General features: G+C 39.2%; 2 protein-coding genes, 1 non-coding gene and 4 pseudogenes across 5 annotated transcripts; 3 read left to right on the forward strand and 4 right to left on the reverse strand.

The window, feature by feature from the left end:
- Positions 1–38,610: 38,610 nt before the first annotated feature.
- LOC128593039 (small Cajal body-specific RNA 1) lies at positions 38,611–38,771 on the forward strand. Its single transcript, XR_008382222.1, has one exon. It is a non-coding gene; the product is annotated as a small Cajal body-specific RNA 1 (non-coding RNA).
- A 10,221-nt stretch (positions 38,772–48,992) lies between these two features.
- On the reverse strand, positions 48,993–75,765 carry SNTN (sentan, cilia apical structure protein). The gene is given in 4 exon segments (XM_053598814.1): positions 48,993–49,151; positions 53,284–53,423; positions 73,355–73,389; positions 75,656–75,765. Coding segments are annotated over 4 exon segments (444 nt in total).
- Positions 75,766–122,143: 46,378 nt separating this feature from the next.
- SYNPR (synaptoporin) lies at positions 122,144–474,209 on the reverse strand. Of its 2 annotated transcripts, XM_053599734.1 has the most exons (6): positions 473,977–474,209; positions 473,797–473,862; positions 283,476–283,600; positions 190,836–191,034; positions 130,044–130,235; positions 122,144–123,835 (listed from the first exon to the last, which is right to left on the reverse strand). In XM_053599734.1, exons 1-6 carry the CDS (start codon positions 473,992–473,994, stop codon positions 123,578–123,580), a joined length of 858 nt encoding a protein of 285 aa, XP_053455709.1. In that variant the 5' UTR covers positions 473,995–474,209; the 3' UTR covers positions 122,144–123,577. The 2 variants fall into 2 exon arrangements, with proteins under 2 accessions (XP_053455709.1, XP_053455710.1); XM_053599735.1 differs by lacking the exons at positions 473,797–473,862; positions 473,977–474,209 and adding an exon at positions 319,781–320,170.
- Positions 164,772–165,727, reverse strand: LOC128591938 (calcyclin-binding protein-like; annotated as a pseudogene). Its single transcript, XR_008381708.1, has one exon. The product of XR_008381708.1 is annotated as a calcyclin-binding protein-like (transcript).
- On the reverse strand, positions 323,876–324,893 carry LOC128591937 (nucleophosmin-like; annotated as a pseudogene).
- LOC128592328 (amine oxidase [flavin-containing] B-like) lies at positions 407,924–441,320 on the forward strand (annotated as a pseudogene).
- Positions 474,210–534,790: 60,581 nt separating the features above from the next.
- Positions 534,791–535,230, forward strand: LOC128591310 (40S ribosomal protein S17-like; annotated as a pseudogene).
- Positions 535,231–576,716: the final 41,486 nt, after the last annotated feature.

The raw sequence follows: 576,716 nt of genomic DNA on the forward strand, positions 1-576,716 counted from the left end.
TACAGCCTCAGGCAAACTCTTTACTCACAGGGCCTGTGTTTCAGTCCCAGATCTGTTCCGCCAGTGGCTGCCACCTGAGAAGATGCCTGGACTCCTCTGGTTGCCCAGAGAGAGGGGGAGTGTGACTCTGGAATATCCAGGGGTGAGCCCTATTGTTGCCAAAAACAGCTGCTGCTCTGTGCCTCGGGGCACCGCTGCTCCTATGTGGTTCCCTCTCTGCTGACCATCCTCTCCTCACTCCTGTGCCACAGAATCAGCAGTGACCAGCAACAATCCATGTCCTGTCCACACCTCTCGAGAAAATACCCAAGAACCTGGGGGACAGGATTCCAGACCTCAGAGTGAGAGTGGAGGGGAGTGCTGGGAGCTAAGAATTGCAGGTAGAGAATATGTACAGCTTTATACAGTTTTATGCCTGGCAGAAGAGTGCCATGGCACCCTAGTAGGGGAAGTAGGTCCAGTTTTTAGAGGGTCTCTCCTGTGGGATATAATGGGAGGACTTTTGAACTCTGCTCCTTTGTTTATGGGATATTCCGAGCTATTCTCATGGGGGAGGGAACTCCTGTCCAATTGGTGATGGATTTTGTACCTTTTGTTTGTATGCTTGGGGTTGCAGCTCACCTCAGCAGGGTTGATGTGCATTCTTCAACCTTATCTCTTAGCACAGCTCTAATCCACAAGGTTACTTGCTAAATTTCTGTCCTTTAACTCTCCTTCTGGATGAGAGCCTCTGTGGAAAGCTGGCTTCAGTCAGCTATCTTGCTTAATTACTTTACTTAACAAATATTTACTTACTGCCTCTTTTGTGCCCAGCTCTGCTCCATGCTCACTGCATACACATGGAGAGCTGGGTGTGGCTGGGAGAAGGCATCTTTGTGTGTTCCCTCTTAGCCATTGATGACGAATGGAGAATCCTGAAAGCCCAGCATGCTTGCTGTCTAGGACAAACTCTGAGTGTCCTGTAACCTCTAGAGCTCCCTTTGGGATCAGCCCAAGACCGTAGCCTTACTTCATATTGCACCTGTATAGTCTTTCCCTGCCCCTTTCTTGGTTTCCTTATTCCCTTAGCAGTTTCTCCTGAAAGCACTGCCTTAATAAACTACTTGCAAATGACTTCTTGTGTCAGGATTTGGTTCTATGGAATTTATTTATTTATTTATTTTGAGACAGAGTCTCATTCTGATGCCCTGAATAGCCCAGAGCAACCTTAAACTCCTAGGCTCAAGCAATCCTCTTGTCTCAGACTCCTGGGTAGCTGGGACTATAGATGCCCGCCATGATGCCGGGCTCATTTTTCTACTTTTACTAGAGTCCAAGGCTTGCTCTTGCTCAGGCTGGTCTCAAACTTGTGAACTCACAGAATCCTTCTGCCTCAGCCTCTCAGAGTGCTATGGTTATAGGTGTGAGGCACTACCCCTGGCCTGCCTCTGGGGAATTTGACTTAAGATATACTCTGTGACCTCTAGCCTCATCTTGTGTTGTTTATGCTGACACAAATGGCAGAAAATTCTCAGGGCAAGAAAATTCCCAGGGCCAGACTCTGCATGAAGCTATGGAGGAGAAAGTTCCACGTTATCCAGTGTATGGCAAACTTTTGACCCCAGCTGCTTTCCCAGCAAACTGTCAGGGAGAGGCTGCTAATTTTGACCATTAGTCAGGAGGAGAGTGTGACCTCTCAGCTTCTTGGGTTTGCCCTGGAGGTGTAAAACTATCAGTTAGAGAGGGAGAGGTGACCACTGTGTGGCAGGGAGAGACAGAGCTGGGGAGTTGCAAGGGCTCCAGGAGTCCACACAGGACCCAGTTTATACGAATACCAGGATTGAGAACAACCTCATGAGGCCAGAGCCCTTTCAGTGAGGGGAGACAGAGCTTAGAAGAGGCCGATTTTCCTCTGAGGAGGAGTAAATTCAGAATGATAATAAGGGTATCATTCTGGACCTTGTGATGCTTCTTCATGCATAGGCCTGTGCTTTTATTCCACTCAAAATAGCTTTGTACTCTTGTGTTGCTGAAGCAGATCACAGGCAGGAAAGCAGAAAAAACAGCCAAACCTCACTTCTCAATGCATAGACTTTAAATGGAGCTAAGATACCCTTGAAATCGAAAATGTCAGTGGGAACTGACTGTCTGGAACGTATCCCTGTCTTTAGTTCTTTATCTTGTCCAAGACTTGCCTGTTCCATAATTAGTCGTGTTATCTAGGGCTTAGTCCCTGGATGAGGGAGGCAGAATAGTTGTCACCTAAAGGTGTTCATGTCCTGATCTCCAGAACCCATGAATATGTTACCTTTTATGGCAGAAGGGTCTTTGTAGATATGATTAAGTTAAGGATCCTGAGATGGAGAAAGAGGCCTGGAATATCTGAATGGACCAAATGTAGTCACAGGAGCCCTTAAGCAGTGGAGGGAGGCCGGAGGATCAGAGTCAGAGAAGGGAATTTGATGAAAAAGGGGCTGGGGTAAGACCATTACTGGGAGGGGGCCTTGAGCTGAGGAGGGCTGACAGTCTCAGAGCTGGAAAAGGCAAAGGATGAATGTTCCCCTGGACCCTCCAGAAATAATGTGGCTCTGCTGACACCTTTCTAATAGCCCCCCAAAGCCCATTTCTGACTTATGGCTTCCAGGATTGTAAGTTATGACAATAGACTTGTATTGTTTTAAGCAAGCAGGAGTGTGGTGATTTGGTACAGCAGGACTAGGAAGCAAATAGATGCGGTGTTCAGTCTTCTTTTTCTGAGTGTGTATACCCTTTTAGAGCCTCATGGCTTCCATTTCTACCTGAAATGGAAGGGTAGGTGATTCCCTATCCTTCTTCTCCACTCAGACCTCTGTCTTGATTGAGGCATCGCTCTAACTGGGCTCTCCCCTCCATGGCTCCAGGCCCCGCAGAGACCACACACCCTCTTCATTGCATGATTGGTTGGCCAAATTGCTGGTTTGGCAAACCACATGTCTAGCAATGTGTGTGGCATGAGATGGTGTGAATAGCTTTTGGGAAATGATAATTTATTTGCGGTTTTAAAGTTCATGTGAATCACGAGTTGTGAATGTCAGTGGGCAGCAGTGTGGGCTCCTCTCTGCTGGTTCCTTCCCCACTTCCAGTGAAGTGATCTGTTTCCATGTGATAGAAGACTGGGTGTCTTCCTCAACTCCTCCTTTTCATCCATTCTCCATATTTGGCAGTGTCCAAGTTCTAACAACTTCACCCTATAAACATTACCTGGATCTTTTCTCTCTTCTCCTTCAGCCTTACCCTCCCGGGGCTAGGCTCTCCTGAGAGCTCACTGGAATTCCTGCAGTGCCTCTGTCCAGCCACCTAACCCCCTTTGCATGTCCACCATCCATCTTCCCATGCTGCCTGGACAATGCAGATCTGATTTTGTTAACACTTTTTCCTTAAACTCTTGCAGTATCCCCAGTGTCACCTTGATAAAGTACAATTCTTTAGCACTGTGGTCTCTAACCCCTGGAACTGTGGACTGGTACTGATCTGTGGTCTGTTAGGAAGTGGGCTGCAAAGCAGGAAATAGGCAAATGGAGCTTCATTTGTATTTACAGCTGCTCCCCATTGCTCACATCACCACCTGAGCTCTGCCTCCTGTCAGATCATCCAGGGCATCAGATTCTCATAGGAGTGCGAGCCCTACTATAAACTGTGCATGTGAGGGATCTAGGTTGCTGTTCTTTGTGAGAATCTAATCCATCTCAGCCCTGTCCTTCCATGAAACTGGTCCCTGGTGCCAAAAATGTTGGGGACCACCATCCTAGGAGATTCTTGAGGGTCGGACCCTGGTCCTTATTTATCCGTTCTACCGTACCACTAGGTCTGGGAGCTGACCTCTCTCTCACTCTCCACTCTGGCCCTGCTGGGCACTGTGCGCTCTGTCCTGTGTTGCCTTTATATCCTCTTCCTCCTTGCCTGTGTCCACGCCACTCCCCCTAGTATATGTTTTCTGGACATCTTTGCCCACTTCACTGTTTCTAGTCCTTCACCACATTTAGTCGACAAAGCAGATGCCAAGGCAAGGTTAAACATTCAAGGATTTTTTTTTTTCTTTAGTGCAAATTCCTATGTGAAAGAAAATTTGGAGAGAGTTGGAAAAGGCTGGAAGAAGCGTCAGACTGCAGTGTAAATCTGATACTGAGTGAGGAGATAGGAAGGAGGTGGAGTAAGTGGGAGCATCCTACCTCACCATGCCTCACAGTCTAAGAAAGGTTCAGCAAAGGTGGCAGGGCTGCTTCCAGGAATGAGCTGGCTTTCCTAGCTCTGCTGTGCTCAGGCACAGGAAGGGGCCAGCCTGTGGGGGCATAACTATGCTGTGAGTGCTGGGATGCAGCTGAGAGCCTCAGCAGCTGGGGTCACTGTCACAGGAAGTCTGTAAGGCAACCCCAAAGACTGAGCTGTGTCCCTCACTCAGGTGTGCTTGCTCCCTCCCCACTTCCTTTTTGTTGCTCTCTCACCTTACAAGTGATTGCCTTTGCTATCACACTGTTTTCATTGCATTGAGATTGTTGACTGACTTAAATGTCTTGTATCTCAGACTGAGATCTTTTAAAACAAGGACCTCATTTCATTTACCTTTCAGTTGAAAGCCCCTATCACAGGGTGTGCACACAGTGCGAGTTTAGGAAAAGCTTTATGCTTATAATCAGGATGATGGTGTGCAGACATCACCCCATTTCATAGGTAAGGAGACTGAGGCTTGGATGGGTATGTGACTGTGCCAGGATTAGTCTATGGTTCACTGGGGATTTGAGCACAGATTTCCTGACTCTATGTCAAGCAGAAAATCCTCAGGGTGACCTGGAAGTGGAGGCTTATGGACAATCTTTCTTTACCAGGACTTTCTACCACTCTGGAGTCCAGAAAAAGGAATCATGCTTGGAAATATCCAACAAGGAAACATTGGTTCAAAATAAAATAGACATGGGGTTGCCATGTTTCATAGATACTCTGGGCTCCTAATGAAGTTGAAAATGAAGCAAGTCTCTTTTTTGCTTCTTTCTATGTCTCGGAATCCTGTTCTTATCTCAAAGTTGTAGCAGATGCTGTTGGTATCCTGCCCATAACTTCTCAGCACTCACACAAAGAGCCTTGCTATGAACATCTACAAATCCCTGTGTGAGGATGTTTCTTTCTTTTTTTTTTTCTCCTGGTGTGGGAGCATGGTTGGCCCAGAGCAAGCCAAAGCACCACTGTGCTAATGCCATCAGAGGCTGTTCTCAGTCAGTGATGGACAAGGAGCTGCTGGCTGAATGCCCCAGCCTCCCCCACCTCACTTAGGATAGCTCTGCGGCCCATTTTATACCATCTCCTATGGCTCCCCTGCAGGAGTGAGCCTCAGTGGTCCATAGTGAGGACTTGCTTGGTTACACACCCTTTATCGGTCTTCTTCCATTCCCTATTTCACTTCTTCACCCTGCTACTCACATTTCTGGGACCACTTTTCAAATAAACTACTTGTGTTTGAAACTTTGTCTCAGGGTCTGTTTCTGGGGAACTCAAAAAGGATGAAGCTCTCTTGAGGCACGGTAACATGTCTCTTATCTAATTTCCCTTTTGAATCTGAAGGGTGGCCATTCTTATTTCCATTACAAGTGAAGAAAATGAGGCTCAGACAGGCTAAGTAACTTGCCCAAGGTCACTGGGCTACTAAGTGGGGGTCTGGAATTGGAGTGTTGGTTGCTTGGCTTCACGTTCCATGCTTGTGAACACTTGGCTATCACATGCCCTTTCACACCACGCAGACCCAGCGTGAATGTTGGCTGTGACTTTGCCCCAGGTTCCTGGACTTTAAAATGGAGCTAATATCAATTTCATAGGGCTTCGTTCAGACTGAGGAGGCAAATGTCTATAAAGTGTTGAGTATCATATATGTTCTGTTATGGGAAATAGGCTCCATTTTCATTGCTGCAAAATAAACGTCATAAATAAAACATCCCATGAGTATTCTAAGTTCCATGACATTTTTGTTCCAGACCTTTTGTTCAGTGATCCAGATGGGTTATCTAACTCTAGAGGCTGGTTGATCACACTTTGTGGCTGGATCACCACTGACCACCCCACTTACAGTCAAGGGACTCATGCAGTTTGATTCAATTCTCAGAAAGAAAAGAAGCACCTATATCATTTGGAACTTGTATACATCCTATTTTTTCTCAAGGAGCTAGAAGGCTGTAGCACAACGTGGTCAATTTAGAGGGTTTCCTTATGTGGGTTTGTGTGTAAACATGTTGTTCTGTGAAATCCTGATAATGTCTCCCAGAGTTCTCCGTAAAAATCCCTCTTTGTACTAGCTGTCACTGTCCTGGTTGATTAAGACTTTGCTGTCTTCTGGGGGAGGGGGTGGGGATGTCCTAAATCTAGTTGTTATATTTGTTAATAATATTCTCTAGTTATTCTTTTAATATCTCTAGAATCTAGAGTGATAACCCCTTATCGATTTTGATGTTTATATTTGTGATCAGATCCAATTCTGTTGGTGTTTTTGGAGAATCAGCTTTTGGCCTCGTTCATTTTCTCTGTTGTTTATTGATTTTCTTTTTCACAGATTACTGCTCTTATGTCTGTTTCTTTTCTACTTCTTCCTTTCACTTACTTTGCATTTCTCTTCTCTTTTTCTAGTTTCTCAAAATGGAAGCTTAGGTCATGGATTTCACAACATTTCTTCTTAGGATAGCTATAGATAAGCATTTATAAGCAATATGTTTCTTCATAACCACTGTCGTAATTGCATCTAACCAATTTTTTATATTGTATCTTCATTTCCATTCAGTTTAAAAATATTTTATAATATTTATAATATTTTTCAGTTAAAAATTTTTCTCATTTTTCTCGTGACTCCTTCTTTGAGCAATGGATTATTTAGAAGTTTGTTATCTAATTTCCAGATATTTCTATTGATTTCTAGTTTTTGTTGTAGTGAGAGAATGTGAATTCAGTCATTTTAAGTTTATTGAAGCATATTGGTACAGAATATATTCTATCTTGATATGTATGATGTGCTCTTAAAAAGAATGTGTATTGTGGGGCGGCACCTGTGGCTCAAGGAGTAGGGCGCCGGTCCCATATGCCGGAGGTGGCGGGTTCAAACCCAGCCCCGGCCAAAAAAAAAAAAAAAAAAAAGAATGTGTATTGTGGCTCGGCACCTGTAGCTCAGTGGCTAGGGCGCTGGCCACATACACTGGGGCTGGCAGGTTTGAACTCACCCGGAGCCTGCCAAACAAAAATGACAACTACAACAATAACAACAAATAGCCAGACGTTGTGGCAGGCGCCTGTAGTCCCAGCTACTTGGGAGGCTGAGGCAAGAGAATGGCTTAAGCCCAAGAGTTTGAGGTTGCTGTGAGCTGTGTCGCCACGGCACTCTACTGAGGGCGACATAGTGAAACTTTGCCTCAAAAAAAAAAAAAAAAGAAAGAAAGAAAGTGTAGTGTGTCATTTGGGGATATAATTAATGTCATTGTCTAATTCTGACATCTAAGCAATCTTCAGGGTTGACCTCTGTTGATTGTATTTTCCTTGAGAATAGGTTGTATTTCTGGTTCATCAGATGTGTAATTTTGTTTTTTAATGTTTTTTATGCTTTTTATTTTTTGCAGAGATGGTATCTTGCTGTGTTGCCCAGACTGGTTTCAAACTCCTGTCCTCAAGTGATTCTCTAGCCTCAGCCACCTGAGTAGCTGGGGCTATAGGTATGTCCCACCATACTCCAGTAATTTTTCTATTTTTTGTAGAGATGGGGACTTTTGCTCAAGCTGGTCTCAAACTCCTGAGCACAAGTGATCCTTCTGCCTAGGTCTCCGAGAGTGCTAGGATTATAGGCATGAGCCACCACACACGGCCCATACTAGCACTTTGAGAAGGTGAGGAGGCCAGGAGCTTGAGACCAGTCTGAGCAAAAGTGAGACCTTCTCTCTGCAGTAAATAGAAAAATTAGCCAGGCATGGTGGCATATACTTGTAGTCCTAACTACTTGGGAGGCTCAAGCAGGCAGGAGTATTGCTTGAGCCCAGGAGTTTAAGGTTGCAGTGAGCTGTGATGATGCCAGTGCATTCCAGCCCAGGTGACAGAGACCCTGTTTCCAAATTAAAAAAAAAAAAAAAAAAAAAAGAAAGAAAAAGAAAAAAAGAAAGGAAAAAAGAAAAGAAAGGAGAAAAAGAAAGAAAAAAAAGAAGAAAGGAAAAGAAAAGAAGTCGTAGTGGAAGAGTAGAGGAAGAGACAGCTGTTTGCCTAAGTAACATTTGTGTATTATATGTGGATTTCACCAGCTTTTACTTTCCCACATACTGGTTGGCCCCCCTGCACAATCCTAAGAGAGTTATACAGGGAGCAGTCCTGCCTGTCTTCTGTTAACCACAAATAAATCAGATATGAGATGCAGTGAACATAGACACACCCAATTATGAGCAGAACTATTTTTCTAAAGTACACAAAAGGTCTCTGTTGACCTCAAACATTTTCCTGCATCTAGGCTTATAAATGATGTTACCCATCTATTGTTAGAATAGAGGTTTTTGTCTTGTGGGCCTTTATAATTATAACAAGACTTTTTGTTTTTGTGCATTTTTTTCTGGGAAGGCAGTCCAAAGAGCTTGTCAATTCTTCAGAGGTATCGGGGAATGCTCTCTCAACAAAACTAATTTGTTGTTTATCATGACTTTTCATTTGAATTCAAATTTCCTGGAAGATATAAGTATACTTTAAAATCTCCTTACCTATTCAATAACAAAGTTTAGCCCAAGAGTTTGAAAGTGATGTCTGTGAAAAAGCTGTTTTGTACAAGTTCTTCAACACAAGCCTGCATTCTCATTTCTTCCCATAACTAAGCTCTGAAGATCCCTGGAAAACTAGGGCAGGAAAATACTCAGACATTAACATCTGAGAGCCCTGTGTTCAATTCCAGGCCAGTTACTTACTGGCTGTGTTACTTCAGGAAAATACTTAACATTTCTGAAATGCATTTTTTTCCTTATAAAAGCACTTATTTGTTTACTATTAGAAACGACCCTTGTTTATTGTAGAACATTTAGGAAAATGTCTGAAAAGAATTAGAAAGAAAATAAACAAAAAGCCCCCCAATTATAGTCCAAAACCCTAGTACTAATTACTGTTAGCATTTTTGTATATCAAAACACTGAACACACAAATGAATAACTGTCAGCCTCCCAATATTTGCCTCTGTTTCCAATTTAGGGTCAACCAGAGAAAACCAAACATGCTCTCCTAACCTATCACATAGGATACCCCACTTCTGGCCATCCCACTTCCAGCTTCCCCACGTCCCCCAATCAGGACATGCTTGAAACTTTTCCTTTTTACCTGCTTTAAAGCCTTTCAGTCGCCATCAAATGCAAATGATGGTGGCTGACTCCCTTGTATAGAAAGCCCTGAATAAATAGCCTTTGCTTGTTCTTATTTGGGTGTTTACCAGTTATTTCCGTAACATCACTCCTCACACTTTTGTTTGTATGGTTATTTATTTATCTTATATGTTTCTTTGATAAGCTGTTTTATGCAGTTCTGTCTTCTATCCCCTTTCTCTTAGTGATATAGGCAAATATGTCACGAAATATTTTTCAAAAATAATGATTTTAAATGGCTGCCTTATAATCTCACTTAGGCACGTATCCTCAGCTGGTGAATCTGGGTCTGCTATTTGGCCCTTTAGCCTCTCTTTGCTCATCCATGAAATGGACTTACTAATATGTTGCATCAATACTGTAGGATATTTGTGTGAATAAAATAAAATCATATTTCCGTATGTTCCAGCAGGATCCCAGACACGCTACGGACACTCCATCAATGTAAATTCTTCTGTCAATGGAATAGTCAGGATTCTTCATCAAAGGCTCCACCCTTCCTCACCCTCCCACCACGCCCTCAGACTCTTGGGGCCTTTGCAGACTCCTGGTCTTCCCCATTGAGGTCAAAATAATTCCAGTGCCCAGAGAAACAATCTTAGAGTCACAGGTCAAGTTTCTAGCTTCTCCTACAGCTAAGAGCTACCCAGACAGAGAACTGGGTGAGGAGTAAACAAAACCCCGATAGGGTCTCTTCCTGTTGACATGGCAACCTGACTGCCAGCTGTCAGGCAGTGTTGGCAGGATATGTATTTAGGGAACTTTACCTCTGGCGCCTGATTAGCAATTCTCAGCTGGGGGAGGGAGTGGCGGATGTATAAAAGCACTTGTTCTAGGGACTTCTTCAACCACCCCCTTCAGCCAAACCAAACAAGGCCCTCTTTGAAGCTGGGTTCAGGGCTCACTCTTTATTATCGCCCCCTGCCACAGCAGCTGCTTAACCAAAGGCCATAAACAATATCCGCTTTAAGACCTTTTGTCTTCAAGTTTCCACCTGGCTGACTTTCAAAAGATTTCTCAATGCACGCTCAGCCCATCCTTTGCAGGCACATTCTCCGAGTAAAACTATAGCAAGACACGATAGGCAGGAAACAGCCAGTTGTCAAAAACACAAACGATTGCTAGACAGAAATCACTTCTTAAGGAGCAACTTACTGCGCTGGGGTCAGAGATAAGTAGCTTGGATATGAATTACCCCGAACACATGGCATGATGGGGCCTAGCTTGTCTGAAGCAATTAGATTCACCCCATCCTTGTTCCCTCCAACTTCAGAGAAAGGATCTAATTTCTCTTCTGAAAGCCAGACAGCTGTCTCAGGGTAGCTCTGTGAGGTGGTGAGGGTTGTGCACTGTATAAAGCTGCATGGCAGAAGGGTCAAATAGTTGCTGAGGTCCTGTCTGGGCATCATTCACTACTCTAGCATGCCAGTTTCATCCTCTGAAGTGGGGGACTCTCTTAATTAAAGTCCCTGAATAGGCCCAGATGGGCTCTGGTAGGGCTGTCTTACTTTATCAAACTCTGTGTCTGTGTGCGTGTGTGGGTGGTGGGGTGGTGGTGAGGAGTGGGGGAAAAAGTGCCTGGGCCTTACATTTCTAGTGGGCCTCAAATTTAGATTTCTCAAGAAGTCCAACTGAATTTATAAATATGATCACAGAATTGAAACAAGAGAATTGAACTGACAGTATTGAACAAGTAAAACAGCTCACAAGTTTTACAACATGGGTTGGGGATGCTGGTGTTTTCTAAAACAGTGAAAGAGGCCTGGACCACTCTGGATGCCTTTGCTCTGTTCTCTAGGCCAAGATGTCTCAGCCCTGATTCCATCCTGGGAGATGAGTGTCCGTTGTCTCACACTGCGAGAATCTCTATGTGTTTACTGTGGCTGCTCTGCCTTTACCCTTAGAACCAATACTATATACAGTATTTCTTTGAGTGGTAGAACAGTCTGTTGAGATAATAATTTGGCTTTTTCTTGCAAGTATTGTCCCCTGATCTCTTGTGCTAGGTAGCATGAGTAAGGGGGAAGTGTGTATCCCACACCAAGAATAAGAGAACAGGAGCTATGGGCAAAGGCACCTGCCTTCCTGCATAGTACACCAGTTCCTAAAGACACAGACTTTGTGTCATTTACTTTTGAACCTTCATTGTCCGGCACCTACTAGGTTGGATGATCAACTGTCCTAGTTTTCCCAGGACTTTTCCAGTTTTAGTACTCAAAGTCCTACAACCTATGAAATTTCTTAGTCCTAGGCAACCTGGGATGTTGGATAGTCACCAGGCAAGGATTTGTTAAACAAATGAATGAATAAATAAATGGCTTTTCTTTTCCAAAAGTCAATATTCATTGAAGAAATTGTGTTAAGTTTTTATGAGGACAGTAAGATGATAGAGCAGAGGTCAGCCAACTCCTAGGCATTTGCCAAATGTGGCCTAAGGACTGCTTTATTATTATTATTACCTTTTATTGTTGGGGATTCATTGAGGGTACAAGAAACCAGGTTACACTGATTGCATTTGTTGGGTAAAGTCCCTCTTACACTCTTGTCTTGCCCCCAAAAGGTGTGGCACACACCAAGACCCCACCCCCTCCCTCCTTCCCTCTCTCTGGTCTTCCTTTTTCCCGCCCTCCCTCCTTCTTTCTCTCTCTGCTCTCCCCTCCCTCTGCTCCCACTGTGTCATTAATTGTCCTCATATCAAAATTGAGGACATAGGATTCATGCTTCTCCATTCTTGTGATGCTTTATGCTTTTTTTTGAAACATAGTCTTATTCTATTGCTCTGGGTAGAGTGCCATGGAGTCAAAGCTCACAGCAACTCAAACTCCTGGGTTCCAGCAATCCTCTTGCCTCAGCCTTCCAAGTAGCTGGGACTACAGGCACCTGCTACAACATCTGGCTAGTTTTTTTCTTGCTTTTTTAGTCTCTCTAGATGGAGTCTGTCTCTTGCTCAGGCTGGTCTCGAACTCCTGAGGTCAAGCAATCCACCTGCCTCAGCCTCCCAGGGTGCTAGAATTACAGGTGTGAGCCACTGCGCTCAGTATGGCCTGCTTTTTTAGTGGCCTCTATATGAGAATGGTTTTTAAAGAATCGAACAAATAGTATTTTGTAACATATGAAAATTTTATAGAAGTGTAATTTTACGGTCTCTGAATATAAAGTCATGAAATGCAGCCATGAGCTACATGTTGTCTATGGCTGCCTTACTGCCACAACAGCAGAGTTGAGTGACTGGGCAGCGGCAGCCTATGAAGCCCCATGTACTTGCAGTCTGGTCCTTTACAGGAAAAGTTTGCAGACCTCTCGGATAGAAGCAGCTGTCTGGACTCAAAGAGAGACCAGAGGTACAGCGTGACAGGTGGTAGGACCCTTATGTCGCATAGCAGCAGTACCTCCCATGGCAGCTGGCTGGACTCAAGACACAAGGCTCCTTCTCAACAAGGTTTCTCCACTCGCCAAAGCTGAGAGCTTCTGAGGGTGGGGTGGGGCCTCCTCCAAGGAGGAGGTTGGCCATGACAGGGATTGCGGAATGGGAATTCTGGGGCCCTTTATCTTCTGGGTGCTACCAAAATGTTCTGGATTCTGAAATAACTCAGAGAGGCAGGTGCTGGACAATGATTAAAATGGAATTTCTGCTTAGCCTGGTGGGGGATGAGACTTGGAAATGGACTTAAACCGAGTTTAGTGAAAACAAAAAAATTGCCATTTCTTACACACCTGAGCTTGGAGGCTAAGCCTGATCACTACAAACTCTATGGAGAATTCTGTTGTCCTAGTTCCAGTGTTATAGTAGTATAGCATCCAATTGTGAACATAACCCAAGAAGTTCATCTAAGTCAAGACCTGAAGGATGAGACCCATGAGCCAGGTGGTTTATTTTAGGCCAAGAAAGGTGCATTTTCAAAGTCCGTAGGCTTCTCTTTTCTCCATTTTCCCTGGAAGGAGTGCAATAAAATAAATGCTTAATAAGTAAGCATTCAAACGTTCTCTTTTTCCCCTTTTAGCTCTCAGAACCTGTTATAGTCTGACACAGATCATTTGCATCTTAGTGTGAATTTAAGTAAATTGCTATCACTCCCAGGTGTTTGCAGTTAAGCCTTATCTGTAATAGTAGCATGAAAGCATATTCTTCAATTAAAGAGATTCAAACAAACATTAGCCAATTAGTTGGGGGCAGCTGGTAACTCACACCTGTCCAAGGCTCTTGAAATTCGTGCTGGTAATAATGCTAGCAGCTACTGCCCGTTCATTTGTGTCAGGTTCTAGAGAAGCACACTGGGGATTAGCTGGGATCCTCGCAGAAATGCTGCAAGGTGAGTATTCTTACTGGACAGGAGGGGAAAATGATGTTCAGTGAGGTCAACAAACTGACTCAGCGTCACACAAATACTGGTTGTCTTTCTCAGCCTTTTAAAAACCCCAGTAGGAAGGATGGTGCCTGGAAAGAAATGCGATTTCCGAGAACTAGTCTCCATGCCTTTTCTTCCACATGTTGAATTTCTGAACAGTAGCAATTTCTGAACATGACCTTGACAGACTCTTGCTTGTAGGAGAGAAACATATTCAGCTTTTCTAATGATTGTTTTCTTACTTATTTGCAACTGTGTTTTTTCATCAATCATCTCAGAAGAAACACAGATAAATCTCTGCTTCATTAGCTTTATCTGAAGCCTGAGGAAGTTTAGCAAGAGAATTGCATTATTTTGAATAATCAGTTTTCTACCCCAACGTTTCCCCATATGTAAGGAAGTACCTGGATTAGAGTCCTCCAGTATTTATATATATGAATGTCTGTCCCAGGTGGACTCCAAAAAGGGATGTTCATAGCAAATGTAATGCGGTGTGAATCGAGGACTAATTACCAGCCCTGCTTCCAAACCTATCATTGAACAGGCTTCAAAATCCAATTATAAATTATAATGCAATATAACATATTCCCAATTCTCATAGCAGCCCAGGGGATTTGAAGAGATCATTTATCTGGAAGTTATTTACGTTTATTGGTTCTTGTTTTCATAATACCTGATACTTCCAGTTTGTTATTTAAAGATTATTTTTTTCTTACTGAATCTTGCTCTAATGCTTCCTGTTTATCAGCTTATGAAAATGAAGAGCTTGTTTTTGGTTTTTTGTTGTTTTTGTTTTTTATGAGGGACACAGAAGGATTCTTCCAGCAAAGACACATCTCACAAAAGTTTGTAAGGAGCTTCCTTTTTTGGTTTTAGAATACCTTCCCATTAGTGGGCCCTGACTTTTAAAGAATTAACCTTCCCCCTCCCCGTCCCAGACATGAAAACCAAACAAAACAAATAGTGGACGATTTGGAAATAAAAATAAAATACATATAATTACACCATTCATTGATTACTAGTGGTGAGTATCTTTGGCTTATCTACATGTCCAGTGTTTTTTAAGTGCTGAGCACCATGCTGGTTTGCATAGATTGACTCATTTAAGTCTTTCAGCCACCTTAATGGGTTCAGCAATATTATTATCCACATTTTACATAGGAGAAACTGTCACAGAGCGATTAAGCAATTTGAACAAGGCCACCTGGAAGAAGTAAGAGGTAGATAGGAGATTCAGAGCCATCACGTTCAAAAATAAATTATAGATGAATTAAAGATTTCAAAAGATTGCAAAGAAAGAAAAAAAAACAGGAAGTACAAGTGAACCAACCTACCTGACTTTGAATCGCAGTCCAGTTATTTACCAGCTTTGAGAGCTGACCGAGTAATTTAACCTCTCTGAGACTGCTTCTTAATCTGTAAAATGAAAATGGGATGGTTTCTAAGTCAGATGTCTGTTAAAGGATTAAATGAGAGGTTTAGCACTGTGCTGGGCATATAGTAAACTCTCAGTAAATGTTAGATACTATTAGTATATGTAGGGAGAGAAAAAACTTATCCAGAATTTCAGGGGATTTAGCCCAGTGTCTTCCACCAAAAAGACTGACTTTTAATAACTCATTCTGTTTAAATAACAGGATCCCTTCAACTTTCATCAAATCTTGATAAGAAAAGTTTGTTCTAATCGGTATCTAATGAGGAGTTGCTTTTATTCTTATATGTGGCTTGGGGTGAATCAAGCAAGATTCCAGTTAAGTTCAGAAATGAAAATGTCTTTTTTCCTCTCAGCTTACTTTTTTCTTTATTACAGAATCACAAATGAGAGGTTTAGAGTATGAGTCTGCATATTTAGAAGAGGCAGAAAGCTGATTTCCATAACCAGGCTCCATCTCCAAGGATAAAAGCTGGCATAATGGCTAGGCAGAAGCAGTGGGTGAATTTGATTCCACGGTCCAAGGTTACATTGATTCCATCCACCCACCCAAATGAATCCAGAGTTGTTTGAGATTTGATATGAGGCTGCTGACGCTTCAACATTTAAAATTTGCCAGGCATCCAGGATGGCAAATCTGTACGTAAACCCTGCTGCAGGCTCAGCTTGGTCAGGTCTGAATGGTAAGCGGACAGCAACTCACAAAGCATGGGACAGTGTGTGGGAAATTCATGGAAGCAGTGGGCACTTCCAACAAATTTGAGAGCAACTATTCCTGCAAGTGGGGAACACAGCATCCTAGGGTTCAAGAATACCTTTGAGGTGACTAATGATGCCAAGCGTCTCCTCACCTGCTCACTCTGTCTTCTCTTGTGAAATGACTGTTCAACTGTTTGTCCATATTTTTTCAGTTGGTTAGCTTGTTTTCTCATTATCCAGTTGTAAGAGTTTTTCATATATTCTGGTTACAATACCTGGACACAGGTATTGCCATTTTGCCTTCTTAATGGTGCTGTTTAAAAGAGCTAAATCCTAAACATTTGAGAAGATTCAATTTATCAATTTTGAAAAAACATACCCTTGAGAAATGTATAGTTTGAAGAACTGGCTCATCTCTGATCTGTTGATGGCCTAATAAAGTATTTGAGGAAGTAGGAAGCTATTGTTAACGATAGAATAGTGTGAGAACAACCAAAAATCTGCTGAATGTTAGTGTGACAAAATATTTTAAAAATCCTTAAACAAATTGGGATAGATTTTCTTCCAAGTGGCTGTCATTTCAAACATTTTTTTTCCCCTCTGAGAGTCTCAAGCTGTTGCCCTCGGTAGAGTGCTGTGTCATCATAGCTCACAGCAACTTCAAACTTAAGCAATTGGGCTTAAGCAATTCTCTTGCCTCAGCCTCCCAAGTAGCTGGGACTACAGGCGCCCACCACAACACCCGGTTAGTTTTTGGTTGTAGTTGTCATAGTTGTTTGCCAGGCCTGGGCTGGATTTGAACTCACCAGCTGTACGTATGTGGCTAGCGACCTACCCACTTGAGAAAAACCTACATATACACATACATATTATATATACTTATATGTATTATATATAATATACATGTGTATTATATAAATATTCCAGGTTTATATCTATATTTATTATAATATATAAACATATACAGATGTACAAACATATTTTTATCTGTTTATTTTTAGTATTGACTCATGCATTCCTATTTTTAATTGTTTATAATTCATTACCGTCCTTAATTATTTTTGATGCCTGCATTATCTCCATCAGGAGTCCCATCAGCTGGCTCTTTTAGCCTCATGAGATGCTCACACTATTATCATTATTTTAGCACTTCTTTTCTTTTAGCACAAGATGTTCTTGGCTCATCTTGTACTTCTCCCTCTCCCCAAATTGGCCATTTCCCCCTAGGAGCCTTGGTTCCTTTCAGTTTCCCCAGACTCTTAATCTGTAAATGCTAATAATGGTTGCTTCTGAATAGTGGACTTTGGAATGATAATGTACTTTTTGTGCTTTTCTGTTTTGCCTGATTTTTTTTTTTTTTTTTTAAATAATGAGCACATATCTTGTTCATTTTCTTTCCCCAAAGTCCCAAAGATATTAGGAAGAAACCAACTACTATCCACAGGATTGCTGCCCTGGTGAAGGTCTCACCTGGCACCCTTCTCTTTTTATTTGTCACTTCCTCTGTGGTCCTCCTTCTCTATTGACTGCATGTTTTAGGACAGGGAGAAACAGGCTTTGGGACTCACATTAGAACTTTAATCTTAGGAACCCCAGACGGGGTCTTTGAAAGGAAGTTGCGAGTTGCTACACTGCAGTCATGAAAACTGAGGTCTAAAAGTTACATGAAAAGGTTTTATTCCCCTCCTCCTCAGGGATGAAGTAGGACATGGAATGCCTTTTTGAGACAGCCTGTACCTACAGGTGACCTTTCAGCAGGCAGACGAGGGAAAGGGCAGCTTCTTGGTAACTGAAGGCTTTGGTTCATTCTCCCACCAAAGTTCATAAAAGCAGGGCACACCACTCGATTGTTTGGAGTGTGTGACAGATGCTGAGGTCAGTCTCTCTGATGGCCAGGGGAAAGCTGAGGAAATGCACAATGCACCTTTTACCTATAAAAGGTTAGAAGTGTCCCAATTAGTTATCTGAGGTTCAGAGACTTTTGTAGAAAGCATTTAACCCATTTTTTTCTGTTTTATACAGATAAGAGAAAAAGAGAGAAAGTGATTTGCTCAATGTCCCAGAGCTATTTAATGACCTAATTAGGTCCAAACGTGGGTTGCTTGACTCGCATGCAGTATCGGAGGATAACTGTCCTGAGAGGACAGTTCTCTCAGAAGTGCTGAGAGAACACACTTCTCTCAGCAGATGTTTAACAAAAAATCATAATGAAATATTTCAAGCATATAAAAATATCACAAGGCTATAGTGGACTTTCAGGTACTTAACATTCAGCTCCAGTAACTACCAACTCATGAAAATTTTGTTTCATCTATATTTCCATCTACTTCTCTGCCCTTTTAATATTTTGAAGTAAATCCAAGCCTTTATATCATCTCTTCCCTAAATATTTCAGTATGTACCCTAAAAATTAAAAGCTCTTAATAACTCATCACAATTACTCTTTAAAAAGTTGGCATGCATTCCTTGATATTAGAGGATCTTTAAAAAAAGAAAATTATGAGAAGAATTTTGTAAAGTAAACATGATTAGGAGAAGGGAATGATGAAGTTAAAATAAATGTTTTCTGTTGATGCCTACATGGTATGTCAAATCAGGTGTATTCAACTCAGATGTCAGCTCTGGACACAGGCAAATATAAATAGGAAGGGAAATACAGCGCAGAAGATTGCAACACATCGTAGAGGGGTGTGGGACTGGGATTGCAAGATAATAAGCCTGGTTAAATTTCAATTTCAGATAAGCAAAAGAATGCTTTTTTAAAGTATGAGTATGTTCAAAATATTGCCCGTGACCTATTTGTACTAAAGAGGTATTTGCTGTTTCTCTGAAATTTGAATGACTCTAGATGTCCCATATTTTTACTTGGCAAATCAGGCAACTCTTAACATCACTGAAGGAAAGATGGGTCAAAGGGTTCTTAGAGAAGGAGACACACCTGTAAAAAGTAAGAAGTAGATAGGAGATTCAGAGCCATCATGTTCCAAAATAAATTCCAGATGGATTAAAGATTTCAAAAAATTGCAAAGAAAGAAAAAAATTGACCTGTAAAAAGCTGTAGACATTTAAATGTGTGTATGGAGAATAACAGTATTGGTGTAAAGTTCCCCCGACTTCCCTGCAAGGCCTCTGGAAGTTTTTTTGTCACTTGGAAAAGGTGAGTTCAGATAATAAAAATTATAGCTGCTACTGCTGGAATAATTGCTATGTGAAAGATATCATTACTAAAATCAGTGCTATGATTTGTCCAAAGTCAGCCAGGTTGGGTAGGGTCAGAATTCAGACTTAGGTGGGTTTGGCTTCATAGTCTGTATGCTCCAGTGTAGGTTGCTCCTATGCTCTAAGGAAGAACTGGATATTTGGGGGAATTGACTTGGAAGATCCACAGTTGGAGTGAGTTTCTTATTTATTTTTTGCTTCTCTTAGCCTTTTGGGGCTAAACTTTGTGATGCAGCAGCCCCCATTTTCTCAGCCCCGAAAGTGATTCTGAACTGGAGATGTTTCTCTGCTTAACAGAGCATGAAGCCAAGGGTTCCACCAGGGGGCGAGCGTGGCATCAGAAGGCAAGACAGGGAAATAAGGTTAGTCCTATCTTCTTCTTACAGACCTCAATCAAGGCAGAGCTAAGTGTGGCAAATCAGGATCAGGAGTTTCATTTAGAAAAATAGGAAAGTAGAAAAGCTTGAGGGTTGTTTTACATGGTAGATAAAAGCAGAGACTTCAGGGCGGCGCCTGTGGCTCAGTGAGTTGGGCGCCGGTCCCATATGCCAAGGGTGGTGGGTTCAAACCCAGCCCCGGCCAAACTGCAACAAAAAAAATAGCCGGGCGTTGTGGTGGGCGCCTGTAGTCCCAGCTGCTCAGGAGACTGAGGCAAGAGAATCACATAAGCCCAAGAGCTGGAGGTTGCTGTGAGCTGTGTGACGCCATGGCACTCTACCGAGGGCAGTAAAGTGAGACTCTGTCTCTACAAAAAAAAAAAAAAAAAAAAAAAGCAGAGACTTCAGTATGGATATCTTGTGTCTTCCCCTTCCAACTGTATGACTTTGGGCAAGTTACTTAAAACCTTTAAGCTGGTGCTTGCTGATAGGAAACATGGTTTAACACTCCTGCTTAACATGGTGGTTCTGATGGTTGAACAAGAAAATGCTTGTGAATCTCTTACAGGTGCACTATTGAATAAATGGTAGTTTATCATCATCATCACTGTCATTTTTCTTATTACTTATTTGGAAACTGGGAACACCAAGCTACCTTATCTCGCAAGCCTGACTCTTTTTTTTAATATATATTGTTAAATCACAGCTGTGTACATTAGTGCAATCGCCTGTACCCATTCTAAGATGCACCATAGATGTGGCCCCACCCATTACCCTCCCTCCACCAAAACCTCCCCCCTCCCTTCCTCTTCCTTGGCCCTTTCCCCATAGTCTTGTGCTATAGTTGGGTTATAGTCTTCATGTGAAAGCTATAATTTAGCTTCATAGTAGGGCTGAGTACATTGGATACTTTTTCTTCCATTCCTGAGATACTTTGCTAAGAAGAATATGTTCCAGCTCCATCCACGTAAACATGAAAGAGGTAAAGTCTCCATCCTTCTTTAAGGCTGCATAGTATTCCATGGTATACATGTACCACAATTTGCTAGTCAATTCGTGGGTCGATGGGCACTTGGGCTTCTTCCATGACTTAGCAATTATGAATTGGGCCACAATAAACATTCTGGTACAGATGTCTTTGTTATATTGTGACTTTTGGTCTTCTGGGTATAAACCTAGTAAAGGAATTATAGGATCGAATGGCAGGTCTATTTTTAGGTCTCTAAGTATTCTCCAAACATCCTTCCAGAAGGAACGTATTAGTGTGCATTCCCACCAGCAGTGTAGAAGTGTGCCCTTTCCTCCACATCCACGCCAACATTTCTGGTTTTGGGATTTTGTTATGTGGGCTACTCTTACTGGGGTTAGGTGATATCTCAAAGTAGTTTTGAGTTGCATTTCTCTGATAATTAAGGATGATGAGTTTTTTTTCATGTGTTTGTAAATTTTGCGTCCGTCTTCTTTAGAGAAGTTTCTCTTTAAGTCCCTTGCCCACCCTGAAATGGGGTCACGTGTTCTTTTCTTGCTAATAAATTTGAGTTGCAAGCCTGACTCTTGTATTGTTTGCTTTCCATATTTATTAAGCATTTACTAATTTGTGCCAGGCCCTGTAAAAGAAGGAACTCAGATCTAGTGAGGAAAGAAAAGGAACTCAGATCTAGTGAGGAAACAAAGAAATCAGACCATACAATGGACTGATGGCACTGGGGGGACAGGCTCAGGGGCTGTGGGAACCTGGAAGAGCCCTATTGTGGTGAAAGCTAGCTTCAACAGGCTCAAGCCAAAAAAGTGACCAACTGCCTTACTTATTTGAGAGGTACAGAGGGAATTTGGCTTCACAAATTGCTGCCCTTCAACAAGACTAGATCCAGGCATTAAAAGGACATCATGATAAATCTATAAATCTAATCTTTCAACTCTGGTTTCTTTTGTGTTGCTTTTGCTTTTACCCTGCTGATCCTTCTCCTTCTCTGTAGGATACAGCATAGGTTTAAAAGTGCCAGGCACTAGGGACAGAGTAATCTGGACAAAAGCCAACAATCACTGCTGGCCATGAGTACTGAAAACAGTACATGCTGGACACAGCATACTGTCCCAACCCTAAGTCATATATTATCTTAAGTGATAAGATTAAGCCAAGACACCTGTATAGTAAACAGGATATGTTGGGAGTTCAATCATGCAGTTAAAGAAAAACTATTTGTTTTGTAACCTTTACTCTCTCTTTGAAGCTTTCTGCTTTGCTGTGTTTTCTCATGCCTGAGATTTCAATAAAAGCTGGTGAGGAATGTAGGAGGGAGCCACACCCTTGTTTCCCTATGTGGAGTGCTTGCTGGTGTTGAACTCCACAGGTCCCTCAGTTCAATGCAAATTGACTGAGTAGGTGTTATTCATTTGCATCCTTTTGTACCAACACTTCTCCTTCTTCTCCTCTTCTGTCTCCTTCTCTCTCCTTTTTTGAAGATGGCTTCATTTTGCTCTGGCACTCAGGCTGGAGTGCAGTGTCACAATCACAGGCCACTGCAGCCTAGAATTCTTGGCCTCAAGTGAACCCCCCTTCTCAGCCATCCAAGTGGCTGCTTTGTAAATGGTCTCTTTGTTCTGTCTCTTCAATGAGCATTGAAGAGTGTGTTAGCATTGTCATATGGGGGCTTTGAGTGGTATAATAGCAGTTATAGTGGGGATTATGTACAGTTGAATTGGTTCCCCTAAACCAGGTATTTCTTTCTCTTTTTTTTTCTTCCTTGTTTTTTTTTTTTTTTTTTTTTGGCCGGGGCTAGGTTTGAACCCACCACCTCCGGCATATGGGACTGGCGCCCTACTCCTTGAGCCACAGGCACCGCCCTAAACCAGGTATTTCTTTAGGTAGAGCCCTACCTCAGCATCCCTCAGTGCTGTCACATAACAGTTACATGAATCTTGCAGTATGTTGGCCAAAAGTCAGGAGAAGAAAAAAAAAAGAATTGTAGCTATTTGTCACCAACAGGCTATCTAATCAATCCCTTTCATGATTTGTAATACAAAGTAGGCATCAACAGGAAACATTTATTTTAGCTTCATCATTCCCTCCTCCAAATGATGTTTACTTTACAAAATGCTTCTCATAATTTTCTTTTTTTTTTTTTCAACTACATCCTCCTGTCAGCATCCTCTTTTTTGCCAAGAGGATAAGCAGCTCAGAGATTCCAACTTTATTGGAAGAAATACAACTCTATTAATTACCCTCTGAAATGAGACTTCTGAAACTCAGTGATAGAACAAAATAAGAACCTTAAAGGTATCACAGGAGGATGAACAAATGATTCTGCCCTAATATATACTAGAAAGTCAAGGTCAAGGCACCAAATAGCAAAATCCAGAGGTCACTGATTCCAGCCATCCATCCTTCTTTTTGTTAATCTATCTGTCACATATCCATGATGCTCTTCCACCTTCTTACCATCTGCAAAGTTGTTGGCCTAATCCAACCGAGAAGACAAAGTTTCCTGTTGATGCAGTCTATGAGGTCAGCCTTCCAGGACAAGAGCAGGGTAGAAAAAAACAAAGAGAGGATCTGGAAGGATAAAAAGAGAATAAGTACAATATTTCCTCCTGCTTCCACCATTCATTTTTCATAAAACAAATATATTCATAAGCATAAATACCAACTCACCAAGATTCTTCCCACCTGTGCAGCTCACTGCCTCCAGTTGAAATGGTTTTCTTGTGTCTGAGTGTGCTTCATCCTTTCTCAGGATCTCTGTCACTTCTCATTTTGTACCTTATTCTGCATCACGGTCAGTTTGGGCTGCTATAACAGAACGCCATAGTTGAATGGATTAACCATTTCTTTCTCACAGTTTTGGAGGCTGGAAAGTCCAAGATAAAGGTACCAGCAGCTCTGGCATTTGGTGAGGACAGATTGCTCCTGTTTTGCAGATGGCCTTTTTATCCTTGAATCTTCATAGGACTTAGAGAGAAATCCTCTCTCTCTCTTTTTTTTTAATATATCATGACAAGTACAGTTTATTCCAAGAATGCAAGGTTCATTTAACATTAAAAAACTCATCTATTCACTATATTGAGAGAACAAAGGAGAAAAGAATACACAATTTCAATGGAGGCCAAAAGACATTTGACCAAATTCAACACCAATGCATTACAAATAGAAACAGAAGGAAAATTCGTCAATTTAATACAAGCATATATAATGAACTTACATGTAACATCTTATTCATTGGCGAAGCATTGAATATTTTGCCATTGCTATTGGGGATAAAGCAAAGATGCTTGCTCTCACAACTATTCAACATTGTCTTGGAGGTCTGAGGCATTATAATAAAGCAAGATAAAATATATAAAGCTTAAAGATTGGAAAGGAAGATGTAAAAACGTGCTTGCAGATGATATTTTTTACATAGAAAATCACAAGGAACCTACAAAATATGTAATAACTAATAGGCAAATTTCACAATGGCACAGGGCATGAGGTTACTACATACAAAAACATTGTATTTTTATTTTATTTTATTTTTTTATTAAATCATAGCTGTGTACATTGATATAATCATGGGGCATCATTCACTAGCTTCACAGACCATTTACCAAGTTTCACATATACCCTTGTAAGATGCACCACTGGTGTAATCCCACCAATCCCCTTCAATCTTCCCACCTCCCCTCTCCCTCCCCTCCCTTTCCCCCTTCCCCCTATTCTTAGGTTGTAACTGGGTTATAGCTTTCATGTGAAAACCCTAAATTAGTTTCATAGTAGGGCTGAGTACATTGGGTACCTTTTCTTCCATTCTTGAGATATTTTACTAAGAAGAATATGTTCCAGCTCCATCCGTGTAAACATGAAAGAGGTAAAGTCTCCATCTTTCTTTAAGGCTGCATAACATTCCATGGTGTACATATGCCACAATTTATTAATCCATTCGTGGATCGATGGGCACTTGGGCTTCTTCCATGACTTAGCAATTATGAATTGGGCTGCAATAAACATTCTGGTACAAATATCTTTGTTATGATGTGATTTTTGGTTTTCTGGGTATATGCCCAGTAGAGGGATTACAGGATTGAATGGCAGATCTATTTTTAGATCTCTAAGTGTTCTCCATATCGCTTTCCAAAAGGAATGTATTAATTTGCATTCCCACCAGCAGTGCAAAAGTGTTCCCTTTTCTCCACATCCGTGCCAACATCTCTGGTCTGGGATTTTGTGATATAGGCTAGTCTCACTGGAGTTAGATGGTATCTCAAAGTAGTTTTGATTTGCATTTCTGATGAGCATTTTTTCATATGTCTGAAGGCCACGTGCCTGTCTTCTTCAGAGAAGTTTCTCTTCAAATACCTTGCCCAGCCTGCGATGGGATCCCTTGTTGTATTCATGCTAATGCATTTGAATTCTCTGTGGATTCTGGTTATTAAACCTTTGTCGGAGATATAACCTGCAAATAACTTCTCCCATTCTGATGGCTGTTTGCTTGCTTTACTTACTGTGTTCTTGACTGTGCAGAAGCTTTTAGTTTGATCAGGTCCCAGTAGTGTATTTTTGAAACTGCTTCAATTGCCCGGGGGGTCCTCCTCATAAAATACTTGCCCAGACTGATTTCTTCAAGGGGTTTCCCTGCATTCTCTTCTAGTATTTTTATAGTTTCATGTCTTAAGTTTAAATCTTTTTTTTTTTTTTTTAATTGTTGGGGATTCATTGAGGGTACAATAAGCCATGTTACACTGATTGCAATTGTTAGGTAAAGTCCCTCTTGCAATCATGTCTTGCCCCCATAAAGTGTGACACACACCAAGGCCCCACCCCCTTCTCTCCTTCCCTTTTTCTGTTCCCCCCCATAACCATAATTGTCATTAATTGTCCTCATATCAAAATTGAGTACATAGGATTCGTGCTTCTCCATTCTTGTGATGCTTTACTAAGAATAATGTCTTCCACGTCCATCCAGGTTAATACAAAGGATGCAAAGTCTCCATTTTTTTTAATGGCTGAATAGTATTCCATGGTATACATATACCACAGCTTGTTAATCCATTCCTGGGTTGGTGGGCATTTAGGCTGTTTCCACATTTTGGCGATTGTAAATTGAGCTGCAATAAACAGTCTAGTACAAGTGTCCTTATGATAAAAGGATTTCTTTCCTTCTGGGTAGATGCCCAGTAATGGGATTGCAGGATCAAATGGGAGGTCTAGCTTGAGTGCTTTGAGGTTTCTCCATACTTCCTTCCAGAAAGGTTGTACTAGTTTGCAGTCCCACCAGCAGTGTAAAAGTGTTCCCTTCTCTCCACATCCACGCCAGCATCTGCAGTTTTGAGATTTTGTGATGTGGGCCATTCTCACTGGGGTTAGATGATATCTCAGGGTGGTTTTGATTTGCATTTCTCTAATACATAGAGATGATGAACATTTTTTCATGTGTTTGTTAGCCATTCGTCTGTCGTCTTTAGAGAAAGTTCTATTCATGTCTCTTGCCCATTGATATAAGGGATTGTTGGCTTTTTCATGTGGATTAATTTGAGTTCTCTATAGATCCTAGTTATCAAGCTTTTGTCTGATTGAAAATATGCAAATATCCTTTCCCATTGTGTAGGTTGTCTCTTTGCTTTGGTTATTGTCTCCTTAGCTGTACAGAAGCTTTTCAGTTTAATGAAGTCCCATCTGTTTATTTTTGTTGTTGTTGCAATTGCCATGGCAGTCTTCTTCATGAAGTCTTTCCCCAGCCCAATAACTTCCAGTGTTTTTCCTATGCTTTCTTGGAGGATTTTTATTGTTTCATGCCTTAAGTTTAAGTCCTTTATCCATCTTGAATCAATTTTTGTGAGTGGGGAAAGGTGTGGGTCCAGTTTCAGTCTTTTACATGTAGACATCCAGTTCTCCCAACACCATTTATTGAATAGGGAGTCTTTCCCCCAAGGTATGTTCTTGTTTGGTTTATCAAAGATTAGGTGATTGTAAAATGTTAGTTTCATTTCTTGGTTTTCAATTCGATTCCAAATGTCTATGTCTCTGTTTTTGTGCCAGTACCATGCTGTCTTGAGCACTATGGCTTTGTAGTACAGACTAAAATCTGGTATGCTGATGCCCCCAGCTTTATTTTTGTTACAGAGAACTGCCTTAGCTATACGGGGTTTTTTCCGGTTCCATACAAAACGCAGAATCATTTTTTCCAAATCTTGAAAGTACGATGTTGGTATTTTGATAGGAATGGCATTGAATAGGTAGATTGCTTTGGGAAGTATAGACATTTTAACAATGTTGATTCTTCCCATCCATGAGCATGGTATGTTCTTCCATTTGTTAATATCCTCTGCTATTTCCTTTCTGAGGATTTCATAGTTTTCTTTATAGAGGTCCTTCACCTCCTTCGTTAGGTATATTCCTAGGTATTTCATTTTCTTTGAGACTATGGTGAAGGGAGTTGTGTCCTTAATTAGCTTCTCATCTTGACTGTTATTGGTGTACACAAAGGCTACTGACTTGTGGACATTGATTTTATATCCTGAAACATTACTGTATTTTTTGATGACTTCTAGGAGTCTTGTGGTTGAGTCTTTGGGGTTCTCTAAGTATAAGATCATGTCGTCAGCAAAGAGGGAGAGTTCGACCTCCTCTGCTCCCATTTGGATTCCCTTTATTTCCTTGTCTTGCCTAATTCTATTGGCTAGAACTTCCAGCACTATGTTGAATAGTAAAGGTGACAGAGGACAACCTTGTCTGGTTCCAGTTCTAAGAGGAAAAGCTTTCAGTTTTACTCCATTCAATAAAATATTGGCTGTGGGTTTGTCATAGATAGCTTCAATCAGTTTTAGAAATGTGCCACCTATGCCCATACTCTTCAGTGTTCTAATTAGATGCTGGATTTTATCAAATGCTTTTTCTGCATCTATTGAGAGGATCATGTGATCTTTATTTTTGCCTCTGTTAATATGGTAGATAACGGTTATAGACTTGCGTATGTTAAACCAGCCTTGCCTCCCTGGGATGAAGCCTACTTGATCATGATGAATGACTTTTTTGATGATAAGCTGTAATCTATTGGCTCGGATTTTGTTGAGAATTTTTGCGTCTATGTTCATGAGTGAGATTGGTCTGAAATTCTCCTTTTTGTTTGGGTCTTTTCCTGGTTTTGGTATCAGGGTGATGTTTGCTTCATAAAATGTGTTGGGGAAGATTCCTTCTTCCTCAATTTTTTGGAATAATTTCTGCAGTACAGGAATAAACTCTTCCTTGAAGGTTTGATAGAATTCTGGAGTAAAGCCATCTGGACCAGGGCATTTTTTGGTTGGAAGATTTTTTATTGTTTCTTTGATCTGGGTGCTTGAAATTGGTCTGTTCAGGAGCTCTATTTCTTCCTGGCTGAGTCTAGGGAGAGGGTGTGATTCCAAATATTGATCCATTTCTTTCACATTGTCAAATTTCTGGGCATAGAGTTTCTGGTAGTATTCAGAGATGATCTCTTGTATCTCTGTAGGATCAGTTGTTATGTCCCCTTTATCATTTCTGATTGAGGTTACTAGAGATTTTACTTTTGTATTCCTCGTTAGTCTGGCCAATGGTTTATCTATTTTATTTATTTTTTCAAAAAACCAACTCCTTGTTTCATTAATTTTCTGAATGATTCTTTTGTTTTCAATTTCATTGATCTTTGATTTGATTTTGGATATTTCTTTTCTTCTACTGAGTTTAGGCTTAGATTGTTCTTCTTTTTCCAATTCCATAAGATCTCTTGTGAGATTGTTGATGTGCTCTCTTTCTGTTTTTCGAATGTAGGCATCTAAAGCGATGAATTTTCCTCTCAAAACTGCTTTTGCAGTATCCCACAGGTTTTGGTAGCTTGTGTCTTCCTTGTTGTTATGCTCAAGGAAGTTAATGATTTCCTGTTTTATTTCTTCCTTCACCCATCTGTTATTCAACAGAAGATTGTTTAGTTTCCATGCCTTTGTGTGGGGTCGAGCATTTTTGTTAGAGTTGAGTTCCACCTTTAGTGCCTTATGGTCTGAGAAGATACAAGGTAAAATTTCAATTCTTTTGATTCTGTTGATATTTGTTTTGTGTCCCAGGATATGATCAATTTTGGAGAATGTTCCATGGGGTGATGAGAAGAATCCCTCTTTATCTTTGGGATGGAGTGGAACTCGACTCTAACAAAAACGCTCGACCCCACCCAAAGGCATGGAAACTAAACAATCTTCTGTTGAATAACAGATGGGTGAAGGAAGAAATAAAACAGGAAATCATTAACTTCCTTGAGCATAACAACAAGGAAGACACAAGCTACCAAAACCTGTGGGATACTGCAAAAGCAGTTTTGAGAGGAAAATTCATCGCTTTAGATGCCTACATTCGAAAAACAGAAAGAGAGCACATCAACAATCTCACAAGAGATCTTATGGAATTGGAAAAAGAAGAACAATCTAAGCCTAAACTCAGTAGAAGAAAAGAAATATCCAAAATCAAATCAGAGATCAATGAAATTGAAAACAAAAGAATCATTCAGAAAATTAATGAAACAAGCAGTTGGTTTTTTGAAAAAATAAATAAAATAGTTAGACCATTGGCCAGACTAATGGGGAATAGAAAAGTAAAATCTCTAGTAACCTCAATCAGAAATGATAAAGGGGAAATAACAACTGATCCCACAGAGATACAAGAGATCATCTCTGAATGCTACCAGAAACTCTATGCCCAGAAATTTGACAATGTGAAAGAAATGGATCAATATTTGGAATCACACCCTCTCCCTAGACTCAGCCAGGAAGAAATAGAGCTCCTGAACAGACCAATTTCAAGCACCCAGATCAAAGAAACAATAAAAAATCTTCCAACCAAAAAATGCCCTGGTCCAGATGGCTTCACTCCAGAATTCTATCAAACCTTCAAGGAAGAGTTTATTCCTGTACTGCAGAAATTATTCCAAAAAATTGAGGAAGAAGGAATCTTCCCCAACACATTCTATGAAGCAAACATCACCCTGATACCAAAACCAGGAAAAGACCCAAACAAAAAGGAGAATTTCAGACCAATCTCACTCATGAACATAGACGCAAAAATTCTCAACAAAATCCTAGCCAATAGATTACAGCTTATCATCAAAAAAGTCATTCATCATGATCAAGTAGGCTTCATCCCAGGGATGCAAGGCTGGTTTAACATACGCAAGTCTATAAACGTTATCCACCATATTAACAGAGGCAAAAATAAAGATCACATGATCCTCTCAATAGATGCAGAAAAAGCATTTGATAAAATCCAGCATCCTTTTCTAATTAGAACACTGAAGAGTATAGGCATAGGTGGCACATTTCTAAAACTGATTGAAGCTATCTATGACAAACCCACAGCCAATATTTTACTGAATGGAGTAAAACTGAAAGCTTTTCCTCTTAGAACTGGAACCAGACAAGGTTGTCCTCTGTCACCTTTACTATTCAACGTAGTGCTGGAAGTTCTAGCCAATACAATTAGGCAAGACAAGGAAATAAAGGGAATCCAAATGGGAGCAGAGGAGGTCAAACTCTCCCTCTTTGCTGACGACATGATCTTATACTAAGAGAACCCCAAAGACTCAACCACAAGACTCCTAGAAGTCATCAAAAAATACAGTAATGTTTCGGGATATAAAATCAATGTCCACAAGTCAGTAGCCTTTGTGTACACCAATAACAGTCAAGATGAGAAGCTAATTAAGGACACAACTCCCTTCACCATAGTCTCAAAGAAAATGAAATACCTAGGAATATACCTAACGAAGGAGGTGAAGGACCTCTATAAAGAAAACTATGAAATCCTCAGAAAGAAAATAGCAGAGGATATTAACAAATGGAAGAACATACCATGCTCATGGATGGGAAGAATCAACATTGTTAAAATGTCTATACTTCCCAAAGCAATCTACCTATTCAATGCCATTCCTATCAAAATACCAACATCGTACTTTCAAGATTTGGAAAAAATGATTCTGCGTTTTGTATGGAACCAGAAAAAACCCCGTATAGCTAAGGCAGTTCTCTGTAACAAAAATAAAGCTGCAGGCATCAGCATACGAGATTTTAGTCTGTACTACAAAGCCATAGTGCTCAAGACAGCATGGTACTGACACAAAAACAGAGACATAGACACTTGGAATCGAATTGAAAACCAAGAAATGAAACTAACATCTTACAACCACCTAATCTTTGATAAACCAAACGAGAACATACCTTGGGGGAAAGACTCCCTATTCAATAAATGGTGTTGGGAGAACTGGATGTCTACATGTAAAAGACTGAAACTGGACCCACACCTTTCCCCACTCACAAAAATTGATTCAAGATGGATAAAGGACTTAAACTTAAGGCATGAAACAATAAAAATCCTCCAAGATAGCATAGGAAAAACACTGGAAGATATTGGCCTGGGGAAAGACCTCATGAAGAAGTCTGCCATGGCAATTGCAACAACAACAAAAATAAACAAATGGGACTTCATTAAACTGAAAAGCTTCTGTACAGCTAAGGACACAATAACCAAAGCAAAGAGACAACCTACACAACGGGAAAGGATATTTGCATATTTTCAATCAGACAAAAGCTTGAAAACTAGGATCTATAGAGAACTCAAATTAATCCACATGAAAAAAGCCAACAATCCCTTATATCAATGGGCAAGAGACATGAATAGAACTTTCTTTAAAGACGACAGACGAATGGCTAACAAACACATGAAAAAATGTTCATCATCTCTATGTATTAGAGAAATGCAAATCAAAACCACCCTGAGATATCATCTAACCCCAGTGAGAATGGCCCACATCACAAAATCTCAAAACTGCAGATGCTGGCGTGGATGTGGAGAGAAGGGAACACTTTTACACTGCTGGTGGGACTGCAAACTAGTACAACCTTTCTGGAAGGAAGTATGGAGAAACCTCAAAGCACTCAAGCTAGACCTCCCATTTGATCCTGCAATCCCATTACTGGGCATCTACCCAGAAGGAAAGAAATCCTTTTATCATAAGGACACTTGTACTAGACTGTTTATTGCAGCTCAATTTACAATCGCCAAAATGTGGAAACAGCCTAAATGCCCACCAACCCAGGAATGGATTAACAAGCTGTGGTATATGTATACCATGGAATACTATTCAGCCATTAAAAAAAATGGAGACTTTGCATCCTTTGTATTAACCTGGATGGACGTGGAAGACATTATTCTTAGTAAAGCATCACAAGAATGGAGAAGCACGAATCCTATGTACTCAATTTTGATATGAGGACAATTAATGACAATTATGGTTATGGGGGGGGAACAGAAAAAGGGAAGGAGAGAAGGGGGTGGGGCCTTGGTGTGTGTCACACTTTATGGGGGCAAGACATGATTGCAAGAGGGACTTTACCTAACAATTGCAATCAGTGTAACCTGGCTTATTGTACCCTCAATGAATCCCCAACAATAAAAAAAAAAAAGAAAATTTTTTTAAAAAATTAAAAAATAAATAAAGAATGTAAATTAAGTCTCAAAAAAAATATGATATTGGCTGTGGGTTTGCTGTAGATGGTCGTTATCAGTTTAAGAAATTTCCCTTTTGTACCGATTTTCTCAAGTGTTCTGATCATGAAGGGATGCTGGATATTATCAAAAGCTTTTTCAGCATAGATTGAGAGAATCATATGGTCTTTGTTTTTTAATTCGTTTATGTGCTGGATTACATTTATAGATTTACGTATATTGAACCAGCCTTGAGACCCTGGGATAAAACCGACTTGGTCATGATGTATAATTTGTTTGATGTGTTGCTGGATTCTGTTTGTTAGGATCTTGTTGAATATTTTTGCATCTATATTCATTAGTGATATGGGTCTATAATTTTCTTTTCTTGTTGGGTCTTTTCCTGGTTTGGGGATCAGGGTGATATTTGCTTCATAGAACGTGTTTGGTAGTCTTCATTCTTTTTCTACCTTTTGGAACAGGTTGAGTAATATAGGTACTAATTCCTCTTTAAAAGTTTGGTAGAATTCTGATGTGAAACCATCTGGTCCCGGGCTTTTCTTTTTAGGGAGGTTTTGTATGGTTGATGCTATTTCCCAACTTGATATGGGCCTGTTCAACATTTCCACTTGATTCTGGCTAAGTCTTGGAAGGTGATGTGCTTCCAAGTATCTGTCAATTTCCTTCAGATTTTCATATTTCTGAGAAAAGTTTCTTGTAATATTCATTAAGGATTTTTTGATTTCTGAGGAGTCTGTTGTTATGTTGTCTTTATTGTTTCTGATTGATGAGATTAGAGATTTTACTCTTTTTTTCCTGGTTAGGTTGGCCAAAGGTTTATCTATTTTATTGACCTTTTCAAAAAACCAGCCTTTTGATTTATTGATCTGTTGTATTATTCTTTTGTTCTCAATTTCATTTAATTCTGCTCTAATTTTGGTTATTTCTTTTCTTCTTACTGGGTTTGGGGTTGGAATGTTCTTCCTTTTCCAGTTGCTTGAGATGTCCCATTAAGTTGTTAACTTCCTCTCTTGCCCGTTGTCTTGTGGAAGGCTTTCAGTGCTATAAATTTCCCTCTTAAAACTGCCTTTGTGGTGTCCCAGAGGTTCTGATAGTTCATGTCTTCATTGTTGTTTTGTTCCTAAAAATTGGCGATTTCTTTCTTAATCTCATCTCTGACCCAGCTATCATTCAGCATAAGGTTATTTAACTTCCATGTTTTTGTATGAGTATGCAGCTTCCTGTTGTTACTCAGCTCAAGTGTTATTCCATAGTGGTCCGAAAAGATGCATGGAATAATTTCTATTCCTTTAAATTTACTGAGGTTAGACTTGTGACCTAAGATGTGATCGATTTTGGAGTAAGTTCCATGGGCTGATGAGAAGTATGTGTATTCAGTTTTGTTGGGATGAAATGTTCTGTAAATGTCTGCTAAATCCAAATGTTGGATGGTTAGGTTCAAATCTAAGATTTCTTTGTTCAGCTTCTTGTTGGAGGATCGATCCAACACTGCCAAAGGAGTGTTGAAATCTCCGACTATTATGGAACTGGAGGAAATCAAGTTGATCATGTCTGTTAGAGTTTCTTTTATAAATTGAGGTGCATTCTGGTTGAGTGCATAGATATTAATAATTGAGATCTCATCATATTGAGAATTACCTTTAACAAATATGAAGTGACCATTCTTGTCCTTCCTTACTTTTGTTGGTTTAAAGCCTATTGTATCTGCAAATAAAATTTCAACACCTGCTTTTTTCTGATTACCATTTGCCTGAATTATGGAGGACCATCCTTTCACCCTGAGTCTGTATTTGTCTTTTAAGTTAAGATGTGACTCTTGTATGCAACAAATATCTGGCCTGAGTTTTTGTATCCAGTCAGCTAACCTATGACTCTTTAGAGGACAGTTTAAGCCATTCATATTAATGGAGACTATTGATAAGTCTAGTGAAGTTTTGGGTATCGAGTTTTTCAAAAGTCCAGTGGGCACCCTGAGGGCCAGGTGCATCTTAGGTTCAGTAAAGCGGACCTCTGGGTCAGCCCCGCCCTGGGAGTTTCCCCGGTTTGCAAGTTGGAGTTGCCTCAGGCAAATCCTATACTCAGAGTCTCTGGTTGCCCAGGGAGATAGGGGGTGTGGCTTCAGAATATTCGGTAGTGAGCCGCATTGCTAGCAAAAGAGGGCTGCTGTTCTATGGCTCAGGCAACCGTTGCTCTTGTGTAGCTCCCTTCGGGCCAAATGTTCTCTCTCCGCTCCCGTACCCGAGTCTGCACTGACTGGCTGCAGCCCAGCACTGTCTACACCCCTCAAGCAATCACCCAAGAGTCTGGACTTCTGGGGGACCAGCCTCCAGACCTTGGAGTGAGAGCAGAGGGGAGCGCAGGGAGCACTGGGAGCCTGGGGTTGTGGGCAGAGAACACACACAGCTTTACACAGTTTTATGCCTGGCCGTATCATCACCGAAAGACGGTTGTCACACTGTGCCTCAGGGAACTGCCACTCTGGTGCGGTCCTCTCTCCGCCGACCGGGACTGGCCTCCAGACCTCAGTGTGAGTGAAGGGGAGTGCTGGGAGCTCAGAATTTCATGTAGAGACTATATACAGTTTATACAGTTTTATGCCTGGCAGGAGGATGCTGTGGCACCCTAGTAGGGGAGGTAGGTCCAGTTTTTAGAGGGTCTCTCCCATGGAGTGTAGTGGGAGGACTTTTGAATTCTGCCCGATTGTTTGTGGGGCACTCTGAGCCATTCTCATGGGGGAGGGGACTCCCGTCCACTTGGTGATGGATTTTGTACCTTTTGTTTGTATCCTTGTGGTTGCAGCTCGCCTCAGCAGGGTTGACGTGAGTTCTTCAACCTTCTCTCTTAGTGCAGCTCAAATCCACCAGGTTACTTGCTGAATTTTTGTCCTTTAACTCTCCTACTGGATGGGAGCCTCTGTGGAAAGCTGGCTTCAATCAGCCATCTTGTCTCCTCTCTGAAATCCTCTCTTTTTATAAGGGCACTAGTTCCACTTATGAGGGCCCCACCCTCATGATGTAATCACCTAATATTATCACCTTTGGGGTTAGAATTTCAACATAAAAATTTGAGGTGACTGCTGCATAGTATTCCATGGTATACATGTACCACAATTTATTAATCCGTTTATGGGTTGATGGGACTTGGGCTTCTTCCATGACTTGGCAATTATGAATTGAGCTGCAATGAACTTCTGTGAAACCAATTTATAATCACTTACACTTGCATATGAAAAATGAAACATAACTTTAGCCTAGGATGGAGGGAGAGGGGAGGGGAGAGGGTGGGAGGGATCGTAGGGGATAGTAGGGGGACCACATCTATGGAGCACATTGCAAGTACAAGTTGGATCTATAATGTGTAGAACACAAATGTCCTAATGCTATAATTGGGTAAATGAGGTGAAAGCTATGTTGAGTAGTATGAAGTAAGCACTCCTATTTGTACAAATAATCAACACATTGAAAATGGCATAAATGTATTTATAATCTATGTACAAAAGACTTAATAAAAAAATTTGAGGTGATACAAACTTTCATTCAGTCTGTAATACTCCCTAATAATTTATATGTGTACATTTTAGGTTGGGTTATCACTGAAATGAAAATTTGTTTGTGTAAGTAACCCATGAGAAAGTGTTCCCAGAAGAACTGGTAGGGAAGAGGGACAGAAGAAATGAAGGGAGTCATGCTGGAGTATAACTCAATGCGTAGGGATATCTAGGGTCAGACACATATGGCCTTAGAGTTGACCCAATCAGGGGCAAGGAACGGACTAGCTGAATTCCCATCTAAGTCAGCAGTGAAAAACTTCTAGATTTTTAGGCAATGTAGCAGCCTGTGCCCAGATGCCAAAAGAGCAACACAAGTGTTGGCTGTTGAATGTAGGAGCTCACTGGGATCTCACATAAACTCAGGTGGTAAAGGGATTGAAAAGGATGACCTGAAGCCTTGATAGGTCTTCTATTACACATACTTTCTTTCCTTTCCTAGATAGTAGCTTCTCTAGGGTGAAGACTAGAATCCTCTTTTCAACCCTGTATGTATCTTTATAACACCAACACCTAGCACTGGGCCAGCCTTTTGCTGCATTGACTTGTGAAGTTGCACAACATTCAGAATGGCCCCATTCTTGGTTTAATACTCTGCCGTCATTATTTTGAAATTCTTAATATTATAATTATTGAGCAATTTTTGTTTTGCTCTGGGTCTGGCAAATTATGTGGCCAGTCCTGTCTAGCACAGTGTCTGGCACAAAAGAGGCAACCAATATGATTTTATTGAGTGAAGGAATAAATGCCCAGCATTCACTAGTCAGCTAATAAATGAAACTGAATGGTATATCAGAAAGCACTGCCACTTTTTATCCTGAAGCTTGAAAATAAAGATGCTGCAGCTGGTCTTGCCATCCAACTTCTCTCCTCCCCACAGTCTTTCTACCTCTCTAGAGTCCTTAAGAGGGGAGGGCTGTACTTGTTTATTTTGAGCTGCTATTTATTTTTCTCTTTCTGTGACACAGAAAATTCTTGGCAGCAAGCAGCCTCAGGGTAACACTATTTTTATTTCTCCAGCAGAATAATTAAATTTAGGATCAGTTGCTTTTCTTCAGCAGAGTGGCTGTGGGCAAAGTGGAATGAACAGGCTGCTACAGAGGGTTGGCTGGGATGGGGGTCCAGAGACATTAGAAACATCGGTCTGCAGCATATTTACTATGAGTCTGAATGGGGAGGAGAGAGTGAGGGCTTTGCTAAGATCAGTTCATCTGACCTCTCTGATGTGTAGGGAAAGCACGACCATTTCTTAGAAGTGGAGCTCTAGGAATGACTAGACCACAGACCACCAAACTATAAGCTCACCAGCCAAATATGACCCACTATTTATTTTGTAAGTAAAGTTTTGATGGAATACAGTCATGACCATCCATTTGCATATCATCTATAGCTTTTTTTTGGCGTATAACAACAAAGTTGAGCTATGTGACAGAGATTGTATCACCTGTAAAGCTGAAAGTATTCCATGTCTTTTATAGACAAAGGTTTGTTGACTACTGATCTAGAAGGAACCCTCGACATTTGTTCTGGGGAATGTTACCAATCTTTTAGGGTGCTCTACACAAAGAGGACTCTATGGTCAAATCTATTTCCTCTTGGCATTTCAAAACCATGCCACCCTATTATAGGAGATGCTGTTCATGCCCTCCTGTATCCTCTGCACACTCTACCCACTGTAAGCTCTTATGGTGCTTGCCCTAGGTTCTTGTTCTGTTTTTTTTTTTTTGTTTTTGTTTTTGTTTTTTTTGGTTTTTGGCCGGGGCTGGGTTTGAACCCGCCACCTCCGGCATATGGGACCGGCGCCCTACTCCTTGAGCCACAGGTGCCGCCCGGTTCTTGTTCTGTTATTTGTTTTCTTTCCTTTCTGGCCTGGACAGTATGTGTGGAGGCCTGCAGGGCATGCTGAAGTATCTGAGAGTCAATGGTTTTGAAAGCTGACGTCAAGCAATGACCAACAGCACCTCGGAGAAAATTCTGCAGCTTTCTCGCTTGTGGGTTGGGACAACTCTGAGGCACAGTCCACGCAGTCTCGCAGAGCTCATCAGTGGGACTGAACTCCAGATGCCCACAGTTGTAAACCTGCTCATTATTGTACCCTGTATTCCTTGGCTTTACTTCTACTGCAGTTACATTAGTATAAACTAATTCTATGCTAGTTCTTTTCTTAGAATATGTATTCGAGGGAATACAAATCAAGATACCTACCAATTAGAGCCTCTGAGAAGTTCTGAAATAAAAATATAGATGGTCTCAATTTACAATCATTTGACTTATGATTTTTCAACTTTATGATGGTGCAAAAGTAATATGCATTCATCTTGTTTTTCACTGTAAGCACAGTATTCAATAAATTCCATGAGATATTCAACACTTTATTATAGAATAGGTTTTGTGTCAAATGATTTTTGCCCAGCTGTAGTATAAGTGTTTTTGGCACATGTAGGGTACACTAGGCTAAGCTATGATGTTAAATGACATAGAGGTATTAAGTGAATTTTAACTTAATGATATTTTCAATTTATAATGGGTTCATCAGGATATAACCCCATCATAAGTTGAGGAGCATCTGTACAAACCTTTTAAACATGACCTTCAAGGCTTTTTCTGTCCTGGACTCTATCCAATTTCTCTGCCTAATTTCCCACATTTCTCTCACATGTTTGACTTATACTGCATTGGGGTAATAACAAACTTTTTAATTTTTTCAGTTTATTGAACTTGCCATGCTCTTGACAATGTTATTCTTTTTCCTCACTGCCTTGAAAACTCCTACTCATCTTCAGATAAGATATCATCTAGGAAGTCATCCCCAAATAATCCCCAAACCAGGGTAAAGAGTTCCTATTGAGCATTTCCTTGTTTTCCCTCTTATGTCATTTATTTATTATTTTTTATTAAGTCTTTTGTGCATAGATCATAAATACATTTATGCCATTTTCGATGTATTGACTATTTGTACAAATTGGAGTGCTTACATCATACTAATCAACATAGTTTCACCTCATTTACCCAATTATAGCATTAGGACATTTGTGTTCTACACATGACATTTATTGAAACTTGTAACTTCTCTTTTCTACAAACTGTGAATTATCTAGTTCAGTAAGTACCATGATACCTCCAGGTAGCTCCATAAAAACAAGGACCATATAGCATTTGAGACTAATTGAGCTATCTATATCTTATCCTTGTGCCAAAGGCTTGTGATGTGTTGTGATAGTTGGGTATAAGAAGTACAGTATTAAAAGCCATAAGTCTGTTAATCCTGGTGTGTAAAGATACACCCTGAGTTATAATTCAAAGTTACAACTGGAAAAGAGGCAAACAAACAAATAAAAAAACCCCCCAAAACCAAAACCTGTTTGACTAGAATGGGGCCTAGAGAAGAAAAGAGTTTTCAGAAAGACAATGGGGATGGGTGCTGAGTAGACTAAATAATAGGTGTCCACAGCAGTGACAGAGTAAGGTGGCAGATCAGGAGAAAAGCCCAGGGCTTCTGACTACAACCCTCACTGGCACAAGTTAATTACTGAGTACTCCCACATGAAAGGAAGGCCCTATCTTTGCAAAGACCAGGAGAGTGCGTTACCAGATGTGAGGCTAGGGTCAGAATTTGAGTCATCAGAAGTTGAGTAACAAGCCACCTGAAAGCAAGACCTAAAGGAAAACCAATTAGGCCTATGTCTTCTGCTTGTGCTTCCTAGTTAACATCAAGGGGATGGAGGGATGAAGACTTAAATAAACATTATTTATGGATTAACCAAAAAAAAAAATCAGGACCATGTCCCTCTCTCTCTTAATTCTCTGTATTCTAGAACCTCCTCACCCCCATCCACTCCACCCCCAGCTCCCAAGTGCTTCATACTGATTTATTGACCACGTAGATGGGGTTGAATGCTTGTGTAATCTTCGTATTGTAGTAGAGCTACCATGCAGCTTCTGGACCAGTTTTTTGGTCAATCTTTAGTCAGGTTCCTTTGAGCCCTCTTTTCTATTAGGCCTTGTCCTTGGACTGTACAGCCCAGTTTAGTGTGAATGCCCCACCCTTGATAGCCAATGAAGTTCCTCATCTCCTCACCCCTTGAAACCTAACCCAGTTCCTCTTAGTAATTTTCTATCCACTCCTTCACTCTGTCCATTGGCTATAATCCTCATTTGCCCCTTTCGTATTCAGAGTTGATTTCAATTTCTCTCCTGTGTTGCAATAGTCTCAAATAAAATCTTCCTTGTCTGTTTATCTTGGAGTTGAGGTCAGTCTTGTATTGAAATCTCTCTCTGCTACTGCAGTAACTCAAACAATGTCTGTCTTGCTATTTTTAGTAATAGTTGGGTACAATTTCTCTTTAACAGAGGGTCTGCTCCTTTGTGTTTGAAACTCAGTACAGGCCCATGAGAAATGGAGATTCCTGGACAGCCTGGAGCTTCGCCCCTAACCCTCTACCTTTTAAGCACTCTAATTGCAGTGATTCAGTGGGAAAGAGATTTGATACCTATTTCCAGCTTCATTTCTTACCATTCTTCTATGGTCCTGAGTCAAGATGAGCCCTCCTAAGGATACAGAAATGAGTAAGAATCTTCTGTTTTGAGGCAGCCAATACACAGATCGCTATGAAAGATTTCAGAGGTACTGTGTTATGGTCCATTATCTCACTTCTGAGAAACATAGTAGACAGCATTCTTTCTGATTTAATTGTACAAATTTCAACCTGCTTAGCTTATCAGTGTTGCTGGGCTTCATGATTTTCCTTTCATCTGGATTTTACATAGCTTGATTTTTGTGTATCTCAAAACTTTCATAATGACCTATAAAGATTTCTGTGATAAAGTGCTTTCCACAGCTTTTTTATCATCCCCTGATCAGCTCAGGACAGTTAAAATAAAGATCAGAGATAATATCATAAAAGTTTGTTTTGTGTGTGATCTCAGAGTATAAGCATAAGCCCCACCTGCTATGTCTAGTTTAATTTCAAAAGGATTCCAGCAGTCAAGAAACCCCAGTTACCTCTCAGATGATGACTTCAGAGATTAGAAGAGATTTCCATTCTTCACTTCTCCTCCCATCCTGATTTCAGAGAAGGAGCTGGGTGGAGGGAAATCTAGCAAGGACAGCTCCTGAGCAATGCTATACAATTTAAAGTCTTTGCTATTCCATGCATGCTTTTCAGGGAGAATAAAAACCTTTCCTTGTAGACCAAAGTGTCAGAGAAATCGAAGATCATTTAGAAACCTCCTTGTGGTTCTCCCTTTCCCACCTTTAATTTCATCATTGATTTTCATAAGCCCTTCAGAGGCACCCACAGTACCTAAAGCTTCATTCCTTCAAAAAGTGAGGCTGGGAGAAATCAGCTAGTTCCAAGTATTTACAGACCATTACGGTATAAGCAGCCTTATACCCAAGTAAACCCCATCTTTCTCCTGAGTCCTCCACCTCTTCAGGTGAGAGATCCAGAGATTCCCCAGGATTAACCTGTCCCCATTATGGGCTGTACATCTGTTGGAGGTCAAAGTACATTCCTAGGGTTAAAAGGCCAAGAAATTGGATTGAGAAGCAGATGTGGCTAGTAAAGTTACTTTTAATCTAGAGATAAATTGTTGAATTTTTAAATGGCTTTATCTTATAAATAAAAATGTGCTTTGACAAATTGACTGAGCTGGGTGAGTCCAAAAATAAGTAAGAAAGAGAGGGTTCTTGAATGCTCATGTAGTTCTTTCCTGAGATATTCATAACTGGCAGGTAGTTCTGGCTTCTTGGCTTCTCTGTCCTGGTGGATTTCCCACTCTGTGTGGACTTTATTTGCCATTAAACTATAGGGATACTTTATTCTCAGTGTCTTTGAGCTCGAGAATATTCTTGAGACTATTCTGTGTCTTTGAAAATGGCAGTATTCTAGATAATCAAACTGTTTGTTTGCTAGTCTTGAGCTAAACTGAATGCAATCTTAAATCAAGTCTACATCTTCCCTTCCATCAATTGTGAGAACTAGCATAGTCTTTGGGATTATACTTAGCTTACTCATCTACCACTAGAGAGCACCTGGGTTTTCTTTTTTCAGTAAGACATTGACCTGCATCTAAGCAAACATATTAATATTCCCCTTTCCACTCCTTTTATTTGAGAAAGATGCATTCATTGCTTCATTCATTCGTCTACTCAATATTCAAGCACCTATACTAGAGGCAGGCACTGTTCTAGGTGCTGAGGCTACTATATATAAGACAGGCAGGGCTCTTGTTTTTAAAAGATCTTACAGGGCAGTGAATGGCCATGGGAATTGTCCTGTGTGGCACTTTCAAAATATATATAAAGCATATCCTTCATGACTCTAATCAAAAAATGATTGAAAATTTCTCAACTTTTCTTGCCACCTTCCCATCCTGTTTTTTCCCTCAAGGACATTATCCTCTTGCTGACATCTAGCCCTCTGTGTACTAAGCTCATGCCACAGACTACCAAGGTCAAAAAGGTAGAAGAAACTGATGTTTAAGTGATTAGAAGTTGTCCATGGACACTTGGCACCTTGTTATAATTTTCTTTTTAAAAATCTTGGTGTGCCCTTTTGGGGGCAAGACAAGAGTGTAAGAGGGACTTTACCTAACAAATGCAATCACTGTAACCTGGTTTATTGTACCCTCAATGAATCCCCAACAATAAAAAAAAAAAATCTTGGTGTGCACTGAAGAATATCAGACTGGGGAGAAATTTTAGGAAAATCTGGTCATAGTGCCCCTTTTTACTAAGTAGGGAAGAATCTGAGAGCCAGAGAAGAGGAAGCAAGCACAGTGTAGAAATTTCTGACCTCTACATCAGTGTTTCCACTGTACCATGTGCTAAGGTCTGGAAGATGCTTTCTCCCTCTCAGGGGCTCTGCTGCGCTCCCTTTCTTTCTTCTATATTCTTCTTCCTACCATTTATACTTTCTTTAAGGAAAACCATTGGCTAGGGGCCACACAGATTTAGACAGTCCATTGCCTTCCCCCACAGGAATAATTTCCTGGAAAACTAAACTAAATAACACAGAGAGGGAAAGGAAAACATGCTACGTTGTTATTGCTATAGGCGAAAAGCCTATATGCCTCTGTGCCCACCATTCTGAGAGAGAGCAGAGACAAATTCTTACTTTGCACCGCAAGGAAGAAACTGGGGCAGCACCCCGACAAGGCTGTTAAGCCTGAGTGCTTAGGAGGTAAAAGTCCAGTGCTCAGAAGCTGGCCGAGGGGGCTGAGGCATGCAGGCATGTCATCAGTATGTCTTAGGAATCTCCGGGCTGTGGTTTTGTAAGATAAGTCTCTACCTCCGAGTGGTTTGGGCCTCCAGAGAGCAGGAGAATTATCAACCTTTTCCCTGCAGTGGTCTTGTGACTTAGCGGTTTACGGGAAAAATGGCTAACAGCATGTTTTTCCAGGACTACTATTTTTAAATATAATAGAAAGTTTAAAAGAATGAATATCAGTTGATCAGTAGATTAGCAGATTCCAGGAAAAGGTTAATTTGTTTTTACAATATACCTATAAAGTGATTGTGTGATTATTGATTAACAGTCTGTACATGCAGAACTGGCTATATAAGCCAGGTAGAAATAAAGAAGTTTGCTATTTGCCACCAAGAGCATCTAGCCCCTTTTATTACACACTATTTCAATAAGCAGGTCTATACTCTGCAGCATCGACCACCCAAGAGAAAATCACGCAACATTTCACATTAAAGAAAAAAATCCCTCTTGATTCCTTTGGGCTCTGGGCATGTGAAATGCTGCTGCTTCCTCTTCTTCCTCTTCATTTTAGAGAATAACCTATTATAATTAGGCATAAACTGTAGAAAGTGGAGAGACTCTCTTTTTGCAGTTTTACATCCACTCATTATATCACAGACAGAAGCCAAACTGTGTTGCAAAAAGCTGGGTTTGATCTGCCACTTATTGCTCTGAGACCCTGGGTAAGCCACTCAACCTTTCCTGAATTTCATTCTCCTTTCTAAAATAGAGAAATATCAATCTTCCAAAGCTGTTTAGGGAATTGAGTGAAAGACCATAAGGCAGTACTTGAGTGTAGTAGATGTTCTGTGAGGGGCAGCTATTAATAAAAATTTATAATAACAGTTTGTCTAGAATTAGACACATTAGAATAGACATCAGATGTGTGCAAAGCTCTACTTTGTATTCCTGAAATGCTTATATGCCTCTTGAAGTCTCAGCAACGTTTTTAAGAAAACAGGTCCTTTTCTGATCCCAAATTTATATTAAAAAACAAAACAAAACAAAAACCCATGAGCCTGACTCAGGAAAGATGCAGGACTTTCCCATAGTCTCACAGCTCATAGTGGCAGATTTGGGACCAGAGTCTAGGTCCTCTCTCTGTCTGGCCCACTTCTCTAGCTCAGCAATTTCTCTAGGAACAAAGATCTCCCAACCATATGATCTGAATACTCACATCAAGCGGAGGGAATAGAGCCCCTAGTTAGTAATAATTCATATTTTGTTTTTTTTTTATTAAATCATAGCTGTGTACATTGATATAATCATGGGGCATCATAATTCATATTTTGTTACCCAATAAATTAACAGGAATACATGATCTTCCTCAAGTTTGCATGAGTAGGAAACATGCCCCAAATTATATTTTATTAGGTCAGGCAATTAAGCTTGAGAACTCATCCTAGAAAGAGTGCTACATACCTCATGCCTAGTCCACCCTTCAAAGCACTTTTTCTAGGATGACTTTGCAATCTTAATTGCCAGACCTCATACAACAACAGTTCTGACAGCCATTCCAGAAAAAAGAGTTCAAAAATTGCTTTGAAGGGTGGACTAGTTTCTGGAGTCAGTGCATTGCTTTCCAAGGGGAATACTTTGAAGGTAACCATAATGATATTCAGCAATTAGGTATGTAGCAATTTTGCTAGGATGAGTTCATGAACTTAATTGTTCGACCCCATAAGTCATGGTACCTCCTGAATTGGATTATTTAAAAAATTGTACCCCCTAAAGTATCAAAGAGAAATCTGAATCTGTGTGTCTTGGATCAAAATAAGAGAAAAGAGATTTGCTATGCAAATCTCTTAGGCTTGAATTCCGTAGGTCACCCTCTCTGTTTATCAATGGGTTGGACTAACCTTTGTCTTATTCAGCAAACTCATGCCCTTGGTTCTACCAATGCAGAAGGTCAGCTGATAACAGAACTGCTGTTGGTTTTCTTCCAGCCCTCTCCCCTTTTCTTACAAAGGACTATTTAAAGCACAAATCTTGATCTCATAGTTGAACTCATTTTTAGATGCTAAAATAAAGAAAATTGGGGGTTCTGGGACTGCGTATGTTTTTGTCAGGCTCTCCAAATTGCAAGGGTGCCACAGCTCTTGTATAGGAACATCTTGGCTATATTTAATCATAGGCAAACTTCCCAGGGAGTCTCAGGTTAGGTTCTTTTACACAGTGATAATGCACAAAAGGTTTCTCTTGTGGTAACAAATGAAACTATTCCATCAAGATGCTTTTGCTGAGCCCACTTCTAACAAGCAAATAACATTGCCCTTCTAGTCCAAGTTATGGATTTTGTGATAGAGATTCTTATTATTTCCTCTATTAATCATTTCATCCCCAGTGCCTCCCTTCCTTCTTTAAGAACATGCCCAGAGTCAGTTTCCACAGTCCTGCTGCGTGGATGTGTGATTCGCCTTCCTGAGCACTGACAGGCATATTAGGAGTAGTCATTACTAAACTTAGCCAGTCAGCTTCTCTCTCCTGGGGACTGGAGTTGGGCTTCTGAGATGCTGTGGAGTGTCTGTTGAGAATTTAAGGAGAGAATATGGGGACACCATGTTTGGCTCTTGTGCCAAGAAGCGGAAAGAACTGGTCAGGAGATAGAAAGAGAGATATGAAGAGAAATAGAGAATGCAGATGATGATCACATGCAGAGAGAAGCAGAGATTAGAAACCAATGTACTGGAGAAAACTAAGAGATAAACTTAGCTTTGCTTTCCTATTGAAGTTTCCAGTATTTTGTGGTCATTCATTGCCTTCTCTGCCCCTTTACATCATTATGTGCTCCTGTATCCTATTGATAAATACAACCCTTCCCTTTTCTTTTGGTATATGTTTGCCTGTGTATATGTGTATAATTGGTATGAATTTTGTTCCTCACAACCAATGGCTTTCAAGACAGATTTGCATCACAATTGCACCTGTGATGATCAGTAACATTTTCAAGATGGTGCTTTTGGTGTTAGGGCACAGGGCCCTGGAACTGGAACCAAGAAGTGGAACTCCAGTGATCTGGTGTCTGAGCATCATGCTCATCAATTTATCTGTCACTGATGCTTCAACACGTACATGTGCTTTTTGTTCTGTTTGCCATCTTTGCATCAGGCTAAAATAGATTCTATAATTGATATCCCCCTCCAAGGAGCATGACTTTCCATCTGGGGTGGATTTTCAAAATATTCTTACTGGGAGTCCAGAGGGTTGGAAGGGCTCCAAGATTCTTCATCACACCATTGGCCAGGCTCTCTTGTTTCCTCCTCTGAAAGGCGTGAATTTGACCTTCTCATTGGCCACCAAGATTGCCATATTCAGCTTCTTGCAACTAAAACACAAAGGGCTTTGAGGGAGAACAGCCCACAGAATTCTATTTGAGGAATGCCAAATGGTTCTCCAGGGCCCAGCTGCTACTGCTCTCTCTCACACAGTGCCTGAAAAGTGCATAGCTATTTTTGAAGAGTTATAATATTATTGCTCACAACAAAATCTAATATTAAAATTAACAATGCTCTCAAAGAGGGCAGAAAACTCTCAAACTGGCTTGTTGTGTGACTTTGGGAAAATAAAAACCTCTGTATTTCCGTTTCCTCATCTGTCAGATAGTGATAATAATGACACCTCCTTTGAAGGCGTTGAGTGGGTTACTATGTGTAAGGTCCTTAGAACAGTGCCTGGATCATAGTAGGAGCCCTGTGTTTGCCCCCTGCCTCCTGCCAAGAGAGAGAGAGACAGAGAAAAGAAATATGGCTCTTCCCCCCACCATTCAATTCTGAACAAACAGCCCAATGCAGGAAGACTTTGAAAGCTGGACATAAAATACATTTTCTTTATTTTTTTCTCCTTTTGTTAGATGATGATAATTGAGTCTAAAGGCCTCTATTCAACACACTTGCCTCTTGTTAAATTATGAGAAAGTGTAAAGTCCAGAGCTTTCCCTTACATGGCCTGTAAACTCTTGGATTTAGAATGTCTCAAGTAAGGAAATGGGTTTGGGAAGGTTAGGAATGAGGTGATACTTCATTAGACCAAGAGTGAATGTCTCTCTCCTGAAAGCATTTTCTTAATATATGTATGTAAGGCTTACAGTGTTGGACTGGGAAGAAAATGGGAGATGAGAAAAAAACTTGAGAATTTATAACGCTTTTAATAATATTTTTACAATGAATAAAAGTATTTTTTTTATTGCTGAACTAACAAAATTTGTTTCTTCCTTAAGCAACATGTCCATATCAATATGTCAGGGCTTCTGCTCCAAATTGGCATCCCTTAGGATCTAAGCCAACTGAGCAGCCTCCATGGGCATGTTGCCAATTATCACGTCCTGGGGAAAGAGAGAAGTACTTTGATTCTAGGCTCTTAAAGTTTCCACCAAGAAATGACACGTATCACTTCAGCACAAGTGTCACCACCAAAGAATGTTCAACTGAAAAGAAGCAGAGAAGTATACCAGTAGTTTCACTATGTATTTGGCAGAAGAACAGCAATGTCTGGTGAATAGGACTAATACCTCCCACACTATGCACACATGCTTTGCCAGCCAGAAATCCCTGGAAGGGAAGAACTGTGACTCATTCTTTCTTGCTTTTCTCTTGGTACCAGCCTGTAGAAGAAATGCAATACATGTCAGGTGACTGCCTGCCTAACTGTAGAGCTTACGTGTAACTGAAACAAAATGGGGATGAGGGCTGGAAAACTTGGTCTTCTCTTCCCTTGGCTTTTTGGGCACCACTATCCTTCCATTTTACCAGAATTCTGGCTCTGGAATCGATTTCCGGATGCTCCTGAAACACTGGTTAGCCACTCTAAAACTCAGTTCCTGCAGCTTGGAAATGGGGGACATCATTTGTCCCTTACAAAGATTCAGTAAGATGACATCTAGACAGCTAGTGGTTAATAAAGGCTGCAGCTCTAGCTATTGCCCAGTCCTTTCTCTGGGGGTCCTTGGGTTCCATCTGCATGACTGCTGTCCTCAGGCAAGGTCCTACATGAATAAAAGTCTTTGTGAGAGTTTGTCTCAAAGTTCAGGCATTTTGGCTGGGTGTGATGTCTCACTCCCATAATCCTAGCACTCTCGAAGATGGAGATAGGAGGATCACCTGAGCCCAGGAATTTGAGGATGCTTTGAGCTAGACTGACACCAAGGCAGTCTAGCCTGGGCAGAAGAGTGAGACTGTGTCTCAAAAACAAATAAACAGACAAACAAGTTTAGGAATTTTGATAATGTGTGTGTGATTTAAACCAGGGATACAGGAGGTGGTCATGGGGTTATATGTGGTTCTTTGGATATGACGACTTTTAGGTCATTATCTCAAAGAGTTGTGGGTTAAGCCATGGTCACAGATTACAATGTTATTGGGTTTTACTTTTTGTTAAGTCAGATTTATTCAGGTATAATTTACAGATAGTAAAATTCATGTGGTTCTAAGAGTTTGACCAATTCATGTAGTCATGTAACCACCACCATGATTAAAATAGAGAACATTTACATCCCCCTCGAAAGTTCCCTTGTGTCCAGTTGTGGACAATCCCGCTTACCACCCATATTTCTGGCAGCCATGGATTTGGTTTTGAACCTTTCATGGAATGTCAATAAACATCTCTGACCTTTGAACCCACATCAGGTAATAATTTCTTAGCATCCTGTAGCCTTTGCATCGAGTATACTATACAGTATATGCAATCGATTAAATATTGTGCAACATTCTTCTTTTCTGCTAGATTTCTGCAAGGATGTCTGAGGGAAGGGATTGTCTGGTCTGTTCATTACTGTATCCCCAGTGGTACCTTCATGTAGATGCTTGACAAAAATCTAATGAATGAATGAATGAATAAGTGATTAGTATGTCAATGACTCTAGGTCTAGGTAGAGTGCTCTAGGTCACCACTGACTAAGCAAAAGAAATTTGATATTCAGTGGTATCAAATCTATCATATTATAAAGCACCCAGAGACCATAACATTCTAACATTCCTGGAGAGAATGTGGAAAGTTTTTAAGTTAAATTTGGTCTGAATATTAGTAATAAGAATCATGCTAGGCAATCCCAGATGCATGATTAGTATACTCAATTATTTAAAAAATAAGATAGATTGTTTCTATGAAATACATGTACCCCCTAATATTATCAATTTTTAAATCCATAAATACATACATACATAAATGTATAAATACATACATAAATAAATAAATAAAATCAAGCAAACAAAAAATAAGATGGAAAAAATTTAATCACTTAACACCATCTTTTGTTATTATTTCATCCAACTTCATATTCAAAACTGTTTATTTCATAATTTACACACTCCATATATTTTGTAGCAGGTCTGACATGACAGTGATGCTCAAGAGCAAGATCATAAAGTCCTCAAAATCCAGCTTATTTTCTATGTGCTCATCAAGTTCAGAAAGGATCTCTCTGTATTTTCGCTTCATTTCTTGTCCCTGTGAGAATAACGAAGAATAAGTGAACACCTAATTCATTGTATAGATCTTAGGTTTATAGATAATAAGCAATCATGTTTTAGTCTGTTTTGTTTTGCTATAGCAGAATACCTGAGAGTGGGTCATTTTTTTTTAAGAAAAAAAGGTATATTTGGCTGATAATTTGATGGCTACAAAGTTCAAGATTGAGTATTTGCATCTGTTAAAGGCCTCAGGCTGCTTCCACTCACAGAGAATGATGAAGGGGGGGGCCTGCATGTGTGGAGATCAGATTGCTAGAAAGGACTCAAGAGCGTAGGGGTGGTACTTGGTGCTTTTTAACAATCACTTCTCACAGGAACTCACAGAGCAAGAACTTACTGTCTTCCTAGGGCATCAATCTATTCATGAGGGATCAACCCCATGACAAGAAAACCTCTAATTTAGTCCCGTTTCCAACACTTGGAATAAAATTTTAATATCAGGTTTAGAGGGGATGAACATCTAAACTATAACAAATAATAAATGTATTATTAACAATAATAACACATCTGCTTCCCATCAATGCTGCCAGTTTAGCATTGTGTTAAATCTTTTCATTTAATATTCATAGTGCCCTTATTGAATATATTCTATTATTATCCTCATTCTATAGATGCAGTATCAATCAGAGACTAGTGAGAATTAAGTAACTTGTCACAGCCAAGTGCTTTTGGTGTGGAGCCCAGATTTGTCCTTGTCTACTGATTCTGTAGCCCATGCTCTGAACTGCTAAGTGATCCTGTCTTTCTTTCAATACAGATATTGTTATGTCTTCAAATTTCAAAATATAATCTTATGTTAGAGAAGGTATTCATTATATATCTATCACCTGAGTCTTAAGGTTATCCAGAAATATAGAAAAAATGTGCTCAAAGAATATTTGGAATTTGAAAGGTTGTTCAGCATTTACTTTGATCATAAATTAAATACAAGTTCATAGTCCTCATAAATAGTCAGTTTGAAGGAAAACATTTGAATAGTCTATAAATGGGGAGAGTTTTTAGTTTCAAACTATAGCTTGTGAAATATCTTCCCCAGTGACATTATAAATGCTAGTCATTTGATTCACTATTATACTGAACTACGTTTGCATTTAGCTCAGACCCAAAGGCTCACCCATATGCCAGATGTAAAAAAAAAAAAAAAAATCACAGCAATAACTAAGTCACTTTTGGAATGATGGTACATTCCTTCCACCTGCTTAGACACATTCTGGTTTCTCTAGGCTGGCTATTCTTGAGAGGTCTTCTCATCAGTGAGAAGGGTGTTCTCCATCTTCTACCCTCAAGGCAGCTGAATGATATTTGGAACGAGTCAGATTCCAAGACAGAAATAGGACCACTTTACTAGCAGAATGGCACAGTGTTTGCTCAAAGGTTTGAGTAGAGAGCAGGTCTTTTGTTCTTTCTTTTTTCCTGCAAATTATAAGAGCACAGAATTGACTGCAGTCCAGCTTTCCTAGGGTGTGCCCTACCATCTTGTTTTTGTATCTTCTTAGCAGTGCCTTTAGATGCTTGATTTTATTCTGTTTGACTTATACAGTGATAAGATCCCAAAAATTATGTTTAGGCTTATGAAAAAGGAGATGTTCCCCTTCGAACTCATGCCTTAACCAAAAGGACTAGCTCACTTTGCCAGGGGACACCACATGGGGATTTAGAAGAAAGCCCAATTAGGAATGAAGTGGGTCTCTGCTGCCTTTTGCCCTTGACTCTTGAACATGCACCTGCCTTAGGGAATCTCATGGAGTTGGGGTAGTTGGACGAAGCCAGCATTCTGACAGTCATTTAAACAGTCTGGACCTGTTTGCTGAGTGAAGCTAAACTATCACCATTGACACAGAGAATGAATGCTCCAGGACAGACCATCCCCACAAGTCCCTGAAATATGACTCTGCTTTCTGGTGCCTCTCATCTCAGGCAGAAGGCAGGATGACACTGAGGCTTGGGCGCGCCTGTTGCCAGAGAGGTCTAGTAACTGGATGCACTTTTTGAGCTTAACCTACACTGAGGGGTGTGAGGTTGAGGGTGTCTTTCCTTAATTCTTGTTCTCAGGTATCCTTGAATTACATCAAGATGATGTACCCACTAGGTCTTCATTTTCATATTTATTAAAAGCTGGCTGAGGATTTTCCAGGCTACCAGGTAAGAAGCCCCCTTTCTCTCTGGGATATGCCCTTTCCTTTAGCCTCCGATGCAGGCAAATGTTATAGGGTTTATTCACCCACCTGTTTTCTTTAAAAATACTCTGAAATTTTTAATCTCTTATTAATTTCTGCCTGATATTCCTGCCTGAAAAATAGCTTTTCTTAAAAAATATTTCAGGAATAATACATGTTTAATATGGAATATTAAAAAATAAATTTTAAAAAGGTGAATGTGAATATAACCCTTTACCTGTTACCCAAAGATACCTAATTAAATTAAGTATCTTTCCCATAATTTTTCTGATGGAAAAATCTCTCTCTCTTTCTCTCATTTTGGCAATAATCATTGACTCACAGGAAGTTGTACCCTGACCGAGCTCTCCTTAGTGAGTGACATCTCATTTAACTGTAGTACACTAAAACCATATACGTGTGTGCATGTATGTATATGTGTGCATGTAGAGAGAGAATAGCATCTTTTTAATATCCTAGAACACACATAAAAGCTTAGAGATTGCCTCTGTGTTTTTTCTTGCTCTACCTACCAATAAATATTTCTGGTTTAACATAGTACAAGGCTCTCTTTTCTACTTACATATTTTCCTTAGGTCAGTAATTCCTAAAGACTAAACACACACTGCTGATAGGATGGAAATGTAATTTTAGGTGATGCAAGAATAAATGTTAAATGAGAACTACCACTCATCTTTTTTTTTTAATTATCATCTTCCACTTTTACCCAGTGAATTTATACTTAGAATAGTGATAAAGTGTCCTTGTAAAAATTTACTTAGTATAGAAAAAACATTAAAAATTTTCAAGGTAGACAATAATACAGGTTGTAGGCAGATGTGGGGGAAAGATTGGGAATGGTATCCAAATGACTGAAGTTTGAGAAATATGTCCCTATGCTTTAAGTTACTCCCTTTCGGTCAGTAATGTTTATATATTGCCAACTTCCACTTCTGTAATTTGAACAGAGATCTCTGTTCTCACCACCCAACTTATGGATGCTGCGGCTGCCTGAGTTTCTTTACTTGAATATTTCTTGGACATCTTAAAATGAACATTCTAATGGAACTTCCCACCTCTACCCACCCTCATCCCACCTCACATCTGTTTCTTTTCCAGTATTTCCCTTTTCTGGGAATGGGGCCACCACCAGTTTCTTTTCTAAGTCAGAAACAGGGGTGCCAGCATTTGCCCTTCTGCCCATCACCTCTTAAAGCCAGTCCATTTTCAGATCCTGTTCCTGATGTCTCTCATCATTGTCTGTTTCCCTCCATCTTCACCACTCTAATCCCAGCCATCATCATCACATGCTTGGATGGTTTCCCCACAAGGACTCCGATCCTTCCTGCCCACCCCTGCCCCAGGCCTTTTTTTGGGCTGTAGCTGGTGTGATTTCCTAGTCCTGGGCTTAGAAGCCATTTGGGCTTCCTCCTGCCCGCCAGCTACGCCTCTGTAAGATTTGACTTCTAGTCACCTCCTAGGCCTGACCTTCCCTGCTTCTTACCCTCCCACTCCCCCAACCACTTATGTGCCTTCCCTCTGGTCTTTTGCCTGCCCCAGGGCCTTTGCATTCCTCTGGTTGGAACGCTGTCTTTTCTCACTCCCCCTTGCCTACCTGATCCTGCACACTCTTCAGATCGCAATGGTACTTTAATTTTTCAAGAGCCCTTCTTTGACTACCTGCCTCAATTTGGTTTCTGTGTTTTATTCCCCACGGCACGCTCTAGTCTTTCACATCCTTTGAGATTTTCTGATTACCTTTTCCAGCATATTCCTTTACTTTGCTGGATTGCTTGCTTATTCATTGCATTAACTCCAGTGCCTAGCATGAGGGAGGCTCTCAACAAATATGTGAAACATCACAATGGGGACGTTGAGCTGGACCTAGCTGTCTGTTTGGGTAAGTCTGTGATGGGGGAGCCCCTGTTTATTCATGCATCTTAGTTCTCTTACCTCTGTGAAATTCCTAAATTGAGTCTGCAGCAGAATTTTGACAGTAGCTTTTTCAAGTTTTCCATCAGAGTCAGAAGAGTTTCTAAAAATCAGAGCGGCAGTGGCCATGGCTTTTTCCAGATCTGAGCCCTTCTTCAGAGCTTTTAAAGGAGAAATATGCAGCAAAGTATCCTAGGTTAGAAATCACCCTTCCACAGACACAGGGATGTTCTTCCAAAGGAACTATGAGGAGCAGACCCCATCCTTGGGCCTGTTGCTCCCTAGCTGAGAATGTTAGAATTGGAAGGATTGGGATGAGATTTACCACCTGCTAGCCATGTGAACTTAGGAAAACACTCACCTTCCTAAGTTTTGGTTTTCTGGCCCTAAAATTTCTTTCAGTTATTCACCAACTATTTATGGAGCACCTACTATAAGCTAATCTCAGTCCTTGGCATTGAGAATCCCTCACTAAATAAAATAAAGTCCTGTTCTTGTGGAATTCATATTATAATTCAGACACAGGATCACTTCATGTCAGTATGCCAAAGGAGAATGGCATCTAGGACAAGCTCTTTGATCTGATGATAGATAAGGGCTGTCTTTGACTTGTGGCCTCAGAGTGATGCCTCTGCTGGTCTCTCAGGGTTAAGCTCCTTGAAAAGGCAGTGCTAATTCATTCCTTTCCAGTGTGTTCCAGTGAACACAGAGAAATGCCCAAAGTACCACCAAGAAAATTATTTTGCTCTATGTTTTCTTAGTTCCCAATACATTCTCTAGTAAAGAACTTATCACATCTAACAGTTATCACCTGCTTAACTGCTTTTCTCCCCAACTAAGAAAGCAATCTCCAGGAGGAAAATTGCCACTGTGTTTTCTCAGTGACCAGCACAAATGTCTGCTGCCTAGTAGGTGCTAATAAATGCTGTCACATGAATGAGTAAGAACAGAAAAACAAAATCTCACAGCTTTCAGCCCAGGTAATGTACAACACTTACAGGTTCAATTATAGTTTCAATTACAGGTTCAATTATAGGAATCATGTGATTTTTGGATTGAGCACTTACTCTGTGCCTGGTATTTGCTAAGGTACAGAGTGCACAGAGGGAACAAATCCATATGTGGTCTCTGTCCTTATATATATTACACTCTAGTGGAGAACTTAAATAATAGCCAAGAGTGTATGTGTGTGAATACATATATATTTGTTTGTATGTATTTGATGTTTATTTGTCTACATATGTACATAATATACATACAGTATTTGAAACTTGTAATGCAGCAAGCAAAGAGGTACAGAATTGTGGGGAAAAATTCCAGAGTCAGTCTGGGAGAAAAAGTACTTACATAGGCTGTCTGGGAGGCCTTGGTGAGTAGATTAATATTTCAGCCAAGACAAGGAGGATGAGAAGAAGCTGACCACGCAAAAGGATCAGGGTGAGGGTAGGATTTAGAGTTTTCAGGGGGTTCCAGGCTCAGGGAGCTGGCTGCAGCTGCAAAGGCTCGGGTCAGAAAGAGGCTGGAATATTGGAGGAATTGACAGGAGGCAGTTATGGCTGGAGACTGGGAGCTGCAAGGGTGTTTGGTCAGGAAAGTAGACAGGGGCTAGTTCATACAGGGCTTATCAGCCACACACAGGGATGAGGATTTTTCTTAAAATAGAAAGAGAAGGGATACATGGAAGGGTTTTAAGCAACTAGTTTTCAACTGAAGATGAAGGATAGGACGCAAGATGAATGAGAAAAGAGAGGGACTGTGGGTCTTTTCAGTTTTCACTATAGCAGAACCAGGCTATATATTGAGTGAAACAAAGGTTCTACTGCTAAGACCTGGGAAAGGTATGATTTTAAACTTCAAAACCTTGTAGAAGCTGGACATTTTCCAACTCTCTGCTGAAGTTTAGGTCGGATTACATTCTAAATTATAACTCCATCTGGACAAGCCAACGTCTCATTGTTCTCCTCTATTTCTTTTTAAAAGTAGCATGCATTTTCCCTGACTATAAAATAGCATTTGCTCATGACAAGAACAGTACTAAAAATATGAAAAATAAAAGAGAATGAGGACCTTTGATTAGCCTAACAACACTGATGATACTTGGTGAGACTCTGTAGCATCTCATTTTTATGGTTGGGTTCTTTCCTTAATAAACCCAACAGGCTGCCTCCTAATTCCTTCCTGTCTGCCTCGCAGGGTTGTGAACTAGTATGTGAAAGCATATTGTGAAGGGCTGAGTGCAGTTCAAAATGCAAGTGATTGCTGTTTCCCTTTTGGTGCTGCTCATTGTCTTTCTTGCCTCTGGAATGGGATGCAGAGGAGGGCGTTAATCCATGTTGCCCTCTTCTGCTATTTCCCAGCTCACTATTTACATTTTAATAATATCAAACTGTGTGTAGTTACACACACTATACATTCAACAAGGAGGAGATCTGACAATTAAGTTCATGAACTTGCCATCATGTGTTCACATTGGTAGCACTGTACAAACACCTCAGTAAGGATTCATAACCTTGGCATATCAGTGTCTCACATCTGTGTTTGTGTCAACACATGATGGTGTCTTGCTGAGTGGCATTCATTATTGTTTGTGCCTGTTTTTGTGTGCTGTCATGAGAATATCACAGTTTGAATTAGAACCATGAACCAACGTTCATAAATTTCTTGTTAAACTTGGCAGGAGTGGAAGAGAAATTGGAAAAATGTAGTCCAAGTTTATAGGGAAAATCCCATGAGGAAAACAGCAAAGTACAAATATATTAAATGTTTTTCTGAGGGGAATGAAAGTATCATTGATGAAGAGAGATCGGGCAGAGACTGACAAATGAGCAGAACTGATAAAAACATTGCAAAAATTCATTTGTGTGTCAAAATTGTTGACTGATGTGAGAAGCATAACAGACCAAGGAAACATCAATAGAGAAACAGTCAGGAAAATCTGAACTGAAAATCTTGGCCAAAAACTCATGGCTCTTTCATCACATCAATGCAGCAGCTCACACAGCATTGTCTGTGAGGGAGTTTTTAGCCAGTAAACAAATAACTGTATTGGCACACCCTCCCAAATCACCTGATCTGGCACCAGATGACTTTTTTCTTTACCCACAGATAAAAGAAACAATAAAAGGAAGACGTTTGGTGATACTCAGGACATCGAGGGTAATATGATAACAACTTTGATGGCCATTCCAGAAAAATAGTTCCAAAATTGCTTTGAAGGGTGGATTAGGCATTGGCATCAGTGCATAGCTTCTCACAGAACAGCAATGAGGGAGGTAGCACCTTTTCTAGTATGAGTTCTTAAACTTGATTGTCAGAATTCTCTCATATTTATTAGCAAGTATTTATTGCCAGGCCCTGTGCTAATTCTGGATGTAGAGCAGTAAGTGGTAATAGAAACAATCTCTGACTTCTTGGAACTTGCATTCTGGAGGACCATAATAAAGAACAATTATGCAGCTTGCACTCTGGATGCCAGCCACACCTCCATGGGATGTATGTATGTGATGCAACTCATTAATTGCTTACATCAGCCCTAGGAGGGAGGTCCTAATATTGTCCTCACTTTATAGTAAAGAAACTGAGGCATGTAGAGGTCAAGTAGCTTGCCCAAGGTCACACAACCATTCTGGCTTCACATGATAGTACCTTTAGGTGTTGTTTATCCAGGCAATGTATTCTGTAGGACTCTTCCCTAAACCTCCAGATGACGATATGTACCCCGCTTTTGAGCTTCTGCAGTTCCCTAATATACCCTTTCCATAATCCTCACACAAAAACATGTTTAACTAAATTGTCTTCTAGATCAGTGTTGCCCAAAAGAAATATAATGTGAGCTGTGATCATAATTTTGAATTTTCAGTTAGCCACATTAAAAAAGTAAAAAGAAACAGGTGAAGTTAATTTTATTATTATTTTTTTCATTTTATTTATTTATTTTTATTATTAAATCATAGCTGTGTACATTAGTGCAATCAAGGGGTACAATGTGCTAGTTTCATATACAAGCTGAAATAGTCTCATCAAACTGTTCAACGTAGCCTTCATGGCATTTTCTTAGTTATTGTATGTAGACATTTGTATTCTGCCTTTAGTAAGTTTCGCCTGTTCCCATTCTGAGATGCACCATAGGTGTGGCCCCACCCATTACCCTCCCTCCACCCTAACCTTCCCACTCCCTTCCCCTTCCTTGGCCTTTTCCTCATAGTCTTGTGCTATAGTTGGGTTATAGCCTTCATGTGAAAGCTATAATTTAGCTCCATAATAGGGCTGAGTACATTGGATACTTTTTCTTCCATTCCTGAGATACTTTGCTAAGAAGAATATGTTCTAGCTCCATCCATGTAAACATGAAAGAGGTAAAGTCTCCATCTTTCTTTAAGGCTGCATAATATTCCATGGTATATATGTACCACAATTTGCTAGTCCATTCATGGGTCGATGGGCACTTGGGCTTCTTCCATGACTTACCAATTATGAATTGGGCTGCAATAAACATTCTGGTACAGATGTCTTTGTTATATTGTGATTTTTGGTCTTCTGGGTATAAACCTAGTAAAGGAATTATAGGATCGAATGGCAGGTCTATTTTTAGGTCTCTAAGTATTCTCCAAACGTCCTTCCAGAAGGAACATATTAGTGTGCATTCCCACCAGCAGTGTAGAACTGTGCCCTTTTCTCCACAATCACACTAACATCTCTGTTTTTGGGATTTTGTTATGTGGGCTACTCTTAGTGGGGTTAGGTGATATCTCAAAGTAGTTTTGATTTGCATTTCTCTGATGATTAAGGATGATGAACTTTTTTTTCATGTGTTTGTAGATCGTGTGTCTGTTTTCTTTAGAGAAATTTCTCTTCAAGTCCCTTGCCCAACCTGAGATGGGATCATGTGTTCTTTTCTTAGTAATATGTTTGAGTACTCTGTGGATTCCGGTTATTAGACCTTTATTGGAGATATAACCTGCAAATATTTTCTCCTATTCCGAGGGGTGTCTGCTTGCTTTACTTACTATATTCCTGGCTGTGCAGAAGCTTTTTATTTTGATCAGGTCCCAGTAGTGTATTTTTGAAGCTGCTTCAATTGCCTGGGGGGGTCCTCCTCATAAAATATTCACCCAGGCCGATTCCTTCAAGAGTTTTCCCTGCACTTTCTTCAAGTATTTTTATAGTTTCATGTCTTAAGTTTAAATTTTTTATCCAGTGAGAGTCTATCTTAGTTAATAGTGAAAGGTGTGGGTCTAGTTTCAATCTTCTACAGGTTGCCAGCCAGTTCACCCAGCACCATTTGTTAAATAGGGATTCTTTTCCCCACTGGATGTTTTAATTGGCTTGTCAAAGATCAAATAATGGTAAGTAGCTGGATTCATCTCTTGGTTCTCTATTCTGTTCCAGACATCTACTTCTCTGTTTTTGTGCCAATACCATGCTGTTTTGATCACTATCGATTTATAGTACAGTCTCAGGTCTGGTAGCGTGATTCCTCCTGCTGTGTTTTTATTGCTGAGTAATGTTTTGGCTATTTGAGTTTTTTCTGATTCCATATAAAACTAAGTAGTATTTTTTCAAGATCTTTAAAATATGACAATGGAGGTTTAATAGGAATTGCATTAAAATTATATATTGCTTTGGGTAGTATAGACATTTTAACAATGTTGATTCTTCCCAGGCATGAGCATAGTATGTTTTTCCATTTGTTAACATCTTCAGCTATTTCTTTTCTTAAAGTTTCATAGTTCTCTTTGTAGAGATCTTTCACGTCCTTTGTTAGATAAATTCCCAAATATTTCATCTTCTTTGGCACTACTGTGAAAGGAATAGAGTCCATGACTGTTTTTCCGGCTTGGTTATTGTTGGTATATATAAAGGCTACAGATTTATGGGTGTTGATTTTGTAGCCTGAGACATTGTTATATTCCTTGATCACTTCTAAAAGTTTTGTTGTAGAATCCGTAGTGTTTTCCAGATATACGATCATATCATCTGTGAAGAGTGAAAGTTTGATCTCTCCTGACCCTATGTGAATACCCTTGATCGCCTTTTCTTCCCTAATTGCAATGGCTAAAACTTCCAATAGAATGTTAAAGAGCAATGGAGACAATGGGCAACCTTGCCTGGCTCCTGATCTAAGTGGAAATGATTTCTATTTATCTCCATTCAATACGATATTGGCTGTGGGTTTGCTGTAGATGGCCTCTATTAGTTTAAGAAATGTCCCTTCTATACCAATTTTCTTAAGTGTTCTGATCATGAAGGGATGCTGGATATTATCAAAAGCTTTTTCTGCATCAATTGAAAGAATCATATGGTCCTTATTTTTTAGTTTGTTTATGTGCTGAATTATATTTATAGATTTATGTATATTGAACCAGCCTTGACACCATGGGATAAATCCCACTTGGTCATGGTGTATACTTTTTTGGATGTGTTGTTGGATTCTGTTTGTTAGGATCTTATTGAGTATTTTAGCATCAATATTCATTAGTGATATTGGTCTATAATTTTCTTTTCTTGTTGGGTCTTTCCCTGGTTTGGGGATCAAGGTGATGTTTGCTTCGTAGAATGTGTTGGGTAATATTCCTTCTTTTTCTATATTTTGGAAGAGGTTTAGTAATATAGGTACTAGTTCTTTAAAGGTTTGGTAGAATTCTGACGTAAAGCCATCTGGTCCTGGGCTTTTCTTTTTAGGGAGATTTTGTATAGTTGATGCTATTTCAGAATGTGATATAGGCCTGTTCAACATTTCCACTTAATTCTGGCTAAGTCTTGGTAGGTGGCGTACTTCCATGTATTGGTCAATTTCTTTCAGATTTTCATATTTCTGAGAGTAGAGTTTCTTGTAGTTTTCATTAAGGATTTTTTTAATTTCTGAGGGGTCTGTCGTTATTTCATCATTACCATTTCTGATTGATGAAATTAGAGATTTTACTCTTTTTTTCCTGGTTAGGTTGGCTAAAGGTTCATCTATTTTATTGATCTTTTCAAAAAACCAACTTTTGGATTTATTGATCTGTTGTATAATTCTTTTGTTTTCAATTTTATTTAATTTTGCTCTGATTTTGGTTGTTTCTTTTCTTCTGCTGGGTTTGGGGTTGGAGTGTTCTTCCTTCTTCAGTTGCTTGAGATGTCCCATTAAGTTATTAACTTCCTCTCTTTCCGTTTTCTTGAGGAAGGCTTGCAGTGCAATAAATTTCCCTCTTAGGACTGCCTTTGCAGTATCCCAGAGGTTCTGGTAATTTGTGTCTTGATTGTTGTTTTGATCCAAAAATTTGGTGATTTACTTCTTAATCTTGTCTATAACCCATCTGTCCTTCAGCATAAGGTTGTTTAGCTTCCATGTTTTTGTATGGGTATGCAGGTTCCTGTTGTTATTGAGTTCAACTTTTATTCCATGATGGTCTGAGAAGATGCAAGGAATAATTTCTATTTTTTAAAATTTGCTAAGGTTATATTTGTGGCCTAGCTTGGGGTCGATTTTGGAGTATGTTCTGTGGGCTGATGAGAAGAATGTGTATTCAGTTTTGTTGGAATGAAATGTTCCGTAGATGTCTGTTAAGTCCAGATGTAGAATGGTTAAGATGAAATCTAAGATTTCTTTGCTTAGCTTCTTTTTGGAGGATCTATCCAGCACTGATAAAGGGGTATTAAAATCTCCAACTACTATGGAACTGGAGGAAATCAAGTTGCTCATGTCTGTTAGAGTTTCTCTTATAAATTGAGGTGCGTTTGGTTGGGTGCATAAATATTAATAATTGAAAGCTCATCATATTGAGTATTACCTTTAACAAATATGAAGTGTTCATCCTTATCCTTCCGTATTTCAGTTGGTTTAAAGCCTATTGCATCTGTGAATAGGGTTGCAATGCCTGTTTTTTTCTGCTTTCCATTTGCCTGGACTATAGATGACCATCCCTTCACCTTGATTCTATATTTTTCTTTTAATGTAAGATGCGATTCTTGTATGCAACAGATATCTGGCTTGAGTTTTTGTATCCAGTCCACCAACCTATACCTCTTTAGAGGATAATTTAAACCATTCACATTAATTGAGAATATTGATAAGCCTTTCGAGAGTCTGGTGGACATTTTTAATCCTTTTGCAACTGTGGAAGTTGGAATTTGATCAAAATTTTCTGGGTGGGTTTACTTTGTGGTGGAGGATTATGCTGGTCTTTATGGAGGATAGGTCTGAGAATATCCTGGACAGCTGGCTTAGTTATGGCAAATTTCTTCAACATGTGAATGTCATTGAAGTATTTAATTTCTCCATCATAAATGAAACTCAGTTTAGCTGGGTACAGGATCCTGGCTTGAAAGTTATTTTGTTTTAGGAGATTAAAATTTGATGACCATCCTCTTCTAGCTTGAAGGGTTTCAGCGGACAGATCTGCAGTTATTCTAATATTCTTGCCCTTGTAGGTGATGGTTTTCTTTTGTTTGGCTGCTTTCAGAATTTTCTCCTTCATATTAACTTTAGTGAAATTGATTATGATGTGTCTGGGGGATGTCTTATTTGGGTTGAGTCATGCTGGAGTTCTGTAACTGTCTGCTATCTGAATTTCAGAATCTCTTGGCATGTCTGGAAAGTTTTCCTTCATAATCTCATGGAGAAGAGACTCTTTGCCTTGTGAAGCCACTTCATCACTTTTGGGGATCCATGTAAGACGAATATTGATTTTCTTCGAATTATCCCAGAGCTCTCTGAGAGAGTGATCTGTTTTTGCCCTCCATTTCTCTTCCTGTTTGAGAGTTTGGGAGTGTTCAAAAGCTTTGCCTTCGGGGCGGCGCCTGTGGCTCAGTTGGTATGGCGCCGGCCCCATATACCGAGGGTGGCGGGTTCAAACCCGGCCCTGGCCAAATTGCAACCAAAAAATAGCCGGGCGTTGTGGCAGGCGCCTGTAGTCCCAGCTACTCGGAAGGCTGAGGCAAGAGAATCGCTTAAGCCCAGGAGTTGGAGGTTGCTGTGAGCTGTGTGAGGCCACGGCACTCTACCAAGGGCAATAAAGTGAAACTCTGTCTCTACAAAAAAAAAAAAGAAAAAAGCTTTGCCTTCAATGTCAGAAATCCTTTCTTCTGCTTTCTCCATTCTGTTACTGAGGGAACTGCTGTGTTTCTCAGATCTTTGAGGGCTGCAACTTCTTGTCTCAATGTGTCAAAATCTTTGGTCATTGTTCTTTGAATTTGTTGAATTCTTGAGACATCTTTTGGGTTACTGCTTGGAATTCTAATTTGATCTTATTTACTATCCAGATTCTGATTTAGATTTCTGACATCTTAGCTATTAGTTTGTGCATGGGATCTCATGCTGTTTCTGCCCCATTGATCCTTGAGGGAGTTGATCTACTCCGATTATTCATATTCCCAGAGTTTTTCTGTTGATTTCACCTCATGATTGTTTTTCACTGTTGCCTCTGGCTGTCCTCAGAGTTGGGGAGGTGTCTCTCCAAAGTTAGACCCAAGCGGGATCACTCTATTGTTGCTGGATCTTTGTAGGGAGTGACACTGTGTAGTTCCTCTGGTGCTGCCCCAACCAGGGAGTTCTGGTTGTGGAAGCAGCTCCAGAGGGTGAGCAACAGGGCGAGAGGTGGTGTGTATGGTTCTGGGAGTGCCTGGTGCCCAGTGACTTTGACACAGAGAGCCCAAGGCTCTAGCAGTCTCTGGCCAGGAGAAGGGCTCTGCACAGAGGCTGGGAGGGCTCCAGAGGGCATATGGCCACCAGAATCCCTGGCCAGATGAGCGGGCCCGAGTGGAGGCAGGGAGGGTACAGGAGGGATGATGCAGGGTTGTGCGGCTCCCACAGTTCCTGGTTAGGGCATGCAGAGGCCCTGCTGCTGTGTGTTGTAGGTCAGGGGTCACGACACAGCTCTTAAGGTGGTGCCAAGCCCAGGAGTTTGAGGTTGCTATGAGCTATGACGCCATGGCACTCTACCCAGGGCAACAGCCCAACGCCCCAGTGTGCCAAAACCGGTCTCACTATACCCCTGAGGGTTAAGTCTATAAGGCAGCTCAGTCCCCGCCTTTAGGCTGCTCAGTCACTAGGTTACTAGCTCCTGCCCAATCCTTGCTCTGCGACCCTGAGGGCGGAGCTTGCCGGGGCAGTTCTCTCATAATGGCTCCCTGCAGCCCACAGCCAAACACTATTAGCTCCGTCTGGCTCAGTGGCTCAGTCTGGGGCCCTACACAATGCCCCAAATTCTCCATACTCCTGTTCAAGCTCTCCCCAAGGCAGTTCAACTGAGTGCCAAGTCCAAAAGCACGGAAACATTTCACAGTAAGGCCTTTCCAGTTTGCAGTCTCACTGCTGCTTGTACTTACGGTGCCCATGGGATTAGGTTGATCGAACACACGCAAGCACTTGCCAGTTTTCCACTGTTTTTGCCCTCCTCTTGGCATCCAGAAATCCCTTGCTGACTCCCTGTATCCTCAAAGGGATGATTATAGGCAGATCCCACGAGCCAGAGATGCCTGGAGTCTTATCTCCCCGACTCAACGTGCCCAGTTGCAGGGAAGCTGTTACTCAGCCGCCATCTTTTTCCACCTCAAGTTAATTTTAATACTACTCTTTTGTATGTAAAAAAGTCATTTAAAAATGTAATCAAGGGGAGGGGAGACAAGATGGCGGACTGAAGCCAGCTTTCAACAAAGGCTCCCATCCAGAAGGAGAGTTAAGGGACAGGAATTTAGTAAGTATCCTGGTGGACTTGAGCCTCACCAAGAGAGAAGGCTGAAGAACGCACATCAACACCGCTGAGGCAAGTTGTGATCACAAGGACGCAAACAAAAGGTACAAAATCCACCACCAAGCGGACGGGAGTCCCCCTCCCCCATGAGACCAGCTCAAGAGCCCCACAATTGAACAAGCGGGCAGAAATTAAAGGCCCTCCCACTACACTCCACGGGAGAGACCTTCTAAAAACTGGACCTACCTCCCCTACTGGGGTGCCGTGGCGTTCTCCTGCCGGACATAGGGCTGAATAAAACTTTGGGAATCCTTTGCCGGCAACCCTGAATCCCCGGCGCTCCCCTCCCGCCCACTGAGGTCTGGAGGCCTGTCCCTCAGGACTTCGGATCCTTGGGTGATTTCTCAAGGGGAGTGGACAGTCCCCGAGTTGCGACTGGTCAGCATTGACTCTGAGGCGCGCAAGTGAGGAGAGGGCACCGGGCTGAGGGGGAGTCACACCTTGCGGTGCTTCCCTGCAGTGCAGTGCACCAACCCTCCCCGGGCATACGGGGCCCAAGACTGAATAAGACTCTGGCCTCCCCGCTGAGAGCTGAGAACCCCTACTCTCACTCGGGGTCTGAGGGCCTATCCCCCAGGAGTTCGGCTCCTTGGGTGATTTCTCGAGGGGAGTGCACAGTGCCTGAGCTGCGTCAGGTCAGCCCTGACTCTGGGATACGTGAGCGAGGAGAGGGCACTCTGCTGAGGGGAAATCAAGCCTTGGCGGCACTTCCCTGAGGTGCAGTGCAGGAGCCCTCCCCGGACCGTAGTATTGCGTAAAACTGAAAGAAACTCTAGCTTCCCCCACCCACTCCCAGTCGGGGTCTGGGGGCCCATCCCCCAAGAGTTCTGATTCTTGGGGGATCTCTTAAGGGGTGTGGACCCAGCACAAACTGCGGCCGCTCAGTGCTGACTCTGGGGCACGGGACAGAGGAGAAAAGGGTCGCCTGAGTGACCACACCAGAGCAGCAGTTCCCTGGAGGTAGATCAACAGCCATTTTTTCTTTAACGGCAGAACGCTCACTTCTGGATATTCTGAGGCCACACCCCCTGTCTCCCTGGGCAACCAGAGGAGGCCACCGGCGACACGGATCACAAACCCGGGAAGCTTCCAGGGCGGGGCCGACCCAGAGAGGTGTTCAGACGCAATTCTCCAACAGCAAAGATGTTTGAACTCAAAACAGCCCGTCTTCTGTAGGCGACGACAGGAACAGAGACAGAACCTCACAAAGTTGTCTGTTCTGTTCTGTTCTGTTAGCAGCATCCATCAGGGACGGGGCTAAGCCTGAGTGAACACCTCCTTCCCATCACCTGCATCAAACACTCAAAGATGTCAGGCCCCATCTCCTCCTGCTAGATAGCGGCAGTCTGCGGGGGCCTGGCAGACTTCCTTGCGATTCAGGCAGGTGCAAACCCCTGGAGTGTCTGTTCACTGCAGGCAACTGGGTTAGCCATCTGCAGAGGTACCAGTGACTGGGTCCGATGGAGGGGCAAAGTGGGGAAGGAGACGTCAACCTTCCCAGACTGCTCTGTTTGCTGGGTGGCTCCTCCTGACTCCACGCTGCACTGGGGTGAGCTGTGTCAGAGGAGTCACCAGGCCCCTGTGATCCAGTTCCCAGAGACATCTTGAACCCTTCCACCCGAGACAAGTGCCGATTGAGACAGTTGATTTGGACCTTTTGAACTGGGCTAATAGACTGAGGACTTTTCAGGCGGTGCCCTGGGTGTGCGATAGTAGGAAGGTTTGATTCTCCTTTTCCAACTGGGGCCAGAGGTGGGCAGGCGGGGTGACTTAATTGCTGATTTTTCCACACAGCTGAGACTTCAAGCCAGAGTAGAAGTTGCAATAGGATCGAACAGAAACCAGCTGAAAACAAGACAGAACCACTTTGCTCCACCACACCAGACAGGGCCCCAGTTTCTCAGGCCACAACACTGTACGGGCCCTCGATAAAACCCCAGGGGAAAAACCAAAGGGAGTAAACCATGGGGCGGAATCAGCGGAAAAACTCTGGTAACATGAATAACCAGAATAGATCAACCCCCCCAAGAAAAGATACGGCAGATGTGATTGAAGATCCCATTCATAAACAACTGGCTGAGATGTCAGAAGTCAAATTCAGAATTTGGTTTGCAGACAAGATTAATAAAATGGAATTAGGAATTCGAGGAGAAATTCAAAAATTGTCTCAAGAATTTAACGAATTTAAAGACAAAACCACCAAAGACTTAGACACACTGAAACAAGAACTTACAGCCCTCAAAGATATGAAAAATACAGTAGAATCCCTCAGTAACAGAATGGAGCAAGCAGAAGAAAGGATTTCTGACATTGAAGATAAAGTCTTCGAACGCTCCCAATCTCTCAAAGAGGAAGAGAAATGGAGAGCAAAAACGGATCACTCACTCAGAGAACTCTCAGATAATTTGAAAAAAAAACAACATAAGGGTTATAGGAATTTCGGAGAACGATGAAGTGGCTGCCAAGGGCACAGAGGCCCTTCTACATGAAATTATGAAAGAAAATTTTCCAGACATGCCTAGAGAATCTGAAATTCAGATAGCAGACAGCTTCAGAACCCCAGCACGATTCAACCCCAATAAGCCATCTCCCAGACATATCATAATTAGCTTCACTAAAGTTAACATGAAAGAGAAGATTCTCAAAGCAGCCCGGCGAAAGAAAACTATAACGTACAAAGGTAAGAATATTAGAATAACTGCAGATCTCTCTGCTGAAACTTTTCAAGCAAGAAGAGGCTGGTCATCAACTTTTAATCTCCTAAAGCAAAAAAACTTTCAACCCAGGATCTTGTATCCAGCTAAACTGAGTTTCATCTATGATGGAGAAATTAAATACTTCAATGACATTCATATGTTGAAAGAAATTGCCATAAGTAACATCTTCAGGATGTTCTCAGACCTATCCTCCACAGTGACCAACCCAATCCTGTACCACAAAAGTAAACTCACTCAGAAACTTCGGATCAAACTCCAACTTCCACACTGGCGAAAGGATTAAAAATGTCCACTGGACCTTTGAAAAACTCGATACCCAAAATTCCACCAGACTTATCAATACTCTCCATCAATGTGAATGGCTTAAACTGTCCTCTAAAGAGACATAGGTTAGCTGACTGGATACAAAAACTCAAGCCAGATATTTGTTGCATACAAGAGTCACATCTCAACTTAAAAGACAAATACAGACTCAGGGTGAAAGGATGGTCATCCATATTTCAGGCAAATGGTAATCAGAAAAAAGCAGGTGTTGCAATTTTATTTGCAGATACAGTAGGCTTTAAACCATCAAAAGTAAGGAAGGACAAGAATGGTCACTTCATATTTGTTAAGGGTAATACTCAATATGACGAGATCTCAATTATTAATATCTATGCACCCAACCAGAATGCACCTCAATTTATAAGAGAAACTCTAACAGACATGAGTAACTTGATTTCCTCCAGCTCCATAATCGTTGGAGATTTCAACACTCCCTTGGCAGTGTTGGATCGATCCTCCAGAAAGAAGCTGAGCAAAGAAATCTTAGATTTAAACCTAACCATCCAATATTTAGATTTAGCAGACATCTACAGAACATTTCATCCCAACAAAACTCAATACACATACTTCTCATCAGCCCACAGAACTTACTCCAAAATTGATCACATTTTAGGTCACAAGTCTAACCTCAGTAAATTTAAAGGAATAGAAATTATTCCATGCATCTTCTCGGACCATCATGGAATAAAACTTGAATTGAGTAACAACAGGAATCTGCATACCCATACAAAAACATGGAAGTTAAATAACCTTATGCTGAATGATAGCTGGGTCAGAGATGAGATTAAGAAAGAAATCACCAATTTTTTGGAACAAAATGACAATGAAGACACAAACTATCAGAACCTCTGGGACACTGCAAAGGCAGTTCTAAGAGGGAAATTTATAGCACTGCAAGCCTTCCTCAAGAGAACGGAAAGAGAGGAAGTTAACAACTTAATGGGACATCTCACGCAACATTCCAACCCCAAACCCAGTAGAAGAAAAGAAATAACCAAAATTAGAGCAGAATTAAATGAAATTGAAAACAAAAGAATAATACAACAGATCAATAAATCAAAAAGCTGGTTTTTTGAAAAGGTCAATAAAATAGATAAACCTCTGGCCATCCTAATCAGGAAAAAAAGAGTAAAATCTCTAATATCATCAATCAGAAACAACAAAGACGAAATAACCACAGACTCATCAGAAATCCAAAAAATCCTTAATGAATATTACAAGAAACTTTATTCTCAGAAATATGAAAATCTGAAGGAAATAGACCGATACTTGGAAGCACGCCACCTTCCAAGACTTAACCAGAATCAAGTGGAAATGTTGAACAGACCCATATCAAGTTCAGAAATAGCATCAACTATACAAAACCTCCCTAAAAAGAAAAGCCCGGGACCAGATGGTTTCACGTCAGAATTCTACCAAACCTTTAAAGAGGAATTAGTACCTATATTACTCAACCTGTTCCAAAATGTAGAAAAAGAAGGAAGACTACCCAACACGTTCTATGAAGCAAACATCACCCTGATCCCCAAACCAGGAAATGACCCAACAAGAAAAGAAAATTATAGACCAATATCACTAATGAATATAGATGCAAAAATATTCAACAAGATCCTAACAAACAGAATCCAGCAACACATCAAACAAATTATACATCATGACCAAGTTGGTTTTATCCCAGGGTCTCAAGGCTGGTTCAATATACGTAAATCTATAAATGTAATTCAGCACATAAACAAATTAAAAAACAAAGACCATATGTTTCTCTCAATTGATGCAGAAAAAGCTTTTGATAATATCCAGCATCCCTTCATGATCAGAACACTCAAGAAAATTGGTCTAGAAGGGACTTTTCTTAAACTGATAGAGGCTATCTACAGCGAACCCACAGCCAATTGGAATCATTTCCACTCAGATCAGGAACCAGACAAGGCTGCCCATTGTCTCCATTGCTTTTCAACATTGTAATGGAAGTTTTAGCCACCGCAATTAGGGAAGAAAAGGCGATCAAGGGTATCCATATAGGGTCAGAAGAGATCAAACTCTCGCTCTTCGCAGATGATATGATTGTGTATCTGGAAAACACTAGGGACTCTACTACAAAACTCCTAGAAGTGATCAAGGAATACAGCAGCGTCTCAGGTTACAAAATCAACATTCATAAATCGGTAGCCTTTATATACACCAACAACAGTCAAATTGAAAAAGCAGTTAAGGACTCTATCCCATTCACAGTAGTGCCAAAGAAGATGAAATATTTGGGAATTTACCTAACAAAAGACGTGAAAGATCTCTATAAAGAGAACTATGAAACTCTAAGAAAAGAAATAGCTGAAAATGTTAACAAATGGAAAAACATACCATGCTCATGGCTGGGAAGAATCAACATTATCAAAATGTCCATACTACCCAAAGCAATATATAATTTCAACGCACTCCCTATTAAAGCTCCACTGTCATATTTTAAAGATCTTGAAAAAACATTACTTCGTTTTATATGGAATCAGAAAAAACCTCGAATAGCCAAGACATTACTCAGAAATAAAAACAAAACAGGAGGAATCACACTACCAGACCTCAGACTTTACTACAAATCGATAGTGATCAAAACAGCATGGTATTGGCACAAAAACAGAGAAGTAGATATCTGGAACAGAATAGAGAACCAAGAGATGAATCCAGCTACTTACCGCTATTTGATTTTTGACAAGCCAATTAAAAACATTCAGTGGGGAAAAGACTCCCTATTTAACAAATGGTGCTGGGTGAACTGGCTGGCAACCTGCAGAAGACTGAAATTGGACCCACACCGTTCACCATTAACTAAGATAGACTCTCATTGGATTAAAGATTTAAACTTAAGACATGAAACTATAAAAATACTAGAGGAGAATGCAGGGAAAACCCTTGAAGAAATTGGTCTGGGTGAGTATTTCATGAGGAGAACCCCCCGGGCAATTGAAGCAGCTTCAAAAATACACTACTGGGACTTGATCAAACTAAAAAGCTTCTGCACAGCTAAGAACACAGTAAGCAGAGCAAGCAGACAGCCCTCAGAATGGGAGAAGATATTTGCAGGGTATATCTCTGACAAAGGTTTAATAACCAGAATCCACAGAGAACTCAAACGCATCAGCAAGAAAAAAACAAGGGATCCCATCACAGGCTGGGCAAGGGATTTGAAGAGAAACTTCTCTGAAGAAGACAGGCGCACGGCCTTCAGACATATGAAAAAATGCTCATCATCTTTAATCATCAGAGAAATGCAAATCAAAACTACTTTGAGATATCATCTAACTCCAATGAGACTAGCCTATATCACAAAATCTCAAGACCAGAGATGTTGGCGTGGATGCGGAGAAAAGGGAACACTTCTGCACTGCTGGTGGGAATGCAAATTAATACATTCCTTTTGGAAAGATATATGGAGAACACTCAGAGATCTAAAACTAGATCTGCCATTCAATCCTGTAATTCCTCTGCTGGGCATATACCCAGAAGACCAAAAATCACAACATAACAAAGATATTTGTACCAGAATGTTTATTGCAACCCAATTCATAATAGCTAAGTCATGGAAAAAGCCCAAGTACCCATCAATCCACGATTGGATTAATAAATTGTGGTATATGTATAGCATGGAATACTATGCAGCCTTAAAGAAAGATGGAGACTTTACCTCTTTCATGTTTACATGGATGAAGCTGGAACATATTCTTCTTAGTAAAGTATCCCAAGAATGGAAGAAAAAATACCCAATGTACACAGCCCTACTATGAAACTAATTTGGGACTCTCACATGAAAGCTATAACCCAGGTACAACTTAACAATAGGGGGAAGTGGGAAAGAGGGGAGTGGGTAGAGGGAGGGGAATTGGTGGGATCACACCTGTGGTGCATATTACAGGGGTATTTGCGAAACTTGGTAAATGTAGAATATAAATGTTTTGGCACAGTAACTGAGATAACGCCGGAAAGGCTATGTTAACCACTGTGATAAAAATGTGTCAAATGGTTTATGAAGTGAGTGTATGATGCCCCATAATCATATCATTGTATACAGTTATGATTTAATAAAAAATAAAAATAAAAATGTAATCAAAATAGTCAAATTATCGAGTTATTTTTACACTTTCTCCCCTCGTAAGTCTTTTAAATCTTACTAATTTCAAATCAAATTAACCAAATTTCAAGTGCTAAGTAGATACATGGCGTAGCTACCATCTTGGACAGCACAGTGGACTACATGTTCCCTAAGGACAGTTATTGCAACTTATTTATCTTTGCATTCATTTCTAGGCCCTGGAGTGTTATAGATCTCTGTATATACATTTTAAACTGAGCTAACATAAACTGAAGAACAATTCCCTACCTGTTCCTCCTCATCAGCCCTGGAACATGGAACTAGACCTTAAGCACTTGATTTGTGAATTCTAACACTTGTGTGCATAGAAACACAATTCTCAAAATAGCAAGATATTTCAATACATTTGTTTTAGAACTTTTCCTATTATCAGTTATTTTTGTGAATGAAGAATTAAAAACCTATTGGAGAGAAGTTGTTTGGTCAAACTCACATACGTAGTATATAGCTGAACTGAAAACAAGGTCCCCACTCTCTACTCTCAAGGCCAGTAATTTTCCCAATACTTCACTACTTCTTGAACTTTCCCACTGCAAAACTACCCTGGGTGTTAGAGGCAAAGATATACTCACACCATGTCCCTACTTCCCACAAGATAAAGGGCATAAGCCCAAGTAGCCAACAGAGAAAGGGTGCGGTCATACTGACTTTTAGTTTATGTTCTGTCCATGTCAGATTTCAATGAATAATCTTTAAAATTAATTCCCCATTAAATAAAATATTTTCTGGGAAGATGGCCCATGTTTATTCTTTGGTTTCTTCAGGCACGGAATACCTGTGGACTTTGGTGTGGTTTGCATGGGGGAGAGGGTGGGGCAGTGGGCAGTGGTGGTAATAGAGTCACAACCCCCTCTCAACCTCCCAGAGGGAGAAGTTATGTTACAAATGCAATGGAATAATTCTCAAAAGTACCTGAAATTGCATAAATTGTTGAAACAGAAATCATAGGTCTGTTGTGTTGTAATTGTGTAAAATCACTATGTCACCCTCACTATGTCACCCTCCGTAGAGTGCCATGGCACACAGCTCACAGCAACCTCAAACTCTTGGGCTTAAGCAATTGTCTTGCCTCAGCCTCCTGAGTAGCTGGGACTACAGGTGCCTGCCACAATGCCTGGCTATTTTTTTGTTGCAGTTGTCATTGTTGTTTTTTGTTTTTTTTTGTAGAGACAGAGTCTCACTTTATGGTCCTTGGTAGAGTGCCGTTGCCTCACCCAGCACACAGCAACCTCCAACTCCTGGGCTTAAGGGATTCTCTTGCCTCAGCCTCCCAAGTAGCTGGGACTACAGGCGCCCACCACAACGCCCGGCTATGTTTTGGTTTTGCAGTTTGGCCGGGGCCGGGTTGGATCCCGTCATCCTTGGTATATGGGGCCGGTGCCTTACCGACTGAGCCACAGGCGTCATTGTTGTTTATCTGGCCTGGGTTGGGTTTGAACCTTCCAGCCTCAGTGCATGTGGCCAGCACCATAACCACTGTGGTATAGGTGCTGAGCCAGTGTAAAAGCATTTTTATAAAGATGAAGATTTATTTAAATACCAACATAAAAAGTCTCTTCTGAAGAGATTGGCTAGCCATCTAGCAGAGACACAACTGTCAGGTGGTAACGTCCAGCTACTCTTGTTCCTCTGCAAACATGTGAAACTATACATTTTGGAAATGATGATAATCCAAGTGTATAAGTGTTTTTTTCTTATATTCATTATTTTCATGGCAACGTTATAAGTTCTAAAGATATTTAGCTTATACAACTGAATTCCAATGGCAAATATGTTGTTTTTAGCACTTGGCCATGCTATGGTTTCCACTCAGTCACCAAGGCAGTTGGGGGTTGATTGCATCCTGAGTTCTACTGAATACTTATGAGTCAGATGCTCATGGTCCTGCTCTAGTCATCCTGAAGATGCTGCCTATGGAGAAGAAACTGGATCCCAGTGAAAAGAACACTGAATTGGGAGTCAGGGGACCCAGGGTCTCATCTTATCTCTGCCTTTAATGGGCTAAGTTTATATAAGCCAATTCCTACCACTGGGCCTCAGTTCCCAAATCTTTAAAAAGAACATCAACAGTGTTTAGTGATTTATCCAAAAGTCCCTTACATCTTTTATGTCCTATCATTTTTAACTCTCAGTGTGTCACCAGGGTGGAGGAGAAACACATACACCTTTTGCCTTACCTTTTATTGAAGCTAGTTGTTTGGATACTGAAATACTGCCAAGAAAATGAAAGAAACATGATGATTTGGGGAGCTTAGGTTTTGATGTCACCATCTAAAGCAAAGCAATATGATAAGTTAAACATTATTTTTTTTCCAGTAAATTTTCATTGAACATTCTGGTGGAGCAGTCATCTGTCTACCCAACTCCTTTTTTTCCCTTGCTGAGTAGTAAAGAGTGCTGACCATGGTTGGCCAACTAGCCCATGAAGTGCAGTCAGCCTTGCAGTTATGTGGCCAAGTGACTCGGTTCCTTCAAATGGAAAAGGAGCAGAAGAGAAGTGAACACCTCCACGTAAGCTCCTCCATACTCTTTCCCTTTTCTAGCTGATGATGGAAATCACCAGGAAGCCATATGTTGAAGGTGGTAGGGCCTCCATCAGCCTGTGTCTCTACATGGCTGTGTGGAGTAAAACTGGCACAGACCTGGACCCCCCTGGACTGTCACATAAAAAAGAAAAAAGAACTTCAGTTAAATGCTTAGACTTTGAAGTTTATTTGTTCCAGCAGCTTAGCCTACCTCTCTAGGAATCCTGGCGCTCTGCTGAGGGCTAGGGATGCATGAAGGAAGGAATGATAGAGACATGTTCTTGCCTTCATGGAGTTTCAAGTGTGGTGCAGAATTCAGTTATTAAACAGGTAAGTCAATAAAACGTAATGTTAGAGCGTATGCAGTAGGAGGAGAACTAACCTAGTCTACAGTCATGGTAATGACGTTCTGCTTGAGCATAATGAATCAGAAGTGAAGAAGGAGGAAGTGTTTTGTAAGCAGAAGAGACATGTGTGCTGGGGGCCTGAAGTGGGTGAAATCATGGCATGATTGAAGAACCAGAGGCAACACAGTGTGGAGGGAGCCTAGGAAAAGAAGAAACAGTGGTGGAAGATGTGGCTGAAGTCAGGGGCCAGGGCCACAGCACACTGAGCCTTTGAGGATTTAGAAAGGACTCCAGTGTTATCCCAAAGGCAATGAGAATGATGAGATCAGATCTGCATTTTTTGAAATTATTTCACCTGATATTTCAGGAGTGGAAAAAGACCCTAGCAGAGGTAGCAAGATGAACATTGCTTTCTTAAAAACGTAAATCAAAATTTGCTTGATTTTTCAACCTCTAATGGCTAGACTCAGTTTTTAGAAAGCCAACAAGAATAGCAGGACTTGGGCGGCGCCTGTGGCTCAGTGAGTAGGGCGCCGGCCCCATATGCCGAGGGTGGCGGGTTCAAACCCAGCCCCGGCCAAACTGCAACAAAAAAATAGCCGGGCGTTGTGGCGGGTGCCTGTAGTCCCAGCTGCTCGGGAGGCTGAGGCAAGAGAATCGCGTAAGCCCAGGAGTTAGAGGTTGCTGTGAGCCATGTGACGCCATGGCACTCTACCCGAGGGTGGTACAGTGACACTCTGTCTCTACAAAAAAAAAAAAAAAAAAAAAAAAAAAAAAGAATAGCAGGACTTGGTCATACCTTTGACAACTTTTTAAATGAAAGTTTTGTGTTCAAGATCTGGTTTTGGCATTGATTAGACAAGGGATCATCATCTTTTGGGTTCTAATTTTTCTCACTTGTAACATTAGGAAGCTGGACTTTATGCTATCTTAGACTTTTCATGGCCTTCTTGGTGAGGTCTTGTTGATTTTCTGAAAACTCTGCACCATTATTATCCCCAATCACAGGATGAAGGATGTTTCACTTTGCACAATGTGCTCTTGCAACTGGCATATATTATCTTCCATTGCCATGATTGCTTCTCCTCTGTTAGTCTGAGGCCCCTGAGAAGCAAGAGCTATACAGTTTAACTTCCTCTTTCCTACCCCTGGCCTAGCAGAATATCTAGCACTTGTTAAGTGTCCAAAAAATGTTTTTGGAATTAAAGTCCATTTCTTAAATGAAATTACATGAGAATGAACATTTTTATCAGTTATTAATTCTAACTTTACACATTTGAATAATACAAAACAGTTCCTCTCTGTCATGAATGATTTCAAAGAATATGTTGTTCAGAGTTAAAATTATTACCAATTCTGATTTACAAATATTTCACAACAGGCAATCAAAGATATTGTATTAATTGCATCATCTTTTCAGTTTGTAGTCGAAGCTCCAAGTTTGTCCTCTTTTTTCCTCCCAATTCAATTGTTTAAGTTGGATTGGGGTGGGTAATTGGCACCAAACTGGCAATATCTTGAATTGCAAGCTATTGACAAGACCTCTTTGGAAATACACGTGCAAGCTGAAATGAAGCTCAATAAAGGAAAGCCAAGTGCCACTGACCTTTTGGGCATCTTCCTAGGTGCTAAGGTGGATGTTGGGGCTACAGAAGGATTGGGCTCCCCTTCTGAGTGGAGAGCTTGGTCCTGGGTGCTTTGTGTACAGCCACCCATATTCTGGTCTCCTGATGTGTGTTGTTCCTTCCTAAGCAACAGTCACTTATCCACAGTTACTATTGTCATTCACTCAATGACAACTACGCAATAGCACATTTAGAAAAACCTTTCCCCAGTGTCACTGTATGTTGACATTAAATCATTCATGCATTCAACAATGATTTGTATATCTACTGTGGGCCAGGCTCTGTATACAACAATGAGCAAAATCAGAGGCCCTGATTTTAGGGAGCTAAATCATTTTAGGGAATGACTGATAATAATGAAGTAATCACCCAAAAAGTGACACCTGAGAACAGTGCTAAAGCAAGGCAGGTGCCATGAAATTGGCCCCCGTCAGGAAGGTCAGCAAAGCATCCCCAAGGGAGTGACACTTGATGGTGAGTAGGAGGAAGGGGAAGGGATGAATGCTGTAGGTGGAGAGGACAGCCTGTGCTGAGCCCTGTGGCAGGAGGGAGTGAGGAGATCAGAAGGTATTGGAAGAAGGCCAGTGTTTGGACCAAAAAGACTGAGGGGGGAGTGTGTCTCAAGCTGAGAATGAAGAGCAGATACAGTGGCCAGGCCATGCAGGATCTTGTAGGTTACACTAGGGAACTAAAACTTTATGTCAAAAGAATGGGAAACCATTTGTGGATTTTCAGCAGGAGGTTAATGCACTTAGATTTACATTTTGGTAAGATGGCACAGCTTCCATGTGAGCAATGGTTCAGAGAGGTGGACAGGGGAAATGCAGACGACAAGCAAAGAGGCTATTTCACTCGTGGTAGCTTAGAGTCCTTGCTATAACGCCTGTGGCTCAGTGAGCGGGGCGCCGGCCCCATATACTGAGGGTGGCGGGTTCAAACCCAGCCCCAGCCAAACTGCAACGGAAAAATAGCCAGGCGTTGTGGCGGGCGCCTGTAGTTCCAGCTACTAGGGAGGCTGAGGCAGGAGAATCGCCTAAGCCCAGGAGTTGGAGGTTGCTGTGAGCTGTGTGACGCCACAGCACTCTACTGAGGGCAATAAAGTGAAACTCTGTCTCTACAAAAAAAAAAAAAAAAAAAAAAAAAAGAGTGAGACAACGTATCAACTCAGGGAAGGCAAGTAGAATGATTGCATAAGTTGCTGGTGAGTAGATAGGTGAGAGGAGACATGACTCTCAAAAGAAGCGAGGAATAGTCATTACTGCTCCAGGGATACTGCTATCTTATTGCTGCATCACTGGCCACTGTTCCACCATCAAATGACGATGTCACTTTCTCCTTACCTGCTTCTATTTATGAGTTTTCTTTATTCTCCACCCTCTTTCTCTTCCCTAATTAGCATTTTTCATTCAAATTTTGGATGAGGAGAGATGGTTTGACCTCACCAATCACCATTGCCCATACTGCTTGGGGTTTTTAATGCCATTGGTCATCAGTCACTCTCTGCAATTATCCCCTGTGGGTTGGGTGATGACCCTGAGCCAGTCTCCCTGCTCAACTTAAAACCTAGAGTTGGTTTCCTCAGAATGAGGCTCTGGATGAGTTTCCTAGAATCTGGATTTTTAACAAACACTCCAGATAATTCTGATGAGGAATGTACTTGGAAGTAGAAAGATCTGAGTTTGAATTCTGACTCTGACACTTCCTCATTTTGTTACCTGGGATAAGATCCTTAAAACTGCAAGCAGTCTGCTTGCTCATCGGTGTGTTAATGCTTTCCTCGTGGAGTAATTGTCAAGGCGGGATGAGTTCATGTTTTGGAGCACTCAGCCCCTCATGTGGTGCCTGGTGTGCAATCGGAAAATCACAGTCATAGACAAGATGCTTTTAGAGATGATTATCAGAGACATCTGTGAAAAAAACTAGGGTTATGAAATGAAACACAGATGTTAAGGCACCCAGAAATTAGCAGCAATGGGAAGCTGTTTGCACCCTTAGTCCAGAGAGGGCAATGAGAGGAAATGTTACAGAGTCCCATCAGAGCTAGATTCTTGAGGCGGCGACCCCTTGGCAGAAGCTGAGGTTGCTGGAAGGCAGCCACTCTTAGGAATGTGAGCAGGGCGGGGGGGGGGGGGGGGTTGTTGGGGAAGAAACACCTCAGCTCTGATCTCCAGCCTGGGCACCTCCTGTTGGCTAAACCAATCAGGAAACCAACAGTAGAGAGCCTAGGAGATGGTGTCCGTAGGAATCAGCCTCCTGGTGTCTACAGAAGGGCAGAGAACAGGGTGGGAGGGAGGAGTATACAAATGAGCAAGAAACAGCATGATGATCATAATGACGATGATGATAGAAGCAAAAATCCCAGGAATCGGAGATTTGTTGATTAGTTTCTTCTCATCAGGACTGAATTAAAGATGGCATTCTCAGAAAGATATAGCAGTTTTTATGGACAGTTCAGGTAATAATGCAGCGGCTTTTCCTACACCAGAATCTCACGCTGTCATGGAACATTTAGGCAGTTTATACACATTATCAAACTATCGAGGCAAGACATTGTAAGAAACATCCTCCAGTCACTTTGGCCCTTGGGCAAGAAGGTAAGGGCAGGCTTGAGTGTCCTAAGTAGGTATCCATTTGGGGAAGGACAGTGTGGCACCTGAGGTTTGACAAATGACTCCATGTGGGTTTACTGACAAGCACACAAGACCACCTACCTGAAGGTTGTAACAGTAGGACTCTTGTCTGCGGGCTTGGCCAGCTGCAGACAGTGCAAGATTAGCAGTGTTGATGGCGCTTGAGGTTTAGCAAACTATTGGAGTGAGACAAAAATGCTATCACAGAGAAAAGTGTTTTTACCAGGTTTGCTCTTATAGTTGGGTCCATGCCCTGCTTCCCAGTCAGCAAAAATTAAATAGTGAGAGGAGTAAGAGTCTAAGAGACTTGCCTTTCATGGTTTAGCTTATGGGTTTTTTTTCTTCTGGCACTAAGTTGTTTATTGAGGGTTCTGGAGGCTCAGCAACTTCATAAGTTCTGTTTTGGGAAGTCTTAAAACCACTGGAACTAAAATAAAAAACAATCATTGCTAGAGGCAAATGCCTACAGATTGGTTCTGCCGATGCTGTTTTGAAAAGAGCCCTTCCACCTCCTCAGCCTCCCAGCCTCACCTCAAGAGGGACAGAGCGTGGACCCCTAGTTTCTTGTTCAGTTAATAGGACTGTTAAAATTTATGCATTGAGTAACTGGTATTGTGCGAGGTGTTTGATAAATATTTATTTTTATTCTTGTTGACTATTAGAAATAAGAATTGTCATTGCTTAAAAATGATGAAATTGAAGTTTAGAGGAGTTAAATTTCTCGTCCCAAATCCTATGATTAATGAATGAATGAAGCTAGATTCAAACCTAAGGCTGTGGGATTTCAAATTTGATGTTTTTAAATATTATATCATTTTTACCTCTTATTACACCACTTGATCATTAAAATTAGAGCCGTGCGTGGTTCTTATTTCATAAGCTGACAAATCACAATTCTCTATAAATCCTGTGAGATATCTGACCAGATTTTTTCTAATCCAAATTAGTCTCTTCTCCCTCTCAATATCCCCAAAGCATACTTTACTTCTATTTAGCACCTCTGAACATCTACTTTATAATTAGATATGATTTGCCTTCTCACTAGATTGAAAGCATTGATAATAATGATAATATTGATGAATACTGTTGATTTAAAACATGCACATGCACCCTTTCATCCAGTTCTTAGAATACTCTTTTGGTGGCCACTGTTGTAACTATTAGGCAGATGACCTACAGTTTAAGAGACCTGGTTTACCCAAGAGCACACAGCTAATAAGACTTCGGATTTAGGCCTAGGCCTTTGTGATTCCAAGAATCAAGTTCTTAACCAGTATCTCCTCTCCAATGGTGATGTCTTAATCATCTTTAGATCATTGTGCTCAGGGAATGTTTATGAAATGGGACATTTGTTGAATACAGTGTGACTCAGAACATCCAGTGTGATAGCTGCTGGGGCAGTTGGACTAATGTCTTGTATTGGAGGATACATAGTGTTCAGTGCTCCCCCCCTTACTTTCAGAGGACCCTGCGGATGGAATAGCATTCCCAAGGAAGTGGTGCCAAGCCTACTAAAGGAAGAAATCACAAGGCAAGGGATGTGTTTTGCACATGATGGGTCTTCAAGAAATATTCCCTTGAATATACCACAATGTATGTATCCATTCTCTTGTCAATAGATATTTGGGTTGTTTCCAGTTTGGGATCATTATGAATAAAGCTGCTATGAACATTTTTCTACAAGTATTTTTGTGTGCACTCATTTCTCTTGTGTGTAAATCTATGAATGGAATTGCTAGATAATAGGGTAGATTGTGTTTAATTTTCTCAGAAACTGACAAATAGTTTTTCAAAGGGGTTGATCAATTTTACACTTCCACCAATAATGTATGAGAGTTCCAATAATTCCACATCTTGACCAACACTTGGCATGGCCAGTCTTTTTAAGCTTTATTCAGTCTGGCATCACAGTGTGTGTGACTTTAATTTGAATTTTTTGACAGTCAATGATACTGAGTACCTTTTCATGGGCTTACTGGCTGTTGGGCTATCTTTTTTTGGAAGATTGCTTAGCAGTGAGAAAGAACAAACTATCAATATATAACACAACATGAATATAGTGAAAAACCATTATGTTGAGTAAAGAAGCCAGACTCAAAATATTTATGCTGCTCAAGAACAAGCAAAACTAATCTATGATAACAAGTTAAAATGGCCATTACCTCTACAAGGGACGTGATTGTGGAATAGCTTAAGGGGAACTTTCTGGGATAATGAAAGTGTTTTGTGTCTTGATCTGGGAGGTAGTCATACATAAAGTTTATTAAAGTTTTTCCATGTGAATTCATTTGAAGAACAAAGTTAAGGAAGATTGAATCAATAAAGTGTGTTAAAATTTTCTTTTTTTGAGACAGAGTCTCATTATGTTGCCCTTTGTAGAGTGCTGTAGTGTCACAGCTCACAGCAACCTCCAACTCTTGGGCTTAAGTGAATGTAAAATGGCTCAGCCACTTTTTTTTTTTGAGACAGAGTCTCAAGCTGTCACCCTGGGTAGAGTGCCGTGGCATCACAGCTCACAACAACCCCAAAATCTTGGGCTCAAGCAATTCTCTTGCCTCAGCCTCCCAAGTAGCTGGAACTACAGGTGCATGTCACAACGCCTGGCTATTTTTTGTTGAGGTTGTCATCTTTGTTGTTTAGCTTGGCCTGGGCTGGGTTTGAACCCGCCAGCCTTGGTGTATGTTGCTGGTGCCATAACCACTGTGTTACGGGTACTGAGCCAAGTTTGTTAAAATTTTTTCATGTGAATTCATTTGAAGAACGAAGTTAAGGAAGATTGAATTAATCCAGTTTGAGGCCATTATCGAGGAAGGCATTGAGTGTACTCACCTACCAGAAGCCACTGTAGTTCCCTAGCTAAGGAAAGGATTCAGCTCCACTTACTGCCCATGAGTGCTCTGGTCTTGTCTTTGAGCCTGTGTTTTCTTCCACCCAGCAAGAGTACCCCTTAGTCTCAAGAACTTCCTTCTTTAACTAAATAGGCCCTCAATTCTACTAGTAAAGATGCTCCTTTTCTGTACTGGGGGAACATGGTGGGAATAATTTAGTTTGTTGAGTTTTTCCTTGATTGTGTTGGTACAAATTCTGTTAAGCTACAGAGTTGATCATGGGGTATTAGGATAATTTGTACTGTTTTTTTCAAGGTCTTATTCAATTCTTTTATTTATTTATTTATTTTTTATTGTTGGGGATTCATCGAGGGTACAATAAACAAGGTTACACTGATTACATTTGTTAGGTAAAGTGCCTGTTACAATCATGTCTTGCTCCCAGAAGGTGTGGCACACACCAAGGCCCCACCTCCCTCCCTCCTTCCATCTCTCTGCTCTTCTTTTCCTCACCACTCCCTACTTCTTTCTCTCTCTGCTCTCCCCTTCCCCCACCCCCACGATGACATTAATTGTTATTAATTGTCCTCATATCAAAATTGAGTACATAGGATTCATGCTTCTCCATTCTTGTGATGCTTTACTAAGAATAATGTCTTCCACTTCCATCCAGGTTAATACGACGAATATAAAGTCTCCATTTTTTTAAATAGCTATTCCATGGTATACATATACCACAGCTTGTTAATCCATTCCTGGGTTGGTGGGCATTTAGGCTGTTTCCACATTTTGGCGATTGTAAATTGAGCTGCAATAAACAGTCTAGTACAAGTGTCCTTATGATAAAAAGATTTCTCCCTTCTGGGTAGATGCCTAGTAATGGGATTGCAGGATCAAATGGGAGGTCTAGCTTGAGTGCTTTGAGGTTTCTCCATACTTCCTTCCAGAAAGGTTGTACTAGTTTGCAGTCCCACCAGCAGTATAAAGGTGTTCCCTTCTCTCCACATCCACGCCAGCATCTGCAGTTTTGAGATTTTGTGATGTGGGCCATTCTCGCTGGGGTTAGATGGTATCTCAGGGTGGTTTTGATTTGCATTTATCCTATATATAGGGATGATGAACATTTTTTCATATGTTTATTAGCCATTCATCTGTCTTCTTTGGAGAAGGTCCTATTCATGTCTCTTGACCATTGATATATGAGATTGTTGGCTTTTTTCATGTGTATTAATTTGAATTCTCTATAGATCCTAGTTATCAAGCTTTTGTCTGATTCAAAATATGCAAATATCCTTTCCCATTGTGTAGGTAGTCTATTTGCTTTGGTTGTTGTCTCCTTGGCTGTACAGAAGCTTTTCAGTTTAATGAAGTCCCATTTGTTTATTTTTCTTGTTGTTGCAATTGCCATGGCAGTCTTCTTCATGAAGTCTTTCCCTAGGCCAATATCTTCCTGTGTTTTTCCTATGCTTTCTTTGAGGATTTTTATTGTTTCATGCCTTAAATTTTAGTCCTTTATCCATCTTGAATCAATTTTTGTGAGTGGGGAAAGGTGTGGGTCCAGTTTCAGTCTTTTACATGTGGATATTCAGTTCTCCCAACACCGTTTATTGAGTAGAGAGTCTTTCACCCAAGGTATATTCTTGTTTGGTTTATCAAAGATTAGGTAGTTGTAAGATGTTAGTTTCATTTCTTGGTTTTCTATTCGATTCCAAGTGTCTATGTCAATATTTTTGCACCAGTACCATGCTGTCTTGACCACCATGGCTTTGTAGTACAGCTAAAATCTGGTATGGTGATGCCCCTGGCTTTATTTTTATTACTAAAAAGTGCCTTAGCTATACAGGCTTTTTTTCTGGTTCCATACAAAACGCAGAATCATTTTTTCCAACTCTTGAAAGTACAATGTTGGTATTTTGATAGGAATGGCATTGAATAGGTAGATTGCTTTGGGAAGTATAGACATTTTAACAATGTTGATTCTTCCAATCCATGAGCATAGTATGTTCTTCGATTTGTTAATATCCTCTGCTATTTCCTTTCTGAGGATTTCATAATTTTCTTTATGGAGAAATGTACCTACTTCGTTAGGTATATTCCTAGGTATTTCATTTTCTTTGAAACTATGGTGAAGGGAGTTGTGTCCTTAATTAGCTTCTCATCTTGACTGTTATTGGTGTATACAAAGGCTACTGACTTGTGGACATTGATTTTATATCCTGAAACATTACTGTATTTTTTGATGACTTCTAGGAGTCTTGTGGTTGAGTCTTTGGGGTTCTCTAAGTATAAGATCATGTCGTCAGCAAAGAGGGAGAGTTTGACCTCCTCTGCTCCCATCTGGATTCCCTTTCTTTCCTTGTCTTGCCTAATTGTATTGGCTAGAACTTCCAGCACTACGTTGAATAGCAAAGGTGACAGAGGACAACCTTGTCTGGTTCCAGTTCTAAGAGGAAAAGCTTTGAGTTTTACTCCATTCAGTAAAATATTAGCTGTGGATTTGTCATAGATACCTTCAATCAGTTTTAGAAATGTGCAACCTATGCCTATACTCTTCAGTGTTCTAATTAGAAAAGGATGCTGGATTTTATCAAATGCTTTTTTTTGCATCTATTGAGAGGATCACATGATCTTTATTTTTGCCTCTGTAATATGGTGGATAACATTTATGGACTTGCATATGTTAAACCAGCCTTGCATCCCTGGGATGAAACCTACTTGATCATGATGTATGACTTTTTTGATGATAAGCTGTAATCTATTGGCTAGGATTTTGTTGAGAATTTTTGCATCTATATTCATGAGTGAAATTGGTCTGAAATTCTCCTTTTTGGTTAGGTCTTTTCCTGGTTTTGGTATCAGGTTGATGTTTGCTTCATAGAACGTGTTGGGGAAGATTCCTTCTTCCTTGATTTTTGGGAATAATTTCTGCAGTACAGAAATAAGCTCTTGCTTGAAGGTTTGACAGAATTCTGGTGTGAAGCCATCTGGACCAGGGTATTTTTTGGTTGGAAGCTTTTTCATTGTTTTTTTAATCTCAGTGGTTGAAATTGGTCTGTTCAGGAGCTCTATTTCTTCCTGGCTGAGTCTAGGGAGAGGGTGTGATTCTAAATATTGATCCATTTCCTTCACATTGTCAAATTTCTGGGCATAGAGTTTCTGGTAGTATTCAGAGATGATCTCTTGTATCTCTGTGGCATCAGTTGTTATTTCCCCTTCATCATTTCTGATTGAGGTTACTATAGATTTTACTTTTCCATTTCTCGTTAGTCTGGCCAATGATTTATCTATTTAAATTTATTTTTTCAAAAAAACCAACTCCTTGTTTCATTAATTTTCTGAATGATTCTTTTTTTTTCAATTTCATTGATCTCTGATTTGATTTTTGATATTTCTTTTTTTCTACTGGGTTTAGGCTTAGATTGTTCTTCTTTTTCCAATTCCATAAGGTGGCTCATGAGTTTGTTGATGTGTTATCTTTCTGTTTTTCGAATGTAGGCATCTAAAGTGATAAATTTTCCTCTCAGAACTGCTTTTGCAGTATCTCACAGGTTTTGGTAGCTTGTGTCTTCATTGTTGTTATGCTCAAGGAAGTTAATGATTTCCTGTTTTATTTGTTCCTGCACCCATCTGTTATTCAACAGAAGGTAGTTTAATTTCCATGCCTTTGTGTGAGGTTAATGTTTTTGTTAGAGTTGAGTTCCACATTTAGTGCCTTATGGTTTAAGAAGATACAAGGTAAAATTTCAATTCTTTTTGTTCTGTTGGTATTTGTTCTGTGTCCCAGGATATGATCAATTTTGGAGACTGTTCCATGGGGTGATGAGAAGAATGTATATTCTTTATCTTTGGGATGGAGTGTTCTATATGCGTCTATCTGGCACAGTTGTTCTAGGGTCTCATTTAAATCTCTTATCTTTGTTTAATTTCTGTTTAGAGGATCTGTCCAGCTCTGTAAGAGGAGTGTTAAAGTCCCCTGTAATTATGGTATTATCAGATATCATATTGCTCAGACTGAGTAAGGTCTGTTTCAAGAATCTGGGAGCATTTAAATTGGGTGCATAGATATTTAGAATTGAAATGTCTTCTTGTTGTATTTTTCCCTTGACCAGTATAAAGTGACCATCTTTGTCTTTTTTTACTTTAGTTGCTTTAAATCCACATGTATCTGAAAATAAGATCGCAACTCCTCTTTTCTTCTGAATTCCATTTGCCTGAAAAATTGTCTTCCAACCCTTGACTCGGAGCTTTAATTTGTCTTTTGAAGCCAGGTGTGTTTCTTGCAGACAGCAAATGGATGGCTTGTGTTTTTTAATCCAGTCAACCAATCTATGTCTCTTCAGTGGGGAATTCAAGCCATTAACATTTATTAAGCTAATTGATAAGTGTGGTAGTATTCTATTCATCTTATTTTGTGAGAGTCCTTTGCTTAGTTTTATCTTTTGCATCAGTGTGGGGGTTAGGTTCTGTCCTTTAATTTCTGAGTTTTTACTTTGCTGCTGATCCATTGTGATGGCAGTTTGTAGAACAGGTTGAAGTATGTCCTGTAGAGCTGGTCTTGTTGTGGTGAATTTTCTCAATGTTTGTATATCCGTAAATGATTTGATTTCTCTGTCAATTTTAAAGCTTAGCTTAGCAGGGTACAGAATTCTGGGCTGGAAATTGTTCTGTTTAAGTAGATTAAAGGTAGATGACCATTGTCTTCTTGCTTGGAACGTTTCATTAGAGAAGTCTGCGGTCACTCTGATGGATTTGCACCTGTAGGTCAACTGCCCCTTACTCCTGGCAGTTTGCAGAATCTTTTCTTTGTCTTCACTTTGGACAGGTTCATCACAATGTGTCTTGGAGAAGCTCGGTTAGAGTTGAGGTGACTTGGGGTCCGATATCCCTCTGAAAGCAGTGTGTCAGAATCTTTCATTATATTTGGGATATTTTCCTTTATAATATTCTCTAGTATGGCTTCCATTCCTCTGGAGCATTCTTCTTCCCCTTCTGGGATTCCTATAACTCATATGTTGGAATGTTTCATAAAGTCCCATAATTCTGACAGTGAACGTTCTGCCTTCTCTCTCTTCTTTTCTGCCTCTGTAAGTATCTGAGTTATCTCAAGAACTTTGTCCTCTACCTCCAAAATTCTTTCTTCTGCATGGTCTAACCTGTTGCTGATACTTTCCATTGCATCTTTAAGTTCCCTAATTGACTGCTTCTTTTCCTTCAGCTCCGCTATATCCTTTCTATATTCTTCATATCATTCATCTCTTATTCGATTCTGTTTTTGGAATCATCTCTTATTTGGATTTTGTTTTGGATCCTTTTTGTTACTTTCCACTTTATTAGCAGTTTCCTTCATAATTTCCATCTTTTCCTTCACTGTTTTCATTATGGTTATTCTGAATTCCCTTTGTGTCATTCCTACCATTTCTTTATAGATAGGATCCTCTGCAGTAGCTACCTCATGGTCCCTTGGAGGGGTTGCTCTGGACTGGTTCTTCATATTGCCTGGAGTTTTCTGCTGATTCTTCCTCATGAGTGTTTTCTGTTATCTGTTTCCTTTCCCTAATCTTCCTTTCACTTCTTCTTGCTCTTTAAGTTCCAGTGCCTGTGGACTAAGGTTTCAATGAATCCTTTTGGTACAGGACCAGAAGGATGATAAGGTTGAAGAGCAAGAAGGGATATAAGAAAGAAAAAGAAAGAAGAAAGAACATAAAGAAAATTAAAAAAGGAGAGGGGTTGGGTAAAAAGGAATATTGACAAAAAGAAGAGAGGCACACAAAGAGGGAGACAGAGCAATATAGGTGTACAATAGGGTACTTTGACACAATCTTAAAAAAAACCCAACCTCTGGGGGTGCCTGGTTGGGTGGTTCCCTTGAGATCAGCAGCTGTTTTCTAACCTGATCGGATACTGTACCCCACTTCCCCCAAGTAGAGAGGAAAGACAAAAATGTTCTGAATTAAACCAAAACAAGCAAACAGAAAACTTACAGGATAAAATTGCGTGAAAAACCAAACAATAGGGGTAGAAACACTAGCAAAAATGAAGTTGTAATTATTGAAAAAGGCAGCAATTGGGAAATTTTATTTAAACTAGAAAAATGGAGAAAGAAAAAGAAATAAAAAGAAAAGAAAAAATCTGTACAGAAAAGGTTGAAATTAAAAAACAAAAGAAAACAACAAAATAAACAAAAAACAAACAACAACAACAACAACAAACAACCAAAAGCAAAGCAGTATATATATCTTGTTGAATATTGTCTGGGCAGCAGGTGGTCTTCTGGGGTATGAGATGTTAATCACGATGCTGATATGACTGGAGTTCTCCACTGATTTCTAAAACCCCACAGGGTGGACACCCTAAATGTCTCATCAGCCCTCTTAAAAGGCACTTTAAACTTCTAAACGTGGCTAAGCTGAAGCTTTCCCACAAAGTGCTTGTCACTGTGATCACTGCTGATGTGGCTATCCACTTACCCAGTGTGCCAAAACCAGTCTCACTCTGCTCCTGAGGGTTAAGGCTGTAAGGTGGCTCAGTCCCTGCCTTTAGGCTGCTTAGTCATTAGGTTACCAGCTCCTGCCCGATCCTTACTCTTCCATCCTGAGGGTGGAGCTTGCCAGGGCAGTTCTCTCACAATGGCTCCCTGCAGCCCACAGCCAAACACTATTAGCTCTGTCTGGCTCAGCAGCTCAGTCTAGGGCCTTAGACAATGCCCAAAGTTCTCTTCACTCATGCTCCAGCTCTCCCCAAGGCAGTTCAACCAAGTCCAAGATCAAAAACACCAAAACAGTTCACAGGTAAGGCCTTTCTGGTTTGCAGTCTCGCTGCTCCTCTACTTACAGCTGCCGGCGGGATTAGACCGATCGAACACACATGACCACTTGCCAGTTTTCCACTGTTTTTGTCCTCTTCTTAGGGTCCAGAAGTCTCTCGCTGACTTCTTGTATCAGCAAAGTGATGATTATAGGCAGATCCCACCAGCCAGAGATGCCTGGAGTCTTATCTCCCCAGACTCACGGTGCCCAGTTGCAGGGAAGCTGTTACTCGTCCACCATCTTGCTCTCACCCTTGTCTTATCTAATTCTGTCATCCTATAGCCAGTTACTTTATTTTTCTGCAGCACAAGGAGATCAGAAACTTCATTTCTTTCCTGCTGTCACGGTATCTTATGTAGCCAGGCGATGGCAGTCTAAATCATAGCTTTATTACAGTGACAGTTTCCTGCCACTCCCCTATCATTTAGTTGACCTTAGCAAGGTGAGAAGCTGGTACAAAAGAACAATGAGACCTAGTTATGTGAATAACTAGATATATGCTCTTCACTTAGTGATAACTACATGCAAGAGACACAAGATTATTCTGATATAAATTTTATATCTCCCTCCTGCCCATAGATAACCATTTTTAAGACCTCTACTATGTTGTTGATGAGGTGCAAGTTGTGCAGTTTTTCTAAACTAACAAAAATTGTGGTAAAATACAAATAGCATAAAAATTTTCCCACATTACTATTTTTAAATGTACAGCTAGGTGACAGCAAGTACATCCACATTGTTATGCAAACATTACCACCATCCATCTCCCCAACTCTGTTCATCTTGCAAACTAGAATTCTGTAAGCACTAAACAATAACTCACTATTCCCCCTTCCCCCTGGCAACCACCATTCTACTTTCTGTTTCTGTGAATTTGACTATTTTAGGTACCTCATAGAAGTGAAACCATACATTATAGTCTTTTTCTAACTGGCTTATTTTACTTAGCATAATGTCCTCAAAGTTCATTGATGTTGTGGTATGTGTCAGAATAATTTCTTTTCAAAGCTGAAAATAGTCCATTGTATGAATAAATGTATATATCACAGTTCGTTCATCTATTCATCCATCAATGGACACTTGGGTTGCTTCCTCCTTTTGCCTTTTATAAATAATACTTCTATGAACATAGGTTTACCAATATCTTTTTGAGTCCCTGCTTTCAATTCTCTTGGGTATATACCCAGAAGTGAAGTTACTTGATCATATGGTAATGCTTTTTTAAAAAAAAATTTTGAGGAACTACTGTTTCCATAGTGTTTCCACAGTTCACAGGGGTATTTGTCCACATCGTTGCCAACAGTCATTTTATATATATATATATACATTTTTGATTTTAGTCATCCTAATGAGATGATGCTTCATTGTGATTTTTGGTTTGTATTTCCCTAATGCTTAGTGATGTAAAGCATCTTTTCTTATGCCTATTGGCTATTTGTATATCTTCTTTGCAGAAAAGTCTATTCAAGTCCTTTGTTATTTTTTTAAAACCAGGTTGTTTTTATTGTTGTTGAGTTGTAGAAATTCTTTATATATTCTGAAAAAGTTGTGTTTTTGAACATCATTTTATTTAATCCTCATAATAAAATGTAAAAGAAGGATCATTAACTCAGCTTTATGCCTGTAACACACATAAAAAAATTAACTTGAGGGTGGTGCCTGTGGCTCAAGGAGTAGGGTGCCAGCCCCATATATCAGGGGTGGTGGGTTCAAGCCCAGCCCCAGACAAAACTGAAAAAAAAAAAAAATTAACTTGAATTTCATTCATTAAACAAATATTTACTGAGCACTTAGTATGAGCCAGACACTATTAAAAACAATAGGGAGATAACAGCAAAACAAGACTGATAAAGATTCCTGCTCTCCTATGGCATAAATTCTAGTAGGAAGACAAACAAGAAAGAGACTAATAAATAAAATATAGAACACATTAAAGGTTATGAGTGCTAAAGAGAAAGAATTAAATAGGAAAAAGGAATATGAAATATTGACTGGAAATGGGGAATTTTAAACAGGTGAAACAAAGGTGGTTTTACCAGATGATATTTAACTGAAGACCTGAAGAAAAGGAGGAATGAATGAGGGTATCTGGGGGAAGAATTTATCCCCCAGACAATAAAGAAGTAGAAAAAGACTAAAACGTATATCTGTCTGTTTCCAGATAATAATAACAATGGTAAAAATATAATGATTATTCTTGAAGATGGCAGCCGAGTAACAGCTTCCTTGCATCTGGGCACCGTGAGTCTGAGGAGATAGGACTCCAGGCATCTCTGGCTGGTGGGATCTGCCTATCATCACCCCTGAGAGGATACAGGGAGTCATCGAGAGATTTCTGGACCTCAAGAGGAGGACTAAAACAGTGGAAAACCGGCAAGTGGTCGCGTGTGTTCAATCCATCTAAACCCGCCCGCAACTGTAAGTTCAGTAGCAGCGAGACTGCAAACCGGAAAGGCCTTACCTGTGAACTGTTTTGGTGTCTTTGGACTTGGAACTCGGCTGAACTGCCTTGGGGAGAGCCTGAGCGGGAGTGAGGAGAAATTTGGCCGTTGTCTGGGGCCCCAGTCTGAGCCACTGAGCCAGACGGAGCTAATAGTGTTTGGCTCTGGGTCACAGGCAGCCATTGTGAGCGATCTGCCCCGGCAAGCTCCACCCTCAGAGTCACAGAGCTGGAATTGGGTGGGAGCTGCTAACCCAGCGACCAAGTAGCCTAAGGGTGGGGTCTGAGCTGCCTTGCATCCCCAACCCTCGGGGGCAGAGGGAGACCAGTTTTGGCACACAGGATAAGTGGATAGCCACTTCAGCAGTGATTCCAGCGACAAGCACTTCCCTGGGAAAGCTTCTGCTCAGCAAGTGAACAAGTTCAAAGTGCCTTTTAAGTGGGCTGAAGAGAGATTTAGGGTGTCTACCTGCTGGGGTTTGAGAAACTAGCAGCCTCCAGTTGCATCAGAACTGTAATTAACATCTCATACCCCAGAAGACCACGTGTTGCCCAGACAATATTCAATAACATATACATACTGCTTTGTTTTTGGTTGTGTTTTTGTTTTTTTTTTTTTGGTTTGGTTGTTCCTTTTTGTTTATTTTGATGTTGTTGATTGTTGTTTTGTTTTTTAAGTTCAACCTTTTCCATACAGATCCTTTTTCTTTCTCAATTTTTCTAGTTTAATTATAATTTCCCATTGCTTCCTATTTCAATAATTGAACTTCATTTCTGTTAGTGTTTCTACCGCTATTGTTTGGTTTTTCCAGCCAATTTTATCCCGTAAAGTTTTCTGTTTGCTTGTTTTGGTTTGATTTATAGCATTTTTGTCTTTCCTGTCTACTTGGTGGAGGTGGGGTACTGTGTCCGATCAGGTTAGCAAAGAGCTGATGACCTCAGGGGAACCACCGAACTGGGCACCCCCAGAAGGTGGTTTTTTTTTTAAGGTTGTATCAAAGACTCCTAGAAGTCATCAAAAAATACAGTAATGTTTCAGGATATAAAATCAATGTCCACAAGTCAGCAGCCTTTGTGTACACCAATAACAGTCAAGATGAGAAGCTAATTAAGGACACAACTCCCTTCACCATAGTTTCAAAGAAAATGAAATACCTAGGAATATACCTAACGAAGGAGGTGAAGGACCTCTATAAAGAAAACTATGAAATCCTCAGAAAGGAAATAGCAGAGAATATTAACAAATGGAAGAACATACCATGCTCATGGATTGGAAGAATCAACATTGTTAAAGTGTCTATACTTCCCAAAGCAATCTATCTATTTATGTCATTCCTATCAAAATACCAACATCGTAGTTTCAAGATTTGGAAGAAATGATTCTGCATTTTGTATGGAACCGGAGAAAACTCAGTATAGCTAAGGCAGTTCTCTGTAACAAATATAAAGCTGGGGGCATCAGCATGCCAGATTTTAGTCTGTACTACAAAGCCATAGTGCTCAAGACACCATGGTACTGGCACAAAAACAGAGACATAGACACTTGGAATCAAATTGAAACCAAGAAATGAAACTAACATTTTACAACCACCTAATCTTTGATAAACCAAAGAAAAACATACCTTGGGGGAAAGACTCCCTATTCAATAAATGGTGTTGGGAGAACTGGATGTCTACATGTAAAAGACTGAAACTGGACCCACACCTTTCCCCACTCGCAAAAATTGATTCAAGATGGATAAAGGACTTAAATTTAAGGCATGAAACAATAAAAATCCTCAAAGAAAGCATAGGAAAAACACTGGAAGATATTGGCCTGGGGAAAGACTTCATGAGGAAGACTGCCATGGCAACTGCAACAACAACAAAAATAAACAAATGGGACTTCATTAAACTGAAAAGCTTCTGTATAGCTAAGGAGACAATAACCAAAGCAAAGAGACAACCTACACAATGGGAAAGGATATTTGCATATTTTCAATCAGACAAAAGCTTGATAACTAGGATCTATAGAGAACTCAAATTAATCCACATGAAAAAAGCCAACAATCCCATATATCAATGGGCAAGAGACATGAATAGAACTTTCTCTTACAGACGACAGACGAATGGCTAACAAACACATGAAAAAATGTTCATCATCTCTATGTATTAGAGAAATGCAAATCAAAACAACCCTGAGATATCATCTAACCCCAGTGAGAATGGCCCACATCACAAAATCTCAAAACTGCAGATGCTGGCATGGACGTGGAGAGAAGGGAACACTTTTACACTGCTGGTGGGACTGCAAACTAGTACAACCTTTCTGGAAGGAAGTATGGAGAAACCTCAAAGCACTCAAGCTAGACCTCCCATTTGATCCTGCAATCCCATTACTGGGCATCTACCCAGAAGGAAAGAAATCCTTTTATCATAAGGACACTTGTACTAGACTGTTTATTGCAGCTCAATTTACAATCGTCAAAATGTGGAAACAGCCTAAATGCCCACCAACCCAGGAATGGATGAACAAGCTGTGGTATATGTATACCATGGAATACTATTCAGCCATTAAAAAAAATGGAGACTTTACATCCTTCGTATTAACCTGGATGGACGTGGAAGACATTATTCTTAGTAAAGCATCACAAGAATGGAGAAGCATGAATCCTATGTACTCAATTTTGATATGAGGACAATTAATGACAATTATTTTTATGGGGGGGGAAACAGAGGGATGGAGGGAGGTGGGTGGGGCCTTGGTGTGTGTCACACTTTATGGGGGCAAGACACGATTGCAAGAGGGACTTTACCTAACAAATGCAATCAGTGTAACCTGGCTTATTGTACCCTCAATGAATCCCCAACAATAAAAAAAAAATATATATATAAATATATGTATATATAATGATTATTCTTATAGTTGCCACCAATATTTGTTTTTCAGCAAATGTGCTGTGTAATTTAAAAAATGGAACTTTTTTTGAGATAATTGTAGATTTACAGGCTGTTGGAAGAAGTTATATAGAAAGATCCCAGGTATCCTTTACTCAGTTTCCCCAAAGGTAACATCCTATAAAATCATAGTAAACATCATGATCAAGATACTGCCTTCAAGTATGCTTCAGGCTGACCCTTCGTGGCCTTATCCCCTTCCCTCCCATTCCCACCCCTCCTTCGCTGCTGGCAACCACTAATCTCTTCTTCATTTCTGTAATTGTCAGGTGGAGACTGTTATTTAAATGGAATCATGCAGTCTGCAACTTTGAGGGGGCTGGATTTCTTTTGTTCACACAGTTCTCTGTAGATTCACCCAGGTTGCTGCATATTTGTTCTTTTTTATTGTTGAGTAGTATTCCATTGTATGTATGCACCACTATTTGGTTAACCCATTGAAAGACATCTAAGGTGTTACGAGTTTTAGGCTATGATAAATAAAGTTGCTACAAATAGTCATGTAAATGGTTTTGTGTGCACGTAAGTTTTCATTTCTCTGAGCCAAATGCCCAGAAGTATAACTTCTGGGTTATATGGTAGTTGTATGTTGAGTTTTCTAAAACACCGCTATTAACTTTTCCAGATCAGCTGTGACACTTTACATCATCACTAGTGATGCACAAGGGATTCAGTATTCCTGCATCCCTGTCTGCATTTGGTATTGTCATTATCTTTTATTTCAGCCATTCTGGTGGGTTTGTAGTCAAATTTCATTTTGGTTTTAACATGCATTTTCTTAATGAATAATGACATTGAACATGAACATCTTTTTCAGTTCTTATTTACTATTTGTCGATCCTTTCAGTGACATCATTTTTCGTGTCTTTTGCCCATTTTCTATTGAGATTTACTGTTGAGTTTTGAAAGTTCTTATACGTTCTAGTTACTTCTTTGACACATATGTAGTTTGTAAATATCTCTCCTACTCTATAGCTTGTCTTTCACAAGGAAAATCTTCAATGAAGCAAAAGTTTTTAATTTTGATGAGGTCCAATTTTTCAAGTTTTCCTTTTATGGATTATATTTTTGTGTAAAGTCTAAGAATTTGTTGTGTAGCCCTAGAACTTGAAGATTTTTCTAAAAGTTGTATAGTTTACATTTTACATTCAAATGATTCATTTTAATTTTTTTTTACAATGTTGAGACTTAGGCAGAAATTCTTTCTACTTCCATGCAATTGATTTGCATTTTTCAAAAAATGTTTGACCTTTTCAGTGTGGGTCTACTTTAAGTTTTTCTGTTCTGTTCAATTGATCTACTTGTTCCATTGTCTACCTTTCTGTCAATTCCACATAGTTTTTTTTTTCTGAGACAGAGTCTCACTTTATCACCCTTGGCAGAGAGCCATTGTGTCACAGCTCACAGCAACCTCCAACTCCTGGGCTTAGGTGAGTCTCTTGCCTCAGCCTCCTGAGTAGCTGGGACTATAGGTGCCCACCACTACGCCTGGCTGTTTGTTTTTGTTGCAGTTTGGCTGGGGTTGGGTTTGAACCCGCCACTCTCGGTATATGGGGCCAGCACCCTACCCACTGAACCACAGGCGCTGCCCAATTCCACAGAGTCTTGATAACTGTAGCTATATAATAAATTTTAAAATTGAATGGAATGATTCCTCTCACTTTCTTTTTTTCAAAGTTTTCCCTATTCTAGTTCCTGTGTCTTTCCATATGACCTTAGAATAATCTTACCTTATATATTTTTTAAAAAAACCTTGCTGAGATTTTAATAGAAATTAAGTCAAGGCAGGATACAGTGCCTCATTGTCTGTGATCCAAGTACTTTGGGAGGCTGAGTTAGGAGGATCACTTGAGGTCAGGAGTTTGGGACCAGCCTGGGCAATATAGTGAGACCACCTCTCTACCAAAAAACAAACAAAAAAAAATTAAAATTGTATAGGAAGAGAAAAAAGTCTAACATGCTTACCCATAGTTTTGCTTATTATGTTCCTCCATCTTGATGTTCAAAATTTCTTCTCTCATAACCATGTTTCCTTCATGCGTAGACATCCTTTCATCATTTTTCTAGGACAGGTCTACTGGCAGCAAATTCTTTTTTTTTTAATAATAGCTTATCTTTATTCTTTTTTTTTTTTTGTGGTTTTTGGCTGGGGCTGGGTTTGAACCTGCCACCTCTGGCATATGGGATCGGCGCCCTACTCCTTGAGCCACAGGTGCCGCCCTACTGGCAACAAATTCTTTTAATTTTCTTTATTTGAGAATGTCTTGATTTACTTTTCACTCTTGAAGGATATTTTCACAGAAAATAGGATTTTGGGTTGACAGTTCTTTTAGCACTTGAAAAATGTTCCATTTCCTTCTGGCCTCCATGGTTTCTGATGAGAAATCTACTGACATTCTAACTTTTTTTCCCCCTATGGGTAGTATGTTGTTTCTCTCTTGCTGCTTTCAAAACCTTTTTTATTGTCTTATTTTTCAACATTTTAGTATGATATATACTGGTGTGGATTTTTCCTCCCTATCTGGAGTTCACTTGGCTTCTTGAATCTATAGATTTATGTCTTTTGCCAAATTTGGGCAGGTTTTAGCCATTATTTCTTTTATTTTTCCAGTCTTCCCTCTTTTTTTTCTCCTCTTATTCCAGGAATTGATGACACGAATCTTAGATCTTTTGTTGTAGTCCCACAGGCTTTGTTGATTTTTTAAAGTCTATTTTCTGTCTATTACGTAGATTGCATAATTTATATTGTTTTATCTTAAAGATCACTAATTCTTTCCTCTGTCCCCTTCATTCAATTTACTACTGAGGAAAAATTTTAGTTTTTGTATTTTTTAGTCCTAAGATTTCCATTTGCTTCTTCTTTAGTATGACTCTATTTTTAAAACTTGTTTTAAGCATGTTAATAATTGATTGTAAAAACACTTTTATTATGGCATCTCTAAAATCTTTATTAGGTAAGTCTCACATCTTGGTCATCTTGGTACCTACTGCTGTCTTTTTCATTCAGTTTGAGAGCATTCTTATTGCTGGTAGGATGAGTGGTTTTTTACTGAGACCTGATTATTAGGTTTGAGACTCATTTATGTAAGCCTTCTGTTTTAATCAGCTTCCTCTTTACTTCCTCAGCAGGAAAAAGGGGAGGATGCTGTCAGGTCTGAGTAGAAGTTTAGTCCCCAGTTGAATTCCACTGATGTCTACGGGGCTGCTCCTTGTTACTTCTGGTTGAGAGTGAGAGTCCTGGTCTCCTGGTATGCCTCCATTGAGGTTTTCCTGTGTTGGAGACATAGGAATGCCTTGTTACTGTTCCCTAAGTGGCTCCCACTGGCATCATTGGTGGACTTGGCCTCATTACTGCTGGGTAGTGGTGAAAGTCCTGTCTATCCACTAGGCTTTCTCTCACATCACCCCACCAGGGATGAGGATGGGTTCTCTCTTAGTACCAGGCAGGGATAGATGTCCAGGGTCCCCAGACAGTATCATCTGATCCCCTGTCAGGAGGGAGGACTTGTCACTGCAGTTGGAGGAGGGAAGAAATCCCAGCCTCTTTCTTAGTCTTCTTTGACAGCACTCTGATGTGGTTACTGGGGGCTTTCCTTACAGCTCAGAGAGGGTAGAAGTCTAGGGTCATCATTGACCCATGCTGGTGTGGTGGGCTGGGGTATAATTATTTGCAATGGTATTTAGCTACAGGAGAATACTTATTTTCTTTCTTTTTTTTTTTATTAAATCATAACTGTATACATTGATATGATCATGGGGTATCATACACTCGCTTCATAAACCATTTGACACATTTTTATCACAGCGGTTAACATAGCCTTTCTGGCGTTATCTCAGTTATTGTGCCAAAACATTTACATTCTACCTTTACCAAGTTTCGCAAATACCTCTGTAATATGCACCACAGGTGTGATCCCACCGATCCCCCTCCCTCTACCCACCACTCTCCCTTTCCCACTTCCCCCTATTGTTAAGTTGTAGCTGGGTTATAGCTTTCATGTGAGAGTCCCAAATTAGTTTCATAGTAGGGCTGTGTACATTGGGTATTTTTTCTTCCATTCTTGGGATACTTTACTAAGAAGAATATGTTCCAGCTCCATCCATGTAAACATGAAAGAGGTAAAGTCTCCATCTTTCTTTAAGGCTGCATAGTATTCCATGGTATACATATACCACAATTTATTAATCCATTTGTGGATCGATGGGCACTTGGGCTTTTTCCATGACTTAGCTATTATAAATTGGGTTGCAATAAACATTCTGGTACAAATATCTTTGTTATGTTGTGATTTTTGGTCTTCTGGGTATATGCCCAGCAGAGGAATTACAGGATTGAATGGCAGATCTAGTTTTAGATCTCTGAGTGTTCTCCATATATCTTTCCAAAAGGAATGTATTAATTTGCATTCCCACCAGCAGTGCAGAAGTGTTCCCTTTTCTCCGCATCCACGCCAACATCTCTGGTCTTGAGATTTTGTGATATAGGCTAGTCTCATTGGAGTTAGATGATATCTCAAAGTAGTTTTGATTTGCATTTCTCTGATGATTAAAGATGATGAGCATTTTTTCATATATCTGAAGGCCGTGCGCCTGTCTTCTTCAGAGAAGTTTCTCTTCAAATCCCTTGCCCAGCCTGTGATGGGATCCCTTGTTTTTTTCTTGCTGATGCGTTTGAGTTCTCTGTGGATTCTGGTTATTAAACCTTTGTCAGAGATATACCCTGCAAATATCTTCTCCCATTCTGAGGGCTGTCTGCTTGCTCTGCTTACTGTGTTCTTAGCTGTGCAGAAGCTTTTTAGTTTGATCAAGTCCCAGTAGTGTATTTTTGAAACTGCTTCAATTGCCCGGGGGGTTCTCCTCATGAAATACTCACCCAGACCAATTTCTTCAAGGGTTTTCCCTGCATTCTCCTCTAGTATTTTTATAGTTTCATGTCTTAAGTTTAAATCTTTAATCCAATGAGAGTCTATCTTAGTTAATGGTGAAAGGTGTGGGTCCAATTTCAGTCTTCTGCAGGTTGCCAGCCAGTTCGCCCAGCACCATTTGTTAAATAGGGAATCTTTTCCCCACTGAATGTTTTTAATTGGCTTGTCAAAAATCAAATAGCGGTAAGTAGCTGGATTCATCTCTTGGTTCTCTATTCTGTTCCAGATATCTACTTCTCTGTTTTTGTGCCAATACCATGCTGTTTTGATCACTATCGATTTGTAGTAAAGTCTGAGGTCTGGTAGTGTGATTCCTCCTGTTTTGTTTTTATTTCTGAGTAATGTCTTGGCTATTCGAGGTTTTTTCTGATTCCATATAAAACGAAGTAATGTTTTTTCAAGATCTTTAAAATATGACAGTGGAGCTTTAATAGGGAGTGCGTTGAAATTATATATTGCTTTGGGTAGTATGGACATTTTGATAATGTTGATTCTTCCCAGCCATGAGCATGGTATGTTTTTCCATTTGTTAACATTTTCAGCTATTTCTTTTCTTAGAGTTTCATAGTTCTCTTTATAGAGATCTTTCACGTCTTTTGTTAGGTAAATTCCCAAATATTTCATCTTCTTTGGCACTACTGTGAATGGGATAGAGTCCTTAAGTGCTTTTTCAATTTGACTGTTGTTGGTGTATATAAAGGCTACCGATTTATGAATGTTGATTTTGTAACCTGAGACGCTGCTGTATTCCTTGATCACTTCTAGGAGTTTTGTAGTAGAGTCCCTAGTGTTTTCCAGATACACAATCATATCATCTGCGAAGAGCGAAAGTTTGATCTCTTCTGACCCTATATGGATACCCTTGATCGCCTTTTCTTCCCTAATTGCGGTGGCTAAAACTTCCATTACAATGTTGAAAAGCAATGGAGACAATGGGCAGCCTTGTCTGGTTCCTGATCTGAGTGGAAATGATTCCAATTTAACTCCATTCAATATGATATTGGCTGTGGGTGAATACTTATTTTCTAAAAGTTTTCTCTTTTTCTAGGCTGCCTCTTTCCTGCTCTTTTGGTTAGAGAGAGCCAACTTTTGTTAGGAGTCTTTGTGTCTGTGCCCACTAGTCTTTCTGTGACTGGCTTCCCCAGAAATTAGCCTGGGATATATGAGGCAAACAGAAACCTCAGAGAACTCACTGCCACATAGTACTTTGAGTCTCAAGGTCCCTAGCAGTTTTTCTTCTTTTCTTCAGCTTTTAGACTTATGTTTGCTTTATATATAATACCCATGGGTTTTGTTGTATTTAGTAGGAGGAAGAAACAAAATATGTTTACTCTATCTTCCTGGAAGAAGTCTCTCCATATTTTTAGAAACATTAGCTTGTTTAAATACTCACCCTATATTTATGAATAGGCCCAAAGAGGTTAGGTAATATGCTCAGAAGTATGTTTTTTGACCTGTCACCACACAGGGTAGACAAATCCCATCATGTTTCTTTGCTCATAGCAGTGCCCATATTTATGGCTCTCCACTGCATTTCCATCACTAGTGGTACCCATTGGTTTCATGTTAATTCCTTATCTCATCCATACGTCCTATTTATCTATCTCATCTCTCTCTAATAAGTTTTATATCCACATTCTGTGGACCCCTTTCTGTATGTCCATGCTGTTGCCATCTCATAATGATCAGCACTAGGGTGATCTTGTCTTTTTGATGGTGCTTTGCTATTAAAGTCCTAGGCCGATGGCCAGCACACCCCCACAGATGAATAGAGAGTCAGGCTTCATAAAAATAGTACATAGCAGAATCAAACCCTTCCATCTTACATATTCTATGTAAAATCTTTTTATAGTAGTTTGTCTATTTTTTAATGAAACGGCTCTTTTGGGTTTGTTACCCAGAGCCAGCAGTCACTGGGCCTGAGCCTGTCAACGCAATGTTAGAGGGTCCACTTGCCAGGCCCATTTCCTCTCTCTGGTCGGGCACTGGCAAAACCACTTGGTGAGATTATAGCTTTATCATTGGCCTACTCCACGAAGTTGCCAGTGGATGGCCTGAAGCTTTGAAATGCCTGTCTGATGGAGTAGAAATTAAGTTTCTGAATAAAGATGTTTAACATTTTATTGGTCTGGGCTTTAATTATCTCGCAATGTAATGGGAAAAAGTGAGAATCTTTAATTTTCCACTGGTGACTGTCATTATGCAGGCCTCTCTGATGCTTGTTGGATAGGGAGAGACTGGTTCCAGTGATCACTGAAGCAGTCTGGGGCCTCTCTCATGAATAAAACATGCCATGTAATTGCAGTGACACAATTAATACACTCATCATATGTAGAGTCAATGCTTATTATCCCATCAATTAAGACAGAAAATTAAATATGATTTTAGGATTTGTTCCTGTTAGTAATCCACCACTTGCTAAAAGGGTCTGGAATCTCTTAGTTAATCCATGTGCTCTTCATTTAGGATTTTAATGTCCACGAGTGAAGAATTCCGGCAAGAATGCTCAGCTCAGCTTAAATAGGTTTGACTATAAAACTGAAGGAATTGTTTACTCTGACAAGGAAATATTCACATTTTCTTAATTTTTTAGAGCTTTTGTTTAAGAAAAGCTTATGTGGAGAAAGTATTCTGAAAGGATTTAATATGTATACACTCAAAGTTTTAATGTTTTAAAAAATTAAATGATATTGACATGCTTTGAAAAACAAACACATAAAGAGGTAGATGGTGAAAAATCTCCTTCCTATGTCTGTGCCCCATCTGCTCAGCTCTGTTCGCCCCCCAGTTACAGTCACCTTAGTTTGAAGTAGTGATAAAGTCTGAATTTCTTTTCTCATAAGGAAATTTCATGCATGGTTTACATGCAGAATCAAGATAGTCTTAAGTGCTTTAGGGGATAAGGCACAGCTTGAATAGAGACATAAATTCATAACTATCAAGCCAGGCATCCAACGGAGACATGATGGAGCGATGGCTTCCCTCCCTCCTGTGTACCCAGTGCGTGATTTCTAATGAGCCCTTTTCTGAGAGTGGGAGAAGTAGCACTGCTTAGCTCTGTAATTGGAAGAGCTCTGAGCCCTCGCTACTGTCCTGGTGGGATGCTTGGCCGTCCCCTCTTCTGGCCCAGTGATTAGTCCTTTCCTGGCTGCTCTGTTACAAGTCTATTTGTATCTAGTCCTGCCTTCCCCCAGGGAACTGGAGTGCTCAGCCTTCACTCAGACCTTTATTTTTCTCAATTTATGTCTTCTGCACATGACTTTTAAAACCCAGTGGAAGCTTTTTCTATGCTGGTGTCAGTGTTTGAAACTAATCAGTACTGAAGAAGTAAAGTACAATATGCTATAAATTTCCATCTGTGCTCCTGTGTTGAAGAGAATGTGATTTAACCTGGAGAGGTTTGGATTCCCAGCATACCAGCAAGATTTATATATTTTTTAGAGCTTTTGTTTATGTGGACCATGCTTCCACCATCATGTGCATATGAAAAAACATTGTGATGATGAAATTGTCCTTTTACAACTCAAAACAGCTGGCAATATGTCTTCCTTGAAGCATGTTTGAAATTGGACAGATACAAATAAAGATAACCAAGTTGTAGACAGAAATATCCAATCTTGAGCCCAACAGAGATATTAACACACAGAAGAATCTATATGGGGGATTCAATTTCCCTAACAAAAAATATGTCCTTTTGAGAGCCGACTTAGGGAAGCAGGCATCAGCAAGTTTCCTTGAACTCTTCACACTTGTCATGATGATAAATTGTTATGTTGCACGTCTGCCTGAGCAAATCTCACTACCAGTTTTAAGTCACTAATCCCTTTGCTGGTTTTAGGAAACACAGCATACCTAAAAATAAGACCAAAATAAGGATTAACTGATCCCTCAGTTACCTCTACCTACTATTGAAACTATTCATCTGTAAGAATTCCCATCTCTTCATATCTTTGAGATTTCTTCTTTTCAAATACCTACTTTAGAATGAGTGTTACTTTTGGATGGAACATGAAACCAATTTTGGAACCATTTCTTCATGAATGCATAAATTGGAATAGATTCTTGCTTTTTAAATATGTTCCTTTATCTATTTGTTCACTTATTCACTTGTTCATGCTTGCATTCACAGAGTCAGTCATCTTTGGGTAGTCAAACCCACACTGGTTGAGTGCCAGCTGTGTGCCAGGCACTGTGCCAATGAGGGCTTAGAGCTACAGAAAGGTTCCCACCTTTATCATGCTCCAATGTTAGTGGAGAAACATGTAATAGACAAACCGAACATTCTTGATTTTGATAAGAGAATACCACATATCACTATGGGGTGGTGTGTGTTGACAAGTTTAGGTGGGGAGCAACTTTAGGTTAAGGAATCAGGAAAGGCCTCTCTGATGACATTTGAGCTGAGTCCTGAACAGTAGAAGAGTCAGCCACCAAAGCGCTGTGGAATGGCATTTCAGGCAGGGGGAATGGCACATGCAAAGTTTTGAGACATGGTAAGGAGGCCAATGGGGCTGGAGAAGAGTAACTGAGAAGCTGAGGAGTAGCCTTCTCTGCCACACTAAGAGAAGAATTTATCCTGAGAGTAATGGGGAGCTCTGGAAATGTTACAGATGTGTTAGAAAGTGGAGGATGGGTCACAGTGAAGGATGGATCAGGGTGCTGAAGAACAGGTGAGGAATTAGGTGGAGACTGTTGAAATAGTGGGCCTGTGATGAGGAATAGAAATAAGAGTGTGCTGGCTTCTGCCTGTATTCCTAACACTTTGAGGGCCAAGGTGGAAAGAATGCTTGAGGCCAGGGGTTCGAGAGCAGCCTGAGCAACAGTGAGACTGTCTCCACAAAAATTAGAAAAATTAGCCAGGTGTGGGGCACTCACTTGTAGCTACTCAGGAGCTTGAGGCAGGAGGATCGCTTGAGCCCAGGAGTTTGAGGTTGCTGTGAGCTGTAATGATGCCACTGCATTATAGCCTGGGCAGCAGAATGAGACTCTGTCTAAAAAAAAAAAATAGGTCTTTTTTTTTTTGGTAGGAGGGTGAGAAAGAATCAGGTGACAAGTTTTATTCCCCACAGCTATGGTCCCTAAATCCCAGGCCACAGACCAGTACTCTCTGTGGCCTGTTAGGAACCAGGCTTGTACAGCAGGAAGTGAGCAGCGAGCAAGCAAGCCAAGTTTCATGTGTATTTATAGCCACTCCTATTGCTCGCATCACCACCTGAGCGCAGTCTCCTGTCAGATCAGCAGAGGTGCCAGACGCCGTGGCTCACGCTTGTAATCCTAGCACTCAGGGGGGCTGAGGCAGGTGGATAGTTTGAGCTCAGGAGTTTGAGACCACCCTGAGCAAAAGTGAGACCCTGTCCCAAAACAGAAAAAAATCTGAGGCAAGAGGATCACTTGAGCTCAAGAGTTGGAGGTTGCTGTGAGCTATGACGCCATGGACTCTACCCAGGGGCAACAGCTTGAGACTCTGTCTGAAAAACAAAACAAAACCAGAAAACAGATCAGCAGAGGCATTAGATTCTGACAGGAGCACGGAGCCTACTGTAAACCGTACATGTGAGGGATTTAGGTTGCAGGCTCCTTACAGGAATCTACTGCCTGGTGATCTGAGGCGGAGATATAATGTACATGAAACATCCCAACCCATGCCCTCCCCGCCAATCCATGGAAAAATTATCTCCATGAAACCAGTCCTTGAAAATGTTAGGTCCTACAGGATGTGGACGTATAGGAGAAGAAAAGACTAAAATGACGCCTAGGTTGTTGGCTTCGGTAACCATAGAACTGTTGGAGGTTCTCTGTGATTCCTAGTGGAGCAAACAGGAGGGTTAACGGACATGCTGAGGGTGGACAGGTAAAGGGGAGGAGGAGAGCAGAGAAGCAGACATTGCATGGCAGAGAAACTTTCTACGAGGCAGCCGAATAAATCTCTTGATGGTTTCTCCCAATGCATGAAAAAGGGCATGTAAGAAACTGAGGTTTCAAAACACATTCTTAAGTCCCCAAGCTAGGACTCGGGGATACCAAGGTAAATAAAACGCTGGTCCTTCCCATCATAAAATCTTTGTCTGGATCCCAGGGGTGAGGAAGTGAATTGCGACAGCACCGTGTGTGAGGCACTAAGTGCGTTCAAAAGGGCAAGCAGCTCCCTCTGCCTGGGGTGGCCCAGGTGGCTTTGTGGAGAACTCTTTCAGCTGGCTCTCAAAAAAGCAGTAGAGTTTCACTCAGCAGAGAAAGGCATTCCAGGTAAGAGGAACAGCATTAGCAAAGGGACAGAAGCGCGGAAGTGCAGGGTATGACTGGCATGTGATGCCTGCAGGCGCACAGGCATCTGGGATTGCTGCACCAAAGCTACTCTCGGAGCGACGGGATGCTGACGGGGCTTCCATGGCCAGGCAGGCAGCTGAGAATGGGCGGGTGAACATAGGCGGCTGATGACCCCTTCATCAGCCTGGAGTGTGCAGGTCCCCTCCGACAGACCAGAACAGCAAAAGGGAAATGTATCAGAACTTTTGAATTTTCTAAGGAAGTATAAAATTGAAAATCACTTGAATTTTAAACATTGACCTTTAATTTGAAATCACTGTGGGCCAAATGACACACAGGTGATCTGGGGAAAGTGATGAATGGCAACCTCTGCACCACTGATAAAGGGGTTGCTGGGCAGGATAGAGCTAGTTCTAGCCTGGTAGAAGGCAATAAACTGAGCTGCGGGATTAGGTAACTCTTCCAGGGCAAAGGACACAGCAATTCATTTCCCCAGTATTGAGTGAATATGTGTTCTCAGAGGTGCTGCTTCTCAACTCTTGTAAATGTGCACAAAATCTAGGTTGATCCATTAGGGCTGCACTGCCTAATTTAAATTTAAATTAACTAAAAGTGACTAAAATTAAAAACTCAATTTCTTAGTAACATTGGCCATATTTCAAATGCTTAATAGCCACGTGCGGCTAGAGGCTACCACACTGGACAGTAAAGGTATTGAACACTTTAACCATTGTATACATTTCTGTTGGATAGTGTTAGGTTTTAAATTCTGTGGATGGAGAATGTGTCACCTTTGGTCATTGTTATATTTGGGGTAATAGGCACATAGTATTGAGCACAGGTGCTCGATAAACATGAATTGATTGTTTAACAGGCTGAGAGGCTGTTCTGTGAGAAGAGGCAGATGTATTCAAAAAAATGAACTGAGGCAGCGTATTTATGTGTAGATACAAAACATTTTTAAAACCCCTATTTCATATGCATCTTTCTGAAATCTAATTCTGTACTGTCTGTGTTATTTCAATGGGAATGATATGAAACCCTTGAAGGATTAGATAGTTTTTATGTTTCCTTGGCAGTATTTACCCTGGCTAGTTTCATATTGCAGAATTTATAAACAGTGGTGACTAAGCGAGTGGAGACTTGCTCAGGCTTGGGGCCATTGTTATGTGGTTGTGTGTTTGCAACAATGGGTAGAGCTGGTGTACTTTCTAAAAGCCTGCAAAGATGAGGAAAGGCATAGCACTCACTCAGCAAATATAAAATGCTTTTTAATCCCACATTCCCACTAGGGGAAACAGCTTAAGTGTTTAAGAGCTTCTATGGTTTATCAGAAAAATCTGGATTCAAACCATGGCTTCCCTACTTAAAACTGGTATGGCCAATGCCCTCAGTTATCTCCCCAAATCACAGTGTACAATGACTACTAGTGTTATTTTCAAAAACAAGACAGGAAACTGAGGCATAGAGGGTTTAAATTACTTTCCCAAGGCTACACTGCTTATAATTGCTAATAATTCTGGTGGAGTTGTGACTCAACCTGGGGTAGTCTGAATCCAAGGTCATTTTTCTTTTTTTTTTTTTTATTGTTGGGGATTCATTGAGGGTACAGTAAGCCAGGTTACACTGATTGCAATTGTTAGGTAAAGTCCCACTTGCAATCATGTCTTGCCCCCATAAAGTGTGACACACACCAAGGCCCCACCCCCCTCCCTCCATCCCTCTTTCTGCTTTCCCCCCCTCATAACCTTAATTGTCATTAATTGTCCTCATATCAAAATTGAGTACATAGGATTCATGCTTCTCCATTCTTGTGATGCTTTACTAAGAATAATGTCTTCCACGTCCATCCAGGTTAATACGAAGGATGTAAAGTCTCCACTTTTTTTAATGACTGAATAGTATTCCATGGTATAGATATACCACAGCTTGTTAATCCATTCCTGGGTTGGTGGGCATTTAGGCTGTTTCCACATTTTGGCGATTGTAAATTGAGCTGCAATAAACAGTCTAGTACAAGTGTCCTTATGATAAAAGGATTTCTTTTCTTTTTTTTTTTTTTTGATAAAAGGATTTCTTTCCTTCTGGGTAGATGCCCAGTAATGGGATTGCAGGATCAAATGGGAGGTCTAGCTTGAGTGCTTTGAGGTTTCTCCATACGTCCTTCCAGAAAGGTTGTACTAGTTTGCAGTCCCACCAGCAGTGTAAAAGTGTTCCCTTCTCTCCACATCCACGCCAGCATCTGCAGTTTTGAGATTTTGTGATGTGGGCCATTCTCACTGGGGTTGGATGATATCTCGGTTGTTTTGATTTGCATTTCTCTAATATATAGAGATGATGAACATTTTTTTCATGTGTTTGTTAGCCATTCGTCTGTCATCTTTAGAGAAAGTTCTATTCATGTCTCTTGCCCATTGATATATGGGATTGTTGGCTTTTTTCATTGTGGATTAATTTGAGTTCTCTATAGATCCTAGTTATCAAGCTTTTGTCTGATTGAAAATATGCAAATATCCTTTCCCATTGTGTAGGTTGTCTCTTTGCTTTGGTTATTGTCTCCTTAGCTGTACAGAAGCTTTTCAGTTTAATGAAGTCCCATTTGTTTATTTTTGTTGTTGTTGCAATTGCCATGGCAGTCTTCTTCATGAAGTCTTTCCCCAGGCCAATATCTTCCGGTGTTTTTCCTATGCTTTCTTTGAGGAATTTTATTGTTTCATGCCTTAAATTTAAGTCCTTTATCCATCTTGAATCAATTTTTGCGAGTGGGGAAAGGTGTGGGTCCAGTTTCAGTCTTTTACATGTAGACATCCAGTTCTCCCAACACCATTTATTGAATAGGGAGTCTTTCCCCCAAGGTATGTTCTTGTTTGGTTTAGCGAAGATTAGGTGGTTGTAAGATGTTAGTTTCATTTCTTGGTTTCCAATTCGATTCCAAGTGTCTATGTCTCTATTTTTGTGCCAGTACCATTTGTCTTGAGCACTATGGCTTTGTAGTACAGACTAAAATCTGGTATGCTGATGCCCCCAGCTTTATTTTTATTATTAAGAACTGCCTTAGCTATAAGGGGTTTTTTCTGGTTCCATACAAAACGCAGAATCATTTTCTCCAAATCTTGAAAGTATGATGTTGGTATTTTGATAGGAATGGCATTGAATAGGTAGATTGCTTTGGGAAGTATAGACATTTCAATAATGTTGATTCTTCCTGTCCATGAGCATGGTATGTTCTTCCATTTGTTAATATCCTCTGCTATTTCCTTTCCGAGGATTTCATAGTTTTCTTTATAGAGGTCCTTTTACCTCCTTCGTTAGGTATATTCCTAGGTATTTCATTTTCTTTGAAAGTATGGTGAAGGGAGTTGTGTCCTTAATTAGCTTCTCATCTTGACTGTTATTGGAGTATACAAAGGCTACTGACTTGTGGACATTGATTTTATATCCTGAAACATTACTGTATTTTTTGATGACTTCTAGGAGTCTTGTGGTTGAGTCTTTGGGGTTCTCTAAGTATAAGATCATGTCGTCAGCAAAGAGGGAGAGTTTGACTTCCTCTGCTCCCATTTGGATTCCCTTTCTTTCCTTGTCTTGCCTACTTGTATTGGCTAGAACTTCCAGCACTATGTTGAATACTAAAGGTGACAGAGGACAACTTGTCTGGTTCTAGTTCTAAGAGGGAAAGCTTTCAGTTTTACTCCATTCAATAAAATATTGGCTGTGGGTGTGTCATAGATAGCTTCAATCAGTTTTAGAAATGTGCCACCTATGCCTATACTCTTCAATGTTCTAATTAGAAAAGGATGCTGGATTTTATCAAATGCTTTTTCTGCATCTATTGAGAGGATCATGTGATCTTTATTTTTGCCTCTGTTAATATGGTGGATAACATTTATGGACTTGCGTACGTTAAACCAGCCTTGCATCCCTGGGATGAAGCCTACTTGATCATGATGAATGACTTTTTTGATGATAAGCTGTAATCTATTGGCTAGGATTTTGTTGAGAATTTTTGCATCTATATTCATGAGTGAGATTGGTCTGAAATTCTCCTTTTTGTTTGGGTCTTTTCCTGGTTTTGGTATCAGGGTGATGTTTGCTTCATAGAATGTGTTGGGGAAGATTCCTTCTTCCTCAATTTTTTGGAATAATTTCTGCAGTACAGGAATAAACTCTTCCTTGAAGGTTTGATAGAATTCTGGAGTGAAGCCATCTGGACCAGGGCATTTTTTGGTTGGAAGATTTTTTATTGTTTATTTGATCTCAGTGCTTGAAATTGGTCTGTTCAGGAGCTCTATTTCTTCCTGGCTGAGTCTAGGGAGAGGGTGTGATTCCAAATATTGATCCTTTTCCTTCACATTGTCAAATTTCTGGGCATAGAGTTTCTGGTAGTATTCAGAGATGATCTCTTGTATCTCTGTGGCATCAGTTGTTATTTCCCCTTTATCATTTCTGATTGAGGTTACTAGAGATTTTACTTTTGTATTCCTCATTAGACTGGCCAATGGTTTATCTATTTTATTTATTTTTTCAAAAAACCAACTCCTTGTTTCATTAATTTTCTGACTGATTCTTTTGTTTTCAATTTCATTGATCTCTGATTTGATTTTGGATATTTCTTTTCTTCTACTGAGTTTAGGCTTAGATTGTTCTTCTTTTTCCAATTCCATAAGATCTCTTGTGAGATTGTTGATGTGCTCTGTTTCTGGTTTTCGAATGTAGGCATCTAAAGCGATGAATTTTCCTCTCAAAACTGCTTTTGCAGTATCCCACAGGTTTTGGTAGCTTGTGTCTTCATTGTTGTTATGCTCAAGGAAGTTAATGATTTCCTGTTTTATTTCTTCCTGCACCCATCTGTTATTCAACAGAAGATTGTTTAATTTCCATGCCTTTGGGTGGGGTCGAGCGTTTTTGTTAGAGTTCAGTTCCACCTTTAGTGCCTTATGGTCTGAGAAGATACAAGGTAAAATTTCAATTCTTTTGATTCTGTTGATATTTGTTTTGTGTCCCAGGATATGATCAATTTTGGACACTGTTCCATGGGGTGATGAGAAGAATGTATATTCTTTATCTTTGGGGTGGAGTGTTCTATATGCGTCTATCAAGCACAGTTGTTCTAGGGTCTCATTTAAATCTCTTATATCTTTGTTTAATTTCTGTTTAGAGGATCTGTCCAGCTCTTTAAGAGGAGTGTTAAAGTCCTGTTGTTATGGTATTATCAGATATCATATTGCTCAGACTGAGTAAGGTCTGTTTCAAGAATCTGGGAGCATTTAAATTGGGTGCATAAATATTTAGAATTGAAATGTCTTCTTGTTGTATTTTTCCCTTGACCAATATAAAGTGACCATCTTTGTCTTTTTTGACTTGAGTTGCTTTAAATCCACATGTATCTGAAAATAAGATTGCAACTCCTCTTTTCTTCTGAATGCCATTTGCCTGAAAAATTGTCTGCTAACCCTTGACTCGGAGCTTTAATTTGTCTTTTGAATCCAGGTGTGTTTCTTGTAGACAGCAAATGGATGGCTTGTGTTTTGTAATCCAGTTAGCAATCTATGTCTCTTCAGTGAGGAATTCAAGACATTAACATTTATTGAGCTAATTGATAAGTGTGGTAGTATTCTATTCGTCTTATTTTGTGAGAGTCCATTGCTTAGTTTTATCTTTTGCATCAGTGTGGAGGTTAGGTTCTGTCCTTTAATTTCTGAGTTCTTACTTTGCTGCTGATCCATTGTGGTGGTCAGTGTGCAGAACAGGTTGAAGTATTTCCTGTAGAGCTGGTCTTGTTGTGGCGAATTTCCTCAATGTTTATATATCCGTAAATGATTTGATTTCTCCGTCAATTTTGAAGCTTAGCGTAGCAGGGTACAGAATTCTGGGCTGGAAATTGTTCTGTTTAAGTAGATTAAAGGTAGATGACCATTGTCTTCTTGCTTGGAAAGTTTCATTAGAGAAGTCTGCGGTCACTCTGATGGATTTGCCCCTGTAGGTCAACTGGCGCTTACTCCTGGCAGTTTGCAGAATCTTTTCTTTTGTTTTGACTTTGGACAGGTTCATCACAATGTGTCTTGGAGAAGCTAGGTTAGAGTTGAGGCAACCTGGGATCCGATAGCCCTCTGAAAGCAGTGTGTCAGAATCTTTGGTGATATTTGGGAAATTTTCTTTTATAATATTCTCTAGTATGGCTTCCATTCCTCTGGGGCATTCTTCTTCCCCTTCTGGAATTCCTATAACTCATATGTTGGAACGCTTCATAAAGTCCCATAATTCTGACAGTGAACGTTCTGCTTTCTCTCTCTTCTTTTCTGCCTCTTTTACTATCTGAGTTATCTCAAGAACTTTGTCTTCTACCTCTGAAATTCTTTCTTCTGCATGGTCTAACCTGTTGCCGATACTTTCCATTGCATCTTTAAGTTCCCTGATTGACTGTTTCATTTCCTTCAGCTCTGCTATATCCTTTTTATATTCTTCATATCGTTCATCTCTTATTTGATTCTGTTTTTGGATTTCCTTTTGGTTATTTTCCACTTTATTAGCAGTTTCCTTCATTGTTTCCATCATTTCTTTCATTGTTTTCAACATGTGTATTCTAAATTCCCTTTCTGTCCCTCCTAACATTTCTTTATAGGTGGAATCCTTTGCAGTAGCTACCTCATGGTCCCTTGGCAGGGTTGTTCTGGACTGGTTCTTCACGTTGCCTGGAGTTTTCTGCTGATTCTTCCTCATAAGTGATTTCTTTTATCTATTTCCTTTCACTTCCTCTTGCTTTTTAAGTTGTCATGCCTGTGGAAGTTGCAGGCGGGTTTAGATGGATTGAACACACGCGACCACTTGCCATTTTTCCACTGTTTTAGTCCTCCTCTTTGGGTCCAGAAGTCTCTCACTGACTCCCTGTATCCTCACATGGGTGATGATAGGCAGATCCCACCAGCCAGAGATGCCTGGAGTCCTATCTCCCCAGACTCACAGTGCCCAGATGCAAGGAAGCTGTTACTCGGCTGCCATCTTGCTCTGCCTCCAAGGTCATTTTTCTTAACTTCTGATATTTGTCAAGTTCACTTAACTTCTCCATGCCTAGTTTCCTCATCTGTAAAATGTAAAATAGGGATAGTGGTACTCAACTTACATGATTTGTTGCAGGATAAAGTTCTTAGCACATTATCTATCTAGATTTGTTTACTTTTAAATACAAGTATTCATTAAACATATAAAATCATACTCAATTTCATAGGACAGATGCATTTAAACAACAAGTCTGTAATATGTTTTCCACCTGTCAGACTAGTAAAAAGAAAAAAAGATAATTCAGTGAGGGACAGGGTAAAGTGGCACTTCTGTACACTGGTAAGCAGGAGTGGTAAAATGTCTAAGGAGGGTATGTTAGTATGTTTGGGCCGCCATAACAGAATATCATAGCCTGAATCGCTTGAACAACAGAAATCTTCTGGAGGCTAGAAGTCCAATATCAAGGTGTGAAAAACTTGTTTCTTTGTGAGGGCTCTCTCCCTGGCTTGCAGAGAGGACTTCCCTCTCACTGTGTTCTCATACGGCCTTTCTCTGTGCTCAGGGAAGGGAGAGAGAGAGATCTCTGATGTCTCTTCCTCATCTTATAAGGGCATCAGACCTATTAGATTAGGGTCTCACTCTTACATCTTCATTTAATCTTAATTACCTCCTTCAAAGGCCCTATCTCCAGATACAGTCACATTGTGGGTTAAGGCTTCAACATATGAATCTTAGGGAAATAGGATTCAGTCCTTAACAGAAAGAATTATGAATTTTGTATCACCATTAAGAATACATTTGTTTTTTTTTTTGAGACAGAGTCTCACTATGTCGCCCTTGGTAGTAGAGTACCATGGTGTCATAGCTCACAGCAACCTCAAACTCTTGGACTCAAGCGATTCTCTTGCCTCAGCCTCCCAGGTAGCTGGGACTACAGGTGCCCGCCCCATGCCTGGCTATTTTTTAGAGGCAGGGTCTTGGTTCTAGCTCAGGCTGGTCTCAAACCTGTGAGCTCAGGCAATCCACCCACCTCAGCCTCCCAAGTGCTGGGATTACAGGCACGAGACACCATGCCTGACCTACATTTGTCTTTTGACACAAGAAAGCCATTCCTTGAAATTTATCTTTTGGATATATTTGTTAACATGCTTAGAGATGCAGGTTTAAGAATATTCACTGCTGTGATATTTGTTGTAGTGGAAGATTAAACTAATAGTCTAGTCCCTTTAACAGAAGATTGACTAAAGCAGGAGTCAGCAAACTTTTTCTGTGAAGGCCACGTTGTAAATACTTTAGGCTTTTGTGGGCCACACAGTCCCTGCCACTGTAGCGCAAAACCAGCCCTTGATAATACGCAAATAAATGGCCAGACTTGTTTCAAGAAAACTTGATTTACAAAAATAAGTGATTGGCTGGATTTGACTCGTGGGCCATAACATGCTGATTCCTGGTCTAAATAAGTTATGGTGTGTCCACACAAGAGAATACTATGCATGCTTTAAAAGGAACATCTTTAAGACAATCGTGATGTCACAGCAGCTATAGAGTGTCTACTACATGCCATGTGCTAATAATCTGAGCATTTTATATGTATTCACTCACTATTCACTGTGAGGTAGTTACTTTTATTACTCCTCCCTACCCCCCATTTTATAGCTGAGAGAACTAAAGCACATTAAGGAACTTGGTCAATTTCCCACAACTACTAAGTGATGGAGCCAGAATTCAAACCAGGTTCTAAAACCCATCACCAAGTTCTTACCCTACCTGCAGCCTGCCTCCTAGGACAGTGTTTACCAGGCCAGGGAGCTATCCTTTATGTATATGAAAAAGTGGGATTATACCAGTGCTTCTCGACATATTTTGCAATAACATATCCCCTCAGGAATCTTTTTAGACAGTTTTGTTTTCCTAATGGCTTCCCAAGAAAACTTTAGTATCATAGATGTGGAGTTTACATGTTTAGATTTTTCTACCCTCCTCCCCCTGAACTAATTTGTACCATTTTGTGGGATATGATGTTGCCCTCGGTGAAAAACTCATGCATCACATATGTACGTGCATCTTCATGGATCATCTCTGGAGGAATCTACAAGAAAATGAGAACAATTCTGAATTCTGGGTATGGTCCAGGAGGGTCAGAAGTGGGAGACTTCTCAGGGTGTTATTGCTTTCTATAAGAAATGAGGAGAAAATAAAGAAAGGTCTCTGAGTGGCTGAGATAAGTAACTGTCTTGCGAAGGAGGATGAAGCCCCACAAAAGTGCACCTGCTGAGCTCCCCTCATTTGTCTGGGGCTGGCTGTGCTTCGGGTGCTAATGAGGCCCCTGAGTCTCCAGTAAGTCCTGGGTTGGAGGGAGGGCAGCCATTGCTCATATCTCAGAGGAGGGTTTGTTTGCCAGGCTTCAGTGGCTCCCGTGACAGCCTTGTCTCCCTCTTCTGATGTAAGAGGCTTTCGGGATTCTCTATTCTCCACAAACAACTCCAAATTGGAAGATTTTTTTTGTAGTGAGTTCGTTAACTCTTTGCTAGAATATACCTAGCCTGCCTTCATCCTTTCTGGAACTCAGAAATCTTCTTTGAGGTTATTACAATGAAACACACTCTCCACTTATTCTTTGTTTCCTAACAAATGAAGACTCTGATGGGTCCAACGATGCATTTTAGGAAAACAAGAGTGATGGCAGAGGGAACTGGTGGAACCAGGGTAAAAACATTCTTCTAACTTCTAAGCCTTGCTCTTATGCACTAAACAGCACCCCTGATCTGGTGCTGCAACTCTGTGTGTCATGGAGAACTGGGACCTTAATGGAGCAAATCACTGGTGACCTTTCATGCATGTGAAGCAATCAAGGGTGTGGAGACAAATAAAAATAATGAAATTGAAATAAAAATAAAATACAATGGAATGGAACTGAGAGGGAAATTAAGAAAGGGGCCCTTGAAGGATTGGGAGTGGGAGAAAAATCTGGCCTGCTGAAACAGGAAGTCTATAGGGCCAATAAGAATGTGGGTATGAAGTAACCTAGGTTACCAATAACAGAAAGAGACAATCAATGACCAATAGAAAAAGGCAATACAGCTTGGAGGTACAGAGAGGCAGATGAAAGGCTTGCAGCCAATTTCAAATGGAGTTATTTAATACCCCTGTAGGCCTCTGGTCTCCTTCTCTCTCACCTTTTCTCCTCCAGGAGGGGACTTGTGCCACTTCGGTTTTATTTTCAGTTTCCACTCAATTTTGTTTTCCATTACCACCATGTCTCAGTTGAACTTTCTAGCTCAGCTGAATAATCAAGCCAGGTCAACTAGGTTCAGGGAATTAGGACTCCTGACCCCCAACAGGAGCAGAAACGAAGAAAGTAGTTAACAGTGTATCCCATATGGAGAAGATAAAACTTGTTTTGTAAAACTTTGAATTGAGTTCTTTGTGTATACTGGGGCACAGTTAGAATATATTTTTTGTAATTATTATGTTATAGTTGAATTTTAATTATAAATAAAAATAAAAATAAAAATATCAGGACCCGATCCTCCAACTCCTTATGCAAAAGAGAAGGTTGAGCCTGGAGGCTGAGTCATGCAACAGGTCTCCGACACCTGCAAAGGGCTGCCGCCACCCCACCCCCAAGTTATTTGCTGGCTTTTTATAAACAAGGACATGTAAATTATAATGTTAGGTGTGCAGGCTAAGTCTAGCTCCTAACAGTAAAATCTGTTTGATTCCACACTAATAAATACTGACTCCAGGTTTATCTTCCCTGGTGCAGAACAGAAACAAGATCAAACATTCTTACACTTACCCAGGGACATCTACATAATGGATGTTTTCTTCTCTCCCTTTTTCTCTTCTAAATTTATCTTATCTTATAGAAAATGTAATTTCTTGGGCCTCACAAAAATGTAACCATTTACCTTACCACTTTCCTTGTTTTTCTGTAAGCCTTCCCTTTAAATACTGAAGTTCCCAAGTTCTCCTTTGGAAAAATAGTCTCAGATTTTTCTGTGGTTTTTGCTCCCCCTCTCCCAGCATGTCTTCGATAGCTTAATAAACTTCTGTCAATAGAGATCTTTGCCTCAGTCACTTATGTTGAGTCTTAACATAATTATTGTTAAGAGTGCCTGTCCTATTAAGAGATGACTCTGGCACTTTGGCTGAGCTCTGTGTGACCATTTGTAGCTTGTGTAAATTCTTTCCCCTCCAGGCATTCTCTATTACATCACTCTTTTTTATACCCTCCATAGTGTTGTCTGAAAACAGCTTATTTATTACTTACTGAGGAGCGGAGGGGAACCGAAGGGTGGGCGGATACAGCGGATGATCCTTACTGTGATGCACAGGTGTGGACAACAGGGGATGCCTGGATTATGACCTGGGGACAGGGTGGTTTGCCAATAAGGTAACAAGAAAAAATATGCTGGAAATGAGCCAGTCAGGGGCAAGGCTTGCAGGCTCCACAGTGAAGGAAGCCCTTTCTGTGTGGGCACTCAGTAAGCTATTTGTAAACAGCTGGAAGCTTTCCGAAGGAGTCAAGACTCTCTTTCCTTTTTGGCTGGTCAATATGTTATATCCCCTATGTTACAATAATTTGCATTTTTTATGCATAACCTATCATAGCTTTTATAACACTGCATTTATTCAACAAACATTTGAGTACCTAATATATATTTCAGGCATTGTTCCAGGTTCTGGGGATACAGGTGTGCACAATCCAGTAAAGTTCCAGCCCTTTGTGGAATTTATATTCGAATGGGAGAGATAAAAAGGACAAGTAAACAAACGAATACATAATGTAATTTCAGGTCTATACAGAATGTCTCCCATTGGACTATGAAAATGTTGAGGCAAGAATTATATCCTGTTTGTTTTGCTGTTTCTCCAGTCATGTGTTGGACTGAGTAAATGTATGATACTTCAAGGAGCCCATCTGTAAACAACACATTTTCATTTGCTAGAGCACTTAGCAGGGAATTGGGTAAACATTGGGTCCTGATTGGGAGCATTCTCAAAGTCATCTCCATGTTTGATCATTGCAAAGTTATCAGCTGCCACACATTGGTGCCATGGGCTGAGTCATTTTCTAAAAGCAGTTAATGCCATTGATTGGAAAAAGTATAAATTTTAATCATCATTATCAGCTACTGTGTAAATTTTAATCATCATTATCAGCTACTGAGCACATTATGCAAATCTGCTAAGAAATTTACTCACATTATATCATTTTATCCTTTAGTGGTAGGCAGAATAATGCCCTCCACCCAGTGGGTATCCACGATCTAACCCCCAAGCTTGGGAATATGTTATTTTACACAGCAAGAGAGAATTAGGATCACAGATGGAGTTGAGATTGCTAATAAGGCAACTTTAAAAGAGGGAGAGTAGCCTGGCTTATCCAGGTGGGCTCCCAATGTAATCATGAAACTCCTTAAAAGTGGAAGAAGGAGGTAGAAGAGGAGGCCAGGGTGATTGTGTGTAAGACCACTGCTGTTGGTGGCTTTGAAGATGGAGAAAGAGGACCACAAACCAATGAACATAAGCAGAAAGGCTGGAAATGACAAGGAAACAGAGTGTCCTCCAGAAGCTCCAGAAAGGAACAAAGCCCTGCCAACCCCTTGATGTCAGCCCATTACATGTATGAGGAGTCTGAGGCTCAGAGATGTTGAGGCACTTTCCTAGGATCGCACAGCCTGGTTCTAATATTTGAATCTAGGTCTGTCTGACTCCAAGCTGATGATTATGTGATGATTAAACCCGGCTTCAAAGAATTTACATGATTGTTTTATATTATAAAGCTAATGCTACCAAGGCCTAAAGATGCAATCTAGCTCTCAGCTCCCAAGACAAATGAACCTCAGGTCTCATTGGAGGCAGTTGTCTGTGTTGATAAATGTGCTCCTGGGGGAGGGGGCGCATGTGGCACACACTGCTAAGTTCTGTGGACATATACATCATTATTAACTAAGAAATTATTAACTATGAAATTTAATAGAAATCTGGGAGCTGTAAGAGAGAGAGATTAGCAAAGGATTTGTAAAAGGACAGTCGTAATGCACCAGGACAATGTCTCGATTCTATCAAATTCTAGAATTCATGGGATAGTGGAGAGCAATCAGAATAGACTTAACTCTCTAAAGAGACCGAGGGAGAAAATATTTGGGAGAAATTTCTGAATCATAGGAAAGGAGGCAAAACATTTAAAATTAAAAATAACTGCTCAGTTTGTATTTTGCTTTTCTTGTGTTTACCACATTGACATGAGAGCAGGTAACTTGTCGCACAAGACTGTTTCTAGTAAGTCGAGAGATGACTGTCAGTTCCTATGAGCCAGTGAGTCTAGTTCACAGCACAAGCCAATTAGACCCTCTTAAGCTACAAGTGGTCAAGCAATCAATATAGGTATAAAATGACAGGCTCGAAGGCACACTCTTCACCAGCCACCAGGAAACTTATTGGACTTCATACCACCACCTTCAAGTGTTTTGTTCAATACACCAGGGCACAGATAGTGGGAGCCTGCCTATTTAAAGTAAATATTCAATTAGACTTAAAATAGCTAAAGTTCACTCTGTTCTCATCTCAGCCTTTTTATATCCAGTGTATATTATTCACTGAATTTCCGGGTGGGACTGGAGGAGCTGGAGCCGTTCATAGAAATGTTGGCTGCCAGCAGGTCCTGAAGACCTTTCAGCCAAGTCCTAAATTTAACCCAGCAAAATCTCCTTAGACTTCAAGCCAGGCATGTTGGATTTATTCAAATCAACTTTCAGCCATCTTAATAACTTAATTAACTTATTCAGTGAATTGGGTCTGACTCCATTCATGTTGACAAATGATTCTGACAAAAAATTTCCTTCCAATTGTTAGGGACTCGGTATTACTAAGGAAGAGTAAATGAAGCTCTTGATGGTCTGGGTCTGTATTGATTGCCTTTGGATTGGCAAAGGAGATCTGGCTTAAAACACAGCAGAACCACTGTGTAGCACCGTGTGGGCCAGCAAGGTGGTTTAGAGCAAGAAGTTTTGGACTCAGAGAGACCTGGATGTCTGTGTCTAGTGGGTTCTGCCCATGTCTAGCTCAGATTACTTAATCTTTATGAACTTCAGTTTTCCTATTTGCTCAATGAGTATACAGCATTTATGAGCATCAAATAGGAAAACTGATATAAACTGTGTAACATACTTCTCTGAGCAGAGTAGATATGCATAGATAGCAGCAATTAAAAGCCATTTTTATTAGGGAATGTGCTCACAGGATTTTGCCATCTAACTTCTCTGAGCTGCAGTTTTCTAAATTTTTCCATAGGAGTAATTCTAAAATCTATTGCCTGGTGCTGTTATGGTTAAAAGCAAGCTGCTTAGTTCAGTGGCTGGCACACTGTAAGCACTTAATACACGTTAGATATTACTTTTTATTTTTTATTAAAATTGTTATCTTTGTACCTCCAGATAAAATCACATGGCATATTGGGCTGAATTTATATTTATATGCTGGGTGCACTAGGGAGTTAACGAAAAAAAAATCTTAGGACTAAAAGAGAATTTTGGGGAAGCTGTTTAACATTGTGAACCTCAGTGTGGTGGACAAGGCTGGTGGCCCACCTGTCCTCTAAGAGCCCAGCACTACTAGCGAGGACATTTCCCTAATAAGCTCCAACTGCCAGCACCTGTGTCACTGCCTGGTGCTTTCTCCACCTGCTACAGCTCACGTCCAGGGTGGGCTGCAAGTGCCAGGGAATAATCATGCTCCCCAGCGGCCCTAATTCTCCAACAAGAGTGGGTGGGTAGACAGGGCAGGTCTCCCCCGCTGTGCCTGCTGTGGGCGGTGCTCCGCTCGGCGCTTTATGTTCTCCCACGGGACGGAGCCTAGTTCCTCACAGCTGTAAACTTGTCCATTATGCAAGATTTATTGGCTTCCTTCTTTCCTTTCCTTGGTTCACTTCCCCAACCGCCTACTTATACTTGAATTCTTGTCTCAGAGAAGTCGGCTTCTGGGGAAAATCAATTTAGGACAATGGTGCCTAGCTTTTTGCAGGGCTGATGAAAGGATCAAATGAAATCATAAATGGTATGAACTTTGACCAGCACAAAGTAAGTGCTGTCTATAAGTGAAGACTATCATTCTTCTGTCACTATTTAAGCTTTCCCCAAACCAATATTTACGACCGGAGAACCAGCCTGAGCTGTTGCTGAACGCTATTAGGGCCCCCATCCTAAATCCGGCTGCTGTCCTCTCCTTCCACGGCTTCTGGCACCACCTCTTATACACCACCTCCTCCGGCCCTTTTGCTCACCTTCATGCCATTCTGTTTTACTTCCTCAATATTGTGTTTCTTTTTTTTAACACTTGCCTTGTTCTGTTTGTCCAACACTGGTGGTAAACTCCACGAGCCACCAGGGTCGTGTCTATCTTCCTCAGATCTCTATCCCCAGCACCTAGAACAGAGCTTGGCAGTTGTCAGTAAATAGCTGTTGAATGAACAGATGAGTTAGTCAATCCATTATCATCAATCCCATTTACAGGAAGTTGCAAAAATAAAATACATATGGCCCCATGCGTTCTTCCCCCAGCCTTCCCCAGTGGTGACATTTTGTCTAACTGTAGTACAGTATCAAACCAGGAATCTGATAGAGGGATCATATCAAAGTGAATAAAGAATCACATCATTGCCCTGTGTGTTTGCCCTGTGGCTTCCCACCTCCCTTAGAATTTTGAGCCTCTCCTAATTTGGGTCTCCCAATTCTGCAGTCACAAATCCTGACCCTCCCTTTACGTGTCCGGCCCCGCTAGCTTTTTTCTTATCAGTCCTTCAAAGGCACTGGGTGGTCTCACTTAGATTGTTGGATGCACTTTCCCCCCTGCCTGAAATGGTCTCATTAGGACTGTTCTTCATATCTTGGCTTACATGTCACCTCTTGGGGGAGACTTTCACTAACCACCTTATTGACTCCTCCCCACCCTTTACCCCTGTGTCTTTTTTAATAGCATTAACAAAAATTTATTCTTATATATTTGGTTTACTTAGCTACTATTTGAATCTTCCAGTCTTCAGTGGACACTCCTAAGACATCAAGCACTGTATTCTGCTCACCTCAGTGCAATTAGAAATTTGGCTTGTAAAAACTCGGGCTTATTTAAATGTGGAGTAGATTTATACCTCAACATTCAACAGCCAACTGGCTATACCGAGTGCTGTACAGTTCAGTAAACTTTTCTACATACAGCTAGGCCAGGTTACCTCTTGTCATCATCCTGTGAGATAGGATTATCTGCAACCCCATTTTCCAGATTAGGGCACAATAGAGCATTCATCAATTACCATAGTAGGTGATTTTGATCCCCTCTGTTGCTGTCCCTTGGTCAGCCTCTCATTTTCTGGCTCATGTTGACAGTGAACTTCTTCATGCATACACCCTCCAGGACTCCCCTTTATCCTTCCTGGAGAACACTGTCACCAGAGATTGGGGAGGGGATGGCAGTGAGAGGACTCATGCTAGTTCCCTTCTCCCAGTCCCATTGCCTGATAGATATTAGGACTCAAGGCTTTTAAATGCCAGATATACTACTCTTTTCTTGAAACTTGAAGGAATAAATCAATTTAGCAAAAGCCCCCACTGGATTACAGCAGTTCTTTCTTGCAAATCTGCAGTCCACTGTGGAAGCCTGTCTCTCAAGTGGGGCATGTAGTGTTTTCCATTTAACAGGGTCCCAAGTGTACTTTGGAACTGCTAAGGCAGGTAAAAATCACCAGTGATTATGAGGATTTCTCTGCTTTGGGGACTTCATGGCAGTTTATGAAGCTGAGGCCATTCTCCTCCTGGGCAGGGCTGAAGGAAGCAGTCAAATCCAGCCACCACCCCGGAGAAAAGGGGGAGGCAGAGTGGAAGAAGTCAGGTCACTTTCCCTCTGTTCCCAGCTCACTGCCTAGTGGATGTTACGAATTAAGGTTTATTTCCTCATCCTTAAAATGTTGTTTCGTCCTCTGATAATCCACTCTCTACCCTGCAGCCATAGAGAGCCTTTCAAAATGCTAATCTCATCATGTCCCTCCCCTGATTAAAAACCCTTCAATGCTTTTCCCTGGCTTCTTTAGGATAAATTCCTGATGAGGCCTCCCGGCAGTTTCCCTCAGGCCCCCACCAACAGCCATAGTTCCCACAAAGCCTGCCTTGCTCACGGATCTCAACCCCACGTACCATCAGGGAGCTTAGCTGGGCTGGCCTCCTGCTGGCAACATGTTTTCTTCTCACCCTGTCCTTGCCAAGTCCTGAAGTTTTCAGGTCTGAAGTTCCCTGACTTGTCCCTAACTAGCTTAGATCTTTCTGATAGATATTTTTGTGAGATCTGTGCCTCCTTCTCTTGTGCACGGCACGATTGGGGTAGGATTATTTTAACACCTGTCTCCCCTAGTAGAATGTAAGCTTCTCAGTGTAGGGCCTGTTTCTGCTTTTGCTCACTATCATATCCCCAGTGGCTGGCACAGTGATGGATGCATATGAAATCTGAGAGTGGTGGAATGGGTGAATGAAGCACATCGGGCTCATAACACAAAGACAGAGAGAGAAATTGGAAAACACTGTATCTAACCTTTGTCCTTTCATTGCTGAAACCATCTTGGTCCTACACTTGTAATTATCCAGCCAGTATTGTATGCAATAACTTTATTAAGGTCAAACAGATATCACAATACAGATTTATCCAACAAGATCCAGAAATTGGTTACAGATATCATCTAAGACACAAGGCTGTTTTGTGCTAAAATGCTTCCAACATCACCAGTCACACCAAGAGTTTATACATTAGTAACAACTTTTATCTGGAGATACAGATGCTTGGCTTTTCTTCTCTGTTGGGCCATGGTATTTAAATTGAATGAAAACACAGAAGTAAAGATCAACATTTCTTGATAATGAATACATTCTGGGGGATATTTCATGAAAAACTTCTTTGGGATAGAGGATGGCACATGGGAGCCATTTTCAATTCAAAAGTTACACTCAAATCATTAATAATTAGGAAGGTTAGCTATGACTTGAAATTTTTTAATAATTAGATCAAGGAACATATTAGCTTTACAAATAAATAGGATTCAAAAGTTTAGCTGGTAAATATTCAGGAAAGAATATCCTTCACATTAATATGTGAGCACGGCAGCATCTTGTCTGTGGTACCTGTATCTGCATCTCCACTATGCTAAGAAAACACTCCATAAACATAAACAGTTATTGGGCCATATTGTTTATGGTTCACAAGATAAGAGCCACAAAACACCATAGAAAGGTTACAAGAATGGGAAGATTTAGCTAAGTAAATAGGATAAGTATCGAGGCAGTTACCATATGTTTCACTGAATGTCTACTAACAGGGAATAAAAACTCACATCTTGGTTACAGTGCATTCAGAACTTGAGTAAAGCCAGATAGACAAATTCGCAAAGTCTACAAATTAGTGAATATATTTCTTTACACGTCCATTGAACAGATTCATGGTGCAAACTGGAATTTTCACAAATGCTGTAGTTCCAATGTTTATTATGTGAGAAATCCTGATTCATGCACTAAATAATATAAGCACTGATTCGTCAAGTAAAAAAAAAATACAGTGTAATTGTCTGAAATAAATGGAGACTCACAGTTCTATAGGGCCTAAAACCAAAAAACTATAAGACATGCATGTTGGGATACACCAATCATTGTAACGTATTTTGCATCAAAATGCATAGGAAAACTCAATGCTATTTAATACTCTTTATGCATATTATATATTAGAGACGTTAAGCTACAAAATGTTTCTACTATCTCAACACACATACAAAACGACCATAAAAGTATCTGTGTATATAACAAGGTACTCTCCAATTAACTATCTATGATGAATAATATATTCCCTCATGTCATCTCATCTCTAAGTATCATTTATCACACAGCCTAGACCTTTCTGCCTTAATGAGGGCTACAGATCTCTGATTTACATTCAATACTCTCTGCATTAATAATTGATTGAAACTCTTAAAAAATTCTTCTGCCACTGAAACTGGGAAGTGGTGAAGCTATCTCCAGAAGAATGCAAATGCTACTCGGTTAAATCTGATTTGTAAAGGAAGTGGGGCCAGTGGACGGTTGGCCATACTCATCTGAGGATGGCCCTAAACTCGCCTGCTGGCTATACCCACTGCTGGACCCATAGCTATCTTGGTTGTAACCGCCTTGATTATAACTGCTAGAATGCTTCTCCATCGGGTCTGAAAGATATCTCTGTCCTGAGGAATGCCAGCCGGTCTCCTTGAAAACAAACCATATGTTTCCAGCCCAGAGAATAAAGTTCAAGAATCCAAAGACCTGAAAGAGAATCAAAGGCAATGAATTGATAAGACAAGACAAAAACCCCAAGAAAAATCTCAATTTCAGAAAAAATCCTTCACAAAACAGAAGATCACTTTCATTTTAATATTGATTCCTCTTCCGAGTTTTCATCTGGAACCACTATTTCCTTTAGAATATCAGATCTTTATTGAAGGCACTACATGTCAGGCACTGGGTAACTGACTTTATGTGTATCATTCACTTAGTCTAAGAATCAAAGAAGAAGGTGCTATGATTACATCCCTATTAAAGATGTGGAAATTCTATCCAACATCACATGGCCTGGAGTACCAGTCTGAGATTCCAGCCATGCTGTGACTCCATAGCCTGAACACTTATATAGTCATCATCATCTCCCTAATCTTACACACCATGAGGTAGTCTCCATGGTGTGTGAGATTGTTTTCAGTGACAGAGGGTTGAGGATTTTAATTTTAATAATAGTGCATTAATTTGCAAGGCTACTTTCTCTTTATGGCTAGAGATATTGTTTTTTCCATTTGTTATAATTATATAAAGAAAGTAAGTCAATTTAAAGAAAAAATATGAATAAAGCAATGGTATCAGGTTGTATAAAGAACAAGCACAAGCATGACAGCCTACATCAAGTCTGACTCTTTGGATAGCTGCATTTTCTGTGCCTCTACGTTCAGAAACAAATTCTGTAACCAGACTGCGAGGGAAGTGCAGGTTTCTGAGAAGTATGAAATGTTTTCTCAAGAACTGTATATGAGACATTACTATGGAAAGTCCTCTTATTCTCTAGACGGGTACTAGTGAGTCAGAGGACTGAGTGTTGCTCCTCCAGGGCCTAAATGTTTAATGAATACAGAACTATTTGCTGTTGTAAGGGGCCCAAAGAGGTCCTCATCACATGGCTTATTCTGCAGCCTTTTCCAAGGCTGGCTGGTTGACTTGGAGATCAACCACAGGCAGCCTCCTGTTGGAGGGGGATTACAGTAGTATAATGCAAAGCTGTGGTAACATAAAAGTGTTCTTAGTCACCACTCCAGCAGGACACTGACCAATCAAAATGGACTTTGGCAGTAGCCACAATGCTGGAATATGGTGTTGAAAATCTCTCGCTGGGTCAAAATTTATCCCTTGGTTTCTGGATAGTGGAATGATCCAGAGTGCCAGGTGGGTGGTAGTGGTTGGAAGGGGTATGGATATAATTAAGACATAAGGCCTTCAGGCTTGAAGCAAGGCTATTCAACAAAGTATTTCAATATTTTAGGGGCAAAGTAACTGAATATCAGTCTTGGAGTAATCTCTTTGGGCTTTGGAATCAGAGTGGTCTGGGCCTGGTAGTTTCTTACCGTATAATCTGGGACAGGCATTTAGTCTCTGGACTTTAGTTTTGCCTCGCTCCCTTCCTCCCTCCCTCCCTTCCTTCCTTCTTTCCTGTCTTTTTGTCTTTCTTTCTCTTTTTCCTTTCCTTTATATTTTTCTTTCCTTTTTATTTTTTTGAGAGACAGGCTCACACTGCCTCTGCTGTGGCCCAGGCTAGAGTGCAGTGGTGTGATCATAGCTCACTCCAGCCTTAACTCCTGGGGTCAAGCAGTCCTCTCACCTCAGGCCCCCCCCCCCACAGTAGCTGGGACTACAGGTGACCACCATCATGCCAAGCTAATTTATTTATGTACTTTTTTGGAGACGGAGTGTTGTCATGTTACCCAGGCTGGTCTTGAACTTCTGGGCTCAAGTACTCCTCCTGTCTTGGCCCAAAGTGCTGGGATTACAGGTATGAGTCACTGCACCCAGCCGTCCTTTTGTTTTTCTTGTGTGAAACAAAGACAAGAATTCCTCTCTTTAGGGATAGTTTGGGAGGATTAAAGAGGATGTATGTTTTAAAGTAGCTAGTGCCAGTCTCACATTAGCAAATACTTAGTAAATGGCAAACTATACTCTGAATCACTTTCTAAAATATTTCTGCTAAGTGGATTTTATTAACTCTCACATGCAGCATAAATTGAAAGGAGGCTTTGACAGTGAGAGCATATTTTTGAGAGGTGACAAGAGCCAAAACCAAGTAACTAGCCCACCTAACTGATCTAATTAAAGACCCATCTATGCAGACCTCCCTCCCTCTCTCTCTTCCTTCTTCTTTCTCTTTTATTGAAATCTCTTTCCTGCCTTTAATGTTAACTGGGTATCTATTTTGTGCCATGCTCTAGGAGGTTACTTGCTGACGGAGATACAAAACGTAAATGAAGTATAATAGTGGCTTGATCAAAATCGGATAATTACTAATAAAACTCTAATTTACATACAGGACATTTAAATTATGTATGCATTAACTAGGATATTTTCCATGAAAAGGGAGATATTGATTACATTCCAACTTTGTAAATATATGTCAATATATGAGTCAAAAAATTATCAAGGAATCTTTTCTTGATATGAAGGGAATGGAACTGCCCAGAGATGTAATTTTATTTGTTTCCTGTCTCTGGATGACTCTCTTTTCCCTGTGACTACTTTGTCTTTCAGAAAGGGACACTGAAGAAGAACCTAGAAATCAGGGGAAAGCATTTTAAAAGTAGGAACATAAACAGGGCATTCCCATGGGCATATTTAAGGAGGACTGATTCCTCACTCCCTTATTTCAGAGGTATCACAGACATCCTGCTTGGGCATTTGGACCATTTTAGGGGCCCCTGGGGCCCCAGAATATTTTCCTGCCATTTTGTTGCAACTGAAATTAGAGTTGCAAAATTAGGATTTTGATTCAAAATTAGATATGGAGAGAAGAGAAAGATTAAAAGAGACTGTACAAAGCATGATAAAGGATGGGGAGATGAAATGTAGATTATTTAAAAAGCTGCATCAAGATTGGAGGAGGAGAAGAAGTAGAAATTATGAATAAACAGTTATATTCAGTGAACCTTTAAAAGAAATTGAGAAACTAAAAAGCATTATTCCTCCCTCCCCTCTTTAGGTTGCACCACTATACGAATGCATTTTGGTAGCAGCTGTCAGATGAGACTTCCAAGCTTTTGCCATAAAGCTGGCATGGCACTAAGTGTTTTTTGTGGATTATCTCAGTGAATTCTTTCAATGGTTTCATGACTTACTGTACAATTATCCCCATTTTGTACCCGATGGAACTAAGGTTTAGAGAACTTAATTAATTTGTCCAAGGGAAGTCAATTATTCAAAAGTGGAGCTAAGTAAGATTCTTGAAGGCTGGCAGACTAACTCCAAAATTATGCCCTTTACCCTTCTGAGTGGCAATAGAATTAGGAGAGTTTGGTTCTAGTTCTGGCACTGCTGTAACCACTTGAGAAACTTTACACAAGTTCCCGAACCTCAGCTCCCTGTATTTGTAGTATCTGGATATCTCACCTGCTTTTTAGTGTTATTGTGAAATTCTAGAAGCCAGAGTGCTTTGAAGAAAGTAAATTTGTTACCGAACTAGAAAATATGACTATTATTCCCTGACCCATTTTCTTGTTGAGGACATCTATTGTGGTATATCTGGCTCCTTCTCCAAAATCTAATTTGCCCAGCAGGGTGGGGTTCTATGAGCTACGTTTCTACTATATGATTCTCCAAACCCCCATCCTTTACTGATGAGGCTGAGGTGAGCATCTGGCCTAAAGTGGACTCGTGAAAATCTCTCTACCAGAAATTTGGAATTGAACCTGCATGATTTTAGTTTAGTGCAAGCTGTTTCTTTACAAAGAAATACAAACTTAGAAACTATAGAGTGGCTATCTTCTGGTATGTGTACAGAAAAGAGATAATTTCCACCTAAAAAGAAGGAATAATGTAACAGATGTGTGGAAAGAGAGATGCAGAAAGAAACAGAGGTGAGGAATGGAGGATGAAAACCGTCCAGTTGCTTGACACTCTTCCAGGTCTCAGCCACGGGTTCTGCCCTGGGAAGACATATTTTTTAGTGTTTTTCCAGTTATTTTCAGTTTTTGCCTAAGCTAATTCAATATGATTTGAAGTCAATCAAACAAATATGTCATAAAGAATGTCATGTCTTGACTGATTAATATCTTCTCCCTTGCTTTTGGTAACTGAAATCTGGTTTTCTTTGCAAAGCCACATTGCAGTCAAAGGGCTTGTGCTCGTTGCTGGAGCTTTGCATCTTGAGCAGAGCAATGCAAGGTTCAGTAAAACTTCCCACTAATGGCAACTCAAAGATACCATTCTATGGTATTGGACCTCTAGAAGGCTGGTTCTGCTCTTTATAGAGCCTGTTTATATAGGTCTTTTCAAATTTATGAGCTACTTAATATCCTTGCACAGATTGTTTTTCCTGGTGAAATTAGAGCCAGTTTCTGTTACTTGCACCCAAATATTCTAATGCATGTAGAAATTAGTACCAGAAGTGGGTTGCAAAGAACAGACTTTAGGGATATGAGGATCGTTTTTTTAGCCAGTTTCAATTTCAAGCCAGTCACTAGGAACTAGAAGACTCTAAACTGATATGGATAACAAATAATACTTTAACACCACTGGGCCTGTCCTTTCACACATATCATGTTATTTGGTTTCAATTCATTTTTCTTTTTGATTTTAGGAAACACATTGCATTGATTTCATTGTTTTTCATAATTCACAAGTCATTTTCTAATTTAAAAAATTATCAGAGACGTCAGAAGTAGAATTAAAAACACCATGCAGGATGTCATCATTTTTTTTTTTTTTAGGATGTCATCATTTATTAGTATGTTATTTATTTATTTTGAGACAGAGTTTTAATATGTCACCCTCGGTAGAGTGCTGTGGCATCACAGCTCACAGAAACCTCAAACTCTTGGGCTTAAGCAATTCTCTTGCCTCAGCCTCCTAAGTAGCTGGGACTACAGGCACAATGCCCAGATTTTTTTTGGTTTTAGTTGTCATTGTTGTGTGACAGGCCTGGGCTAGGTTTGAACCCATCAGCTCCAGTGTACGTGGCTGGCGCCCTAGCTGCTGAGCTACAGGCACCAAGCCTAGTATATTAATTATTAAACTAACAAACACATCAAGCAGTTTTGTCTTTGTCCTCTTAAATTTTTTTCTTTTTTGGCCGGGGCTGTGTTTGAACCCGCCACCTCCGGCATATGGGGCTGGTGCCCTACTCCTTTGAGCCACAGGCACCGTCCTGTCCTATTAAATTTTGACATCAGCATTACCATAACTTTCATCAAAGAAACTACTGAATTATAACTACATACATTACTGTATCCATCTATAGGTGTTGCCAGTGATAAGTAAAAAATGACTGTGAGACCCTAATGCACAGTTTATTTCCATGGTTACTATCTCACCAAGGTAGGATTCATAGTCAAATCAGCGAAGCAATCCTTTTCCCTTTGTAAGTACCTTTCCAGATTGAATTTCAGAAAGCTGTAGAAATACAGGTTAATCTTGAAGCAAAGGGTTATGCTAAAAAAAGTTGTTCCTTTAGCAAACAGTGCTGAGCCTTCTATTCTTTGAAAACTACTGCTTTTTTTGCTCCCATTGTAGCTTATGTCTTTCTCAGACACAGCTTCTTTCTTTGGAATAACACAGGTTCTTATACTTATAAATTACGAATCCAAAAATATAGCATCCCTGCTAACTGTCAGATTTTCTCTTCTCCCATAAAAGCCATTCGCTGGATGATAATATTTGACTTTGTTCAGCTAATATAATACAGCCTTTCTGAAGTTATCGAACAGCGAAGCTGGGAGCATGGAGAAAATTTAAAAATTACCATATCTATTATAAGTACTTTTTTGCACCGTGTATTTCTTTTTGCACCCCACTAGGTCTGTGTATTTTTCTCTAATCCTTGGATATAACTCTAACTACACGTGGCTGGAACAATGTTTTCTTCTCAGGAGTTTGTACACCATCAAATATTCCTTTTAACTTCTGGCAAGCTTCAGCCTTAAAGTTCAGATTTTATATTTGCTTCTGGCTTAGTGTTTCAACTGGACTGTCATCTAAGCAGCAGCTGCTAATAATACCTACTGGGATCTTATTAAGAACTCCAAATTGGCAGCATTAAAGGTAACAGATTCTGACAATAAAAAAGCTGGAATGCCCAATGGTTATCTTGCACCTGAAGTGGACTGTCACTTTATTGATTGGCCTAGTTTGGAGGCAGAAATTTTCAAAATGACTTCTGAGATTTTGTTTCTTATTCTTTTGACTGACAAGCAGATTTGAGAGGCAGAGTAGATGAAATCATACTCACCACGGAAGTGTTTAAGCTGGACATAACAGGGCTGTGGACAGCCATGCACTTGTTGGATGGCTGTTTGCAAGCTGACATCAATAACAATACTTCCTTGGGATCTGTTGCGACTTTGACATCAGACAGTCCTTTTGCCCAAGCTGATGACCCCACCAACCACAAGAACGAAAAGGCTACTGTGATGATGAAGTCCTACAGAAACAAACAGACAGATAAAACAGTGAAAGAAAACATGAGTACCAGTAGGAAATTAATTACAAAATAACTATTTTGTTTGCCTTTTGGAAAATCTTAAGATCCCATAGAATCAGAATCATCAGGGAAAACATTTATTTTTATTTTTTTATTATTAAATCACAGCTGTGTACATTAATGCAATCATGGGCACCATACACTGGTTTTATATACTATTTGACATATTTTCATCACACGGGTTAACATAGCCTTCCTGGCATTTTCTTAGTTATTGTGTTAAGACATTTATATTCTACATTTAGTAAGTTTCACATGTACCCTTACATTTAAAAAAAAAACAACTTTGTGATATCTCTCTCTCTCTTTTTTTAACAATAACAATGTTTAAGATAAGGACTAGAAACAAAAACCTTATAAAGAACGAACGAAGATAAATACATTCAGAAAATAAATCAGATGATTGCTGCAATGAAATATTGAGCAATAATAATAATAATGCAAAAAAAGTAACATTCACATTGTCAAATAAGAGTATGTCTATTATAAAATGCTTTGACTCAGGTTCAGTAGATATCTATATTTTTATAAATAAATGATAATAGCAATATTTAGTGAATGTTTACAGTGTCCCAGGAATGATATTAAGGGCTTTATAAACCTCGTCTAATTGTTCCTACAACATCCATGTAAGGAATGCTACATCATCCTATTTGCATATGGAAAACTAACACAGGGAAGGGTTGAACCTATGGTCAGTGATGGCTCCAGGATTCAAACACAGGCAGTCTGACTACTGAGTCCAAGTCTTAACCACCTTGTTGCTGTGTTTTCAAATATTTACATAGACTTGTCAATTGTTAAAGATTCCTGAATGGCAATGTTCTCCATTTGATCATTTGTTTACATAGCAAATCTATGTCTTATTACTTATTGTATGCCTAGAACTGTGTTAAAAGAGAGAAGCAACAATACGTATAATGTTTTGAGTGCCTTGTATGGGTAAGAGGTTTAACATAAAACGATCCGGACAATAATCATGTTAGACAATATTTTTAACGTCCATTTTATTATTTGTTTTTATTTTGTGAGACAGTCTCACTCTGTTGCTCTGGGTAGAGTGCCATGGTGTCACGGCTCAGAGAAACCTCAAACTCTTGGGCTTGATTAATCCTCTTGCCTCAGCCTCCCGAGTAGCTAGGACTACAGGCACCCACAAAAACACCTGGTCAGTTTTTCCATTTTTAGTGAAGATGGGGTCTTGCTCTTTCTCAGGCTGGTCTTGAACTCTTGAGCTCAAGCAATCCACCCACCTCAGCCTCCCATAGTGCTAGGATTACAGTTAATGCCCATTTTTTTTTTTTGGTTGGGGATTCATTGAGGGTACAATAAGCCAGGTTACACTGATTGCATTTGTTAGGTAAAGTCCCTCTTGCAATCATGTCTTGCCCCCAGAAGGTGTGGCACACACCAAAGCCCCACCCACCTCCCTCCTTCCCTCTCTCTGCTTTTCCTTCCTCTCCCCATGACCTTAATTGTCATTAATTGTCCTCATATCAAAATTGAGTACATAGGATTCATGCTTCTCCATTCTTGTGATGCTTTACTAAGAATAATGTCTTCCACTTCCATCCAGGTTAATACGAAGGATGTAAAGTCTCCATTTTTTTAAATGGCTGAATAGTATTCCATGGTATACATACACCACAGCTTGTTAATCCATTCCTGGGTTGGTGGGCATTTAGGCTGTTTCCACATTTTGGTGATTGCAAATTGAGCTGTAATAAACAGTCTAGTACGAGTGTCCTTATGATTAAAGGCCTTTTTTCCTTCTGGGTAGATGCCCAATAATGGGATTGCAGGATCAAATGGGAGGTCTAGCTTGAGTGCTTTGAGGTTTCTCCATCCTTCCTTCCAGAAAGGTTGTACTAGTTTGCAGTCTCACCAGCAGTGTAAAAGTGTTTCCTTCTCTCCACATCCACGCCAGCATCTGCAGTTTTGACATTTTGTGATGTGGGCCATTCTCGCTGGGGTTAGATGGTATCTCAGGGTGGTTTTGATTTGCATTTATCCTATATATAGGGATGATGAACATTTTTTCATATGTTTATTAGACATTCATCTGTCTTCTTTGGAGAAGGTTCTATTCATGTCTCTTGCCCATTGATATATGAGATTGTTGGCTTTTTTCAGGTGTATTAATTTGAGTTCTCTATAGATCCTAGTTATCAAGCTTTTGTCTGACTGAAAATATGCAAATATCCTTTCCCATTGTGTAGGTTGTCTCTTTGCTTTGATTGTTGTCTCCTTAGCTGTACAGAAGCTTTTCAGTTTAATGAAGTCCCATTTGTTTATTTTTGTTGTTGTTGCAGTTGCCATGGCAGTCTTCTTCATGAAGTCTTTCCCCAGGCCAATATCTTCCAGTGTTTTCCCTATGCTTTCTTGGAGGATTTTTATTGTTTCATGCCTTAAATTTAAGTCCTTTATCCAACTTGAATCAATTTTTGCGAGTGGGGAAAGGTGTGGGTCCAGTTTCAGTCTTTTACATGTAAACATCCAGTTCTCCCAACACCATTTATTGAATAGGGAGTCTTTCCCCCAAGGTTTGTTCCTGTTTGGTTTATCGAAGATTAGGTGGTTGTAAGATGTTAGTTTCATTTCTTGGTTTTCAATTCGATTCCAAGTGTCTGTGTCTCTGTTTTTGTGCCAGTACCATGCTGTCTTGACCACTATGGCTTTGTAGTACAGACTAAAATCTGGTATGCTGATGCCCGCAGCTTTATTTTTGTTACAGAGAACTGCCTTAGCTATACGGGGTTTTTTCTGGTTCCATACAAAACGCAGAATCATTTTTTCCAAATCTTGAAAGTACGATGTTGGTATTTTGATAGGAATGGCATTGAATAGGTAGATAGCTTTGGGAAGTATAGACATTTTAACAATGTTGATTCTTCCCATCCATGAGCATGGTATGTTCTTCCATTTGTTAATATCCTCTGCTATTTCCTTTCTGAGGATTTCATAGTTTTCTTTATAGAGGTCCTTCACCTCCTTCGTTAGGTATATTCCTAGGTATTTCATTTTCTTTGAGACTATGGTGAAGGGAGTTGTGTCCTTAATTAGCTTCTCATCTTGACTGTTATTGGTGTACACAAAGGCTACTGACTTGTGGACATTGATTTTATATCCTGAAACATTACTGTATTTTTTGATGACTTCTAGGAGTCTTGTGGTTGAGTCTTTGGGGTTCTCTTAGTATAAGATCATGTCGTCAGCAAAGAGGGAGAGTTTGACCTCCTCTGCTCCCATTTGGATTCCCTTTATTTCCTTGTCTTGCCTAATTGTATTGGCTAGAACTTCCAGCACTACGTTGAATAGTAAAGGTGACAGAGGACAACCTTGTCTGGTTCCAGTTCTAAGAGGAAAAGCTTTGAGTTTTACTCCATTCAGTAAAATATTGGCTGTGGGTTTGTCATAGAGAGCTTCAATCAGTTTTAGAAATGTGCCACCTATGCCTATACTCTTCAGTGTTCTAATTAGAAAAGGATGCTGGATTTTATCAAATGCTTTTTCTGCATCTATTGAGAGGATCATGTGATCTTTATTTTTGCCTCTGTTAATATGGTGGATAACGTTTATAGACTTGCGTATGTTAAACCAGCCTTGCATCCCTGGGATGAAGCCTACTTGATCATGATGAATGACTTTTTTGATGATAAGCTGTAATCTATTGGCTAGGATTTTGTTGAGAATTTTTGCATCTATGTTCATGAGTGAGATTGGTCTGAAATTCTCCTTTTTGTTTGGGTCTTTTCCTGGTTTTGGTATCAGGGTGATGTTTGCTTCATAGAATGTGTTGGGGAAGATTCCTTCTTCCTCAATTTTTTGGAATAATTTCTGCAGTACAGGAATAAGCTCTTCCTTGAAGGTTTGATAGAATTCTGGAGTGAAGCCATCTGGACCAGGGAATTTTTTGGTTGTAAGATTTTTTATTGTTTCTTTGATCTCAGTGCTTGAAATTGGTCTGTTCAGGAGCTCTATTTCTTCCTGGCTGAGTCTAGGGAGAGGGTGTGATTCCAAATATTGATCCATTACCTTCACATTGTCAAATTTCTGGGCATAGAGTTTCTAGTAGTAATCAGAGATGATCTCTTGTATCTCTGTGGGATCAGTTGTTATTTCCCCTTTATCATTTCTGATTGAGGTACTAGAGATTTTACTTTTCTATTCCTCGTTAGTCTGGCCAATGGTTTATCTATTTTATTTATTTTTTCAAAAAACCAACTCCTTGTTTCATTAATTTTCTGAATGATTCTTTTGTTTTCAATTTCATTGATCTCTGATTTGATTTTGGATATTTCTTTTCTTCTACTGAGTTTAGGCTTAGATTTTTCTTCTTTTTCCAATTCCATAAGATCTCTTGTGAGATTGTTGATGCGCTCGCTTTCTGTTTTTCGTATGTAGGTATCTAAAGCGATGAATTATCCTCTCAAAACTGCTTTTTCAGTATCCCACAGGTTTTGGTAGCTTGTGTCTTCATTGTTGTTATGCTCAAGGAAGTTAATGATTTCCTGTTTTATTTCTTCCTTCACCCATCTGTTATTCAACAGAAGATTGTTTAGTTTCCATGCCTTTGGGTGGAGTCGAGCATTTTTGTTAGAGTTGAGTTCCACCTTTAGTGCCTTATGGTCTGAGAAGATACAAGGTAAAATTTCAATTCTTTTGATTCTGTTGATATTTGTTTTGTGTCCCAGGATATGATCAATTTTGGAGAATGTTCCATGGGGTGATGAGAAGAATGTATATTCTTTATCTTTGGGATGGAGTGTTCTATATGCGTCTATCAAGCACAGTTGTTCTAGGGTCTCATTTAAGTCTCTTATATCCTTGTTTAATTTCTGTTTAGAGGATCTGTCCAGCTCTGTAAGAGGAGTGTTAAGGTCCTCTGTTATTATGGTATTATCAGATATGATATTGCTCAGACTGAGTAAGGTCTGTTTCAAGAATCTGGAGCATTTAAATTGGGTGCATAGATATTTAGAATTGAAATGTCTTCTTGTTGTGTTTTCCCTTGAGCAATATAAAGTGACCATCTTTGTCTTTCTTGACTTTAGTTGCTTTAAATCCACATGTATCTGAAAATAAGATTGCAACTCCTCCTTTCTTCTGAATTCCATTTGCCTGAAAAATTGTCTTCCAACCCTTGACTCAGAGCTTGAATTTGTCTTTTGAATCCAGGTGTGTTTCTTGCAGACAGCAAATGGATGGCTTGTGTTTTTTAATCCAGTCAACCAATCTATGTCTCTTCAGTGGGGAATTCAAGCCATTAACATTTATTGAGATAATTGATAAGTGTGGTAGTATTCTATTTGTCTTATTTTGTGAGAGTCCATTGCTTAGTTTTATCTTTTGCATCAGTGTGGAGGTTAGGTTCTGTCCTTTAATTTCTGAGTTCTTACTTTGCTGCTTATCCATTGTGGTGGTCAGTGTGCAGAACAGGTTGAAGTATTTCCTGTAGAGCTGGTCTTGTTGTGGCGAATTTCCTCAATGTTTGTATATCCGTTAATGATTTGATTTCTCCATCAATTTTGAAGCTTAGCTTAGCAGGGTACAGAATTCTGGGCTGGAAATTGTTCTGTTTAAGTAGATTAAAGGTAGATGACCATTGTCTTCTTGCTTGGAAAGTTTCATTAGGGAAGTCTGCGGACACTCTGATGGATTTGCCCCTGTAGGTCAACTGGCGCTTACTCCTGGCAGGTTGCAGAATCTTTTTTTTGTCTTGACTTTGGACAGGTTCATCCAAAGAACCTGTCTAACCAGAAGCTCGGTTAGAGTTGAGGTGACCTGGGGTCTGATATCCCTCTGAAAGCAGTGTGTCAGAATTTTTCGTGATATTTGGGAAATTTTCTTTTATAATATTCTCTAGTATGGCTTCCATTCCTCTGGGGCATTCTTCTTCCCCTTCTGGAATTCCTATAACTCGTATGTTGGAACGCTTCATAAAGCCCCATAATTCTGACAGTGAACGTTCTGCTTTCTCTCTCTTCTTTTCTGCCTCTTTTACTATCTGAGTTATCTCAAAAGCTTTGTCTTCTACCTGTGAAATTCTTTCTTCTGCATGGTCTAACCTGTTGCTGATACTTTCCATTGCATCTTTAAGTTCCCTGATTGACTGTTTCATTTCCTTCAGCTCTGCTATATCCTTTTTATATTCTTCATATCGTTCATCTCTGATTTGATTCTGTTTTTGGATTTCCTTTTGGTTATTTTCCACTTTATTAGCAGTTTCCTTCATTGTTTCCATCATTTCTTTCATTGTTTTCAACATGTGTATTCTAAATTCCCTTTCTGTCATTCCTAACATTTCTGTATAGGTGGAATCCTCTGCAGTAGCTACCTCATGGTCCCTTGGCGGGGTTGTTCTGGACTGGTTCTTCACGTTGCCTGGAGTTTTCTGCTGATTCTTCCTCATGGGTGATTTCTTTTATCTATTTCCTTGCCCTAATTTTCCTTTCACTTCCTCTTGCTCTTTAAGTTCTCGTGCGTGTGGACTAAGGGTTACAGGACCAGAAGGGTGAGAAGGTTGAAGAGCAAAAAAGGGATGAAAGAATGGAGGACCGAGTGATAAGGAAAAAAAAAAAAGAGAAATAGAGAAAGGAGAGGGGGTGGGTAAAAGGAATATTGACAAAAAGAAGAGAGGCACAGAAAGAGGGAGACAGAGCAATATAGGTGTACAGTAGGGTACTTTGATACAACCTTAAAAAAAAAAAACCACCTTCTGGGGGTGCCCAGTTGGGTGGTTCCCTTGAGGTCAGCAGCTCTTTGCTAACCTGCCGAGACACAGTACCCCACCTCTAGCAAGTAGAGAGGAAAGACAAAAATGCTATAAATCAAACCAAAACAAGCAAACAGAAAACTTTACGGGATAAAATTGGCTGGAAAAACCAAATAATAGCGGTAGAAACACTAACAAAAATGATGTTCTAATAATTGAAATAGGCAGCAATGGGAAATTATAATTAAACTAGAAAAATTGAGAAAGGAAAAGGATCTGTATGGAAAAGGTTGAACTTAAAAAACAAAACAACAATCCACAACATCAAAATAAACAAAAAAACCAACCAAACCAAAAAAAAAAAAAAAAAAAAAAAAGCACAACCAAAAACAAAGCAGTATGTATATGTTATTGAATATTGTCTGGGCAACACGTGGTCTTCTGGGGTATGAGATGTTAATCTCAGTTCTGATACGACTGGAGGCTGCTAGTTTCTCAAACCCCAGCAGGTAGACACCCTAAATCTTTCTTCAGCCCACTTAAAAAGCACTTTGAGCTTGTTTCACTTACTGAGCAGAAGCTTTCTCAGGGAAGTGCTTGTCGCTGGAATCACTGCTGAAGTGGCTATCCGCTTACTCTGTGTGTCAAAACTGGTCTCCCTCTGCCCCCAAGGGTTAGGGCTGCAAGGCGGCTCAGACCCCGCCCTTAGGCTACTTGGTCGCTGGGTTACTAGCTCCCACCCAATTCCAGCTCTGCGACCCTGAGGACGGAGCTTGCCGGGGCAGATCGCTCACAATGTCTGCCTGTGACCCAGAGCCAAACACTATTAGCTCCGTCTGGCTCAGCAGCTCAGACTGGGGCCCTAGACAAAGGCCAACGTTCTCCGCAGTCCCGCTCAGGCTCTCCCAAAGGCAGTTCAGCTGAGTGCCAAGTCCAAAGACACCAAAACAGTTCACAGGTAAGGCCTTTCTGGTTTGCAGTCTCGCTGCTACTGAACTTACAGTTGCGGGTGGGTTTAGACGGATTGAACACACGCGACCACTTGCCGGTTTTCCACTATTTTAGTCCTCCTCTTGGGGTCCAGAAGTCTCTCGCTGACTCCCTGTATCCTCTCAGGGGTGATGGTAGGCAGATCCCACCAGCCAGAGATGCCTGGAGTCCTATATCCCCAGACTCACGGTGCCCAGATGCAAGGAAGCTGTTACTCGGCTGCCATCTTGCTCCGCCTCCTCTGATTTGATTTTTGATATTTCTTTTCTTGTACTGAGTTTAGGCTTAGATTTTTCTTCTTTTTCCAATTCTATAAGATGGCTTGGGGGTTTGTTGATGTGTTATCTTTCTGTTTTTCGAATGTAGGCATCTAAAGTGATAAATTTTCCTCTCAGAACTGCATTGCAGTATCCCACAGGTTTTGGTAGCTTGAGTCTTCATTGTTGTTATGCTCAAGGAAGTTAATGATTTCCTGTTTTATTTCTTCCTGCACCCATCTGTTATTCAACAGAAGGTTGTTTAATTTCCATGTCTTTGTGTGGGGTCGAACGTTTTTGTTAGAGTTTGACGTTTAGTGCCTTATGGTCTGAGAAGATACAAGGTAAAATTTCAATTCTTTTGATTCTGTTGATATTTGTTTTGTGTCCCAGGATATGATCAATTTTGGAGAATGTTCCATGGGGTGATGAGAAGAATGTATATTCTTTAATCTTTGGGATGGAGTGTTCTATATGCATTTTCAAGCACAGTTGTTCTAGGGTCTCATATAAATCTCTTATATCTTTGTTTAATTTCTGTTTAGAGGATGTGTCCAGATCTGTAAGAGGAGTGTTAAAGTCCCCTGTTATTATTGGTATTATCGGATATGATATTGCTCAGACTGAGTAAGGTCTGTTTCAAGAATCTGGGATCATTTAAATTGGTTGCATAAATATTTAGAATTGTAACGTCTTCCTGTTGTATTTTTCCCATGATCAATATAAAGTGACCATCTTTGTCTTTTTTTACTTTAGTTGCTTTAAATCCACATGTATCTGAAAATAAGATCGCAACTCCTCTTTTCTTCTGAATTCCATTTGCCTGAAAAATTGTCTTCCAACCCTTGACGTGGAGCTTTAATTTGTCTTTTGAATCCAGGTGTGTTTCTTGCAGACAGCAAATGGATGGCTTGTGTTTTTTAATCCAGTTAGCCAATCTATGTCTCTTCAGTGGGGAATTCAAGCCATTAACATTTATTGAGTCTTACCCTTAACAAATATGAAGTGAACATTCTTATCCTTCCTTACTTTTGTTGGTTTAAAGCCTATTGTATCTGCAAATAAAATTGTGACACCTGCTTTTTTCTGATTACCATTTGCCTGAAATATGGATGACCATCGTTTCACCCTGAGTCTATATTTGTCTTTTAAGTTAAGATGTGATTCTTGTATGCAACAAATATCTGGCCTGAGTTTTTGTATCCAGTCAGCTAACCTATACCATGCTCATGGCTGGGAAGAATCAACATTGTTAAAATGTCCATACTACCCAAAGCAATATATAATTTTAACGCAATCCCTATTTAAGCTCCTCTGTCATACTTTAAAGATCTTGAAAAAACAATACTTTGTTTTATGTGGAATTCGAAAAACCTCAAATAGCCAAGACATTACTCAGAAATAAAAACAAAGCCAGAGGAATCATGCTACCAGATCTCAGATTGTACTACAAATCAATAGTGATCAAAATAGCATGGTATTGACACAAAAACAGAGAAGTGGATGTCTGGAACAGAATAGAGAACCAAGAGATGAATCCAGCCACTTACCATTATTTAATCTTTTACAAGCCAATTAAAAACATTCAGTGGGGAAAAGATTCCCTATTTAACAAATGGTGCTGGGTGAACTGCCTGGCAACCTGCAGAAGACTGAAACTGGATGCACACCTTTCACCATTAACTAAGATAGACTCTCACTGGATTAAAGATTTAAACTTAAGACATGAAACTATAAAAATACTGGAAGAGAATGCAGGGAAAACCCTTGAAGAAATAGGTCTGGGAAAGTATTTTATGAGGAGTACCCCCAGGGCAATTGAAGCATCTTCAAAAATACACTATTGGGACCTGATCAAACTAAGAAGCTTCTTCACAGCCAAGAACACAGTAAGTAAAGCAAGCAAACAGCCCTCAGAATGGGAGAAGATATTTGCAGGTTATGTCTCCAACAAAGGTTTAATAACCAGAATCCACAGAGAACTCAAACATATAAACGAAAAAAGAACAAGTGATCCCATCGCAGGCTGGGCAAGGGATCTGAGGAGAAACTTCTCTGAAGAAGACAGGCACACAGCCTACAGACACATGAAAAAATGCTCATCATCTTTAACCATCAGAGAAATGCAAATCAAAACTACTTTGAGATATCATCTAACTCCATTAAGATTAGCCTATATCACAAAATCCCAAGACCAGAGATGTTGGTGTGGATGTGGAGAAAAGGGAACACTTCCACACTGCTGGTGGGAATGCAAATTAATACATTCCTTTTGGAAAGATATATGGAAAACACTTAGAGATCTAAAAACAGACTTGCCATTAAATCTTGTAATTCCCCTATTAGGCATATACCCAGAAGACCAAAAATCACATCATAACAAAGACATTTGTACCAGAATGTTTATTGCAGCCCTATTAAAATTGCTAAATCATGGAAAAAGCCCAAGTGCCCATCGATCCACGAATGGATTAATAAATTGTGGTATATGTACACCATGGAATATTATGCAGCCTTAAAGAAAGATGGAGATTTTACCTCTTTCATGTTTTCGTGGATGGAGCTGGAACATATTCTTCTTAGTAAAGTATCTCAAGAATGGAAGAAAAAGTATCCATTGTACTCAGCCCTACTATGAAACTAATTTATGGCTTTCACATGAAAGCTATAACCCAGTTACAACCTAAGAATAGGGGGAAGGGGGAAAGGGAGGGGAGGGTGGGGGAGGTGGGTAGAGGGAGGGGGATTGGTGGGATTACACCTGCAGTGCATCTTACAAGGGCATATGTGAAACTTAGTAAATGTGGAATGTAAATGTCTTAGCACAATAACTAAGAAAATGCCAGGAAGGCTAATGTTAACCAGTGTGATGAAAATATGTCAAACCGTCTATGAAGCTACTGTATGGTGCCCCATGACCACATTAATGTACACAGCTATGATTTAATAAAAAAAATAACATTTATTGAGCTAATTGATAAGTGTGGTAGTATTCTATTCGTCTTATTTGGTGAGAGTCCATTGCTTAGTTTTATCTTTTGCATCAGTGTGGAGGTTAGGTTCTGTCCTTTAATTTCTGAGTTCTTTGCTGCTGATCCATTGTGATGGCAGTGTGTAGAAAAGGTTGAAGTATGTCCTGTAGAGCTGGTCTTGTTGTGGCGAATTTCCTCAGTGTTTGTATATCTATAAATGATTTGATTTTTCTGTCAATTTTAAAGCTTAGCTTAGAGTACAGAATTCTGGGCTGGAAATTGTTCTGTTTAAGTAGATTAAAGGTAGATGACCACTGTCTCCTTGCTTGGAAAGTTTCATTAGAGAAGTCTGCGGTTACTCTGATGGATTTGCCCCTGTAGGTCAACTGGCGCTTACTCCTGGCAGCTTGCAGAATCTTTTCTTTTGTCTTGACTTTGGACAGGTTCATCACAATGTGTCTTGGAGAAGCTCGGTTAGAGTTGAGGTGACTTGGGGCCCGACATCCCTCTGAAAGCAGTGTGTCAGAATCTTTGGTGACATTTGGGAAATATTCCTTTATAATATTCTCTAGTATGGCTTCTATTTCTCTGGGGCATTCTTCTTCCCCTTCTGAGATTCCTATAACTCGTATGTTGGAACGCTTCATAAAGTCCCATAATATTGACAGTGAACGTTCTGCTTTCTCTCTCTTCTTTTCTGCCTCTTTTACTATCTGAGTTATCTCAAGAACTTTGTCCTCTGCCTCTGAAATTCTCTCTTCTGCATGGTCTAACCTGTTGTTGATACTTTCCATTGCATCTTTAAGTTCCCTAATTGACTGCTTCAGTTCCTTCAGCTCTGCTATATCCTTTCTATATTCTTCAGATTGTTCATCTCTTATTTGATTCTGTTTTTGGATTTCCTTTTGGTTATTTTCCACTTTATTAGCAGTTTCCTTCATTGTTTCCATCATTTCCTTCATTGTTTTCATCATGTGTATTCTAAATTCCCTTTCTGTCATTCCTAACATTTCTTTATAGGTGTAATCCTCTGCAGTAGCTACCTCCTGGTCCCTTGGAGGGGTTTATCTAGATTGGTTCTTCATGTTACCAGGAGTTTTCTGCTGATTCTTCCTCATGAGTGTTTTCTTTTATCTGTTTCATTGCCCCAATTTTCCTTTCACTTCCTCTTGCTCTTTAAGTTCCTGTGCCTGCGGACTTATGTTTTGATGAGTCCTTTTGGCATAGGGCCAGAAGGATGAGAAGGTTGAAGAGCAAGAAGTGATAAAAGAAAGAAAGAATGAAAAGAAAATAGAGAAAGGGAGAGGGGGGTAGGTAAAGGGGAATACTGACAAAAAGAAGAGAGGCACAGAAAGACGGATACAGAGCAATATGGGTGTACAGTAGGGTACTTTGACACAACCTTAAAAAAACCCAACCTCTGGGGGTGCCCGGTTGGGTGGTTCCCTTGAGGTCAGCAGCTTTTTGCTAACCTGATCATACACAGTACCCAACCTCCACCAAGTACAGAGGAAAGACAAAAATGCTATAAATCAAACCAAAATAAGCAAACAGAAAACTTCACAGGATAAAATTGGGCAAAAAACCAAATAACACTAGCAAGAATGAAGTTCTAGTTATTGAAAAAGGCAGCAATGGGTAATTGTATTTAAACTAGAAAAATGGAGAAAGAAAAGAAAGAAAAAGAAGGAAAAGAAAAAATCTGTATGGAAAAGGTTGAAATTAAAAAACAAAACAACAACAACAACAACAACATAAAAATAAACAAAAAACAAACAAACAAATAAAAAGTACCAAAAACAAAGCAGTACATATATCTTGTTGAATATTGTCTGGGCAACAAGTGGTCTTCTGGGGTATGAGATATTAATCACAATGCTGATACGAGTGGAGGCCTCCACTGATTTCTCAAACCCCACAGGGTAGACAACCTAAGTCACTCTTCAGCCCTCTTAAAAGGCACTTTAAACTTCTAAACTTGCTAAGCAGAAGCTTTCCCTGGAAAGTGCTTGTCCCTGCTTTCACTGCTGAAGTGGCTATCCACTTACCCAGTGTGCCAAAACTGGTCTCACTCTGCCCCTGAGGGTTAGGGCTGTATGGCGGCTCAGTCCCCGCCTTACTCTGCTCAGTCACTAGGTTACTAGCTCCCGCCCAAGCCTTGCTCTGCGACCCTGTGGGTGGAGCTTGCCAGGGCAGTTCTCTCACAATGGCTCCCTGCGGCCCACAGCCAAACACTATTAGCTCCGTCCAGCTCAGTGGCTCAGTCTGGGTCCTAGACAACGCCCAAAGTTCTCCACACTCCTGCTCAAGCTCTCCCAAGGCAGTTCAACTGAGTGCCAAGTCCAAAAACACCAAAACAGTTCATAGGTAAGGCCTTTCCAGTTTGCAGTCTTGGTGCTACTGTACTTACAGCTGCTGGTGGGATTAGACTGATCGAACATATGCGACCACTTGCCAGTTTTCCACTGTTTTTGTCCTCCTCTTGGGGACCAGAAGTCTCTCACTGACTCCCTGTATCCTCAAAGGGATGATTATAGGCAGATCCCACCAGCCAGAGATGCCTGGAGTCTTATCTCCCCAGACTCATGGTGCCCAGATGCAGGGAAGCTGTTACTCAGCCACCATCTTGCTCTCTCCAGTTAATGCCCATTTTAAAAGTGAAGAAAGTGAGTCCCAGAAACAAAATGTAATACACAGAAAGTAGCAAAGCCAGAATTTAAATCCAGATCTGTCTGATTCTGAAAACCTCCAAGTCACAATTGAATCTGTGAGTGCAGGGAAGAGAAGTTTCTTTATTAATATCAAACATAATCTCTATAATGTAAAGCGACTGTTTTAGAGAGCATCCCCAAACTTCTGATGATTGAGGTGGCTACTTCTCATGTCATCCCTCATGACTGAGAAGGGGTGGCAGGTGGGAGTGGCTGTCCATGACTTAAACTGGGCATATCCTACTATGTGTTAGAACATAGGAGGATGATTTTTCAGGTTAATTATATTTGTTTGACTACTGTAAAAATGTTGCATGCTGTATACTTAATAAAAACAGTGACCTGGAAAAAAAAAAAAGAGTAAATTTCATACACCAGCAGAATTAGGCCGGTTTTTTATTTTAAATAATAATCCCCTCAAGTAGAAAACTTGGTATGTGTTTCTTTCCTACTCAAGGGCACACCTGACTTGCTCTGGTTAACTTGCCCTCCTGAATTACTTTTCATCAAGATCTCATAATCTACACTGAGGGAACTCTTAGGTTCTAAAGATGCTGTTGTGACTAACATTTGTTGTGTGTGACTTTGGGGAGAGGGATCTGGAATGTCTCACTACTAAGAGTGGCTGAGTTTTCTGGATGATTGGCCTCATTCCATCCAGCAGTTGCTGTGAATTACATAACTCACCAGTTGACCTGTCCACATTGGCTCTAGAAAATTTAGGGCCAATGTGTGACCCATGGTGTGGGTATTAACCTTGTTCCTTATTTTGTTTGGTATGCCCATTTTTCTTTTTCCTTCTCATTTTCTTTCTTTTTTTTTTTTTTTTGGTTGCAGTTCAGCCGGGGTTGGGTATGAACCTGCCACCCTTGGTATATGGGGCCGGCGCCTTACCAACTGAACCACAGGCGCCACCCTTCCTTCTCATTTTCAATTAATTTCATCTTGAGTTTTAAATATCCTTGCAAGCCGTCTTAAGTTCTTCCTGGAATAAGGCAGTGGTATAAACAAACAGGCAAACAAATACACTATCTACTACTGCTTAAAAATCAATAAGAACATTTGGAAAAAAGAAACTCAAGTGTTTGGGTTCTAATTAAATATTGGAAACATGGTTATGAATAAATACGTCAGATTAAGTGTATGAAATCACAAGGTTCTGTTCATGTTCAATCTGGTATCTTCATTCACTCATGCATTCATTCAAATCTTGATTTTTGAACAATGTGAGAGGTATTGAAGGAAGTCTGATGGAGAATAAAAGGTTCAAAATATAGACTATACTCTCTTGATATCAGATATTTGTTTTTTTTTTTTTGTGGTTTTTGGCCGGGACTGGGTTTGAACCCGTCACCTCTGGCATATGGGGCTGGTGCCCTACCCCTGATATCAGATATTTGTTAAGGCCCATAGTATCTTATAATTCCAATCACAGCAGAATTATAGGATACCAGAATAATGACAATGGTTGTCATTATTCATACTCATGAAATTAGAAATAGACTTGTTCAAAGGCCAGCAGGATGGGGAAATACTTAAAAAAAGAACAGAGTTATGTGAAGAGCTTTCAACTGAAAATCAAGAGATTTGGATAAATTTGTTCAAATAATAACAATAAATGTTAGGTATTATGTATTATTCCTAGTTCCTGTGCATTAACTTATTTCATCTGGACAGCAACTCTGTGAAATAGATGCTAATCCTATCCCTGTTTACAGTGGAGGAAACTGAGACACAAGGAGGTAAAGAAGTTGCTCAAAGTCACGGGTTCGTGAGGGAGCCAGGATTCCAACCCTGGCTGGCTGCCTCCAGGGCTGTGCACGTGGCGGTTCTACACTGTCTCTCATGTTTGCTTCCTGGAATGCTGATCTTCCTATCTAAAATAAAGACACCAAAAAGTTTTCTTAAATTGGATTTGAGATCCTCTTCAGTATAAAAAAAAAGTAATGAGTTATTTTCTATTAATAGGCTTTTGATTGAAGTCAAAGACCTATGTCTTTGGAATAAATATGATATTCATGGAAGCCAATGCAACCTTTTTTCTCCTAGTACCATTATGTAAAGAGGCATCAGTGATATCATACTATGTTATCTTTTATCTGAACTAAAGGCTCAAACTTTGTCATCAGGCAGATCTCAGTTTCAATCCTTACTGTGCCACTTGCTGCACCTGCGTGTCCTTAGGCAATTTGCTAGACTATTCGAAGCCTCTTTAAGTTGGGATAATAACAGCATCTCTCTTGCAGGAGGATTGTGAGGATCAAGTAAGATAATATAAATAAAATGCTTAGCACAATGTCTGGTAAATAGTGAGTGGCGAATACATGTAAACTTCCCTATCACCAGTAAAAACAGCAATAACAGCAGCAGCAATAGTACAGATAGTGTGATGCTATGGAGCGGGAACTTACATGCTTCCTCCACCCATGTGGACCTCCTGATTATTGCTCCAACTCGCCAAGAACATGTGCAGCTCCAAGCTTTTCCTTGGGTCCCCCATCCCTTGGAATACACATGGCTCCCTCCCTGTCTTCCTTCAGATGTATGCTCAAATTTCATTGTTTCCATGATGCTTTTTGTGTCCATCATATATAAAGAGCACCCCACACTAAATTCCCTATTCTCCTTTTCCAGTTTTATTTTTCTTGGTTTCACTTTTATCAACTAGTATGTTATACACATATATTTGCTTGCTTGTAGCTTGTGGGCAGTTCTATCCATGATGTTCATTACCATCTGTCCAGCACCTAGAATTGTGTTTGATACACAGGTATTCAGTAAATATTTCTGAAGTGAATGACTGTAAGAGAAAATGTTTCTGACAGACTGAAGTAGAAAAAGTAATGATGCCATGTTAATGGTTTGCTTAAAATGTTCTTCAGTATCAGGAGAGTTAAATGGCTTACACTTGGGAACTGACTTCATTCTGATGGTACAGACAAGAATCCAGTTGTTTATAAATACTACCCCTTGTCTATCTAACAGAGATAGCCTGGATATGGAAGACAAATTTGTAACATTTACTGCTAATTTATCATGGTGCATATATTAACCCTTGGAAGACATCTTCTGCTAGCTTTGCTTGTGTTATTAATTCCCATGGAATGAAGAGGCTGCCCTTTCAAAGGTGCTTCAATGCTTCCAGAAGGTTCTCATGCTTGTGTTCAATGTGGTCCCCACAAAACCCAAAGAAGTTGTTAGAGGAGGTTTTATTAGCTTCATATTATAGCAGAAACTATAGCCAAGACGGTTAAGTAATTTGTTTCCCACGATTCATTATGCTTATAAACATTCTCTGAGCTATTGGTCTCATTCTTTACCTAAAGAACTTTGACATGGAGTCTGGATGTGTTTCTGCAAAATGTTTTAAGTACCTGTTCAGTGAACTGAGAAACAACTTTCTTGACAGAGGGAGAAGTCAGGTTTAACATTGGCTGAGGGTTTTGCTTCCATTTACTTTGTGGGGAGTGTTTCATTGCCCTCACTTCTCAGAAATTGCTGTTACCAAACTTGTTTATTGAATTTAATTTCATATAATAAAGATATTGGTCTTGAATTACTCTGGGGCGTACAAGAGGGAGTCATCTTTGGTGATAGAAAACAATGTTTCAGAACCAGGTAAATCTGTCTCCATCTCTTTTTGATGGTGGCACACTGTATCTTCTCTGGATATTAGTTAACATAATCAATTATTCCATTTTTACCTATTGGCAAATATTGCCAAGATTTCAATTCAATGACTTTATTACCTGATTTCCCTACTTGATGTCTTTGCTATTTTTTCTGCTCCTGACACTTAGGCTATACCAGAAACTGGACCAGCTAAAGAGTCCCCTTCATCTTCAATGAAAGTGGATTCTCTGCTAATTTAGCTTCTAGGAATCCCAGATTGACTCTGTGAACCAGGAAACAAGCAGCAAGGTGACAGCTCTGCTGGGGGCCGAGCTTTGGGCTGGTCTTGGAAGAAAGAAGAGCTAAACCCTGGCTGCATGGAACAACTTTCTCTTCTGTCCACTTGTGAGACTGTTTTATTATTTCATCTGAAGTACTAGTAATAATGACGTCTGCCTTCTGGAGAGTGCCTGCAGCTGTCCACATGCTATGGCAGAAGACAATCTGATCTTCACAACTACCATGTGAGGGTGCTGATAATTATATCCATTTTACAGAGGAGGCAGTAAGATGTGGGGAAGTGAAGTGATGTATCCAAGTCGTTAGAAGAAACTGAGATTTGAATTCAGAACATTTGGGCTCCCTGTGTAAGTTTCTAGTTTGTCCTTATGGTGAGGGTTTCTGAAACTTCCATTGCCTGCTATGGTGGGAACACAGACCGTAGTAAATAGCATTGAGCCACACAGAGAGAAAGGCATTTCCTTCACTGATTCCTTCAACCTGAGTAGTAAAGGGGAAAGTCTGAGTTGGGTGCTAATTTGTCTCCAACACCTGTTTAACAAGTGTTGATCTCTTCCTTTTGGGGGGAGGAGGGGGATGGTTTGCTCTTTTTTTGTTTGTTTTGTCCCTTTTTTGTTAATTAAAAGGGAACAGGAACCAGGCTAGAGCCTCTGGGCAAGCAAAGGTATCTAGCTGGCATATAGCACTGTTTATTTTCCAGTGACTCTTTTGTACGTTTATCTTTGATGTTGGATAATGTTGGATTTCTATATCCAGAAGGGGCATGGAGCTTTATTCAAAAACACATTTATGTAAGTTTAAGGAAGTAATTTGATTAAAAAAACATTGAATTATTTGTGGCCCCCAGGTAATAAGAGGAAGGAATGAGAATGCCCGAAGTTTGGAAAGTTCCCTTATTCAGTGCTGTCTAACAGAAATTGAATGCAAGCCACGGATGTGAGCAACATAGGCAATTTTATGTTTTATAGTAGACACATTTCTTTAAAAAGCAAAAATAAACTGGTGGTCTGGCAATTAAGTTCATGAACTCATCCTAGAAAAAGTGCTTTGAAGGGTGGACTAGGTGCTGGCATTGGTGCATAGCTTCCCAAGGGGAGGACTTCGAAGGTGACCATGGAGAGATATTCAGCAATGAGGTATGTAGCAGTTTCTCTAGAATGAATTCATGAACTTAAATGTCTGACATCACATCTTATATTAACATGCATATTAATATAATAAATCCCAATATAAAAAGTTTTCATTTTATACTGTCAATCTAATAATTAGTAAGATGTTTTGCTTTTTTTGGTACCAGGTCTGAAATCTGATGTGCATTTTACACTTACCGTGCATCTTAATTCCTATGCAGTATTTGCCATGTTTCAGGGCTCAATAGCCCCATGTGGCTTGAGCTATCTTAGTGGACACCACAGCTCTAATTTACAATTAACAAATGGAAGCACATGTATGTCTATTGTCAAGTGAGTGGTGTCCCTTCTTCTGTTTTGGGTCATTGATGCCACTTTCTTTTTCTTCTTGGGTGGGGGCAAAGAGAATTTTATTTATTTATTTATGTTTTTTAAAATTTCAGATTAGTATGAGGGTACAGGCAATTAGGTTACAATGTTTGTGTTTGTTAGGTAAGGTCCTGTGATGGTTGTGTCCCACCCCCAAGAGATGTGCCATATACCCTTACATTGTGCCCATTAGGTGGGAGTACACTGATCCCCGCCCTCTTCTCCTTTCTCCCCTCCCTTCCCTGCTCCCTTCAACTTGAGTTGAATTGAGCTGAGTTTATCTCTTGGATGTCACACTCTCTTTTGGTACTTTGTTCAGCATGGTCCCAGTAGCCATTGCACAGCTTGGCTTTGAGCAGGCTGGCCTGCCTCGTGTATCCCTCTAGGATCCCATCTGTGGTGGATGTGGTCACTCAGTTCATTGCTGCAGTGCCCTGGTGCAGATCAGTGTGACCCCGGGGAGACCTGGGCCCGCTGTGTGGGCAGCCCAAAGAAGGGCTGCACTTTCTGCTATGTGTGGGGCTGAGATGACTGCTCTGTTCCCGGGGTCTGTGGTGGGATGTGGCTGGAAGATGATGAAGTGAGGAGGATGACAGAGGTGGGGGAGCTGGAGGAAGACAGGGGAAGATGAGGAAAGTAGAGAGGGAAGTGGAGGGTAAGGGAGAGGAGGTGGAGCGAGGGGGTAAGAGCAAGTGGATAGTGAGGAGAAAGGGAAGGAGAAGGGTGAGGGAGGAAGGAGGGAGACAGAGGGGAGAGAAGCAAGGGAGGCTATGGGGGTGAGGAGAGAGAAGGGGGGGAGGAGGCAGCATGTGAGAGGAGGGCGAGAGGGAGAAGGGTGGGAAGAGGGAGCAGAGACACGGAGGACTCGGAGGGCCCAGCACGAACACGCACTTCCATGTGTGCCGTGTGCCGTGCGCTTTGCAAGCAGCATTTCTTTTGCCTTTTACAACTCCAAGAAGTAGTTATTAATATCAATTTTTTAAAGGGGCAAGGAAACAAATGCAGTTTTTGTGAGTAAATAAAGTGATTTATTTGGAGTTTTTGGTCCCAGGAGATAAGTCTGTCCTCTTCCTGACATTGAGTGTGCTTGGACAAATCCCACAAATACCCTGGACTTTCTAATCCTTAATGACAAATCCCCTGGTGAAGTGGCTTAAGCCTGCTGGCTGAGCACTGGTTCCTACGGAAATCCAGGACCTGGAAATCAGGCCTGGTGTTTTAACTGTGCAAAGGCAATTCCACAGGTCTGAGAGGGGTCAAGCCACCAAGTTTGTTAATCTTTATTAGAGAGGAGAAAACAGAAAGTTAGAAAGTCTCTCATCAGAGCCAAACAGTGGAACTTTGGACACGAGGCACTGTCCTCCTTACATTTTGGAAGAGAACTTTTCACCCTATTTTTAATTAATTTTTTTTTTGATGAGTATTTTACAGCTGCTTCATTTACAAAGTACCTATTTGGAAAAGCCCATCCCAATTGCCTCTGTCTACTTTACACCCTACCTACAGTCTTTCTTTCAAATACCTAAGAGCCGGATGCTCCTGAACTATTTCTTGGTGGGATGTCAGCGCCTCCTCCAAGCAGGGCTTTCTTTGAGCTCAGCAGGGCTCCTTGGAGGAAGGAGGCCCACAGAAGTGGTGAGGGACAGAAACACCAGGCTGCCTATTTTCTCAATATTGTTATAGCTGGAATAAATTTTCAATTATTATTGTTGTGTATTTGTAATTTGGGAGGTAAGCAATTTGTTAAGAGTTGATTTTGTGGCTTCATCAAGATGATGGTAATGATGCTGGTGGTGATGATGGTGACAGTGTCGAGCGTGGTGATGGTGATGATGATGAGAGCTGTTAACACTAAGAGAACATTTATTTATGTTTTCCATATGTTTGCTTATTTGATCTCCCAACAACCTGATGGGTAGACACTATTATTGTCCCATTTTCAGATGTGATTAAACCCAACTTGAGAAACACAGAGATAGGATCTGTACCCCAGGAGTTTGGCTCTACAGTCTATGTTCTTAATCTATTATAAAATTAAGCATAATATATAATTTATTATAAAAACCCTCTATTGCTTTTGGAGAGCCATGATTTCACTGGCTCATATCAAAAATTAAGTGGTGATATGAACACTTACCATTATCATTTATGAAGGAGTTACTATGTATCAGATACCACGCATTCCGTAGATTATATTTATTTAATTTTCCTCAGAACACTTTGAGGTGGCTATTATTGTCCCCTCCTTTACAGATGAGAAAGTTGAGATCTGGAAAAGTTAAGTGATTTTGCTGGAGGTCTCAGAGTTTCTAAGTTGTTAAGCTTTGGTGGCAACCACGATCTGCTGAGCTCCGCAATCTGTGTCCTTCACTGAAAGGTAAACCTCATTATATCCCAGACCAGCTTTAATGGGGTCCAGTAAGTGTAAGGTTAGATGCTTTACCAATTTCACCTCATTTCATCCTCACCACACACTTGAAGTAGCTGTGAGTTTTTGCTGTTGTTTTACAGATGAAGACGAGAAGTCTCAGAGAAGTTATGCAGATAGAAGGTTTGGGTACAAAACACAGACTTGTTTAACTCCAATTCCATCAATCTGCTTGTTTGTCCATTCTTGTATGCGTCCCTTTATCCAGTCATCTGTTCAACATGTATTATCTTTCTGCTATAGGCTAGGTACAGTTCTGAAAATGTGGGAGGACAGGGAGAGACCAGCCAAAGGAGACCTGTTCTCTGTCCTTCAGTGGTTTACATCCTCCTAATCTTCACACTGCCTGTGTTGTTTTATGTTATAAGTCCAAGATGCACTATCAATGCTCTTCAATTAATTAGGACTTTATCAAAAGAGAGATGCAGTGGGTACTGTTCTCTTACAAGAGCCAGGTAATAATCAATCATCTTGTTCTATACATGAAGAATCTGGTTGGTGCTTGGGAATCAATGTAGGGATTTCATATCTTTTCCCCTTAAGTTCAATTTGATTGTGATTGACATGCTGCTCTTTTCCTTTTTCAAACCTTTCCCAGAAAATTTTACTGATTGATTTTTGGTTGCTCAGGTGCAGAACAGAGACTGCCTATTTCTTGTTTTTAACTTTTCTTGTGAAAAGAAGACTTTGAAAAAGATCTTCTGCATCTATCCCTTTATTTCAGTCATAGACAACTGATTTTATAATCTTGGTGCAAGACGGAAGTATTTCTGGCTATTCTTTCTGCCCTGCTACTGTAAATCATATGTTACAAATACTCCTCAAGAAGCTGACAAACAGGGGACTTTTGGGGAGTGGATTCCTTCCCTCTCCTGGCTGTTGTGCTCCACAGTTATAGTTGGTGTCTTCCATTTGCTTTTTCTGTAAGAGAAAATCATTTTTGTACTTTGCTTTTCTCTCCATACCGAACTGGTCGTACCTACTGAGAGGTATTTCATTTCAACAGGCCTAGACTGAAGCAAAATGGAAAATAGGGTTGGCTTCCACCAAGAAGTGAACCATTTCAGCATCCATGGTACCCTGCCTGGGGCCCGGGATGCAGTCACATTAGCTCTGGCAGATCTTCTTATCACAAGTCCTCCATTAAAGATTTAATTAAATATCCTCAATGAGCAAAAGTTAGAGGCAAGTGGGAGTGAAGAATGGAAACCTAATTCAGGAGAATTATTTTTTTCTTTCTGTTTGGTTAATTCATGGTTTAATATTTGGGTACAGTTTGTACCATTTTCAGATCTGTACTCCAGACAAAAATATAATTTGAATTGTGTTTGAAGAAAAATAAAATAAAATAAAATAAAAAAATACTCCTCAAATCCTCATTTGATTTCCAATTGATCCTCCTTAACTTTTTAATTATAAATAGCACAGACCTTTCAAAATAAATTCATAGTAATGTTAAATTAATAGATGTTCAAAATAAATTATAGTATTAGCAATAGTATTGCAATTAATAGATTCTATTGATTTGGTATTTACTTTGGGCCAGGAACTGTGCTAAAACCTTTACATACATTATTACATGTAATCTTCATTAAGAATTTTTGAGATAAGCCTATATATACACTTATCTCAAAAATTATATATAAAAATTATATATATATACACTTTTGGAATAGAAAGTGTTATTAACTCTTAACTAATTAGCTCTAGGACTCTAAGAAACCTTAGTTTTCCTATCTGTAAAAAGGGCAACAATGACATATTCTCATAGGACTTTTGCTAAGGATAAAGAATTAATGCAGTAAGTGCTTATCCCAATGCCTGAAAGTTCACTCTTTTTTTTTTTTTTGAGATGGAGTCTTACTCAGTTGCCCTGGGGTTGAATGCTACGACATCAAAGCTCACAGCAACCTTCCTCCCCTAGCATTACATAATATTAGAGTGGGAGGGAACTTCAGAGATAAATTCAGGCCGCCAAATCCTATTATTAACTTACTATTCTACACTACTGGTATCTACCCAATAGGACATTGATGAGTTGATATTTATAGCCTACAATAATGCAATAAAGTCAATAAAATCATGGATTTTAAAATTCACTGGACTTCAGTGTTCACATCTGTAATGCAGACCAGAAATGCTTCCTTTACAAGTTTGTTAAGTAGGAATAAAATTAAATAAAAACAGCATATTTTAATTGTTGCATGAAGGGTTGTGAGAAAGATGGTGGTGAAGATGGTGTAATTTTCAAGTGACATAGCCCAGTTTGGTCATGGCCAGTGCTATTTGACCACGAGTTCAGTTTAAATGACTGATTTTTTTTTTTCAAGCTGTATTCTGGCTTTCTTTTAAAAAGGGAATCTTTCCGCTGAGGTTAAATAAATATGGACAAAACTTTGCCAACCCTGTCTGAAATGTTGATTCATGGGTTCTTTGTAGGTGGAGCTTCAAACCTATCTGGCAATAACCAGACCATCTAAGTGTGTGTGTGTGTGTGTGTGTGTGTATGTGTGTGTGTGTATTTGTGTGACTATTTCACCTGGCTGCAATACCTGAATGGAAAAGAACTTGAGTAATTGTGTAAAGACAAGTAAAGTACATTTGAACTTCTGGCTGGGAGAATGAGCCCCTGGTAGGATCAGTATGATCACATTGCTACATACCAGAAAGCACTATAAGTTTTTTCAGCACGGGACTGTGTTAACCACCTGTGTCTCCACAGCCCAATCAACAGTAGACACTGAATGTAAGAGGAAAGGAAAGAGACTTCGTATTTAGTGGAGACACTTAAAGGAAATATCATTTAGGTCTCAATATCTGCATGTTTTCTCCAGTACCTCAAAGACATAAGAAAATCATAACTGCTGCTTATAAGAAAGAGAATTTATTTATTTTTAATTTTTTTAAGTATTTGTTATGTTTATTTGATTAAATTAAACTGACCTGCCAGGTATATTTATATAACATTCACTATATACACGTGATTTTAGGCAATGCAAGGTAATTCTAGACATGCCGATTACTCAACTATTAGTAAAACATGAATGGTGTCAGTGATACCCAGAAGTGCTCCTTTTCACACCGGGTGCCTGCATTTTCATAGTATGGTTAGAGGGACAGCTACAAGCTATGACAGGGACTACCAGTAAACCTTTGTGGGAGAAGGGGCGAAAATGACAATCTAGCATAGATTAACAGTCTCCTAAATGGAAATAGTATACTTGACAGCTACATTTTTTAAAAAGTTCTTCTGTCGTCTTCATGACACAAAACTTCTCTTGTTTGAAGGCAACACCACTAAATTTTGTTTGGGTGTGTGGGGGCAGGTAGAGGAATGCTCTTAAAATTGGTATAATTATCCTTAAAAATAAATGACAACAATAACAACAACAAAGTACCTCTTTGGTGAAGCCTCGGTGCCCACTCAGTTCACTGTAATAATCTGTAAACAGGACTGTGGTACAGTGCTGGGCCTTGATTTCAACAAGGCCAGGTACCACAGCCTTTCCTCACAGTCCTTTGAGTGATTTTTAAGAAAATATTCTAAAGTAGAAGAGTAAAGCAAATAGCTGGAGGACAGGGGTGAGAGATTTAAAAAAAACAATTGTTTTTATTGTTTTTCTTTATGTATACCCTTTTTCCCTGTGTGCCCTTTTACGTGGCTGGATTTGAAAATTCTGGCATGATTTTAGAATAGGCATATTTTGCTTCATTTGACCTTTGGCAACTACAAAAAATTTTCTGTTTGGGGGAATGATTATGATTATATTTCACACTTCTCTCCCACCTACTATTTTTTTCCTTCTTTTTCAAATGAGCAAGCAGCATTAACAGTTAGGTTCATGAAAAGAGCTGCTATTTTTTTCAAGCATTCTTTATGCCTTCCTAGAACTGAAGACCAATTATTCTGTCATATATCAACCCATCTGTCAGCCTGCAACAGATGGTTAAAATAAAAAACTTCTAAAATACCAAGGAGGAAATTATCCTGTGCTTTACCATCCACAGCTTAAATTCAGTCTGACTTCAGAATATTCCTTTGCCACTTCTCCACTTATCATATGAAGTGGAAAGTGAGAAAAAATATTGCATTTGAATTACAAATTAGAAGCTATTCCTCAAGAAGATGTCTAGTAGATTCATAGACATTTTTACTCTGACAGATGGAAAAGAGATGATAGACCTGGGTTCAAATCTCACTTGGGCTACCTAGTCCCATAGCCTTTGGCAATTTATTTGACCTCACAAGCTTTTATTTTGTTAGTTAGAATAGTAGAGAATGAATAGCTTGTCTGAGAGGGTTGTTGCAAGAATTAAAAAGGACTGAATAATGTCATGAGGAGGATATCTTGTACAACTAGGCATCTGATAAGAACTGAAGGTATTTTTATCTTCACCATCAGTCCTCCCCTTTGTGATTTCCCCTGTTTCCTATCAGTTGTTCCAGATCAAAGAGTTTGTGTCTCTGGTAGGCAAGATCTGAACAGAAAACATAAAGGTAGGCAGGTGTCAAAAAGTGAGGTGTGGATGAGGCTGGGGGTGTGTGTGTCTGTTTCTTTGCAATATGCAGTGTATATATACATAATGTAACTCACCAAAATGTTGTGTTGTTGTTGTTTGAGAGGTGTGTGGGAGAGAAATAGGAAGGTACATGAAACTGAAGTATCATCCATTCATTCTAGGGGCACACATGCTTTCTGTAAACCTGAGAGTACCAGGGACTTCTGGCCCCTTCCACCCCACAAAGAGAATGATCGTATGTTTCTTGGTTTTCATTTCAGTCTAGATGAAATAAATACTTGTGATTTTTTTTGTCTCCTGTCTAGGCATAAATATTAGTTGAATCATAACTTACATTTCATACTTTATTTAGCCAATTCTACTTATTTTTGTCAGTTCTATCATATTTCCAGTATATGTTAGAATTTCACATTCTTAGTTCTTTGAAGTGGGAATTTTGGGTAGTATAGACTTCCTTCCCCCAGAGTTATTGTTTTGTAAGTGTTTCTGTGTGTGAAAGGAGATAATGGCAGGCCTGAAAGTTTTGAGAAGCAAGATGGGTTCTATAGAAGGCCTTCTCAACGTTAAGTGACACAGAGCTTCTGGGTATCTTGTTGAAATGCAGATTCCGATTCGGCAGGTCTGGAAGAGGGTCTGTAATGATGTATCCGCATTTCTAACAAGCTTCCAAGTGATGCCTGTGCTGCAGACAGACTCTGAGGAACAAGTCCTTGTCTACAAGGAGATTTCGCCCATGAAAACTTGGTGGTCTACTCCAGCATCCACTGCTATCAGAGGCCCCGCTCTCAAAGAGCTTCCCCACACCATTTTGCATACAGGTAGGTCTCATGGTGCCAGTTCACTTTTAAGATAACCCTCCTTTTACTTCCTCTCTTCTAACATCTATTGGGTAATTTCTATATAAAAGGCACCATGCTAAGTGCTTGCATGAATAAGCCTCATTGACTTCTCAGTGGTAGGGTAGGTACTATTGTTATAATCAATTAGCAGGAGCCACAGAGGCCTAGGGGCAACCAGCTAGCAAGTGGTAGAACCAGGACACAAATGCATTGGGCTCTAGAGCCTGGGTCCCCAATCATTAAGGATTTGCTGAGATTATGCCTTACAGAAACAGTCAAAAGTATGTTCATAACTTCCGCAGCACTTCTTCCAGTGTAATACCTAATTGATATAAGTAGATAGAATAAAAATCCTCTATGAAAATAAAGAATTATATACATGGCATTTTCTCCTTCTCCTCTCTAATTTGCTATTAATAAAACACACAGAGCTAAATATCAGGGACTAAAGACTAACATTATCAGACAAAAATTCCAACAATATGCACTTAGCTAAACTGCATATTATTAGAATCTGGTCATGACTAGTTATGCGATGGGGGCTCAATATGACCTATAGGATATTAAAATCTGTTATAATGAGATCTAATTATATGCCATACCATGTCCTGTTGAGGGAGAAAGAAATTAGCTACTAAGAAAAAATGCATTTTCTACATAAGATATTCTTAGTCACAAAGAGGATTCCACACAAATTTGCAGAAGGTAGCTAAAGAGGAAATATCTTTGTACCAGTTTGCAGAGCTGCTCCTGTTAAGTGGTGCTAATAATATTACACCATTTTTTTTTTATCTGTTTCACACTTACTAAAATGAAGCTAAATAGAAAGAGTTTTTCAGAACACAAAGAAAGTTACCCCCAGTTCTGGAGGTAAGTAAGCAGCATCTTGGTTCCCTATTTCACGAACTACCCTCATTTCATTTATGCATCACGGCAAACAGTGTTGCATCTATCGGAAAACACCCGAGAAACAAACAGTTTTTTCAACTACTTTGTTTTGATGACTTTTGAGAGAATGTGAAAACCAAATTATGGCACTTGTTAAAGTAATGGTGTCTAGCTTAATGAAGTTAAAAAGAAATACATACACTTGCCGTGACAATAACATTTTAAAATGTGTTGGAAATATGAGAGCATTGAATTATACATGAGTCGAGGTGGACTCTAAATTGTTTTTGTAATGAGAAAACCACCAAGAGTCAAAATAAACTTTAATAAACCTTTCAAGTCTCCTGGAGTGAGTGATGTCCTTGATTTTGTGGTTGCATGGAGTTGTGGGTTTGTGTTTGGGACTATGTTGCATACAAAATACATCTCTCTGACCACCGGAATTGCTTCATTTCAGAGAGCTCTCTCACTGTCAGAATCACAAGGGAGCTGAGATGGATACATAGTCTTGTGCTCATGTTTCTTGATGAGATGGCAGATTGCTTGTAGGTTGGAAATGCTCTTCTGTTTCTTTTCCTGTATCTTTCTTCTGTGGATGTTGTGCTTCTTTGGATAAATGCATACTTCTGTATGATCATGTGCAGATGGATATATAGTACCATGCACTCCATTATGGTGTTGGTTTGGAATGTCCACGTGGGCTTTCTGTTTGATGTTTCTGTGTTACCAGCCCCTCTACCTGCCCCCAGCCCATCTTCCCTAAAGGCTTCAAAATAATGGTTCTCAACACAGTGCTCCCTTGTGGCAATTTATGAAGTTTCAGTTTAGAGGGAGTTGGGGGCAGGGGGTGGGGAGAGGGTAACAGGGGGGCTGGTGGGGGGCTGGCTGAGTCTGTTTTTTTGATTTAGTGTGGAGCTTTTCAGGACAGTGGCGGAAACACCCACTGGGGAGCACTTCTTTACCATTCCTTATCTTTTTGGTTTTCATGCTTTAGAAAGGTGGTAGAGCACAGGGAGTCAGATCTGGATTTATCATCATTGACTCGTATAACTTTAGCCAAGATCCCTGCACCCCCTAAGCTTCAGTTTCCCCATCTGGAAAATGGGGAAAACTCCCTATCTCCCAGCATTACTGTGAGGATTAAATGAGATCTAACAGATGATGCATATAGCGCAACTGTCAGCATTATCATTTCCAGGTGGAGTAACCACAGGCTGGAACTATTCAATGAGACTTACTTGTCAAGAACAAATTCTCAAAGCAGATCACTTGGTAGCAGAGGTGCAGCCTTTCTGGAAGGCTACAATGGGAAAAACCCATTAACTTTCAGGACTGGGGTCTAACTGACTGGTAACTAAATCTAACTAGTTTAACACCACGTTAATAAAGTCTGGTGTTTGTATAAGGTTAATGCTTACACTTCTTGGCAGCTTAGCAGAAGCTACTCAAGCTGAATTTCTCCCTTTGAGATGCCTCTACGTGCTTGGCTCTCTGTGCTTGGCTTTTGTTGGCGTTTCTTTCTATCTTACTGTGAAATTCATACTGGCATGTAACTCCCATAGGCAGTGCCTGACTTTGGATTTGTATTGCTATGAGAATAGTTATTAAAGTATTTTTCCGAGTCATACTTTTGGTTGCCCCAAGGCACTTAATTCCATGCATACTGGCAAAGGAATGTAGTCATTCCCACAGACACTGCTGTGTTTGCTAGATTACCTGCCTTTTATGAATATGCATACATTTTCTGTAAGACAAATGGGACGTTGTTAAAACTATGAGTTCTGTTCTAGAGAGATTTTGATGAACTTTGCTCATTAATACAAGTAATGAAATAGCTTTCTTCTTCCAGCGTTCGGTAACTTCGTTATTTCTCAATATGAAATACTATGAGAATTTTCACCTTAGCCATTAGAGAGCTCCTAGCTCAAGTGGATCATATAATACCTATTCATAAGCATGAAAGAGATGACCTCTTAAATGAAAATTCATAATTCATTTTTAAAGTATTAAAAGTGAACAATTCTTCCCCCTCCCTCCTACTACTAGGTAGTTCGAAACAAAGAAGTGACACAAGAGTATTCTTCCTTAAAATGACAGATAACAGGGTTGTTTCTTCTTGTTTGTTTATTGTAGCTAGATAGAGGAATTGATTTCTAAAACAAATTGAAAGTATTGTTTCAAGTGAGAACTGAGACAATTAGTCAGATAACCCAGAATAAAAAATGGAAACAATCAGTGAACGTCATGGCCATTTCTTTTCCACCACATGTTGAGTGCGTTTCTAAACACTGGAAATACAGCAGTGCACCAAAGCTGACAAAAACCCCACTTTCCTGCAGAGACAGATAGTGAAGTCAGTAGGTGAAGTACATGGTGGTTTGGATAGTGAGAAGTATTTTGGAGAAAACACATTTCAGGGAAGGAAGACAGGAGATGGCATATTGGGGAGGAGGATGTGACCACACATAACGTGGCCAGACAACCTTTGCATAGGACTTTGAGTAGAGACCTGAAGAAAATACAGGGGCCAGCCATGTGGATACAGGCAGAAGAGGCTTTCAGACAGATGGAAACTGAGGTGGGAGGGCCCTCAGGTGGCATGGAACCTGGTGAGTTTGTCAGTCTAGAAATAGAAAGGCCTTCATTTATTTCCTTGAAATGACTTGAATAGTGGCTTTTCACCTTTTAGAGATCTTTATGCAACGTTATCTCAAATATGCATATAATTCTCCAAGAAAATTGGATTTGAGGAAAGGAAGAGACCAGTAGTAGATTGTGGCTGTACTTTAAACAAGAGGTGACAATAGTCTGGATTAAGGAAGTGGGAGCTGGATTCTAGGAAGAAATAATAAGAAAATGAATTTAAAAATGAGTTTAGAGAAATTTGATTTAGAGGTGGGGAGAAGGTATAATAGAAGATGCCAGGCTTCTGGCTAAGAAGGTAGGAGTTCTACTTATTGGAGGCCCAGTTATGATAACCTGCTATTTCATGATTCTTAACAGCTGAAAAACTTCCAGCTAAGCATGTTGGCTGGTGGACCTGCCTTGCCAAACTCCAGAAGTTCTGGGAATGCGGATGGGTCAGAATCTTAAAGTGTTATTTCATTGAGATACAGGTCTTGGGCTGTATTTACCCTGTTAAAATTATATACAGACAAAAAAAGTACACTGCATTTCTAAATTTATGCTTTGATTAGCTATGGCTATGGGAAACTGTATTAAAGGGTCCATTTATTCATCTAAAAATCTTATAGATGGGAGATCTTCTGATGGTCAGTATTACCACCTATTAAATTCTTGAGAATTGTCTTTGAGAACCGTTTTTCTGTTTATTTTTGAAATAAGAGAGTCTCAAAGGCACAGTTTCCTTGTTCACACCTTCTCTTTCTTCATATTCTCATCCACTCTCATGGCGTTATCTGAATTTCAGATCCACACCCTTACTATCCACACGCAGATGTCCTATGCTCCTGCAATTCGACTTGTGTGAAAATAACTCAATAGCTCTCTCTTCCACTCTCTCCTTCATCTGTTTGGCTGAAGACAAAAATCTCATGCTACATGCTGAAATGCTCCTTCTCTCTGCCTTCCTCTGGGATAGTATAAGGTGGTGGTTACTAGCCTAGGCCCAGGGGCAGACAGATCTGGCTTGGCCTCTGGCTCAACCATGTGCCAGCCATGTTACTTACCTTGGACCTCACTTGAACTTGGAATGAACGCACTTAGCTCACAGGGTTTCTGGAAGCTTGAGATGAGAAAAGGCCTATAGAGAGCACTTAGTGCTGTGCCTGCTAAGCAGTGAGTGTTCCTGAAAAAGTTGACATTTATTCCTCTCTCTTTAGTCTACCGCAATTGCCTCCTTATCAACCTCCTCTGCGTCTATTACCAGCAAATTATTATTATTATTATTTTTGAGGCAGAGTCTCACTTTGTTGCCCCTGGTAGAGTGCTGTGGTATCATAGCTCACAGTAACCTCAGACTCTTGGGTTCAAGTGATTGATTGTCTTGCCTCAGCCTCCCTAGTAGCTGGGATTATAGACACCTGCCACAACGCCTGGCTTTTTTTTAGAGGTAGGGTCTCACTCTAGCTCAGGCTAGCCTCAAACTGGTAAGCTCAGGTGATCTGCCCGCCTTGGCCTCCCGGAGTGCTGGGATTATAGGCGTTAGTCATGTCGCCCAGCCCAAATTATTTGTGAACATAAGTTTTTTTTTTAAATTTCAAAATATTAAAGGATATACATGTTTTGTTTACATACTTTATTTTTTTTACAGATTGAGTCAAAGTTAGCAGTGTGCCTGCCCCCAAGAGAAATGGATTTACCCATCCTCTCCTCTGCTCTCTCTCCAGCTTGATTTTCACTGAGATTTTCTTCCATATGTACACTTAAATGTTAATCAGTTAATTCCAATTTGGTATTGAGCATGTGTGTTTGTTTTACCATTCTTGTGATGTTTCACTTAGAACAGTGGTTCTCAACCTTCCTAATGCTGCGACCCTTTAATACAGTTCCTCATGTTGTGGGGAACCCCAACCATAAAATTAATGAAGTAGCAACAAACATAATTTTATGGTTGGGGGTCACCACAACATGACTCAGAAGAATGCTTTCTGGTTCCATCCAGGTAGTTGCAAACGATACTAGAAATTGCCATTTTTTTAAATGGCTGAATAACACTTCATAGTATGTATATGCCACATTTTGTTAATCTATTCATGTATTGGTGGGCACTTGGATTGTTTCTATGTCATTGTGATTGTGAATTGTGATGCTATAAACATTCAAGTGCAGGTGTCTTTTTTTTTTCTTTTATTAAATCATAGCTGTGTACATTAATGTGATCATGGGGCACCATACACTAGTTTCATGGACCATTTGACACATTTCATCACACTGGTTAACATAGCCTTCCTGGTTAGGTATATATCTGGCAGTAGGATTGCTGGATCAAATGGTAGGCCTGCTTTCAGTTCTTTGCGGTATTTCTACGCAACTTCCCATAGGAGTTATACTAGTTTGCAGTCCCACATAAGCTTTTTAAAACACTGGCTCGCTAATACCTCTCTCCTACTTGAAACTTCCAATTTTATAGGTGAATTGGAATACTTAGAATTGGGAATACTTTTTTGGGGGGGAGGAGAAGTAGGTCAGAGATCCTTTTATAGAATGTAAATCTGTATTTCCTAACTAGGCCCATCCTACCTTTATTGGCCTTGTCTCTTATTAAGTCCTCTACCTTGAAATACACTCTCCCTCACAAGCATTCATGTGCCTCCTTCTCACCACCCACGCTCATGCTCATGCCCTCCCTCCAGCCCTCTTCTGTTTCTGATGCATTACTCTCTTCATAGAAAACATTTCTCACTGTATTTGCTTAAAGAAGCCCAACCTTTGTTCTCACATTTGACCTCCTCCTGGGCCCCCTTCAGATGAAAATGTCTCCAAGTTTCTCCAGTTGGATTCAATTTAATTCCTTCTTCTTTCTTCCTATGTGGTCATTTGCTTTCCTCTCCTTAGGACACAGTGAACCAAATATCCCTAAAGTCTGGTTGGTCTATAATCCAACTTTTTCTGGGCCTCAAGGCTTAATGTAGTATTTTGCACATGATAATTTCTCAATTTAAGTGTTTAATTCAATTTGGAAGGTTTGGGCTCTAAGCTTTGAATGTAAACATGCAGGCAGCACTTACGCATGGAATTTACCCAGCCACCTGCTGCTCCCTGCTTCACAGTTTACCTTACAACTGAGTCTGAGAATCGTATTTGCATAGCCATCTGTTTTACAAATTGCCAACACTCCCAGATTTGCCCAGTTTTTGTACCACTACACCTTACATTTAGTTTTTACTAGTGAGCCTTTTCAGTGTGATTTGCCACCTGACAGTGTAGACTGGAGATTAAAAACTGGTTCAACCAGTTTGACTAGCTAAAAACAGTGGTGCCTCCAGGTGGAATGAATGTGGACATGGATTTAAAGGATCATGGGTTTCTGAAATCTACCTTTGTCCTGGCCAGTATGTTAACCAATGATTGGTAAAAAGATTAAAGTAACATGTTTTTCATGCATGGAACACTAGCGCCTGGCTGGCCATATTGTTGAATACAATCATGGCACAATTTTAAGAAATTGACTGCTTCCTGAAACTTGAAAGTCATTCCAATTGAGAATTTCCTTCCTAACTTGGGGGAGGGAAATGATTAAGAACTTTTCTAAAATTAGCACTAATTTCCCTATCCTTGTACAAATTATCATTTGGTATCTGTTTCACGTGCTCACAGAAAGCCAAACTAAATAGAATGTGTTAAGTATTAGTAACATTTTATTCTGAAAGGTCCAATTGCTATTAAACCCATATACAAAGTTGTGAAATCTCTATGTCTATAAAAGGATGATGGCTGCTGTTGACCTTGTGTCAAGGAAGATCTTTTAAAATCTAGTCTAGGATGAGATAGTATACCATAGTTTTGGCTGAGAATTTCTCTGCAACAGTAGTGCTGAAGGAAAGTACTACCAAATCCAAAAAGGGAGGGGGGATCAGGTATGTAGCAGCACCCCTCGCCCCCTACCATAAGAATGTGACCTTTTGTAACTGTCCTAGGAAATAGCCCCGAGCTGAAGCAGATAACCGGTAACTGGTTCTGAAAGAAAAAAGCTAAGCAAATGTTTAACTGCTGATCTTGTCTTAAGACAGATGAGTAATGAACCAGAGTTCTTCTTTTTTTTTTTTTTTTTTTTTACTAATGAAACCATCTTTTCAGGAAATGTTTAATAAGCGTATTTTATTTCAACAAATCCTCCAGTAGGAAAAGGAGAATTCGTTGCTCTTACTTAGAAGGAGGTTGTGTAAATAGTTACCGGTCAAATTTATATATGCACCTCACCAACATTCCCTTATTGGAAACATCAATATATCCACATCACAGTTCCCAAAAACACTTTAAAGTCTCAAAATTCTGTGTCTCCTTTGGCTTGCTTCTCTCTTGATTCCACCCAAGCTTTATTAATGGTTCGCTTCATATCATCATCTCCATCTTCATAAATTTTCTTTAGAACATTCATCAGTCCCTCACTAGGATCTGTTTCAGTGTCATAGGAGGGCTTTTCTTTTTCTTTGCATTCTTTTTCAACTGAGTTAAGTAGTCCCATCGTGTATTTTCTGTTTTCTTTTTTTTTTGAACTGCCTTCCACAGAGATCGGTTTCAAGAGATTGTTCACAATCATGGAGTAACTCTTCCCATTTAGATTCTTAACCAAAAGATCAAATGACCTCTCTGTGAAATGCACCTGCACATTTTCAGTGGGAACTTGATGAACACCAGGTAAGGTAATGTAGATTTTCACAAACTTATCTGACTGATCCCATCCATAATTACTGATTTTCACCGTATATCCCGTTGTAATGGGAGCAACCACAGCAGCTGGCTTTTCGTTGTCAAGAGGTTCTGCTTTCCTCTGTGATTTCTGTTGCATCTTGTTCTTGATTTCTGTTTCAATCTTGGATTTTTCAGCTGTAAGGGCATCACGGACTCTTTTCCTAGTGGCTTTTTCCAGCAACACCTTTGCTTCTTCTAGATCTTTCTGTAGCTCTTCCAAAGCTGAAGCCATAGTGGGGCTGGGTCAGGCCGAAGGCCCAAGCTGCAGCCACGCAAAGGAGAGAGGAGGAAATGCCGCGGCGAGCGCGCTCACCCCGAGGGCAGACTCCCCCAGAGTTCTTCTTATCTGGAAAAGCCCCTATGTCTGCTACCCCTCCCTAAAGCCCCTGCTATGTCTGCTACCCCTCCCTACTTTGTGGTTTTTGCCTTTATAAGCTTGTAAAACCTGCTGTTCAGGGCTTGACTCCTCGGCTCCTAAAAGAGTTGCGAGTCAAGCCCCAGCATGCTGGAATAAAATCCTCTTGCTGTTTGCATCAAGTGCTGTCTCTTGCGGTTGATTGGGGTCGTCATCGCTCAGGGCAGAGTGGGGGGTCCTGCCCCAAGTCTTTCAGTGCCAGGGACTACAAAATAAAGGAGGTTATTCTACTGAAAATTAAAGATAGTAACTTTACTGTTCCTAGTATTTGCTCATGATAAAACCACAGCACTTTGGATCATAAAGAAGTAAGCATTTATTTTCACGGTAACTGCTTTAAAGATTACAAATGATTGGATTTTACTGAAATAAAGTTTAGTACAAAAGGAAAAAGAAAAGGTCCAAGTGAAGACTCAGTGTCTGTCTTCCATACTCTTCTTATTTCCTTCACAGGAGAGCTTTGTCTTTGACCCTCGTGAAGTGCTTGCACTAGGCAGGTAACTCTTTCTACCCTCCCAGAAAACAAGAGGTTCAGAATTTTTAATGGTGATTCCATGGGTTTGTTTTTTTTTTCTTTTCTTTGCCCCACACCATTCTTTTCTTTTTTCTTTCTTTTTTTATTAAATCATAGCTGTGTATAATAATGCAATCATGAGGTACAATGTTCCATGGATTTTTGGATTAAATTTCCTTTGTGTAAACTGACATCTTCTCTGAGTAAATAGAATCTGTTTGAATATTATTTTCTCTTTCCTCCATAATCCCAGGTAGCATTAACCTTGCCCTTGTGTCTGTAGTCACAGCATTGAAGAAACCCTGACTATAATTTGGAGCCATAAGAACCATATCTAGGGAAAAATATTTTAATTTACAATCTCTAATTGATACCTGGTAGGGAGGGCTCTTTGGTATTTGAGTAGGGCTAATGGGTAAAAGGGTTCCACACCTTTATTTTTTACTTATTTATTTATTTTTGTGGTTTTTGGCCGGGGCTGGATTTGAACCCACTACCTCCGGCATATGGGACCGGCGCCCTACTCCTTGAACCACAGGCGCCACCCAGTTCCACACCTTTACGATAAAAAAGAATAGGGGAATTATAGAAGAAGAAAAATCTGGAAGGCTGGAGAGGTTAGTGGGGAGAGGCTCAGGAAACAGGGGAGAAAACTGCTGTTGGCAAAGAGTGAATTTGAAACGAGGGCCTAGAATGAAGAACAAATTATCTAATAAGCTTTATTTATTTACTTTTATTAACTTTTTGCTGTGTGAGAGGCAATGTAAACTTCTCCAGCTCCCATGAAACCTCATATACATCTTATAGCCAGCTCATACTTGTGGCAGTGGATTCTGAGAAGTTTTGGCACCTGCTTCATTGTGGGTGCTCAATAATGTGTGGCCAGGATAGATCACATGTGTGCCTTGATCTGTGTGGGATGGGCCTGTTGCAGGGATTCACTTTCTGCCCCTTCTTAATTATTTGAAAGTGTTTCATTTAAAAAATGTATCTGCTTTGGCCAGGTGCATTGGCTCACACCTGTAATCTTAGCATTCTAGGAGGTCAAGATAGGAGGATCACTTGAGATCAAGAGTTTAAGACCAGCCTGAGCAAGCATGAGACACCCTCACTACTAAAAATAGAAAAAAATTAGCCAGGTGTTGTGGTGAGCACCTGTAGTCCCAGCTACTTGGGAGGCTGAGACAGGAGGATCACTTGAACCCAGGAGTTTGAGATTGCTGTGAGCTAGACTGAGAATGGCACTCTAGCCTGGACAGTAGAATGAGATTCTGTCACAAAAAAAAAAAAAAAAATTATCTGCTTGGATGTTAAATCATAAGACCATATAAAATAGCTTTTGCCTGAGTATATTTTGAAGACTAGATGCATTCTATCTTTAAATTGCCTGAGATTGCGAACTCCCTAAAGGATAGGGCACCAATCCATTCTTTCATTTATTCAATATTATGTTTTGAGTTCTGATATATGTTAGGTGCTGGGATATGGTGCAGAATAAGAAATGGTCTCTGTGCTCAAAGATCTTCAGATTAAGATAAGGGAGGCTGATATAACCAATCAAGTATAAAATAGAGAGAAAGGCTCACAGTAGGACCCCTTCATCTTGGCACTTCCATTTTGGACTGGACAATGCACTGTTGTGTTAGAGTGTCCTGTGCTTCGTGGGATGTTCAGTAGCATCTCTGGTCTCTCCTGCTAGATACTGGCAGCAATCCAGTAGTGATGATCAAAAATATCTCCAGGCATTGCCAGATTTCCCCCTCCCCACCCCATTGAGAATCACTGGTTTTCTTAAGGCTGGACCCAAGGCCTATGGCAGGAGCACCTAGCCTACACTTGGTGGAGTTCTAGTAATCTTTTACCCTCAACACTTAGTCAATGCTTTGTAAGTGCTTGATGAATGAATGAAATACATAATAATAGTGCTATCCTTCAGGATTCTTGGAATGAAGTCTAGTAAACTAGGGCAAAATTTGGGAAATGAATTTCACTCTGAATCATTGGCCTCAGCATTGTTCCCAGAAACACTCTCTGTAACCACAAAGGTATTTGTTCCCTAAATATCACAGGGCAGATTTTCTAGTAGTTATTTTCCTGTTTATTTCCAATAAACACTGGCTGTCAAGCACTTTGGCAAATACCAGGTGCCTATAAATGCTAAATAGTCATTATAAAGCCACATAAATATTTTAGAGTCTATCATCCACAGCAGGGAAAGGACAAAAGGCAGATTCTAGAAAGAAGAAAAATAAAAGCGCTGACATTCAGCTAATGGCTTTTACCCACCAATGGACCCACCTGGTGCTTGAACCCTAGTATGTCTTAGAAGTAAATGTTCTTTGCAAAAGATCATTATATCTGTCTCAATTTGATGAGACAGATAAGCATCTTGTCCCCAAGTTGGTTACTGTTTGATGTGATGACAAGAAAATTCACAAATCCACATATTTTTTTCACACATCCTTTGTCCTAAACCAGACTAAGAACTATGGGATGGCAGAGCTGACTGGCAAGATGAACCTGAACCCCACAATGGATTTCTTGAACATGCAGAGCAATAATGAAGGGTTCCAGGAACAAGTGAGACTTTGTGTGATAACTTCTCTGGATTGGTAAGATCGTGTAGAAAGCAATGACTTCAAAGCTAATCACAACACCCATTCTGATTCATTTATCTATAGTTTTACATCCTTGAAGATTCATGGAATTGAGGGGGGGGGTGTCATAATTTTAGGGTAGGATAAAATGGCAAACAAATGTCAGTCTCTCAGTAGTCCTGACATCTTTCTGCAATAGGTTCTTTCCTGAGTGTGATAAAACTTCCCAGAGCTGAGTTTTGAGGCTGGAGCCATAAGGAATGGATGGGCATCAGTTACCTGCTTAATCTGAGCTAATTCCTAACTGTCCCCTCACTTGGCTGGTTTCAGGTTCTCTACTCTGGCATTCTGTCAATGGAAATACAACCCGATGGTAGCCTTGGGTTTTTTATTATAGGCAGTCTCTGAGTTATACACATCCAATTCACATGCAACTCCCAGTTACAAACATAGGCTATTATAGTAAGTCTTCAAGTTATAAACATCCGACTGATGTATGGCTCGCACTTATGAATAGATGTTATTACAGGTAATAGGTGAAAGTACTTGTTCCAACTTACACACAAATTCAGCTTAAGAGCAAACCTGCAGAACTATCTCGTTCTTAAGCTGGGGACTGCCTATATTGAATCTCCTATTAATTCTCTGAAATCTCTTCCTTTTCCTGAGATAAATATTCCCAGTGACTTAGAGAAACTCAGTGATGTTGTTTAGATGCTGCAATTAATAAGATATTTTCCCCTGATGAATCTGTTGTCCCCTAGTTGCCAAGCTATAATTTCTTTGCCGACTCCCTGAGGTTAATTTTATTTGTGATACTTTTCTTTTTGAGAGAACGGGTCTTACTCTATTGCCCAGGCTGGAGTGTAGTGGTGTCAACATAGCTCACTGCACCCTCAAATTCCTGGACTGTGCTCAAGTGATCCTCCTGCCTCAGCTTCCCAACAAGTGATGCTCCCTCTTTAGCCTCCCAAGTAGCTAGGACTACAGGTATGTGCCACTGTGCTTGGCTGATTTTTCTATTTTTTGGTAGAGATGGGGTCTCACTATATTGCCAAGATGGGTCTCAAACTCCTGGACTGAAGCAATCCTCCTGCCTCAGCTATCCAAAGTGTTGGGATTTCAGGCTGATGCCACTGTGCCCAGTCTGCAGTACGCACAAAACCTGTCAGAATAGCTGCTTTTTTTGTTTTAATGTTGCTGCTAAACTTAGGATGAAAAAAAACCCACAAATTAAAACCTCCTCTCTTCTTTAATTCCTTCAGGAAATGCCTCATTCTTAATTCTTAATAAAAATGGGAAAGCAGTGCTGGGAGGTTTCTGGGGGGTCTAAGTTCATAAAGTGAATATGCCAGCAGAATATCACGTTTTCATAATTACACCTATTCATGCATACAGTTCCTGGAGTGAAATCAGCTTTGACTTTGGCTGATTTAATATAGCCTTTCTAATTTAGATCCATCCCTGCTCTTCTTAGCTGTTCAATTTTAGATGGGAAAATCGGGTTCTTATTTCCCATTTTCACAAACCAATAATGATTCTATATTTCTAAACAATAGTGGTGACAGAGCATTTAATTGCTGACCTCTTTCCCTAATTCAAGAGCTTTGGGAAAGGAAAGTATTTCTGTTCTGGAGAGATAAACTTTCAAATGAGAGGGTGAAGGAGGCTGGTGGAATTCAGGCTCAGGTGACTCTGCCTAGTTTAATGCCCCACTTGCCTCAATGCAAGTTAGTAGGTGTCCATCTTTGTTGCAAGAGCAATGCTTAAGACAGGAGAGAGGACTCTGAGTAATCTCATAGCAAAAGAAGTAAAAGCACATAGTAAGGAGTGCGATTTTGATGAAAATGAATGACTGTTAGAGCAAGTTGGTTCAAATAGGTAGAAAGAATCACCTGGAAAGAAAGCTCATCATCCTTAATCATCAGAGAAATGCAAATCAAAAATACTTTGAGATATCACCTAACCCCAGTAAGAGTAGCCCACATAACAAAATCCCAAAACCAGAGATGTTGGCGTGGATGTGGAGAAAAGGGCACACTTCTACACTGCTGGTGGGAATGCACACTAATACGTTCCTTCTGGAAGGATGTTTGGAGAATACTAAGAGACCTAAAAATAGACCGCCATTCGATCCTATAATTCCTTTACTAGGTATATACCCAGAAGGCCAAAAATCACAATATAATAAAGACATCTGTACCAGAATGTTTATTGCAGCCCAATTCATAATTGCTAAGTCATGGAAGAAGCCCAAGTGCCCATCGACCCACAAACGGACTAACAAATTGTGGTACATGTATACCATGGAATATTAGGCAGCCTTAAAGAAAGATGGAGATTTTACCTCTTTCATGTTTACATGGATGGAGCTGGAACACATTCTTAGCAAAGTATCTCAGGAATGGAAGAAAAAGTATCCAATGTACTCAGCTCTAGTATGAAGCTAAATTATAGCTTTGGTATGAAGGCTATAACCCAACTATATCACAAGACTATGAGGAAAGGGCCAAGGAAGGGGAAGGGAGTGGGGAGGTTAGGGTGGAGGGAGGGTAATGGGTGGGGCCACACCTATGGTGCATCTTAGAATAGGTACAGGGGAAACTTACTAAATGCAGAATACAAATGCCTACATACAATAACTAAGAAAATGTCATGAAGGCTACGTTGAACAGTTTGATGAGAAGATTTCAGATTGTATATGAAACCAGCACATTGTACCCCTTGATTGCACTAATGTACACAGCTATGATTTAACAATAAAAAAATTTATTAAAAAAAAAAGACTTAGAATTGAATCACAACTGAAAATGCTGCTTGTTCTGTTATCTAAGGACACGTGGTACCACAAGGCGCACACAGACGTTTGGGTGTTTCAGACTGAAAGTCAAGTGGGTGTAGGGTTCTGATTCTAGTTAAAGAGCTATGTACACACAGATTAGAGCCTGGAGCTCATTCCTTTAAGAAGCACTTACTGAATGCCTGCTCTGTGTTGGGCTCTGTCCTAGTTAGAACTGGTTCTTCAGGGATAGTAAAGTCAGTCCTACCTTTAAGAAGCTCATTTCCAGGGTAGGAAATGAAGGATGTAGCATTATCCTGATCTGGGAGGGCTCACCTTGTTCAGATAAAGTAAGCTCTGGAGAAATAAGTTTAATTTCTGCTGTTCATGTCAGGAAGTTGTTCATATATTGTCTATCATCAAAGTATTTTATATAAGCAAGAGTATAAAGTCTTGGTGAATTAGCTTTATTCTATTAGACATGGTGGGGAAGAAGTTTCTCTCCTTTTAAAACAGTTAGAAATTATCTGAATTTTGAATATACAGAATATTGCTAGCTGTCTACTCTTTGGGGTATATTCATATCCAACTTTTGAAAAGGATGGTTCCTATATAAGAAAGAGTAAATCTTTAGTTTTCTGATTACACATTTACCAAGTGATCTCTCACAACTGGAAAGCAGTCAGGCATGAGTGACCAGTGATAGAGAGGAAGCTCTGGAAGTTTATACATTTGAATTTACCTTAAAAAAAATTATTAATCTATTTTAAATGGAAAACTGAATTAAGGCCAAATGCACATTCTCGGAGGAATAAAGACTGCAGGGATCCCAGGTAGGTGTACGATATTCTGATTTCATTCCTTCTCACAAAATGATTAATGAGAAGGAAGTACACAACAGCAAAATCTGTATCACAGTATGCATGCTTCGGGGGTATATGAGAAGAGTTAGGCATTTTGAAATAGCAAACTCAGTCTCTTCTGAGATGAGGCATTGTCTTAATAATTTTGACACTTAATATTGTGATTATCAAAATCTTGAGTTTAAAGTGTGTCAATTCCCTGTAAGTACCTCCAGTATCTATAGATCCAGATTCTGTAGTGCATAGTCTATGTTTTGGGGGGTTCTTTTTTATGTTTCTCTTGGAATATATATTTGTGTTTAGTGCAACTGGTATTTACCACAGTTCCTGGAACACAGTGGGAACTCAGCAAATGTATGTTGAATGGATGGTTATAACTCCGATCCTGTCCTTGATGAAGGTTATTACTTACATTTTTAATACAGCCTTTAGGGAACTCTAGTTATGTTGGAAATAGTCCTTGTCCTTCAGATATTTGGTATCTTGTAGCGGGGATCAGATAAAACTTTACCTAACTAAAGTGCAAAGCACTAACGGTTTTTACACCAGGAAAGATTTTTACACAGAGCTATGGAGATTTAGAAGAGGGAGAAATCATGTATCTTTGGGAGTAAGAATGTTAATGGTAATTAAATACTTTGTGGAACAGATAGCATTTGAGCTGGATCTTGGAGGATGGGTCAAATTTTGCTAGGCTGAGATGGGAGAGGGAGGGAGAACCTTCCAGGTAGCAGCCAGAAGCCCAATAATTATGCAGAAATAGGAATCTGTATGTAGCATGCTTAAGAAATGGTGAATGGACAAAGTTGGCCAGAACAAGGAATGCAGAAAATGGAGGGAGATGGCTCTGACAAGTTGAAGTCAAGGCACAAGAGGGCCTTGAATCCTGCTCAGAGGATAGTCATAAACACAGCTATGTTAGAAATCATATACTGAGGCTGGGCACCGTGGCTCACATCTGTAATCCTAGCCCTCTGGGAGGCCAAGGTAGTAGGATCCATTGAGCTCAGGAGTTTGAGACCAGCCTGAGCAAGAGTAGGACCCCATCTCTACTAAAAATAGAAAAAAATAGCTGGGCAGGTACCTACAGTCCCAGGTACTCATTTAGGCAAGAGAATTGCTTGAATCCAGGAGTTTGAGGTTGCTGTGAGCTAGCTGACTCTATGGCACTTTAGCCTGAGCAATGGACTGAGACTCTGTAACAACAACAACAACAACAACAACAAAAAAGATGGATGGAAAGAGAGGAAGACAGGAGGTCAGAGACCACACCATTTAGTCTCCAAACACATGACTTAATATGATCAATGCTTTCAATATGATCTACGGCCTCTTGCACACCCTGTTTCCCCACAATGATGCCAATTCTTCCAGAATGGGCTCCCACCCGCTGTGTCTGAGCACTCATCCCATGTAGTCTTGTTGTTTGTTTCAATCCTGAATCAACTATTTACAAAATGAATAAAAATTAACAAAAAAAGAAAGATAAAATAAAAACTAAGAAAGGCTGTAGGAGATGGCTTAATTGGGGATTTGAAAGGAGCCACCAGATTTCTACAGCAGCTTCCTGAGGCTGCAGGCAGGGTTGGGCAGGCTCCCACTGCTCTTGGTGTCCCTGACCATCTGCTGGGCTGCCACAGACAGAACTGCAGGCATGGGGGACATCAGGATGAAACTTATAAAGAATTCCATTATTTAAAAAAAAAGAATCACACGGGATTTCTGTATTTTTGTTTTTTTTCTTCCATTGTTGGCCAGAGGATCTGTGAACGGTCTTGAACTTCACTTTTGGAGCCTCACAGAAAGGATAGTGCCAAAGCCAGGAGGCAAGCACAGCCCTCCAGTGCTGGGGCTAAGCTTATGCTGCTGTGCAGATTTGTGCCCAGCTGGGGGATTTATTCCTCATAATTAAAGCCTGACTCCTGAATACTTAAACAGGACTTGAATTAAATTTTTTATGTTCCCCTACTATCTCAAGTTTCATAGCAAATTTATTTCACTAGCAGCTCCCTTAGAGTAAGTTGTTTTTATTTTACTTTTCTTCTCAGGGAAAAAAATTCTCTTTGTAGGCTTTTTTGGAAGATTTCTTCAATAACATAAGATCTCAGGGTCTCAGTGGAGTCAAATGTTGGGATTCAAAATTTTTACTCAGATCATTTGTTAGGAAAGTATTTTATATGGATTTAAAAATAGAAACTTCTGCCCTCAAAATCAAGAAGATAATCAGCTTCTGGGTTTTTACCCTAAAGAAATGATTTTAAATGTGTGAAAAACGTAAGGCTGATTGCGTCTAAGAGAGAAAAATTCAAAGCCATGTAAAGTTCAAAGTCCAACAATAAAACATTAGTTAAATAATTCATTTCATCTCAATATAATGGAATAATATGCAGCCATTACAAAAGGACACAATTAGAGTTAAATAACAATGACTATAAAAGTACTCCCAGAATTATTGCACTTTACTTTTTCTTGGTCCTATGAACAGATAAATAAACTGCTATTAACCATCTATTATATGCTTAGCACCCAATCACCATGTTGGACATTTGTTATTTCATCTTCATAATAACCACTTGATATATAGATACTTATAGTATTTTTACAGAAGAGACAGAAATTATACAGGTCAAAACTATTTTATTTGGAAAATACCAGAATTCCAAATCAAACTAGCCATCACATAGGGAAATTCAGTAGCTTATATAACTAGAAAGTCTAGTATGTGCTGGTTTCAGGTATGGCTGAACTCAGGGTCACAAATTTATTTATTTATTTTTTGGTTTAAGTCTTTCTATGTCTGCCCCTCCCTCTCATTCTCTCCTCTCAAGAATCTGATTGCCTCTTACCAGTTTTATTCTTTAAACAAACTCCTTCTACATCAGGGGAAATCTGGCCACTAGCAACTGGATCCACATTGTAATTCTGGAGAAAGAAGAAATTCACTCCATCAGTAAATGCAAGAACAGACTTGACTGCCTGGCTTGAGTCCTTAGATCATCTGCAGCAGGCGTCCTCAAACTTTTTAAACAGAGGGCCAATTCACTGCCCCTCAGACCGTTGGAGGGCATGACTATAGTTTTAAAAAAAACAACTATGATTTGCATTTCTCTAATATATAGGGATGATGAACATTTTTTCATATGTTTGTTAGCCATTCGTCTTCAAAAAAGCCTTCTCTTTTTTGGAGAAGGTTCTATTCATGTCTCTTGCCCATTCATATATGGGATTGTTGGCTTTTTTCATGTGGATGAATTGGATTCTCTATAGATCCTAGTAATCAAGCTCTTGTCTGATTGAAAATATGCAAATATCCTTTCCCATTGTGTAGGTTGTCTCTTTGCTTTGGTTGTTGTCTCCTTAGCTGTACAGAAGCTTTTCAGTTTAATGAAGTCCCATTTGTTTATTTTTGTTGTTGCAATTGCCATGGCAGTCTTCTTCATGAAGTCTTTCCCCAGGCCAATATCTTCCAGTGTTTTTCCTATGCTTTCTTGGAGGATTTTTATTGTTTCATGCCTTAAATTTAAGTCCTTTATCCATCTCGAGTCAATTTTTGTGAGTGGGGAAAGGTGTGGGTCCAGTTTCAGTCTCTTACATGTGGATATCCAGTTCTCCCAACACCATTTATTGAATAGGGGGGAGTCTATCCCCCAAGGTACGTTCTTGTTTGGTTTATCAAAGATTAGGTGGTTGTAAGATGTTAGTTTCATTTCTTGGTTTTCTATTCGATTCCAAGTGTCTATGTCTCTATTTTTGTGCCAGTACCATGCTGTCTTGAGCACTATGGCTTTGTAGTACAGACTAAAATCTGGTATGCTGATGCCCCCAGCTTTATTTTTATTACTAAGAACTGCCTTAGCTATACGGGGTTTTTTCCGGTTCCATACAAAACGCAGAATCATTTTTTCCAAATCTTGAAAGTACAATGTTGGTATTTTGATAGGAATGGCATTAAATAGGTAGATTGCTTTGGGAAGTATAGACAACATGTTAACAATGTTGATTCTGCCCATCTATGAGCATGGTGTGTTCTTCCATTTGTTAAAATCCTCTGCTATTTCCTTTCTGAGGATTTCATAATTTTCTTTATAGAGGTCCTTCACTTCCTTTGTTAGATATATTCCTAGGTATTTCATTTTCATTGAAACTATGGTGAAGGGAGTTGTGTCCTTAATTAGCTTCTCGTCTTCACTGTTTTTGGCGTATATAAAGGCTACTGACTTGTGGACATTGATTTTATATCCTGAAACATTACTGTATTTTTTGATGACTTCTAGGAGTCTTGTGGTTGAGTCTTTGGGATTCTCTAAGTATAGGATAATATCGTCAGCAAAGAGGGAGAGTTTGACCTTCTCTTCTTCCATTTGGATTCCCTTTATTTCCTTGTCTTGACTAATTGTATTGGCTAGAACTTCCAGCACTATGTTGAGTAGCAAAGGTGACAGAGGACAACCTTGTCTGGTTCCAGTTTTAAGAGGAAAAGCTTTGAGTTTTACTCCATTCAGTAAAATATGAGCTGTGGGTTTGTCATAGATAGCTTCAATCAGTTTTAGAAATGTGCCACCTATGCCTATACTCTTCAGTGTTCTAATTAGAAAAGGATGCTGGATTTTATCAAAGGCTTTTTCTGCATCTATTGAGAGGCTAACCCCAGTGAGAATGGCCCAGATCACAAAATCTCAAAACTGAAGATGCTGGCATGGATGTGGAGAGAAGGGAACACTTTTACACTGCTGGTGGGACTGCAAACTAGTACAACCTTTCTGGAAGGAAGTACGGAGAAACCTCAAAGCACTCAAGCTAGACCTCCCATTTGACCCTGCAATCCTATTACTGGGCATCTACCCAGAAGGAAAAAAATCCTTTTATCATAAGGACACTTGTACTAGACTGTTTATTGCAGCTCAATTTACAATGGCCAAAATGTGGAAACAGCCTAAATGCCCACCAACCCAGGAATGGATTAACAAGCTGTGGTATGTGTATACCATGGAATACTATTCAGCTATAAAAAAAAAAAAAAACTGGAGACTTTACATCCTTCGTCTTAACCTGGATAGAAGTGGAAGACATTATTCTTAGTAAAGCATCATAAGAATGGAGAAGCATGAATCCTATGTACTCCATTTTAATATGAGGACAATTAATGAAATTAAGGTCATGGTAGGGGAGGAAAAGCAGAGAGAGGGAGGGAGGGAGAGGGGTGGGGCCTTGGTGTGTGCCACACCTTCTGGGGGCAAGACTTGATTGCAAGAGGGACTTTACCTAACAAATGCAATCAGTGTAACCTGGCTTATTGTACCCTCAATGAATCTCCAACAATAAAAACAACAACAACAACAAAGAAACTATGAACAAATTCCTATGCACACTGCACATATCTTATTTTGAAGTAAAAGAACAAAACAGGAACAAATACAATCACACTGCCTCATGTGGCCCACGGGCTGTAGTATGAGGACCCCTGATGTACAGTATTGGGTGGGTCACCATAATTGACAATCCAGTAGGACTATATGAGTGGCAGAGGGCTGGTTTCCCCATAGAAGGAAGCTGAGGTGCCTACTGTTAAATTATTACTCCCAGGTTTCTGGCTCAAGCCATCCCCCACTCCCAGTCAAAAATCTGTCCCTTTCATTCAACTAGTTTTTATCTTTGTCAATGCTCATGGACTTTATAAGACTTCCTTGACCACCCAAACCAGTAGCAAATGCTTTTTCCTATTGATTTCAATGTAGTATCTCCTACGCTAGTAATAACAAACAAACGAACAAAACACTTCCTTTGTGTGATGTCTCTTTGTCTTATTGACTTGATTGCCACCTCTAGCCTGCTGAAGATTTATGTATTTCATGCTACTGTATCCCCACACATCTGGTACATAGCAGGTGTTCACTAAGCTGATAGTCTTCCTTGGCTTTTCTTTTTCCTACTTCCATGTAAAATGGGGCATCAGTACCGCACCATGGAGAAACAATGTCTCTGGATCACACTCATTTATTATGCAACACAGTGAAAACTGCTGAACTTCTGAAAATCTGATTCTACACCTGTAAAATGGTAACTGCCTTAAAGGTATTTAGGGAATTAAATAAATTCTATTTTGTTTAATAGGCCTTTGTGCTTAAGATAAATGGCAGCTCAAATATTGGCATTTAATATCACTTTTCCCTAATCTCAACTGCAATTTTCATAAGTTGTTTCTCCACTGTAATAATTTTGCTTTTGTTTTGTTTTATAATTTCTAGATTGTCAATATTCTACCTACTTTTTTTGCCCACAGGTATGGCTAGTCAATTGGCCAGTAGAGCAATATGTCATAAAAAACTCATTTGCAATTCAGGCTTAGGTATTTCTTGAGACAATATGTAAAATGATGAGATGTTTCTTAAAGCATTTCAGGACAACATGGAGGAGGATTCAAAGTTGCAGTTCTCAGATAGGTGGTGGAGGGAAAGTGATATCATGCCTTGGCCAAGTACTCAAGTATTTTCAATAACCACATCTTTCATCAGGGATCTAAGCCAGTTTTACCTAGAGTCTCTTCCTATGTGTTCCCAGGGCAAATTTGGAAATACTTCTTTGCATGAATCTGTGCCTTTGATTAGAATCTTGCTAATAAGCAATGGAAATGAAGATACCCAGCTGGGAACAAGGGCTAAGAGGGCTGAAAAAATCCAAACTCTGGATTTTGTGCAAATTATATGAATGTTAAATGAACTGTGGATATTACAGCAAGACATTCTTAAACTGCTAAGAGCCCCTGTGAAGCTAAAACTGTGTGTGTGTGCTTGTTCCAGATTCGAAGGGATAAATTCAGCAAATTGCAAGGATCTTTTGTCATCTTGGGGAGGAGGTATGGTGGGAAGATCGACCACTTTAAGAAAATGATGGCAGAGTGTGAAAGTCTGAGACTATTTCTCAATTAGATGTCTCAGTCGAATTTTCCAAGTTTCTACTATTACAACATTGTGTTCTTCACACCTTCCTGTTATTTTCAGCTAGCACAATCCCTTGCTAGTTGGTAAGGGATTCAAATTCCTGTTCTCTGGAGCCTGGTTGTTTTAATGGAGTTGTGCTCTTTCCCCTCTTTCCCTAAAGCAGTGGTTCTAACCTTCCTAATGCTGCAACCCTTTAATACAGTTCCTGTGGGTCGGTTGAGAACTGCTGCCCTAGAGCTTAATATCTCAGAGCCAGGATGGTAGTGGGAGAGCCAAGGGGAGGGGAATGGAGTGATGGGAGACACAGTGAATCTCCATATTGGGGCTCATTGCATTTGTCAGTAATGACAGCAGCTTGAGCCAAGTTTGGGGACTCAAAGAATAAAACATAATATGAAAGAGCATTCATAAATGCTCTTCCAAGGCATTTCGGAACATGAGAAAGTCAACAGATTTGGGTTTATTCACCTGTTAGCCAATTAGTCTGTTGAGACTTAGTAAATACCAGCTACATAGCAAATACAGTGTGGACACCACAGTAGATAATGATAAGGCTGATGAAAATAGTGGCTTCCTTAATGAGCATCTGCTGGGTGCCTGGTGATGGATGTTACGATGGCTTTATGTTTAATGATTCACTTACTCTGACCAAGCACTTTATGAGTTAGGCCCCACTGTTATTTTCATTTCATAGGTGAAGAAATGGAGGCACAGAAAGGTTCTGGAACCATGTGCTCAAAGTCACACAAATGATAAATGGTTGTCCTGAGATTTGGGCCTAGGAAGTTGGTGCAGAGCATAAATTCCTACCCCCAACTGTCTCCCATTGACAGATTTTACCCTCAAGGATGGTAGGGATGAAGGAGGCAGCTTGAGGCCAGGAGTTGGGTTTTATTTGGCTTTGTGTCCTTGGTGCTAGTACAGGGCCTGGGACCCAGTGAGGTCTACACAGTCATAATCATTTTGATCTTGACTCCAAGAAGGACCTTGGGCTTGTTACCAAAAAGAAAACATCACATGAACTTTTGTTTGATTGAAAAGCAGAAACTAAAAATCAATAGAGTCTGAGGGTACTACAAGAAAAACCAATAGAAGACAAATTATCAAAAAAATTATATGTAACTATTCATTAAATAGGAAAACATTTCTCCCCCTTTCGTCCCGCTCTCTACCATTTTGAGAGTCTTGCCAAAACTAACTGTGGTAGCCTTCATGGTAAATTAGTGCCCCAGTTGCTTGGAAATTCTCAATTGGCTCAAATTCCATAGTTTGATATTGAGTCAAGAGCAGTATTAATGCTCCTAAATTCTTCAGGAAAAACACAGGAATTCTTTGATGACAACATCTAAAATTAGTCATGGAATTTGAGTTGGCATTATTTTCCTCTCTAGAATGCCAGCTACATCAGAAGGCAGAGCTTTGGATAAAGCTACAAAGCTAATAATACATCAAAATTGGAGGAGAGAGAGAGAGAGAGTTTGGGGGTAGCTAAGAGAGGGAACACAAGAGGGTGTTGGGGCAGCCAAGAACTAGCAGTGAGGCTCATGGACCTAGAGAAATGAGTACAGTGGAAAGCAGAGGGTTCCCTATTAAGTGGAATTATTCAGACAAAAGTGAAGCGACTTCTGAGGTGAAGTCAGCAGCTGCCTCTGAAATTCTTCTGGAGCAAGCAACCTGGGGAAAGGCTTTCACACTTCCTCAGACTTAATTTCTGCATTTCAGTAATAGGAATTATCTCATTCCTCAAAAGATTATCTTAAGGATTTAAAGGGAAGACATGTGAAAATGCCTGGTGCAGTGACTGGCACACAGTGGGTTCTCAATAGCTTCTGGTTGTTGCTATAAATCAGGATTTCTCCACCTCAACACTCTTGACATTCTGAGCCAGATAATTTTTTGTTGTGATGGGCTGTCCTGTGCACAGTGGAATATTTAGTAGCGTCCCTGGCCTTCACTTGTTAGATGCTAGCAATATCACCCTAGTAGAGACAATAAAAAATGTCTCCAGACATTGCCAAAGGTCCCTGGGGAGCGGATGTGTGTAAGTTCATTTATGCTGTTATAACAAAATACCCAAGACTAGGTAATTTATAAAGAATAGAAAGTAATTTTCTCACAGTTCTGGAGGCTGTGAAATCCAAGATAAAGGCACCAGCAAGTTCAATTTTCTGGGGAGTATTACTCACTTTCCCCAGGATGGTACCTTGCTGTGGTGAATCTCGGGGGACCAAGGGCAGAATACTATGATTTGAATTTGTCTCCCTCTCCATACTCATGTGTTGCCATTGTGATAGTATTGTGAGGGAGGGAGGAGAGGGCAGAAAAGGAGGGGATTGGTGTGATCCCAATGAATGGGCACAATGTAAGGGTTATGGCACACTTTTTGGGTGCAGGACATATCTACAAGAGGGACTCTACCTAACATATACAAATATTGTAACCTACTTGTTTGTACCCTCACATTAACCTGAAATTAAAGAAAAAAAAAAAGAAGTGGGACTTGCAAGAAATGGTTGCCATAAGGTTTCCTCCCTGAGGAATATGGGACCTTTATACAAGAGGTTTCATTGAGCATCCTGCTATCTTGCTCTTCTGCCTCCCACCCTGTGAGGACACAGCAAGAAGATACTATCTTGGAAGAAGAGAGCAGCCCTCACTGGACAACTGCACTTGGTGTTGCCTGATTTTGGAGTTTGCAGCTTCCAGAAACAGTGAGAAAATTAATTTCTATTCTTTATACGTTACCCAGCCTCAGGTATGTTATTGTAGTAGCATAAATGGACTGAGATGAGGTGGAGTAGTGTCAGAGGCAAAGTCACTCCTCCTTGTGAGTTGAGAGCCATTGGTCTATGTGGAAAAAGAAGATGTGTGTCCCCTGGGTATGATGGGCTCTAGTGTTGACACACTTAACATTTCATTTCATTTTAAATGAAAGGAGAAAATATACAGGAAAGACATATTTGGGTCATTGCCAACTTTCCTCTAGGTCCTTATTTTCTAACTAACTGGAATAAGAGGAAATCTGACAAAAAATGGGTAATACTGGGACAGACATTTTCTACCAGCCCTCTGAAGGCACTGACTCAAACAAAGGATGAGAAGAGCTGTGAGCCCTGGAAGGATCGCATGAATCCTTTAAGCAGTTCCCTGCCTTTATTAAGGTTATTGGGCTACAGCTCATCTCTTTGTTTAACTAGTTAATTGGAGAAATATGGTACCAAATACAGTGGGGATTAACCTTCATTAAATTGTAATTAAGAATTTGCTAATCATAAAAAAGCTGAAAAGGAGCTGAGGATATAAAAATCTAATAAAATATCTAGATGGTGTACTGGGAAAATTGTAAATGCATTAATTTATTTGCCAATTCTGGGAAATGTATTTGTTGATGCAAAACTTACAGCAGTTTAGATTCACAGTTATTTAAGGTTAAGTCCATGCCCTTTTGTATTGTCAACATTTCTTGTTTCAAAGAGTGTGGAGGTGAAACACACACACACACACACACACACACACACACACACACACACCCCATACCAGAGTGTAGGATTCTGACAAATGTGCCTGTGACTAACAAGATTCATACTTTGGGAGCTCAAATAATGTTTTTATTTTTTATCTAATAGCACCCAATATAGTGTATTTAGGATAGAACTTAAAAAAAAAAAAGTTCCCCATTTATCCTGCTCATTAACCTCCAGATGTTCTGTTGTGGTTTTACAATAAATCCATGCCACTGGAGCTAGGTGAGTAAGTGTCCTTGTTCCTAGGTGGAGTTACACTTCCTTCTCTCTGTTATCAAAGCCCATCTACATACTTCTAGCAGGCAATTTTCAGTAGAGTTAAAATGAGTCAATAATTTTCTTCTGCAGACCAAATGCTTTTAATTTACCCATATATACATGTTGCTTGCACCATTGAAGATGCTTACTATCTATTAAAATGATACATATTTAGACATAAAGTGGAACTGAGAGGGGAGAAAGGGAGAGAAGGGAAAAGAAGAAAGGGGAGGAGGAGGGAGATGTCTCTGCAATTTTTAAATGGCTCAGAAACTGCAAAATTTGATTTCCATCCCTGATTATGCCCCAATGAAGGCCCTGCTCTGGACCCTCCCCCTGCATTCCTCCCTTAAGACGGTAGAGGAGAAGAAGAGTTTCAGTACCACAATCCTTTCTTTTCTACAGAATCTTAAGATGGACATTGAGATTCTTCCTAATTCTTAGAGTAGTTATGGTAAGCCAAACCTCTTACAGTAAGGAGTCATTGAACATGGGATGTTGTTTATTATATGCTCATTTTTAGAGCATTATGTCAGCCTTGTAAGGTAAGTTACATTTTAAAACCTGGTCTATCAGTAGACTTTGTGTACACCAATAACCATCAAGCTGAGAAGCAAATCAAGGGCACAATATCCTTCACAGTATCTTTTTTTTTTTTTTGTAGAGACAGAGTCTCACCAGTACCGCCCTCGGGTAGAGTGCTGTGGCGTCACATGACTCACAGCGACCTCTAACTCTTGGGTTTACGCGATTCTCTTGCCTCAGCCTCCCGAGCAGCTGGGACTACAGGCACCCGCCACAACGCCCGGCTATTTTTCTGTTGCAGTTTGGCCGGGGCTGGGTTCGAACCCGCCACCCTCGGCATATGGGGCCGGCGCCCTACTCACTGAGCCACAGGCGCCGCCCCCGCTTCACAGTATCTTTAAAGAAAATAAAATACCTGGGAATATATCTAACAAAGGAGGTGAAAGATCTCTACAGAGAGAGTTATGAAACCCTGAAAAAAGAAACAGCAGAAAACATTAACAAATGGAAGAACATACCATACTCTTGACTATACTATCTAAAACATTCTATAGATTTAATGCAATCCCCATTAAAATACCAACATCATACTTTGAAAAACTTGAATAAATATTTCTTTGTTTTGTATGGAACCAGAAAAAAAATCCATATAGCCAAGTCAATTTTTAGTAATAAAAACAAATCCAGAGGTATCAGTTCACCAGACTTCAGATTATACTATAAGTCTACAGTGATCAAAACAGCATAGTATTGACAGAAAATAGAGACATAGATGTATGGAACAAAGCAGAAAACCTAGAGATGAAACCAGTCTCATATTGCCATTTCCTCTTCAATAAACTAAACAAAAGCATACAGTGGGGGAAAGAATCCCTATTCAACAAATGGTGCTAGGAGAAGGCTATCTCCTAGGATATCCAGATGTAAAAGACTGAAACTGGACATGTACCTCTCACTACTTATAAAAATTGACTCACAATGGATAAAAGGTTTAAATCTAAGACATGAAATGATAAAAATCCTGGGAGAAAGTGTGGGAAAAATTCTTGATGATAACAGCTTGAGGAAAGATTTTGTGAAGAAGACTCCATTGGCAATCACAACAACAACAAAAAAATAAATAAATGGGACTTAAGTTAAAAAGCTCCTGTACTGCTAAGGACACAATTAAAACAGACAGATAACATTTAGAACGGTAAAAGATATTTACATATTACTAATCTGACAAAGGGGTGATAACTAGAATCTAGAGAACTCAAATTACTCAACCACAAAAGAATAAACAATCCCATCTATTGCTTGGCAAGAGACATAAACAGAACCTTCTCCGAAGAAGACAGACAAATGGCTAAAAAAGTATGAAAAAATGCTCATTGTTCCTAATCACCAAAGAAATGCAAATCAAAATTACCTTGAGATATCACTAACCATAGTGAGAATAGCCCACATCACTAAGTCCCAAAGCTGCAGATATTGGCAAGGGTGCGGAGAAAAGGGACCACTTTTACACTGTTGGTGGAACTGCAAACTAATACAGCCTTTTTGTTAAGAAGTATGGAGAATCCTCAAAGAGGTAAAAGTAGATTTTCCATTTGATTCCACAATCCCATTACTAGACATCTACCCAGAAGAAAAAAAATCCTTTTACCATAAGGACCTATGCACTAGAATGTTTATCACAGCTCAATTCATAATCACCAAGATGTGCAATTAACCAAAGTGCCCATCTATACATGAATGGATTAATAAATTGTAGTATATGTATACCATGGAGTACTATTCAGTCATAAAAACATGGAGACTTCACATATTTTATATTAACTTGGATGGAGTTGGAGATCATTCTACTTAATGAAGTATCAGAAGAATGGAAATGCAAGTATCTAATGTATTCAATACTAATGTGACACCAGTAGATGATCAAATACACACCCATGTAAGAGAAGAACAAAATTAAACTCAAGTAGGGGGAGGAGGGAGCGGAGAGGAGGAAGGGGAATGGGTGTGCTCTCACCTAACAGGCATAATGTAGGGGTACATGGCACACCTCCTGCGTGAGGGGCACAACTGCAACTTGGACTCTACCTAACAAACACAAACAATGTAATCTAATTGTACCCTCATATTAATCTGAAATTAAAAAAAATTTCAGATAAAATCAATGAAATTCATGTAAAAAAAACCCATTTTACATGAATAGAAAAAACCTGAAGCATCACTGTTTGATTTGAGATCTGAAAATGGCTCAGAACATTTTGTCACAGAAATCTAAGTAGGAGATTGACTTTAAATCTATACTCTAAGGAGCATGACAAAATGATAAAATCTGATGTGACATTTCAATTCCACAATCATGCACCATTCAGGTGGCCATTTCTGCTTTCTGGGAACTGATATTTATTCTTCTGTACAAGAAGGCACTTATTGTAGTGACGTACAGTAGCTAGCTGATTTCTTTGGCCTAATTTTCTCACCATTATGTCACCCAGCATCCCTAACAATTATGTTACTTCTAAAGACATTCAGATTCTCATTTTACTTAAAGGTGGGTAATCTTGTCACACATTCAGTAGAAAAATATTTTTTAAAATAGCCAGTAAGAAATTTGGCCTCCATCTGCCTGAAACCGCTCACAATTGCTTATGAACGTGTAAGAACCAATCCTGGCAATCTCTAATTTATATTTATACACATCGATCTTGGCTATTTTCAAAGCTTGTTTTCCCTCACTGGTGTCTTCTATGTGCAAGAGAGAGAAATAGCAAGGAGAACTCTCTAGTGGTTCTAACACCATTGATACGTGGCAATCATTCCATAATTCCAAATGGATCCTAGAGGCAAATAAAAACCCTCTGTGACAGTCAAATGACCAGAAGAGCCTGGGTGTTACTGGGTGTGGTTTATATATTTCCAGAGAAACACAATATGTTAGCTGTCCACAGGGATAAACCAATTTGTCTTACCTACCTCCACTCCACTAACTTTCATAGCATATTGTTGAGCCTTGAGCCCCCTTACATGGTGGTTATAAATTTGGGCCCTGGATTTGTGTTGAAACTCTGTACCTTGTGTCCGTCAGTAACGTGACCTAGGATAGTTGGTAACTTCTCCAAGCTTTCCTTTCATCATTTATAAATGTGAATAATCATATAAACTAAAGTTGTATTTTTTTTTTTAAATAATTTAGCAGGCCTGGGCCGGGTTCGAACCCACCAGCCCTGGAGCATGTGGTTGGTGCCCTAACCACTGAGCTATGGGTGCCACCAAACTAAAGTTGTATTAAATAAGCTCAACACATAGTAAATATCCAATCAGTACCAGTTAATATGTCATCACCATTATCTTCCTTGTCACTTCCCCACACATTAATCTTATTTGTGCATGATCATGACCTAGGGGACCACAAATCAGAATGGGAATTTGTTAAATTTTGGATGTGAACTAGCTTAGAAAGATTCCTAACTTCTCAAAACTGCCTGAATTAGCTCATGTCCGCATAATATAGTAACTTCATTGTTTCAGATTAGAAGTTTGGCTTGGAAGAATCCCAACTTACAGAATTTTAGCAAAGGTATGTGTTTGGTCAAAAACGAAAAGAACAACAACAAAATAGATGGGAACCAAAGCAAAGTTGCCCAAGTAATGATCAGTAGCCATCTTTCTGAATAAGTAGGATTTAAAACAGGCACAGTTATTGTTCATGACTGAACAAATGCTTTCCTAGTATTTGAAATTTTTCTTGAATATGAACCACTCTCTTGAGATCTGGCTCACGCTGTGAATTTGCTCCAACCTGCTCTTCACAAATGGTACAGCAGCACAACCTCACTTCCCTAATCACGGCCTTAGCTTCGTGGGATTTGAATTGGTGAGGCTTGTTATTACATAGGCTTATGTAATCCTATGCAGTCTGATTTTGCGAGTCCTATGACTCAGGCCCATTTTTAAATTAACTTTTATCTGCTAAGTAATGAGTGCTTAAGTTTTTTAATATCACAGAAGTTTCATTTAGGAGCTTTTCCTTTTTTATTACTGGAGTTATCTCTCTCCCTGCTCCCTGCCCCCCGCCACACGATATAATAAAACAAAACCTACCCACTGTATTACACAATTCAGGATTTCATTATATTCTGTTAGATGGGAAAGACTATTTACACAGAGATGAAGCAGCACACCTTACAAGATGATTTCATATGAGTAGAATGTGGTTTTATATAACCAAATAGATTTTTTTTCCTACTTTATATGCAAACTAGCTGCATCAACTTCTGTCCAAAACACAGGATAGGCTCTTTGGATTTTAGAATTTTAGAATGTCTACATGTGCCTAGGAATTTACGTTTGCATGTTGTTTGATGGTATTTGCGTCAGCAATCTCTTTTGTGTGCCTATCTATATGTCCTGAAAGGGATGAGCCAAAGTTAGCTGACTCTGTCAAAGCTATTTTAAAACCCTTAAGACTATTAGTTCCAATTTGAGAAGGAATACAGACATCTCCATGAAGATTCAAATCCTGCTTCATTACTCTTGTTTTTCTAAGTTAACATTTTAAAGTAAGGCAGATCTGAACTTTAGTCCCTTCAAAAGTAACAATAAAATGTTTAAAACCAGGGGCTTCTCCCAGTTACTGTTCACAGTCTGTTTAATTTAAGGTTCTAGGCTCTGTAATACATAGAAGAGAGATTTGTAGTATTTATTTTATCCCCATATTCCCTAAAAAAAATTTTAAAACTATGTTCTTACTTGGAAAAGTTGACATCTAATTTTATTTTTATTAAAAATGTTAATAGTTGCAAAGAATGTAATTTCCTGCATATTTTAAGTATTTCTATTTATAGCCATAACTATTGCATCAATTTTTAAATGTCTTCAATGAAATAATTACTTGATATTCTCTATTCTCCATTAAAAATTTAATTAACAAGTTCTTCTTTAACAGTTGGAAATTTTGGATCTCCCTTTAGTTCTCTTTGAACTTGAATTTTTATCACACTTCCCTCACAGACTTATAGCCTAATATAATATTTTTTGGAGGAAAGTATTTTATTGATTACACTATTATATTTTTCAGCAACAAAAATATGTACACACATTTAAATTACTTTTAATTATGTGTAACCCTAAGGCTTTAGGGTATTTATTTTCTTTGGGTTGAGTGCTTATTATAAGTATTATTAATGCACAATTGTTAAAAATAACAACATAAATATATCATACATTTAATAAGTAATTATTAAATGTAATAATAAGGGGGTTTTGTTTCCCCCTAGGTGTATGTGTTCCATGTTGGGAAATGCTGGTTATGTAATTATTAAATGTATGAAGTAAAAATTTTATTTAAGATTTATGATGCTTAGATGGATGGACTGTTTTAGTTTGTTTTGTGTTGCTATGCAGAGTATCTGAGACTGAGTAATTTATAAAAGAAAGAGTTCTGCAGGTGGAGAAGTTTGAGATTGGGCGGCCACATCTGGCACTTGTAGTGAGGGCCTCTTTCTGTGTGAAGTCATGGTGGAGAAATGGAAGAAGAAATAAACCTGTGAGAAAAGAGACAGGGGACAAAGGATGCTGACCCACTTTTTAACAACCCACTTTTCCAAACTAATCCAGTCTCTTAAGAAAGACGTTAATCCATCTTAAATGATCTAATCACCTCTTAACGTCACTTCCTCCTAACACTGCCACATTGGGGACTAAGCATCAACATGAGCTTTGGTGGGGACAAACCATAGTCAGACCATAGCTAGCTCTCTCTCTCTCTCTCTCTCTCTATATATATATATATGTACATATATATACACATATATGTATATGTACACACATATATACACATATGTGTATATATATATAAATTATTCATAGAATGGGACATGATTCAGGATGAATTTCTTTCCATTCTTCATTTTATAAATGTAGATGCTGAGAAATTTCACTTGTGTAAATGGGTAGATGAGAATGGATAGAGTTGTGTTACAGCAGAGTTATTAATTTCTTTCTTTATGAGTTACATGTATAAGATCATGTAATAATCTGTTATCAAAAATATTTTTAATCATATATTGACTGATAAGTAGATTAAGACTTTTAGTTTTATCAGAAGCAAAAAACTGGAAATCTTATATCTGAAAGAGTACCATTACCCAGGCATCAGTGGCACTGACTTTTATCAACACCAGTCTTTCAAATGGTCACTTTTTTCTGGGCCTTGAATGTTTTGTACTCTGTAAATTTTCTACGAAGTAAGATTTGGGTTGGTAAAGAAGGATGAATATTTTTATTTTTTTTTGTAAAATGGAAGTAGGTGATTAAGAAAGAAGATGGCAAAATATTTTGCCATGCAGGAAATTCTCAGGAAGAAAGATTTCAGGCAAATGCACCTGTGAAGTCTGAGAAATTGAAAGCTGATTTCCTTAAAATTACCCATGCTCAGGTACCACCTGAGGGTTTTTGTTTGCCCCTAGGTGTATGTGTTCCATGTTAGGAAATGCTGGCTATGTTGATTTCACCATGTGAGTCCTTGGACAATTGGATAAGTCAACAGAAAGTGAGGTGGAGAGTGGGGATGGTAGTGGATTGAGAGATCTGAATATGAAGAACTCCATTTTCAAATTTAACAGTTCTATGTCCACTCTATCATACACTAAGGGAATCATTTCAAATAAGCACAAGTCATACAGTGTAAATAACCAGTGATAAAAATGGTTGACTAACTCCATAATGCTGGAATTATAAATAAACCTGCAGCAAGCCTCACTAACTATGCTTTCCTAGATCTCATGAGATTTCTAGCCATGTATTTCAGAGGGTTTCTGGCAAATCATGTGAAACTTTCCCAGCCCAGAAACACAAAAGATTGACAGCCATCATATTTTTGTCATTTATCCAAGAGATGTGGATAAGAAAGTGTGTGATTTCCTTTCAAATACCTACCCTGAAGGCTCAGATAACTCTGAGTCCTTCAAGAATTAGTAAAAGAAATTAGAAGAGACAGAAAAAGTTATTTCAAAAGAAAACCACTTACAATGAGTGGGCCTCTGTTGTTTTCCCGGTACTTGTTCTGGAAGAAAATGTAAACGACAGTGGCGGCCAAAGAGTAGAGGAAGGCAAAGACAGCCACGGTGACGAAGAACTCTGCCGAGGACGAGGAGTCACCAATCAGTGCCAACTTCTGTCGTTCCTTTCCCTCGCAGGTAGGCACCTCAAATGTCACCTGGTGCAACCTATATCACCAGATTGAAGGGGACATTAATTAGATGCTGTGGAGACACAAATAGATGACCTGTGTCTACATCTTCCACAGCAAAATGAGATGTGCCCTGGTAATCTTATGATATGCCTATGTGACAAAATCATTAAGGAATTTACAGAGACCACAGCTGGAAACTTGGAAATAAATATCGAAGTTAAACATCACTCAACAGGTTAGAGTTATAGCTTGTCACCTTAGAAAGAGGGGAGAAGGGTGGGGAAAAGGAATCTGAAGTGATAATAAATTAGACTGTGACATCTCCCTGTTAAATTCTCCTGTGCTTTCTCTCTTCAACCCAGCCTGCAAGGCCCTATATCATATGCTCCTAGCTGTGTGTTCAGCCACTTTCCTGCCACACTGGCCTGCTATCTGTTTCTCATGCCAAACACAACACTGTCATAGGGTCTTGTCATTGACTGTTCCCTTTTCCTAAATTGCTCTGTGCCCCGACCTTTCCCATGGCTGCCTCCTGACGCTCAGGTACCAGCTCAAACATCTCCTGCCTTTGAAAACAAACGTTCTCTATCATGCCACCTTGCTGATTATCTTTCACAGCACTCATGGCCAGGTACAGCTGTCTTGGTAGTTCGTGTTATTGCTTGTTTTGTTCTGTCTCCACAGCCCCCTCAGCAGTGAATGTCCTATTTCCATTATAGAGGGTATCTTGGTTTTCTTTTCCTCTGTGTATCCCAAATGCCTGATATATTTTATGCACTCAGTACATATTATGTGATAAATGGATGTATATTCTCGATTCTGTAAGATGCCCAGTAGATCCTATTTCTATTAAGCTTTTGTAACTTCTATTTGGCCAGTTCTATCAGGATAGAATCCAGGCTCAATATATTACTTGATAGAGACAAATAAGATGTTTGGGCAGTACTTTTTGCTCAGTAAATAACACCTAAGAAAGATGTGTTATATCAAATACAGTAGCTTGTGGTGTGCACTAGAACTAAGTGGTGAACTGTAATTTAATACAGATGCCAAAATTCTTCTTCAGAAATGACTACAAGGGAAGCACTAGAAAATAGACATGAATGAGCCTTATACATGACAATCCAGTGCCATTTGGAAAATTATCTGTGAAAGTAACAGGGATAAGAAAGCCGTTGATGAACCTGGTAAATTCCAACTTATGATTAGGATGTATTTTTCTAAGTAAATCTTGATCCCTTTAACATAGATTTGTTGTGCACATCCTCTTCCAATTTAGATAATAATGATAATGATAAAATAACAATAGCAACTAATGTTAGGACATTTATTATGTACTCAATATTGTGTTTTGTATGCATAATTTAATTTAGTGCCCACGACAAGCTCTATAATATAGGCCTTTTGGCATATGAGGAAACCAATTTGTTCTAGGCCTTATAGCAGTGGTTCTCAACCTTCCTAATGCCGTGGCCCTTTAATACAGTTCCTGTAGGTTGCGACCCACAGGTTGAGAACCACTGCCATATAGTAAATGTTGGGCCAGGGATTTAAATCTGTGTCTGTTGGAGAGCCTGATTTTTTTTAACTTTGAAATTAAAATGTGTTTATGTTAAATAATGAGGACATTAACTAGGATGAATGCTTTTTTTCAGTGTGAAGCTCATGGACCACTGGCATTAGAATCACTAAGGACTTTGTTGTATGTTTCAATAAATAAGAAATAGGATATTTTTGCAAAGTTAACTCGGAGAGACACCATATAAATGTCTCATGTCCAGACTGAAGAAAAGCATATTCTTGGGACCCCACCCAGACCTACAGAATTGAAATCTCTAGGGATATGGCCTAGTTGACAGTGAAGGTAGGAAAATCCAGCCCCCCAAAGTTCCCTTTTTTTTCAAAAAGTATTCCTTTTTGTTTACTGCTTAACTTAGGAAAGAACTATATGCACAGTCCACTTGATTTTGCTTGTAGACACAGAGAGCCTTTTTCTTTACAAAGATGAAAGTGTACAGCTTGAGTAAAATTTGAGAAAATGGAAGCATTCATTATAATTATATTGTAGAACCTCTTTCCTGACCTTTTTAGTGATACCAAAATACTCCAAAATGGTTTGTTCTATGGAACTGATAAAAAATGAAATAGATTTAAAAGGTAACCTTGTCAATTATCAAATACACGTGATTTTTCAGGTAATGTACAATTTTCTTCATTTTTTTAAGTGTGTCATTCATTTAACACATTTTTAAACAAACAACTTTATAGTTTACCAGATGACTAGATGCTGAGGACAGAGTGGGGAGCAAAGAAGAAATTAGATGGTGCCTGCCCATGTTGAACTTCAAGTTTATAGAGAAAAGATGAGTTTTCTGAGAGTAGCCCTATGCTAGTCAGTGGGTGGGATGGTCAAGGTAAAATCCCCTATGGAAGTGAATTTTCAAGCTGTAGCTTTAACAATGAATAGATGTTACCCACATCAAAAGTTTTCAAGCTGTAGCTTTAACAATGAATAGATGTTACCCACATCAAAAGTTAATAAAGAAAGCACAATGAGATACCATTTCACACCCACTAGAATGGCTATGATCAAAAAGATTATAGGATTGGAATACGAGTGTTGACAAGGATGTAGGAAAATTGGAACTTTCACACATTGCTGGTGTGACTGATAAATGGTGAAACCACATTGGAAAATTATCTTTCATAATTGCATGGAGAAAATTTCATAATTTCTGTGCCTTGCAAAGCCACTTCATTGCTTTTAGGGATTCCAATGAGGCAGATATTAGCCTTCTTCGAATTATCCCAGAGCTCTCTGAGAGAATGATCCATTTTTGCTCTCCATTTCTCTTCCTGTTTGAGAGTTTGGGAGCATTCAAAAGCTTTGTCTTCAATGTCAGAAATCCTTTCTTCTGCTTGCTCTACTCTGTTACTGAGAGATTCTACTGTATTTTTCAGATCTTTAAGGGCTGCAAATTCTTGCTTCAATGTGTCAAAATCTTTGGTGATTTTGTCTTTAAATTCGTTGAATTCTTGAGACAACTTTTGAATTTCTCCTTGAATTTCTAATTCCAACTTTTCCTCCATTCTATTAATCTTGTTTGCAATCCAAATTCTGAATTCGATTTCTGATATCTTGACCATCTGTTTATGAATGGGATCTTCAGTTACATCTGCCATATCTTTCCTTGGTTGATCTACTCACAAAAGTTGTTTATTGCAGTCCAATTCATAATTGCTAAGTCATGGAAAAAGCCCAAGTGCCCATCAATCCTCGAATGGATTAATAAATTGTGGTATATGTACACCATGGAATATTATGCAGCCTTAAAGAAAAGATGGAGACTTTACGTCTTTCATGTTTACGTGGATGGAGCTGTAATATATTCTTCTTAGTAAAGTATCTCAAGAATGGAAGAAAAAGGATCCAATGTACTCAGCCCTACTATGAAACTAATTTATGGCTTTCACATGAAAGCTATAACCCAGTTATAACCTAAGAACATCGGGAAGGGGGAGAGGGAGGGGAGGGAGGGGGGAGGATGGGCAGAGGGAGGGTGATTGGTGGGATTACACCTACGGTGCATCTTACAAGAGTACATGTGAAACTTATTAAATGTAGAATATAAACATCTTAACACAATAACTAAGAAAATGCCAGGAAGGCGATGTTAACCAGTGTGATGAAAATATGTCAAATGGTATATAAAACCAGTGTATGGTGCCTCATGATTGCATTATACGTATGTGACATGGATAAGCCTTGAAAATATTATGCTATGTGAAATACGCTGGTCCAAAAGACCACACATTATATGATTCCATTCATATGAAATGATCAGAACAGGCAAATCTATGGAGACAAAAAGGAGGTTGGTCTATTCCTAGGGCTGGGGAGAATTGGGGTTGATGGCTAAATGGTGTTGGATTTCTTTTTGGGTTAACAACAGTATTCTGAAATTGCTGGTGGTGAGGAATGGATTACTACAACTCCATAAAGCCATGAAATTATACATTTTAAGTGGATTAACTATATGTGATTTAGCTCAATGAAGTTGTTAGAAAATAGGTAGAAAAGAGCATGTACAGAGCTAGGCTTGGGGAACTGGAGGATGGCAGGAAAGGGGATGGTGGTACAGGATGAGATGGAGACATTGCTCAGGGGCCCTCAGTGCGGGACCTCATCAGCCAGGTTATAGATATACGTCTTTATCTTAAGAAAAAGATGGAATAATTTTCTTAGAATAAACAATGAGTAAAACAAAAATTGTGTTACCTGTCACAATTATTTAGAGACATACATGCTCACTTTCCAGGTACCAGGAGGCACCCTGGATCAGCATGTGTCCAACATGCCAGTTTCCTCAGCTAACACACACATACTGGGCCAGCAGGCTTGTGTGCAGTGGGAACAGTGAGAATAAAAGAATTGATTTTTTTATGCAATCAACTAAACATCATTATTTTCAACCATTGCTAACTTATCATTTTGACTTACAAGAACTGTTAATTGTGCTGATCTTTACAAGACAAAAAAAAATTGACTGAAAAAATCTACTGTGTTTAACAATACCAGTAAGCTACAGCTGGGTATTTAGCACACCAGCCATATTTGTGTGAAATCAGGAAAAAGAGGGGAAATAGAAGTGAAGTTTTGAATTAGTGCCTAATCCAAGGAAAGGGAGGGGGATATTTCATTTAAAAAAGAGCATGGCAGCTCATAATAGTCTGAATGCAATTTATACAACTAAGCATTTTGAATGTTATGCATTATTAACCCTTCATATACATAAAAACAGAAAGATTCTTTAAGCAGTGATTATATATATATATATGCATAAATACACGTATATTTTATATTTGGGGGGAGAAGAGTTTATACTCAGCATATGTTTTGGTGCTGTAAATAACTTTGGAAGCAAATAATTCATTCAGAACATAAACAGGGGGGAAAAACTCCTGTTCTACATAGATACAACATGTCAGTCAACAGAATCTGGAAGATGACGAAGCCACCTCTGATCCTGTGAGGAACTAGTCAGCAAGCAGCTGCTGGGGCTACAAAAAGCACCAAATCCAATTTGTTGATTTCAAATGTATAATTCCCTTCTTGGCTGACCTGACTCAATCAAAGGGTAATTGAATTTTGTTGGGTTTTACTGCCTTATGTCTGTCAATGAACAGTCTCCATTTCAGAGTAGTTCCTTTTTAAAAAATACATTTTTTTAAACCAACGCTTAAATGGAGTCATTTAAAACATTTCAGTGCTGCTTCAATTAAGTAAAAGGGAATGCTGAGCACTCACAGTTTTAACTTCTGTTTTTAGGGCCTGGAATAATATTAAATATAACTGTTCCATCAGGGAAGTGGAGAAAAGCAAGTTGGTGTTGCTTTTTTCAGTAAAAGTATTTATAATAACAACTACCGGCATTTTTCAACCTCCAGGAATTTTTGTGTTAGTTTATTTTTTAAAAAAACAATATATCAAGAAGGTATCTGTGTTAGGTTCATTATCTACTTGTATCTTACTTAATGTTCCCAACTCTCTAATGTAGACATTGTTACTATACTATTTTTACAGATGAGGAAACTGAGGCTATGGAACTTGCCTGAGGTCATATGGATAGCTGATGGCAGAGATGAGTGCTGAGTATGAGCAAAGTAGGAGTCGACACTAACTACTGCACATTTCTGCCTCTCTGCTTGAAAACTTACAGCATCCTTACATTTCCAGCTGAATGTACAAAATTGACCAAGCCAGCTTTCCTGTGACATCTCATCTAGTTTACACTTGAACAACCAATATTTGTTCACCTACTACCTTGAAGTATGTGAATCAGGCACTGTACCAGTACTCAGTAAAGATAAAGTTGGATTCTCAAAGATCAACCAATAGAAAGTCATTAAAAAAATTCCTAATTTTAAAAACTTGTCCTGGGTTATTCTTTTTTTTTTTTTTCCTTTTTGACATATAATCTCACTCTGTTGCCCTGGGTAGAGTACTGTGTTATGACCATGGCTCACTGTAACCTCAAACTCCTGGAATCAAGCGATCTTCCTGCCTTAACCTTCTAAGTAGCTGGGACTACAGGTGGCCACCATGACATCTGGCTAATTTTTCTATTTTTGGTAGAGGTGGGGTCTTGCTCTTGTTCAGGCTGGTCTCCCAACTCCTGAACTCAAGTGATCCTCCTACCTGGGCTTTCCAGCATGCTAGGATTACAGGCATGAGCCACCACACCCAGCATTCTGGGTTATTTTAACATTTGCCTCAGAACCAAGCAAAGGGCAAGTGAACCTGATTATGTCATGTCATGAAATTATGATCATCATAAGGTAATTTATTTTAACAAAAAGTGACACAGATGCATCTTTAGACAGTAGCATACCATTATGGCCATCTGGTAATAAATCATTGATACTGTCTTTTACCAGGTGTGGAATAAAATCAGGACTCAAGCTCTTAACAATTCATTTAGGGTGGCTCAGTGCAGGACACATTCCAAGGACAGTGATCTGGCCCCAAAGCAAATGTGGGAAGTATCAAGAGTGTTGGAGAACAAGCTGCCATCATTGACTTTCTGGTATCTGGAGTTAAAAGGCCAGGAAGACCATAGGCAAGTAGCAAACTGTGGTGCTGGGCACGATTCCTCTTTACCTGATTGTTTCCTACAGGCCTTGTTTCAGTCCTGTTTACCAGTTGACAGGGACTTTAGTTCTTTTTCTCCATTTTTTCCCTCCTCTCTTCCCAATATCAAATATTGGCATTTGTCTAGTTTTAGATTGGCTTTTCTTTTGCTAGCCATATGTGTATATATGCATAAGTGTATTTGTGTGTACATTTACATACAAATATGCACACTCCCACTTACTCAGCTTATATGATTCACAATGTAAATCATGATAAACTCCTGAGAATTTCTGTAGCACTTTCACACACTGCATCTGTTTTTTTTTTTTTTATCATAGTAACCCTCCCTATCTATAGATAAGGGTGTAGAAGCTCAGCTATCTTTAAAGAATCATCAAAGATCCCCTAGTTGGCACAGAAAAGAGGCAAATCTGGCACCCAGGCCTTCTGATATCCAGCTTTAAGTTGTTTTACTTATGACCCAAATTTCATTTCTAGGTTTTCCAAATCACTGACTTTTACATTATGCTCAAATCCTTCATTTATTCAAAAGTGATTTATTGAGCCCCATGTGCCAGACATTAGATAGAGACCCTAAGATGGGGGGACAGTGAGTTGTGAGGGATGGAGATTATCTAGGGCAGCGGTTCTCAACCTGTGGGTCGAGACCCCTTATTAACAATGCAAATACATTGTGGCATTAGGAAGGTTGAGAACCACTGATCTAGGGGGTTGGAAAGGACAAACCCCTCTCTGTCTTTCCCCTCTCCTCTAACTGTCCCTGAAGCATGGCATTTGGTGATGCTAGTTAGGATGATGATGGAGATTTCACTTCTGCTACTATTGGACTCCAATTGCCAAGTGACATTTATTGAGGACATATTAGGCCAGGCCAAAGGCTTTTTCATATCATCCCACTTACAACTTCATTTAATGAAGTAGTTATATTAACTTATTTTTATTGTAGGAACGAGGAGATGTATTGAAGTAGGGTCTTGAAAGGGATTCTATTTGACCCTAAAACTCTTGCTTTTAACTTCTCCTATAAAAAAATACAATGCTATTGTTTTCAATCAATCCCATATATGATGACTTCTTGCACCATTGAGGCCTTTCTAATAGCAGTGGACTCTCACTTGTCACTTATAGTCATCTCTCCACAGGAGAGTGGTCATGGGTTGAATATATGGGGAGAATGACCATTTGTTCCACCGTGCCTGTGGCTAATGGACAATTTCAAACTGGTTTTAAAAACTAACATTGATTGGAGTCAGGTTTCTCTTTATGCCTCCAGCACCTCATAATTCATATATTTATGCTGTCTTCAAAATATGGGGCATGAGTCTGCATTCCCAGAGTCTGAGGTTTAGGATCTATGTGGAGTAGAAAGGGCGAAAGAGTTCAAGGTGGAGATTGAGAATAGGCCTGAGAAATATGCTTATCATGGTGAGAATGGAAGGGAAGGCTCCTGCAGTCGGACTCTGCTTGTTTAAGTTGGAAACAATTTTGAAGACTTCAATTTGCAAAGGGGAATGAAGAGAGCTTTTCCAAAATGCAAGACTCATTCATGAAAGGTGACAATGATCAGCATATCTGGGCTGCTTCTACTGAGAAAAAGTGCCATTACTCGGCTCTAGCCAACATCAAAGCAAGCAGGAATACAAAATAATGTAATACACAAACAGCCTTCTAGGAGACCTTAAAGATTCTAATGCTGCTGTTTGTTCCCGACAGGTCAGTGGACACTGAGATGACTGTACTTATACTTCCATCTGTTAGACCTAAGGGATGACCTCCAGCTTCCTTATCTTCAGGTAAGTGGCATTATTTGGACCACCAGGATAATTTTTCCCAGACATTCTTCCTAACCTTGGTTGCATCAAAAACAGTTTCATAGCTAAAGCTTGCAACAAAAGCACGCATTTCCTAAAAATATTTTCTTTAAAAAGAAAACCGAGTATGATGCCCCATAATCATATCATTGTATACAGTTATGATTTAATAAAAAAAAAAAAAAAAAAGAAAACCGAGTAAAAAAAAAAATGCTATACGTTTGCTCTTAAACAAAACAGGACATTTTCCCCTGATTTTGATTATGTATTAAGTGTCTTAAAGTTTATTGTCTCCATAGGAGGAAATTTTCATTACTTTTTGTCCTTTTTATTTTACCATTAGAGAATATACACACACACATGTACTTCATGTATATATACTTCATATATATACATGAAGTACTCCCCTTGGCCATCTGGTGACTGTAGTGATAGTCAACAAAGAGATATATAGCACTTTTTCTAGAATGAGTTCATGAACTTAATTGTCTGACTTCATAAACACACACATATATGCTATATATGCACACATACATCTGAGATCTGACAGTGAAGTCATGAACTTGCCACCATGCACTTATGTTGGCAGCACTGTACAAACAACTTGGCGGGGTTTCATAACCTTGATATAGAAGGGTCTCAGAGTTGTGTTTGTGTCAATGGTAGTGTCATGCTGAGTGGAGATCATTATTCTTGTTGTGTGCTTTTGTGTTTGGTCACAAGAATGACAGCACTTGAATTAGAGCAATAAACAAACATGCATAAGTTTCTTCTTAAACTAGGCAAGAGTGGAAGTGAAATCAGAAACATGTTCATCCAAGTTTATAGGGATAATGCCATGAAGAAAATGGAAGTATACAAATGGATTAAATGTTTTTTTCTGAGGAAAGAGAAAAAGTACCACTGATGAAGGGAGGTCAAGGTGGCCAGTAATGAGGAGAACTGATAAAAACATTGTAAAAATTCATTGGATTGTGCATCAAAATTTTTAGTTGACTGTGAAAAGCATAGTAGACCAAGTAAACATGGGTAAAGAACCAGGAGAATCTTAACTGAAAATCTTGGCCAATAATTCATGACTCTTGCATCACAACAGTGCACCAGCCCACAAGGCACTTTCTGTGAGGGAGTTTTTAGCCAGTAAACAAATAACTGTATTGGAATACCCTCCCTGTTTACCTGACCTGGCCCCCAATGGACTTTTTCCTTTACCTGAAGATAAAGGAAATATTGAAAGGAAGACATTTTGATGACATTCAGGACATCAAACAAGGCTGATTAATATGATGACAGCTCTGATGGCCATTTCAGAAAAAGAGTTCCAAATTATTGTAAAGGGTGGGCTAGGCATTGGCATCAGTGCACAGGTTCCCAAGGGAAGTACTTTGAAGGTGACCATAGTCACATTCAGCAATGACATATGTAGCACTTTTTCTAGGATAAAAACGAACTTAACTGCCAGACCTCAAAAAAATACATGTATGTGTGTGTGTGTGTGTGTGTGTATCTATATATATATATGAAGGGTAATAATAAATAGCAAGCACAGGGAACTTAGCTAGACATTGGAAAATGCAGTTAAGGTAATTGTAAACAATACTGTTTTCTACACTATTAATTGCACTTATACATTTGATGATAAGGCTGGAAAATTACTGTCCCTTCCTTACAGGTAGCTTCTATCTTCATGTGCCAGAAAGATATTTATCCAATTAATTGGGATTGTGCTCTTAAGAAGGATCTTTTCAAATTTTACACCCCCCAAGTTTGTGTTTATATAGGTAGACATTTCAAAATGAAAATGTAGACTCCAAGATGATTAAAAAAAGAAGAGTTCACCAGAGGTCAGGGCTTGATCTGAAGTGGAAATTAGAAAGTAAAACTCCATAAAGCCCTTATAATGGCTTGCACAGAGGCATTATCATATTCACCAAGTTATGGTTTATTAATTTTGGTTTCTTCAAATAGAATTTGAACAATAGATAGACTGCCTCTACATTGTCAAATTAAAATAGATAATGAGGTAGTTGTCTGTATATTTCAGGGAAAAATCCTTTCTTCTTATTTTTCCTGAATTGTGGTAATCTACCATGCAAATTATAAAACAAAAACAGTTCCAGAGTTGGTGTTTTAAAAAATTCCTGATTGTCCAGCCAATAACTGCTTATACATCCACTTTATTTGGTTAGTATGAAAATGTTTCATGAATAGACAGTTCAAAGAATTTGATTAAAAGATATTTACAACATTCAGAAACACATAGGTAACATTGGAGAGAGCAGCCAAAATCAGCCTGAGCTGACCTGATTTATGTTGTCTTGATTTTATTCATTAATTCAGTCAAAGCATGATATTTATAAAAATTCAACCAACACAGAAACTTTTAAAAGAGGAACATGTAATATCTCCAATAATTTCATTCCAATTTTGAATTTTAAAATTCAAAATTAAACAGTCTTTAATGTGCTGTTTATTACCTAATAATATGACTTGTACATAGCTCACTTTTTAAGGAAGCTTCTTCTTAACAGTTGTATAATACATGCACAGGACTATGAATTATCATATTGTATCAGTCATGCTGTACAGCTATATGGTAAAGGTTATTTAATAATTTTCTGAATAGCTCCCTCATTGCTATTTAGAATATTTTACATTCATATTCATTTCTCTGGGTCATGTTACATAAGTTTATCAGATTCTTGGTAGGGGGTCTAATATTCAATTTACTCAACTTGATCATGTTGGTGGCCCACTGCTGAAAATGGAAATAAGAGCTGAGTTCTAAAGCTTTCATTTGGACTGTTTCGTGAGCCTATGTTTTATACAACATGATAAGGCCAGTGGCAATCCTTCCTCCTACCTGTTACATACATTATCTACTTTCATACCTGGGACTGCATGGAGAAGAATATTCTAGTATTAGTCTAATTGATGAGATGCTATTTTCAACACTCTCCCAGACTTAGCATACCTTCTATTTATCTCCATTTTGTATCCAATGGAACATGACCTTGTAACTTGTTCTTTTACTTAAAAGGCCATATAAAGCAGCTCCACCAGTTACCAACTATGTTACCTTGGACAAATCTCATGCAATTCTGAACCTTGGCCTTTGCATCTGCAAAATGGATGGAAGATATAAAAACACCCATCCTCACAGGGTTTTTCTTTGTGATTATCAAAATAAATTTATTATCAAAAATAAAATATTATTTTTTGATAATAAAATTATCAAAATTATGAGATAAGAAACTATACTGTATATATTATGGTGCTTGAAGTCGCTGGCACTTAAAGGTGCTATAAATATGTGAATTGCAAAGAGTTTCAAAAATATTCAAAATTAAATGTGTAAATCTAATTACTAAAGTTTATTTAAAAAACCTAAATCCTCTCCTCCATTATTTGAACTTTAAGGAAAAAAAGAAAAAAGAAAAAAAGTCCAAATCTTTTCAAGAAAGTACATTTCAAATATCTGGAAACAGGTATAGTCCATTATTATGTGGCTCTGTCTAAAAGCTACCCGATCAAGCAGTTATTTGGTCATTTGCTGTTGTGCCTTGATGTCATTTCATTTTTTTTTTTTTATTGTTGGGGATTCATTGAGAGTACAAAGAACCAGGTTACACTGATTGCGTTTGTTAGGTAAAGTCCCTCTTGTGACCCATCCCCAAGAGGTGTGTCACACCCCTGACCCCCCACCTCCTCTCTCCTTCCTTCCCCCTATATTCCCCTTCTCCCACCCCCCTTCGTGTACTCAATTGTCCTCACATCAGAATTGAGTACATTGAATTCTTGCTTCTCCTTTCTTGTGATGCTTTACTAAGAATAATGTGTTCCATTTCCATCCAGTTTAATACAAAATATGTAAAGTCTCCTTCTTTTAAAATGCCTGAATAATATTCCATGGTATACATATACCACAGCTTGTTAATCCATTCCTAGGGTGGTGGGCAAATGGTTTCCACATTTTGGCGATTGTAAATTGAGCTGCGATAGTCTAGTGCAAATGTTCTTATGATAAAAGGATTTTTTTCCTTCTGGGTAGATGTCCAGTAATGGGATTGCAGGATCAAATGGGAGGTCTAATTTGAGTTATTTGAGAATTCGCCATACTTCCTTCCAAAAAGGTTGTATTAGCTTGCAGTCCCACCAGTAATATAGAAGTGTTCCCTTGTCTCCACATTTAGTGCCTTCGTGGCGCTGTGCAGCCACCACCTCTCCCTAGTTCCAGAACATCCCAACATTCCAGGTAAAAAGCATCTGAGGTTTTGAGATTTTGTGATGTGGGACATTTTCACTGGGGTTAGGTGATATCTCAGGGTGGTTTTGATTTGCATTTCTCTGATAATTAGGGATGATGAGCATATTTTCATATGCTTGTTAGCTATTTGTCTATCTTCTTTAGAAAAGGTTTTATTCATTTCTCTTGCCCAGTGACATAAGAGATTATTATTTGCTTTTTTATGTTGATTAATTTGAGCTTTGTAGATCCTAGTTATCAAGCTTTTGTCCGATTCATAATATGCAAATATCCTTTCCCATTGTGTAGGTTGTCTATTTGCTATGGTTGATGTCTCCTTAGCTGTACAGAAGTTATTCAGTTTAATTAATTTAATTATAACTGGCCTTAGATTTAATTAATCTAATAAGAACTGGCTTCACTTATTGCTCGGGATAGGGGACCTAACAGAACTCTTGCTGGGTAGGAAATTCAATATATACATGCCAGATTATAATGAAATAAACAGTAATCGTTGATGCATATATAACAAAAATGCAATCTCCTCTAAACCACTGAAAACTATTGTCTTGTCAAGAGGCTTTGGAATTGTGAATTTCCAATTCTTTAGTTATTAATGTCACTATAAACAAAACTCCTTTTTGAAAAAAAAGTCTAAGACACAAGGAAACATTGTTCATTTCAGTTAACCAGGAATAGTTTGTTAGACATATTGGATCAACTTAGGATAGAAAAAGTGCCCTTTATTGTCAGCAAATATAATGTCACCCATGTTTTTAATGTCACCACTTTGCCAGTGACTAGGGGATTAATCATACAATTTTCAAGCTGCATTTGAAACAGGATGTGTAAGAATTTTTTTTCCACACAGCAACCTGAAATCTTTTAAAAGCATAAATCAGAGCCTGTCACTCCTCTGTATAAAACTCTCATACAATGGCTTCCCCCTTTCACTTGGCCACATTCAAACCCCCTAATGTGGCCCACGAAAACTGGTATCAGGTACCTCAGTCTTGCCCATTTGTTTGCTATCATCATGACCACTTTTTTTTTTTCTTTTTTAGAGACAGAGTCTCACTTTGTCACCCTCCGTAGAGTGCAGTGGCATCACAGCTCACAGCAACCTCTAGCTCTTGGGCTTAGGCGATTCTCTTGCCTCAGACCCCCATGTAGCTGGGACAACAGGTGCCTATCACAACGCCTGGCTATTTTTTGTTGCAGTTTAGCCGGGCCTGGTTTGAACCTGCTACCCTTGGTATATGGGGCCGGCACCCTACCCACTGAGCCACAGGCGCCGCCCCATGCCTACTTTCTTTTCCTAAAACACTCCTGCCCCATATTGTCCAAAGTCAGCTTCCTACCTTTATGTGGGCTCAGCTTGAATGTCACCCCTCCTGAAAGGCCTCCTTCAATCGCCTATATAAAGGGCACACCCCGCTCCTAGTTACTGTCATTGCATTCTCTGGTTTCATTGCTTTTATTGCCTTATCAGTGTCTGAAGTTATCCTGTTTCTTTATGAACCTGAATTTTGCCATTTTTTTCACTAGGCTATCAGCAGCATGATGGCAGGGATTCTGTTGTTCTGCATCTTTATTACGGAGCACTTGGTCATACGCAGTTCACAGTAAACATTCAGTATTTCTTAAATAAGGAAGGATAGATCTCATTAGATCAAATAAGGAAGGATAGTAAGTAAGGAAGGACAGATCTCATTAGATCTAGTAAGAAAGGATAGTAAGTAAGGAAGGACAGATCTCATTAGATCTAGTAAGGAAGTATAGTAAGTAAGGAAGGATAGATCTCATTCTTAGAACAGTTATTTGTCTGGAAGCTCATCCTGCTCTTACCTTGTAGAACTGTAGGAAGAGATACCTCAGCTGTTGTAACATACTAAAACAAGACTGAGAGGTAAAGGCACTTGATCAGAATCATATAGTGAAAGAACCAAAACTTGAGTTTCCTGCTTCCGATTTAGGAGATCATGACTACTCTTCAATTTTTGTAAGGAAGAAACTCACTGGTGGCTCGGAATGACCACATCTGAAGGCTGGAGGAGCCATAGGGACAAGGAATCAAAAGTGGGAGCCATCCCTCTGGCTTCTGGGGCTCCATGGGTCTTACCAGGCAGGCTCCTCCCTTAGATCCTCTCCTGTGTCTCTCAGCGACATTTGTCAACTTGGTGCTGGCTTTGCCCCAGTGCTTGGCCCAGGCAGATCTGGCCTTGCTGCAGCACCACACCCAGTCTATGCCTCACTCCTTCATTTGTTCACCCAGCTCTCTCCATGCCCTGGGCATTGTGTTAGGGACAATGGATACCACAGAAAATAATACGGAGATGGTTGCTGCTCTCAAATTCTTTGTCCTAAGAAAAGGTAGACACCTGAATTATCCGTTTCAGTAAATGTCAATGAAGGTTAAGACCAGGGATACACAGGGACTCTCAGGTAATCTAGGGCAGCAGTGAAGACTTCTCTGAGGAAGTGAGGTTTACAAGAAGCCTGGAGGGTTGAAGAGGAGTCAGCCAAGCAGTAACTGGGGTCGGGAGTTGTGGAAGGAGGAGGAGGGCTCCAGGCCCATTAGTGAGACATATATAATCTGAGCAACTGTTTTCTTTTAGAAAACAGAGACATAATTGCCATAGTAATTTCCTCAATCATTAATAATAACATTATAGTAATGAGAGCTAGTAAGTTTTACTTCCTGCCTTTGCACCAGCCACTATACCATGTACTTTCCTTTAGTCTTTACAATAGCCCTGAGAGGTATAATCATTGCTGTTTCTATTTGACAGATGAGGAAACAGGTGGAACACCTAGAAAGCCAGTCAAATACACCTGGTGTGTCTGGAGAGCCTCTTCCTACACTGTGGCCCTTCCTGGTGACTCCCCAGATGTGCCTTGTGCTCTCTCCTGGCCAAATGGATAATCTTTCAGTTATTCTCAGTTCCCTATGCACCTGCAGAGAAGCTGTGCACATTTTCAGAACAGCTGATACATGATACTAGTTTGTTAAAAATCCATTGGCTGAAAAATCAATTAGCCAAATAATTATTTGACCTGAATCTGTTAAGGAAAGTTAGCCACAGAAGTTCTGCCACAGTGTCTGAGGTTGAAATTGCTCCTGAATTTGTAGGCTTTGTGAGCATGGCAGTGAGTGTGTGTGTACTAGGCTGTGGTATAAAAGACTTGGTCCAGTGCAGCTAATATTTTGGAAATACTTCAGAGGAGAAAAACTTATCTTTAAGCAAAATGATTATTTGGAAAGTTGAGAAGAAATAGCTTTTCTGTTTTTTTAGTTCTAGCAGTTTTGGTTGGAATTCAAGGCTCCCCTGAATTACCACTAGAAAAGAATTCTTAAGGACTGACTTGACATCTTTGAAGGCATCTTCTTTTTGGATACAGAAGTGAAGCTAGCATTGTTGAGAGTGAGACCTTCTTTGTTCTTCAAGCTGCCCAGGAAAAGGAATGAGATGGTTTGTTTCCTTCACCCATTTGAAAGTCTACATGTGGTCTCAAGCAAGCTGCCATTATATAAATCCAGCTCAGCCATTTCCTGCTTATCAAAGGCAGTGTCCTGAACTTCTACCTCCAAATAAATCACCCCAATTTGGACCCTTCTTAAATAAAATGCAGTTTCATACAGTGTCTAGCAAGGAGTTGATTAAAAAGACTTTGGAAGCCAATGACCCTAATCTATTCTTAGGAGGGTCAAAAAAGTCTTCCCTTTAGAAAGGAAAATGATTATTTAATCCTTCACAAGTTCTCAAAAAAAAGAAAATCCCAAACCAAGACAAGAAGCAATCTCCTTTCATTTATGGCTTAAGGTCTATTTTCTATTAGTATTTTTTATTTTGATTCACATAAGAGAACAAAAGAGAACAAAAGCTAAATCAGCTTCTTCCCCTGATAATTAAAAATCAAGGTCAAAACCGTGTGAACATATGCTATAAATAAATCTTACCACCAGTAATTTAATATCCAATAATTTGTGTAGCTTCTTCAAAATAGTTGATGCTTTTGAAAACTCTAGATCAGAGATTCTTAAACTGTGGTTCAGAGCCCCCTGGGAATGTTTAAAACCCTTTGAAGAGTCCATGAGATGAAAACTGCTTTAACACTAAGATGTTATTTGTCATTTTTGCTCTCACCTTCTCACAGGTATATAGTGGAGTTTTACAAAAGATACACGATGTGGGATGTAGTCATTGTTCTGACAGTTCATGGAATATATATTTAAATGCTTGCATTTTATAAATTATCAGCTTTGTCCATATGCATGGACATAATCCACTGAAATAATAAGTTATTTGTGATCTTTAATTGTTTTTTAAAAATGTAAGGGTCTTGAGACTTAACATTTGAGAAGCACTGATCTAGATAATGAGTTTCGACTTGCCCCAAATTATTCCATTTTGCGTGTGTTCATTTTAAATAATTCAGGTAATATGGGTATGCATGGCCCAATCACCATTTTACATAGGCTTTCCTTTCATCCAACAGGTTATCAAGTACCTACTATATGTAAGTTTTAACACTAACCTGAAGTTTTTATTGTTACTGTCAAAGCATGTGTACCAGCTCCCTGACCTTGGCAAACACTGAATAGAGCGTTCTTGTATCCAAACTAGAACCACATAGATACTCTCTATCCAGCTGATTGTTCATGCTTATCCAGAAAAAAAGAGCATCTAACTCAGGTTGTGAGTGTACCCTGGTCTTTTGACTGTTTAATTTCTCTAGGTCTCTCAGGCTAGAAATAGGAAGACAGAGTTCGACTTAGATGGTGCATTGGAATGATCATTATCTCTCTGTCCTTTATCTCATTTTTGAGAGGAGTCACAGACTGAAGCCTACATGTGGGGAATGTGCAATGTGAGTGCAGTGTTATTTATCTTAGTATCCCCCATGAAGTGGATATCAGGTGTGTTTGCTCATCTGGCATCTATTATTTCTTTTCTGAACAGTTCTTTGATTTTCAGAGTTGACTGTGAGAACTAGATCTGATAAATTATCATGTTTCATTCCCTATTATCATGTTCCATCCCCTGGGCTTAAGTATCTAAGCACACATATTGAATTCTTGTCCCGGATAATGAGGCCGATACAGAAGGAAATACGTGGATAAAGAAAGAAAAGATATTCTAGTTCCTTATTGTGTCCCTTGCACCATTCCTGGCACATAGCAGATGCTCAGAAATATTTATAGACTCAATTGATTTTGACCTAGCTTCTTTACAAGTGACAGGAGCATCTCAGATAAAAACAGAGGCCCATATAATCCTTGATTTTGAGTGGGCATCAGCTGTGGAAATAGCCACTGGCACCTCAATATTTGATAGAAAACCATTTCTTCTCTCTTCTCTTTTTGATATTGCCTTGTACCATGTTTCTAGCTTTTTAATTTCATTCCAAGTGCCCTCTTGAGAAGGTACTTGTTTTATATCAAGACACTGGACATGTTGCATGATCCCAAAGCATTCTTTTGGGAAAGTAATTTTGGTTTTGAATTTCTATGCTTAGCTACTCTGGGCTCCTAAACCTTGTGAAAGAAATTTCACATGTGGCCAATCTATGCCAACATTCATAGTCTGGATTTTGAGCCAAGGAATATGAACCAAAGTGGAATAGGCAAGTGAGTGGGAAGGGAAAGAGTTTTATAAAAGGAGGATTATAATTAGCAGAGTGCAGTACTCAATAGATTTGGCTCCTTTAATCAAGGAAAAAATTTACCCAAAGTTAAAATTTCTATCTGAAATCTATATAACTATTCCAGAATCCCACCTACATAAAGATTCAGTGGGTCTGATCGCCTGTGATGACTCAGGTCCAAAGAAAGGACTGGTGCATTCTGGTGTCCTACAGAATGATTAAAACCAATGGCTTATAACTCTGAATATTTTATTGCTATAGTACTACAAGAAGCCATGTTAAGGAAAGCTTACTTAACAAACCTACCTTCTTCCATGTGTAATTGAAGAAGTTTCTTCTGAGAAATTTGAGACAAGGTTTAACTCAAGACTAAGTCCAAGAGCTAAAGAAGAATCAGCAGTCCACTGATTCTCGCTTCCGCAAACCTGCTTTTCTCTGCTTGCCTTTACTCTTTCTCCTTGTGGCGGGCAGGATGGAAGCCTCATAGATACCTTTCACCAGGTCGGTAGCCCTGACATCAGAGGCTATTGGACCATCACCCTCCCAGCTCCAATAGAAAAACCCAAATTCAGTCACATCCATCCTGAAAACAATCATCAAGGCCAACAGAACAGATGTAGATATACTAATTGACCGGGCTGCAGTCAGGTGACCTTTGCCCTGTGTGTGCGTGTGTGCATGTGTGTGTGGTATGTAGGGGTGGGAGGAGGTGGAACTCCAAATGAACCTCACTGATGGGTTCTTCATTGGCAGGAAGAGTTCTAATACTATAAAATAGAAATAACACCATCTATGTCTCTTCTCTAGGAGAACATGTCTGGGTCTATCTCTGTGCATCCAATGCCAAGTTTTACATGTTCTTTGACGTTTATACAATGCAGATTTATACAATGTTCAATACATATTTGTTGAGTGGACAAAGATATAAGTTACAAACAATATTATAAAGTCAGACAATTAAGTTTGCAAACTCATTCTAGAAAAAGTGCTATATACCTCATTGCTAAAATCACTATGGTCACGTTTGAAGTACTATCTGGTGACCACAGCCATATTCAGTAATGAGGTGTGTAGCACTTTTTCTAGGATGACTTTGCAAACTTGTCAGACCTCGTATTTCTCACTGCATAACAAGGATCAACTCTGTGTGCTCTCCAATGTGGATATTTTATTGACTTCATGTCTGTTATGTCACGGCCATTCCCATCCTCCTCTTTCCCCCTCTTTATGCACTTCCCCACTAACTCGATATTAAAGTCCTGCTCCAGCCTTCCCAGGATTACATGACTTCTTATCTTCCCCATGTCTGAGGACCTTGTTATCTGCTTCTTATCCTAGTGTTGTCAGACCATGGCTCTGGGGTCAGTCTCCTCACATTCAAATCTCCACCACTTGCTTCCTGTGTCATCTTAGCACATCTCTTTATTTTCTTGTCTGTAGAAGGTGATCATAACAATATCTACTGCACAAGATTACTGCAAGGCTTAAATGGTAGGATATCCGTAATAAGCTTAGCTCTGTGCCTAGCACCTAGTTCAGTGTTTAATGAATTCATTTCATGAATAGTGTTTCAGTCACTATTCATGAAATGAATAGCTGTGGTCCTGGCACAGGTACACGTGATGCCCTGCACCATGCCCACCTGAGTTCAGGCAACTCCCATAGACATTAAAAAGTCTCCTACATTAAGCTCACTTCACCCTCTAAGAGACTTTTCTGCCTAAGAAAGCTTGTTCTGGGGCAAGCAAGCACAACTGAGTGTGCAGGAGTTCACACTTTTAGATTCAGCCCTCAAGCACTGAAGGATGACAGTCAGTGGGTGAATGCCCCTGCTTCTCTGCCCTCTGGTCTTAGGATTCTCCAGCTCCACATGGCTTCTCAGAGGATCCCAGCAGGAGGGAGCTTCAGTCGTCTTCAGTGGTAACCTGCTTGTTTTCTTTCTTTTTCTTTTTTTTTTATTAATTTTAAATCATAGCTGTGTATATTAATGCGATCATGGGGCAGCATACATTGGTTTTATAAACAGTTTGACACATTTTCATCACACTGGTTAATATAGCCTTCCTGCTTGTTAATGGAAACCTCACTGGCATTTCCTCTTCTCTGTCTCACTTTCCCTACTTCTTTGCTTTGGTTTTCTGGGACTGTGTCTTTAAGGTCTGCCATAGGGAATCCAAATTAAGATAACTCCCAGCAGTTTCCATTGTTACAGTCATTTCTTCAGATCATTCACTTTTGTAGCTCTGTACTGCATGGGATGGTTTGTGGACCTTCAGTCAATAGCTACTTGCCGAATAACTGATAAATTCTGAGAAAATTTTTAGTATTTATATTCTAGAGAAGGAAGTCCTGTGATATTTCTCACCATGGCTAATAAGACTAATTTTCTATTTGCATTCCTCTTAGGTTCAAGTTTGGGACACACATGCAGGGGAGCCTCCACTACTTTTGGAAAATTTAGCCTAGGAACTAAAACTTGTGAAAACGAGCATAAAAATAATTTCACACCTCCCCTTGATGGATTTTACTTTGTTGTGGAATCACCCATCTATTGAAGGACTAGTACTAACATGCTGAGATACCAAAATACAAACCACAAGTTACAAAATTGTGTATTTTTATTTCAGTGATGCAAAAACTTCATTCTATGAAACCGAAACAACAGATGTCCTCGTGCAGAGGTAGAAACAGAAATGGAAAAGAAGTGCCCTTTATTTTCCTTCAGCTAACCATAGGACTAGAACAAATCAGGAATCCGGTTAGATGAGATTTCTCTCTTCCAAATATAGGTAATTAGGCCTCTGTTTGTTTTATTTATGATTTATAATAATTTGCCATTTCCAGGGATAATTTGGCAGCTCTGGCTTATATGAAGAATAAAATAATGTTTATAAAAGTAAAAATATAAAGTTTTATTAATACTCTATGAGATTAACATTGAAGATTATGAGTTAACTATTGCCATGATAACAGTGAATAATTAACCACATCCAAACTCAGTATTTTTAAATGACCACCATACATGCTTGCTCTTGTATCTGCAGATTGGCTGAAATTAGCTCTATGTCGCACATGTTCATTCTAGGGCTTGGAATGAAGTGAGAGCTCTGTATGGGGAGGAAGCTTTCTCCTGCTGATCCCGGAGGCACAGAAGGAAAGCAGAAACATGTGACACCTATTAAGGTTGCACCTGGGAAGTGACATACTATCATTTCTGCCCATGTTCCATAGGCCAAAATGAGTCACCTGCTGAGCCCCAAAATCAATGGGGCAAGGAAATACATTTTGCTTCTATGAGATCAAGGTAAAGGTGGCTTTGCAAAATGCTAACTGTGAAAAGGGGAGGAAGAATCATGACCCATGACTAATAGTTCTTTATGGTTTCAATAATATTTGTAAAGTGAATTATGCCCTAATACATTGGCCTTCTTCAATTCACCAAACATATCCTCACTTTTACATTAATTATTCTCTCTGCTTGGAATATGTTCCTTATACCTCTTCTCCTGCTGTAATGTAAGCTCCATGAAGGCATTTGTTTGGGGTCTATTTTGTTTATTCATAGTAATTTCTTATCTCCAGGATGGCATCAGCTGCTTAAATATGTGCATTTGTGCATCAAAAGAGTCTTCCAAAAATAGTACATAAAAAAGTATGGACCCACGCCAGAGAAAAACACATTTAAATTTAAGAAGGGGAAAGTGGAGCGGGGCCTCTGCAAGTTCTCACCTATAGAGTACAATGTAAGGGTATATGGCACACATCCTGGGTGAAGAACTCAGCTGCAACTGAGACTTTGAACTTTATCTTAAAAATGCATGTAATCTAATTGTATGTACCCTCATATTAACCTGAAATTAAAAAAAAATAAGAAAAAGAGAGAAGGAGAGAGAGAAAAAGAAAAAGTCTTACTGATCAAAATTCATTGTAAATTATTAATCCTCTTGTCTATGTGATCATATTGTTCAGGTGTTTAAAACCACAGTAGGCCTATACTGTATGGTAGGAAATATGGTTTTGAAAAGACAGTAGTCTGTGTAAAATTTATTCATCTGAGGCTCTACTTCCCATGGCAATGGACTCATGATTCAACTTTTAAATTTCTTAGGTTTATTGACAACCAAGACTAGATGTTCTAATGAAATGTTTCAGGATGCTGAAACACAGCTGGTTAATTATGCAAGAGCATTCTATGTGACAGGAAGAATTTCTTGTTCTTAGGAAGCTCAGCTCATCCTGGGACACTTGAGGACTGAGTTAACAGCTCACAATTAGGAGGCAAATATTTACTCACGATGGCACTGATTTCCGTAGGTAATTTGAATTTGACATATGAAAATATTTAAGGTTTAAATCCGAGACACTTTATGTGATTAGAATATACCCTGATATCATCTAATTTTTCCACCAAAAGATACTCTTTAGTTCACTTTTCTGTTTTTAAGCATTTATTTATTTAGTAAACATTTCTAAATGCCATCAGATGCCAGGCACTGTGCCAGTCCTCACTACACAAAGACAAATGCCTAAAGAAGCTTATACACTAATGAGAGACAGGCACACAAAGAGATAATGACTTGAAGTATGATTTGGGCTGGAAGAAAGATGCTTCTAAATTCAACCAGGCCATCAGATAAATAGAGGTCATTGTTGAACTAAGGATTTAAAGAGGTTTTCTAGTAGCGATAAAATTTAAGCCAACTCTTAAAGGAAGAATAAGGAATTTGCAGAGTAGGATAGGTGTTAATGTGGGATAGGAAAGCGGATAGAATTTTGTAGACAGAGGATAGAGTGTATACATAGTTATAAAAATGTCTGAAAAATAAATCATTCTACAAATTTATCATCTCAAAGAGAGGATGACTGACCCCAATTTTTCTTTATAATAATAACAATAGCTTTATTGAGTTATTTATGTAATAAATAATAGCTTTATTGAGTTATCAACAGAGAACAAAATTCATTCTTTTAAAGTGTATATTTCAGTGTACACTTCAGTTTTAGTACATTCAGAGTTATCTCTACTACTATCTAAAATTAAAACATTTTCATCACTCCAGAAAGAAGTCTCATACTCATTAGCAGTTATCCCCTCTTCACTCAATCTCTGGAAACTACTAATCAACTTTATTTCTATGAATTTTCATATTCTGAAAATTTCCTATAAATGGAATCAGACAATATGTGGCCTTTTGTGACTGAGTTCTTTTACTTAGCATGATGGTTTCAAGGTTAATACTTACTGCATGTATCAGTATTTCATTCCTTTCATATTCCTGAATAACATTCTATTGTATAGTATACCATGTTAGAAAATCTATTTATCAGTTGAGAGATTGGGTTATTTTGGGGTCCATATGTGACTAGGAATGCTCAAGTACTATTTTTTTGTGGACATATATTTTCATTTTTATAGGTATATACAGAGTGGAATTGCTAGATCATATGGTTTAATATTAATACAATATATTTAACATTTGGAGGCACTGCAAAACTGTTTTCCAAAGTGGTTGTACAATTTTATAATCCTACTAGCAACATGAAAGAAATATGATTTTTCCACTTCCTTGTCAACACTCAATGTCTGTCTTTTTTATTTTAGCCATCTTAGTAAAGTTGAAATAGTTTGATTTACAGTTTCCTGATGACTAATGATGTTGAAGATTTTTTAATGTGCTCTGTGGCTATTTGTACATCTTTTTCTTTGGATAAATGTTTGTTCGAATCCTTTGTCCATTTTAAAATTGGGTTGTCTTCTTCTTGGTAAGAATTCTTCATATTCCAGATATAAGTTCCTTTTCAGATTTGTGACATGTAATTTTTTTCTCCCATTCTATAGATTGTTCATTTTCTTGATAGTGTCCATTAAAACACAAAAGTTTTTTAAGATAAGGATGAAATCCAGTGTCTTTTAAAAAATTGATGTTTATGCTTTTGCTGCTGTCTCTAAGAAACCATTGCCTAACCCACGGTTATAAAAATTTACTCCTGTGTTTTCTTCTAAAATGTTTACAGCTTTAGGTCTTACATTGTCTACGATTAATTTTGAGTTAATTTTTATATCTTATATGAAGTTTTTATATTTTATATTTTATATCTTATATTCATTTTTCTTGCATGTGGACATTCAGTTGTCTCAGCAACACTGGTGGAAAAGACCCCATTCTTCCTTCATAAATATGCCATGTACTCTTGTCAAAAATCAATTGACTAAAAGTATAAATATTTATTTCTGGACTCTCCATCCTATTCCATTGTCTACACTTACAGCAATACTTGATTACTTGATTTTTTTTAATGGTAGAGAAATACATTCTACTTCCTCTATTAATAAGCTATTCCAGGGGCAAATAGACACAAGGGTCAAAAACTTGATCAATTCTCTTCTGAATTTAGTCCTAATAAAACAACTGAAAACTATCTTCAGAGTTAGTGGAAGGAATAAGAGGTCTTTGAGTTTTATGTAAAAAGCTGTGTTATCCTGATGGACATTTTTTTTCTTTCATGTCATATTTTTTGTACCTGCCTTTACTGTGTATTTATTCAGGACCTGCTATTTGTAAAAATAAGTATATCTAAGTGCTTCAGAAAATAATTACCAAAATAAATAACCATATCTATAGTTGTATGAATGTATGTTTTGCGTATTTATTTTCCCCATAATTATTTACTTTAGTTCTGCTACTTACCAACAGTGCAATCTTGGGGGAGTTACTTGCTTTCTTTGACTCCTAGCTTCCTAATACTGAGAGTAACTACACTCATTGACTTCTGCTATGGTTTGAATGTTTGTCCCCTCCAAAACTGTTGTTAAAATGTGATCTCCAATGGGGCAGTATTGGGAGGTAAGGTCTGGTGTGAGGTGTTTAAGTCATGGCAGTGTATTCTTCCTGTATTAATATATTATTACCCTCTCATAGGGCTGAGTGAGTTCTCCTTCTAATGAGTTCCTATAAGAGCTGGTTGTTAGAAAGAATCTGGCCCCTACCCTGCCTCTTGCTTCCTCTCTCACCATGCCATGTGATCTCTGCACATACCTGCTCCCCTTCTCTTTTCTGCTGTCACTTGAAGCCTGAGACCCTCTCACCAGATGCAAATGCCCAATCTTGACTTTTCCAGCCACTAGAATCATGAACCAAATAAATCCTTTCTCTTTATAAACTATCCAGTCTCACGTATTCCATCATAATAACAATGAATGGACTAAGACAGGTTCTTAAAGGAGAAATGCTTGTAAAGGTCTTAGCAGAGTAACTGATATACAGAAGCACTTAAAAAGCTTAGTATGTTTTTATTAGTAGGAGATGTACAACAAATATCTGTTAGCAAAATGTCATTTTCATGTGTTAAAGTGAGAAACAGGAAATAGACAATGATGTAATTTCTAGAACTTCCAGAATTCACTGAACAAACTCAGTTTGTTCATCTTTCCTTGGTACCAAATCCATGTGAGAGAGCATAGAAGTGTTAACAGAAATTCAGATACCTTATTATTCTTATCAACTCAAATTTCAGAATTAGTCATTATTTGATGACTTCTTCCAAAGTTTACTTGTTTTATTTTCTATCTAAAAAGATGTCTTTCTCAGCAATTTAACAGGGTAAAAAAAGTTCTGCAAAATGGAGGCAACATGACTAGTGGACCAGCTGTTTGATAGTACTTGTCCAAATATGTTGTACTTGAACTTCAAATCCAATCTACTTAAGTATAAGTTTTCTAGGGTCTCATATTTCCTATCAGCTGTAAGAGAGTTTTAATACTTAAAGTCATCTTGTAATTTGGATGTTTTTAAAGGTAAGAGGCTCGTGAATACCAACTCTGTTTTGTTTGCCAAGTACTCATTCTCCCTTCCTTTGTTAACGAAAGCTTGATTTCATTTTAGGGACTCCTATCCCTTGGAGGAATGACATTTCCTCTATGGAAGGGACCATTCCACAGCCAAGGAGTGGGCATTGACCCAACTTAGACCAACCAGATTCTTTTTCTAAATTTTAATCTTGAGTAGCATGACTGGTTGGATTGAGTCATACCTGTAATAAAGCAGAAATTGAACAATGAATTGAAGCAGTGTCTTAGTTTCTACTGTGTATGTACCTTGAGCTGCCCTGTATCCAAATTATTTGCAGCCAGTTCTTCAGCCTTCCTTTTAGTTATGTAAACTTCTCCATGTCTTTCCATTAAATTTCTTCTCTGCTTTTATTACCCAAAGGCAATTTCTGTCACTCGGAACCTCAGGATTCTTAGTGATTCAAAGTCTATCTCTATCCCTGTCTGTTCCCAGACTCTTCAAAACAAGTAGGGCTAATAAAAGGGTGTTTTCTATACACAACTGTTTGTTGACTTCTTTAATCCCCCAAAGTCTCACCCCTAAATTCTCCAATTCCTTTTAAGTTATAGAATCTCTTAAATATTACAGAATTCTTTTCAAAGGATTTGATTGAGACCTTGTATAAGAAGAGAGAGTGATATTTGATAATGACACAGAAATTTACAAAAATTCTTCTTTCATTTCTATCCTTCAGCTCTTCAAGAAATATTTATTCAGAGATACTATGCCCTGTCCTAGATGCCAAAACTGCAAAAATGAATAGGACAGAGTCTTGTTCCTTAGAAAGCCTGGGCTTTGTAGAGGAGATAAGATAGGTAGAAATAACAGTAATGCCAGAGACTGTATCTAGTGCTATCACAGAGGTATAGGTCAAGTGCAATGGGAGCACAAAGGAGGGGAGACTAAGTCAATGCTGGAAGGATTGGGGAAGATTTCAGGGGAGAAGACAAAACTTCAGGTGGATTAATCTTCACATAAGTACCCAGTGACCAATTAACTCCAGAAAATAGAGTTTGCAAAATTAAGCCTGACCCATAGAGAATAGTTATTTTCTCTTACAGTGCCACATTACAGTTGCCAAGGTTTACAGCCTTCTTGGGCAATGAACTAAATTGCTTAGGACGGGCCTGAGGACAAAGGATGTCATACCCTGCAGGTCTGTGCCTACGTATTCTGGGGCCTGGTGTTTGTGTCTTTTGGACGTGAGTGAGATTTATGGACAACTGACCATGGCCTGGATTGAGGCCAGTATGTTTCCTAGCAGCCTTTAAATCTGGTTTAAAATTAACTACTGGTTTCAATGAGCTTCTTGGGCTTATTTTCTCCAAATGGAGACAACAACAAGGACAGAAGCCTGCAACTTTTCTCAGCTGCCTCAAAAACAGACTCATTTCACGTTCTTTTATTTCCATGCCTTCCCTTCTCCTGGCACAGAGTGCAGCCAACTTGCTTCTTCATTTTATCAGAGAAAGGATGCTCTGAATTAATCTGGGATGGACAATCAGTCTGTCAGATTGGGCTCGAAAAACTTATTATTGCTCATGGCAATACTTGCAGGGGCCTTGCTTGAAATGCTGCTTTCATGCTCGTAACCTCTGAGACATTAGGAAGAAGTGTTATTTGGAGCACAAAATGTTGTGTACCTAGGTGACAATGAATTCACTTATCTAGCCAGAAAGCATATAATTGAAAGCGGGATAGCCATTTAATTTTTGAAAGTTCCAGCTTTTCAGAGAGGATGGTTTAATTTGATGAAATAATTAGTCGAATGCCCCTTTCCATCTGCCAACGAAATTCACATTCTGGATAGTGTTTACATTAGTTTTCCACTGGGTGAGAGCAAAGGGAGAAATGGAGGGCCACCGCTTCCCACAGAGAAGAAGATGATATTTTAAGTCATTATTTTATTGCACTCTTCTCTGTGAACACATTGAGGTGAAACTTGATAGACTAGCATTCCCAGAAGCTCCTTGGGAATGACATAACATTCCCATAGGGAGGGAGGAAATGAGAGAAGGCTTGGGGGTGGGGTGGGATTTTAATGCTACTTTCATTTTCCCAATGCCAGTGTCTTGAATTTACAGTTCAGTTCAATGGCCCCCACGATGTTCCAAAGCTCTTTGCACAATTGGAAAGGGGTGATCAGAGAGAAGGAAGAGGGACTCTTGGCCAAAGCTCCTCATTTGTTCCCAGGGCTCAATGGGCAAAGGCCACTTTTGCAGTTTATCTGATAAGAAAGAGATGATTACATATTTGCTGTTTTGGATCCCACTATGTCTCCCCAAAAAGATTAATTGAAGTCCTAACATCCAATACTTCAGAATGTGACACTGTATGCAAATAGGGTCATTTGCAGATATAACTAGTTTAGAGTAGGCTATATTGGAGTAGGGTGGGCCCCTCACCCAATGTGATGGATGTCTTTAGTAAAAAGACAGTTCTGTGAACGCACAGAGATATACTGGGAGAGTGCCACGTGGCAGCAGAGCTAGGGACTAGAGGGAGGGGATTGCAAGCTGAGGAACACCAAGGATTGCCAGCAAACCACAGGAAGCCAGAAAGAAGCAAGAAATAAGTCCCCTGCAGGTTTTAGAGGGCAGAACCCTGCCTTTACCTCGATTTCAGACCTGTAGCTTTCAGAATGGTCAGACAGTAAATTTCATTTGTTTTAAGTCACCCACTTTGTTGTACTTTTTGATGGTGGTCTTGGGATACCAACACATTTGCTTAAAACTCCCCTGGACAGCACCTTGTTGACACTTGAGAAGCATTCTTCTAGGCTAATGATCTGCCATCTGCTTGCCTCCACCTCCTGCCACACCGTAAGCTCTGCCTCCCAAAGACTCTCAGCATCTCCTTAATTTACCACGTGCTTTTCCACATCTGTGAATGTTTCCTCCTGACCCAGCCAGGATCAGGACCCACTTGACGTCTACTCATCATTCAAAGAGAAACTCCCCCATCTAGCTCAGGTGAGGGAGAATATGAGAAGAACTTCCTCTTTTGAAGCAATTTGTTTATACTAGCACTCTGCTTTGCCATTTAGTTAGCTGACCGTATGTCTAATTTCCCTCCATAACTGGTTGGTTCATTTTGTGTTTTTAAGAGGCTTGTTTCTCAAAATGTAGGCCTCCTGCTAGAAGCATAACAGAACAGACTCTCAGCCCCCTTCTCAGGCCTTCTGAACCAGAATTTGCCCTGAAATAACCTCCTGTGGAGAAGCACCCCCAGGAGACCTTGCAATACCAGCTACTATCATATTAATTGAATGCATGTTTCTCATCTGCAACTTCGCTTGTTGTTTCAAGTTAGTCATTGCAAAGATTCTACTAACAATCCTTAGAGGTTAGTATTATTATCCCCCAACATACAGAAGAGAAAACCGGAGAGAAGTTAAGACTGGGGTCTCCTGGGACTGCTCCTCTATCTCCTCCCAATTGAACACAGCTCTCTAGTCAAAGGCTGCGAAGTGGAGCTTAAAGGTTTCTGCCCTGTGTGTCACAGCCCTGACCACCAGGTTGGCTGAGTCCTTCACCCTACATGTGGAGGAGCAAAAAGGCAGAATGGGCTGCATAATTTGCCTTATCCAGTGAAAACTAAACCTGTGGGCACCCCTTATTCAAAAAGTGAAGAAAAAGTTTGTTTTTTTTCTACTCCTTCTCCCCTCCTCATTTCTCTTACGGTGTTCTTATCCGCCATTTGATGTCACCTCCCCTGGGCAGGGGACACTCACTGGCCCTCATAGGTGCAGGCGCCAGGGGTGCAGGGATGGGGGTGGGGGCACAGGTGGCAGCAGCCTGACCACTTGTCTGAAGAGCCCCCTGCTCCTCACTGAGGGACTAATAGTAATGGCTGTGCCTTGGCAGGGAAGTTAAGTCAAGCACCTGCCCTTCCTGTCCCTCCCATCTACCAAACAACACTGTGTAGGTGACCCTCAAAAGTGTCACATCCTCCTCCCTAGATGTGCTAGGAACCTTGACTGGGAGCTGCCGATGCACAGGACCCCCTTGTCTTAGGTCCAGACTATTCTGTGCCAGGGTTCATGTCCCAAAAGGACATTTAGCTTCCCAAACCCATCCCCTGAGTTGAAATCTTCACTTAATTCTTTTGTAATTATTCAACAAATCCATTTACAGTTCTATTCTATACTGAATTCTCTTTTATATTCTTCCCATCTGGCAAGGTATCAACTCTTATGGATTACATTAGAGTCCAGTTGGAATTTGCCTGTCTCTTTTGGCTTTTCTGGTTCCACTGTCACACTCTGGGATCATTTAACTTCTTGGTACAGAACGCGGAGAAACCACAAATACCCTGCGAATTTCATTTATCTCAACAAATATTTCAGTACAATTAGCCTTCTCTATCTCTAGGTTCTGCATGTGTAGATTCAACCAACCAGGAATTGAAAATGTTTGTGAGAAATAAAAATAAAAAATAACAGTACAACTGTAAAAAATAATACAAATTGGCTTGGCTCCTGTAGCCCAGGGTTTATGGCGCCAGCCACATACACCCAGGCTGGTGGGTTTGAACCCAGCCCAGGCCAGCTAAACAACAATGACAACTGCAACAAAAAAATAGCTGGGCATTGTGGTGGGTGCCTGCAGTCCCTGCTACTTGGGAGCCTGAGGCAAGAGAATTGCTTACGCCCAAGAGTTGGAGGTTGCTGTGAGCTGTGACGCCACCGCATTCTACCCAGGGCGATAGCTTAAGACTCTGTCTCAAAAAAATTATATATAATTTATAAATATATAAATTAAAAACAACTGTATAGCAACTATTTACATATCATTTGCTTTGTATTCACCATTGTAAGTAATCTAGAGATGATTTAAAGTATATAAGAAATGTGCATGGATTATACACAAACACTACACCATTTTATGTCAAAAACTTTGGTTTCTTTGGGGATACTGGCATCAATTCCCCACGGATACTGAGGAATGGCTGTATTCCTGCTGTGTCTGTGTATGTGTGCACAGAGGAGCAGAACAATGTCACGATTAAATGCACAGAGGCCTGAGTCAGGCAAGGTGGTGACCAGACCTTAGGTATGTGTTGCTACTGGCAGGAGGCTTGAGTGTTCTTCAGTCCAGGTTTGCCATTGACAAAGATGCTATTGTGGTTTCTGATAGGGAATCAATTCTGTGGATCAGTTATTTCTCACATTATTAGAGGAAGAAATGATTGCTGTCTCCAGACATCCAAAGTGCAAATGAAGACAAAAATCATATATTTTATCTCCAGAGGAAAGAGAGTTACACCAAACTCCGGCTAGCACTCTCCCTGCTGATGTCACGGGGTCCAGACAGGATGAGGAAGATAGTGTGATGCTGGATCCAGGCTGAGTAGCTGTATGTGGAAGAGCAAAGGTGATTTCTTGTTGTGGGAATTAAGGAAAAATAAAGTCATGGCCTTACTTTTCCTATACGTGCAAGTAAAAGTCTACTGTTTTTTTTTCTCCCATAAAAACCAGAAGAACAGTGAGTACAAATAAACCCTGCTAACACAATAGGGCAGTGTTATAAACCAGGGGTTTTCAGCGGTACCTGCCCTGAGAGGTGCAATCTCAGGAGAACATTTAAGCATCTGTTGCAGAGTTAGGCCCTTTTTCCTAATTTAACACTAGTTGCTGGACTCCTATCTCTCCAGATGCTGCATTGAAAAAGGGTAGAAAAACTAAATCGGGAATTGCTGCAAAGTGCATGGCTCTCTTGAATGTTAACAGTGTGGAGTGACCTATTAAATACTTGGCCATGACCTCAGTAAACACACCTGCTTAACTTTGTTTAACTCAGTATTCCCTAATGTTTATTTGACCTCAAATTGAGATTGCATAATGGCTATTAACATTCTGTGAAACACACCTTGGTTTAAAACGAGATGTTCATGATGAAGGGCGATCAGGAGGGAGACTCGCTTCATGAATTGCTTTTTGATTCAGGAGAGAAAGAGAAGAGAGAGGTCATTTCTCTCCTGCCGTTATCTTCCAAGTGGGAGAGTGGGAGTTTTCTCAAAATCAGATATTAGTATGTGGGAAGGAAGTGAGGGGCCAGCAGGAGCCTCTGAACCACTGGGAAGAGAGTTTCATTGCTTCATGCATTATTTAATATCATTAAGTCCCCCCCTGGAATCTTTTGTTCCATGCTGTAACTTAAGACAAAGACCTTTGATAAAATTAAGGAGAATGTTAACTCTGAAGTACATTGGGAAGATGAAGTGCCACCCTAAATCATACCAACTTTTAAAAAATGGACACTGTAGTCAGAGCTTGACACATGGGGATATGAGACTGTGACGCAGCAGGATAAGACCATGCGAAGGGCTTTCATTACCCAGGCTGGGGTGCTGGGCTCAGACAGCAGGAAAAGGCAGAGGGAGGGAGGCTTATGTACTTGGCTATAGGGGGAAATCTCCTTTCCAGGATGCTTCCCCCCATTCTCCCTTGAGATGAAGGGGAAAGAGCCTTTTTGCTTGGGTGGGACTATTCATAGTTCAAGGGTAGATTTGTGGATACTTGGATTTCTGGTGCTGATGGAGACCAGCTCTCTGCAGTTGCACAGGGCTCTCCATCACTCTCCAGGATTTTTTTTTTTTTTTCAAGGACAGGCATTCTGTTAGTGTAAATTAGGGCAGCTACTGATTGCTGCCTGTGTGTTTTTAATGGGAATGACAGGACAAGGTTTTATGGATTTTCTTTCAGAAAGAAAAGGGAGGACTGATGTTGGTCCTTTAGAAGCAGAGATATTTCCCCTGAAACTCCCCTTTGTGAGGACATGGACACTGTCATCAGAAATGCCTTGGAAATGATGCCTCGGGAATAAGCAGGCAGAGAGGAACTGCTATGTGAGTTTTCCACTGGGTCTATACATCCCTTTGTTTCTTAGTGCCTGGCAATCATTTCCTTAAATTATTTGCTGCTGCTGTTCTGTGTGACACAGCAGTCCCACCTAAGATGGAATTGGATTCTACAGTGACCATCACAGAGCTCTAAGCACATAGCTTATGCTCAGTAAACATCACTTGCTTTGTACCCCAACCTTTTCAAAAGACTGTGACTGGAGGTAGAGAAAGCTTATCCTTCATATGAGGTGGTGTTCCTCTCAAGTCTGGACTTGTTCTTTGCTCTTTGTTTCCTGACTGGCTTCTTAGATTAGTGTTTCCCAAACCTGGGTCATTTTCACCATGCTTCAATTTACTTAACTATCTCTACTGTAAACGGCAGGGCAGCATCACTTGCCCTTAATAGAATATAAACATATACATCCCCCCCCCACACTTAGCACCAAATCTTTTTGGGAGTAAATGCTCACTATGTATTTATTCTCATTGTAGTAAGGTATATATTCCCTTCTGTTCCTCATCCCTTCATTCCCACGAGTGTGTCCCATCACAGGAAGCTAGACATTCACCAGCCAGGGTGCAGTGCAAGGTGAAGGAGGCAAAGGGTGGCCCTCCAGGGGTAAAGAGAAGGCCCCAGCACACTTCCTCTTCTCTGTTCCAGTCGCTCTGTCCTCAAGCTGCCATTGAATGTGCCTACTGCTATTTCTCTGCCACCTGACTCCAAACCCAAGCCATTTATTTTTGGATTCTTGTATCTGCCTTCTCTTGATCCCCCATAATCCATTTTCCTCACTGCAGCTAGAGTGATTTTGATAAACACAGGTCAGCCTCTGTCACTCCCTTTCTAGGTCCCTCCAAGGGTATCCCAAACCCTTGGGTAAAATCCTAGCTCAGATCTTCCTCTGCCTCCTCTCAGACCTTATCTCCAACTTGGCCTCCCTCCCGGCTTCTTCCCACTGCCCCAGCTGTGTCATTCTTTGCTGAGAACCCTTGACTGACTCTCAGGACTTTGCCACCTAGCAACCACCCTTGCCTCCCACTCCACACATCCTCAAATGTATTTTGAGTAGGGGCAATACATTTTTTAAAATTCTAAGCAAACATGCTTAAGTCCCCTGTTTTGCTAAGGGTTATTTTGCGTGCAGTGGAGAGTCTTAGAATTTAAAAAAATATATAATGTCCCCTTGAGACAGTTTGTCTCCACCAGCAGAATATGTTAGACTCACTTGGGCAACTGAAACAAAAACACTGACATATATTCTAGCCTCTGGGTGGAGGCACAGTCTGGTCACAAAGCCAATGTGCATGTTTGGCTGAGAACTACATTTTTGAGAAATGGTGATTAAAAACAATAGTCATGCCATGTGTGGTGGCTCACACCTATAATCCTAAAACTAAGCTCAGGAGTTGGAGAGAGTCTGAGCAAGAGCGAGACCCTGTCTCTATTTAGAAAAGAAAAACTAGCCAAGCATTGTGGCAGGTGCCTGTAGTGCCAGCTACTAGGGAGGCTGAGGCAAAAGGATCTCTTAAGCCCAGGAGTTTGAGGTTGCTGTGAGCTAAGACGTCACTGCACTCTACTAAAGGTGACCAAGTGAGACTCTGCCTCAAAAAAAAAAAAAAAAGAAAAGAGAGAAAGAAAGAAAATTATGTGATCTAGTCTTAGTGGCTTTGTTTTCAGCAATCCCCAATGGACATGTGATAAGAGAGGTCCCAAAAGGGTCCAACACCAGTTACATAATAATGGTGAATACTAAGTAACAGTGGTAATAGTTGTTTTTCTTGCATATTAGGAAACTGAGTGTCAGAAGATAGAAGGGAATTTTTTGGAAAAAGTGAGATGTATAAAGTGATGAAGCTGGACTAACAGAGTGGGGTCCTACGTTTTTACCTAGCCCTCTCCCCTGCCCTTGTAGAGCATTGATGACAAATAGCACCCATCATGGCATGTTCACCAGTGCCTGGCTCCGTCCTAAGCACACATCCTCTCAGTTACTTAGCTCAATATGTCTGTAAGTGGGGGTGCAGTTGTCATTCTCAAATGAAATTTGACAGCACTGAAACTTAAAGGGGTTCAGAAATGTATCCCTTGGCAAATAGGTCCCAAATCTATTTGCCGCCTTCTATGCTCTGTGCCCGAGGAGGCTGCCTACTTTGGACTGCTGCCAGGGGTTCCCTTGTCCTCTGTCCTCTGGTTCCCTTTGGTCAACAAAAGCATGGGCAAGAGGGCTGGGGAGGTCAAGGAGCTGTGGGCATCCTCAGCCCTGAAGCATGCCTCTTGAGGCTTCCCTGTACCTGCCGACACATTCATAGAGTATCCTTGTTAAATTATCCTCAGAAAACTAAATTTGAATGTGGCAAGTGTTTCCTTCAGGGACCTCGACTGATACCAGCATGGGTTAGGAACTCAGATCTGGATTTTCCTGGTCCAGAGTAGGCTTCGTGAACTATTTCACATGTTGCCTCCAGTAACCTGGCTGTAGGAGCACTTCATAAGGGATTCCAAAAAATGCTGGAACACCATGAACAGGGAAGACCCAGGCCTCATGGTTGCAAACTGGGCTGTACCTTTTGCTACCAGTATAACTTATGCCTTGTTTTTCTTATCAGTGAAATGATGATATTATTAGCACCCACATCACTGGATTGCCATTCAATGACTTAATATTTGTAAAATTGTCTGGAACAGTGCCTGACACTCAGCATACCCCCAGTAAATGTTACCAAGCCCCGTTTTTATCAGCAGAGAGTTGGGTTCTAGAAAATGACTGGAGATGAGATGTTTAAACAGTGGTTCTCAAATTTTGTGATCATTTGCTGAGAGCACTTACATTTTCCAAGCACCCATCGCAGACTGTAGTTCCCTAGGTATAAAGTATAAAGAGGTGCCAAGAATCTGCATTTGTAGAAGCTGAGGACCTCCAAGTGATTCTGAGAGGTGACACCTAAGCCCTCTGGGAGAAACATGCCTTAAAGGGCCCAGGAGCCCTAAAGAAGGGAGGGTATGGAGGGAGCAGATGCGCGGGGAGCTGGAAAGCTCTGCTGTGCATCGTCTTCTTATCTACAATTTTTTTTGTTGTTGTTGTTACAGTTTAGCTGGGGCTGGGTTTGAACCCGCCACCCTCAGTATACGGGGCTGGCACCCTACCCATTGAGCCACAGGCACCACCCAGTACATTGTCTTCTTTTGACAGTCCATGCCCCTTCCCTCCGACACCTTGTTTGTTTTTCCCTTTGACTGTGTTTAGAGATTTCCACACAAACAGATGCAAATGTGCACTTGGGCCCCCGTCACACAGAATTGGCATTTTAAGTTCAGGTCTCACTTTCTGGGGCCTTATGGACTTGGTAGGCATGAGCCTGGGCAGGCAGACCCAGCAGAGCAGATGGGGCCAGGCAATGGCTTTGCCATCAGACATGACTTGGATTTGAATGCTGGCCTCAGTTCTCACCAGCTGGGTGGGTTCTTTCTGCCTATTAAATTGATGACAATGGTGATGGTGATGGTGATGACCCTGATGAGGGCATGTGGTGATGGAGCAACAGGCTGCCAGGGTTTGGGTTATACAGCTGTTCTGGAAGGGTGCCGGGCAATCTGGATCAAAAATACTTCCTACCCAGGAATTTCATTTCTAAGACCACAAGTTAGCCCCCCTCCTGCTGAATTACTGCAGCCTTGTTTATAACATTCAAATACAAAATCTATCTCCTGGCTGGTAATCGGAGAAAGAGCTCATGGTGTATACACGGCACATGCCAGGTCAGATACTAAAATTATCCTGTAAAAGGATATTTAATGACATGGCAAAATGTTTATGATATATTCTGTGGAAAAAGCAGGTTGAAATAGAACTTACCATATGATTCCAAATTTGGAGTTATATACATTGGGCATATGAATTTGGAGATAGAGACATGTCTCTATATGTCACACACACACACACACACACAAATATACACATATATAAAACAAAATGTTGGAATTGGTTCTCTGAGGGCAGTATGAAGTAAAAGAATTCGTCAAAAATTCTTTTTTCCTTATCGAAGTTTTCCTAATTTTTTCTATACTTCTCATATTTCACGTTTTCTTATTAAAGGTGCCTTTAAAGAGCACCCTCTGTAGGGGGATAAATATAATACATTCGCCTCATCATATGTATTATTTGAGTGTGTTACTGCTTAGCATCAAGTTTGAAGAATAGAAGTAAAATTTTGCCCTTGCCATGCGGCTGTATAAACCCAAACTCCCCCACGATGCAGAGGTGGGCAATTACCTTTAATGTGTGACTCAGTGGCAAAATGAACTGTGCCAACCTTGAGGAGGTGGGAGAAAGGCAGCCTCTGATGCTTGTTTCAGAGACACGGAGGGCTTGAAAGCTGGCTGTGGCTCAGGCGAGCTGAGAGACAGCGGGGGCACAGCTCTGAGCAAACTCCACTTTTCTTACAAAGAGGAGGACTCTTGGAATAAAACGATAGCTCACATTCACTGAGCACTCATTAATTTAATAAAATACTGTCTCCTTTGAACAGTTTAATAATCCTGCAAAGTCATTATTATTATTATATCTTCTTTAGTTATGAGCAAATGAGGTTAAGAAAGGGTGAGTGACTCTCTCCTGGTTTTATGATCACATGGTGGTGACAGTATTAAAGGCAAGATCTGACTTCAGGGGGTAAAGGGCTGCCTACCAAGCTGCCTCTGTTCATTTATTCACTCAGCGTTTGCCATGGCAGGCATAGAGTATAAACAAGATGGGGGATAACAGGCAAGTGACTGAAAGGAAGGTGTGTGCCCATGAGTCGGGTGTTGAGGGAGAATGCTTTCAACAGAGAGGTCAGAGGAAGACTCTCTCAGGGGTGTTATTCGCATTGAGATATGGAAGACAAAACAGAACCAGCCAAGCAAAGGTCTGGGAAAAGCGGTGAAAACAGAGGGAATGGCAAGTGCAAAGGCCCTGAGGCAGTATTAGTAGTTAGGCATATTGGAAGAATTGTCAACAAGGGGAGAATAGTTAAGAAATGAAGTCAAAGATGTCAACTGGATTTATTCCCCAGTGAATGAGGTCATCTTTATTTATAAACCAAATCTTCATTAGCGCTCTTGAAGCCTATGCTACCCTCCAGACATGCTGTGCATAGCTGAAAGGTCTTTTACCCTTTTAGTCTTTCAGGTTTACCATATCCTAGTCCAGATTCTTCATGTCCTTCAAGCACCTCTTCAATCATTACCTCCTTCAGGAAGCCATCAAATGATCACTCCAGATGGAAGCGAGCTCTCTCCTCTCTGAACCACCACAGCCCATTCATTCCCTTCACTTCTGTAATGGAGACAAGTGTATCTTCACCTTGTATATCTTTCTCAGCCTGTTGTCTTCCCCCAACCCTGCCCTGCTCTAAAGACTGGCTCCATATATGATTCATCTGAAAGTCTCTTTCTTCTTTACTTGGTGTAAGCCCTGCATTCTGTACAAAATCAGGGCTCAAGCAATGTTTATTGAAGAGTTACCTAAGTGCAAGTGCATTTTAGCAAAAGTGACAGCAGTCAAAAAAATTTAGTATAACACACGCCATAATTAAAGCAACAAACAACACTGTATCAGCTTGCTGCCTCTGAATGTATTTTTGAATTTCCCATAATGGTTTCAGATCATGCACCTTTGAAATAGCATATTGCATCTGAAATGAAACATACCAACCTTGACAGTTAGGGGAACGCTAAGTCATTTGCCAGCAAAGAATGATTACCATAAGCCAGAAATGAAGACCACAAGGAAATAACATAACATAACTTTAACACAGTTGAACATTCGCTTAGGAGCTGTGTGGAAGAGAAGAACAGAAGGCAGGAAGATGAGAAAAAGAGAACAGATGTAAAGCAATGTTAATTTAGAAGGTGGGTCCACTAGCTGTAGGTCAGGGATGTGAGACAATGTACCCTATGTGTTTTTCTGTGCCTATGAATTTTCCCCAAAGAATTCCCTTTGTAGGCAGGGACTCTACGATTCGCTGATTGACAAAGTCAATCTTATTTAACCCTACTCCTACCCTGAAGGATACGTACCATCATCCTAGTGTTGAAACTGACTTGTCGTCCTGGAGGGGCCAAGGCCTTGCAGGGTAGGGTACAGGCTCTGGGGCTGGATGGCTTATGTATCAATCCCGGCTCTACCCACTTGCTATACGACCCTGAGCAGGTTGCTTGTCGTACTGCACCTTGCTACCCAATGGTAATAATAGTAATTCCTTCTTTAGAGGGTTGTGTGAAGACAGGCTGAGTTTACATATGTAAAACTCCCAGAACTATGGCAGATATACGATCAGTAGTCAGAATGTATTAACTGAGTATTCAGTGAGGTAGGTATCTTGCTCAAGGCCAGGAGGTGGTAGAGTTATGGTTTGAATGAAGGTGTGTTGAAGGGAAAAATATTAATATTAAGCAGTGAATTTAAAATATTAACTCTAATAGAGTTAAATGCACTTGAAGTGAGAAAAATCACTAATTTTGCTCCCATGATCACTCAAGCACCATTGAATTGGCAGACCATTTCCTTAGTACCTTCCCTTTCACGTCCAAGTTAAAAATCCTTTGCTGAAGTTTTTTAGCTCCAAAAATAAGGTTATAGGTGCTAGGTGTCAAGCATCTCTGTGCTCCCCTCTGAATATTTGAATAAACAATTTAGGAATCTCAAGGCTTGACCTGGGTATCATAGTTTTTGGATGATATTACAGGTGAGATAAAATTTGTTAAACAAAGGGTGAAGGTACATCTCCTGAGAAGTTTCTATTCTCTCCCTCCCTGCTTCCCTGCTCTACCTCCCTCATATAGATAAGAGGGATAGACTCTGTCAAAGTTGCTTTCTGACACTTGGAAAGGCAAACACATACCAAACTGATATTAGAAAAGAAAGAAAAAAATGAACAAAAGATAATGTAGGTGAATTATCTGCAGAGTCATTTCTGCTCTGAGGGTTAAGCTGCATAACTGTAACACAGTGGAGGAAAAGCCATGGTCTTTGGAGTGAAGCGGAGGTGTGTCTGAGGCTAGTTTCTCCTATGCTTCAACTAACTGAAAGCTTGATTTGCTCCACTATAAAATGAGGATGAGACCACTTATCTTAAAAAGTTGTCAAGAGGATACAATGTTAGCATTCTACAGAAGGTCAATGAACCTTGATACCCTCCCTTTCTTCAGAATTTTCCTTCTAATTCAGCACAGCACCAGAGTAACTATTTTCTAGTGGCCAGTTCTTTAAACATGAAGAACTTGATCCTGATACTACTGATGGTTCTAGGGACACAGAACTCAAAGACTCTGATCATTCACAATATACATAACTATGTCTTAACCTTCTCTTTTCCATCCCAAAACACATGGCTATGCCTCAATTTCCATTAGCAGGCAACTTAGGAAAAAGAACTCAGCAACATTTCAAAATTTCCATTTATGGAAAGAATGTTTTCATTATTCATACCCAGCGACTAGAAGAGAGAAAAGAAAAAGAGAAGCAGCTGATTAGGGTGATGCCAGACTTCAAGATAATAATTATAACAATCCCCCTTAGCACTGGGACAGCATGTAGCATCTTCAAAGCTGTCTCAAATATTATCTAATTAAGCAAAGCAAGGAGGGCAATGACGAGAGTGGGAGATTTAATTTAAGGAACATGAGGGGGTCTTTCGATACTGAGGTGATGAGAGCAACAGAGGGACAGTAGGAAGAGCAGGCAAATGAGAAATTCAGTGCAAAGTCTGATATATTATGGGCTCATAGAGATTTTAAAGCAAAATGCATAAATAATGAAAGTAGTGGAAATGGAGAAGGGAAATTGCTGGAAAATTTAACAAAACCATATTATTCTATTCATAAATCCATGGAACAGGGCTTTGCAAATATTTGAATATAGAATAATTCTTGTGACCTGGGACTCACATAATTCCAAAGCTTTAAACATTGGGCTTGCCACTCAGAATTAACTGACAACATTTATCTTTGTAACAGAGAGAAAGCATTAAACATACATCACAGATATCCTTGGGGGAAGCCTTAGAGGACTGCTAAGCTACCCCCATGATCCAATTTAAATGCACACAGAAAACAAGCACCTCAAAGGCTATCAGAAGAGTAAGTCACGGGCATCCTAAGAGTGGAAAGTTATTCATTAGGAGGTCAGAGAAAGAGCTAAAATTTAAAAAATGCTAATTTGGGGACCTGCAGTTCTTTGCTGATCTGAATCTTATTAATATTGATCTATTTCACTCCATTAATTGCTCCAAATGGCCTCATTCTACTATTGATTATTCCAATGTAGTAAAATCAGTAATATGTTCCCTTAATGTCTTTCCCTGGTAGAAAGAGAGGTGGCACTTGCCATATGCCTTAAAGGATGAAAAGAGCATTTTTCTGCTGTTTAATTGAGGGGAGAGAAATCTAGAAGAGCGAGTAGCGGGAACCAAGTGCTAGAGAGCTCAAGGCTGGGATTTATGCTACATTCCAGCAGGACCAATAGGAAGAGACTTCACAGAGTTGCCCCATTTTCCACAACTTTCCATGACTTGCAGCTATAAAGATATACCTGAGGACGCGCATCTCAACATCTCTTTTTTCCCCCCAAAAAACTTTTAAGTCTCCATGAAAATATAGGTGCCAATGACCTACTATGAACTCTCTGGCCAAATGGTGATTCAGAGATGTAAAAAGCCAGAGGAGAAAGAGCCAGATGCAGCAAATACACTTTTGCTTTTTGTGCTTTGATTACATCTGTACGCCTTATTGTGCTTTTGTTTTGTTTGTTTTTAGTGCTTTACTGATCAGTAAGAATCAAAGAATCAGATCCTAGCTCTTTGCTTGGTATATTTCTCACTGCATTTCTGACAGTTGAGGTGAAGCAGCAGTGGTGGGAGGTAAGAGTGGGGAGGCCAGCTTGTATCACTGCAGTCAATGCCAGGCAAATAATGAACATTTTCAGTAGTGTTTATGAATTAAATATAAAGGGCTTAATTTTAGCAAGATGGCCTGCCGGGTCTTCAAAGGCTCCTTGGTTGTCATAATCATTATCTACTTTATTTTCTCTCTCTCTGTCTTTCTCTTTCCTTTCTTCCTGTCTTTCTTCCTTTTCCCCTTTATTCCTTACATCATTCTTTCCCTCATTTATGTATCTGCTTATTTCTTTTATGCACAACCACTGACGTCCTTTGATGCTGTGGATCACTGGAGGAGAGTCTATCTTTTGGAGGCCACTGTTCAGTGCACGACACCCACTCTTGCTCTATTCTCCCTCACATTAACAATGTTGAATGAAAAATAAATATATAAATAAAAGGTAAGGCTTGTGACATGCAAAGTAATGTACTGAAGGATACAGTCTTCTTTGTAAACACAGATCGAAAACGACCCAAACTTCCATCAACAGGAAACCTGGTTAAATACATTTGGTTCAACCATGTGATGGACTGTCACGCAGCTATTAAGAAGACCAAAGTAGGATCTATATAGATTGAAATGTAAATGGCTTTAAAATATGTTGTAAAGAGGATTAAGCAAGTTACAGAACAAAAATGTTTCAAACCCATTTTACAAAACAAACAACAAACTCTGCTTATGTGTGTGTGTGAATATATGTAGATTTTTTTATCTTCCCCCACATGAACTTTGTTCTGGGGAATGTCTTCTTTCCTCTGCCAGGAGTGTGACTCTGGGGAGCAGAACTGCCAACCACAGTCTCTCCAACCCCTTCCTGTTACAGGAGTATTCAGGTTTAGACATTTATCGTATCCTATTCTGGCAACCATAGGACTGGAATAGAGGTTGGGCTGATAACCAAACTAAGCTAGTCAAAAGCATTCCAAGGATTTTTAAAATTTAGATTTTTTTCAAGGAGAAAAAAGGATCCTTGCTTTTTGGGCCTCATATTAGTTTTCTATGGCAGCTAGAACAAATTAGCACAAATGCAGTGGCTTAAAAGAGCAGAGATTTATTATCTTATAGTTTGGTATATAAACCCCAGTTTGTAGGTCAGAAATACAACAGATCTCAAATGTCATATTTATAATCCAAAAGTCCTAGTTACTCATGTGTGTATGTGTGACTGTTTATATGTAATTATATATGTTCACTTTTGGCTAGAAAAATCTAGAAAGATTAGCAGGAACTAGAATTGGGGTAGCTGGTAGGTCCGTGTTTTCTCTGAGAGACTCTGACGCCACTTACATTACCTGGCTCTTGGCCCCTTCCTCCATCAACAAACAGTTGAATCCTACTCACATCACATCTTTCCCACCTCGCTTCCCTCATTACATCTCTTTTTCTGACTCTAATGCTTCTACTTCCGGCTCTCGTTTTTAAGGACCTTTGTGATTACTTGGGATCACTCAGATAATACACGATAATAACTATTTGAAAGGTCATTGATTAACAATCTTAATTCTGTCTGCAATCTTAATTTCTTCTCTTTTAGGCACATGTTTCAGGAAACATATTTACATGTTCTGGGGATGAGGATATTAATTTTTTCTTCTTGTTGCTGAGGGAATATTACATCTTGTATCCCAAATTTGGAGTAAATCCAGAATGCAGATAGTTCTCTTCCCCCAAATGTCAAGAAAGCCCACTTAGGTTGGAAGAATGAGGCACACACAGAAAGACCTAGTACCAAAAGATAAAGAGATAGATGAGAAAAAGAGAAACTACACCCTGCTGGAACCCGAGGATCCATCCACGTCCAATGCTAATATACCTCACTTTAGCATGGTTATGGGGATTCCTTTCATTTGTTTAAAAATTCTTCATTTATGATCGTCTCCAATAGGGCATCCATTCCTTTGGGACAATCTTCTGTCCTTCAACTTAGGAATGGATTAACAAATTGTGGTACATGTACACCATGGAATACTACTTGGCCATGAAAAAGATGGTGACTTCACATCTTTTGTAATATCCCGGATGGACTTGAAATATATTCTTCTTAGTAACGTATCACAAGAGTGGAAAAGCAAATATCCAATGTATTTAATACTAATATGAAGCAAGTAGATGATCCAATGCATGCCCAAATAGGAGAAAAACTCACTTCAATTCAAGTTTGGGGAAGGGGTAATGAGGGGATTGGGGTGCTCTCACTGAATGGGCATGGGGTATTGGGGGGGTTTGGCATCCCTTTTGTGTGTGGCACATAAGATGAACTCCACCTAACAAAATCAAATATTTTGACCTGGTTGCTTGTACCCTCACATTAACCTGAAATAAATTTACTTAAAATTAAAAAAAATTTTTTTCTATTGGGTTTCTTTCATTTATAATCCAAAAAGTCCTAATTACTCATGTGTGTTTGTATGACTGTGTAGATGTAATCATAATGGTTTATATGCACATATAGTTAGAAAAATCTAGAAAGATTAGTAGAAAATAGAATTGGGGGGATTGGTATGGGATAGCTTTTGTTTTTGAGCAAACATATTTGTATTGTTTGCATATTATACAATGGCCATGTATTATTACACTTTCTTAATTTTAAAGATAAAGAAAAAATAAGACACTATAGCATAAAAAGTAAGTTTCTACAGAGATCCAAGGTCCAGCTTAGGCAGCAGAAACCTCAGTAGCTTCTGTTTCATTTGGTGCTTTTAAACAGTACTTGAATCTCTTTGAGAGCCAGTAATTACAAATTTCTTCTTAAGGCCTGATAACACATCTTATTTTTTAAGAAAAGCTATTTAGATGGGAGCACAGATGATAAAAGGCCCAGGCTCAGAGAGACAACCTACTGGCTCATCTTTGTAGGGCTGTCGTCTCCTTGTCAGGGTCCACATGGCAAGCTTTGAAAACACAAGTTTGTCCTCGTTCTCCTTCTTGCCTCCTTGGACTATAAATACATGCTTTATAGGGATTCAGGTTAAAAGAAAAGGAGCAGAAACCAACGCATGCTGCCAAACAAAGACATAAAAGCAGCCTCAACTCCAACTGTATTAAAACACGGGAATAGAATGGTTTGTTAAAATGCCATGATTAAGAGCTCTGAAGAATTCTTGTGCTGGACTCAGCACTGTGGGGTACAATTTGGTGGATAAAAATTCTCTCTTCTCATTCTTACTAAGCCTAGTAGACAGAGAAATTACCAACTTGCAGGGAGCATCTCTGTGTCACTTTCTTAGAGGGGATTCTCTGAGCAGACCAGCCAATGAGCAGGAGCATGAGGATGCACAGCCAGGCCTTTCTAGGTCCTTGTTTCCCAACTCTCAGTCAAGGTGCATGGTTCTCGGTACTCAAAAGGCACAAGAAATGCTCACCCTGATTCTCAGGCTCCATCTCCCAAAGATTCACAACCAGGAGATCAGGGGCTGAGCTTGGAAATCTGCATTTCAACAAGTATCCTACACAATCACATGTAGCAGATCGCACCCGCAGAACAAATAAAGCACGTGCACACACACACACACACACACACATTCTCGCTCTCATTCCTTTGGAACTTCTTAAATAAGCCTTTTTGCTTATTTAAAGTATCACCGACACTGAAAAGCAGAAGTCTGTTATGTCTTACACATTTCCAGCAGCCACTCTTTTCTTGTATCCCAGAGGATAAAGAACTGAGACTGGGAAGTATTTAAATGAGTAACTGTTATTGATTAGAGGTTCAAAAAACACACAGAGAACTTCATACTCTATTACAAGGTGAGTAAACAAAATTCACAATCCCTAAGAGAGAAGTAATCAATTTTTTAATATGTTAAATTCTCTAGGCTGTAAATAATTATCCAAATTGTGAGGAAAGAAAGAATCAAACATTATTGATCAAAGCTTTTGAACTCATGTCAAGAAATTGCAGTGGGCTGCTTAATTTAAAAAATCTTTATTTTTTGGGTAGCGCCTGTGGCTCAAAGGAGTAGGGCGCCGGCCCCATATGCTGGAGGTGGCGGGTTCAAACCCAGCCCCGGCCAGAAACTGCAAACAAAAAAAACCCCACACCTTTATTTTCTGCTGAGATATCCTTATCCTCACAAGGCAGCTCATTCATATTTTCCAGATAGTCGTCATAAGAAAGGAAGCAAGGAAAGAAGAAAAGAAAGGAGTGAAGGAAGGGAAGGAGGGAATCCAATCTTGCATATTAGTAATAAAAACTGTATGAGACAGTCCATGTGAAAGCTGCTTTATAATGCAGTTGTCATTTTAAAAATCCTTAATTTTTAGTAATAAAAAACTTTACAGAAAAGATTATTTCACAGATTATCATGATAGATTATTTACTTCAGATTATGTTGTATAATTTTTAAAATATAATAGTCTGCTCCCAAAATATCTACCTTGGGAATATCAATTCAGCTGGAACTTAAAAATTAGAATAAATTTTTATTAGCATTTCTGAATAAAATGACAATTTGTATCTCTAGTATCATAGCTAAAACCGCTGATATTCATCTCCTAGAGAGCATGTTCTCTTTTAATTCCCCAGAAGAAAATACCCTTAGCACTATTTCCAAATCACAGTGTGTACCCTGTATATCTTTATCATATAGCAAAAATGAGCAATATTCAGAAAAATCAGAAAAAATGACCAGAAAAGGACAGCTGCAAAGGGGATGGAGGGACTTTCATAGAAAAGACTTACCAAAACATACATATTCTTTTAGTTATATATGTAGTCATATATTTAGTAAGAATATACGTATGCTTTTAGTTTGACACACAGTGCCAAAAAATGTATATACATTTTAAGAAAGGAAGAAAACTGTATTAAAATTATATACTCAATATATACGAATAGCAAAAGATGAATACAAGTCACTTTGAATTCTGCAATTATAAGAGGTGCTCAAAGTGGTGATCAGCATCCAGACACTTCTGATTATGGTGAACTGCTGCCTGAGCACGCTTACCAAAGTGTCCACTCGTATTGCTGCACAAGTGGTTCCAATTTCTTTCCTGAGTCCTGCCAGTGTAGCTGGTTTTCTATGGTATACTACATCCTTTAAGGACCCCATAGGTACAAGTCAAGGAGTGTTAAGTAAAGAGAATGTCAAATACCACTACAAAATGGCCTTGCACTCCTCGAAAGACAAGAGTGCTTCTGTCATTTTCCTTGACTGCTCTACCTGTGACGTGGTGACAATAACATTCATTTGATTAATGCTATCTTTTGAGCAAACACCATACTACACATTGCAACTGTAATTCAATTCAACTTTGAAAAGTAATATATAGATAATATCATTTTTTTGGCACACTCAGAACACACACACACACAGAGACACACACACACACATTTCAGGGTGAAAGGTACAGGAGTATTCAAAGCCATATAGCTGGTCTTAGAAGACCTGGGACTCCAATCCAGGACCACTGAGCCAGAAGTTTGGTGTTCATTCCATTTACTTTTCTACTTGTTAAAAGCCTATACAATTATAAAGAGAAGTGACAGGTTAAACATGAACTTTGTCCACAAAACTAGACTGGGTTCCTTTAGGAAACTCCAAAAAACGAATGAATGAATATATATTTTTTCTTTGGAAAAAAGCATTTCTCTTTCTGAGGTATGAAGTAGGTGCATGGGAACTGGTAACTGCCATTTGTGTGTGTGTGTGTGCGTGTGTGTGTGTGTGATCAGTTGATGAATGGACCAAGTTAGACTAATAAGAAGGAATATACTCCACCCTTCTGGCCGTGATGATTGGTCACAAAGAGGTCACATGACCCCAACCAGGCCAATCATTTTCCTTGTGCAGGAGTTTTACAACTGGAGCTAGCAGGACACCACTTCCTGCTTAGAAGCTGAATTAGAGAGTGTGTTTCTCCATTATTTACTTATTTATTGTAGTTACTATTTATATCACTCCCTCCCTCAAGAGAATGGGAGCATGGGGAACTTAGGACCCTTTTTTAGTTTCGTATAGAATACCTGGAACATATGAATATATATCAATGAGTGAATAAAAGAAGGAAAGAGGACTCGATAGCAAAGAAAGAACAAAACCCTCATACAAAGAAGCAGAAATAAAATATGTACAGAAAATGTGTTTTGCTGATGATGGAGCTGTGCTGTCCAGTATGGTAGCCACTAGTGGTATGTGGCTATTGAGCCTGAATTGATTCTGGATTTTGAAAACTTAGTACAAAAAAGTGTGAATGATCTCATTTTCCTCTCTTTCTTTTATTGAACTTCAGGTTAACTTGAGGGTACAAACATCTAGGTTACAATATTTGCATTTGTTAGGTAGTGTCTCTCTTGTAGTTGTGTCCTGCACCCAAGAGGTGTGCCATATAGCCTTACATTGTGCCCCACACTAACCCCTCCTCCTCTCTCATGCCCCCTTCCCCCAACTTGAATTGAATTGAATTTTTCTCTTACGTAGGTGTGTATTGAATGATCTCATTAATAATTTTTAGATTGACTACACGGTGAAATGTTAATATTTTGCATATATCCAGTTCATTAAAATACATTACTAATATTAATTTCACTATTTTCTTTTTATCACTTATAATTTGGCTACTAGATAACTTAAATTACATATCTTACTCTTTTATGGTCTATTTCTATCAGTCACTACTATGTGGGTATTTCTGAATTCCCTTATTTCTTTTTCCTTCCTTTGTTTTTCTGCTACTCCTCTTCTTTAACTTTTCATTTTGAGCTAATTCTAAACAGAATTTGCAAAAATAATGGAGTTTATGTACACTCTTTCCCTATCTTTGCCTAATTTACTATTTCACAATACTTTGAACTACACCCTTTCTTTAAAGTCCACTCCTGGGCGGCGCCTGTGGCTCAACGTGTAGGGCGCCGGTCCCATATGCCGGAGGTGGCGGGTTCAAGCCCAGCCCCGGCCAAAAAAAAAAAAAAAAAAAAAAAAAAGAATTAAAAAAAAAAAAAATAAAAAAAATAAAGTCCACTCCTTTTCCCACTAATGTCTTTTCTCTGTTCCAGAATCTGATTCAGGATTCCATTTTGCAGTTAATTGTTATGCCACCTTGGTTTCCATCCATCTGTGACAGTTCCTCATTTTTCTCCATCTTTAATGACTAGTTCTTTAGTTCATAGAACGTCTGTGACGATTTGGATTTGTCTTATTTTTTCTCATTATTAGATTGAGGTTATGCATTTGTGGCAATAAAACTACAGAAGCAATTTTGTGACCTCAGTGCATCCTTTTAATTGCATATTATTTTTCTCTTTGGAATTTATAAATATCTTTAGGGAGATATTTTCAAATTATGCAAGTATCCAGTTGCTCCTTAAACTTCCGTGCACTGTTTTTTTGCATCTGTGGAAGATCTTATCGTTTCTGAGGCTAGTTCTTCTTAGAGCTAAGTGGCAGTGGTTCTGTCTATTCATTGCTCTTGCACTGTGGTCTTTTTATAACTGCCTTCATCATTATTTAAGTTACTTGCGTGGTACTGTTGGTATTCCCCCTGGAAATGGTTTATCATGTATAAAGCTACGGTTTTTATAGACCAGTGCTCGGGGACTATCATACGTGTCTGAGGCAGCATGAAGCTATTTATTTATTTATTGATCCTGGGTCTTGTGCTATGGTGTCATCATGACTCACAGCAACCTCAAACTCTTGAGCTCAAGTGATTCTCTTACCTTAATCTACTGAATAGATGGGAATATAGGCGCCTGCCACAAGGCCCAGCTAATTTTTTCTATTTTTCATAGAGATGGGATCATGCACTTGCTCAGGCTGGTCTCCAACCCCGAGGCCAAGCAATCCACCCACCTCAGCCTCCCAGAGTGCTAGGATTACAGGTGTGAGCTACTGTGCCCAGCTAGCATGGAGATTTTTAATTTTTATTTTTAAATGATACTTTTATAAGATATATCTCTTTTCTTGCAGTTAAAATAAAGATATGTTAATGTTAGCTCAGCATTTCCCAAAATGTGCTTTATGAAAGAAAAATTATATGATGTTAATAGATATTTTAAGAAAAGTTTTTATGATCAAATAAGTTTAGGAAATGCTGAGTTAACGAAGATAAACAGAATTTTCTTTGGCAAAGCCTTTAATATTTTACTGCACATTGTAAAGGGGGCAAGTGAAATGGTGTTTCTCAACAGTATTTGAATCTTTTCTTGGAAGAGCTTTTCATGAAATTAATGTTTCGCAGAAATCACTTTGGGGATAACTAGCCTAATTCATCCACCTAATAGGGACAAAATGACTTTTTCTCAAAATATTTGAAAAAGGAAATTAGGATAATTTTGTGGAATTTTGTGCAATTGATAAATATAAGTTTTTTGGTGTATTATTAGCTGAGAAGTATGAATTGCAGACTTGGAAAGAACCATATGTCCTTTATCAGCCTCCACGGGTCGTTCCTGCTGCTTGCCTATTCAGTGTATTAGGACCCATGTTCAATTGGTGTTTACCTCACAGGTTTACTTTGTAAGGCTGAATCAAAAAGAAGAAAGAAAGAAAAGGAAAAAAGAGAGAGAGAGTAGGAGGGAGAAGAGAAAAGGAAAGAAAGATAGAAGGACAGAGGAAAAAAGAGAGAAAGGAAGGGAGTGAGAGCAAAGCATCTAAATCTGAGTGGCAACAAAGAATCAAAGAGTTCAGTAATAATCTTTGTGCTGCCTTAATACCCAGAAATAATGACAAGTAATCCAGAACAACAGAAAAGCTACATTTATGGATGGGCAGAAGTTTCTGTCCAGGGATGGAATCTTAGAGGGCATGAAAATACAAAACTCAATAAAACAGTCTGCAAAGAAGGCCCTTCATAGGACAGTCATGTCATTAATTGAACATATCTATCTATTAGAATGTCATCGACTAAAACGTACAGCCAATTGGAATGCAATAATTTGCATAAAGATGCTAGCTGTTGATAAACATAAAACCACGCTTCTTATGGTGAGGGGAAATTAAAATGTCTACCTTGTAGATAAACACATTAAAAGGTAAGCATGCTATTGTAGAATTGGCCTTCACTACATCAATTAACTTTTGTTATACATATAAAGCATTTAATAAAGCAACCTACAAGCTACAAACAGCAGACACACAGAAAATCCATGCTTTCAAATGAGTGGTTCTGCTCTGTGGTCTGGCCTCCACTCCTAGTCATTGCTTCTTCAAAGGGCCCCCTGTCACGGGCAGAATGAGGTCCTGTCTGATGGAAGCTTCTCCCGTAATATAGTTTCTCTTCTCTCCAGTCTTGTTGTGCAGAAATATGGAAAGTAGGAGAAAGAGTTAGTGTTTTGGAGTCAGGCATTTAAGGCACTTGAAACCTCATCCAATATTTACTAGGTCTACGTCATTGGGCAAGCTGTTAGGCTGAATTACATAAAATTGCCCATATGCACCTGGTTTTGACCTATAAATATGGCAATTTCATATGGTCCAACCTAACCCCTAACATTCTGGGTCTTGGTTTTCTTATTTATAAATGAGATTAGTTGTTAAAATTACATGTGTCTAAAGCATTTGGCATAGTTCTGGCAGGGAGTGGGAGCTCAGTAAGAGGGAGCTGTTAGCAATGATTGCTTGGAGTATGTCCCATACATTCTCTCTTCCTTTTCCCAGTTTACTTATCTTCTTTCACTCATAGACACACAAGCTCTTTAATAACCTCTCTTTTCTGTCTTTGCATTTTCCTTAATCATCTCAGAAATCTCTCCATTCTGTGTTTCTCTCTTTCTGCCCTTTCCCCCACACCATCCCATTCACATGAGTCACAGCAATCTCATCAAGAGTAATATACACCCCTGTCAGTAACAAGACAGTCTGACACTTAGAAATTCTAGCAAAGCAGTCTGTATCTATTCTTAGCTCATCAGGGCTCTTAATTTTATAATTCCCCCAGAGACTGAACACTCAGACCCTACACATGGGCACGTACATGTGAGAATGTGAGAATTGGAAATACTATCAACATATTATTTGATAAAATATTTTCATTTCAATAATGAATATAGAATAACTCATAAAAATCCATCTTGTCATAGATATTGCCTACTCACTAGATGTTTGGAAATGTTCATGTTACATAGGTTATTTTCAATAAAAATCCACTGGATTGAGAAGTTAATATGGAATATTAAGCAGGACATGGTAATCTTCTACAAACTACATTATTGTTAGACATGGTGGTACCACTAAAAACAAAATTCTATTCATATAAATTAATCAAAATACTAGTGATATCTAAATAATTCATAAATTTTTCACAGTTATTACCTAATTTTAGTCCCTGGCTGTCATTTAAGATTATATATATATACAATTATAATCTGTTTGCATGTTTGTTAGCTTGTTACCCTGTTTCCCTGAAAATAAGACATCCTCCAAAAATAAGACCTACTTACAGGAACGATAAGACGTCCCTGAAAATAAGACCTAGCGCATCTTTGGGAGCACACCTTAAAATAAGACATTGTTTTATTTTTGGGAAAACAGGGTAGCTTGGGGAGTCACTTTTCTGTATTTTTTAATCCAGTATAAATAACTCCTTAAATGTTTTATGTTATCAAATAATATATTTTAGTAAAATAAGATATAAACAAATAACGAAACTGGAATAGATGACGAAACGCTATCCTCTTAAAACCGTGGATTTTTGTAGAACAGGAAGTTTAGAAGGTAGCTTCACTTGGCTGTTATTGCCTAAAATGAGAGGCTAATTAAGGACACAACCCTCTTCACCATAGCTTTATAGCTTCAAAGAAAATTAAATACCTAGGAATATACCTAACAAAAGAGGTGAAGGACCTCTATAAAGAAAATTACGAAACCCTAAGAAAGGAAATAACAGAGGATACTAACAAATGGAAGAACATACCATGCTCCTGGATGGGAAGAATCAACATTGTTGAAATGTCTATACTTCCCAAAGCAATCTACCAATTCAATGCCACCCCTATTAAAATACCAACATTGTACTTTCAAGACTTGGACAAAATAATTCTTCATTTTGTATGGAACTAGAAAAAAAACCCATATAGCTAAGGCAGTTCTTAGTAATAAAAACAAAGTTGGGGGCATCAGCATACCAGATTTTAGTCTGTACTACAAAGCCATAGTGGTCAAAACAGCATGGTATTGGCACAAAAATAGAGACAAAGACATTTGGAATCGAATAGAAAACCAGGAAATGAAACTAATGTCTTATAGCCACCTAATCTTTGATAAACCAAACAAGCACATACACTGAGGGAAAGACTCCCTATTCAATAAATGGCGTAGGGAACTGGATATCCACATGTTAAAGACTGAAACTGGACTTGTACCTTTTTCCACTCACAAAAATTGATTCAAGATGCATAAAAGACCTAAATTTAAGGCATGAAACAATAAAAATCCTCAAAGAAAGCATGGGAAAAACAATTGAAGATATAGACCTGGGGAAAGACTTTATGAAGACTTCCCTTGGCAATTGCAACAACAAAAATAAACAAATGGGACTTAATGAAACTGAAAAGCTTCTGTACAGCTAAGGAGACAATAACCAAAGCAAATGGACAACCTACACAATGGGAAAGAATATCTGCATATTTTGAATCAGAGAAAAGCTTGATAACTAGGATCTACAGAGAACTCAAATTAATCTACATGAAAAGAGCCAACAATCCCATATCAATGGGCAAGAGAGATGAATAGAATCTTCTCTAAAGAAGACAGATGAATGGCTTGCAAATGTGAAAAAATGTTCATTGTCCCTAATTACTAGAGAAATGCAAATCAAAACGACCCTGAGATATCATCTAACCCCAGTGAGAATGGCCCACATCACAAAATCTCAAAACAACAGATGCTGGTGTGGATGTGGAGAGAAGAGAACACTTTTACACTATTGGTGCAATGTTTTTGGAAGGAAGTATGAAGAACCCTCAAAGAACTCAAGCTAGACCTCCCATTTCATCCTGTAATCCCATTAGTGGGCATTTACTCAGAAGGAAAAAAATCCTTTTACCTTAAAGACACTTGCACTAGACTGTTTATCACAGCTCAATTTACAATTTCCAAAATGTGGAAGCAGCCTAAATGCCCACTAACCTAGGAATGGATTAACAAGCTGTGTTAATACCATGGAATACTATTCAGCCATTTAAAAAGATGGAGACTTTACAGCCTTTGTATTAACCTGGATGGAAGTGGAACACATTATTCTTAGTAAAGCATCACAAGAATGAAGAAGCAATAATACAATGTACTCAATTCTGAGATGAGGACAATTAATGACCTAGTACACCATGGGGGGTGGGGGAAGGGGAGAACGGTACTCTTCCCCCACCTCCCTCCCTCCTTCCCTTTCTTTGCTCTCCCCTTGACCTAGTACAGGGGTGAGGGAGAAGGGAACATGAGAGAGGGAAGGAGGGTGGTAGGGTGGAGAGTCATGGTGTGTGACACAACTTTTGGGGGCGGGACACAATTATAAGAAGGACTTTGTCTAACAAATGCAATCAGTGTAATCTGGTTCTTTGTACCCTCAATGAATCCCAAACAATTAAAAAAAAAAATAGGAAGGCGGAGCAAGATGGCAGCCGAGTAACAGCTTCCTTGCATCTGGGCACCGTGAGTCGGGGGAGATAGGACTCCAGGCATCTCTGGCTGGTGGGAACTGCCTATCATCACTCCTATGAGGCTACAGGGAGTCAGCGAGAGACTTCTGGACCCCAAGAGGAGGACTAAAACAGTGGAAAACCGGCAAGTGGTCGCGTGTGTTCAATCCGTCTAAACCCGCCCACAACTGTAAGTTCAGTAGCAGCGAGACTGCAAACCAGAAAGGCCTTACCTGTGAACTGTTTTGATGTCCTTGGACTTGGCACTGAGTTGAACTGCCTTGGGGAAGGCCTGAGCGGGAGTGCGGAGAACTTTGGCCGTTGTCTAGGGCCCCAGTCTGAGCCGCTGAGCCAGACAGAGCTAATAGTGTTTGGCGGTGGGTCACACGGATCCATTGTCAGTGATCTGCCCCGGCAAGCTCCGCCCTCAGGGTCGCAGAGCTAGAAACGGGTGGGAGCTGGTAACCCAGCAACCAAGTAGCCTAAGGGTGGGGTCTGAGCCGCCTTGCAGCCCTAACCCTCAGGGGCAGAGTGAGACCTGTTTTGACACCCTGGGTAAGTGGATAGCCACTTCAGCAGTGATTCCAGCAAGAAAGCTGGGAAAGCTTCTGCTCAGCAAGTTTACAAGTTCAAAGTGCCTTTTAAGTGGGCTGAAGAGAGATTTAGGGTGTCTACCTGCTGGGGTTTGAGAAATCAGCTGCCTCCAGTCGTATCAGAACTGTGACTAACATCTCATACCCCATAAGACCACGTGTTGCCCAGACAATATTCAATAACATATACAAACTGCTTTGTTTTTGGTTGTGTATTTTTTTCTTTTTTTTTTTTGTTTGTTTGTTTATTTTGACGTTGTTGATGTTCTTTTGTTTTTTAATTTCAATCTTTTCCATACAGATCCCTTTTTCTTTCTCAATTTTTCTAGTTTAATTATAATTTCCCATTGCTGCCTTTTTTAATAACTACAACTTCATTTTTGCTAGTGTTTCTACCGCTATCATTTGGTTTTTCACCCCATTGTATCCCCGTAAAGTTTTCTGTTTGCTTCTTTTTGTTTGATTTATAGCATTTTTGTCTTTCCTCTCTACTTGGTGGAGGTGGGGTACTGTGTCTGATCAGGTTAGCAAAGAGCTGCTGACCTCAAGGGAACCACCCAACTGGGGCACCCCCAGAAGGTGGGGTTTTTTAAGGTTGTGTCAAAGTACCCTACTGTACACCTATATTGCCCTGTCTCCCTCTTTCTGTGCCTCTCTTCTTTTTGTCAATATTCCTTACCCCCACCCCCTCTCCTTTCTCTATCTTTCTTTTTTTTTTTTTTTCTTATCACTCGGTTCTCCTTTCTTTCATCCCTTTTTTGCTCTTCAATCTTCTCACCCTTCTGGTCCTGTAACCCTTAGTCCACAGGCACAGGAACTTAAAGAGCAAGAGGAAGTGAAAGGAAAATTAGGGCAAGGAAACAGATAAAAGAAATCACTCATGAGGAAGAATCAGCAGAAAACTCCAGGCAACATGAAGAACCAGTCCAGAACAACCCCGCCAAGGGACCATGAGGTAGCTACTGCAGAGGATTCCACCTATACAGAAATGCTAGGAATCACAGAAAAGGAATTTAGAATACACATGTTGAAAACAATGAAAGAAATGATGGAAACAATGAAGGAAACTGCTAATAAAGTGGAAAATAACCAAAAGGAAATCCAAAAACAGAATCAAATCAGAGATGAACGATATGAAGAATATAAAAAGGATATAGCAGAGCTGAAGGAAATGAAACAGTCAATCAGGGAACTTAAAGATGCAATGGAAAGTATCAGCAACAGGTTAGACCATGCAGAAGAAAGAATTTCAGAGGTAGAAGACAAAGTTTTTGAGATAACTCAGATAGTAAAAGAGGCAGAAAAGAAGAGAGAGAAAGCAGAACGTTCACTGTCAGAATTATGGGACTTTATGAAGCGTTCCAACATACGAGTTATAGGAATTCCAGAAGGGGAAGAAGAATGCCCCAGAGGAATGGAAGCCATACTAGAGAATATTATAAAAGAAAATTTCCCAAATATCACCAAAGATTCTGACACACTGCTTTCAGAGGGCTATCGGATCCCAGGTCGCCTCAACTCTAACCGAGCTTCTCCAAGACACATTGTGATGAACCTGTCCAAAGTCAAGACAAAAGAAAAGATTCTGCAAGCTGCCAGGAATAAGCGCCAGTTGACCTACAGGGGCAAATCCATCAGAGTGACCGCAGACTTCTCTAATGAAACTTTCCAAGCAAGAAGACAATGGTCATCTACCTTTAATCTACTTAAACAGAACAATTTCCAGCCCAGAATTCTGTACCCTGCTAAGCTAAGCTTCAAAATTGATGGAGAAATCAAATCATTTATGGATATACAAACATTGAGGAAATTCGCCACAACAAGACCAGCTCTACAGGAAATACTTCAACCTGTTCTGCACACTGACCACCACAATGGATCAGCAGCAAAGTAAGAACTCAGAAATCAAAGGACAGAGCCTAACCTCCACACTGATGCAAAAGATAAAACTAAGCAATGGACTCTCACCAAATAAGACGAATAGAATACTACCACACTTATCAATTATCTCCATAAATGTTAATGGCTTGAATTCCCCACTGAAGAGACATAGATTGGCTGACTGGATTAAAAAACACAAGCCATCCATTTGCTGTCTGCAAGAAACACACCTGGCTTCAAAAGACAAATTAAAGCTCCGAGTCAAGGGATGGAAGACAATTTTTCAGGCAAATGGAATTCAGAAGAAAAGAGGAGTTGCAATCTTATTTTCAGATACATGTGGATTTAAAGCAACTAAAGTCAAAAAAGACAAAGATGGTCACTTTATATTGGTCAAGGGAAAACTACAACAAGAAGACATTTCAATTCTAAATATTTATGCACCCAATTTAAATGCTCCCAGATTCTTGAAGCAGACCTTACTCAGTCTGAGCAATATGATATCTGATAATACCATCATAACAGGGGACTTTAACACACCTCTTACAGAGTTGGACAGATCCTCTAAACAGAAATTAAACAAAGGCATAAGAGATTTAAATGAGACCCTAGAACAACTATGCTTGATAGACGCATATAGAACACTCCATCCCAAAGATAAAGAATATACATTCTTCTCATCACCCCATGGAACATTCTCCAAAATTGATCATATCCTGGGACACAAAACAAATATCAACAGAATCAAAAGAATTGAAATTTTACCTTGTATCTTTTCAGACCATAAGGCACTAAAGTTGGAACTAAACTCTAACAGAAATGCTCGACCCCACCCAAAGGCATGGAAATTAAACAATCTTCTGTTGAATAACAGATGGGTGAAGGAAGAAATAAAACAGGAAATCATTAACTTCCTTGAGCATAACAACAATGAAGACACAAGCTACCAAAACCTGTGGGATACTGCAAAAGCAGTTTTGAGAGGAAAATTCATCGCTTTAGATGCCTACATTCGAAAAACAGAAAGAGAGCACATCAACAGTCTCACAAGAGATCTTATGGAATTGGAAAAAGAAGAACAATCTAAGCCTAAACTCAGTAGAAGAAAAGAAATATCCAAAATCAAATCAGAGATCAATGAAATTGAAAACAAAAGAATCATTCAGAAAATTAATGAAACAAGGAGTTGGTTTTTTGAAAAAATAAATAAAATAGATAAACCATTGGCCAGACTTACTAGAAATAGAAAAGTAAAATCTCTAGTAACCTCAATCAGAAACGATAAAGGGGAAATAACAACTGATCCCACAGAGATACAAGAGATCATCTCTGAATACTACCAGAAACTCTATGCCCAGAAATTTGACAATGTGAAGGAAATGGATCAATATTTGGAATCACACCCTCTCTCTAGACTTAGCCAGGAAGAAATAGAGCTCCTGAACAGACCAATTTCAAGCACTGAGATCAAAGAAACAATAAAAAAGCTTCCAACTAAAAAATGCCCTGGTCCAGATGGCTTCACTCCAGAATTCTATCAAACCTTCAAGGAAGAGCTTATTCCTGTACTGCAGAAATTATTCCAAAAAATTGAGGAAGAAGGAATCTTCCCCAACACATTCTATGAAGCAAACATCACCCTGATACCAAAACCAGGAAAAGACCCAAACAAAAAGGAGAATTTCAGACCAATCTCACTCATGAATATAGATGGAAAAATTCTCAACAAAATCCTAGCCAATAGATTACAGCTTATCATCAAAAAAGTCATTCATCATGATCAAGTAGGCTTCATCCCAGGGATGCAAGGCTGGTTTAACATACGCAAGTCCATAAACGTTATCCACCATATTAACAGAGGCAAAAATAAAGATCACATGATCCTCTCAATAGATGCAGAAAAAGCATTTGATAAAATCCAGCATCCTTTTCTAATTAGAACACTGAAGAGTATAGGCATAGGTGGCACATTTCTAAAACTGATTGAAGCTATCTATGACAAACCCACAGCCAATATTTTACTGAATGGAGTTAAACTGAAAGCTTTTCCTCTTAGAACTGGAACCAGACAAGGTTGTCCTCTGTCACCTTTACTATTCAACATAGTGCTGGAAGTTCTAGCCAATACAATTAGGCAAGACAAGGAAATAAAGGGAATCCAAATGGGAGCAGAGGAGGTCAAACTCTCCCTCTTTGCTGACGACATGATCTTATACTTAGAGAACCCCAAAGACTCAACCACAAGACTCCTAGAAGTCATCAAAAAATACAGTAATGTTTCAGGATATAAAATCAATGTCCACAAGTCAGTAGCCTTTGTATACACCAATAACAGTCAAGATGAGAAGCTAATTAAGGACACAACTCCCTTCACCATAGTTTCAAAGAAAATGAAATACCTAGGAATATACCTAACGAAGGAGGTGAAGGACCTCTATAAAGAAAACTATGAACTCCTCAGAAAGGAAATAGCAGAGGATATTAACAAATGGAAGAACATACCATGCTCATGGATGGGAAAAATCAACATTGTTAAAATGTCTATACTTCCCAAAGCAATCTACCTATTCAATGCCATTCCTATCAAAGTACCTACATCGTACTTTCAAGATTTGGAAAAAATGATTCTGCGTTTTGTATGGAACCAGAAAAAACCCCGTATAGCTAAGGCAGTTCTTTGTAACAAAAATAAAGCTGGGGGCATCAGCATACCAGATTTTAGTCTGTACTACAAAGCCATAGTGGTCAAGACAGCATGGTACTGGCACAAAAACAGAGACATAGACACTTGGAATCAAATTGAACACCAAGAAATGAAACTAACATCTTACAACCACCTAATCTTCGATAAACCAAACAAGAACTTACCTTGGGGGAAAAACTCCCTATTCAATAAATGGTGTTGGGAGAACTGGATGTCTACATGTAAAAGACTGAAACTGGACCCACACCTTTCCCCACTCACAAAAATTGATTCAAGATGGATAAAGGACTTAAATTTAAGGCATGAAACAATAAAAATCCTCAAAGAAAGCATAGGCAAAACACTGGAAGATATTGGCCTGGGGAAAGACTTCATGAAGAGGACTGCCATGGCAATTGCAACAACAACAAAAATAAACAAATGGGACTTCATTAAACTGAAAAGCTTTTGTACAGCTAAGGAGACAATAACCAAAGCAAAGAGACAACCCACACAATGGGAAAGGATATTTGCATATTTTCAATCAGACAAAAGCTTGATAACCAGGATCTATAGAGAACTCAAATTAATCCACATGAAAAAAGCCAACAATCCCTTATATCAATGGGCAAGAGACATGAATAGAACTTTCTCTAAAGACGACAGACGAATGGCTAACAAACACATGAAAAAATGTTCATCATCTCTATATATTAGAGAAATGCAAATCAAAACATCCCTGAGATATCATCTAACCCCAGTGAGAATGGCCCATATCACAAAATCTCAAAACTGCAGATGCTGGCGTGGATGTGGAGAGAAGGGAACACTTTTACATTGCTGGTGGGACTGCAAACTAGTACAACCTTTCTGGAAGGAAGTATGGAGAAACCTCAAAGCACTCAACCTAGACCTCCCATTCAATCCCGCAATCCCATTACTGGGCATCTACCCAGAAGGAAAGAAATCCTTTTATCATAAGGACACTTGTACTAGACTGTTTATGGCAGCTCAATTTACAATCGCCAAAATGTGGAAACAGCCTAAATGCCCACCAACCCAGGAATGGATTAACAAGCTGTGGTATATGTATACCATGGAATACTATTCAGCCATTAAAAAAAATGGAGACTTTACATCCTTCGTATTAACCTGGATGGAAGTGGAAGACATTATTCTTAGTAAAGCATCAGAAGAATGGAGAAGCATGAATCCTATGTACTCAATCTTGATATGAGGACAATTAATGACAATTAAGGTCATGGGGGGGAAGCAGAAAGAGGGATGGAGGGAGTGGGGTGGGGCCTTAGTGTGTGTCACACTTTATGGGGGCAAGACATGATCCAAGAGGGACTTTACCTAACAATTGTAATCAGTGTAACTGGCTTATTGTACCCTCAATGAATCCCCAACAATAAAAAAAAATAATAACGTAGCTTCAATAAGAAATAAATAGTATAAAAAGAGTTGTGATTAAAATTCCAAAAGAATTTTTTTGCAGTTTTCAGTTGCAAAGGGCCATTTGATACTGTATAATTATAAGATGAACCGCAGTATCTTGTCAACATTTAAAATGGTTCAGATTATAAAGAGAATAAGAAAACAAGCTACATACAGAAATGTCAGGAATGACAGAAAGGGAATTTAGAATACACATGATGAAAACAATGAAAGAAATGATCGAAACAATGAAGGAAACTGCTAATAAAGTGGAAAATAACCAAAAGGAAATCCAAAAACAGAATCAAATCAGAGATGAATGATATGAAGAATATAAAAAGGATATAGCAGAGCTGAAGGAAATGAAACAGTCAATCAGGGAACTTAAAGATGCAATGGAAAGTATCAGCAACAGGTTAGACCATGCAGAAGAAAGAATTTCAGAGGTAGAAGACAAAGTTTTTGAGATAACTCAGATAGTAAAAGAGGCAGAAAAGAAGAGAGAGAAAGCAGAACGTTTACTGTCAGAATTATGGGACTTTATGAAGCGTTCCAACATACGAGTTATAGGAATTCCAGAAGGGGAAGAAGAATGCAAGCCATACTAGAGAATATTATAAAAGAAAATTTCCCAAATATCACCGAAGATTCTGACACACCGCTTTCAGAGGGCTATCGGACCCCAGGTTGCCTCAACTCTAACTGAGCTTCTCCAAGACACATTGTGATGAACCTGTCCAAAGTCAAGACAAAACAAAAGATTCTGCAAGCTGCCAGGAGTAAGCGCCAGTTGACCTACAGGGGCAAATCCATCAGAGTGACCGCAGACTTCTCTAATGAAACTTTCCAAGCAAGAAGACAATGGTCATCTACCTTTAATCTACTTAAACAGAACAATTTCCAGCCCAGAATTCTGTACCCTGCTAAGCTAAGCTTCAAAATTGACGGAGAAATCAAATCATTTACGGATATACAAACATTGAGGAAATTCGCCACAACAAGACCAGCTCTACAGGAAATACTTCAACCTGTTCTGCACACTGACCACCACAATGGATCAGCAGCAAAGTAAGAACTCAGAAATTAAAGGACAGAACCAAACCTCCACACTGATGCAAAAGATAAAACTAAGCAATGGACTCTCACAAAATAAGACGAATAGAATACTACCACACTTATCAATTATCTCAATAAATGTTAATGGCTTGAATTCCCCACTGAAGAGACATAGATTGGTTGACTGGATTAAAAAACACAAGCCATCCATTTGCTGTCTGCAAGAAACACACCTGGCTTCAAAAGACAAATTAAAGCTCTGAGTCAAGGGTTGGAAGACAATTTTTCAGGCAAATGGAATTCAGAAGAAAAGAGGAGTTGCCATCTTACTTTCAGATACATGTGGATTTAAAGCAACTCAAGTCAAAAAAGACAAAGATGGTCACTTTATATTGGTCAAGGGAAAAATACAACAAGAAGACATTTCAATTCTAAATATCTATGCACCCAATTTAAATGCTCACAGATTCTTGAAACAGACCTTACTCAGTCTGAGCAATATGATATCTGATAATACATAATAACAGGGGACCTTAACACTCCTCTTACAGAGCTGGACAGATCCTCTAAACAGAAATTAAACAAGGATATAAGAGACTTAAATGAGACCCTAGAACAACTGTGCTTGATAGACGCATACAGAACACTCCATCCCAAAGATAAAGAATATACATTCTTCTCATCACCCCATGGAACATTCTCCAAAATTGATCATATCCTGGGACACAAAGCAAATATCAACAGAATCAAAAGAATTGAAATTTTACCTTGTATCTTCTCAGACCATAAGGAACTAAAGGTGGAACTCAACTCTAACAAAAATGCTCGACCCCACACAAAGGCATGGAAACTAAACAATCTTCTGTTGAATAACAGATGGGTGAAGGAAGAAATAAAACAGGAAATCATTAACTTCCTTGAGCATAACAACAAGGAAGACACAAGCTACCAAAACCTGTGGGATACTGCAAAAGCAGTTTTGAGAGGAAAATTCATCGCTTTAGATGCCTACATTAGAAAAACAGAAAGAGAGCACATCAACAATCTCACAAGAGATCTTATGGAATTGGAAAAAGAAGAACAATCTAAGCCTAAACTCAGTAGAAGAAAAGAAATATCCAAAATCAAATCAGAGATCAATGAAATTGAAAACAAAAGAATCATTCAGAAAATTAATGAAACAAGGAGTTGGTTTTTTGAAAAAATAAATAAAATAGATAAACCATTGGCCAGACTAATGAGGAATACAAAAGTAAAATCTCTAGTAACCTCAATCAGAAATGATAAAGGGGAAATAACAACTGATCCTACAGAGATACAAGAGATCATCTCTGAATACTACCAGAAACTCTATGCCCAGAAATTTGACAATGTGAAAGAAATGGATCAATATTTGGAATCACACCCTCTCCCTAGACTCAGCCAGGAAGAAATAGAGCTCCTGAACAGACCAATTTCAAGCACTGAGATCAAAGAAACAATAAAAAATCTTCCAACCAAAAAATGCCCTGGTCCAGATGGCTTCACTCCAGAATTCTATCAAACCTTCAAGGAAGAGCTTATTCCTGTACTGCAGAAATTATTCCAAAAAATTGAAGAAGAAGGAATCTTCCCCAACACATTTTATGAAGCAAACATCACCCTGATACCAAAACCAGGAAAAGACCCAAACAAAAAGGAGAATTTCAGACCAATCTCACTCATGAACATAGACGCAAAAATTCTCAACAAAATCCTAGCCAATAGATTACAGCTTATCATCAAAAAAGTCATTCATCATGACCAAGTAGGCTTCATCCCAGGGATGCAAGGCTGGTTTAACATACGCAAGTCTATAACCGTTATCTACCATATTAACAGAGGCAAAAATAAAGATCACATGATCCTCTCAATAGATGCAGAAAAAGCATTTGATAAAATCCAGCATCCTTTTCTAATTAGAACACTGAAGAGTATGGGCATAGGTGGCACATTTCTAAAACTGATTGAAGCTATCTATGACAAACCCACAGCCAATATTTTATTGAATGGAGTAAAACTGAAAGCTTTTCCTCTTAGAACTGGAACCAGACAAGGTTGTCCTCTGTCACCTTTACTATTCAACATAGTGCTGGAAGTTCTAGCCAATAGAATTAGGCAAGACAAGGAAATAAAGGGAATCCAAATGGGAGCAGAGGAGGTCAAACTCTCCCTCTTTGCTGACGACATGATCTTATACTTAGAGAACCCCAAAGACTCAACCACAAGACTCCTAGAAGTCATCAAAAAATACACTAATGTTTCAGGATATAAAATCAATGTCCACAAGTCAGCAGCCTTTGTGTACACCAATAACAGTCAAGATGAGAAGCTAATTAAGGACACAACTCCCTTCACCATACTTTCAAAGAAAATGAAATACCTAGGAATATACCTAACGAAGGAGGTGAAGGACCTCTATAAAGAAAACTATGAAATCCTCAGAAAGGAAATAGCAGAGGATATTAACAAATGGAAGAACATAGCATGCTCATGGATGGGAAGAATCAACATTGTTAAAATGTCTATACTTCCCAAAGCAATCTACCTATTCAATGCCATTCCTATCAAAATACCAACATCGTACTTTCAAGATTTGGAAAAAATGATTCTGCGTTTTGTATGGAACCGGAAAAAACCCCGTATAGCTAAGGCAGTTCTCTGTAACAAAAATAAAGCTGGGGGCATCAGCATACCAGATTTTAGTCTGTACTACAAAGCCATAGTGCTCAAGACAGCATGGTACTGGCACAAAAACAGAGACATAGACATTTGGAATCGAATTGAAAACCAAGAAATGAAACTAACATTTTACAATCACCTAATCTTTGATAAACCAAACAAGAACATACCTTGGGGGAAAGACTCCCTATTCAATAAATGGTGTTGGGAGAACTGGATGTCTACATGTAAAAGACTGAAACTGGACCCACACCTTTCCCCACTCACAAAAATTGATTCAAGATGGATAAAGGACTTAAACTTAAGGCATGAAACAATAAAAATCCTCCAAGAAAGCATAGGAAAAACACTGGAAGATATTGGCCTGGGGAAAGACTTCATGAAGAAGACTGCCATGGCAATTGCAACAACAACAAAAATAAACAGATGGGACTTCATTAAACTGAAAAGCTTCTGTACAGCTAAGGAGACAATAACCAAAGCAAAGAGACAACCTACACAATGGGAAAGGATATTTGCATATTTTCAATCAGACAAAAGCTTGATAACTAGGATCTATAGAGAACTCAAATTAATCCCCATGAAAAAAGCCAACAATCCCTTATATCAATGGGCAAGAGACATGAATAGAACTTTCTCTAAAGACGACAGACGAATGGCTAACAAACACATGAAAAAATGTTCATCATCTCTATATATTAGAGAAATGCAAATCAAAACAACCCTGAGATATCATCTAACCCCAGTGAGAATGGCCCACATCACAAAATCTCAAAACTGCAGATGCTGGCGTGGATGTGGAGAGAAGGGAACACTTTTACACTGCTGGTGGGACTGCAAACTAGTACAACCTTTCTGGAAGGGTGTGTGGAGAAACCTCAAAGCACTCAAGCTAGACCTCCCATTTGATCCTGCAATCCCATTTCTGGGCATCTACCCAGAAGGAAAGAAATCCTTTTATCATAAGGACACTTGTACTAGACTGTTTATTGCAGCTCAATTTACAATCGCCAAAATGTGGAAACAGCCTAAATGCCCACCAACCCAGGAATGGATTAACAAGCTGTGGTATATGTATACCGTGGAATATTATTCAGCCATTAAAAAAAATGGAGACTTTACATCCTTCGTATTAACCTGGATGGACGTGGAAGACATTATTCTTAGTAAAGCATCACAAGAATGGAGAAGCATGAATCCTATGTACTCAATTTTGATATGAGGACAATTAATGACAATTATGGTTATGGAGGGGAAACAGAAAGAGGGAAGGAGGGAGGTTGGTGGGGCCTTGGTGTGTGTCACACTTTATGGGGGCAAGACATAATTGCAAGAGGGACTTTACCTAACAATTGCAATCAGTGTAACCTGGCTTATTGTACCCTCAATGAATCCCCAACAATAAAAAAAAAGAAAAGAAAACAAGCTACAGACTAAGAGAACATATTTGTGCATTTGCAAAGACAAATCTGATAAGGGACTGTTGTCCAATATATGCAAAGAACTCTTAAACATCAATAATAAAGAAACAAAATATCTTATTAGAAAATGGGCCAAAGACCTTAAGAAACATTCATTAAAGATGATATACAGAAGGCAAATAAATGAAAAGATGCTCCACATCACATGTCATTAGGGAAATGCAATTTAAAATAATGATACCACTACATACTTATCACCATGGCCACAGTCTAGAACATTAACAACACTAAATCTTGGTAAGGATATGGAGCAACAGGAACTCTCATTCATTGCTGGTGGGAATGTAAAATGGCTCAGCCTCTTTTTTTATTTTTGTTTTTGAGACAGAGTCTCAAGCTATCACCCTGGGTAGAGTGCTGTGGCATCACAGCTCACAACAACCTCAAACTCTTGGGCTCAAGCGATTCTCTTGCTTCAGCCTTTTGAGTAGCTGGAACTACAGGCGACTGCCAGAATGCCTGCCTATTTTTTGGTTGTAGTTGCCAAAGTAGTAGTTTGGCAGGCCTGGGCTGTATTTCCGCTAGCTCTGGTGTATGTGGCTGGCATCCTAGCCACTTGAGCTACAGGCATTGAGCTGGCTCAGCCACTTTGGAAGACAGTTGGGTGGTTTCTTATAAAACTAAACACATTCTTACCATGTAATCCATCCATCACATTCCTTTGTATCTACCCAAAGTTAAAAGCTTATGTCTATACAAAAACCTGCTCATGGTTGTTTATACCAGCTACATTCATAATTCTCAAGACTCGGAAGCAACAAAGAGGTCTGTCTGTAGGTGAATGGATAGCTGCAGTACATCCAGACAATGGAATATAATGTGTTGCTAAAAAGAAATGAGCTACCAAGCCATGGAAAGACGTGGAGAAATCTTAGACATATAACTGACTGAAAGAAACCAATCTAAAAGAGCTACACACTGTATGGTACAAACTACATGACATTCTGTAAAAGGCAAAACTACAGAGACAGCAAAAAGATCAGCGAACCTAAAATTATTCTAAAAAAATAAAATCTTAAAAAATGTCATTGATTAGTACTGTCCAATAGAACTAAAATGTAAGCAACTAAGGGGAGCCATGTGTGTAATTTTAAATTGTCTGGTAGGCACATCAAAAAAAAAAAAAAAAAAAGAAGCAGGGCGGTGCCTGTGGCTCAAAGGAGTAGGGCACCGGCCCCACTTGCAGGAGGTGGCGGATTCAAACCCAGCCCCGGCCAAACAACTGCACAAAAAAAAAAAAAAAGAAGCAGGTGAAATTAATTTTAACAGCCTATCTAGTTAAACCTATATATCTAAAATATTTCTGTGCCAATATATAATCAACATGAATTATTATTAGTGAAATTTTTAATATTCTTTTTTTAATACTAAGTGCTTGAAATCTGCTGTGTGTTTGATACCGACAGCACAACTCCATTCAGACCAGCCACGTTTCAGGTGCTCAGAAGCCACACACAGCTAGTGTATAATAGCACCGGTCTAGATCTTTTTCAGTAAGAGCTTTACTTGTTGAAATCAAGCCAGATGCTAATGTTTTCTGTTCATCACATTGTATTTTTTGAGCATCTATTAGTTTCTAGCATTGTGCTAAAATCTTATATTTTAATTTCAAATAACAAATAACAGCCGTGATGATCAATTCCAATTAAATGCATAATTTTCTTTCTACCACTGAGAATTCTTTAAGTCATCATATTCCACTTTATCAAAATAAGACTTACAATAGATAGACCCTGAGGTAACAAAAGCTGAACACGATAGCAAAGGCTCACATCTGTAAAGTGCTTATCGTATGACAGACAGTGTTTACATGTGACAACTTTCATTTAATTTTCACAATAACCCTATGAGAGGGATACAATGATGTTCAGAATCCTACACTCCTAATACTGATATGCTGCTGATGTGACTAGTAATTCTCATTGCTCTTGCAATAATAATGGCTTATTTTTTTTAATAGCTTGCTATGGGCCAGACACTGTGTTAAGCAATTCACTATCATTATTTCATTACATTCCACAAAACTTGCAAAATAGAGATTATTAGTTCTATTTTCCAAATTAGAAAATACATTCAGAGAGACTAATAGCTTGTACAAGGACTCTAGTAGCTAGCCCACAGGTGGCACTGACTCCTTTTTCACAGCACACCATGTACTACAATGTATAGTTTGTTTTAGAATTGTTAACTCATTTGTCAAAAGAAGATTCCTTCTTTGGAGATTTGCTTGCAAAGAGGAGGCTTGCTGGGTAGAAATAATCATTAACACCACAAAAGCAGTGAATAAGCAATTATGAAATTGTGTGGTTCTCCTAAGTGAAGATAAGTTTAGAGAAGATTAGAAAGAACTGGAACATTCTGGGAGAAACAGCTTAGAAGAGAAAACATTCTTTTCAGTTTTTGTTGTTGTTGTTGTTGTTAATCCGGTCTTTCTTTACTTTTGTTGCTTTAAAACCACTTGTACATGAAAAAAAATTACAATCCCTCCTTTTTTCTGATTTCTATTTTTTTTTTATTAAATCATAGCTGTGTACATTAGTGCAATCAAGGGGTACAATGTGCTGGTTTCATATACAATCTGAAATCTTTTTGGTTTTTAAATGCCAGTGCTTTTCCCAAAGGGCATTCAGACTAGGAAGCCCCTGTATAATCATTAACATATACATTTGCATTATCATTTCTTGAGCACTATCATTTGTTGAGCCCTTTTTCTTTTACAAAGCATTGTGCCACACTGTGGCTTATTTGATCCTTATAATCACCTTGTCTGGTGGGCAGGGCAGGTATTGTGTTCATTTAATTGCTGAGGAAAAAAAGAGATCAACTCACCTAGAATCTCATAATTGCTAGGTGAAGAAGCCAAGTCCAAAGTCAGATCTTGTTAATGTAGCTAGATTCCTATTAAACATAACCACATATAGCCCTAGTGGCTGTGAGAGAATTTGAGGTACACGGAGGGAGGACTTCTCTTTATTTTCACATTATTTCATTATTTCAAGGGCATTATTGCTTAAGAGGGGCTAAAGCAGCGTTTCTCAACCTGTGGGTCGCCACCCACAGGAACTGTGTTAAAGGATCAGGGCATTAGGAAGGTTGAGAACCACTGGGCTAAGGTATATATTGAAATTACAAAAGTAAAGTTTAATCAAATGAAAATATTAAATAAATAGCTCAGGCAATATGAAGTTATGGTCCAAACCACGATCAAATTTAAGAAACTTTACCTTGTATAATGCCATATATTTCCTGCTAGAAATTGTCACTGATACTTTGTATTACTGAATGCAGATTCCAACGGGCAAGTTGTATATTTTTATTTATTTATTTATTTTTTATTATTGGGGATTCATTGAGGGTACAATAAGCCAGGTTACACTGATTGCAATTGTTAGGTAAAGTCCCTCTTGCAATCATGTCTTGCCCCCATAAAGTGTGACACACACCAAGGCCAGCAAGTTGTATATTTTATTTTTTGTTTGATTACAAAGAAATATTTCAGCTCAAGGCAAATAGTGTTTTAACACCTTTCGTATTCCATTTTCACTTTGCATGATTTTACATATTTATTTATTTATCCGCTTATCTTTTCTTCTTCACTGAACAACGAATTCTTTGAGGATAATGGCTTTGTCTTACTCATCTCTGTGGTCCTTGGGCTGCCTACATATTTATTCCAGTTAGGTTAGCGTAGTAGAAACAGAGCTCTGTTCAAGTTACACCAAAAAAAAGAGCACATTTTTGTAAGGATACAAATGGACAGAGCCAGAAAATAAGAAAGAAGGAGGCAGCTCCAGGGATCAACGACTCCCTCCTCCCAACCCTCTCACAGGATGTGCACCCTGCTGGTTTTTCAAGTGTCTGTTTCTCTGATACTTTTCTTCCTCCCTGGAGGAAGCTGGTTTCCTTTTTGATTCAGAGTTTCTGCTCCCTTATCATTTTGGCTTATACAGAAATCTTCATGGCCTCTTTAGCCTGAGTGCACCTCACTGATGACAGGGCTCTCTCCATTCCTCCTCATCTCCAGTACAAATTCCCCAGAGAATCTGATTGGTCTACGTAGCTTTCTATAACAGACCATTCCTTCTCTGGTTAAAAAACAAACAAGGGTGGGGCCTGTAGCTCAAGGAGTAGGGCGCCAGCCCCACATACCAGACATGGTGGGTTCAAACCCAGCCCTGGCCCCAAACTGCAAAAAACCCCCAAACCAAACCAAAACAAAACAAACACCCCTAACTATTGCATTTAATCAATATCTCAACTTTACAAGTCCAACATATAACAACAGATCCATGTCCTACCAACCTCCTACCATCATCCTCCCAGTTTGGGGCTCCAAACTTTCATTCCTTCTTTCCCTTACCTTCTCCTCCATTCACTCTTCCTATCAGTAAGTTCTGTGAATCATACCTGTAAATATATTCCAAATCTGTGCAGTTATCTCTCTCGCAACTGCTAAAACCTGAATTAACCCGGCATAATCTCTTCCTTAGATTAACCGCAATAGCCGTTTAACTGGTTTCCTTCTCTCACCGAAAAAAATATTTTTCACACAGCAGCTAAAACAATTTTTAAAATCTGTAACGCAGATCATGTCACTTCCTGAGTTTTAAGCAAAGTGCTCATTTCATGTTGAATAAAACTCCAGTGCCTGCCTGCCTGTGTGTGACGCTGGCTGCTGCCTCACTTACTGCACTCCACAGCTCACTTAGCCTCCCTGTTCTTGCCACCCCGGCCTCCTTCTGCTCCTTTACCACTCTGGCCCTTCCCGCCTTCCCCTTGCTGTTCCATACACAGAAACTCTTCTCCAGATCATCTCCTTGTTTATCCTTGCCATTCTGGTCTCAGCTCAAACATCCTCTCATTGAAGGGACCTCTTTGCCTTTTCCGTCCATGCGTATTCTCCATCACATCACTCTCTAACTTCCTTTTTTATGGCACCTGTTGTTATCTGACACAGTCTTAGTTCCTTGCTTGTTTGCTTGTTCGCTTTCTCAGTTCCTTCCCCCCCACTACCATGTGAAGCTCCATGAGAAGGACCCCGTCTATCTTGTTCTCCACTGGATCTCCAGAAGCAAGAACAGTTCCTGGCACAGAGTGGGCATTGAAAAATTGTGCTAAATGAATAAAGGGGTCTGTTTTGGTAACAGCAGCCATTCATAAATTTCTGACTAAGAAGTGGGTGCCTTCCTATCGTGGAATTAGTGAGGATGGGTGTGGGTGGGTGTGCTAGGACCCAAACATGGTAGAACATGGGCTGTGTCTGTGGCAGAGGGCATGCATCCGATCCTCATCTAGTTACATGTTTGGAAAGCATTTACTGATCAAGTAAGTCAACAGATGAGGGCTCAAAAGTTCCACATGTCCCTGAGGACTCCTGTTGATGAGTCTTTGAAAGAGAGCTGAGTATGCTTTTCAAAAATTTCTTACTGTCCATATTTTTCTTCTAGAAAGCATTATCAAAAGTGCCACAGACATGCTGTTTATCTGGCTAGCAGCATTTGGTTGAAAATTGAAGTGATTTTTAAAACCACAGAAACACAGTCATCTGGCACCAGTGATGAGCATGAGTTAGGAAGGAATTCACATTATAGTTTCATTTAGTCTTGCACAACATAAGGCATTTACATTCGTTTTCTTCTATGGCACTGTTTGTTCCAATACGGGATATTTATGCTTTACTTTTTAAAAATCTGTACAAAAGAAACACTAAACTTTATCATTCTTTAGAGAACATTCACTCTGCAGAGAGACTGAGTTCCATCTCTAAAGACCATGTAATCAGAGTAGTAATTTCAGATTGGGAAATGGTCAAGTTCCTATTAGTCCAAGACAGTGACTTATACTGACAAAAAAGCATATTTAATGGTATATTACCAGTGGCATTCACTCTCCCGACCATTGCTGTGACGACTTACAAGAAGATTGTAGAAAACAGTCCCTTCTTATTTGAGCTAGGAATAAACTAAATCTAGAGATAAATAAGAATGAATTCTTGAAATTAACCCAGAAGACAAACTCTTTCATCATGCTTTTGTATCTGTGAGGAAACAGGGATTGGCAAATGAGTTACTTTTTTAACTCCTCCTTGGCATACTCTTTTCAATGTCAACATTTAATAAAAGTTGTTAAGATGAGCACCATGATATAAATTAATTTGATATACAAATTTTTGAAAAGTTCCATCACCCTGTGTAAATATTAATTTGCTAATTTAGGTAATTTGTCATAGACCTCCTTGTCATTAGTAAAGATTAACAGGGCTTTCGTTCTAATTATCTGCAGTGTGCCTCTATGTGATGGTCATACTGAATAAGGATTTCAGAGACATTTATGTAAATTCCTATATAACCGAGGACTTGTGATGGGTCCTGGATCGCTCTGTGTCTTAATTTCATCAGTGTTGAGCTATTCTTAAAAAGGATGATGTTCCATGGAAAGAGAGCCTGTTCCTTTCTCAATTTTAAATTTCCTTTGTTGGGTGACGCCTGTGGCTCAGTGAGTAGTGTGCCGGCCCCATATACCGAGGGTGGTGGGTTCAAACCCAGCCCCGGCTGAACTGCAACCAAAAAATAGCCGGGCGTTGTGGCAGGTGCCTGTAATCCCAGCTGCTCGGGAGGCTGAGGCAGGAGAATCGTGGAAGCCCAAGAGCTAGAGGTTGCTGTGAGTCCTGTGACATCATGGCACTCTACTAAAGGCGGTAAAGTGAGACTCTGTCTCTACAAAAAAAAAAAAAAAAAAAGAAAGATCACATAAATTTCCTTTGTTACCAAACCTAGTGCCAGGCCCTTTCTGAAAGTGTGTTGCATTGATTAGCAAATCTCACAGGAGTGCATTGAGAAATACTAATTGAACAAGACAATTTGCAAGAGAAAGGTAGGTGCAAGCAATTACACATAAAGAAACATAAGCATACTCTTCTTCAAAAAATTTTGCCAGGAGTACAAATGTCTAATATTATATGATAATAATTGCATAACAATGTGTTCATGCTCACTAATAAGTAGATACCTTTGCAGCAGTCCCTAACCTTTTTGAGACCAGGGACTGGTAACGTGGATGATAATTTTTGCATGGATGGGGGGAGATGGTTTTGATGTGAGTCTGCAAGCAATTGATTTATTATGGTCCCTATACAGTCAAACCTCTCTGCTAATGATAATCTATATTTGCAACCACTCCCCAGTGCTAGCATCACTGCCTCAGCACAACTTCAGATCATCGGGCATTAGATTCTCACAAGGAGCATACAAGCTAGATCCCTCACATGAGCTGTTTACAGTAGGGTTTGCTTTCCTAAGAGAGCCTGATGCTGCTGCAGATCCGATAGGAGGTGGAGCTCAGGTGACACTTTGAGTGATGGGGAATGGCTGTAAATACAGATGAAGCTGGCCTGCTCATCTCCTGAGGGCTTGGGGGTTAGGGACTGTAGCTTTAGTATTCTGTACTGGGAAAAACATGAAAAAGCAGCCACTCTCATATCTTTCTGACTAGGCACAGAAATTACCTTCTGGAGAGGAATTTGGCAAAATCTATAAAAATTTAAGATGTGCATATCTTTTGGCCCAGGTCCTTACCCTACAGATGAAATTATGAAACTATGTTAATGGGCCAGGCACTGTGGCTCACACCTGTAATCCTAGCACTCTAGGAAGCCAAGTTGGGTAGACTGCTTGAGCTCAGGAGTTAGCAACCAGCATGAGCAAGAGTAGACTGTCTCTAAAAAATAGCCAGGTGTTGTGGTGGGGCCTGTAGTGCCAGATACTTGGGAGACTGAGGCAAGAGGATCACTTGAGCCCAAGAGTGTGAGGATGCTGTGAGTTATGACACCACAGCACTCTACCCAGGGGAACAGAGTAAAACTTTGTCTCTAAGTAAATAAATAAATACAACTATGTTGATTGTATCATTGTTTGTAATAGTGAAAAACTAAAATGACCCAAATGTCCATCAGTAGGTGATTGGCTTCATAAATTATGGTATACTTATGTAGTTAGTGGTGAGGCCAAAATGATGATAGGCCTGTAAGGGCTGACATAAAAAGACATTTATTTATAATTGTTTTAAAATAAAAATTAATTTGCAAAACAGTATTCACAGCAGGAAAAGTCTGCATAAAAATGAGTGCATAAGAAAGAAAAGGCTTGAAATGATAGATGTCAAAAGTCTTGATAGTGATTTTCTCCCAGAAGTTATGTTAAGAAGAATTCTGATATTCTAATTCATCCATTTCTGTATTATAAGCTTTTTATAAAAGACTTAATGTGAGCAATTTTAGATTTACAGCAGAATTGAGAGGAAGGGATGGAGGTTTCTTATATACTTACTGCCCCAACACATACACAGCCCTCCCTTTTCGACATCCTCTACCAGATGAAGCTACGTGGATATATCATTGTCACCCCAAATCCATAGTTCACATGATGGTTCACTCTTGGTATTGTTCATTCTATGAGTTTGACAAAATAAATAATGGCATGTGTCTCCCATTATACTCTGAGTGTTCTCACTGCCCTAAAAAGTCCTCTGGGCTTCACTTATCCGTCCCTTCCACCCAACCCCCATCCCCTTGCAATCACTGATCTTTCCGTTGTCTCCCTAGTTCTGCTAGTAGGATTTTTAGAACAGGGAAAAAGTGCTCCTTTTTCTAATAAAAAATATTTTAAAATGTGATTATAAACAACAGAAAATGTAATTGTTTTAGAGAAAGGAATGCAAGACAGTGGAAGGCCAGGTGGAAAATGAAACCACGGGTATACTAAAATAAAAGATATGTAGAGTTGAGCATGATTCACAGCTAATTTCTAAAGATGCCAAAAGCTAATCAAACGTACCTCCAAAGAAGCTTCAGCTCTGTACTTAGGAAAAATGGCTTTCTGTACTTTCCACTTGTTTCTGATATCTCAGTGCTAAGCCTAAAGAGATTATAACCAAAGACCCTTCATAGCAATCAAAGATATTCAAGTCCCCTGATTAGTATCTGGGACCTCTCAACTCATCTGCTTCCCTCCACAATCCACCCTTTTGCCAGAGAAATGAGAATCTGCCATGGCACTAAACTTTAGAATAACTTTATTCTTAGAAAACCCTGTCATTTGTGTGACTCCTTAATGCCCATTCTTTTAGCGACAGTTACTACTTTGGCAGAGAAGCTTTCACAATGAAAAATAAGAAGTTCTACAAACTTTATGAGCAACAGCTCATTTATTTCAAGTTCTAGCCAGCTGCAAAAAGGAAAATGGGTAATCATTTCAGCTCTGGTTGGGAGTTATTTTTCCTTTGCAGTTTATTCCTGGACTCAGGAAATCAGGAAAATAAGTGCCAGTAATCCCCAGTCCTGACGAATACAACATCCTCAAGAATTGTTCCCTAGATCCCCTTGGCCTGTCCTGCTTGCCTGTCATGGGCTGTAGATAATAAGCTGAGGAATTGGGCAGGAATTTCTGTGATTCTGGGGAGTTTCAAATCAAGGACATTATTGCTGCTCTTTACAGTGTGGTGATGAAAGGCATGGTCTTTGAAGGGAGCCAGACTCAGACATTCAAAGTCTGGTCCTGCCACTTACTAGCCCTGTGACCTTAGGAAAGTCGTTCAACCTCTATGAACCTTAGTTTTCTCACCTGTCAGGTGGAGTTCAGAGTATCTCACAGGGATGCTGTTAGCACTAACGGGTATAATATATGTGATGTGCTATGCACAGTTCCTAGAATGTGGTAAAACCATCAGTAGTGGCTTTTATTTGATGATAAGAACGTTGATAGTGATGATTATCATTGCTTCCACATTATTTTCATCTTCATCATCATTCTGTACTGTCAGAAGAGAGTTTGGAGTGGTCATAAATAACTCTATTGAGTTCCATGGATGTCAGGAAATTTACACAGTTTTCCAAGTTTGGTATTTACTAGCTGTGTGACCTCAAATAAAGTTTAAGTCTATGCTCTGATCTGTAACAAGGAAAAATAACTGGCTCTGACTCTGGTTCAGTATTGTTGTGACAGTCAAGGAGATAATGGCCATACAAAATTGTCAATCATGGAAAAGGTGCCAAAAAATATATGCACACAAGAAAGGAAAAGGCTATATGAAATGTATAATATTCAAATCACGTTTGACTCCCACAATTACAAAAGGTGCTCAAGGTGACTTGTATTCATCTTTTGTTATTGGGATATATTGAGTATTACAATTTTAATACAAATTTTTCCTTTCTTAAAAAGTGTATACATTTTTTGACACCCTCTATATATGTATATGTATAGACTTTTTTTTACATATTTAAAATTAAAGGATAACACATCTACCCTCATTTCCATTTAGCTTAGGTGAAAAATGCAACTAACACTTCCGCCTTATTTATTTTTTTTTTTTTTGAGACAGAGTCTCACTACCTCGACCTCAGTAGAGTGCCATGGTGCTACAGATTACAGAAACCTCAAACTCTTGGGCTTAAGGGATTCTCTTGCCCCAGGCTCCCAAGTAGCTGGGACTACAGGCGCTTGCCACAATTCCCGGTGATTTTTTGTTGCAGTGTCATTGTTGTTTAGCAGGCCCGGGCTGGGTTAGAACCTGCCAGCCTCAGTGTATGTGGCTGGTCCTGTAACTACTGTGCTACGGGCGCTGAGCCCCTCTTCAGTCTTTTTTAAGGAGACATGCTGAAAAGCACGTTGGGAGGGGGGATAAAATTGCTATAGTTTTCCAATTATAACCACATTCAAATTATCACTTGCTTTATTGTTTTTCTTTCTAAGAGTACTATATACCACAAAAGAAAATTTGGGAATAACAGAAAATGGAAGCATCCATTTGCTTATTCATGGTACTTTCACTTTTTTTTATGATATTGTGTTAAGTCTAATTAATAAGGCAAGTGTTTGCTTAAAGTGTAATCCCAAATTTTAATTCATTAATGTTAAAACACAAAGTATCAGACTATTGCAAATTAAAACTCTATGTCATTCTCTTTAGGTTAGCGATTCTCTATTTTCTGCATGTCTGAGACTCACTTGAGACTTGTTTAAAATGCCCAACCCTGTGTCTCCCTCGCAAAGATGCTAATTAGATGGTTCCAGGGTAGAAACTTGGAATCTGCATTTTTAATGACCTTTCTACATGACAGGATTCAGGCAGAAGTAGTTAGGGGGTGCTCGAACCTTTCATTGAGAGAGTCTAAAGTCTGACTCGGTTTGCATTTCTCTGATGATTAAAGATGATGAGCATTTTTTCATATGTCTGTAGGCCACACGCCTGTCTTCTTCAGAGAAGTTTCTCTTCAAGTCCCTTGTCCAGCCTGCGATGGGATCACTTGTTCTTTTCTTGCTTATACGTTTGAGTTCTCTGTGGATTCTGGTTATTAAACCTTTGTCGGAGACATAACCTGCAAATATCTTCTCCCATTCTGAGGGCTGTTTGCTTGCTTTACTTACTGTGTTCTTGAATGTGCAGAAGCTTTTAGTTTGATCAGGTCCCAGTAGTGTATTTTTGAAGCTGCTTCAATTGCCCGGGGGGCGGTCCTCCTCATAAAATACTCGCCCAGACTGATTTCTTCAAGGGGTTTCCCTGCATTCTCTTCTAGTATTTTTATAGTTTCATGTCTTAAGTTTAAATCTTTAATCTAGTGAGAGTCTATCTTGGTTAATGGTGAAAGGTGTGGGTCCAGTTTCAGTCTTCTACAGGTTGCCAGCCAGTTCACCCAGCACCATTTGTTAAATAGGGAATCTTTTCCCCACTGAATGTTTTTTAATTGGCTTGTCAAAGATCAAATAACAGTAAGTAGCTGGATTCATCTCTTGGTTCTCTATTCTGTTCCAGACATCTACTTCTCTGTTTTTGTGCCAGTACCATGCTGTTTTGATCACTATCGATTTATAGTATAGTCTGAGGTCTGGTAGCAATTCCTCCTGCTTTGTTTTTATTTCTGAGTAATGTCTTGGCTATTCGAGGTTTTTTCTGATTCCATATAAAATGAAGTATTATTTTTTTGAAGATCTTTAAAGTGTGACAGTGGAGCTTTAATAGGGATTGCATTAAAATTGTATATCGCTTTGGGTAGTATGGACATTTTAACAATGTTGATTCTTCCTAGCCCTGAGCATGGTATGTTTTTGCATTTGTTAACATTTTCAGCTATTTCTTAGAGTGTCATAGTTCTCTTTATAGAGATCTTTCACATCCTTTGTTAGATAAACACCCAAATATTTCATCTTCTTTGGCACTACTGTGAACAGAATAGAGTCCTTAACTGTTTTTTCAGCTTGACTGTTGTTGGTATATATAAAGGCTACCGATTTATGAATGTTGATTTTGTAACCTGAGACGCTGCTGTATTCTTTGATCACTTCTAAGAGTTTTGTAGTAGAATCCCTGGTGTTTTCCAGATATACAATCATATCATCTGTGAAGAGTGAAAGTTTGATCTCTTCTGACCCTATATGGATACCCGCGGTTGCCTTTTCTTCCCTAATTGCGATGGCTAAAACTTCCATTACAATGTTAAAGAGCAGTGGAGACAATGGGCAGCCTTGTCTGGTTCCTGATCTGAGTGGAAATTATTTCAATTTAACTCCATTCAATACGATATTGCTGTAGATGGCCTCTATCAGTTTAAGAAATGTCCCTTCTATACCAATTTTCTTAAGTGTTCTGATCATGAAGAGATGCTGGATATTATTTGAGATATCATCTAACTCCAGTAAGATTAGCCCATATTGCAAAATCCCAAGACCAGAGATGTTGGCGTGAATGTAGAGAAAAGGGAACACTACTACACTGCTGGTGGGAATGCAAATTAATACATTCCTTTTGGAAAGATGTTTGGAGAACACTTAGAGATCTAAAAATAGATCTGCTGTTTAATCCTATAATTCCTCTACTAGGTATATACCCAGAAGACCAAAAATCACATTATAACAAAGATATTTGTACCAGAATATTTATTGCAGCCCAATTCATAATCACTAAGTCATGGAAAAAGCCCAAGTGCCCATTGATCCACAAATGGATTAATAAATTGTGGTATATGTACACCATGGAATATTATGCAGCCTTCAAGAAAGATGGAGACTTTACCTCTTCCATGTTTACATGGATGGAGCTAGAACATATTCTTCTTTTTAAAGTATCTCAAGAATGGAAGAAGAAGTATCCAATGTACTCAGCCCTACTATGAAACTAATTTATGGCTTTCACATGAAAGCTATAACCCAGTTAAAACCTAAGAATAGGGGGAAGGGGGAGAGGGAGGAAAAAGAGGGGGAAGATGGGTGGAGGGAGGGTGATTGGTGGGATTACACCTGCGGTGCATCTTACAAGGGTACATGTGAAACTAAGTAAATGTAGAATATAAATGTCTTAACACAATAACTAAGAAAATGCCAGGAAGGCTATGTTAACCAGTGTGATGAAAATGTGTCAAATGGTCTATAAAACCAATGTATGGTGCCCCATGATTACATTAATGTACACAACTATGATTTAATAAGTAATAAAAATAATAAAGAAAAGGAAAAAAAATAAAGTCTGACTTGGCCTCTGAATTCCCACAGTGGGATCCTGAAAGGGGAATTGAAGCCTTACAGTTGTCACTTTAGGATGCCCTAACCCTCATGCTTTTATGTCTCAGTTCTGGCTGATGGAGCATCTGAAAGTGAGTCAGCTTGAGTACTTATCTCCTCTTCATTTGACCCTGTCGACCCTGGAGAATCCAATTCATCTCAAGGTTCAAAAAAGCCATTCTGCCAGGGATGGCGACGAGAGGGGACTCAATTGATACCAGCTTGATGCCATAAAGTATATTGTGTCATCTCCAGCCACCTGCTTCCGGAGACACAAAGAAAGTTCTAACACATCTTTCTTTCTGGAAGAGAAGGAAGCAGAGATGGAGGGCAATGACACCACGGAGCAGGCATCTAACATTTACAAGGGGCATGTCATATACAAATAAGAGAGGGATGCTTCCTTCTGACATTCCCAGGCTGGCTCTATAGTAGGACGCTTTTGTCCTTTTCCAGGACATTCCATCTCTCTCTCTCTTTATCTCCCCCCCACCCCAGGAAAGACAACAGAGTAAGGGAAAACTAGAACTTATTTTATAACTTTTTGAAGAGAGCAATGTTTGTGTTCTTCTAGGGTATAAAGCTTCTCCCTTGTGACGAGGTTCTTCCCCCACGCTCTCCCATGCCTGCTCTGTAAATTCATACACAGTGAGAGCAAGAACTACATAAAAGGCCCGCTCAGCACACACAATTTCATCACTAATGCTTGTTACCTCCCTATGGGAGCTCTGCAGAAACAACAGCCTTGATTACATAACCCTCAATCATCTTCAATAAGTGCCCCAATACTGGTCTTTAAAAGCCTGTTCAGATTTTCTCTAAATAGGACAAGTTTCAGCACAAGCCTTAAGAGGTTGAAAGAGGGTCTTATATAAAGTAATTTCATTGCATTTTTACATTTTCTTCTGCTCTCTCTAAAGACACAGTGGCTGGGGCACCACCAGGCTTCCCTGGAAAAGGAGCTTCATAGAATCTGAGGTCTAATTCCCTCATGAGAAGGTTTCAATCTGGGTTTTTCATTTTGAAGATGAGGAAAGAGGTTCAGGGAGGGCTTCTGTCCTGTGGTTGCCTGTTTGTTCTGATTCCTTGCCCTACTGCTTCCCTGCTCTGTTCTGTGTCAGGGGCCTGAGCCTGGCCCACTAGCTTCCAGTTACATGAGGCCAATGGGAGGCTCTGGTGAAAGACAGGAGGGCTGGGCAAGGGAGAGGCTGGGGGCGAGCATCTCTGGCAATGGCCACTTTCTTCCTCCGTTCCTGGTCTCACTTGATACCTCCTCCCTCCTGTCCCATGGGCTGTGTTCCTTGGGGCTAGGCCTCAGCCTGTGGTCCTCTAAAATCACCCACTCTCTTTGGGCCTCTTGCCCACAGGTCAATACACTTTTTTTTATAGGGCCAGATAGTATTTATTTTAGGCTTTCTGGGTCAAGAGGCAAAATTGAGGATAGTATTTCGTAGATACCTATATAGAGTTTAAAATATAAATCTTTAAAAGAATGAAAACCATTCTTTGCTTGTGGACCATATAAAAATAGGCACTGGACCAGCTGGATGTGGCCCACCAGCCCTTCTTTGCCAGTGATTGTTGCGGCCTTAGCAGGGGTAGAGGCTTCCCACAGTTGCCAGTCTCTGACTGCTTCATGGTCCCCTTTCTGATCATCTGAGCCCCGGGTACCTGATTCTGAAGATTCATGTTTTAAAATTGCATCACCTGGCATGACATCCCTTTTGCTGAAGGGAGCCTGATGCAGGCAATAATTTGTTTTAATCCTATATTCCACAAAGTGGGATTATTACCCACTTTGCAAATGTTTTTATTGCTTTCTGGGCTTCAGAAATGTCTTCATAAACACATCCCAACGGGTTCATGTAGACTCATCATTCAAGTATAATCAGTTGGCTGCCTCCCTATGTCTGGACTGGCCAGGTTAACCTTCCTTGTAGTGATGAGAAACTAGGGGCCCCAAGGGATGCGGGCAATCAGTAAGAGGAACAAGAAACTTAAAATATCGAAACTGGTCTCCATACTGACCAATACTACCCAACATCACTGGCAGAAGAAGTAGAAAAAGCTGAGGAATAGGACTGGGTTGTACATGCTCCCTGTCCCTAAAGCCCATCTACTTTCATAGCCACAAGCAAGATCTTTTTTAAAAAACACTTATTTATTTATTTTTATTGTTTGGCATTCATGAAGAATTAGGTTAAAAGAATTGGGTTACACAGATTGCATTTGTTAGATAAAATCCCTCTTATAATTGTGCCCCACTCCCAAGGGGTGTACCCTACACCCTCCTCCCCTCTCACCACTTGCTCATTCCCCTACTCTCCCCTCCCCCCATCAGCTCATCTAGCTGCCTTCATATTAGAATAGTGTACATTGGATTCTTGCTTCTCTGTTCTTGTGACGATGAGCAAGACCCTCCCTTTTTTTTTTTTTTTAAATTAAATCATAGCTGTGTACACTAATGTTACCATGGGGCACCATACACTAGTTTTATATACAGTTTGACATATTTTCATCACACTGGTTAACATAGCCTTCTTGGCATTTTCTTAGTTATTGTGTTAAGACATTTATATTCTACATTTACTAAGTTTCACATGTACCCTTGTAAGATGCACTGCAGGTGTGGTCCCATCAACTATGCTCCCTCCAACCATACTACCTCCTCCCCTCCCCTCCTTTTCCCCCTTCTCTCTATTCTTAGGTTATAACTGGGTTATAGCTTTCATGTGAAAGCCATAAATTAGTTTCATAGTAGGACTGAGTACATTGGATACTTTTTCTTCTATTCTTGAGATACTTTGCTAAGAAGAATATGTTCTAGCTCCATCCATGTAAACATGAAAGAGGTAAAGTCTCCATCTTTCTTGAAGGCTGCATAATATTCCATGGTGTACATATACCACAATTTATTAATCTATTCTTGGATCGATGTCCACTTGGGCTTCTTTCATGATTTAGCAATTATGAATTGGGCTGCAATAAATATTCTGGTACAAATATCTTTGTTATAATGTGATTTTTGGTCTTCTGGGTATATACCTAGTAGAGAAATTGTAGGATCGAATGGCAGTTCTATTTTTAGATCTCCAAATGTTCTCCAAACATCTTTCCAAAAGGAACGTATTACTTTGCATTCCCACCAGCAGTGTAGAAGTGTTCTCTTTTTTCCACATCCACACCAACATCTCTGCTTTTGGGATTTTGTAATATGGGCTAATCTTACTGGAGTTAGATGATATCTCAAAGTAGGACAAGCAAGACCTTTTACAAACATAAATTGCATGGCTCCTCTGCTCAGAACCTCTGTTGACTCCCCATTTCATGCAGTATAAAATCTAGATTCCTTCTGTGAACCCATGAGACCCTACAACAGCGGTTCTCAATCTGCGGGGCGCGACTCACAGGAACTGTATTAAAGGGCCGCAACATGAGGAAGGTTGAGAACCACTGCCCTACAAGGTCCAGCCTCTGTCTTCTTCGACTCTACTTCCTGCCACTCTCCTCTTCCTGTTTTCACCCAGCAATGCTGGTTTCCCTACTGGTTCTTGACTCTTCCTACGCTCAGACACCAGGCCTCTGCTCTGGCTCTGTGCTCTCTCTGGGATAGAGCCAGGCTCAGGTAGCTTCAAGGCTGTCTCTCTTAATTCTCTCAGGTCAACTCAAATGGCATTTCATTAGTGAGGTTTCCCCAGCCAACTAAGCTAAGATAATGCAGTTTTTCTCTTTATCCCTTAACCTTCCTAATTTCCTCTCAGATTTTTATTGTTACCTGACACTTCCTTGCTGTCTTATGTGGTTCTCCACTCACCCAGGGGCCTTGCTTTTTATTCCTTCCAGTTTAGGTCTTTTCTCCCTCAAGGCTTTGCCCACGCTGTTGTCTTCACCTAAACATTCTTGCTTCTTTTCTCTTGCCTGGGTAAAACACCTTCTCCCCATGCCTTCTCCTCAGGGAAGGGCCATTCTATCCCAGAAGGGCCATTCTATTTGAGTAGGTACTATTTGGCCTTCTCCACTGCTGCGACACTTATTTGATATCTCTGCACAGCATTTGTTTTCTTCATAGAAATCACAACTGTAAAAGAAGTACATGTACAGGGGGTGCCAAAAAGTGTAAATGCATTTAAAAAAGGAAAAAGCTATATTAAAATTCTAATACTCAGTATGTACTGGTAACAAAACATGAATACAAGTTACATTTCAGCATCTCTTTTAGTTTCAGAAGTCAAATGTGACATGAGTGTTAACAATTTTAATACAGCTTTTTCCTTTCTTAGAATGCATATACATTTTTTGACATCCTGTGTATAAGTGCATTTATCTATTTATATTTCTCACCTACCAGCCCTAACCAATTGTAAACTTAGGAGGGAAGAGACCAAGTCTACTTCACCAACCCATCAATACATACCAAGTGTCTGTTACAGTTCAGCCCCTGGCTTTCAGCATTTCTGTACACAACTGAGGGCTTTCTAATGTCAGCCTCTGTGATCTCTGTGTGATGCTTCCTCAGTCTGCATGCAGTGTCAGGAAGTTAGCACTCACAGGAGCAGCTTTTGACCAGTGATTAACAGGAGCGAGTGGACAATTATTCCAGCTTCATCACCTGCCTGATGGGATGAACCTTGAGGCAAGTTGTCCACAGATTCCTAGAAGTCTCAGGTGTCCCTGCTGCCTGCGGTGGTATCTCACCCATTAATACACTGTTTATAGGCTTTCCTCCCTTCTCTGTTTTATGCCCTACTTCCTTACTGATGCTTCCAGGGATCATCTACCAAGAAAGTCACTTGCACTTAAATCCTTGTCTTGGGGTAGGATTTTGGGAAGACCCAAATTAAGACCTCCATTCTATACAATTTCCCACCCCACTCTCATTTGGGGGAAGTGTTGCAACAAACATGTTCCAGTCTAGCAGTTATACAGGCTGGGTGGGGAGCAGTGGGCTAGGGATGGAGTGGATTAGTCTGTCATTTACTAACATTTTTTGTTTAACCCCTTCCATGCCAGCAGCCACAGTGCACATTTCTATCATTTTCTGTGATCTTCACAGACATTCTTTACAAATGCAAGCTCCTCTCTTTATTGTAGAAACCTTCAAATGGGACTGCTTCACTTTGGTTTACAGCTGAATTCTGGGGCAAGTTCCTTGTGCAAAACTCCATTAGTGATAAATAATAAAAACAGCAATGATGCCAATGCAGTGGACACTTGATGTGCACCAAATCATACTGTACTGCACAATTAAGTTGTACTATCATAACCATACCATGAAGAAGGCACTAGTATTGTTTCCCTTTTATAATAAGGAAACTGAGGAGCAGGGAAGTTAGGCGCTCAGCGTGCTTCCACTGCTCAGCTCTTGCTGCGAGTCAGGGAAGCTATATCCTGTCAGCCCACTAGGTGACAGTGCTTGGAGTCGAAGCCAGGGAGTCGGCCACACCTCCAAATCTCCCAAACTCTGCCGGGTCTACCAGTACCCGGTCTCATCATACGCAAAATTCATTTTAAGGCACAACATAAAAATGAGATACTGTAGTTATAAGTTTTTAAAATTTTAAGCAAAAGAGTGAAACCCTTTGGTAATGAGAAACAATAATAAAGGCCTACTTAAATGTAATCGCAAATGCAGTATTTCCAGAACACAAGATATAAAAAATTGCAGCCCTTAACACTTTTATTTCCCCCAGTTGGTTCTAACGGTAAAACAATGTTTATCGCTACTGCTCTAGGCTATGAATCTTAGGGAAAAATGTTTTCTCCTCGATAGAGCTAGCAGTCAGTACTAGAGAATGGCTGAAAGCCCACAGTTGTCCTGACCTGCCTGTCCCGACCTTCTGCCTGTCCCCACGTTCCAAAGAGGAGCGGGAAAACCACAGGGCAGATGACTAGAGTCATGAGGGAGGGAAAGTGGGAAGGTGCTTCCTCAGCCAGTGCCCAGCAGAGCAGCCCCGGCCTGCCTTGCTTTCTATATGGAATACCCTCCTTAAATTTTCTGTTTCAAACTGAGCCTCATTCTCCTAGTCCAGTGATGCCAAGCAACCTCCTAAGTGCCACCGAGAGCTCTCCATTCTGTCACTTTGAAGGGGATTCAGTCTCCCCTTAGTTTAATATTAATTATTAATATATAGGGCTGGTCATAATACCTCTTAGGGCAACATTATACAGTTAATAAGTAGCCAAGTGGGGGATCTGAAGCCAGGTAGTCTTTCTCTAGAGTCCTAGACACACTATATTGCTTCAGTGTAGAAAATCTGGAAAATTTGAACAAGTATAAAAAGGATATTTAATTCACTCATAATATCACTACCAAGAAATAAATACTTTAATATTTTGATGCGATGGACATAACACAATCTTTATAAATGTAATTTAGCTTTTGTAATTTGGACAGTCCATGATAAAGCTGTAGGGTTTACTATCAAATCTGCAAACTATATTTGGGATGGACTGATGTAAAATACAGATTATGACTTACACAAGTTTCATTTCTGAGGCCTGTAGGAGAACTCCAAAATCTGAGCATCTATTTTTCAGAAAATCTGAAGCCAAGATTATAAGACACTCCACTATGGCTGCCAATTCGTAAAGACCTACCATTTATACTAAGACACTATGGCTAGTTATAGCCAACTGTGGCTTCATTTATGAGACCTGAACTGAGAATCACAAGGGAATATATTATGTTCTTTTTCTTTTTTTTTTTTTTTTTTTTTGCCAGAGCAATATTATATAACATGATTTAGAGTGAGGAAAAAGTGGGAGTCTACTTTATCAGTTGGTCAGTCAATCTGTCCATCCATCTATCTCCTTGGATGATGGTAATTTTCTCAAGTAATGCCATTTTCTTAGGTTAGACTTCTCAGAAGCAGACTCAGAGATCAAAATTTGAGTGATTTCATTCCTGAAGAACTCATCTCTGGAAGCACAGGAAAGGCAAAGAAGGTAACAAAAGGTCTATTAATGACCAGGCTCCCATTATGAGCCCAGTAGGGCTGTCCTGCTGAGTACCTCTGGGAGGCGATATGGAATGTGCATTACAGTTGTACTTCATGAGGACTGAGAAAGTTGGGATGTTTATCCTCCAACTCACATTTGTCATTGGGTGAGGACTGCTCCTGGTGAGCAGCATTTCTTGCCTGCCCTTAATAAAGACAAAGCAAATTCCTGTGACTAGAGAAAACCCTTTAACAGTCATACAAGCTTGCAGTAGAAATGTAAGCATGGATGGTGAGGGAATAGGAGAAATGGGGTAATAGTCTAAAATAAAACAGATCGAAGTCATCGCATATATAGTACTCTGCTTTTTGCCTAATATAGTTCCAGGATATGTATTTCACATATCTTTAATGGTATTGTAGAAAACGATGTTTAATAGCTGCCTAGCATTTCTTTTCATGAATGTACCACAATTTCTTAACTGATCCCCTGCTTATCATTTTTGAAGTTTCTAAGTAATTTGACAATCAATACCTTTGCTCAGACTTCTTTCAGTGTACCTCTAGTTATTTAGTGATTTTTTTAAGGATAAGTTAATCAAGGATAATTTTTCTAATTATCTAGAGCAGAGATTACTAATATCATACCCAAAAGACTGCTTGAAATTGACATTAAACTTAATACAGGATGGCCATAAATTTGCACATGAACTTTATGGCCACCATGTATTTTTGTCTAGATTGGGTGGGGGTGGGGGTATGTCAAGACACGGAAGTGACATAACAACTAATTTGTGTTTTATTATGAATCTTCTGGTATTCTTTTTCTTGAATGAAGAAAGATTTTTATGCACTGTATTAGTTTATTTGTCCAGTCAGGGTGGCAAATTTATCACCACATCATTTAATGAGCTGACTTCTTTTGAGGAGCAAGAGGTGAACACTTTCCCTATAAGAAAGTCATAAACAAGGTTGACCTCTTGCTCTGAAAATGTCACCTGTCATCTCATGCAGGCTTAAGATTAGCTGGTTTGAGTCCTTTGAATTTTGCATTTTACTGGTCCCAGGAAAAACATACTGAATTTTATTTTTTCTTTTTTGCAACAGCCTTGATGCACTTTGTCTATGACTGAAATATCTAAGTCTTTGATACCCACCATTACTTATATCCAATGGCTTTTTCTTGCTTTTACTCCTTTCTTTCTTTGAAGTTGTGAGGACTGCTGAGTGGTAACATACAAGAAGTTTTCTTACCAGTTAGGAAGCCTGCATTTTCTGGGTTATTTGACCTCTTCTTGGTTTCCCTCACTAACTCCTTCCCTTTGTTCTCATCAGCGCCGGCATCCCTCCCTGTTCAGCCTTCTGTTCCTATTTTGTCTTTTTTGGTGGTTTCTCTTCTTACTTACGTGATTTTTCACTTTGTGAAGATGACTCTTAAAAGTTCCATTTTCAGGCTTCCCTTCTTTCTTCTTACATGAGGTTTAGCATAAATCTTCCTGACAGAAAATCTCTTTGGGTACTTAGAAGCACCTCAAATTCTGCATAATCCCCTTTACTTCAAAATAGTTTCTCTTATTATTTTCTTTTTATCATCTTTAACTCCTATCCAGTTACTTGGGAATTCAATGAGTCTTCGATGAGTTGGCCAGAAACCACCTGTCCAGTTTTATCACTTATGCCCATCATGTATTTTTGCTCTACTCACCATCTCCAAACACCCTGAACATTACTTTCTTCTTGTTTTAATACAAATTAGTAAAATTTTCAAAATCCAAAAGTTTAGAGTTAATTTTCTGTGATGCAACCAAATTTCTCTCAGCTCAGTCATCTAACTCAGTCCAATAGTAACCTCTTCCATAGAGTTTGTATAATGGTCACATAATATACATGAAGTGTCTAGTGTGCTGTTTTGTACGTTATACCCTTGCAATAGGTATTTGCATATCTGTTAATTCATTCATCACTCAGACCTTCACAACTAACTTTTGTCATGAGAAATTTTGTTCTCATCACTCTCAAAACTCTCAACTCTGACCTCCTCTATCTTTTATTCACGTATAAGTGCAAAGTGTTAGTTGCCATTCCTTGGGTAGGCTTTCTACAAGTACATTGTGTCTTAACAGGAGAAATCCTACTTCATATTCCTGTGTATAAAGAAAGTACTAAAAATAGTTAAACCAGGACTATTCTTCTCCCAATTATCAAGCAAGTAACATTCAAAATTAATACAATAAGTAGAGGAGAAAATAGTTATAGTAAATAGTACTTGTTCATTTTAATCATAAATCAAAAGTAAGGTTAAGTGACAGATATTTTATTTCTATAACAGAATGATATACTGCTGAATGTCAATTCTTTCTGATTTAAGTAGGAGTCAAAAATATACACATACTGCAGAAAGGAGACACACATTTTGGCATGTTTGTTAGAAGCAGCACATGAGTATCTTGTAAGCTATCTACCATTTTCTAAATTGACAATATTTTATATCCAAACATTTGTCTGGTAACCAGATAAGTAGCTTCCTTTGATCTGTCATTTACAAACTAATTGTTTTTGTTCAAATGACTTGGTGTTTGGGTTTATTGTCTCTCTTGCATTTGCAATAAACTGAATAGTTAGAGTCTTTCATTTTATTTCTAAAATTATAATCAAATCATTGGTATTGGCTTATTAAGTTTTAGGAGAAAATAGGCTTTTATTGATCTAAAGCACTAGAATCTTGCTAACGCTACTTCTTCTGGAAAAAATGCCTTCAAAATAATATGCATAAATTCTAGTTTATGATTTAGTTCTTCCCCCAAGTGGATAATGGCATATTTGAAAGTACCCTAAAGTAAAATAAAAATTGCAACCCTAGCAAAATTGAGCCTCTTTGGAATGGTGTGTATATTTCCTAGATGAACACTAATGGGACAAAAGTATAAGATATTCTAAGATAGGCTAATCCCGAGTCCTTACCAGTAGACAGTAAATGTTGTACAGATATGGTGGGCAGAGCAGCAAAAGGTTGCTTGCTTTTCTCTAGGACAGTGCTCTTTAAATCACTTCTAGGAGACCTAACATTCTCATGAGACATTATAAAGCTTTACAGTGGGGGATGGGCAAGATATGTGGTAGGGAGTGGGCTCAAGAGGACCAGCTGGGGGCTTCACACTCCCCCACCATAGCTTCAGCTTTCTCAGTGACTCATATCTGATTTATATATGGAGCTTCTGAGAGAGATGATGTTTCATAGAAAATATATGCTACTAAAAATATAATGGCTAAGCATCTTTGTTTCAGAATCCAAGCAAAACCTTTCAAATGATGGGGCTGATATACTTACAGATGGCAATACACATTTTAATCTAATTTCTCCAGTTGCCTTTCATTGGACCAATCATTTGAGTTTGTAGTCTTGAGAAGAAATTGAGGAAGCCCAATGTTGGAAACTGCTTCAAGAATCTTCTCAAATTATACCCTTAGTCAAGGATTGCATGAAATTAAATACAGACCATGCCAAAAAAAGTATGCACATTTTAAGAAAGGAAAAAACTATTAAAATTGTAATACTCCATATATACCAATAACACAAGACAAATACAAGTCACGTTTGAGCACCTCTTGTAATTGCAGAAGTCAAATGTGACTTGGGTATGAGCATTTTTAATATAGTGTTTTCCTTTCTTAAAATGTGTATACAAATGTTTGACACCCTCTGTATTACCCTGCTCTCCCCACCCCAACTCAGACTAGTGCTACCAACCATTTCAGCCCTGCTGCCAAGCCATTGGCAATTCTCATCTCTTATCCTGTATCTGGCAAGGTAACCCACAAGTGTGTATTGGCTTGGCCACTTTGCTGGCCAGAGTTCACCTGGAACTTGCAGGAGTCAAGTACCTCCATGCTTATTTCCACTAGCCCAGTACAGCTCTTGTTACCAAATTCCCAGTTGTTACATGCTTAACTGTTGCTGAGCTTGTTGCTTTCTCATCAGTTAGTTAGAATAATACATGGGTCATTACAAAAGTTTTGAGATACATGAAAATGTAAAATCCATGCAGATGGAAACTAATGAAGCCCTCCCAGCAATACTGATAAGCTGAACAACTTAAAACTTGCACAGATGAATCAGAAAAGGTGCTGTCTACTGTATTTCTTGGAAGTAAAATAATGGACTGTAACACAGTCTTTCTCATGTAAGCAGGAGTACTTGCAACTGTTGTCAGTTCCATTCTTAAAAATCAATAAGAATATTGGTTTGTAAGAGTAGCTGTTATTACCAAATTCTGAAGGGTTACATGCTTACTATTTCTGAGCTTTGGCTCTCTTATTAGTTAAGTAGGAGAGTATCTACTTGAACAGAAGTGTGACAACTTTTGTCAGTCAGGATATCGGTATTTGTGCTACTTCCCCAAGGTTTGTCACTGAGGATCTGAGGTACATTGTTTTAGACTGGGAGAAGTTCACATTAAATATGTGTTCCATGGTATACAAATTACTCCGAGCTATTTAGTGAAAAAAGGGTTTCTGTGGTCAGATGTATTTGGGAAATATTGTGTCTCTCTTGGTGATTAACAATGTGCATTAGAAAAGCAAAGTTCAATTGCTTGAATTTGTTGAATTATATTTTAAAATTCTTTCTCCTAACCTCTTTATTTTCCCTTCCTTTCCTCTTTCTTTTTCTTTCTCTCCCCATTTATTTCTTTTTCATAATATTAGTTATCTAGGGCTCCGTGAGAAAGATTTTTGAAAAATACTGTAAGTACCTGTTTTTAAAAACATTATGTTGAAAATTGTTTTTTAAAATCACTTCAGTTATTTGCTGCCAAGCATTTGGGAGCTTTTCCGAAATAAACTATTTTAAAATTATATTCACTTAATCCATTTTGGGTATATGGATAAGAAGCACAAGATGTCAGATTTGGGACAAACCCTATTAGCATTTCACTGTCATTTTATAAACAGCACACAGACACAGATAAGGTATTACCTTTCATACTGAATTTATAAAGAGGTTGAAAGAGCTGTTTTAAGCAATTTAAGTACAGCAGTAGGGGCTGGGCTCAAGCCAGATGGACTCAAACTCTGACTCTGCCACTCACTGGCTGAGGGAATGTGGGCAAATATATCTCGGTTTTCTCATTTATAAATGTGATGGCAATTGTACTTTCCTCAAGGGGTCATTGTAACAACTTAATGAAATTGAACAGCTGAACAGCTAAGCGCAGTGTTTGGAACGTACAAACAGTACTAGATATTAACATTATTAAACTCATTATCAGTCAGAATTGCATAGTTCATATAAAGTTAGAGGTGACATACAATTCTACAGAGAATTTAGAGGAACATAAGTTTGGAAAAATGGATGGGGAGGAAGGAATTACATAACTGAGGTCTCTGTATTGATAGCCCCTAACACTGGGGTACTCGTAAAAACTTTTTTTGGAGGAGAGTCGATTCTGTCTTGAAGGTACAACTCACAAAATCCTCTCAGTGTGGTACTCTGGACTGGGCATTTTGTGGGCTTAGGCAGAATCCTATCTGTTTACTCAGAAGTTCGTGGGAGACTGCGAGAAACCACACGAGGAAGAAAGTGCCCTCTCTGTGAGGCTGGTAGCAAGCACGAACTGCCATTCCCTACCTGAACGGGTAGGCAAATGCTATGTCGATGCTCAGGTTACTTTCCGTCTTGTTGACGCAGTCCACACTCAGGCGCAAGCCTCCAGAATAGCCACCGCATGTTGCAAATGCAAAGATTGCAAAAAGCTGTGGAGTACAAATAGAAAAAAAACAAAGACAACCATTAGGATGCTATTGATGTAATGAGACAGATCAAAAGGGCTCAGCGTCGTCGAGGCCAAGTGGGGGTTACAGTCCTGAGGAGAAGCATCATGCTAAGTTCAAGCTGGTAGGATGATAATGTGGACTGGGGAGGTGGGATCTAAAGCAAAGTCTAGCAAACTAGGGAAATATTGCTTGTAGAGTAATAAGAGACAAGGACAAAAGAGTTGAGCCTGGGTGTGTAAAGAGGCATCACGCTTCAAAGGGTAGAAACGAAATCCCACAGTCAAAAATCCAGAAAGCAAAGCACCCACAGGTTAGCAATGATATATCCAGGTAGGAAGATTCTGGAGTGCCTCCTTGCTTTTTTCTTCTTCTTTTTTTTTTTTTTTGGCTGTATTTTCTGCAATAAACATGATCTGTCCTTCGGAATAATGTAGCTGGATTTTTAAAAAGACATGGGCAGAAAATTCTAGAGCTACAAGGCTGAGGAGGAGTAGGTTAGTATTATATCTAAGAGGTGCTATTTCAGAGCACAAGATCTCAGTATATTTCAGCCTTAAATCCCCACTGGTGGTTATGTCTCTGTGTTGGTTGCTATTTCTAAGTTATCTATTAAAAGTCTCACTGTGTTACCAGTTAATGTCATAGGCTATTCTGGTGTAGAACCAAGACACCGAAAATTAGGAGCAGGAACTCAGCAAAGTCTTCTAGTGAGAAGAAACACCTAAGAAAGTGGGAGGCCTAAGGTAGTGTGGGGAAAGGAAAAGTGTTTGGGCTTTCTTGCCCATAGGAAGTCCCCTTGTGTTCCTAGATAGCCACAACTGTATACCGTGACGTCACGCTTACGTAACTGCTGCCTGGCAAGTTGCCACTTTTGTTCCCTGGGGAATAAAGGTGCACAGGACCTCTCTCCTGAGCAGACTGTGGATTGCAGATTGCAATGTGTGACTTAGCTCCCTGGCCACCAGGAAGTAGGGCGGACCTTCCACGTGACTTAGCTCGCCAGCCGGCCGTGAGCTGAATAAAGCATGTTACACCTGCCCTCCATGCCTGAGCTTCTCTTCCGTCTGCTAAATTAGAGGACTAGCATTAGAGACAGGAAGTAAGCAAGTGGCAAACTCTGTTCATTTCATAGTTTGGCTACATTTAAAAGAATTTTCTCCTTGTTTCCAAAGAAAGAATTTTCTCCTTGTTTCCACATCGCAATCGGTATGACTGTTAGCCCCAGCTAACAGCGAACTGGCGTCCAAACATCTTTTTTGCTTTGTTTGTTTTTCTGGCCTATTTGCTTTTCTTACCTGGGATTTGATGAAGCATTAAGTAGCAATTCTAGCCCAATCTGATGGTGATACACAGAATGCCAGGTGAAGGGAACCTGATCTTTATCTCTCTGGTGTGGATTTGTTTACTTCTCATGTCAGCTCTTAACATTAGTAGGAAGAAAGAGAAAGTGATATTAATTGTTCACTGCTTAAACCTTAGGTGTCATACTGGATGTCCCAGCTCCTCATCAAGATAGGGTCTTTGGAAAGACTTATTTCAAAAGAAAGTATAGAATGATGGGTCTGAAGCCACATGCTATAGCTATGGAGATAACCCTCTGCCTCTCCAAGTTTCCTCATTTATAGAAAAGAACATCTCCTGTATCTCCCTGAATTGCTGACAGAATAAGAGAAGAAGTGTATACATAGGTTCTGCCTTCTTCCAGTTCATGCAGTGATTGTGTGATATTGATACACAAGCATTTGTTTGGGGCAAGACTCCTAAGTGCGTAATCAGCAGGCACACGTGTAAAGGTAAGAAGGGATTGTCCACTGTGGCCATTTTAAGGTGCCTCTTATGGACCAGGTACTGTGCCTGGCACTTAATATATATGGTCATATGATGTGAGGGTGTGTGTGTGTGTGTGTGTGAGTGTGTGCATGCATGAAGCTTAATATTCCTACATTGAAGATATGATAGAATAGCATAGTTGCTTCAAAAAGTTGCATCCAGAAAATTTGTTTATTTTTATTTTTATTTTATTTTATTAAATCATAACTGTGTACATTAATGTGATCATGGGGCACCATACACTAGTTTCATAGACCGTTTGACACATTTTCATCACACTGGTTAACATAGCCTTCCTGGCATTTTCTTAGTTATTGTGCTAAGACATTTACATTCCACATTTACTAAGTTTCACATATACCCATGTAAGATGCACTTGGTACATTAACATGTAGCAAATTAGAGTCAAAGGGTGTAAAAACAAATGTGGTCAACTTGAGTACTTAATAGCTATAAAGAAACTAGTTTGGCTTTTCTTCCTATATTACAGTGCTTTATATACAGTAAGGTATTACTAATACTGCCATGTATTACCATAAACTTAAGATAGAATGATGATTATACTTTTAACTTGTTCAAAATGTTAGAAACATGGAAAGGAGGGGTCAAGACTACTGAAACCACACACACCATTTTTTTTTCTTTTAGTTTCTGTTAAGTTTTGAAAACACAAGACATTGTACTTGAGTTAAATATCATACCTGTGGGCTTTCTGGTTAAGTTTCTCCCTTCCCCATAATCCTCATTGATTAAAAGAAAATCATGCTGTGTGACCAGTATCAAATTCACATGGGTTTGGTAAGGATTAAACAGATAATATCTGTCTAACACTGGAAGAGCCAGATCCTGCTGAGTGAATAACTTATTACAGGGATGCTTGATTCCGTATCTGGGAGAGTAAACTCAACTCCTCTAGAGTGTAACAGCCAGGGGTTTGGGCCTCCAATTGGAATACATTGAGGCACAGTGAGGAGGGGCGACTGGGAGCTCTTCCACGGGGTTAAGATTCTCTTGGTGTTGCAGAGAAATGCAGAATGGGCAGGGAATGTCAGAAATCCTCCCACCAGTTCTCCTCCTTGGACTCTGCCAACCACCCCACCTTGGGGGGAGAGGGAGCGGAGCAGTTCTGGGGTGAGGCAGACCCGAACTTGAGCCCAATTCCTAGCTATGTGACACTGGACAAATGACTGCACTTCTCCAAACCTCGGTTCCCACAGCTACTCAATCAAGACTAATCCATGATTTCACTGGTAGATGGTTAGTGGTAGATTTACTGTGTGCTAACTGTTGGGGAGCAGTCAGAGAGAAGACCAAGATAAGGAAGGTCTCTGTCCCTCACAGGGCTTAATTCTAGATGGGAGAAACACATCCCCAAAGAACATGCAAATAAAATTATCACAGACTGTGTTAACTATTTGGAGGGGATGCTGTTCTAGACAGAAAGTTCTGGCTGAGGGTGTTACACTAAGCTAAGACCTGGAAGAGGACTGAGAGGAAGGCACGCGAAACGTGGGGGCCAGAGTGCTGTGGGCAGAGGAAATGGCGTATTTGACAGTCCTCAGAAGGAAAAGCTCGACAGCTTTACGGAGCCAGCATAAGACCTGTGTAGCAGCTGGGTAGCAAGAGGTTGAGAATAACAGTGATTTCCCTCACACTATTGTGGGGCACAGTCACTGAGAGAACACAGGTGAAGCAGAGGCTCACCGCCCCCCCCCCGTTAAGTGTCAGAAGATCTTGTCTTTTCCATCACCCCCCACCCACACACTACTGCTGCTGCCTCTGCCATCACTACCACTACCACTATGGCCTCTACCCTACTGAAGACGCTGACTCTAGAGGGGAAGATCCACTTTCCTCGACTCAGCCAGAAGCAGAGTTAGAACTAGGATCCTGGGCCACAGTTCTTTTAAATAGATCTAGAATTGCAGGAAGAAAACTTTTGGCTGTGAGAATAGTGGTTGACTCCCAAAAGGTCCAGTCTTCTTTTCACAGAAATGCCCCATAGGTGAGGGTCTCCACACTCTCCTGAGGGTGTCACACCTGCAAACTCATTACCAAATGGATGCTTTCTTGTGACTTTTTTTTTTCCTTTTTTCCTTCCTTCTCCCTTTCTCTTTACAATGCCTTCCAAGGTCCTCCTTCTAAATCCCTCCACCCAACAAAGGATCAAAAGAGGAAGGAAGGAGGTAAAGAGGAAAATTCTCCCTTCTTTTCCCTCCTTCCCTTCTTCCTTCCTCTTTTGATCCTTGATGGGGTTGAAGAATTTAGGAAGAGGACCTTGGAAGACATTGTAGAAAGAAAGGACCTTCCCTAGCTTGACAAATGACCCTCCAAGAGACCCTTAATGTTAGAAAGATGGTGAAAGAGGAGCTGGAGAGAAAGGCCTCCATCTGAGGTGGACTCTGTAATAACTAGGAGTGACTTGCTGAGAGATGTTAACCCAGTGTGTGTGCGCACATGTTCATCCTTAGCCAGCAAACAGCTTTATTCCTGGCAATGCAGTGTACTAACTCACCTTTCTAGACATTGATGACATAACCCAAAGGTAAAAGTCCATTTACCCACTTAACTGGAATTATAAAGCATCTTTCCTCAAGTTCCCAATTCTCCTCAACCAAATCAGAAAGCTCACCCTTCAGAACATTCTGAGATAATCAATATCATAACCACTGATCCAATCACTCACCTCCTTTGAGTTCAGAGACCAAAATAAATCTGCAATGGACTCTCATTTTACTATTGTCTTGGATGGTCTATGGCTCTGTTTCTAATAAAAAACTACTTACAAAATAGACAAAATAAGCCAACAGAGAGCCCCCTTATATATGGACTGATTAGAAATATGTTCAGGTAAAAGAATACAGAAGAATTGGACTGCATTTTCTGGCTTAATAAGCATCCATGAACCAAAATCACCCATAGTGGGAATGACGTCTTTACCCTTAATGACAACAAAGGTTTTACCTTGGAAAGAGGGCAAGCAGCTCCCTCCTTTGAACTAATTGAACCACACAAGGAATATCAATGAAAGATGATATTAATCCTTCTAGTTAATTTGCAAGTCATAGTTAAAAGCAATAGGTTGGTGGAGGACAGGCTGATTAATGACACTTGTAGGGATGTTCTGTCCACAGTGAAGTCAGATAGAGTGGATGTCTCTCAAAGTCTACTACACAACTGTAGGCATGTAGGATGCCTTGGAGGAAACAAGAGTAAGGGAGACTGGGAGGAAAGGCATCGCGAAATTGGGGCCAAGCGGTAGAGCTCGTGTTACCACCAAGCTGAGTGTGCTAACAACTAGCTCTCCCAGGGATAAAGCTGTGACTTACAGCATTTGCCAATTTGCACAGCATAAATATTTCTACCATGGCCAATTCCAAGCTGCCAACGTAATAGCTCTGAATTTGGACTGGAAGAGGTCGGCACAGTCAGCTGTGCCCCAGCACAGCACTGCCACCAAGGGACTCCCTTGGGACAAAAGCTTTCATCTAGTTGGGGCTTATTTCCTTTATCTACTCCTTTCCATGAGCTACATGTATCCCTCCCTCCTTTCCTTCCTTCCCCCATTCAACTACCTGTTCACTTGTTTACTTAGTCACCGTGGCAGAGGCAGCTGATGCCTGCTGACGACATCTGCCGCTTTCAGGGGACGGTCCTCACACACCCAGAGCCTTCCTCCCTCACACCCCTGAGCTTCTCTGCTGAAGGCTTTCTCAGCAGCATGCGTGTGCTCAGCCTGTGACTGGAGCTGCACGGGTAAGACATGCCGAAAGTTAATTAACTCACAGCTTTCAACCAGTGTGGGGTGGAAATTGGCAGGAAGAAACTGCAGTGTTCTCGCCCCTCTGTGGGAAAATTCTTAGGTGTGTTCAATGCAGTTTCTCCAGGAAACCCATTTGAGCCCCAGTTGCTCATGGGAATGTTCTGCTCACTGACACATCCTGGGCTGGCTTTGCTTCCTTCGCCCTTCCACTGCCTACTTGTCACTGTGCTTCTTAACATCACCTCCCCAATAAACGTGTTGTCTCAGGATATGCTTTTGGGAAACCCAGTAAGGCAGCTGCCATACACTGAGTTAGCAGCTCCCAGTTTTCAGGCACTGCAATGGGCCCTTGGACTCTGTCAGTAAAGGAAGTCACATTTCCCTGGCCACCACCAGTATGCCTTTCTGCCTCTGGCTCTATCCAAATAAGCTGAGTTCTTCCAGCTGCAGAAGCTTCCTGCTTTCTGTCTCCTTTACCTGAAAGGTCCTTCCTCACATGCTCCATATATATGGAGGACCCTTCTCACCCTTCCTTCTCACAGTTTTTATTTTCCTTTTAAAACAGGAAGTCTTCTTTGACTACAACATCTCAACCGGGCTTCTCACCCCAGCCTACCCTCACTACGACCCCCTTGTTCCATTTTTTAAAGCATGAGCAGGCTCTTTAAAATCTGTGTTTGTTTGGTGGTATTATTTATTCACTTGCTTATATTTTGTTTCACCACTTCCCTGAGGGAAGGCAATAGGCTTGTTTTTGTTTATTGCCGAATATCTACCACCTTGCACAGTGCTTGGCATGAAGTAGGTGTGCCATAAAAGTGAATAAATAAACAGAATAAAGACATACTCTGCCCTCACCTCCAGGGAACTTGCTGTCTATTTGGGGATACAGACAAGTGAAGGGACAGATACTCTGAAGGCACTTCAGTGTAGCGCAGGAATGGAGAATGTTAGAGGAGAATATGCCACAAACTTGCAAGGGAGGGGAGGGGACACGGCTGTCTGGAAGAATGGATGGCTAAGCAGAAACGGAGCAAGCTTGCCTGATTTGTCCAATTAAGAGAGAGGAGAAGAGGGTGTTAGGCAGAGAGCAGGGAGTCAAAGACACACAAGTGAGCAAATGAAGCATTTTTGGGCTGTGCAGTTGGTATGATTGGAGAAGCCAGTGTAAGGTGGGGAGAAGGGAATGACTCAGATCAAAAGGCAGGCACAAAGGAGTCAGGTCTGGTCTACCAGAGATTTAAAAACCCAGGGGCCGTACCCAGCTTCACCTGTTCACTTATGTATGGTTGCTTTCTTGCTATGATGGTAGAGGTAAGTACTTCAGAGAGCCCATGGCCCACAAAGCTAGACACGATTACTACCTGGCCTTTACAGAAATAGTTTTGCCAAGGTAAAGAAATCTGGCTGTTGCAGGGGGCTTAGGTTTTCAGTACATGTGGGAGGGATGAACAAATTTGCTAGTCAGAAAAGCTACACTGGTCACAATGGGAAGTGTGGATGGGCAGAGGTTGGAACTAGATGCTGGTGGATGAGGAAGTGTCTTATTCCCCAGATAAGCTGCAGATCCTTTGCCAAAAGGACCACGTGCCAGGCATCTCTGTATTCCTCTTTGTAGGTGGTCCATAAATTTTATCAAGTAAATGAACACACGAGTGAATGGGCAAGAGATGCGAGGATGAAACGCTTGGACAAGGGCATTTTGGCATTGAGTAGCTAAATAATAAACATGATGATGATAATGACAGTAATAGAAAAACTCCATTTGCCTTCGTGTGGTAGTCTCGTCAGTAAGTATATTATATACATTGGCTTATCTAATTGTCTCAATAACCCCCTGAAGTAGGAACATAATCCCTACTGAGGCTCAGCAGCATGGCCAAGGTCGCATGGTCTATTGGTAAGTGAAGTAGTCGTGGCTTAAACTCAGATCTTCCTTCCTAACATCTATCTCCCTTCTCCCCAGCTCTCCCAGGGGTGTGAAGGGGCCTTTCCTGAGTGGAGCACATGATGGGATTATTGATTGTGAGCTTTCTAACAGAGCCGCCGTCCGTCACATTGATTTTGAGAATGCCACACGAGAGCCAAACAAAGCGCCTATAAAACAAAGCCCTGATCATTCGAAATGATACCAGTGGTAGTCACATGTTTCACTTCAGGAGCACCAGCCTCCCACTCTAACGGCCTTGCAAGGCGTCAGCAGAAGGGAGTTAGAGTCTGGCATGATAGGAATCTTTGAAAAGTCTGATGTGAGTAGGTTATGCCAATTACACTTGACAAGTTCCTCCGCCTACTTGTCAGCCACCCACAGGTTGGGGTGCTGGATTTCCCGCTTTCCTGCAGTTCCATCATTCAACAGCTTATAGGTTATAGAGGCCCAAACCCTTCCCTGATGAAGCCCCCTTGTCCCTCCTTTTTTCCGATCTGTCTTGGGCTAATGAGCCATTAATCATTGGCACCCGCAAAGAGCATTTCTGGGCACACAGCTGTCTGCAGGGGTGATTGCTTCCACAGTGGCCCTGAACAAGCAAGGAATACATACTGTGGGGATGTGTTTTCAATGCAGAAGGAGCTTTTGATTCATGGTGGCTTCACTTACAGTTCACTGTCTGTACAGGACACCCCAGTAAACTAAAGAACACCTCTAAAACTTAATAGTCCATTTCTGCTGATCTTTGTCTTTCTTTTAGTTTTTCTTCTTCTATTGATAATTGCCTTTCTTAAAGGAAATAAACCAAACATCTTCTCAGCCATCAGTTTGTGATTACTACAATGTATGGTATATCATACTTTGACCCAGAAGGCTTTTGTGAGTAACCCTGTAAAAACCTCAGATGGTACCTACAGGTGAAGGTAAAAACTTCAAGTTGTCCTTGGAAGATAGTAGAATTTTATTTTATTTCAAGACAATGAAAACTGTTGTTAAAAAGCCTGTGCCCATACGGCTCTGTGTTTTTACCTGTCTGTTGTATATAACTGTCTGTGTTCTCTAATGGCTCCGATCTCTTCATGCTGCATTCCATTTTTTTATGCTACCTGTCAAGAGTTGGATACTGTGCTCTTCTTCCTGCTCTATAATTTGTGTGAAATCTTACAGAATTGGTATTTCACACCATCAGCTGAGGAATTCTGACCAGGCCCTATCGAAGGAGGTTTCTTTTCCATTTACTTATGGCAAATGAAGTTTCTGTTTTCATCTTCTTAAATGTACAGCCCGGGAACTGGATCACTTAGCAAAGTATTTGGCTACGGGTAACAGAAAGGCTGACATATAGTGGCTTAAATAAATAGAGGTTCATTTTCCCACACATATCGAAGAGTCCACAGCTAGGTGGCTATCAGTATTGAGGATGCTGGAGCCCACATTTCTTTGGTTCTTACAGTTTTTGCCTCATAATCACAAAATGGCTGCGTTGTTCATAGGCAGCTTATGCTGCATGAGAGACTAGGAAGTGCTTTATGGGAGAGGTAGGCAGGAGAAAAAGAGTTGGAAATGATTGTTGAATCAGTCTCCATTATATGCCACAGGGACTGATGAAAGCAAGCTGGCAGAAGTGGAACAAGCGTTGAAGGCATTTCACAAAGACCAGACAGCATGGTCGGGCACCTTCAACATCTGGTCATTTCCTTTTCCTGATAGAAGAGCCTGGAGCGCCTCAAGTCTTCATGCAAAGGGCAAAATTTAACTCTTGCCCATGAATCAAAATTTAAATTTCTGCTTAAATTGTATTCTCCCACATAAATCTTTTAAAATGAAACATACAGCTGAAATAATAAAAATAATTTGGAAACAATCTTCATGCCTATAAAACTATTATAATTAAATAAACTATGAAGCATTCAATCAATGGAATATTAAGCATTGGTTAAAAAGAGTAAATAGTATAGGAAGTTGGAAGTTGTCAGTTGTCTATAATATTTTGTCAAGCAAAAAAAAAAATAAATAAATTGGCAAGTATCATACACATGTATTGCATTTTTTAATAGAAAAGATTTATACAGTATATACATATGTATTTATAGACATTGAAAAAGTCTAGAAAGAAAGCACTGATGTATTATAGTTATTACTATTGAGGAGTGAAATTTATAGTCACAGTCTGAGTTTTAAAGTATTATTGCATTGTTTCAATTTCTTCCAGTAAGCATGTGTAACTTCTTTTTTTTTGCTGGGTCCAGGTTTGAATCCGCCACCTCTGGTATATGGGGCTGCACCCTACTCGTTTGAGCCACAGGCTCCGCCCGGCATGTGTAACTTTTGTAACGGAAAAAAAGAAAAAGATTTTCTTAAAGTTGCAAATTTAGACAACATAGTAAATTCAGACTGGTCATTCGATGGGTGTGCTGTTTTTCATGTTTTTTAGGATGAAAAGTCAAAGAAACCCACTCCCTTTTGGAATTATTTTCAATGGTACTTTCAAATTATTTATACTTCCAGAGATTATGAAGGAAAAGAACATTTTTGACCTGTGTATTTTAATGAAATATTTTGGCAAAGTCACTCTTTAGAACTAAAGCAAATATTTTCAAAATATATCATGAGAGCTTATGGCTCAGGTATAGCATCAAACATTAGTTGAGTAAAAAGTGCAATGTTCATCAGATTAAATAAGGATAATTACTTTTGAAGAAATGAATTCCAATTCTCTCATATTTGTCATAATAGATTAATAAGGTAAAGTAAAAATTCAACAGAGTTGAGACTTTTTCTCTGACACCTGATTACAAGAGAGTCTTGTGAATTAATTTTTTGCCCAGGGTGGTATTTTTGAACTTGACATTTTTCCTGGGTAAAATTGTGATATGAACTTTCTGAGTTTTCTTTCCTGCCATAACCATCTCTTAGTGCATTGAAGAAAATCACTGATGAGAGATATCTTATCTGCATACTTCTGCTTGATAGGAAAATTAGAGCAAGATAAGTTCACGCACACAGCAATTCTGTAGTTCAATGTGTTGGATATGCAAGCATGAACTATTGCTTCTCAGAAGCTGTGCTTTCATGATAATGTAGAATGATTAATTTTTTTTTAAACTGAAAATAAGTCAAAATCCTCAACTCCCCTTTGCTTTACTTTTTAGAGCAGGCCTCAGATTACCATGTCCAGGGCTCACTGAAAGGGAAATAGAATTCCAGCTGGAATTCAGTTCTGGTTGATTTTAGTGTATTTGACGTGCCTTTTTTAACATTTAAATATTTCATCAGGTAGAGTTGTAGCTAAGTGTACCTTTATTTATAAAATATTCATTTTAAAATTTTACAGAGGTGACCAACATGTAGAGAATACTTTGTAAAATTTTCTAATGTGTATGGCGACTTTAGGGACACCTTATATCACAAAAATACTACTTTCTTTAGCATATACTTCAAACTGCTCAGCTAGAAGTTCTGCTGTAGTATTTGGAAACTATTTTAATATGATTGATATTTTGCACTGCCTCTTAACTGCCTATTTTAGGTTTGTTTCTTTTCCATTATATAATTAAAGTGATATATTCTAGCAGGTTCTTGTTGTTAGAGAGAGATGATTTGATGACCATGCATCATGTCTAAGAGGCAAACATTGATTTCCAGGCCAAGAATCAGCCTGATCAAAACAAGTTCATGGACTGGAAATATCAGCAGTATAAAGATGCAATTTGTCAGTGAAATGTTCAAAGGAAGTAAAATATAGCAAGGTTTTCAAATCTCTATACACAATTATATGTACGTTTCAAAATTCTTCTGACAGTATTATACCCATAAAGCAATTTAGAATACTGGAGGGTTATTTAGAAAAAAAATTGATCCATAACTAATTGACTGCATTCAATTAGTGTCTTTTTACTAGACAGTAAGAATCTTTGAGCAGAGAAATCTCTCTCATCCCCACTCTTTTTTTTTTTTAAATCCAGTTTTACCTTAATGAAAGATAAGCATAGGGTTCCATTAACAGAATAGTAGGAGCTTTTTTGTTTTTGCGTGCTTTGTGGTTGTATTAAATAAAAAAATAAAGTCCAGGGCTTATTAAATACAGGCCATAAGTGTAAACAGGTAGCACATTTAAACTTATCATCCATGGGGTAGCAACTCTGAACTTGAGGTATGTTCAACTGTCCATTTACAAAAACATAGGGGAAAGAAGAACATGTAAAACGATACCACTAGGACGAAATCAGCAAAACCTAGACCCTGAGAGCTCTCCAGGGAAAACAACTTGTTTCATAAAGTACAACAACAAACTACAGAAAGTACAAAAGCCCCCAAAAGAATGGGAAGAGGAGAGAGCTAGAGATGGGGATCATATCATATTATGTGAATATTTAAAAATCTAGATTCAAAAAAACTGTAAAAATGCGTGGTGCCTGTGGCTCCAAGGAGTAGGGCTTCGGCCCCATATGCCAGAGGTGGCAGGTTCAAACCCAGCCCTGGCCAAAAAATGCAAAAAAAAAAAACTGTAAAAAAAATTATGAGATTAAGTGAGGCATTTGGAGATGTGTAGATATATGATGACATCAAATTATTTCTTACATTTTATATGTGATGCAATATTGTGGCAGTGTTGATTTAAATACCTTTGAGAGATACATACAAATTTATTTATGGTATAGATGATATGTGCCTGGAGAGAGTGGGAAGGTGAGCATAGAAGGAGCAATGTTGGCAATGAGTTGATTACTGTTGGAGGTAGGCAAGTAAGGCAGCAAAGGCTCATTGCAATATTTTCTGGTTTCTTTATATATATTTGAAATTTTACAGTATTAAAAATTTTTAAAAATTGGGGTCATGCTAAAAATCAATTTATTATCATGTTATAAATAAATCAATATATATACATAGACAAATTTCCATATCGTCATTATATATGTAAACCATTTTCATGTGTTTTAAAGAATATTAATTGAATTTCCAACATTCCAACTTTTTAACATAAGGAATTCTCTGTTCTAGTATTACAATACTGCAGGACTTAGAAGAAAATCTATTCTTTTCCTTAACAAAAAAACTTTTCTCAGTAACCTTTTATTGATTGGTCTAAGGACCCATTCAGTTCTGTCTCATGATGAGATAGCAGCTTTTTCTCATCATGGTTAATGAGATGCAAAATCACCATAGGCTAAAGAGCTATACATTCCATGGAAAGGACACTATTTCTTAGGCAATAAGATGAAAATCTCCCCCTTTCAATAATGTCTTTTTAGCGATAACATCCAAGAGGTTAGAAAATATATTAAATTACTTATTTAAAATATTCATTTTAATTTTTGAGTATTAATGATGAAGTAGTTTTTATAGATCACGCTGATAAGCACAGACATAATTTTTTTATTGTTTTAGGTTAATTGAGGGTACAAAGTAGGTCAGAATGTTTGCATTTGTTAGGTAAAGTCCCTCTTATAATTTTGTCCCCCCTCAAGAGGTGTGCCATACACCCTAACACTGGGCCCGTTAAGTGGGAGCACACACCTCCTCCCCCTCCCTCCTCCCCTCTTTCTGCTTCCATATTTTCCCACCCCCCACCTTGAACTGATTTGAGTTTTTCTCTTATGTGGTTGTATATTATTAGATCATCTACTGGCATCATATTAGCATTGAGTACATTGGATTCTTGCCTCTTCATTCTTAGGATACTTTTCTAAGAAGAATGTGTTCTGCCTCCATCCAGGTTAATACAAAAGATGTAAAGTCTCCATTTTTTTTTTTTTAAGAGACAGAGTCTCACTTTATCACACTCGGTAGAGTGCCATGGCATCACAGCTCACAGCAACCTCCAACTCCTGGGTTTAGGCAATTCTCTTGCCTCAGCCTCCTGAGTAGCTGGGACTACAGGCGCCTGCCACAAGGCCCAGCTATTTTTTTGTAGCAGTTTGGCCGGGACCGGGTTTGAACCCAGCACCTCTGGTATATGGGGCCAGCGCCCTACTCTTTTGAGCCACAGGCAAGTATTCCATGGTATACATATGTACAGCTTGTTGATCCATTCCTGTGCTGGTGGGAATTTAAGTTGTTTCCACATTTTGGCGATTGAAAATTGCGATGTGATATAACAGTCTAGTGCAAATATCCTTATGATAAAATGTTCTTTTTTCCTTCTGGGTAGATGCTCTTACAGAGAACCACTGCTCTTACAGAGAAGCACAATTTTTCAGGTGCCACAGCTGGTGACAAACTATGTCTACCTCCTTCTAAGACATTCTCCTCACATTCCTTTACAGCTACTTTTCAAGCAACTATTTTCAAAGCACTTTCCAGGGCCAACCCCCCACTTAGGTTTCTTATTTCACAACTTCTAGTTTTCTTTAATATTTACCTTAAATTAACTCCCTTTAGAATTATGTTACAAATTCTTTCTCTATAATTTCCATGAGCACCAGAACTCTTTCTATTAAGAAAAGCCAGTATCCAATGTACTCAGTATTATTATGAGATCAATAGAGAAACAACTACATGCCCACAGGAGGAAAAAACACAATTAAATTCAAGTGGGGGCAGGGAGGAGAGAAAGGGGAGGAGAGAGAGGATTGGAAAGCTCTCTTACCTGATGGGCACGATGAAAGGGTATATAGCACAACCCCCTGGGTGAAGGGCTCAACTACAACTTGAACTTAACCTAACAAATGCAAACAATGTAACCTAATTATTCATAGTAATTTGAAATAAAAATAAATAATTAAATAAAAAATAACGAAGTAAAGGGGGGAAAAAAAAAAGAAAATCCAGTACCTAGATTTTTGAGGCAGACTACTTCTTAGAAAAGAGATAACATGAATTAAAAGCATGTCCCTGCAAAGGTAAACTACAAAATGTTCCACAGTAAAGTAACTTATCTATAACTTGGCAAAACCCCTTTGGGAAACCTGTTGACAAACACTGAGATCTCAGTAACTATGTGTGGCATTGAATTGCTTTCTACTGGAATAACTGGTCTCTCAGGGCGGGGTTAGCACAGGCGGAGGCGCTGGCTCAGGGGCAGCGAGATGGTGTTTCTGCAGAGCAGAGGAGCCCATCCTCCACTCATTTTCCTGATGGCCTGGATCTGTATGCCCTAATAAGCACCCTTCCCCTTCCAGGAAACTGCTGGTGACACCCCAGGGCTGACTGAAAGCACGGAAAACTTACAGCGCTTTGACTTCCTTAACAGAGATTGTTTATGGATGCACGCGGAAGTGTGCAAAGAATCATTTTCAAGTCTAATGTTCTCATCTCTTCCTAGTCATAAGAGATGCGAGAGGAAATCATCATGTGAAGAAGACAAGTCTCAACTTGTTTTATATCAATATACAATTTAGGAAGGACACCTTTCCGTGACTTCCATTATCAGGAACTCTAGGAAACTGGTACCCCGTGTTCCAGGAATAAAACATAACTCAGTGACCTAAATTAGAGGCTAATGAGTACAAATTCACACCACTGAATTCAAGGTTTTATTTGATCTGTAGTGCTTCTTAGGACAGTCTTTTTCCAGTGTCATTTTTTCAGAGGTATGCAGGCATTTTTCTTAAAATAAAACAATGAATACCTTCTAAATGTAAATATTTACTGATTAGATACTAAGTAGCAGGCATTGTATAGGTGCTGAATCTATATATACACACTCATATGTATTTATGTATAATATACATATCCACATGCAGAAGGTATTTGTGTATATATGTATATATAAACAAATAAATACAAAATTAAGATAAAGAAAATTAAAATACAAGCAGGTACAATAGTAGGGTCTTCTCATAAGGTGAACAGGGAAACCCTCGTTGAGAAGCCACTCAGGCCTGAAAGACTGAGAAAGTGCTAGTCTTGGAAAGCACTAGAGATGGACAGACGGAGACTCCTGGGCAGGTAATTTTGAGAAGAATAATAACTTGGCTATGTTTGGGGAAAGTAATCAAAGTTATGGCAGCTGCAATGGGACAGGAAAAGAACATGGGATGAGGCTTGAGGCAAGATCAAGAAGGCCCTCGTGAGGAGTCTGGATATATCACATGAAATCTGTTTGCTATATTTTTTAATGAGTCACTCTATAGTAATTATCAATAATAAAATATTCAATCAAAAGAATAACTAATGCTCAGGGAGCATTTATTATGTCTTACATTCTGAAGAAAGTGCTTTACATCCATAATCTCAAATGATCTTCCTGACATATCTGCAAGATAGGCACTATCCTTGCTCTATAGTTGGGGAAACTGAGGCTTATAACATGGTACTTCTGTAACACTACACAGCAAGGCAGGAGTTAAGCTTGTAACTACTTGACCTGAGTGCTTAGCCAAATACAGAGTCACCCTCCTTGCCTTGAACATCATCCATAGCTTGAGGCAAAGACAAGCAGAGCCTGCCATAGGGTGAGGCTTTGGAGGGACCTGGAGTCATGCTGATGTCAGGAGTGAAGGATGAAGCTGAGCCTCCCCATTGTATTTGGCAGATGCTGGGATGGAATCCAAATCCCCAACCGAGTGGCTTGGGGGAAGAGGATTAGAAGAGAAGTTTTGAGATAAGTTCAGAAAAAGGTCAGGACAGAGATGTAAGAAGGTGTCAGACTTGCTGGAGTAAAAGGAGGATGCTGCTGCATTTGGCTTTTATCACTTGATGTGTTTATGTTCCCTAAAAAGAACTGGTAGACACATGCCAGAGGGAGGTAGGAAAAGCTGGGCAACGTAGAGCTTGCTTTCTAGGAAGCATATTTCTTTAATGATTATGATGATTATACTGTTCTCATTTCTTAATGCTGCAAGTCCAATGAAACATTAGAAATGAAAAAAAAAACAAACCCATTAACCAAGCACTGTGAGAATTTCTGATCTGTTGTGGCATCAGGATGCTGGGTTTAATGAGCATCTGAAGTCCGTTTTCCTTTTAGGGCATCTCCTAGAAGTCCTGTGACAGTTTCTTTTCGGACATGCCCAAAGGCAATCATGGTACCCCCTTCTACCCCATCACCAAAACGAAAAGCCAAACTTTTCATCCTGTATCCCTTTTCTTCATCTCATTCATACAGTCACTTAGCTTTGTTGATTCTGGGATCATAATATTGATTATAGCTGTGTACATTTCTCTATTCATCTGCTAGTGTCCTGGCCCAGGCCACTATCATTATTTGTCCAGAATGTTGGCAGGGTCTTATCAGCTGTACCTGCCTCCAGACTGGCCCTAGATGTCCAGGCTTCATGCTGCTGCAAGGGCTGTCTTTCCAGAATGTGAGTCTGCCTGTGTTGCCTCTCCTTACCTTCAAGTGGTCCTCCACTGCCTGCCAGATGAAGTCTAACTATCTTAGCACAGTATCTGAGGCTCTCTATCTTCAGGTCCTTGACTCCCTGTCTAGCCTGGCCTCTCACTGTCTTTAGTGCACAACAAATCATTTACAACTCCCCTCCCCAGACAATCTTGGCCATTATTTGCCTATAAGCCCTCACCTATGCTGTTGTGTTTGCCTGGAGTGCCTGGCTCATCTTTGTGTTTTAAGCTCTATTCAAGTGCTTCTTTCTCCATGAAGCTATTCCTTCATCATTCTTTTACCATTCTATGATAAATTATAGAAGAATGAAACCCTCTGGGGAAGGGGTTCTACCATGCAATTAACCTTACATGATAAAAGGATCTTTGCAGATTAAGTTAAGGACCTTGAGATGGGGAGATGATGTTGGATTATCTGGGTGGGTCCAGTGAAATTACAAGGGTCCTTATAAGAAGGAGGCAGATGGGTCAGTCCGAGAAGAAGATATGATGACATGAGCAGAGGTCAGAGAGAGAGAGAGAGGGAGAGAAAGAGACAGAAAAAAAAATCTGAAGATGTCTGAACCAGGCTAATGGTTTGAAAGATAGAAGAAGAGGCCATGAGCCAAGGAGTGCAAGCAGCCTTGAGAAGCTGGAAAAGGGAAGGAAAAAGGATTCTTCCCTAGATCCTCCAGAAGAAATGCAGCCCTGCTGATGCCTTTATTTTAGGACTTCTGACCTCCACAACTGTGAGACACATCTGTGTTATTTCAAGGCACTAACTTTGTTGTAATTTGTTACAGCAGAAAGAAGAAACAACTGTACATTCTCTGTTCTTCCTTCCCTCTACCACAAGGAAAAAATTATCCCTTTGTCTTTCAGCTTCTACTGGATCCTCTACACTAAATAATTTATACACCTGCCCCTCCTAATGAGAATATAGGCTCTTGGGGGCATAAATTATGTATCATACGTATTTATACATGAACACAGGATTGAGACATAGATGGTTATTCATTCATACATTTAGCTGTTCACTCATTTTCTCAATCAAGTATTTGTTATTTACTGAGTGTTTAATATGCATTAGACACATTTCAATGCACTGAAGATCAAAAACAGAGAGGCTTTATGGCCTCAAGGAGTTTATAGTTTGATGGAGGAGACAGACATTTATTGAATAACCACAAAAACAATGTGAATTGACTGAAGGATGTATAGGAGAGGATGAAGGGCAGTCAGGGTGGGAAGGGCTCAAGCAGAGAGAATGGTACCTTTAAAGGCTCTGTGGGATGATGGGGCCTGGTGTACTTGAGGAACAGAGCTGGATAAAGCAGTCATATAAAGGGCATGATGGAATGAGGTGATCTGGAGAGGCAGGCAGGGGCTAGGTACTACAGAGTTTTATGGACCTGGTTAAGGATATTAACTTTAGCCTAACAGCAAAGAGTATTTACTGAAATGTGTTAAGCAGGTTGAGTGAACTTGAATTTGGAGATGATCACTCTTGTTGCTATGTGGAGGATGGCTTGGAGGAAAGTGTGGGTGGGCAGAAGAGTACAAAACAGTGAGAGCTTTTCTGGGAGGTTGCAATTGTCCAAGGAAGAGAGAGAGGTGAGAATGGTGATGAAGAGAAGACAGATTGAGGGATATTATGGTGGCAAAATTGACAGGATTTAGTGCTGAACTGGATGGTGGTAGGTGAGAGAAATGTTAAGGATGAATTTGTTGAATATAGAAGCACAGTATTTTCCTATGTAGTAATGAAATAGAAATCATTTTGTTGGAGTTAAGAGAATATAGAGTCCATGTAAGATTGCAGATTCAGTTTAGAGTTCAGGGACCTCTATTTTCATCCTGGACCTATGAGGTATTAGGCTGTGGAAACTTAATAAATCACATAGCTTTTTTGCTTCTTAAAATGATAGGAAAAGTTATATTTAAAAGGCAGGTGATTAAACAAAATTAGAGGTTCAATTTGATGTAAGTTTTTGTTGAATATCTATTTTTCCCTTTTCCTGCTTACTGAGACCTGGATAATCCACAAGGAAAATGTGATGTGTTTCTTTACTCTTCAGGAGTCAGACTTTCCTGGAGGAGACAGCACTAGAGCACATGAATATTGGGATAATTTAGGATGAAACACAATTACATGATAAACCATGTGTAGTGCTGTCTAAATACATAATGGAACAACAAGAAGGTAAGAAAATGGTCTGAGTCCTGGAGGTAGACTGAAGTTTAAAAGTCAAAAGGGATGAAGAAAAATATGGTGTGAATGAAGGAACAGAAGCAATTGCATAGTGTTTGGGGCTAATAAAGTGCCTCATTTCACCATGGTGTGAAAATCCAAATTGGTGAATAGTGGAAGTAAATCTTGACAAGTAGGTTGGGGCCAAATCAGAAAGTGCATCTGTCAGGGAAGATTGAGCTGGATATAGTGGATCTTGGAAAGCCATGGAAGGTTCTAAAGCAGAAAAGATAAGAGGTATGTGGGATTCATCAGAAGGGAGTTCATTGGGCTGTCTTGAATGAAAGGACAACTAGAGGTAGAGAGATCAAGGAGAAAGCTAAGTGATGGGGGAGGAGCGATCAAGAGATACTTCAGAAGGATTCTCATAGGATTTGATGGTTTGAACTACAAGGAAAGTGGGGAGAGGAGAATGTAAGATGAATAACAAAGTTTTCAATTAAAAGCCTGGTAATTTTACTGAGAAAAATAGGTTGTGAGAAAAGAGAGACAACATATAGGCGTATTTTAAATGAGTGTAAACTTGAAGAGATCTAAACTCAGGTGAGATTGATTTAAACAAGTTTATGTGCTTTGGAAATGAGGTAGGAAGACTGAACTCATAGAGATGGTGGTTGAGTGCTGGATAGATTGGATAAAATGACTGTAATACTTTGCAGTCCTCTCACCTCAAGGTAGAGTTGCATTTCCACAATCTTTGAATCTGGGATGAGTTTGTGATCTACTTTGGTCCCCAGAATGAGATAAGAGTGACATTCTGTGAGTTCCAAACCTAAGCCTTCAGAGATACTGCAGATTGTTCACTTGCTTAGAACTAGGCGTTTGCTGTGAGAAGAAACCTAGGCTAGCACATTGGATGATGAGAGGTAAGTAGGCCAGTTATTCCCATTTTTCTAGTTAATAGGCAGCTAACCCTTAGAAAGAAAGCCACTGTATTAATCACAAAATGAACATGATACCTGAGTGAGCACAGTCAAGATCAGAAGATATTCTACTCAGCTGAGTTCAGGAGAAACTGCTGACCTACAAAATCCTGAGTTACAAAAATGGTGTGGTTTCAAGACATTAAATTTTGGAACTGTTTGTTATGCAGCAAAACTAACTTACAGGTCAACTCCAACACAGTATCCAGAAAGAGAAGCATGGACAGTACAATCAAAGTAAGTCACATAAATTCAAGGAGGACTCAATATTGTCAGTAGATTTCCCAAGACTTTATTACATGCAATAACAACTCAAGTGACTTCATTGTGTCTCAAAAGCAAACAAACTTTGGTGTTCCAAATACCTAGACTTTCACAATAGGTGAATGTGTAACTAGGATTAGGAGGAGACAAGGTAAGAAGAAAATTAATTGAAGATATTGAAGGGAGAGAATAATTCATAAGAAGTTGAAAAATCCCACCATTTCAAGTGAACAAAGGCAAGAGGAAAAGTCAATATCAAGTTTATCATGTCTGTTGCTTTAGTAACACCCAAAGCATGAGCCCAGAATAAGGTAATTATGTAATTTTACATTTGTGGGCATGAACTCAGATGAGGAAGTAGAGTCCTCTACCTTCCTGAACAAAAGTTGGCTAAATATTCAATGTGTATGATAGGCTTGAATTCTGTGGGTCTGTGTAATTCATCAGGGGACCTTCATCCTTTGTAGGTAATACAAATTAGATTTTGCTCCACTGCGACTTCTGATCCTTCACTAAATGTCCAATTTTAATTACTTTCTTAATCTGGGATTTTTTTTTTTCACTTTTCTCTGTGTTTTAGTTTGTTAGATGTTGAAGCACTTGAATCTCTTCAATCTTATTTTGACCGAATTTATTTTAGCAGTTGCAAGAAAAATCACCCAAGAGCTCCATAAAATGAACCTCCTGTACTCCTCGGTGCTATGCCTATTGGTAAGACACAGATGTTATAGAAAGTTCTAGGGAGAAAAACAGTTATTTGTTAAAACCTTAAGGAATAAAAAGGAAACAATACAAAATTATTATAAGAGGAAATCTGAATTCAGTAGAATGGAGTTACTAGAATGGAAAACTTAACTGGTCGCTATTGAAAACTATTTTTGAGAAGTTAAGAGTTTGCTCAAAGAGAAAGCAATAAAGAGTTCATCAGGAAGTTAGTAGGACACAATACAAAATTATTATAAGTGGAAACCTGAATTCAGTAGAATGGAGTTACTAGAATGGAAAACTTAACTGGTCCCAATTGAACACTATCTTTGAGAAGTTAGAGATTGGTCAAAGAGAAAGCAATGAAGAGTTTATCAGGAAGTTACTTTTTACCTGGGGAGAGGAGAAAGAAAAGGCTCATAGCAGGTTGTGGCAAGTGCCTGTAGTCCCAGATGCATAGGTGGCTAGCAAGAGGATGGCTTGAGCTCAAGAGTTTGAGGTTGCTCTGAGTTATGACACCATGGCACTTTATGGAGGACAACAAAGTGAGACTCTGTCTCAAAAACATAAAAAAGAAAGAAAGAAAAGAAAAGAAAAAAAGAAGAAGAACCAAGCAAACAGGCCATGAACAGACCCTCCTTAACACTCACGTAGACTGCCCCATAAGACAGACCAGGAGAGGGCATGGCTGAGAGCCTCCCAACAAAGAGGTAAGCTTTGGGCGGTGCCTGTGGCTCAAAGGAGTAGGATGCTGGCCCCACATGCCAAAGGTGGCGGGTTCAAACTCAGCCCTGGCCAAAAAACAAACAAACAAAAAAAAAGAGGTGAGCTTCTCTGGACCTACCAACTCTGACAGAAATAAAAGGCAGTTCTTCTTCCTGGTGTATTTGTGTTTGGTCCTCATTCGAGGCACATTAATCATGCCAGGGTAGATTTAAGAAGGACTTCGAGGTGAGAAGGGGGTTAAGAAATCCAAATAGAAATGGGCCAGGATTAAGAGTGGGATGGGCATTAAAACCTCAGGGAAAGGACTGTGATCACAAATCAGAACTGTTCCTTTCCATGCAGTTTGTGCAGTGGCTAACAGGAGAGGCTTATTGCTATCACTTCCTAGTTCCATGTCCTTGAACAAATTCCTAAACCCATCAAGACCTCTGTTTTCTTCTCTGTAAAGTGAGTGGGGTTCCCCCTTCCTCAAAGAGCTGTTGTAAGAATCAGTAGGTTAAATGTATTTAACGTATTCTGTCCTGTGCTTGGCCCACAGTAAGGGCTCAAAAAAGTGGAAAAATGTTATCAGAATGTTACCATCCTATAAATTTTACCCCTTCCATCCCTTCTCATTTCTTTCTGACTGATTTCATCTAATTATTTGCTCTTCATCTGGCAAGTTGGCCTGAAGTTATATAACAGTACTGAGGCAACAGAAACTCCTTGCTGGAAGTGTGAATTCTCAATGGGTGTCAGTTATTCATTCAACAAACATCTACTAAGGGCCTACTCTTTGCCAGACACCATGTCTTAGACACTGAGAAGTGACAGAAAAGACATTAGTGTTCTAGGCCTATTTAAGAATAAACAATTTAATAGTAACAGGGTAAATCAGGTGACATTTTACATTGAGAACATTTGAAGATACACTCCCCCCATACACGACTATATACAAAGACAAAATAAGATAGAAAAAAACAAGAACTGTCAATATTAAACTATATTTAAGTTGACATGTTTTGGGATAAACGTCTGCCGTGTCAGAACTTTGGGGCCACATTCATGAGAAAACCATATGGACTACCTCTTTAACTATTTGTATTGCTATATAAAATTTTTCAAATTTTTCAAATTTTATATGCTAAATGTAATTGGGAGGAAAATTGAGTTGTCTGTGTGTGAGACAGAAAAAACAAAAGCATGATTAATTATGATAGTATAAAATGTCATAATTTCACCGTAGAAATAATTCCTTGCAGAGTTTGAACAGTGTAATGTGAGTTTTAACCTCAATCTAATAAGACTAGAAAATGAATGGGCCCATTCTGTTACAGAAGCCACACATAGACACTGCTCTATTGATGCCCAGTTGTGTTCTAATTGTGCTAGAAGAGTTATAATAATTAGATATGACATTTTTTTCCTTCAACATATTGGCTCTATATTTCAATTATTAGATCATAACATTGTCTGTGGACTACTGAGAGAATAATAAGAAGGCACATATTAGACCTGTAGCTTGTAGAATTCACCAAAATATAATTTCAATTTTGAGCCAATCAGAATACAATTGTTCTCAAATTTAAATCCAAAAGTATTAAAAGAGACCTTATTTGGAATAAATGCTCTAAAACTTAAGTAAAGTTGAGTTCAGACAATTCATAATAGCCTAACAAATTTTCTCTATGTATCTAAAATGGTCTTGAAGCTGATGCTTCATGCCTCATGAATTCCATTTGACTTTGTATCATTTATTATTTTCATTTTTAATGACATTATATTTGGACAAAGGCAATACCTTAAGCCTAACTCCAGAGCCCTTAACTTTCTTTTACAGGAAACTTTTTAGGCACTTTGTGGTAGAGTCCAGGCTGCATTTGAGAAGACCTGGGCCTGAGTTTCCACGTCACTACTGACAAGTGATAAAATTCTCATCAATTGAGAATGGCTTTCTGAGCCATGGTTTTCCTCACTTGATGGAAAACACAATAAGTAACTAATCTCTGTTTGTTTCATAGGGTTGTTATTAGTATCAGGTGGAATGATGTATGACTTTGTCCAGTATTAAGTGCCACAAACCTATGATGTTTGCACGTTCTGGGGGAGGATGGTAGAGGTGGCACCAGGATTGTCAAGTTTTGAATCAATTTTTTCAAATACTATGACTCTTCATTTTAAAGAGAACCTAGAGAGAAAATCCAAAAACTCACTAAGATGAAAATCGCTATTTCCAAAACTTTTCTGCAGGCCTCCCTGATAAATTTCCTATTTAATTCAATTTATTAAAGTATGGATTGACAAGAACCATCTATGTCCTTTACCTAATTTATATTTCTTCACAGCTCTTATCATGACCTAACATTTTCTTTTTCTTTCTTTCTTTCTTTCTTTTTTTTTTTTTTTGAGACAGAGCCTCAAGCTGTTGCCCTGGGCAGAGTGCAGTGGCATCACAGCAACCTCCAGCTCCTGGGCTTAAGCAATTCTCTTGCCTTGGCCTCCCAAGTAGCTGGGACTTCAGGTGCCCACCACAATGCCCTGCTGTTTTTTGGTTGTAGTTGTCATTGTTGTTTGGCAGGTCTGGGCTGGATTCAAACCCGCCAGCTCTGGTGTATGTGGCTGGCACCTTAGCCACTTGAGCTATAGGCACTGAGCCATGATCTAACATTTTCTATTATTTGTTTATTGTCCCCAATCCCACCCCTCTGAATAGCGCATGACACTGCTATATTTCCAGCGCCCGGAGAAAGCGTCTGGCACTTAGTAGAATATTAATAAACATTTTTTGACAGAATGAAGTAACAAACTCTATATGCTAAATTAAACATTACTTCAATAGTTATTCAGATGAAGTAGGTTTCTACTTATAAGATAATCTGTTTATGATTATTCAGCATAACATGATAACGCAGATAATTTGAGAGTAATGATTTTGTGAAATTTCAGTTTATGTAAAAAGCACTAATAACAATCATGATTTATTTGCTGTAGCACCACCATGTGCCACATGCTTACATGCTTATAGAGAAACTTGGAACACCTCCTTCTTCCCCTCAATGGCAAGAATTTATTTCTTTTTTTTTTTTTTCTTTTTTTTTTGTAGAGACAGAGTCTCACTGTACTGCCCTCGGGTAGAGTGCCGTGGCATCACATGGCTCACAGCAACCTCTAACTCTTGGGCTTACGCGATTCTCCTGCCTCAGCCTCCCGAGCAGCTGGGACTACAGCGCCCACCACAACGCCCGGCTATTTTTTTGTTGCAGTTTGGCCGGGGCTGGGTTTGAACCCGCCACCCTCGGCATATGGGGCCGGCGCCCTACTCACTGAGCCACAGGCACTGCCCAAGAATTTATTTCTTATTTTGAAGATGAGAATATTGAGGTTCAAAAATGTCAATCACTCAGTTAAGACACACAGCTAGTGGGTAATGACAGCAAGAATTTGAATCCCACATTGGGGTGGATCCAAAGTACATATGCCACAGTGACAGTTTCTTCTAAAAGAAAATGAGTTAAATGTGAAGATTAAATGTGATTTAGTGTTTGTATGATAATGGCTTTACCACACGTGTTGTTCTAGATAAATACCTTAGTAGGGATATTCAATTCTCATCTGACAGCCATTTTCTCTTGTGGTTTGAAGACATTATTACGTCCTATCTTGGCATTCATTGCCCTTCAAAGAAGGTGGCTTTTTATCCAAACATCATTTTTTTTTTTTTTTTTTTTTAGCAGGCCTGGGATGGATTTGAACCCACCAGCCCCAGTGCATATGGCCTAACCACTGTGCTACGAGTGCTGAGCCTAATTATCATTTTTAAATAAAATCCCCAAGTGATTCTGATGTGGGTGATCCTTAAACCACACTGTGAGAAATCAATTCTGGAGGTAAAAGAGAGTCTGTAAGCTTCTACAAAATCTTCCTTCATGATGGGTCAGGACTTTTCTGAGGGGACTGGGGGTTCTGATTGCCCCATATCTCCATCCTGTGAGGAGGGTCTGAGGTAGAACAAATAAAATTTGGGCAGGTCATAACAAAAGATGATGGATTTACATCTTTTGTATTTACCTAGATGGAGTTGGAGAACATTCTCCTTAGTAAAGAATCACAAGACTGGAAAAACAGGTATCCACTATACTCAAAGCTAATGTGAAGCCAGTGGACCAGTGTTTTTTCAACTTTTTTTTATCTCATAACACACTTAAATTATGTTGATAAAAAAAAAGAGTCAAAACATAATATACTTACTGTGCTTCTTTTGAAAATAATTTACTGAATGATCTTTAAAAATTCTCCCAGCACACCTAAGACTCTCACCTGGCACACCAGTGTGCCGTGGCACATTCTTTGAAAATCACTGCAGTAATGATAAAAATACCCACCCACACAAGAGAAAAACTCAATGACATTCAAGTTGGGGGAACGAGGGAGGAGGGAGGGGATGGGCGTGCTCTCACCTAACAGGCACAGTGTAGGGGTCCACAGCACACCTCTGGGGTGAAGGGCACAACTACAACAGGGACTCTACCTAACAAATGCAAACAATGTAACCCTCATAGTAATCTGAAATAAAAATTGTTTGTACCCTCATAGTAATCTGAAATAAAAATATATGTATGTAAAAAGAAAATGGGGGCAAGTCAAACAACCAATTGGTTAGTATCACAATCAGGGCTAGAAAGCTAATCTTTTAACTTGTTCTAGATGTAAGCTTCTCAGACTTAACTGTGCATGTAAAGGTCATTGAAAAGCAGATTCTGAGACTCAGTAGGTTGGGTGGAACCTGAGACTCTGCATTTCTGACAAGCTCCCAGGTGAGGTCCATGCTGCTGGCCCACAGTCCACTCTTTGAACGGGAAGCTGTTTTATGGAAATATGCTTAAGGGCTAAGGACTCAGCACTCCCAGTCCCTACAAAGTTCCACTTTATCCCCAGGAGGGATCATTGTGGTCTTTATTCAGATACACATGAAAATGATCCTCTTTTCCTCCCTCTACCAATATTTACCTGGACACGAACAGTGGGAGGACTGTTTTTTATCAGCTTTTCACAGGTTCACACAGTGGGTAAGAGCCTGGACTTGGGCTCAAACACACGTGCCCCACAGTCTCAGAGTTATCACTCACAAAATGTGTGACTTTAGACAAGTGGCTCGATTTCTCTATATCTCATTCTCTTCATTCTTAAAATAAGAATAGTGACCCTCATGGTGCAATTGTGGAGGCTCAGGGCCTGTGAAGTACAGAGCATAAAGCCTGGTAAACAGTAGGTTCTTCATAAACAGCAACCACGTGAACTCGTAGCCTCTCACCTTGTCGTGTCACCCCCATTCCAATATTCCTGGATTTACCAAAGGAGTCTGTGCCCTTCAGATTTTAAGGGTTCTAATCTTTTCCTCTTTTAACTCCCTCAAACAGTTGTTATGAGGATTAAACGAATTAATATGCATAAAACACTTGGAACTGTGCCTGTCACATAATTAGTACCCAAGATGGCTTAGCTTTTATTTTTAGCACTTACTACAATGATAATTAAATCACTTTTGAGGGATTTTTAAATTGACTCTTCCCCCATTAGACTGCAAATCTTATGAGAATAGGGACTGCATCTGTTTAGTTACCTCCATACCCCAAATCTTAACAGAATGCCTCTCTCGCAGTGGCTGTTCAGTAAGGCAGCAGAATGCATAAATGAATGAATGTATGAACAAATGAATGGTGTGTGAATAAGAAAATATTCTGGTCTTCCTGAAGAGAACCACAGAAAAAAGTTTGAGAAACACTCTCTTCGAGTGTAGAGGCAGTGGGAGAGGGAAGAAAATAAATTCTATCAGGGAACTGATCTGGGGGAGTAAGCTAGGGGGGTGTTTTCCAAACGCCTCAGATGATGAGGCATTTATAAATACCACTCAGTGAAAAGGTGAGCTGAGGCGAAGAAGTCTGGGAGAGACTGTGAGCGGATAAAGGTCTTCAAAAAATATATGTAAGCTGAGTTTTCTGATCAAATGTGTCAGGATGCTTTGAGGCAAATAAAACATAAGGAATGAGAAACCTTTGAATTTGCTTCAACAGGGGCTAATGAGGAAACCAGGACACACAACCAGAGGCTTTCCCTGATCTGAGATCCTTGGGGAGGAGAAAATTATGATTTGTCAATTCCCCTGTGGAGCTTCAGGGATCATGTGAAGAGAGGATGGGGTTAAAGTCATACAGTATTAGAGCCCAATGGACAATGCCCAGGTCATGTCAATCCCCTTCCTGGATGACGAGACAAATGGGTTATGCTGAGGCTGATAGTGGTGAAAAGGTTCCAAGGAAGTAGAAATGAAAATTCAGGGGCATTATGTAAGATAAAGTAATCATAGGGAATGGCTTTATCCATATTGCATTTGGTTTTATTATAGTTATTCTTTAGTGATGATACTCAGTCTGTGCAATTTATAATATGGCATAAATCTCCCCTTGAGATGGAAGGACCCATCAAACCATTTCCACACCACTTTAGAGCCATCCCATAACTATAGTCATTTTCCTGGTAGACTGGGGAAAGCATTTCCCTTAAGCCCATGCACTCGTCAAGGGTATGGTATGAAAACTGATAGCAAAATGGACTTTGCAAGGCGAAGAAAATAAGGATGCTACTGCCCAGGCCTGCACAGTCTAAAAGTGCTTTCCCATACCATCTATGAGAGCAATCTTTGTTGTAACTATGTGGATATGGGGGGGGACTTATTTCCATTTTACTGATGAAGAGACAGAGGCCCAGAGAGGGCAGATATCTGAGGCCATGCATGCTCATAAGCCACAGAGCTAATATTTGGACCTATTTCCTCTTCTCCCAAGTTCAGCACTTCAAGGCAATGCAGGCAGAAGACAATTTTCTTGTTCAGAATTCTGTCAGAGAAATACACTTGGAAAGCCTTTTATCCTGGCAAATGTACTAAGGGTCGTAATAATTACAGATACCTTTTACCAACTCATTAGAATATCAAGGCTATGGGCCCAGGTACACCGTGAGCCCCCTGCTCCTTGCATCTATCCAAGCTCAGGAGCAGGTGTGATGAGCCCACTGCAACCAAGACCTGCCTTTATTTTATTTTCCATGCCTACCATACTTCTAAGTTCCTTCCAGGAGCATGGCGTCTCTGTAGCCTTAATAAGGCTGGAATTTGGTTAAATAAATCCCCGAAGATGCTTCGGTGAACCCAATTAAAAAATAGAAGACCTGGGCGGCGCCTGTGGCTCAGTGAGTAGGGCGCCGGCCCCATATACCGAGGGTTGTGGGTTCAAACCCAGCCCCGGCCAAACTGCAACATAAAATAGCTGGGTGTTGTGGCGGGCGCCTGTGGTCCCAGCTACTTGGGAGGCTGAGGCAAGTGAATTGCCTAGGCCCAGAAGCTGGAGGTTGCTGTGAGCTGTGTGATGCCATAGCACTCTAGTGAGGGCGATAAAGTGAGACTCTGTCTCTAAAAAAAAAAAAAAAAAAAAAAATAGAAGACCCATCTCAGGTAATTAGATATCTGCCTATAACCCAAAAGATGTCCATTTACGGTATGTTCCAAATGCACAAATTGATCTTCCTCCATTTGAAACAGTTCTGCAGGGCAGTGAGCTCTGCTATTGTCTCCCTTCTGCACAGAATTCACCATAAGGCCTTGGGCAATTCAACTCACCTACTGTGGCTTCAGTTTTTTTGACTTAAAGAAATTATGCTTTAGTGGTTTCCAGTTATGAGCATGAGGTCAGATAGTTGGAAGGTGTCATCTGCCTCCTGCTGGGATGCTGACTCCTACAGCAGGTCCATCTGACTTCAAAACCTGGGCACTCTCCCCTGTGCAAGGCTGATCTCTAGGACTTCTGGTGGCTTTTGTAATATCTTGCTCTACATTTCCTGAACTATGGAGGAAATTCTCAGAGTGCAAGCAGACTGTCTAAAACATCCTGGATAATAAATGCTGAGTTAGGAAGCCAAGCCTGTAGACCTTCAAATCCCAGGTCTCCAACCACTGCTGTGTTTCGTTACCATTATTGTTCAAAACAGCTTCAAAGAGCAAAGGTGTTGTGCTTTAAATATACTTACTTATTTTTTCCCATTAAATATTATGATTTTGTAGAAAAACACGGGATTTTTTTAGCCAGGAGACACGTGAGTGTGAATCAAGATTCTACCCATTATTAGCTGGAAGAATGTGGGCATATAACCATATAAATGTTCATATACTGATCTGTGAACAGTTATAATATTTCAATATCACCTCATTTGTTTGACTGCTAGAATCAAATGAGATAATGTAAACTGCATATGTGGTAAAGGGCTAAACAGAGGTAAGGTGTAATAATTATAACAAGATTTAAAGATGCCTTACTTTCTTTATCAGGCAAATTGTGCCAGTATATTTGAGGAAAGAAACTTACTGAAAAAATTTTTATTAAAAATCCTGGAGTAACTCAAACAGTAGACTACTTGAAAAAAAGTGAAGTAGTGGGGTGGCGCCTGTGGCTCAGTGGGTAGGGCGCCAGCCCTATATACTGAGGGTGCCAGGTTCAAACTCGGCCCCAGCCAAATGGCAACAAAAAAATAGCCGATGTTGTGGCAGGCGCCTGTAGTCCCAGATACTCAGGAGGCTGAGGCAAGAGATTCGCCTAAGCCCAGGAGTTGGAGGTTGCTGTGAGCTGTGACATCACAGCACTCTACCGAGAGCAATAAAGTGAGACTCTTTTTTCACAAAGGAAAAAAAAGTGAAGTAGAAATATGGTGGCAAGATTGGTCAAAGATGGTGGTAATTACGAAGTTTCCTGGTTCTCAGCCAGGGGCAATTTAGTCAAGTCTGGAGGTAATTTTGGTTTTCGTAACTTGCAGGGGGTCGGGGAAGACAGACTGGGGAAAGGGGTGTGAGTGGAGGGGGGAGGTTGCTACTGACATCTAGTGGGTATAGGTGAGAAATACATCCTACGATGTATAAAACAATCCTTGACAAAACTGAATTATCTGCCCCAAAATGTTAGTAGTGCCAAGGTTGAGAAATCTTGGCCTGACAGGTATTGGTCCATGAGTTCAGAAACTAGTGAATCTTTCTTTATTCCTGTGCCTAGCATCTAGCACTGTACCTGGCCTAGAGAGGGTACTCACTATATAAACGTATTTGTTCAATAAGTGAATGAGTGAAGGGATACCCACAGAAAACCAGACCGTGCAAGATATTATCTATTTAAGACTGCCAGGAAAAACTGTAGTTCTTCTAGGCATCTTTTCTGCTTTTTCTTCTATCTTCTTTACATTTCCTTCCTGTTAAAGCTTCTTCCCTTTCTTTCCTCTCCCAATACTAGCCAAGAATGAGAATAGCCTATCAAACTTGAGAATGCCTAGGAGTGATAAATAATGCTTATAAGACACAAGCACTGCAAAACCTCTTCCAGCTTCCCGTTTCAAACCACTGCACGTCAGCAGACCGTAATCACATCAGCAAATAAGTGGATTCACTCGTTTCTTCTGTGAGCATGAACAGATAGAGCCAAAAGTACATATTTCCTGCAGACACCTCACTAGAACAGTTCAGTAATGCTTCTAAGAGGACACATCCCCAGCCATGAAGTAGAAACTGGTCAGAAAACGGAAAATGAAGGCATTTAGTTCTGGGAGGGCAGATATTACATCTATTTGTCCATCACTGTTACCTCTCATGCCTAGCATGGTGCCCGGCACACAGTAAACATCCTTAAATATTAATTAAATGAAAGAATAGCATGATGAAGTCAACACTTCCAGGCCTTTTCTCAAATCTGTCCCCAGTTAAAATTTTTTCCCGCTGCTATACAACTTCATACGCAGGTAGTTTGAATGCCATAGGTTTTGAAAAATTGCATCCACTTTCTTCCCTTGTGGAGATTGAAAGTCTGAGATAAACGGGCTCATCATGAAGAGACGGAGGTCAATATGGTGACTTAAAAAGGCCTTGAAATAATAGTTTATATAAGGGACACAAATGTTCTGAAAACCATATCTTATCAGAAATAAACTAAATTTTTCTCATGTCTTGGTCAGAAAGTCTTTACTTTCTGTGAGGTAATTTGGGGGAAGGATGTAAAGATTGTATAAATCTGGCCACAGAAGGCATGTGGGGATTACCAATAGAAACTTCCTGTGTCCAAAACATCATCCCCCATAATGACATGATTATTCATTTACATCGGCCAACTCGCAGCTCTGCAGTAAACTAATGGCCCTGTGTTGGGAACAAGCCTTCCAGAAACTGTAGTGAAATGTGTCTGGAGTTGTCCTGGAACCATTTTCCATTAGTACGTTTGGCTAGAATCTGTGTTAAAAATGATCACTGTAAAATATATTAATTATGCAGATCCATTAGTCTTCAGAGTGGAGAGACTGAGGTGTTTCCATTTTCAAACCCTGAATCTTTAAACATTTAAAGACATACCAATGACCAAGAGCCTCTTCTGGAAGATTTAGTACTTCCTGTGCTTGCTGATTTCAGGCTCAAAATACTCCGTGAGTCCATCTTCTCATCTGAGTGTGTGATAGGACCACTGCTCTGCTTGTACCCCAGCCTGGAATGTTTGGTGATAATTCAAGTCTGGTCCTACACACATTCTGAATTAATACCAGCTGCTTTCTCCATACTTAATAGATTATTTTCAAGTCTGTAATGATCAGTATGTTGAAGTACACACATCCATAGCCAAAGAAAGGGCAGAAGGAACCCTAGGGGAGATGGAGTAATCTCCACTGCTATTTACTAGGGATTTAGTCACACCACCGAAGAAAGCAGTATCTTCTAGCTAAACACTGAAATATGATACACTTTATAAAATTGTTTCCAAGATTAGTTTTAAGGGATGAGCTATATTTGGTGAGCATGGTGGCTGAGCACACCATATTTTTCACTAAAGTGAAAGTTCTCATTCAATGGCTCTTAGAATATTTAGAACTCTCATAGATGCTCTTGGAAAAAGCAAATTAATTAAAATTTGTTTATCAGTACTGGTGGAAATACCACACTTCCTGATCAATCACCCAATTATGGAGCTTTTTAGGAACAAGAAAAAGAGACAACGTAGACTCAATGAGTTACCAAGCTTGCCCCTGACAAAAATGACTATCCTTTTGGAAACACACGTGTTTTGTTGTGTACTACACTCTTGCACTTTTTAAAATTAACTGGGTATCTACACTGGGGTACTCCCAAAGCTACTGTTTATTTATTACACATAAAAGATTACACCAGAAAGTCACTATTATACTATAAAGCCTTCAAAACTTGACTCTTGGTGTTCCTGATTTGTGGTGGGTGGTTTTTGTTTAGATTCCGCTGGGTTTTGGCAAAACAGAGCAAGTGTGTCCTGAGCTAGCTTCTATCTTTTAGTAACATTTACATCCTTATAATTTCTTTCTCGCAAGAAGGAAGAAAATGCAGCATTTTATAGACTCAATTCATGGCTGGCATGCCCTCCCTCCAGTCCAAAAGCTGCCATTTGGGGAGAAATTTCAAACATATTGATTCTATGTCAGTTGCATTTCCCCCCTGCAAGATTCATCTGTATTTTATTGGCTCGAATGAATTTCAAATGGGGAGCTCAGGTGCAGAGGAATGCATTTGGGGACTCTGTCTCTCGACTTTGTCACGCTTCTCAGTGAGCTTATCAGCAGCTGTGTTCCTTTGTAAATTACCCAGGTGGTATAGACACTTTGCAATATTCTACCTGAAGTGCTACCTCAGCCCTTTTCAGTTAGCCAAAGAAGAGAAAGAAAATCATGGTGGGGGTAAATAAAAGGAAAATGAGAATTTTATAAAGTTCTCCACAAATAAATCAATTCAGTGGGAATTGATTTTTGTATTTTGCATCAGTGACAAACCAGATACCTGGACATATTGCTATTTCACGGCACTTTTATTTTGATTTTATGTCCAAAGGATCGAAAGTCAAAGGGCTGGATTTATTTTGATCAGTTAAAAATGCTGCCTTAATTTAGCCGCGTCTGCATATACCCTAGCTGGAGCTGGCTCACTTTAGCCACACCCACATCTTTGTATCTGCACAAATTGACTGGAAATAAAGCACACATTCTTCAGCTTCAAATACATAATTAGTTTGGAGTTATAAAGCCACAACCTGAGAAGGAGATTACATAGTGTCAGAAAGGGAAAAATACTGATGAAAACATAATGTATTAGTATAAACCTGTAAGTCATTCCAGGCTAGGACTTAGTTACAGCCTGTACTGATGAAGAGAAACCTGGATGCAGGGGAAAGGTCAAGAGTACAATTCTGAAATGTGCCTGGCAGCCTTATCCTATGTCTCCATTTTTTCATCTGTAAAATGGGGAGGTAACACTATCACCCTCACAGAGTAGTTGTGAAGATTAAAAGAGATAAACCATGTAAAACACTTAGCACAGTATCAGGCACAGAGTAGGTACTTACTAAATGGAACAACTACTGCATTCTTTTTTATGCTAAAAAGAATAGATGATCTCATTGTGGAATAAAAAAAAAAATGCCTTTATTATTTTCCCCAACACAGCAGATTTTTCTTCCTCAGAAGAAGTTATAACAGTCTTTCTGGCTATGGCATCACAATTTTTCAGAAGTGATACTTTTAAAGATTGTGCACGTTAGCTCTGATTGAAACCACAGGTCCTGACCCGTTTAAGATACAGATGCCCATTGCCCTTCCAGGCAGTGGCTCCGAGCATGCTTGGAGCCCTAACACTTCTGTAAGCTAGCAATCTGGAGGACAAGTCTTACACTTTCACATGTAGGATGCATGCTGTCCCCTGAAACTTCATTAATTTATATTACTGAATAGCTTCAGATGTGCTATGTGTATACTCTGTCTACAGCTAAGACTTTATGTACAACCTGTTATGACAGCCAAGGAAGGAGAATGATAATAGAAAAAGGAGTGTTGGGGGACTGTACGTGTGCGTTTGGGGAGAGGAAAAGGGATGGTCAATGTTGACGAGCTCCCTTACTAATTATTGGCAACAACCCAGGGATAAAAGTTTTCTTTATTTGTACAACAAACGATTTGCTAAGGAACACTTGTTTCTAGCTAGGGTTTAGGCATCTAAGGCATTACTAGGAACATGTTTATTGGGACAGTAATAAGGCAATATAATAACATTGTGTAGCCTCAGGAGATTTGTCTACTTTTGAGGATGAGATTGATTAATCGAAATTCAGTCTATATGTCAGAATGAGTAGCTTCACTGTGGCATGCAGAGGGTGTGTATGTTGGTTGTGACATGTCTAAAAGGGAGTAGATAGGAGGGTTGTACATTCCCAGACAACGTAAGACTATTTTCAGGAGCTTCTGTAATGACTACTTGAGAACCTGAAAAATTGTTATTCTGAAATAAAAAAGAAGCTCTAGGCATGCATAATATTCACAACTGTTACTTTCAAAATCTCTGAAATACATGTAGACAGACCACCTCTTACTTCACATTCAACTGTGCCTTTAACTTTTATTATAAATATATTCTCTAGCTCATTTCTTCATGAAAAAGACCTTGCAGATTTGTTGATTATATAATAAAAAGAGAAGATTAAAGTTTGTTTCCATTTGAGCAAGTACTTAATTATCTTATCATCTCTGACTAGAATAATTATATTAACAGACTTTCCCCCAGACTTCCGAATTAACAACAAATTATTCAGACCATCTTTTACTTTCTGGGGGGAAAAAAAGCAGTTTACCAAGTAATATATTTAAAATCATTCCTAGCAATGTTGACCAGACAGTCATTTTGCACTACTTTGAATTTAATAACAGCAACTTTTCTCCTCATTAGCTTCGAATACAGAAATACGAGAGCCAGGGCTGGGCATTTGACAGATGGTGGCATAAATACACAGTGCAAAGAAAGACCGAAGAGAAGCAACAGCCACTTGTGATTATAGCTTTTCATGGAATGCTAGAGCTTTACTTCAATGATCTGAATACTTTTTGTAAATTCAATTCTTTTAAAGGTGCGTGCAGCCGATCGTTGGGCAAACTCACCTCATTCATTCTGTGTTGGTATAAGACCTTATGAAATTAGCACACATTTTTCAGCCCAGCATAAAATATTTGGTAGCTATTTATGGAGTTTAAGAAATTCTCACTCTGACACTGACGAAGAAACTTTAATTAAAACAGTAAGCAGGTTGCAGCACAATAAATGCATTTAGGATATTAAACACTCCAAAGGGGAGTGGTGTGGAATGACATTACATTTTTATAAATCCAAATACAAGTTTGCTTAGTTTCCTTACTATGTTAAAAGAAACCCAGCATATACTTCAACAGCTAAGCATTATACTAAACAACAACACATTCTCTTTGGCTTAAACATGATTCAAGAAAACAAAGTAAAAAACAAAACAAAACAAAACAGCAATTATCACTAAAGATTTCAAAAATGATATTTGGAAAGAAAAGTGTACAACCCTAATGTACTTATGCAGACACACACACACACACCCCACACAGAACCAGCTATAAATCAAGATAGATATAAACTTACCGGAGCAAATATCACCATACACATTTACAAAAGAATTGATAATCCAACTTTCCTTTCCTGAAACAAAATAGAGGTTGTCTCATACTAAAAATAAAGCTTCTCTGTCCACAGCACCAGCCACTTGTCCCTCTTTTTATGAAGCAAAGGAGAACAAGAAAATCAATGCAGAGGGAAAGTGAGATGTTATACCAATCAGGTAGCAGCTTCTGTCTTATTCGCAGAGAGATGGCAAAACGGTCAGATTATTAGACGGTGACAACCCACAGCTGAGTACAGGAACCTGATACATCCCTCTGGTGGATGCTGCCTGCGTTGTGGGGAGGTGGTTACCACCATGGTGAGCTCCCACACTTGGTTTTTTGCTCACAACTGGAAGTGCAGGACCGCCTTGCACAAGCAGCCTGCATCACCAAGAGAGGCACCATCTCCCCTTTTCTCTGTGAGCCCCCTCCTCCCTCAAGCACAGCACTTAAAAACAAACTGGGAGGTAAAAAGGAGTCAGGATTTTATGTATTGGGATGAGGGGTGGGGAGCTGTGGCTTTATAAAATCCTTAAGAATAGATTTGCATAGATTAAGTAAAAGGTTGATATGTTTGTTCAAAAAAATTGCCCTGGTTGTTATGGGCATGCATGGATGTTATGCATAATCCCCATTTGGGAAATTCACAGACTGCCCATAAATAATCATTAAGGCAATGGTACTGGACGACAGGCTGTTCAAGCTCTGGCAACTGTGGAAGGGACAAATTACAACTTGGTTGCGCTCTCTCATCACGGGAGTGTTGCTGAAGGCTGTCTCATGCAAAATCTCAAAATTAAAAAGGTTTCAGAGTTTAAATGTAATCTGGATGGCTTTTTCTGCAAATAAGCTTCTGTAGGAAGGAGTTGAGCTGGATTACTTCAAAGGGCCCAAATCATGGCACCCTAAGGCGATGTGGTTTGGGGGCAATGGCTCCACATTCATGGGGGTGGGGGCTGTCCATAGATTCCCTTCTTTCCTCACTTGGGTGAGTCCTGAGAAAAGTGCAGGGAAAGGAAATCTATTTGCCTCTCCCCTCGTGTTCCCCACTTCAGTACCCCACACAGTGCTGGAGTGTTGTTGTTTGGCCCAGATGTCTCTGCTTTAGCTTTTGTGCAATTTGTGATGGCTCAGCAGAAACTCACACAGGCTGGCCATATTTTTTATAGATGGTTATTAATTCAGAATCTGTCCCAAGTCTTTCTTTGGGTCCTTCTCTCTCTCTTTCTCACACACACACTTTGTCACTACCACACCATAAACATCACTATCATTCCTCTCTCTTACACCCTTTCTCCCTTTCCCTACATACACAGCAACAACTAGTTGGGGAGTGAGGAGGAGAGGTTGGGGACCAAACAAACCAAAAACCTATGATGAGGAGTCAGGCACCTGGGGTTCTCTCCAGTCATGATCCTTCACTTGCTAGCCATGTAATTTGGGAAGCTCTGGAAGATCTCTGAGCCTTAGTTTGCCATCTGTAAAATGGGTATACTGACACCTTCTTGAGGTGATGGTGAGAAAGTGTGGGGAAGAAATGAGTAGTTAGTGCCTTCAAACCCATGCCAACTGGGCTCCGGGAGCTCCAGTTGCCTTTCTCCTTCTGCTCCTTTGATCTACTTGTTCCTGAAGAGTGAGCCTTCAGATATGCACCAGCTCTTCAGATTGTGGATGCCCCTTTGCAATTCTGATAGGAACCTTCCCCACCCCAGTCCTCCATGGCCACCCCTCACCTGCTTATCAAGAAATCACCACACTTCAATGACAGAAGTTACTGGGGAGTAAATTAAGCCAGTGAATACATGTGAAGCAGAAAAAGCATTCAAGTGAACAGTGGTGAGCATTTGCAGAATAAATGAAGGGTGGACTGACTGGAGGAATAACCCCTGTGCCTAAGGGCTACTGGTCTGTTCTCCAGGTGGCTGAGGAGAGGCAGGGTTAGTGTGGAGCTGAGGAGGCTGCTGCTTCTGGCAATTTACCCACGTGGGAGACCACACTGAATGGCTTCTTCGGAGTGGCCAGTGAACAATTTTGGATACTAAGAGCCCCATTTCAAGCAGAAAGAAAAAAAGATTTTTCTTCCACATAGTCTTACTGAACATTTTTTGAATATTTACTCTGTGCCAGGTCTTTTCCTAAGAGTTTCTTTTTTATATATCACCTTATGTCAGTGGTTCTCAACCTTCCTAATGCCACAACGTATTTTCATTGTTAAAAAGGGGTCATGACCCATAGGTTGAGAACCACTGCTTTATGTGGACCACACAAAACTACAAAGACTTCCTATTTTTATTCCAGTTTACAAATGAATGAGGAAACTGAGACCCAAAGGTACCTTATCTGAAGGGACACCGTGGATGATTGGTAAAGCTAAGATTTGAACCTCCTAGGAGGCCATGGGGAAGCTGTTAACCACTCTGCTGTAGATAGCACAGGGTGGCGCTGGGACTTCTGTTTACTCTGTGTACAGGGATGACAGATCCACATGTGGACACCTGGACTTTGTGATGATATTGCCTCAGCTGTTCCCAGTGTGCAGATTCATACCATAGGCATGGGGAGCCCCAGGTGTAGACAGAAAATCTATCAAGCCGGTAAGGTCTGTATCAACTTGGGCACTTTTTAACACTCGGGGAAAAATGAGTGTGAGTCTCAGCCTCGGGTTTGCTAAAGGTTTGCTCTAAGACCCTGGGTGTGTTCTTGAATTTGTTCATGTCTCAGTTATTCTCATGTTTATATCGAAGGATTTCCACTATTTTATCTGTAAAGAGCTTTCTGGGTCAACTTCAGCAAACTAAATCTCTAAGGCTAATAGGTACCAGATTCTAATCTGCCAGTTGGGTGAGCTTTTCCTGCCTCATATTTTGTTCCAGATAAAACATTAACGTTCTCTATGTCTCCTCTGTTATGCCCCCCAGCCACCATCACCTCTGGCACGGGCCACTGAAATGGATTCTCCATAGGTTCTGCTGCTTTCACTCTTACCTCCAGGTTCTATTATCTAATTAAAGTATAAATTCAACCATATAACTTGTCTGAGAAAAAGTACTTCAATAATTGTCCAGCAGGCTTAAAGTAAAATCTAAACTCTTTCCTATGCCTTTAAAGCCTTATGTGACCTGGCTCTTAACTACCTTTTTGTTTTATTGAATTCCAGCCCTCTCTTTCAGTACTCCTCAGCCACATTCACCTTCTACACCCTTATACTTGCTATTCCTTCTACCTGGAGTGATCTAGAATGATCTGGAAGGATCCGGAGCACTTTAGAAAGACTTTTCCTCAGCTCTTTTTCTCCAAGTCTCTTCTTTTGGCACGTAATTCCTAGCTCTACTTTCTGCTCCATAGAGGGATCCTTCTTCCCAGACTGCTTCATCTACAATAAAAATAATTCCCATTTTCTACAGTCATTCCCTTTCATGTTATCTTATAGATTTTGTCATTGTGTCTGTGTGTTATTTTTATTTTCTTTGTTTTTTTTTCTTTTCTTTTTTGGTGATCTTTATTGCCTAGTATGTTCTTTCTTATGTGTTCATTTAATTATGACACTTGATTTTAGCCAAAAGGCCGAGGACCTGTTCATTTAATTATGGACTATTTCCTGTCACTAAGAAACAACCTCCACAAAAGCAGGAAGCATATTTGTGTCTCCACATCATATCTTAGTGTTTAGGAGAGTACCTGCAACACAGTAGGTGCTCAGTAGATGTTTGGTGGATCAATAAATGCATGATGGAACCAGTGATTCAACACGAGAACAAGTTAGGTTCAAGATTGTGGTAAAGAAACCTAAGTTTATCAAAGGAGCTTATCCTTGAAATGCAAGACTATTTGAAATAATGAACAAGGGCAACTGATTCATTCGTATTAGCAGAAACAGATCATTTGACCTCTTCATTCAGGGATCATTTTTTTTTTTTTTGAGTCATTCAAATATTTATTGAGCAGCTAAGGAGATACAAAGGTAATTTAAAACATCGTCAAAGAGGTGAGGCAAGTGCACAGGTAATGGAAGGCATACGCAAGTATCATTCACAGTCAAAAAGAGAGTGCTTTAGGAAATCAAAGTAACATTGTTTCCAGCCTGGAAGGGGGCGTGGGTAGCAAATCAGGAAAGGGGGACTGAGATTAAAATAGAAGACTTCAGTCTGGATTGTTGATGATACTCAGTATGGACTACATTTGTCTCTCCTTTTCCTCTCTCCCCATCTTTGGGCTTAATTTACCAGTAGTGCCCAGGAATGTTCAATGCGCTTTTTCTATACTTGCTTGCATTTTTGCCTTAATGTCTTCTACAGAACTAGGTCCTGTTGGTGTTTTAGGAGTTTTTTCCTGTTTTTTGAAGGATTCTTGACCTTTTGATCTCGGTGTTGATGGTTTTGAATCCTTTCCATTCTGGTTTGATTTCTGTGCATTTTTGGCTGGAGTGTCTCACACAGATTTCTTCACTGGAGCTTTTTCTTCAGTTTCCTCATCATCAAAATCATCATCATCATCATCTTCATCATCATCATCTTCTTCTTCATCATCATCTTCATCTTCATCAGCAGCAAGTTTTACTTTTTTCTGTGGAACTTTGCTTCCACTTCCCGGGGCAGATCGCTTTCCAGACATACGTAAGAGTTTCACATCCTCCTCCTCTTCATCTTCTGACTCTGCATCTTCTTCCACAGCTACTAAGCGCTGCCCACTAATATGCACAGGCCCTGAACCACACTTCAACCATAAGACCACGGGTAGTGTTATTTCAAAGCCCCCAAGAGAAACCGTTGGCTGTACAGACATTTTCAAACTTGCCAGTGTTACTTTAATTGGACTGCCTTCATAATTCATTGCTTCTGCTTCAACAATGTGCAACTCATCCTTTGCACCAGCCCCTAAACTCACTGTTCTTAAAGATAACTGGTGCTCATTTTCATCATTATCCACCTTAAAGTGATAACCTTTGTCGGCCTTTAGTTCACAACCGAAAAGATAGTTCTGAGGCCTCAAGGGGCTCATGTCCATGTCCATCGAATCTTCCATGAGGTGGTGGCACGCACTTAGGTGGGGGAGAAGGCGGACGGAGATAAACGAGTACTGCTCCAAGGAACAGCCGCGCAGGATGGAATCACTCCAGGGCTCAGGGATCATTTTTAAAGGCCTGCAGCCATGCCAAAGCAGGAGTGAGCTCCTTTTGTAAACCATACTGATCATTTGTCTTTTAAAAGCTTGGGTTCCCAGGGTTCAGCTCACCTAGGCCCACACAGAGCAGCAGATATTTGTATACTTGGCCATATCTTTGTCATTAGAGAACAAACAGACTTGTCAGCTAACCACTTAGACTGTCTCTACCTTCCAATACATTAGGCAGTTTAGACAGTTGGCTATCACTCTTTAACATGGAATTGGAACTGACAAAAATAAAGCAAAATGTTATTTATTTGATGGTTCTTGTTTGAAAAATGATATTAACATTCTTGCTACTGGCTTAAAAATAGCATTTATTCATTATTACACTCTTAAAAATAGAAGCACAGTGTTTTCTAAGTCAATTATTTATAGAGAAAGTTAAGTAGATTAAAATAATCTGTGATTCTCTAAAAACCTCATTAGCAATGCTAATTTCCAATATGGCCAGATTTTCAACTCTGATCTTTCAATTGAGCATGACCTTCTGACAACTTCAAAAGATTTTTTTTTCCCCTCTAAATGGAAAATCTTGTCTTCTCTTTGGCGGGTGTATCTCTATCTCCTGGCAAATGCAACAGTACCTTTCCCTTATAGATTCTATTTCTAAACATCTGGCCTTCCACAAGGGGTCCTTTTCAGGCCTGTCTGCATCAAGGTTTTGGACAGTGGGAGGCCTACATTCAAGCATTTAACAAACACTAAGAGAAAAATTTCAGAGCCAAGAGGATCTCTCTGTTGTGGTGGGGGAAGGGAGGAAATCAAAGATAAAACTGCTTTAGTCATACTAATTAATGACCAAGAGAGTAAGCTAAGGTTCTTCCATTGTGTTCCAGGAACAATTTCAACTCTTTCAGGCTGTAGCAATGAGAGCATTCCCACTCAATCCATTCATGAAACAACCACAAAATCTTCAGTCTTCCTCTGATTGAGCACAGCTCCTAGCATGGGTAAAACTTTATTCTGATATGAGTAGGCTTATAGAGAAAGGGCATAACATTCTAGGCCTTTTGTCTTCTATTTCTCTTGTAGGAGAAGGTTTTTCTTAACACTGTCTCTTTCCTTTTTCAAATACTAATGAGATAAGGTAATATCAATATCGCTTGGACATTTATTAGGTCTTTAGCTTTCCTCCATAGTATTCAAGGATGGTTGAAAGAATTCCACACTGAAGCTGAAGGTAGAGAAAAAGTTTGTGGAAACAAAATTAAGAAATATAGTGGAACAAGACTGAGAAAATAGGGACATTTGGGTGGAAAAGTAGCTAAATGGTAGACGAAATAGCAGGTCAAAAATGCTCAAGACACATTCTCTGAAGACCATGAGTCTAGGCTCTTCAAGGGCATGATAATATCTTTCTTATTCATCTCTGTATCCTCAACCCAAAGTAAACTGCCTAGCACAGAGTGGCCAATGACTGTTTGCTGAATAAGGAATATATAGCACTATGGGGGTGGTGTGGGGAGAGTAGAATGTGTGTGGTTAAGCATAGTCCCCTTTAAGCAGACATGGTGCTTCTGTTTGTCCCTCCAGACTCATGGTTCTATCCCTCATGTGTCCCAGCAGGCTGACCTCATGGGCCCCATCAAGTGGCCAGCTTCTCAGAGGCATCCCAGTGGGAGGTGCTGCCAGTGAGAAGTACCGTCAGGAAATCAGAGGGAGAGAGAGACTGAGGTGGAGGTATTTATTCCCTTGATCCCTCCTGAAGTGTCCCTAAATTGGCTATGTTCCCCTAGCAAAGGCAACAGGCTCACAGCCAGCCAGCCTTCCTTCCTTCCTCCCTCCCTCCTTTCCTTCCATTGCTCCCCCTTCCTTTCCTCTCTTTCTCTTATTCTGTTTCTTTCTCTCTTTCATTTTTTCTCCTTCCTTCTTTCCCTTCATCTATCCGCCCTTCTTTCCTTCCTTCCTTCCTTTTTCCTTTTTCTTTATTCTTCCCTTTTTCTTGTTTTCTTTCTCTTGTTCCTTTCCCCATTCCCCTACTTTCTCCTCTCTCTCTCTTCTTTCCTTGACCCTTCAGGCCTGTGGTGGTGACAGCCTCCCCCAGTTACTATTCCCAGAGTTCTGTACCTGCACCATTCCTTTCTGCTTTACTGCAACCCTGTCTACCCCCATGAAAAATTCCCCTCTTTTAAAAACTCCCCTCAATCTCTCAGTTTGAGTGTACCAGCTATTTCCTACCTAGAACCAGACTAGCACAATGGGGTGGTCTCAAGCTCCAGCTCTGCTCCTTATTGCTTGTGTAGTCTTGTCACATGTCCTCACCAATAAAATTGGGTGCCTAGAAACTAACACGTACAAGGTGCTAAGTGCAGCATACCAAGCATTCCCTTTGTAGCAATAATATTGAGAGTGATGCTCTTCGTAGAGATGATACACATGCTCTTTTATTTTGCCTTTAGAGGAAGGATCCTATCAGATTTTAGGAAAGGAAAGCCAATGTTATTCCGAAAGATTTAATAATGTTTCCCCATTTAAATATCTGGGAATACAGAAATGACTTTGAAGCCAGGTGTATGGCTTAAAGCAAAGAAACGTTTGTTGAAAATGGTGGAAAGCAGACCAGATGGTAGATTCCTGGATGTACAGCCATGGGCTCTGAGCCTGAGGCTATAATTCCAGCTTTTTTTTAGACAGTCTTGCTCAGGTGCCATGGTGTTATAGCTCACAGGAACCTCAAACTCCTGGGCCTCCTGAGTACCTGCGACTATAGGCGCCTGCCCCAAACCCAGCTATTTCTAGAGACAGGGTCTCGCTCTTCCTCAAGCTAGTTTCAAACTTCTGAGCTCAAGCAATCCCTCTACCTTGGCCTCCCAGAGTGCTAAGATTACAGGTGTGAGCCACCGTGCCTCGCCTATTCCAGATTTATTAAGTGATGATTACTCTTCTGCTTTCATTCTTGTTCTAATTAAATAATTTAATTAATGGAGAAGCTAAGTCTCTTTAGACACGCCCTCAATATCCCAAAAAGACTTTGATCCAGGAGACAAAGGGCTCAGGTTTTACATATCACAGCTGAAGCCTATTTGGGGGCTCCTGTCCTCAATAGGGAGGAACAATACTCTCTCTCTCTTTTTTTTTGTTGCAGTTTGGCTGGGGCTGGGTTCAAACTGGTCACCCTCAGTATATGGGGCCAGAGCCTTACTCACTGAGCCACAGGCGCCACCAGAAGAACAATTCTCAAATTCATGAGAACTTTGTTAATAGTCTAAAATGAAAGGGTAATTATTCATTAGACTAAAAATTTCAGTGCTGCCGTTATTTATGGGTATATGCTATATGCCAGGTTTGATAAATTCTGTGGATACAGTGGTGGAAAAGGCGACTATAGTCCCTGCTGAAAGGAGCTTAGAATCTTTCCGAGTTATCTACCCAGGTCAGCAACTTACAGGCCTGGCAGATAAATAGTGCTTAGTACATATTTACTGCATGATTGAAGAAATAATGTTGAATTATTCTGACATTTTTCTTAATTATAAAGGTAAGCACATGAACACACTGGCCTAGACTCACAGTATTCAAAATGTAAAATATGACCATCAAATGTTTCAGTGAAATTCTTGCATGTGCCAGAAAAGAGATGGTATCTTCAAATGATCAAATCATCTCAGATCATAAGCATGATCTTTAATACCTCAGCTTTTAAGCTGAATTCCAGGGATTCCTTGGAGATGCTCTATGGCAGCCCATGAAGACAGGAAGATGATGCAAAGGGCAGCCAGGGAAACTAGAGCTGTACACCCTTTCTCCCCTCAACCAACTTACTCCACAGCTCTCCACTCTGTATCTCAGGTTTCTGAACACAATTGCATTTGCAAAAAAAGTTTTGCATCTTCAGTGAAAAACTGTGCAGAACCACTGATCTAATGGAGAAATTTGGCATTTGTGACTTCCTACCATAGGCCTTTCTGATAGAAGTAATGATGCTAATATTTATTCTCGAGAATAAGACTAAGCACTGTGCATATGTTGTCTCCCTTGATTACCTTTCAACCCTATGAACTAGAAATAGGGGTCCTCAAACTTTTTAAACAGGGGGCCAGTTCACTGTCCTTCAGACCGTTGGAGGGCCGGAATATAGTTAAAAAAACAGTATGAACAAATTCCTATGCACACTGCACATATCTTATTTTGAAATTAAAAAAAAAAAACGGAAATAAATACAATCACACCGCTCATGTGGCCCACGGGCCACAGTTTGAGGACCCCTGAACTAGAATCTATGGTTCTAGTTATTTAACACATGAAGAAACTAAGGTTTAGTGCAGTTCAGTAGATCGCCCAAGCCTGCACAGCTAGTTAAGTATCAAAACAAAGGCTTGAACTTGTGTTGTCTGATTCCAAAGCCCAGGTTGTAAATCTCCACATTCCCCAGCACTGTGTGCAAATTTAGCATTCACAAGGTGAGCAGATATACATTTCCTGTCTGTTTTTTAGAGCTTGTACATACTGGAAATCAAAATCAAGATATTTCAGTTGCATAATTTCTGGTAATCACATCTACTGTTTTGTTGTAGGGGATTAAAAGTAGTCCCACCACAAACTTCTGAACAAAAGATTCACTCTTTCTATAACCCTGCACAGCACACAGGATCACTTTACACATTTTAATACATAGTATATATTAAAAGAATGAAACTGAAGGACTTTTCTCAGGCTTTCTCTCACAATTCTAATAAAAAATAGCAAAGACATATCGCTTTGTTTTCTTCCTATCATTTTTTTTCATAATAGGGAGCGTTCTATCAGCAAATTGATAGCTTAGGAGTCTGTCTGTTCCTAACACGTATTTCTTAAAGTCTGGTGTGGAACCAGAAGATGAATAGTAGTTGCTATGATTAAGGATTAAGACTTTATTTCAGGGAGAATCCCTGAGGTCCAGTTTTTACAAGAATCTTGTTAGTACTGTAATAAGAGTCAGAAAAGAAAAACATGGAGACCATTTTCAATAATCTCACCCAGTACACTGAGAAATGAACAGTAAATTAGATCAAGAATAACTTGATTTTTTCACTGATACTTTCCCCATGAGGGGGAAGCATCAGAGCCAACTGCATATCAATGAGATGCTCTTAGCCTTTCTAAACATTAGTTTCTTTACCTGTAAGATGGGAATAATACTGGTGGGTTATATAAGTAGTATGCAGATAAGCCTGATGGCAATTACAATGACACAAGTGAAATGTATTCTCAATAACACCATAGGCAAGATAGATTTGAGAATCAAATGCTTGCAAGATGGCTTTCTGGTTTTCCTTTCCTTTCCTTCCCAACAAATTGAGTTAAAATTGTTTTACAATCACCAAGATGTGGAAACAACCTAAATGCCCACCAACCTAGAAATGGATTAACTGTGGTATATGTCTACCAAAGAATACTATTCAGCCATAAAAAAGATGGTGACTTCACATCTTTTGTATTAACCTGGATGGAGCTGAAACACATTCTTCTCAGTAAAGTATGAAAAGAATGGAAAAGCAAATATCCAATGTACTCAATATTAATATGAAGCCAGCAGATGATCTAATTCATGCCCATACAGGAGAAAAACTCATTTCAATTCAAGTTGGGGGGAGGGCGAGTTGGGGTGCTCCCATTGAATGGATATAATGTAGGAGTGTATGGCACACATTTTGGGTGCAGGACTACAAGAGGGACTTTACCTAACACATTCAAATATTGTGATTTGGTTGTTTGTACCCTTACATTAACCTGAAATTAAAAAAAAAATAAAAAAATTGTTCAGTAAAACAAAGATACCTCCAGAACCCAGACCAAATTATAGCTTTCAATGAAGTAAGGTGTGGATAGGAAAGAGAATGAATGTCTGTTTCTCTGCATGTAGAATTTATAACATTAAGTGTTTTCATGGAGCTCCCAAGAGTTCAGTCATGGTCTATTTGATTATAATTCCATCTGAAGGAATTCTCCCCACTCTGCTCCCACCTCCCACCCAGCCCCAATCTCAGGAATGTATATGCTTACGATGCCATACAGCAAGGGAATGGAGTTGGTCAGAGGGAATCTGAAGCATTCTTTTAATCCAAGAGCTTATGAAATATTTATAAAAACCCATTTTACTGAATATGTCTTACACCACAATGTTTCTGGATTCCTACAGTGTGGGGTAATATATTAGGTCAATACAATTTTCTACAATTTTCCTAACTAAAAGCATCCCTCCTATCTGGAGGATGCTTCCTGTATTCCTAATTTACATTTTCCCAAACCCTTGGATTCAGGGCCACTAGGAGAGACGCTGCAGCCCTGGGTACCTCATAAAGCAGAGATGAGGCCAACAGGAGACATCTCAGGCCAAAGTACTTTGAGAACTGACCACGTGTAATGCTAAGTCGAGTCACTCTTGGTTCCTGGGATCAGCGTCTCCCTCCATAAACATCAGACGAAACTATTTTTCTTCCAATAGTTGATTATGAATGCAGGTCTGTTTATTTTTTAAACGCTTTTGGGGGGTTGATTTTGCTCTTCTTGGAGGCCTGTTTAGAGCAGTTCAAAATGCAGTGTGCATTCCCAGAGAGAAGAACCAGTTTTCTTCTTCAGCTGTGCCTCTATTTTTAAAATAAAATGTTTCACCAATGCCTTCTTTAAAATGTTAGCTTCTTCTCAAACCATCCCCAAATCTTTAAATGATACAAATTAAGGGAGTTAGTCTAAAGAACGGGACATTCTGATATTTCCAGAATGTCACTTATCTTAACTCAGAGCAACATTTTTCCTCTCATCTCGATGAAAGCGTGGAGACAGAAACTCCATCTAAAGGACTGTACACCATTTGTTGTCACAGTAGCTGTAATATAAGGAAAGCCAGCCTTAGACTATGTTCAGATTAAAAAAAAAAGTACTCCTGTTATGACACCACAGTGCTCTGTAATAAGGATCGTGGGGAACGAAACCAGGTAGCAATGTGGTTTTCAAACTTGTCTACAATCTGCATCACTGGGCAGCTTATAAAAAATATGAATTACCAGTTCCAAACCAAGACCTCCCGAATCAGAAGTTGCGGGGAGAGAAAGCCGAGAAATCTGGAATTCACCGATGAATTCTGTCTGGACTTCCCTGAGAGCATTCTCCTGAGACAAGGATATAAATGCAAGCAGTTTATTAGGAAGATGATTCCAGGACAGAAGCGGGGAATTGAGACGAGGAAACGGAGGAAGCTAATGAAGGGTGCGTTCATGAGCAGGTGACCACAGGAGGCCACTAGGGCTTGAGTTTACTGGGGTGCTCTGGGAGACGGTGAACATACTGGAGAGGTATAAAAGGGGAGCTGCAAAAAGATGGTGCATTTATCCTCTAACTCCCTTCCCTTATTGGCTCCTGCAAGCGCCAAATCCCCTGCATTTCCCGCCTCACGCTCTAGACTACCTGAGCCCTTGGGCAGAGAGACCTGGCGGTGCGTGCGCAATAGGATACTGAGGGTATATGCAGTGGGCGCTGCCGGGAGAGGACCAAGGGTCTGCAGGGCCTGCTGCAATGCCTACCGGTGCCTTAGAAAGGTCTAAGTCACTAGCAGGGAGAGAAAAAAATAAAATAAAATAAAAAGAAGAAAGAAGAAGGAAACCATAACTTTTTTATGAGGGCTCCAAGGAAAGATTACGATGGCTCTGGCTGTGCTCTGGAGTGACTTTTTTCCTTCACGTTTGTTGGTTTCTCCTTTAATGGGCTTGGTGATTTATGTAACAGGTCAGGCTTCTCTTTCCAGCCATGTGAGTTCAAGCTTCTGCCCTTAGCTGTTTTCTCCACACAAAATGCTTTAACTTCTTTTCTCAGCCAACCATAGCTCTACTTTTCCTTAAAAAGACCCAGTAAAATGCCACTGCCAAGCTTTCTAGTTGCATATATTTTTTTTTTTTTGCTTTTTTTTTTTTTGCAGTTTTTGGCTAGGGCTAGGTTTGAACCCACCACCTCTGGCATATGGGGCCGAAGCCCTACTCCTTTGAGCCACGGGCGCCACCACTTTCTAGTTTTTTGTTTTGTTTTTTTTAATGATTTATAGACCTTGTTGCCTGTGTCATGGTCAACCACCTCCATGTTCGTCCCTTTCTCTTAACCCAATATTTTGCAAGTGGAAGGTGCTCAGTATGAGCCTACTGAATGGATGGGTAGATTTATTCTATACAGAACTCTGAAGCTGCTTATTAGTTCTAGTTGATGTAACCAGAGACCCTGAAAACATGATTTTGGAAGGAATATCTTAAGTTTGGGGGCAAATCTCTGTATTTTCAGTAAAGCCATTTTCTCTGTTGGAGATGTGTGATTTAGTTTGTGAACTCCTACTCATCCTTCAAAACCCAGCTCAGTTGTTACCTTCTCTGTGAAAAGGAAAAGGAGAAAGAGGCTCCCATTTGTTAAGTGCTTAGTCCTCGGGGTACTGTGTAAGGCACTTTATTTTATTCTCTGGCACTTTGCTTGTTGTTTTAATTTATTCTCCCAAGAACACTGCAAAACAGAAATTTATCCCATTCTTCAGAAAAGAAAATTGGTGCTAAGCAGAAGCCTAGCAAATAAGTTACAAAAATGAAGATTTCAAACCAAGTCTCTTAGATAGCAAAGTACATGTAATTTCTGTTGGTCTATAATGCCCTCCATATCCTTCATATGATAAACTTTTTTGAGTACATATATCCTCACCCAATGTCTTAATAAGTCTTCACAAAAAAACCTGTTAGTTAGATTTTATCCACTACATTTTACAGGGACATAAAGGTCTAGGAAATCTTTTCCTGTGTCTGTCTTCTCTTTCTCCACAGTGCCTGGTCTGCCTCAGTTATGGTAGTTGTCTTAATATTTCACAACTATGAAATTATATTTCTATCGTTCACACAAAAACAGTTTTTATGAGGACACAATTTCTACCATCGTGTGTGTGTGCTCACATGTACACATGCATTCTCAGTGTGGGAGTGAAGGAAGGAGAATGGAAAATGAATGAAGAAACTCACTCTGCACCCTAAAATAAAATGTAAAAATAAGTCAGTACTTTGAAAACAGCTTATAATTTCTTTGAAAAACTAACCTTTAACAAAGTAAGGTTAGGGAATGCTTAATGTCGTGGGCACAATGAGATCATCTTGGATGCATTTTATTTTTTTCATTCAGGTCACTCATATCTATACCCCCTTCATACCTGGCAATGTGGATTGCAATCTTTGGATTACAAACCACCTGGCTCTGGGTGGCGCCTGTGGCTCAGTCGGCAAGGCGCTGGCCCCATATACTGAGGGTGGCGGGTTCAAACCCAAACCCGGCTGAACTGCAACCAAAAAATAGCCGGGCGTTGTGGCAGGCGCCTGTAGTCCCAGCTACTTGGGAGGCTGAGGCAAGAGAATTGCTTAAGCCCAGGAGTTGAAGGTTGCTGTGAGCTGTGTGAGGCCACAGCACTCTACTGAGGGCCATAAAGTGAGACTCTGTCTCTACAAAAAAAAAAAAAAAAAAAAAAAAAACCACCTGGCTCTTGTCTATCTCTGGATATAGGCAAACTAGGATGTAATCAAAGTGCATGTCACTAAGGCTTCTGCACACTAATGGTCCCATACCTTACCCAGATTAGAAGCTCCTTGGCCTTCACTCAGACTATAATTACTCTTACTTGACAAACAAACTTAATAAGGTTTATTTCTCTCAGTTGACAGCATATTAGAAGCAGTCAAGTAAAAAGGAACAAACTGTCAGAGGCAGGCACACTTAGAGCCCCATGGGAATGAGAGAGCATAAAAACAGTAAAAAAGGCTTAAACGAGAACTTGAAAGCATAGCATCCTCAGAATAATTTATGTAAGGGCAATGAAACCCTGCTTTGCTCCACAGGCTCTGAGGATGTCACTGCATATGGCAAAGAACAGTATTGTCAAAAACTGTTAAAATGTTTTCTGTCAACTCTATTTTAAAAACACAAGGACATAAACAGGTTATACTTTTAAAAAATAATTTCTGTTTAAAATAATAGCAACCTTAAAAAAAAAAAAAGACCCAAACTAAAATTTAGTTGTTAGATGGCAAAACTTAAACTAGTAGAGATCATGGCAACTAAAAAGAATTGTTCCCTAGGGATTCTGGAATGGCTAACATGTCACAGCCCTGATAAAAGGCAGTGAGTGCAGATGTGCTAAGAATAATTGGGTATCTCACAGCATCCATTTGAGACCCAAGACCATTGGATATATCTTAGAGACCTACTTAACTGTGGTAATTTGAGGTTCTTTCCATTGTTACTCACCTTCATACACTACAGAACAGAAGGCTAAATTGACTTATGATATGTAAATTATTGATGGGATCCTCCTTTCAGTATAGTGGGTAATGAGGTTGTTGATCTTATTCTCACATGGCTTCCCTTCCTATTTTTTGCTCACATTGTTTATTACATCTACTGCAGTGCTTCTCAACCTTCATAATGCCACGATGTATTTTCATTATTAGAAAGGGGTTGAGACCCACAGGTTGAAAACCGCTGACCTGTGGTGTTGTATCCACCTATATAAATGAATAAAGATCTGAAGATATAAAGATACAAAGAAAAAACTCCCATAGGTCAAACTTGCCAACACCTCAGTTTCTGCATTTTTACATGCCTTCCCGTTCTTTTATTCTTTTTTTGAGACAGAGTCTCACTATGTCACCCTTGATAGAGTGCTGTGACGTCACAGCTCACAGAAACCTCAAACTCTTGGGTTTAAGCGATTCTCTTGCTTCAGCCTCCCAAGTAGCTTGGACTACAGGCACCCGCCATAACGCCCAGCTATTTTGTTTTGTTGCAGTTGTCACTGTTGTTTTAGCTGGCCTGGGCCAGGTTTGGACCTGCCAACCTCGGGGTATGTGGCTGGTGCCATAATCACCGTGCTACAGGTGCAGAGCCCCAGTTTTTGTTCATGTGTGTCGTATTGATTGAAGAAAATGACCCTATGATTCCTTTTCCTGTTTCCCTACTCATTCAGTGTGAAATTTGTTGTTTTTCCTTATGCAAGGAGTTGAGCTGTTGTCATCACTCCCTGATTCTGGAGTTATCGCTTATCTTTCTCTGGCCAATTATATGTAGTGGAAGTGAAGTTGTGCCCATCCTAAGCCTGGGACTCAATTTGTCTTGCAGTTTCTAGTCTTACTTGGAACTTTCCTAAGCCATCATGGGAACAAACATGGGCTAACCTGCTGCATGAAACTCAAGAGACACACGGTTCAATCATTCCTCCTGCTCCAGAAAACAGCCAGCTGACCACTAGATGCATCAGTGAGGCCACTCTAGACCAGTGGTCACTAAACACCAGTGTGTGGCAAGAACTCAGAGGGACAGATAAGAAAGAGCAAAAGCTTCGACTTAAGCATTACCCTTGTAACAAAACACTTGTACCCCTTAATTAATATTTTGAAATTTAAAAAAAGAAAGAGTTAATGAACTTATTTAATATACAGATTCTTAAGCTGCAAAACCGGAGACTGATTCAGTAGATCATGAGCTAAGCCAAAAGTCTGTGCACCCTGAGATTTCCTAGGGGATTGATAAGAATCAGCCAGTTTGGGGAACCATGGCCTTCTTATCTACCTTCTTCTCAGTTTTAGTGGGAGACTAAAGACCAAGAAGGGTTAAGTAGGAGGCTTAAGTTTCCTCCGAGAGTCAATCAATACCTGAGCTGGGACTACAGCCCAGCCCTTTGGATTTCTGAGTCATGATTCCCTGCGGCTTACAACCAGGACTGTTATCCTGAGTTCATCAAAGGACAGAAATCTGCTGAGACCCTTGTTCTAAGTACTTGCTTTTCCTCCCAAGACTAGCCTCTGCCTCATCCTAGTTGATACATCCTTTATACACTGGGGAAATGGTTAATGTGAATACATCGTCAATTCTTCACTGAAAATATGTCCTCCAAACTATAATCAAAGAAACTGACTTTCAGACAAGTTGAAATATTCCAAAAAATGGTTTACCTTGTATATTAATACATAACTCAGCATTGGCTTTCAAAAATAGCAGTAAATAAAATCAAGGTAACAGATTCTTTTACATTTTATTGTCTCCTTGGAGCTTTGTAATACATTTTGTTTAAGATAAAGAACCTACCACTTCATATAACTCATGCTTTCAAACAAATAGTATGAGATTTCTTTTGTCTTCCCACTTTGGATTTTGGGTGGCCTCTCTTTCTTTCTTTTCTTTTCTTTTTTTTTTTTTTTTGAGACAGAGTCTTACTATTTTGCCCTCAGTAGAGTGCTGTGGCTTCACAGCTCACAGCAACCTCAAACTCTTGGGCTTAAGCGATTCTCTCGCCTCAGCCTCCCAAGTAGCTGGGACTACAGACACCTACCACAGTGCCTGGCTATTTTTCATTGTTGTTGTTGTCATTGTTGTTTAGCAGGCCCGGGCTGGGTTTGAACCCACTATGGGTGGCCACTCTTTTGACATGTCATTTTTTCAAAGGCAGCTGCATACACTGCATTTACCCAGTATGAGTACATCTAAGATGGCTCAAGGAGTAGGGTGCTGGTCCCATATGCTGGAGGTGGTGGGTTCAAACCCAGCCCTGGCCAAAAAACAAAAACAAAAACAAAAAAAACACACACACACACACAAAAAAAGAAACTATAGTTTTAGAGTTATTTAAAAATTATTTAAAAAAAAAATAAAATAAAAATTATTTTAAGTTAATTTTAAAGTTGAATTCAAGCCCAAAGCAACTTAAATTGTTTACTGAGACAAAAAGAAAAACTCCAGCCCAAGTCAACTGTCTGTGGACTCTTAAGTTTCATGTGGCTTATCAATAAAAATAATTCCTGGCATAAACTTGATGTTTGAGAAGACAGAGGTTTGACTGCTTCTTCAATTATAGGCCTATGACCTTGGAAAATGACTCAGCTTCTCCAAGCCTTAACACCTTCGTCCAGGTAATGGGGATAATTACAGCAAACTCCTATTGAATACTTAACAATATGCCGGGAAATTTTAAGAATCTATTAAAATTATTTCCATGATTTCACTTAGTAGTTAACTCCATGCTGTAGATGCTGTTTTTATCCCCTGAGAGGGAAAGTAACTTGCCTCAGGTCACATATGTAGTAAGACATAAAGCCTGAATCCAACCCAAGCAGCCTGATCCCAGAGCCTAAGGATTAGTCTTTGCCAAGAGCTTGGGCATATTCTTGGCTTTTTGTGAGAGCTCCGAAATGGAATCTTAATACTGCTATTGGCAGAGGAGCACCTTGAAGCTTATACCTATGTGAGGAGTTCTTTGCTGGGACTGTGAACTGCCATATGGTTGTTTACCTTTAATGATTCATAGCACCTATATACCCATGAAAACAAATTAACCCATCCCCAAATGTCCTTTCCTTGTCTTTTAAATAGTCTGTTGTTGTCTGACAAATACAAAAACAAGTACAAAGAATGAAGTGTACTTAATCCCATCAGTCTCAAATAATTTTTTATCCTTCCAGTCTTCTTTCTATGCAAAAGAATATTTGTCCATTTTCTCAAACTGTAGCTCACTCTATAGGTAGGGTTTAATCCTATCTGTCTCCACTGATAATTATATGATGGGCATTTTCCCCACCCCATGTACTATTGTGAAAACAAGATTTTCACAGCAGCACATTTTGTTTTATGGATAAAGTGGAGAGAGGGAGGAAGCCTGTCTTTTTGTCGCCTCCTTCCTATAGGGATGGATGTAGTGTGAGTGGGATTGGGCAGAGACACTAACAGGAAGGAGCACTGTGTACAAACCATACGCAGGCCTTCCTTGCTCCTTTTAAATTTGGTTCCCATCCCTCCTTTGGTTGAGGGAAGATGGTTACTGTTACCATACAAATCTTTTCCTTTGCATCCTCTCCTCTCATTAGACAAAGAGTAGTGTAATCATGAGATTTGGGCTTGAATTCATAAAAAGTGGAAGAGAAAATTCTCTGGCCTAAGAATAAGGTTCAGCATAATTCACTAATCCCTCCTCTCCCCTTTAAACTGCCCCATATCGTCATAGGGATTGTTAACTTTGTGTATATTTTGATGTTTTTTTATGTGTAATTTTTCTTTTTTTAAATTTTTTATTTCAAATTAATAGGAGGGTACAAATTGTTAAGTTAATCTTAGGTTTTCAATTCTAAGGTGAAGTTCAAGCTGTAATTGAACCTTTCACCTAAGGGGCGTGCTGAACACCCTCACACTGTGCACATTAGGTGAGATTCCGCCAATAGCCCTCCCTCCTTCCTGCTCTCCTCCCCCTACTCTCCCCTCCCCCTTGCTAGACTATATTTGTGTTTTATCATTCAAGTGGGTGTGTAATTGTTTATTTATGGGTTTCATATTGAGTACATGAACTTCATTTCGAGTACAATGGATACTTTTTTTCTATTCTTGAGACACTTTACTAAGAAGTCTGTGTGTCGACCCCATCCAGGTAAACACAAAAGATATAGTCTCCATCTTTTCTTATGGTTGAATAGTACTCCATGGTATACATATACCAGTTTGTTAATCCATTCGTGGGTTGATGGGTATTTAGATTTCTTCCATGACTTGGCAATTGTGAACTGAACTGCAATAAACATTCTGGTGCAAATGTCTTTGTGGTAAAATAATTCTGTTCTTCTGGGTGTTTTTTTTACCATGATTGCGGACTTATCCTGGGGCACTAGTATACTGAAACCAGATAACTCAAGCTGGTTGTTTTGTTTATTATTTGTTTTTTAATACACAGAGTTTCTGTCTACTATGATTTTCTTATCTAATCATCAAAACAAAAACATCTGAGGATTAATAATAATTAACTGTGCAATAATTAATTATTTAGCACATACACCTTACTATGTGCTAAATGCTTTACACATTCTCATTTAATGTCTCAATGATTCTCTAAGACAGAGATTCTCTTTATTTTGCAAAAGAGGAAATGGAAACTGCAAGTTGTTCCAGTACTGGTCAAAGGCCAGGTAGCCATGGAGCCAGAAATTTGCCTGCCTACAAAACAGTATTTCTCTACACGACACCTCACCAACCTGTTTTCCTGGAGCTATAGGTAGTGATTCAAAAATAAATAAACTTTTATTTTAGAGTAGTTTTAGGAAGAATATTGCAAAGAGTTTCTACACATCTTGCATCCAGTTTCTCCTATAGTTGTCATTACTGCAGTACATTTGTTACAACTAATGAACCAACTTTGGTATATTATTACCCGACTAAAGTGTATACTTGAGTCTGATTTTCTTAGCTTTTAATTTTCTGTTCCAAAACCTTATCCAGGACAACCCAGTACATTTATTCATCATGTTTCCTTGAGATGTCGTGTCTCCTTATACTGTGACAATTTCTCAGATTTTCCCTATTTTTAATGACCTTGACATTTTGAAGAGAACTGGTCAGGTATTTTATATAACAGAATGTCCCTTCCTCTGGCTGGATTTTTCTGATGTTTTTCTCATGGTTAGGCAGAGACTATAGGTGACAATTTAAAAGCAAAACAAAATGAAACTCATTCAATTCCCACCATCCAGAATTAACAAACATTAATGTTTTCCATACATGCTTTCAAATCTTTTAAATAAAAACGTAAGTGATGAAGCTGAGTTCCCTTTTATGTTCATCTATAGTTTTATAATATTTTCTTTTATCCTAAATGCATAAATTTTTATTTTTCTTAACCATGCTTTTATATGACTGTGTTATGCATATTTGTCAATAAATAGCATGGAACAATATTCTGCATTTTTATTCTATAGATATAATCATAATGAACAATTATTCAGCAACATTTTTTCAGACATCAGATTTTTGAGATCTATGTTGATATATACAGATCTAGTTCATTCATTTTTAACTTTTGTATGGTGCTTCATTTTATGAATATGCTGTGTTTATCCATTTGTATAACAATGGACATTTAAGTTTGTTTTTCAGTTTATTGCCACAATATACAATGATATCCTTGTATTTATTTTTGGTAGAGATGGTGACCTTTTCTATAATATTTATCTAGTAGTGGAATTTTGGGGTCTTAAAAATATGTACATATTCATTTTTTCTTTTTGGTCTGACTCAAAACCTCTCCAATTTACACACTCTTGCCCCAACACTTTATGCGTGTTTCCATTGTGCTCGGTATTGCTTATACCTGGTACTTTAACACCTTCAATATTTTGTCCATCTGACAAATGCAAATGCTTTTTGTTTGTTTGTTTTTTTAGAGACACAGTCTCACTTTGTCATCTTTGGTAGAGTGCCGATGGTGACACAGCTCACAGCAACCTCTAGCTCGTGGGCTTAGGCGATTCTCTTGCCTCAGCCTCCCGAGTAGCTAGGACCACAGGTGCCCGCCACAACACCCATCTACTTTTTCGTGGCAGTTTGGCTGGGGCCGGGTTCGAACCTGTCACTTTCGGTATATGGGGCCGGTGCCCTACTCACTGAGCCACAGACGCCACCCAGATGCAAATGTTTTTAACTTATGACTTTACTGAGGCATAAGTAATATTATATATGAGAAACTGCACATATTTAAAGACTATAATTTGATGAATTTTGACTGATGTATATACTCATAGAACCTGCAGTACAATTAAGATATTATTTCCAATATCTCAAAAATTTTTTCATGCCTTTTTGCAATTCTTCTTTCTCTTATCCCAATTTATTTTTCTTGCTCAATGCACTATGGACATTGATATCTTTTTCTCTCAGATAAGTTTTCTTTTTCTCTTGCATCTACATGATGGAACAATGAAAAAGGAAAAGCAATTGACATTTCTGTTGTATTAGTGAGGAAAAAGCAGCCACTTAAAAAAGAAGGAGCGGGCAGCACCTGTGGCTCAGTGAATAGGGCACCGGCCCCAGATACTGAGGGTGGCGGGTTTGAACTCAGCCCCAGCCAAACTGCAAGAAAAAATAGCCAGGTGTTGTGGTAGGTGCTTGTAGTCTCTGCCACTCGGGAAGCTGAGGCAAGAGAATCGCCTAAGCCCAAGAGCTAGAGGTTGCTGTGAGCTGTGAGGCCACAGCACTCTACCAAGGGCAACAAAGTGGGACTCTGTCTCTAAAAAAAAAAAAAAAAAAGGAGCAAAACATTGCAATGTAGAAAGTACTTAAGAACAGTGAGAAAGCAAGACTGTTTTATTTACATGTTTCCCTCAACTTCTGATCCCTGGTGTGGTGAACAGTATTTTAAGACAGCTTTCAAATTTCCCACCCCCTGTGAACACTGTGTGACCTGCTCACCTTGAAGGTGAATGTGAGTGTGACCTGTGAAAAGATGATACAGTGACAATTATATGATGTGGCTATATTACATGGCAAAAGTGAAAGGTTTTTGCAAATGTAATTAATGTCTCAAATCAGTTGATGTTAAATTAATCAAAAGGAAGGGTTATTCCAAATGGGACTGATAAAATAATATGAACTCTTTAAAAGAGGTTCTAAACATCAGAGACAGAAACCACAAAGATTTGGTAAAGAAGACAAGGTCTCCCTGTACCTGGGAAGAACTAAATTGCCACATGTGGAGAGAGGAACGTGGCAGAAAATGGCAGAGGGCTGTAGGAGCTTAGTGCCTCAATCCTCCAGAGTCAAGGACCTGACTTCTTCCTCAAAACTGGAGAGCTTATAAGAGGACTTAATGCTTCAGATGGGCATGTAGACCTGATATCAGCCTAAGCAGAGCATCCAGGTAACTCTTACCCCATGGAAACGATGAGAAAATAAGTGTGTGTTGTTTTAAGTTTCTAAGCTTGTTGTAATTTATCATGTAGCAATAGAAAATGATTATAACAGGCAATAGTAAATATGTTTTTTCTTTGCCATGGATTAGTTTGCATTTTCTATTTTTTTTACATAAATGAAACTATACAGAATCTATGTTTTAGTCTGAAATGTCTCACTTAGTATAATAATTTTTAAGATTTGTCAATGTTGTTATATATTTGTGCTGAGCTTTTTTTTTTTTTAACTTGGTGCATTCATATACTACATTTTGTCTATATAGTCACCTGTTAATGGACATTTGGGGGTTTCTGTTTTTTTAGCTATCACAAATAAGGCTGCAGTTCTTTATGGGGGCACATGTTTTCATTTCTGTTACTTTAATTTGAATTTTCCTGATTACTAGTAAAGTGGATTATCTTTTCATATTTTATTGCCTTCTCTGGTGTCCTCTCCTGTGAATTTCATCTGTTCATTTTTCTATTGGTTATTTGTATTTTTTCTCACTGATTCATAAGTTTCTTATACATTTTGAAAACATATCTTACTTATCGTTATATATGTCAAAACTGTCTTTTCCTAGTTGACTACTATATTTATTTAAGATATCCTTTGTCATATAAAAATTTAAGTTTTAATAAACTCTAAACAATCTTTGCTTTTATTACTTATTTTAAGAAACCTCTTCAGGATCAGAGTTTTAGTTTTTATATTTACATCTTTAATCTTCCTGGAGTGTATTTTTAGATGGAGGGAGATGAAAATATCATTTTTTTTCCTGCAGAGAAAGATAATTTTCTTAATTTTACATATGAAATGGTTCATCCTTTCTCCACTGATTTTCAGTTTCAGATGTAGCAATTTCCATATGTGTGTGTAACTATTTTTCATTTTTGTATTCTGATGCACTAGTATATTTTATACTCTGGACCAATACCATGCTGTGTTAATTATAACCTCACACATCTTATGACATTTCCGCCTCTTTTGTCTTCTCTTCCAGAATTATCTTGGCCTTTCTTGGATTTTACTCCTTTAGATAAAGTTGAAAATAAGTTTATCGGCATACTTTCAAAAAATGTGCATTTTTATTAGAATTGCATTCAATTTATAAATCATTTGAGGGAAAACTTGAATCTTTAAAATATTGAGTCTTCTCATCCATGGGCATATTATATGTTATCATTTTGTTATTTTCTTTTCTGTGTCCAATAGCATTTTTCAATTTTTTCCCCTATAAAGATCTTGCACTTCCTTTGTTAGATTTACTTCTAGGTAGATGTAGTCTGAAAATATTATGCAAACCATCAGAGCTATTTCCCTAAGAAAGTAATAATGTGAAAAAACTGGAAACTCACCAAATGGACTATTTTAAACAAAGAAAATGAATCTACTCCTAGCATTGCTTACGGACTACCTAGAAATGGTATCTTCTCTGCTCTGTGTTGAAAAAGAAGAGCTCATTGTGATCTCTCACATGAGAACTTCAGACGCCTTTCGTAGTCTGGATGCAAGATAGGAATAGTCTACAACGTCCCTCACTCACATGATAGGTGCAGCTATGGCAAATGGGAAATGTGGGGAAAAAGGTTGCTAGATCTTTTAATTTTTCAAGAAAAGCTGATAGTGCAAATTTTTATATGAAATCATCTGACTTTTAAATAGGGGCAGATAATTAAAACACATACCCACACACATCACATGGGCCAAGCTGAACAGGCCCGAGACCTGATGGGACATGAGAACTGCCTGTGACCAACCTTTGAAGTAGCTCTGTCACCACTGACTTTCAGTTCAGTGTCTCTCCCTTTGACCATACGTCTTCTCCCAGGAGGGTGGCGGGAAAGTACCATCATGCCTAGAACATGCTTTCTAACTCTAAGTGTCTGGTATCATAGAGTACAAGTTATAAGGGAAATTTGAGTTTGTCTAGTCCAGGGGTCCTCAAACTTTTTAAACAGGGGGCCAGTTCACTGTCCCTCAGAACATTGGAGGGCCGGACTATGGTTTAAATAAAAAACTATGAACAAATTCCTATGCACACTACACATACCTTATTTTGAAGTAAAAAAAAAACAAAATGGGAACAAATACAGTCACACCGCCACATGTGGCCTGTGGGCCATAGTTTGAGGACCCCTGGCTAGTCTTATGTCAATTTTGACAGTTATTGTAGCTTTGAGGCTGAGGCACTGATGAAACCAATCAGGGTTCACATGGTAAACCAGAGGTTTAGGCCTAGAAGTCAGGTGAGCTGAGTCTACATCCAGTGGGTTTACCATCACTTACACTGTGTACCCTGTATTGCCCTCAAAGCATAGGCTGTGGCCCTTCCCACAAGGCCTCAAATACTTAAGAGTCTGCTTGAAAAGTGAGATACTATTGAGACACCCTTCCTTTTGAGGATGCATGTGGAAGAACTCTAGACAAAAAGGAGAGAATATACAGTCACACAAATGTTGTTTTCTAAGAGGAAGTTAAAAATGCATACAAACTATTAAGCCTCTATTAAAACAAAATATTCTAGAATTCTTAATGGTTCATGGGCCCAACATCTTAGCAGTTGGGACCAGACTTTCCAGATCAGTGGAAAGACTGAGCACAGCACTAGCTTCTGTGCCTTAGGCATTTCTAATATATATTTGGTGTCTGGGTGTGTACATGTGGCCACAAATAAGTACACTCATAGAAATAAAATGAAATTCTGTATGCCAACCTTCTTACTGCAAGTAGCCATGTGAGCTGAAATCTAATGTGCAATGATTCAACAAGAAAGAGTCTGAGTCAAGTTAAGTGTATAACAATCTAACCAGTTGGCTTCAGATCATTTAAAAGATCAATAAACACCACATGCACTTACTAGTAAGTTGGAACTAGCTGATGAGCACACGTGCAGAGAGAAGTAAACTGCATGGAAATCAAGCAGTGGGGAAAGGGGAGGAGAAAATGGGGAAAACCTACCTAACAGGTACAACAGATACTATCTGAGTGACGGGCACACTTAGTACCTTGACTTGAGTATTACTAAGTGATTCATGTAACCAAAAACATTATACTCATGTAATACTTTGAAATTTCAGAAAAGATCATCATCAGTGGGTTGAATAAGTAGGTGTTTTGTTGGTAATCTTCTATTGCCTTCTGAGAGTTGGTGATTTAGTGAATCAGGCAACTTTAAAGGGCTTGAAAACCACAAAGCTCCATTTCACAACTGCCACATGATTGGCACCATTGGCATCACCATTGGCATCATTTACATGATTGACCAAATAGCTTTCAGAGATGGAATTTTCCACTTAATACAACTGCAAAGTGAGTCAAATTAGCTATGCTGCGATTTGCTATAGGGAAGGTGAGATTTGCTCTAGTGACACTGAAAGAAAATATTACCATGAAAATGTGACCACCTCTCACCCCCTACCATGAGAATGTGACCTTTGTAACTGTTCCAGAAGATAGCCCCGGGCTGAAACAAATGTTTAACTGTAAATCTTGTCTTAAGACAGTTGAATAATGAACCAGAGTTCTTCTTATCTGGAAAGCCCCTGCTATGTCTGCTTCCCCTCCCTACTTTATGGTTAGAGCCCCTGCTATGTCTGCTCCCTCTCCCCACTTTATGGTTAGAGCCCCTGCTATGTCTGCCCCCCCTCCCTACTCTGTGGTTTTTGCCTTTATAAGCTTGTAAAATCTGCTGTTCGGGGCTTAACTCCTCGGCTCCTGAGAGAGTCACGGGTTAGGCCCCGGCATGCCGGAATAAAAATAAAAAAACCCTCGTGCTGATTGCATCAAGTGTCGTCTCTTGCGGTTGATTGGGGGTCGTGTTAATCCAGGACAGAGTGGGGGTCTTGTCCCAAGTCTTTCAACACTTTTAATTCCTCAGGGTATTGCCTAAAGATTAGTATTATAATTATAATTTATTGATTAAAAGGATACTTGCAGAGAATAGACTTAATTACTTCTGTTTATAACTTATACCACTGATTGGAAAACTATGGTTTGTAGGTCAATACAGGTCCACCACCTATTTTTTTTTTTAAACAAAATTTTACTGGGAAACAGTCATGTCCATTTGTTTACCTACTGTCTATGCTGTTTCTACTCTACAATGGCAGGGATGAACAGTTGTGATAGAGACTGTAGGGCCTGCGGGAACTAATATATTTACTACTAGGCTTTTAGAGAAGAAAAGTTTGCCACATGTAATCTGTCATATAATTTTTCTCTTTTTGAACAACCTTGTAAAAATGCAAAAAAAAATCTTAATTCCCTGGGACAGGATTCGGTTTGAGAGCTATAGTTTGCCAGTCTCTGGTCTAGAAAACTAAAACATTAAATCAAATTCTGATTTGTAGCATTTGTCTCTTCCTATGATGTAAAGACTCCCACCACCACCAATTACAAATTACCAGTAATTCCTCACTGAATGCAATGTTACAAAGAGACGTGCAGTAGCTCATCCTTATACAGTATTTTCACCATCTCCATACAGCGCATGCAAGTAATGTCAAGAGCAGAGCTAACAATAAAAAGTACTAAAATGGTTAGTAAATGGTGAGTTTTGAGTGGTACATTCTGTTTTTGATATAACTTATTTCCAGTTATATCAAATTTATGTAATTTAGGTTTTAATAGAAAATATGGCTCACAAAATCCTTGAAAATTTAATTACCAGCTCTTGTGAACAGTAAAAGCCTGATGTTGCACATCGCTGAGTTTAGGAAATTTTGCACTGTTTAGAAATAAAAGGAAAGACTACCATACTGTAATGCAGAAAATGGTATGTTTCGAAATATGCGTATATATTTGCAGAGAAGATTTGAGCATAAATATACTGGCTAATTTAACTTCATTTCATGTGCAAATGATAGTGGTTGTAATTAGGATCTACGTAGGCTGAAAAAGTTTCTGTTTATCTAGAGAGTCGGCCATTAGATATTCTCCACCCCCAAATGCATTTTCGTGTAGTGTCAAGACAAATAAAATCAGTGGTAGGTGGATTTGCTGTTGATTCAAAATATTTAGTAGATAAATTTCCCAATCTTGTTTGTTAGTGAAGGTTGGTTCTGAAAGTTTTTGTGATCGGTTTGAATATTCACAGTATTTTTGAACTGTGCTAATGAAGAGACAAAAATAGGTTTGTGGCAGCACTGTTGACGTCTCAGTCATTGTGTTCATGTTGAAGAAGACACTTGGCCCATTTGCAGCACAAAGTCCCTTTTTACATCTTTTCAAATTTAATACACTTGGAACCCAGGCTGAAGCAACACATTCACAGCCTAATAAAACTCCAAAGTGTAAGGAATCCTTCAGATGGGTCTCTATTGTGTGTGGGTTTTTTGAAAAAGATATTTAGTGTTTTATGTTTTTAAGAAGAAAACCCCACAAAACTAATTACTGTCAACTACATTTTAAGTTTTCAGTTATCTAGCTAGCAGAAAGCTGTTATTAAATCACTGTAAGCCTTCTTTGCTTTTCTTCCCACATAAGAATCATTATTTTATTCACAATATTGGCTTCAGAACAGAGGATGTCAATCAAGATACCCAACCTACTGCCTGCGAGAGAAACAAGGTTCTTTGTTTTTATTTCAGATATATATATATATATATATTTATTTATTTATTTTCTCCTTTGAGGTTTCTTATTCCCACCTCCAATTGTTACTAAGAAAATAAATGGAGACAGACTTTAAATTTGGTAACACTGCAGCTCCTAGCTTTTAAAAGGTCATTTCTTTTGTTAATGTTTAGCTTCCCCATTATCCTTTCAGGACAGTGGAGTCTTTCACATCTGGGCAGCATGGAAAACACAGTTGGTGGGGGACCTTTCTTTCTAGTTCCTCTTCCCCAAGCAGCAATCACTATCAGCAGCTGTCAGCAACTCACATGTAACATCAGACCATAAGACAATAGCTCCTAGTGATTTGAATGGGATAAGCCAGAAGCATCCAGAGTGTTGCTATTTAAAACTCTAGCTTAGCATAACTACTCTTTGCCAAAGTGGTATTTGAGGCTCCGTTTGTTCCTAGGGTCTCTTCTTGATTTTTGTCTTCATCACTCATGTTAATGAAGCAAAATAAAATAGCTTTAGTGTAACTAGCAAAAACATAATTTCCTATCTTGCTTTTTTATGGGGACTAAATAAGCCATTACATAAGCCCTGGGGGCTCTTTCTCAGAATTCATTCTCAAGTACTTACTCATTGCTTAACTCAAGACAAGACAAACCCAATCTTTTACCTCAACATTCTCATTGGCCCTGTAAATCTTTGGCAAATTGTGGTAAAAATGTAATAGACTTAAATTATAGTACGAGTCACCTATGGTCAAAACATGGTGAATCACGGAATATGATAAAATACATCAATGAAAGAGAGATTAAAGACACACTGTGCCTTGTTCCAAATTTGCTTTGTTATAGGAAAATGGTTATTTAATGAGGGAGGTTATTTTACGGTTCCTAACAAGTGAGCAAGCCAACACCATTTTGTGATCGTTATCTAATTTAACCATGAAAAGAATAAAGCATAATAGTACACTGATTTGCAGCATTTTTCAATAGTCATGCTTCAAATGAGAGAAGATAATGACAGGAACACTTGGAACCCTAAAGGCACTAACAAACATAAAACCCACCTAGGAAAAAGCTGCCCATAGCAAGTTTGGATCTGGAGTGACATTCTCTTATTAAAGCCGTCCGCCACGACTCCAGCAGACTTACCCATCTAAAACACGGATTTGGTCCCATTCTTCCTCTGCATGAAATACCACAGTGACACATGGCCATCTTCAGGTGAAAGTTCAAAATGCGTGTAGGATCGCTAATCCCAGCTTTCTGCCTAAATCGCCCTACCTCCGTCGCTTTAGGTATATTTATCTTTAAAGTGCTTTTTTCCCATAAGATAGTTTTTCTTCAGTTCTTACAGACTCAACTCCTTACATGGGCTTTGGTGAAGGTGGTGAGGCAGCACCCACAGGTCCAGATCAGAGTGAGGGTGTTCTGTCCTTCCGGCTTCCCGAGAATGATCCCTGACTACCTTGCTATGAATAGCACAACTCACACAGTAATGTAGCTTCACATAGAGCTGGGGAAGCACACAGGCATCAAAGGCGCTCCGGAAATACCCCTGACAGCTGCGGCCTCCACTATGTTCCGAATGTGAACTTCTTTATAGCCTTGTCTTTCAGCACGCATTGCGTGCAGTTCGTGTAGCCAGTAGGCTACACACATAGCCACGGCCCTGTCTGCCATGACCGCTGTTCCTTCTTTTCTTTGTTACCACAGAAGCAAGGACTGAAAAGAGCTAGGCATATTTAATATTGGTAATTCCTTAAGAATAGTGTATTCTTCTACTGTCTGTCCTACAGCACGACTCATCCCTGTAACCTCAAACCTAACATGTGCCTTCTAAAAGCATCCTGTATGTACCTTTATTACTTACTTTTTATTGTTGTGTAGTGATCCTTACATTTCTCAGCTATGCTTTAAGGTCCCCTAGGTCAGCGCCCCCTTCTTGGCTCTGTATCCCCCGTGTTTGGTAAAACGCAGCGGTTCTCAACCTGTGGGTCACAACCCACAGGAACTGTATTAAAGGGCTATGGCATTAGGAAGGTTGAGAACCACTGGTGTAATATATATATGTGATAAAACTGCACCGAATACATAGCTGAAAGTTCCAAACTTGGGTTTATCACTCTGCACTCGGTCACATTCTAGCTTCAGCAGATTCTGCTTTCAAGATCAATGGAGAGACATCTCCAGAGCAAAATTCTCCTGGCGTCTTAGACCTTCAGATCTATTTATTGTCTTCTGCTGAGTGTTTTAAAGACATTATAATCTCAGGATGGACAAAAATGAAAATGTTTTTCTCACATATTTTCAGCCTAATCTGACGCTTTCCCAGTGGTCCTTGGATAAGTTACCCTTGTCAGAAAAGTTGGAGTCACCATAGATTCCACACCTCCCTAACTCGTCACGAGGTTCCATTGATTTTCCTTCTAAATATCTCTCCAATGACTCTCCTCCTCTCCATCTCCCCTGATAATGCTCTAGCCTAGTAAGATCTAGCAACTTACTACGGCCTAGATTATTGCAATTGCCTCCTCTTGTATCCCTTCCACTCTCCTACCCTGTCCACTGTTGCTGTATAATCAGCACGGCATTTAAAGAGTGTACATCTGACGGCATTATCACATAGCTTATCACGTGGCTTAAAAAATTCTTCAATAGCCTATTGATTTTAGAAAAAAGGTCAAAATCCTTAATAGACTTTCAAGACCATGCATGTTCTTCCCCAATATTTCAGTCCCACTGAAGGCTTGTCTCACTCCATTCTCCCCTTTTCCCTTCACTACAAGCTCACCAGCTTTACAGCTCTTCAAAAGCACCATGTTCACTCTGTCTCAGGGTGTTTGCATACGCTGCTCTTGTCTCCTGCAATGCTCTTCTGCTCACCTCCCTCTGCTACTTTCTTTTGTTCTTCAAATATCAGCTCTAGAGTCAAGGCTTCCTCAGAAAGAATTCTCCAGTCTCCCATACTTGGTCATATTATACATAAAAATGTAACTTTCTTTTATTATCAATTCATAATTGTATACTTCTCTGTTGGTATAAACATTTGATTTTGATCATCCTTCCCATTACATAAAACTATTAGTGGCATGAGAGTTAAGATTATGCCTGGTTTATCCATCTCTACATCCTTCACTGCCTAGTGTGGGGTCAGGCATGCAGTATGTGTTCTATAAATATTTGTTGAATGACTGAATGAGCAGATTTCAGATAACGTGGGCCAGCAGAAGGATCTGCCCACACCAATTTGTTCAAGGTGGACCTGAAGCTCTCTTCCTTTTCAAGCCTTATCACCTCTGATCTCAGATTTCCCAGAGTTTTTATTCCCTACCCACCCACACTCCTTTAGATTAGCCATTTGCTATTCTCCTTTCTCAAGATCTTTCTTGAAACTTTTCTGACTCAGCTTCCACACTGCATCAGTTAGGGTTTTTACTTGAAGAATCAGGAACTAACTATGGCTGATTAAGCAGGAAACAAGTTCACTAAAGAATAGCAAGTAGTTCAAAGATATTGGGAAGTTTAGAGAACTTGGTTGAATGCCAGATTTCCAGGAATAATGCCCATAATCATGCTCCGAAGCAAGCCTAATGAGAAAAATGCTGCTGATTCCACTGTTAGTACTACCAAACAAGCTCGTGTCCACTCTACAGCCTCATGTGTCAGGAACTTAGCTGTCTCTGTCCTCCTCAAAGTCAGGGGCTTCTGCTGCCCCTCTCCACAGTAAGCCTTTTCCCCTAGAGTGCTCATTTCTGAACCGAAGTTCTAGTGGAAGTGAATCTGTTTGGTGGAGGGTAGTCTGATGCCGATGTCCCATCTGCAAAGGAGGCTGGAAGTAAGTTTTTGGGCTTCCACTTTGAGGACCCCTCAAATGGAGAATCCTGTAAACATTACAGGATATTTAAAACAGACAGAAAACATGACCAATGCCTGCTGCATAAATTCACAGCCAAAATTTTGACATCTTGTGCAACCTTGCTTTGGTGATGAGCCTCAGCCAGTTTGCTTTGCCCATCATGCCTGAACTGACAGCTCGTATGGAATCTAGCTTGCTGTGCTATCAGACATAGACAAGACCCAGACCCTGCAATTTTTAAGAATAAATTATAAACTATCCTAGAAATTTCTATTTGAGATAGTAGAAAGCAACATTTCAGTGTACAAACTCTGGAATCTAAGAGTTTGAGTTTGAAACTCAACATCATCATTTAATTAAGTGTATGACACTGGTAGACACGTCACCAGAGATTATAAGGGTAAGTATCATGACTTATTTTTGCAATACCTAGCCCACATCTGGCACAGAGTAGATTGTCAATAATTATGTTCTGAATTAATAAATGGATAAGTAATTGCACAAATGAGTCACTTCTGTATCGATCACAATGAACAAGGTTAAGCTTTGTTAACAACCTGCAAAAGTCAGTGGTTTGAAACAACAGTGCTTTTTACGTTGAATGTTGCTATCTGTGCACTAAAGGATGAATAGGGTTCTGCTCCACATCACCACATTCCAGGATGCTAGTGAATGATGTATGCACTATGTGGAACATCATGGGGGCACAGGGAAGAGAAGATAGAGAATTGTGCATTGGCTGTGAAAGCTTCCAACCAGATGTGACATATGTCACCTCTACTCAAATTTTATTTACCAAAGCAAATTATATAGGTACATCTAACTCCAAGGGAGTGGAGCAGTGCTCAAAAATATGTGAAAACAGCAGAAATGATGGCTTCAACTTTTCTGAGCCTCAATTTTAGAAACTAGAACAATATGGCATCAACCTCATAGGATTGTTATGAAGACTAAGTGAAACACACATAGGAAATGGCCATTATGTGTCTAAGGAACAATATATAAAATTCACAAGGAGCATTATGATATGAAGAGTTTGAATTTCAGGATAATTTTCCCACCGTGGTCTTCGCTTTATATATTCAGGGGGGCAAGAAAACAGAGCTCAGGAGCCAATGTTAGCCATAAGTCAAAGATGGGAGCCAACCTACTGACACTGGGATAGTCACTGGGCTTGGTACAGCAAGATATGACCTTGAAGCATCATTCTTTGTACCTCTCTTTCCTTCCTTGATGGTGACTTTGCCTCCTATCAGTCAGAGGCACCCATATTGCCTCAAAGAACTAGTGGAGTGATGTCAAATGTGTCAAAAGAATTAAAAAGTTGATGTTTAGATTTTCTTGATTCTAAAATATGTTCTTGAAGCCCTCATGAGAAACAGTGATATAATGAGTTTTGCTGAGAGGAGAAAGGGCTTTGGGGATGAAAATAGAATGCCCTAAGGAATGAAAGAGGGATGTAGGGCTTATTGTGGGACCAGATTGCAACAAGAAGAAAGCAAGCTGCAGATTGATTGATCTTTGAGGAGGCAAGACTAAGGGTCTCCTGGCTTGGTGGGGGTAAACAATAGAGAAGGACAATAGGAGGACTGGAGGTCCTGGAGGAGGTTAGTGGGCCAGAGAGTAGAGACCTCATGAAGAAGAGTGGAGGGCAGAGTCAGCATGGAGATGGTGAAGACGCTCTGTGGGCAGCTGTGGTAGTTAACATTAGGTGTCGACTTAACTGGATTCAAGGATGCCCTTGGATTTGCCTTAATTTTCTTGTTGCAAATTAGGCATTGCATTAATCATGAGGATAAAAAAGTCAATTGGGCACAGATGGGTAATAAAGCTTTATTTCTGGGTATGTCTGTGAGAGTATTTCTGGAAGAGATCAGAATTTAAATCAGTGGACTAAGTAAGGAATATCCACCCTTACCCAATGTGGGCAGGCACCGGCCAATCAGCTGAGTGCTTAGATAAAACAAAAAGACAGAGCAAACATACATTTGTATTCTCTCTCTTTGAGCTGGGACCTCATTCTTCTCCTGCCCTTGGATATCAGAACTCCAGATTCTCCAGCTTCTGGACTCTGGGAAGTGTACTAGTCTCATAGTTTGGCTTTGGACTGAGGATTATATCATTGGCTCTCCTGGTTCTCAGGTCTTCAGACTTGGACTGAGCCACATCATTGGCTTCCCTGGGTCTTCAACATGCAGATAGAATATCTCAACCATCACAGTCACATGAGCTGAGCCCTAGAAAAGTTTTATCTATCTATTTTATCTATCTATCTATCTATCTATCTATCTATCTATCTATCTATCTATCCATCTATCTATCTATCTGATTTTGTTGGTTCTTTTCCCTAAAGAGCCCTGGATAATATAGCAGACAAGGAGATGCCAAACCCAAATCTGCAGATGTCCATTGCCATCTGGGTGAGCGCTACATGTCACCATATTGACGGACCATGATAGCTGCTTTTCCAAGGACATCTATGAAAGATGGCCTTAGTATGTCTAGTATTTTTACTGAGCCCCAACTCAAGTGGACATTCTCACTCCCTTCCGATGGCCCTGTGTACTCTAACCTTCTGAAAGAGAGGGTATTTTTTAGGGAAAAACCCTCAATGATATAAGAGGGTTTTTCAGGGGGAGCCCTATTTTCTACACTTAGGTGGAAAAATATCTACATACTCTAGATTCTAGTCTAACTTCTGAGTTTCCTTTCTGCTCATGCCACCATTTGTCTTGTTCCGCAACAAGACTAGATTGCACCTCTGGATCCACCTTTCAATGGAACAATTTAAATAAGTTATATTTTCTTTTTGTAAGCAAAGATATCACTGGGAAAAGGTAAAGATTACAAAGAAGCCATTTAACTTGTTCATTAACAAGGCTGATAGATAAGTAACATGTCAGACCCATTTGAGCACTTTAAGTGCAATGTCTTACAACAATATTGTCTCCATTTTATAGATGAGAAAACTTAAATCAAGAGATCTAAATGTCAAACATATAGCTAGAAAGATTTGAATTCAAATGGTCTTAGCTCAGTATCCATAGATTTGACCACTATACTACATTGCCCCCTTATCATGTAACAAGTTGCTCATAATTCATGCTATTCTTCATTCATTAATGAACTTTTTGAGAGCTTGTTTCATATTAGGCATTGAATTAATCATGAGGATAAAAAAGTCAATTGGGCACAGAGCTACTGCTTTGGAGTCATTCTTGGTCTAAGCTGCAATGGTTCATTACTGTCACAGTCCTAAACTGTGCAATTTCTCCATGGAAAATTAAGGTGCAACAGAAATATCTTTGGCAAGCTTTACCACCTGGTAGGTGTGTGACCCTAGGTAATCAATCAATCATTTAAATTGTCTGTGCTTTGTTACCTATTAGATATTTTCAATTCTCCAACTATAAGGTCCTGGGACTAGGACAAGTAAACTGTGATCCCAGGGTAACATATTCCAAGAAAGTTCAAACGCAAGTTAACAATCCTTAAATTCTCCATTATTCAACATGGACCAATCTATGACAATCTAAAGGGCACCAAATCACTTCTATCAGCAATAAAAATATCTAGACTGGAACTTATGTTTTGGCCATGACTTCTAATTGTCATGGAGTTCCATGTGGGCTGCTAACGTTAATAGAACACATTCTGCCATCAATGGCCTCCACAGTCTCTTGTGAAGACAAGCGACTCCTTGAGTTACGCTAATGATATCCGTTTGTGAGATTGTCCAGCCCCAAACTCTACACTCAATTAAGCTAAGCTCTCCTTCTTCTCTCCCACTTTTGGGGACACCCAAATGCCTACCTCCTTCTGTGTCTCTATTTTTCCTTTTCTCTCTGGGAGGCAGTAGTATACTCTGGACAGAGACCCAAGTCAGTGGGCTCAGCCCCGTCCTAACTGAATGCCTTTGGACATAAAGCTAAACCTTTTTCAGACTCAAGTCTCAACCATATTTCCTACCTCCCAGGGTTCTTAGAAAATTAAAAATCATATATCCTCTGCACCTAGCTCAGTGAGGAACAAAAGTAAAGCTCTTAGAATGGTACTTGGTGTAAAGTACTGGATACCTAGTCCATGCTTGTACTGTTCATTATTTTATTTCTTCCCACTTTTTTCTCTTTCTTACTCTAAGCTTATGTTTCCTTTATAGCAAAACAAACAAATCTCTGGAGCAATGATAGCTGCTTTTCAAATCTCTGAAAACACAAGGATGTTGGTCCTAACAAGTGCACAGGGCTTTGGTAGTTAAAGAAAAAAAGAAAGAAAGAAAAAGAAAATTACATTCTTTACCCCCATACCTTAATATTCAGATATTACACGAATCTCATTATTGTTCTCAACTTTAATTTTCAACAAGGACACAGGCTCTGGAGTCAGACTGCCAGCATCCAAATCACAGCTCTGCCACCTTCTGGCAATGTGATCCTGGGAAAGAAATTCAACTTCTCTGATCCTCCATTTTCTCTCTATAAGGCAGTAAGAATAAAATGGATACACCTAACTCATGGTGGCATTCCAAAGATTGAGGTGCTGATCGTGTGCTGGCATAGAGTAGGTTTCCAATCAGTGCTGTTATTTTGGTTGCTGTTGCTGTTTCGTTATCATTTATTGGAACCAGCACACTGAAATGGTCTCCAGCAACACAGCATTCAAGCTGCAGTAAACAAGGTTTTGTGGATTCTATTACTTAACATTCTTTCCAAATCCATTTAGGCTCTTCCGGCCCCCAGCACGAGCCACCCTATCTCTGACCCAGAATCCTGCATTAGTCTACTAATTCCTCTCCCAGCTGCTAACCTCACTACCTGTAAACCACTATCCACAAGGCTCCCTCCTAAGGGATCTTTCTCAAAGGTTGATAAGATCATCTCATTCTCTTGCTCAACACCCTTTATCTGCTTCCTATTGCTCTTAAGATAAAGTTCTTAGCTATATAGAAGTTTTTCACTTTAACTAAGTCCAATTTATTTTTGTTGTTGTTGCAATTGCCACAGAAGTCTTCCTCATAAAATCTTTCCCCAGACCAATGTCTTCAAATATTTCCCCCCACACTTTCTTTGAGGATTTTTATTGTTTCATGCCTTAGATTTAAATCTTCCACCCATTTTGAATCACTTTTTGTAAGTGGTGAGAGGTGCAGGTCCAGTTTCAGTCTTTTACATGTGATTATTCAGTTTCCCAGTATAATTTATTGAATTGTGATTCTTTTCCCCAGTGTATGTTCTTGTTTGGCTTATCAAAGGAACAACTAAGGAAACAACAACCAAAGCTCAATCTTCAAAATGAGACAAAATAATTGCATATTATTAATTGAACAAAAACTTGATAACTAGGATCTATAGAACTCAAATTAATCAACAACAACAACAACAAAAAGACCCAACAATCCCATATATCACTGGGCAAGAGAGATGATTAGAAGCTTCTCTAAAGAAGATGGACGAATGGCTAACAAAAATACAGAAAAATGCTCAGTGTCCCTAATCATCAGAGAAATGCAAATCAAAACTACCCTGACATGTCACCTAACCCCAATGAGAATAGCCCACATCACAAAGTCTCAAAGCTGCAGATACTGGTGTTAATATGGAGAGAAGGGAACACTTTTACACTGCTGGTGGGACTGCAACTAATACAACCTTTTGGAAGGAAGTATGGAGAATCCTCAAAGATTAAAACCAGACCTCCCATTTGATCCTGCAATCCCATTACTGGGCATCTCTCTAGAAGAAAAAAAAAAATCCTTTTATCATAAGGATATTTGCACTAGACTGTTTAATGCAGCTCAATATACAATTGCCAAAATGTGGAAATAGCCTAAATGCCCACTAACCCAGGAATGGATTAACAAGCTATGGTATATGTATACGAGGGAATACTATTCAGCCCCTAAAAAGATAGAGACTTTACATCTTTTGTATTAACCTGGATTGAGTTGGAACACGTTCTTAGTAAAGCATCACAAGAATGGAGAAGCAAGAATCTAATGAACTCAATTCTAATAGGAAGGCAGTAGATAAGCTAATACAAGTGGTGGGGGGATAGAGGATTGAGCAGGTGGGGAGGGGGAGTAAAGAGGAGGATGGGAGGTCACAGTGTATGGCACATCTCTGGGGGCGGGACACAATTATAAGAGAGACTTTATCCGAATGCAATCAGTGTAACCTAATTCTTTGTGCCCTCAATGAATCCCAAACAATAAAAATAAAAAAAAGATAAAGTCCCTTCTTTGACACAGTCCACAGGCCCTGCAGTATCTGAACTTCAGCTGTGCCTATAACCTCAACACTAAACACAGCCTCCTCCATCCTTTAGATCAGTACATACAGAGCAATGTTCACTTGTTTGAAGGAGTCCGTGCTCTGCTGCTTTTTGAGCTTTGCATTTGCTGTTCGCTCCTGCCTTACCTCTGCCTTTGGTACAAACCTCCTGTCAGTTTGCAGTGAATTTCTTCTGAAAGGACTTCTTTAATTCGTGTTGTACGATGTCCATATAGTTTCATTTATTTATTTTGCTAGACCATGCATCACATGGTTTACTGTTTTCCCGTTGGATTCCAAAGTCCTTTTTCATAGACAGCTTTGGACAGAAACTGAGTCAATCTTGTTCCCCATGGCATGTAGCCATATTTCTCAACTGGGAGGGTGGAGGGACACAGACTATCTAGAGTGGAGTGGCGGAGGAAGCGAGCTACTAGTATTGGAAATATGTCCTGTTCCTTTGGGATGTCACCAAATAATAGTATGGATTACTTCACCCACTCAGTTCTAATGATATGTGACGCATAGTAAGTACTCAACAAATATTTGTTGAATGAATGACTAAATAGATGATCATAAATCCACCACACAGCTGGCTGGTAAGTGACTGCACCAAATTAGTGCAATGCCATTCCTTTCAGTAGATTTTAAATTCTAGTTTGAGAAGGCAGGTTAATCTTGCCTTACCCCAGAGATTTATACGAAATGTGTTAAATAAATGAAACAGATGCTCTACTTTAAAAACATCAAGTGACAATTTTCTTTAGAAAAAGAAGAGTTGTAAAAAATATGATAAATATTTGACTTCAATATTAATACTCCAAATTGGGACTTTAATTTGAAAATAAATTGATATAATTAAAGTGTCTTATGAAGTGGAATGATCATATAGGTTATTGCAATACTGGGGTCCCTGCAATAGATACAAAGCATGTAATTAAAATATCATTAAAATGATAGGTTTATAAAAACTGCATTTTGACCCAGTTCTAAGAAAAAATCAGAAAGATACAGCTTAAAATATTCCAGGGAAACCTTGAGGCAAAGCTTTTATATAATTAATTTTCTTTTAAATAAGAGATCTTGGCCCCCAAACTTTTTTTTCATGATTCTCCTCAATATATACTACATACTTTATGACAGTTATCATTGTTATAGTTCTTTGTTAAGAAATCTATTTTACTATAATTCTATTCACTGTAATTTCCTTAGTAACAGGCTGCTCTCTTTTTCTTTTAAAAACTATTAAAATGTCATTCACATCACATTCTAGATGTGGATCCAGCTATTCCCAATAGCTATTCAAAAAACGTAATCACCATAATTACTGTTGACATCTAATTAACATTCAGCTTCCTTTCTACAGCATCTACAGCTGGACAAACCATCTATTCCAGGATAAAAACTAATGCTCAGTTGCCTTTGCTTTAAAAAAATAAAGCAAACCAGGATTCTAAACACCTGGGCTCAGAGTTTTTGTTCTCCTGTAAATGGTGGTTATAGGTAGGGCAACTACCATGAACACTTTTTAAAACATTATCAACTGATGAATTGGACCTGATCATAAGAAAAAAAAGCCAACCTATCAGGCAGGACCGCTGATACATATACCCAGCATAGGAGTTGTGATCAACCAAGGACGGCTCCCAGGGTTTGCTGATGCAAAATCCTGGGATGAAGCTGCCTTTCATCTGGTTCTTTTCTCTCTGGCTTACTTCATCCCTAGCTACCCTCTTCTTTGTTCTTTCAGCATAATATATCCTGGACTCCTTCCAGCTTCCCCACATCATGTCCTGTCTCATTGCTATGGCTCCGACTATGCTACCCCTATGGCTTCTTCTCTTAGTGTGATGGTTGGAGTGCAGGCTCTGACACTAGAACCTCCAATTTCTTTTTTTCTTAAATTCTTTATTAAATCATAACTGTGTATATTAATGCATTTATGAGGTACAATGTGCTGATTTGATATACAATGTGGAATGCTTCCATATAACTGATTAACATAACCATCTCCTCGCTTACTTATTCGTTGTGGTAAGACATTCATACTCTATTCTTACTTGTTTAGAAATGTATCATTGCATTATGCACATTAGGTTAAGTTGGGTACCTGGGTTTTCTCATTTGTTAAATAGTCATGGTATCCAACAAATGCATCCATGTTATGAGGATATTATAAGGATTAAATATGTATGTATATCTATCTATACACATATGTGCACATATATACATATTGTGTGTAGCAATATAAATGTTACTGAGTGTCTTCTCCTGGCCAATCTTTTGGTCTCATATTTGAGGCCATTTTCTCTAGAAAGGCTTCCTTCATGTTCCAGGCCGGGTTAGGTGTCCTGCTGTGTGCTCCACATTTGCATCACCATCACATTTGCAATGATGATATCAAGGGCTCCATGTTTTATTTATTTGTGCAACAAACATTTCTTGAGGGCGGCACCTGTGGCTCAGTGAGTAGGGCGCCGGCCTCATATGCCGAGGGTGGCGGGTTCAAACCCAGCCCCGGCCAAACTGCAACAAAAAAATAGCCGGGCGTTGTGGCGGGCGCCTGTAGTCCCAGCTGCTCGGGAGGCTGAGGCAAGAGAATCGCGTAAGCCCAAGAGTTAGAGGTTGCTGTGAGCCGTGTGACGCCACGGCACTCTACCCGAGGGCGGTACAGTGAGACTCTGTCTCTACAAAAAAAAAAAAAAAAAAAAAAACAAACATTTCTTGAGCTGCCATTCTGTGACAGGCGCTGGGGATAGAGAAGTGAATGAAAAAGGTAAGAGCTTTGTTCCCGCTAGCCTCACACCCTGATGAAGTACAGACATAAAAATCAGTACCTATGCAACTAGGAAAACCAACTCAGATGTTATATTTGATGAAGAAGATACAGTATAATGGGACAGGGAGTGACTGAGGGGATACACTATCTTGGGTTGGTAGTCTCTGAAAGAGATGCCCTTCAGCTGAGCCCTGTTTGGTTCAAAGGAACTAGCCAGGCACAGATCTGAGGGAAGAGAGCCCCAGGCAAAGGGGATGGCTGAAACAAAGGCTTGAAGGTGGGACTGGCTAAGTGTTACAGCTCTACCTCTTTCCCTCCCCTTCACTGAGTGACACAAGCCACATTTCTACTGCTTCCCTGCTTCCTCTATAGGGGCATTATCAGAATAGGAAGGAGCCTCCACAGCTGTGCCCACAGTCACAAATAGCCTATAGTTTCTCTTGGTAAGGTTTTGTCATAAAGAGGGATCAATACCAAAAAAAAAAAAAAAGTGTCAAAAGGAAAGAGTTTCCAGAATCCTTCATGGTTCTTAACATCTTGGACCATGGGTTGTAAAATACTCACTTTTGATATGGGAAATGGAATTCATATTGAACTTCTATGCTCTGATCTTATCGTCCCCACCTCCATCTTTGCCCCAGCCCCTAGTACATTTAACAATGCCTGGGGACATTTTTTAATTGTCCTGACTTGTGGGATGGGGAGTGCTTCTGGTGTTTAGAAAGTAAGCTGTTGCTAAACATCTCACCATGCACAGGAAAGCACCCCACAACAAAGAGTTACTCAGCCCAAAATGTCAACAGTGCCTGATCCACGGAGTATCTTCTTTAAACTTCTCTCTTCTGCTTCTGACTCCATCTTTAGGACAGTAGGGACTCCTTCCTCTGCAATAACGCACTTCATATATGAGCACGTGGGCTTGAATATATAAAATTAAGGATGAACAGGAGGGGCCTCTTTATTGCAAAGGAGCAATGTGTGCTCTTGGGATCAGAAAACTGGAAAATACTTTGTTCTTTAGGTGTCTCCCTGGCCAAGAACACTGCTTCCTTCATCCCCAATGCCAAAAATATCTCATCTTTGAGAGAGACTAAGGCTGGGGATGGTAAATTGGGTCCACGCTGAACTACAAGTCTGCTAGATGGGTAGCAGCTGTTTGGAGGACCATTTTGATTTCTGTAAGAATTCCCAAGGCTCCATTCAGGCTTTGCAAAAAAAGTGAGATCAAGTAGTGATGTCCACAGGCACAGGACCAGGCAGGCGCCATCCGTTCACAATAGAATAAGTCTTTTGTTCTGGCACTAATGTGGTCCCACCAGTTTATTTTCTGCTCTGAGCTAGACACATGATTTTTTTTTTTTTTTTTTTTTGAGACAGAGTCTCACTATGTCACCCTCGGTAGAGTGCAGTGGCGTCATAGCTCACAGCAACCTCAAACTCTTGGGCTTAAGCAATTCTCTTATCTCAGCCTCCCAAGCAGCTGGGACTGCAGGCACCTGCCACAACACCTGGCTATTTTTTGTTGTTGTTGTTGTAGTTGTTTTTAACTGGCCCGGGCTGGGTTCGAACCTGCCATCTTCAGTGTATGTGGCTGGCACCGTAACCACTGTGCTATGGGCGCCAAGCCTAGAAAACATGATATTCTACAAAGTTCACACAGTTAATGCCATTCGAAACCTAACAGACTAGCTGGACAAGCCAGTGTAAGATAATGATGCCTTTTTTGCATTTTTCTCCTGCCTTTTTCTCTTTGTCCTTAGGCTGGCTTACCAGTGACGGTGTTGAGTGGTAGTGAGGTGTGACCACTGAAGGCCTGTGATTGGAGAAGTATTTCTTAGCCTCACCTTGATATGGTTCTACTTGGTCTACTTGGCTGTAAACATAATGATCATCACCATCCTTTTCTTATTGCTTCTAATGGACCACAGCAATTGCATGCTCTTAACTGAATGGCTCTCATCGGGCATTTATTTGACTCATGGCCAGTCTGTTGAGTACACACACACCTGCAGGCCACTCATCAGCAAGTCCAATTATCTTCTTGGGTACTTGCTTTGCTTTTTCACTTAGAGCTCTACTCATAGATTTTCTCAACAAACCTTTTTGAGTACATGTATCTATCTCTTGATCTCTCTTACTATATCCACTATTATAGGCCTCAAAACACTGTAGGTTTTATAAACTGCCCCCTCTCTCAAACCAGGGCCTGTTCTCAGCATCATAAAGAAATCTCTTTGAGGTATGGTATGTAGTTCCTGACCTTGCCTCTCCCATGGCTGGCTCTCCTGGCAAATTTGCTTTCCTTCAGGACAATCGCAGAGGATCTCCCATCATTTATCATACCATTCTGTCTTGCTTTAGCTCTTAAACACATTGGCTATGGTCCTGTTTAATTACTAATTTATTTAGATTGTGCTTCATTCCCCTCCCCTTCCTATAGTATCTTTATTTTATTTTATTTTTGGTAATCACCTCTCTCCTATTTTGTTCAATTCGATGATGAATTAATCTAGTACCCGCCTTCAGTGATTTTAATATGTGTCCACAAATTCTATTCTTTGACACTCTTACCTTTGAATGGTGGAGCCTAATTCTCCTCCCTTTAAGTGTAGGCTAAACTTAGTGACTTTCTTCAAATGAATAGAATATCGTGGTGGTGATGGTGATGGTGTGCGACCTCCCACCTCCTACCATAAAAACACACTGCGGCTTCCTCCTTAATCTCTCTTGTGGGAAATCTCTCACTGTAGGGAATGCCAGCTGCCTCGTTGTACAGTTACATAGGCACCTTCTGGAGAAGCCTCTGTGGCCAGGAAATAAGGCATTTTGCCAACAGGCTGCTCTAATTTGCTATTGTGCTAACGACCCATCTTGGAAGTGGATTACCCAGTCATTCAGGTGATTATGGGTGGGACGAACTTCTTGACTGCAGTCTCCTGAGAAACCCATGTGACACCCTCCAGCTAAGCTGCTTCTAGACTCCTGTGTCTCACAGAAACTGCATGGAATAATAATTGCTTACCTATTGTTTCAAGCCTTTAGGTTTTGGGATAATTTGTTGTGCAGCAATAGATAACTAACATGCTGTATCACAATAAGAAGACATATAGCAGAAAAGGTCATGTTTCAGTTAGCTACTGCTGCATAACAGCCATGAAATCTTGTTTTCAACAAATATTAGCATTCTTTTCCTCATACATCTTGAGGTCAGTGGGATGGCTCTGAATTTGGTCATTCCTCTGCAGAATGGGTTGGGGATTTGTTCACCTATGTGACTCTACTTCATTCAACTCTCACTTACATTCAACAATAAGCTAGCTTAGGCTCTTTTCTTCTCATGGAAATATGGTAAGCACAAACGAATGAGAAAAAATAAGAGTAAGCCTTTTAAAGTCCAAACCAGGAACTGACATACTTTTACTTCTACCTCATTCTACAGCCAAGGCAAATTACATAGTTAAGATGCAAGGAAAATGTATTTTAGTGGAGGGAATTACAAAGCTACATGGCAAAGACTGTGGATATGTAATTCTGTTCTTTGGGAGGAGGACAAGTGTTGGTACAATAATCTAGTCTACTACATGCCAGATTCTCCTGTGGTCTGAATGTTCGTACCACCCCAAATTTGTATGTTAAAACCTTAATTCTAATGTGACAGTATTAAGAAGTAAGCACTTTTGGAAGGTCATTAGGTCCTGAGGGTAAGGTCATCATGAATAGGATTAGGCCTCCTGATACAAGAGGCCCCCAGGAGTTGCCTTGTACCTTCTACCATAGACACAGCAAGAGGTGGCATCTAAGTGGCGCCCCACCAGATAATGTGCTAGCACCTTGATCTTGGATTTTCTAGCCTTCAGAATGATATAAATAAACTTTTGTTGTTTATAAGCTACCCAGTTGACAGTATTTTATTGTAGTGGCCCAAATGGACTGAAATGTTGCTTGGTGCAGCCAGGCACTGTGACTTGAGCTGATCTAATCAGATATTCTCTTCCAGGAATCTGAATCATCGGTGGTTCAAAACCCAGCATTTTGCATCTTCTTTATTCTAGCCATAGGTCCCAATGAAGCTTTTTACCACAACAGCAGGGATATGTTCCTGCTTTCTAGCCTAAGAAGCGTCTTAATTTTTTGTCTGTTTCTATGCCTGGGTTTTCATCCTTCCTGTCAGTTCTCTGAGCTTGAAGTAACTTTTTAATAACTGTCCTTCTGCGTAAGTCAGCTTGAGTCAGTTCTGTAGCTAGCGGCGAAAGAATTTTAACAGATACTGCTTCTCTTCAGATATCCAAAGCCAACTCTAACCCAGCCCTTTCTCACACTCTTCTCAGCAGTCCCCGCAAAGCATTCCTTGGGGGATGTAGTCTGGACCCCCTCATCCTTTAGTTATTGTTATCTGCAAATATTCTCCTGAAAATATATTCTAAATGGCAGATTCAAATACAGGTCTCTATGTGTGTTTGAAGTAGCAGACAGCAAAGAGGCCGTATCTCTTTGTTCTAGATATCATGCTTTCATTATTGTAGGTTGGGCTAAAATTCCATTTGCTTTTACTATCAACTCAAAATCCTACAACCTAAGCTTTTTAAAAGGCTCTGCTACTAGGACACTTCTCTCACGGTCTGTTTATGCAGCCACTTTGTTACCTTTTGAATTGGAGACTTCTTCTTGATTTGGGAGTTGACTTCATTTTCAGAAGGCCAACAAGGACAATTGACCTTTGGTGAGCCATGCTCTCAAAAGTAACTTAGTCACTGAATAATTTTAGAGCCCAGGGTTTTCTAAAAAATCTTTTGTCCTTCCTTTTCCCCATACCCGCCTTAGAACAGTGATCAGTTTCTCTCTTCTCTATCTCCAAGAATAATTGGAGATTTCATTTTCCATTATGTCATGAGTATGTTACATACCCCAGAACAATTTCTTTGCTGAAGCTATTTGTATGCCTGTCTCAATGTCACTTTTGATTTTCTTGAAAGACAATTCTTAGGACACAAAAGAGAAGAAAATTAGTATTTCTTCAATGTTTTAATAGGCTATTATCTCATTTCTTTTAGGAAACTATCTTTCCCTATTTTTCAGATGAGAATAGGGTTTTTATAGAGAAAGCAACTGACACGTTTAAAGACATCTAGCTGGTCACGGGCAGAGCATAGATTGATTAGATTGCCTAATTCCAAAGTTGATCATCTTTCTTTTATACCATACCAGATGGCCTAGTAATGAACTAGCTTCTGATACCACAGAACTTTGGAACTAGTAGCTAGGAATTGCTAAAGGTAATGATTCTTATAACTGTGATCCTTTGGCCCCAAGGATTCCCCCAAAATGCCTCAGAAGCTGCTAGAGAGAGGAAGATGGGGGAAGAGTTGGGGAAAGAAAACATAGGGAAAGAATAAGTCAAAGACGAGTGAAGTAGGCAGAGCTCTGGGGTCTGACAGTTCTATTTCAGAGTAGCTTGATTTCTAACTGTTTTATATACAAGAGTTCTTAAAAGATTTTTTAAGGGCCTTACTGCATTAACAAAGAGTTTTAGAATTGCTGATTTAGATCAACTCTCTAATTTTCTGATCTATGATCCTGAAGAGAAGGTACTGATTGGCTCCAATCTCAGTAAGTATTAATGGTAGTATAAATCAAATACCAGATAACTTGTCCCCAACAGGGCACTTTCTCTTCTCTCCTTCCCTGAAGCCTTCTAGAACTAACCCTATTACCACACCATATTTTTTTAAACACACCATATTTTTAATGTGAACATTCTTAAGACTTCAGGTTGTTCCCTCTTATTCTATCTAGTACTCAAGAAGGCTGAATTTATAGGCAGAGAGTTCTCATAAGAAATAAAACAAAATCGGCTTGGCGCCTATGGCTCAAGCAGCTAAGGCGCCAGTCATGTACACCTGAGGTGGTGGGTTCGAATCCAGTCCAGGGCCCACCAAACAACAATGATGGCTGCAACCAAAAATAGCCGGGCTTTGTGGTGGGTGCCTGTAGTCCCAGCTATTGGGAAGTGGAGGCAGGAGACTCGCTTAAGCCCAGGAATTGGAGGTTGTGTGAGCTGTGATGCCACAGCACTCTACCCAGGGAGACAGCTTGAGGCTCTGTCTCAAAATAAATAAATAAATAAATAAATAAAGCACAGAGACGTGATATTTAAATTCCACTGTTGAGAGGAGAGGAGGGAGGGAGATTGTCGGGGTCACAGGGTATGGCACACCTCTTAGGGGTGAGACACAATTAGAAAGGGACTTTATCTAACACATGCAATCAGTATAACCTAATTCTTTATACCCTCAATGAATCCAAAATAATAAAAATAAGTAAATAAATTCTACTGTTTGCTTCTTTGTCAGACTTTAAGTATCAAGGGTCTCTGAGCAGGAGGGGAAACTCAGCCCTCCATCACAGATCTCTTCAAACTAAAGATCTGACACCCAAAAGATTTACCCAGCAGTGTTCTTGACATGGTAAGAAAAAGAATATTGTCAATCTGAGAACTGAAGATGTCAGCTAAAAAAGAGGATACCTGAACTCATATTTTTTTCTGAAAGGGATACTGGTTTAGGATGTCTCAGGAAAAACTCGCCCCCTCCTCCTTTCTTTTAGACATGCTCACAGAGTTGAGTTTATAATTTTCTTCCTTAGGTTTCACTTCTATAAAACCTGTTTTGTCAGAAAGGGAGCTCTCGAAGTTTCATTTTTAGGCTAATAGCTTTTCCAAGAAGCAAGATCTTGAGAAGCCTTGCGATGCGTATGAATCACTGATTTGAAGGGTAATTAGAGAGTCCTTTTTATAGGGAGGGCACAACAACTCCAGAATTAATTAATTGTGGAGCAGATGTTACACAAAGGGCTATCCAACGTGCAGGTGTAATCACCATAAGGAGGTAAGTACACAACAAATGATAGCTGGTCCCTGTCTCGTCAGGAGTTTAACTGTAGATGGCTGGCTGTGCTTGTGTGATTATTATTTGGTTATTATTAGGTAATAACTAACATGATGAGGCTGTTTTCTACGGATCAGGCACTGCTCTGAATGCTTTACACGTTCTCGCTTATTTTAGCCTTGCAGGAGATGAGGAAGTTGAGGTAAAGAGATTAAGTGAAACAGAGAGCTGGGATTTAGATAGATCCAATGCACTTCTAGAATGTTAATAATGAAAGCTAGGAAATAGAAGAGATACTCATCTTCACAGTTAAAATTGTTTTAAATTTTTAAAGCCCCCCCAAAGAAAAAAATTTAATTCCAAGGAATGATTTTATATCCACTATGTAAGAAAAAAGAAAGAAAATTTAAAGTATACCCCAATGCGGACAAAATTTAGTGAGAAAGCTATACACATTGAAAATGATAATGTATGGGCTTGGCACCTGTAGCACAGTGGTTACGGTGCCAGTCATGTACACTTGGTGGGTTTGAACCCAGCCCGGTCAGCTAAACAACAACAACTGCAACAAAAAATAGCCGGGCATTGTGGTGGGCACCTGTAGTCCCAGCTACTGGGAGGCTGAGGCAAGAGAATTGCTTAAGCCCAGGAGTTTGAGGTTGCTGTGAGCTGTGACACCACAGCACTCTACCCAGGGCAACATAGTGAGACTCTGTCCCCCCCCCCAAAAAAAGGAAAAAATAATGTATGTATTAATATAACATGTAATATAAAGTATATATGTATAATATTTGGTATATAATAAATATTGCTAGTTATTATTGTTATTTAATATGTAATGGAGAGATAGCACTAATACACATGAGCTGTGTGATCTTAGGTAACTTAATTAGCCTCTCTGATTCTTTGAATCTCATCATCTCTACTTGAAAATAGGCAGAATTATGATATCTACTTCATAGGGTTATTGTCAGTTTTAGATAAAATAATAGTGATAAGGTATCTTAGTATAAGGTGCTTAGTATAGCGCCTGGCACACAGCAACATTAAATATTATTATTACTGTACATATTTCGCCAGCAATGCTGTAAATGTGCGTGACCCTTCTGGAAAAACACTAGAACAATTCACATATGAAGACTCAGAAAAAAGGCTTATTTTCACATCTCAGGTTTTATTAAAAGGAAATAATTCAACAGATGCAAGAATGAATGTGTAAATTGAATTTGGTAGACTTATCTCCAATGACCTTTTGGTTTAGTGTGTCAAAGAAAGATAGCCACTCAACACCCTTCTCTCTGGATGACACGGAAACTAGAGCAAGAAACTACCCTGTTTCCCCGAAAATAAGACCTACTTACAGGAAAGATAAGACATCCCCTGAAAATAAGACCTAGCTCATCTTTGGGAGCACACCTTAAAATAAGACACTGTCTTATTCTCGGGGAAACAGGGTAGCAACTCATTTGGTTTTTCCCCTAAAATACTGAAGTTGTTTGGGGATCAGTGGTCAGACCCCGAAACAAGTCTGCCTTGGGGCCTTTGAAGCTGTTATTACTCACCATGTGTGGGTCAGGAGAACATACTCCTTTTCACATGGTGGTCTAGATTAGTAGATGCTTACTAAGTGTATTTGGACAGATGCATTTGCTTATACTAAAGATTTTAATAGATAAATTATGCCCCATAAATACAAGATAATTTCAAACTTTATCTGATACTAATGTTAAGAATTGCTTTAGTAGTTAATATTTGTTTTCAGTAGAAAAAATTTTAAAGTATGACTTAAGTCATTTTTGCTTTTTTGAACACACTTAATGTTCTTGCAGAGTTAAAGTTCTGGAGAAATAATTCTAAACCAAATGAGACTTAGTGTTTTAGTTTTATTTGATTACATCTCAGCAGTGTGGCCTAAAGCAACTTACCATAGTTACAAGGGAACTCAGGGATGCATTTTTCACTTTGGAAGAAAGCTGAATGGACTCTTTGATCCAGAAGGTTGAGAGTTACTTGCTGAAAAGGTAAGCAATTTGGCCATGAAGAATTAAAAAAAAAAAAGCAGACGTAACAGCCCAAATTTTAAGAAAACAAAAATTTTACTACATTTAGAGTTTCATTTAATGCTGTTCTTAGAGATCAAACCAGTAGATCCTTATTGTGGGTGGAGGTTTTTAATGTTCCTAGTCATAATCACTTGGACAGAATCAAAACCAGGTTTAATTTACAACAAATTTTGGGTTAGAATGAGTAGGGCTAAAGCTACACTTTGATATCAAAGTCAAAAGGAAGAATGAGAAGAAAAGAGAATTACAAAATCTATTATTAAAAGGAAAGTTAGGCTGAGAGAGGAAAAGAGATTTGTTCAAGGTCACATAGGTAAGAGAGTGGAAGAACTAAGATTTGAATTCAAGTTTCCTATTCCACAGCTCATTTGATCACTGTGCAAATATTTATTTTGCACCTACTAAAGTATTAACTAAGATAAACATAATCCTGACCTTGGGGAGATTACATTCTGATGGGGAAAATAGATTGTAAGCATACCTGCTTATAAAATATTTGTAATATATATAATAGGCAAAAAACTAGTAGGTATAACATATAAAGATCTACGAATCAGTGAAAAGAAAATATTAAGTAGATAAATGAACAAAGGATAGGAATGGAAATGTCTTTCTATCAACAATGAGACACCATTTATTTCATTAAATTGCCAAACATGAGGAAGTTTGAAAATAGTTCCATGACAATGTAGAGAAACATTCCCTCTGTATCGCTAATAAAACAGTAAATATAAAACGAACAGCTACTTTGGAGACCTGTATAGTTTGGGATCCAAGAATTATATTTCTTAGTATTTACCCCAGAAAATTATTCACTTATATGCACAGGAGTTTTGTATGAGACTGTTTGTTTGCCTTATCTGTAGAACAGAAAAAAAAAAAAAGGGCGAGATAACCTAGATATTCATCAGTGAGGAAAAGGTAAAATAAATTTAGCTATATTTGATTGCGTGCAATATCATCCACCTTTTCCAGTGAGTGATTTAGGTCTATATGTCTGTAACAAATGAATATATAATACATATTTTTTCAGTGATTTATGGTTGAGTCCAAGTTGTAGAACAATGCATATGAAATAATATTGCTTATGTTCAAGACTCTTAACCATACCATTTAGTTTTCCAGGCCATATAAATGTATGAAGAAGCATTAAAAATGTACAGAAGAATCACAATATACCACTACGGTGATTTCCTCTGAGGAAGGAAGGCAGGTGGGAATTGGGGCATGAATTATGAAAAAAGGGAGTTTTACCTATTATATGTTAGCACAGTTCTTTTCCCCCCAAAATGATTCCTTCTTAAATTACTTGTGTAAAACTTAATAAAAATAAAAAGAAAATGTGGCCAAGTGGCAATATTTTCCAATATGAAAATGGAGGCCTAGTTTATAACCGTCTTCCAGAAAAAGAAGAAAGTTTCCCCTAGGGCTGGATATTAAGGCTGAACCATTAGGCAGCTAGAGTGTAACTGAATTCCAGGAATGATAATGATTCCACCACTTTCTATTTGTTCAGCACTTTGCAGTTTTCAAAGCACTTCTCCCATACATTATCTCCCTGGATTCCCACAATGGCCTTATAAGGAGAGAGGCTATTTCCAAGATGATGCTCAGTGAACAGAAAAAAATACCAGATTTCCAAAATTCCATAAACTTGCACACGTACACATACAGTATCATTTTCTCCGAGATTACGAAAAGCCTTATTTTAGGTATCCTTTTCTGTACTGGGTCATTCCTCTTCTTGGGCAAATGTGGGATGGAAAATGATAATTTGGAAAGTTTGTATACAATGGTGTAACCTGAGAATCTATTTGTTTTATTGCTTCTGAAAACCAGAGAGCAGTATCATTTCTGAAAGCTAGACTCTTACTGCCTGGAATTAGGCAATCTAATATTTTGACCTTGAAGAAGGGATATGTGGTACCATTTCTGGGATTGACTTCATGTTTTCTATTCTCCATAATATAATTATCATTACACAAATTTTAATTATTGATAGCGTATTTTAGTTAGGCAATAGAATTGCTAGTTCTAATGGAGAGGGAGATTAGTTATGTTATGAACTCACACTTAGAAGACTGTCCTCACCACTCATGTTGAAGAGGTTGTATACCTTAGGAAAGGGCAATGGGTAAAGTCATTAAGAATCAAAGCACTAGAGTAAGGCACATTGGAATTATTATTTTGTCTCTGCTATTTACTAACCATGAAATTTTGGAAACATAAAATTAATTCCATAAGCTTCAGGATCCTCTTCTATAGGATGAGATCACCATAAGAGTTAAAAAAGTAGACTTTGAACCCAGTCTGATCATGACAAGATGCTTAATCTTCCTTTGCCCCAATTTTCTCTTCTATATTACACACAATAATTGTGCCAGTGTTATAGGGTTGTTATGAAAGTTAGATGAGTTGATATGTGTGTATTACATATGTATATGGGTGTGGGGCACGAAATTCCCATAGGTGTTGGCAATGATTGGTATTGCTAAGTACTAACTATATAGCAATGGATGTTAATGGTACTTTTGATATAATTGACATTCAGAAAGAGAACTTTTCAGATTCAAACAAAGATGAGGCCAGATTCCTCCATTCAGGAAGAGGTGCAATGTTGATGCTCAGAACTTGACCAATAGATACAAATATCCTCAGAAAGTAAAAATAAATTTCTATTCAAAATTTAGGGTCACAAAGACACAAGTTTTATTGCCTTCCCAGGTCACAGTAAGGTAGACTCTGCAATGGCCTAGGGTGAGTGGGTCCCCAGCAGGGACTGAGAAGGATGAGTGGGAGACAGAAGCTTCATTAGAGCTTTCTCAGGCCTGGCCAGGCCTCTGAATAAAGGCAGGGGGAATTTTAGGCAGAGCTAGCCTATATGTCTTCCTTTATAAAGAGATGAAAAATCTCATTATTAGGAAGAACTTGGGTTGTGATGAAATCCAGCACATCTCATTTTGATAACAATTCATTCATTCCAAAATATGGAGGACTTACCACATGGCTCACCACTCACCACTATCCCTGGCACTGGGTATACAACCGGGAGCAGAGTATGTGTGATCCTAGGTTTGTGGGGCTGGCAGTCTAAGGGGAAACACAAAAAAAGAGCACAGAGGCCTCTGGCAGAGTCTAGAGAGCAATGGAGCATGATAAAGCTACGTGAGTGGTGGGAACTTTCAAGGCAAAAGGGGTCTTATCTGAGTAGCCAGCTGAAATTAGAGATGAGCATTCCAGGCCGAGGGAACAATGTAGGAGAAGGCTCTGGGAGCCAGAGCATGACTGGGAACTCATGAAAGAATGGGGAACCTGAGTCCTGGGCTTTAATCATTTTGCCCAAGTTCTTACAACGGGATGCATATCAAAATCTGTCTGATCCTGAGACTAAGAATGTGCTCTGTTCCTCTCACATGGTGCTGTTGGCATTACACCCCCACAATAGCATGTCCTCAGGAAGCAGTCAGTGAGGACATATACCACTTTTTAGGGGTAGGCCCAGATCCCTTTCTTTTAGGTATATGGCTGCATTTATCTCTAACCTTTCATTACTCACATCAAAAGCCATCACAGTTGATTTTCACAGCCATTCATCCTTTCCTGGATTTCCTGCCTTTGATGTATTTAACAGCCACCTGGGTACCATTTGGAGGTTATGTTCTTTCTACTCTGATTTGCTAAATGTACTCTCAAGAGAAAGGCCTGACTGGAATTCTACTTCTGTTCAATCTTTTGATTAGGATTCAAAATTAGGCTACAAAACGCACTTGTTTATTGTGATCTTTAGAAAGGGAACGATTTCCGTGTTCCCAATTTGTGTTCAGGGTGGAAAGTGCTGAGATATCACATGATTTCCTCTTCATGGTGCTAGGACAATATTAAATATCCTGTTAAAAGGTGGAAGTGATTAGTGCTTGGTCCAATTTAAAGGCTTTCATAGGTTCCTAATTGAAATGAGCTAAAACTCATGGAAACGCCACACAGAGCAGGCTTGTTATTAACTACAGTGATAGTTAATTAGACAGCACCTTCTATGGTCCAAAGAGCGTTTATGAACACATTAACAACTATCTTTACAACACTCCTACAAAGTCAGAATGTGTGGTCCCATTTTGTATATGAGAACAAAGAAGGAAAGAGACAGATAATAACCTGGAGAATTTTCACTTTGGTTTGAAAGGATAGTAGATGCCAAGGATTTATGTCTGACTGACATTCACTCATCTGTTTTACGGAGCATGTTGATTTTCCTTTGGAGAATCTCCCCCACTGAATTTTCTTTTTTGTTTGTTTTTTTTTTTTTTGTAGAGACAGCGTCTCACTTTATGGCCCTCGGTAGAGTGCCGTGGCCTCACACAGCTCACAGCAACCTCCAACTCCTGGGCTTAAGCGATTCTCTTGCCTCAGCCTCCCATGTAGCTGGGACTACAGGCGCCCGCCACAACGCCCGGCTATTTTTTGGTTGCAGTTTGGCTGGGGCTGGGCTTGAACCCGCCACCCTCGGTATATGGGGCTGGCGCCCTACCAACTGAGCCACAGGAGCTGCCCATCCCCCACTGAATTTTCAATCCACATGTTCCAGCGGAGCTGACAGTGTGTCCTGGCTTGGGGTGGGGGGGCACGTAACACCCACCTGACCAATCAGGATGCCTTACTTGCCAGACACAGTGGTTGGTTCTGGAATAGGCACGTAACCAAAGTGAGCCAATCAGAGCCTAAACGCTTCTTTCCCACAGGGTTGGCTGGAACTGGTAGCAGGATAGGAAGTCTTTCTGCTCAGCACTTAAACTAGGGATGATAGAAGCACAGGGCTACCAACAGCCCTCTTTGGGAAAGCCGGCCTAACAATGAAATCAATCTAATACATCATTCAGACTGTGCCCCAGACATGTTGACCATAATAACAATTCTATCCTCTTCACTTTCTTTTACACTTAAAATAAGTTTTGGTTACCTGACAAAAGTAACCATATTCCATCCATTTCATGTATTATTTCATGATGCACTATGTACAAGAGGGGCCTTGATAAAACATATTATTTTATCCCAATTCCTCTGAGAGCAACTCCAATGCCACTCTTACTTTAACTTATTATAATTTGATAAAAATATAAGCCCAGATGCAGCAAAAATTCTAAATCTCCTTAATGCAAGAGCCTGAAAGATCTAATTTTGGATACCAGGGTGACTTTTATTAAGATATAACAAAAGCTACTTACTCCCTATGCCTTTTTTTTTTCTTTTTTGGGGAATTTGTGTTATATAAGCAGATTACAATGAATGGTTTGGGGAGCCAAATATTAAATTTCTGGGTATAAATTTATATACACCGGCCTCTTGCCCCAGGTGGAACAGCTCTGGGGCTCACCCTACCTTCAGAACTTTCTACAGGGTCAGCTAAATATTTGTTGTAACTTCACTGCAGCTCACCTTCTTCCTGTGCCTGACCCTGCTTCCTTTCAGCTTGCCCTTGCCAGGTGTTGACCTAGTGATCCAAGTTCTCTCTGATACATTTCCAGAATCTACTCTGTGACTGAATATTTCCTTCCTAGGGAGTCTCACCTGTGGCACACAAGAGTAAATCCTAAGAGCTTTGCCCACCCCAATTCTCCTATATACCAAAGCTGCTTCAGAACTTCTTACCTCAAACCCTAAACATCCTCAACAGCCCCCACCCCATACAGCCTTTCTTTTTCTTTCCCTCTTTCCTCCCTCTGGCCTGGCTCTGTTCTAAGTGATTCATCCTGGCCTCCTCAGCTATGACTGTGCTATCTTCTAGGCTATGCTATCTTCTTTCTCGCTCTGTTCTTCTCTGTCCATCCTCCAAATTCTGAAGGAGGATTCTTTGGCTATGTAAAGAAATGAGGAAGACATGGGAGGGCACATTGAAAGTTGCTCTGATGACATAGGATCACAAGGATGCAAAGTTCTCTTTACATAGTGGTAAACTGAAGTATTGAAAGAGGTTGGAGCTGTAGAAACTTGTAGCATTTAGACCTTATTAAGTTGGACGTGTCAGTGGAAAATGCTAAAGGTTCAGAGATGTGAAGTCTGTTTATAAGAAACCACAAAATTTTACCCTTCCATCTAAATAAACATTGTGGAGTTCTAACATAACCATATAGTAGAATGTTTGCATTTATTTAAATAAAATACAGTGATTGAAAGAAAAAATATTAAGTTATGTATCTGGATATAAGATAGTTCGCGGATATGGTGAAATTTGCAAAAGCTATATGCAAATCACTAAATTTTAGAAAATTCATACTCATGGGACTGTTTGGGGGTCAAGCCAGATCATTATTTAAGCATAAACACTGTGAGTGAGCGGAAGATATTTGTTTTGCTCTTTAAAACATTGAATTTTCTATTAAGGGCTAGTCCTGATGTTCTGATTGAAAGAGATGACAGTTCTCCTAAAAGAACCACCAAGCCAAGTAAAAACTGACCCCAGAGGAATTGGATTCCTGAGGGATCACTGCCATTTGTTGGAAAAATCCTAATTGTCTGGGAAGAAGAGCAGAGGCCACACGGCAGGGTCCCCCACTGTCTTGTTGAGGCTTTCCTCTGACCTGAGAGATGCAGCAGTACCAGCTTGCTGTGGGAGACAGCGCTATCTGTGGCCCAGCTGCCCTGAGCTCCAACGGCAGCACGTAGCATCCTGCTCCATGGGGTGCGTGACTAGCCTCCAGCTGCCACCAGATCCACCAGGCAGCACAGCTACTACCCCCATCCCACCCTGAAGGCTGAGCAGAGGTCACTCACACACAACTGAGGCTCAGCAGAGCACAGCGAGTCACGGTTAGATTTGCACGTTGAAGGGGAAAAAAACAGAAAAGAAGGAAGAAAGAAAGGGAGGAAGTAAATAATCATGCAACTTTGTTCTTACTCTCATGGAAGATAATTACAACCAAACAAGAAAATTAAATGTCAAAGTGCCAGACTATATTATAATTAAACAAACACAGAGCAAGTTTCAGGAACATTAAGAATGCCGTTTAAACGATTCAAACAAAGCTTGTTAACAAGGAAGGCAGACACCTTGTCATTACTCCAGAACTTGGCACTGCCCCATGCCTTCTATGATGGCAGGCAGCAATAGAACACGTGGACTCCTACAGGGTAGGAGAAATTAATTTCTTTATTTTTAGGGTCCGGCAGTGAGACTCAGTAATTATTGCCCAGGCTGGGAGGTCGAGTGGAACCATGTTCAAATCTCGTTTGGCAGGTAATCATGAATATTCTCTGTGCTTCCATTTCCTTTCTGTAAAATAAGGATGACTAAAAGACAATTGTGAGGAGTGTGCAACCCTGTGCCTCATGGAGACTTATGCGTAGTTAGCACTCTGGATATGTTAGCTGTGTACTAAATAATTAGCACTGTCTATGGTATCTGACACATCCTAGAGCCTTGTACATGTCAGACAAGACGAAATAAGGGTGGATGGACATATAGTTACTCACAGTTTCCCAAATACAGACCAACACTCAACCAGCAGGTTCGTGACAACACAAACATTTGCTTTTGAGTCCCCCAGCTTCAATAGTCTATGCAAAAGTTTGAGCTCTGTGAGGTTAGAGCCGGTATTTGTTTTTTTTCTCTGTACAGAACCCACAGAACCTGCTGCATGGAGAGCTGTTGACCACCTCCATTATCTAAAGAGTAAACAGCAGATTATATATGTCTCCTCAAGTGTGGAATAGGGGATTTTCCTTCTACTTGACCTCAAATCCAGTTTGACTGTATGCTCCCAGTGCTCAGCTACTACATTATTTAAAAACATTTCTCTAGATGACTTTACAGGAAAAAAAAATCTAAATTATTGGAAGCAGTTGGGAGAATCAGAGGTGCTGTCAGTGTTATAGCTGGGTTGGGAGTTAACGTTTCTTCATTCCAAAGGCAAGAGTTGTAAAAGAACTTTCCTATTTGCTGGGTGATTTCATGTCCGTTCCTCCATTAGATTTTCATGAAAATTCTGAGAGTTCAAGCCAGCAGTTCTCAAATTGAGGGGTGCAAACTTAGATTAAGAGGTGATGTTAGGTAATGTGCAATATTAAATGGCATTGAATCGCACCATCAGAAAATTGCTCCCTTTCCAACTGTTTTCCAATATTTCTTGTTGCACCAAGAATTCTTACCACCTCCAAAACACTTGCTAACCTCTGAGAGAGAAAAGGAGGAAAGGGAGTGAGGAGAAGGTGGGTGGAACAGCAGTCGCATTGAAGGCATCATGAAGTATTGAGGAAGAATTTAATCACACTATTATTTTCACTGTACTTATTTTCAGAATTCTGTTCTTAAAAAACACTATCTAAGGCATATAGGGTGAACATAAAGTTCATGTGCAATTTAAAATAGTTTGACATAGTAAAGTGCACATGAAATTTCTGTCCACCATGTATTAAGTAAATAATAGTTCAGGCGGTGTCAATATAAGGTAAAATTTGAGGAAATGGTTTTAGATGACTAAAATTTATATTCATCATTTGTATTAAGTCATAAAGCAATAGGTGTGAGAGCTGAGGCCAAGGGGTCCTCTGAAATTGAAATATTTTACTCTTTCTACCCAAAAATACCTCCTAAATTATTACTATAGATTACTAATTTTAACTATAGATCTGAATAGAAGTAAAGAGCTCTCCTCTCTGGTTAGAAATATTTAAAATTGAATCCAGCTTCAACACCACTGGTTGAACTTCCCTCAGAATCTTTAAGTCTCTGTTTCTAGCTTTTAAAAAGGGGGGGAAATAATAGTGCCTAATTCATAGGGTTGCTGTGGTGCTTAAATGAGAGACAGTGATACAAAGCATTTAGCATAATCCCACACACATAGTAGGGGCTCCATAAATGTCTGCTACAACTATTGGTTGAAAGGCTTAAAATAAAATCTTTGCCAAGTGCTTGCACATTCTAGCATTTTGATGAATAGTACTTTAACCACCACGAACTGGTCTATCTTAGCCAGGACATACTGTTCATTCCTTTTCTAGGACAAAACAGAACCATAGTTAATAAATGATAAGGTTTATTTCTGAGAATGTCTGATTAAGATGAAGGGAAACTGAATATATGTATTATGGGCAAACAAAGATGCTATCATAAATAGCTAGATTTTCAGGAAAGAAGAATGCTGAGAAATTGTATTTAATTAAATCTCCATAAAGATACTCTAGAAGTAAAAACTGACATTTGTGGGCCAGGCCAGGTGGCTCATGCCTATAATCATAGTACTGTGGGAACCTGAGGTGGGAGGATCCCTTGAAGTCAGGATTTTGAGACCAGCCTGGGCAAGAGAGAGACCCTATCTCTACTAAAAATAGAAAAATCAGCTGGTGCCTGTAGTCCCAGCTACTCGGGAGGCTGGGGCAGGAGGATCATTTAAGCCTAGGAGTTTGAGGTTGTAGTGAGCTATGATGATGCCATGGAACTTTAGCCTGGATGACTGAGTCTCACAAAACAAACAAACAAACAAAAAACCCCTGACATTTGTACAAGATATATATTAGTATTGAAAAGACTTTTAGGAATGTTTATCCAACACTCACTCTGCACTCTACTATGTACTGGAGATGCAGCAATAAATAAAAGAGATCTACCTTTACAGTGCTGCAATAAAATGTTTTAGCCCTAAGTCAACCTTCTCTGTGCTTGTTCAGGAAGAAGCACAACTGGAAGGGAGGAAATAAGTAGGTATTAAATAAGTGGATTTTAGATGGAGCATTGATTGCCTTCAAATTATATGATACTTTGAAGATGGCATTTTGCTTCTCTGTGCGTCCACCTCGATACAACAATGTCATTAGGTTCTATCAGGGTTTCCCTAATACCAAACCTTTTTATAATGTAATTATAATTAGTGCCATTTCCATGTTCTATCATACTATTTATGTTTTTATTTCAATAAATTACATTTTCAAAGACAATCTTTTTTATGTTTTTTTATTTTCTTTTTTTTTTTTATTGTTGGGGATTCATTATACTCCCATCATAATAAAAAAAAAAAACGGTATCATATGACATAATTGGAAGTGATCCATTAAAAAACAACTATTTTACTAAAGTTGAGTATAATGTTATGACCAGCTCATAATTTCTTCCAGATTTATTGGGGGGTATAATTGATAAGTAAAAATTATACATATTCAAGATGCACAGAAAAAAATTAAATATATGTAGATATTGTTTAATCATTACCACAATCAAATTTATCAGCATACCCTTCACCACACATAGTTACTCACACGTAGTTTGGGGTGTGTGTGTGTGTGTGTGTGGTGAAGACACTTAAGATCTAGTCTCTTAGTAAATTCCGAGCAAACAATACAGTATCATTAACTATCATCAGCATTGCTAGCTATCTATTAAACTATTACAGAGGAGATATATATGATGCCAGGAAGTGCTTCTTGTTATTATTGTAAAGAAGATTGTTGTTTCCCGATCCTGTTTTTTGCTTCTTGCCTTAGTTCTATTAGTGTTGCTCATGGCCCTTTTTATTCTTCTACTATGCTGCTCCAGGGAAGCTAGAGTGGTGACTTAGCTCCTTAATAAATGTGGAAAGGATAAAGGGCACTCGTGGTTCAGATCCACTCTTTTCTCTTGGGAGGTATTGTGTCTACTGCTCTGCTGTGCTCCCTAATTCAACCCTTGACCATCACATGCTACTCCTTCATTTTATTATCAGTTTATCAGAAAGTGGTGAAAAAAAGTGTGCTATTTTATTATGCCTAAAGGAATTTGAATTCAAAAACCATATGAGCACTTGGGCTTCTGAACACAATAACTAAGAAAATGCGATGAAGGCTATGTTAACCAGTTTGATGAAAATACTTCAAATGGTATACAAAACCAGCACATTGTACCCCATGAATGCATTAATGTACACAGCTATGATTTAATAATAATAATAATAAACATATGAGAAAGCTGATGGGAAACAATGCAATAGATGAATAAAAACAATTTAACTCCTTAACTTGTAAATCTTAACCTCCCTACAATTGGAGTGACTAGATGTTTGTCAACTCTTGGCATACATTTTATTGCAGCACTGTAAAGGTCACAACACCAACTATAAAATATTCTTCTAAAGACTTAAACCTAAAGCTAATTCAATATCTAGTTCTAATTAGCAGTCTGTAAAAATATAGGAGATAAAAGAATGTGCTAAGGGGTATACAAAAATGCAATCAACCAATCCAGAATGTTGGAAATTCTGCAAAACAATGAGCAAAAAGCAAATCCCCTTCTCTTTAAAAAAAAAATAAAATAAACAATACGGAAAGAGAAAGAAGTGAAAAAGTAAAAACCAATTCAGAAGGAGGATGGGAGCACAATAACTAAGAAAATGCCAGGAAGGCTACATTAACCATTGTGATGAAAATATGTCAAACGGTCTATGAAGCTAGTGTATGATGCCCCATGATCATATCTATGTACATAGCTACGATTTAATAAAAAAAAAAAAGGAGGATGGAGTAGTCATAATTTTCATTATTTCTTCTGCTAACTACAACCACAAACCCTAGAAATTAAAAAATAAACATAAGAAGACTGAGAAAAAAGATAGATCACCTAGGGACCTTGGCACTAAAGGTGGTACATTCCTTGAGTTTTCCTTTTGCCTCATGTGTCTTGGACATGGAAATGAAGAAGCCCGCAATCTGGAAACAACGAGTTCAGACAAAAGTAAGTACCAACAAAAGCCTACTGTCTCTAGATAAAGAACCAGAAAAAAAGACGTCCTAGCAAGACAGAAAACTTGAAGAGAAATAGTTATCCTACTCTAGTCAAACACCACTGAAACCACTTCCACTTGCCCCAGCAAAGGCCAAGTGGAAGCCTAGACTTCCAAATTCACCAGGCTCAATCCCCACCTGTGTGGTGTCAGAGAAGGCTGAGTCAGGAGGCAGGACTTTCATGCCTTTGGGCAGTAATGAATGGCCTCAAAGAGTAAGGGAAGCCCACCTGGGGATCCTGGATTTCCATCCCCTTCCAGCAGTAATGAGTAACTCCTCTTGCTGGAATTGTGTCAGAAGCCTTGCAGAGTCAGGATTTTTAACCACTGCCTAGTAGTAATGAGGCTGTTACCCAACACCTTGGTGTCAGTGGAGATAGCAGTAATAAGCGCTCCTACTCCTCCACTCAGTGGAGGCATTATTGAGAACTAGTGGGAAGCCAGATTCTCCCACCCACCAACACTAACAAGTATAATTTTCTCTCCTCGGGTGTCAGTAGAGGCCAGATGAGGCACCTGGATTTCTACTCCCACCTGGAAATAACAGTGAAGAGGAAGCCAACTACAACATAAGGTTTAGATAAAATCCAGAGTCTCATAGCATGATACCCCAAATGCACAGGCTTTCATATAAAAAACACTCATCATGCCAAGAACCAAAAAAAAATCTCAAATTGAATGAAAAAAATATAGTCATTATAGTCCATGACCAAGATGACAGAGATATTAGTATTATCTGACAAGGATTTTATAGCAGAATAAAATGCTTCAATTAGCAATTACAAATATTACTTCATACAAATGGAAAAATAGAAAGTCTCAAAAATCAAAGAATCTCAGCAAATGCACAGAAGATATGAAATGAACCAAGTGGAAATTTTAAGCTGAAAAATTTAATAACTAAATAAAAATTCAAAGAGGCTTAACAACATAAAAGAGGGAATGGGGAGGGGGAGGACCCAATAAGCTATAAACAGAATAACAGAAATTACCAAATTTGAACAATAGACAAAAAATAGACCTAAAAAAATAAAAAACACAGCCTTAATAATTTGTGGGGCTAGAACTGAAAGGAAAACAGGGCAGAGCTGCGCAAATACTTGAAAAAACTATGGCTGAAAAATTTCCAAATTTAGCAAGAGACATAAACTCACAGGTTCAAAATACCCAGAAAACTTCAAACACATAATCCCAAAGAAATCCATCCTGAAACATACCATATTCAAACTTCTGAAAAGTAAAAAAGTGAGAAAGAAGAAAAAATAAATGACATTTATAGGAAAAAATTATATAATTTCAGTGGACTTATCTTTTAAAGCATGGAGGCCAAAAGGAAGAGGAACAGCATTTTCGAAATGCTAAAGAAAAAAACTGAAAATTCAGAATTCTATTTCTGTTGAAAACATCCTTCACAAATAGAAAGGAATAGAAATAAAACTAAAGAAATTTGTTGCTGCTAGGCCTGTCCTAAGAGAATGGCTGAAGAAAGCTCTTTAAACATAAGAAGGTCTTCTTTAAACATAAGGCTAAAAGAAGAAATCAAGAAAAATCAGGAAGGAAGAAAGAAAAAAAAAGATGGGAAGCATAATCATAGGTAAATTTTCATCTCTTCTTGAGACTGCTAAATTATTTTTGATTGTTAAATCAAAAACTTCCATTTGAAGCAATAATCAGTAGAACTACAAAGAGAGATAGATAAATGCAAAAGTGAAAATAACAGACCTGTGATACTGTTCTAAATGTTTTTAAAGGAAATATATAAAATAGTCATATTATAAACAGGAGAGAACAAAGGGAAGCAAAAGAGGATAAGTTTTCTATACTTCACTTGAAATAGTACAACTATTGATTGACACTAGTAGATTTAATAAGTTATGCATATATAAAATAATACTTGGAAGAACCCCCTAAGAAAAGCTATATGAAGAGGTACTCAAAAGCATTAGTGATATATCAAAATGGGATCTGAAAACAAATGATTATTGAATTCCACAGGAAAAAGAAAATAGAGAAAAAGAAAATAGAAACAATACATAAACAGAAAACAAAAAATAACATGGTAGACTTTTGATTATATTAATAGTGGCAATAAATGTAAACAGTCTAAATACACCAATTAAAAGACAGAGATTGGCCAAAGAGATTTAAAAGCATTATTCAACAATTGCTATGTAAAAAAAGTTCACTTGAGCTCTAAAAATACAGGCATGTTGAAAGGCTATGTCATGCAAACAGTAATCAAAATAAAGCAGGAGTAGCAATATTGATATAAGATAAAATATACTTCAGAGCAAAGAAAATTAAAAAAGACAGAGGGGAACATTATGTAATGATAAAAACATCAACAGTAGTACTTAGTAGTCTTAAATGAGTTATGCACCAAAAACACAGAGCTAAAACTTTCATTTGAAGCAATAATCAGTAGAACTACAAAGAGAGAGAGATAAATGCAAAATTATAACTAGAAACTTTAACACTTCCTCATAGCAGTTGCTAAACAACTCAAAAATATATAGAATAACTAAAAAAAAGTCAGTAATCAATAGAATTTAATCAAGATTATAGAACTCTTTGCTAGGTAACAGCAGAATACACATACTTTTCAAATGCCTATGAAACACATACAAGGACAGGCCATATCCAAGGCTATAAAAAAAACTCAACACATTTAAAAAAATATAATCTCTGATGTCAATGGAATCGAACTAGAAATCAATACCAAAATACAACAGAAAAACCCCTAAACATTTGAAAACTAAAAAACACGATACAAAATAAATTGATGAGAAAGGACATCTCAAAAAATTTAAATTCATACATTGAATTGAATGAAAATAAAAATACAACTTTCTCAAAATGTGTGGTACACAGCAAAAGCATGCTAAGAGGAAAATTCTTAGCACTAAATGCTTACCTTACTATATTAAGAGTCTTAAACTAGTAATGTAGCTTTTCATACATTAAGAACTCTAAACTAAGAGTAAAATATACCCAAGGAAAGCAAAAGGAAGAAAATAAAAATGACAGCAGATATCAATGAAAATAATAAAGTTAACGAAACAAAAACTAGTTCTTTGAAAAGGTAAATAAAATAGATAAACCTCTACCAAGACTGACAAAGAATATTGTTAATATTTGGAATGAAATAGAGTACATCACTATGCAACCTGCAGATATCAAAAGGATAAGTCAGTATAGGAATACTTTGTTGTACTTCATTTTATTGTTCCTTACAGATACTACATTTTTTATAAATGGACAGGTTGTGGCACTCCTCCATCAAGAAAATCTATGGGCCATTTTTACAATAATATGTGCTCACTTTATCTCTCTGTGTCCTATTTGGCAAGTCTTCTAATAATTTCAAACTTTTTCATTATTATCAAATTTGTTATGGTGACCTGTGATCAGTGATCTTTAATGTTACTACTGTAACTGTTTTGGAGGCTGCAAACCATGCTCATAAAGGGTGGCAAACTCAATTGATCAATGTTTTATATTCTGACTGCCCTACCAATCAACCATGTCTCTCCCTCTCCTTACACCTCCCTATTCCCTGAGACATAAAAATAAGGAAATTAGGCCAACTAATAACTTTACAATGGCCTGTAGGAGTTCAAGTGAAAAAAATGGAGTTTCAGGTCTCTCATTTTAAACCAAAAAGGAGAAATGATTACACTTAGTGAGGAAAACATCAAATGTTGAGAAAGAACAGAAGCTGGACCGCTTGTTCCAAACAGCCAAGTTGTAGATGTAAAGGAAATGTTATTGAAAAAGATTAAAAGTGCTATGCCAGTGAACAAATGATAAGAAAGCCTTATTGCTGACACGGAGGAGTTTTCAATGTTCTACATAGATTAAGCCACTCACATTTCTTTGAGCTGAAGCCTAGTCCAGAGCAAGAACCTAACTCTCTTTAATCCCATGAAGGCTGAGAGAGATGAAGAAGCTGCAGAAGAAATGTTGGAAGCTATCAGAGGTTGGTTCATGAGGTTTAAGGAAAGAAGCCATCTTCATGACATCAAAGTGCAAGGTTAGTCAGCAAATGCTGATAAAGAAGGTACAGTAAAATATCCAGAAGATACAGTTAAGATAAATGATGAAGGTGGCACAATGAACAGTAAATACAGATTTTTAATGTAGAGAAAATAGCCTTCTATTGCAAAAAAAAAAAATGCCATCTACAGTTTTCTAGAGAGAAGTAAAAACTTGGCTTCAAATCTTCAAAGGACAGATTGACTCTCTTATTAGAGGTTAATACAGCTGGTGACTTTTAGTTGAAGCCAGTGCTAACCTTAAAATCTTAAAATCCTAAATTATTAAGAATCATGTTAAATCTACTTTGCTTGTTCTCTATAAATGGAAAAGCAATCCTTGGATGACAGTATGTCGGTTTTCCGCATGGTTTCCTAAATATTTTAAGTTCATTATTGAGAATCCATTTCTCAAAAAAAAAATTTTTGTTCAAAATATTACTGCTCATTGACAATGCACCAGGTTACCCCAGAGCTCTGATAGAGATATACAAGTAGATGAATGTTGTTTTCATGCCTGCTATCACAACATCAATTCTGTATCAAGGAGCAGTTTCGATTTTCAAGTCTTCTTATTGCAGAAATAATATTTCATAAGGCTATCGTTGCCTCTGATAGATATGGACGTAATAAATTGAAAACCTTCTGGAAATGATTTATCACTCTCCCTCTAGATGTCATTAAGAACATTTGTGACTCATGGAAGGAGGTCACAATATCAACATGAATGGGAGATGGGAAGAAGTTGACTCCAACCCTCCTGAATGACGTTGAAGGTCTTAAGACCTCAGTGGAAGAAGAAATGGCAGATATGAAGAAGATGGAAAACAAACAAGCAAACAACAAACAAACAACTATTAGAAGTAGAGCCTGAAGAGGCAAATAAATTGTCACAATCTCATGATAAACCTGAATGGATGAGAAGTTGCTTATAGATGAAGGATGTGGTTTCTTAAGATGGAATCTACTCCCGGTCCATATGCTGTGAACATTGTTGAAATAACACAAAAGTGTCACTATGACAACCCCAACAAAGTGGTCAGAAAAACTTTAACAGTTATTTCCCCTTCTCTATTCTTTCTTTTTTAAAACAATTTTTCCTTAGTATTTATTGCCAGGAATCTAGATCTATGCACAGCCAGGGCAGGCAAGAGAATGTGACCTCCAGTTACCCTTAACTCATTAACATATCATTATAATACTAAAAATCACTTCTCCAAGTACAAATCACTGACATTTTCTATACATACAATATGTAGAGAAGTGTGTACATGAACTACATCTGTGCATGTGAAACTCCACCCTGTACGTGCTTACACATCACCTCCATCTAACTCTCAAATTTCCTCATGTTCCTTTATTTGGGGAGAAGGTGCCTTTAGAGCATAATCTCCTCCTTCTTTATTTTTTGACCAAAAAATTAAAAAGCTAAGTGCCTTACCAGTTACGTGTGGTTGGCATATGACAGAGAAAGAACACAGTTTTTCAATAGCAAAAAAACTTGGAATGTTACTTAAACTTAGTTGTTATAGCAGCAATAGGGTTTGAGAGGAAATGCTATCAAATTGCACAGCATGTTACAGAGATATCTTTTGTGAGAGCAAGAATCAATGGATACGGCAAACTTAATTGCTGTCTTATTTTAAGAAATTGCCACAATCACTTCAACCCTCAATAACCACCACCCTGACCAGCAGCAGCCATCAACATTGAGGCAAGGTACCCTCCTTGCCAGTAGGAAAAAGATTATGAATCACTGAGGGCTCAGATGATTGTATTTTTAATTAAGGTATGTACTTTTTTTTTAGATATAATGCTATTGCTCATGTAACAGACCATAGCATCCTGTAAACATATGTATAACTTTCATATAAACTGGGAAACCAAAAACTTCAAGTGACTCACTTATTGTGATATTTGCTATTATTGTGTTAGTCTGAAACAAACCCAGAAAACCAGTGAGGAATGCCTGTACTACAAGCAACTCCACACATAATACATTTGAGAAATAAGGCAAAAATGACCAATTGTTTGAAAACTATAAATGACCATAGCCACTGAATAACCAATTATTTCAATACCTCGATTACTATTGAGGAAATTAAATGTAATTTAAAAACTTCCAATAAAGAAAATGTCCAGGCCCAAATTATTTTATTTGAAGATTCTGCCAAATATTGAAGGAATAATTAAACCAATTCTAAACCATGATTAAGTGGGGCTTACTTCAGTAATTCAAAACTGGTTCAATATAGGATTTAAAAATTAATCAATATAATGTACCATATTAAAAAGTTAAAAAATATATCACATGGTCATATAAATTGATGCATTAAAAATACATGACAAATTAAAGTATCATTATAAAATTATCAGAAAAATAGAAAGAAGAGGTACTTCCTCAACTTCATAAAGATCACATTTAAAAAATCATATGCCTTCCTCTCTAAAATTGAAAACAAAGCAAGGACATCCACTTTCTTTACTCTTATTATTCAGCATAGTACAGGAAGTTCTAACCGTACAAAAAAAAAAAAAAAGAGAGAGAGAGAAATAAAAGGCAGAAAGATATAAAAAAAAAAGACGTACAGCTGTCTCTATTTGTAGAGGACATGAACGTCTATGTAAAAAATTCAAAGAAATCTATGGAGAAGACTAATTAAAAAACCATCCACCAAAAAATAATAATTTCCACCATCCACCAATAATAATAATAATAGCAAGGTCACAAAATACAAGATAAACATACAAAAATCAATTATATTTTATAGTTGCTAATAAATATATAGAAGCAAAATTTAAAATATAATAATATTTACTATCTCTGAAAAGAAATAAAATATTAGGTTTTATGGATTGGAATATGTATAGATGTTATATACTAAAAACAAAATGTTGAGGAAAGAAATCAAAGACAATCTAAATTAGTCAAGAAACACACTGTGCTCATAATTGGATGAAGCAAGATACTAAAGATATCATTACTCTCTACATTGATCTATGGATTCAATGCAATCTCTATCAAAACCTCCAACAAGATTTTATATGAGAAGGCAAAGGAACTAGAATAAATAGGACAAATTTAAAACCAAAGGAGGGGGTAGAAACTAGTTCACCTATTTCAAGAGTTATTGAAAGTTAGCAGGACCATGCAATATTGGCTCAGAGGTGGCCACATAGATAAATGGAATAGAGAACTCAGAAATAGACCCAGATAAATATGTTGAGATTATTTTTTACAAAGCTACAAAAGGAATTCAACAAAGAAACCATTCAACAAATGAGAGCAGAGCAATTTGACATCCATAGACAAAAATGAGCCTCAATCTAAACCTAATTTAGATGATCACTATACAGTAGTTTATAAATCCAGTCTCTCTGCCTTTGTGCATGCTTGGAAAGTTCCACAATAAGGAGTCTTAAAAAGAGAAAGGATTTCCCCACTATATGATTTAATGTTATTTAGTGCTGTGACTCTGGACACTTAAAGCTACATTATGAAATATTCTACAAGACAAAGTATAGGCATCCACATAGTTACAATACTAATATAAAGGCAGTCCCCAGGTTACAAACAAGATAGGTTCTGTAGGCATGTTCTTTTTTCTTTTGAGACAGAGTCTCACTATGTCGCCCTTGGTAGAGTGCCATGGCATCACAACTCACAGCAACCTCCAATTCTTGGGCTTAAGCAATTCTTTTGCCTCAGCTTCCCAAATAGCTGGGACTATAGGCACCCACCACAACACCCAGCTATTTTTTGTTGCAACTGTCATTGTTGTTTAGCTAGCTGGGCCAGTTTGGAACCCACCAGCCTCTGTGTATGTGTCTGGCGCTGTAATCACTGTGCTATAGGTGCCGAGCCTATAGGCGTGTTGTTAATCTGACTTTGTATGTAAGCTGGAACAAGTATATTTACCTATTACCTGTAATAGCCTCCATTTGTAAGTGAGAGTTGCATATCTATTGGATGTTTGTAACTCTGGGACTTACTGTAATATCTTCCGTTTGTAAGTGCAAGTTGTACATAAGTCAAATATTTGTAACTCAGGGACTGCCTGCACTAAATAGCTGTAATTTATATACAAATACCAGCACACATGAGATTATTCTTTGTTGAAAATATTCTACTATATTGTATATTTTTATTTCTGAAGTGTTGGATTTTATGCTCTGATAATAAATGCAATATGGAGCCACAGATTATCACTAAAAAACCATAATCAGAACTCTTTACTGTTTACTTTCCAAACAAATAAACCTCTTAGTGAAGTTGATCTATTTAATGTAATGCTCTAGTGATAAAAACATCTTTATGCCCATTTTATCTTATATTCCCAGGTTCTTAAACGCCAGTTCTGCAAAGGGAATACTTGTTTTATTAAAAGAGTCAACTTGGCAGTAAGGAGCAAAATCATGAAACAAAACATCTAGATAATAACTCTACAATGCTCTGCTAAATATAAAACCATGTAATTAATGCTTTTGTTTAATAATATGGATTTTCTAGAGCACTGTGTCTTCATGATGCAAGGTTCGCTGCTTTTATAAAATAAAGATCTAAAATGTGTCTCACTTGGTTCACTTCATCCTTGATGGTTGATTTTTTCTGGAAAATTTTTTCCACCTTTTATTTTATAGTCAATTAAAACAGAGAGCTTAACTCAGAGTGCAGGATTTCATTAAAGATGATAGGTTGACATTACTTTACTGAAATCTGCTATTGTCCTGAAGCCATTTTACTGTACCACGCCAGGCTGTCAGTTTCACTCAAACCTAATAATTCTACTTATAAAATAAGACTTCTTTTCTTACCTTAAATCAACTTCTAACATGAGAGTAAGTTGCCTTAATTTTAAATTTAGAGTTGTGTATACTTCATCTGTTTAAGCCTCTAGTTACCTGGAGAACCACTGGCTAAAAAGCCAGTAATAAAATGCACAGCCTTTAAACAACTGATTAAGAAGCATCAGAAACATTCTTTTCCGATGCTTTTAATTAATTATTTATCTCTCTTTGTTACATATTTATATGTCCTTTGTTAAATAAATGTTTAACTCATTTAACAGCAGATGTATTTGAGGAATATCAATTCTATAAACATTAGTGTTAGGTTTTATTTTTATCTCTTTGTTGAGAACGTCAAAATAAAACCATTTATCCAACTTATACACAGCTAAGTCAGTTGTACTTAATAAAATGAGATGTTGGAGAGAGAAGGCTAAGGAAGGAAAAAGTGAAAGACATGACTTTGTGTAAAGCCTACAATGAAAGTACGATAGTGACACGACTCTTCACTCAGCAGTGGTGTACCAGCCTGGGGGGGTCAGTCTTGTTCACACAGGGAGTTGTGGTTTCACTGTTTGTGATTCCTGTTATGAGACCTTGTCCACCTGCCTGTAACACTATTGTGTGTCAGCACTTTTGGATCAGCAGTTCTTAACTTTTCTTTTCTTTTCTTTTTTTTTTTTTTGTAGAGACAGAGTCTCACTTTATGGCCCTTGGTAGAGTACCGTGGCCTCACCCAGCTCACAGCAACCTCCAACTCCTGGGCCCAAGTGATTCTCTTGCCTCAGCCTCCCGAGTAGCTGGGACTACAGGCGCCCGCCACAATGCCCGGCTATTTTTTGGTTGCAGTTTTGGCCGGAGCCAGGTTTGAACCCGCCACCCTCGGTATATGGGGCCGGCGCCCTACCGACTGAGTCACAGGAGCCGCCCAGTTCTTAACTTTTCTTATCGGCAGCAGCGAGTTAAGGTCTCTTTACCAGGAAAAGCCTATGTTCTATGTTTTTTCTCCTCCCCTTTTTAAGTGATTTTCATAGTGAAGTTACTAAGCAGTGTATTTGTGCTTGGTAAAGATTATGGTGTGCATGACTGAAATTACAGAATATCTGGCAATTTTAGAATATCTGATAATTCTGTCAATGCATTTATGTCAAGCAATGATTTACTTTTTTCTCCTGGTATGGATATAAATATGGCAAAGAGGCAATATAGTTTGTCGGTAGCTGAGATAGAGAAAGAACTGACAGTGTTAGATTTTGAAGGAAATAATGAAGATATTTTCACTAGTTCAGATATTAACCAAGAAGAATTTATAGAGATGGAACGTGAAATTATCCATTCTTGGAAGAGAGTGAAGAGGAACAAGAAGAAGATGATGATGGTAGAAAGGAAGAAATGCAAACTCGAGAGCCCAAGAGAAGAAGACCACGCCCAGTTGTGAAAATACAGCAGGTGAAGGCTCAGCTGACAGCACTATCAGGAATGATATGAAACTCACAGCCGACAAAGGATCAGGGGAGATGACATTCAGCTGATATGTGACTCAACCAGGAGTATGATCAGGATTAGAACCCAAAACTCTAACGGACGCTTTCTAACTATTTACTGATAATGAAACTGGGTGTAATTATCATGTTTACAAACCAGAAACTACATCTAGTCAAAGATCTAGTCAATTATGTAAGGACATACTCATAATTGCCTGGCAGACAGAAGGAAAGCTTGTTCCAGTTCGAGAGCTTTGCAATATGCTCATAAATAAGCTCTCACTTTACTACAACCCCCATGAGCCTGTCCCTGTCTATGAGGCAGTGGTGTCTTTCCATGGGCGAAGTCCATTCAGACTTCACCTTCCAACTACACCTGAGAAGTATGGAATTGCAATGAATCTTTTGTGTGATTCTTTGACAAACTACCATTTTGCAGGAAAGTCATATGCAGGGACATCAGAGAACCTTCTGACAAATTATAATAGTGGCTCTGAGATTATAAAAAAAACTGGTTCAGAACTACATTTGGATCAGTCCAGAAGAAATATTACCAAGGACAGAAAGTTTACCTCCATCACCCTGGCTTTCGACTTGCTTCAAAAGACTATAACCACAGTTGATACTGTTGGCAGTGATAGAAGGGATTTGCCTCTAGAACTCAGGTCAGCATTGAAGAAAATGTCTCCAATGAAATGGTAAGATTTGCCTTCTCTTCCTATATGACATTAGTAAGTTATGTTCCAAAGACGGGAAAGGTAGTTACAGCACTTTCCATACAGCATAAAGATATGAGCATGGCAGGTAATAAGCCTGATGAAATCCACCTTTGTAATACTACTAAAGCAGGTGTTGACACCCCTGATAAGTGTGTGAGAATGTATTCCGGTTGCCCAGGGACTTGGTGTTAGCTCCTGGCAATTTTCTCCAACATCACTGACATTGCAGGATACAATTCATACGTGATTTTTCAGGAAAGAAATATCGTAACTTCATTCAAAGAAATAATTAGGAAGGAAATGCTTTTTAAAGATTTGGAATGACAGTTTTGTGAAGAAAACATACGAAAGCATGCCCTGAATCTTTGTGGACATGATTGCAATCAAGGACAAGGTGCAGCGACAAGTTCATACTGAACCAAAAGGAAGAGTCACGAGACAAGCAGTGAAAAGCTTGCCCAAAAAAAGGCCGCTGCTACCTTTGTCCACATGGGAGAGACTAGAAATATTTGAAGGCATGCAGTGAATGGAGCAAATACATCTGACCCAGCCACACATCAAAAGAAGAAAATATAATAAAAAGAACATGTAGAGAAGGTACAGCCACACATCAAAAGAAGGAAACAAGATGAAAAGAACATGCAGAGAACGTGATTAATGTGCTGGTAGTCAGTTGCACAATGATACGTAAAATATACAGGTTTTCACAAAATCACAGTACTATTTATTCTGGGGTCAGAGACTGATTCTCTCTCCCTAATTGGTGTCAGTTAATGGGGCGCTGAATTGGCATTTGCATGAGGCTACTATGCATTTATTATGGGCCAGGAGCTTGTTTTATGCTCTAGGAGCACAAGAATGAATAAGATAGTTATATTTCTTGTAAAGCACACATTATAGGGAGGGAGAGAATCAGCAATCAAGAAAAGATTTTCAGATGGTAGTGCCACGAATCCAACAAAAGGGAAATGATAGGGAAAGTGATACATGTAGCTATTCTAGATAAGACGATCAAGAAGGGTCACTCTGATAAAGTGGTGCCTGAGCTAAACTCTGAATGAGGGAAGACCCAGTGATGTGAAGATCTGGGGAGAGGGGAGTGGTGGGCGGAAATGAGAGTCAGAAGGGCAAAGGCACTGAGTAGGAAGTTTTGCCCCTTTAGAGAAGCAGAAAAAAAGGAGGCAAAGGAACTAAGGTAGAGAGAGGTCTGTAATGAGATAGAGAGATGGGTAAGTGGCCAGATCATGTAGGATCTTGTAGGCCAGGATAAAGACTTTGCATTTTATCCTAAATGTGTGTGGAGGACAGATTTTTAGAGACATAAAACTAAAAGAGGTCCAGTTTGAAGAATCTTTGAGAGAAGGTGATGGCTTGGAGAGGGATGGGAGTAATGAAAACCAAGAAAAGCAGATGGATTACAGGTTAAGTCCAAAAAGTGTTATTAACAGCTTTTACTGAAGAGTTGGTATGGGGAGGGAGAGAGGAGGGAAACCAAGGTTGAATCTTAGGTGGTGGGCTTGTTTAGTTGGGTGGTTTGTGGTATTACTGACTAACAGAAGGGATACTAAAGGAAAGGTGGAAAGCCAAAATTTCTTTTTGGACATATTAACTTCTAGATGACTGTAGACATTCAAGTGCTGATGTTTGGTGGATCATTGCATATTCACATCTGGCGTTTAAAGGGCAAGTCTGGACTGGACATAGGAATTTTTGACACGCTACCCTCTTGACAGTGGTTTTCAAAGGTAGGACTAGATAACAACGCTATACTGATATTAAATATCCTTTCAAGAACCCTGTTTAGAATAGAATTTAACTATAAACTTAAGGCCTTAGCAAAATTGATGTTAGGTCTTTCATTTTCACAAACAGTATCATATAAATGTAACTAGAAACTCTAAATGACTTAAAGACTTGGGATCTAAACCTGGTTTGATCATACAATCAAAATTGGGTTATTTAACTTTTAATTCAACAATGGGACTTAGGGAATTTTTCTGAGCTTCTGAATGCATTGTATTTATATGGGAATCTTTCCCTAACTTAACCTTCTACATTTTTAAAGAGTCTTGCTCATAAATTCAAAGCTTAGCCTGATAGTATAAAGTATAAAATTACTCTTAATTTCCTCAGTCCTGAATAATATCTAAACAACCTCAAATTTTCTGGAGAATAGAAGATATACTTATTTTATAACCCACAAAATGCTAAGAGATCAGTCCTGAAGTTTTGCCTCTGGCCTGGAAATTTCCAGCTATGCCCACAAGTAATAACAAATGGTAACATGGTCTCTGCACATTTTAAACATCACAGTGTACAATTACCACAGTTAAGTTCCAGTATATTTTTTTGGATAAACACAAATTCCATTCTTTACACATCTATAGAAGTGAGATTATGAAGTTCTATTAAGAGAAAGTATCCAATAGATTTTTTATTGGCACACTAGACAGCTTGTCGATATGTTTTTTAAAAACTCAGCAAAGGGACAATCAAAGGATTAGAGAAATCCCAGATAGGGACAGAGTCAATCCTTTCAGAATGCTCTCAAGGGCCTAGTTTTCTAAATGAAATCTTGCAAGTATTTTAAAATATCATTGTTCCCATCTTGGGGTAGCTTTGGGAAAAACTTCTTCCACAGGGAAGCTTTCAGAGGATAAAAGGGGATTAAGACATTCACAGTCATGTGGACATCAGACAAATTTATCACTCATTTCCACATCTCCTCCAGCTGTCGGCCACTTGCTGATTATTCGGACTTTCAAAAACCAGAAAGAATGTGGATAATCCACAAGGATAGAGTCACACAAACAGCTTTTAAATTTTATTCTCTGCTTTGGACACTGAGATTCAAATGAGCTAATTCAAAAGAGTGTATTCATGACCCTCTTTACAAATTGGTCGTAGGATAAGAAAAGCAGCAGCTCTGAGCTTCTGAATGTTTGGGTTCCCTGGGTGAGAAAGAAAATTGTCCGTCTTCACTAGCTAGAATCAGTCTCAGAACTCCATATAGTGATAAAGAAATAAGAAGGGGGTCTAAAAATACTTTTAAAAGATAAGTAAGATGCAGGACTAGCTGATTAATTAATTAATTAATTTGAGTATAATTAAACCAATTATACTCAAATAGAAAATAATGACACTGAAAGCTTTGACAGCAACATCTTCTTTCTCCTTCACCTTCACACCAGTGGGTAGTGATTTCATTATTAAAGGAAAACAACATCAAAAAAGCGGCAGAATAGAAAAAGAGATTAGATTTTAGGGAGCTTAAATAACAGGTTCCAAATTTCAAAGGAACAGATTGGTGTACTCAGTGGAAAAATACACATATCAGGATGCTTTACAAAAGTAAAAGATCAAGAAATGCCCCACAGGTTAGGTTATTTGACAAGGAGCATTTAAATGTTTCACTTTTTTGGCTGATATTATGGGGGTTTTTGCATGCATTAATACATTTATCTTATGGGGTCTACTTCTGCTGTGCTGAATGTTCTTCACACACTTAACCCCCACCCCAACCTTGCACACTGTAGTAGATTGCAAGGACTGCTATAGCCAAATACCACTCACTGAACGGCTTTAACAAACAGAAATTTATTTTCTTATAGTTCTAGAGACTGGAAGTCCAAGACCCAGGTGTCTGCAGAGTTGATGTGTCCTGAAGCCCCTATGCATGGTTCGCAGGTGGCCACCCACTTCACACCTGCTCACAGGAGCCCCTTTTGTCGCTTTCTTCTTTTAAGGACGCCAAACAGATGGGAGTAGGTTTCCAGTCCATAGGCCTCACTCTAACTTAATCACCTCTGTAAATACTTCCTCCAAACACAGTTCCTGCAAACATAGTTGGGCACGTCAACATGTGAATTTCTTTTTAGCGATGGGAGAAGACGCAATTCTGCTCATGACACAGACCACCGTTAGTGTGGATAATTTGTTTTTCCTTATCTTGAAAATAATAGTCCCTTCTCAATTCTATAAAAAGAAACTCCCTGGCGGAGTTCTTGTGTGAACATGTATAAACCAAAGGTCTTCATTTTCTTACCACAATGACTTATTTTATCAAATCTTTCCAAACAAAACAGCTCTTTCCAAAGCTGCTGTTAAACTCCTCTGGCTAAAAGACCATCTTCCTCGTTCTACTTTCCCCCATTCAGCACTGGACGTCATTATTACCACCTCCCTTGGGAAATACCTGTATATTCCTTTCTCAGTGACTATGACTTTACACTCAAAACTTCTTGTTATCCCTTATTCTATTTTTGCCTCTGTCTCTGGGGCCCAGGCTGGTCTGGTCTGCTCTGTTCCCACTTTTCTTAAGAAAACTCTGGCCTTTTAACTAATTCAACCATCAGCTTCTACACAGGTGGCCCTGAAGTGACATCTCCAGACTTGAATTGCCTCAGAACCTGGATCTCTTACATTCAACTCAAGGCTCTTGTGATTGTCAACTCTTGGTCTAGGTCAACTCTTTCTTTGACACTTAATAGCCTGTCACTAAATTTTATAAATCCTTCCTTCTAAATATCACTCAGGCTCATCTCTTCTTTTAAAAAAAATTCCTTGCTGTCAAAACCAACATCTTGTTTCTCATTACATCAATTTTATCACATTGATATTGCTGTAATAATCTCCAAACCGAGCCTGCATCTCTAATCTCCACTCTGCTTGACCCTCACTGCTCAATCTCTCCCACATATTACTGCAACACTAACGTTTAACTACCTTTAACTACACTGTTGTCACTGTCGTTCCCTGCAGAAAACTGTCAGTGAGTACCTTGGTCCTCTGAAAAATAAAATCCAAACTTTAGAGCTGGGAAGGATGGGAGAAATGTGTAGGTTTAAATATTTCGCTTTGCTATTTAAATGCTTAGTGTCCCCAGGACAGTCATTTATCTCCTTTGGACCTGTTTCCCCATTGAAACACTAGGATTGAAACTGGTAACTAACTGACAGGGTTATTATGAAGGATACTGGCACATGCAATTACTAATGCCACCACCGTCAACTGCACCTATCATCAGCCAATATTTAGGAAGCACCTAATATGCTGGACACTCTGATTATTACTCCTTCAATCTTCACTCTGCATACTCATTGTATGACCTTGCAGTGCGTTCCTTAACCATTCAGTGGCTTGGGTGTTTTTATTTTCAAAATGGGCTGTTATGAGAAGTGACTCTGATAATATATGCAAATTACAGTGCCCAGACAGAATTTAAGTTCTTAACAATGGTATTATGACTCTTACTTGGCAACACTCCTTGTAACATTTTGTTAGATGTTGTAAAACTAAGGGTCTAAAGTGTGTCCATCTCCTATTTCGTAAGGTACATTAATGAGCTACCGGCAAGAAGGAACTGTGTTTGATACTTGGCATTATATTCCCAACAGGAGCAAATAGCATATAGAAAACACTTGATCAGTAAAGGACAATGAATAAATTACCAGGTAATGCTATTATCTATAAAGGTGCACGTCATTTATAGGAACTTGTGCTCCAAGAAGTTTCTGAGAGTGGTCTTTCATCTTTTGTTTATACCATATTTGGCCTTTTTTCTTTCATAATATAGTGAAGTTATTTACTGCTAGCCTTGTAATAGTAGTAATAAAGACCATCTGAATTTACCTAAAACCATAAATATTCCTCCTTTTACACCCCCACAAGAGAAAACTAGCATTTTAAAAGAAAAAGTAATCTGTAAGAAAAAGAAAATCCTCAGTTTTAGCTAAAGAAAATCTTGGAAAGATTTAGATTCCATTTGCATGCAATTCATAATCAGAGATTACATATGGGTTAACGAGTTTCAGAATTAAAGCTAATTAAGATTCTGTCTCTTTTGCAGAAAATAAAATGGATTCATCCTAATTTAGCCTTCCAAATCTTTAATTGATACAACTACTAAATGAAGATATTTATGAATTATACTATGTTCAGTATTATTTAAAATAGCAAAAAGCTATTGCCACAGCAAACAAGGAAATCAGAGAATAAAACTTCAAAAGTTTTCCATAGATCATTTCCTCACCATGTTTATCCAAGCAATAATCAGAATCTGAGATGTGCCCTTATTAATAGGCTCATCACCCTGAAGTACCGAGAGCCAATACGCTGGCATTGCTTTTCAGCTGAATAGAAAAAATACTAAAAGAATGTTTCTGTTGAATTTTACACACACACACACACACACGCGCACACACACACACACACACATGCACATATACTCATGTTCATTAGGGGAAAAATATATATCCTTTGAAAAAACATAGGCTCTTTTTGTCCTGGATAACTTTTTTTCTTTAAATTAGTGAAAAGAGAACTGACTATGTTTCTTTCCTCTTTCAGTATCTTTTTAATACATCCTGGTGATTATTTTTAACAACAAATTGTAAGGCCAAAATTCTTGCCAGTAACTTTTCAGTTTTATTTTTTTCCATGTTAACTTTTAATTAACTAAATTTAAAATTAAATGTCCCATATGAACCGCTATGTGTGAAACAGATAATAGCAACGTTGCTCAAATCAAAGCTTCCTTTGCGGTGGAAGAGCTGATCTCCAGGAACTTCCCACCATTACAACCCTCTCCCACTTCCTGTAAGGAAGACTCCCTGTGGGAGCCGGGGTATCCATGACGCCCCATTTAAACACCTCTGAGCTAAGTGGTCTGTGGACTGTCCCAACCTTTAAATTCTTCTTCTCTATGACATACTTGTAGTTGAACACACCCTGAAAAACTATGATGCCATTTGGTAGAATCTGTGAGGTAAATTATAAACTATACAGTTTAACTCTCTCCCTTTTGCAGTATCCTGTGTTTCAGCTGACATTTGCTGTACTGGAAGCCACAGCCCTCTGCTGGCACATGTGAACTTTGCAGTCAGCTAACCTCCCCTAAATATTTTCTATAATTGCTGACTTTTTCAATCACTTCCCTTTCATGGGCTTATGCAGATTGTTTTCAGACTCTGCTAAGTAAACCTTTCATTTATACCTATTTTTAAAATACCATTTATTGGACTTGGCCCTTGTATTAGTTTATTCAGGTCCCTTGAGACCATAATTCAGCAACCAAGTACATTCATTCATTTATAAAGCTGATAAGGGTATCTTCTTTAACAAAGAACATCCCAGGTCCCATGTTATGCCTACTGAATCATGTTATCCAATTGCAGATTTAAGCAGTTCTATTTTCCCCATGCTCCCTAGTTGATTTTAGTTCATCCCTAGATACAAATCATTCCTGGAGGTCTTACTATTAATATAAGTCATTGGTAGCTTTGAAGGGTCAGGACCAAGGACAGAGACTAGTTGAGCACTGATTGATTTTAATTCATAATTTATGCTGGACAGTTCAACCAATTAAGAATTCACTGACTATCCTCTTCTAACTTATTTTTCATTCATGCCGAAAACAAGAATTTCTTGAATGACTTTCCCAAACAGCTTTCTTATATCCAGATATAACTGTTTAAAATGTTTTTCTGATCTAAGGCTAATTTTTTTTTTTTTAAGAGACAGTCTCACTTTGTCGCCCTTGGTAGAGTGCTATGGCATCACAGCTCACAGCAACCTGAAACTCTTGGTCTTAAGCAATTCTCTTGCCTCAGACTCCCAAGTAGTTGGGACTACAGGCGCCTGCCACAATGCTTGGCTATTTTTTTAGAGATGAGGTCTTACTCTGGCTCAGACTGGTCTCAAACTCCTGAAGTCAGGGAATGCACCCGCCTCAGTCTCCCAGAGTGCTAAGATTATAGGCATGAGCCAAGGCTAATGTTTTTTTTAAAGAGCCCATGGAGTTGATACTTCTAGTATACCGTCTTCCTTCCTATATGCTCCTGAGTCCTCTATTTGATTACTTGTCCTAGGATTTGGCACTAGGTTGATGTTAAGCTCTGAATCCACAAGCTGTACTATCCACATAACCCCTTTTTACCATCCCCTATAAAGCATCAGCAATATCTAAGCAAATTGAAAAGTTCTCTTAATACCTTGCATCAAAGGACAACTCTTCTAGAACAAGATAAAGGGACTGATTTAGATTTTTTCTATCTTACTTTTATTGACCCTCCCTATCTTTAGCAATGGTATGTTTTACATTTCTAAACTAATGGTCACTCTCTTTGCCAGACTAAATGGAAAAAGACCATGAGCTTAGTGTGGGAAAGCTCTCACGGATGGTAATGCCAATAATATTGTTAGTGTCATTTGTTAACATGTCCTATTTTTCTAAGGCAGAGAACATGCATCTTCAGAGATAGGAGTAAGGATAGAATTAATATGATAGTGTTGATAAATATTCTTTTCATACTCATCACTCCTCCTCATTATCACGTACAATTTTTGTAATTGAGGTAGGCAATGAGTGCATATAAGAAGTTATTCAAAAGAGCCTGAGCAGAAAGAAATAGTGCTAGCACAGAAATTCCATAAAGGCAAAGACTGCCTTCTCTGTGGCTGTATTTTTCAGTATCTAGTTAGGACCTGGCACTAAGCGGAGTTGAAATAATATTTAAATGAATAAATATGTGATTATATGAATATAGAACAGCTCGTCTAATTTCATATACAATTTGGAATGCTTACATCATACTGGTTAATATATCCCTCACCTCATTAACTTAATTATTGTGTTAAGACATTTATACTTAAAAGATCCAACATGTACCCTTGCAATATGCACCATAGGTGTGATCCCACCATTCTCCCTCCCTCCATCGGGCCTACTCCTTCCCCTTCCATACCCCCCTTTCATCCTGGGCCATAGTTGTGATCTGTTCTTCATATGAAGTGTGAGTGATTGTAAATTGATTCCATAATAGTACTGAGTACATTGGATACTATTTTCTCCATTCTTGAGATACTTTACTAAGAAGGATATGTTCTAGCTCCATCCATATAAACATAAAAGAGGTAAAGTCTCCATCTTTTTAAAGGCTACATAACATTCCATGGTATACATATATCACAATTTATTAATCCATTCATGGGTCGATGGGCATTTAGGCTTCTTCCAGGAATTGGCTATTATAAATAGAGGTGCAATTAACAATCTGGTGCAAATATCTTTGTATAAAGTAATTTTGGGTCTTTTGGATATACTCCTAGTAGAGAAATTGCAGGATTGAATGGCAGGTCTACTTTTAGATCCCTGAGTATTCTCCATACTTCTTTCCAAAAGGGATGTATTAGCTTTCATTCCCACCAGCAGTGCAGAAGCGTTCCCTTTTCTCCACATCCACGCCAGCATCTGTAGTTTTGGGATTTTGTTATGTGAGCCACTGTGGCTGGAGTTAGCTGATATCTCAAAGTGGTTTTGATTTACATTTCTCTGATGATTAAAGATGAGGAGCATAGCTCATCTCATTTAATCCCTGTAATAACCTCATGAATTAGTTACCATCCTCTCTATCTTAGAGGAAAATGAAGATCAGAGACATTTAGTGACTTACCTAAGATCACAGAAATTCAGTGTGAGAGCAACAACGCACATCCACATATTTCAATAACCAGATCATTAATACACTTCCTCTACATGTATCTCTAAACCAAAATACACTTCCTCTACATGTATCTCTAAACCAAAATACGAAAGAATAGTTTTCTTCACTGTTCAGTCATCTACCACCTGTAGACCTTGAAAATGTTTAGAAATTCTCAGAGACACAATTTTCTTCTCACTTAAAGGAAGAAATATATGTTGCTGGCCTTATTTACGTTGAAAGGTTGATTTAACACTCAAACCTGATAACGTATCAACTGTTAACTACAGTTAAACATGAAGATTTATCTTTATCATGGATTATTATTTTATTATTATTACCCTCCCCCGAATCTCTACTAGAAGAAAATGGCTAAAATATAGATGCTGTGTCAAGTAAAGATTTTTTAAATGGGAGTATCAGATAGCAATGGGTAAGGAATAATTATGGGGAAGGATGCTGGCATCCGGTATTAAGTACAGAACACCATTACCACGAATGGTACAAAACTCAAAAGTTGTATTTGCTACCCTGCAGATTATTTGCACATGGATATCATAGGTTCTTTTTTTTTTTTGGATATCATAGGTTCTTATGTTCTACTTATTACCATTCAGTATCCATATTCAGGGAATTGTTTGTGTAATTTGACCAGTGTTAGAAGTCTCCTCCCTCAGGGATCATTTAGATAATGGCTTTTACACTCTGCAAAATTTTGTCTTATTATTTGTCTAGTAAAAGGCTGAAGGTATACGGCAATTTTAAAATCTAGGGACTAAAAGGAAAAGATCTTGGAAAGTAGGATCTTTATATAGGGATCTCTGGTTAGAAGCTGAAAAGTCTCTGTTCATATTATTTGGATCAGCATGGAAGTGACCTCCTCACGGGAAACTTTCTTGCTACCACCCCAGCCCTTCATAAAGCTGGGGTAGGCCCATTTAGTATCCCGTACTTTCTCCTGGTAGAATCAATCATAACTGTGATTATACAGTAATCATTGTGTGATTTCTCAGTGTAAGTCCCACCAGACTGTAAGTTCCTTAAAGATAAAGATAAGTCTATTTGTTCACTTTTATTTTTCCCAGGGCTTAGTGTAGGGCTTGGCAACATGGTAGGCTCCATATTTTTTGTTTTTGTTTTAAATCACTTAAAATGAAGTTAAAATAGAGAAATAACCTGTACTGTATATCTTGGGAAACCTACCTTCTAATACCATGCCCATCACTTAGTGGTTTTTCTAGCTAATATGAGCAAAAGAAAACTAAAACGTCCTGTTTGGGTCAGGATAGGAGTGATCAGACTGAAGTAGCAAACAACATAGAATACGGTGGGTCTTAGCAAAGACTTACTTCTCACACATATTATACACATGCTGGGACTGGGGCTGGTTCTTCCTCACACACAGAGTCAGGGACACTTCAGTATTACGTGAAGTATTAATATATGTGAATGTCAGTGATCCATTCTGACATAAGATCTGCAGGTATCAATGGTCCTGTGTATCCCCACATCACGACATTAGTCACACTGTTAACCCACTCATCAGCACTACTAGGCTGCGAGCTGTGTGACAGTGGCTACCTCAGCTGTATTGATCACTGTGTATCCTCTGCTCCTGACACAAAGGTGTAACCACACACCAGGTAGTCCAGCAGTATAATAAATGTTGGCTGGATATAAAATAAAATCAATGTTTATATTTATAAAGAAGAAAAATAAATCCATTTTTATCTTTAAAAAGAAGATAGGCATAAAAATAAATCCATTTTTATCTTTAAAAAGAAGATAGGCATAATTTGGGTCTATTCAAGGAACGTTAGGTTAATGTGTCAAGCAAGGAGTAGAATGACACACCGTGAGTTTGGAGATGGAGCCACTGTCCAGATAATGATCTTGTAGGTCAAGATCAAGATACTGGGTTTTATTTTTAATGTGTGATGGAAAGTCATTACAGGGTTCAAGAAGTATAGACATGTTTTGATTTTGTTTGTGAAACAATTGCTCTGTCTGTCATGGGTGGAATAGCATCCAGACAGGGGCAAGAATTCAAACCTGGAGAAGACAAAGGAGGTCAGGGCAATCGTCCAGTTAAGATTGGAGGCTTCTTCATCTGTGGCCACGTGTGGGAGCTATCCAGAGATCGGCATGAGGTTTTAAGGTGAAGGGATGGTAGAAAGAATTTGCTGATGTACTGGATGTAGAGTATGAGAAAAAGAACAAAGCTGTCTCTAACATTTTAGGCTGGAGTAAATTGGTGAATAGGTGTATATTTATAAAAAAAGGGACTTTCGGAGTGTGGAGAGATATTTAAGTATTTTATTTTATAAATATTAATTTTGAGATGTTCATTATACATTCAGGTGGAGATGTCACATAGCAGCTGGATCTGTGTTTTCAGAATAGGAGTAGGGTTTGGGATGTGTGTTTGAGAATCTGATCAGACTGGCTATTAATCACCACTTCATATATCACCAGATCTACTTGATTCTAATTGTTCTGAGTCTGTTTCTTCTGATTTTTGCTTAAGCTACAGGCTACTTCATAAAACCTTCAAATAAATTCTCTGCCTTGTATGTACTTACATTTACTAAAGTTAAATTTCTGTTGCTTGCACCAAAATGACTAAGGAATATTATTATTCCCATCCTACAAATATGGAGACTGAGATTAAGAAATTTGACTAAAATCACAAAGATAATCAGGAACTCGAAGTCAGGTCTGTTTGTAAGATACTTCCTGTCTCAAGTCAGAACATCATGGAGCTTCCGTCAGCTTTCCCCTTAGTAAGAAAGCTTCAAAAGCCTGGAACCACAGGGTGCTGTTCAAAGTGACCTCACAGTGGCAAGAAAAGGCAGAAAAGAAGCACAGACTTCAAATAGAAAAGGACATTTCTCTGGGAGAGCTATCAGTTGCCAACCTGAAATTTTAGGAAGTGTCTCAAGTAGTAGAATGTTCGCTTTTTCTTTTTGGTAGCACATTGTGATTTTACACTAAACCTCTGTTGCAATGTGCTAATAAATTTAGTCCCATCTAAAGCATAGGCAAGTACTAATTAATGTGAGCGTAATCCCCATAGATGCTAATTAAAATGCAGATTCCTTGGTCCCAAGTAGACTTACTGAATCTGAATTTCAAGGATATGACCCAGGAATTTGCATTTTATAAAGTGCTCATGTGATTCGTATTCATGGTTAATAGTTAAGTCACCTCAGTCTAGGATCCTGGGGGCTCCCCCCACACACACACACATTCACTCAGTCATGTTTGATAAATGACAGGTTAGCAGGCAGAAGACGGACTCTCATGACCTGGTATTTGGGTTAAACGAAATTTGGGATTTGGAGGAGGAAGGAGCATTAATAAGTAACATTAATAAGTACCTAATATGTTCCAGGAACATAAATATGGGAACTAGAAAGTTATGGGAGACCATTTGGCTCTCTTAGTCTCACGGGAAAGGAGCAAAGATGACAATGACAAACACGACGAGCTCTTGGAGAGCACACAGAGCTGAGGAGGGCACTGACCCAGGCCTGGGATTCAGGGAAGACACCACTGCCAACTGACATGGAGAAAACTGTCAACCTGCCTCTTCAGTTTTATTCATTCATCTGTAATAGAGATAATGATAACAGAACCCTAATGGGATCATTATGAGGATTAAATGGGATGACATTTGTAAAACAGTTAGCATAGTGTCTAATACATAATGAGTGTTTCATGAAAGCCATGTTATTGATGGACTTCTTGAACAAAGGCCTAAGGAACAGCATAGAGGTTGTCCAAACAGACCAAATAGATCAGCGTGGTTAACACATTCTTGAAGTCTTATGAACCCAAGTGTTATTTAGTTGAACTAGCTCTAGTCGAATTTCCTTACCAGGCTCTATGCTGGCTGCTAGGGAGACAAGGAACATGGCCATCATTGACCAAGTTCACAGAGCTTATAGACGTCTGTGAAAGACAGTAAAGGAAAAAAAATCGTGATGTGTAAAGTGGAGGAGAAGAACAAGGCATCTTAGGACTAACAAGGTGACAAAACAGGGACAGAGAGCACAGGTAGAGGAGCCATATCAGACCTATAGTAAAGACCCTAAAACAGTAGATGTGAGTTTCCAAAATACTCATAATCATGGCATACCAACATGGCTCACAGTTTTAACAATTGTTGTTAAGTCTCGTGGACAATGTGAAGAGAATGCGAGCAGTGAGGATCTGACCTTTGGGGAGGTCAAGACAGCCTTCCCTGAGGCAGGGGTTTTCTAGTTTGGAGTGAGTCAAAGTTAACTAGGTGGAGAGCTGGAGGAAATGAGAGAGAAAGAGACCCAGGGCTGGAGAAGGGTACTTGCAAAGGCCCTGTGGCAGGAAAGGGGGCTGAACAATGGGTGAAGAGACTGTAACACCAGGAGGTGGGGGAGAGAGGAGAGAATGGAGGATGAGAAGAAAATACGGGCAGGACACATCAGAGCCTTGTAGGACAGGCCCAGAACCTTTAGTATTTCCCAAAGTCGTAGCAAGTTAGTTAGAATTCCATGTAGCTGAGTACCATGCTCAAATTGTAGTTTTAAAGGATTGCCTTGAATGGCGAATATGGAATGGGAAGTGGGACCAGTGAATATGTGGAACTGTCACTGAGGAAGCCATCGCCAGTGTCAGTTATCCTAGCTCTGGAAATCTGAATGAAAGAGGATGAGGTGGGCTTCTGGGGCGTCTGGGAGAGACCAGTCCTGGTGTTACTGTAGCAGGTTTGATGCCACACAAACATTGGCTGAAATCCTAGAATCAATTCCCACAAGTTTGGTAAGCCACACTTCATTTGTGAGTTTTTAATTCCTTGCCTGTAAAAGCCAAAGTCGTAACTACTCATCAGCTTGGCTTTGAGAGTCACATTAGACAGTGGATATAAAGGTGCTCCACACATATTGATGGTGGTGATTATAAAGATGCATGTCAGTAGCTGATGAAGCAGGCTTCACTCTGTCTCAAGGTGCTAATGATCATTCCTGCAATGTTTTCTAGACTGCAAAGACATTTTAAAAAGAATAAAGTTAATAGCAATACTGATTCAGTATTTACTATGTCTGGGGCATCTTTTTAAGCACATAACCTACATTAATATATTTAATTGTCACCATAAACCTCTGCACTATGTGCCTCAGCTCTTCATTCCTCCCTTTATCCACTCCCTGTGTCATGTGACTTTACAGTTCCTCCTATTAAAGGGGCATTTGACTTTGAATTTGACCATGTGAATTGCTTTGGTCCATAGGGTGTGGCAGAAATAATGGTGTGCAAGTGCTGAGCCTACATCTTAATTGGCCTCATGTGCTTGCACTGGCCCTTTGTTTGCCTTTGCTAACACCATGAGAAGAGCATCTTTGCTACTCTGCTGGTCCAAAAAGACAGAGGAAGTGCAAAGCAAACCCCATCCTGCAGGGTGGAGCAGAACCAGCCCAGCCAAGCTCAGTTTGGTCACTGAAATCCAGCTGATCCTTATTTATGCGAGCAATAGCAATGATTACTGTTTCAATCCTTCGAGTTTAGGGCCATGCAGCACTTTTGTGACAGTCACAAACTGATGCAGTGTATATGCACATAAGGTAGTGATCATGGTTAATGCTCGTTTAATGGAAGAGGAAGAGATAAAAGAAGAGGAAGAGGAAGCTGAGAGAGATGTAATAACCTGCGTAAGTTCTCTTGCAACTAATACATAAAAGGTTTGGAGTTGGGATCTGAATACAGGGAGACTGACTTCAGAATCTGTGTTCCTACCTGTCGTACATACAGCCTCATGAGGAAATAAATCTTTCACATTTAAAGCATCACTTGGTCTAAAAGTAACACAAGGTATGAAGGGCAAACAAATGAAAAACAAGAATCTGGCAGCACCATTTTTGTGTGCATTGAAATTCACACAAAATTAGATAATCTTCATGCTAAGAAAATGCCTGTGCAGGAAATCCTATCATATCACCATCCCTAGCATTAGGCAGACTGGTTTATTTGCTTAGCAGAGGTGTTAACAGCTCAGAATGATGGTAAATGTAAGTTTTATAAATGGAGGGGACAGTTTGCTTAAAGTGGAACTTAGAAGAGGAGGATCAGAGTCATCAGTGAGTCAGGCGGGTGTGTGACTGCTCAGGACTTGAATCATCTATTGATTTGTCCACATTGTGATCCAACATCCGGATAATTTCCAAACCTCCACTCCAGGGCTGTGTGGGCAAAGCCTTTTCAATTGATCATAAATGTCAAACAAGCCTAGAATGTGCCACTTAAAACACAGTGTCTCCCAGCTACTCGGGAAGCCGAGGCAAGAGAATCGCTTAAGCCCAGGAGTTGGAGGTTGCTGTGAGCTGTGTGAGGCCATGGCACTCTACCGAGGGCCATAAAGTGAGACTCTGTCTCTACAAAAAAAAAAACAACAACAACAACAACACAGTGTCAAGCCAAAATCAGGGGTTCAAGTATTATTTTTCTATTAAAATTAAAATAAAATTTAAAAAGAGATTGTTTCTGCAAACCTAGATGCCTGGGACATCTTTGGATCTTGTTGCTCAACAGTCCCTTTGTTCCCTTAGCTGCTCTGTTGCCTCCAATAAATTTCCTGTTCACTTCAGTTAGCTGGAGTTGAATTCTGTTGCTTGCAACCACAGAATCCTAACAGAAGAATTAGCGTTCTCTCAAAATGTAGCTCGTGAACTACTTGCATCAGAACCAGCAAGTTCGAAGAGGCCAGCACACACACTGCTGATCCTATCATCTTAGCAGTCACCACTCTCTGAGTTGGGCATCGTTCACTTCTTTGGCTGCTTGTTTTATCTCTCCCTCACTTAGCACTAAGATTCATGACAGCAGGCATGGGCTTTGTCTTGTTACTGCTCTATCCCTAGGGCCTAGAATTTTACTTGTCACATAGCAGGTTCTTAGCAAATATTATGGAACGAATGAAATCCATGAATATTAGATAATCTTTGAATGCTGACCTACATATGCTATGACTCTAACAACAGTCTGAGATTAATAAAACCAAATGTCACATTTACCCCTTAGGAATTTGTCATTTCAGATAATATTCCCCAGTGTTATTGCCCACTGCTCCCAACTTTGATCTCTGCTGCCCCCTAAGCTAATGATTCAACTTAAAATTTCTTCATCTAAGGAAAACCTGGCCTAAATATTTTTTAAAGCAACAAAGAACCAAGAAGTCTTGCTTCTCGGAACGTTAGGGGAAAGCAAACTAAGCTGATTCCCCCTGCAGGGCCCTCGCGCTTGATTTGAAATGCACAGCTGCCCTCTACTGGAAGTACATGATATTGCAACTTGAACTCAAACTGTCAAACACATTAGGCACGGAGTGTCAAGCGTCCTGTTACCCCTGAAACCAGATGAAGTAAGCAGATGAAAACAGCAAGACCCACGACAAATAAAAGAGAAGTACTCGTGGTGATTATCTATGCTGAGGGTTAAATTGACCAAGTTCAATCGGGTGGATCACTCAGAAGTCTGGCCTTTGAGTGTATTTCCTCCTGTAAGACTAACAAAGATCAGGGACAACTGTTCACTTTAGGACAGTCTAGAAAACAAATAGGACAAACAAGAAAAAATATGCAGGAATGTAGCATGATGTCTCATAAGGGACACCCAGTCAAGGGAGTGAGCATGTGATCTAAACGGAACCCGACTAGGGGGTCAAATTGCTCTTTAGGGCAAAACAAGGGAGGGATTTAGAATAAGTGACCACCAAGGAGCTGCTCCTCACCAGAGGTCAAGAAGTCACTAACTGATGGGCTCTGGGGCAGATTCAAGTTGCAGACATGGTTTGGCTCTAGAACGCTGTTTAAACTAATAATCAGAAGGGACAAGGGCTCTCCAGATTGCTATGGATCTGTTTGTCCAACTCCCATGCACACGCATGCCCACTTCTGTTTGTGGTGTCAATACCAAGTGCAAGCCTTATTTCCATTCAGCACGCTGATGATTTTCTAGCAGCTAGCCTGCTTCCTGCATTTATTTATTTGTCTGGCCCTTATAGGCATTAGACTTTCCACTTAAGTCCTTTTGGATATTCTGCATCATGGTGCAATGATCGTCTCAAAGTGTACACACACACATACAACTATAGCATGTGTTATATGCAAGTCTATAACACATGCTATAGTTGTGGTTTCTTTTTTTTGTAGAGACAGAGTCTCACTGTACCGCTCTCGGGTAGAGTGCCGTGGCGTCACATGGCTCACATCAACCTCTAACTCTTGGGCTTACCCGATCCTCTTGCCTCAGCCTCCCGAGCAGCTGGGACTACAGGCGCCCGCCACAACGCCCGGCTATTTTTTTTGTTGTTGTTGCAGTTTGGCTGGGGCTGGGTTTGAACCCGCCACCCTCGGCATATGGGGCCGGCGCCCTACTCACTGAGCCACAGGCGATGCCCTATAGTTGTGTTTTTCTCTTTTTTTCTATCATCATATACTCTGATGTCCACATTTGCCAAAAAATAGGAACAAGACAGGTTTCTCCCATTCCTTGATTCCAATCCCCAGCACAGAGCTTGTAGTAAATCCAGCAAGTGTGAGATTCCTCCTTGGTCTCTCTGAGTTATCTTTTCCCATACATATATCTTGTATATGTAAGAGAAAAGTCTCCCTCTTCACTCAGAACTTGATAACCTTGTGTGTGTGTGCACGCGCATGCGTCCATGTGTAGAACAGGATTAACCTACATATTTTCTCTTCCTCTTAACATTTGGAAATATTAAAGTATAATTATGAATGTAGAAGATATCTGCCTATTACCAAGATTTTTTTCCTAAAATGCAGTGTATGGGACACTAAGGTAAATTATGAAAACATTAACTCTTTTTATCAGTTTCAGCATAAAGAATTACAAAAGAGATCTGCATTTTAGAAATATAATAATGCCAGGGTATTAAGAAGAGCTTATATTTAAGCTTTGATTAGTTTAAATGTGTTTAGACAAACTCAATGGATTATCTTAGTTTTTGCATTTTGCCTTCATCATAAAGACAAAAAGAAAAGAAAGTAAAATGAAACCAAAAGGCAAAAATTAAAATTAAGTCAAAGGACACTGTCAATCATAGTAGGTAACTGCTGAATCTTCTACGCTTTCGCCACCTAGAGGGCAAAGGTAAGTTGATGCTCAAAATGCAGCAGAAGGTCCTTTGGTTCAAGTTAGGGAAAGAGATCACAGGTGGGAGTAGCCTTAGCAATAGTGTAGTTATAAAAGGAAAAGGGTGGGTGTGCCATTCGGGCAGAGAATAAACAGGCCTTCATAAACTATCTGTAATGGTCCAGAAAGTAGCCTGCCTGCTACCGAAATTCACACAGGAAATGCTAAAATTTATCCACAGCAACCATTTTTAGCCACAATGCTTGCATTCACTATTTCCAAACCATGCCATCAATGTGGTACCTCTGAACCTAAATAAGGAAAGTGTAATCATTAGTTAGAGGGTAGTTCTTTTTTTTTTTTTTGTAGAGACAGAGTCTCACTGTACCGCCCTCGGGTAGAGTGCCGTGGCGTCACACGGCTCACAGCAACCTCTAACTCTTGGGCTTATGCGATTCTCTTGCCTCAGCCTCCCGAGCAGCTGGGACTACAGGCGCCCGCCACAACGCCCGGCTATTTTTTTTGTTGTTGCAGTTTGGCAGGGGCTGGGTTTGAACCCGCCACCCTTGGCATATGGGGCCGGCGCCCTACTCACTGAGCCACAGGCGCCGCCCCTAGAGGGTTCTTTAAGGAAATGTATTACTTACTGTCATTTAGAACTTTATAAATAATCAGCATAAGCTGGATGAAATCAAATATGTACAATGTCCCCAACATTGCATTTAATTATATTATCTCAATTAATTTTTCTCAATAATTGTGTGACGTAAACACTAATTTATTCTTATTCTACAGATGAAGAAACTTTGGTCCAGATAGATTCAGCATAGTATACAGCTACACAAAAGACTATTTCCCTCCACATATTTATTCTTGAAATAAAAGAGACTATCCTTCTATTCGTATCATTACAAAGCCTCTCAAATGATAGAATACTCCATCACCAAGGTGCCATGTGAAGAAGATATAAAATTTTTGAAGTGACCATAATTAATTCTATTTTAAATGTCTATTAAGATAAAATGACAGAATAGGTAAAAAGAGAGGCAAAAAAAAAATCAAGTGCATATTTCATCCTACTTTTTGATTTCTATAACTTCTCAATTGCAAGGAAAAAATAAAATTATAAATGATATTTTAAAATAATTTTATGAAAGTAAAACAGTAGTTATATAGCGGTGTATACAGAGGGTGCAAAAAAAAAAACATATTAAAAATACTCAAGTCGGCGGCGCCTGTGGCTCAGTGTGTAGGGTGCCGGCCCCATATGCGGAGGGTGGCGGGTTCAAACCCAGCCCCGGCCAAACTGCAACAAAAAAATAGCCGGGCATTGTGGCGGGCGCCTGTAATCCCAGCTGCTCTGGAGGCTGAGGCAAGAGAATCGCTGAAGCCCAAGAGCTAGAGGTTGCTGTGAGCCGTGTGACGCCACGGCACTCTACCGAGGGCGGTACAGTGAGACTCCGTCTCTACAAAAAAAAAAAAAAAAAATACTCAAGTCATATTTGACTTCTGCAATTATAAGAGATACAAAGTATATGAATTTGCGCACCCAGATCCACTTCTCAACCTTCTCTTCCTTCCCTTCTCTGCGGGAAGCAGCCTGGCTCTAGCTTGGGTTGGATTCAGCCAATGGGAGCTCAGCAAGGAAGCACGGAGCGGGGAGAGGCGGAAAGTGAGGTTGGGCTCTTTCCTTGCGAGGTCACCTCAGCCAGGCTAAGCCTCTCGCTGGAGGTCCTCACTCTTCTTAGGACAGTTTTCTTCCTTACTTCCAGGTTCGTGCTGAGGCTGCTTTCTCTCCATCCCAGTGGGCCCAGGGGGTGGGAAAAGCAGTGCAGCTTCTGCTGCGACTAGCCCCAGCTTGTGACACTACCCATCAGCTTCCTCTACACCCAAATGAGCCTTTAATTAATTAATACTCCCTTTGTAAAGAAACCATGTTGTTTGAATGTGCCTCTGTTTCTCACTGGGATCCTGATAAATTAAATAAGGAATTAACATTGTAAGTGAACATTTAACAATCTCCTCTATGTTTCTAAAAGTTTAGACATTAAAGTAGACTAAAACCTTTTTTTGTTTTTTAAATTTTGGACCTTTATATTGGGGAGGTGGGGGAGCAGCACTTCTGAAACCTGTGTCCAGAGCTTTCTGACTTGGGAGCTCAAGTGCCTGCCTCCTTCCTGGTCATAAAATAGGTGGACAAGAGAAGTGCTGCAGACGACTGGGTCAAATGGAAAACAGTATCATGTTTCTGAACGGTTATTGATACTTTAAGTCTTCTTTTCTTGATGCCTGTTTTATTTTTATAAGCACATTCTGTTGAACACAAGCAGTTTGGTTATTACCTTTTATCAAAAGGCCAGGAGGGCAGATTTTAAACTGAGCTAGACAATATGGAAGAACATTCTTCCCAACCACGGAGTCTTTGAAATTGATTGCAAATGAATTGCTTTTGAACAGCACGTGAGCAAGGCTGAGAGCTCTCCTAATGATGTACATCTGTGAGGCTTCACTGGGGGGTTTGGCTGCATTTACATTACTATAAACTCTGCAATTACAGCTGAAGCCGTTTTCCGGCACAGACTCAGAGAATACGAATTGCAACAGCAGGTTTCCTGCCTTGGATTTCTGCCAGGAGCCTGAGTCACTGTCCCAGACATCTGTAGCACATTAAACTGTACCCTTGTTTTCTCTCGGCACTCGCAACAATGGGCCGAACCGCTGACAGACTAAATGGCCAAAGCCTTCTCAAGAAATCCTCTGAATTTAGGTAGGTAATCATAAGCTGGCACAAAACAACGTTAAGGGTAATTAATACTGTAGAAGAAAAGCCAAAATATAGCTGCGATGGTTTTTTGTGGGTCTGAACTTTATTTAAACGTTGTGGACTTGGATGGCCTGAAAAAGAAGTAACTGGGCTGCAAGCTCAACAAAAAAGGAAGGTTGTTCTCAGTCCCTAGCAGGAGAAATTCAGTCCCATAGGGCAAACAGGGGTAGAGGTAGGCCCTTGAAACCCTGCCCCTTCTCCCCATCGGTGCCCTGGCCCCGGGATCCATACCATCACCCTCCTACTGAGAACACTGCAAACGCTTTGTAACTTGTCTTCCTGATTCTCAGCTTGCCTACAGCCTATTCTCCACACAACAGCCACAGGAAGCTTTTATAACTATAAATTCAAGCAGGAAAAATCCAAGCATGATTTTTCCTGCTTAAAACCATCCAAGGCTGTCCCGTGGTACCTACCATAACATATGAGAACTAAAATAAAATCTTAAGCCCCTCTCATTCTTAGGTCTCCCAACAATGGACTCCTTCTTGGCAAGGGGCCCCCAGGAAAAACAACCGTACAGCTAAAGTTCCAGGTCATGAGAAAGGAAGTCAGAAGTGCCTTGTCATGCTCCCTACCCACTTCTTGGAGACATCCTTTGTAATTCACTAACAAGCCTAAAGCTATAAAAGGTAAAGCTTAAACCACACCTGCAGGTGCTCAATTTACTCAACAGATCCCTGGAGTTTTGGTAAATGTCTGGTGGCTTGTCTCTGATTAACAGATAGGCTTACCTTAAGTTAAAACATTCCAAGCCTTTAGATAAAGCTTCATTTATTTAATCATCACAAATCAAAGAATCTTTAAACCCATCTATAATCCATAAGCCCCCAGTCCTTGAGATGTCCCACCTTTTCAGGTCAAGTAAATATATACCTCCTGTGAATTGATGTAGGGTCTTATATGCAATTCTTGTCTCCATCTATGTGTAAAACCAAACTATAGCCTGGCTATGGCAGGCGTGTTTTCTTAGGACCTCTTGAGGCCTTATACTCTGTGCCGGTCATACATACTCAGCTCAGAATAAACCTCTTTAAATTATTTTACAGAGTTTGGGTATTTTTTCCCCATTAACACCTCCAAGCATCTTCCCAAAGTGATTTCATTTTGTGGATTCTGCCTATTTTTCCAGATTTGACTCCATGCTGCTATCTCTATTACAGCCATTTTTTTCTTCTCAAACATGCCAAGCTTGTCCCTTCCTCTGGCCTTTGCACTGCCTTCTCCCTCTGCCTAGAATGATCTTTCTCTAATCTGTTCTCCACAGCTGGCTCCTTCCATTGTTAGCTCACATATCACCTCCTCAAAGAGAAGCCTTTCCCGATAATCCCTGTTTTTATTTTATTCATAGCATTTATCACCGTTTATAAGTACATAAAAAAGAACAAGCAAATACTAGAAATAATTTTAGGCTCATAAATTCTACAACTTAGAAAAAACAGGCCAGTTCATTTAAAACAACAAACTACCCAAAATCAATCAACATGAACTAGACAATCTGGATAACCCTATAATCATTAAAGAAATTGAATTTGTAATTAAAGAGTTCCCAATAAAGAAATCTCCAATCCCTGATGGTTTCATTGGAAGTTTTATCAAACACTTAAAAAATAATTATCATCAATTTTATAAAATCTGTTCTAGAAAATGCAAGAGAACATTTCTCAAGTCATTTTATGAGACCAGCATGACCCTGATGCTAAGCTATCACAAGAACAAAAACTGTAGACCAATATGTCTCATGGACTAAAACACAAAATCATCAACAAAACATTAGCAAACTGAATCCAACAATGTAGAACCAAAATTATATACTATAACCAAGTGGGATTTATTCTAGGTATGCAAATCTAGTTCAATACTCAAAATTCATTCAGTGTAACCTACCACATCAACAGATTAAAGAAATAAATTATATGATTGGTTTGGAAAAAAAATTTTAAAAAAAATTATGACTTAATAGCCATTCACTATTTACAACTCTTGCAAATTAGGGTTAAAAAACAACTTCCACTACTAAAAGAGCATCTATAGGATAAAGACATGTAATATTAGAGAAAAAATAGGCAAATCAATCAAGGGAACAGAATAGAGAGGCAAGAAATAAACCTACACCAGCATAGTCAAATGATCTTCCACAAGGGAGCAGAGGCAATTTAATGGGAAAATGATAGTGTTTTCAATAAATGCTCCTGGAACAATTGAACACTCGTACACACAAAAAATCTAGACACAGACTTTACAACTTTCAAAAATTAACTTAAGACATATGTATGACCCAAATGCAAAACTATAATACATCTATAAGAAAATCTAAGTGACCTTGGATTAGGTGATGACTTTTTAGATATAACATCAAAAGTGCAATCCATGGAAGGAAAAAAATGGTAAGTTGGACTTTATAATTTTAAAAACCTCTGCTCTGTCAAAGATGCTATTAAGAGAATGAAAGACAAACCATATAGTGGGAGAAAATGTCTGCAAAACATAAACCTGTAAAAGATTTGTATCCAAGATATAGAACTCTTAAGACTCCATAATAAAAATAAATAAATAAAAATGGGGAAAACATATAAACAGACATCTCACCAAAGAAGATAGACAGATGGTAAAAAAGCATATGAAAAGATTATCAACATCAAATGTCACTAAGGAATTATAGATTAAAAGAGCAGCGAGATTCTTCTACACACCTATCAGAGTCGTTAAAATCCAAAACAATGACAACGTCAAAGCTGATGAAGCTGTGAAACAACAGGCATTTCCACTCTTTGATAGTGATGATACAAACTGGCACAGTCACTCTGGAACACAGTTTGGTAGTTTTTTACAAGCCAAACCTGGTCTACCATAAGATGCAGCAATTATGCCTGCAGGAATCTACCCAGGTGCATTGAAAACCTAAGTCTACACAAGAAAAGGGCCACCAGTGTTTATAGGAGCTTTATTTATAATTATCCCAAACTGGAAGTCACCGAGATGTCCTTCAACAGTTGAGTAGATAAACAAATTGTGGTACATCCATACAATGAAATATTCTATAACAATAAAAAATGTATGAGCGACCAAGCCACAGAAGACACAGAAGAACCTTAACTGTATATTTCTAATTGAGGGAACTAGTCTGAAAAGGGTGCATAGTGTATGATTCCAAATATAGACATTTTGGAAAAGGCAAAACTATACAAACAGTGAAAGATCAGTGGTTGCCAGGCCTCAGTGAGGGAAGGAAGAAGGGAGAGAGGAATAGGCAGAGCACAGAGAATTTTTAGGGTGTTTAAAATATTCTGCATTATACTATAAAAGTGAATACATGACATTATGAATCTGGTAAAACCTATAGAACCGTACAACACAAAGAGTGAACTATGGACTTTAGTCAATAATGTATCAACACTGATTCATCAGTTATGCCAAACATGCCATACTAATGCAAGATGATGATAACAGGGGACACAGTGTACACGGGAAAAGGGATGTGCGGGAAATCAACCTGTTATCTGGTCAAATTTTCTCTAAACCTAAAATTGCTTTAAATAATAAAATCTATTGATTTTAAAAAATGGTAGAATCTAGGTGGTAGGTGTATAATTGTTCACTGACTTTTTTTCAAACTTACTGTATATTTGAAACGTTTTATAATGAAATGTTGGAGGAAAAAGCAAATATAGTCACATGAAATCTGTATGTGTACATTGATAGAAGCCTCAGACTAGCTAGACATTCTTCAATGGGTAAATGGTTAAAAAACAGTACTCCAAGAGCAAACAATCCCATTTATAAGTGGCCAAGAGACTTGAACAGAATCTTCTTGAAGACCACAGATGAATGGCTAACAAACACATGAAAAAATACTCATCATCCCTAATCATCAGGGAAAAGCAAACTAAAACCACCCTGAGATATCACCTAACCCCAGTGAGAACAGCCCACATCATAATACCTCCACGCTGCAGACGCTGGCCTGGATGTGGAGACAAGGGAATACTTTTATACTGCTGGTGGGATTGCAAACTAATACAGTCTCTATGGAAAGAAGTATAGAGAATTTTCAAAGAACTAAATGTTGACCTTCCATTTGATCCTGCAATCCCAATGCTAGGTATCTACCCAGGAGAAAAAAAATCATTTTACCACAAGGACATTCACACTAGAATGTGTATTTCAGCTCAATTCACAATCGCCAAGATGTAGAATCAACTCAACCATCCATCAACCCATGAATGGATTAATCAACTGTGGTATACGTACTCCATGGACTACTATTCAGCCATAAAAAATATGGAAACTTTACATCTTTTGTATTAACCTGTATGGAGCTGAATCACATTCATCTCAGTAAAGCATCATAATAATGGAAAAGCAAGTATCCAATCCAATGTGCTCAACACTAATAGGAAGCCAACACCTTCACATTTGCAGGAGAGAAAAACATAATTATATTCAAGTTGGGGGGGGAAGAGAAGGAAGAAGGGAGATTGGTAATGTGCACATTGTAGGGTATACAGCACATGCCGTGGGTGAAGAGCTCAACCACAACTTGAACTTTACCTTAGAAATGCAAGCAATGTAGCCTAATCATTTGTACCTTCATATTAATCTGAAATAAAAATAAATACTAAAAAAGCAGTACTCTTTTCATGCCAGGGACTAATACTCCGTGATAAAAAGTAATGAACTACTAATACATGGAACTTGGTATTTGGCTGAATCTGAAAGAATATGTTGAGTGAAAAAAGCCAGTCCCCAAAAGTTGCATTCTATTTAATTCTAGTTTTATAACATTCTTGAAATTTCAAAATGATAGAAAAGGAGGAAAGACTGTTGGCTTTCAAGGGTTCAGGACAAGGTGAGGTAGGGAGGTGAGTGTGCTTGTACAAGGGGAACTCAAGGAATCTTTGTAGTGATGGAACTGTTCTCTACCTTGATTGTAGTGGTGGATACGCGAACCTACCTACATATTAATAAAATTAGGAGGAATTAAATCCTCCCGAGTAGCTAGGACTACAGGCATGCACCACTATGCCTGGCTAGTTTTTCTATTTTTAGTAGAGATGAGGTCCCACTCTTAAGCTGGTTTCAAACTCCTGAGCTCAAGCAATCCACCTGCTTCACTCTCCCAGAATGCTAGGATTGTGAGTCTCCACACTGGCCCCTATTGTTGTTTTAATTTGCAATTATCTATTGACTTTTTTTTTTTTTTTTTTAGAGACAGAGTATCACTTTATTGCCCTCGGTAGAGTACCGTAGCGTCACAGCTCACAGCAACCTCCAACTCTTGGGCTTAGGAAATTCTCCTGTCTCAGCCTCCCAAGTAGCTGGGACCACAGGCACCCACCACAATGCCTGGCTATTTTTTTGTTGCAGTTCAGCTGGGGCCAGGTTCAAACTTGCCACCCTCAGTATATGGGGCCGGTGCCTTACCCACTGAGCCACAGGCGCCACCCTATCAATTGACATTTGATGCTGAGTGTCCTTTCATAAGCTCATGTGCCATCTGCATCTCCTCCTTGGCTGTAAGTGCCTATAGTTTTTTTTTTTTTTTTTGTAGAGACAGAGTCTCACTTTATGGCCCTTGGTAGAGTGCTGTGGCCTCACACAGCTCACAGCAACCTCCAACTCCTGGGCTTAAGTGATTCTCTTGCCTCAGCCTCCCGAGTAGCTGGGACTATAGGCGCCCGCCACAACGCCCGGCTATTTTTTGGTTGCAGTTTGGCCGGGGCTGGGTTTGAACCCGCCACCCTCGGCATATGGGGCCCGTGCCTTACTGACTGAGCCACAGACGCTGCCCAAGTGCCTATAGTTTTTTATCTTTGAGTCTTAACCATTCATTACATACCTTGGATACAAGTACTTTATCACATGTATGTTTTGCAAATATTTTCTCCCAGTCCGTGGCTAGTTTTTCATTCCCTTAACAGTGCCTTTCACAGAGCAATGTTTTCAGTTTTAATGAAGTCCAACTTGTCAATTTTTTTCTTTTATAAACTATGCTTTTGATGTTGTATGTATCTAAAAATCATTACAAAATCCAAGATCACCTAGATTTTTTTCTATGTTGTCTTCTAGAGGTTTTATAATTTTGTATTTTAAATTGAGATCTTCATCCACTTTGAGTTTAATTTTATGAAAAATGTAAGTCAGGCAGCGCCTGTGGCTCAGTGGGTAGAGTGCCAGCCCCATATACCGATGGTGGGTTCAAACCCGGCCCCGGCCAAACTGCAACAAGAAAATAGCCAGGCATTGTGGTGGGCGCCTGTATTCCCAGCTACTTGGGAGGCTGAGGCAGGAGAATCGCTTAAGCCCAAGAATTTGAAGTTGCTGCGAGCTGTGTGACACCAGGGCACTCTACTGAGAGTATAAAATAAGACTCTGTCTCTGCGAAAGAAAGAAAGAGAAAGAAAGAAAGAAAGAAAGAAAGAAGAGAGGGAGGGAGGGAGGGAAAGAAAGGAAAGAAAGAAAAAAAAAGAAAGAAAGAAAGAGAAAAATATATGTCATTGTCTAGATTCATTTCTTTGCATGTAGATGCCCAATTGTTTCACTACCATTTGTTAAAAAGATTTTCCTTTCTCTATTGGATTGCATGAAGCTAGATTTTACACAAAAACCATTTTAGATTATAAAATAACACATTCAATCACCAAGCGGTGATTTTTGTTAACATTTTGGTGAACATTTCATTAAAATGAAACATTCTTATGTGTTTTGTTTATTTGAGATTTTCTTATTTTTTATCTTTAAAAAAAGATTCTTACATGCATAAATAATTGTACCACGTTATTCCACTGCAATTCCCAGTTGCATCCTAAAGCAGAAATTCATAGTTGTGGCCTCTGTAATTCTTTTGCTTAACTAAATAATGTAAATATTTTTCCAAGCAATTTTCTATACCATCATATTTTGTCACTCCATGTTATTCCATGATATATTTAAACACATTCTAATGGTAAGACATTCAGGTTGTTTCCAATATTTCTATTTGCTGACAAATGAGACATAAAGAAGGCAAGCTACTGTGGACTTGAATGGGTCAGAAAAGGGACCCACCTAGTCGTTAACAAAGACTAAGGAGACAGGCAAACAAAAGGGATAGTGTGTAGAGGGCAAAGGCCAGTCAGAGCTATAGGGTCTCGGGGATGAGGTGGTTTAGTGTGTCAAGAGAATACTTTGGTTAAGGTTACTGAGATCAGAAGAAGCCCTCAGATTAAGAGTTTCCCAAAAGCATGACCATTTCACGGAGACTGGTTACACCAAATTTGATGAAAATGGAAACTTCCAGCCTTTCAGGAATGGTGGATTCAGTAGCCCTGCCTTTTTTCATTCCCCACTGCACTTTGTACTGTCTCCATAGCACCAAACCCCACATTTATGTAACTATTGTCTGTCCTCTGGACTTTGTGTTCCAGAAGACAGCGCTGTATCCCTAAGGCTAGTCAGTAGAGAGTACATATTGGTGCCCATTTTCCATTCTGAAATTAAACCCTCTTCCAGTAGCAGATTTTCTTTATAAGCATCTGCTAGTGGAACTAATTTCAACAGCTAGGAAAAAAATAAAAATCAAAGGTAATGCTTATCAGGATTAAGCCAGGTCAGGAATGACTGCGGGGAAACAGCAATCATTGTTCTGTCCAAGATTCAAAAGATACACAAGGGGTTTAAAAATGTAGGAGAAGCATCACTAGCGAAGTGATCTCTAGTCACTATCGTCTGCCTGGACACATGCACGCACATGCACACACATGCTCCATTTCAGGCTGAACTTCAGCAGATGGGCTGATAAAAGGTAGCTATGACAATGGCTATTATAATGCATACCTGATTTCTGTTTAAATCCCTTGCCACTCTAGTCAAGCAACATCACCTCACCTCCTATCTCTCTGAACTCTCTCTTGTAGCAACCACATCCAAAACGTACCCTCTCCAGGTGGGCTACTTGTGAAAGCTACCCAAAGTTGACTTTCTGGTTATAAGTCTTGAATCAAAGCCGATTCTTGACGGATTTGTTTCTGCTCTGTTCCTGCCTATACCAGGCTTTTATGTGATGAAAAAATATATATATTAGCTATTCTGAATTCCATAGAAAAACCATTTGCAATTATACAGCCCTGCCCTGCTCATTAAAACAGCTGTGAGCCAAAAATACTTTATGGTATTTGACCAAAATAGCACAGAGTATTCTTAAAAATAATAATAACAACCTTCTTTTAACTCTAATAAGTATTACATGCTCCACCACCAGGTGTCACCAATTTCTCTGTTATAATAGACTATCTCTTCATTTTTAATATAGTTTAGAAAATCTCTTAGTAAAACATTTCAGCTTTTAATAAATTCTCCTTTACATTGAATGAGAATAGCCGTAGAAACGGCTTACCATTTTAATATAAATGGATAAAAAATGAATTAGATGCAAAGGACAAAATTTAGTTACAGATTTAATTTTGTAACTATCTTTGGACTGGTGGCTGCTATGAATGAAAGAAGGGGAACCCTAATGCAGATAAGCAATTCGCCTTATAATTCTGAGCCATCACTGTTATGCTTCTCTTCCCTTCAAACGGGGGGTCTTCTCTGCACTTTTTAGATTCGAAGTTGGAGTGAAGGATCATTGAGGGCTCTCAACCTCCTGGCCTCAGGTGGTCCACTCTCAGCCTCCCAAAGTGCTAAGATTACAGGCACAAGCCACTCTGCCAGGTGGCCTGCCATTGGAAGAGGACAGGCAGGGAGCAGCACAGGTGTCGGAGGTTGAGCTGTAGGAACTAACACTTTGTCAAGTTTCTGAAAAGTCTAACTGGAGACAGAGAGTAAACAAGGAAGAGACCACCAGATTTGAAAATTTCCTTAATTTGAATTCAGCAGAAGAAAGCTAAAATAAACTCAAAGCTTAAGAAAAGGCCTATTTTTGAGAAAGTAAGAGTTTCAATATGCTGTTTTTAGGCTATGGCTTAACTACACTAAGGCAGTGGTTCTCAGCCAGTGGTAGTTTTTGTCCCCCAGAGAGCATCTGACAATATGTGAAGACATTTTTGGTGGTGAGGGTTGGGCAGGGCAGATGTTGCTGGCATCTGTGAGCAGTGGCCTGGATGCCCCTAACATCCCACCATACACAGGGCAGCCTCCACAGCAAAGAATTTGATGGCCCAAAATATCAACATTGACTAACCCTAGTCTTGGATAATATAGACTAGAAACCATCTTGGAATCACACAGACTGAGTTCAGCTCCTTGCACATCACCTAATAGCTGAGTGAGTTTGGGCAAGTTACTTAAACGCTCTGAGTTTCATAGGGATGGTGGAACTTAGGGCCCAAGGTTGTAGTTAAGAACAAATGAAAGAAGTAGACTGAGACATTATAAATGCTCAATAAATGTTAGCCTCATTTTCCTAATTATTACTAATGTTAAAACCACTCACTCCTTCTTTGTCTCTTCTTTTCCTTTCTTCCTTCCAAAAAATATATTGAGTGGGTAATCAGAGTAAAATACTCAACTGAAGGCTGAGGATACAACAGGAGAAAGGACAGACACATTCTGGCCCTCATGGAGCTTATATTCTAGTAACTTCATGAGCGTAGCACGGCTGAGCCGTAGGAAGCCACATAAGCATAAGGTCAACCAAACCTGACAGTGAAGGCTGGGAACGGGCTGCCCAGGACACATTCCTGCGCAAGGGAGGTTGGACCTGAGGCTATGTCGGAGCAGCAAGCAAAGAGGGGCAAAGACAAGAAAGCCAAGCCCAGTGAGCCACAGCCTGAAGTTTCTGAAGCAAAAAGATGGGTGAGATTTCATAAAGACCAGTCAGAAGGGTCCCACTTCCTCCCATCCTGAGGGTCTTGTTCGGAGACTTTGTATTCTGGAGTACATATTATGGTAGGCATGTTTTAAAGGGGAGCATGGACTCCGGACCTCTTCAGTTCCTTCCCACCAGCTGAAGATAACTTTAGGATTTATAGAGCAGCTACTTCTTTTAGCTTATCATTTAAAAAATATATGTCCTGGTCGGCACCTGTGGCTCAGTCGGTGGGGCGCCGGCCCCATATACCGAGAGTGGCGGGTTCAAACCCGGCCCCGGCTGAACTGCAACAAGGAAATAGCCGGGCGTTGTGGCGGGCGCCTGTGGTCCCAGCTGCTCGGGAGGCTGAGGCAAGAGAATCGCTTAAGCCCAGGAGTTGGAGGTTGCTGTGAGCTGTGTGAGGCCACGGCACTCTACCAAGGGCCATAAAGTGAAACTCTGTCTCTACAAAAAAAAAACAAAAAGAAAATGTGAAAAATATATGTCCCATCAGTACTGAAAAAATATCATCCCATCTAGCGCAGTGGAAAGTAAAAGATGGGATAGGCACCCTGGCTGACACCTAACCCCCCAGCTCCTCGCACACAGCCTGATACTTAAAAACTCAATAAGTATTTGCAGTTGTGTTTCTAGAAGCCTGAAGTCTAAGACCCAATTGTGTTAATTCCTCGCTGTGTGACTTTAGACAAGTCTCATAACCTTTCCAAGTCTCAATTTCCTCATAAAGAAAGTGAGAAAGTGTACTACCCAGGGCTGCTGAGAGCAGGTTCATATTGTGTAAGGACTTTTTTTCAAGCTCTGTAATTAAAAGTATTTACATGGATTTGTATTCAAGTCCCAGGCCCCTTCTAGACTACTGGCCTGCCAGTGGTCTTGATAGAATAAATTTCTCAAAGAGTTGGTATAAACATATGTGAACATAGAGGAGAGGTTCCTGTTGCATTTTCACGAACCTCTGGGCCTTCTTGTTATTACTAGAGAAAGAGGAGGGGCAAGGAGAAAGCAGACCAAACACTTCAGCAGGATGACCTGGAGCAGAGATGAGAGAATTCTTAGGACTGCACGTGCTCATGAGAATCGAACAAACTCCTGTGACCATGCTTTGCTGCCTAAAAGTCCTTCCTTTTGGCTGCCTTAGAACAATCCTGAAATGACAGCCCACTTGAGAGATCTTTTGATTCTAGAATGGCAAACAGTTACATTTCCCCCGGTAAACTCTGTCCAATTTCAAGGCTGTCTGGATCAGTGTGTGGAGAAGGTCCTGAGGCTTCGTCTAGATTTAAAGGCTACATGATGCAGCGATCGATCAGCTGTACCTGCCCCGGGGAGAGCATGGGCACAGCCATGGTCACGGCATATGTGTTTATTTTTTCACCCTCAATGAAGCCAAAACCTTCCTTATAAAGATGATGAAAACCCCGGAGAGTTCCGTTACTTGTCCAAGTATTGCGTAGACCCAGGGGATGGGACTGGTGTGCCTCTGTTATTGTTAATTTTTTGTCTGAACAGAAAGTTGTATGTTAGAAAACATCTTCTGACAGGGCTATCCATTACAAGATTCTTTGGGAGAGTGCAGGGGCAAGTGTTGCATAGCTATCCTCCCCGGGTTCAAATAGCAACTCAGCAACTACAAGCTATATGATGTTGGACCACTTACTTAGTCTCTCTGTACCTCAGTTTCCTTATCTGTAAAGTGGAGGCTGTAATTATAATAACTCCTCTTTCATAGGGTTCATGGCAATAATAAAGGAATTTAAACATATCCCATATAAAGTATTAAACTAAGACCAGCATGTAAGGACACTTTATAAGTGTTCATCCTCTCTTTATATCCCTAGTTTGGTTAGAGCTCTTATTTAAGGACTAAAATACACACTGGGAAGGGGGAAAGGGAGGGGAGGGAGGGGGGTGGTGGGTAAAGGGAAGGGGATTGGTGGGATTACACCAGTGGTGCATCTTACAAGGGTATATGTGAAACTTGGTAAACGGTCTGTGAAGCTAGTGAATGATGCCCCATGATCATATCAATGTACACAGCTATGATTTAATATAAATAAATAAATAAATAAATAAATAAAATACACACTGGGAGAGAAGTAGTCTCTTTTTCTGAGACTTTTTCAGCATAAGAATCACTTAAATTTAGACCAGGTTGTGATCACTGTGGCTGTGTGATAAGACTGTCTATAAATACAGGGAAGAATAGCCAAAAATGGGAGACAGGAAGATGGATTCCCAATCACATCATTTAAAATCCTGAATCCAGTCACACGTGAGTAAAAATCTGAACCTAGATTTTAATGTTCTCTTGGAGGTGGTTTTCCTCCCACCCTCCCCAAGCCAGTTTGAATAAAGCTTTGACACCTATAAATTAGAAGACTCGCATGTAGAGGTCTGTTCTTAAAATCATGTGTTCCAGAAGAATGCACTCAAAGGACCTGAGGGACACTGCCCAGTCCAGTGAACAGAGGACAGATTGGGCCACAGGACTGTTTTCCCATAGGGTACATTTGCTGAAGAAAGGGCTCCTAAAATCTACAAGGCACCCCTGAGCACAGAAAGGGTCAAAGACTTCTTGACAACACCAGGCACAGCTGAGCCTTCCCTAGCCAGGAAACAGGGTGTTCACAGTGCATCCAGCCCAAGGTGATGTTAAAATATCGGCAAGGATGCCTGCACCCTGGGGACAAGGTGTTACATGTACTCCTGTATGTCATCTGGTTTCAGAACACTGTGCTGTGACATTTGCTTCCCTGCTTTAATAAGGGGCAGATAAGAGAGTGGCTGCTCAACCAACCAAAGATCACATTTATGGGTAGAACCCAGGTCAGGGACAGCTAATTTCTAGTCAAAAAGCAGCCTGGTCTTGATCTTGAAAGTTCTGAGTAAGATGAAGAAATCAGTTTCATCCTTCACCTACCCTCTGTTCTAGATATCCTAGTTTACTTGAGAAAGTTTGGATGTTTCTGGCAACATCAAATATGTTCAGAGGGCAGCCATATGATTTAGTATCCAGAGACACTTCAGTGAGTTGAAGGAAACTCTGTTAATTGCTCCGGGACTCAGATACAAACCAAAGCACTCTTAAGATGTGTGGCCAAAGTCATTAGGGAACACAGTCCTTTACTCAACAAATGTATTGCATAACATTTTGAGATTTGATCTAATTCAGGAAATTAATCGGATTAGGAACAAACTTAATTCTATTTTCTCCAACTATGATTACTATGTCATGATAACTTGGGTAAAGATTAGCAGAGAAAATTAAAGTGCTAATTTTAGATCCTGACATAAATCTTTGCTCAACCACTAAACAATTCTGTCACTTTGGGCACACTTTTTGTGTGTCAGTTTTTCCACCTGTTAAATAGGGATAAGAAGAGTAGCTACCTTGTTGAATTGTTGTGATAATTAAATTATATTGTAGTTTAAGTGACTGGCTTAGTGGGTGATACACAGTAAAGTCCTAATTATTACCATTTATTATTTTTAATATTTAAGTAATGTTGGATTGTCCATTGAGAGTTCTGGAGCCAGTGTGTGAATAGTAAAAGTCTTTCTTTTGTTTATTTGTACAGGAAGTGCATTTTTCTAAGGCAGTGGTTCTCAACCTTCCTAATGCCGTGACCCTTTAATACAGTTCCTAATGTTGTGGTGACTCCCAACCATAAAATTATTTTCGTTGCTACTTCATAACTGTAATTTTGCTACTGTTATGAATTATAATGTAAATGTAATGTAAATGTATTTAGGGGACCCCTGTGAAAAGGTTGTTCAACCCCCAAAGGGGTCATGATCATAGGTTGAGAACAGCTGTTAATGGCTGTTACTTTTTTGTGCTATCTTAAGTACTTGAGGACTGCCCTTACTTTCAGAACTCTGATAGCTGAGATAACCTTCAGGTTGGATTTGACTTATAGATTGTATTCAAATCATTCAAATGAATATATTGTAGAGTTACTATTGTGTACCTTTTTTGAAAAATGTTGGATATGTGGCAGCAGTAAATTTGAGAAAACAGGTCCTGGCTCTTACGACATTACAATAAATAAGAGGTAGATGAAAGTAAAGCCACCACTACTTCACAGCCACATAGTACTCATGTTTAAACCAGAAGCCACTGATAAGTGTGCCAAGTTTATTTAACTATAGTGGATTCAAGCACCAGCTCTGGGAAAGAAATCAGAGCTGTGGCCCAAAGTTCTTCAGAGGTCAACTGTCCAGTCTGCTGCTTATTTTGCATGGCCACGTGCAGAAGCACCCACAGCTTTTCCGCTAAGCCCTGAAGCTCTGCGTTCTTCCCAGGGCCACTGGTTACTATTCTTAGTCACCAGTAATTTTGTTTTTATGCTCATTCCCTTGTGCATTTTAAAAACACATGATTGTGAGTCAAAGCCAGGGAGAACAGGCATGTTGGAGGAACTGGGGCCTGGATCGCTCAACCCAGTGATTAAGCCTCTGGGATCACACTGGTGCATTATGAATTCCTTCTTTTAAATATAGACCAGTCTCATTTGATATGAAATGGGCTGACTCAGGCTAATAATGATAAATAGTTCACCTAATTGTAGTGAAAAATGGGCAGCCTGAATGAAAGATTCTGGACAGCCACAGAAAGAAAGATGAGGCTCTGAACTTTTAGAACCTGGGGATAAAGGGAAAAGGAAAAAGATGTTCTCGTTTTTTTTGAATGTTACAGTTTTTCAGAGGTTGTGCCCTGTTTTTTGTAATGGCTTAGTCTTCACCATCTTGAATGATGTAACTGGTCTTCTGACAGATTTGATATTTGTAAAATTTCTTAAAAGCAATGTTAAAAACTACTGATGGGGCCACTAAAATCTATTTTAGATTTAGCATATGTGATATTCCTCATTTGAATAACATTTTACAATTATGCCCAATTAATTTGCTAACAATATTTACTTCACCCTTCTTTTTCCATCTGTGCCTCTCCTGGTCTTTTCCTCACATTGCCTTTTTTTAAAGTGAATTTCTTGATATATTACATACATTCAGAAAAGTGCAAAAAGCTCAATAAAATTTTCACAGAGTAAACACACCTATCTACTCAGTCCCTAGATTGAGAATCTAAATATTATTAGAACCCATGGGCTTATTTCTACCCTCTTCCCACCAAAAGTTAGCTGCTATCCTTATTTCTATGATCACAGATTATTTTTAAAAACATTTATAAAGTAAATTGAATTATGTATTATAATCTCTTTTCCATCCTGTTTCTTTTGTTTTTTTAAGTGAAATTCATCCATGAGTGTGAACTCAGTTTTTTTTCTTTTGGATGGTTGGTTGGTTGGTTTTTTTGAAACAGAATCTCACTCCGTTACTCTGGGTAGAGTGCTATGGCATCATAGCTCACGGCAACCTCACTCTCTTGGCCTCAAGAGATCCTCTTGCCTCAGACTACTGAGTAGATGGGACAACAGGTACCCAATGTCCCACTAGCTTTTCTCTTTTTGGTAGAGACAGGGTCTTGCTCCTGCTCAGGCTGGTCTTGCACTCCTGAGACCAGGCAGTCCATAAGCCTTGGCCTCATAGAGGGCTAGCATTACAGGTGTGAGTCACTGCACCTGGCCAAACCCATAGTTTGTTAATATTCACTGCATAAATACATCCATGAGGTATTTGTGCATTATACAAATGGGCATTTTTGGTTTTATAAATACTCTTATGAGGACACTTGTACTAGACTGTTTATTGCAGCTCAATTTACAATCGCGAAAATGTGGAAACAGCCTAAATGCCCACCAACCCAGGAATGGATTAACAAGCTGTGGTATATGTATACCATGGAATACTATTCAGCCATTAAAAAAAATGGAGACTTTACATCCTTCGCCTTCGTATTAACCTGGATGGAAGTGGAAGACATTATTCTTAGTAAAGCATCACAAGAATGGAGAAGCATGAATCCTATGTACTCAATTTTGATATGAGGACAATTAATGACAATTAAGGTTATGAGGGGGGGAGAGCAGAAAGAGGGACGGAGGGAAGGGGGTGGGGCCTTGGTGTGAGTCACACTTTATGGGGGCAAGACATGATTGCAAGAGGGACTTTACCTAACAATTGCAATCAGTGTAACCTGGCTTATTGTACCCTCAATGAATCCCCAACAGTAAAAAATAAATACTCTAATGAATAAATTTATTTTATCCTTTGGGAAATATACACCTAATAATGGAATTGCTTGGACATATTATACTTATAATGTATATATGGATATACACGTGCACATAACATATAATTACATATTGCATGTATCACATGTATGTGATACATATATACACATGTACACAATACATAATTACATAGTGCATGTATCACATGTATACACATGCATACACATTACATATATTCACTTTAGTAGGTACTAGTAAACAGTTATCCAAAATTAAGTCCTAGTTGTTCTATGTCCTGGACATCACTTGATATTTCCCTTTTCATTTTGGTGATTTTGGTGGGAGCACATTTCCATTTATAGTGTGTACATTTACGTTCATCCTATATTATACTTTTTTTTATAGCCAGTGACTATTTTTCCATACTAATTTACAATAATGATTTCAGCTTTAACATAGATAGTAATTAATATGTACATAGTCACTGGAAAAAAATATAATAAGAATCTAAAACTAAAACAACACTGGTCCATTTTCCTTCCTTTTTTTTAAGACAGATTCTTACTCTGTGCCCTGGGTAGAGTGCTATAATGTCATGGCTCTCAGCAACCTCAAACGCTTGGGGCTCAAGCAATCCCCTTGCCTTTGACTCCTGCGTAGCTGGGACTATAGTCAACTGCCAACAGTGCCCGAATGGTTTTTCTATTTTCAGTAGAGACATGATCTCACTCTTGCTCAGGTTGGTCTTGAACTTCTAAGCTCAAGCAATCCACTTGTCTTGGCCTCCCAGAGTACTAGAATTACAGACGTGAGCCATCATACCCAGCCTCCATTTTCTTTCTAAGAGGAATTTAGACTTCTAATTAGAAAAAAAAATTATTATTTCATTTGGTAAAATTCAGGAACAGGGAAATGAATCTGATGGCCATTGAAATTCAAGATATTTCCATATTACTCTTCCTAAAACTATCCCAATGGAAATTTAATTAGTAAAACACAAGCACAACCCTTTAATTACTTCCAGGAGTTCCTGAGTTGGATTCTTACCATGAACTTCTCTTTCTTTTGCAATTCACAGAGTTAGTATCAGCTGCAACTCTTTCTTGGTGCTATTTGACACAGAGAAGTAAAAGTTCAGACTTGTCTCCATTTCACTCTTGGATTAGGTAACCTTTGAAAGAGAAGTTAATGGAGAAGACACTTGTTTCAGGCCATCACCATAAGAAGACAGAAAACCAAGGACAGAATGTAGGCCTCTGTTTGTTCAGACAAGACTGGCTACCCAGTGATTTGGAATAAACAAAATGCAATTCCAACCAGTGGCTCTCTGGAGTTCCTTCTGATCCATGAGGAATGGTAATACCCCCTGGAATCTGAGCATAATCCCATTTGTTATGAAAGACAATGCAGACATGGTTTCACTATTGCTCCTAATAGTTGGTAATGGAAGAATAAAGTAGACCATTGTAAGGTACTTTGATTCCCACGCAGTTCCATGTATGAGCCCTGAGAGGGGGATTCTAAGTGAGGTGCTATCAGCCAGCTTCAGCCTAGGCTATCTGGGTGTAATGGATAAGAGCTCATCCTCTGCAGTCAGACAGGTGTGTCCACCCTCCTGCTGTTGACATCAGTGGGACATTTAACATGTCTCCTAATTTTTATAAGCCTCATTTTTCTCATGAATAAAGTCATCATTCCTACTACCAAGAAGTGCTGTGAAGATCAAATGAGATTATGTGTGTGTGTGTGTGGGGGGACAGATAAAACCATAACTTGAGATATTTACAAACCACTCATTTTATTCTTCTCACCTCATGCCCATTCAGGCAGAGAGATATGGAGTCACCACTTTCCCTGCAACTGGGATTCCTGAGAAGTGCCCCAATAAATAAAAATGACAAATTCTCAGCTTTTGATTCTGTCTTGCATATATAGGAATAGAAGATACAATGAATCCCTTTGATAGCTCTAAGTCTCTAAGATCCCCGGAGTGTTGTGGGAAAAAGGCATCTCAAGATTTCCCATCTAGAGCCCTGAAAGTTGGTTAAGGGGAGAGATGTATGGGTCCTAGGGTGGGGACAAGGAGCTCTGTGTCAGATGAAAGCTGTGTGGACAGTTTTCACTGGGAATGATGGGGGATGGACTTTGCCTTCCAAGGTTATGTGAGCCAGAAGTCAAATGAAGACAAATCTGAACTGGTAATTTGCCAGTTTCCACTCAGAAGTGTGTGAAAATGACTAAATGAATTTACATTGAGGGAAGGAGGCTAATGTGAACCCTCTGGGTCCAGATGGAGAAATGGATGCTCACCCCCCACTATCACAAGGTTGGCTTGGCCTGGGCTTAGTATCAGGAAAAGGGAGAATAATTTGGAGGAGGTAAATACAATTGCATTGTATATGTGGAGTGACTAACACATATGATGTTCTGCCCACCAGGTAGACCGTGAGCTTAAATTATTTTCTTAAAGAAAATAATTAAAATTATGTTTTTTATATAGCCCAAGTGAGTGATGCTGAGAATTCATACCTGTCACATGTGGGGAAATGCCTGGCACATACGAATGGTCATTGCTATTTAATATTATCTGGAAGATCTAATTAACATCCTGTCTCTTGTCATCTAAGAATTAAGTTGTAATTGCAGTCCCTGTTCTGCTAAGCTATAAATAAATTCTACTAAAGCGTTTTTTGGCTTCTAACCTGTTGGGAGGAGTTTTTGAATATCAGGGTATAAATGCAGAGACCTCACCAGATGGCCTCATCAAAACACAAATCTTCACTGTTATCAACCTGAGCTAATGAAACCAAGGCAATATGAGAGGAAAATGCCTTGAGAGAATCAAAAACTCACAAAGCAAATTTTGCAATGTGTTCCCAGGAAACTGTGTGCTTCTCACTTACGATGTCTGTTGTGCTCTCTTTTGAGGTCCGTGGAGAACAGTCAGCTACCCGTCACCATCTGGCGAGGCTAATTCTGGGTGGCTGCAGCTGCAACCCAGTGTCTGGTAATCACAGCTCCAGGTTCTCTCCATACTAAACAGCTAGCTCAAGTTGCTGCCTGGCCAGCGAAATCCACTATAGACAGCTTCCCTCTCTGGTGAGAGAGCTAGATTTCAAAGCACCAAAGAGCATCTTTGTAACTCACAAACCCAATACCATTTATTTTCTTTCTCTCCTCCTGGTAGTCTATGTTGAACTTTCAGGACCACTCACTTGGACCACACATCTCCCTAGATAAGTCCTCTTGCGTGGACTGGTGCAGAAGTCCCATAATTGGTCCCTCTATTTTGATTTTCCATTTCATAATCTAGCCAATGCTGGCTCCAGATTTATCACCCAAAAGCCAAGATCAAGTCATGTCACCTCCCAAATCACAAACTTTCAATATCTCTCTGTTGGCTATAGGATGACTGAAAATTGCCTGGCTTAGTTTTCAGGATTCTTTTGCATCTGATTCCTAACTTGAGAGGTCATATAAGGTAATGGTTGAGAGTTCATGCTGAGATCATTGATACTAGCTCAAAGCTTAGGTTCCCGGCTTCTTTCATACCCTTTTAGCAAGGTAGTCACCCTCTCATTTTACTCATCTTAAAATGAGATTATTAATACTTGCACAACTGTTACAGGGGTTGAGTTACAACAAAATAATTTTCCTAGTACCCTGGCACTGAAAATACTCATTGGACACGTAGTAGTTATAACAATTACAATTAATTTTTTAGCGTTATTTTCCACTGAGGGACAATATTCCAGCTACAATGCCTATTGAGTCAATATAGTAAGAGCTGTTAACTACACATTAGGATTTTGCAGTAAGACTGGGCTTAAATGCTGACTCTGCTACTTATTGTGCAACTTGGGCAAGTTATATATCACTCTAGGTCTTACCCTCCTTCTCAGTAAAAAATGGAGCTCGTAATACGTGCCTCACAGGGATATTGTATTAAATGAGAGAATGCATGTGAAAAACTTAACATAATTCTTGGAACAAAGTAAGTGGTTGGGAAAAGCAAGCCTTATTTCCTGTCCTGTTTTTACCTTATTTTAATATACTCTCTTTAAATGTCCATTTTTTTTTTAATTATGAGGTAAGATTATATATATATTTTAATTTATTTATTTTTATTGTTAAATCATAGCTGTGTACATTAGTGCAATCAAGGGGTACAATGTGCGGGTTTCATATATATTTTTTATTTTTACATATACAAATGTTTATTAGGTTTCCTTTTTTTGCCTTCACAAAATTAAAAAAGGCTTAAAATTCAATAACAATAACAATGTTTAAGATAAGGACTAGAAACAAAAACCTCGTAAAGAACAAAAGTAAATGTACGTTTTTTCATTTGCATCTTTGCCTTTGTTTTATTTTTCTTCTTCTCTTTTCTATTTTAGAACAATCCTATATGCCTTATTCTTTTGTTTGTAATTCTCTAGGTCCTACAGTCTTTAAACTAACATCAAATACTCAAATGTTGCCCCCTCAAAAAGTCTTCCATGATGTCTTTACAGAAAACTACTTCTCAGAAATAAATTGGTTTAAAAAAGTAAAGGAGTATGTTTCCAATAGGACTGAGAAATTCTGGCCTGTGTATGTTTTATCTTACCAACTAAATAATTAAATTTAAAGATTAATACTCTTCATATTAGAAGTTCAATAAATATTATTAGAACCTCCATAATAGGAGCTCAATAAATGTTCATGGAACTGAATGCATTTCATCCAGTTTCTTTTTGTCTTATATTGATTTTTTGCTAAAGTGTTCAGCAGTTTAGAGATTGAAACTATGAAGTAAAGAGAAGGGAGGTGGACTTTCCATTGGAAAGTGAGCATTGCTAATGCCTGGATCAGACTGTAGCATTATACTTGGCCCTTTCTTATTTCCCTTGAGTCTAGTTTTGAGCATTCTGCCCTTAAGAGAAAGGATTATTGATTCAAAAGTCCTCAGTTGGGCAATAAGCAAATATCAAAAACTCAGCCCTGACAAATGCCACAGTCACTCTGCAGCTTGGGCCCTACTACTTTGAATTCTACTGATGCATTCCGAGCCTTTTCTGGATCTTAACAAATATCTTTTGGGGGCTTAAGCTCTTCTACTTTTATCATCTTTGGTGTATCTACTAGGCACAGTAAGAACTCTCACTGGGAAATTCTCAGTGATGCTTCTCCCTGTCCCTTAAGAAGATGCTTAGGTGTCTACAGCACAGGCTGCTATTATGCATCTTTGATTTTATAGTCTCTTCCATAAAATGTTGTAGTCTTTTTAATGAATAAGTCCTAGTTGAGTACTTACAAATGTCTTCACATTCGTTTACATTCATGCCAATGATGAGGTTCTCCAAGACAGGTGTGACATGTGGATCGAGTACAAAGGGGTTGGCCTTTGGCCCTATACTGATCTAAGCATTAACACTCAAAGGTTGAGTGATCATGGGCAAGTGGTTTGTTTCTTTGCACTTAAGTTTTGTGTTTTTAAAATGGAATAAGACCACCTAACTTACAGAGTCATTGTGAGAATTCAAGACCTCTCTATAAAAGCCTTTATATAATCAGAAGTGCTTTCAAATGAATTTATGTATCTGTGAAGGCAGTATAGACTAGTGGTCAAGCACACAGATTTTTGGTACCATGCAGATCTAGAGTTAAGTCCTGTCTTATTAACATTAAACTGTGTGACCTCAGGAGAGAACTTCACCTCTGAGTCTTTGTTTCCTAATGGGCAAAGTGAAAATAACACTTTTCATTTTCCTGAAAACCTATGGGGAAATTAATGAGTTTGGTAAAGTAGAGGGTGTAGCACAGTACCCAGTTTCTATGGGGCACTTACAAGCATATGTCTAACTCTTCTATTTATAAACGTTTATGTCTCCAGCATCAACACAGTGCTTTACAAATGGCTGCAGATGAGCATTCTATATTCCTCTAGGCACTGAATGCAGATCATTGGTGTACGTTCTCCAACACATGGTTGGGTCTCATCCTATCCTTCCAATAGGAAGCCTTTCCCCACGTTCTGACCAAGCAGGGCCATTGCAAGAGGCGGTCTCTCCTCACTGACTGTTGTAACAGCCCTAATTGGGCTGGTGACAGGCGAATGGTAAACACCCCAGAGGAACAGTCGCAATTTCAACCTTCTCAAGGCCGAGAACCACTAATTCCCTGCAAGCTACCCTGACATGGTATTAGCTGACCTCTCAGAGGAAAACCGTCGCGGCCACACTGGGAGCTTTATAATGTTGGGCGTGAGAAAGCCCTGAGTTGATTATATTCGAAAGGAATTTTCTTTGGGCTCAGACTGGCTACTCATGTGGAGAGTTATTTGTAAACATACAGAGAATGTCTATGCTTATATATAGGACTAGAAATCTAGACTCTTCTCCCTAAAAGAGGAGCAAAGAGAGTTTTCCCTTTCGTATGTGATACTGAAGAAAAAGTTCCTGCTATGTGCTAAGCAATGAACTGGGTATTCAGAGTGAATACAGCACGGTCTCCATTTTAAGGAACGAGAAAATTTGCAGGGGATATTGACACACAAACTATTCATCCTTCAGGGGCTCAAAATTGATTGCCCATTTCTGTGTGCCTACATATAACTTGACTTTCATCATCTATGTAACAGTAATCACATTAATCTACTTCAGAAACAGAATGAATTTTTTAATGAAAATATTTGACCACCACAATGCTCAATAAAGCAAGGTTAGCGAGAGAATAAAATATACAAACACACTTTCCTCTTTAGACTTTTCTCCAAAGAATCTATGTGTTCTACTATAAAAATTTTGTTTACTTTTATACTAAGATGATGAATCAAAAGTGCTATTGTAGTTAAATGTCAGAAGTGGACTAAGGTCCTTGAATTCATACTTTGACAAAACAAAAATGCTGCAACAAAATATTGACTTTTGTAAAGAAAAAAGCTCAAAAGTATGGAAGGTCTTTTCTGTATTTGAAAGAAATATCTTAAGGGTATAAACTTCAAAATGGCAGTTTAAATAATTATGTGATTCTGGGTTAAGAATCCAATCTGTGTCCGGCCCACTCACCCAGACAAATGTTCTTTGCTGTCCTTAACTTTGTGGCATACATGCATTCTAGCACTGTTACTGCTTCTGGCTTTCAAAAATTGGTAGACTGATGTAAGTCAAGACAGAGGAAAGAGAACATATTTTGGGTTATAATTTCCTTGAAAGACTGAGCAGTGCAGCGTCACTTCACAGAGGAGCCAACTGAGAACAAGAAGGCCACGTGGAAAAATCACAAAAGTAATGTTAAAATTTTTATCTGCCTCCCACAGCGATGCCCGTAATTCAGAAAACAAATTAGAGTCATAGTTCCTGAAATGTACAAATAAACTGCCAGGGCCTGAAAGTTTTGTTATACCAACCAGTTAATTAATGGTGTATTTATTCATGTAATCATTCTGCTATATGCTGGCAACTTTCTAATTTCTATGGACACAAGAGTGTGGAGCTGGACCTTGATGTCCTGGTTCAGCAGTATTCTAGAGAACAAGCTCTCATCTCAGCATTCCTTACATAAAGCTATTTTATTTTTAAAAAGGTGTGCCTTTATTGTAATGCCCCACCAGAAAGTAAATATAGCTTTCCTCAGCTTGGTCTGCAAACATCTAGAAGGAACAGGAATATTTTCAAAAGATATGGTAGCCAAAAAATGATTATTTTCCTTCTATTTTATCTCGACATCCTCTTCTATAGTTCTTTTTTTTTTTTTATTAAATCATAGCTGTGTACATTGATATGATCATGGGGCATCATTCACTAGCTTCACAGACCGTTTACCAAGTTTCACATATACCCTTGTAAGATGCACCGCTGGTGTAATCGACATCCTCTTTTAAAGTACAAAACCTTGCTGTACTGACTTCCCCTTGACCCATGAACTCCATTTTAAGAATGTACAATCAGGAAATAATTTTAAATGGGCCTAAAAATGCATATCTAAAGAAGTTCACTCCAGCTTTATTTATAAAATAGCAAAAGTAAAAACAGCCAAATTTCTCCATAATTAGGGACTGGTTAAATAAACAATGATATATGTACAATATGATATAGTACTATCCAGTTAGTAAAAATTATCTTTTAGAAAATTTCTTAATCCTATAGAAATTTTTTCCCACTGTAGCATAGGATAAAAGAAGATTATAAAACAATATTCATAGCATAATTCTAATTATATAGAACATATATGCACAGTATACATTAAAAAGCATTATCTTTGAGCATTGTAATCATGGGTAATGTTTATTTTCTGCTTTTGTTGTTCTGTATTTTCCAAATTTTAACAACAAACACCTATCATTCTGGTAATCAGGAAAAAAAACAACTCTGTCCTTTAAATAAAGAATCACATCAGGTTTCTTTCTGTAGTAAAGATTACTTCAGTAAAAGCTACATTTCTTTTAAAGCAGATGTAAATGACATAAGGATTTACTTTTTTCTAATTCTTAAACTAAGCAGTAGTCAATATCTCACCAGTAGCCCCAGGTGTGAGTCCTGCACTATCGTGCGCTAAATGGACCACTGTATGAAATGTAAATTATATGAAAATATATTCTTTCCTTATTTAGTCACTGAGTTATGCACCAGGGTTTATCTTAAGAGTCCACAGGTAAATAACATGCATTTTCAATACATTTTTTCAATCAATTGAAAATTATCTCTTGAAGTGTGGTAACAGAAATAACGTAGCTTTAGAATTAAATCATTTTTTCCAAACCTCAAATTCCTAAGTGATATTTCTGGTCTCTTGCATCAGACTGCAACAAATCTTGACGCTACAAAGTTTATGTCAACCAACATAAATTTCCAGTGTTATATTTATGAAATAAAAGCCATTTAATAAAAGAATTCTCCTGTATTCATTTCTTACCATCGCAAATAATGGAAAGGACTAAATTTATATAATCTTTCTTAAAATGTCTTTCAAGTCTCACTTTTCATGTGAACTTGCATGTGGTGATTCAAGTGACTATGAAGACAGTGCACATTGTTCCAGAAGACCCAAGTTAGAATTACAAAGTCCCTGAGGCAATATCACGAAGTTTAATCTATAAATGTTTACCAGGGAGAACCAGATAAAACATCAGATCGACTCTTCTTCAATTGAGATGGCCGTCCAAATTAGGAAGATAGTCATTCTTTCAATATATGGTAAGAATATTAGGGACTCTGGGAGACCCTGAGTATATCATTATTTTATAATTTTTTGTTTTTTAATTTTTTATTGTGGTAAAAGACACATAACAAAGTTTATTATTTTAATTATTTTTAAGTATACAGTTTAGTACTATGAAAAACATTCATAATGTTGTATAACCATTGCCACCATCCATCTAGAATTCTTTTCATCTTCTCAAATTGAAATTCTACACCCATTACAAAATAACTTCTCATTTCCCCTCCTGCCAGCTCCTGGCAGCCACTCTACCTTCTGAGTACAAGTATATAGTTTCATCAGTGATTGAAACAGAATTTCTGCCCTTATGAAGTTGCTAGGTTTATGAGGGAACTGGACAATAAACAAAAGAGAAAACCCAAATCCAATTAAGTGCTATTGTGGTCAGTGCTAAGAAAGAAACAGAGATATCTACAGAGACTGTTGGTGAAGCAGTCTGGCTGCCTCTCCTCTTCCAGATCTTCTTAATTTTAGACATTCTTCATTTGTCTCTTTAGAGAGATGAAGAATGTCTAAAATTATGAAGATCTGGAAGAGGAGAGGCAGCCAGCCCTGGGAGGAGAGGAAGAAAGAACATTCCTGAAACAGGAACAAAGGCACGAGTCCCTCGGCAAAAAGAGGTTAGTCTGCTGAAAAAAACTGAGAGGAGACCAGTTGCCTGGGTGTGGAGTAAGCTTCAGGGAACTCAGTACAAAAAGAGTTGCAAGGGGCAGTGCCACGGTGGAATGGGTGGGGATCCCAGAACACAGGTGGACAGGTCAGTCGGGAGCAGAATAAGGAACATCTGTCATCACGTTGGGAGCGAAAAAGAAAGGCATGGGCGTGAAATGATTACTCTTCTCTGGTGACAGGAACTGAATGCGTCTGCTGACAGGGAAGGGGGAGAGAGTGTAGCTAAAAGTTAAAGGGATATGGTGGATTTCTCCCTGGTCAGGAGTCTCACCCCACCTGCACTCTAGGTGGAATAAAGGAGAGAAAATTTGTGGGTGGATCTGGCCAAGTGAGCGAGTGGATAACAGACCTTCCTGGGGACAGAGTGAAGCTGGAGAGGCCTGTGACCTACATTGACCAGACAGGAGAAAATGTCCTCGTGAAGACCCTAAACTGTGAGATGTATGAGGCTAAATACGTGGTTTGCGCTGTTCCTCCTACTCTGGGAATGAAGATTCTCTTCAATCCCCCTCTGCCAATGATGAGGAACCAGCTGATCACCGTGTGCCTCTGGGTTCTGTTATCAAGTGTATAGTTTACTACAATGAGCCTTTCTGGAGGAAAAAGGATCACTGTGGAACCATGATTATTGAAGGGGAGGAAGCTCCGATTTCCTACACATTGGATGACACCAAACCTGACGGCAGCTGTGCTGCAATAATGGGATTTATCCTTACCCACAAAGCCAGAAAGCTGGCAAGTCTTACCAAAGAAGAAAGGATGAAGAAACTTTGTGAGCTCTATGCACAAGTTCTAGGATCCCAAGAAGCTCTGAAGCCACCACATTATGAAGAGAACTGGTGTGAGGAGCAGCACTCCGGGGGCTGCTACACCACCTACTTTGCCCCTGGGATCATGACTCAATATGGAAGGTACTACGCCAACCAGGGGGCAGGATTTATTTTGCAGGCACGGAGACTGCCACACACTGGAGTGGCTACATGGAGGGAGCTGTGGAGGCTGGGGAGAGAGCAGCCCGAGAGATCCTGCATGCTATGGGGAAGATTCCAGAGGATGAAATCTGGCAGCCAGAACCAGAATGGGTGGATGTCCCTGCACGACCCATCACTACAACCTTCTGGGAGAGACATCTGCCCTCTGTGCCAGGCCTGCTGAAGCTGACTGGATTGACCAGCATCTTTTCAGCAGTGGCTCTGGGCTTCCTGGCACACAAAAAGGGGCTGCTGTGTGAGCCTAAAGAGAAAGCGTCCTAACCACACCCTCTTCTTACTGTATTTGGGGTGTGGGTATGGGGAAGGGGTTGTAATAAAGTTCCCTGAAAACATACAGAATGGAGTGAGGTGGGGAGCATGAAGAGAAGTCCGGCGCTGACTGCTTTATCTCTTTCTCCATTTTGGCCCCAGTTAGGATCCCTTACCTGGCTCAGCACTGTGTTTCACCGATTTCTAAGGTTATCGTCCTCAGAACCTTTAGAATAGTTAAACAGGCTTGTGTGCTGCCGCACGTTACACCTTGTCCACGCACAACTAGTTTTTTCCTCCCTCTGTGGCTCTGTGCTTGTACTTTCTCTTTCCTATAATATCCTCACCTTCCCTGGATTTTTGCATTTGCTTTTAGAATCGTGTTTTGTTATAATTGGAAGACCTTCGAGTCTCCTCCCCTAATCCTCACCTTCTGTTTTAGAGCTGAGTAAACTGAAGTTTATAGAGGTGGAACTCAATTGATCAAGGGCCGTAAGAAGCCACTGGTATCTGGGGGATGAGAACACATGTCCGATGCTTTACCACCTTCCAGGACGTATCCCCCAGTTCCTCTCCTTAATTCCCTGTCACAGTCGCTGATGGTGTCCCCTGGTGTGGGTTCACTCTGTCTTGCACTACTCAAATGCTACCCAGTAAGTATCTTTAAGTCTTACTATCTTGTGCAGTGTGTATCAAGTGGATTTTAATTTTTTTAGGGTAAGGATCTTGTCTCTTTTTCCTTTGGTATCTTCCATTCTGTCCCAGTAAAGGTCAGCATATACTTGGCTAATTAAAAATAAAAGTTGGTTGAGCAAAAAAAAAAAAAAAAGTTGAAGAGATATGGCAGAGATTGAAATAGCCCCTCTGAAGAATGGGGGGGAAAGAGGGGCAGAGGAAGGGGGAGCGTGAGAGACAGAGAACCTAAGCAAGAAAAGATAGCTGACGAAGGAAACAGAGAGATTGCTGGGGAGCATCTAGGTCCCGGCTGATAGGATGCTGTGAATTTATAGTTTTAATAACAGAAAGTTAAGTCTTTGGCCAGCAGGTTATAGGACTGGAAGTATGACTGATCTTATTTATATAAAATTGTATGCATACATTTTCAGCACATAGATAAAGAAAGATGTTTAGAAGCAAATTCACCAGCATGACAAATAGTAGCTACTTACAGGCTGATTTTTAATGTATGCCTTATTTATTGTTAGAATTATTTATTATGACTTATTTCATTGTTGGATTTATTTCATAAATTAGAATTTATCATGCTGCCAATGAGGGGGTGGGAATTTAGGGAATCACGGAATTCTAGATCTGAAAGGGACCATCTTGTTCTGTCTCCAAAGCAATTTTGGAACTCATTTTCTGGAATGGCCATCAGAGCTGTTATCATATGAGGTCTAACAATTAAGTTCATGAGCTCATCCAAGAAAAAGTTCTTTGAAGAGTGGACTAGGTACTGGTTCAGCACATAGCTTCCCAAGGGGAGCACTTTGAAGGTGAACATGGTAATATTCAGCACTAAGGTATGTATACTTTTGCTAGGATAAGTTCACGAACTTAACTGTCAGGCCTCATATACATTTTTTTGCATCCCTGCACACACAGCTTTAAATCCATATTGCATTATCTACATTATCTACTTTTATATACATAAAAGTAGGCTACAGTTTTACACAAATGCTACATCAAGAAATTCCATGACAAAGTTGATCGGTTGATTTCTTTGCCTCCGTTACCCCCAATATTAGCCAGTTTTTGGCAGGGGTACAGATAAAATTTCTCAAACTGACAATTGAGACTCATAAAATATAATTACACTTCATTGGTTTTTATTATGAAACATTAAGGGGAAACCCAGAAGCTCATTAAAAATACAAGAGAGTGAAGACATTTTTAAACAAAACAATAATAAAAATACTGTCACCTTCTCTTGGCTTTTATTCACTAGTACACATTCAATGTGACATATCTGATTTTTGGAAAAATATGCGAAGGACACCTGTAGTATATGAGATCTAGGTGTATTGTGAGTGGCATTAAGCCAGCTAGATGGATTAAGAGTGCAAGGAACAACTCATTGGTACCCCGCCACACTGGTGTTTAAGCAATTAAAGCCAGAAATGCTCCTGGTCTGAGTACATGCCATGGGCCCCCGTCCTGACTTCCTTCTGAGAATCCAGCCCTTCTTATTTTTAAACCATGTGGTTCAGGGAGGGCTACACCCCTTGCTGTAGGGCTGGAGCCCCACAGTGGCCTTGGGACTGGCTTAATGTTGGGCATGTGAGCCCATCAGAGCCATTGGGACAGCATGGATCTTTAGCCCAGATCTTGGAATGAGGGAAGACATTCTTCCCACTGAACTTGGATCTGAGAGGACGTAAAGGCTAAGGCTGCCATAGCCCTCTTGACAACATGAATGAGAATCTGTTGTAAAATGGAAAGGGGAAAGCAGAACTTAAAGAAAGAGAAAAATGAAGTTAAAATATGAGGTTTCCAATTTTTTGAAGATCAAAATTGCCAAATAGTTTTAAGTTCATGAATGGTTCTATCTAATCAATTCTGAGGAGTTGAACTTCTAGCCTGACGTCAGTCCTAATCCTAGACTTCTCAGTCATATAAGCCAATAATTCCCTTTTTTTCTAAGCAGTTTTGTATTCTTTACTTTTTTAATTGCATAAAAACAATAAAAGTTTACCTTCTTCCTCAAAGGTGAAGTCTTCTCAGAAGAAACCAAAACAAATGAAAAGACAGAAGGAGAGAGGGATGAGGATGACTCTGGAAGAGTATATGAGGCAGTGAGAGGGGACACTAAGGTGAGGACATGGAGGTGGGGGTGAAGGGGCAGCTCCTCCCTCGACTCAGGTGGGCATGAGAACACATTTATTCAGCAGGGCAACTCTACAGGCTAGGGAGTGAACACATAGAAGAGGGCTTTACAACATAGTCCATAGTCATGCAAATACCATCTCAGACAGAGCCTCAAAGCAGGCAGAAGATGACCACTTACTCCTTTGTGTTACCCACACATAATACATAGGACAGCCCGGGGGACCATGGGGCCCCTATAGTCTGCAGGATAAAATAAACACTAGGAAAAAGAGTGTGGCACAGAGAGAACTCTGGAGTGAGCTCTGCAGAGGGCTCTCCTTGAGTATCCAGCAGAGGAGTGTTTATCAAATGCATTCCAGGAAGCTGCTGCCCACAGCCATAGGGAGGACCACCCTAAAAGTTACATGAAAGAGTATCTGATGCTCACACAGGCCTGGGAATAGTACCTGGGTGCACCAGCCAGAAGGGAAAACTTATCACTTAAGAACTGCAGCGAAGACTCGTAAAGGTCTCGCCTCAGAAGCACCTCTTCTAGACCTACCCAACAAATTTTAAAAGCAGGACCTGAGATCATCAAACTATTTTCATGTAACTTAATTGATGCCCACAATAAAGCACAATCATATCTATAGAAATAAAAAAAAAGCATTAAACAAGGTAAATTCACAATATTTGGTGTACAATCAAAGGTGACCAGGTGTGAAAACAAAGAGGAAAATACAACCCATGATGACGAGACAAAGCAATTGAAAGTGACCCAGAAGCAACACTGAATTAGAAGACAAAGACATTAACATAGCTATACTGCATTACAGATGCTCAAGAAGTTGAGTAGAGACCTTTGAAGATATGAACAAACAAACGGAAACTCAAATAGAGCTTCAAGGGATAAAAACTGCAATGTCAGAATTGGAAAATATATTGAATAGGATGAACAACAGATTGGAATTGCAGAAGGAGAGATAGGTGAACTTGAAGACATTGCAATAATAGACACTACCCAAGATAAAACACAGGGGAAAGAATTTAGAAAGTGAACTGTGGTCCCAATTCAAAAGGTCTAACATGAAATATTGGAGTCCCAATGGTGGACATTTGATAGAAACTATAACATTTATGATGTAGTGAAAATTTATAATTTGATGAAAATTATAAAACTATAAATCCATAGAGTCAAGAAATCTAATGAACCCCAACCACAATGAGCATGAAAGAGACCACACTAAAGTGCATCATGGTTAAATTGTTCACAATATCTGATAAAGAGAAAATCTTATGTTTAGCCAGAGAGAAAAGACATGTTATATACAGAGTAACAATGACAAGAATTACACAAAATTCTTGTGAGAAGTAATGCAAATAAGAAGACAATGGAGCAACATCTTTAAAATACTGAAACCCCCACAACCTCTAATTTCATACCCTGAAAAATGTCTTTTGAAAACAAAGATGACATAAAGACTTTTTTTTTTTTTTTTTGTAGAGACTGAGTTTCACTTTATGGCCCTAGGTAGAGTGCCGTGGCATCACATAGCTCACAGCAACCTCCAACTCCTGGGCTTAAGAGATTCTCTTGCCTCTGCCTCCCAAGCAGCTGGGACTACAGGCACCCACCACAACACCCGGCTATTTTTTTGTTGCAGTTCAGCAGGGGCTGGGTTTGAACCCGCCACCCTCGGTATATGGGGCCCGCACCCTACCGACTGAGCCACAGGTGCCGCCCGACATAAAGACTTTTTAAGCATAATAAAATGGAAAATAGTTATTATCAATGGACGTGAACTACAAAAACTACTAAAGAAAGTCTTAAATAGAAGGAAAATGATATCAGTGAAATGTGATATAGGAAAGAGGGTTACTAGAAATGATGTGTATTTCTTACATGTCAGTTGTATATCAATACGGTTGTTAAAAAAAATGTGTAGGTAAATAAAATTTGCTTAAGGCAACTTCATTGAATTAAATACTTCAGTTAAATACTTCATTGGATATCTACTACACATTTAACATTTTCTCTGCTGAGGATAGCAATGTTAATGAGATACATTTTCTGCCCTAGAATATCTTGCAGACCACCCAGCAATGATTGAGACCACACAGAAAAGTTCTAATAATTAGAAAATAGACTAACAAAAGTTAATCACATGTCTCTTTATCTTTCAACTTAAATGCCAAAGCAAAAGTGGGATTTTGCTCTAGTATTTTTGTATTTAATGCATGGGCAGACCCTCCTTCTTCCTTAATATTTTGTATTATTGAACACTATCTTCCTTTGCTCTTTGTCCTTCAAAGTCCTTTCCTTGGATAAAAATCCTCATTCATTACTTTTCTCTAATGTAAGCAAGATTGAAATCCATAAACTATGTCCTTCTCAAGTCCGATATCTCAAGTGCCTCAGTACCAGTTGCAATCAGACCAGAGCCAATGTTTTTTTTTTTTTTTTTTTCTTTCTAAATAGGCTAACCCCTAGGAACCTTATCAACACAGGATTTCTCACTTCATCTCAATGTGTAACTTCTTCTATGAAAACTTAATATATGAAAATCAAAATTTACAGAACTTGTAAATTGAAAGCTGATTATCTACATTAGAAAAGACTCTCACGAAGACTTCCTTCAGCTTTAACAACAAAAAATAGATTATTTGTCAGAAAGGCTGAGTTAAAGGGATGGCAGGGAAAGGAGAGACTGTCCTACCGGCTGACAAACCTGCTAATTAAAGGGCATAGTGAGGGGAGCAGGAACCATTGCTGAAATTATGATGCCAGTCAATGATAAAATGTGAATGCATCCATGCACAACTTCTGGGGAAGCATATTAAGGAATGAAGGAATTGAAGAAAACGCAGCACTTTGTGACTATTTAAAAAGTAATTTTTCAAGAAGAAAATTGGTTTCAGTAGAACCTCTTATTTAGGAAGGTGGAGAGGATGATGGGGAACATAACACAGGAGCTGAGAACTGGGGATGGTAAGTCAGAATGCCTGGATTTGAATCTGGCCCATTCATGCAACTTGTACATGACCCCAAATGAATCACTTAGCCTCTGGGTCTCTATTTCCTCATCTGTACATTGCAGACAAAAATATCTCCTCTTATGGACTACTGTGAAAACTAAGTTCAGCAATGCGATGTCTAACATTGAAGAAGCCCAAGATTGGTTTTAAAGTTCATACATAATTTAAGAGTATATTGAGAAAATTCAGTGAAGAGAGATGTTTTCATTTAGGGCCTAATGTGGTATCCAGTCAAAGATGGGTAAGTATTTGACATATGACAACTACAGTTATTATTGTCTCAGAATCTTCTTCCAGTTATTATTTATTTATTTATTTTATGCAGTTTGTGGCCGGGGCTGGGTTTGAACCCTCCACCTCCAGCATATGGGGCTGGCGCCCTACTCCTTTGAGCCACGGGCGCCACCCCCTTCTTCCAGTTATTTTGCCTTCACTATGGAGAGTGTAAATTATATAATTTAGAAGAACAAGTACATTACAAATAGTAGTTAGGAAAAAACCCTCAAAACTTCTCTCCCCTTCCTAGACCAAAACCCTTGCCTTCCTCAAGTCTAAACCAGGTTGATGGCATGCCCCTCATGCCCCCCACCCCCAAGCCTCAATCCATTTCAAAGATGAGGAGGGCTTTGATTGATTTTCTTACAGTTTGAAATCATAATTAAGTATATTGAGTTCCCTGCTACTTTGATCTTTATCATTATAATGAACTCCTTGGTAAATTTTAATGGACTGTGTACAAATTAATTTTATATTGTTTTTCATCACTGGTAGATCTTATGGAGGCAGGGTATATGTGTCAGTGAAAGGCAGTGGGCTCTGCTAGTGAAGAAGTTGTCAGAAAAGAAGTCACCTGCTTTAGTATAGCAATCCTATTTATAATAGCAGCCTCTTTAATCTTTTGGGACTGAGGAACACAAGATTGCTTTAAATTCAAACATGCTGAAAGGGAGCATATTGAGAAACCTCTCTAATGAGGGATGCTTTCTTCCTTCCCCCAAAGGCTTGCTCCTCTGGGCTGCAGTCAGCTGGCACCTGAACTCGAATCAACACCTCAAATCAAGGATCCTGACATTCATTCAGGAGATGAACAAGACAGCAGTTTTTGCCTCCAGTGATTTGCAAGGGATAAAGAAGGTACAAATGTTACTCTCTTAGTAGCTGTAAAAGAAAAGGTGCTTTGAGAATCCAAAGACTCTCAGGAGAATGAGAGGGAATCCGAAAAATCTTTGGGTAGAGAGAAGTGGCTTCTAAGTGGGGCCCTTAATGGTGGGTTAGGCATTGGCAGACGGAGATGCAGAGATTGGGGTGAATGGGGCATCCAGTGGCAGAAGCTGACACGGGAAGATGCTAAATAACGAAACATGGTTTTAGAATCACTAGCAGTTTGCCCAGGACTGGGGAACTTTCAGTGTCAAAAATGGGAAAGCCCCTAGTAAACCAAGATGAATTGTCATTCTAGGATATGCAGAAGGACTGGTACGAGTTCTGAGTGCATCTAACAGCTTAGTGTGACAAGGGCAGAGTTTCTGAGAGGGACTATGTGGGCATGTCGCCTGTACTTCAGGTACCTGGGATGTTTGTTAAAAACAAATATGCCCGGGCCCTACTAAATCAGAATTTCTGCTAGTGGGGTCTAAGTGTATGTATTTTAAGCAAGTTGTATGCATGGTTATTAATCATGGTATAGTTTGAAAACTACCAGAAAACATAGCATTTGTGTAAGGAAAAAAGCCTATCCCTACCATCTGAATATTCAACAAGCCTTCACTTGTTCAGAGTATAAGGACTAAATTCTTTTTCCTGTCACAATTTTTTTTTTTTTTTTTTTATTGTTGGGGATTCATTGAGGGTAAAGCCAGGTTACATTGATTGCAATTGTTAGGCAAAGTCCCTCTTGCAATCATGTCTTGTGTAACAATGTTTCCTCCCTGGCTATTAGATGGAGATGTCAGTTCCCTGCTTCATGGGCCTCTCTGTGGAGCAGACCAACTCAGTGCAATGTGGGAGGGGACGATATAAAGTTGTGAGTACCAGGAAGTCACTGAGGATCATCTTGGAGGCCAGCTAATATGCAAGGTCATTCCCAAACTGCACCCATTATATAGATCTAGAAACTGAATCTCAAAGAAATGTAACTTTCCCTATTGTTCTATAGGTAACATTGTGGGACCACAGTGGAAGTCATCATCTGTTTGATCACGAACTTGTGCAGAACCTTTTAACTACTATACTAGTCTTCTCCACAAAGATATTCAGTAAAGTTTATCACTTGAAATTCTATTTTCTAAGATGCTAATTTGTCTCTTTACTAAACAACACAATTTGTGTTTAATATGACATTTAACATTAACATTAAATAAAATTAAATAACATAAATTTAACTTCTAAAAGGCCAACTCTTCATAACATATCCTCTTTTTCTTCCAGTGAGACAGACGTGATATTGTTATTTAAAAAAAAAAAAAAAGATTGTGATACTTACAGTCCCAAGAGAAAGAAATTTTAAGTATTTTGCATGAGTCATTCATATGATTCTCACTTGTGATATTTTTAAATCACAGACTACCAACTGGAGGCTCCAAGAGAAAGAGACAATTCTTTTTATAAGAAATGAAAGATTGCAGCATGCCCTGCAATTTAGAAGATCAATTCACTTGTAGCCTATGTCATTTCTCTGGCCTACTCTTTATCTCACTCATAGTAGTCCAGACATCGTTAAAGGAGAAAACTACACATAAATGACCAGTAACTTAAAATTTATTTTACATACACAGAATTACTCCTTTTCTTACTCACCTGATTTTCAAGGTAGTTGAAGGTCTTACTGTTTTGCGAGCCCGACTAGAAGTAGCAATGCCTTACTCTCTCCCCTTAGTGCCCAAATGCTTTCCCCTATAAGAGAATCCACTTGCAGAAAAGGATCTGCTAGCGTAATTTACAACACAATATAAAATTAACCCAGCTGTTACATGTTCCAAGGAAATTTGCCATTTAAATGTTTTCACTACTATGGAGTGAACAGCTTTTCTGAACCGTCCTAGAAAAAGAAAAAAATGCCAAAAGCACTCCTTGGAGAATTCATGTGACCTTTCCAGGTAAATTTGGAGCAGGTGTTTATAATGGATCAGTTATACAGCCCTTGGTGACAGCATGGTTTTAGTCCTACCCAGAACTACCCTCCAGGAGGGTTCATTAACTACACTCTCATGGTAAAATCCAAAAGGACCATTCTGCTTGATGAGAGATGATCAGATAACACCAAGCGATGATGCAGCTTTTAAAAATATCTCACCAAAAATTGCAGGCAGAGTCTAAAAGATCATGTGTATAAAGTGATAATGAATTTTTAAGAAGGGAGAATCAAAGAAAGTGGAGTTCACATTCAGTGCTTTTCATAACTCTGCATAGTAGCTATCCTTGTCGAGTGCTTACTGAGTCAGCTTCCTCTTAGTACTTCATGTGCATGTTGAAATTCCATGGTCACAATAAATCTAAGAGGCAAGCATTTCTATCTCAATTTTGCAGATTACATAACTTGCCCATACTTGGCAATAGTCAAACTCAAACTTCAATGTGAGTCTATGCAACTTCATAGGATAAAATGTTTTCTGCATATATAATGAGTTGCTGTTCGTAGACATGTTTATACAAAACATGGTTCACATATTATTTGATCTCCAAAACCTTAGAAGCAGACTGAGCAGGTATTAATGTGTTTATTCTACAGATGAACACTCTGAAGCCCAGACATGGGCTTGAGATCCCAGTGGTTTGTCTGGGATCTCAACAGTAAGTGACAGAGTCAGGACCCAGATCAAGGTCTTTTGATGAACAAACTCAGGCCCCTTCTTCTCTGCCATCCTGCTTCAAAGGGATGTGCAAATAGCAGTGATATTTAGAAGCAATAAGATCATAAAAGAGCATTTTATTCTCTCTTATCTTCTCAGTTCAGAATTACAGGGCAGAATATTTAAAAGCCAGTATTTCTATACGAATGCTTTGTAAATTTTTATAACCAATGGTCTTTACCTCTCAAAACATACATTTATGGGCAGCGCCTGTGGCTCAAAGGAGTAGGGCGGCGGCCCCATATATCCGAGGTGGCAGGTTCAAACTCGTTCCCATCCAAAAACAAAAACAAACAAAAAACAAACAACAACAAAAAACCATACATTTATGAAAGTAATTTATTTACTGTGCTTACTGTTATTTAAAAAAAATTATTTATTTTTTAAGGTACCTACATGTGATCAATACATTCATATAATTTGTAAAGAATCAGTGCACTTGGGGATATCTGTCACATTAAATATTGTCTTTCTTTTGCTAGGAACATTTGAATTATTCTTTTCTAGCTATTTTAAAAAATGTTCAATAGATTAGTGTAAATAGTCTAGACTAGTATAATATAGTCACCCTACTGATCTATTAAACACTGAGTCTTATTTCTTCTATGAAATTATACATTCATATCCATTAATCAAATTTTCTAAGTTTGTTGTAATTACTACTGATTATATTTGTCTTTAGAGAAAAACAAATATTTTTAAAGAAACGAACATTTCAAGACAATATGATAAAGTATGCATATTTAGTCAATGTGGCCATTGAATAATACTGGTGTTTCACTTTAATAATAGAATGTATTTATGTGCTAATGTATTTATACACATTAAAATTTTAACAATTTTTTTATTATTGAATAAGGTATTATGTCCTATTTGAATAATTTGAAAACCATTGAAAAGACAGTATACTGAATTTGGAGCCAGGCCCACTAAAATTTATCTGTTTCTACAACTTAAAACCCATGTGGCTTTGGACTTAATGGTGTTTTCAAACTCAGTTTTCTTTCTTTTTTTTTTTTTTTTAAGACAGAGCCTCAAGCCGTTGCCCTGGGTAGAGTGCTGTGGCATCGGGCATCACAGCTTACAGCAACCTCCAACTCCTGGGCTCAAGAGATTCTCCTGCCTCCGCCTCCCAAGTAGTTGGGACTACAGGCGTCTGCCACAACGCCCGGGTATTTTTTAGTTGCAGCTGTCATTGTTGTTTGGCCGGCCCGGGTTGGATTTGAACCCGCCAGCTTAGGTGCATGTGGCTGGCGCCTTAGCCGCTTGAGCCACAGGCGCTGAGCAGTAAACTCGGTTTTCTAATTTATAAAATACCAACCTCAGAGTTGATTAGGAGATATAAAGCCTTCCCTGTTTTGCCTGGCATGAGGCAAATACGGTAAAGAGTTTAGTTTCCTTCCTACTTATCTGTGTGAATGATGATGGTGGGTCCCTGCTGCAAGCCTAGTTTACGTTGGGAAATGTAGTCTAACTCTTTAGGGCAGACAGGGAAACCATAACTCTCCAAAATCAAGAGAAAAAATTTTTTATGAAAGTTCAAACATGTAGAGGAATAATCTGAGAATTTGAAATGGTCCTAGAAAGACAGTAAAATTTCAATTGGGTGGAAAATGATGAAACAAGAGATATAGACAAGGAATAATGTTCCCAGTGGGAAAATGATTCATTCATTTATTCATACATCCATTCATTTTGGAAATATTTGGGTGCCTCCTCTGAAGTAGGCACAGTTCTAGGTAATGGAATTGCAGCGGTCAAGTTGACAAAGTCATCCTCACACAGCATGTATTTCAGTGAGGCATGTGGTAAGATTAAACAACAAGAGTGAACTTAATTCATTGTATATCAGGTGAGCCCTTGATTTTCAGCTGGAGAAAATAAGATAAGAACTTTACAAAATCTGGAAGTGTCAAAAAGTGACACAAATTAGCATTATAAGCATCCACCTGCTAGTTACTGCTAAACTTCTACAGAGAAGGCTTTACCTCAAATCTGTGTACTTAAGCACAAGCTTGCTGTAACAGACTTGGAAGAATTGTATAATTTACACTATGTCATTTTCGTAAGATTCATGTTGCAGCCTCAGGATAGAAAATGTTTTACTTTGGTGAAGGAATACTGTAGGAAATTTTAATTGTTCATATGCTTCAATTCATAATAGATATCCCAAGATAGTGAATGTTTATATATGTGTCAACTTAATAAGAGATTGTGAACAATGCTTTCCATTCATTTCTTCCATATCAATCCAATTTAAAAAAAATAGCTAAAGTCTTGTAAAGGAGACATTTGTGGATTTTTGTTCCATGGCTTGAGCTCCCTTTACAGTTTGACAGTAGTTATAAATATTTATCTTTTTAGGTATAAATTTTGAAAAATATCTTCTCAAAATTCACAATACTTTCTGAGAGCCCATCCTGTATTAAGCTCTGTGAACATTTTATACCTAATGGCCACCCAAAACATCACCTAAATATTCAGATTTATTTTCCAAACTTATCACCACAGTAATACCACTAAAAATAAAACGTTTTATACACAAAACATCAAATGAGTAAAAGATGATGAAGAAAAGATTGATATTCCCATGTTTCCAAAAATGGAGTTTAGGCTCAAAAATTACTTGGTTAAGGTCATATGACTTAAAAGTACAGGAAGAAAGATTCAACCCTGGATTTTCAAATCCAGCCTTTTTTCATGAAATAATATTTCATTGCATATAATTTAACTAGTTCCAATGTCCACATCTTCCTTTTCCAATATTCTTTTTTTTTTGCAGTTTTTGGCCAGGGCTGGGTTTGAACCCGCTACCTCCAGCATGTGGGGCTGGTGCTCTACTCCTTTGAGCCACAAGCACCACCCGGCTTTTCCAATATTCTTTTTAAAAAATAGGGTCCAGCATTTTAAAATACAGTAACACTTCTCCTGTCTATGATCAGATTCTCTACAGGCAAAGCGTGAGATAGAGATTCCAATGTGTTTGATTTACTGGGGCATGCTCTCCAGGAAGTGATGAACAGGGAAGTGGGCTAGAGCAGAAGGAGCTAAGCAAGGATACGGTTTCAGCTAGAGGCGACCTTCGGCCTAACTCCCCCATGTACTCTATGGTGTCAATTGTACCAGAGTGGTTTCCCCCGGAGGCAAGCCTTGGTGCCCTAGAATTAGACTGTTACTGGCTTTGGGCTACCCTTGGAGCAACATGTAAGCTCCAGGGTAAGGTGGCTTCCACTCAGCCATAGACAGTTCTCCAGAGGAGGGGCTGCTGTGACTTATTGGCAGACAACATTCACAACAACCGGGAGAGAAGGACATGCAGTTGCCTGGTGAAAGGATATGGGGAGGGGACAGAGTCGCCCATAACTACTTTATCCTTAAAGCATACCTGAAGCAAGTTGGCACCAGGCTGGTGAATGCCAACAACAGGCCACATTTTCTTGTAACCAAAGCATTTGAGTTAGTCCCATGCTGGCACTACCTTAGTATGAAGAGAGAGAGAGATACAGAGAGAGAGAAGAGAGAAAGAGGATGTGTCTTCTAGAAATCATACTCAAAATTCAGAACAGCATATGCAAAGTGAGCTCTGGGTAACAAATTTTATAAAACGTCAATTGCCAAAGAATAATTTTTTTTTTTTTTGTAGAGACAGAGTCTCACTGTACCGCCCTCGGTAGAGTGCCGTGGCGTCACACGGCTCACAGCAACCTCTAGCTCTTGGGCTTACGCGATTCTCTTGCCTCAGCCTCCCGAGCAGCTGGGACTACAGGCGCCCGCCACAACGCCCGGCTATTTTTTTGTTGCAGTTTGGCCGGGGCTGGGTTTGAACCCGCCCCCTCGGCATATGGGGCCAGCGCCCTACTCACTGAGCCACAGGTGCCGCCCTAAAGAATAATTTTCATGGCGTCATCTGGAGGTAGGTCATACTCCCTCTTTTTCCCTCCACTTTTGTACCCTGACCACCTCTTCTGTGAAGAGCTTTCCTGAAACTGGCAGGGAAACTTGGAACTCTTATCAAAAGCATATCCAAATCCTCTTGAGTATCAGAGTGGAAAACACATCCCAATTCTGCAATCAAGGACACTCATCATTTGCTGCTAATTTTAATATCAAGCACCTCTAATGATTAATGAATTCAACAATGCTAAGTTCAAAACATTGAAGTGCCTCATCCTGCCTCACAGGAGATAGTCTAAACTAAAAATCAGTATACCCAACATGTAAATGACTGTCACCACCCACTGAGACACTCACTGTTGCTAGTTTCTCGATTATTGAGAACATACTACCATCATTCTCCTGTGAGTTCGTGATTCAGCATTGGTTACCAACTGCCTGGGACTCCATTTTTCATATAAAGTTTGCATTTTGTCACATTTGAAAAAAGTTAATGTCAGTGAGGTAGAGATAACCATTTTCTCCCCACCCATTGCACCCTCTTAAACAATATGCCCCACAAAGCAGACTAACCTCTGTAAACCGCATTGCCCTGCGTACCTCCCCCTTAGGCTGAGCCGAGCCACAGGCAAGGCTGAGGCAGCCCTTTTCCTTCTCTGGAGATGCTGAGCCAAGAGAAATACAATTTTCCTTAAGTATGAAAAAACAGAGCAAGGTATTCACAGGAAGAAGTTAGAGAAACGGGAGACACAACACACCTAAGACAGGTCCCTGAAAGGGGATGCTGAAAAACTCTTCACCCATTTTCCAGCTCCCAAATCTCAACTCTCTCTCCTTCCCCATCTCTTTAACTGCTTGCCTTTTGATAACTACAATTCTTTCCAATATATCCTTTTACTTTTCCTAAACCAGGGCTGCTGATTCTTTCAATCAAATGAAATAATGTCAGAGGATCAGAATGAATTCCTTTTTGAAAACACACACACACACGTGTACTTATATTTATAAGGTGAGACAGAGTAAAGTGGAGAAGGTAGCAGCTATTTGAAGAATGTCTTTTGTGTATCTGTGTCAGAGACTGCGGATTCTTTCCCCCAAGATCTCTTCTCTCTCACTTCCTTAACACCTTTTATTGGAAACTTCAGCTAAAAAACTCTATTTTCTTGCTTCTTTGACAGACAAGGACTTCCAGGTGACACAATTAGAGCCAAAGTATCTTCTACAGTGGTCTCAGAGCCTCCCAGCGGGACTGAGGTCCAGTTTTCAGTACTGCTAACATTCTAGAGAATGTGCTCACTGCGCTTTACCTCCATTTCTCCACTCCCTCACCAGCAGTTCCTGGAATTAGCTCCCAAATAAACTACCTTGGATCCTTCTCGCATCTCAGAGTATGCTTTGGGGGAACTCAAACTAAAACAAGGGTTAATGTCCACAAGACCACCCTTGACCAATGGGGAATGGGAGTAGAAAGATTACTGTTCCACCCTCTGTCCCCAAGGCAGAGCCATCTGAGGGACAGTGCTAAGGCTGCGCAGGAGGCCCCACGTGTTTGAGCAAGTCTCCCTCGGGGATAACCTACTGCACCTTGCTGAACCCTTATGTTGATTTGGTCTCCTTCCCCATTTCACTTCTCGGCTCCCTCATTCCTATTCCATGGGGTCACTTTCTAATAAGTTACCCTCATAGACACCTTTGAACTAGAGTTTGCTTTCAGGGGAATCCTCAGTAAGATGATGCATAACTGGGACACCTGCCATCTCTAAAATTCCATTTGGAAAGAGGGGGGAAGGAATGATACACATGGAATTGGACATTCCCAGGTCTTGTTCATATGGCCCACTGGGACTGTGACATGTCTTTATACTGTTGCTCTCTTTAGCCCGATTACTACTTATTCCTCTTAAACGTGCATTTGTATGCTAATGGTACTGCTTAATGGCCACTGTAAAAACTTAAATATTACCAGACTACCTTGCCAGTCATAGAATAAATATCCCAACTTGATTTTTTGCTAACTAAACTTGACAAAGCCGTTTTAATTTCTCTGTAGCATATAATATTGCACAAATTTGTGGCTTTTAGTCTGCTTCCCAATAAAATGCATATCATTTTAAATTATTCTTATAAAAGAATTGCCATTGTGATCTATGCCTATGCCAACAAATTAATGCAAACCTCGACAGTTGTCATCTTGTTTCATATCATGCCCAAATAGGAAAGTCAATTATTTTACTTTATATTTTTATTTCAACATTTAAAATTTATGTATAAGTGTATAAAATCCATAAGTATATGGAAGTACATAAAATACATGGAAAACATTAACTAAGAAACAGGAAGAGATTAGAAAATTCAGGGTCTAAATTTCTAAATTTCTAAAAGTTGGCTTGAAAAACGCACTGCCACCAACACTGTGTGATGTATGGAACACTAACTGTAAAAATGAGTGTTTTAAGGAGCAGAGCAACTTTGCAAGGACCAATTTCTAGCACATAGTAGTCCCTATGTCAGCAATTTGCTGAAATTTAGCACACTGCCCTTGCAAACCAGAAGCACAGGGTAATGCTCTCTACTTTCACTGTCCAGTGTGGTAACCACTAGCTATGTAAACTTAAATTAATTAAAAATCAATAAAATTTAAAATTCACCTCCTCAGCCAAGTACAGCATGTGGTGAGTGACTACTGTTTTGGACAGTGAAGACGTAGATCATTGCTAGTATTGCAAAATATTGTGTTGGACAGCCTTAGCCCTACTCCATAAGTAAATATTCAGAGCCATCTTCCATTAGGATTCATTTATTCACTGATTCTTTAAACCATAAACCATTGAACTGTACTTTTAAAGAGTAGAATTGATTCTCTGGATTATATTGATGGATTGAGAAATTCACTTCTTCTCAGTGCATTACACGATATTGGAGCTGTATTACTCACTTACCCTTTATTGCTAACATGAGCCACTGCCTCCATTCCCACTAAGCTTTAGGTCTAAGACATAGTCCCCATGTTTTTATGCTTCCTAGATAACTAATGGAAAAAATTTCTATTTTATCTGAAGGAAGGCAAAGGAGACCTTTGCACTCACTTCTATCAGCTCAAAGACCAAGCTAGGGTTAAGTTTTGAGCACCAAATTTCTCCTTCATCCAGCAGACCAAAAGCTCCTGAGAACCTCTGTATAAAAAGAACTGGGCCAGGTCCTTGGGGATGCAAAGCCAAAGCCCCTATGGTTTGGAGTGGGAAGGAGCACCAGGATGCTGTGGTGCAGCAAGGACAAACTCGAGACTGTGGTCCAAATCCAGAATTCAACCACGCTTTGTGTATTTCTGCAAAAGGTGGGCTTCACAATGTTTGAAAAATAGAAAATCCTTCTAGCATTAAAACTCTACAACATTAGCACCAAAATTCTTACTTTCCTTGTCACAAGAAAAGGGGAACTATCTGGACACCTTGGAGTTATGTTACTGGCCTGCATGGAAGCAGCTGCTCCTACAGGCAGAAACCCACCGATACGAGGTGCCACCCCTCTGATCACCAACACGGCTGTCTGCTTTCTGTCTTCTCATGCATTATCTTTCTGCTCCCGGGAGCCCCGGTTTGCTTTCTGGAACCAATGTTTACTGGCCAGGGCATGTTGCCAGTTTCGTCAAAGGCAAGATAACCAATATGAGAGAGGAAAATTAGTGTCTCTCAGAACAAATCCATAAAAAAAAAAAAAGATTTACAAGCTCAAAGAATTTGACCTTTTCACAAGTAGATGAGGGATGGGGTGAAGGGTAGCAAAAAAATCACCAAAGAACAGAAACACAGGTAGCATCTAGTCCCACGGCTCTAAGTATTTTCCATCATTTGCCAAGGCAACCTTGGTTTTGATGTCTACACATAAAAGAAGATCGATTCACATTAAAGCAAAACACCATCCTTTAAATTTGTTGTTTTATCCAGTATATTTATAAAAGTACATGGCTTTGAACCACAAAGAGAATTAAAGAATTTCGCTCTGCCTGCCCACACCAGAATTCACCACCTGATAAATACTAACCACTACCTTGGTAGATTTTGCCCTGACAAATAGATTTTGCCCGGCTCTTGATGTAGGAATCCAATCTCCAGGAGAAACTCAGAATTTTTCTTCCTCTGTTACTGCTAGGTTAAGCACGTAGGGTCTGTTTTGAAGCCCTACAAAAATGGCATCAGATCTCAGCTCTGCTATTATCAGCTGTGCACACTTAACCATTCTATGTTTTGCCAATCCTCAGATTCCCTCCCTGAAGAGAGGGGAGGAAATGATGCATATATTTTAGTAGAGTTGTTAGACTTGAATGGCATAACAGGTAGAGAATCCTTAGCACAGGCCTGAAGCACATTAAGTATACAACGGATGTTAACAACTGCTTTTTAATTCACAGAGAAGCCAAGGAGGCTCCAGATAGCAATCTGTGAGGCGAGGTAGAATGTGCACACAATACTATCTCAGTTAATAACAAGGGTGCTCAGGGATGTGAGCCAAGAAAGGGAGAACATGCCCTTGGCACCAGGCAGCTGCTGAATTTATTTTATTTTATTAGTAGGATATTCTGCATTCAAAAGCCAGATATGCCTCAGATTTCTCAGATGATGCAATAACACTCCATCTATTCTGCCTTTCTTATCCAAAGAATTGTTAAACTTCCAAGTACCTCAGATCCATTCCCAAAGTAGGTTTAGTAGAAATTTGTGTATATGTGTCTCAACCATATATATATACATGAGCTGCGATTTCAGAAAATTACTGAGTATGCACCAACTTTTGTGAGTGTCACCTAAAGTACAATAGTGTTATTTAGAATAAGTAAATTTGACATTTAATATAAATAAAATACAAATAGAATGGTAAATTTATACTATAAAATAATTTATATTATAAAAGATTTATCACAATAGTGATTACCTTTGACGTTATAAAAATTACATCTATTTTAATACATGGATACAGAGAAAGACTACTTGCATCTCTGCCCAAGTCAGAGAATAGCAATCGAAATAATTTCCAAATGGTGGAGTAGTACAATGACCTAGAAAGAGTAAGGCAGCAGCTTATGTAAAAGTCCACGTGAATAGCATCATGAGTTTGGCAGACTTGGCTATAGCTTTAAAAATCCATTCTGTTCATTAAAATTTTCCCAAATGAAAATAAGAGTAATATTTCCTAAAGAGAATAAACAATCTGATGGGAAAAAAGTAAAATCTCATTGCAAAATTAAAAAAGATACAAATTCAATCAAGATTTCACTCCACTATCAAATTGGAAAAACATTTAACTAGTAATCCCCACATTGATACTATTTCATTGGAAGATAATTTGGTTATTCTTTCAAATATCTTTAAAATACATAACCTTTATAGCCAATAAATCTACATCTAGAAACTGTCTAAGTTAATAATAACAGGTACAGTAAACATTTATCTTTAAATAATAGCTCTTTGAAGGTTTTAAAAATAATATACATTTGAAAACTAAGTTAAGGATTAGTTAAATAATCTCTAGGATAACTGCACAGTGGAATAATACACAGCTCTCGACGTTACAGAAACAGATATCTTATCTACTGGTATGGAAATAGAACTCACAATACATGAAGGAGAATATAGCAAGTGACAAAACTTGTGCCCATTGTAAGGATGCATTTATTGTGGGTTGAACTGTGTCTTCCCAAAATTTCTATGTTGAATTTCTAAATTGTAATACTTCAGAATGTGACCTCATGTAAAAACAAGGTCATAGAAGATATAATTAGTTATGACTAGGTCATACTGGAGTTGGGTGGACCCCTAATTCAATATAACTGGTGTCCTTGTACAAAAGGGAAATTTGAAACAAAACAGAGTTAAAAGTGCACACATGCACAAACAGACTTACACACACAGAATTCCATATGAAGAGGAAGGCAGAGGCTGGGGCAATGCTTTATCCATAAGCCAAAGAACACCAAAGATTGCCAGTGGACCACCAGAAGCTGGGGGAGAGGCATGGAACAGATTCTTCCACACAACTCTTAAAAGAAGGTGTTGCTAACACCTTGATCTCTGCCTTCTAGCCTTCAGAACTGTGATACAGTAAATTTCTGTGTTTTAGCTACTTAGTTTCAGTATTTTGTTATGTAGTATAGCCCTAGGAAATTGATACATCATTTTTGCAGGAAAAAAGGTACATGTACATAAAAACGTATACAAATATATTTGTTAAAATATTAACCTTAGTTGTCTTTCAGCAGAAGAATATTGGATAATTTTTACTTAGCAATTCTTTGTGATTTTAATTAATATAAATATTACTTATACATTCTTATGCATAGGAATGGCTCTAAATAGCATGTACAAAACCAAAACCATCCCCAAATACAAATACAAATTTATTTAGTATGTTTGCCAGCACGGCAGGTGAAGGAGAAACAAAAGGTCAGATAGACCTAGCTTGAAATCTTGCTTTGGTCAATTATTTACCATTTGTGTAACTTTGGGCAAGTGGTCTCTTAGTAAAGTATGAAGAATGAAAAAGCAAATATCCAATGTACTCAATACTAATATGAAGCCAGTAGACTATCCAATGCATGCCCACATGGGAGAAAAAATCATTTCAATTCAAGTTGGGGGGAGGGGCAAAAGGGGTTTCGGGTGCTCTCACTGAATGGGCACAGGGTCGGGGGGTTGGTATGCCTCTTGTGTTTGGGACAGAACCATAGAACTCTGCCTAACAAAATCAAATATTTTGACCTGGTTGCTTGTACTCTCACATTAACTGGAAATAAATTTACTTAATAAAACAAAAAGAAAGTAGATAATGCAGTGACATGGTACAGCCTGACACATAGCAAGGGCTCATTCATTTATAATCATTACAGTGATTTACTATTTAGGGGGACTTTTCTTTCTAAGATAAAGGGGTACGGTATTTCCTTCAGAAAACAGCTTCACAAATTTATGGTCACCCTACCAAAGCCATGGTCACCTTAGCAAATTTTATCATCCCATTTGAATTCATTCCAGTTATGTACACCTATTCTTTATGACCTTCACTACAAAGAACACGTGTGCATGTGAGAAAGAATATCTAGAGAAATTAAAGGTTCATGAATTTTACAATTTTTCTAATGCAATAAAACTTTTGCAGTAGAAATATTTTAGAGGAAAGAAGAAAACTTAGCATTTTTTCTTGAATATTTTCTGCGTGCCATTACTCTTTGTAAATATTATCTCACTTAATGAACATAACAATTTTGCCTGCTAGTTATCATTACTTCTACTCTTATAAACATGAAAGGCCCGAAGAGGTTAAGTATTAATAACATGTCCAAGGTCACATAGCTTGTCACTATGGTGATGACAGTCAAAACCAAATATTCTTTCTATTATCAAATGAGAATGTAGTAAATACAGGTACAAAAAAAAAAAAAAAACACTAGCACTATAGGGTGACTAAAATAAACATCAATTTATTGTATATTTTTATATAACTAGAAGAGTAGATTTTTAATGTTCCCAACACAAAGAAATGATAAATGTTGGAGGTGATGGATATACTAATTACTTTGATCTGAGCATTGCACATTGTATACATGTATTGATATATCACGCCGCATCCCATAAACATGTATAATTATCACATCAATTAAGTTTGGGGGGGTTGGTTTTTTTGTTTTTCTGGTTTTGTGTTTGCTTTGCTTTGTTTTGTTTCACAAAAAGCAACTACCAATCTAAAATACAGAAAAGGGCCACATAATTAATTTTAGTCAATAATGCATAACTAACAGTGGTCTCATAAGATTAAAATGCTGTATTTTTACTATACCTTTTTTATGTTTAGCTATGTTTAGACACACAAATACTTACCACTGCATTACAACTGCCTACAGTATTCAGTACGATAACATGGTGTAGATTTTTCTAAGTACACTCTGATGTTTGCACAATGACAAAATTACCCGATGATGCATTTTTCTCAGAATGTATTCCTGTCATTGACAATGACTAGGTGGGTGTATGAGGGAGATAGAAACTATAATATTTACACATCAGATTTACCTATTGCTACTGGTAAACATAACCCCTCCCCCCAAATAGCTAGAGTTGCACACCACTATCAAGTTCACACACATTCTTGTTCTGTTGTTTGCTTCTCTGCCAATGAAGAACATGCTATTTTAAATAAATTTCAAATGCATAACCGCACACCCTGGGTGATTTTTGTGATCACATAATAATTATGCTTTGCTTTCATTTGCTTCATAAATAGAATAAGTGAATCTGCCAACAAAAGTTCTTCCATAAACTCTCTGGTTGATGATTGTGACATGACAATGTATCTTCTTCAAACAACTGCAGATGTATATAGATGGGCATTAAAGGTAGCGCATCAGCTATTGCACTTACGGGAGAGATCTCCCAGATATCTGAACTTTGATGTTCTGTATTCAAGGACAGTCAATGTTTAAGAAGCCCTTTCACATAAAGAGTATGGGAACTTCTACACACTTAAGTTCCTATTATTTCACAACTCTGTGTTATAGATGTTTATCCCCATTTTATAGTTGAAGACATTGAGAGATGGGAGATAAAGGAATTTACACAATGTTTCTCAGTCATTAATTCATTTTTATTGCTTAAACACGTCTTTGATATAAGTAAAATGCCTGAGGAATCTGAGGGTTGGTGAAGTTGATCTGCCCATGAACATATCTGAGGTGTGTGGCTGAGCCCCAGCTCACAAGGCTCCAAAAACCAGCACATTCTGAATCATGGTCATGACCCCTACTCATCCAGCCAAACTCTTCTCCAGTTGAAATGCCTCCGAGAATCTCCATTCTTCACTCAAATCATGGGTTTGTGCTTAGTAATTTTCTAGTGTCTCTTTTACAGTCTTCTACCTCCTCAATTCTTCTGGGTTCCAGCTTCTGGAAGGATCCCAGAGAGAGTGCCTGCTGTCTATCAGGTGTAGGCAGGATTTTCGGGTGAAGTCAGGGTATGAAACACAGCCAGGAAGTGTCATGGTGGACCAGATGGGTGTGTGGGCACTTCCATGAACTTAGCCTATTTTCTGGTGTCATCCTTTCTTTTAAGTTACCACTACTGTCTTCTCAAATCTACTGTATGCCAATTTTAGGAAGGATTCCAGTGAGAGTGCCAACTTTCTATCAGGTTTGGGCAAAACCATTACATGAAGAAGTCATTGCATGAAAGCACAGCCAGGCAGTCCCATGGTAGACCAGATGGGTATGTGAGCACTTCTTGTTAAAGCACAAAAATTTGTCAAGCTAACAAATCTAAAGAATGTGGCTCACATACACATACAGTGAACAGACAAAATTCATTTACTCCTCCATCATCCATGATAAACCCTGTCTGACTTAAATAACTAACAAGGCATCCAAAAGGAATTTAAATGTTCGTAATCTTGCTAAATATCCAGAACCTTCTTGAATTCTAAAATATCTTTATAGAATAGTAGAAGGGGAACTGAATTAGAAATAAGAAGACAGGACTTTAAAGAGAAATTTTTTTATATAGTCTGTGCTGTTTTCAAAGGTGAAATCATTTAACTCTAAGACCCAGGGGTAAAGAGTGATCACTACCAAAGAGAGGCAATGCAGAAAAATAATTAAGAGCATGGAGTCTGGCATCTGATTGCCTGGATTCAAATCCTAGCTCTATCACATCCTAGCTGGAGGACTTTAGGGAAGTAGATTGATCTCCCTAGGCCTCAGTTTCCTCATCTATAAAAAGGGCTTATTGATTAATCTCATAAGGTGATGTGAAATTAAATGCAATGCTATGTATAGCACTTGGTTAAGCACTTATCTCTATGTATTGGTATTAATAATATTTGTGTATACTTTACAATCATCTCACAAGCAATGCTCCCTCAATGCAAAAAGAACAAACAAAAACAGTGTATCAATGCTTTTTTGTGTCAATGTGGTGTTAGAAATTTTAGGACTGCTTAATTATATTTGTAGATATAGCATCATCTTTAGCAACCTCCTCCTCATTTATAGTTAGAGAGCTTTAGTATGGACTAGACACTACTGGGGGGCTACTAACATTTTCTGACTTAACATTCACAGCAACCAATAGGTGTGACTCTTGATTTTCATTTGATGGCTAGGGACTCTGAGGAGCAGAATAATTATGCAATCTGCTCAGTGTCCCATGGCTAGAAAAAAGAGCCAGAACTTCAGCATTGGAGTGGTCTCCAAGCCCATGCTACATCAATCTCCATGCTGCCTTCCAATTGTTTCACAGTGGCTTTGGCTCACTGACAAATTATTCCTTTCCTCTTCTTCAAACATACAGCACCTAGCATTCCAGGCAAACCAATTACTCTCCTGTGAGTTATCTCTTTCCTACCATATTAATAAATGCACAAATATAATGAATGTAGTAATTAATATAGTCTTCTAACATCAAAGCCAGAGTTAAGTACATGAGGGGTTAAGGGAATACATTTTCACTCACAAATGGCTCATCTCATCACTAGGCAAAAACTCATCATTCCTTTCAGGAAGAGGCATTCGACTGATGGACAAAATGATACAAACCAGTGGAGCCATGTGTGCTGATGAACCAAAGGATGACATCCAAATGTCTCTTTGGATGACATTATCAGTGAAAATCTGCCAAATTATCCCTTAATCAGACAGAATTCCAAGAATGCTGTTACCAAAATCTCAAAGGTGTAGCATCTTAAGAAAATCACCAATGCTACTTTAATGAAAGAAGTACTGGTTTAAAAAGCCATTTATCTTTATTCTAGTCATGTACACATCTGACAATGACTTGAAGGATTGTCCCTCTTCCTGCTCCAGCTGAAAGAACAGCCTAAGAAGGAAACATTTTTAATTGAATGACCCTTTATAAGAGACAGGGTAGGAGTGGATATTTGACCCATGGGCAACCAATCTGTAGATTGGCTATTGACTTACCATGTGGCCTGGGGCTGATAGCTGTGTACAAACTAAAAAAAAAAAAATCAACACACAAAAAAAACTGCATCTAATCACATTCTTTCTCTTAGGACAGAGATGAGAATGAGAATGACAGAATTAAATGAGAATGACAGAAAGAATAAATGAGAAACAGAAAGGGGACACACACAAAGGGCAGAGAGAACAGTAGCTAAGACATAGTAATGGGGCACTCTTGCTAATCATTGCCTTGAATCTCAAGGTATAAGGCTTAGGGATTCCTTGCACTTTTATTTCTGTAAGAGTTCTCCGCCATTAATATACTCTAGGTATCCCTTCAGAAGCCATCTTTCCTTCACAGTTGAAACTTTGTGACTTACTCTTCCATAACGAAGCTAAACAATTATTTCTATGGAAAGCCTTACAGTTCTTCACAATGGAGATCATGAGGGGAATTTACACCTCATCCAGTGTGTTCCCTAAAATTTATTTAGTTATTCTTTATTCTTTTCTCTCCCTCCCATTTCCTTCATTTACTTCAACCCATACTTAGTAAGCACCTACCACCTGGGTGTTTTGGAGAGGATTATAAATGCCCCTGGAGTTGGACTTACTATATGCCAAGCTCTGTGCTAGAAACTCAGAATGTGCTGATGAGAAGAACAAACACAATCCCTGCCCTCATGGAGCATTTAGTCTGACTGAGATGCTCGAATGAAGACAAGTCATTAAGGAGTGTATTCTGGGAAACATCCAGAGGCTAATCTTATCTAGTAAGACTTTTCTTCTCAGTGATATATATCTGACACGGAAGGGGGAAGAGGAATTCACCAGGTAATAAAAGGTTGCATGAGAACAAGAGGAATTGTTTTAAGCAGAGGAAGTGTCATATGCAAAAGTCCATCAGACCTGCAAGGAACCATCACCAGCCCTCCCCACCACCCCCAACATCTAAAATGTGAACTATGTACAGACCAAGAAATTGGCTCTTGGTATGAGGATTAAAAGGGGGAGGGTGAATTTCCTTGTGCAAAACTGGATAATTGATTACTTTCAACTGGCTGTATCATTCTTTCTTGTAGGTGCCAAAGAGGCCAAAGAGATTGGGATGAAGGATACAGGATGGGAAGGGATTGGGAAAGACTCAGTCACACATAGAGCAGAGATGAGGCTTATATACTTCACATCTCATCCCATCCTCTCTCCAGGAACCCTATTGTGCTGTCAAGAGGCACTTAGGTTGGGACAAATTATTTCTTATTTATTTATCATCATCATTGTGATCACAATTATCATTAACTTTTGGGAGATATTTAATAGTTTGATAAGCATTTCTACATGTTTGATCTCACTTAAAATTTCCACCACTCTGGGAGGGTAGACAAGGGGTATTGTCCCCAATTTTCAAGTGAGCAAACTAAAGTTCCTCTAAGAAAGGCTAAGCTAATACAATAAAGAAGAATAGATACAAATAAAGCAAAAATCAAATACCTGCCCACACAAAATGAAGATTGTAGTTCTGTACACCTTCTACTATTTTTTTCCTACTACCATATTTTCTTCCAACCCTATATTAAGGTCAGGGAGAGAAGTGAGTCTACTGGGAAAAAGAGAATTAAGAATAATGTCTCCCCTTGAGTTTGAGGTTCTTCTCATGTTTCTATCTTGGAACTCCCAATGGCCAGGAATATGTGGGTATTTCAATGTCGTTAGTAAGTCCTTCTAGTTGACCCTATGAAGATATTCAGCTACCTGTGGAGAATTCATTCAGACACATTGCGACTCTTTCGAATGTAGACAATTGGCTACGGGTTATGTCTTGAGAAAAATCAGAAAAATTCTCTTTGCATACCCCAACAAAAGAAACTCCAAAGACCACGTGCTTGTAATTCTTCCATTAGACCTTCTCCTTTAGGATCAACACTGACCTTTCTGGAATATTCTTTGAAATGTGAATATTCCTAGGAGCAAGTACCTTGAGGATCACTCATACTATGGTAAAAATAACCCTAGCTGGCCAGGTGGGGCAGCTCACACCTGTAATCCTAGCACTCCAGGAGGCCAAGGTGGATGGATTGCTTGAGCTAAAGAGGTCAAGACCAGCCTGACCAGTTCAAGAGCGAGACTCTGTCTCTACTAAAAATAGAAAAACTAGCTAGGTGTTGTGGCAGGTTTCCATTATCCTGGCTACTTAGGAGGCTGAGGCAAGAGGATCACTTGAGACCAAGAGTTTGAGGTTGCTGTGAGCTTTGATGCAATGGCACTCTACCAAAGGCATCAAAGTAAGACTCTGTTTCAAAATAAATAAAAAATAACCCTGGACAGATGAGAGCCCTTCACACTAGGGTATAGAGACAGAGGGGCTCAAAAGAGATCTGAGTTAGTGTGAATACACATTTACTACTTCAGAGTTTTGGCAAGATTCTAACTTGCAAGAAATTAGTCATAATGTTCTAAATTACCCTCTGATGAATTTCCACTTTCTCCTTTTTAATCATCATCATCATAACCACTGGAATCAATATTATCATAATCATCATCTTTATAATCAATTATTGGGCATTTATAGCCCAGGCACCCTGTGAGGTACTGGACTTAAATTAAGTAATCCAATAATTGTAGCAACACTTTAAAGTGGGAACTATCATTAGCCCTACTTTATAGATGAAAAATGAAACCTAGTGAATCAATGAACTTGCCCAAGGCAACCAAGCTAGTAAAAAAGTAAAATCTCTTTTTTCCCCATAATTATGAGGCCAAAATCTAATTTTCTTAATAAACTCAGAAAAGCAGTAAGTGGTGAATCCATTAGCACACTGGGGAGTTGCTCTTTTTATTGTGTGTTTATTGACTCATATTCTAATTGCACATGATTTTTGTTACCAGTTGAGAGGCTAGAAAGTTATAATTATAACCATGTTAATACAGGTTTAAATTACATCAGACCCTCAGTGGCAGATTGCTGCCATTTATGTTATAATTCCATCTTGTTTATACTTAGGAGGGGAAAAAGTTGTTTGACACATGGACATATTTTTTTAATAAAAAGAGAAAAAAAGACCATAAAATGAGATTAAGTCATTGGTAATCAAGGTCTTTTTCTACATATTTTAAATGAAAATATATTGTTTTCTAATTGGAATCTGTTCCACCTTGGTTAATTAATAACTAACAGAAAATACAGCCTCATATAAATAAAAACATTCCTTGGCATTTTCCGGAAAGGCTGAAAAATATAACTTGATGAGTGAAATAAATACTGCAAAATAAGATTACATCTGATTTTAAAGTTTCATTGATGATAAGGGATAAGATAAAGCAAGTTTTGCCTACCATATTGTAGGAAGAAGAGCACAGCATTTAGGAGAGTATGGTTAGGAGTGAGACTGTTCAAAATCTTCTCTTTGTTATTTCCTAAAATTTTTACCTTTATGAACTGGTTAATATCTTTAAGCTTCATGGTGAAATGCGAATGTTACACAAAGTCACACAAGTTCAACACGATGATATAAGGGAATTACCGTAATATAGTGATTTACATAAAGCTTACATGATAAAAGTAGTTATTACTACTACTCTTGGGGATTTATGGTGGCTAATATAGCTATATATACTATAATGACATGCTTCTCTTTGTGATTATCAATACCATGAATTATAAATGCTATTAATATCAAGAAAGCAGTATGGTATTTTCTTGAAAAACACGACTTAGAGTTTAAATTCAGGAATGAGGATTATACAAATGCTACTGCCTTCATTTAAATCAAGTATACACACTATCACTGTGTTGGAAGATTATGTAAGCCATGCAAATATAAATTGGGGGAGTTCAAGTCCTTGTTGAACTTGGGGGGGGGTCCTTCACTTTCCATTTCAGATAAATCCACAGGTGCTAATCCAGAGCATTGTAAGGAGGAGGGGGATGAAAGAATGGCTAACAAAATTTTTGAAGAGAAAAGACAATAAGGAGACTACAGCCTACTGACAAAGTCAGGAAGTAGCAAAATAAGGATGATTAATGGAAGATAGGACTATATCAAATGAGTTTTTCAGAGTAAATCTCAGAATGGAGTGCATTTTATACATATATGTATGTATGTATACATTTACTACTTTCAAATAATGATTTAAGAGATTCGCTAGACCTATTTTATCAACAGAGAATAAATGAAACAGACCACTAAAGTCAGTGCTATGTCCCAATTTTCATTTTGACCCAAAGTTAGTGAAAAGTCCTCTGACCTCATTTACGTGGAGATTAAGGATATGGGAGTTTTGCCTGAAAGTCTTTGAAATTGGCTAAAGCTTTTCCCTCAAGGCTTGACTTTTATAGGTTATTAAGACTTTAAATCTACTGTATCCATGAACCCTTCCTAAGGAAAGAACACATAAATAAAGTGCATTTTCCCCTGAGGCTATAAATCCCAAAGTGGAGCATGACTGTAGAGGTAATACCAGTTCATATGGTCAATCCATAAGAAAGAACTGGAAATACGAGTTAGTTTTAAGAATTACTCATGTTCATGCACAACTGTAGACAGATGATATGCTTACGATTTGTCCTGCATACCACAGCTTTCCTTCAGCCTCCCTTATTTTCTGCCTACTGCGCTTCAAATGACATACTTTTGAAAAAATCAATTTTAATAGGGCATGTTACATATCTATGCTTTACTCTATGCGCATACAAATTACACACACACAAAATTATACTTTCTTTTCTTGTTTTTGCAAAAACAGTATCATACTCTATGTGTTACTTTGATATTTGATTAAATTACCTAGGTGTCAATCAAAAGAATATTTCTTTTTTTTATCTGAAAATGCTATCAAATTCAAAGAATAAAACTCATGTTTTCGCATTTAAGAATTTTTTCCAACACAATTGACTTCTGGGTCAACACATATTAACTTAATTCATTCTTTCTAATGGTGGTATAACATTTCATAACATCCATGGATCTTATTTTAGTTATTTTCCTATAATGGATTTACTAGTTATTTCCAGTGCTTTCCACTACAAAAGATGTTGCAATAAATACCCTTTAACCTATTGAAATGGTCTGAATGTTTATGTCCCCCTCATCCTAAATGTACATGTTGAAACCTAATCCCCAAAGTGTTGGTGTTAAGAAGTGGGGCCTGTGGGAGGTAATTAGCTCATAAGTGTGGAGCGCTTGTGAAAGGGATTAGTGCCCTTATGAAGAACTGAAGAGACCAGGGTTCTTCCCTTCTGCCAAGGGAAGGCACCTTGATCTTGAACTTCTCAGCCCCCAGAACTTTGAAAAATAAATTGCAGTTGTTTATAAGCTACCCAGTTTATTGTATTTTGTTATGGTAACCTAAACAGACTAAGACACATACACATGTATCTTTACATGCACTTATATTTCTGCAGCACAAATTCTGGGGTAGGAGAAGGGATTGCTCCTTGAAGACCTTAGAGACTACCAACTTTAAGGCTGCTCTCCATTGCTTTGTAAAACTTCCTCAGAAAGAGAAGAAGCTGGGATATTTTAATTGCTCTTTCATTACTGATTTCCAATTTTTGCCGATCACTTACTGTTTACTGTGTACTATGAAAGGAATGAATAAGGAATGGAGAGACAAACAGAACACATTTTCTGCTGTCTAAGAGATCACCTGCCCTCTCATTGCTAACATCTCCTACAGAAACATACTTCAGAGTGGCAGCTCATGCCACTGTATGCACACAAATTGTGTTTTCTTTCCTTCTGTCCACTACTTCAAACTTTCTCAGCCACTAAATTTCTCTCTCTCTTTCTCTCCCCTCCCATGTCTGTAACTCAGCTCTTTTAAAATGTAGGCTGGTTGACTTAACTGACTTCTTAAGTGTGCTTTGTCCACTATTCATATTCTCCTATATAAAAGAGAATCTAATTACTGACTTATGAGCAAAAAGCCATTCCCTTTTAATGCCTTAGACTTGAACAAGAGAGTGAAGGATCACAAATATTTTAAATGCAGTAACTTTTATTCTCTCTATCTCTCACACACACACACACTCATCCCCCAAGTAAAAACAACCACTATGCAATGCAGTTATAAAGCAGTGTGATAGATTCTCATGAATGAATGAACAAATAAAATAATGGAAGCTCAATGAATGAGGTGAATCATTGAGTTTGGGATAGAGAAAAGGGGAAGGAGTAAATATGAGAAAATTTTCATAGAGGCAGTAACATTTGAGATGAGGTAGAGGACAAACATTTTCTCTAGGTTTGGGGTGTGAGGGCATTCCATATAGTGTGAAGGGAAATAGCAAAGGCATTGATATAAACAGTGCTTTTGGATTTTGGAAGGAGCTGGTATAGCTTAGAGTGGTGGTTGTCTACCTTTAACGTACATAAGAATTACAGAGGGAGCTTGTTTAACATGCAGATTCACGGACACCCATCTTCCCAGTATTTTGATTTAGTGTCTAGGAGTCTGTAATTAAACAAGTTCATTCAGATTGATGATGTTCATACACCAGTAGAGGCTGTGTACTGAGTAGTGTCACAATATCATGTTGCAGCAGTATTAGAGCAAACATAAGCTAATATTTTAGATAAGTGACGATGTGACAAGAAGGGATTATGTCAGAAAATGATGCCAGGTCTTTGAACTTTGTTTTCAAAGAGAGAATGGCTTGATAAGTGGAGATAATGTTTTGATCCCAAAAGCTACTCTTCCACAGGAATTATTTATTGAGTGGCTGGAAATGAATGTGGGCAGAATGTTGAGAAAGCTAACTGAAAAAGTTTCCTGGACTGTGAGCATGGCTTGCTCTGTTTAATTTGGCTGTAAGGAAAACAGTTTCAAAATAGCCAGCTCAGAACCACTAGTTCAAGCCTTCCAAAAGCTGTCTTGATTATGTCAATTTGATATATTCATGCATTTTTATTCAGGTCTGCAAAAAAGGCAAATGTAATTATCTCATAGATTATTCGTATAAACAGCACAGTTGCATAGCCGAAGCCAGATACAAGCCCTCGGAGCAAAGATCTGGGAACACAGAACTGGCTCTTATATAATTTCCCAGCTACTCAGTGTTGGGCCTGTGATTAATGCTACATGACGGGCTTTGAACTTTCTGTTCAGATAGGTTCGTTTGCCTTTTTGAGCTCCTAGCAAGAAGAAACGTGTGACCTGCAGATTTCACTCTGAATAACCATCATCCAGCCAACAACACTGACATTGCTCTGTGGCCCCGTAAGTAACCGTTTCTGTGCCTCGCTTCTCTGTCCACAAATTGCCATGGGACCATCAGGGTGTTGTTTGTTTTGTTTTGAGCGACAAAGCAGAGGAGAAATATAACTTCCTAAATCCCAGTCGCTGAAGAAAGCTACACCAAAAGACTGGTAGGTTCTTCCAGGATAAATCATTAGCACCCTCGCGGAGTGGCCAGAGGAGGGAAACTGGAATAGGGGAGGGAGAGTTCTGCTCTCTATCCAACACCTTTACCAGCCTCACAGCATCTCTCCCGCCCTGGAGCTCCCGCGGAGCAGTTGACCACAGCGCTCCCAGCATCCATGGCCAGGACGTGGAGCTGTCCCTGCTCTGACCAACTTTCTGAGCTTGGCTAAGTCTCCTCACCTCAGCCTTGGGTCCCTCCACTCATCCCTCACCCTGTCAAGGTGCAGGTGAGTGGCCAGAGCCCAGCGGCAGCTTCTCCATCTGCTCCCTCCCCATATCCCGGGGAGGAGGCTTCTTTACACAGCCCCTGCACGCCTGCAAGCGGGGAGCTGAGATGACACTTGTTCTAAGCAAAAATTCATCCACACTCCTGCCTCCCAACAGGGTCCCTGGATCCTGTCCTTACCACCCCAGAATGGCACGTTGGGAGTGGGAAGGATCGCAGTATAGAGCTGTGAGCAGACTCGAGCGGAGAGCCCCGACCTCTTCTCACCTGCTGGACCTTAGCCTCAGCGCCCCTCCTCGCACGCGCGCTACTCACCAGTTCCAGGGCTCGCAGGAAGGCGAGGGGCTCCTTCAGCGCCCGGAAGGTGCCCGCGGAGGCCAGCTTTGGAGGAGCGAGGCAAGAGAGAAAAAGCGAAAGCGTGAGAAGGGGTCGAGGGCGCCTCTCTGGAGCCGCGGGGTCCCCCCGGGGCCAGCCGCCCTGCCCAGGTCGGCTTACCTGACTCACAGGGTCCATAGTTCGCCCTCGCTGGGTCTCCCCACCTACTGGTTCCCTACGAAAATGAAGCTCCACTGACACCACGTTCAGGCTCAGAGAAGCCCCTTCGGGGGCAGCGAGAGCCTGGAGTGGTCAGGCGAGGGCAGGGGCCGGCGAGCCGCGTGCCCTGCGCCCGCTGGTAACGCCGGGCTGCGCGCTCCGGGGAGGGCGAGCCCACCAGGCGAGGGGCGCGGCGCGAGGAGCTGGGCAAGGGTAGCGACAGCGCGGAGGGAGAGAGCCCGCAGCCGGAGGAAGGCTGTCATTGGCCAGCCGCCTGCTCGGGGGCGGGCGAGGAGGTGGGCGAGGCCAAAGCCGCAGACGTGGTACCCGCTCAGCCGCGGTACCCGCTCAGCCGCGCCAGCCCGGTGCCCTCTGGCTCCCGGGAAACTTCGGGGCGGTTGGTTGAGGAAAGAGGGCTGGCTCTGGTAGCAAGAACGCTGTCCCCAAGCCCCACCCCGAAAAGGGCCTTCAGGTAAGAGAAAAACACCCACACCCTGCCTGGGACATGCGTGTAAGTTTTGGTGACCTCTGAACTCCAAAGAAAGATTATTTGTCGATTCATTCATTCAATCCCTCAAGCCTTCAGGGAACATCCCCTCCTCGTGACCAGCCTGTGCCAGGGGCTGGTGTCCATCAAAATACACCGTGAACCCTGCCCCTTCCCCCAGGGGAAGCAGAGCGGGGAGAGGACACTGCAACGTGCTCTGGACAGTGATGCAAACGGTGGACGCGGGCGCTGTGGGTCACACGGCGCAGTGTTCACCCCGACCCACACATGGAAAAAAAATGAATCTTGAACATAGGACCATGTACCAGGCAGGTAGTTCTCATGGCTGCTGTGTGAGATCAAGAGCAAATTATCATACCTGTTTTAAAGGCAGAAAACAGATTTAGTGAGGTAAAACAGCTCAACAGGGGCCGAACAGTGACTGAAATTTAGGTACTTTTCAAATTCATGTTGTTTCTACTGAGATTCTTTACCTATGATCTGACCCCCAAATGAAGACACTCCCCACCAAATTCAACATAAATAGGACTCTTGAGTTTCTCCTCCAAAGTTACTCAGACTCTTTTCTTGGAACTTAATGAAAGATGATTCACACACATATTTTCCTCCTGTAGTGGACCAACCTTGCTTAGTATAATAGGTAACAACAAACAAACAACCTACCCTGAGTTCTATGAGACAGGAACTATGCTGGTAAACGGGACTTCATTAAATAGTCACAAAACCCCATAGAGTTAGTAGTAGTATTATTGCTGTTTTAGAAAGGAGGAAACTGAGGCTCATGGAACAGAAGTGGCCTGCTCAAGCTTGTACAGCTAGCTTGTAATGAAACCAGAACTGAATTAGAAAAGGAGTCAGAAAAAGAAAAGGAGGAGGAGAAGAATGAAGAGGAGGAGGATGAAAGCTCTAAGCTACCACACCAAATAGCTGGTATGTCCTTTTGCTTCTCTCTCCTGTTGGCCTGGATTCCATTTATGAGTGGTCTCCCGGCAACACAGATAGTCCATCTGCTTACTACAAAGGTTTTGCCAGAAAGGTTTGGAGTTTGTGTATATGTGTGTGTGCGGGAGGGGGTGCACGCAGTATTTGATATTTAGAAGTGCAAGAGAAATATGGAAAGGAATAGTGTGCTGTCTGGGGGGGGGGGGAGCAGGAGGCCAAACTGGTTAAGAAATAGAGCTTCCAGTCTGATGCCCCCTGCCCATGGATTTTGCTAAGGAAAAATGAGAAATGTAGTGAGTAGGAACTCCAAAGGACCATTTGCACCATCTGCAGTCAGCCGGCTTTGTTCCTACTGCTCTTCCTACATGCAGATAGAGCCTAAAACAACTAGAAACAGTTGTTTCAAAAATAAGCCATTATGCAACTATGGGAGGGCGGTGGGAGAACTAAGTACTTAGTGTGTACCCTGCAAGTTATGTATGATCCATGGGTGAAAGTTACCCAACCTCTTCAGGGCCTCAGTTTGTTTCTTTGTTTCATCTGTGTCATGGAGGTAGCAATACCTACTCAGCTGGTTATTAAAGAGGATTCGGTGAGATTTTGAGATTTTGCAGATAGCATACGCTGGGCAGAGTCTGGCACTTCATAGTCTCTCAACGTGTATTAGATACATATCTCGACCCTTGCAGCTCTACGAAAGCAAAGATGACTCACAGGTCCACAGCAGAGGCAGGACACTTTGGGCACTGTCTTGCCACCCTCTTCTGTACCCTCCCTTATATATACTTTGTCCAGTTTCAGCCCGGAAGTGCCCATGTGACTCACTTTGACCAATAAAATATGGGCAGAGGTAAAACTTCCGGGCAGAAGTTTTTAGAAGCAGCAGGTGATTTGCCAACTTTCTTATTTCCTTCTACCATGAAGAATAAAATTTATACATAGAGAGGCTCTAGCCTGGGTGCTAGAGGTAGAGCAGAGCTGCTACTGGACCTTGAAGAACATGGAGCTAAGCAAGGAATGCAATTTGGACTGTAAGCAACTGGAAAATGTAGGTCTTTTGTTACTGCAGCACAACATAATCTAAGCTGATTAATAATAGTAGTTCACACAGTAAAGTAGTGAACCCAAATTTCTACCTAAGGTTTGCATGGCTTCACTGTCCTTGTATGCATCCTCTTTGCCTCATCGTGAACTAGCTTGATAGTGATGATGGTTATTGTAAATAGCTAATGTCAATTGTGTTCCTGCTACCTGCCAGGCATTATGCTGAGTGCTTTACATACATCATTTAAAAATCATCATAATCTCACTTTATGTGGCTACGTAAACCTGCCCAATGTCATTTACATATTTGTATCTCTTTAGACAAGGAGAGACATTTATTTAAAATACTGTCTACGTGCATATCATTTGAGCTGAGAACTTGGCACTGATGAAGTGTGATTACTGAATCAATCCCTCCAGGTTTCTCTTCACACTCAATGTTCCTCTTTGCTAATATGGTGGCTTATTTTCCCAGTTCTCCAAACACCATGTGAAGCAAGTCAGAACTGTGGTGAATGGCAATGTGATAGCTTAGACAACAATTGCACATTGTCAGAAGATGCTTTTCACGTTCCAGAAATGTATGAGCTTCCAACAGCTGCATCACCAAAATAGCCCAGAGTTTCATATCACATTTGCAATGTTAAATATTTTGTAGACTTTTGGGGTTAGAGCCTCTGTATTCAGACCTGGAAATAATATTGGGTTCCCTAAAGAACTAGGTTGGGAAAGAGAGGAGGGGTGATATAAACACTGTTGCAATATTACTCTCAGTGGCTGAGGGTGACCCCTTTTTCTTTTGCCTCAAGGCGATGAAAGAAATTTCCCCCTTTCTGTAACAAATCTATTGCAGTGACTCAGTGATAAAGTTAAACTTGGTGGTACTTAAATAATACATTTAGTGGCCTATATTGATTATGTGAATCAAGTAGTTTCCAAATTGTCTTTTGTTTTAGGCCAAGCACTTACGGCTATGGATACCTCCTTTAACGTTCCAAGACAGTCCATTCATTTACTTGGATGGTTCTGGTTCCCAACAGAGGGTGATTTAGGTCCTTCCTTCCTCCAATAGTCATTTGACAATGTTTGGAGACATTTTTTGACTATTACAGCTGGAGAAGAGGCAAGCTACTGTCACCTGGAGGGTAGAGGCAAGAGATGGTAGTCATGCTCCTACAAGATAGAGGACAGCTGCCTACAACAGAGAATTATCTGGAAAATGTCAATAATGCCAGGGTTGAAGAAACTCTGGCTTACTCATTCACTAAGTAAGGGCCGAAGACCTGTTATGTGCTAGTACTGTTCTAGGTACTATAATCAGCTCGCCAAGATTCCTGCCATCCTGAAGCTTACATTGTTGTGAGAAACATTATATTTTAAGGCAAATTTTATAAATCTCAATATTTGCTAAATAAGCAAATGAACAGATATAAAGTTATAAAAACAATCATTTTAAATCTCAAATAATCAAAATTTTTAAAACCAAAAAGCGGGCAGCGCCTGTGGCTCAAGGAGTACGGCGCTGGTCCCATATGCCGGAGGTGGTGGGTTCAAACCTAGCCCCGGCCAAAAAAATAAATAAATAAATAAAACCAAAAAGCTGCAGTAGAAAGACTTGCATTCTTCAAGTAAATTAAATCTTGCTCTCAGGGAAAAACATACCTGGGATTCATTTTCCTGTGTCTCCATGACAAAGAGGAAAAAGTAAATCAAAATTTTATCAGTAGCAACTTAATACAGAAAGAAATACTACCCACATGTTATGAAATCTAGAAGAGTGGATATCTGTCAAAATGCTATATATATATATATATAAAATTCTCTGCCAATGCTGCTAACTTAAACTTTCCAAATCTTTCCTTAGGTAAGTAGGTGCGAAAGCAGAGGTCAATAGTACCTCTGCATTATTTATTTGTTTGTGTATTTGGTTTGCATGCACAAGGCCACTGTGCACAGGACACGAGATGGGATGGAGATATTTCCAAGAACTCTAATTTTACAGTAAAAATAGTACTTTCTCTCAATCCAAAGATTAAATAAAGCCATCTTTACATATATATGTTTCTGTCTTAAATGGATGCAATAAAACATACAAGGGAATATGTATGTGTTTGGTTTAAAACATCATCTCAGCCAGGCCTGGTGGTTTGCGCCTATAATGCTAGCACTTTGGAATCAGGGGGATTGCTTGAGCTCAGGAGTTTAAGATTAGCCCGAGCAAGAGCAAGACCCCATCTCTACTAAAAATAGAAATACTATCTGGGCCCCATGATGGGGCCCCATGCTTGTAGTCCCAGCTACTAGTGAGGCTAAAGCAGGAGAATTGCTTGAGCCCAAGAGTTTGATGCTGCTGTGAGCTATGATGCCATGGCACTCTACCCAGGGCCACAGAGTGAGACTTGTCTCAAAAAAAAAAAAAAAAACTTAATCACAACATCACAGACTTCCTTTGGTAATTTCTTAGCATTCAAATAAGATCAGCATTAATTAATTAGTCACAACTGATATAAAAAGTCATATGTAAACTCATTTTATAAAATGCTTTTACTATTTATGTTCCCACCTTTGTTTTAAACAAAAGAGATTTGTGTAAATTCCAACAGGTTGTACACATGGAAGTTAGAGGAACGAAACTAACATCAAAGGATTCACCCAGGGAATAAATAGTAGCAACAGTATTTATAACAATGACCTTCTGACACATTAAGCAGATGCTGGAAACAATGCTAAGTGCCTCTATAGACATAACTTGTTCAATATCCTCATCAACCTTGTAAAGATGTACTATTGTTTCTCCCATGATATCCATGAGAAAACACAGGTTCAAAAAAATAAAAAATCTCAGCTAAAGTCTTACGGAGAGTAAATAGCAGAGTCAGGATTTTCCTCCTACTCTTATAACTTTCTACGAAAAAGATGACATGCAGTTTTCATTGCAAATTTGAAAATGTCACAAGCTTTAGGCAAAAATATTTTTCTTGCTGAAACATAAACAAAATTTCTCTGGAGAAGTAAAGTAAAGATGGGCACCATTTTCTATCACTGCTGCTAGCATTCCAGGAACATCCTTGAACACAATTAGAGAACAAAAAGAAAAAAACCTCGTCCTTCTTCTCAAAGACACAAATATTCTAATTATTTTGGTCTTTCATCATTAGCCGTGTTTTCCAAAATGCTCATCATTTTTGACATTCTTCTGGGATCACTCCCATGTTTTCACAGACTGGTGGAGTACAATGTCTGCGAGTTAATCTCACACCACCCCCTGCAGTTTTTGAATGAGATAAATGAAGACTAAAGCATGGAGGGATCTTGCCTGCAGTCTTCCTCCTTTAAAAAGGTGTAAGAGTGATGACATGTTCTGGATTCAGTTCAACCGAGTTCATCGCATCTTGGCTCTGTCTTGTCCTACTTGTATGACTGTGAGCAAGTCAACTCACACTCTGCTCCTTCAGTTTCCTTATCTGTAAAATGGAAATAATTTTACTACTCCCATCACTTTGCAAGAAGGAATAAATGATTTAATGCAAATAAAATATGCATAAGAGTATGTGGTGGCAGATAAGCTACTGTAGGCATCTATTAAAAGGCCAAGAATTATGACCAACAACAATGATAAGGAGACAGCCTGTGCGTGATATTTGCACCCTATATAGTTATCATATAGTGACTACTCACAATTAACACTTTTAAGGAATCATTTATTTTCTTTCCATCTTTCCAAAATTCTCCTTTGTTTTTCCCCCAATTCTCTTTTTTCTCCTTTCTCCCTGAACCACTAGCCTGTCAGTTGATCTGCAAATTTTCTTCAGAGGTTAGTAAGAATATCGGGTCATTCAATACATTCTTTTGCGGGAGCATCTGGATATACATACATCATTATATAATACTAAGACTATATAATGCAATGGACTTTTTTATTTTTCTGTTAATTATAAGAGTTTTGGCAGAGGTTTTTATGGTTTTCTTAGAGCTAGTTTTACTTAGCAATATTTCCAATTTTTCATAATTTTAGTTTTAGGTAAGAAATATTTATACATAAAAAACTTACAAGTGATGAAGATAGGAAACATAAGATAGGTTCTGCTATGTATTTAATACAAGTATATATTCCAAAGTATACTGCATGAGTTGACTCTACCAAATTCTTCAGACAGTCTGTAGGCTTTGTGTTTCAATATGACAAAATAGCTTTTGTATCTGGTCTGAATGAGGTAAATGAGAACCTCACCCTGTTTAGCAATTGTAAGAACCCATTTCCTTATTCTTTCCTATTCTAAACATTTAAGGAAAACAAACTCATATTAATTAAAATATAGTATTGAGACATTTGAAATTAACTCCTTCAGCACCCTGTGATCCTATTTTCTGCCTGCCAAGGTTTTTTCACACATCTTGGCAAATGTGTGCGGCTCCTGCTGAATCCACTCAGGCAGAGAGAAACACAAACCCCATACCTAAAATTAGGTTTTTACTAAATTATATTGCATTTCACTTTACACCTGCTTGGCAAATAATACTCAAAAGAAAGGTACAATTACGTAGGCTCTTAGCCAGAAATAGAAGTTAGATTAAAGTAATAAACACTTAAAAAGAAAGAAAGAGGGAAAGAAGGATGAAAGGATGAGAGAGAATATGAAAGAATCTGTTCTCTAAACCGCAGTTGTCAGGTATCAACAGCATCTTTGTAACTTACTTTTATGCAGAATTTACTATATGCCAGGTACTGTGATAAACTCTTCATAACCCTATAAATTAGTTATTACTATCCACATGTTCTCACATGTTATAAATAATGGAACTGAAGCATGGATAAGTTAAATTAGTAGTTCAAGTTCATATAACTGTAATAACTGGAAACCAAGCCAAGTCTGAAGCCAGTATTTCTCAAGAATTTGAAGTAATTTTATGCCTTCTAATAAGGTGTAAAATATACATCTCTCAAATTTCCAACTGGAATATGAAGATTTTTTTTTTAAAGAGTCTCACTCACCAGGGTGCAGTACAGTGGACCAGCTACTCATCATAGCCCCAAACTCCTAAGCTTAAGAAAACCCTCCTGCCTTCCCTAGCTGAGTAGGGAGGACTACAGGCACATGGCACCACATTTGGCTAACTTTTCTTTTTTTTTTAATTTTTTTTGTGCAGATGGGTTCTCAGATATATTGCACAGCCTGGTCTCAAATTCCTGGCCTCAACCACTCTCCCACCTGGGCCACTTAAAGTGCTGAGATTACAGGAATGATGCCCCATGCCTTGTGAAATATGGAGATATTGTTGAGACTTTTATTTAGCCACCAGCCCAAAATGCCTAATTAAATACAAAGAACTAGTTTACACACATTGTCAATCTTTATATGTTCCTTAGTTTCAGTCTTTTTGCTGATGATTGTTGCAACATCATTTGATCTTAAGAGAAACGTTGCTCTCACTTTGTTTTCCACATATCTGAAGGATTTCTTGTTTTACCTTATTTGTAATAGACTGTATTCTTATAATAAGAAGAATTCTTCATACCAGCTGGGATTCATGTGTGACAAGAGGGGCAGAAGCAGCCCCCTTGGAGCCACGGAGCCAAAGATGTAAGTCGTGTCTGGAGAAGGATAGAGTCTTCGGACATCTGGTCTGTTACGAGGTAGTACTTTACTTACACCATTAGGTTCTGGTATTTGGTGGTTGTTAGAGTATTTTAGACTGTACACCATTATAAAGTCTCACAATCCTCATTTCCCAGCTTTTTGGGAAAAGCTTCCAGATTTCTATCTCCTTTCATTATTAGTCAATTAGAACTAGTCACTTTTATCTTTATGCTCTTTTTATGCTGAAAATATTCCGTTTAGCACTTACAATCCTCTGGATTTATTATAGTTATCTTAATTTAGTGTCTGTTTCCAGCCCTACAAGATTTACTCAATGCTCCAGACCAGGTTAGGTAACTGTGCTATATGTTCCTATAGCACCTTACACTTCTTTTTTTTTTTTTTCATTAAATCATAGCTGTGTACATTAATGCAATCATGGGGCACCATACACTGAGCACTTTATACTTCTGTGTAACAATTATGCTTAAATTTACTCTTTCAAGATTTACCTTCCTGCAAAAAACTGTGTAAGCTCCATGTGGGAAATAGCTTTTAGGAACTGTCCCTAACTCACACAAGAAATCTGGCACATGATAGGCACATAGAAAATGTTTTTAATGAATAAACAATTTCCTTGAAGGTAAAAAGTAGGTATTCTTTATACAGGGTGGCCATAAACTTTGTGTGCAGCTAAAATAGTGTGCAATTTAATAGCCTATTCATTGCTATGCTCAGTATCTGGCACCTGTTAAATGGCCAATGAATGTGGAAAGCAACAATCTCAGTTTGAATTGGATGACATTGGGCAAAATGAGATGGAATGGGATGGAGGGTTTAGAATATCAGTTCCGTGCAGGGCAGTAGGTGAATATTTTTGTTCCAGAAAGTCCTCATAAAAGGTTTATCTGGCAATATTTTTATTAGCAAATATTTTACCATTCTTTTACATCTGAACAATCATTGTGGGTGATAGCAATAATAACAATAAATGATCCAGAAAGGAATGGTTGTTAGGTAAATTCTAAGACCAATCTTGATGTCTTAAAAGCAGATGTGTGCATATATTTTATAATTTGAACTCCTATGCCCACCTTTCCATGGCAAAGCATTTGTGAGAATAATTTATTTATTCATAAGCACATTATATCCTTATGTTATTAGGAAAATAGAACATATGCATCTGTGATAATTGGGGAAATTAATATATGATACTGAAATACATAATGGCTTCTTAGTCATTTATTACTATTAATAACATTATAAAAAGGCTTTTCACAAAATTTCCTATGAGTAATATTACCTAGAAATTGAAAAAAAATTCTAGAATTGACATGGTGCAGAAATTTCGGAAAATATTATAATTGAAAAATTCACATTCAGTGCTAAGCAATTTCAGTCAACTCTCCAGTAATAAAATAAGTTTGATATTGGGTTCTCTAAATTTTTAAAATACAGCTGACCCTTGAACAACACAGGTTTGAAGTGCACTGGTCCACTTACACATGGATTTTCTTCCACCTCTGCCACTCCTGAGATAGCAAGAAGATTCCTTCCTCTTCCTCCTCAGCCTCCTCAATGTGAAGATGACAAGGATGAAGACCTTCTGGCTGATCCACTTTTGCTTAATGAACAGTAAATAGACAGGTGTCCCAAAAGTCACCATACATCTATGTATGACGACTTTCGGGACACCCTGTATTTTCTCTCTCCTTTATGATTTTCTTAATAACATTTTCTTTTCTCTAGCTTATTTTATTATAAGAATACAGTCTATTGTACATACAATACACAAAATTGGACTGACTGTTTATGTTATTGGTAAAGTTTCCAGTCAACAACAGGCTATTACTAGTTAAGTTCTAATGCAGTCAAAAGTTATACATGAATTTTCAACTGTGTAGGTGATCAGCACCCCTGAAGCCTACATTGTTCAAGGGTCAACTGTATTCCATTGTTCCCATGAATATTTTTATATAAACATAAATCATCACAATTAAACACATATGTTGCATGTATCAACAGTGGGGTGATTTGATAGTTTCCCACAACATGCAATGAGGATTTTTTCAATCTTGTTCTGGCTTCTCCTTTTGCTGTCGAGATGACATGTTATCAGTGATTCTTTAATAAAGCTGTCTTTACAGAATTCCCCCCTCACATAGAACTTGGCACATAGAATCATGAGTAAATTTTGTGCTCCTTGTATTTGCTTGTTTATATTCAGAACAATTCTTTCACAGTGGGAAGCAATGCCTACTCAAAAGTAGGCAAGAAATTTGAATTTGTGAAAGCATTTCTGAAGTTGTTAACTGTTTCAAAGTATTTTTTATTTTTGCTGAAATTGGTGATACTGTACATATTGCCTTATTTTGGAGTGGGGGCAGTCCTCCAAGATTACTTTAAAATATATTCAGGGGGGAAAGTTCCTGAAGGCTCTTGAAAAATATCTCAGGCAGGACTCTGGATTATTCTCAATAAAAGGTTGTTTGAAATTACCTGGAATCTGAAATTTGTAATCCCCAGTCTCATATAATAATGAAAACTGCAAAAATAATTGCTAGTTAAATCTTCTCTGATCCTCCAGCCGGGGCCCAATGCAGGTGAGAAGCCCTCCCACAGTGGAGGATGCTGGGGTTTGCCTCCTTCTCTCCTTGGTCCTCCCCTCCCGCTGCCTAACAGATTGCTGAGAGGAACAAGAAGGGACACTTGTTTGACACTGTTGTACATTGGCCTCATCCCATTCCAGCCTAAAAGATGTTTTCTCATTTCAAAAGACACTCCCATCTCCCACTACTGGGGACCATTCACCTGCCCCTTCTTGATTTCAGCTCCTCTGGGTCAGCTGGTCACTTCTCCTTCTGTAGCTGCTCAGGAGTCTGGGAGTCTCCTCAGGCTCCATTCCGTCCAGGCCCTGTGGACACTCCAGGAAAGCTCTATATGATAGGACATAAAAGGGTCCAACGTGGTTTCCTTACAAATGATGGTCTATTTCCTTACAAACTGGTGGGAAAAAAACGTGTGAATCCTTTTTCCCAACAGATTTCAAGAAAGGAGGTCACTCGAAGATTTTAATGCTCCTTTGACTTGTCCATCATTAGCTAACCCAAAACATTTCTTAGAAGGGGGCCAGACATCAGCTCACCTTTTCCAACCACTGGAAAAAGTTAAACTCACATCTAATTCCATTGTCACATCCATAGGTTCTCGATGAGCTCAGTACACTACCATAACCCATGGCTACATTTTGACTTTCATGAGCCCTTTGTGCCCAAAATTACATTAAATTCTCTTGAATGACTGCATTAGTAAAGGTGAATACAATACAAGATAGACTGCATCAAGTTTTTCTTCTGATTTTAAAAGAAATTAAAGTATCTTCATAAGCCCTTGAAAGTACCATGGACCCCAGGCAGTGTGCCTACTGGGTCTAGTGGGAAAGTCAGTCCTGCCTGTGCCCCCATGAATACGGAAATTCATAGAAATGTGAGAACAACACAACTTCAATTTTTTCCCTTCTGCTAACAATTTATTGAGCGCCTAATACGAACCAGGCAGTGTATCTGAACAGACATCTGATGTTTTCAACATTTGAATGTACTAAGTCAATTAGGTGATGCAATCATGGTGAAGATAATAATAGGGCAATAGTTCTCGGGGCAGAAATGAAAAAGAAAGCAACTGATTAAAGTGGTTTATGTTAGAAATTTTTCTCTTTTTTGGACCAGCCTCTCCCTAGGGAACATGGGCACACTTTGGGCGTGGAAAGGGATATCCCTGCTTCCTTTTTACATCAGTAAGTAGTATTACAAAGTCCTCGCCCACTTGAATGGGAAGCTACCGGATTTGGATTTCTGCAGCATCTGTAAACTCTGGCCAGGTTTGTTGGAATCTGTGTTTCTAGATGCAATTTTTTTCACTTGTAAAAGAGATTTAGAAGATATGGTCCTTAATATTCCTGTACCGCTATACAATTAAGGAAAGCAAGGTAAAACACAATGTTAAATGTTGATGGAGCTGATTCAAATCTTTCAGTGGACATGGCCTATATATCTAAATATTATTTCTTGAAATAAATGCAACATCTCATTCACTCAATAATTTTTTATTGAATATCTGCTCAACACAAACACTTCACTAGGTAGTGAGGTTGCACTAGTGTGTTCCCAGCCCATATGGAGTGTGAAATTCTGGGGGTTGAATAAATTTTCTTGCTTGCCACACACTAGTCTATTGAAAGTCATGAAAGCAAGTATTTTTATTACTAAAAAAATAAAATAGTTCATACGTGGTTTCTTAAGGTTAAAAAAGAGAGTTTTTTAAAAAATAAAAAGCATAAATTTCAAAGTTAAAGAATGTCACTGAAAAACAAACTTCCATTATATACTGTATACTTAAAAATACATTTAAATTATTTCTATGGTTTTGAATGATTCCTCTGCCTTCCTCTAGGGAAGAAATTTGTTCAATCAACAAAGCAGTAATGTGTCTGCACTCAACTAAATTTTAAATATTTTTTAATATTTTCTTTTAGAGAGGAAGGACTGTCCTCACATAGTAGAAGTGAATTTCACACTGAATGTCTAAGTACCACTTACATCACAGAAAATAAATATACTAGGCCCTATTTGACATTTATTTCTGGAAACACAGTAAAAAATACACATGGTGGGGCGGCACCTGTGGCTCAGTCGGTAAGGCGCTGGCCCCATATAATGAGGGTGGTGGGTTCAAACCTGGCCCCGGCCAAACTGCAACCAAAAAATAGCTGGGCGTTGTGGCGGGCGCCTGTAGTCCCAGCTGCTCGGGAGGCTGAGGCAGGAGAATCACTTGGGCCCAGGAGTTGGAGGTTGCTGTGAGCTGTGTGAGGCCACGGCACTCTACCGAGGGCCATAAAGTGAGACTCTGTCTCTACAAAAAAAAAAAAAAAAATACACATGATATTGATAGGCATTGTTTCAATAAAATTGCTTTTCACTTAGAGACCTTTTCCTCTTAAAAGCACAGAGTTTAACTGCGTGCTTAATGGATATGCGCAAATATATCTAGAATGATTTTTCCAAAAACGTTTATAAGTCAAGAGTGCTTTTCTGATGTCTTGTTATTTTGCTTGAATTCAGGCATCATATTGATCACTTATCTGTCAAACTTCACCTATTTCTTCCTCAGATGACTGAGCATCTCACTGTACCCAATTTCAGATAAAATCCCCACCCATATCTTTCACACCATATGGAATCCCTAGGTCTTCACATAGAAAATATGTGCCATAAAATATGAGCTATGTGTTTTCTGCGCACTCATCACAGAAAGAGACAGAACAGTAGTCACTGGAGCCTGAACTTAGGAGACGGAGAGACCTGGACTCTGTACATGACAGAAAAAAGCTGCGTGACTTTGGGGAAATTACTTAATCTCTTTCTGCCTCAGTTTCCTTATACGCAAGATTGGGATGTATTCTAGCAAGTGTACCTCATGAGGTTGTTTGAAGATGTGGCTGTTTCGAAACATTGCTCTCCAATTGTTTGACACTTCTCCCATCAAAAAGTGAGGCTGATTTGTCTTCTTGTTTAACCTGGGCTCTGTGTCTGCTTCCCTAAGGGAATATACTGTGTCAGCTTCTGTGCCCTTAAGAAACTACCAGTTTCTATTTATTGTCTGGTAGGATGCTCCTTCTAGGGACCCAGCTACATCTAGGCCATGTTAAGAAGCCCTAGAAGCTTGTGCAAAGGACCTGGGGCCTCTTGCCCTCAGAGGGTGCTGAGCTCCCATCCAGCAGCCAGCCAACTTCTCAGCCTTGTATTTAAGACACCTTGAAAGTGGATCCTTCAGCCCTGGTCAAGCTGCCCCAACTGACACCACATAGATCAGACACGAGCCTTCTTTGTTGATTGCTGCCCCAAATTCATGAGCTGAATGAATGAGTGTTCCTGGTTTCAATCGCTAAGTTTTAGAGTGGTTCATTAAGGCAGAGATTTTAATTGGCACAAAGACGAAATGAGAAAATCTATGTAAAGCCCTCATATAGTTCAAGCACAAGGGAAACACTTAAAAAAAATCTTGGGGAAAAAAACTTGAAAAGGATGTTCAACTTTGGAGAAAGTTGGGCCAGAAAGGTCTTAGAGATCATCTAAATAAGAGATGACCAGATGGTAGTCCAAGTGGCTGACATGTATTTTGCTTTCGTTCATACAGTGTTTTCCAAAAAATTGAACAAACACTTATGAATTTGGACACGTCTCATAGAAATTCAGATTTCCAACTTCTCCCCTTAAAAAAGACTGTATATATGGCGACGTTAAGTCCATGCTCCTAGGAGGGAGTTGTGGCTGTGTAAGGCTACCCTCTTTATGCAAAACACATTCATTCACATTCACTCCCCCTAGATCAACACATTCAGAGGCAGCCAGTTCTTCCATTTGTATTTATTGCTTGGCCGCCATCAGCATATGGCTTTTCAATCTCTGATCTAATCCACCTGCCGTGGAGACCCAGAGAAATGAGAAGGCATGTTGTAGACAAACCTGCCTAGGATAGGATCTTTGGACTTTATTTTAATTCCATCTGTTATCAGGGGAACTATGGTGGTCTCTTTAACTCCACTAGGCAATCTACACCATTTGTAGTGGATCTAGTGCCTGTACTTGCCTTGATGCACTTGGACTCACTTGACCATGGGCCTTGGATTCTTGGCCACCACCTCCATGCATTGGTGGCTGCCTCTGTTTTCCATGGGACTAGGGCTGGGTTTTAGCATTATCTCATCACACTTGCCACCTGAGGACAGCAGCACCCAATCTGCCTTCCTATCATGATTGGGCCCAGGTAATACCCTGTCCTGTTGGATGGAGAGCCTACCTCCCCCAGCAGCTTCCCACATACTGGGGCATATAAAAATACATCAGTCTGTGCAGTTCTTCAAATCATACACACTTGCTCTGGTCATAGCACATTCTTTAGGAAAATTTTCTGTAGCCTTGTGGTAAGCAATGTTGAATGTCCACTTTTACAGGAATGATGGAGAAAAGTTTTCCTTAAAGGCACATTGTAACACCCTTTGTAATGGAAAAAGAAAACCAAATGAAGTCTCTTTGGCAGCTTTATGCTACACCCAAAAGATATCTAAGAAACATGTTTTCATCCTTTATTCTGAAATTATGGAAATAAGTACATGGAATACTACTTCAATGTAACAATCACAAAATATGATATAAGGACAATAAGTATGTTCTATTATGTATTATGAAATTCATGCATGCTTTTAGTTTAGGCAAAATCTCTATAAAATGGTATAAAATGAATAATCTCAGTCTGTAGAAAAATTCACAGTTAATTATGTCTTTCATATCCTTGGAACATTTAGAATATATGGCATTTTTATGCAAATAGAATGCACGCTACTGAATTTTTTCTTCACCTTGCCTTTTTTAATTTAAAATTAATCTTGCAGATCTTTTGTATTGGAGCATATTTATTTGCTGCATTACTTTTAGTAGATATATCTTACTCGATGGTATGTGAAGTGAGGGACTATCCCATTTTACTTACTCAAGTATGGAAGACATTTAATTGTCTTTGTCATTATTTATCTTTTATTCAACTTCATTTTATCTCAGGATTCTATTCTCCTAGGTGGTCAGAACTTAATCTCTGCCATTTCAGGGTTTTCTTGCCTGGTGTTTGAGTTCTCTGAGGCTTACACAGAGCAGAGGGTGGACTGGCATTTTGTCCTTGGTTTTTGTCTTTCCTGTCGGATAGATGCAGAGGTGTGCCCTGTCCCTTCTCGGCCTCAGACATTGATCCATGTAGGTGTTTGCTGATCAGCCTTGGATTCCAGACTGGTCCCTTTGGAACCTTTGAATCTCTCTCAGACACGGGGAATTACTGTGCCATGCTGGAAATTGGGGAAAATCTTACAAACTCTCTTAGATCCATCTTTTAGTGATACCACACAGCTCTTCCTACCGGATTCTTTTTGCACTGTGTTGGGTTACTGGCAAAACTGGAGGTCTTATCGTTTTCCAGGCATATAACTGAGAAGTAAGTTTGTGTGTGTGTGCGTGTGTGTGTGTTTTTTCTCTCAGACTTAATGAAATAACTCCTGCTCATTTCCCAAGTCAGGAATGTGTGTGTGTTGTTGTTGTTGTTGTTGTTTTTTATTTAGCAATATGTGTTACAGACATTTTCATGGCAAGACAATCAATCTGCCCCCATATTTTGTATAGGTGCATAATATTCTATTGTGTGGAATTTCATGCATGTTTGTTTCTGCTTCTTTACTTTTATTACTTTGTTTTTTTTTTATTTTTTCTCTAAATGAAAAAATATAGATCTAGAAAATGCACATAGTAACAAAAAGCTCAAACAATATAAAATGAAAAGTAAATTTTACCTTTATATGCTGTTGTGTACAAATCCCACTCTCCAGAGACCAGAACTTTTAACAGTTTCTTATTTTTGCTCCTTTGGTGGTTTCTATTATAATTTTCAGTGTTTTACTTGTCTTTATCTTTAATTTTTATCAAAAGAAAAGTTACCATATCCAGAAAAGAAATAGCAATAAAGATTTACAATGAGTTAACATTATTTGAATGAGTCCATAGGATGGATCAAAAGCTTATACACTCTGGCTAGGCGCAGAGGCTTGCGCCTGTAATTCTAGCACTCTGTGAGGCTGAAGCAGGTGGATCCTTTGAGCTCAGGAGTTTGAGACAAGCCTGAGCAAAAAGCAAGAACCTGTCTCTCTAAAAATAGAAAAACTGAGGCAAGAGGATCGCTTGAGCCCAAGAGTTGGAGGTTGCTGTGAGCTATGATGCCATGGCCCTCTACCCAGGGTGACAGCTTGAGACTTTATCATTAAAAGAAAAAACCTTATACACATGCTTAGTACACCACCTTGAAGCAGAAGTCTAAGTAGGAAGTCTGAGTTCTATTTCTGTCTCTGTCACTTCCTGGCTGTGTAGTCTTGGGCCTGTGTGCCTCATTTTCCTCATCTCTAAAATTTAAATTAAATTGTACTTCCCTTATAGAGTTGTCATGAATTAAAGAAAATGGGCATTAGTGAATCTGTAGGAATTTGGATTCCAGTACACGCTATGTGTTGACAATGTCATTTTAAATCTATTCTCAGTTACCGATAAAAATGGGATGGTAAGAGTCCCACTGTTGTGTGAGGACTCACTTGATAAAATAGTTTCTGTAAAAGTATCTTCCAGGTAAAGAGCTCCAAAATTGCTTTGAAGGGTGGACTAGGCCCTGCGTAGTGCGTAGCTTCCCGAGGAGAGTGCTTTGAAGGTGTCTACAGTGATATTCAGCAATGAGTTATGTAGCAAACTTACTTGTCAGACCTTGTATATATTTGTTTATTTTTGTATGGAGAGACAGATTATATACAATTTAAGGCAGCTACTTCCTAGTCTCTACTTCATTTGATAGCAACTGCAAAGTTATTACATACGGATAGGAACAAAACAAAACTGAGGTGAAAAACTGAGTCATTGACACAGAGATAATGACTTTGCTTCAACAATGTCGTCCTACCTTCACACTACAAATTCCTAGCTTCTTCTCATCAACTGGGATTTGCTCCAGTACTCACTTGATAGCACCCATGAGAGACAGCTAACTGAATGTCCCCTGAGCGTGTGTGTAATTATGCCAAGATGCCAATAACTAATTAGCACAGTGGATTTTGGTCTCAATTCAAACGTTACAGAGCATCCATTTCACGTGTCCTATGTTGTCTCAAACAGTTTCCACTGTAGTAGACATGTTCTCGGTAAGGACTTCACAAAGAGAAGCTAAAAGAAGACACACAAAACTTTAGAAAGAATAAATGAGGACTGATTGCCAACTGTACGGTTAATTTTTTCAAAACCTCAATTCTGTAATATCTAAAATATCTGACTTCCCACCCTTTAAAACTCTTCCATGTCTATTCATTGTATATTAATATTCATGCGTACCTACATATATCTTACCCATATGAGCATATTGTCCTCTAGTAGAAGCACTTGAATATCTGAGCATCACTTAGGCTGCTCACAATGACCACACTTCACCTTTACCTTGGTCATAATTACTACTGGTTCCTGAAGCCATACCAGGTGCCAGGCAGCCCTGCAGAGTAATTATCACCACCCCGTTTTATGAACAGATCCCAACATCAGCATCTAGTAAAATACAGAATGAATATTAACAGATTCTGATAAATTCAGCAATGGAAAAGGGGGGGGAGATATTTTTAAATTTAATTTTGAATTAAAATCATAACTGTATGCATTTATGGAGTAAGCTGTAGCATTCCTTGGAATAGACTCTATTGTAACTGCTTCTTAATAGTTCTCAATGCCAAGAGTCCCCCTGTACGTTACTTTCCTTCTGGGAAGTTAGCCGCCTCTTCAATGCTCTAATTAGTTCTTTTTAATTCTACTTAATGATCACAGAGGGCTGGGGCAGTCTATATTATATAATTCAACTATAGAGAAAGAGACCTTATGAGCTGTAGACTGGTTTCCTGGTTCCCCGCCCTATCTTTTGGCCACTTTCTCCCTGCAACAGAAATGACTGTACATGGACCCCTTCCTCTGCTGCTTTCTTCTGTTTGGTCAGGAGCGGCCCTTTCAATAGTCTCTGACCTTTCATCTCACCATATTTACATATACTGACTGAGAGGGCTTGGAAAACGCCCTCCCCTCAAGAGGCAGAAAAGGAGGGAACGGGATTTGGGAAGGAAGAGTTGGAAGGAGAATCAATCCTGGGGAAGTCGATCAATAATGGTAGTTCAAGGGTTGGAGTCAGACCTGCTGTGGAGCCCTTTAAAAATAGCTCAAGAAGGCAGGAGTTTGGGAGAAGCAAGACTCTCAAGGTATGTGTAAACTGGGCATCCTTTAGAGATGCTGGTTAGATCAGCGCACTCCATCGGTGGACACCTTAACTACTGAAATCCATGCTGTGTGATTTGGGTATAAGTAAGCCTGAGAGTTGAGTTCCTCCCAATCCTTATCAGAAGTAAATCTAAAATTTCATCCCGGGATTTTTAAAACAGGAAGAGTAGCTCTGTTACTACCTGCAAAACCTAAGGTTCATAGAGGAAAAGCAACTTATCTAGGATCACACGGAAAAAGAAACACTTCTGCTCATGTTATAATTTTTGACTAATATTTAGAGGACAGTTCCAGTTTAACACTCATGATTCATTGTATGAATGTTGCAGAAAATTCAAATTTCCCAGAGAAACATTTGTTTTGTTCAAAATTAGCTGACATTTTTTTGAATTTAGCATGATGCCAGTCACTGTGGTAAACTCTTTGCTTATACTCTGTCACTAAATCTTTACAATAATGCTGAGAAGCAAAAGGTAGTTGTACAAATCCTCTTTTTACAGGTAATAAAATGAAGGCTCAGATCAATTGCTAATATATAGAATCTTATCCAAGTTTTCAAATTCCAAAACTCAAACAGGCTCTCAACTCCTGTGCCATCTGGAACTCCCGCATGGCATTTGGACTATTTACAGTGAATGAAGGGCCCTGCCTCAGAGGGCTTGCACATGTTCTTCCTTCCACCTAGAATGCTCTATCTCTAAATGTCTGCAGGTTTAAACACTCACTTCAGGGCTCTGCCCAGATGTGAACCTACCGATGAGGACTTTCCTGACCACTTGGTATGATATACCCTCCTTCTGTATCTATGTCATAGCTGAGGAGAGTCCTATCTCTCTCACTCTGTCTCATGTTTCCACACATCATTATTTGATATATTATGTATTTACTTCTGTATTGTATGAATCTCCCTTCACTAGAAAAGTAATCTCTTTGAGGTCAGGAACTTGAATCTGTTCCGGTATCTTTGGTACCTAGACAAGTGCCTAGCACATAGGAAGGGCTCATGAAATATTTCTACATTAATTGAATGAAGGAATGAATGGATCAAATAAGTGCAATCAAAGCTCCACAATCAGCCTCATAAAATATCTATCACAGGTGGGTGGTGCCTGTGGCTCAAAGGAGTAGGGCGCTGGCCCCATACACCAGAGGTGGCAGTTTCGAACTCAGCCCCGGCCAAAAACTGCAAAAAAGAAAAAAAATCTATCACAGGGGTATCTGAGGGATGCCAGGGTGTCTGTTTTAAAAGATATCTAATTTTGTTGGGGTGGCATGTGTAGTTCAGTGAGTAAGGCACTGGCCCCATATACTGAGGGTGGCAGGTTCGAGGCCAGCCCTGGCCAAAAAAAGTAGCCGGGCATTGTGGCAGGTACCTGTAGTCCCAGCTACTTGGAAGGCTGAGGCAAGAGAATCACTTAAGCCCAAGAGCTGGAAGTTGCTGTGAGCTGTGACACCACAGCACTCTACCAAGGGTGACAAAGTGAGACTCTGTCTCTCTAAAAAAAGAAAGAAAGAAAGCAAACGAAAAAACTAAAAGGAATCTGATTTTGTAAAGAAATCTAATTTATGTCAGTGCCTGATATTAAAGCCTAAATGGAAATATGTTTTTTCTTCAAGCACTGACAGCTGGGGAAGAATGCCCAAGTCTGCTCTCCATGTCTGTCCTGAGTTCCCTTCCTCCTCGCATAGCTCAGTGTTTAAGAGTCGCTGGGGACACGCATTCTGAGAAATGTAGAAGCAGCATCCCCCCCAGCCCCTTTTCATAAGCCAAACACTTATTCCCAGTGGGTAACATTTAGCAATGAAGTGTTTTTGACTCCAACACTTATCAGTGTTTCTGAAATACACAGCATAATTAAATTACTCAGAGGTTGTGCTTTAATCAGGAACAAATTTAATGAATATTCAGACTGTTCATTGTTAGAACAAGAGAAAAGATATCAGAATATTTTGATTACAGCCTCAAAAGTCACCCAGAAGAGGGTGCTAATGTTCTTTATAAAATATGCCACACACTCACATACACACACACACACACACACACACACACACACACACACTCCACAAAGCTTCCTTTTGCAACTGATCAGCTGACATTAACTGTATGCGCTGAGCATTAAGAAGTAAATGTGCACACAGCGGTTCAAAAAGTCAAAATCCATGCCTACTGATAACATTAAAGTTCTTAAAAACTGGGGCAGTTTATAAAATCTACCCCAGCTCTAGACAGATAAGTTAACAACTAATTATACCACCACCCCAAATATTACATTTTCCATCATGAAAAATTCCTGTCAAACTTAATACGGTGATTATTTCACTAAACAATAAACTTCTATTTATCAGAGCTAAGAGAAGATAATTAAAGATAAATATTTTGGCTAAAACTTAATATCATAGCCAATGATAGATCTTAAATAAAAATTATCACTCCTTTCAGTTAATTAATAGCACATTCTTCATGTAAAGTCTTTTCTTTTGATGGTAAATAAAGATAATTATCAAAGTTTGCTTAATGTTAATTCAGGAGAAAAAAAATCATCTGCTAGATTCTGGTTATGCATTCCAAATGAATGCAGAGATTTGACACTGGCATCTTTTCCGGTTCATATGGTCAAAAATAAAATGTTGGATAATATGAAATTTCTGTGAACCAAGTCATTCTCAAAATTCTTTTTACTTGTGCTTTGGAGATGTAAGTTGACGATATAGCCATGGCAAAATCATCTTTCTTTTACATATAGAATGTGCTCTAATTTCCCTTCCTTATCCTAGGTTTTCTGAGCTCCTGTTTTTATAGTTTAAGCAATTTGTATTTTGATTATTTCTTTGAAGCAGAGCAGTCATGTGAACTGTACTTTTTCTGTAGGCAAAATAAATGCAAATAAGAAGAGCTTTCTGTATCTGCCTAAGTGATTTTTACTTAGAATACAAATAAGAAAAGCAGTGCAGACAGCAAAAGCTATTTTTACTTCCACTATTAGCTTCTAGGCATAGCAGATTTAAGAGGACATCTGTATTCCAAAAAGCTTAGTAGATGGAAGGTCTTAAATGAAGCTGCCATCTTGTAGAGCTTGTTGAATAGAAGCACCACAGGAAAGAAGCAAAGGCTTTGCATATGAAAGGAGATGTGAGTTATTGCCCTACAAAATGCAAGTGTCACTTTCTGGTTACCTGACTTCTCAGATCCATTCTCTTTCTATACCTGGTTGTGTACTGCAGGAAACTACATTTCCCAGGCTTCTTTGCCTTCTGCTTCTAAATAAGTTTAGCTAATGGGAAGGCTGTGATGGAAGCCTAGAGAGCAAGGAAAGAATAAGAGCCAGGATATCTACCCATCCCCATCTCCACTCTGTTTCAGGTGGCAACTCCCACAGTAGCTGTAACGCCTGTGTTCTAATTCCTGCAGGCTGGACCCTACCTTTATGGCCAGTTGCTACCAGATGGGCCCACCAGGTGACCTTGATTCCTGAGCTCTGCTGTGAACACCTCCTGCTTTTCTCCTTCCAGCCCTAGGTTGGCTTCCTTGCTTCTGCTAAATTTAAGATTCCCTCATAGTGCTGCATGATTCCTTAGCAAATCCATCACCTATGTAAGCAGTTTCTTGTATTAAATTGCTATGGTTGGAATTCCTAAACGCCTTTGTAAGTTTTTTCATGGATACAGTGGTCCATTGTTTGTGCTGTAGGAATAGTTGGAATGGAATCACTATCCTTGCTTAACCTGCCTATTTTATTCCAGAGATTCTTTAATTCAACCTGAGTAAGCAGTGACAAACAAAAGAAATTTGGTTAAAAACATATCTTTTCCACCAGTTGCTGCTCTTTTCACTGTACAGAACAAATGACCAGGGCAGCGCCTGTGGCTCAGTGGGTAAGGCGCCAGCCCCATATACCCAGGGTGGTGGGTTCAAACCCAGCCCTGGCCAAACTGCAACAAAAAAATAGCTGGGCATTGTGGCAGGCGCCCGTAGTCCCAGCTAGAGAATCGCCCAAGGATTTGGAAGTTGCTGTGAGCTGTGACACGCCAGCATTCTACCAAGGGTTAATAAGTGAGACTCTGTCTCAAAAAAAAAAAAAAAAAAAAGAACAAATGACCATATATGTAAGTCTAAGGAACTTATGACAATACTTCTTTGCATGGTTATACTGAACACATATTTTGTATTATTATTTGCCTCTTTGAATGTTTATGGATTATTAAATATATCAGTCAGGAAAGAAGTAAACAAACTCAAAGCTATACTCTTGATAAAGTTTGGCAGGAGTTAGAGTTATAGGAAGAAAGATTTATCCCTCACCACTCGAATATATTATTTCATTGTTCTCTACCTGAAATGCTCATAGCGATTGTATCTTTTCTCCTTTTTTATTGTTTGAACATTAAATGTGGCTCAGTGAGTAGGGTGCCGGCCCCATATACCGAGGGTGGCAGGTTCAAACCCAGCCCCGGCCAAACTACAACCAAAAAGTAGCCAGGCGTTGTGGCAGGCGTCTGTAGTCCCAACTGCTCGGGAGGCTGAGGCAAGAGAATCGCGTAAGCCCAAGAGCTAGAGGTTGCTGTGAGTCCTGTGATGTCATGGCACTCTACCAAGGGCGGTAAAGTGAGACTCTTTCTCTACATAAAAAAAAAAAAAAAGAAAAGAAAAAAGGAGATATTTAAAATAATTCCTGGCCCACAGCAATCACTCAATAATATCAGCTGTTATTGCTGACTAGGGTCCTTTGTCAATCTAACAATCGTTCCTTTGTAAGAATGTCTTTTAATTTCCAATAGCCTTTAGAACAGCAGTTCTCAACCTTCCTAATGCCTCAGCCCTTTAACACAGTTCTTCATGTTGTGGTGACCACCAGCATAAAATTATTTTCATTGCTACTTCATAACTGTAATTTTGCTACTGTATGAATCATAATGTAAATATCTGATATGCAGGATGTATTTTCATTGTTACAAAGGGGTCGGGACCCAGAGGTTGAGAACTGCTGCTTTAGAAGTTTTACTTGTCTTTGGTATTCTACAGTTTTACAACCATGATGCTTTTTGATGTGAACTTGTTTTTTCCTATTTGCATCTTGTGGTGGTCCTTTAATCTTAGAATCGATCACTTTTTTCCAATTCTGGAAAATTCTCATTTTCACTTCTAATCTCATATGTCCCATGTTTACTTTACTCTCTCCTTCTAGAATTCCTATTAAACATGTATTAGGATTTATCTTCCTATCTTCCATGTCTTAATGATACAGGGTTCCTCACTCAAGGCTTGACAGGGACTTTCCCAATTTCAGAGGCCTGCATGAGCTCAGAAATCAATCTCATCACAGACCCCCATTTCTAGGTACAAACAGGCCACCCTTTCTGGGCCCTTCCTCCTTGAGAAGGGAGCACACACCCTAATTCCTGGCCTGCAATAAGGACTGCAAGGACCACATTCCTGTGCTAATTTTAGGATTACTTTAGGTTTCTTTTCTGCCTGTAGACCTCTGGCCAGTGGTGACATACTCCTGTCCGCAGGATAGGATTTAAATACCCTAGGCTGAAGACTCGGGGTTTCCCACCTGGATTCCCACCTCTGCTGCCAGAGGTTCTATTTCCTTTCTTTGCTTTCCCCTCTTTTGCTTATCAATCTTTCCATCAATCTTTCCCTATCAATAAACTGTATCTGGTGCTAATCTCCATGGTCTGTGGTTTCATTCTTTGAAGCCCGAGACCAAGGACTTGGCATGAAGAGAAATTCAGGCAACATTAAGTCCCTTATCTTTATTACTCTGTCCCACATTCTAGGTCATTACCTTGGATCTAAGCTCCAATATGTACATTTTTTTCTTATCTATAAATGCATTGTTGTTCAACCCATTAACTGATTTCTTTTTTATTTCAGCCAGTGATAATTTTGAATCTAAGTTTTCCATTGTATTCTTTTCCATTTTTCAAATCTGTTCTATTTCAACTGTTTTGTGCTTACTTCATCTTTCCTAGTTCCTTTTTACTTAAACATTTAAAAAATAATTTTTAAAGTCTCTTTCAGGTAAATCTATTATTTCTTGTTAATGTGCAAATTCTTCTGTTCATTGTATTATCTCACTCTCCATCCAGCAATTCACTTCCTTCCATGATTCGAATCTTCATCCAGGAGCTCATCTCCAGCTGAGACTGACTTCTGTGGGTGTTCTGGGTTCTCTCAGCAATGGAAAAATCCCTAGCTGACTTTGCCTCTTTTGTAGTTTTGTGGGTTTCACTTATTTTATGTCAGTCATTTTCTCAACTAGGAGTTTTTGTTTCCTGCTAGTGGTGGTTGTCTCAGATTTTCTAGGTTTACTTTTTTCTAACCTCAACCCTGGATATGCAGCAAGCTTTCTCGCTGCTTCCCCACATAGGTAGGGACAGAGTTTTCCTGGCTTGTTGCAGGTATTTCAGCTCTAGCTCCCTCCATGACTAGAATTTCTGCACAAGCACTCAGACTCCCAAATTCAGCTAATAAGGCCTACATCTGCTTCTTACAATATTCTGATACATTTAAGCTGAACTTCTGCTCATCTCTTTGATTTTGAGTTTGCTATTTCTGGAAATGGGTATTTCCTTCTTTTGATTTTGAATGTGAAGTCACATGTCTTTTATTTTCTTATGTAAGGTTTTATGAATTCAAATTCTAATAAGAGGCATCGTTTCCTCAGTTTTATTCCCCATACTGACCATGTTGAAAGAGAAAAAAATGCTTGATAATTATAGAAGGACTCTTCCAAAACATGTAGTGTCTGTAACCTCAGAAACATCTGAAAGATGTTTGAAATCTCTGAAAGAGAATGTATCTCTACCCCATTAGCAGAAAGAAAATAATTTTACTCTTAGCTGATCACAAAAGGATCTGTGAAATGACATGAAAAATTTTGATTTTTTTTTTTTTGTCAGATTTGTTTGGTATGCTTTTAGCTAGAAGTAACAAAAAATTAAACTAAAATTGGTTTTACAAAAATAAGAAAGTGTTATTTTCTTTATCTAACCAAAAGCCAAAATGGGATCATTTCAGGGATGGTTAACTGAGTGTCTTGTTATTGCTTAAGCTCAAATTCTTCATGAATCTCTCAGCTTTCCTCTTATAGTTGTGAGATTATTGTAGAAGATCCAGGCATGACAACTCTAATATATATCATGATGTAGGAAAGGAAGGAAGAGACTTTGTTTCTTCCTTTGGCCTCTTTGTTTTAGAGCAATGAAAAATTTCCAAAATTTTTGGTGGTCTTACCCTCATCTCTCATCGATTAAAAATGTGTCATGTGCCCATTCTCAAACCAATTACTGGCAAGGAAATTAGAATTACCATAAATGGCAAAGATTAAATTAGTCTCACTCTGGGGTTTGTAAGAAGTCCAGGCTTCCATGAAGTACTAGAAATGTTCATAATGACTGAACAATATTAGGACTCTGTTGCCTTGGGAAGCAGAAAATAGCCATTGAGTGAGAAAGCAACATTTGCCATTTCCACATTTGAAGTCACTCAAATCCAGCATTGGGGAAGGTCTCATGTCCTTCATTCCTCAGTTTGCCATCACAGGGGAAGGAGCAGTATGGCCAAATAGAACCTTCCAGCAATCGTCCCTCCATAGGAATACCAAATTCAAAAGCTATCCGTGCAAGAAAACAACTTCAGAAGAACCAAAAACCAGATGAATACTGATTTTGAGATAATGTTATCAAGGACAGAGACTTTGAAGAGGGCAGGAAAGACATTCTTGTGTTGCCTACACCTCCCTTTCTCTACCTTCAGCAGTGCCACACCAGCACTGTGAGGTGAAGGGTGAGTCTGTGTGCCTGGAGGAGGGAGAGTAAAGTGATTGTGGAAATTTGCATTGGAATTCAGGGCTTCCCCGTCATAGGGGAACACAACAGAGGGCAGAATTCTCCCAGCACCCACAGAGGGAGCATTTAGACCAGCCCAGCCAGCAAAGAGTCCTCCATCCCAGAGGCAGAAAGTTGAATCCCAACTAGCCCTACCATCAGCTACAGAAAGAGGCATGAAGCCCAGAATAAATTTGAAAGGCGTTCAGGTTACACAGGCTGCAGTCCTTGGGCAGGTCCTGCAGCTGTGCTGATTCAGAGCCAGTGGACATGGGATGCTATGACCCTGGGAGACACTAGTGGTGGCCAAATGAGGACCTGTGTCATCCCTCCTTCAACTCTAGGCAGTGCAGCTTGTGGAGACTCTTATTCTACTTGGGGAAAAGAAAAGGGAAGAGTAGAAATAACTTTGTCTTGCACCATGGGTTTTAGTTCAGGTGCAGTAAAATAAAGTACCAAGCAGATTCCTGAAGCTTCTGATTCCAGGCCTTAATTCTTGGATGACATTTCTTGACCCTCCCTAGGCCAGAAAGGAAACATGCTGCTCTGAATGGAAGGATGCAGTCCTAGCAGGATTCACAATCTCCTGAATAAAGAAAACTTGGGCTTTGAATAAATATCAGAGGTGGCCAGGCAGCAGTTACCAGGGTTTTGGGCAAGATTGTGGTGGTATCATTTGTGACCTGGAACAGTACCAGCTGTGATGGCCATGAGGGAGTGTCCATGTCACTCATCCCAACTCCTCTAGCAGCCTAGCACAATAGAGTGAGACACTTTATCTAGTAATTCAGGGACTTCTTTCAGATCTCATCCAAGTTCACCATGGTGATACCAACTATAATTCTGCAAGAGTCATGGTGTTACTGGGTTTGGGTCACCCCAGTGCCAACATGGCTGCAGTGACCAAAGAGTTAGATTACAGCATTCAAATCCATTTGAGTACTTGGAAAGCCTTCTCAAGAAGGACAAGCCCAGGTGGAGCAAGATGGTGGCCGAATAACAGCTTCCTTGCAACTGGACATGGTGAGACTGGGGAGAGAAGATGTCAGGCATCTCTGGCTGGTGGGATCTGCCCAGAAACATCCCTTTGGGGATGGAGGGAGTCAGTGAGAGACTTCTGGACCCCACAAGGATGACAAAAGCAGTGGAAAACTGGCAAGTGGTTGTGTGTGTTCGTTCAGTCCAATCCCGCCAGCAGCTGACTCATTGAAACCCTAAGCCAGAGGCATGGCAACTTAAAGAGCAAGAGGAAGTGAAAGGAAAATTAGGGCAAGGAAACAGATAAAAGAAAATACTCATGAGGAAGCATCAGCAGAAAAATCCTGGCAACATGAAAAACTAGCCCAGAGTACCCCCATCCCCCAACCCAAGGGACCATGAGGTAGCTACTGCAAAGGATTCCACCTATAAAGAAATGTTAGAAATGACAGAAAGGGAATTTCGAATACAGATGATGAAAACAATGAAGGAAATGATGGAGACAATGAAGGAAACTTCTGATAAAGTGGAAAATAACCAAAAGGAAATCCAGAAACAGAATCAAATAAGAGATGAATGATATGAAAAATATCGAAAGGATATAGCAGAGCTGAAGGAACTGAACCTATCAATTAGGGAACTTAAAGATGCAATAGAAAGTATCAACAACAGATTAGACCATGCAGAAGAAAGAATCTCAGAGGTAGAGGACAAAGCTCTTGAGATAACTCAAATAGTTAAAGAGGCAGAAAAGAAGAGAGAGAAAGCAGAATGTTCACTGACAGAATTATGGGACTTTATGAAGCATTCAAACATACGAGTTATAGGTATCCAAGAAGGGGAAGAAGAATGCCCCCAGAGGAATGGAAGCCACACTAGAGAATATTATAAATGAAAATTTCCCAAATATTACCAAAGATCTTGACACACTCCTTTCAGAGGGATATTGGACCCCAGGTCACCTCAACTCTAACAGAACTTCTCCAAGACACATTGTGATAAACTTGTCCAAAGTCAAGACAAAAGAAAAGACTCTTCGAACTGCCAAGAGTAAGCACCAGTTGACCTACAGGGGCAAATCCATGAGGGTGACTGCAGACTTTTCTAATGAAACTTTTCAAGCAAGAAGACAGTGGTCATCTACCTTTAATCTACTTAAACAAAACAATTTCCAATCCAGAATTCTATATCCTGCTAAGCTAAGCTTTAAAATTGACAGAGAAATCAAGTCATTTACAGATATACAAACATTGAGGAAATTTTCCACAACAAGACCAGCTCTACAGGAAATACTTCAACCTGTTCTATACACTGACCATCACAATGGATCAGCAGCAAAGTAAGAACTCAGAAATTAAAGGACAGAACCTAACTTCCATGGTGATGAAAAAGATAAAACTAAATAATGGACTCTAACAAAATAAGATGAATAGAATGCTACCACACTTATCAATTATCTCAATAAATGCTAATGGCTTGAATTCCCCACTGAAGAGGCATAGATTGGCTGATTGGATTAAAAAACATAAGCCATCCATTTGTTGTCTGCAGGAAACACACCTAGTTTCAAAAGACAAATTAAAAACTCTGAGTTAAGGGTTAGAAGACAATTTTTCAGGCAAACGGAATTCAGAAGAAAGGAGGGCTGCAATCTTATTTTTAGATACATGTGGATTTAAAGCAACTAAAGTCAAAAAAGACAAAGGTAGTCACTTTATATTGGTCAAGGGAAAAATACAAAAGAAGACACTTCAATTCTAAATATTTATGCACCCAACTTAAATGCTCCCAGATTCTAAAACAGATCTTGCTCAGTCTGAACAACATGATATCCTATAACACCATAATAACAGGGGACTTTAACACTCCTCTTACAAAGCTGGACAGATCCTCTAAACAGAAATTAAACAAAGATATAAGGGACTTCAATGAGACCCTAGAAAACATTCTCCAAAATCAATCATATCCTAGGACACTAAACAAACCTCAACAGAATCAAAAGAATTGAAATTTTACCTTGTATCTTCTCAGACCACAAGGCACTAAGGTGGAACTCAAATCCAACAAAAACATTCAACCCCACACAAAGGCATGGAAGTTAAACAACCTTCTGTTTAATGAAAGTTGGGTATAGGAAGGAGTAAAACAGGAAATCATTAACTTCCTTGAGCATTACGACAATGAAGACACAAGCTACCAAAACCTGTGGGATACTGCAAAAGCAGATCTGAGAGGAAAATTTATCACTTTAGATGACTGCATTTGAAAAACAGAAAGAAAGCATATCAACAAACTCACAAGCTGTCTTATGGAATTACAAAAAGAAGAACAATCTAAGCCTAAACCCAGAAGAAGAAAAGAAATATCCAAATTAAATCAGAGATCGATGAAATTGAAAACAAAAGAATCATTCACAAAATTAATAAAATAAGGAGTTGGTTTTTTGAAAAAAATAAATAAAATAGATAAACCTTTGGCCAGACTAAGAAATAGAAAAGTAAAATCTCTAATAACCTTAATCAGAAATGATAAAGGGGAAACACCAACTGATGCCACAGAGATACAAGAGATCATCTCTGAATACTACCAGAAACTCTATGCCCAGAAATTTGACAATGTGAAGGAAATGGATAAATATTTGGAATCACATCCTCTCCTTAGACTTAGCCAGGAAGAAATAGAGCTCCCAAACAGACTAATTTCAAGCACTGAGATCAAAGAAACAATAAAAAAATCTTCCAACAAGAAAATGCCCTGGTCTGGATGGCTTCACACCAGAATTCTATCAAACCTTCAAAGAAGAGCCTATTCCTATACTGTAGAAATTATTCCAAAATATTGAGGAGGAAGGAATCTTCCTCAACATGTTCTAGGAAGCAAACATCACCCTGATACCAAAACCAGGAAAAGACTTAACTAAAAATATAGTATAGGTGGAAAGCCTATAAAATAACCTTTAAGCAGTTCCATTCTGTGAGAGTAAGTTTGAAGTCTTTTGTGAGCAAAGAAGGAAAAAACCTGGATAAAACTCTGTAAGTGGCTAAGGGCCTGGTCACGTAGAAGTGATTAAGGGCCTGGCTTCATGGGGGAAGTCTGCAAGCGGGTACTTGTATATCTCAGGAATTTCCTGATTACTCCCTAAGATGGATGCCTTCCTCCAGATGGTCTGTTAAAGGTCAAACATTCAGTTTGCTTTTACCCCCAGAGTTCTGTTCTGTTGTTTTGTTTTAATTATGTGGTATAAGAATAATTTTAGATAAATGGTTATAGGTTAATCAGTAGACTTGTAGGTGTCAGGCAGTAATAGACCTGGGTAATGAGATTTTAGTCACAAAATTATTGATTAATAGTGTGTACGTGCTGTGTTGCCTATATAAGTTGTGGTAAAATAAAGAACATTGCCACATGCCAGAGAGAGCTGTGTTCTTTCTTCTTATACAATTTCAATGCAGGTCTCATTTTCCGTGATGCTGCCGACAGTCAATTCACACAGTAGAGAAAGGAGAATTTCAGACCAATTTCACTAATGAATATAGATGCAAAAATTCTCAACAAAATCCTAGCCAATAGATTACATCTTATCATCAAAAAAGTCATACACCATGATCAAGTAGGTTTCATCCCAGGGATGCAAGGATGGTTTAACATACACAAGTCCATAACAGTTATTAAAAAAAAAAAAACCTAAATAAGGCACCAGTGACCAATCCCTGAGCAATGGAGGTAGGTGACCTTTCAGATAAAGAATTCAAAATAGCTGTGCTGAAGAATCTTAATGAACTTCAGGACAACAAAGAAGAGGAATTCAAAAGCCTGGCAGAAAAAATTAACAAAGAGCTTGAAATAATAATAAATCAAACAGAAATATTGGAGCTGAAAAATTCAATTGACAAACTGAAAAATGCATTAGAGTCTCTCAACAGCAGAATTGATGAAGCAAAAGAAAGAATTAGTGAGCCTGGAGGCATGCTATTTCAAAATACCCAGTCAGAAGATAAAAAAAGGAAAACAGAATAAAAAGGAATGAAACATGCCTACAAGATCTAGAAAATTAGCCTCAAAAAGGCAAATCTATGAATTATATAGAGAGAGATTGGGGTAGAAAATTTGTTCAAAGAAATAATAAGAGAGAACTTTTCAAACCTAGAGAATGATACCAATACTAAGGTAGAAGAAGGTCATAAAACACAAACAGATTTAAGCCAAACAAGACTACCTGAAGGTGTTTAATAATCAAGCTCCCAAAAGTCATAGATAAAGAAAGTAGCAAGAAAAAAAAGACAAATAGGAGCTTCCATGCATCTGGCAGCAGATTTCTCAGTGGAAATTTTTCAACCCAAGTGAGTGTCATGCTATATTTAAACTGCTGAAGAAATACAAACAAACCCTTAACCCTAGAATATTAAATCCTGCAAAAATATTCTTTAAACATGAAGGAGAAATAAAGACTTTCTCAGACAAACAAAAGCTGAGGGATATTATCAATACCAGACCAGCCCCATAAGAAATGCTAAAAGGGAGGGAGGCGGAGCAAGATGGCAGCCGAGTAACAGCTTCCTTGCATCGGCACCGTGAGTCTGGGGAGATAGGACTCCAGGCATCTCTGGCTGGTGGGAACTGCCTATCATCACTCCTATGAAGATACAGGGAGTCAGCGAGAGACTTCTGGACCCCAAGAGGAGGACTAAAACAGTGGAAAACCGGCAAGTGGTCACGTGTGTTCAATCCGTCTAAACCCGCCCACAACTGTAAGTTCAGTAGCAGCGAGACTGCAAACCAGAAAGGCCTTACCTGTGAACTGTTTTGATGTCCTTGGACTTGGCACTGAGTTGAACTGCCTTGGGGAAGGCCTGAGCGGGAGTGCGGAGAACTTTGGCCGTTGTCTAGGGCCCCAGTCTGAGCCGCTGAGCCAGACGGAGCTAATAGTGTTTGGTGGTGGGTCACACGGATCCATTGTCAGTGATCTGCCCCGGCAAGCTCCGCCCTCAGGGTCGCAGAGCTAGAAACGGGTGGGAGCTGGTAACCCAGCAAGCAAGTAGCCTAAGGGTGGGGTCTGAGCCGCCTTGCAGCCCTAACCTTCAGGGGCAGAGTGAGACCGGTTTTGGCACACTGGGTAAGTGGATAGCCACCTCAGCAGCGATTCCAGCGAGAAAGCTGGGAAAGCTTCTGCTCAGCAAGTTTACAAGTTCAAAGTGCCTTTTAAGTAGGCTGAAGAGAGATTTAGGGTGTCTACCTGCTGGGGTTTGAGAAATCAGCAGCCTCCAGTCGTATCAGAACTGTGACTAACATCTCATACCCCAGAAGACCACGTGTTGCCCAGACAATATTCAATAACATATACAAACTGCTTTGTTTTTGGTTGTGTATTTTTTTCGTTTTTTTTTTTTTTTGTTTGGTTGTTTTTTTTGTTTGTTTATTTTGACGTTGCTGATGTTCTTTTGTTTTTTTTAATTTCAATCTTTTCCACACAGATCCCTTTTTCTTTCTCAATTTTCCTAGTTTAATTATAATTTCCCATTGCTGCCTTTTTTAATAACTTCAACTTCATTTTGGCTAGTGTTTCTACCGATATAATTTGGTTTTTCACCCAATTTTATCCCTGTAAAGTTTTCTGTTTGCTTCTTTTGGTTTGATTTATAGCATTTTTGTCTTTCCTCTCTACTTGGTGGAGGTGGGGTACTGTGTCTGATCAGGTTAGCAAAGAGCTGCTGACCTCAAGGGAACCACCCAACTGGGCACCCCCAGAAGGTGGGGGTTTTTAAGGTTGTGTCAAAGTACCCTACTGTACACCTATATTGCTCTGTCTCCCTCTTTCTGTGCCTCTCTTCTTTTCGTCAATATTCCTTATACCCACCCCCTCTCCTTTCTCTATCTTTCTTTTTTTCTTATCACTTGGTCCTCCTTTCTTTCATCCCTTTTTTGCTCTTCAACCTTCTCACCCTTCTGGTCCTGTAACCCTTAGTCCACAGGCACAAGAACTTAAAGAGCAAGAGGAAGTGAAAGGAAAATTAGGGCAAGGAAACAGATAAAAGAAATCACTCATGAGGAAGAATCGGCAGAAAACTCCAGGCAACATGAAGAACCAGTCTAGAACAACCCCACCAAGGGACCATGAGGTAACTACTGCAGATGATTCCACCAGTATAGAAATGTTAGGAATGACAGAAAGGGAATTTAGAATACACATGTTGAAAACAATGAAAGAAATGATGGAAACAATGAAGGAAATTGCTAATAAAGTGGAAAATAACCAAAAGGAACTCCAAAAACAGAATCAAATAAGAGATGAACGATATGAAGAATATAAAAAGGATATAGCAGAGCTGAAGGAACTGAAACAGTCAATTAGGGAACTTAAAGATGCAATGGAAAGTATCAGCAACAGGTTAGACCATGCAGAAGAAAGAATTTCAGAGGTAGAAGACAAAGTTCTTGAGATCACTCAGACAGTAAAAGAGGCAGAAAAGAAGAGAGAGAAAGCAGAACGTTCACTGTCAGAATTATGGGACTTTATGAAGCGTTCCAACATACGAGTTATAGGAATTCCAGAAGGGGAAGAAGAATGTCCCAGAGGAATGGAAGCCATACTAGAGAATATTATAAAAGAAAATTTCCCAAACATCACCAAAGATTCTGACACACTGCTTTCAGAGGGATATCGGACCCCGGGTCGCCTCAACTCTAACCAAGCTTCTCCAAGACACATTGTGATGAACCTGTCCAAAGTCAAGACAAAAGAAAAGATTCTGCAAGCTTCCAGGAGTAAGCACCAGTTGACCTACAGGGGCAAATCCATCAGAGTGACCGCAGACTTCTCTAATGAAACTTTCCAAGCAAGAAGACAATGGTCATCTACCTTTAATCTACTTAAACAGAACAATTTTCAGCCCAGAATTCTGTACCCTGCTAAGCTAAGCTTCAAAATTGACAGAGAAATCAAATCATTTACGGATATACAAACATTGAGGAAATTCGCCACAACAAGACCAGCTCTACAGGAAATACTTCAACCTGTTCTGCACACTGACCACCACAATGGATCAGCAGCAAAGTAAGAACTCAGAAATCAAAGGACAGAACCTAACCTCCACACTGATGCAAAAGATAAAAATAAGCAATGGACTCTCACCAAATAAGACAAATAGAATACTACCACACTTATCAATTATCTCAATAAATGTTAATGGCTTGAATTCCCCACTGAAGAGACATAGATTGGCTGACTGGATTAAAAAACACAAGCCATCCATTTGCTGTCTGCAAGAAACACACCTGGCTTCAAAAGACAAATTAAAGCTCCGAGTCAAGGGTTGGAAGACAATTTTTCAGGCAAATGGAATTCAGAAGAAAAGAGGAGTTGCAATCTTATTTTCAGATACATGTGGATTTAAAGCAACTAAAGTCAAAAAAGACAAAGATGGTCACTTTATATTGGTCAAGGGAAAACTGCAACAAGAAGACATTTCAATTCTAAATATTTATGCACCCAATTTAAATGCTCCCAGATTCTTGAAGCAGAGCTTACTCAGTCTGAGCAATATGATATCTGATAATACCATCATAACAGGGGACTTTAACACACCTCTTACAGAGCTGGACAGATCCTCTAAACAGAAATTAAACAAAGATGTAAGAGATTTAAATGAGACCCTAGAACAACTATGCTTGATAGACGCATATAGAACACTCCACCCCAAAGATAAAGAATATACATTTTTCTCATCACCCCATGGAACATTCTCCAAAATTGATCATATCCTGGGACACAAAACAAATATCAACAGAATCAAAAGAATTGAAATTTTACCTTGTATCTTTTCAGACCATAAGGCACTAAAGGTGGAACTCAACTCTAACAAAAATGCTCAACCCCACCCAAAGGCATGGAAATTAAACAATCTTCTGTTGAATAACAGATGGGTGAAGGAAGAAATAAAACAGGAAATCATTAACTTCCTTGAGCATAACAACAATGAAGACACAAGCTACCAAAACCTGTGGGATACTGCAAAAGCAGTTTTGAGAGGAAAATTCATCGCTTTAGATGCCTACATTCAAAAAACAGAAAGAGAGCACATCAACAATCTCACAAGAGATCTTATGGAATTGGAAAAAGAAGAACAATTTAAGCCTAAACTCAGTAGAAGAAAAGAAATATCCAAAATCAAATCAGAGATCAATGAAATTGAAAACAAAAGAATCATTCAGAAAATTAATGAAACAAGGAGTTGGTTTTTTGAAAAAATAAATAAAATAGATAAACCATTGGCCAGACTAACTAGAAATAGAAAAGTAAAATCTCTAATAACCTCAATCAGAAACGATAAAGGGGAAATAACAACTGATCCCACAGAGATACAAGAGATCATCTCTGAATACTACCAGAAACTCTATGCCCAGAAATTTGACAATGTGAAGGAAATGGATCAATATTTGGAATCACACCCTCTCCCTAGACTTAGCCAGGAAGAAATAGAGCTCCTGAACAGACCAATTTCAAGCACTGAGATCAAAGAAACAATAAAAAAGCTTCCAACTAAAAAATGCCCTGGTCCAGATGGCTTCACTCCAGAATTCTATCAAACCTTCAAGGAAGAGCTTATTCCTGTACTGCAGAAATTATTCCAAAAAACTGAGGAAGAAGGAATCTTCCCCAACACATTCTAGGAAGCAAACATCACCCTGATGCCAAAACCAGGAAAAGAACCAAACAAAAAGGAGAATTTCAGACCAATCTCACTCATGAATATAGATGGAAAAATTCTCAACAAAATCCCAGCCAATAGATTACAGCTTATCATCAAAAAAGTCATTCATCATGATCAAGTAGGCTTCATCCCAGGGATGCAAGGCTGGTTTAACATACGCAAGTCCATAAACGTTATCCACCATATTAACAGAGGCAAAAATAAAGATCATATGATCCTCTCAATAGATGCAGAAAAAGCATTTGATAAAATCCAGCATCCTTTTATAATTAGAACACTGAAGAGTATAGGCATAGGTGGCACATTTCTAAAATTGATTGAAGCTATCTATGACAAACCCACAGCCAATATTTTACTGAATGGAGTAAAACTGAAAGCTTTTCCTCTTAGAACTGGAACCAGACAAGGTTGTCCTCTGTCACCTTTACTATTCAACATAGTGCTGGAAGTTCTAGCCAATACAATTAGGCAAGACAAGGAAATAAAGGGAATCCAAATGGGAGCAGAGGAGGTCAAACTCTCCCTCTTTGCTGATGACATGATCTTATACTTAGAGAACCCCAAAGACTCAACCACAAGACTCCTAGAAGTCATCAAAAAATACAGTAATGTTTCAGGATATAAAATCAATGTCCACAAGTCAGTAGCCTTTGTATACACCAATAACAGTCAAGATGAGAAGCTAATTAAGGACACAACTCCCTTCACCATAGTTTCAAAGAAAATGAAATACCTAGGAATATACCTAACGAAGGAGGTGAAGGACCTCTATAAAGAAAACTATGAAATCCTCAGAAAGGAAATAGCAGAGGATATTAACAAATGGAAGAACATACCATGCTCATGGATGGGAAGAATCAACATTGTTAAAATGTCTATACTTCCCAAAGCTATCTACCTATTCAATGCCATTCCTATCAAAGTACCTACATCGTACTTTCAAGATTTGGAAAAAATGATTCTGCGTTTTGTATGGAACCGGAAAAAACCTCGTATAGCTAATGCAGTTCTTAGTAACAAAAATAAAGCTGAGGGCATCAGCATACCAGATTTTAGTCTGTACTTCAAAGCCATAGTGGTCAAGACAGCATGGTACTGGCACAAAAACAGAGACATAGACACTTGGAATCGAATTGAACACCAAGAAATGAAACTAACATCTTACAACCACCTAATCTTTGATAAACCAAACAAGAACTTACCTTGGGGGAAAGACTCCCTATTCAATAAATGGTGTTGGGAGAACTGGATGTCTACATGTAAAAGACTGAAACTGGACCCACACCTTTCTCCACTCACAAAAATTGATTCAAGATGGATAAAGGACTTAAATTTAAGGCATGAAACAATAAAAATCCTCAAAGAAAGCATAGGCAAAACACTGGAAGATATTGGCCTGGGGGAAGACTTCATGAAGAAGACTGCCATGACAATAGCAACAACAACAAAAATAAACAAATGGGACTTGATTAAACTGAAAAGCTTCTGTACAGCTAAGGAGACAATAACCAAAGCAAAGAGACAACCTACACAATGGGAAAGGATATTTGCATATTTTCAATCAGACAAAAGCTTGATAACCAGGATCTATAGAGAACTCAAATTAATCCACATGAAAAAAGCCAACAATCCCTTATATCAATGGGCAAGAGACATGAATAGAACTTTCTCTAAAGATGACAGACGAATGGCTAACAAACACATGAAAAAATGTTCATCATCTCTATATATTAGAGAAATGCAAATCAAAACAACCCTGAGATATCATCTAACCCCAGTGAGAATGGCCCACATCACAAAATCTCAAAACTGCAGATGCTGGCGTGGATGTGGAGAGAAGGGAACACTTTTACACTGCTGGTGGGACTGCAAACTAGTACAACCTTTCTGGAAGGAAGTATGGAGAAACCTCAAAGCACTCAAGCTAGACCTCCCATTTGATCCTGCAATCCCATTACTGGGCATCTACCCAAAAGGAAAAAAATCCTTTTATCATAAGGACACTTGTACTAGAATGTTTATTGCAGCTCAATTTACCATTGCCAAAATGTGGAAACAGCCTAAATGCCCACCAACCCAGGAATGGATTAACAAGCTGTGGTATATGTATACCATGGAATACTATTCAGCTATTAAAAAAAATGGAGACTTTACATCCTTCGTATTAACCTGGATGGAAGTGGAAGACATTATTCTTAGTAAAGCATCACAAAAATGGAGAAGCATGAATCCTATGTACTCAATCTTGATATGAGGACAATTAATGACAATTAAGGTTATGGTCGGGGAAGCAGAAAGAGGGATGGAGGGAGGAGGGTGGGGCCTTAGTGTGTGTCACACTTTATGGGGGCAAGACATGATTGCAAGAGGGACTTTACCTAACAATTGCAATCAGTGTAACTGGCTTATTGTACCCTCAATGAATCCCCAACAATAAAAAAAAAAAAAAAAGAAAGAAAATTACCAGCTTCCAAGAATTAGCTACAATAATGATCGTTAGGATTCTCTTTCATTTTTAATCTGGTCATTTTTAAACAGTCTTAACTCTAGGCAGCTTATACATGTGATAATGAATTGATATTAGCTTTGTCAATCTGCTTTGAAAGAAACCAGACTTGTGTCTAAATTTAAAATGCTGAGAACAACCCTACATCCCCTTGAAATAGCCATTTATTTCTTTGCTCTGTATCCAAAAGATTGTCTTTCTTGCTGAAGGCTATAGACATATATTTAACAACATTATTATTCTTAAATACACATATTTTTATAAGAATGCAGATTTTAAAAGAATAAAACTATTATTTGTGACATTTAAAAAAAAAAAAAGAAATGCTAAAAGGAATTCTTCAATCTGAAAGAAGAGATCATCCATTGGCCATCTGTTTCTCCTCCCCATTTCTAACCTCAGACCCTCTTAAGGCACTTGAGCAAGCTAGGAGACTAAATTATTGCTATAGACTAAATTATTGCTATCTCTGTCCTGTTCAGAATGAAGATGGATCCTGACAGTGGGTGCCTACTTACAGCCTGTGCAAAACCTAGATTTTTTTTTAGCATCTTCAGACTGGACCATCTCCAAGATAAATAGGGGTCATACCCACTACTGTCCTGCTTTATAAACTTGATCTTCCTAAAGTCCAGTGGTGTTGTGAAGAAGCATATGCATGGGTATCATTGCTGCGGAGAATACAAAGTCTCATGGCACGGTGGAGTGTTACCACAGCTGGGCAGGGAGCTGGTGATGAGCTGGCATGAAGGGGACAGGATTTCTCTCTGTTTAGACCAGAGTCCTAACCAGCTCAGGCTGCATGGCTTATATGAGGAGTAATGGGAAAGTCCCCCTCACACAAAGACTATAAGGGTAACTGGCCATGACTCCAACACGTCGCACATCTGGGGCCTTTTAATAGTGTCCTTTGCCGTGATCCTTCTCTCTCTTCACTGCAGGGCAGTCCTGGGTGATGGGACAATAGCTTCTTGGATAAGTAGCCTGGGTGAGGTCATTGTTTTTTATCGGTCATCTCACTTATTTCCTCAGCTCCAGACAAACTTCCACACCTTCTTTATCCCTCCACACAAAAGACCTGTCTCCCCTTTTATTTCCTTCTAGACTTCAGGGCTCTATATATCAAGAGCACAAACCATAAACCACAGGAAAAGTTCCCTAGCAAGAACATTTGTTCTTTTTCCTGGAGTACAGTCCATAAAGGTGAGTGCCCTGTTAAAAGGGAGTGAGTGCTTCTAGTGCAAGGAAAGGGTGAAAAATAGAGGATAGTTTAGGTTTTATATTAATCTAGACTGCACATTTTTATACGAATCACATTTTTAAATAACCAAATTCTTCTTTTGCCAATATTAATTTTTTCAAGTTATGTCTCTAATGTGTTTTATATTTAAAAAAACCCCTCAAATGCATGAGGAAGAAGGAGAATAGAGATAAAGTGGTGAAAGGGATGGAGTAGATGAGATCACTGCCCCATCTCACACTTGACCCCAGCTTAATTAAACTGAATTTCTTAGCTTTATTGGGGTATAAAGAAATAAGTCAGATTATTGGCACCTGTGGCTCAAAGGAGTAGGGCGCTGGCCCCATATGCCGGAGGTGGTGGGTTCAAACCCAGCCCTGGCAAAAAACTACAAAAAAAAATTAATAAGTAAGATTATTAAGAACCTAAGTCCTATCTGTTAATATATTTCTATCTTATAAGTCTTTCAGGTGTTAAACGGTTACTTGACAAGGATAGGATGGGTGTGTGACACCTGGTATACTTTCCCAGTCTGGGGGCAGAGAATATAAATTTTTTTTCCTTTTATTAAGTTATATACATTTATGCATTTGTGGGGTACAATGTGTTGATTTTTTATACAATATGGAGTGCTTACATCAGACTAATTAATATAGCTTTCACCTCATTTACATTAATGTCTGTCAAGACATTTATGTTCTATACTTGATAGATTTGACTTGTACCCTTGCAATATGCTCCATAGGTGTGGTCCCACCGTTTTCCCTCACTCTATCAAACCTCCCGAGAATATAAATTTTGAACGGTGCCGGAGAGTGAGAAGGTTAGGTCCACATCTATAATAACAGCTGTAAAACACTACCACTGTTCTAACTCAACAGATAAGAGTCTGTACACTCATAGCCTAATTAAAGGTCAGCCCCATAGGAAAACATAGTTTGTGCCATTTCATTCTCCAAAATGATATTGCTCAATCTTGGTTTTGATCAAATTTCAAATACTTACTCCTTTATTACTTTTTTTTAAAATTCAAAAAATTACAATACTATGAATAAAAGCTTTACAAACCAAGGATAATTTTAGAATCCGTTCTTTAAAGACAACATAGTCTCCTCTAAGATACAAATATACCCAGCTACTTTAGCTAACACATTTCGAAAGTCACTGCTATGAAATAACATCCTCACTTTTATTAGCTAGCTGAAATTATGCCTTCAGGGCTCTATTTTGTTTCACTTTGATCTGCATTAAGTACAAATAACCTCTAAGAATGTTGAAACATACAAGCTCTACCAGTCATTAAATTTAAGTGAATCAGTGTCAGATCTCTCCTTTTGTTATATTACAGAATTAATTTAGTGGCACTAAGAAAGCCCTGAAAATGTAAACCTCCCTATTTTATAGCATTCTTTTTGTTTAATCTAAGATGAAGGCTGTCCTGTTTTGTGTTTCTGCCTTTTCTATAGCTAGTTTTTCATATGTCTAAAAATCACTCTGAAACTATACCTTAGCAGATGAGGGGAAGGGGACAGGGCACTAAGGGTGGAGAGGGAAGCTAAGGAGAAAAGAAGGCCCAAGCCTATATAGCCGCCTTCTCTGTGGCAGGTAGAAACTGATCATGAGGAAAAAAATTAGTTACTGATTTAAACTCAGTTTCTTTCTTTCATTAAAATGAAACAGATTTACTTCTGGTGAGTACAAAATGGCAAAGTTTCTCCATGTCCCTCCCTACCTCCCTGGAGATGGTACAAGAGACAACCCAAGGCAACTGCTGATGGGTGGTGAAAAGGTGAGACCTCAGGGCCTGAGGAGCAACATTGTGGTGAATATCATGTCCCCTTACCCAACAGAGAAATGTGGCCCAGACAGTCACTTCCCAGCCTCTGATCTGATAAGAGAAAACACCCCAGGTTGGCTCATTCTTCTTCCAGACCAAAAAGGAGGCCCCCTGATACCATCAGGCAAGCTCAACACCACAGGCAAGGAAAAGTGATTAGGCACCTCCCCAAAAATAAGCTTTCAGGATTGGCTGTCTCCTTCTCTATTGGGCCTGAGCACCAACCCTCCCAGGGATACCCTGGGAAAGTCCCTTCTGGGTCCTTCTCAGTCCCTTCTGGTGAGAGGGAGCTTAAGGAGCACCCCACAAACCAAGCAGACCAAAACAACCTTGTGAAGGCTCAGCAAATTAAATTGTCATTGAAATTACAGCCTAGAAAAGTAGGCTGAGATCTCTGTGTTAAACCTAAACTGGTGGCTACCTGCTGAAATGGAAGATTTAAACAGGACCCCGAGTGTTCTAACATGGTAGACAGAATGTCTACAACACAACTGGAAGTTATCCATCACACTGAGAACCAAAAATGCCACAGTTGAATGAGAGGAGAGGATCAACTGATGCTAAAATCCTCAAGGATAAATCAGATGTCGGAATTATCTGATGAGGATTTTAATACAGGCATCCCCCAAATACTATAACAACCAATTATAAATTCTCTTGAAACAAGTAAAAAAAAAAATAGAAAAATTCAGCAAAAAATAAAATGTGTTATTAAAAACAGCCAAATGGAAATTATAGAATTTGAAAATATAAGGACACTGTTATGACACTCATTGTTTGGCTTTGATGGAGTAGAGATGACAGAGGATAGAATCAGTGCACTTGAGGGATAAAGAATGGAATTGCCCCATTTGAACAAGAGAGAAAATAGACTGAAAAATGTCAGGGACCTTTGAGACAACCCCCCACCCCCAAAATATATGACATTACCTTATATGACATAACCAACAAGTTAAAGAAATCCTGAACATAGCAATTGACACAGTAAAACATTTGACCAAACCCAGCACCCATTCATAATAAACACACTTACCAGGTTAGGAATACAGGAGAATGGATTGGATAAAGAGCATCTGCAAAAAATGTAAAGTTAATGCTGGCATTGAAATAAGGCAAGACAAAGAAATGAAAGGCATACAGTTTGGAAAACAAGAATTGAAATTGTTTTTACTAGCAGATAATAGGATAGTCTATATAAAAACTTCTAAATAACCTACAAAACTACTCCCAGAACTTATAAGTGAGTTTAGTAAGTTTTTAGGATATAAGGTTTACACACAAAAATTCATCACATTTCTATACACTAACAACGAAAATAGGGAGACCAAAATTTAAAACACAGTCCATTAAAATCACTCCAAATAAAATATTTAGGTATATCCTAACAATATGTATGGGATCTGTATGCTGAATACTACGAAATGTTGATGAAAGAAATCAAAAAGAGGGGTCGCCTGTGGCTCAAAGGGGTAGAGCGCCAGCCCCATATACCGGAGGTGGCAGATTCAAACCCAGCCCCAGCCAAAAACTGCAAAAAAAGAAAGCAAAGAAGAGCTGACTAAATGAAAAGACGTAACATATTTGTGGATTAGAAGACTGACCACAGTAAATAGACCAATTATCCCCAAATTGTGGTTTATAGGATTAATGCAATTTCTATCACAATCCCAGCAAGTTTTCTGTAAACATAAACATATTCTAACTTTTCTATAGAAAAGCACGGGCCCTAAAATGACTAAAACATTTTTAATTCAAAAAATAAAGTGAGAGGAATTCTTTCATACACATACATAAATTTTTTTGAGACAGAGTCTCACTCTGTCACCCTGGATAGAATATTATGTTATGTTTGTAGCTCACAGCAATCTTAAATTTCTGGGCTCAAGTGATCCTCTTGCCTCAACCTTCCAAGTAGCTGGAACTACAGGCATCCATCATCATGCTGCCTAGTTTTTCTATTTTTAGTAGAGATGGGGTCTTGCTCTTGCTCAGGCCGATCCCAAACTCCTGAGCTCAAGCAATTCACCTGCCTCAGCCTCCCGGAGAGCTAGGATTACAGGTGTGAGCCATCGCACCTGGCTGTACTCTTCTCAATATTAAGCATTACTCTATAGTTACAGTAATCAGAACAATGTAATATTGGAAATGGGATGGATATATAGATGAAAAGAATAAGGAACCCAGATCTATACCCATATAAAAGCATCCAACTAATTTTTGACAAAGGCAAAATAACAGTTCAATGGAGGAATGATTATATTTTCAACAAATGGTCCCACCCCCCAAAAACAGAAAAAGAAAAACCTCAGCTTAATATGTGTTATACAAAAATTAACTTGAAATGGAACATACACTTAAATGTAAAACATAAGCTATAAAACTCCTAGAAGAAATATAAGAAAATCTTCAGGATTTAGGGGTAGGCAATGTGTTCTTAGAATTAACACAAAAAGCACAATCAATAAAGGAAAAACTGAAAAATTGGACCCCCACAAAATTAAAAACTTTTGCTCTAAGAAAAAGGATAAAAAGACAAGTTATAGACTGTGAGAAAATGTCTACAATCCTTATAAGTATGTCCTAAAGTTTGTGATTGCACATGAATTTTATGGACACCCTTTAGATCAAAAGGACTAATATTTGAAGTATAAAGAATTCTCAAAACAAAATTCTGGAAATGGAGAACAAATTAGTGTTTGTTAAGGCTTAGGGACTAAAAGGAATTTGGGGAGAAGGAGAGTGGTGGGTTTGATTATAAAGGGGAAACATGAAAGATCTTTGCTGTGTTGGAACTCTTCAGTATCTTGACTGTGGTGATGCTGAAGGCTGTTTTACTTTGATAAAGAGTGTCTCAGAGGTGGTAAGATTGTAGAGAATTTAGTTCACAGACACTCAAACACACACACAAATAAGTACAAGTAAAACTGGAAAAATCCAAGTAAGTTCATAGGATTGGATCAATGTCAATGTCCTGGTTGTGATATTATACACGTATTAGCGTTTCGCAAACTTCCTCCATGGGAGAAGATTGTAGGCAAAGTGCACGTGTACAAGAATCTCTATATATTTTTCACAATTGTAGATGAATCTCTAGCTATCCCAATAAAAATTTCATTCAAAAATGAAAGAGCCTCTCATTATTTCCTTAATAATTGAAGTTTTTACTACTGCATTTAACTATGACATCTCCTATTACCATGTAGGAAGTAGCATCTTTTATGAGAAACAAGAAGATGGACATAGGCCAATTCTGGCCCAGAGAAGAACATTCTACACTTTAGTAACAAAACCTGGCTACAGGCAAGCAGTCATTTGAATAGATATTAACAAATATATTTTGGAACTTAGCTTCCTCTCTCATTTGTCATTTCCTCACAGGGGCAGTGCCAGAATTTCTATGCAGCTGGGGATTACTATAGACAACTCTTGTTCATGTTCTAAATGGAGGAGAACTAATCTACAAAAAGGCTAAAGAACTAGAATATGATTCCTTTTCTTCCACCTCGAGCCACTGCCAATGCAGGCCAGCATTTCTGGGTTAAGTGCCTGCTCTGTAGTTCTAAACCAGTTCGTGACCCACAAGTTGAGAACCGCTGCTAAACCTTACCTCTTGTGGGGACCCAAAGACCAGGAAGACTATTCTGTCTCAAGACAAGCTTTGTGAGAAAAAAGACTTGACGTTTCAGTCTGTGTTTATCTTTCTCCTGGGTCTGCTTCCCAACTGTTTTCTAAACTTAGGTAAAGAAGAAAGGGGCTTGGGTAAGCCATGAATTGGAAGGGGGAAAGGCCAATGGCAGCAGTCCTGTAGGCCACCACTGCATAGGAAACGTATTGTTTTCATTTAGATTGCATATTTATACAGAATGACTTGTGAAAAGTGGCTCAGGGAAATGGAATTGGCCAAACACAGGTAGGAAGACAACACTTGGCTCTGCTTATGTAGTGTAGCCTCAGTTTTATTGATAATAACTAAAAGTGGTATGATGCTTCTAATCAAATTTAAGTTGTGTGCAGAAATATTCCACAGAGTACATAACAGGTAAAATAATGTAGAATCAACTGTACAGATTCTTTTAGAGATTCCAAAGTGTTCCATGTGGAATTTAGTGGTGGTGGTGGTGTCAATATGGAGTGGAGGAAAAAGAGCAATGGCAGGACCAGGGCCTGCTGGCTGCATGTGCAAGGGCTGGACCCCCGAGGGCCTTCTGTGCTGTGCTGAGGAACACAGGCCACATCCTGAAGTTGATAGGAAACCTTGGAGTATTAACGATCCCAAGTACCAAATCTTGGGACGAAGAAAAGAGAACTTGAATTTACTAGTTTTATTATAATGTCCACATCCATCCTATACCTACCACAGATATGGTAGGGTTCAAATTCTGGTGGGCTTAAGAATCTGCTGAGTTCTCTGTTAATCATGCAGGTTCCTGGGTTCCACGCACAAAGAGCCTGACTGAGTTGGTCTTATGTGGGCTCTGAGAAGTTGTGTGTTTAACTAATTAATCCTGAGGACCCAGCTCTCTGGACCACACTTTGTGATAGACTGTAAATGGTTAAAATTTAAACAAAATTCCCCTCAGTTCTGTCCTATGAACAAAATATCTGAAAGCATTTTCAGATGGAATTAGCAAAGTAAATTCTAGTCACCACTAGAGGGTAGCATATCAAAATTTTGAGTTTTGAACAAAATTTATATTAATTTTGTGTGTGTGTGCGTGAGCGTGTTTTAAGAATCAGAGAATTTATAACATTTTTAAATGTAGAGTTTTGCAACATGAAAATGTCAAAACAAAAAAGTACTCTTTGGAAACTGATTTTTTTCCTTGTTTTATTCTAGTTTAAGCAAATGATCATCTCAAATTAAAATATTTCCTCAATTGCTAGCAGACTTTTGTTCTGGGTGATGACAGATAGCTATTATAGGATGTTAGAGATAAGCAAACTCACCTTTTCCATTCATTTCACAGATGACGAACATGAGCCCAGGAGGCAACTAGCTCAAAGCCTCTGTGCCCAGCAGGATAGTTGGGACTAGCATCTTGGTGAACTGACTATTAACTTAATATTATTTCCTATAAGCCATCTTACAAAGGTTAGATAATTTTGGAGGTCCTAGGATTGGAGAAAAATATTTATCATATTCGTTTATTTTAATATGTGTATAGTTCCAATAAAAGTCAGGATCTGAAATATTTCATTCAAAACAGTCCTTGAGAATGGTGTGAAGTAATCCCATTCCATGACTTGATAAATCTGGTTATCTCCTTCTGAAGATGAAGTGTCCATTTCTTTTTTCTATTGTATTAGCCCAGCTCAGAGTTATAAATCTTTGATTTCTGCCTTTCCATCTGTGTTTGTTCATTTGTTTGTTTTTAATGGTGAAAGATAGCTTCCCATGTATGGACAAAAACAAATCAATACTAAAAAGAACAGCAGCAGGGTAAGCCTAATTTGATAAAATAAAGGAAACAAGTGTAAATGCTCCAGTAAATCAGCCAGATTATATTTAAAGTGGTCTTGGCCTTGATAAAAAAAATATATGTGTAAAGGGTTGAACTTTTTTTCTTTTATTTCCTGACATGCAGCATTTGCTTCACTGAATGTCTTAGCTTTGGGTGAAGCCAGGTGCTTTTTTTGGCATAGTTCTTGTCCCTCAAAAGCTGCTAAAAGAAAAAAAAAATAGCTTTTTCTTAGAATGATGCTAACTAGTTTTGACCTGAGGTCTAAAAGTTGGCAGGCCTAGCAATGGTACTATCACTATGAGAATAAGTAATTTCCTGAAATGGAAGACTTAAGAATTTAATTGTGGTATAAAAGGCAACTACTAGGTAGTAATTTAACATTTCTCTTCCTTTTAATGGGAATGAGTCATTCCACGACCTTTAAAATGATTTCTTCTGACAACCTACCTATACATAACATGGGCCATGAAATTCTAAATTTCCAAGGTACAAACTAATCTTACGGTTATAATAATAGCTAAATTTGCCAAGCTTCTGGTAAGTGTCAGGCTCTGGGATAAGAAATTTATCCGTAAGATCTTATTTATCCCTTATAACAATTCTATGAGGTAGTTGCTGCTATTATTCCCATTTTACAGATGGTGAATCTGAAACTCAAGTGAAGTAAAGAGTTAATATCTAAAACTAGAATTGGAAGAGTCTTTATTCAAATCCAGGCAAGGGCCTGATCTCAATCTCTCAGCTGTGTTGTGCATAGTTTATATATAGCCCCCATCAAGGCAAAGCAGAGGGAAAATGTGTATAGTTCACTTATATTCACATAAGTGAATGCTTATGGTGGATAACCCCATTTAATCTTGAATATTCACATAATGTGTATCCATCTTTTTTTTTTTTTTTTAAGGATAATGTGATCCAAAAGGGGCAGGAAAATGTTAATTATTAGCCACGCCTTAGCTAGTGAGGCTAAGCCTGCAAAAACTGAGGAAGGGTTAATGTCTAGGACAAAATTCAAGCCAGACCTGATTTTCATGCTCTATTTACTGTAGCAGATCAGAATCCTTCCTTCAGAATCTCTGTAAATAGAAAGAGTAAATAGCAAATATATTAAAAGGACCAGAACCTAGACTTGCTGTGTATATTCACATTATAGACAAGAGTGTTATTTCAGATATACATTAAATTACATTTCTTGGGCCGCAAAGCATGTGTGCCTTCATTCACAATAGTTTAAAGCTCCATCTTTACAAGATTATCCTGAGCACCCATTGAAACATGCAAGAGGGGATTAAAAATAAACACTATAAAGAAAGAGAAAGCATTGAAATTTCTATCCTAGGAGGGAGCAAGGAATAGGGCTGGTACTGGTCCTATTGGTGGTAACTGAGATGAATTTTGGTAGAACATGAACACATTTTTATAAAGAAATTTTAATAGTTGTATATAATTTAATGGGGGTTAAAGAAAAAAAACTAGAATTTAAAACTAGTAATTTTATGGAGATTATTTCTTAGGACAAAGCTAAGTTTTATGAAGTGAGAAAGTTTAAATTCATTTTGAACAAAATATTAAGTAAACATATTAACAGTAACAAACATACATGGGCAACATTTTGGAAGTATCATACACAAGAGACGGGAGTTCAGGAAACTTCAGTCTGGTAGAATCAGTAAATAATAAAAACTCCAGACAAATGGATACAACTTCTGGTTCTAAATGGACTAGTCAACTATCAACACAATTTAGCCTTCTAAACTGTGAAAAAATTGCAACTGTGCTCATCAAAGAAAGGAGTCCTAAGGGATCATGAGTGGCAGGTAATTAGTTCCCCTGTTACACCATAATGCTAAGGGGTAAAATGCCCTCACTTGATCTTTTTTTCCTGACCTAGAATATTTGCATACACAAAAATCCCACTCACTCTGATGATCTCATGTAGCCAGGCTGATTTCAAAAAAGTAGATTTGTAGACAGTTGTTTCTGATGGAAACTGTATTGATAACAATAATGACATGAATTTCTCCTATTCATCTCCTATAGTGTCTGTGTGTATCATATGTAGTGCTCAGTACTTTTTGCATTTCTAATCTTTCAATGTTTCTGAAAACTAAGTATGACTGCTTCTAATTTGCACTTGATGGCACTGTAGATTAGGGAAGTTGAAGTTTTTTGCTGAAGGGCACAAAATCTTTTGGGGTCCAAAATGCCAACAATTTCTATGGTGTTACTTTGCTTTTTGGTATAATAAAAGTGGAGAATTTTAATCAGACATAAGCATAGAAGAAAGAGTTACAAGCAGCAAGTTCTGCAGAATTTTCTGTAATGAGGGGACAGACTCCAAAGTTAAGAAAAATGACCCAACCAATGCCAATGGGTCTTATATTTATTACATCATGATTGGATACTGTTTGGATTGGGCCAGGTTTGAGGACAGGTGTTATATTCTCACAGGTAAGGTCCCATCCCTGCATCTCCTGACGATTGCTCAAAAGTTGATCTACTAAGGTTTTCTCAAAAGTTTATGTACTAAGATGATCATAGCAATCTGGTGACAGTTTCCATACTTATAGAACAGTTCAGACATATTTTTTGCAGCATCAATTGGCTCTCATCCAACAGCCCGAAGATTTGATGGACTAAGCAGATTTAGGAAGCCTATGAATGATAGATTGAGTTAAATATTCTACTTGTGTTTCTGTAGTTTTCACCTATCTCAAGGAAATGCCTATGAAACGAGACAAGTGGGATGAGGATGGCACCATTTAAGTAAAATAGCTTGGTGTGTATATTTTCCCTCCAGAGACTGAATGAAATGAATGAAAACTCATTCATTCATTCCTTCAAAAAATGTTGGATAAGTTTCTGTCATACAGAAGTTCCTAAGAATGGAGAATAACTCTGTATGAAACAGGACGCGGGTCAGAGAGGGTCAGAGAAGCCCTACATTATAATCTAGACTTTATCCATCACCCATCCTAAAGACTGACTTTATGAAAGAAAGTGATTCCCAGTTTTCCTTCTTACCAGCTGTAGGACCTTGGATAAGTCATGAAAATATTTAACGCTCAGAATTCCTATCAGATACCTGGGGATAGGCATATATAAAATCTAAGTAAAGATCTAAAGCAATGATCCTTTCCTTCATTGTTTAAAGACTACTTTCTCCCCCCCCAGGTTTAAAAGAGAGGTCTCCAGAGTTTAGAGAAGCTCATTAAATAGCATAGTTTCAAGATATGAGTAATCAGGTTAATATCTATTTTTTCAGCCAAGGTCTCAGATGGCCAGGGAGCAAAATGAGAAGTTTTGACTTTTTCCCATGCAATTTCTGAAGTAGCCACTTGGTGGTGCCAGATTGTTAATTCCGTTTTTGTTTTTAAGAGCAGAAAAAAACTTCCAGAAATGAGTATTTTTTCTACATAAGGTTACCAAGGAATTCTCTCCTCCTTGTCACTTATAAGTATTTTGAGCCTGGGTTTAACCTTTAAAAATATGTCCAAATGGGGAGTCTGTAAATCTTGAGAGTGTAGTGAACTGAAGAGAAAATAAATAAAGGAGAAATGAACCAAGGAGAAAGGCAGAAACTAAGCAGTATGTGGACGTGGGTGGGAAAAAAATGCAATCCCCCAGCAAAGTTTCACTAGTGTGATATTGTTCTGTAATCATATTTAGAAACAAATTCAACTAATAGTCTTTAATTTTAAGGTAAAGAGGTGAGATGGCTGCTTTTTTCTTTAATTGTTTCACATATAAAATAAAGATGATAATTCATTACCCACTGGAAGGTCAGAACACATGTTCTCTTAGGCTGTCTTCCTGCTCCAAGGCCCCAGACTGTAAAATGACTGATCAAATTGATATTATAGTTAAGTCTGCATCCTCTTCTCCCAAATTGCTGATACAAGTGAAAGTGCAGATATTCCAAAAACAATTGATGCTGGCATGGATGCAGAGAAAAAGGAACCTTTATGCATTCATGCTGGGATATGCAAATTAGAACAACCTTTATGGAAAACAAGTATGGAGATTTTTCAAAGAACTAAAAGTAGACCTACCATTTAATCCAGCACTCCCACTATATGGCTGCTATCCAAGGAAAAGAAGTCATTTTATCAAAAAAGACACCTGCACTTGAATGTTTATTGAAGCACAATTCACACTCGCAAAGATCTGGAATCAACCTAATCAACCCATCAATTCAGTGTGGATTAATAATATGTGGTATATGTATACCATGGAATAATATTGAGCCATAAAAAGGATGAACTAATGCCTTTTGGAGCAATTTGAATGGAATTGGAGACCATTATCCTCAGCAAAGTATATCCAGAATGGAAAAACAAACACCATGTGTACCCTAATAAATTAGAACTAATCAATGAGCACATGAGTGCACAGAGAGAAGTAAAAGTCATTGGAAATCAAGCAAGGGGGAGGGGGACGAAGGGAAGTTGGAGGGGACAAAAACCCATCTAATGGGTACAATGAACACTATTCAGGTAATGGGCACACTTAGAAGCCTGACTCAAGCCATTTGCACATCCTTAATATTTGCACACATTTGCACACCCTTAATATTTTGAAATCAAAAACCAAAATAAATTATAATCAAAGACATGAACATTAGAAAACGATAAGTAATGAAAAGGTGAATATGTAAAATAAATGAATACATAAACCCTATTTATTTACTACTATTCACTTATCTGGGCCCACTACAATAGTTTCCCAGCTGGCCTCCTTCTTTCTGTTTTCTTCTCTATAACTCATTCTGCATCCATTGCCTGAATAAATTAAATGCTACCACTGTCTTCCATAAAACCCTTCAAGTGGGATTGGGAAGAGGGAATAGTTGAGCCGTGGTAAGTATAATCTTAACAAGGGCCGTATTCAACCCCACAGGGAATTTTGAAATTGAGATATGGTTTTGATATAACCTTCATGGTTATCCCCTTTTGGGAGGGGATTGCATGAAGAATCAAATCCAAACTCCTTCTTACGAGTGGCACACTCTGCCTGGTGTAGCCTTGGCCTGCCTGTGGCAGACATTGGTAGTTGACTGTCCATACCATATCAATTTTTTCCTTCTTCTTTAGGAACGGAATTCCGATTTTGTACGTGACAGTGTCAGCTCAGTTATGAACTCTCAACTCTCCAGACCTCTTTGAAGTTAGGAGTAGCCATAAGATTTGGGTGTTTTTGTGTGTTGTTGTTGTTAACTGATGAAATATAAGTGGAAGACTACTGCTGGAATCCTTCTGGAAAACCTATTTTTTAAAATAATTTCAAACAAGGATAGACTCAACTTGCTGAGTCTTTTGGACCTTTTGCTCTTCATTTTTCTTCTTCTTGCCTTGAATATGAATGAAATATCTGGTGGGAGAGCAGTTATTTCAAGACCACGAGGACATGGATGCTGAATAGATAGAGGGAGAAAGATGGAAGGATCTTGAGACCCTGACAGCATGGAATGTGATACCAGCTTGGACTGCCTATCTCTAGATTTTTTCCTAATGTGATAAAAATACACCCATTCTTGAATAAGTGACTATAGTCTGGTTTTTGTTTCAAGTTGTCAATAGTAATCTTATGTAACATACTAGCTCTGTGATTTTATCTTCTATATTTCCCCCATTACTTATCTTACATGTTGTAGATGGATTGTGCTGTGTATTACAGACTTTCCCTTTAAAACTTAAGGATCTACTTTTCCAGTTTCTGGGAAGATTGTTGACTGACAGATCCTAGCTCTTAGGAGACCAACTTTGCCCAAAGTTACCTTTCCTTTCTGGGATAACCCATGGGAAACCACCAAGAGACTCTGGGACACTTGTGCCCAGCCATATCTCCTCCCCAAAGGGGATAACCATGAAGGATTATCCCAATTTTTCAAAGTTCCCTGTGGGGTTGAATGCGGTCTTTGTTAAGACTATACTTATTGCAGCTCAACTGTTCCCTCTTCCCAATCCTGCTTCTTCCTGTCCCTTCCCCCTCAAAGATATAGAAGCCCTAATAAACTTCCTTTATGCTAATCTCCATCTTCTGAGGGAGTCCAACTTTCAAGATTTGGCTTGAAAACTAGATGATAAAGGGGATTCTGGAGCCAGATTGCCCACCAGCCAGACATCAATGAGAATCCATCAGTGTTGGTAAGTAAAGCACAGATAGCTTGTTGGACATATCACATGTTGTGGCACCTAAAGGCTGTTAGCTTGATGGAGCAATGGAATGAATGGCCTGTAGGAGGCACAGCAAAGATGGCAGCTCAGAGATCATTCCTGCAATGATGGGGTGGCATCCTCCAAGTCACACTGTATAATTTAAATCAATGACATATACTGATGTGGTGGTGTCAATAACACACAGAACACTTAGTTCCTCTGCTTCCATCACTCCCTGTGACACTTCTGGAGAAATTATTGCTTTACATTCCCACCCCTATGTGTTTTGTATGTTTAGAGGTCTTAGTTGCCCAAAGCATTAACTTTTCAGCCAAGGGACATGGCAAGAGTCTCCTCAAGCAAAAGAAGAAGGACCATGCCAAAGGACCAATAGCAAGAACAGATGCCACTGTCTTGGTAGGGCAGTCCACTTTGTTTACTAGGGAGAGATGGGGTTGTTACACAATGGAGACAAGGAGGACTATGCTTGGCCTCTAAGCAGTCTACCCTGAGGAACTCATGGGATCCCATTGTCCAACCTAGTGTTGAGGACAAGGGCAGTAGATGCGGCCTAAGAAGCGCAAGACACCCCGGGCTCAGATTCCTGGGTCACACCACCATGTCATCCTTTCCTCCATGATTTTTTCATCTTCCTGGACTGCTTAGAGAATAGAGCCCAGACTCCATGCATGGTTTTCAAGGAGCCCTATGGTCTTATTCCTGATTGTGTCCCAGGCCACATGCTGTTCTCCCACCGCACTCTACAGACTCTAGGCTAGGGCCACTCTAGCCAACCTGCAGTTTCTTAAACATTCCAGGAAGTTTCACAGTCCCTACATTTTTTAAAATGTGAGCTGTTCCTTTATTTCACCTTTTTCTGCCCATTTTGTTCAACTATACTGTATTGAACTTTTTTCCCTTTCACTTTCTGGTAAAAATTAGTCATATCTTTTGCCACACTCCTATAACAGATTATCTCATTGTTTTCAGTTTTGAACTATACTTAATTTCCATGTCTGGTTTCCCTAACAGATTATAAACTCTTTGAGGGCAAGGATTCCATCTTACTTAGTTTTTGAAGTAAAGAAATTCATGTGCTCAAGAAAAAGATATGGAGCAGCTGGGTATGGTGGTGCATACATGTAGTCTCAACTACTTGGGAGGCTAAGGTGAGAGTATTGCTTAGGTCCAGGAGTTTAAGAAAAGCCTGGGCAACATAGTCAGACCCCATCTTGGAGCAGCTGCCTGAGGCACGGCACTGTGATGGGTGTCATTATATGTGCAAAAGTTAACAAATTCAGCTATGAATTCTGCTCTTGAGGGAACCCAACCTACAGTCTAGCAGAAGAAAATCATTGGATATATAAAACACCACTATGATAGAAAGTAGAAGTTAAATGATAAAGTGAGAGAAAATAAAATTCTACGTGAATATAGTAGAAGGGGAAGTCTTTTAAACTAGTCTCTATTTGCATAGAACCTATAACACCGTGGTGCTAGTCAGGTTCAACAGAAACCAGTTACTTAAATTTCAAAAAGGAATTTTTTGAAAGGCTCTTGGCTGGCTGACAGAATTGCCAGGAAGACTGGAAAATAAGGCAGGAATAAATGGGGCCCAGAACCTCTGCCAAAATCATGGCAATAGTCAGGGGAGAACACTGCTATGGCCACCACATATCATGAAATACCACAGCTGGTACCATGGCCACTGCCCATCAGGAGTCTGCAGGTGGAAAACTCTAAAACATGAGAAAGAGTTTAAGAGATGGAACAATCAAAATGTCACCACTATTAGAGAACAACACAGAGAAGCTTTACAACGAATATTAAATAAATCAATAAAAGAACAGTATTTACGTACTGGGAACCGATGTCCAAAATCCACCTTGCGGTCTCTGGCAGACATGAAGGCTCACTCGTGTTACTGAGCTCTTTTCCTTTGGGGGCCACAGAAGAGTACACTTGTGAAGCACCAGGCAGTTTAGCAGGGCCATGGGAACCAATTCTGGGCAATGAAATGGAAGGGACCCATATCCTCTTCAGGCTGCAGTGATAAAGCCCCCCTGCTCAGTTCTGGGCTCTTCCTCCCCTTTCTTGGAGGAGTATAGAGTCTGTGAGTTGTAATGGAAGTGGCACAAATGCCAAGGGACCCTTGAGAATGCCCAATGTATAGCAGACCTTGAGTAATCCAGAAATACATTTCTGTGCATTAACCCACTGAAAGTTGAAAGTGTTACCAAAGCGTAAGCCAGGACTACTGTCAGTGATACAGGGCTGTGACCACACAAATGCCAAGAAAACTTTCTGGCATTTGTTTTTAAATCCATTTTGCTCACCAAGTGGAAAATAATGTGACTGGTCTCTTGTAAGCTACACAGACACTCCTCATTACACTCAAGTTAAAAACCAAGAATGGAGGCATTTTTATTTTAAGGTGAAAATCATTTTTAAATTTGAAATAGGCCTTTGTGCTCAAACTCAGGACATAACACTGATTCTTCCCTCCTCTGAATCTGTTTTTCTAAATTCTCATGTTATTCTATTTTTAGGTTCTGTCATTTATCACTTTCCCCCAGGCTTAGGCTGAGCCATGAATCATTTGGGAACTTTGCAATACACTGTGTCATGAGTTGACCTCTTTCGTCCAAGGCCATACTCATAGGTTCTCACTGCTATTGTCTCTGTTGGGGAGAATATGTTGCTTAGAGGGTTTTCTCTAAAAATCAGGGGCCTGGGCGGTGCCTGTGGCTCAACAGGTAGGGCACCAGTCCCATATGCCAGAGGTGGCGGGTTCAAACCCAGCCCCGGCCAAAAAACCCCACAAAAATAAATAAATAAATAAATAAATAAATAAATAAATAAATAAATAATAAAAATCAGGGGCCTGACACATACCCTGCCATTAAACACAAGGTTTATATTAAGGAGTCACTCTCTGCTCAGCATTTTGCAAAAAAACAAGTGGACATGGTCTGCTGCATGGAAGTATGAAAGATGCTTTTCTTCTACTCTTTGATTTGCTCCTACCACTATTACCTTCAGTTACCTTTTATTGCTCATCAACAACGTGTTTGGTCCTTTGCTAAACCCTTTAGAGATATTTAATTCAGTTATCCCTCTAGCTCTTCGCAGTATAAATTCTTATACCCATTATACAAGCAACAAAACTGATCCTCAGAAAAGGTAAACTTTCCTGTAACTATACAGCTAGACAGCATTATAATAAAACCAGCATTCAAACCTGATTTTGCTGACTGAAGAGCCCATACATTTTTTCCACAGAATTCTACTTACTGGGAGAGTCATAAACACAGTGCTGAAATATTCCTCCCTTCAGCCAGATCTGTATATTTCCTGGCTGCTTGCTACTTTTCTTGGGATCATAGAGGTGTGACACAGGAGATATTTGAGTCAAATATACACTTCCTATTCTTTGCTGGAGATTCTTTCCTAATTCCCTTTCTGTTTTCCATATGAGTTGCACACTTCCGCTCTTTGTCCTCAAAGATTAGATCAGTGTTTTCTAATATGTGTTAGGAAACATGTATTTCCCATAAAAATTGTTGATGAATAATGAATATAACCATATTGAAATAGTTACTAAACATTAGGGCTCCCATTTCTTCTCTCCCTAAATGAAATCCCTTTTATCTCTTTACATTCTCTTTCAAGGTAAAATCATTCAGATTTGTGACTTCACATACATCTAATTTTTTTCTTTAGATTTTTTTTTTTCTTTTTTATCCCACTCCCCTTCTCCTTACCCAGGCTCTGGTAACCACCAATCTGGTCTCTATTTTCATAAAATCTACATTTTAAAAATCCCACATATGACTGAGAATTGCAGTATTTGTCTTTCTGTACCTGGCTTATCTCAAGTTAACATAATGGCTGGAAATGACAGGATTCCATCCTTTTTATGGCTGAATAATATTCCATTTTGTATATACAGATGGTGTCAAAAACCTATACACATTTTATTTTATTATTATTATTTTTTTTTGTAGAGACAGAGTCTCACTTTATGGCCCTCGGTAGAGTGCCATGGCATCACACAGCTCACAGCAACCCCCAACTCCTGGGCTTAAGCAATTCTCTTGCCTCAGCCTCCTGAGTAGCTGGGACTACAGGCGCCCGCCACAACGCCCAGCTATTTTTTGGTTGCAGTTCAGCCGGGGCCGGGTTTGAACCTGCCACCCTCGGTATATGGGGCCGGCGCCTTACCGACTGAGCCACAGGCACATTTTCATAAAGGAAAAAAGGTATTAAAATTATAATCCTCACTATATACAGAAAAAAAAAGATGAAATACAAGTCATGGTGAGCACTTCTTGTAATTGCAGAAGTCAAATGTGACTTGACTATTACAAATTTTAAGTTCTTCTCTGATGACAATGGAAAAAATAACTAAAGGAGCCTTGAAAAATACATAAACACATGGAAATTAATATGCTTCTAGAAGACCAATGGCTCAATGAAGAAATTAGGAAAAATTTTTTTTAAATTTTTGAAATAAATGAAAATGGGAACATAATATACCAAAATCTATGGTATATAACAAAAAGCAATGCTAAGAGGGAAGTTTATAGTAAAAAATGCCCATATCTAGGAATTAGTGTAACCAAAGAAGTTAAAGATCTAAAAAATGAAAACTATAAAACTAATGAAAGAAATGGAAGAAGATACAAAAAATTGGAAAGATGTGCCATGCTCATGGATCAGAAGAATCAATTTTGTTAAAGTGACAATCCTACTCAAGGTAATTTACAGATTCAGTGCAATCCCTATCAAAATACCCATGATATTCTTCACAGAAATAGGAAAAAAACCCTAAAATTTATGTGGAACCACAAATGACCCTGAACAGCCAAGGCAATCCTGAGCAAAAAGAACAAAGCTTCAAAATCTATTACAAAATTATAGTAATCAAAACAACATGGTACTGGCATAAGCACAGACATGTGGACCAATGAAATAGAATTGAGAACCCAGACATAAACCACATATGCACAACCAATTCATCTTCAACAAAGGTATCAAGAACTTACAATGGGGAAAGAGACAGTCTTTTCAATAAATGCTGCTGAGAAAACTAGAAAAATATATGCAGAAGAATGAAACTAGACCTCTATCTCTCACCACTCATAAGTATCTAATCAAAATGGGTTAAAGGTGGAGAAAGCCCAAGTGCCCATCGATCCACGAATGGATTAATAAATTGTGGTATATGTACACCATGGAATATTATGCAGCCTTAAAGAAAGATGGAGACTTTACCTCTTTCATGTTTACATGGATGGAGTTGAAACATTTTCTTTGTAGTAAAGTATCTCAAGAATGGAAGAAAAAGTATCCAATATACTCAGCCCTACTATGAAACTAATATATGGCTTTCTTATGAAAGCTATAACCCAGTTATAACCTAAGAAGAGGGGGAAGAGGAAGAGGGAGGGGAAGGAGGGGGAGGATGGGTGGAGGGAGCGTGATTGGTGGGATTACACCTAAAATAAATAACTAGAGAGAAATAAATACTAACAGGCAGTAAGAATTGTATGAATGGAGGCATAAAGAGTGAAGTATCTGAGGTTTCTCTCATAAAGGATACTGCGGAGTGTGGGTATGCACTTCCTCTTAGGCAGCCTTAAATACTGAATAGTTTAGCAAATGCTTTTGGGTGAAGTCGAGGAAATTCAACCCAAAATTAAATGAAATTCTGATTTAACAATGTGCCCTCCTAACACCACAGCACGTTTTAGGGAGTCTGTCCTCATAAATCCCCAACGAAAGAAAAACTCTAGCTACTTCCTCAAACCTGACTTCTCAGTGGAGTGCTTCATTACAGACCCCGGGAAGCTCAAATGGCAGGCTAATTTTTCTTCTTTCTAAAATTGAAAACAGCTTGAGCTCTCAAAAGTCCTTGTCATCGACCAAGGCAGATGGAAACTAAAGAAAAGAACAACCTTATAACAAAACAACAGCAGGATTAGCCTATGGAGAGATAGCGAGCGCTTGGAAAGATTCAACAGAATACTATTCTGCAAAAGACTGTGACCTTGACTCTCCTTTTCTTGTGCCATGGCATCAATCTCAGGCATGAAAAATGACTTAGGCATTAATGATCCCTTTCCCACACCAGCCTAATTTATGAAAACAAATCTAGTTAGATTAGCAGAATCTGGGGGAAAGGCTGAATAGTGTGGCAGCAAGAGCTTACTTGCTATACATTAGGTTTGAGGTACTGATAATGCACATGTAAAGATGTCAAAAGTGACATTCAACTATCATTACCATAAAATTAAATCGGTGGGTTTAAAAATGGGTGCTGCTGAACTTCATAATTTATTGAGAGGACAGGGAAGAGGAGAATCAGCAAATCACATGTTCTGCACCCTTTAGTCAGCCCAAGGAGCTCCAAACTGGCATTTTAATATTTTAACTTTTTTTCTGAAAAATGGGTTCTACTATTTGAAAAAGACTGAAAGTTACAGTGTTCATGTAGATGAGTAGATGATTTATGTTTTTTTTTTCAATTATAAATGTGAATCTATGGAATTGGGACAGTTTCCACTGGAAACCAAATCATGCCTAATGTTTCCCCAAAGATGATTACCATTTGGGATTAGGTTCTTCTGCAAAGTAGCATTTTCCCCATTGCATTTGTTAATTTCCTTATGATCTACTGACTTGAGTAAAGCTTTCAGTATTAGAAAGGTAGTACTTAAAAGACAGTAAAATGAGGAGAAAAAATTTTATAGGTGATTTGACAAATAGAAACAAAACCAAAATTTAATGAGCTTGCTAATGATTCACCTTTAACATCTAGTTTTTGGTAGAAACATTTCTTGAACATACAGGCACTTGAAAATTCACAAAGCGATATTTATATGATTGGTAAGAGAAGCATCAGCTAAAATATACATTGGGTGTCTATTAAGAAGATCCAAAGGGCATAGGGGAGATGGAAAGGAAGAGAAGAGGAAAGGGCCAAGAAGAGAGAAGAAGAAGGAAGGAAAAAGAAGGAAGGAAGAGAGGGAGGGAGGAGGGATGGAGAAAGGGAAGGAAGGAGAAAAACAGTTTAAAAAAAGAAAAGCAATATGGCTATGCTTCCTGTTTCCTCTTTTACCAAGAACCCACTAACATGGGCCACATCCACCAAAATCGTGAAGAAGGCGGCCCGGGTCATCATTGAGCTGTACTACATGTGTCTAGGCAATGACTTTCACAGGAACCAGTGTGTGTGGGAGATCGCCATCATTTCCCCACAAGAAGCTCAGGGCTGTGTCACACAGCTGATGAAATGGATCCGGAGGGATCTGGTGAAAGGTGTCTCCATCAAGCTGCAGGAGGACAGACAACTATGCCCCCCAGGTCTCAGCCCTGGATCAAGAGATCACTGAAGTAGGTCCCGACACTAAGGAAATGCTGAAGCACTAAGGAAATGCTGAAGCTTTTAGACTTGGGCAGTCTGTCCAATCTCCAGGTCACTCAGCCTACAATTGGCATGAATTTCAAAACACCATGTGGAACTGTTTGAATCAATTTGCTGTGCTATAACATTTTAGTAAACCTGGGATAACAGCAATAAGAAAAAACCCAACATGGATGACATAATTGTTTTTGCAAACAGCTACCAAGAGGTTTTACTTCCCCCTCTTCAATACTTCTGCTCAGTTTTCTGGATAAGAACATTAAAATGCACGAGTGCTGATGGTGAGAATGAATAAAGAGGGGAAGAGAAAGAAAATGGAAAATAGGTAAGGTCCGTAGGAAACCACACCAACCAAATCAACTTTGCTTGCAGCAAATAAGATTTAGAGAAAACTCCATTGATCCTGAGATAAAGAGAAATAAAGGAATGAAAAGGAAAAAAATCTTGTGTAAAATCACTTTTGTCCGCTATCTGTTTTGGTTAGATGGAATGAAATTTCTTTTAGGTCCTGATCAGCTCTAATAGCCAAGAAGATTTTGTCAACTTTCTGCTAGATTACCTACTCCTTGAGGAAAGAAAACATGAAAATTAGCCTTTCAATAATTCTCAGTACCCACCACATCATAGGCCCTCCATCTGAGTTATATAAACATAGTTAACAACTAACACTGACTGAGATATGTCAGTATAGTAAAGAATTATTTGCTTTAATAAATAAGAGGTACACAGTGAACTAAGTCTCTATTTTAATTATACAAAACTAACACTTCCAATTTAGTTAAATATTCAAATAGTTTCCACAATTATATTTATCTGACTGTTCTCATAGTAAGAACAAAGTTCTGTTAGGGAAAAAAAAAATCATTAACTAATATCGGCTTTATGTGGTTTTTTGAAACCTCATTTAATTACACAATAAGTCCAAATTTATCCAACAAAGGACCCATCTAGTGTACAATTTAGGGACCCTGAGCAAGACCAACACCATCCATGTCTCATGGAGGAGACATATGTTAAGCAACCGATTACTTAATTATTTGATAGAAATTGTGGATGCCACTATGTCAAAGTCTAGGATGATCTGGCAATGTATAAGTTAGAGACCTGAGAACCTTTCCCTGAGGAAGAAATTATGCACCCATATATGCAGGTTAAGGAAAAATTAACTCAGTGACCGGAAGATGGAGATTAGTTTTACAGGCAGCTTAGTTACAGACACTAAGGTAAAAAAGGAGCAGAACACAAAGGTAGAACCAGAGAAAGGCAGCGTGGCCACACACAAATAGCAAGGGAGAAGCAGCACAGACAGCGTTTGAAAGGGTGACAAGGAAACACAGAATTGTGAAGGATGGACCATGGCTATAGTTTGTTTTTTAAATTGGATGACCCAGTTTATTCAGAAAACCGTGTTTAGTAAGCCCAGGACTATACCTCCAAATCGCGGGGCCTTGGTGTGTGTCACACCTTCTGGGGGCAAGACATGATTGCAAGAGGGACTTTACCTAACAAATGCAATCAGTGTAACCTGGCTTATTGTACCCTCACTGAATCCCCAACAATAAAATAATAAATTAAAAAAAAAAAAAGTCTTGGACTTGTGACCTGGCTGATTCTGGGATATAAGGATGTTTTTATTCTAAATTCTTGGTTCCATCATTTACTCTTTCCCAACTTTTAAAACATAAAAGAATGCTTAAGTTTCCAAACCAGAGGTATATTTTTAATAAGGGTGAATTTGTAAGCTTTTTCATTCTTTTACTAAAGGGATAAGGTAAACCTTAGAAGAAAATGGAGTGACAATGACCTAGTAATTGTGTCCTGTGGATGTCATACAGTGCTCCCTTAAAAACCAAAAAGTCCTGTAGTCACATCCTTGTGGGGAATAGTAAGTTAAATAAAGGTAAGCAGGTGTGATTATTGAGGGATTTCTCAGAGCCTTTAATTTTCTACTGAGTCAGTGTTTCTTACTAACCTACTAGGCCAGTCTTATGCTGAGCCCAAGAATACAGAATGACTGTGACAGACATGGTTCCTGCCTCACAAAGTTTACAGTCTATGTGACATGGCTCGTGATCCCCCAAGAAGGAAACAGAGTCTGCAGGCCTTCCCAAACCTATTTGAGTGCAGAACCCTTTCTCAGCAAGGTTTCTCAGTGAATGATAGTTGAGAAATGCCTGCTATTTCTACACAGAAGAATCAGTAGTAGGCATCCCCCAAACACTTTGATCGAGTTATATGGAAAAGTAATTTTAAAAATGCCAGACAAGGCCTTGTTTCCTAGAGGAGAAATCGAATGGCACATGGCAGGGAAGTCTTTTAAAATAAATGAAGCAGCAGCAACATTAGAAGACCATATGTGCCCCAGAGTGAGAAATGCTAACTCGTTCTATGCAGGGTTTGACAGCCTCAGGGAGCTTGCAGGGTGAGTGTCAACCATGCCCATTACACAATAACTGCGTCTTGTAGTAGTGTCTGTTTTGATGCACTTTTAATTCAAAGAGGGGTATCACTGTATGTGTGAAGCTATTACAACAACCATCCCTTCACTCTGAAAACAAATACTTGATGTTCTGGATACTGTTGACTCTATGAATCTCACTATGTATGTATGTGAGAGGTCTGACAATTAAGTTTGTGAACTCGTCTGAGAAAAAGTGCTGCATACCTCGTTGCTGAATATCACTATGGTCACCTTTGAAGTACTCCCCTTGGGAAGCTATGCACTGACACCAGTGCCTCGTATACTCTTTAATGCAATTTTGGAACTCTTTTTGTGGAATGGCCATCATAGCTGTCAGCAAATTGCCCTTGATGTCCTGAATGCCATAAGAATGTCTTCCTTTCAATATTTCCTTTATCTTTGGGTAAAGAAAAAAGTCACTGGGGACCAGATCAAGTGAGTAGTGAGGTTTTTTCACATAGTTATTTGTTTAGTGGCTAAATACTCCCTCACAGACAGTGCTATGTGAGCTGGTATGTGGTTGTGATGCAAGAGCCAAGATTTTCAGTTAAGATTTTCCTATTTCTCTATTCATGTTTACTTGATATGCTATGTTTCTTACAGTCTGACGATGATTTTTATGCACAATTCTTTTTTTTTTTTTTTTGCAGTTTTTGGCCGGGGCCAGGTTTGAACCCACCACGTCTGGTATATGGGACGGATGCCCTACTCCTTGAGCCACGGTGCAGCCCTCACAATTCAATGAATTTTTACAATGTTTTTGTCAGTTCTGCTTGTTGCTGGTCTCCCTGACCTTTCTTCATTAGTGACGCTTTCTTTCCCCTTAAAAAAAGAGTTTAATTCTTTTCTACACTGCCATTTTCTGCATGGTGTTATCCTCATAAATTTGGACTAACATATCCCTGATTTTACTTCCATTCTTAACAAGTTTAACAAGAAATTTACAAATGTTTGTTTGTTGCTCTAATTCACATTTCAACATTCTCACAACGACACAAAAAACAAGCAAGAACAATGATCAATGCCACCCAGCAAGGCACCACCCCACGTCAACATGAACACAACTGTGAGACACTTATATACCAAGGTTATGAATGAAACCTTATCAAGTTGTTTGTACAGTGCTGCTAATATAAGTGCACAGTGGCAAGTTTGTGAACTTAATTGTTAGACCTTGTATGTTGTGTGTGCATGCATAGAACTAATAAAAAATTTCTTTTACCGTCTGACCATCTCTAAACCAAGAGCTTCTTAGAAGTTTTTTTCTTCTAAAAGAGCAAATACCACATTTGCATTGTTGTATACCACATATTATCCTAAATTCATTACAGCTTATTTTGCTTGATGCTGGGATTTGAGTAGAAATCTTTTGCTTTTGTTTTTTAAAAATTCTGTGGACAGTAATTAGACTGAGGATTTCAGAGTTTTCAGATGAATTATTTTACTTTCAAGAGTTCTACTCCTTACATATGCTTGTGTCACACTATATTGATTTATGGCTATTGTGTTGTAATTTTGTTTAGAAGGATACAAAAGATGACTTATTTCAGTTAAATCCATATAGAGATTTAGTCTTGGTACATAGAAGGTACTCATGAATACTTATTAAATTGTTTAATCTTGTTAGTGACAAATGGTTCCTACGAGTCATTTTCCCTTTGGTGACAATGCTTTCATGAGCTAGTCAAATCAAAGATTAAATCCACCTGCTCTGGTTCTTGATTTCAAATCCGCTTGTAAGAGAAATAGCATGATAAGATAGCACAACAGGGGAAATCAGACCAGAAATCCTATGGGGGAAAATCAATATTGAGTCAGAGCATTTAAATACACGTCAGGCTGATGTGGGTCTCAGGACACATCACCGAGTAAAAACAATCCCAGTCCATCAGAGCCCCACATTTGCATAACCTTTAATTCCTGTTCTCACCCTAATTTCAGTTTTCTAGAATAGAGAATATCATTGGCCCAGGTCAGTGTCTAATTCTGGTACCATCAGCTGTGGCCAGGATCACTGGCCCATGTGTCATGCTGTTCAAACAAGGAGTGGCAAGGGACGCAGAGTGCTGGACATATTCCTTACACTTTTCATGCCTTTCACCTCTAAATTTTAATACATCTAAAATTTAATACATGTCACATTCAAAAACCTTTATTTCCAACAATGTAAAATTTAAATGAATAAAATAAATCACACAAACCCTAGATGTTGTGTTACTTTTCTGTGAGAATGTATAAAAAAATCTTACCATAGCTTTTTTCCTAAACTGGTAATTTTATGCAAGGGATTCTTAAATTTTAGGGCACCTAAGAACTCCCCGTAGATATTATGAAAAATGAGAATTCTTCTGCCCTATCTCAAAAAGTCTAAGTAAGTCTAGAGAGAACTTCAAGAATAAAGATTTTTACATACTCACCACGTGATTCAGTTGCAAATGGGCCACAGTTTGAGACATATGAGGCTAGGTTAAATACAAGGAAAAGAGGACCTTCTGAGAGCATTTGAGAGAAGGGTCTTGCATAGAGGGAGAACAGAAGAAAACCAGTGTTGATTTTTTTCTAGGGAATCCTTTCCTTACTGTAAACTTTCTCAACCATCAGGAGAACTGTCAAACCTTGATTATTGAAACCAAATTTCTCAGTGGATTTTCACCACTGTATATAATATGCTCTGGAGATTTATGGCCAGAAATGTTCATCTCTTCCCGTCAAAGGATGTGCATCTCATCTAACCGAGGTAGGTAACTCATTGCATACTCCTGCCTGGCAGGTAACAGATAGAGATTGCTATTGCTTATGCAAGTTGTGACTATAGAGCCAGCTCCCCAGACAGGCAGAGCTCAGTTATCATGAGAGATCAGCTGAATAATACATATTTTCTTTTCAAGCACCTGTTAAGAGAAGTACATAGATGTTCTGCAAAGAGCTACATAAATGAGCTTGCACTCAGTGACAGAGCAGTGTGACAGTGACTTTGTTCTGTTTGGCAAGAGTCAACTATAACAGTGACAGGAGTTTAACAGCAATTCCAAAATTTTGGAGGTACACCCCCAACACACCCTGTATCTCATGAGTGAGGAGAAATGTGCCACACAAGAGGGAGATTTTTTTCTCGCACTGTAAGCATTATACCAAGTGCTGCCAGAAAAGGTAGAAGGGACTTTTTTTTCCCCTGCAACATCCAGTTGGAAAGGTTTTTACATTCATTGATTCATTTGCATATTTAAAAACACGATTGCAAAAAATATTAAGGCATCATTTTCATTAAGCTTTCCCAGAAACACTGCTAAGTGCTGGGGATACAATAAATGCAAAAACTGGCATGCCCCCTGTCTGTGAGAAAGACAAATACAAAGACAATAATCACACACAAAGTATAAAATTGCAAGTGAGGTAAGTGCTGTGGAGTAAATTTGGGGATGCTTCAAAGTGTATGCAGTAGAGAAATGACCTTGTCAGAGAAGGTCCTTGTAAGAAAAGGATGGTGAAGTAAGGAAAGGGTAGCCAGAAGGAGGAGTACTGGCAGAGGTCTTGGGATAGGGGTGAGGAAGGACCTAGGTAATTCAAGAAGGTGATTAATACATGTCACATTCAAAAACCTTTTGTAGACTCCTGACATAAAGGAGAGAGCAAGGGTGTTATTACAGGTTGAATTGTGTTCCCTTCAAAAGATATGTTGAAGTTCTGACTCTCACAGGACCTCAGAATGTGAATTTTTTATGGAAGTAGAATCATTGAGACCTAACTGGTTAAGATGAGATCATGTTGGAGCAGGGTGGACCTTACTTCAAAATGGCAGATGTTACAAGAAGAAGACACAGAGACACACAGAGGGAAGATGGCCATGTGAAGATGTGGGGAGAGGTCTGCGTTATGGTTCCACAAACTCAAGGACCACCTGGGGATGCTGGAAGAGGCAGACAGACCCCTCCTCTAAGGCTGCCGAGAGCAATGCCTTACCAACACCTTGATTTTGGACTTCTAGCCTTTAGAATTGGGAAAGAATAAGTTTCTCTTGTTTTAAGCCCCTGGTTTCTGAGAATTTGCTACAGCAGCCCCAGGAAATGAATACAGGTCTTAAATAAAACTGGTATAAAGCCAGGCCAAGGAGTAGAGTGGACCAGACCTCACAAGGCCTTGGTGATCTCATCAAGGGTTTGCGTCTTAAAAGGCATGCCAAGTTGACCACATTTTTAAAATTAAATCATAGCTGAATACATTAATGCATTTATGGGGTACAATGTGCTGATTTTAAATACAATTTGGAATGCTTACATCAAACTGGTTAACATAGCCTTCACCTCACTTTCTTAATTACTTGTGTTAAGACATTATACTCTACACTTAATAGATTTGATATGTACCCTTGCAAAATGCATCATAGGTGTGCCCCTACCAATAGAGATTAACAGTTAATATAAAGAAGATCACCAAAAAGACAATCTTACCCTCCCTCCATCCAACTCCCTCCCTCCCCTCCCCTCCCCCTCCTCTTCCCTCCTTCATTCTGGGCTATAGTTGTGTTTTACCTTTCATATGGAAGTGTGGGTGACTATATATTGGTTTCATAATAGTACTGAGTACATTGGATACTTTTTCTTTCTTTTTTTAATTAATTTTTTTTTATTAAATCATAGCTGTGTACATTGATTCTTGAGATACTTTGCTAAGAAGAATATGACTACATTTTTTAAAGCAATGAGGTAACTATGGTTGGGTAGTATGTGAGAGAATCAGATTTGCCATTTGAAACAGTTACCTGGACTTTAGCAAATGAATTGGAAGGAGATAAGAATGATAGGTAGCTCACATTCCAAATTGTTGACTTCTCAAAATAGCCACCTAATTAGATCACATTTTCCCTTCCAACTACAATAGATTATAGAAATCAAACTTTCTGTGCTCATTAATAATGGCCAGCTAACACAAAACTTCTCCAAATTGTATTCCAAGGAACACTGATTCTAAGAAACCTATTTTAAAAAAATATGTTCAATTGTCAAATAACTTTTGGAAGTTCTAATGTCCTTGGGATCATTTTTCTTCCTTGGGAGTCAACATATTGGAGTCTCTGGGAAGTCCTTCAATAAAGAAAGAGTTTAGCTCCAATTTACAAATGTGTTTGATTATGAAATATCCTTGGGACAAACCAAAACCAGAAATTCTAAGCAGGCGTCCTCAAACTTTTTAAACAGGGGGCCAGTTCACTTTCCCTCAGACCGTTGGAGGGCCGGAGTATAGTTAAACAAACAAACAAACAACAACAAAAAAAAACTATGAACAAATTCCTATGCACACTGCACATATCTTATTTTGAAGTAAAAAAACAAAATGGGAACAAATAAAATCACACTGCCTCGTGTAGCCCGCGGGCCGCAGTTTGAGGACCCCTGTAAGGGATTCACTTTTGAAAAAGCAGAGAGGTCTTTAAAAATATTCTTTTTATACCCTCACTCTTCCTTTGAAACCAGGAAATTCTATACAATACTTAGTTTAAATCTTGATCTGCAATTTCATTCTTCCCTGTGTTCCTGACCTGCTGGGGAATAGCTGCCTACAATCTGTGAAGTGATGTTATTTTGAAGCTCAAATCTCTCTTTCCCCTCTCTTCTACCATTTAGGGATCATTCGAGGGATCTGCCCTTGAGCAATTCGGCAAGCAGACTGTGGAGAAAATATTTATGAACCACCAAGTCCTCTCTAAAAAGCCTACCATGTTCAAATGGGATTTGAAACATAGAGTTCCAAACTTTAACGTGTTGGTCATTATCACCAATGCAGAGAATGCTTTACCTGGAAAGGAAGTTAGAAGTCATTTGGTAAAAAATGCTTAGTTTGGTCATAAATAAACCAAGACCCAAATAGCTAAAGAGACTATATCAAAGTCTCATTGCTGATTGAATTGCACAGCTGGAAAGGAGATTAGAAGTGATCTTTCTGGCCCACTTTCTTTTGAAACATACATTTGGGGGCTTTTAAAAAACTTTCTGAACTCATGACAGTACTTAAATCTAGACATTAACAGTTAATATAAAGAAGATCACCAAAAAGACAATCTAACTAATTCAAGAATCTCAACAGCACATACCTAAGTGAGTGAAACTAGCCAATTCAGTTGAAAAAAAAAAATTGGGAATGGTAAATTCATACATGGGAAAAATAATACTCTACAATTTAAATTTATGTTCTAGTTATCCACATACCACATAAATGATTTTCTTGAAGTTACCAAAAAATAATCCCTTTTGACATTTTCATATATGTATTACAAAGTGCTCTATTCTGGTGGAAGATTTATTTCAAATTTCAGATTAATATGAGAGTGTGCCATGTATCTTTACATGGGGTATATGGAGGTGTGCCGTATACTCTTACATTGTGGGTATATGCCACATTGTGCCCATTAGGTGAGAGCACGCCAATTCTCCTCTTCCCTCCCCTCTCGCCACTCCCTCCTCCACCCTCCTTCCAGTTTGAATTAAATTGAGTTTTTCTTTTGTGTGAGCATGTAGTTGTTGGTTTCACTAGTATTGAATACTTTGAATACTTGCTTTTCCATTCTTGTGATACTTTATTAAACAGAATGTTCTCCAGCTTTACCCAGGTTAATACAAATGATGCAAAGTCTAAATCTTTTTAGTAGCTGAGTAGTACCCCATGGTATACATATAGCACAGTTTATTAATCCATTCATGGGTTGATGGGCACTTGGGTTGATTTCACATCTTGGTGATTGTAAATTGAACTGCGATAAACAAACTAGTGCAAATGTCCTATGATAAAATTATTTTTTTTTCTACTGGGTAGACACCTAGTGATGAGAATGTGAGATTAAATGGAAGATCTATTTTGCATTCTTTGAGGATTCTTCATACTTCTTTCCAAAGAGGCTATATTAGTTTGCAATCCCACCAACAGTGTAAACGTGTTCTCTCTCTCCACATCCATGCCAGCATTTGCAGTGCTGGGACTTTTTGATGTGGGCTATTCTCACTATGGTTAGGTATCTCAGAGTGGTTTTGATTTGCATTTCTCTGATGACTAGGGACAATGAGGACTTTTTCATATGTTGGTTTGGTCATTCATTGGTCTTGTTCTGGGAAGGTTCTGTTCATGTCTCTTGTTCAGTGATAATGGGAGTGTTTGCTCTTTTTTTGTTGATTAATTTGAGTTATCAGTAGATGATCAACCCTTTGTCATTTTTGTAAAAGGAAAATATATTTTCTCATTCTAAAAGTTGTCTATTTGCTTTAGTTATTGTATCCTTAGCTGTGCGGAAGCTTTTCAGCTTAAGTCCCATTTATTTATTTTTGTTGTTGTAATTGCCATTAGAATCTTCTTCATAAAATCTTTCCTTGGTCTGATATCACCAAGAATTTTTCCATGATTTCTTCTAGAATTTATATTATTTCATATCTTAGATTTAAATCTTTTATCCATCGTGAATCAACATTTTTAAGTGGTGAAAGGTACAGGTCCAATTTCAGTCTTTTACATGTGGTTATTCAGTTCTCTCAGCACCATTTATTGAATAGGGATTCTTTTCCCTGCTGTATGCTTTTGTTTGGTTTACCAAAGATCAGATGTTGATAAGAGGGTGGTTTCATTTCTTGGTTTTCTATTTAGTTCCATATGTCTATGTCTCTATTTTTATGCCAATATCATGCTGTTTTGATCACTGTGGACTTGTAATATAAGCTGAAGAATGATCGAGTGACGTCTCTGTATTTGTTTTTATTTCTAAGGATTTCCTTGGCTCTATGGGTTATTTTCTTATTTTCTTATTTATTCAAGTTTTTCAAAGTATGATGATGTTGGTATTTTAAGGGGGGTTGCATTAAATCTGTGGATTGCTCTGGATAGTATAGACTTTTTAACAATGTTGATTCTTCCTGGCCAAGAGCATGGTGTATGAATTTCTTGAAGACAATATAAAATGTTAAGAGAATAGCTGAAACATGTATATTCTGGCTCTTCATTTTTATTCTCTCTCCTTCCATCAGGTGTCTCTGGTTGCAGGTAGAAAGACATCCCCCAACCACTACAATACATTTAAGACAGGAAAGTCATGTTTTCTTATTTCTGCTTTTTTGCAGGCTCCAGACTGCTAAATATGATCCTTATTAATGCATTTATGAAAGTAGGTTCCATAAATGCTCTGTCATTGCTGCCCAATAGAGATGCATATTGTACAGAAATGATTCTGCACTTAAGTTGTTCAGATGAGGTGATAGTGCAAAGCAGATAGATGGCAACAGTACAGATGAGTCTGCCCAGAATGAGCTTGGACTGGGAGACGTAAATCTCATGCTTCCTCTGGTGTACACATCTTACAGGCATTTCAAAAAAGGTAGTGTTTGTATGAAATGGTTTCTTAACCCACACCAGCTTCTTTACCTGGTACTCAACTAAAGAAATAATGATCTGTTGCAATACTGAATCATAAACAGGCTAAGGGAAATCTTAAGACAGTTGTTCAGTTCTCATTTCTCTTTTTAAAGAGCTTTTAAAGATAATTTGGCTCATACAATATTCTCCTGAGCTATCTTTAGAATCTAACTTGTATGTAAGGTATTTTTCTAGTTATACTTTGATCAAGATTAAACAGGAGCGATATCGCCTGGACACACCCCCAACCAGCTCTTCTCTGGCCTTTTTGCTTCTTTTGTGGAGACAGCACATTGATATCATCCTGCTGAGGCCCAACTAAATGCATGTTCTGTTCTAAAGTTGTCTCATGTCAGAAAATGTATATAACTTTTAGAATGCTTAGGGAGCTTCCTTCACAATTTTGTCATTTCCCTAACAATAAACAATAGCACAAACAAGTTGGAGCCTGTATCCTGTCTCTAATTCAGAATACAGCTTATAGCTTGGTGTAGGAAAAGATCAAAAAATTAAAGAGAAGCAGTGATCTAAATCATGATGCCATCACTATTTGCAGGAAAACTGGGATGAGTTTCTTCATCTTTCTGAATTTCAGTTTCCTCATGTGAGGTTTTACAAAGCACTCTTCATGGTAGCTGGCATATCAAAGCTCTCTGTCTGTACACTTCACCATCCCTTTTCTGATCCCCTTTGAACTTCAGCACTCAATCCAGGGTAGCTTCAGAAATCAAATGTCAGCCATGTGTCTGAAAGAGAGATTGTTGTTAAAATTTAACCTCAAAGAACTTCTCATCCAGAATCTGTCTAATATGTAGGGTTGAATAAAATACTGTTAAAGTAAAGCAGTTAGGGGAAAAATGCAGAATAGACAAGAAATGGACTCCACAGAATATCATAGTAGAGGCTGCATTCATGAAAAGAGCTTAAGATAAAATCAAAATACTCAGTCCAGCATGTAGGTTATATTAATGCCACTGTTCCCTGCACATAAGAGAATCATGGAAATACTGGGCAAACCTGGAAGGCAATTAAATGCGGTTAACAGAATAAGTTTGGAAGCAAATATTCTAGTTCTGGCTCTGCCTTATGCTAGGTGCACCATCTTAAGCAAGCTATTGAACCTCTATGAGCTTCAATTTTCTCATCTATACAAAGGGAGTAATACTACATATAATAGCATCTAATTTGTGGGTAGTGGTTGTGGGTAATAAATATTGTGATGAATACATAGTCTTCTGCACACTATCAGCCAAGTAGCAAATGTTCAGTAAGTGGTAACAGTTATTGCTCTTCTGTTTCTTCTGTATCTTAAGATCAAGTCTGATTCATTCCTAATCATGGAATTCTAGCCTTCCAAAGCTCCAAAGTGCATAAGAAGAACACATTGATTTGGTACAAAAACAAATAGACAAAAGAAGAAGAAAATGATCTTCTCTGGTGAATCCTCCTCCTTGATTATGCAGTCAGGAAATAATATGATGGGTATCCGTAGGGTGGGGCAAATCTAAAGAACTACTTTCAGCCATTAAGAAACACACAGTAACTTGGAGTCCATGTTCTGCAGTGTGCAAAGCCTACTCATTTTAGACCAATTGCAAAACCAAAGATACTTCACTATGTAACCAGTGGGCAAGCTTCTTTCTTTATCAAAGTCTGTAAGTTGACTGGCCAGATAGCTAAAATAACATCACTTTTCCATGTCATTCTTTTTAGTTATCTAGAAAAGGTAGGAAAGCCTGGATTTGTGTTAACTGAAAAGTCTATAAAGTAGAATTTAGCAGATGTACCAATAGTTTCTTTGGTGAAAAATACTTTTTTTCAGAGTTCCCAGCTTTTTTTTTTACTCCACAGGAACATCAACAGGAAGCTGTAAATTATCCTGTTGCCAAAGGATAATTTGATCCAAGTTGATCATCTCAACTTCACTCTAAAGCAGCATTAGGGGTTTAAAACATAAGATGAATGTGATATGGAATGAACTAAAGGGAAACATTACATTACTGCTTTCTGTGAACACTGGTTGGGAAAAGAACATTGGAAGGAAGAAAATCAATAAATGAACTCAAAATGTCAAATTGTTGGTCATTGCTAATCCTGAACTAGATGTTCCAGAATCAAAAACTAAAAACATTTCAATAATTTTAAATTATTTTTTTTAGCAGGCATATGTGTATATAGATATTGTTTAAATATTATGTGTGTATTCATGTGTATGTGTATATGCATGGAATTTGACACATTGGGAAAGCCAACGTAACATGTAATTGAAGTTTTGTGAAATTATGGAATGGATAAAATTCAAATTAGAATGCTTCTGGGTTTTGTACACAAATGTTCATAGCAGCTTTACTCATAATCACTGAGAAGTAGAAGCAATTCAACCATCTTTCAGCTAATGATAAAATGTCGCAAATCTCAGCAGTGAAATACTAGATAGCAATAAAAAAGAAGAAATTGGCAATATACACAACCACATGAATGAATTTCAGAAGAATTAAGTTGGATGAAAAACACCTCAAGTCAAAAGATTATATACTCCATGAATTCATTCACAGAACTTTCTGGAATAGGCCCTATTATAGGAACAGAAAACAGATCAGTGATTTTCAGGGATCAGGGTTGGGAATAGGAATTGTCCACAAAAGGTCATGAGAGTTGTGGGAGGAGTTGTTTATCTTAGCTGTGATGGTGATTTCCAAAACTCATAGAACTGTACAGTCAAAAGAATACATTTTCCTATACATAAATCATATCTCAATAAAAATAGAAGGAAAAAAGCTCCCCTAGATTCAACAAAATTCCATAGCTTTCCATAACTGAGGCCTCTTACTGAGGCAACTTCATGGACTAAGTGAGGTCTTGTCAAGTTGCAGTTAACCACTGGCTACCGAGGCCTGAAGGCACAGCCAAGAACGTACCCATGAAAGCAGCAACTTCACCTGCCTGGGATTCCAGCTTCCTCCCACCTTCCATGTTGAGACCCCCATGAACCCCAAACCAGCTGAGCACTACATGCCACCATGCCATGGCTTCTTCCAGTTTCACCAGGTGAGGGACTCAATTCAGATGCTGTCCCAATTCCTGGGCACATTTCTTCCTTGAGACCGCTCAAAAGTACTGGCAGGAAAAACCAATGTTCCACAATTGCCCAGACTTCCAGGACCCCGCCAGACCTTAGGTTCTGCAATTATTGCAAAAGATTAGCCTCTTTGCTAGAACTTTTTCAGAATATATCAAAGGATGAAAACAAGACCATAGTTAGGATTCAGTTGTGTGAGAAAGAGGACTCCTCAAAGCCTCCTAGTGAAAAGTTTATTAAAATAAAGACTCAGTGTTAACTAACAGAAATCAGCATAAGGTGGAGAGGTCATGTTATGTCTCAATGCATTAGTCTGTGCATTCCACACATTCCCTGCCCCTTCTAGAATGCCCCATCCATTGTCTTCTTTACTTTAATTTTCTTTCTTTCTTTCTTTTTTTGTTTGGTATTGGTAGAGTGCTGTGGAGTCATAGCTTACAGCAACCTCAAACTCCTGGGCTCTAGCATTCTTGCCTCAGCTTCTCAAGTAGCTGGGAGTAAGGCCTGCACCACCATGCCTGGCTAGTTTTTCTATTTTTAGTAGAGGCAGGGTCTCACAATTGCTTAGGCTGTTCTTGAACTCCTGAGCTCAAGCAATCCATCTGCTTCACTCTCCCAGATGCTCGGATTATAGGTGTGAGCCACCAGGTCTGGTCCCAGGCCATCATCTTCTTTCTCTTGGTTCAAACAGAAACAAAAACAAAGGCTGAAAAATACCACTGGCCAAAATATGGGGCAGAAATATTGTATTATATATTTGAATTGATGTTTTCAAACTCAATACTTGCCAGTCCAAATTGAGAGGTGTTGTAAGTGGAAAAACTACAAACCATATTTTGATGACTTGTCATACAAGTCAATTTCATACTGTGTTTTATATTAAAATGGTCCTATTTTAGATATAGTCAAAGACATTTTTAAATGTTAATTTTACCTGTTTTTAAAAAGCATTTTTAAATGGGGCTCTAGAAAATTTAAAAATACCTATATACTTACATTGCATTTCTGTTGACTAATGCAGCTTTATAACTTCATCAAATATTAATGACTAAAGTTCAGTTTCTACATCTGTAAATGGCTATAAGGATCAAAACTAATGAAGGTTAAGAACTTAGCATAGTGTCTGCATCATAAGGGACTTTCAAACATGGTTGTTATAATTAACAAACAGTATAAATTTAAGTAATTATTTATACATTGCTCAAGACATTCAAGAAGTGCAAGATTATCAAAATCCTATAATATACAAGGAATAAAACTGATGAAGTGTTTAAAAAAAATCCTATAATATAGAAATGTTTAGGTAGAGTAGTGACAGATTAAATAGTTCAATTACCTGCTTTTCTAATGGATTAAAATGCATATTACTTCAAGAAGTCTTATAAGCAAGTTGGAGTTGTCACCTAAAAGGAGTGATGGTTGTGGTGGGTTACATGGAAAGTTGGAATGTTTCTGTTGGAGGAAGAAAGTCAATTTTTAGAATTGGGAGAATTGAAATGTTGGGTGGTTAGAATGGTAAGGACCTGCACAATGGTAGGGTCCTCTGAACCATTCACAGATTACAAAATTCTGAAAGGAGAAAACACATAAGTCTATGTCCCAGGGAGGCTGGACATTGGAGCTTGGAGTTCTTGGGAGCGTCATCCCTAAGCTGGGCATAGAGAGAGATATGAGATCAAACTGAGAGTCCAAGGAGAGGTACCCTGAAGGACCAAGGACAAGGCACCTTCCCTATTTTTCTAGATGATATAAATCCAAACTTGTTATATGATTTCAAGGTAGAAAAGGAAAATCTTCCTCACCTATTCCTCTCTTGTCTACCCTCCCACCCACTGCCCCAACAAAGGACATCAGAGTGCTCAAGATTAGATGTCATGTCAACCCTGGCAAGTGGCTGACGTGGATTAGAAAAATAAAGGAATGAAATATTTGCTGCACCTCAAGTTTTGTATTTACAAATGCATGGTGAAGTCCCACTTATAATTTGGTATACTCTTGGGAAAATATTTTGGAGTGATCAACCTTCATGTGTTATGCTGTGGTCTCTGTGGTCTCTTGTGATGAGATAGAAATCAGGGATATTTTAAATTACTGTTGTGTTACTTTTCCATAAAATTCAGGGAAAGTGAAAAATATGCATTTTTATAATAATAGTAATAATAATAAATTACTGTTTTGGGGAAAATGCTAAGCCCTCAGATAAACTCTCTATTTAAATTATCAGTAATGCTTCAGTAACCTTCCAGATTTAGATAAGAGCCTGTTACTTTCCTGACTGTTTTAGGAATACGTCCGCAGGTGTTTGGTCTATACCTGCTGCCTATGAAAGACATCCTTGTTTCTGGCCACATCCTAAGTGACCCTATCAAGCAGGGTACTGCCTCTTAAGAGGTCACAAGTCCCTCCTCAAGGCACAGAATAAATACCCTTGAGACTAGTTCTAGATTTCACGATCAGTTAGGTAGCCCAGGTACCAACTGACCATGGGTTATCTTTTCAGGAACTCTTCCTAGTAATTGCCCAAAGGAGTACTTTCCATGTTTCTGCTGTGTCACCTGTATCTCCAGCCATATTGTTTCAGGACCCAACACCTAATTCAAAGAAATGCAGTCTGATTGTGTCTACCATTTCATTTGCAGCTGAAATGAAAAGAGTGAGCCCCAGTGGTCTTAGACATGCCAATATAGAACTTGGAAGCAGCAGAGAAAATCTGCAGGCAGAATGAAAAGAAAGCAGACAGGCTAAGGGAAGCTGAATGAGACACAGTAGAGACTAAAATGTTAGTACTGATGGCTCAGCTGTGCCAAGTTCCATTCTTTCCCCTAGGCCCCGTGGTTTTTGGGTTCTGGGACAAACTTCTGTACTTTGTAATAATTTTCTTTCTTTTGCTTAAGTCTAATTGGTTTCCCTTGCTTATAATCCAAGGGTCCTCAGAAATGTGAGTAAAATATCTTCCTGCCCACTGTTTAAAAAAGCAAGAAATTATTTTCACTTGGGATGGTCTATAAATAATTGGGCAAATTAGTCTCAGCTTTCTCATCCATAATAAGGGGGTCGTAATACCTTTCTCATCTATAATAAGGGTACAGTAATATCTGCAAACATTATGAATTTACAAAAAAAATTAAGGTTATTAAGATATTGACCAGAGAGCTTTGACAAACAATATGATTGTTATAGTGTTCTGACAACACTGCGGATATCGTTCAGGTCACACACAGTGTCTTCTCTGGCCAGCCAGAGTTGATGCTAACATTACCCCACTTCATATATCTTTCACAAAGAATAATTGCATTAGACTTTTCAGCCTAAATTAACAATAATCTACATTGCTACTGTTTGGAAACAGAAGGGGGCACCCTAAGAATATTCAAGTAGTAGCCAACAGCAGCTCTAATACATTTAAATACTACAAAGAATGCTTTCTCTCAAGCATAGGAAAACAAAGCACAATTTGACAACTAAAATTATTCTATGAAGCCACATGATTAGGGGATAAAGATCAAGGGTGACTAAGTCAATCTCTGAGAAAAAGGCAAAGATTAAAATAAAGCTTAATGTTTGTCCTACATGTGATAGTCCTTCAACATAATCTAATCTGATTGTCACAGTGGTTTTGGAAAAAAATGTCATCTGAAACTATTATTTATATTGAATGATTATGGGAAGAGATTCAGAGAAAGAAAATAATACTAACTTGTGTGGAGCAGTTTCTTTATGCCAAACATGTGTTTTAAGAACATTATTTGATTTAATATTCTACAACAAATTTAAGAGATAGGCACTCAGAATTTCCCTCCAAACCTCCAGTAACTAAGCTATCATCTGTTCTAGTCATTTTTAATTAGAACCTGTTATGCTGATTCAGATTATTTTTTCAATATTAATAGACCTGAAATAAACAGTTAGATCATTCAAGAAACCATTATTGAATTAAGAAGATGAAAGAAAGAGGTAGTTAAGACAAAAAATAAAGAAGAGAAGGATGGGGGAAGGAGAGAAGCAATGGGGAAAGAAGGAAGGGAGGAATGGAAAGGAATGTGGAGTCAGCAGAACAATAAAGAGAAAGAAAGGGGTAAGAAGGGAGGATGATTAAGGAACATGTTCTGTTCCTCCTGATATTCATGAATCTGAGTGAATAATTTTTTCTATATTTTCAAACACACCAACAGTCCGAATACATATACAAAGGCTGTCCAGAAAGTATCCAGCCATGTTGTATTTGAAAAAATAATACCAACAATAACAAAATCTGAACAGCACTCATATTTCAGAGTCTACAAATTGGCATCAGACAATGTCATCACAATGTCTACTTCTAGGAATGAAGGAGGGAGCCAAATGCAGCTATTAGATACGGGACAATCACAGGAGGTATTGACTTAGCAAGCTCTGAAAGCAGCCTTCATAGAAAGGTTTTGCTGATCTCCAGCTGTTCATTAGTTAATGAGTATGAAATATTGACTCAAGAGTGGCCCCACAGATGGCCAGAAAAGCAATCTTGTTTCACGCCTGTCAATTGCACAGAGATTGGAGGTGGTTGGGTGAATGAGAGAGGTGGTCCTTTACTCCTTTCTTTACTTCCTGAAGTGCCTCAGGCTCAGGTAGAGTTTGAATCCAGATTGTTCCCTCAAGGAAGTGGGGTAGTTTCTGAAATAAAGACAATGGGTCACATTTATTCCCTTGCTCTTTCTAAACACTCCAGGACAGGGATAAATTGAGTCTTGAGGTTTGGTAGCTAGCAGGCAAAAAAAAATTTTTTTTAATTAACTTTTATCAATTTATTTTAAATTGTGTTTAGAGAAAAAGTAACATATATAAAGCTTTCAATTTTATAAATATTACAGTGAAGCCAATGGAGGCATTTATAATTTTTAAAGTAAAATAGATATTTTTAAAAATTTTAATAGGACAAAAAGTGTGAAGGTATGATTATAAATATTGAGACAAGAGTACGAATGGCTGAAGTTCAAGAAACACTGATTTAGGGAATAGCATAGTTGAGACTAGTAATATTCCTAGATAAAAAAGATGGGTGGGTGGAAGATAGATGAATGGTTGATGAAGCAGATAGGCAGATAAAACATGAGGGAATAGGTGGATGGATGTATAGGTGAATATGTAGATGAATTAGGAGTGATAGATGGATTAATCAGTAGATGGGCGGATGGTTGGATAAATGGATGGTTAAATGTGTGATAAATCAGGAGTGTCCATGTAAGATATATCCTTAAGTTAATTAGTTGTTAGTGAGTGTCATTTGGTTGAAGGAAAGTGAAAATGGAGTGTCTATCTAGTTCTAAACTGTGAACCTCAATAAACAGGTATGAGACAATCTCTTCACAGATGCCTGGCAACATATGATTAATTTAAAACATTATTTTTCTTATGATCTTAGGATCTCAGCAAAATTATTAAGAATGCCGTCTTTGGACTTAGATTTTCCATGTTAAAATTCTAACTCTTTCATTTACTTGCTATTGACCTTGGGTAAGTTGCCTTATCTACCCTATGCCTCAGTGCCCTCCATTGTAAAATGAGGCCAAGCAGAACCTTTGCTCATACTTTGCTATGAGGTTTACAAATAAAGGCAATCAAAATAATTGACAAAATCCAAGTTAACAATGATAAATGAATGATTTTATTTTGCTATTATTAAAACTTATGATATTGAATATGGTGAAATAAAAATATATTTGCATATTTTAAGTTTCACTTGTCAGTCTGGATCTTTCGGTTTAAGGTCAGTATTATTATCACTTCTGGGTTTTTTTTTCCCATTTTAATAACAGCGTTACTTTTAACTCTCATCATTTTTTGATGAATCATTCAATTAAATCAAGAACCCCAAAATACAATATTGAATTTTTAAATTGCTACTAATAAAAAATTTATTTTGACTTATAAAAATTCTTTTTTTATAGACAGACTCTAAAACTGTACTTAGTCATTCCTTCTTCTATCCATGCCTTTGTGTAATGTCTTTCCCTTATGTGTGGGTTGGGTCAATGACTCATATCTAATGAACAGAATATGGCAAAAGGTATGGGATGTCACTTCCACGATTAGATTACTAAAAGATTCTGGTTTCCTTCTATGTGTGTGTAAATCTTCCCTGTCCCCTTCAATCCCCTTCTGCCCTCCCCTCCTCTTCTCTTCTCTATTTCCTCCTTACCTCTCTCATTGTCTCTCAGAGTCCTTGCACTGGGGGATGCAATCTGCCACATCTTAGAGTAGCCCAGTGGAAAGGTTCACATGGCAAGAAACTGGTATCTCTGGCCAAGAGCCTGTAAGGACTGAAGGCTGCCAACAGTTGAATGAGTCCTTGTGAAAGTGGATCCTTTTCCAGGCAATCAGCAGAGAGAATTCAAACGACAGGAGTGAGTCCCCATCTATCAATAACAATCTTGAATATAAATAATTTAAATTCCCCAATTAAAAGATATAGACAGGCAAAATGGATTTTAAAAAGACTCAACTGTATGAGGCCTACAGGAATCTCAGTTCATTTGTAAAAACACACAGACCGAAAGCAAAGGGATGGAAAAAGCTATTCCTTGCAAGTAAAAACTCAAAGCAACCATAAGTAGATATACTTATATCAGATATAATAGACTTTAAATCAAAAACATGAAAAGAGACAAAGAAGGTCATTATATATGATAAAGGTATCCATTCAGCAAAGGACACAACAGTAGTAAATATATGTTCATCTAATGACGAAGCACCCAGATATATAAAGGAAATATTATTGTAGCTAAAGATCCCAATATAATAATAATTTAGCCATTCTGCACCCAATATAATAATAGTTTAGCCCTTCTAAATCCCATTCTCAGAACTAGGCAGATCATCTAGAAAATGAACAAAGAAGCATTGGACTTATGCATAGACCTATGTATCAGAAAAGAGAAACCAGAGATGAAATTATAGCCATATTCTCATCCAATTTTTGACAAAACAGAAAAAAACAAACACTGGGGAAAAGTATCCTTGTTCAATAAATGATGCTGGGAAAACTGGATAGCAAAGTGTAGACGACTGAAACAGGATCTGTACCTCTCATCACTCACAAAAATTAATTCACAATGGATAAAAGATTTAAATGTAAGGCAGGAAATTATAAGAATCCTAGAAGAAAATGTTGGAAAAACTCTTACATATATTGGTCTAGGCAAAGAATTCGTGGAGAAGACCTCAATAGCAATCACAGTAGCAACAAAAATAAATAAATGGGACCTGGTCAAATCAAAAAGTTTCTGCACAGCCAATGACACAATCAAAAGAGCAAATCAACACAGAATGGGAGGCAATATTTGCATGTTGCACATCTGATAAAAAGACCGATAACCAGAATTTACAAAGAACTCAAGCAAATCAGTAAGAAACAATCAAACAAGGGGCAAAATTCATGAAAAGAAACATTTCATATGAAGATATACTAATGACCACTAAACTTATGAAAAAGTGCTCAACATCTCTAATCATTAGGGAAATGCAAATCAAAAAGACATGAGATAACACCTAACCCTAATGAGAATGGTTTACATTAAAAAGTCCCCAAACAACATATTTTGGCATAGATGTGAGAGAAAGGAACTCTTATACACTGCTGGTGAGATTAAAAAATAGTACAACCTCAATGGAAAACTGTTATGGGGATATCTCAAAGAAATTAAAGTAGACCTACCATTTGATCCAGCAATCTCATTGCTGGGTATAAACAAAAGAAAAAAAGGTCAGTTTATGAAAAGGACACCTGCACTCAAATGTTTATAGCAGCACCATTCACAATCACAAAGATGTAGAAACAACCCAAATGCCCGCCAATTCATGAATGAATTAATAAAATGTGTTATATGCATATTACAGAGTACTCCTCAGCCATACAAAAGGTATTCTAGTATCTTTTGTAGCAACCTGGATGGAACTGAAAATCATTCTTCTAAATGAAACATCACAAAAATTGAGAGACAAACACATGTACTCAATACCAAGTTGCAACTAGTTGAGCAACAAACAAGTGCATATATGGAATTAAATCTCAATGAAAATTAGGCTGGGGGTAGCAGGAAGGGGGGATGGGCAAATTCAAACATAGTTGGGTACAGTGCACAGTATTTGGGAGAAGGGCACCTTAGAAATTTGATTTAATTGATACAAAAAAAAAGTATGTAAACAAAACATGCATACCCACTTATATTCTGAAATAAAAAAGTGGGAGGGAGGAGCACTGGATTTAAATTGTACTATAATATACTCTTAGTTGTTTTCAAATATACCCTTGCATTGTACACATTAGGTGAGATCCCACCAAATGCCCTCCCTCCACTATAAATGTGTTACACAAAAAATAAGTAAGTGAGGTATTGGTTATGTTAATCAGTTTGATTTAAGCATTCCACATTGTATATCAAATCATCACATTGTCCCCATAAATGTATACAGCTATGATTTAATAAATTAAATTAAAAAAACAAAATAAAACAAAAAAATATACTGCACAGACATTTGCAGAACATTTCACCCAACAGCCGCAGAATGCACATTCTTTCAGCAGCACATAGCACATCCTACGAGATGGGCCACATGTTAGTTCATAAAACGAGTCTCAAAAATGTTTGGAAAATTTAAATAACATCAAGTACATTCTCTGACCACAATAGAATAAAACTAGAAGTCAATAAAAAGGGGAAATTGGAAAATTTTATGAGTGCTTGGACATTAAACAATATGCTTCTAAATAACCATTGGGTCAGTGAAGAAATTAAGAAGAAAATTTAAAAATGAATATAGAAACAGAATATAACAAAAACCTATGGATGTAGTAAAAACAGTGGTAAAAGGGAAGTTTATAACAATAAAGACCTATATCAAAAAGTAGATTTTTAAATAAACAACCTAAAAAAAATTTAGGGAACTACAAAGAACCATGAATGGCCAAAGCAATACTAAATAAACAATCTAAAAAAATTTTTTTTGAAGTTATATATTGAGTTATTTGTTTATTTATTTTTATTAAATCATAGCTGTGTACATTAATGCAATTATGGGGTACAATGTGCTGGTTTTATATGCAATTTGAAATACTTTCATCAAACTGGTTAACAGCCTTTAAAAAATTTGTATGGAACTTCAAAGGACCCTGGATGGCCAAAGCAATACTAAACAAAAAGAACCAAGCTGAATGGATCATACTACCTAACTTTAAAATGAACTCCAGAGGTATATTAACCAAAACAATGTGGTATTGGTATAAAAACAGAAACACGGACCAATAAAACAGAATGGAAAATTTGGAAATAAATTCACACATTTACAGCCAACAGATTTTTTTTTTTTTTTTTTTTTTTGAGACAGAATCTCACTCAGTATAGTGCCATGGTGTCATAGCTCACAATAACCTCCAACTGTTGGGCTCAAGCAATTCTCTTGCCTCAGCCTCCTGAGTAGCTGGGACTACAGGCACCTGCCACAACACCCGGCTATTTTTAGAGATGTGTTCTCATTTTTGCTTAGGCTGGTTTCCAACCTGTGTGGTCAGGGCAATCCACTCATCTCAGCCTCCTAGAGTGCTAGGATTACAGGCATGAACCACAGAGCCCGGTCAGCCAGCCAACAGATTTTTAACAAAGATGCTAAGAACACAAAATGGGGAAAGGATAGCCTCTTTAATAAATGGTCTGGGAAAACTAGATATACAGAAGAATGAAACTAGACCCCTGTCTCTGGCCAAATACAAAAATCTACTCAAAATGTATTAAATATAAATGTGAGACTCAAAATTATAAAACTACTAGAAAGAAATGAGAAAAATGCTTCAGGACATTGACCTAAGCAAAGATTTGATGAGTAAAGACTTCAAAGGAATAGGCAACTAAAATAAAAATAGACAAATGGAACTATGTAAACTAAAAAGCTCTGCATAGCAAGGGAAACAATCCACAGAGTAAGGAGACAACCTCTAGAATGGGAGAAAATATTTTCAAACAATTTATCGGACAAGGGATTGCTATCAGAATATACAAGGTACTCAACTTAGTAGCTCATTGAGTACATTGGGAATGGCGGAAGGGAGACAGGGAAGGAGGAAGCGGGGGTGGGGCCTCGATGTGTGACACATCTTTTGGGGGCAGGACACTATTAATAGAGGGTCTTCACCCAGCAACACAAGCAGTATAACCTGACTCATTGTGCCCTCAATGATTATCCAATAATAATAATAATAAATAAAAGGAAATACAGGTAATGGTGGGAATGTCATTAGTACAGCCATTATTGAAAATAGTAAATACTAAAAATGCTAAAAATTGAACTATTATACAATCTATCAATATGTGTACCACTATTGAATATCTAAGGAAAGGAAATATGTCTATTCAAAAGGACATCTGTACCCCGTGTTTACAAGCAGCACTATTCACAATAACTAAGATGTGCAATCAACCTAAGAGTCCATCAATGGATGTATGATTAAAGAAAACATGGTATATATGCACAATGGAATACTATTCAGCTACAGAAAAGATTGAAACCTTGTCATTTTTGACAATATAAATAAGCCTAGAGGACATTCTTTTAAGTGAAATAATTCAGGCACAGACAGATGAATGCTGCATGTAGTGACTTATAGGTGGGAGCTAAAAACATTGATGGTATAGAAGCAGAGAATAAAACTGTTTATACTAGAGGCTGGGAAAGATAGAAGGGAGAGGAAAATAAAGAGAGGCTGGTTAACAGACACAAAATTATAGCTAGATAGGAGGAATAAGCTCTAGTGTTCTGTAGTACTATGGGGTGACTATGATTAACAATAATTTATGGTGTATTTTCAGATAACTAGAAGAAAGGGTTATAAATGTTCCCAACACAAAGAATAGTAAATGCCTGAGGTGATAGATATGTTAATTATCCCGATCAATACATAGTGTATACATGTATATAGAAATATAACTCTGCATTCCATAAATGTACAGTTATTATGGTCAACTAAATAAAAATAAAATTAAGAAATCATCTTTACATTCAATTGGTTTTCTTGGGTTCAGGACTGATTATAGTAGTGAGGCCTTGGATAGAAGTCAAGGAAAAGTTGCAGGAATCATCACAAAATCTCTATCCCCAGAAACTTTAGATAGTGAAAGATTAACGTAAAGACTTGAGATTCTTCTACTCACTCACAACACTCTTTGAAACATTTGTGTTTTGAGGGGGCTATTACCCTGTCCTCCCTGTCACTGTTAACATTTGTTTAGGAAATATAGAGCCATTACTGGCTGAAGGGTGACTAAGTACAAATTTTCAGAAACTTCAACTGAGAGAACAAGAGCCTAACTTCTAAAATTTTTATTTGGACAACATTAATTTTCTTCTACTAAGTCTCCATTTATCCTCCTCCTACTAGAATATATCATCTAGGGGGTCTGTGGGTGTGCATCTGTGTGTAGGTGTGCTTACATGTTTGTGTGTGTATGTGTATTCACATGTATGTGTGTGTATTGGGGCTTAGGGAGCTGTGGAAGGGAGAAGGAAGGAGAATATACATATATTCACATTTTTGAAATGTAAGTACCACATACCATAGTTAAATATATTTTCATGTAACATGGTGGGAAAAGTGCACCAATTATTTCACTTCATTTGCAGATCTAAAAAGATAACATAGTCGTGTTAAATACATTGCTTTGGAAAGATGGTTTAAAAAATAACCTCAGATCTTCTTAATCTCAGGCATTTCATGGAGCCTTTAGCCTGAAAGAAAGGCCTGGCCTTTTCATTTACTTTAACTTCTAAAGTAAACATCACAAGATGAAAAATTAATTTCAGGTTTTCATAGATGTGGGAAAAGGCAGGAGGAGGATCTGTTTTCCTTCTTCCTTAACCCTTCTTCCCTCAGGCATGATGCTGGAGCGGAATAGAGACAATATGTTCCAAATTGCCAATCACATTAGTCTCTGTGTGGGCTGCTTAAAACATGCAAATGGCTCTGAAAAATATCTCTTATCCTATAAAGATAAATGAACGTGCACATCATCATCAATTGCAATGGAAGTCAAAGGAGGACAGAAAGCATTGATAAACGAGGAAACTTTGCCTTTCCTCACAGACAAACATCCTGTAAAAAAAAAAAAAAAAAAAAGAGTGTTGATGGATTACAACAGCCTTCTGACTGTATGCACACCTGTAGCCTCCACTGCCACCTCTCTGCCCCAGCCGTGCCAGACAGATTTTCCTGCAGAATAGCTTTGTTTACTTCACTTCCAGCCTCAAACACTGTCAATGACTTTTCATTAAGTACATGAAGAAAACCCGACCTCTTTCAAGGCCTCAATCAACCCTGACTTTTTTATTTCCTAGAATTTCTCAACATATATTTTATATATAGCTCACACATCAGAGCTCCTCTGATAATAATGAGATCTCTTTGATAAGAATAACAAAAGTGATGATGTTTTGAAGGGAAGTCTATATATATAGGAAAAATATTCACCAATAGAGAGAACATTTATAACATAGGTCCTGCTCTGACATCTGACATCTGCCCTGCAAGTCAATCTCTTGGTTTCTCCATGCTTGTCAGAGCCATCAGTTTCCCTCAACACAAGGTCCATCTGATGCGAACTGATTGCAAATGGAATTGTCAACATGGCAAAAGATGGGATATTTTCCAAAGCTGATAAAAATGATGTAGAAAAAATTCATGAGGCTTTCAGAATAGTTTTGCAAGTATTACCTCTTCATGGCCAATCTGTTAAAGTCAAATATAAAGTGAAAAAGATCATCTCATATATTGTTTCAAAAATATTTTACACACTATCCTTAATTCATTGTTTCTCTAAGACTTAGCATGTGGCAGCAATTATAATTAACAAGTTATAAAATATAATTTAACTTTATTTTCATTTTATTTTGGGGATAAATTTCCAACCAAATTTCCCTGCATTACTTACTATGAAATTTTAGTCTCCACTTTTAAGTGGATTCCTTTTAAAGAGATAGCAATTTCCTTTGGTGCTTGTTTATACCTCAAAACATTCTGTACTTTTTCCTATTTCTGCTGATTTACACATCTTCCTGTTGCAACTCCCCTTATCCTTCCAGGTGCAGCTCAAATACCACTTCCTCTGAAAATCCATCACAAACTCCGCTAATAAAAAGGAATAGTATTTGTGTTCCCCTCCAAAAATTTATATGTTAAAACCAAATCCCATTATAATGGTATTTGGAAATGGGACTTTGGGGAAGTGATTGCATCCTGTAAGTGGAGCCCTCATGAGTGGGATTAGTTCCCTTATAAAAGGGACCTCAGTGAGCTCCCTCACCCCTTCTGCCATAGGAAGACACAGTCAGAAGATTACACTTAGGAACCCTGGAGCAAGCCCTTACCATATAGCTAATATGCTAGGGCCTTGACCTTGGACTTTCCTGCTTATAGAACTGTGAGAAATAAATTTCTGTTCTTTGTAATCCCCTAGTCTATGGTAGTCTAGTAGAGAAGGCTGAAGGACTACAGCAAACATCTTCATGGCCTGTCTGTAAAAGCAGAATGTGACACAAACACATTCTGCCCTTGAGTCATTGTTTGTTTAAGACCTAGCATATGGCTGTGATTATAATTGGCAAGTTGTAACATAATTGAAACTCAATTTAAAAATTTTTTGTTTTATTGTTGAGATAAATGTCTAACCAAATTTTCCTACCTTACGTACTATGGAATTTTGGTTTTTACTTTAAATGGATTCCCTTTAATGAGATAGCCACTTCCTTCAGTCTTTCTTTATATCTCAAAATACTCTGTACTTTTCTATTCCTGTTGATTTACATACTGCATATCATCCTTTTGTGACTCTCCTTATCCTTCCAGATGCAGCTCAATACTACTTCCTCAGCCTCCTCTGGTAATAAGGAATCTTTGTCCTCTAAACACCCTGCACGTTTTGTTTGTAGCAACTACAGAGCATCCCAGTTAAGCTTCCCGCAAGTATAGCTACTTGAGTACAGAGGATAGAATGAGGGCAGTTTCTACACAGTGCTCATTCCTTCACTCAGCTAATACTTATTGAGCTCTTTTAGGTAAGAATTAATGCTCTGCAATCATTTGCCTGTGTAAAACATGTCCATATTGAATTTTATTTACCGAGCAAACAATAAACAAGAAAATGAAGATTTATATTTCCTTTCTATGGAAAATAAAACTAACAATTACAAAGTTCTGTGTTACTTAAACAAGGAAAGATTGATTTTGCTTTTTGCTGTGGACCTCTGTTCAGAAGGACTAAGTCTCTCATGAGAGATGATGGCTCCCCTTTGGGGGACCTGCACACTGGGTGGCTCTCTTTACCCCCCCCCCACTTTGTTTTACTCCTGCTGCACGATTGTTTATGATTTGCTGTACAGCCTCTGTGTGGCCAGAAGAGGAATTGGGCAGCTGGTACTCAGATGAGGTAGTGTCAGATGGAGCTACAGGCCCTGTTCCTGGTGAGTCTCATAATGTGTTTGGATTCATTTCCATAGAATCAGAAAACTGTTTTCAGAGCAAGCTTGCATCCAATGTCCTTCAAAAAAAGGATAGGGAAGTTGGCTTTTGGCTGGAATCTCTGCAGCCCTGGTCAGTGTTACTGGAACCTTTGTAGAGAAACCATTTAAAATACCAAGGTGTAGAGCGTTTGGTGTGCATTAATGAGATACTCAATGACTGCTGAGGGTAAGCATGTGACACAAAGGCCTCAAATGGCCTCTGAGTAGTAGTTAGAACTGTGATGGGATGAGGTGGAGATCACACACCTCCTTCAAATGGATTCAAATTCAAGTGTTTGTAAACATTGTGCATGCTTACCAAAATATGATTTGGGGCAGAATGTGGCCTAAGTGTGCCAGTTTGCAAATTCTCATTTAGGGGATCAACACATCTGTACTTTAAAATTGCATTTAGTTTCATTTGTTCATTCCTCTATTCATTTGCTCCTGAGGGATCCTTCCAATGTTGTTTGTCCTAACACCAGGGCCATTTTTCTTTATGACAAAGATCCAGTTCTTCTATCAAAGCAGAGTGCAAAGTGGATACATACCCTGTAGTTTTAGATATCGAATTCTAAGCTTGTTTGTGCACTTGGGACACATGTTGTGCCCTTGTGAATCTACTAATGTAATAGAGAACTTGCAAACTAATGATCAATGCTGCTATAACCGTTAATGGCAGGTTGAAGCTGAAACCTCAGCTTAACCCCTCGGTCTGTCTCTGGTTTCCTGGGAAGGGGACTGTTAAGAACATAAGCCTGGGACACTATCCAGCTCCCCCGCCCATGATGGAGAGGCTGCTCAAGTGAGGGCCTCAGCAAACCTCCATTCTTCTCTTTCCCACACCTAAAGTTTGGTGTAAATTTAAGCAGTTCTTCACTGAAGGGCTCAGGGGACTATTTCAAAGCTCTATTGAGAGGATAGAAGAATGGAGTGAGAAAAGAAATAACGAGTGCAGTGGCCTAATTACTTCTTTGCACTGCACAAGGGGTGAGCCCTTGATGCCAACTGTCCTCAATCAGGTGCTCAAACTCGGCTGCACAATTGAATCATTTAGGAAGCTTAAAAATAAATACCCAGACACTAACTCACAGAGATTCTGATTTCATGGGTTTGATTTTGAGCTTGGGCATCAGAATTTTTTAAGATGATTTCAAGATGGAGCCACAGCTGAGAGCAGGTAGCATGGACCTTCAGATGAATGTACATGGTAGGATAGGAGATTTTTCTGAATGTTCCAACTGTCCCCTAATTCCTTTCCTTCTTTATTTCCCACTGTGTTTTCTGTACCCAGATTTCATTTTCTCTCTGGTTTATGTCCCCTTATTCGACATAAATAAAGTCCAGCTTCCTTTTTAGACATCTCTATTATATCTAGCAATTCAGCAGCCGTAGGCACACTTGAGTGTTATAGCTTTTGCCTCAGTGTCAGATTGTGCCACATTTTCTCCCTTGCAATTAAATATTAGTCATAAATGTAATTCTAATAGCTGCAGATTTGGTTATTTCCTATTTTGTGATATTATAAGTGAATTCACTACATTTAAATATTAATCTTCATCCAGTTCTCTCATTATGTCCTCAGTAGACCTTCCTAGCTATAAAATTATTAGTGTAGAGATGAACATTTTTTGGTCCTTGGTATATATGGCCAAGACACTTTTCAGAGCAGCTACACTAATTTACAAAAGCAACCAAAGTGATATTCTCTAACTAATAACTTCTTAGTTGCTGAGATGGGTGCATTTCAAGTGTCTGGGCATAATTTAAACAGAATTCAATAAAGGCCTATGTCGCAGGCTCTATCTTTCAATAATAAGTATTAAGCGTACTATAATAATAACAAATATTTATTACATATATTCCACAAAAAGCTGTGTTTTTATTACTTTATCCTTCAGATCTGTAAAGGCCTTAATTTAGTTTAATTTTGTGTAGTTTACTTTATAATTATAATAAAATGAACATGCCTGTGAGTTATAAGCCAGGTCTGGGGGATTACTGCAGGAGAGTCATCTGAACAACCTGAGTTTCTGGATTTGTTCCATAGGAGACTGGCATTTATTAGATTTGATCTAGAGTCTGAGAATCTGTATTTTTGCAGAGGCTGCCCAGATGAAGCCAGTCTGTGGTCAGGCTTGCATATCACTATAATGTGTTATTATAAGAATGTCTAAAAAAAAGAGAAGAAATTAGCCAGGTGTTGGTAGGCTAAGGAAGGAGGATCACTTGAACCCAGGAGTTTGAGGTTGCTATGACCTAGGCTGATGTCATGGCACTCTAGCCCAGGTGACAGAGTAAGACTTTATCTCCAAAAAAAGAAAAACCAACAATAAAAACCCTCTAAAATTACTTCTATTGGGGGAGGAGACAAGATGGCTGCCTGAAGCCAGCTTTCCACAGAGGCTCCCGTCCAGTAGGAGAGTTAAAGGACAGAAATTCAGCAAGTAACCTGGTGGATTTGAGCTGCACTAAGAGAGAAGGTTGAAGAACGCACGTCAACCCCGCTGAGGTGAGCGGCGACCACAAGGATACAAACAAAAGGTACAAAATCCATCACCAAGCGGACGGGAAGAATCAACATTGTTAAAATGTCCATACTACCCAAAGCAATATATTTCAATGCAATCCCTATCAAAGCTCCACTGTTGTACTTTAAAGATCTTGAAAAAACAATACTTCATTTTATATGGAATCAGAAAAAAGCTTGAATAGCCAAGACATTACTCAGAAATAAAAACAAACCAGGAGGAATTACGCTACCAGACCTCAGACTATACTGCAAATCGGTGGTGATCAAAACAGCATGGTATTGGCACAAAGACAGAGAAGTAGGTGTCTGGAACAGAATAGAGAACCAAGAGATGAATCCAGCTACTTACCATTATTTAATCTTTGACAAGCCAATTAAAAACATTCAGTGGGGAAAAGATTCCCTATTTAACAAATGGTGCTGGGTGAACTGGCTGGCAACCTGTAGAAGACTGAAACTGGACCCACACCTTTCACCATTAACTAAGATAGACTCTCACTGGATCAAAGATTTAAACTTAAGACATGACACTATAAAAATACTAGAGGAGAGTGCAGGGAAAACCCTTGAAGAAATTGGTCTGGGTGAGTATTTTATGAGGAGGACCCCCCGGGCAATTGAAGCAGCTTCAAAAATACACTATTGGGACTTGATCAAACTAAAAAGCTTCTGCACAGCCAAGAACACAGTAAGTAAAGCAAGCAAACAGCCCTCAGAATGGGAGAAGATATTTGCAGGTTATGTCTCTGACAAAGGTTTAATAACCAGAATCCGCAGAGAACTCAAACGCATTAGTAAGAATAGAACAAGGGATCCCATCACAGGCTGTGCAAGGGTTTTGAAGAGAAACTTCTCTGAAGAAGACAGGCGTGCGGCCTTCAGACATATGAAAAAATGCTCATCATCTTTAATCATCAGAGAAATGCAAATCAAAACTACTTTGAGATACTATCTAACTCCAGTGAGACTAGCCTATATCACAAAATCCCAAGACCAGAGATGTTGGCGCGGATGTGGAGAAAAGGGAACACTTTTGCACTGCTGGTGGGAATGCAAATTAATACATTCCTTTTGGAAAGAGATATGGAGAACACTTAGAGATCTAAAAATAGATCTGCCATTCAATCCTGTAATCCCTCTACTGGGCATATACCCAGAAGACCAAAAAGCACATCATAACAAAGATATTTGTACCAGAATGTTTATTGCAACCCAATTCATAATTGCTAAGTCATGGAAGAAGCCCAAGTGCCCATCGATCCATGAATGGATAAATAAATTGTGGTATACGTACACATGGAATATTATGCAGCCTTAAAGAAAGATGGAGACTTTACCTCTTTCATGTTTACATGGATGGAGCTGGAACATATTCTTCTTAGTAAAGTATCTCAAGAATGAAAGAAAAAGTACCCAATGTACTCAGCCCTACTATGAAACTAATTTAGGGTTTTCACATGAAAGCTATAACCTGGTTACAACCTAAGAATAGGGGGAGGGGGAAGGGGGAAGGGGAGGAAGTTGGTAGAGGGAAGGGGATTGGTGGAATTACACCAGCGGTGCATCTTACAAGGGTATATGTGAAACTTGGTAAACCGTCTGTGAAGCTAGTGAATGATGCCCCATGAATATATCAATGTACACAGCTATGATTTAATAATAAAAATAAAAGAATGTCTATATAAGTCTCATGTACCTATATATCACCATCTTTCTTAAACTTTATACTGCTTATTTGCAGCCAACAATTCAAGGAGCATTTGACCATTGAACTCCTTTTAAAATTATAATGAATTGGCTAAAGCAGCTAAGGCGCCACATACACCTGAGCTGGTGGGTTCGAATCCAGCCCGGGCCAGCCAAATAACAATGACGGCTGCAACCAAAAAATAGCTGGGCATTGTGGTGGGCATCTGTAGTCCCAGCTACTTGGGAGGCGGAGGCCAGAGAATCACTTGAACCCAGGAGTTGGAGGTTGCTGTGAGCTGTGATGCCACAGTACTCCAGGACGACAGCTTGAGGCTGTGTCTCAAATAAATAAATAAATAAATACAAAATAAAATAAAATTATAATGAATTGGTAGAGCATCAAATACTTATTAATTAAAAATCATAAGATTAAAGTAAAATGTTCTTGCACATAAGTAATTATGGCAAGAAACCATTAACATAACCATTTAACATAATAAATATTAAATAACACTACAAATATGTTAAAATATAGGGCACAAGATAGCTAGCAGAGATTGGAGATCATGATAGGATGCTATACTATTTCAGAGTGAGCTGGGAAGTGTGTCAAGCATCAGTTTACAGATAAGTGTTATGCACTGGAGAATTGGGTGCAGTCTGTCATATTCCTTTTGTTCTCAGCATCTACCACATCAGTCACCTCTATTTGTTATGACATGTATATGCATGTGTGTGTATGCATGCACATATATTAGAAAAACTGAAGAAAAAATCAATGCTGATATCTTTCTCTTCTTTATATTTTTAATTGTCAATTGACAAATTATAGTTTTATATATTTATGAAGTACAAAGTCATGTTATGACTTATGAATACAATGTGTAGTAATTGAATCAAGCTAATTAACACATCCATCAGGTCAAATATTTATTTTTCCTGGTGAGAACATTTGAAATTTACTCTGCTAGCAATTTTGAAATGTACAGTACATTATTCCTTACAATAGTCACTTATCTATGCAGTATGCTAGCAAAAAAAAAAATGTTATATCCCTCCTGTACAATTGAGATGTTGTACCCTTTTGACTATCATCTCCCCAATCTCCTAACTCCTAGCCTCTGGGAACCACCATTCTACTCAATTTTGTTGAGGTCAATTGTTTTAAATTTGAAATGCAAGTGAGAGTGCGTAGTACTTATCTTTCTGTGCCTGGTTCATTTCATGTAGCATAACATTCTCCACTTCCATCCACATTGTCAGAAATGACAAAATTTTCTCCATTTTAAGGCTAATAATATTCCACTGTGTCTATATGCCACACCCCCTTTATCTTATCCATCTGTTAATGGACACAGCTTGATTCCACAGCTTGGCTATTGTAAACAGTGCTGCAGTGAACATGGCAGTGCAGACATCTCTTTGACATACTGATTTCAAATCTTTTGGCTAAATGTCCCGCAGTGGGATGGCTGAATCATACAGTAGTTCTATCTTTAGTTTTTGAGGAAAGCCTGTACAGTTTTCCATCGTGGCTGTATTAATTTATTAATTTACATTCCCCTTAACAGTATGAAAAATTCACTTTTCTCCACATCCTCTCCAGCACTTATGCTTCATCTTTCTTTTAATAGTCATTCTGATGGGTCTGTAGTGATAACTCACTGTGGTTTTAATTTTCATTTCCCCAACAATAACTGTTATTGAACACTTTTTCATATATCTGTTGGCCATTTGTATGTCTTCTTTTGAAAAATGTCTATTCAGGTCTTCTGCTCATTTTTAAATTTGATTATTGGTTTTCTTCCAATAGAGTTATTCAAATTGCTTATATATTTTGGAAATTAACCCTTCACCAGATATATGCCTTGTTACGTATTTTCTTCCAACCTGTAGGTTATCTCCTCATGCTGTTCATTGTTTACTTTGCTGTGCAGAAGCTTTCTATTTTCATGTAATTCCATTTGTCTGTTTTTACTTTTGTTGCTTGCACCTCTCTTTGATGATATGAAACTGATGATTTTAATCCACTTCCTTCAGTTCCTGAGACGCACATGACCCAGGCTTGACCAGTGAGCATTTTCCATTACTCTGGTCACAGTGATTGACACTGAGAAAGGGATAGAAGCCACCTGCATTCAATGACAGTCCAAATTTTGTTGGAACAAAGGAGCAGTTTTCTCTCTGTAAGGTTTTTTAAGTTCTTTCTCTCATATCAGCAGAGTTTTCTTGAGAATAAAGTTAGCACAGAGGAGAAATGGCACCAGACATGGAGAGAGAAAGATTCATTACATTTATAAAATCCAGCATGGCTCAGGCTAACTTCATCCCTAGATTTTTTTAAGCCGTGAGCCAATGAAATCCCTACTTGGTTTATTTTAGTTGCAAACAAAAACCCTAATACAGTATTATAAGTAATAATATCCCTCTCTTATCAAGTATTTTTACATACTAAGACATGTGCTAAGATCTTACAATTATTTAATTTATTTCTGAAAATAACATTTTGTGGGAGGGACTGTTATTCTCTTCTGTAGATGAAGCTCAAAGGGGGTTAGAAACTTTTTATTAGTCATCTTTCTAAGGAATAGAGAAGTTGGAATTAGAACAAGGACCTGTGTGATCAGGCAGCCACACTCTCAGCACTCTGCTGACTTGCTCATGTTTACTGGGGGACTTATTAAATAGTATTTACTGAGTCAATTAGTTAGGTTAAGAGTTGTAATTACTCCCAAACGCTCAGAGCTTTGTGGTTTGCTTAACTTATAGACACTGTCTCATTCAGTCCTTACATTGATTTTAGGATGGAAACGTTAGAATGCTCACATTACAGATGAGGAAGCTGAGGGTCAGTCAGGGAACTTGTCCAAGGCTATGTAGCTGGTACGTGGCAGAGCTGGGTTTTGATCCAGGTATCTCCAACAAGAGTCTACACATGTTTGCTTTAATTTCACCCTAGATTCAACAATTAATAGCATAAATATTTTAGGAAAAACACCAGGCCAGTTCAGAATGGGTTTATAAAATGTTTTCTCCTTTTCTGTTAGGGTGACCAACCTCATCTCAATTTACTAGCACTTTCCCAGTTCTAAAATTGAAAGGTAGGCTATTCATCCTACTTTCCATCCTACCTTCCAAAGACAGTGTCAAATGGGAGGATTGGGACTTATGTCCTTGGCTAGTAGATTTTTTTTAAGGAAATTAGGGCCCCCGAACTCCTTACTACCCAATCCCTGGAAAGAACCCTCTTGTAGGACTTGGGACCAGGCTGCTTTAGTTGCTCCTCTATAGGATGAACTTGAAAAGTTTAACCTGAGATGTTCCAGTGATGAAGATGTACTGAACACCTGTTGTCCAAGGCCCTATGCCTAGAAGACATGTTTTATTTAGTTAATCAGCTTGCTCAGGCCCAGCAGGTGGTGGCCCTTGTCAATAAATGCACCTTGTGATGAGGGAACCTTTCTTTGGAGTAGCTGTGGATGGTGGACACAGTGCTGATTGTGAAGTTTAAAGCTTAGGTTTGCACCCAGCTTGCCGCTAACTCCTGTGTTACCTATAGGCCTTGGTTTCCTCATCCTTAAAAAAGGGGCAAGTGGTGAACACCTCAGAGATGTGCAATGCAGATTAATACCTTCACATGCAACCATGCTTCATATATTCCCAAATACAATGGATTCTGCTAAAGAGGATTTTTTAAAAATCACATTTCCTTGGAATTAATACCTTTTTAGCTTAGATTTTTATTTCTGTTTTTAACTATACACACTTGTGAAGGATTCCATTCAGAGACTAAGAATTTACAAATAATTCTGTACAGTAGGAAGAATATTGTCCCCCCTAAATGTTCAGGTCCTAATCCCTAAATCCCATGATTATATAATGTTACAGGGCAAAGGACAATTAGGGCTCCATATGAAATTGAAGCTGGAAATCAGTCAACATTAATAAGAGTCCTTAAATGTGGACAACGGAGGTGGAGGGATCAGTGTCAGAGTGACGCAGTGTGACAGATGTCACTGGCCACTGTTGGCTTTGAAGATGGAGGAAGGGGTCAAAGCTCAGGAACAGGCAGCCTCCACACTTGATCTCAGCCAAAAGGCCGCCTCTAGAGGTGGGAAAGGAAAGGGACTGGAATCTCCTTTCAAGCCTCCAGAAGGAACGCAGCCCTAGCCACATCTTGTTTTTAGCTCATAAGACCCACTGCAGACTTCTGAGCCTCAGAACTATGAGATAATAAATTTATGTCATTTTAAGGTACTGTATTTGTAACAATTTGTTATAGCAGCAGTAGAAAATGAATATTCTTGCTAATCAAAATAATCCACAAGAAATAGACATAGGATTGTCTTGGGAAGTGAAATAATCCTTCATCGGGAGATAGAGCATTTACTCGTATTTCTCTGGGCAACCCGGGAACAAGCTGTTTAAAACCCTAAGATGTGGCACTTGTTGGATGTGCCTTAGTATCTCTGCTCAGCTACTGTGATCCACAAGAAGACCTCTGTGGAAGTAAAACTGGGTAAAAATCTGGCCATTTCTTTCTAACATATATTTCCAAAGTCGTCTAGACTAGTCTTGGCCTTACCTCTCCAGATTTACTGGGATCAGAATACACAAGGCAGCTGGTGTTTCTTGTGAGTTGGTTTGAAATGTGATGTTTTTTCCATTTTCTCTAAGGAAAAGCCAGACTAGCAAAATAGCAAAGGGGCTATAATTTGGCATTAGACATACAAGGGTTAAATTACATTCTTCCCCTCAACTCCTGATAAGCTGTGTAAGTGACCTTGAGTAAGTTACACAGCATCCTGAGGAATTTTTTCTCATTGGAAAAATGGGGCTGATTAGAATAAGACTTAGGGAAATTAAAGAAGAAAATGAAATTGAAAGGTTTTGCATGATGCCTCCCCCTTTGTAAAATCTCCAGAAACATTAACTATTCTGCAATTGCTCATTTCTCATCTAAAAGAAATAAAGTAGGAAGAAATCAAAGCACCCAGACACGCTGAATGTCCTACGGGAGGATGAGCAGAGAAAGATGATCAGAGGCTGAGGGTGAAACCCAGAAATTGAGGGGGAGCAGGCCTGAACTGACTCAGCTGTTGGCTAATCTTTGCTGTGTTGGCTGACTCAGATCTAATGACAGGCTTGTTCACTCTGCCAGTCTTCCCGGATATCTCAAAACCTGTGTTTAAAGAACAGCTAACTAGGTGTTTGTATACAGTAAGTAATCATTAAAGTTCATTAGGCGGCTCCGGGTGCTAAAATCTTTATGAGAGCAATCTTACTGAAGGTCTCTATGCCCTTAAGAGGATCCCCGGGATCTATCTGGAGTTTGTGTATTTTAGTGAGCAGAGTGGAAGTCTGGAGTCATACAGACCTCAGTTCAAATCCTGCATCTGCCACTTTCCAGCTGCCCCTGTTTCTTCATCTGTGGATGGGAGACTATGTTACCTATCTCCCAGAGACCTTTTTAGAATTAAATGTGATATGCAGATAAGTGGTTTGAAGAGTGCCAGGTGGTGCTTGTCACAGTAGTTGTTATGTATTCTTAGTATGTGTTATTTGGGATCAAAGGCCTGATTCTAGAACTGGCCTCATCACATAATAAGACCTGGAGGAAATCCTAAACCAGTTTAAGCCTAAAGGTCTACATAAGCAAGGAACCAAATTGCCTGACAAGTAATTCAAAGCAATTATTTTAAAGGGATTTAGGTAACTACAAGAGAGCACAGATAAAAGGTTGTGCAAAGAACATAATGTAAAGTGATACTTTATGAGACTTTGTATGAGACAAAGATTGGATATAAAAGTCTTATGTCTTGAGTCAATTAGAATGTAAACTGTCCTAGTTGGATATAAAAGTCTTAAGTTTTGAGTCAATTATATAAACTGTCCTAGTTGTGCCTATTCTATCCCCTATTGATCTACGGATGCTTCGGTGGATGGTACATCCACCATTGGCTGTGTTAAGGTGATGAAATTCTACGACTTTGGATCTTGAGGCTCAGCTCAGTAGACACTGGTGGAGAGATGATGGGAGAGGGTAGGAAGAGAGTGAAATGAACAGACAATTGATTTCCTTTTCTGGAACAGGCAGGATTAAGTTTCTGGATTCCAGCAGTGGAGCAGGGGCTATCAGCATCAGGAGCCTAAAGGTCTACGTAAGCAAGGAACCAACAGCAACCTCATCTGTATCTGGCATTAATCCATTTATGTTCTACAGATAACCTTCCTAATTACCTGGTAAGCTAGAAATCATTTCCCCCATTTTCTAGTAAAGAAAACTGAGGCCCAGAGAGGTTATGTAAACTATCCAAGAGCACACAGAGAAGAGTAGACCTCGTAGCTGCACCCAGTTGCGTTCTGGGTCCTAAGTTGATGCTTTCTAGTCACCACATTCTATTCCTGAAGCTCCAGTTTGATGATTTCATGACTTTTCTGAGGCCCAGGTTAGTTCAGACACTAATAGAATTAAATAGCATAGAGGGCATGCTTCAACCTTTAACGCAGAAAACTTCAGGGGGCATATGAGAACTTTGGATGTACTAGGAGCCTTGTAATAGTCTTCAAATTGCTCCTTCACCAGGTTTCATTGATCATAGTATGCAAAAATAGACATATTTCCAGGTAGCTTTTCCCAAGGTGTATCTCTATACTTGTATACTATACAAGTATAGTATAAGATACTATATTATTATTATTAAGAACAAAAAGCTACAACTACCACAATTAAACTACAATGAAACAAACTACCATAATCCAAATTTATAGAGGGCTTATTATATACCAGGCATTGTTTAAAGGATTTAAATGCATATTTCCTAAAGACTTAAAATGTTCTTTTGAAGGAGATTCTATTATCTTCATTTTACAGAAGAATAAACCAAATCTTTCAGTGGCTAATTATTAATCTGAGAAAAAGAAATTATATTGTCAAATATATTTTGGAACTGTTGAATTAAACTAAGTTGAGGCTTGAATGTCAGCAAGATGGTGACAGAGGAGGTCTTTAGCTCATGCTCCCCCCCACCCACAAACACATATACTATAAACAACAATATGGCAGCCATCAACAACAAAAATGTGTCTTTGTGGGAGCATTTGGATTCAGGAAAGAAGTTGTGAAGCCCAAGACTGAAGAGAGATGACATGAGAGAGCAGGCCCATGCTCTGGGAGCACGTTTCTTGAACATGATCCTCGCTGAAGACCACAAGCATCTTCTCCACTTGATATCAGTCCTATAACCAGCCCCATCTATCAGAGGAACCAAGAAAAGTCATGCTTGACTCTTTTCCCAATTACGGGCCCACTTGCTACAGACCAAACCACAGATCCTGAAGTCATATTTCAACCCAGCTCAAGCCTTGCTCTCAGTTCTGGTTCCATACAGGGACCTAGAGAAACCATCTTTGCCCTTGGTAGCAGGCCCCTGACCTTGGTTCAAGTTATAGACCCTGAATTTAGTTCCAGCTGTGAGCTCTAAAGTGGCTCAAAGACTTGGTTCCAGCCCTCCTCTGCCATGGTCCCAGAGTCAGTCCCATCCACCTGGGAAATCACCAGGAACCATGCTCATTCATGCCTTCAGAAATAGACCTGCCCACTGCAGACATGGAAACAGTTACTAGACCTGCTTTTAGCCCCATTTGACCATGTTCCTGGGGGTAGCAGTACCATCAGTCCAGGGACCTGGCAGAAAAACATTTTTATCTATCAAAACAGGGCAGTGCCTATGGCTCAAAGGGGTAGGGCACCGGCCCCATATGCAAAAGGTTGCGGGTTCAAGCCCAGCCCTGGCCAAAAACTGCAAAAAACAAAACAAAACCATTTTACAAAAAAAAGAAGAGCCATTGACTCTTTCAAATGCAGAGACATCAACTTAAGGCTACACAGATCGTGAAGAATCAGGCACACACAACACCACCAAAGGAAACTAATAAAGCTCCAGTAACTGACTCCGAGGAATGAAGATCTACAAATTGCCTGACAAGTAATTCAACACAATTATTTTAAAGGGATTTAGGTAACTATAAGAGAGCACAGATAAAAGATTTCACAAAAGGGCTGGGCATGATGGCTTACACCTGTAATCTCAGCACTCTGAGAAGCCCAGGTGGATGAATGGCTTGAGCTCACGAGTTTGAGACTAGCTTGAACAAGAGTGAGACCCAATCTCTAAATAATAGGCAGGCCTTGTGGGTGGGGGTCTGCAGTCCCAGCTACTCAGGAGGCTGAGGTAAGAGGATCTCTTGAGCCCAAGAGTTTAAGTTTGCTGTGATCTATGACACTACAGCACTCTACCGAGGGTGACGAAGTGAGACTGTCTCAAAAAAAAAAAAAAAAAAAAAAAGACTTCACAAAAAAAAATCTGTTATAACTATTATAAACAAATTCAGTAAAGTTGCAGGATATAAAATTAATATACAAAAATCAGTTATCTTTCTTTTCACAGTCAGCTAATATTTGACAAAGGCACCAAGAATACACAATGAGGAAAGGATAGTTTCTTCAATATCTATTTGGGAAAACTAGATACCCACATGTAAAAGAATGAGATTGAATTCTTACCTTATGATTACATGAAACTCAACTCAAAATGGATTGAAGACTTAAATATAAGATCTGAAGCCACATAATTCCTAAAGGAAGACACAAAGGGGAAGCTCCTTCATACTGGTCTTGGAAATGATTTTTTTGGAATATGGCAACAAATGCACAAGCAATGAAAGCAAAAGCAAGCAAGTGAAACTACATTAAACTAGAATGTTCTGCACAGCAAGTAACAGAACAAAAAAAAAAAAAACCAAATGCAGAATGGGAAAAATATTTGCAAGCAAAATATCCTATAAGGGTCTAATATCAAAATATATAAGAAATTCATTCAACTCAATAGCCAAAAAACAAATAATCCAACTTTAAAGATAGG

This window comes from Nycticebus coucang, chromosome 8 (genome assembly GCF_027406575.1).
Source record: "Nycticebus coucang isolate mNycCou1 chromosome 8, mNycCou1.pri, whole genome shotgun sequence".
In the NCBI taxonomy this organism is placed as follows: domain Eukaryota; kingdom Metazoa; phylum Chordata; class Mammalia; order Primates; family Lorisidae; genus Nycticebus; species Nycticebus coucang.

Bases quoted from the DNA above. Each gene is read 5' to 3' on its own strand.
- SYNPR (XM_053599734.1), bottom strand. The intron at 283,601-473,796 runs GTGAGTAGCGCG...TGTACTCCACAG, and splicing joins TCCTGCGAGCCCTGGAACTG to CTTTTTGCAATCTTTGCATT. The intron at 130,236-190,835 runs GTAAGTGGTTTT...TTGTTTCTGTAG, and splicing joins ACAACAGAGGCCCACTCATT to GACTTCATCATCACAGTAGC.